The sequence below is a fragment of the Bos indicus x Bos taurus genome, chromosome 3 (genome assembly GCF_003369695.1).
Source record: "Bos indicus x Bos taurus breed Angus x Brahman F1 hybrid chromosome 3, Bos_hybrid_MaternalHap_v2.0, whole genome shotgun sequence".
In the NCBI taxonomy this organism is placed as follows: domain Eukaryota; kingdom Metazoa; phylum Chordata; class Mammalia; order Artiodactyla; family Bovidae; genus Bos; species Bos indicus x Bos taurus.
Genome location: NC_040078.1, coordinates 100,001,974 through 100,472,786, shown reverse-complemented (window position 1 = coordinate 100,472,786; position 470,813 = coordinate 100,001,974). Strand labels below are relative to the sequence as shown.

Genomic DNA, 470,813 nt, shown 5'->3' with positions numbered 1-470,813 from the left:
AAACTTACAGTATTTAAAATAATTCTTGTCCACCTTGAGGAAAAGATACTCCCAAGCATTATATTTTATTGACCTATAGGATAGTAAACCACTTTTGCCTCTGTTAGTGAATTCATTTTAATATTCTTGTTTCTTTGCAAATTCATACAACATTCCTGTAACATTTTACTGGCTCCCTCTTTAATTAATGAGGTAAATAGCATGTTTTTCCTTTTATTTTATATGTTTGTGAAAATCATCATTTTACCTTTCAGGAAATTATACCTCAGCACCACTAAAATTAATTCCACAGTTTACTATAGTATTGCAATATGTATTGAATCACAAGATGGAATCAAGATTTTCGGGAGAAATACCAATAACTTCAGATATGCAGATGATACCACCCTTATGGCAGAAAGCAAAGAGGAACTAAAGAGCCTCTTGATGAAGGTGAAAGAGGAGAGTGAAAAAGCTGGCTTTAAAATCAACATTCAGAGGAGAACATAGGCAAAACACTCTCCGACATACATCACAGCAGGATCCTCTATGACCCACCTCCCAGAATATTGGAAATCAAAGCAAAAATAAACAAATGGGACCTAATTAAACTTAAAAGCTTCTGTACAACAAAGGAAACTATTAGCAAGGTGAAAAGGCAGCCTTCAGAATGGGAGAAATTAATAGCAAATGAAGCAACTGACAAACAACTAATCTCAAAAATATACAAGCAACTCGTACAGCTCAACTCCAGAAAAATAAATGACCCAATCAAAAAATGGGCCAAAGAACTAAATAGACATTTCTCCAAAGAAGACATACAGACGGCTAACAAACACATGAAAAGATGCTCAACATCACTCATTATCAGAGAAATGCAAATCAAAACCACAATGAGGTACCATTTCACGCTAGTCAGAATGGCTGCGATCCAAAAGTCTACAAGCAATAAATGCTGGAGAGGGTGTGGAGAAAAGGGAACTCTCTTACACTGTTGGTGGGAATGCAAACTAGTACAGCCACTATGGAGAACAGTGTGGAGATTCCTTAAAAAACTGGAAATAGAACTGCCTTATGATCCAGCAATCCCAGTGCTGGGCATACACACTGAGGAAACCAGAAGGGAAAGAGACACATGTACCCCAATGTTCATCACAGCACTGTTTATAATAGCCAGGACATGGAAGCAACCTAGATACCCATCAGCAGATGAATGGATAAGAAAGCTGTGGTACATATACACAATGGAGTATTACTCAGCCATTAAAAAGAATACATTTGAATCAGTTCTAATGAGATGGATGAAACTGGAACCTATTATACAGAGTGAAGTAAGCCAGAAAGAAAAACACCAATACAGTATACTAATGCATATATACGGAATTTAGAAAGATGGTAACAATAACCCTGTGTACAAGACAGCAAAAGAGACACTGATGTATAGATCAATCTTATGGACTCTGTGGGAGAGGGAGAGGGTGGGGAGATTTAGGAGAATGGCATTGAAACATGTATAATATCATGTATGAAACGAGTTGCCAGTCCAGGTTCGATGCACGATACTGGATGCTTGGGGCTGGTGCACTGGGACGACCCAGAGGGAGGGTATGGGGAGGGAGGAGGGAGGAGGGTTCAGGATGGGGAACACAGGTATACCTGTGGCGGATTCATTTCGATATTTGGCAAAACTGATACAATATTGTAAAGTTTAAAAATAAAATAAAATTAAAAAAAAAAAATAAAATCAACATTCAGAAAATGAAGATCATGGCATCTGTTCCCATCACTTCATGGCAAACAGATGGGAAAAAAATGAAATAGTGACACACTATTTTCTTGGGCTCAAAAATCACTGCAGATGGTGACTGCACTCATGAAATTAAAAGAAACTTACTCCTTGGTAGAAAAGCTATGACAAACCTAGACAGCACATTAAAAAGCAAAGGCATCACTTTGCTGACAAAGGTCTGTATAGTCAAAGCCATAGTTTTTCCAATAGTCATGTACAGATGTGAGAGTTGGGCCATAAAGAAGGTTGACCCCTGAAGAATTAATGCTTTTGTACTATGGTGCTGGAGAAGACTGTTGAGAGTCCCTTAGACTGCAAGGAGATCAAACCAGGCAATCTTAAAAGAAATCAATCCTGAACATTCATTGTAAGGAATGATACTGAAGCTGAAGCTCCAGTATTTTAGCTACCTGATGCAAAGAGCCAACTCACTGGAAAAGACTCTGATGCTGGGAAAGATTGAAAGCAGGAGAAAAAGGAGGCAACAGAGGATGAGATGGTTAGATGGCCTCACCAACTCAATGGACATGAGTTTGAACAAACTCAGGGAGATGGTGAAGGACAGGGAAGCCTGGTGTGCTGCAATCCATGGGGTCATGAAGATTTGGATATGACTTAGAGACTGAACAACAACAACTATTGTATTGCTCCCAGAAATTTGAAACTGGTGCTTTAGAGCATATACCTAGAAACAGAATCGCTGGAACATAGGATATATAGGATATGTGCATCTTCAATTTCAGTAGAAAATATTTCTTTTCCAAACTCTTTTTTCCAGTTTACATTTCCCCCAGCAGTGAATGAGAGTTCCCTGGCTCCACGTCCTTGCCAATGCATAATATCATCAGATGTTTCAATTTTGTATAACCTGATGAGTGCAAAATTATTATTTTTGTTATAATTTACATTACCTTATTATTGAGATTCGGCAGTAAAAAGATGTTTATAAGCTGCCAGGGGACGCTAGTGGTTAAAGAACCACCTCTCAATGCAGGAGACATAAGAGACACAGGTTCTATCCCTGGGTGGGGAAGCTCCCCTGGAGGAGGGCACGGTAATCCTCTTGCCTGGAGAATCATGGACAGAGGAGCCTGGCGGGCTACTGTCCATGGGGTCAAAAAGAGTCAGACATGACTGAAGCGACTTAGCATGCATGTATGGACTGAATTTGTCCCCTCAGAACTCATATGTTGAAGTCCTAACTCCCGATGTGATGGTATTTGGAGAGGCACCTCAGATTAGGTGTTAATTTGGATTAGATGAGGTCATGAGGATGAGGCCCGGTAAAGGGATTAGTGCCCTTATAAGAAGAGATACCAGAGAGTGCTTGCTCTCCTTCATCCCACCCACACATGCACATGATAGAAAGCCATGTGACTATTTAGTGAGAAGGTGGCCAACTAACCCTGATTTGCATAAAGAAACAGTTGTAAGAGTCTCTGGGGGAACCTCCAGAACCAGAGATAGAACCTGCATCTGATGCATGTCCTGCATTGGCAGGCAGATACTTTATCACTAGCACCACCTGGGAAGCCCATGGATTGGGATAAGGGCCCAATTGTTTCCCCATATGTATAACCAATTATCACATTATTTGTTGAATATTTCATATTTCCTCACTAATCTTAAATGCTAGTTCTCTACCATATTACATTTCCCTTGGGGCTGGAATCAATTCTCTATTCAGTTCCATTGGTCTATTCATATATGCCCTACTGCTTTTATTACTATAGTTTGTAAGTCTTGATTTCTGGTAGAAAAAGTTTTCCCATCTTGTTCTTCTTCAGTGGTGTCTTGGCTATTCCTGGTTCTTCCAAATAGATTTTAGAACCAGCCTGTCAAATTTCACCACACACACATACAATGGGGGGAGGAGAGATCCTATCAGTATTTCAGTAAGCCTATAGGACAATTTGGAGAGAATTAACATCTTTATAATATTGTATAATTTTATCCATTAATAAAATTAAATTTTAGAAAAATTTATAGTGTTGTAATTTTATTCAAAAGGATCTTATATGTCTTTTATTTATTCCTGAGTACTTTTTCTTTGTACTACTGTAAATTATATGTTTTTAGAAAATATTTATCTATTTATGTGGCTGTGCAGGATTTTAGTTGGCATAGGGGGCATTCGATCTTTAAAGTTGTAGCATGCAAACTCTTTTTTTAAATTTTTATTTATTTAGTTACTTTTGGCTTGGCTGGGTCTTCATTACTGTGAGTGAGCTTTCTCTGGTTGTGGCAAGTGGGAGCTACTCTTTTAGTTGCAGTGCTCAGGCTTCTCATTGCTGTGACTTCTCTTGTTATGGAACACAGGTTATGGGGCTAACTCAGATTTCTCTCCCATCTACAAATTAGGCTACTTCATTGCCTAACTTACTTACCAAACATACTTACATACTTACAAACATACTTACCAAACATACTTACCAAACATACTTACATACTTACACTATACCAAACATACTTACACTATAAGCCATACTTAGAAATTTATAGCTTTTAACCTATATTTTAAAAGAATAAAGCCTGAAAAGTCAGGAATGAAGCAACTGAAAAACTTAAGAAATTGATAAAAAAGAAAATAGAATAAATTCAATGAAAGCTTAAAAAAAATAATAAAATTTTTAAAAATTGGTGCAGTAGGAACAAAGATCTAGTGAAGAGGATGTGAAATTCGCACAGTTTATGTCCAACTCTTTGCGATCCCATGCACTGTAGCCTGCCCAGCTCCTCTGTCCATGGAATTCTCCAAGCAAGAGTACTGGAGTGGGTTGCCATTTCCTTCTCCAGGGGATCTTCCCGACCCAGGGATTAAACCTGGGTCTCCTGCATTGCAGGCAGATTCTTTACCAACTGAGCCACTAAGGTAGGCCCCTAGTGAAGAGGATAAACCAAACCAAAAGTTAGGTCTTTTAAAATGAAAAGATTCATGTATGTGTGGCAAGATTTATCAAGAAAAAAGGAAGATGCCATAAATAAATAGTATTAAAACCAAAAAAGGAGCCATAACTATGTACGTATATACATGAAAGTGAAGTCGCTTAGTTGTGTCCGACTCTTTGGGACCCCATGGACTGTAGCCTACCAGGCATCTCTGTCCATAGAATTTTCCAGGCAAGAGTACTGGAGTGGGTTGTCATTTCCTTCTCCAGGGGATCTTCCCAACCCAGGGATCAAACCTGGGTATCCTGCATTCCAGGCAGTGGCTTTACCTCTGCCTGCAGAGGCTTTATCTCAGATAAAGGCTTTACCTTTATCTAAGCCACCAGAGAAGCTCTCTATATACACAGAGTTATATATATTTATATTTAAATGTAATTTATATTATATAGTAAATGTATATATATATATATATATATATATATATATATACCATCATTACCCCTACCATAGTTTGGCCTGAGGCATAACAACACAGAGGGAACACAACGCTGCCCATCAACATAAAATTAGATTAAAGATCTACTGAGCATGGCCCCGGCCATCAGAACAAGACCCAGTTTCTCCCACAGTCAGTCTTTCCCACCAGGAAGTATCCATAAGCCTCTTATCCATATTCATCAGAAGGCAGACACAATGAAAACCACAATCACAGAAAATTAAACAGCTGATCAAATGGATCACAGTCTTGTCTAACTCAAAGAAACTATGAGCCATGTCGTGTAGGGCCACACAAGATGGACAGGTCATGGTGGAGAGTTCTGACAAAACATGGCCCATGGGAGAAGGGAATGGCAAACCACTTCAGTATTCTTGCCTTGAGAACCCCATGAACAGTATGAAAAGGCAAATAGTATGACAGTGAAAGATGAACTCCCCAGGTTGATAGGTGCCCAATATGCTCCTGGAGAAGAGTGGAGAAATAGCTCCAGAAACAGTGAAGAGACGGAGCCAAAGTGAAAACAATGCCCAGTTGGGGATGTGACTGGTGATGGAAGTAAAGTCCGATGCTGTAAAGAACAATATTGCATAGGAACCTGGAATGTTAGGTCCATGAATCAAGGTAAATTGGAAGTGGTCAAACAGGAGATGCAAGAGTGAACATCAGTATTTTAGGAATCAGTGAGCTAAAATGGACCAGAATGGGCGAATTTAATTCAGATGACCATTATATCTACTACTGTGGGCAAGAATCCCTCAAAAGAAATGAAGTAGCCATCATGGTCAACAAAAGAGTCCAAAATGGAGTACTTGGGTCCAACCTCAAAAACAACAGAATGGTCTCTGTTCGTTTCCAAGGCAAATCATTCAATATCACAGTAACCCAAGTCTGTACCCCAACCACTCATGTTGAAGAAGCTGAAGTTCAACGGTTCTATGAAGACCTACAAGATCTTCTAGAACTAACACCCAAAAAAGATGTTCTTTTCATCATAGAGGACTGAAATGCAAAAGTAGGAAGTCAAGAGACACTTGGAGTAACAGAAAAGTTTGGCCTTGGAGTACCAAATGAAGCAGGGGAAAGGCTAACAAAATTTTGCCAAGAGAACACACAGGTCATAGCAAACACCCTCTTCCAACAACACAAGAGACAGCTCTGCACATGGGCATCACCAGATGGTCAATACCAAAAGCAGATTGACTATATTCTTTGCAGCCGAAGATGAAGAAACTCTGTAAAGTCAGCAAAAACAAGACTAGGAGCTGACTGTGGCTCAGATCATGAACTCCTTATTGCAAAATTCAGACTTAAATTGATGAAAGTAGGGAAAACCACTAGACCATTCAGTATGACTTAAATCAAATCCCTTACAATTATACAGTGGAAGTGAGAAATAGATTCAAGGGATTAGATCTGAGAGACAGAGTGCCTGAAGAACTGTGGACAGAGGTTCATGATTTGTACAGGAGGCAGGGATCAAGACCATCCCCAAAAAGAAGAAATGCAAAAAGGCAAAATGGTTGTCTGAGGAGGCCCTACGAATATCTGAGAAAAGGAGAGAAGTGAAAGGCAAAGGAGAAAAGGAAAGACATACCCAACTGAATGCAGAGTTCCAAAGAATTGAAAGGAGAGCCTTCCTCAGTGATCAGTGCAAAGAAATAGAGGAAAACAATAGAATGGGAAAGACTAGAGATCTCTTCAAGAAAATTAGAGATACCAAGGGAACACTTCATGCAAAGATGGGCACAATAAGGAAATATATGGTATGGACCTAACAGAAGCAGAAGATATTAAGAAGAAGTGGCAAGAATACACAGAAGAACTGTACAAAAAAGATCTTCATGATCCAGATAATCTCGATGGTGTGATCACTCACCTGGAGCCAGATCCTGGAATGTGAAGTCAAGTGAGCCTTAGGAAGCATCAGTACGAACAAAGTTAGTGAAGGTGATGGAATTCCAGTTGAGCTATTTCAAATCCTGAAAGATGATGCTGTGAAAGTGCTGCACTCAATATGCCAGCAAATCTGGAAAACTCAGCAGTGGCCACAGGACTGGAAAAGGTCAGTTTTCTTTCCAATCTCAAAGAAGGGCAATGCCAAAGTATGTTCAAACTACTGCACAATTGCACCCATCTCACATGTTAGCAAAGTAATGCTCAAAATTCTCCAAGCAAGGCTTCAACAGTACATGAACCAAGAACTTCCAGATGTTCAAGCTGGATTTAGAACAGGCAGAGAAACCAGAGATCAAATTGCCAACATCCACTGGATCATGGAAAAAACAAGAGAGTTCCAGAAAAACATCTATTTCTGCTTTATTGACTATGCCAAAGCCTTTGACTGTGGGGATCACAATACACTGTGGAAAATTCTTTAAGAGATAATTTAAGATTTAAATTAAATTTAATTTTTACCTGCCTCCTGAGAAATCTGTATGCAGGTCAAGAAGCAACAGTTAGAACTGGACATGAAACAATGGACGTGGTTCCAAATTGGGGAAGGAGTATGTCAAGGTTGTATATTGTCACCCTGCTTATTTAGCTTATATGCAGAGTACATCATGTGAAATGCCAGGCTGGATGAAGCACAAGCTGGAATTAAGATTTCCAGGAGAAATAACAATAACCTCAGATATGCAGATGACACCACCCTTATGGCAGAAAGCAAAGAGGAACTGAGAAGCCTCTTGATGAAAGTGAAAGAGGAGAGTGAAAAAGTTGGCTTAAAGCTCAACATTCAGAAAACGAAGATCATGGCTTCTGGTTCCATCATTTCATGGCAAATAGATGGAAAAACAATGGAAACAGTGAAAGACTTTATTTGCTTGGGCTCCAAAATCACTGCAGATGGTGACTGCAGCCATGAAATTAAAAGACACTTCCTCCTTGGAAGAAAAGCTATGATAAACCTAGACAGCATATTAAAAAGCACAGACATTACTTTGCCAACAATACTCTATCTAGTCAAAGCTATGGTTTTTCCACTACTCATGCATGGATGTATAGTTGAACCGTAAAGAAGGTTGAGTGCCGAAGAATGGATGCTTTTGAACTGTGGTGTTGGAGAAGACTCTTGAGAGTCCCTTGGACAGCAGGGAGATCAAACCAGTCCATCCTAAAGGAAATCATCCTGAATGTTCATTGGAAGGACTGATTTTGAAGCTGAAGCTCCAATACTTTGGCCACCTGATGCAAAGAACTAACTCATTGGAAAAGACCCTGATGCTGGGAAAGAATAAAGGCAAAAGGAGAAGGGGACAACAGAGGATGACAGGGTTGCATGGCATCACCAACTCGATGAACTTGAGTTTGAGCACTCTCTAGTAGTTGATGATGGACAGGGAAGTCTGGCGTGGTGCAGTCTGTGGCGTCCCAAAGAGTCAGACATGACTGAGCAACTAAACTGAACTGATATAAATGTATAACAAATATATGTAACGGGATGTTACTCAGCCCTGAAAAGAGTGAAATAATGCCATTTGCAGCAACATTAATTGACCTAGAAATTATCATATTAAAGTGAAGTAAGTCAAAGAAAGACAAATATCACATAATATCACTTATTTGTGGAATTTAAAAAAAATGATGCAAATGAACCTATTACAAAACAGACCCACAGACAAGAAAATATATTATTTGCAGATTATTATTTACACAGAAGAATCCAAAAATTGTAATAGATAATTTTTTAATTAATAAGGGAATTAAGAAAAGTTTTTGTCTATAACTTCAATACACAGAAGGAAAGAGATAGAACTGACTAGGGAAACATAATTAACTTACTTGGCACTAATGGTTAAAGCCTCAAACTCTGAAACCAAATGCCTGAGTTGAAAAATTTGACTCTGTCTCTTACTAGCTGTGTGACTTTTAGCTTGTTACTTAATTCTCTGTGCTTCAGTTTCATCATTAGTAACATGAATTGAATATCTATCTACCTTATGATGGTGTTATAAGTATCAAATGAGTTAATGCATATAAAGTATTTTTGCCATTTTCAGGAATAAACATCGGCTATTATTTTTCTTACAGATCTTGTCTCTGTTGATTGAAATGAATGACTATGAATTTATAGTGGTATCAATCTACCCGTTGAATAGTTTTCCTTCAATAGTGCTTCACAGCCTGCCTGGGTGCAGAAAATCAACCATTTGAATTTATGTAAAGGTACTATGAAAAGAACACGGGTCAAGGACCTTGAGGATTTTAATGAAATAGCGGTTGAATGAACTAGAGGAGTTGTTCTAAGAAGCCCAAGGAAATCAGTTCAATGGAGCATGTCAACATGCTCCAGGCCCTCAGATAAGTCCTAGGTGTACTGTTTGCTGAGATTTTCCTTTTGGTAACTTTCTATTTTTGCTAGATGAACTGAGGCAGGAAGAGAAAGGAATCAAGATAGTGAACTTTATTTATTCATTTATTCAACTAATACGTAATGAGAGTCCACAATGTGCCTGGCACTTTGGATGTGGCAATAAAGCAGTGAACAAAACAAAGTTGTTGCTTTTGTGGGATTATGTTATAGCTGAGGAGGCAGCAAATAAATAAATGAAGAATGTATGATATGTCAGGGGATAATAAGTGCTATGAAAAATAGGGGAACAGAAGGTGACATACTGAGTTCTCTACTGTTGAAAGTCTTTGAGGCACATTCATGTGTCCATTACAATTATAAAGTCATGCAACATGCCACAATCAAGATAAAAATTATTTCCGTCACTCCATAAACTGAAAAAATTTTCGAAGACTTGTTTTTCCTTATTTTCTAACCACAAATATTTTCATTATCTCTAAAGTCCTTCAGCAAATTGCTTGATGAACTTCTCGGACCAATTATCATAGTCAATTTCAACAGCTTAATATATGGCTTCCATTAATAACTGAATTCATCATGCCAAAGAGGCAGCTTTTTCACTCCCACTGGGCAATGCAAGGATCATAATCTTTGTAATATATAATCCCTTTTGGTATGGTGAATAGACTTTAATACTTTCACACCAATTAGTCTTTGGCTTCCACAGCAATGGAAGTCATTGAACACAGCTAATGTCAGTTATCAAGAGAAGTGCAGATGTGAGCCATTATCAGCCAACAGTCACAGCAGCTGGGGGATGGTTGTACCAGCTTAATAAAGAAGATCTGTGATGTTATCAGCTCTGGCCAATATCACGTTCAATTGTCACAAGATTCTATCAATCCTATCCTCTTAATATCTCTTGCTATATTCTCATTACCATTGGGTTAGTTCCCATGCTCTATCGTCATTTAAAAAAATATTATTTATTTTTGGCTGTGCTGGGTCTTTGTTACTGCACATGGGTTTTCTCTAGTTGCAACGAGCAGGGTTTACACATAACAGTGGCTTCTCTTGTTGCAAAGCACAGGCTCTAGGCATGTGGGCTTCATGTAGTTACAGCATGAGGATTCAGTAGTTGTGGCTTGCAGGCTCTAGAGCACAGGGTCAGTAGTTGTGGCACACAGGCTTGGTTGCTCCGAGGCATGAGAATCTTCCCTGACTAAGGATTGAACCTGGATCCTCTGCACTGGCAGGTGGGTTCCTAACCTCTGGACCACCAGGGAAGTCCCATCATTTTTTGCCTGCAAAATTGCATGCCATTATCATCTCTCGGATTATTACAATAACATCCTAACCAGTTTCCCTCTTTTAGACCTTAACTTCAATCTGTTCTCTACAAAGCAAGCAAAATGATACATTTAAGTGTTTTCATGACAAAAACACACAACAAACTAGGAATAGAAGGGAGCTTCTCATGACAAAAAAAAAAAAAAAAACCGTACACACACAACAAACTAGGAGTAGAAGGGAACTCCACCTATTTGATAAAGAGCATTTACAAAAAACCCCATGGTTAACAGCATTAATAGTGAAAGACTACTTTCCTCATAAGATCAGGAAAAAGACAAGGATGTCTGCTCTCATCATTTCTATTCAACATTCTGCTGGATGTTTAACCAGGGAAATTAAGAAAGAAAATTAAAAGGCATCCAAACTGGAAAAGAAGTAAATAGTTTCTATTTGCAGATGACATGATCTTACGTAGAAAATCCTATACAATCCCCACACACACACTATTAGAACTAATAATTGAATTTGGCAAGATTGCTATATACCAGATCAATGTGCAAAAATCAATTATATTTCCATACACTAGAAATGAACAAAATAAAATAACTCCATTTATAACAGCATCAAAAATAATAAAATACTTAGGAGTAAATTTAACAAAAGAAGTATGAGTGTAACAAACTACAAAACATGATTGAAATAAATTGAAGGACAGCTGAATAAATGGAAAGATGTCTTGTATTTATGATAAAAAACAATCTGTTATAACAGCGATACTCCCCAAACTGATCTTAGATTCAATGAAATCTCTATTAAAAAAAAACAACAAAAAAACAGCTGATTTCTTTGTGGAAATTGACAAGCTGATCCTAAAATTCATATGGAATTCAAGGGACCAGATTAGCCAAACCAATTTTTAAAAAGAAAAACAATGTTGGAGGATTTACATTTTCCAATTTCAAAACCTGCTACAAAGTTATAGTAACAAAGACAGTGTGGAACTGGCATAGGATAGACATATAGATAAATGAATAAAATCGAGCGTTCATAAATAAACCCTTGTGTCTATAGTTAATTGATTTTCTTTATTTTCATTTTTAATGACATTTATTGTCTTCTTTTTAATTTCACAAGCAATATCTGTTCACTGCAAACAATTAGAAATACATAAAAGCATAAAGTAAAAAATAACAATCACCTATAATCCCCTCTTTCCAGAGACAACCAGTATCAGCATTTTGATATACTCCTCTCAGTGTCCATGCATTTTAAAAAATTTTTATATATTTTTTTCTGCACTGGGCCTTCATTGCTTTGTGTGGGCTTTCTCTAACTGTGGTGAGTGGGATCTGCTATTTGTTGGGATGTGCTGGCTTCTCACTGTGGTGGCTTTCTCACTGAGGTGACTTCTCTTGTTTCAGAGCACAGGCTCTAGATTCTTGGGCTTTAGGAGTGGCGGCATGTAGGCTGTAGAGGGTGTGCAGGCTTCAGCATTTGTGGCACACAAGGCTCAGTAGTTGTGGTCTTGGGCTTAGTTGCTCTGTGGCATGTGGAATCTTACCGGACCAGGAATCCAACCATGTCCTCTGCATTGGCAGGTGGATTCTTATCCACGGTGCCACCAGGGAAGTCCCATGCATTGTATTTTTAATTGAAATATATTGGAAGGAATGAATGTAAAGCTGAAACTCCAATACTTTGGCCACCTCATATGAAGAGTTGACTCATTGGAAAAGACTCTGATGCTGGGAGGGATTGGGGGCAGGAGGAGAAGGGGATGACAGAGGATGAGATGGCTGGATGGCATCACTGACTCGATGGACGTGAGTTTGAGTGAACTCCGGGAGTTGGTGATGGACAGGGAGGCCTGGCGTGCTGTGATTCATGGAGTCGCAAAGAGTCGGACACGACTGAGCGACTGATCTGATCTGATCTGATGGTCAGTTGATTTTCAACAGAGATGCCAGGACAATTCAAATGGGAGAGAAGAGTCTCTTCAACAAATGATTCTGGGAAAACTGGTTACTACATGCAAAAGAATGAAGGTGGACCTCTCCCTCACACCATATACAAAATTCAGCTCAAAATGGAACAGTGATATAAATATGAGAGTCACAACTCTCATATGTTTTTTAAATTTCTTTTTGGCTGTGCAGGGCCTTTGTTGCTCTGACTGGGCTGTCTCTAGTTGCAGTGCAAGGGCTTCTCATTGCAGTGGCTTCTCTTGTTGAGGAGCACAGGCTCTAGGTATTTGGGATTCAGCAGTTGTGGTGCACAGGATTAGTTGCCCTGCTGCATGTGGGATCTTCCCAGACCAGGGACTGAAATATAACATCTTAAAAGAAAAATAGGGAATTCCCTGGTGGTCCAGTGGTAAGGACTCAGTGCTTTCAATGTGGGGGCCCAGGTTGAATCCCTGATCCCTGGCTGGAGAGAAAACTAAGACCTTGTGAGCCACTTGGCCAAAAAAGAAAAAGAAAGGAAACATAGGCACACATTTTCATGACTTTGGGTTAGGTAGTAACATTTTAGATACAACATCAAAAGCACAGGAGATAAAAAATAGATAAATTGGACTTCATACAAATTTAAAACTTCTGTGCTTCAAATGACACTATTAAGAAAGTGAAAATAATTAGGGATGAGATTTTCATATGCCTAATGACCATGTGCATGCAAATAATATATTATGGACAGTTTACATAATCTGATCTATGCAGCATTGTAATGGATCATGTGACCCCTTATAAGATCAAGAAGGAATGCTGTCTTTTAAGGAATTGTCTTGTTGATGTTAGGAGAATTTTTCTCTTTATGGTTGAGCAAGTATTCCTGCCACTGGGGGAGATTTGGTGATGCAGAACACAGATGCACAATGGACAGTGCAGGGAGAGAGGAGGCCAAAGTACAGAGAAGGTTTTTTGGTTTTTAAATTTCTCTTGTCATGCCATTAAAAAAAAAAAAGACTTTTATTTCACAGTACATGTTAGTATTATTATAAAATCATAGATTTTAATATATTTGATTTGGTTCAACTCAGTGAAGTTATTATTCTTGCCAGTACTCAAATTATGCCATTAGTTGGAATCCCTTTCTAATTGACTCCTGAATCGTTTTGACATACCGCCAGTAGTTTTTGATAATTTTCTTGCTTTAGGGCACAGCAAGATATTTCAGTCTCGACATTTCTTGTCCCAGGCCTGGAAACCAGCAACTTATCCAAGGGATAAGTTCATGGGATTTCCCAGGCAAGAATACTGGAATGGGTTGCCATTTCCCCCTCCAGGGGATCTTCCCGACCCAAGGATTAAACCCGGATCTCCTACATCGGCAGGCGGATTCTTTACCGCAGAGTCGCCAGGGAAGCCGTGGTTGAGGACTGCTCAGCTGCTTCAGTCGTTTCTGACTGTTTGTTACCCTATGAACAGTAGCCCGCCAGGCTCTTCTTCCATGGGATTTTCTAGGCAAGAATACTGAAGACTGATTGCCATTTCCTCCTCCACGGGATTTTCCCGACACAGGAATCTAACCCGTGTCTCCTGTATTTCAGGCGGATTCTTTACCGCTGAGCCACGGAGGGATACCCTAATTGAGGACTACTCTCCATCTAATTCATGTTTGGTTTTGACCTTTGTCTAATACTCATGGCTTTATTTTGGTTATGAGAACAGAAGCTGAATGCTGGCTTAACATTTTGTGATCTGGATATTTCCTCTAGGGGTCACTTTCAGGGCTTCCAAGGAGTTGGGTTTAGCCAGAGAATCACACCTCAAACAGGATGTTTTTCCAACTAGGTCTTTTTTCACAAAGTACTTTTCAAAGACAGTTGCTTATTTCAAGGCAGTAGTTCTCAACCTTGTCTGCTCGTTAGAATAACATGTAGAGTTTTTAAAAACAATACTGTACCTAACCCCCAGAGATGCTGATTAAATTGGTTTCGGGTAGGGCACAGGCTTTTTAAGTTCTAAAAAGTCACAGGTGATTCTAATGTGCAGCTAGAGTTGAGAATTGCCATACTAAGAGTAAAAAACCTAAAGAATTTTGGGTTAAAAAACAGTAGCTTTGATAATAGGACAAGAAATATATGCATAGAGGACATTATATTCCAAACCATTTGATTATACACTCCATCAGTAAGATATTTTAAATGCCTTCCAAATATAGGTATATTTATTGTTTTGTAAATTATATATAGCAAACACTATAAAATTAAAAGATGATATAACTATGATAATTTTCCCCCTATTTGTTGGCCATGTTGCTTGGCATGCAGAATCTTAGTTCCTTGTCCAGGAATTGGACCTGTGCCCCCTGCAGTGGACTCTGTATCTTAACCACTGGACCGCCAGGGAAGTCCCTAAAACATGACAATTTTTTTTAAGTTTTCATTTCATTATGAATGGTATTAAAAAAACTCCAAGTTCTTTCTATAGGAAGCTATGAAAGAGAGTAGACTTAATCCTTCTTAAAAATCTTGATTAGTTATCTTGTGCAACAGTAACTTGAAGATCTAGTTCTAAGTGTAATTCATTTATATACTTGATTTTAATGGATACTGTAGTTTAAAAAGATCATTAGGAAAAGGATCTATGAATCCTTTCAGTCTTGACACTAAAGATGTGAATAACTGACTATTCTGCTACTGCTAAGTTACTTCAGTCGTGTCCGACTCTATGTGACCCCATAGACGGCAGCCTACCAGGCTCCTCCATCCCTGGGATTCTCCAGGCAAGAACATTGGAGTGGGTTACCATTTCCTTCTCCAACGCATGAAAGTGAAAAGTGAAAGTGAAATCGCTCAGTCATGTCCGACTCCTAGTGACCCCATGGACTGCAGCCTTCGAGGCTCCTCCATCCATGGGATTTTCCAGGCAAGAGTACTGGAGTGGGGTGACTATATTAGCTATCTATTGCTATGTAATAATAATGTCATGAACTTAGTGGCTTAAAACAACACACATTTATCATCTCATAGTCTCGAAGAATCAGGATCTGGGGCATGGATTAGTTGGATCCTCTGTTTCAGAGTCTCACAAAGTTATTATCAGCTGGCTCACCAGGGCTGCCATCTCATCTGAGGCTCAATTGGATAGGGACCCCCTTCCAAGCTCATGTGGTTGTTGGCTGATTCAGTTTCTTGCAGGCTGCTGACTGAGGGCCTCTGATTCTAGCTGGCTGTCAACAGGAGAACACCCTCAGCTCTTCGCCAGGTGTTCCTTTCCATATGCCAGCTTGTTTCTGTCAAGCCAGCAAAGGAACTGTACTCTCCAAGCAAGACAGTTACAGTCTTATGTAATATAGTCACATAAGATAACCTTTGCTGTATTCTATTGGTTAGTAGCAAGACTCATGCACATCCAAAGGGAAGGGGTCATGTAAGATAGTGAATGCCAGGAGGCAAGTAACATGGAGTCCACCACAGAGTCTGTCCACCACATTAAATAAATACCTAAATAGAAAAGTGAAGGAGGGAAAAGGGAAAGCTATTTTTCATGGTAATAGGTGTCAACTGAAGAAAACGCACAATCGAAAACTTGAGAATTAGGTTTTATTTGGTGGATATCTGAGGGCCTCAAGCCTGGGAGGCAGTTTTTGAGATAGATCTGAGGGACTGCTCCCAAGGGATAAGTAAGGAGCCAGGTTATATAGGAGTTTTTGCAACAAAGACTAGGTAGTTAAAACATCAAAGATTACTGCTAATTAAAGAAAACCAGATATCTGAAGTTAATGAATTTAATGCTTTTCTATGCATGGGAAGCCTCAAGAGGCTGAGCTCACTGAAATCATTCCTCTGATATGCACCTTAACTCTCTAGAGAGACTATTCTCTTCTTTCTCATCCTGAGTCCCCTCAGGGTGTACCACTGGCTTGGCTGCAGTGGCTGAGGGCTTGGCAGCAGGCAGCCTATTTATCTCCATTCTGAGTTCTCACAGGGGTTACCTTCGGGGTTGTCTGCAGTGATGGCTACAATATCGTTTGTTTACTGAGAGGGTGGGTGACATTTTTCATTCACACAGGCCAGCTAATCAATGTAGAAGAAATAATAGACAAAAATCATTGTTTTTTAAACATCATAGCAATAAATTATATAAATAAGAATAATCAATGGAATAATCACATAAAAAATGTTGGAGAAAAGGATATTTGCATAGTTTCAAAGTATCTCCTCAGAGACTTCTGCTTCCAACCATAATTTACCTTCTGGCACACACAAAAAAATCTAAAAATCTGAACAAAATATTTGAAACATTTTTCAAATGTTGGAAAACAGACAGAACAAGAGAGTTATCCTTGAGAGAAAGGAAGAAAACAAGATGAGCTCTAAAATGGCCCTGGGATTTCCATGGTGGTTCAGTGGCTAAGACTCTGTGCTTCCGAAGTAGAGAGCCAGGATTTATTTAATTCCTGGTCAGGGAACTAGAAACCAGAGGCTGCAACTAAGAGTTTATATACTGCAACTAAAGATCTTGCGTGCTGCAACTAAAACCCGGCACAGCCAAGTAAATAAATGAGTATTTTAAAAAAATAATGAAATCAAATAAAATTATCCCAGCTTGCTTCATGGAGTACATTTCCTGCCACAGTTCAGCATTCTCCCTGAGTTGCAGAGACAAAGTTGAGAATTTGAGGAAGCCAAGGAGGACAGAATTTTTAGGATAAAGTACCAGAGAGGATAGAGCAGCACAGAAAAGAGAGAGGTGAAAATGGTGAGCAATTTGGAAACCTTCAGAAGGTTCTCCTCACATCTTCATCTGGGTACTGATCAGTACATCTGTGTAAGAAAACTGAGTCACGGAAAAATCCTCATCTCACGTAGGCCAGAAACATTTTATGTCCCAAAGAGCCAGAATATGTCATCAGGTAGAGTACAATAAGAGTATGTCAAGGCTGTATATTGTCACCCTGCTTATTTAACTTATATGCAGAGTACATCATGAGAAATGCCAGGCTGGATATAGCACAAGCTGGAATCAAGATTGCCGGGAGAAATATCAATAACCTCAGATATGCAGATGACACCACCCTTATGGCAGAAAGTGAAGAACAACTAAAGAGCCTCTTGATGAAAGTGAAAGAGGAGAGTGAAAAAGTTGGCTTGAGGCTCAACATTCAGAAAACTAAGATCATGGCATCTGGTCCCATCACTTCATGGCAAATAGATGGGGAGACAGTGGAAACAGTGAGAGACTTTATTTTGGGGGGTCTCCAAAATCACTGCAGATGGTGATTGCAGCGATGAAATTAAAAGACAGCCATGAAATTAAAAAATTGGAAGAAAAGTTATGACCAACCTAGATAGCATATTCAAAAGCAGAGACATTACTTTGCCAACAAAGGTCCGTCTAGTCAAAGCTATGGTTTTTCTAGTAGTCATGTATGGATGTGAGAGTTGAACTACAAAGAAATCTGAGAACCAAAGAATTGATGCTTTTGAACTGTGGTGTTGGAGAAGACTTGAGAGTCCCTTGGACTGCAAGGAAATCCAACCAGTCCATCCTAAAGCAAATTAGTCCTCAGTGTTCATTGAAAGGACTGATGCTGAAGCTGAAACTCCAATATTTCAGCCACCTGATGTGAAGAACTGACTCCTTGGAAAAGACCCTGATGCTTACAAATATTGAAAGCAGAAGGGGACAGCAGAGGATGAGATGGTTTGATGGCATCACCGATTCGATGGACATGAGTTTGAGTAAATGCTGGGAGTTGGCGATGGACAGGGAGGCCTGGTGTACTGCAGTCCATGGGGTCACAAAGAGTGGGACACAACTGAGTGACTGAACTGAACTGAGAGTTCTCAGATAATTGCTTCACTTGTGTGGCAATATTAGCCCTGGAGTAAAAGTTGCTCTGGTCCCAAGTAAGAAAGCTTAAAAGCAAGCCTTGAAAGGAACAAACTATTTCTTCAAAAAAAGCTCAGGAATATTTATAGGAATACAAAAAATATCCAGCAGCCAATAATTGATGAAGTAAGGCATCCAACCAAAAATTACCAGTCATGTAAAGAAACAAAGACTATAACTTATAGCAAATAAAAATCAATCAGTAACCAAAAGATCCAGAAATGACACAAATGATAGAATTAAATAGAAAAGGATGTTAAATTATAACTACACTTTATTTCACATGTTCAAAAAAGTAGAAGGAAGCATGAGCATGTTAAACAGAAACATGGAAGATATTAAAAAGTCCCAATAAACTTCTAGAGGCAAAGAAAGAATGAAATGGAAAAATACATTAAATAAGAGTAACAGCAGATATTGCAAATTAGTTGACCTGAAGATATAGCAATAGAAAGTAGCCAAAATGAAAGAAAGAGAGAAAAAAGACTGGAAAAATAATGGCCACAAGCACAAGCTGGAGCTTACAAGAATTCAGTGAAACTCATATCACTTCTCATTGTCTTTTACCTTGATGACATGTGTACCCTGCAGAAACCTTGAACAACACTATCAACACTTTACTTAATTGGCATTTATAAAATTCTATAGATCAGCAGAATAGGTATTGTTTTCAAGTGCACCGAGAATATTTACAAAGATAGACTATATTCTGGGCTTTAAAACAAATCCTAGTAAATGTAAAATGATTCTTATCATTTAGAATAAGTTCTCTGACCATAAATAAAATTAAATTAGAAATTAATAGAAATAATCTAGAAAATTCTCTACTATTTGTTAACTAACACATTTTAATAACACATGGTTTAAAGAAGAACTCAAAGGGAAATTAGAAAACAATTTGGACTTATGAAAATGAAAATACACATATCAACATATGTGAGATACAGGTAAAGCAGTTAACATGGGTAATTTTATAGCACAAAATGTTTGTATTAGAAAAGGGAAAAACTCTCAATGGCCCAGGCTTTCAGCTTAAGAAAGTATAAAAAGAAAAACAAATTAAACCCAAAGCAAGCAAAAGTAAGGAAATAATTAAAATAAGAGCATAAATCAATGATATAAAAAAGAGAAAAACAATATAGAAAATTGATGAAACTGGAACTATCTAAGGTCAATAAGATTAATATTACTTTAGACAAAGAGATCAGAAAAAAATGAGAAGACATAAATTACCAATATCAGAAATGAGAGAGAAGACATCAATCAGTTCTTATAGATATAATTATAACACTATATGGAGACAATATGAACAATTTTATGTAAAATTTTCTATAACTTAGATGAAATGTATAAGTTCTTTGAAATACATTAACTACCAAAAAGCGAAAGTGAAAGTGTTAGTCGCTAGGTCATGTCCGACTGTTTGCAACCCCATGGACTGTAGCCCATCAGGCTCCTCTGTCCATGGAGTTCTCCAGGCAAGAATGCTGGAGTGAGTTGCCATTCCCTTCTCCAGGGGATCTTCTGGACCTAGGGATCAAGCCCAGTCCTCCTGTATTCCAGGTGGATTCTTTACCTCTGAGCCATCTGGGAAGACCAAAGGTCACTCAAAAAGAAATGTAATGGGACTTCCCTTGTGGTCCAGTGGTTAAGACTCCATGCTTCCACTGCAGGGGGCATAGATTCAATCCCTGGTCGGGGAACTAAGATCGCATATGCCCAGGTGGTGCAGTAAAAACAAACAAACAAACAAAAATCCATTATTTTATTGAAGCACAATTGCTTTACAATTGTATTGATTTCTGCTATGCAGCAAAGTGATTCAGTTTTACATATAGTATTTTTCATATTCTATTCCATTATGGTTTATTATAGGCTATTAAGATATAGTTCCCTCTGCTATACAGTAGGACCTTGCTGTTTCACAGCCTTTATTCATTTTATTTCTCAAATTATCTCAAAGTTGGTCAGTGAGAATTCCTACAAACTGTCTCTTTGTGTTGGTGGTAAGGAACTGTGGCGAATTTTAGTTCAGTTCAGTTCAGTTGCTCAATTGTGTCCAACTCTTTGTGACCCCATGAACTGCAGCACACCAGGCCTCCCGGTCCATCACCATCGCCCAGAGTCCACCCAAACCCATGTCCATTGAGTCCATGCTATCCAACAGTCTCATCCTCTGTCATCCCCTTCTTCTCCTGCCCTCAATCTTTCGCAGCATCAGGATCTTTTCAAATGAGTCAGCTCTTCCCATCAGGTGGCCAAAGTATTGGAGTTTCAGCTTCAGCATCAGTCCTTCCAATGAACATTGAGGACTGATTTCCTTTAGGATGGACTGGTTGGATCTCCGTGCAGTCCAAGGGACCCTCAAGAGTCTTCTCCAACTCCACAGTTCAAAAGCATCAATTCTTCGGTGCTCAGCTTTCTTTATAGTCCAGTTCTCAATCCATACATGACCACTGGAAAAACCATAGTCTTGACTAGATGGACCTTTGTTGACAAAGCAATGTCTCTGCTTTTTAATATGCTGTCTCAGTTCAGTTCAGTTCAGTCGCTCAGTCGTGTCCGACTCTTTGTGACCCTATGAATAACAGCACACCAGGCCTCCCTGTCCATCACCAACTCCCAGAGTTTACTCAAACTCATGTCCATGGAGTTGGTGATGCCATCCAGCCATCTCATTCTCTGTCATCCCCTTCTCCTCCTGCCCCCAATCCCTCCCAGTATCAGTCTTTTCCAATGAGTCAACTCTTCCCATGAGGTAGCCAAAGTATTGGAGTTTCAGCTTTAGCATCATTCCTTCCAAAGAACACCCAGGACTGATCTCCTTTAGAATGGACTGGTTGGATCTCCTTGCAGTCCAAGGGACCCTCAAGAGTCTTCTCCAACACCACAGTTCAAAAGCATCAATTCTTAGATGCTCAGCTTTCTTCACAGTCCAACTCTCACATCCATACGTGACCACTGGAAAAACCATAGCCTTGACTAGTTGGACCTTTGTTGACAAAATAATGTCTCTGCTTTTGAATATGCTGTCTAGGTTGGTCATAACTTTCCTTCCAAGGAGTAAGCGTCTTTTAGTTTCGTGGCTGCAATCACCATCTGCAGTGATTTTGGAGCCCAGAAAAATAAAGTCAGCCACTGTTTCCCCATCTATTTCCCATGAAGTGATAGGACCAGATGCCATGATCTTCGTTTTCTGAATGTTGAGCTTTAGGCCAACTTTTTCACTCTCCACTTTCACTTTCATCAAGAGGCTTTTTAGTTGTTCTTCACTTTCTGCCATAAGGGCGGTGTCATCTGCATGTCTGAGGTTATTGATATTTCTCCTGGCAATCTTGATTCCAGCTTGTGCTTCCTCCAGCCCAGTGTTTCTCATGATGTACTCTGCATGTAAGTTAAATAAGTAGGGTGATAATATACAGCCTTGATATACTCCTTTTCCTATTTGGAGCCAATCTGTTGTTCCATGTCCAGTTCTAACTGTTGCTTCCTGACCTGCATGTAGGTTTCTCAAGAGGCAGGTCAGGTGGTCTAGTATTCCCATCTCTTGAAGAATTTTCCACAGTTTATTGTGATCTACACAGTCAAAGGCTTTGGCATAGTCAATAAAGCAGAGATAGATGTTTTTCTGGAACTTTCTTGCTTTTTCGATGATCCAGCAGATGTTGGCAATTTGATCTCTGGTTCCTCTGCCTTTTCTAAAACCAGCTTGAACATCAGGAAGTTCACGGTTCACATATTGCTGAAGCCTGGCTTGGAGAATTTTAAGCATTACTTTACTAGTGTGTGAGATGAGTGCAATTGTGCGGTACTTTGAGCATTCTTTGGCATTGCCTTTCTTTGGAATTGGAATGAAAACTGACCTTTTCCAGTCCTGTGGCCACTGCTGAGTTTTCCAAATTTGCTGGCATATTGAGTGCAGTACATTCACAGCATCATCTTTTAGGATATGAATAGCTCAACTGGAATTCCATCACCTCCACTAGCTTTGTTCGTAGTAATGCTTCCTAAGGCCCACTTGACTTCACATTCCAGGATATCTGGCTCTAGGTGAGTGATCACACCATCGTGATTATCTGGGTCATGAAGATATTTTTTGTACAGTTCTTCTGTGTATTCTTGCCACCTCTTCTTGATATCTTCTGCTTCTGTTAGGTCCATACCATTTCTGTCCTTTATCGAGCCCATCTTTGCATGAAATGTTCCCTTGGTATCTCTAATTTTCTTGAAGAGATCTCTAGCTTTTCCCATTCTATTGTTTTCCTCTATTTCTTTGCGTTGATCGCTGAGAAAGGCTTTCTTATCTCTCCTTGCTATTTTTTGGAACTCTGCATTCAAATGGGTATATCTTTTCTTTTTTCCATTGCTGTTCACTTCCCTTCTTTTCACAGCTATTTGTAAGGCCTCCTCAGACAGCCATTTTGCTTTTTTGCGTTTCTTTTTCTTGGGGATGGTCTTGATTCCTGTCTCCTGTACAATGTCACAAACCTCAAAGTTCATCAGGCACTTTGTCTATCAGATCTAGTCCATTAAATCTATTTCTCACTTCCACTGTAAAGTCATAGGGATTTGATTTAGGTCATACCTGATTGGTCTAGTGGTTTTCTCCACTTTCTTCAACTTCAGTCTGAATTTGGCAATAAGGAGTTCATGATCTGAGCCACAGTCAGCTCCCGCTCTTGTTTTGGTGACTGTATAGAGCTTCTCCATCTTTGGCTGCAAAGAATATTCAATCTAATTTTGATGTCGACCATCTGGTGATGGTCCATGTGTAGAGTCTTCTCTTGTGTTGTTGGAAGAGGGTGTTTGCTATGACCAATGCGTTCTCTTGGTAGAACTCTATTAGCCTTTGCCCTGCTTCATTCTGTACTCCAAGGCCAAATTTGTACTCCAAGGCTAATTTAATGAAAAGTAATAATTAGTGATCACAATTCAGGCTCTATTGATTACTATCAGGGTTTTTCTTCGTTTGGATTCTCCTGAAAGCAGACCTTGAGACAAGGATTTGAAGTCAGATAGTTTCTTTGGATTATGATCCTCAGAAATACAAATTAAGAAGTGGGGAAATGACCGTGAAGGTTGTGGGTACATGGTAGACAGAACTAAAGCAGCGGTGAGTGGGCCGCTTTATCCCAGTGCCAATTCCCAAACCATGCTTGTCTGGCCAGGAAGGGATCTTGGCCTAGAGGATTCCCAGATTCTGGGTTTAAGGTCTGGTCCCTGGTGGGAGTATTTTTCCATTCTGGAGCAAGGATCTTTCTTTGCTCTCCAATCTGGGCAGACCTCTTGCAGTCCTGGACTGCACCATGGACCTGGGAAGGGCCTCCTGTGTCTTGCATGAAGGCAGACGCTAGACTCATGCTAAAGAGAAGCCCAGGAATATTGAACATTGAGCTGGAGGAGCTGGGGTGAATGCATAAGTTGTCTCATTCCATCCCCTTCCTCCATTCAGTGGCCCCTACATGTGAAGGTCTGGAGTGGATTCCAGGGCCCGGCAAGGAACTGGTCTATACTCTCTTCCCTCCTGCTCAACAATCTGTAATCACAGCAGTGCCTCTGCCCCTCAGGTGGCCAAGCCTGTCCCATCACCCTCCTCTCTGGTCTCCTCACTCTCTGGTCCCAGCTCCAGAAAGACCTCTGGAAGTGAGGAGTACCTAGCTCTCTCTTAGCTTCAGAGGCCCCTTCAGTCTCTGGCTGTTGAGTAACTTGCAGGGATAAGCTGGCCACAGGTGAGTAAGTCAGGGGGCTCCGGTCCAGCCTCAGCCGTGGGAGGCCTGCCTTGCCAACAGTGCTGTGCCTTCAAGGACCCACATGTCATGTGGGGGGAGAGGTTGCCAGTAAGCCACTGCCCTCCCTTCTCCATCGGCCGATTTGTCACCTTGGGTTTTCACTCTGTGTATGTCATGTCCAGCAGCAGTACTTGCAAGGAGGCGTGGTCCCTTGAAGTCCCTCCAGACCTGGATTTTAATAATTGAAGAGGATGGAGGACCCCAAGCAGAGGCCCTCCAGGACCTGGGGCTCCCTCTCTCACTTTGTCTAGCTTCCAGGCCTGTTTGTTTTCCTGATGAGCTGCCGGACCCTGGGTTCACAGGGAGGGAGCTCTGTATTCATATCAACACCCAGCCCAGTAAGCCAGATATCCATTTGTTGTTTTTTTGACAACTGAGCATTTCTCTTCAGTACAGAATCCAATAGAAACTTCCTATAATTTGAAAAAAAAAAAAAAAAGTGGGGAAATGAATCAGGGACGGGAGAAAAGCCAATAAAAGGGTGTATTCATGAACAAATTACTATTGTGAGCAAATGGGGCTCAATCCTGCTGAGGACCCTCTGAAAAACCACCTAGAATGTGCCCCAGAACTGTCCCACACAGGGACGGAAATGAGGGGCTGTTTACCCGCCAACTCTCTTAGAACTACCCCTAGATTTTTAAATCCCAGCACTTCCATCAGAAGTTTGAGTTGATAAGAGGGCCCTGAAACTATTTACTTCAGGTGAGCTCAGAGAAGGGAGAAGAGGTTGTGGGACAGGGCATTCACAGAATGTACTACAGATTATTGGTTGCAGGTGCTTTCAAAAGACAGCACGGGGAGATACATTTTTTTTAATAAATGTTAATATTTCCAATTCAAAGTAAACAGTACATTTTTTTCTTCACCTTAGAATTTTGTGTTGTATCTCCTTTCTCTTATCCTGAAAACCTTAGTTCTTATTAACATTAATATTTACTTGTTTTATTCTGTAATATACTTTATTAGATTCAAATTACAAATCATTGAATAGCATTTAAGATTTCTTTGCAGTTTATTTTTAAAAATTATTATTACTATTATTTTGGCTGTGCTGGGTCTTTGTTCCTGTGTGGGCTTTTCTCTAGCTGTGACAAGCCGGGGTGGGGTGGAGGGTGGCGGGATGGGATGGTGAGGGGTATATGTGTGGCTACTCTTCCTTGCTATGCGGGCTTCTCATTGCAGTGGCTTTTCCTATTGTGGAGCGCAGGCTTAGTTGCTCCAAGGCAAGTGGGATCTTCCCAGATCAAGGATTGAACCGGTGTCTCCTGCATTGGCAGGCAGATTCTTTACCATTGAGCCATCAGATAAGCCCCTGCATTTTCTTTTTCTTTGGCCAGCCTTGCTACTTGTGGGCGGAGAAGGCAATGGCACCCCACTCCAGTACTCTTGCCTGGAAAATCCCATGGATGGAGGAGCCTGGTAGGCTGCAGTCCATGGGGTCGCTAAGAGTCGGACACGACTGAGTGACTTTACTTTCACTTTTCACCTTCATGCATTGGAGAAGGAAATGGCAACCCACTCTAGTGTTGTTGCTTGGAGAATCCCAGGGACAGGGGAGCCTGGTGGGCTGCTGTCTATGGGGTCACACAGAGTCAGACACGACTGAAGCGACTTAGCAGCAGCAGCAGCAGCTACTTGTGGGATCCTAACTCTATCACCAGGGATCAAACCTGGGCTCCCTATAGCTTCCCTACAGAAAACCCAGAGTCCTAACCATTGGACCTCCGGGGAAGTCCCTCTTTGCAGTTTTTTTCATCCTTAGGATATGCTCTCATTTTTCTAAGGTTTCAACTCTCAAAAGCTAAGAAACAACATTTTAACCTGCTATGTCACTTCTTCCCTGAAAAAGTAAGTGAAGCAATAAGTTTACTGAATGGTATGAGAACAAAAAGTACAAAGAAAGGCAGAGGAACAGACTCAATTCATTTATTCTTCTACCATGAGGATTAATCCTTTTAGTAATCCAAGAATCTTCTAGGAGAAAATTGTTGTTTTCATAGCCAGGAATTAAGGTCATTCAAGCCTCTTTCTTTTTTATTTTTTAATTTTGTTTGGCTGCACTGGCTCTTTGTTATGTCACTCAGTTTCAGTAGTTGTGGCCTACGGGCTCTAGAGCTCCAGGGCTCTCTAGTTGTTGGTGAGAGGGCTTACTTGCCCTAGGCATGTGGGATCTTCATTCCTTGACCAGAGCTCAAACTTGCGTCTCTTGCCTTGGAAGGTGGATTCTTAACCCCTGGACCACCAGGGAAGTCTCCAGGTCTCTTTCTGAGGCTGAAGGGTTTGTACTCTCATTCTAGTGGAGGAGCCCAGAAGACATTTATGCCTTCCTTCTATTTCTGAGCTGAATCAGGCCCAGATGCATCCTGGGCAATATTTCTAACACATCTGGACACCTCCTGAGACATTCTGCTCCCAGGTCCCTCTATCCCAGCTCACACAAGGTTCTTTGGGTGGATTGGCAGGGAGAGCATCATGTGGCTGAGCTAAGGATCCTGAATGAAAACAAGCTTCCCTGGTGGCTCGGAGGGTCAAGCGTCTGCCTGCAATGCGGGAGACCTGGGTTCAATTCCCTGGGTCGGGAAGATCCCCTGGTGGAGAAAATGGCAAACCCACTCCAGTACTCTTGCCTGGAAAATCCCATGGATGGAGGAGCCTAGTAGGCTGCAGTCCATGGGGTCGCTAAGAGTCAGACACGACTGAGCGACTTCACTTTCACTTTCATGCATTGGAGAAGGAAATGGCAATCCACTCCAGTGTTCTTGCCTGGAGAATCCCAGGGACAGGGGGAGCCTGGTGGGCTGCCATCTGTGGGGTCGCACAGAGTTGGACACGACTGAATGACTTAGCAGCAGCAGTCGGAGAACTAACATCCCACATGCTGTGCAGCCAAAAAATAAAAATAAATAAATACATTAAAAAAAAAAAAGACATAGACTATGTCCTCATGGAGTTGATACTTTAGGAAGGGAGAAAGTCATTGGCACAGATAATGGAGTGTGTGCATGCTTAGTTGTGTCCAACTCTCTATGGCCCCATGGACTGTAGCCCACCAGGCTCCTCTGTCCATGGGATTCTGCAGGCAAGAACACTGGAGTTGGTTGCCATGCCCTTCTCTAGGGCATCTTCCTGACCCAGGGATCAAACCCACATCTCCTGCATTGCAGGCAGATTCTTTACAGCTGAGCCACGGGGGAATAGTAGTCATCTTTGGGGGTATATTTTCAGCTCCCAGTGATCTACCCTTCTCTGAGAACAGCGGGAATCTATTCATGTCGTCACCCTCCTTAGTTCAGTCTCAGAAGAGGGACTTTGATTCGTTGGCCACTGTTCATTGGACCAGGGTAAACACCTGATCAAACTAGGTCAATTATATTGTCTTTCTTACGTAGGAATTCTGGTTTAGGCTGATATCTTGAATAGAAGGAGTGTGAAAATTCAGGAACTGTGTCAAGGCTCTTACCCTCCAGATGAACTGAAGAACAGAGAATACCAGTCTGCAGAGAGAGGAGAATGAGGCTGAGTCGTGGAGAGAAGTAGAGATAAGAGACAGAGAAAACATTCCTGGACCATTACATTGCACATTCTGGTTGCTTTCTGCATTCCTTCTTCTTTATTCTAGGAAACACAGTATTGTTATGACAGCTTATATATTTTCCTTAAGCTAAGTAAGTTTCAATTACTTGCATTCAAAAGCTTACTGTAGCTTTACAGTTAAGGGGATGGTTGCATAAATATACATTTTTTTGTATAATAGATTGTCAAACTGCCATTAAAAATGTTTTAGAGGACTAGTTAATGACATGTAAAATGCTCAATAGACAATAACAAGTAAAAGTATCAGGATTTAAAATTTTCTGTATGTAGAAAAAATTTTGCAAACACACAAAACTTTTAGCAATGGCTACCCTGGAGTAAACTTTCATTTTTTACTTTATATACTTTGGTTTCATTTTAATTTACACTTGTAGCCTTGTTTATATAATTAAGGTTATGTTAGAAGCATTTTCCATACTGCTATACAAATATTTTGTAAATGCTATTATTTTAATGGTTGCATAATATCGTGTTTTAAGAGGGTATCATACTTTATTAAATCAATCCTCACTATTTATTGTTTTTAATAATTTTTACTATTTTAAGCAGTGCTGTGAAAAACATCTTCAATGCAGTTTTTTTTTTTTTTTTTCTATATTTTGTATTATTTGCCTAGGATATTTTTTCAGAGGTGGAGTCATTAGAGTGGAACATTTCCACGGTTCATGAATAATTTTGGTCATGAAGCTTACTCTGGAGGCTGTGTCTACTTCCTTGCCATCTGAAACACAGATGATAGCCCAGTTCTAACTAACAAATTGCCTTAGCAGCCAGCCTTCTTGTTAGTCTAATGGGTTAAAAAAATACTAGTACATCTCTGTTTTGATTTGCATTTCATTGGTAGCTAGTAAATCAGAACATTTTTTGTTTGTTAAATTTAATTTCATCCTTTGTGAATTATCTGTTCCCTATGCTCTGTTCTTTCATTCATTGGAAACATTCTGATTTTCATATAGATCTCCATGGAATCTGTGTGAAACTAAGAATCTGTTGTTTAAAACTATGTGTCAAAGTGTGCAGAGAAGAATCAACATCATTCAGGCTGAAGTTACTGTTTATGATAACTCAATTCGAGTCAACCACCAATTCTTCTTTCCTATTCTTTTTTCTTTTTGATTAGAACCAAGAAACTTTGAAGTCATTCTCAACTTCTCCCTTTCTTTCATCATCCCAGTCTTTAATACAATCAGCCCCCTGATTATTCCTTGAATCTCTCTTATCTCTAACTCTGGTACCACCACCCTGATTCAGTCTTTGTAGTAAACATCTCTTGTTTCATCTGTCAGACATCTCCTTTCTTGTGGGAATTGCCTCTCTTCCAATTCTATCTGCACAGTTCCTGCTGGAGATTGCATGTTCATATTTGAACTTGGTTGCTTGTTTGTGGTTGATTTGTCTAGGGGCAGCCATCCGGCCCAAAGTGGGCCAAAGAGTTTCTTATCTTTTTATATTTAGGACCAAGAGATTGAGGTTAATCTCTCTTCAGTGACTGTAGATATTTAATATTGTTGGCCATATTTTCTGTTACATGAATTGGGGAATAGAGAAAGCCAGATCAGAGCAAGAAAAGAATATTAATTCAATACAGAGAAAAGTAATGAGATAAAGAAGGAGGATCTACGATACTATATACTGCAATCTCTTTCAAGAGCAACTTATTGAACTCTAGTTCAGTTTGATCACCTGAGTTACTTTAAGACACTTCCAATACATTCTCTTTATCAACTAGTAATGTATGCAATTGCAAGCAATTAACATGACTTAACTATATACAAATTTAATTTCCTCCCATAAAAAGGTTCATGGAGATAGGCAATCCAGGATAAAAGCAGCTGTTCCAGATTACAAAATATCATAAAAAACCGGGCTTCTCTGTCTTCCTATTCCACTATCCTTAGTGTGAGGTGAGATAGAGACTGTACCTCCCAAGCAGAGTCTGCTTTCTTATCATGAAGAGACGGAAAGACAAAGGACAAAGGCTGAAGGAATAAGCATACCTCTGGATGCCAAACTCTGAAGCTTTCTTTTATTCTCTTATTCGCCAGAACTGAGTCATATGGCCACCTCTGAGTACATATTATCCCCACTTGCACTCTAGAAGGGTAAGAACTTTTAGCTACTTTTAGCTACTTCTTTTCAGCTACAATGCTGCCCCATAGAAAACTGGGATTCTCTTAGTATGGAAGACAGAGGAATGAATGTTGGATAGGTAACTAGCAGTGTGTCCCATGTAACTTTTGCTTGTCTGGTTGACTTGGGTTTTGATCACATGCAACCAGATAAGTTTTAACTAATTCAGTGCTTATTGTCTCGCTCCTGGATTTACTGTTTAGAGTCCCCACTAGTCTCCCTGTCACTAATTTCCACTTTGCTTGAAATGATAATGCTAATGTAGCCAGCCTTTCCAAAGCGTGTCTCTGATCCTGGCTATTCCATTGCCTATCTAACTTACTGCTCCAGGAACTCTCTAGTCTCAGTGTTCTCCTTTCCTGTTTCAGTGGCATTAATTCTCATGCTTTATACACACTACTGATGTTAATTGTATCTTTCAGGGTCCTGTCAGAGAAACAGAGCCCATGCCAGCAGCTAAATAGAAGGAATTTAATATAGGTAGCTAGTTACAAAAGGGTCTGAAGTGAAACAGAGGATGGGTAAGCAACTCAGAAATTAGCAACGGCAGAAAACCCCTACCATTCCTAGGGCTGAAAGATCAGAAGAGGAGGTTAACCCATGAGCTAAGACCACTCAGTGGGAGCAGAAACCACAGAGGGAAGGACCCTCTGGAAGCTGAAATAGGAAGGAAGGGACTCTGGTGAGATGTGACCATGGAAAAGACACGGTCAATGTTGGAGTTGCTGCCTGAAGCAAACCTCCCTTTCCACTAACCAAAAAAAGAAGACTAGGAAATTTTAGAAAGATAATTTGCATGAGCCAATCCTCTGCAAGACAGAACAAAGTAGAGGAAGGGCAAGAAATGAATTTGAGACTAGCAGTTAATAGTGGCTAAAGTTTACAAAGATGTTGGTAAGTCTGTTAGGATTTTTTTAAAAATCTAACTTTCAAAGGATAAGACTTTAACAAAACAAATAAACAAACAAACAAAAAAACAGAAGTATCATGGCCAAGTAGATTTTCATATCATTCACTCAATTATGCACTGAAAGTCCATGGAATTCTCCAGGCCAGAATACTGAAGTGGGTAGCTGTTCCCTTCTCCAGGGGATCTTCCCAACCCAGGGATCCAACCTGGGACTCCCACATTGCAGGCAGATTCTTTACCAGCTGAGCCACCAGGGAAGCCCAAGAATACTAGAGTGGGTCACCAGGGAAGTCCACTAGAGTGGGTAGCCTATCCTTTCTCCAGCGGATCTTCCCAACTCAGGAAATGAACCTGGGTCTCCTGCATTGCAGGCGGGTTCTTTACCAGCTGAGCTATCAGGAAAGCTAGCCTTTAATTGCTGCAATATAGGCCATATTTTTAATTTGCTTCATCTTTGGAACATAGCTTTATGTTCTTCTGGAGATTCTAGTAGCCTTTCCTTTTTCTTGTTCAATTAAGACACTAGCTTCCCTGTTACTTCAGGGAAGTTTCTTTACAATATCAACGGAATTTTTCATCTTCATGACCATGTAATCATTTTGTTAGGGGAAGCACACTGACTGAAACCGCCCACCCTGGTCAGGCACCATAGTAACCATTTGCATGAGTTGTTTTAGGACAGGAGGTCCTGGTAAAGAACATGGAACTATTAAGCCACCACCAACCGGAAGGGTTCAGGAAAGGTAAAAAGGAGACACCACGTATCCAACCACCTCCCAGAATCCTTCTCTCTGGCATCCGTCTTGGCTGAACAAGGTGTGCACCACCAGGAAGGACTCTGAGTCAGAATGATTGGCTAAAGACAACTGGAAACTAATCCCATCATCATAAAACCTGAGACTTCGAGCCATGTGGCAGAGCTGTTCTCCTGGGTTTGGTTACCCTACTGCTCTCCACCCGGGTTACCTTTCCCAATAAAATCTCTTGCTTTGTCAGCACATGTGTCTCCTCAGACAATTCATTTCCGAGTGTTAGACAAGAGCCCAGTTTCGGGCCCTGGGAAGGGTCCCTCTTCCTGCAACAATTTGAACAGAATTCATTCCATTTTAACTTTTGACTTCTCATTCTATTAATATTTTGAACAATTGTATTTTAGGCCTAACTAAAATATATGTATAATTTTTATAATGTATAAAATGTATAACTAAATCTTGATATTTATTTTCATTGTACTTTTATGTTAGTCATCTGTTTCTTCCTACATCCTCATCTTTTGGGGAGTATCCCCTTTTTTTTTCCTTTTTTTGCTGGAATACACATTTGTACTAAGTTATATATATTTTTTCAAGAAGAGTAAGAAGAGAACTTTTAAAAATTTCTGATTTATTACATATATATAAGTGTAGCTGATAAGTAGTTTTACATTTGAGCTTGTTTTCTGAGGAAAATGAGTAGGTGTTAGCTATCAAGACTTCCCCCACCCAAATACCAAAATAAAGAGTCTAGAGCATGAACTCTCCAAGGCAGGTTCTTCTTTTATTCTCAGGATGTATTCTGAAGTAAAAGGGAAGCTAGTGGGTGCTTATGGAGAGAGAGAATGATGCTAAATAGTGCACCTGTTCTCAGACAGTGTTTCAATCAATATTTTGATCTTTGCTTCCTTTCTCAGATGCTTTCTGCTCCTGGTTACTCCAGTTTAGAAATTTCCTCTCTTAGAAAGTCTATTTTCACCTCTGTTTTAGCCTTTTCTGTTCATATTCTGGACTGTGGCTTCCTCAACTCCAGTTTAATCTATCAATATGATTCTATATGTAAACAAAAGGGTTTTGTTTTTTAAAATTTATGTATTATTAGGAGACTTCACTGGTGGTCCAGTGGTTAAGAATCTGCCTGCCAATGCAGAAGACACAGGTTTGATCCCTGGTCAGGGAGGATTTCACATGCCAAGGAGCAACTAAACCCATGAGCCACAACTACTGAGCCTGGGCTCCAGAACCAGTGAATCACAACTACAGAACCCTCCTGCTACAACTACTGAAGTCTGTATGCCTAGAGTTTGTGCTCTGAAAGAAGAGAAGCCAATGCAATAAGAAGCCCACACACCACAGTGAAGAATAGCCCGTACTCGCCGCAACTAGAGGGCCCACACATAATATTGAAGACCCAGCACAGTTAAAATAAGTAAATAAATAAATAAAAATTATTTTAAAATTTAAAAAAATAAAGAAATTATGATTAATTTTGTTAGGCATGATAATGTGATTATCAGATCAGATCAGATCAGTCGTTCAGTCGTGTCCGACTCTTTGCCACCCCATGAATCGCAGCATGCCAGGCCTCTCTGTCCATCACCAACTCCCGGAGTTCACTCAGACTCACTTCCATCCAGTCAGTGATGCCATCCAGCCATCTCATCCTCTGTCGTCCCCTTCTCCTCCTGCCCCCAATCCCTCCCAGCATCAGAGTCTTTTCCAATGAGTCAACTCTTCACATGAGGTGGCCAAAGTACTGGAGTTTCAGCTTTAGCATCATTCCCCCCAAAGAAATCCCAGGGCTGATCTCCTTCAGAAGGGACTGGTTGGATCTCCTTGCAGTCCAAGTGACCCTCAGGAGTCTTCTCCAACACCACAGTTCAAAAGCATCAATTCTTCGGCGCTCAGCCTTCTTCACAGTCCAACTCTCACATCCATACACGACCACAGGAAAAACCATAGCCTTGACTAGACAACCTTTGTTGGCAAAGTAATGTCTCTGCTTTTGAATATGCTATCTAGGTTGGTCATAACTTTCCTTCCAAGGAGTAAGCGTCTTTTAATTTCGTGGCTGCAGTCACCATCTGCAGTGATTTTGGAGCCCAGAAAAATAAAGTGTGACACTGTTTCCCCATCTATTTCCCACTTTACCATCTATTTCCCATGAAGTGATCTGACCAGATGCCATGATCTCCGTTTTCTGAATGTTGAGCTTTAAGCCAACTTTTTCACTCTCCACTTTCACTTTCATCAAGAGGCTTTTGAGTTCCTCTTCACTTTCTGCCATAAGGGTGGTGTCATCTGCATATCTGAGGTTATTGATATTTCTCCCGGCAATCTTGATTCCAGCTTGTGTTTCTTCCAGTCCAGCGTTTCTTTTGATGTACTCTGCATATAGGTTAAATAAACAGGGTGACAATATACAGCCTTGACGTACTCCTTTTCCTATTTGGAACCAGTCTGTTGTTCCATGTCCAGTTCTAACTGTTGCTTCCTGACCTGCATACACATTTCTCAAGAGGCAGGTCAGGTGGTTTGGTATTCCCATCTCTTTTAGAATTTTCCACAATTTATTGTGATCTACACAGTCAAAGACTTTGGCATAGTCAATAAAGCAGAAATAGATGTTTTTTCTGGAACTCTCTTGCTTTTTCCATGATCCAGTGGATGTTGGCAATTTGATCTCTGGTTCCTCTGCCTTTTCTAAAACCAGCTTGAACATCAGGAAGTTCACGGTTCACATATTGCTGAAGCCTGGCTTGGAGAATTTTGAGCATTACTTTACTAGCGTGTGAGATGACTGCAATTGTGCGGTAGTTTGAGCATTCTTTGGCATTGCCTTTCTTAGGAATTGGAATGAAAACTGACCTTTTCCAGTCCTGTGGCCACTGCTGAGTTTTCCAAATTTGCTGGCATATTGAGTGTAGCACTTTCACAGCATCATCTTTCAGGATTTGGAATAGCTCAACTGGAATTCTATCACCTCACTAGCTTTGTTTGTAGTGATGCTTTCTAAGGCCCACTTGACTTCACATTCCAGGATGTCTGGCTCCAGGTGAATGATCACACCATCGTGATTATCTGGGTCATGAAGATCTTTTTTGTACAGTTCTTCTGTGTATTCTTGCCATCTCTTCTTAATATCTTCTGCTTCTGTTAGGTCCATACCATTTGTGTCCTTTATCGAGCCCATCTTTTCATGAAATGTTCCTTTGGTATCTCTGATTTTCTTGAAGAGATCTCTAGTCTTTCCCATTCTGTTGTTTTCCTCTATTTCTTTGCATTGATGGCTGAAGAAGGCTTTCTTATCTCTTCTTGCTATTCTTTGGAACTCTGCATTCAGACGTTTATATCTTTCCTTTTCTCCTTTGCTTTTCGCTTGTCTTCTTTTCACAGCTATTTGTAAGGCCTCCCCAGACAGCCATTTTGCTTTTTTGCATTTCTTTTCCATGGGGATGGTCTTGATCCCTGTCTCCTGTACAATGTCACAAACCTCATTCCATAGTTCATCAGGCACTCTATCTATCAGATCTAGGCCCTTAAATCTATTTCTCACTTCCACTGTATAATCATAAGAGATTTGATTTAGGTCATACCTGAATGGTCTAGTGGTTTTCCCTACTTTCTTCAATTTCAGTCTGAATTTGGCAATAAGGAGTTCATGGTCTGAGCCACAGTCAGCTCCTGGTCTTCTTTTTGCTGACCAAAACAAGAGCTTCTCCATCTTTGGCTGCAAAGAATATAATCAATCTGATTTTGGTGTTGACTATCTGGTGATGTCCATGTATAGAGTCTTCTCTTGTGTTAAGCTCTGTTTAAGTCCTTACCTGTAGAAATATGTATTGAAATTATATGCTGTCTGGAATTGCCTTTAAATTCTCCAGGAAAAAGAAAAAGGTGTGGAGCAAAAACAAAACAAGAATGGTAAAATGTTGATAATTATACAAACTGGGTAGTGGCAGTATGTGGGATTTCATTATATGATTTTCTCTAAAAATAGAAGAAGTAGGAAGTAAGCAGATATATAATACGCAACTGAGATATTAAATGAGATGAGAATTGATCAATGGTAAATATTGGTAACAATATAGTAACGACATGGTCAATATTGATGATATGGACCAGTGAAGTTTTTGTGGAGTGGTCGTAGGAGGAGGCTTAATTGGAATGTTTTATTTAAGAGGGAATGGACAAGCTGACTATATAAATACATTCTGGAGACAATTTGAACTATTTGGATGTCGCTCAGATATCAGATAATTTTAAGGAATATTGCTTATTTTGTAAGAAGTGTGGCTAAAAGATTTTCCTATTTTTTTAAGTAGTACATTTGAGTATTTAGAGTTGAAATGACATACTATCAGGGATTTGCTCTGAAATACAACAACAAAGAGAAAAAAGAGATAAGATGAAGCAAATAAATATGGCAAATGTTCGTATTTATAGAATATTTTGATTGCCCACACAAAGATTAGTTATATTACTCTCTAAATTTTTGTGTATGTTTGCAATTTTTATAATTTTATAGTGAAAAGACTTAAGGACTTCCCTGGTGGTCCAGTGGTTAAGACTCTGTGATCTCATGCAGGGGCGAGTGGGTTCCATCCCTAGTAGGGGAACTAAAATCCCATGTGCCTGTATCCAGGCCAAAAAAAAAAAAAAGACTTACAAATAAGACAGAGGGGAGGGACTGGAGAGAGTGTATATAGACAAATATTCTTAGACATTTAGCTACATAGACAGCAAAAATTATTAAGAGTAGCTGGTGGCAGAAGTGAGGAGAAGAGAAACTTTAAGTATCTGTTGGAGTGATCCAGGAAAGAGAGGGAAATTTATAATATAGGAGAGAGTGGGTAGCATTTTGGGAGTGATAGTCTTGAGTAAATGGCAGAAAATGGAATTATTGTACAAGTGGAGGGATTGGCTTTAGAGAGGAACATCGATAATTCATCTATGATAACAGAAAGTAAAAGAAAATATATGAGTGCAGATGCTGGCAGTGAGAAGATGTGATGATGGAATTCTGTGAAACAGAAAGCATGAGGATGGGAGAGAATTGGGGGTTTGGTAAAGTGAAAGGGAAGTCACTCAGTCATGTCTGACTCTTTTCAACCCCATGGACTGTAGCACACCAGGCTCCTCTGTCCGTGGGATTTTCCAGGCAAAGGTACTGGAGTGGGTTGCCATTTCCTTCTCCAGAGGATTGTCCCGATCCAGGGATCGAACCTGGGTCTCCCACATTGCAGGCAGACGCTTTACCGTCTGAGCCATTTGGTAACAAGTTATGAAATCATCCTTTAGGAGAGGGGAGAGTGAATGAATTAGGGGACATACAGTGTGATTGTTGGGAAACAGTAAGGCCCACTTGAAATTTATGGTTATGACTTTACCTCATGGTCACACATTTTTTCCAGCTTTGTTCAGCTGAAACAGTACAAACAAGGCAGAGGCACAGGATGGATTTAATCATGGTTTTGATTTTGCCAAATGAGTGTACCAAAAAGAGAGGAACAGACGAATGAACGTTTCTGTGAGCAAGTAAATATGAATGACTGTGAAAGTCAAGCTGAATAATAAGGGAAAAAAGTTCATTCCATTATTTCTCCAGAGGAGTGGGGAACGAGTCATCCACATGACCTGCTTGGTGCCTACAAGTCACAGCATGACCTGTCCTGCACTCTGTATGAGGACACTGAGAAGCAGGATGTTAAAATCAGCATTGTGAGCAGGTTGCTAAGCCAGACAGTGGCTCTGCCTCCAACCACTGAACCCAGCTTCCAGGGGTTCAGGTCCACTGGGAGTGGACTCTGACAAAGGCTGTCAGGGCAAGGACCTGTCAGCTCCTTGTTGCCCTAGTCTCTACCTTAGTGAGAGGTGGCATGAGAATCAAGGGTGTGTGAGTAAAACAATGAACTTCTTTGAAGGTGAAAAAAAAAATTAGGTAGAGGAGGAAATGTCATAAAGAGATGGAGAAGGAAGGATCGGAGAAGCAGGAGGTATACCCAGAATGTTAAAGCCAAGAGAAGAAATTAACTTTTTATGAAAGAGACAGTCAGTCAACCATGTCAACAATTACTGACTACTCTAGTAAAATGTTTAGAAAACTAGAGCTAGAGAGACATAAAGTGACGTTACTTTTGGGTAGAGAGCTCCGTCTAACTTGAAAAATTGTGAAGTGTGACAGTTGTCGAAACTGTCTAGTACTGGGTTACAAATTGAGGAATAGAAAGTAGAAATTAATAGACCCTCAAGACATAGACTTAAACCCCTATAAAAGTTGAAATCCTTCCTTGGACTACAAATTCACCAGCACGAACGATCATGTTTATCTCAATTGGTTCAACAAAGGGTAGGTCCTGACAGGTAGTAGGCACTCTGAATGCTCGTTGGATGAGTGAATTCAGAAATAAATGAAGGTAACATAGTAAAATGTACAAACATGAGCTCTGGAGTTATTTACCTGGCCAGTGTCTACTCATCCATCAGACTAGCTTAAACACAATTTCTTCAGAGAATGTGACCTAGCACAATGCCTAAAATAAGAGAAATTCAATAAATTTGCACTGCTAACAAATTCCCAGGTGATATTGTGGTTACTGCTACTCTAGAGCAATGCTTCTCAACTCTCAGATTAAAAAAAAAAATTTATTGGATCAGTTCAGTTCAGTTCAGTCATGTCTGACTCTTTGCAACCCCATGGACTGCTGCATGCCAAGCTTCCCTGTATATCACCAACTCCAGGAGCTTGCTCAAACTCATATCCATCAAGTCAGTGATGCTATCCAACCATCTCATCCTCTGTTGTCCCCTTCTCCTCCTGCCTTCAATCTTTCCCAGCATCAGGGTCTTTTCCAATGAGTCAGTATTTCACATCAGGTGGCCAAAGTATTGGAGCTTCAGCTTCAGCATCAGTCCTTCCAATGAATATTTAGTACTGATTTCCTTTTGAAATCAGTTTGGTTTGATCTCCTTTCCATCCAAGGGACTCTCAAGAATCTTCTCCAACACGACAGTTAAAAAGCATCAGTTGTTTGGCACTCAGCTTTCTTTATGGTCCAACTCTCACATCCATGTATGACTACTGGAAAAACCATAGCTTTGACTCTGTGTGGGCAAAATAATGTCTCTGTTTTTTACTATGCTATCTAGGTTGGTCATAGCTTTTCTTCCAAGGAACAATGGAAGGAGGATTTAATTTCATGGCTGCAGTCACCATCTGCAGTGATTTTGGAGCCCAAGAAAATAAAGTCTCTCAATGTTTCCATTGTTTCCCCGTCTATTTGCCATGAAGTGATGGGACTGGATGCCATGATCTTAGTTTTTTGCATGTTGAGTTTTAATCCAGCTTTTTCACTCTCCTCTTTCACTTTCATCAAGAGGCTTTTCAGCTTCTCTTTGCTTTCTGCCATAAGGGTGGTATCATCTACGTATCTCAGGTTAATGATATTTTTCCTGGCAATCTTGATTCCAGCCTGGCACTTTGTGCTTCATCCAGCCCAGCACTTTGCATGATGTACTCTGCATGTAAGTTAAATAATCAGGGTGACAAATACAGCCTTGACATACTCCTTTACCAATTTGGAACCAGTCCATTGTTCCACGTCCAGTTCTAACTGTTGTTTCTTGACCTGCAAACAGATTTCTCAGGAGGCAGGTCAGGTGGTCTGGTATTCCCATCTCTCTAAGAATGTTCCACAGTTTATTGTGATGCACACAGTCAAAGGCTTTGGCATAGTCAATGAAGCAGATGTTTTTTCTGGAAGTCTATTGCTTTTTCTACGATCCAGCGGATGTTGGCAATTTGATCTCTGGTTCTTCTGCCTTTTCTAAATCCAGCTTGAACATCTGGAAGTTCTTGATTCACGTACTGTTGAAATCTGGCTTGGAGAATTTTGAGCATTACTTTGCTAGTGTGTGAGATGAGTGCAACTGTGCGGTAGTTTGAGCATTCTTTGGCATTGCCTTTCTTTGGAATTGGAATGAAAACTGACATTTTCCAGTCCTGTGGCCCCTGCTGAGTTTTCCAAATTTGCTGGCATATTGAGTGCAGCACTTTCACAGCATCCTCTTTTAGGATTTGAAATAGCTCAACTGGAATTTCATCATATCCACTGGCTTTGTTCATAGTGATGCTCCCTAAGGCTCACTTGACTTCGAATTCCAAGGTGTCTGGCTCTAGGTGAATGATCACACCATTGTAGTTATCTGGGTCATGAAGATCTTTTTGTATAGTTCTGTGTATTCTTGCCATCTCTTAATATTTTCTGCTTCTGTTAGGTCCATACCATTTCTGTCCTTTATTGTGCCCATCTTTGCATGAAATGTTCCCTTGGTATCTCTAATTTTCTTGAACAGACCTCTAGTCTTTCCCATTCTATTGTTTTACTCTATTTCTTTGCATTGATCACTGAGGAAGGCTTTCTTATTTCTCCTTGCTATTCTATGGAACGCTGCATTCAGATGAATACATCTTTCCTTTTCTCCTTTGCCTTTCGCTTCTCTTCTTTTCTTAGCTATTTGGCTGAGAAAAGAAAAGGCTTCCTCAGACAACCATTTTGCCTTTTTGCATTTCTTTTCCTTGGGGATGGTCTTGATCACTGCCTCCTGTACAATGTCACGAACCTCTGTCCATAGTTCTTCAGGCTCTCTGTCTATCAGATCTAAACCCTTGAATCTATTTGTCACTTCCACTGTATAATTGAAAGGGATTTGATTTAAGTCATGCCTGAATGGTCTAGTGGTTTTCCCTACTTCTTCAAGTTAAGTCTGACTTTTGCAATAAGGAGTTCATGATCTGAGCCATATCAGCTGCTGCTGCTGCTGCTAAGTCGCTTCAGTCATGTCAGACTCTCTGCCACCCCATAGACGGCAGCCCACCAGGCTCCGCTGTCCCTGGGATTCTCCAGGCAAGAACACTGGAGTGGGTTGCCATTTCCTTCTCCAATACATGAAAGTTAAAAGTGAAAGTGAATTTGCTCAGTCGTATCTGACTCAGTGACACCATGGACTGTAGCCTACCAGGCTCCTCCGCCCATGGGATTTCCCAAGCAAGAGTACTGGAGTGGGGGGTGCTATTGCCTTCTCTGCATAGTCAGCTCCTGGTCTTGTTTTTGCTGACTGTCTAGAGTGTCTCCATCTTTGGCTGCAAAGAATATAATCAATCTGATTTCGGTACTGAGCATCTGGTGATGTCCATGTGTAGAGTTGTTTCTTGTGTTGTTGGAAGAGGGTGTTTGCTATGATCAGTGCGTTCTCTTGGCAAAACTGTTAGCCTTTGCCCTGCTTCATTTTGTACTCCAAGGCCAAACTTGTCTGTTATTCCAGGTATCTCTTGACTTCCTACTTTCGTAGTCCAGGCCCCTGTGATGAAAAGGGCATACTTTTTGGTGTTATAGACGGTCTTGTAGGTCTTCATAGAACCGTTCAACTTCAGCTTCTTCAGCATTAGTGGTTGGGGCATAGACTTGGATTACTGTGATATTGTATTGTTTGCCTTGAAAATGAACAGAGACCATTCTTTCATTTTTGAGATTGCATCCGAGTACTGCATTTGGACTCTTTTGTTGACTATGAGGGCTACTCCATTTCTTTTGAGGGATTCTTTCCCACAATAGTAGATATAATGGTCATCTGAATTAAATTCGCCCATTAAGGTCCATTTTAGTTCACTGATTCCTAAAATGTTGATGTTCACTCTTGCCATCTCCTGTTTGACCACTTTCAATTTACCTTGATTCATGGACCTAACATTCCAGGTTCCTATGCAGTATTTTTCTGTACAGCATTGGGCTTTACTTCCATCATCAGTCATGTCTACAACTGGGTGTTGTTTTTGCTTTGGCTCTGTCTCTTCATTCTTTCTGGAGTTGTTTCTCCACTGATCTCCAGTAGCATATTGGGCACCTGTCGACCTGGGGAGTTCATCTTTCACTGTCATATCTTTTTGCCTTTTCATACTGTTCATGGGGTTCTCAAGGCACGAATGCTGAAGTGGTTTGCCATTCCCTTCTCCCGTGGACCATGTTTCGTCAGAAGTCTCTACTATGACCTGTCCGTCTTGGGTGGCTCTATGTGGCATCGCTCATAGTTTCATTGAGTTAGACAAGGCTGTGGTTGATGTCAACAGTTCGGTTAGTTTTCTGTGATTGGTTTTCTTTCTGTCTACCCTCTGGTGAATAAGGATAAGAAGCTTATGGAAGCTTCCTGATGATAGAGACTGACTATAGGGGGAACTGGGTCTTGTTCTGATGGGCGGAGCTGTGCTCAGTAAATCTTTAATTCAATATTCTGTTCATGGGTGGGGCTGTGTTCCCTCCCTGTTATTTGGCCTGAGGCCAATCTGTTGACCCATGACCCCACCAGAGGCTCCTGGACACTCACAGGAAGTCTGATTTAGTCTCTTGTGGGGATACTGCTCCTTTCTCCTGGCTCCTGGTGTGCATAAGGTTTTGTTTGTGCCCTTCAAGAGTCTATTTCCCAAGTCCTGTGGAAGTTCTGTAATCAAATCCCTGCTGCTGCTAAGTCACTTCAGTCGTGTCCAACTCTGTACGACCCCATAGACAGCAGCCCACCAGGCTCCCCCGTCCCTGGGATTCTCCAGGCAAGAACACTGGAGTGGGTTGCCATTTCCTTCTCCAGTGCATGAAAGTGAAAAGTGAAAGTGAAATTGCAGAGTCGTGTCCGATTCTTTGCAACCCCATGGACTGTGGCCTACCAGGCTCCTCCGTCCATGGGATTTTCCAGGCAAGAGTACTGGAGTGGGGTGCCATTGCCTTCTCCAAAATCAAATCCCACTGGCCTCCAAATTTAAATTCCCTGGGGGCTTCCCTGATAGCTGGGTAAAGAATCTACCTGCAACGCAGGAAACCCCAGTTGTATTCCTGGTTTGGGAAGATCTGCTGGAGAAGGGATAGACTACTCACTCCAGTATTCTTGGGCTTCCCTGCTGGCTCAGCTGGTAAAGAATCCGCCTGCATTGTGGGAGACCTGGGTTTGATCCTTGGGTTGGGAAGATCCCCTGGAGAAGGGAAAGGCCACCCACTCCAGTATTCTGGCCTGGAGAATTCCATGGACTGTATAGTCCGTGGAGTCGCAAAGAGTTGGACACAACTGAGCAACTTTCACTTTCACTTTCACTCATTCCCTTTGCCGGATCCCTAGGTTGGGAAATCTGTTGTGGGTCCTATGTTTTATTGCACAGGTTGATATTTTTTGAAATACAGTAAAAACAGCTTAAAAATGAGATAACACAGACAAACACAATTTATTACTATTAGATTCACAGACATAAAATTACTCAGCCAAACTGCTCTAAATGTTTTTTAAGAGCTTTCAGTTTCTTTACTTACCATTTCTTTACTTACTATTTTATAGAGCAATAACAGTTAATCAACAGGCTCAGGCTCTAAGGACCACACTTGGAATAGTTCTGCTCCCGATGATCTGTAAGTTATTTCTGCTCTGAAGACTCAGGAATGTATGTTTTTTCTTTTTTAAGATAATGACCTTTTTAAAAGAACTTTACTATATGATTTATATTTGTTTTGTTGCATGTACCTTCTGCTAACTTGGAAGTCTGTAGTTAGTTTTTAGTTCTTCCAGTGCTTACCTTTATAATTGTAACATTTTCTTATATTTCTTGAGACTTTATCTATTAACTCTCTGCTTTCAGCAATGACAAAATTACTATTCTTCCACTTTTCATTTCCTTACCTTCTCCTTTAACATGTAATTTTAGTGAGAAACATTATTTTAAAAGTTCTCCTGAAGATTATCTATATACCTTTAAAGAACCTTCAAATAAACTTCTGTCTATCTTATTAACTTTAAACCATCTCTTTTGCTCTCCTAATGGGAAAAGATGAGGAAACTCAATTTCTTTACCTATTTTTCAACATCTATTATATATATATATATATATTATTATAATATATATTATTTCATGTTGCCACAGATTGTAATATTTGTGCTCTGTTATTTTTAAGGCCCAGAGTTAGTCTGAAACTGCCATATGTTTGCAATGATGGAGTTTAACATGTTTTAAAACCTGTAGGCTTTCTCACTTTTCATTAACCAACTTTTCATTCATTCTCTGAAACTTAAATATTTGGCTCCATTCTAGACTCTTTTAATCTTTTTCTTCAATCATATACTCTGAGTGTATATATATATATATCACTTCAGTTCAGTCGCTCAGTCGTGTCCGACTCTTTGCAACCCCATGAATCGCAGCACACCAGGCCTCCTTGTCCATCACCAACTCCCGGAGTTCACTGAAACTCATGTCCATCGAGTCGGTGATGCCATCCAGCCATCTCATCCTCTGTTGTCCCCTTCTCCTCCTGCCCTCAATCCCTCCCAGCATCAGGGTCTTTTCCAATGAGTCAACTCTTCGCATGAGGTGGCCAAAGTATTGGAGTTTCGGCTTTAGCATCTCCACAACTTCAATTTCCATCTACTGCTCCCAAACTTTTAAGCAATTTTTAATAACTTTAAGTAATTTTAAAATTGTACAGAAATTAGTATTTCTTCAGTCGGTCCCTTTCTCTCTAGCCCTATACCATAAAACTCTGACAAGTACCTGATAATGAATAAGGGAAGGCAACAAGGCTCAACCTTGTATGGAATTGTATTTAGAGAAGTTCACAGTTCAGCAACCAAAAATAACTTCAAAATGACGCAAGTCCTTTGCAGGCATTGCTTGGGAACTGGGAAGAGGATTTGTAGCAATACTCATTACAGCTCCTCTTCCTTTCCTATGTACTTCCCTTAAACCCACAATACTCCCACCTGCCCACACAGCCTTGTTTTCTTCTGTCTGCTTCCCTACCTATCTTCCTTCTACTTTTTTCCTTTTCCTCCCCTTCTTCCCATGTAGATTGACTCAGCTTCTTGAACTCAGTTCTATTTCTTTTATCCTTTTAATTATTCTTCCTATTTATCATTCTCCTTATCCTGAATTCCGAAGCCCAAAGAAGCAGTCTGGCATCCAAAGAACTCTCTTGGCCAGGGGAAAACTCAGGGGCGGGAGAGAATTTTGTGAGCATTTGGCCTGTTAGTAATTTTCATTCTGAAAATGAAATATGTATATACTGAGAGCATTCCCTGAACTTTAGATCCATAATTCATCTTGTTTATCTCATGTGTGCATGCATGCTTAGTCGCTCAGTTGTGTCCAACTGTTTGCGACCCCATGGACAGGCAGGCTCCTGAGTCCAGGCAAGAACACCGGAATGGTTTGCCTTTTCATTTTCCAGAGAATTTTCCTGACTCAGGGATCCAAGCCACATCTCCCACATCTCCTGCATTGCAGGTGGATTCTTTACCTGTGAGCCACCAGAGAAGCCTGTTTATCTCATAGATACCACAAAATCAACATGTCCCCAAACTGCACTTCTTTGTAAAGTTTATGAATTCATTTGTTCTATATTTCTCTTCAATGAAAGATGAGCAAATATTTGTTGAATGTATGAATTGATGTGTGAATAAATTATGCAACTTTCTTCAGTATTCTCTAGGACAGGGAAAGACACCACTGTCCACCTGGTTATTTAAACCATAATCCTGAATATCATCCCTGATTCATCCCATTTGTTCATTTTCCTCTCTGGCTATTCATCAAACCCTGTAAACTGTACAGAAGCTAAAATTTTTTCACTCTGTCCCTTTCTCTCTAGCTCTACTATTATAAAACTCAGACAAGTGCCTGATCACTTTTACCTGTTCCTTTGGAATAGATTCTTAAGGGGTTTCTGGTCTCCACTTTTATTCCCCTTCAATATACCTGTTGAAGACATGTCACTCATAGTTTCTGACAAGTCTACCATCCATCTTTATGGAAAATTCTCTCTCCCACACCTCTGTCAAGGGGTGCAATTCAGTTCAGTTGCTCAGTCGTGTCTGACTCTTTGTGACCTCATGAATCGCAGCACACCAGGCCTCCCTATCCATCACCAACTCCCGGAGTTCACTCAGACTCACGTCCATCGAGTCAGTGATGCCATCCAGCCATCTCATCCTCTGTTGTCCCCTTCTCCTCCTGCCCCCAATCCCTCCCAGCATCAGGGTCTTTTCCAATGAGTGTTTTCGCATGAGGTGGCCAAAGTACTGGAGTTTCAGCTTTAGCATCATTCCTTCCAAAGAAATCCCAGGGCTGATCTCCTTCAGAATGGACTGGTTGGATCTCCTTGCAGTCTAAGGGACTCTCAAGAGTCTTCTCCAACACCACAGTTCAAAAGCATCCATTCTTTGGCGCTCAGCCTTCTTCACAGTCCAACTCTCACATCCATACATGACCACAGGAAAAACCATAGCCTTGACTATACGAACCTTTGTTGGCAAAGTAATGTCTCTGCTTTTGAATATGCTATCTAGGTTGGTCATAACTTTCCTTCCAAGGAGTAAGCATCTTTTAATTTCATGGCTGCAGTCACCATCTGCAGTGATTTTGGAGCCCCCCAAAATAAAGTCTGACACTGTTTCCACTGTTTTCCCATCTATTCCCCATGAAGTGATGGGACCGGATGCCATGATCTTCATTTTCTGAATGTTGAGCTTTAAGCCAACTTTTTCACTCTCCACTTTCACTTTCATCAAGAGGCTTTTTAGTTCCTCTTCACTTTCTGCCATAAGGGTGGTGTCATCTGTATATCTGAGGTTATTGATATTTCTCCCGGCAATCTTGATTCCAGCTTGTGTTTCTTCCAGTCCAGCATTTCTCATGATGTACTCTGCATAGAAGTTAAATAAGCAGGGTGACAATATACAGCCTTGACGAACTCCTTTTCCTATTTGGAACCAGTCTGTTGTTCCATGTCCAGTTCTAACTGTTGCTTCCTGATCTGCATACAGATTTCTCAAGAGGCAGGTCAGGTGGTCTGGTATTCCCATCTCTTTCAGAATTTTTCACAGTTTATTGTGATCCACACAGTCAAAGGCTTTGGCATAGTCAACAAAGCAGAATTAGATGTTTTTCTGGAACTCTCTTGTTTTTTCCATGATCCAGCGGATGTTGGCAATTTGATCTCTGGTTCCTCTGCCTTTTCTAAAACCAGCTTTAACATCAGGAATTTCATGGTTTACGTATTGCTGAAGCCTGGCTTGGAGAATTTTGAGCATTACTTTACTAGCATGTGAGATGAGTGCAATTGTGCGGTAGTTTGAACATTCTTTGGTAGTCCTAAGCAATCATGTTCTGTTCCACATGATACCATCTTCCCAATTCCTTTACATTGTTAATTAAACCAGGAAGGTACTCCTAACTGGGGCTTCCAAGTGGTGCTAGTGGTAAAGAACCCACAAGAGACATGGGTTTGATCCCTGGAGATAGGGACGATCCCCTGGAGGAAGGCATGGCAATCCACTCTAGTATTCTTACCTGGAGAATCCCACGGACAGAGGAGACTGGTGGGCTACAGTCCATAGGGTTGCAAGAGTCAGACACAATTGAAGTGACTTAGCACAGCACACCCCTAATTAATGTGTAGGTTATCCAGCAGCTATTAAAGTAACTTGACAGGTAAAGTTTGGCCACTTAGTTTCTCATCCTTAGACAAATGAATTAGAAAACAGGGAACGAATTGGACATTAGAAACAATAAATGAAGTTTTTAAAATTGCATAAAGAGTCCAGTTAGCACATAAGAGGCAATGGCCAAGATAAAATTTTGCCTAAATAGAAAATATTGGTAGATAGAAGTGATGATATAAAGCAGTAATACATAACAGGATAAATAAGGTGGTTGCTTCTGGGAGGAAAAGCAAAAAAACACATGAATTAGAGCAGAGATCAAGAGAGAAACTTAGTCATGGTAATAACAGAGCATGGAGTAAAATGCCCTACATTCCTGTTGCTGAGGGTCCTAGAGATGCTTCCCGTTCCAAATTTCCTAAGAGTCCTGTTTCCTTTATTGCTGAGTATATTCTAATGTATTTAATATGGCTTCAGTTTCCATCTGTAGCTGGTGCCCTGCTTGAGGTTACATTTGGATCCATCAGCTCTAGCAAAACAGATACTAAAAATCATCATATTAAGTGATGACAATGGAGGTTTAGTTACATGTAACTGACACCCCAAATTACAGTAACTTAAGATAGAGGTATATGTCTCTCTCACATAATGCTACAGGGGGCAAGAATGGCAAGTCTGATCCATTAGATTATCTTGGATCTTTCTACATTGTTGCTTTGCCCTCCCTTAGATGGTTTCTTATCTGTGTGGTTCAAGATAGGTTACTACCATGACCACTCTCCAAGCAACAACCTAGAAAAAAGGAGAAAAGAAGACAGGAAAGACATGACTTTTCCCTTTTAGACTGTAATTCAAAGGTTACGCTCATGCTCACAGCTCATTGGTCAGAGCTTAGTCACATGGTTACATTTAGCCACAAAGAAGGCTGGAAATTTTCTTTATTCTAGGTGGCATGTGTCTACTAATATGAAAAGGGAAGAATGGATATTTGGCGACAAGTGTCTGTTTTTGCCATAATTGTAATAAGGAATCTTTGTAGTTAACTCTTAGAAAGATTATGTGGGCCCCTTTGAATCTCCTAGGAAGTCTTTCATAGAAGAGTAGAGAATGTTAGTATCACTGAAAACAGCCTTTTCCAAGAGGGTATGTAATGATACCTTGGCCCCTAGAAGCATAAGAGTATCCTCCCTTAGGAGAATTGGCAAGCAATCATTGCCTAGGGAAAAGGGGCATAATTAGATACTCTCTCTTTTGAGTGTTTAAGAGGAAGAATTGCAGATCCCTAGGATGTGGGCTCCTTGGGAAACTTGTCCTGGGTCTGCTTGCTTCCCTGGCAATTGATTGTGATGTATATGGAAATAGAAAACATAGCTCTACCACTAAGAGCTTCAGCTGTGGGAACTGTGACCCTGGCATCTTTGGCTGAGCTGGGCACCAAGGGAACGGGCTTGTCCTCTCTCAGAAAACTTTGCTGAACTGGGAGGGCCTTGTTATGTGGTCTGTATTAGTCTGCTTGGGCTGTCATAACAAGGTACCTTATGGAACTCTGTGGTGGTCCAGTGGTTAGGACTCTACATTTGCACTGCCCTGGGCCAGGGTGGATCCCTGGTTGGGGAACTAGGATCCTGTAAGTTGCCAAGGAGCAGCCAAAGAGAAAAAAACAAAACAAAACATTAGACTGGGTGGTATAAACAATAGAAATTTATTTTCTCACAGTTCTGGAGGCTAAAAGTCCAAGATCAAGATTCTGACTGATTCTCTGGTGAAGGCTCTCTTCCTGGCTTGTAGGTACCCACCTCTTTGCTACACAGTCACATGTCCTGTTGTGTATATGTGCACGGGGTGGGGGTGAGCAAGCACCCTCTGGTGTCTCCTCTTACAACTTACAGGATCCTAGTTCCCCAACCAGGGATCCACCCTGGCCCAGGGCAGTGGAAGTGTAGAGTCCTAACCACTGGACCACCACAGAGTTCCATAAGGTACCTTGTTATGACAGCCCAAGCAGACTAATATAGACCACATAACAAGGTCCTCCCAGTTCAGATAATACTCCTGTTGGATCCAGTCCCCAACCTTATGACTTCATTTAACCTTGATTACTTCCTCAGGGGTCTGATCTCCAAACATAGCCACTTTGGGAGGTAGGACTTTAACATACGAATTTTGGGAGGACAAAGACTTTCACATCATAACATGGTCCCAGTATACAATGATGCTACTGTGGAAACTGTACTGATTTTCCTGGAGTAGAATTTCAAAGATAGCTACACTCTTCTTCTCTTTGAATCCATTGCCCCTTGCCATGTAACTTTAGTCCCTTTCCACACTGACTTGCTTTGGCAACAACTTGCTTTGTGATTTATGACCTGCTTCGGCAATGACACAGTTGCCAATGCAACACCAAGGAAGACTTACAAAGTGTTTACACATTGAGGCTTGCTGACTTTTTTCTGTTCTTGGGACCCCTATACTGCTGCCATGTGAAGAAATTCAAGTTAGTCTGCTGGATGATGAGATATGTGACTTAGTTGGCTCTACTGCTATGGCCAACAGCCTGAAAACTGCCAGATGTCTGAGAAAGGCCATTCTAGATTATCTAGCCACCCATCAATCCTCAGCTAACTGCAGATGCACTTGCAAGCCAAGCAGTGATAAGCTAAACTGGTCCAGGCCATAAGAACCATCCAGCTGATCTACAGAATTGTCAGCTAAATAAATGCTTGTTGTTTTAAGTCGCACATTTTGAGATGGTTTATTATACAGCAATAGACAACTACCATCCTTACCTTTAGAATATGTAGGAACTTTGGAGTTCTTAAATAATTAAGGAGGAGATACTAGACTTCCTGATAACTTGACATGAGGGGCCTGAGTGACTAACTAGAAAACAGAAAAGAATGTCATCACATGTATAACCCCAAGATTATTGAACAGTTTGTATTTGTTATACATCTAAATACTGGTAGCTCTCACTTCTGGGCTCTAAACCAATTTAATCAATAGTTCACTGTACATCCTTCCATAGATATCTCATTGGTACTTAACAGCAAATACATCTAAGTGATCAATCATAATCTCCTTCAAACTTCTTTATTGTTCCCTATATCAGTTGTCCAAGCCAGAATCTTGGAAATTATTCTCAAATATTCTTTCTTTGTCTCTACCCAGATGAATCAACAGTTCCTATTGTTTCTGCTTTCTGAGTCTCTCTAAAAATTCATTCACTTTCTTTCATCAGGACTATCACTTTCTTAGTACTTGTCATCATCACCTCTCTCCCAGATAATTATAACATTATCTTAACTCGGCTAGCATAGAATTTGCTAGTGGAATGGATGTGAGAAAGAAAATATTCAAGTATCATTCTGAGCTTTTGGCCTGAGAAACTGAAAAAAATATTGGCTTGTCATTTATTAAACTGGGGAAGATAGGAGTAAACGTGGACTCAGGCCAGACTGTGCCACATGGCCATCTCTGACACATAAGAGGCTGAGAAACTAAGTATCTGAGTGTATTAGTTTTCTATTACTGGGTAATAAATTACCATAAACTTGGGTATTCTTGCCTGGAGAATCCCATGGACAGAGAAGTCTGGTGGGTTATAGTCCATGGGGTTGCAAAGAGTTGCAAAGAGTCAGACATGACTGAGGAATTAAGCACACATACACACAAGAATTAATAGGGGAAAAAAAAAAGAATTAATAGGAGAAGGTGGCCTAGACAGAGACCAGATTTGATATCCTTGCCAATCATACTAAGTTCAGTGGTAGACTTCATCTTGAAGGTCATGGAAACCTATTTAACTGTTTTAAGCAAGAAAGTAACATGTTTTTTGAAGATTCTTGTAAAGGCTTATTGGAGGACAGGTTTGAAGAGAAAGGGTCTGGATGTAGATGAATTAGTTAGAAAGTTTTCCTAGTCAAGTAGGTGAGAGAAGATAAGACTTGAAGTGAGGTAGTACTAGTATGATGGAAAGAGGAGACAGACTGGAGAGATGGTAAAGTTACAGAAGAAGCAAGACTTGTTCATTAATTGGATGTGGGGACAGGAAGGGGAGGAAAGAAGTATAGGATGACTTCTAGGTTTCTGGTTGAGGCAACAAGGGGTGGATGGTGGTGAGAAACTGAAACAGGGGATACAAGGAGCAGATTGATGATGGGCTGTAGAAACATTGGTTGTGTGTGTAGGCTCTGATATCTGATAGACCTTGGTCTGAGTCCTGGCTCTGCACTTATTAGCAGTGTCATACTGAGCATTTTATGTAACTTGAACCTCAGTTTCCTCAACTGTAAACTGGAAATAATACAACTTACCTCTTGTTCACATATGTGTGAATTGAATGCACACTGTCTGGTATCCAGTAGTTTTGCTATAATGTTAGTTATTACTACCTTTTAAAAAAGGTTCAGGGAGGAGGCTCAGGATAAAAAGGGTGACCCCTTAAGGAAATGCTTCTGTGAAAGCATTCCCGTCAAGTCAAAAGAGGAAAAATATGGTGCTGTGGCAGGCCAGCTGAAGCCAGAAGGAGGAGGCCAGACAGGGCTGAGCTACAGCCACGTTGCTGAGCAGATGAGTCACTGAAAGTGGCAGGCTGAGCTGCCCAGGCCACAGTTGGACTCGCGGTGGCCAGGCTAGACTGGGCTATAACGTAATTACTTCATTGTCAGTGGGGAATCATGGCGATGTTCTGGAAGCTTGTCTTCTCTTTCCCCTTGAAGGAATCTATTGCTTGTTCCCCTTTTATAGGACTTTCCACATCCAGTCTTACTTTTTGGAAGCTGCAGGAAACCGTGGAAAGAGTCAGAAAAGCCAGAATTTGAGTTCTGTCTAGCTTGCTCAATGACCTGGTACATGTCACTTCTCGTCGGTCTTCTTATCTGTAACAGGAGAATGAACAGACCTGCCTTCAAAGTGTGATGTGACGATCAGATGACAGTTGGTTGGAAGGTGCTTAACAAAAAGGCATGCATTCGTGTTCTGTTCACTAGTTGTCTCCTTTATCTTCTTGCTGCTCCTGGTCCTTCTCCACCTACTTCCTTGAGGACGTTGAGCAGTTCTAATTCATTTTAGATCCGCACCACTTAGCTTGGCCCGGCACACAATTTCATGAATGGACGAATGAAAGAATCAATGAACCGTCCGCGGCTACCACAGGCGCGCCGGGCCCCGCCCCCTTCCGCTCTCCGCCCCCTCCCTCCCACACCACGCGGTGGGGCCAAGGGCGGGTCTCTCGCGACCGTTCGCTGGCGCGTGCGCGGGAGACGGCGCGCGGCCGGAGGTGGCGGGCGGGCTCCCGGTGCGCGCGCGCGAGGGGAAGGGAGGGGCGGGGCCCGGCCAGAGGCAGGCGGGCGGGCGGGCGGACGGCTGGCTGGGGAGCCGGCGGCGGCGGCGGCGGGTGACCAGCCGAGCGTGTGCCGGCTGGGACAGGACGAGGCTGCGGCGATGCTGCCTCCTGCGTAAGGAACGCCGAGGAGGCCGCGGCCCTTGAGGCCCCAGAAAGCGCGGAGGAGCTGCGGGCTGGGATCGGTGGCTTCGGGTGCCCGCCGGGCCATGGTGGCCGCGGGAGGTGGTTGGCGCGGTAGCGCGGCGGCCCGGGGCGGTGCGGGGCCGGGACAGTCGCGGCGCTGACGCCCGCAGGGCCCAGCCGCAGATATGAAGCGGAGCCGCTGCCGCGATCGACCGCAGCCGCCGCCGCCGCCGCTGCCGCAGGCAGCCGGCCGGGAGGATGGGGCTCAGCGGGCGGCGGAGCTGCCCCAGCCCCAGCCCCTGCCCCCGCGCCGGAGAGCGCCGCCCGGGAGGCAGCGACTGGAGGAGCGGACCGGGCCAGTAGGGCCCGAAGTCAGGGAGCAGGTAGGGCTGGCCGGGGTCTCGGAGGGAAAGGATGGGGAGGGGGAGCCTGAATGGGACTGACGGGGGAGGGCTGTCTCGGGCGGGAAGATTTGGGTTGGGGGAGTTGAAGGGGTGGGGACTGAATTGAAGTTGGGCAGGAGGAATGGGAGGTCTGGAGAGGCAGAAAAATGGGGAGTGGAGAAATGGAAGTATTAGTCTGGGGTTGAATGGGAAATGAGAGCGTAGGGATGAAAAATGGTCCTATGGGCGTTTGAAGTAAAGGGTTCTGGAGAAGAAGGGACGCCGCAATGTGGGCTGGCAGTGAATGAAGTGCAAAGAATAGGCTTACTAAAGGGGTATGGAGGAATTATCCAGAGGGGCAAAAAGTGTAAGGTAGGGACAGTCAGTGTGATATAGTAAATGTTATCTTATTTTCTCGAGGTTGCCTTGACAGTTGTGAAAAAGATGTCATTCCCAAGCATTCTCTGGTTTGGCCATCGTTATAGTCTTGTTGGAATATGTTCCTAGCCATTGTTAAAGTTCTCTCCAGTAATGATCCATTTTATGAGAAAGCACTTTTTAAAACATGTGCTTTGGGGCTGCATGTGTGCAATCCAAAGGCAGTACTGTGAGCAGAGAATTCATAGATTTAGTCTCTGCCTTCTAGGAGTTTACCACTGAAAATATCTTAGTGGGAAAACAGAAATGCAAAAAGTTCGTGGAGTTTCTGAATGGACAGGATGTGTTTATGTATTAATTTATTAATCGAGTGTGGGTTATTTAGAAGTAGTGGATAAAGGTCAGTTTTATGAGGGAGGAGAAGTTCTCATTAGTAGCTGTAGGAAGTTCAGTGAGTACGTGCATGGTCCTTGATCTTGTGGGATTTACAGAAAAATGTACTGTAGTAATGGACTCCAGTGACAGCTTCCCTTTTGCACATACTATTCAAGACCCTACTGACTTCATCTTTGGAGATTTGAAGGGTCCTGTTAGGTCTCCTGCCTCACAGGAGACCTTTCTCGTATGTTAAATAAGTATTTTCCATAGACATCATTATTATATAGTTTCAGTGATGCACATGTTAGCACTTGGACTTTCCCCCACTGTTGGTTTTTTATCTTGTATTCTCCACCCAGTGCTGAGTAGACTGTGCTATTGCTATCTTTGCCCTTACTTTAAGGCCGCTGAGCATTGTCCTCTTACTGTAATTTTCTCTCTCAACCTTGTCTTTTATATTCTCTGCAGTTCCTATTCAAAACATTTTAAAATGTACTTAAAACCCAGATCCTTTCCTGACTCAAGTTTACCTGGTCCAATTTACCTTATCCAGTGCTTCACTGAAGAGTTCAAGGTTACTTGATTTCTTCCCCTTTATCTCAGGATTTCTGTGTTCACTCATCCTTTTAAATCTCAAAGAAGGAAGTACTTATCCTCTTCCAGGCTAATTTCTTTATGTTTTTGATTTCATTCCCTCTTATCTTCTGTAGGCCCTTATTGTCTTATACCTCAAATAAAAACAAAACAACAGGATTTCCTTGAGTTTTGTAACCTACTTAAGCTACTTTGTAATCTCATTTTTGCTAACCAGCAACCTTCTTGAAAAATGAGTTTATGTTCAGGAGTCTGAGAAAGCTCCAGGAGATGGTGAAGGACAGAGAAGCCTGGCGTGCTGCAGTCCATGGGGTTGCAAAGAGTTAGACACAACTGAGTGACCGAACAACAACAGTTCACTGTCTCAGCTTCTTCACCTTACATACATTCCTCATATATTTGGCTTTTACACATACACTCTCCCCAAACTGATGTCTTCAAGGTCATCAGTAACTTGTGTGTTTATTTATTTACTTTTTAATTGTGATGTGACTACAGAGTGCAAATCAAAGGTTCATTCAGCCCATGAATTTTTACAGAATGAATACACCTATGTGACCGCTCCTCAGATAAAGATGTAGAACATTTCCAGTACCCTAGAATGTGCCTTTGTGTTTTCTCCCAGGTATTACCCATCTCTAGAGGTAACCACTCACCAGCCTCTATCACCATGGATTAGTGTTGCCTCTTCTGAACTTCATATAAAGTAAATCATTCAGCTCAACTCTTTTATGACTGTACTCTTTCATTCAGCTATGTCTGTAAGATTCATCTATGTTGTTTCTTTTAGAAAAAGCGTGTTCTTTTTCCCTGCTGTATAGTTTTCCCTTGTGTAAATGTACCATGATAGATGCTAAAACTTCCTTTTTTAAGTTGAAAAATAACATGTGGCTATTTGTTAAAAGTTTTCATTGTGAAAGAATTACACGGAAAGATTTGCAGCAGTCCTGGGGACCTTAAAATGACTAAATCTGATAACCTCCCTCTTCTCTGCCCTCTGTGAACTATTGGTCACTCTTGACCATGTGTTTCTTTTGACATTTTCTTCTCTTTTGTCATAATGTCTTTTCTACTCCCGTTTCTCTAACTGCTTCTTGGGTGTCTTTTTCTGTTTTCCGTTGCTGTCCCCAGTGAGTTCCTTGAGGATGTGTTTCCTCTCTGTCCTTAGCTTTTTTTCTTTTTCTTTTTTTTGGTCATGCTGAGGCTTACAGGATCTTAGTTTCCTGACCAGGGAACCCAGGCCCCTGCGTGTGAAAACACTGAGTCCTAACCACTGAACCAACAGAGAATTCCCAGCTTTTTTCTTTTATCCTTTGTTTTAAAAAATTTATTTATTTACTTATTCACTTTTGGTTGTGCTGGGTCTTTGTTGCTGCTCAGGCTTTCCTCCAGTTGCTGGGAGTGGGGATTACCCTCTGGTTGCCAAGCATGGGCTTCTCATTGCGGTGGTTTGTCTTGTTGCCGAGCACAGGCTCCAGGGCATATGGGCTTCAGTAGTTGCAGCTTATGGGCTCTGGAGCGTGTGGGCTTCATTAGTTGTGACGTGAAGGCTCAGTAGTTGTGGCACACTGGCTTAGTTGCCCCTTGGCACGTGGAATTTTCCCTGACCATGGATCGAATCCATGCCTCTTGCATTAGCAAGTGGATTCTTAACCACGGGACCACCAGGGAAGTCCACAGGTTTTTTTCTTAATTGTATTTTGTTTTTTAACAGGCTTACCCTATTCATGGCAAGTACTTAGGATATTGGGTAGGGTCTATGTGCTGTGCTTAGTCGTTCAGCTGTGTCCGACTCTTTTGTCCATGGGGATTCTCTGGGCAAGAATACTGGAGTGCGTTGCTATGCCCTCCTCCAAGGGATCTTCCCAACCCAAGAATCGAACCCAGTTCTTCGCATTGTAGGCATTCTTTACCGACTGAGCAAAAGGGTCTGTAGTTCTCTTTGTTCATGACATTATGTTAGAGAGCCTCCTTGTAAAGTCATCTGAGTCTCTAGGCCTCACCTCTTAGCTTTATATTTCCATTTCTAGCCTTAACATTTCCACCTTAGACCCTCAGCATTTGTGATCTTAACATTAGTGGTTTTCATAATTTGATAGTGTCTTGAAATTCCATGACTTGAAATTATTTGTTGAAAACTTAAAAATTTTCAATTTTGTGTGTTATGAGGTAGGATGGATTATTCCATTCATTCAGGGAGTAAAAACCTAGCTGATCACCAAGGTATCTACCTTTCAGAAATGACTTTGTTCTTCATTTCTCCTGACGTGGAATAATGCTGTTATGTGTTATACCATGCTGGTATTTAGGAATAATTTCTGAACAGGATGCAGAACTTGGATCTCTGGATTAGTGGCTTACTGTATCATTGAAATATTGATAGATTCCATTATTCTCTTTTGAAATGTGCTTCTCCCTGTGTCTTTCCTTTCTCTGGTCCTCAAACTTGAAATTATATCTGTGGTCTTTGTCTTTTCGCTCTCCCTTGACCCCCTTATCCAGATTCTGCTGATTCTGTCTTCATGATATGTTTCAAATCTTTATGCTCACTGTCATCACCTTAATTTACACCATTTATAAACTTTTGTCTTGGTTGTTGTAATATCTTAACTGCGTTTACTCTGCTTTTAGCCTTTTAACCTCTAATTTATTCTGTATTCTAATAAAGAAGATTGGAACTCCTTGCCTGTCTGAGTTGCAATAAGTATTTTTAAATAATCAATTCATTACTTTATCTTCAGAAACTTTCATTAGCTTTTTAATACCATAGAATAAAGTTTGAAGACCTTGGCATTCAAGGTCTACTTGAAACATCACTTTTTATTAGAATCAGTTAGAGGCCCCTTCTCTTGGTTCCCAATACTTTGCTTTGTATCCATTGTAGTATACATTATTGAAATAGCTTATCTCTCTTGTTAGCAAGTTCTTTGAGGCCCAGACTCTTTCATTTATTATTGTATACCTAGTGTGGTATTTGAAACATAGTTATTAGTCTGAATACTTATTAGAAACATGGATGTGTGCTGGCACTTGAAATGTATACTGAGCAATATCCTAATTGGTTGTCAGTCTCTCATCAGAGAAAAAACTCCTCGGAGGCTGTCTTAATCATCACTGTACCAGCCTTTAGTGTTTTAACTGGTACATAATGGGCACTTAGTAAATATTTGTTTCCTTCTTAGGCACTTTCATATTTTTATTTTAATTAGTTATCTATCTGAAAAACTTTCTTCTCAGTCTTTGCCCATTGAAATTCTACTCAAGCTTCCAGGCCTAACTCGTGCCACAGAAACTGTTCTGTGAAGTTGCTTTTCTATGATTGGGCTGTCATAAATAGCACTTCTGTCCTTCTGTATTCATTTTATATTATTTCGTATCTGCTTTTAAGTTGTAAATTATTGAGGGTGGGAACTATATCATCATTTTATATACCATAATACGTAATCAAGGCCTTTGTCACAATAGGCACATAATTATTTACTACCTGAATGAATGAACAGGAAATGATTCAAATATTTTGAATTGAGTAATTGAACTGAATTGAATTGAGTAATAACGGTAGTAAGAGAGAAATAGGTAAGTAAAGAAAATGAGACATTTTTGAAGATGGAGGAAGATGGAGTTCAATTTTACTTTCTAGAATTCTCTCAGCACCATTAAGGAATTTTCAAAAATTTTTTCATGAAAATCATAATTCGGCACTGGAATGTTATTGTATAGTCAAAGTGAAGTGAAAGTTGCCCAGTCACATCCAACTCTTTGTGACCCCGTGGACTGTATACTGTATAGTCCATGGAATTCTCTAGGCCAGAATACTGGAATATGTAGCCTTTCCCTTCTCTGGGGGATTTTCCAAACCCAGGGATCAAACCCAGGTCTCCTGCATTGCAGGCAGATTCTTTACCAGCTGAGCCACAAGAGAAGCCCAAGAATATTGGAGTGGGTAGCCTATCCCTTCTCCAGAGGATCTTCCCAAACCAGGGATTGAACTGGGGTCTCCTGCATTGCAGACGAATTCTTTACCAACTGAGCTATCAGGGAAGCCCAAAAGCACAGGGCAGAAAATACGCAGAGGGAAAACTGCATGTATTTTTTAGGAAACTGTAATTGATTTGGTATTGTTGGAATTTGAACTTGGAGGCATAGATGATGAGTTTAGAGCCTAAAAGAGCCTAGATGGGTAGAAGATCTTTACTACTATTTAAAAAGAGTAAAGTAGGGGTCTTACTTGTTTTTTTAACCTGGGTTACTCTGGCAGCTGTGTGGAGGATACAGTGTAGGACATGGTGATTAAGGCATGGGCGTTTGAGAATTTTTCTGAGTTTTCCCAGGGGCTTTACAGGTGGCACAGTAGTAAAGACTCTGCCTGCCAATGCTCGAGATGCTGGTTCGATCCCTCGGTTGGGAACATCCCTGAGAAGGAAATGGCAGCTTACTCCAATATTCTTGCCTGGGAAATCCCATTGACAGAGGAGCCTGACAGGCTATATCAGATGTGATTGAGCAGGTACTCATGCTAAGTTTTCAATGGAAGGTGTGTGCTTAGTTGCTCAATCATGTCCAATTGTGACCCCATGGACTATAGCCCGCTAGGCTCCTCTGTTCTTGGAATTCTCCAGGCAAGAATGCTGGAGAGGATGACCATTCCCTTCTCCAGGGGATCTTCCTGACACAGAGATCAAACCTGAGTCTCCTGCATTGCAGGTGGATCCTTTATCATTTGAGCCATTGGGGTGCTAGTGATAAAGAACTCGCTTGTCAATGGAGGAGACATAAGAGACTCGGGTTTGACCCCTGGGTCAGGAAGATCTCCTTGAGGAGGGCATGGCAACCCATTCTAGTATCAGTATTCTTGCTTAGAGAATCCTGTGGACAGAGGAACCTGGGAGGCCACTGTCCATAGGATTGCAAAGAGCTGGACACGAGTGAAGTGACTTAGCACGCACCTGCTCCAGTCTGACCTCTGCAATGACAATGAGTTTTCAATACAGAGTGTTTGTTAACTCTTTCCTCCCATCTTGTCCTGAAGTAATATAAGTAAGGGCCAGCCCTGAAAACCTATTACCTTTGGGAGATTTGATTTCATCAAAGGTCCTGGGAGCAGAGAGCCTGGGATGATTGAAGCAGGTTGGACAGTTTTCCCTGATGAGCGTAGGATACATCTGCTTACAGATTTTTCCCCATCTTTGTTTTACTGGATGCCTCTTAGCCTAAGATCAGCCTAAAAGCTTTTTCCACCCCAGTTACTTATGGTGACCTATGATTAGGACTGTCAGAGGCAGCTTCATACTGCAATCACTATGCCTCCTTCATTGCTAGTCTTAGCTACTATATGGTTCTTTGCTAAATTTGCTACCTAGCTTTGTACTTTTTGGTAAAACCCCCATGGTACCTTGGTAATTATCTTTTTTATCAGCAGGTATTGGTTGTTTTTCTTCTCTTTTATACGTACTTGGGGTTCCAAAGAGGTTTGAAAACCAGGTTGTTGGGTCAAGGGCTAGCCCTGGGGGTGGAGGAAGAAGTCCTCAGGGGAGAGCAGAGACTGGGCGTCCCTGGGAGTCAGGACTTACACATGATGCACTGTTCGTCCTACATAGCTGGCCGCCTTTTTGTTTCAGTGTTGTACCTCATTGTCAACCCCAAACTCTTTTCTCTGCACTATAGCCATATACACAGTGCTGATGTAAAAGTCAAAGTGCTCAGTTGTGTCCGGCTCTTTGCAACCCCATGGACTATACAGTCCATGCAATTCTCCAGGCCAGAATACTGGAGTGGATAGCCATTTGCTCTCCAGGAGATCTTCCCAACCCAGGGATGGAACCCAGGTCTCCCACATTGCAGGCAGATTCTTTACCAGCTGAGCCACCAGTGAAGACCCTATATAAAGTGGAAATATAGTAAATAATTGATGGGGAAAATTGATATCAACCTGAGCTTCCTGCTTCCATGTTCATTGGGCATATTTCATCTTTACTAATAATAGTTCCACTTCTAAAATCTTAGTTTACAGCTTATCACACTCTGATCTTCACATCATCTTCTGTTTCTGTAGCTTGCATTCATTCATCCCCAAAATTGTTCAAACTCTTTGTAACCTCTGGTCTGTTGATTTTTGCTTTTTCCTAAATCATCTTTTCATTGTTGGTCACCTCATGCCTCTACTTTCCTCCCTGTCCAACTAAATATTTCATGGGCTGTCATAATTATTCCTATGTGTGTTCCTTCAGTACCTTCTGTCTTAGCTGTCATACCTGTCATACTGGAGAAAATCCCAACTGTGATTAAACCAACTCTGTCTATGGTACACTTGTACCAGATAATAAAAGAAATAAGTAAAATATGTAGTGTGCTATAGGGTGATAAATACTATGAAGAAAATAAAACAGGAAAGGGGGATATAGAGTGATGGGAGATTTTATGGCTTTAAATAGCATTATCATGAAAGATATCTCTTTGGAATGAGATGTTTGAGTAAAGACCTGAAGAATATAAGAAACAGGCATTTCAATTCTGAGGGGAAGAATATACTTGGTAGCGGTAGAAAGCTCCTTAGGCTGGAAGCATATCTTTAGCTCTAAAATTTTGTTTGAGGAACACCAAGGAGCCCAAGTATGGCTAGAGTAGAGTGAGTAAGAGAAAGGGTAGTAGATGAGATCAAAGGGGAAAGATGGGGAGAGGAGGGCTGAATTATGGAGAGTTTCAGATGGGTAAGTGTCTTACAGGGTAAGGTTTTTGGCTTTTGTGCTGAAGGAGATGAAAAGCCATTGGAGAATTTTGAGCAGAGGAATCACGTGATCTGACATTCATTTTAATCCCATCTGTTTGACTACTTTCAGGAGCATTGACTGAATGGGTATGTGGAAGCAGAGAGACCACTCAAGAGACTCTTGCAGTTACTCAGGCAAACGAGCAAGGGATATGAAATAATTGTCTGTGAATAAGAGAATGCTTTTTTGTAGAACAAAACCACTTGAAAGCGTTGTCTGTATCTTCTTTCATTTCTTCTGCTCTTACTCTTTCTTGAACCCATTCCAGTCAAATCAGGCCTTAGTCTCCTAATTCCACTGCAGCACTTATGTCAGGGTCATCATTGGTCACGTCCAGTAGCCAGTTTTCAGTATTCATCTCACTCAACCTGCTGCTTTTGACATGGTTGATCATTCCATCATTTGGCTCCTGGGACCGTGCTCTCTTGGTTTTCTTCCAGTCTCACCAGTGCTTCAGAGAGCTTAGTATTTAATCTGCTTCTACAATCTGTTCTCTCTCCTGGTGTAATCTCATTAGATTGTATTACTTTGCATTTCATCTGTCTGCTGTTGATTCCCATGTTTTTTCCTCTAGTCTTGACTTTCCTCTGAGCTCTAACTCCTTTTTTCAGTTGTGAGTGTAACATTTCTATTTGGGTAGCGAATAGACCTTTCAAACTTAATGTGTCCAGAGTTTAACCCTGTTTTTATTTCCTTTTCTGCTTCTCCTTCAGTCTTAATGTCTCCTTCATGTCAATAAATGGCACTATCATTCAAGCTATGACAAACCTAGACAGAGTATTAAAAAGCAGAGACAACACTTTGCTGACAAAGGTACATATACTCAAAGCTATGATTTTTCTAGTAGTCGTGAACAGATGTGAGAGTTGAGCCATAAAGAAGGTTGAGTGCTGAATAATTGATGCTTTTGAACTGTGGTGTTGGAGAAGACTCTTGAGAGACTGACTGTTGGACTGCAAGGAGATCAAACCAGTCCATCCAAAAGGAAATCAGTCCTGAATATTCACTGCAAGGACTGATGCTGAAACTGAAGCTCCATTACTTTGGCCACTTGATGTGAAGAACTGACTCACTGGAAAAGACTATGATGCTGGGAAAGATTGAGGGCAGGAGGAGGAGGAGTGACCAGAGGGTAAGATGGTTGGATGGCATCATCAACTCAATGGACATGAATTTGAGCCAACTCTGGGAGATGGTGATGGACAGGGAAGCGTGGCATGGTGCAGTCTATGGGGTCGCAAAGAGTCGGACACTACTGAGTGGCTACACCACAAAATCATTCACTCAGAGCAAAATATGGAAGTTGTTTTTGATTCTTTTCTAAACCTCATATTCCACATTCAGCCCATCAGTTCTGGTTGGTGCAGTATTCAAACTGCGTGAGACTTTTCCCCACTAGCTCCATCACTAGTCTAATATTAGCCTCTTTCATCTTCCATCTGGGTTACTATAAAAGTCTCCTAACCTGTCTTCCTGATTCTATTCTTCTACCCTCCCCCCCAACTATGATAATGATAATTGGTACACAGCAAGAGCAGTATCATCCTGTAAAAGCTAAAGTCAAAATTTGTCACCTTCTCTAGTTAAAAGTGGCTTTCCATCACAGTTAGTCAAAGTTGAAGGTGCTTGCTTTGTCCTTTAAGTGCCTACGTGATCTGCCTCTGCTGCTGCTGCTGCTGCTGCGTCGCTTCAGTCATGTCCTAGGCCTTCTCAAACCTCATTTCCTTCTCTTCCTTTTGTTACTGTGCTCTAGTCACAGTGGCTGCCTTGATGGTCTCCAGATATATTAAGCATGCTCTTCCCTGAGGACATTTTAAAAATTATTTGAGGACTTCTATACTTAGTATTTTTCTCTACCTGAGGTGTTCTTTCTCTGGATATGTTTATATGACTGGCTTCCTCATTTCATTTAGGTCTCTGTTCAGATATCACCTCCTCAAAGAGGCCTTCCTTGACCAGCCTTTTTAACGTAGCATTCTTAGTCACTCCTGTCCCCTCTTTTTATTATGTCCTTTATTCACCTGTGACTGTCACATATTTGTTATTTATTGTCATTCTCACACATTAGGATATATGCTCCCTGAGGATATGAATTTGAATTGGTTTTTCCTTACTGCTGTATCTCCAGTTTCTAGACATGTATATTGGAGATACTAAAGAAATGCTTCTTGAGTGAATATATAGTGATTAAGTCATTGTCTGACCTTAGATTCCAACTGTGTGACCTGATGCAAGTTACTTAAATTCCTTAAGCCTTAATCACCCCATGTGTATGTAGTGGAGATAATTTCATTACCAATTTCATTGTTAGGATTTAATAAGTTAATCCATGTAAAACACTTACTACAAAGCCTGATACCAACGAATGCTCAATAATGGTTAATTATTATATTTTTAGAATACATGCATAGAATGTGTGAATATAGGGTTCATATTTTTCAGTGTTCTTATCTGGTTTCAGAAAGAAATAAAAAAAAGGTATGTCTTGACCTTTGATTTGTTGGCATTATTGAACTGTCCTTTTATTTTGTTCAGCTTGAAAAAGCGGCTTTAATTTGTATATTTTTCCTTTTAGACCACCAGGCTCCTCTGTCTATGGGGATTCTTGAGGTAAGAATACTGGAGTGGGTAGCCTATCCCTTCTCCAGGGGATCTTCCCGACCCAGAATCAACCCGGGGTCTCCTGCAGGCAGATTCTTTACAACCTGAGCTACCAGGGAAGCCCTTAGGGAAACTTCATGAATTTCTTTCTAAGTAACTGGTTTAGAATGTGTTATAGTCTCCCTAGGCTTTAGAATGTATTTAATAGCAAATATGGACCAAGGAAACCACATTTTAAATTCTGTGATATTTTAGTTGTTTACCAATTTTAATGTAATGTTCACCCTTCTTAAGGGTGGACCTTGCAGCAGAAGTACAAATCCTTTAACCTTCGATTTGTTGGGAGATGAAGAAGCCACATAGCTTCTCTGCCTGTATTTCAGCAAAACAGGGGTAATATAGATGTAGGAATACTAATTTTATATAAATTATTTATTATATGTATACTTTTGCTTTCTAACCTTGTTCCACTCAGCATTGTTTTTGAGAATTATATGTCACAGATCAGCACACTTTTTCTGTTCAGGGCAATATAATAAGTATTTTAGGTTTTGTCATACTGTTTGTTTCACAACTACATACTCAACTAAACTGTTGTAGCATGACAGCATCCCTAAGACAATATGCCAATGAATGAACTTACCTATATTTCAATAGACTTTATATAGAGATATTGAAATTAGAATTTTATCTAATTTCCATATTTGTCATATTGAGAATACTATTTTACAAACTCTTGTTCTATTCATTTGTTTTCCAACTATTTACAAATGTAAAAATTTCTTTTAGCTCCCTGGGTAGACATAAGCAGACTGTGGGCACGACATGGCCTACCAGCTGAAGTTTACTTACCTTGATCTATGTTATCTTAACACATTTAGATTAATGTCATCAATTTTAAACTGCTATATAGCATTATTTTGAAAGAATAATTTGTAATATGTAAACTTTTTAAAAAAACTTGGACTTCCCTGGTGGCTCAGATGGTAAAGAACCCGCCTGCAATGCTGGAGACCTGGGTTTTATCACTGGGTTGGGAAGATCCCCTTAAGGTGGACATGGCAACCTACTCCAGTATGCTCACCTGGAGAATCCCCATGGACAGAGGAGCCTGGCAGGCTACAGTCCATGGGATCACAAAGAGTCCAATACGACTGAGTGACTAAGCACAGCACAACAAACATTTTGTTATAATAATGGACCATTAGGTGATTCCCACTTTCCAGCGCTACAGTAAATATTCTTGTACTTATCTCCTTGTGCACATGTGCAGGAGTTTCTCTTACAGGATATTGTTGCCAGATTGCTTTTTTCAGTGTTTGTACCTGTATGTGCTTTGCCACTGATGTTTCGCTGTGTCCTTGACAACTCTTGGTGTTATCACTTTTTGTTAATTTTCTAGATTTAGATGGCATCTCAGTGCTTTAAATACATTTTCCTGATTATTAGCAAGGTTGAGAATCTCTTCACAGATTTAGTATTTACTTGGAAGTTTTGCTTTCTGTGACTTCCTTAGTTATGAACTTTGTTTTTCTCATAAACTTCCTTTTTATTTTTCTTATTGATTGTTGTTGAGTTTTTTTTTTAAATTGTCATTTAGAAATAGAATATGGCGAAGAAGTATTGTAGGGAAAGAGCAAATTAGCCAAGATAGCAGTGAGGAGAGTCTTTCAACCCACGGCCTCTCGCTCTCGCACCATGTTTTGTAAATACACGGTTATGTAACAGCTGAGGTCACTTATGGCACTGCACGTGCACTTCACAACTTACCCGCCTGGCCACAGTCCACCTTTGTTCTGCAAACATATATAAGCTCCACCTGCAAAGCCCTTGAGGCTGCATTATGTCTGCATCTGCTAGGTCAACCACAGGAGAATACAGTGTGTCTGCCTTAGGGCTGCTGCGCTAGCCCGGAGAGAATAAACATGTCTGCAGTTCCTTGAGTTTTCTTCCAGCTTCCCCACTTGTGCCTTGCCCATCCTGGGTTCAGCAAACAGTGAGATACAGGGAGATAAATATACTTTAGGTTTGAATTCTCTTAATAGCTTAGTAGGTTTGAATTTGAAATGGTGATAGCAATGTCTATTTAACCATGTTGTTCTTATGGTTATAAATTGCCTAGTTTGTATTGGAGCTCACTAAATGTTTGTTTCTATGTTTTTCATTGTGTGTGTTCTTTGTGACTACTGTAACTTTATGTGTAGCAAAGTATTCCTTTTGTAGCAGACCACTTGTTTTGTGAATTTTCTTCTTTCCTCCTTTTTTTCTTTTTTTACTATTGTTTATTGTCAAATACAACAAGTACAGAAAAGCAGTTAAAAACAAAAAGATAATTTAGTGAATTATAAAATGAACACCATTAATCAAGCAGAATTTTACCAGCCATTCAGGAAACTTCTTGCTGTGGCCCTCCCAATCATAGTCCCTCTGTCTCTGCAAAAGTAATCAGTATTCTGACCTAGGGATTCTCTGGTAGTTCAGACGGTAAAGAATCTGCCTGTAATGCAGGAGACCTGGGTTTAGTCCCTGGGTTGGGAAGATCCCCTGGAGGAGGGTATGGCAACCCACTCCAGTATTCTTGCCTGAAGAATCCCATGGACAGAGGAGCTTGGTGGGCTCTACAGTCCATAGGGTTACAAAGAGTCAGACACGACTGAGTGACTAGGCATAGCACAGCAGATTCTGACTTAAGCATTTCTTTGTATTTCTCTTTAAGTCTGCATCTAAGACATTACAGTTTAGTCTTGCCCATTTAAAAAAACTAGATGTGTTTGTCTCTTTTAATCTATACGTTTTCCTTTCATCTCTTCTTTAAAGTCTGTATGTTGAAAAACTTTGGAACATTTGACCTGTAGTTTCCCTTAGTCTAGATTCATAGTTACGGTGCATTTCAAAATGTTTCAGCTCCTTTGTATTGCCTGCAAGTTACAGCTGGATAGAGAGGCTTAATCAGTCTCAGGTTCAATTCCTTTGGCAAGATTTTGGGTGGTAGTGTGTTCTTTAAATAGAAGGCACACGATGTCTGCTTTTTGTTCTTTGATTGGGGGTCCCCGTACATAATGAAATTCATCTTTCTCACTGTTTTGAATATTTTTCTCTTTGTTGTTGGCTTTAACAGTTGGTAATGATATGTTTTGACTCAAATTCTGTGTGAGTTTAACCTACTTGAGGTTCATTGAGCTTCTGCACATGTAGGCTTATGTCTCATCAAATTTGGGAAGTTTTTGGCAGTTGTTTCTTCAGGTATTCTTCCCATTTCTCTCTTCTTCTTCTGGGATTCCCTTAATGCATATATTGTTTCTTTTGAAGATGAACCCCTCATCTCTTAGGCTCTCTTCACTTTATTCTCTTTTTTTCTTTTTGTTCCTCAGACTATATAGCTTTAATTGTCTTGTCCTCGAGATTGCTGATTATGTCTTTGCTTTCTCAAATTTGCCATTGAACCCCCTACTGAACTTTTCATTTATTGGCTTTCTTATTTCTAGAATTTCTATTTGATTCCCTTTTATAATTTGTCTTTTTGTTGATAATCTTGTTTTGTTCATACATTGTTTTCCTCATTTTCTTTAATTCTTTGCAAGTGTTTTCCTTTAGTGATAGGAGCTTATTTAAGACGATAGATTTCAAGTATACTGCCAAGTGGAATGCTGGGCTTCCTCAGGGATGTTTTCTGTTAATGTATTTTGACTCTTGAGTGGACCATACTTTCTTATTTCTTTATACATCTTGTGTTTTTTTAAAAATTGTTGTTGTTGAAAAGTAGAGATTTGAATATTGGCAACTCGGGAATACAGTGTTTCCCCTTTCCCCAGGTTTTGCTATTTTTTAAATATTGAAGGCTGTAGTTGTTCATTTGTCTAGTGAATTTTCCCAGCCTTTTTTGTAGAAATTGTATTTCTTGCTGTTTGTGATACTGAAGTCTCCGTTCCTTAGCTTGTATTTTGATTATGGTTTTTTGGATTGCCAGGAGCTAAACAAACAAACATACAGTCAGTATGTTTGTTTTCAGATCAGATCAGATCAGTCGCTCAGTCGTGTCCGACTCTTTGCCACCCCATGAATTGCAGCACACCAGGCCTCCCTGTCCATCACCAACTCCCGGAGTTCACTCAGACTCACGTCCATCGAGTCAGCAATGCCATCTAGCCATCTCATCCTCTGCCGTCCCCTTCTCCTCCTGCCTCCAATCCCTCCCAGCATCAGAGTCTTTTCCAGTGAGTCAACTCTTCGCATGAGGTGGCCAAAGTACTGGAGTTTCAGCTTTAGCATCATTCCTTCCAAAGAAATCCCAGGGCTGATGTCCTTCAGAATGGACTGGTTAGATCTCCTTGCAGTCCAGGGACTCTCAAGGGTCTTCTCCAACACCACAGTTCAAAAGCATCAATTCTTCGGTGCTCAGCCTTCTTCACAGTCCAACTGTCACATCCATACATGACCACTGGAAAAACCATAGCCTTGACTACACGGACCTTTGTTGGCAAAGTAATGTCTCTGCTTTTGAATATGCTATCTAGGTTGGACATAACTTTCCTTCCAAGGAGTAAGCGTCTTTTAATTTCGTGGCTGCAGTCGCCATCTGCAGTGATTTTGGAGCCCCCCAAAATAAAGTCTGACACTGTTTCCACTGTTTCCCCATCTATTTCCCATGAAGTGATGGGACCGGATGCCATGATCTTCGTTTTCTGAATGTTGAGCTTTAAGCCAACTTTTTCACTCTCCTCTTTCACTTTCATCAAGAGGCTTTTTAGTTCCTCTTCACTTTCTGCCAGAAGGGTGGTGTCATCTGCATATTTGAGGTTATTGATATTTCTCCCAGCAATCTTGATTCCAGCTTGTGTTTCTTCCAGTCCAGCGTTTCTCATGATGTACTCTGCATATAAGTTAAATAAACAGGGTGACAATATACAGCCTTGACGAACTCCTTTTCCTATTTGGAACCAGTCTGTTGTTCCATGTCCAGTTCTAACTGTTGCTTCCTGACCTGCATACACATTTCTCAAGAGGCAGATCAGGTGGTTTGGTATTCCCATCTCTTTCAGAATTTTCCACAGTTTATTGTGATCCACACAGTCAAAGGCTTTGGCATAGTCAATAAAGCAGAATTAGATGTTTTTCTGGAACTCTCTTGCTTTTTCGATGATCCAGCGGATGTTGGCAATTTGATCTCTGGTTCCTCTGCCTTTTCTAAAACCAGCTTGAACATCAGGAAGTTCACGGTTCACATATTGCTGAAGCCTGGCTTGGAGAATTTTGAGCATTACTTTACTAGCGTGTGAGATGACTGCAATTGTGCGGTAGTCTGAGCATTCTTTGGCATTGCCTTTCTTTGGGATTGGAATGAAAACTGACCTTTTCCAGTCCTGTGGCCACTGCTGAGTTTTCCAAATTTGCTGGCATATTGAGTGCAGCACTTTCACAGCATCATCTTTCAGGATTTGAAATAGCTCAACTGGAATTCCATCACCTCCAATAGCTTTGTTCGTAGTGATGCTTTCTAAGGCCCACTTGACTTCACATTCCAGGATGTCTGGCTCTAGGTCAGTGACCACACCATCGTGATTATCTGGGTTGTGAAGATCTTTTTTGTACAGTTCTTCTGTGTATTCTTGCCATCTCTTCTTAATATCTTCTGCTTCTGTTAGGTCCATACCATTTCTGTCCTTTATCGAGCCCATCTTTGCATGAAATGTTCCTTTGGTATCTCTGATTTTCTTGAAGAGATCCCTAGTCTTTCCCATTCTGTTGTTTTCCTCTATTTCTTTGCACTGATCGCTCAGGGAGGCTTTCTTATCTCTTCTTGCTATTCTTTGGAACTCTGCATTCAGATGCTTATATCTTTCCTTTTCTTCTTTGCTTTTCGCTTCTCTTCTTTTCACAGCTATTTGTAAGGCCTCCCCAGACAGCCATTTTGCATTTTTGCTTTTCTTTTCTATGGGAATGGTCTTGATCCCTGTCTCCTGTACAATGTCACGAACCTCATCCCATAGTTCATCAGGCACTCTATTAGATCTAGGCCCTTAAATCTATTTCTCACTTCCACTGTATAATCATAAGGGATTTGATTTAGGTCATACCTGAATGGTCTAGTGGTTTCCCCTACTTTCTTCAATTTCAGTCTGAATTTGGCAATAGGGAGTTCATGGTCTGAGCCACAGTCAGCTCCTGGTCTTGTTTTTGCTGACTGTATAGAGCTTCTCCATCTTTGGTTGCAAAGAATATAATCAATCTGATTTTGGTGTTGACCATCTGGTGATGTCCATGTATAGAGTCTTCTCTTGTGTTGTTGGAAGAGGGTGTTTGTTATGACCAGTGCATTTTCTTGGCAAAACTCTATTAGTCTTTGCCCTGCTTCATTCCGTATTCCAAGGCCAAATTTTCCTGTTACTCCAGGTGTTTCTTGACTTCCTACTTTTGCATTCCAGTCCCCTGTAATGAAAAGGACATCTTTTTTGGGTGTTAGTTCTAAAAGGTCTTGTAGGTCTTCATAGAACCGTTCAACTTCAGCTTCTTCAGCATTACTGGTTGGGGCATAGACTTGGATTACTGTGATATTGAATGGTTTACCTTGGAAACGAACAGAGGTCATTCTGTCGTTTTTGAGATTGCATCCAAGTACTGCATTTTGGACTCTTTTGTTGACCATGATGGCCACTCCATTTCTTCTGAGGGATTCCTGCCCGCAGTAGTAGATATAATGGTCATCTGAGTTAAATTCACCCATTCCAGTCCATTTTAGTTCGCTGATTCCTAGAATGTCGAGATTCACTCTTGCCATCTCTTGTTTGACCACTTCCAATTTGCCTTGATTCATGGACCTGACATTCCAGGTTCCTATGCAATATTGCTCTTTACAGCATCAGACCTTGCTTCTATCACCAGTCACATCCACAACTGGGTATTGTTTTTGCTTTGGCTCCATCCCTTCTTTCTGGAGTTATTTCTCCACTGATCTCCAGTAGCATATTGGGCACCTACCAACCTAGGGAGTTTCTCTTTCAGTATCCTATCATTTTGCCTTTTCATACTGTTCATGGGGTTCTCAAGGCAAGAATACTGAAGTGGTTTGCCATTCCCTTCTCCAGTGGACTACATTCTGTCAAATCTCTCCACCATGACCCGCCTGCCTTGGGTTGCCCCACGGGCATGGCTTAGTTTCATTGAGTTAGACAAGGCTGTGGTCCTAGTGTGATTAGATTGACTAGTTTTCTGTGAGTATGGTTTCAGTGTGTTTGCCCTCTGATGCCCTCTTGCAACACCTACTACAAACATACAAACAGTCTGGTTTTTGCAGATTGACACTTTGACTCCTTCGGCCCCTAGCCAGACTTGTGCTGAGTCCAGGGATCAGCTTGAGATGAAAGCTTAAAATCTTTTCAGTCTTTCCTGAGCATGCATTTCACCCTGGGCTTTCTAATTTACTTTATATACACAGGTGTTTGTTATTACCCTAATTTCCCGAAGAAACTCTCCCTTTTCCTGCCCAGATCTCAGGTAGTCAATTGTATGTCTCATTGCTAATCCTGTGCCCAGGTGGCTGTGGGTGTTTGGGTCACCTTACAGGGTTTTAAGCAGTGCTTGCTGCTTTTCCCCGTTGAGAAGATTCCAAGTTAGGTGAAATAGAGAGGAGTTCCTTGTGTCAGTCCTCCAGGTACCCCTAGATGAGTTAGAACAGATGTTAATAATTTACAAGTGATATCTACTCTGGTCCTTCTGGTACCAGGGGCCAGGGTCCCACTCTGGGATCCCAACTGATGTCTTCACTATTGCCTCCACATCAATGAATGAGTAGGGTGAGGGCAACTAAAAATGCCACAAAGCTTTCCTGCCATTTTTAGGTTGACTTCTTGATTCAGTTCTCATGGTTGTTGTAAATCTTCTATTTTCCAGAGTCTGACAGAAGTGGTTCTGACAGTTTCTGCCTGTTTTTCAGGCAGAAAAACTTTGGGGTTTCTTTGGGGTAATTTTAGGTTGGGAACTGTCTGCTCCACCATTTTGCCTATGTTGTCTTTGACTTGAATTTAATTTTTATCTCCCTAACGATGAACGATGTTGAGAATGGTTTCATTTGCCATATTTGCTTTTTCTTTGCTGAAATGTCTATTAGGTTTCTTGCTCATTTTTTTTTTTATTGGCTTGTTACTGAATGTTTTCTCAGATATGTTTTGCAAATATTTTTCCTCCTGTGTGATTTGTTTTCACTTTTTAAACAGTATCTTTGGAAGAATAGTTTTTAAATTTGATGACGTCTGTAAATTTGTTCTTTTTTAAACTTATGCTTTGCTGTGTTATCTAAGAATGCTATCTAACTCAAAGTATAAAAATTTTACTCTTGTATTTTCTTTTGAAGTTTTATACTTTTAGATTTTATAGTTAGATTTATAATCCATTTACAGTTATTTTTCATACATTGTCTTTGATATGCCTGAGGTATGGGTCAAAATACTTTTCTATATATTTTTTGTATATGCGCATCAAGCAAAGGTTTTAATAGGGATTAAGAGAATGTACTTTGATTAGTGTGGCGCCTGGGTTTGACTCTTGGCAGGGTAGGTCAGGAAGAATCTGTCACAGGATATGGACTTCTCTTCACCTATTAAATTACCATTCATATGGGATAAGACAACTTGTGTTTCAAGCCCAGGTTTTTAGCCTGATAGACACGTTTTTAGTGTGTAGACTTCTGTTTTTTAGCTGTGAATCATTTGATCACTTCTAATCCTGTTCTTGTGTGTGTGTGTGTTAGTAGCTCAGTCGTGTCTGACTCTTTGCAACCCCACAGACTGTTGCCCACCAGACTTTTCTGTCTATGGAATTCTCCAGGCAAGAACTCTGGAGTGGATTGCCATTCCCTTCTCCAGAAGATCTTCCCGACCCAGGGATTGAACCCTGATCTCCTGCATCACAGGCAGATTCTTTACTGTTTGAGCTACAGGGAAGTCAAGGAAGAAGTCCTATCTTTAAAGCATAATATAGTATAAACACAACACTAGCCTTGTGTATAGTTAAAGTTGTATCATCTTTCAGCTAACTTGTACATCTTATACATCTTATACAAGCTAACTTGTATAAAGTTAGCTTGAGATTTGCTTTAGTATTATGGGGGACGGAGATAGTTCTGACCGAGAGAGGGAGGACTCTATGAGGACTCAAGAGAAAGCAATAAGCTCTAGAGTTGGGAGAGCATGTAGAGATTTTGTAGTCAGGCAGTTTTCAACCTTTTATTTTATAGTTGAAATTTACATGTCATATAGTAGGTATGTTATTGTTACAGTGTTGCTACAATAGATAAATACAAATTATGTGTAATTTCTGGCATGCAAGCTGTAATTCTGCCTTTTAAAAAATCTCACATAAGAAACAACATTGTAACATAAGTGAACCGACTGTATTGTAGTATTTACCAGGAACTTGCTTTCATTTAATTAAGAGTATACTGATTGAGTACTTTAAACCAATTTCAAGTAATTTGTGACACAATTCTCAGTTGATCAACATGTGTGTGTGTTGGTGGAATCATACTGAAAGTTTTTGTTTAGTTTGGTGGTTCTCAAACTTTAGTGTGCTTTGGACTTACCTAGAGGGCCTGTTAAAACACAGATTGCTGGTCCCCTCCCTGAGATTTTCCAATTTAGTAAATCTGGGGTGGGGCTCTAGAATTTGCATTTCTAACAAGTTCACTGCTGATGCTGATGTTCCTGGTCTGGGGACCACATTTTCAGGATCACAGCTTAGGCCAACTTTCACCTTACTTTTTCAGTATTCTAGGGGCAGAGTTTGTCCTTTTTAAGATAGCCTATTCACTGTTAGACAGTTCTTCCTATAATTAAACCTACTTCTCCTTTTGTTATTTTTGTCCAGTATTTCTAGTTCTGGCCTGTGAGGTAAGAAGTTTACTCTTCCTGTAACAGAAGAAAGCCCTCATGTAGTTGAAGAAAGTTATTCATGTCTCCTTTATTTAATTTCTTTCATGTTAAGCATTTATAGTTTCCTAATAGTTATTGTTTCTTGATTTCCTACTTTTGCATTCCAGTCCCCTGTAATGGAAAGGACATCTTTTTTGGGTGTTAGTTCTAAAAGGTCTTGTAGGTCTTCATAGAACCGTTCAACTTCAGCTTCTTCAGCGTTACTGGTGGGGGCATAGGCTTGGATTACTGTGATATTGAATGGTTTGCCTTGGAAACAAACAGAGATCATTCTGTCGTTTTTGAGATTGCATCCAAGTACTGCATTTCGGACTCTTTTGTTGACCACGATGGCTACTCCATTTCTTCTAAGGGATTCCTGCCCGCAGTAGTGGATATAATGGTCATCTGAGTTAAATTCACCCATTCCAGTCCATTTTAGTTCACTGATTCCTAGAATGTTGACGTTCACTCTTGCCATCTCCTGTTTGACCACTTCCAATTTGCCTTGATTCATGGACCTGACATTCCAGGTTCCTATGCAATATTGCTCTTTACAGCATCGGACCTTGCTTCTATCACCAGTCACATCCACAACTGGGTATTGTTTTTGCTTTGGCTCCATCCCTTCATTCTTTCTGGAGTTATTTCTCCACTGATCTCCAGTAGCATATTGGGCACCTACCGACCTGGGGAGTTCCTCTTTCAGTATCCTATCATTTTGCCTTTTCATACTGTTCATGGGGTTCTCAAGGCAAGAATACTGAAGTGGTTTGCCATTATGGACCTAACAGAAGCGGAAGATATTAAGAAGAGGTGGCAAGAATACACAGAAGAACTGTACAAAAAAGATCTTCACGACCCAGATAACCACGATGGTGTGATCACTGACCTAGAGCCAAACATCCTGGAATGTGAAGTCAAGTGGGCCTTAGAAGGCATCACTACAAACAAAGCTAGTGGAGGTGATGGAATTCCAGTTGAGCTATTTCAAATCCTGAAAGATGATGCTGTGAAAGTGCTGCACTCAATATGCCAGCAAATTTGGAAAACTCAGCAGTGGCCACAGGACTGGAAAAGGTCAGTTTTCATTCCAATCCCAAAGAAAGGCAATGCCAAAGAATGCTCAGACTACCGCACAATTGCAGTCATCTCACACGCTAGTAAAGTAATGCTCAAAATTCTCCAAGCCAGGCTTCAGCAATATGTGAACCGTGAACTTCCTGATGTTCAAGCTGGTTTTAGAAAAGGCAGAGGAACCAGAGATCAAATTGCCAACATCCGCTGGATCATCGAAAAAGCAAGAGAGTTCCAGAAAAACATCTAATTCTGCTTTATTGACTATGCCAAAGCCTTTGACTGTGTGGATCACAATAAACTGTGGAAAATTCTGAAAGAGATGGGAATACCAGACCACCTGACCTGCCTCTTGAGAAATGTGTATGCAGGTCAGGAAGCAACAGTTAGAACTGGACATGGAACAACAGACTGGTTCCAAATAGGAAAAGGAGTTCGTCAAGGCTGTATATTGTCACCCTGTTTATTTAACTTATACGCAGAGTACATCATGAGAAACGCTGGACTGGAAGAAACACAAGCTGGAATCAAGATTGCTGGGAGAAATATCAATAACCTCAGATATGCACATGACACCACCCTTCTGGCAGAAAGTGAAGAGGAACTAAAAAGCCTCTTGATGAAAGTGAAAGAGGAGAGTGAAAAAGTTGGCTTAAAACTCAACATTCAGAAAACGAAGATCATGGTATCTGGTCCCATCACTTCATGGGAAATAGATGGGGAAAACAGTGGAAACAGCATCAGACTTTATTTTTTTGGGCTCCAAAATCACTGCAGATGGTGACTGCAGCCATGAAATTAAAAGACACTTACTCCTTGGAAGGAAAGTTATGTCCAACCTAGATAGCATATTCAAAAGCAGAGACATTACTTTGCCAACAAAGGTCCGTGTAGTCAAGGCTATGGTTTTTCCAGTGGTCACGTATGGATGTGAGAGTTGGACTGTGAAGAAAGCTGAGCACCGAAGAATTGATGCTTTTGAACTGTGGTGTTGGAGAAGACTCTTGAGAGTCCCTTGGCCTGCAAGGAGATGTAACCAGTCCATTCTGAAGGAGATCAGTCCTGGATGTTCTTTGGAAGGAATGATGCTAAAGCTGAAACTCCAGTACTTTGGCCACCTCATGCGAAGAGTTGACTCATTGGAAAAGACTCTGATGCTGTGAGGAATTGGGGGCAGGAGGAAAAGGGGACGACAGAGGATGAGATGGCTGGATGGCATCACCAACTCGATGGACGTGAGTTTGAGTGAACTCAGGGAGTTGATGATGGACAGAGGGGCCTGGTGTGCTGCAATTCATGGGGTCTCAAAGAGTCGGACACAACTGAGCGACTGAACTGAACTGAATAGTTATTGTAAGAATACTGTAATATGTAGTTACGTTAATACTGCCATAACAGTGTTTTATTTGTAACCTTGTTTCTCTCCCTGTATTTTCTGGGATACTATCCAGGCCAGAATCCTGGAAGTCATCCTAGGTTCCTTCCCCTCCTTAACTCCTTATTTTGCCAAAGAATCATTTGATTGTAGAAATGCTAGGAACCAGATAGAAATTTGATCCAGTTTAAGCAGAAGGGGGCAGCTTAAGGGTACAGTAATATGCTATTGAACCTGCAAAACATGTGATTTGGCTGGATCTCTCATAAGTGACTAGAAATGGGAACTAGAAAATTGCAAGAAGTAAGTTAGTTTGGAAGTTATATTATAGAAAGTAAGTTCCTCTTCCCATGTCCCTTTTCTTTCTCTCTTAGACTGTGTGTTTTATTTGCTGCATTTCCTTTTCTTGTCTTTTAATAAATTCTTCAGTAAATCCAATAATGTTCTACTGTTTTTAAAAGTCCAGTCTAAATACCATATGTACAATAGATAGACAGTGGGAATTTGCTATATGACCCAGGGAACTCATACCAGGGCTCTCTAACAGCCTCGAAGGGTGGGAAGGATTGGGAGGTGGGAGGGAGGTTCAAGAAGGAGGGGACATGTATACCTATGGCTGATTCATGTTGTTGTATGGCAGAAACCAACACAATATTGTAAGGCAATTATCCTTCAATTAAAAAGAAATAAGTCCAGTCTAGCTAGCTGAGCAAGAGAAGCAAGGTACAGAATAGTTCATGAAGAGTGATCTCTTTATGTACTCAACTCTGTTCGAAGCCTGGATAGTAATTATCCTGGGGAGATAGTGTAGTGACTGAAAGGGAGCACAGGGGGCTTTCTGGAAAGTGCTTGGTTATGTTTCTTTTTTTTCTTTTTAAATCTTGATGGTGGTTACATGGATATGTTTAACTTGCAAAAGTTCTTTAAGTTATATGCTTAGTTATATGTACTTTTATGAAATGAGTAATATACTAAAGTTAAAAGGATGTCCTGGTTTAAAAGTTAAATTTCATTTCCCATTTAATTAACATTTCCTTCCCTTTGCAAAGTTTTGATAGGAGAGACTTGGAATAAGAAGGTGCATAATCTGCTTTCATTTTTCCTCTCCTCTGACTTCTTTTCTTTGGTACGTTATAGGGAATAGGGAGATTGAACAGGATATGCCTTTCTTTTAACTGATGCTGATCTAGTCCTGTTGGTTGTCAGTCCTTTTGTGCCTAAGACTAACTGTTCATCCATACAGTGAAACAGGCATCCAAGTGCTGGCTCTGTCTTGTTGCTCATTTGTAAGTTATTTGAGGAGTATTTTCCTTTCCATTTTGCCTTCATATAGGATATTCCTTCACCTTGGTATCTTGTAAGGCCTCCTCACTTCCCTCCACCCACAGCTGCTTGCTGGAGTGTTGCCTCTGTGAATGGCCAGCCCTTTTGGATGGGTTACGAGCTTTAGTGCCCAAACCCTGATTTCTTCATGGTTTCTACTTGATGCATAAGTACTGTTTCATCCTTGTCACACCACTTGGTGGTAATATAGGCTGCTGCCTTGACGCTTTCTCTTTTTGCACTGACTTCTTCCAGCTCCCCTTTCTTCCTGCTCATTCCTGATGCAGTTGCCTGGACACATCAATTGCTTCATGGTTGTTGTTGTTTAGTCGCTCAGTCGTGTCCAACTCTTTGTGACCCCGTGGACTACAGCACTCCAGGTCTCCCTGTGTCTCACCATCTCCTGGAGTTCACCCAAGTTCATGGCTATTGAATTGGTGATGCTATCCAACCTTATCCTCTGCTGCCCTCTTCTTTTGCCTTCAGTCTTTCCCAGCATCAGGGTCTTTTTCAATGCTACCAGTAATGGTACAGTGCCTCACTATCCCCCATATTCTTTTATCCATTTACTACCAATTTAAAAAATACTTTCTTCTCGGGACTTTCCTGGTGGTTCAGTGGTTGGGACTTTGCACTCTCACTGCTGAGGGCCCAGGTTCGATCCCTGGTCAGGGAACTAAAATCCTACAAGCAGCGCAGTGTGACAAAAAACAAAACAACAACAAGCAAGAAAACAACTTTTCCCCCTTCCTCTTCAGCTGTTTTTCATCAACCTCACTCTTTTTATGCTGGGGTATTTGTCAATTATATTCTGGATAGCCACTACCAACGAGTATTTGTGCTTTCCTGCATGTGAACCCATCTGTCACAGTATGTGAGACCAGAGGCTTTTAAAAAAATCTTTTCTCCAGGAGGTAGACGTTTCTCTATTTCCTGTGGCTTTTAGTATTGCTGTGGTACTAGGTACTTGTGTCTTGTTTTTAAAATGGCAGGTAATGTACATTTCAATTATTTCTCTTCATGCTTCTCATTTTTTTTTTGTACTGTCCAGGTCCGATTGATGTGCTGCTTATCTCTATTTGTTGTAGCTTCCTTTATTGAAATGTAAAAGATAGGCCTCATTTGCCTTTTTTAAAAATAATATTTTCTCATCTAATGCTACTAATTAGGTGGGTGTTTGCTTTAGAATGTCTGCATCTTGATGATGCTTACTGGTGAGGAGGAAGTGGCATTGGGATGGAGTGGGATGGGCTAGACTAAAGGCAAAGGGAAGGCAGGCACTTCATATTGTCTGTATTGCCTCCTTTGTACTATTATACTTTTTCATTGAAAACATATATTTAGCTCCTATTATAGAAACATAAGGTCTTCCCTCATGGCTCAGATGTGAAGAATCCTCCTGCAAAGTGGGAGACCTGGGTTCAATCCCTAGGTCAGGAAGATCCCCTGGAGGAGGGCCTGGCTACCCATTCCAGTATTCTTGCCTGGAGAATTATACACATATGTATTACAGACATACAAAGAAGGCTCTGAGTTTTACTTAAGCATTAATTGAATGTTAGGGATATTTATAACTTTGTGTGACAGGTATTTTATTATTTATGATTTTTAAAAAACTGAAATATGCTTTTCTTTACTGGATATAATGTGACTAAAAGGAGAAAAGTAAATAAACATAAGTAGACATGTACTCATTATGAATAATATATCCTGTCAAAGTGCCTTATTGTGTCACCTTGAAATCTCATCCCCTACTTTTCCTTTGGGATTTTGTAATCAATGTCTCACATCATTCATGGCATACCGAAACAGTTGTCACTAAGAAATTTGTTTCTGGCTTCAGCTGTTCAATAGGAAGTATAAAATGTTGGCACTTTTTAACTGTAATGAATGTTGTAGAGATGTTTAAATATAAAGTTCTTACACTTTCAGAAAAACGTTAAAGTTTTATGTGTTTTACTTTTTTTTTTCCTTTGCAGGATGTGGTAACTGGACGTAGTCCCCTGCTCTTCAGGAAGCTCAGTAATCCTGACATATTTTCATCCACTGGAAAAGCTAAACTTCAACGACAACTTAGTCAGGATGACTGTAAGTTACGGAGAGGAAGCCTGGCCAGTTCTTTGTCAGGTAAGGATCTAATTTTTTTTTTTTTAAGAGTTTTGGGACTGTGTTGTCAATGTTTAAGGGTGTATTAACTTGGCATCTTGACAGCTTCTTCTGTGGTAACAGTCTTCTGTAGAACACTTGTGAGTAAGGCTGTCTTCCTTTGCTGTTTCCTCATTGCATCTCTTAATCCTAACCTCATAAACCTGCTAGATATTTCTTGATTGACCATTATTACTGGTTATTCCCTTTCAATATAATTTTTGCTCTGTGTTTATTTCTTCAGACTTCACAAACTTTGCTACTTCTTTTCTTTTCTATTTCTGAAATCCATTCCAAAGGCCATAATGTCTCCCTACCTCTTCCATAGAAAAGTCTTAAAAGATTCAAAAGGAACAATTAATACAAGGAAGTCATGCCTAAATAGAAAGCAATTAAAACATGGCATGGTTTTAAGCAGTCAATAGAGTATGAAAAAAGAATCTATTTGACTTTAGTTGAAGAAGGAAAAGTAATCTTATTACATTCCTTGGCCTATAGTGAAGAGTATCAGTTTCTTTTTACTTTTGCTCCTTTTCAGGGCTGTTCCTTTGGTTTTCTCTTCTCACTCCTCTATTGAGATTTTTATTTTGTCTGTCATGTTTTAATCACACAGAGCTGTTTCTTGTTTGTCTCTTTTTCCATAGTGTTCTGCTCTTCTTTCAAGGATGTGTTTTATCTTCTCATTCCCTATGAGTAAATAGATTTTTACTTTTTTAATTAAAATTTTCGTTAAGCTTTCTTTTTTTTGGCTCGCTGCGTCTTCATTGTGGCACACGGGGTCTTCCCTAGTTGCAGAGCACAGGCTGTACAGGACGTAGACTCTCTCTAGTTGTGGCATGGGCTTAGTTACCCTGTGGCACATGGGGTCCTAGTTCCCTGACCAGGAGTCAAACCCAGGCCCCCTGTAGTGAGAGTGTGAGTCCTAACCACTGGGCTGCCAGGGAATTCCCTCTTTATTCTCATTTAATGGAGTTTCCAGGGGGACAGAAGATACAAATATGTGGTCATTCAACCATTTTTAACTGGGAATATTTCTTAAAAATAGGCTCTTGAAATCATTTTAAGAATAATTATTAGAATTTTTAAAAAGTTTTTTTCCTTGAGTTATTTGTTTACTAAAGGGCTAGTTGCTCTATTTGTTCATATTGTTCCTTTTGTTTTAAACTATTTGTGTTCCTCTAATTCTTGACACTTCTTGGTAAGCTTCAAGCCCTTACTAGTATATGTCCATACGGGTTTCGTCTGCTGTTGTGTAAGTCTCTTTCCCCATTAGGCACTTATTTTGAAGAGAGATAGGATTGTGATAGTAGCCTTTGGATATGTAGATGGGAAGTTAACAAACTAATTTTCCTTTAGGTTATATAGCTACACATCTATAGGCAAATCTCCTGGAGAGCTTGGCAACATTTGCAGAAGGAAGAAAAGAAACTAGGCAGGCTCTACTCCAGGCTTGTGGAGGTTTTGAATAGAGAACCAGTATTATTTTTTGTGGAGGGTTTTATGGAAAGACTTCTCATTAAAGCATGCATTTGAGAGCAGACTTGAGAGAAAGCTAGATTTTTTTTTTTTTAATTTTGTTTCTGATGAAAAATGTAAAATATACCAGTTATAAAAAATTTGAGTGCAGTAACATGCTTCATGTCAAAGTTGAAAATCTTTACTTTCTTCTCTTTTCCCTCCCTCCAAACCATTTATATATACTCCATTATATTTAAATATACATTTAAAATTTTATGTAAGTATATAAACTTTATTTTAAAAATAAAAATTGAGATCATATGCTATATACTTCCTTTTTGCTATTTTCACTCAACTGAGAACATTGAACATTTTCTCCTGGCTGCAATGTTGAGCTGCCTCATTATTTTTAATGGGTTCAGTATGTCATTATGTGGAGATATTATAATTTCTTTAATTTGTAGTGATCATTTATTTTATCCCTCATTTTATTATAGTGAGAGCATTGCTAGGGTTAACTTTCTGGTCTACTTTTTTTTTTCCTTTGCATTCCTACAAATGGAATGCTATGTCCAGGCTTACTCAAATTATAATTATAATAGGTTTTGCTAAATTGCCCTCCAAATAAGTTCCGTCACATTTTGTTTGCAGTAAAAGGGTATGTTACAGCAAAAAAAAAAAAAAAAAAAAAAACCCAACCTACTTTTTGCTCATACCTCTTTATAAGAGTGGTTACTTCTCTGACGAATAGAATTTTGTAGGAAGAAGAAGAGTTTTTAAGTAAATTGGTGATCAAGTTAAAGCCAGGTGAATATGCAGGGCAGAATATTGAAATTGAATGAGTGAATGGGTTTGGAAAAAGTAGAAAGAGATGAGGCCAGGGAGATAATATGGATTTATGGAGGATCTTTTTAGAGTTTTAAAAATGTAACTTAGGACTTCCCCGTCAGTCCAGTGGTTAAAACTCTGTGATTCCCCTGCAGGGGGTGTGGGTTCAGTCTCTGGTCAGGGACCTAAGATCTCGCATGCCACATGGTGCTGCCAAATAAAAACAACAAACCAAAAAAACAAAACTAAAAAAACAACAAAAAGTGTGGCTTAATTGTTTAAACAGTAGGGAGTCATGAGAAGGGGATGACATGACCATATTTGTTTTGATTAGATCACTAACACCGATGTGAAGAATGGTGTGAGGGAAGGGATTGAAATAGGACTTGAACCTCAGCTAGAAAGTCATTGCAGTTCTAGGTGCTCAGTCTTTATAAATGACTTTCTTGCAGTCTTTCAGTAGGATTAAGGCATTCAATCAACCTGGACTGAACACATGGAATCTGGCAAGAGCAGCATAGATTCAGTGTTTGTCTTCTGGAAACCTAAGGGCTAAACTTGTCTAGGAGAAGCTTCCAGCTCCACTGTTACCACATTGAGTTGATGAGAAACTAGGTAGGATGGAAGGGACTGGAAAACTAGTGGCCTTCTAGGTTGGGTCTTAGGTTGGAACAAGCCTGTTAGGTTGGAAGCTGGGCCCTGGCATGGTGGTGGATATTACAGAGAATTTAAAATCATCCACTCAGTTCAGTATTCCACTTGGATTTCTCACCACCGCCAACATAGGTGGAATTTTTTAGAGGGCTGCAGATCCTAAAATGGATGTGGAGGGGCTTCACTTTGTTTTGGATCAATGTACTTTTAATCCATTTGCTGTCATTGTATTTTTTTCATTTTGTTAATTAATAATTTGTTAATTTTCCAAACGTTGTGTTTGAAGGCAAGCAGCTGCTCCCCTTGTCCGGCAGTGCACACAGCAGCGTGGGACAGGTGACTTGGCAGTCTTCAGGAGAAGCGTCCAACCTGGTGCGGATGAGGAATCAGTCCCTCGGACAGTCTGCGCCTTCTCTTACCGCTGGCTTGGTAAGTGTTAGTACAGATGCTCCCTTGCTCTGTGAACAGATCCTTGGTTGTCATTTGTCATTACCACAGCTATTATTTTTCCTTTAGGGTTTGGCTAGATTAATTTCTCAAAGCAAACAACGGAAAAGAATGGAATTTAATAGACTATATTCTGAATGCTCTCTCATGCTGTCACTGGTACTGACTATGTAATGCGAGTCAATAAAAAGATTCAGTATGATTTGAACCTTAATGGATAAATTTCCTGAGAAAGAGCTTTGTTATGGAAATGATTCTAAATCTTGTGAAGTTGTGTTGCTTCTGTATATAGCTCTGTGGTATACATATTTAGTACGTGTGGATAGGGAACATGTTTTACACAGAGTAGGCAGGCACTTCAGTATATATTAAGTGAAAGAATGAACCTCTTCTTTGTCTAGCTTTGTATAGTAGACAGGACCTAACATGTTAAGCTGTATAGTCTGGGCAGGTTGTTTTCTGCCTATTGTTGCATCTTGTACCCTTTTACCCTCAGTGGCCCTGCCTATTTACTTAGGGAATCCATTGACTTTCTGTTGATCTCAACCCTCTTCCCTCTATCTGTAAGACAAGGCAGACTAGTAATTTGCAGGATATGATAACAGAAGCTTGTTCCCATTAAGATAAGTTCATCTACTCTTTGGGACCATAAATCTTTTGGGTTGGCATAAAGGGAGTAGAAAGCTTTGTCCATTTGTTCATCCAAGAAAGTGGGGATGGGGGAAGAAGTCTGCTTATAGCAGGTGGGAAGTTAGTTTTTGGATCAAAAGATTTCTTGATATGACCTGAGGTTTGTGATTTTAGGCTACAGGGATAATTGGCATCATTTGTGGAACTTCCCCAACTTTTTATTTTGAAAATATCAAACTTGTATAAAAATGGAAAGAATGGCAATTAAACTTACTTAGATTGACCAATTTGGTTGTAACTTTATATTTTGTCACATTTGTTTTATCTGTGTGTATATGTATATATTTTTTCCCCTGAAGATTTCAAAGCAAGTAACAAACATTATGCTATCGCACCCTCAAGTATATTTCCTAAAATCAAGGGACAGTCTCCTAAATAACCACAATATATAACGGACCCTTGAACAACAGGGATTTGAACTGAGTGGGCCTAATTATATATGGATTTTTTTCCCATTAATACTACCAGATCCGTGGTTGGTTGAATCCTGGAATGCAGAACTGTGGATAGGGAGGACCAGCTATAAATTTATACTTGGATTTTCCACTGCATGGGGATGGGGAGGGATTGGGAGATGTCAGCACCTCTAACCCTTGTGTTGTTCAAGAGTCATCTATATTACCAGATCTGAGAAGTTTAACATAAATTTAATTTAAAAAAATTCAGATTTCTCCGCTTGTTTTCAACATGTCTATTAAAGCCCCACCTCTCTCCTCTTTTAACCTCTGGAACTTAAAAAAATCCATGCACCATTGTAGAGATTTTGATCCAGTGGGTCTGGAGTGGTCCCAGGCATCCGTATTTGCTTTAAATACACTCTTTTGAGAACTGCTGCCATTAAGGTAAAGCTGAATGTTTCATTTTAAGGTGGTTTGTTGCAGAGGAAATTACTGGACTGAGTTTGCTGAATTCCTAGCCTAACAATTGAAGTAGAATATTCCTGAATTAATTTTTTTTTAAAAAAAAGCTTATTGAAGTATAATTTACATATGATAAAATTACTCATTTAAACTGTACAATTCAGTGATTTTTAGTATATTCATAGATGCAGCCATCACTGCAGTCGGTTTTAGAATATATTCATCATATCAGGAAGAATTCTTAGACCCTTTAGTTATCACCTTATTTTCATCTCTGTCTGCTGCTACTGCTGCTAAGTTGCTTCAGCTGTGTCCGACTCTGTGCGACCCCATAGATGGCAGCCCACCAGGCTCCGCCATCCTTGGGATTCTCCAGGCAAGAACACTGGAGTGGGTTGCCATTTCCTTCTCCAATGCATGAAAGTGAAAAGTGAAAATGAAGTCACTCAGTCGTCTTGGACTCTTAACGACCCCATGGACTGCAGCCCACCAGGCTCCTCTGTCCATGGGATTTTCCAGGCAAGAGTACTGGAGTGGGGTGCCATTGCCTAATATACTTTCTGCCTCCATAGATTTACCTATTCTATCCATTTCATATAAATTGAATCCTATATGTGGCCTTTTGTAATTGGCTTCTTCCATTAAAATGATGTTTTTAAGGTTCCTCCATTGTGTAGCATGTATTATGTCACTCCTTTTTACCGCTGAATAATATTCTATTGTATGAATATACCTTATTTTATCTGTTTGTCAGTTGATTGACATTTGGGTTGTTTTTTCCTTTAGACTATTATGAATAATGAACATTTGTTTACAGCGTTCATATGGACAGTTTTCATTTTTCTTGGGAGTGGAATTACTTGGTCTTATGATAACTGTTTAAATGCAGCAGTGTTTGATAAACTGCAGTGTATGATGATTTTGGTTTCTTCACATCTTCATCAGCATTTGCTATTGTCTGTCTTGATTTTAGTCATCCTAGTGATTCTGAAGTGATATCTGTGGTTTTGATTTGTGTTTTCCTAATGACAGTAAGCATCCTTTTATGTGATTATCGGCCCTTTGTATATCTTTTGAAGAAATGTGTATTCAGACTCTTTGCTCATTTGAAAAATTGGGTTATTTGTCTTTTTATGGGTGTGTAAAATAATTACTTCTCTAGAACTGAATCTAGTTATGTCTTTCCTCCCAGGGATCTGCCTTTTGTTTCCTCTTGTGCTTTTCTTCCTCAGCAATTTACTTACTTATGGTAACCTCAGGCTAGTTCCTCCTTTTCCATTCTCGTAATCAAGGATTTCCAGTTGCATATTTTATGTTTGATGGCACATTTGATAGTTAGTGTTGAATACTTTCCTTGCTTTGACTTACTGTACACTGAATATACCTTGATGCCACCCCAGCTTCTGTGGCATTTCTAAAAAAGTCTGTCCTATAATGTATCCTTGTTGTTAATAGAATCATGGCCATATACAGCCCACAGATCCATATATAGTCTGCAGACCCATATACAGTCCACAGACCCAGCCTCCAGAGAATTTTTGGGTCTACAAGATTCACATATAACAAAAAACCAATTTAAAAGTAATAAGACAACATTTAATAGAATAAGGAACTAAGGGGACAGGAATTGTCTTAGGTGTAATGATTGGGGAGATAATTTGCAGGAGGTTAGATTTGACCAGAGTCTGGAGAACAATTAGCCAAAAGCCTGAGTGTAGCAACTATTTTCATTTTGAAGCCATCTGGGTGATTGTGTTTGTGAGATTTTTGGACTTCTCTCTCATTTCCTAGTATCTATTGAGAGGATTTCTCTGAATGTCCATTTTCCCTATATATGTAGAAACTATGATTCCAATTAGTGGTTTCTAAAGCATGTATAAAAAGAATCATCCAATCATATTACTATATTGTATGTTCCTAGGGATAGGGAAAAACTTCGATGGCATCTTGTCCAAGATTAGTTATTCATCTTAAAATATATGCATGGTTCGATCCCTTGTTTGTGAAGATTCCTTAGAGAAGAAAATGGCAACTCCCTCCAGTATTCTTGCCTGAAAAATCCCACAGACAGAGGAACCTGATGGGCTACAGTCCATGGGTTGCAGAGTCGGACATGACTGAGTGTGGCACATATTTGTTCAGGAACTGTTGACCAAAACCTCCCACCTAGGCCAGGCACAATAATATCTGCTTGCCTGAATTGTCTCACAACAGGAGGTTCCCATAAAGAACTCGGTGCTGCTCCCCAAAACTAACCTGGAGAATTTGGGAAGGCCAAAAGGAGGAGGGAGGAGATGGTGTGTCCTGCCAACTGTCCAGAAGCCCTCACACTGGAATCCATCTTGGCTGAGAGAGGCACAGGCCACCAGGAAGGACTCTGAGTCAGAGGAAATTTGGGCCAAGCAAGATGAATGGCCAGAGACAACCCAGAAACTAATCCTGTTACTGTAAAACCTGAGACTGCGAGCCATGTGACAGAGCAGTTCTCCTGGGTTCCCTTACCCTGCTGCTCTCCACCTGGGTGTTCATTCCCAATAAAGTTTTTTGCTTTTTGCCTGCATGTGTCTCCTCAGACAGTTCATTTCCAAGTGTTGGACAAGAGCTCCACTCTTGGGCCCTGGAAGGGGTCCACCTTCCTACAATATATATACATATCCTTATATACTATAAATTATATGATATACATATATACATGTATATGTGTCTTAAGACATATATATATATAAGAATATATATATAATCTTTAAGGTTAATTCCTGCTTTGCTTTCTCATGAATACGCCAAGTAGTATCTGCAACTTTGATCTTTGTCTAAGACTCACTCATCTGTTTATTCTGCCTCTGTGTTCCCCTAAACCAGTTCTTCAGCTGTTAACTAGCACCATGACCCCCCTTCCCTGCCCCGATAGCCCAAAACCAGAGACCTGGAAGTCTATTTTGACTCTTCCTTTCCCTTATTCTCCCCCATCCAATCACCCAGTGAATCCTAGCTCCAAACATTTCTAAGAGGTCTACCTTTTTTCACCTTAGACTTTTTTCACCAGTCTAAGCCACATTTGCAATCTCTTTGATCATTGCTGGGACCTCATTACTGTTAATTCATTCTTTTTCCTTTCTAACCACTCTCCACTCTAAAGTCTATTCTTTCAAAAACAAAATCTGATTTTGGCTATTCTTTTTTCTTTTAGTTTTATCTTCTAAATTTTCATTTAGTTAATATTTATCCAGCATCAATGTTTAAAATATTTCCATAGCTTCCTGTAACAATTATCATAAAATACAATAATCGGTAATTATTGAATGGATGAATTTTCATTGGTATTAGCAAATTGTCAATGAGAAATTGAGACCACAGATGGAAAGATGAGGCTTGGATGATTTTTCTCTGAAATCAGTCTATTGGGTTCAAGTAATTTATACTGAGGTTGACCTAACCCATGAATTGTGCCAGACGTTCAGATTTTAATAGAAGGGCTGTACATACCAGGAATCTAATTGATAGCATTTGACTAATTCTTTCTTTATTGGCAGGCAGGACCTTCACAGGACTGATGCATGCATGCCAAGTTGCTCAGTCATGTCTGACTCTTTGTGACCCCATGGACTGTAGCCCTTTAGGCTCCTCTTTCCATGGAATTCTCCAGGCAAGAATACTGGAGTGGGTTGCCATATCTTTCTCCAGGGAATCTTCCCGACCCACAGATCGAACCCGTGTATCTTGCATCTCCTGCATTAGCAAGCGAATTCTTTACCAACTGTGGTTATAGGAATTGTCATTTACAAAGAATGGCTCTTTCCATCATCGTGTCCCTAGTTGGCATGTAACGTTGTACCCGGTACATAGTAGGCAATGTATAATTATTCATTGAAGGAGTAAAAGACTTTTGGAATACCTTTGCTAGTATTATTGCTGGTTGGATTAACACTTGTTTGAAATATAATGTCCACAAAAGAAGGTTGATTTAATGTGTTGGTACCAGCCTGAAATGATGTCACACAGACCTCTATTCTTATCCTTGTCCTAATTGCCATTTTAATCAATTTCTTGGATAAAGACACTGAAGAAATTACTTATTACATATGCTGATGGCACATTTCCATTGTTGAATGTTAAATTCAGTCAGAGCCTCACAAACAAATGACGGTTCAAGAAGAACCAGCACAATGAGATTTAACAGAGAGAAAAGTAACCTTTGAAAAGCCGAAGCACTGGATTGAAGGACTTACCTGGTGGTACATTGAATAGGAATCTGCCTGCCAATGCAAGGGACACGGATTTGATCTCTGGTCTGAGAAGATTCCATATGCCATGGGCAACTAAAGCCCATGTGCCACAATTGCTGAGCCTGTGCACCGCATTACTGAGCCCATGCTCCAGCTGCAATTGCTGGAGCTTGTGTGCTCTAGAGCCCATGAGCCACAACTAATGAGCCCTGGTCCACAACTACTGAAGCCCACACGTCCTAGAGCCCACAGGCCACAACTGCTGAATCCTTACAGTGGAAGCATGGAATCCTAACCATTGGACAGCCAGGGAGTTTCCTATTATTGTTTTTATTTATTTATTCGGTTGCATTGGGTTTTAGTTGTGGTGCATGAGCTTGGTGGTTGCAGCCCAGCTAAGCATGGGCTAGGTTGCCTCGGCATGTGGGATCTTTGTTCCCAACCCAGGATCAAAACTGGGTCTCCTGACTTGGAAGGTGGATTCTTAACCACTGGATCACCAGGGAAGTCCCTATTATTGTATTCTTAACTTAAGTGTTTCAGCACTTTTTTGAGGTAACATAACTGGGGTGTGCTTTTGAAGTAATTGAGAATCCAAGGGACTTCCCTGGTGGTCCAGTGGTTAAGACTCTGGGCTTCCAGTGCAGGGTTCAGTCCCCTGCCAGGTACGTAAAATCCCATATGCTTCATGGTGTGGCCAAAAAAAGCAGTCCAAGATACTCCTTTCAACCTTTCCCCATGTTTCGTAACTTGTATGATTATTCTTTAATTTTCACACATGGCTTCAAAGAGAAATACCGTAGTTTTCAGATCTGTATGTGGTTGTGTCACCACCACCACCAAAATCATGATACAGATAAAGAAAATCATGGTATGGAAATTTCTGTCACCCTGCAATGTTCCCTTGTGTTCCTTTACAATCAGTTCTTTCCCCTGCCAGCCCTTGGCAAACACTAACCTGCTTTCTGTCACTGTGATTTTTTGTCTTTTCCAGAATTTCTTGTAAATGGAATCATACAGCATGTGATCTTTTGCGTTTGACGTCTTTCACTTAACATAATGGTTTTGAGATTCATCCACCCTGTTTTTGAGCATTGGTAGTTCCTTTTTATTGATGAAACAATTCCATTGGTCTGGGTATATCAGACTGTTTATTCACCAGTTGATGATCATTCGGATTGCTTCTCGTTTTTTGCCTGTTGTGGAGAAAACTGCTATGAAAGTTTGTGTACAAGTATTTGTGTGGACTTATGCTTTCATTTCTGTTGGATAAATACCTACGAATGAGATTCCTGGAATATATGTCAAGTGTCTGGTGTATGTTTATCTAGATGAGAAACTGGCATTTTTGCATTCCCACCAGCAGTTGTTCCACATCCTTTTCAGTACTGGGTATTGTCATTTTAATTTTAGCCATTCTAATGGGTGTGTAGGAATATCTCATTGTAATTTTAATTTGCATATCCCTGATGACCAGTGAGGCTGAAAAGCAATTCAGCCTCATTAGTCATCAGGGATATATATATATAGTGAAGTGAAGTCGCTCAGTCGTGTCCGCCTCTTTGTGACCCCATGGACTCCTCTATCCATGGGATTTTCCAGGCAAGAGTGCTGGAGTGGATTGCCATTTCCTTCTCTAGGGGATCTTCCCGACCCGCATTGCAGGCAGACGTTTTACCATCTGAGCCACCAGGGATATATATGTATATACTTTAAAAAAATGAATTAAGTTTTTATTCAAAATTAAAAGCAGAATTTTAAAGAAGCTTTTATAAATTACATAAAAGAAAGTTAAGAGGGACAATCACAAGTCTGCAAAAATAATTACAAAAGTATCTAAGGCAAAAAAAAAGAACCAGTATCTAAGGCAGCATGAATACAGACCATGTCACAGCATGGTGACCTAACTGTGATATAAATAAGACATAACTAACATTTGCACCAAGACCAGAATTTTTTAAAAAAGAAAAACATAACTTGAGAAGCTTAGTTCCGCTTGAGCTTCACTCAGATCCTTAATGGGTTTACACTATGTCATTGTTTTAAACAAACACATCATGTCAAACTATAAATTACATAGATGTGATTCTTTGAATTACTTGTTCAGATCTTCTGTCCTTTAAAAATTTTAGATTGTTTCTCTTCTTATTATTGAATGTTACGAGTTCTTTGTATATTCTGGATACAAATTATATATCAGTTCAGTTCAGTCGCTCAGTTGTGTCTGACTCTTTGCAACACCATGAACCACAGCACGCCAGGCCTCCCTGTCTATCATCAACTCCTGGAGTCCACCCAAACCCATGTTCACTGAGTTGGTGATACCATCCAACCATCTCATCCTCTGTCGTCCCCTTCTCCTCCTGCCCTCAATCTTTCCCAGCATCAGGGTCTTTTCAAATGAGTCAGCTCTTTGCATCAGGTGGCCAAAGTATTGGAGTTTCAGCTTCAGCATCAATCCTTCCAATGAATATTCAGGACTGATTTCCTTTAGGATGGATTGGTTGGGTCTCCTTGCAGCCCAAGGGACTCTCAAGAGTCTTCTCCAACACCACAATTCAAAAGCATCAATTTTTTGGCACTCAGCTTTCTTTATAGTCCAACTCTCAGATCTGTACATGACCACTGGAAAAACCATTGCCTTGACTAGACAGACCTTTGTTGACAAAGTAATGTCTCTGCTTTTGAATATGCTATCTAGGTTGGTCATAACTTTCCTTCCAAGGAGTAAGCGTCTTTTAATTTCATGGCTGCAGTCACCATCTGCAGTGATTTTGGAGCCCCCCAAAATAAAGTCTGCCACTGTTTCCACTGTTTCCCCATCTATTTCCTATGAAGTGATGGGACTGGATGCCATGATCTTAGTTTTCTGAATATTGAGCTTTAAGCCAACTTTTTCACTCTCTTCTTTCACCTTCATCAAGAGGCTCTTTAGTTCTTCTTCACTTTCTTCCATAAATGCTAAGTATTTCTTCCAGTCTGTGGCTTATGTTTTCATTTTCTTATCACTGTTTTGTACAAAAATCTATATATAAAATTAGGCAAAGATCAACTGTATTTCTGTAACACAATGAAATTGAAATTACTATTTATAATTGCTTACAAATGAAATAATCCACTCCGGTGTTCTTGCCTGGAGAATCCCAGGGACGGCAGGGCCTGATGGGCTGTCGTCTATGGGGTTGCACAGAGTCGGACACGACTGAAGCAACTTAGCAGTAGCAGCAGCACAATTGAAATAAAGAGAAATTTTTAAAAGTTATTTGCAAGACCAGTACATTTTATTTTTTTTTAAGACCAGTACATTTTAAAGTACAAAACATTACTGAGAGAATTTAAAAAAGACTTAAGTGATTGGAAAATATATGTTTATGGATTGGAAGACTCAGTGTCATTAAGATGTAAATTCTCCTATTGATCTATAAATTCAGTGCACTTCCAGTCAAAACCCAAGCAGTATTTTTCAGAAATTTATATTGAAATGGAAAGGGCCTAAAATAACGAAAACGATATTAAAAAAGAAGACCAGAGTTGAAGGAATCATCCCACCTGATTTTATGAGTCTCTATAAAGGAGATCAGTCCTGCGTATTCATCATTGGAAAAACTGATGTTGAAAATGGAACTCCAGTACTTTGGCCATCTGATGCGAAGAGCTGACTCATTTGTAAAGACCCTGATGCTGGGAAAGATTGAGGGCAGGAGGAGAAGGGGACGACAGAGGATGAGATGGCTGGATGGCATCACCGACTCAATGGACATGGGTTTGGGTGCACTCCGGGAGTTGGTGATGGACAGGGAGGCCTGGCGTGTTGCGGTTCATGGGGTCACAAAGAGTCGGACACGACTGAGCGACTGAACTGAACTGAAAGGTACACTAACCGACATTGTGATCTTGGTATAAAGATACACAAATCACTGAAACAGAATAGAAAATGTAGAAATAGACAAATATGCAGGGTAATTTAATGGTAAAAGATAGTCATTCCAACAAATGGTGCTAGAACAGTTTACATGGGGAAAAAAAATGTGCCTTGATCCTTACCCCATGTTATATATAAAAATTAAGTTGAAGTGGGTAATTGACAGTTGTAAGAGCTGAAGTTATAAAGCATATAAAAGAAAAGAGGAGAAAGTCTGTGATTTGGGATGAGGCAAAGGTTTCTCAGGGCACAAAAAGCACAAGCCATAAGAAGGAAAAAGTATGACTTTATCAAGTAGTATAAAATATTGAAGTGTTCAATGTATTAAGAATTATAGGAGTACATGTTTTAAAAAGTGCATTCACTGCCTATTAACTTGAGAATCCCTCCCCTTCCACTCTTGGTTTCTTTCTTTTTTGTAAGAGGAATGTGTTTCTGATGCCACCTAGTGTCTTTTCAAAGGTATGAGAATAAGGTTTCATCAGTTCAGTTCAGTAGCTCAGTCGTGTCTGACTCTTTGCGACCCCATGAACCACAGCACGCCAGGCCTTGGTATTCATCACCAACTCCTGGAGTTTACCCAAACTCATGTCCATCAAGTCGGTGATGCCATCCAACCATCTCATCCTCTGTCATCCCCTTCTCCTGCCCTCAATCTTTCCCAGCATCAGGGTCTTTTCCAGCTCTTCTCATCAGGTGGCCAAAGTATTGGAGTTTCAGCTTCAACATCAGTCCTTCCAATGAATACCCAGGACTGATCTCCTTTAGGATGGACTGGTTGGATCTCCATAAGAGTTTTTAAAATAAAAGTTGGGAAACTTTCATGAGATTTCCACAGAATATTAACAGTCTGATTGCTTGTTCTCAAGAATATTTTTGAGAAGCAAAAGAATAGGCTAATTATCTTACCTGAACAAATTTCGAGCTGAATTTTATAAACATTTTTATATCTTTGTGATAGTTTGTAAAGAATGTAAGATGTACAACTTCAAAAATAGTGGTTTCCATATTTTAAAAAAGCATTTAAAATTTAAAAAATTTTAGATAAATTAGTTGATTGGTTAGGACTATTGGAAGACATCTTATTGAATTTATTAAGAGTTAGAATAAATGACAGTGTTTATGCAAGTATTTCATAAAGAAAAAAGGATTATTAAATCACTAGTTAAAAGTTGTAGCTACAGATTTTGTTCTGTTTTGTTTTTGTTTTAAATTTTTTACAGAAAGTCTTTTAAATTGGACCATTAATGCTGTGTATTGTTGTGTATAAGTGTAACAGTGCTGAGGAAAGATTGAAAGGTGTTGATATTGGCACATTCTGTCATGTAAAGAAAATAGAATTACTGGAGATATTTGAGTTGGAGTAGGCTTCCCTGGTGGCTCAGACAGTAAAGAATCTGCCTACAATGTAGGGGGTGTGGGTTTGATCCCTGGGTCTGGGGAAGATCCCTGGGTTGGGAATATCCCTTGGAGAAGGGAATAGGGAATGGCAACCCACTGCAGTATTCTTACCTGGAGAATTCTATGGAGAGAGGAGCTTGGCAGGGTACAGTTCATGGGGTCTCAACGAGTTGGACATGACTGAGCGACTAATACACACATTTGAGTTGGGGTAGAGAACTAATCTTTACTAGACCTTATACTTGGGTTCTTTTACATATATTATCCTTTATTTTCTCTGGAACATGAATTTTCTTCTTGTAAGGTAGACATAGTTACCTTATTTTATAGGTGAGGAAATTCAGACCTGCAGAGATATATTCATTTGTCCATTCATTCCACAAATATTTATGAGGTACCCACTATGTATCACCACTGTACTGGATGTTGGTAATACAACAGTGAACAATACAAAGTAAAGTACTTCGCTATAGGATAGTGGGTGAATATTAGAATAGGGATTCAAAACTGGGTCTGACTCTCAGGTCTGTTTCAAGACTTGTAGGTAAGTAGAGAGGAAAGTCTTCAGCAAGTTGGAAAATTTGAATTGCATTTTTTTGCTTTGACTTGATACTCTTATTTTCTCAACTATTCAGATACTGAAGATTTTGATCAGGATTACATATAGGTAAAATTTTACTTGATTTTGATTACATAAAAATTTCTCTTTTAAGTTAAAAAGACTTTCTCTTCTTTAGAGTATGCAAATGAAGTTGAAAATGTGTTTAATTTTATCCTACATAAAATGGTTCTGGCTGGAAAAAGAACAGACAAACTATAATAAAGAGATATAGGCAAGATGTGAAATGGCAATATAGACATAGCACCTTTTCCTTGATAATAACCTGGTGCTGTTACCAACCCTAGGCCTGAAAGGGTGAGGGGAGGAAGTGACCCTTGGAACTTGGAGACAGAGGAGGCTGTGTGTAGAAGGTGACCTGACAGCATGACTGGTCATTGTGTGATACAGCCTAACACCACCCTGTGGCGACTAACCCAGGAGAAAAGTCTCCTCTACTCTGTCCCTTACCTTCTGTTCTTTCTCCAATCTCCTGCTGGTGCTACCTATTGGCTGAACCCATTTGAATGAAGAGGGCAAGGGAACCTGTTGACATGGGCCTGCATAATGAGCCTGCATCTGGAGCGACAAATGGATGGTATCTTGTACATCTTGCAATTATTTTAAACGATGAGCCTATTTATAATTTTGACTATGAATTATGTTGTTATATTACAGTTTTATTCAAAGTACTGCTAATTTTCTTTTTGGTAAACCTTTTTTTGAGTGTGTCTTCATCCCAGAAACCTTCTCTTGTAGTTCAGAAATTCTGTCATTATACAGTTCTGGTTCATTAAAATAAATGTAAATGTAGCATTTGCTCTGCCTTAAATTTGTGTGTGTAAAAACTTAAGTTTTTTTTTTTTTAAATAATGCATAGTAGCAAATAGCAGTTATTCTGTAAACTTTTCATAAATTCTGTTTTCAAGTGGGAAATCAGAGTACTCGATATGTCTCTTGGCCTCTTATTTGGAATATATTGTTCCCCTTGCTTAGATTGTTCAGTCAACTTCTGCACATCTTTTAAGATTCAGTTCAATGATTCCCTCTATTCTGAAGACTTTTGTGACTCCCCCATCCTTAACAGAGTTTTTAAACTTTATTTTTAGCACAATTAAACCTTATACAACCTTTCTTTCTCTATATAGGTGATAGGCTCCAAGAATGTGAATGAGAAGATTGAGAGTGGTTAAACTAGTTGACTCCGATAGAAGATGCATTGCTTTGTACAGATTGCTTAACTTTCCTGTAATGCTTTTTCTTTGTAAAATGGGAATAAAAAATATCTAAAATAGTTATTCTCTTTTTGTCTTAAATATTAAATGAATTTTTAGATGTAAAGTTTAGAACAATGCTTGGTACATAGTAAACTCTAGGAGACTTTAGATAATGATATGATTATTGTTTAAATCTTCTCTCACCTGATAGTCTTTAAGTGTGTGTTTCTCTTTACACTTGGATTCCAGAGCATCGCACAATGCATAGCATGTAGTGGGTTCCTGTATACATTTGCACAGTGAATTGGTTTTGAGTATTCTGATATTCTTATTGTCTTAAACACTTAATTTCTAAAATTGTGAATAGTTGTTTTATTGAAAGTGTTATGAAGATTGCTTTCAACATCCTCTCCATGAACATGTCTCTTCATTTTTCTTTCCTCAGGGTTAACATTTGTAAATATTTGCTGGGAATCTTGGTAGAAGATTCCATCTATCACCAGATTTTATGTATTTTTGAAATTTATTTATTTTGGCTCTGCTGGGTCTTCGTTGCTGTGCACAGGCTTTTCTCCAGTTGTGGCAAGCGGGAGCTTCTCTCTAGTGGTGCTCAGGCTTCTCGTGGTGGTGGCTTCTCTTTGTTGCAAAGCTCAGGCTCTAGGGCATGCAGGCTTCAAGGGTTGTGGCACTCAGACTTAGTTGTTCTGCAGCATGTGGGATCCTCCTGAACCAGGGATTTCCTGCCAATGCAGGAAACACAGGTAATAAACTTTTTGATAGCAAGGTTAGTTTCTTACAAAAATTTCCTTCCATTCACTGCCTCTTGCAACAGCCATCTAACATAATATTTGCTGTTTATCTGTAGTAGTTGAGTCAACAAACGTCAGGTGAAATGAGTTTTTCTAAAAATTATCAGGTCTTTTTATGGTATATAACTCACAGCTTCCAAGTGAGTTGTCATTCTGCATTTTTGCAATGTGTCTTTTCTCATCTGTAGAATATCTAGAGTACAAAACTGGTTCAAGCGTGTGTAGACTGGTAGCACTGGTGCAGACTGGTAGCGCTTGAAAGAGAGGAATGTTAAGAAAGAGTAGTGTGCTGTGCAGAAAAGAGTTAATAAGGCCTGAGATTGCTGTCCTTAAAAAGGCATGCAAGATTGGCCCTTGGTTAGCATCTGGAAATGCATGGTAAACTGCTTCTTACACTGATAAAGTTTTCCCAAAATGATGAGAGTGACTGGCTGTGTTTGAACTATCCAAAGAATGTGAATATCTGTGTTCCTGGAGGCCTGGAATTTTGGTATGCAGCAGGCAGAGTGTACCTGTGTAACCAGCTCCATTAAAAACTTGGAGCACTGAGTCTGACGGACTTCACTAGTAGCCAGTGCTTGATGTGCATTGTCAAAGTCTGTTGCTGGAGGAATTAAATGTGCCTGTGTATCTTCACTGGGAGAGAACTCTTGAAAGCTTGCCTCCGTTTTCCTCCAGACTTTGTCATGTAGCTTTTCTCTTTGCCGATTTTGTTTTGTTTCCTTTTTCTGTAGTAAGTTTTAGTCATGAGTACAAGAATATGCACAGTCCCCTGAGTCCTCCTAGAGAGTTGTTAAACCTAGGGGTGGCCTTAAGTGTCCCTGACAAAGGTAGCCTTTGAAGGGTTTGTGGAAATGGCCAAAGGTAGCTCCCCAGATTTACATTAATGGTTGGGGTCGAAGATTGTTTTAGGTGCAGTTAACTTGAGATCATTGCATAGCACCAAAGATTGAGCCATCCTTACTCTACCACTGCCCCAGAATTGGCATTATTTGCCTTTTACCCTGAGGATGACATTGCTTCTGCCATGTCTTCCTGTTTTTTTATGGCACATAAAACAGATGGAAAGAGCTAGGCTCTATTTTCTTGATCTTTTACCTCTTTGCAGCATATTTTATTGTCATTATTTTATTCAGTTAATATTAGATATATGGCCACTGTGTTGAAGTATTATACTGGGAGCTGTGGGTGATTAAAAAATAAAAATAAGACACAACGCTTAAACTGCCTCTGTTTCTTTCGTTCTTTCCCCACCCCCCGTACTTCTCCCAATCTTAATATAACCCTCTTCTGTTTTTCCTTTGTCTCAGGATTTCCTGATTAATATTTTCTCTTTGTGAATATATTTAACAGTTTTCTTGGGTGGTTAGAAAAAAAAAACTGTTTTGGGTGGGATGAATTGAGAGAGTAGCGTTGACATATATACACTACCATGAGTAGAATAGAGAGCTAGGGGGATAGCCTGGCACTCGTTGGTGACCAGGAGGGGTGGGATGGGGGGCTGGTGGGAGGGAGCCTTAAGAGGGAGGGGATAGATACACACACACACACACACACACACACACACACACACACACACTCTTATGGCTGATTCACATTGTATGACAGAAACCAGCACAACATTGTAAAGCTTTATTTAAGTATCACCTCCAATTAAAAAAAAAATTCTCTTGGAATTTCCATCTTATATCCCCATACTTGCAAAATTATTTTGTACCACATAAAATGACAACCAAATTTTGGAGCCCATGCTTGTGTGTGGGTGTGTAGAGTAAACATGATTTATTACTGTGCTTAGTGAGGAAGAATTGTAGGAAAAGTTGTGACTTAAAATATTCCATCAGTGTTTAACATGAAATGCATATATAATAAGCATCTTTATAGCAATGTAAACACTGATAAATTAAGGTAAACTTGTGGTAATCCAATTGATCTGTGATCTATGTGAAACTAATATGCAGATTTCAGCCTAAGCTACTTATTACATAGAAGCATGTCTTCATCTGTTGTAGAACCTGTGAAATAATCTTGCTCTATAGAATGTTGTAAAGTTAGAGATAAATTGACCAAAGTACACATTCTTTGGGCAGAGAGCTATAAAACAGAGATAATATAATTTTGAGGATATTATATACCTTTAAATCAGGGTAATGTATCTATGGACTTTCAGGGTCCCTTCCTAAATCTCATCTGGTTTAGGTTAGAACTGAAGCATGCTATATCTACCTATGGTCTGGATTTTTATTCAGCAAATAATGGTTTTTAGTATCCACATGGTGTCAGGATTTGGGATGAATGGGCTTCCCTGGTGGCTCAGACAGTAAAGAATCTACTTGCAATGCTTGAGACCTGGGTTCAGTCCCTGGGTTGGGAAGATGCCCTGGAGGAATGCATGGGAACCCAGTCCAGTATTCTTGCCTGCAGAATTCCCATGGACAGAAGAGCCTGGCAGGCTACAGTTCTTGGGGCCACAAAGAGTCGGGCATGACTGAGCAACTAAGCATAGCACATTACAGCTGAGAAAGTAATATATATAAGACATTGTCCTTATTCTTAGAGAACTAAATAATACTTTCTGTATAATTGTTATCGTAGAAAACTGTGTGGGGCATAGTTTGGGCACAATAGGTAGTGATCAGTTCTGGATGTGGTTAGGAATTAAAAGCTTAGTAATGATAATGCTTGAGCTGGGTTTTTAAGAATGATTATAAATGATCAAAGGATGATAAGAGTTGGTAAGAGTTGCCTGTGGGCAATAAATAACTTTTTCTAGGGAATAAAGGAAAACTTGATTGAAGAGGCCTGGAAGGGTAAGATTTAAACATGAAAAGCTTTGGGCAGGGAGAAGGCCTTTCTCGAATAGGGAACATGAGATTAAGGTATGGTTGTCTAAAATCCTAGAAATAGCAAGTAGTTCATTTTGGTTGGAGCATAGAGTTTATGTATTCATATTGTATGGCAGTCAGTGTGTTTAGTACTGACTGTGTCTTACTGACTAAGACAGACATGATCCCTATATTCATGAAGTCTAAGGGAAGAAATGGAGTGGTAGATAAGGCTGTGAACAGTAGATGGGTTAAATTAGATTAAAGAGCAAAGGAGGTTGGATGTTAAAGGAGCCACTAGGACCTCATTTTTAGGTAGTGGAGAGCCCTTGAGGATGAAAAGACTGAGAGTTTTGATTAGGGTACTGGGGAGTCATGGGGTGGAGGGAGTCTTTTGTGTAGAGGTGATTGCTGGAGTTGAGAGATTGCAGATAAAAAAGTGGGAGAGTGGTTGATGGGGGAGAAGGAGGGAGATAGTGTATTTTAAGTCTCAGAGGGTGTTTCTTGACTGAATGAGGGTCTGACCATGTTCTTTACTCCCTATGTACATCTCTTGCCTTCCTCATCAATTTCTTTTACCTTTCCCCACTTTCTTGACCATTATTCTGACTCCTCTTAATTGACTTATTTATGAAATATGTTTCAGATTTTTTCTGGACCTAGAGATCTAATAGTTATCCTCGGCTTAGAAGCCTCCAATGATCATTCTTACAATTACAGAGTCTTGATAGATCTTACAGAGTGACTTCATTAATCAAAAATCAAACAAACAAACAAACATCCCCCACTCTCCCCAAACACACTTACAAGATTACGTGAGCCAGGGCAGGTCTGGGTAGTGAAAAAAGAACTCTGGCCATAAAGAGTTGTTTTTAAAGTTCAGGAAATTTGTGCTAGAGATAGAGCTTTAAGAGTCAAAGAATCATCTGTATGAAAATGGTAGTTGAAGCTATGAGTGTGGATCAGTTTACTTGAGAAGAACATCAATGGATTAAAAAAGACAGACCTTTAGGGGAATCACACTTCTGTTAGATGATGACTGGCTTTAGGACAGGGATCGTGTCTTTCTGAATTTAATCTTTTTTGACCTCTCTGTGCCAGTTTGTTGTGCCAGGTGCTGGGTGCACAGAGAAGAATGAAATATAGTCTTTGTGCTTAGCAAGATCCCAGGCTTGCAGGACAAAGAGAGATGTGTAGTGAACAGTGCAGAGCAGAGGATGCTATTCGGGAGCAAGAGAAATTGCTGTTGAGCCTTGCATTTTCAGTAACTGTTCCATTATGTGTCCACTCAGTGTGATTAGGAGGTTAAGGTTTTTGCTCTTTTTTTTTTAGGCAATGTAATTAATTTGTGAATGTTTTATATTGCTGTGTTTAAAGAAGAAAACAACTATCCTTTCAAGAGATTAGTTGCATCTGTTGTCCTTGATTGTAATTTTTGTATAGACTAGTACTATTAAGTGGGATGAAAAGATGCTTGCTACTATGCTTTTAGTGAAAATGCCTGGAGAATTAATTATAAGCAGGAAGATTTATATTGAAACAAATAGAATTTCTCTTAACGAGTGATAAGAATTAACTCCTCTTCCTCCTATTCATTTGGTAATGTTTAGGAAATGCTTATTTAATACTTCTTTCTGACATGTATGAAAGGTATTGAGTATACAGGGGTGAAAAAATAAATATGGTTCATGTCCTTGTGAAATCTAGACCTTCATGGGGGGGCGGGGTTTAACACATTTTTAAAAGAATATGTGTATAATTATAAATCAGCATTGATGCAGTTGTTGTTGCTTAGTCACTCGGTTCTGTCCAACTCTTTTTCAACCCCATGGACTGTAGCCCACCAGTGTCCTCTGTTCATGGGATTTCCAAGCAAGAACACTGGAGTGGGTTGCCATTTCCTTTGCCAGGGGGTCAGCCCAACCCAGGGATTTAACCTGCAATGCTGGAGGATTCTTTACTGCTGAGCCACCAGGGAAGCCCATGGATGCTGTTCTATAGCTGTAAATGTCAATGAAAGAATTAAATTATTATCAGCACTATCAAAGTGTTTAAAATGTATTTTGCTACAAATGAATGAATCTGGGTGTTCTGTTTACCTGGTGTGACTCTATGGAGTTGTGGTCTGTTGTCTTCTGTACTGTGACTCTTGATCTGTATTTCAGAATGCTGGAATTAAGAGCATCTCTGTCCAACAAAACTTTTTACAAGGCATTGTATTGGATCTTCTATAGTTGTTTATGTTCCTGATTATGAATGCAAATGTAAATTGCTATACTGTGTGTATTAAAGGGATGGATAGGCATCTGATCTAGCCTTCTTGTAGATTCATGTGCTGTTATTCTACTTGGTACTTGCCTACTTATATAAACAGTCAGAGATTAGCTAAAGAATAATTATATCTTTCCTTTAGAAGTAATTTATTGGAGGTATTTATTAGTATTTCCACATCAACTAGCATTTTTTTTTATAACAGGGCCAATTTTGAAGGGCTCATTTACCACATGATTAATAACATTTGTTAAATACATCCTATGTGCTAGGGGGTATGCTGAGTATTTGAAATGGATTAGCTTTATTTAATCCTTATACCAGCCCTATGAGACAGGCATGATTACTCAACCAATGTATGAATTGAGGACATGGAGATTTAAAATTAGGTAACTTGTCCAAGTTCATGCAGATGGTTCATGATAGAAATATGGTTTGAATGCTCATGTCTCTTTGTAGAATGAATGCTCTTAATCTCTGATGTTTATTATTTTGTGATCATCATATCTGGGAAACTTCTCTGTTGGTTTCATTTGAACCACTTTTGTTGAGAAATTATAGAAAAGCCTCTCCTTTAATGTTCTATAACAACTCCCTTTTCTCATCTAAAACCAGACAGTAAAAAAGGTTAGAGCAGTATAGATTTAACTGGACCTTCTGTATTTTTATTTGCTAAACCTAGCAACCCTAAACAGGGACGGACCTCAGAACAGTAGACTTCATTTTTAACAGATGTGGTGTTGGTTTCCAAATTTTGCTGCACACTGAAATTATCTGGGAATCTTCAAAACACTGATGCCAGGCTCTTGATCTCAGATACTCAAATTTAACATGTGTGGGTGTGACTTGGAGATCAGGAGTTTTTAAAAGCTCAGGTTGACCGTAATGTGCAGCAGAGTTTGGGGACCACTGAGATGTGGGAAACTCAAGGTTTCAAGGAACTTCCAAAAATCCCTACACAATGTTTTTTTAATCTTTTCTTCTCTTAGCAGATATTAAACATGCTGTAATAAATGTCCATATTTATATATCCTTAAATACTGATGCTCCCTCTCTCTAAAATAGATCCTTTAAAATGGGGTTGCTGGATCAAAGGTTATATGCATATTTTATTTTAATAGGTATTATTGTTTTTAATAGTTTACCTTCTACCAGCAATATCTGAATATACCTGTTTTCTTAAATTTCTCTGTTGCTGCTGCTGCTGCTGGTAAATCGCTTCAGTCGTGTCCAACTCTGTGCGACCCCATAGACGGCAGCCCACCAGGCTACCCCATCCCTGGGATTCTCCAGGCAAGAATACTGGAGTGGGTTGCCATTTCCTTCTCTAATGCATGAAAGTGAAAAGTGAAAGTGAAGTCACTCAGTTGTGTGACTCTTAGCAACCCCATGGACTGCAGCCTACCAGGCTCCTCCGTCCATGGGATTTTCCAGGCAAGAGTACTGGAGTGGGGTGCCATGGCCTTCTCCGAATTTCTCTGTTATTAGATATTAAAACTCTTGTAATTTTTGCCACACTGTGTTATTTTTTTAAAATCTTTATTTCCCAGATTACCCATTTATCCATTCTGTCATCCAACTTGATAGTCTTTGTCTTAATTGGAGTATTTGGTCTGTTTTCTTTTATTGGAATTACTGATATATGGCCATTTATCTATTGCCTTACTTTATGCTATTTGTCCATCTTTTCTGTATTTCTTTTTTTCCTGTTTTCTTTTGTATGGATTGGTTAATTCTTTCTCATTTTAGTCTTACCAACCCCAGCTAGTTTAGAAATTTTGCACAATTTCCTTTCTTTAACTTAGTAATTACCATATGTACCTTGCAGCCTGGTTATTTTTTATTGTCTTCCCCCCATGAATTCCCTTTAGGACAAAGAAGTTTTGTTTTTTTTTTAATTTATTCATTTTTAAAATTGAAGGATAATTGCTTTACAGAATATAAAATTATTTACAGGGCAGCAACGTAGAGACACAGACACAGAGAATAGACTTATGGACATGGCGAGGGTGGGAGGAGGCAGGAAGGAGAGGGTTCAAGATAAAGATTGTGTATTATGTATCTGTATCTTCAGTATATTCTGATGTTAAGATTATTTGTATTGGATTTAAGTAACCAACACCAAATAAAACCATGCACCATATAATGTTTACTAGTAGCAACCATAGTAAATTAATTGCTGAGAAGAGGTAAGAGAAGGGAAAGTCACTCAGTCATGTCCAACTCTTTGCAACCCCATGGACTGTACAGTTCGTGGAATTCTCCAGGCCAGAATACTGGAGTGGGTAGCCTTTCCGTTCTCCAGGGTATCTTCCCATCTAGAGATCAAACCTGGGTCTCCCGCATTGCAGGCAGATTCTTTACCAACTAGCCACAAAGGAAGCCCAAGAAGGGGTAAGAGGAGATTCAAAGAATTATGTGTATTCTTTTGAGATTATAACTTCTAGCTGGGGGTATAAAATGAAGATACAGGGAAAGCTAACTAAATAATCCATGATAATAGAGATTCATATTCCCTTATCTGAAACCATTGAAAGTAGATATGTTTTAGAGTTCAGATATTTTTCTTTGTACTTTAGAGATAATGAGGTGCATATACTATATATTACCTAACACAGCAGCAGGATCTGGGGTGCTCAAGTTGTCAAACACATTATACTTCTATTGCAAAACGTGAATCTTTACATTGAGTGGGTGTAAATAAACATTAAAGTTAACTTAGTTCAGTTTTGCTGCTAAATTATTTTTGGTATCAAAGTTGCTTTAAAAACACTTTAGATTTTAAAAGAACTTCTTAGATTTTGGAATTGGAGATAAGGGATTTTGAACCTGGATATTCCAAGTGATGGTATATCGTTTACATACTTTTAAGAGAAGTAGGAAATCTTTGTGGTTCAGGTGATAAAGAAGAAAAGACATCACAGAGGTAATAATTTGAACTTGATCTTGAGGAATAGCTAGCTAGAAAGAGTTTGAGAATATCTATCTGTCTTACAAGAATAGTTAGGAAGAAAACAGTGGGACTGTGGACTGATTAAAATATATCTAGTTTTGAGTCCTGACTCTGTCCCTAATAATTTTGTGACATTAAGTACACAGACCTTTCCTTCCTTCTACTTCTGCTTTTCCTTTCTTCCTTCAACTTCCATCCTGTCTTTTCTTTTTCCTCCCTCTCTCCTTGCTTTCATATTTTCCTCCTTTCTTACTTTTCTGCTTCTTGTTATACATTTATAATATAGATGTTATTTATAAAGTACTTAGCACAGTATTAGCCATTTAGGTACCAGCAAATGGTAGTAATTATTTGGAAAGCATTTCACAAATTTAAAAATAGAATTTTATTTAAATTTTATTTTGTTCTTCAAGACATCTTGCTGAAGAACATACTGTATTATTAGCTCTGGAAATTGTGACATAGTATGAATGTACTACTCAAGATGATTAATGCTAAATTTATTTCTGATTCCACTGTTTTCTCTGTTAAATCACAAATGCCTATACAAAGTGAACTTTTTCCTGTTTCATCTATTATTTGCAGAGAGTCTCAGAACATTTCTTGGCATCAGTTGGGCAGGGTTATGTGATTGTGATAACATTTTGTATTGACTGGAATTTTCTAATTAGTTTGCCTCTGTGTAGGCTGCTTTTTTTCTGTCCTAATGAATATATTTTCAGTCCTTTTTATTGTTTAGTTGCTAAGTCCTTTCAACTCTTTTGTGAACCCATGGACTGTAGCCCTCTAGTCTCCTCTATCCATGGAATTTCCCAGGCAAGAATACTAGTGTGAGTTGCCATTTCCTTCTCTAGCGGATCTTCCCAACCTTGGGATCAAACCTACATCTCCTGCATTGGCAGGTGGATTCTTCATCACTGAACCACCTTTCAGTCCTTCGAGGCAGCAGCATTCAGAAGTTAGCAAATGAATCTAGGAAGGAGTCAAGACATCATGTCAAAATATACAAAGATAGATATTTTCCCCCTTCAAAACCATTATTTCATGAGTAAAAATTCCAAATGATAGAATAAGTTTAAATAGGTTCTAAATATTATATAAAATTCTAGTTATGCATGTTTTTCTACTCTTGCCATGGGCTTGAGTCTTTGAAAGCAGAAAGGAAGAGGACTTCATTTAGTAATGCAAAAGGCTGTATAGTTTATATATGAGCTCACACTACTAGAAAGACCGTCTCTTTATGTTTTCACTCTGATGCTTAAGAAGCTCACAAAGTCTTTCCCTCCCTTCCTCAGTCAGATGTACCTAACTCTGGCTTTGTCAGTCAGCTTTCTAGACTGTGGTTTTACATATGAAAGAGTTAGAAAGTAATAGTCTTCTCAAGTAGAAAGTGGTGGTCAAGGTTTCCCATTTGAAGGTTGTTACTAGTGGGTGAACCCACTCTAGTATTGGCTGGAGAATTCCATGGACAGTGGAGCCTGGCGGGCTACAGTCCATAGGGTCACAAAGAGTAGGACACGACAGAAGTGACTTAACACGCATGCACACACTATTGAGGGTGGAATGTAGGCAACCATTTATAACTCTTGAGATCTGGCGTGCTGTGATTCATGGGGTCGCAAAGAGCTGGACACGACTGAGCAACTGAACTGAACTGAGAAGCAAATTAGTTAGGAGAATGGAATTTTGACATACTAAAATGATAGACTTGTTCCTTCTTTAATATTCTTCATCTTGTAAATGGTGCCACAATCTTGGTAAAAGATGACATCCTTGATTGTTCTGTTTTTCCACCTCATGTTCAGTCCAAGAGCTAGTCTAGTTGATTCTCTGTATGGAATACACTCTGAATCTGTGTATGTCCCTTTTTCCCCAACTCTGCCAAGCTTTATTGCTGGAACCCTACTCCACGCCCCCATTTCTCTAGTCTAAACTGTTCCAGTAACTTATTGGATTTCTCTGCATTCCATTGACCTACTTGCAAATAACTCTTCACAAAGTAGTCAGCACATTAAGATAAATTTTAAATGATTTTTAAAGAAAGTAGTACATTAAAAAAGAAAATGTATATAAGGGACTTCCCTGGTGGTCCAGTGGTTAAGACTCAGCACTTCTGTTGCAAGGGATGCAGATTCAATCTCTTGTCAGGGAACTAAGATCCTGCATGCTGTGTGGTGCAGCCAAAAAATAAAAAATAATGTATATCAGATTATGTCATTCTTTTGCTGAAAATTACCCAATAGCTTCCCTTTATACAAACAATGAACTCTAAATTCCTTATCATGGTCTACCAAGTTGCTATATGATCTGGTCCCTGCCTACTTCTCCAAACTCATACAGCAAGGTTCTTCTTACTATATTCCATCTTAGTGTTCTTTCTATATAATGGATCTGTTCCCACCACAAAGCCTTTGCAATTAAAATTTTTGCTACAGCTGATAAGCACTTTTGCCTGATCTTTTAATGACTGTGTCTTTCTTTCAAATTTTATTTCAAATGTCATTTCTCCCCCATCACACATTGTTTTCTTCATAGCATTTAACAACGTGTATATAACTATGTAGGTATTTATTTACCTGTTTTTATTTGAAAATATAAGCTTCCCTGGTGACTCAGATGGCAAAGATTCTGCCTGCAGCGCAGGAAACCTGGGTTTGATCCCTGGGTTGGGAGAATCCCCTGGAGAAGTAAACCAGGGGATCCTCTGGTTTACTTCTGTCCAGGCACGAATACTGGCAACCTACTGCAGTATTCGTACCTGGACAGAGGAGCCTGGTGGGCTACAGTCCATGGGATGCAGGAAGTCGGACACAACTGAGTGACTAAGACACAGACTCTCATAGCATACTTGAGGATTTCTGATTTTTGCCTTGTTCATTAACATCCTGACTGCTCTGCTTGGTGGAAGGACAAATAAGAAATGATGGGAGATTTTGTTCTTTGTAATGTCTAGTGCAAACTGTCTTTGCATGCGTGCTAAGTTGCTTGAGTCATGTCTGACTCTTTGCAACCCTATGGACTCATGCAACCCATGAAGCTCCTCAGTCCATGGAATTATCCAGGCAAGAATGCTGGAGTGGGTTGCCATGCCCTCCTCCAGGGGATCTTCCAACTCCAGGTGATCTTTGCGACACCAACTTATGGATGACGCTTCTAAAGTAGTGTACCATTTTACATTTCCACCAACAGTGTATGAGAGTTGTAGTTGTTCCACGTCCTTGCCAGTGCTGACTCATGTCAGTGTTTTTAACCATAGCCATTCTAACAAGTTTAATTTGGGGTTTTAAAGTCTTAGAATCATTCTGTCAGATGAATATTTTAATAGGTATTTTAATTGAACTAACTAATCAATGTTTCAAGGTAGTTTATGCTCCTTATAAAAATTACTCATGCAGTAGGGTATCATAAAATGAACAGTGTAAGAATGGATGTCAGAAATGCAAGTGTTAAAGAATAAAGAACTTCTAGCAATATGACAGACTAACCTAAAGGTGAAGAGTCCTTCTGGTCTAAAGGCATAGAAATGCTGGATAAAATATACTTAAAAATAATAAATACCATAGAAAACCACAGCTGAGCACAGTTAAAAAAAAAAGAAAAAGGAAAACCCCCATTTGCCAAGATCAGAAGGAAAATTAAAAGCCAGACTAATAATTCTTTCATAATTCATGGTGTGTTTGGACTTGCACATGAGCCTTAGAGTTTGGGGCTAGTTAAAAACATTTTTTTGTTGTTGTTTTGGTTATTTTTACACAAAGTACATGCTTTAAAAATAATACTTTACTGTAGTATAATTGGCATACAATTGGTTGTACATATTTAAAGTGTACAGTGTAAGTTTTAGCATATGTATACATCTGTGAAACTACTATCCCAACCAAGATGATGAATATATCCATCACTTTCAAAAGTTTCCTTTTGTTCGTATGTGAACCTTCCCTCCTATACTTCTCTCTCCTGTTTCCATACCCAGGCAACCACTCTTTAGCTTTCTGTCACTGAAGATTAATCTGCACTTTCTAGGTTTTTGTGTGAGTAGAATTATCCAGTATGTACTATTTTGTTTAATTTCTTTCACATATTATAATTATTTTGAGCTTGATCCATGTTGTGGCATGTATCAATAGTTCACTCCTTTTTATTGCCAAATGGTATCTCATTGTATAGCTATACGAGCTTTTTTAAATCCTTTGACCTGATGATGAACATTTGGGGTTTATTTCTGTTTCTTGAACAAACTACACTGTGAACATTTATGTAGTATCCTCTGTGTAGACATATGATTTACTTTCTCTTGGATAAATTCATAGGAGTGGAGTGGCTGGATCATATGGTAGTTGTATTTGAAACTTTTAAATAACAGCTAAACTGTTCTAAATTAGTACACCATTTTGCATTCCCACCAACAGTGTGTTAGAGCTCCAGTTGTTCATGTCCTGGTCAGTGCTGACTAATGTCAGCCTTTTTAACTTTAGCCATTCTGACAAGTGTGTAATAGTATCTCATTGTGCTTCTAATTTTCATTTTCTAATGATTAATGATGTTGAGCATCTTTTCATGTACCTATTTGCCATCCAAACAACTTCTCTGGTGAAGTTTGTTGTAGATGTTCTCCATCAGGTTGAGGAAGTTTCCTTCTTTCCCAGCTTAATGATAGTTTTAACATGAATGGATGATGTATTTTGTCAACTGCGTTTTTGCATGTATTGAGATGATAAATTTTTTCTTTTTTTAGTCTGGTAATTGGTGAATTATATTGATTTTTTTTTTCATTGGCTGACTTTGAAAAAAAATTTTTTTGGGGGGTGAGGGAGGTGGCACTGTGCTGCAACCAGGGATTGAACTAGGGCCCACAGCAGTGTAAGTGCTGTCTTAACCACTGGACTGCCAGGGAATTCCCTCATTGGTTGACTTTTAAATGTCAAGCCAACCTTGCATTCCTCGCATTAACCCCACTTGGTCATAATGTATTGTCTTTTTAATATATCATTGGATTTGATTTGCTAAACTTATTACATTTATTTTCCTACGGGAGATGTATGGTTTATAGTTTTCTTTTTTTGTAATGTCTCTTGCCTGGTTTTGGAGTCAGGATAGTGCTGACATTTATAGAATGTGTTTGGAAAATATTCCCTCCTTTTTAGTATTTGGAAAGAATTTTTGAAGAATTTGTTTTAATGCTTGGCAGAATTTAGTATAGTGAAGTCACTTGCACTTGTCATTTTATTTGTAGGAATATTTTTAAAATACAAATTCAATTGCTTTACTAGATATAGGCATATGTGTATTCATACTTTTTATATTTCTTGAGGGGAATTTGGTGTTTTATGTCTTTTAAGGAATTTATCCATTTAATCTAAATTGTGAAATTTATTGGTATCAAATTATAAATCTGTCATCCTGATCTTGGTAATTTTTTCCTTCTTTTTTTCCTAATCAGTCTGAATAATGGTTTATCCATTTTCTTAAGATCTAGCTTTTGGTTTAATTGATTTCTCTTATAATAAGAGAAATTTATGTATGTATGTCTATATTTTCTACTTCATTGATTTCTACTCAGCTTTATTGTTTTGTCTGCTTACACTGGATTTTATTTATTCTTTCTAGTTTCTTGAAGTGGAAGCTGAGGTCATTTCTTTTCTAATATAGGTGATTTAATAGTAGTAAACATTTCTCTTGTTATACTAATGCTTTAGCTACATTCTACACATCTTTGACTTGAGTTTTTAAATTTTCACTCAGTTTAAATTATTTTTCAATTTTCTTTTTAATTTCTCTGAATGATGAGTTAGTCATGGGTGTTCTCAAATATGAAAGGATTTTAAAATATGTCTTTTGTTCTTTTCTAAGTTATTTCCATTGTGGTCAGTTACATATATGACTTGCCTTTTAAAATTTATCGGTTCATGTTTTATTGTGTTGAATATTGTCTACCTTAGTGAATGTTTGATGTGCACTTGAAAAGAATGTATATTCTGCCATTGTTGTATGAGTCCTATACAAGTGTCATTTAAGTCACGTTGGTTGATAGTGTTTAGGTTTTTTTTTTTTGGTCTTTACTGCTTGCTATATCAGTTGTTAAAAGAGTATTTTGGAATCTCAAGATGGGCAGGAGGTCAATGCTTGTGCTATCTATGTTTTTATTTTTTTTTTTTTAATTTTTTTTTTTTTATGTTTTTATTTTTTAAGTCATTGATTTTCTAGCTTTGATTTTGTACTAAATTACTTTGGGCAGTTTTCACAGCAAAAATCATTTTAGGTCATCTAAGCCTTTAAGGTGAGGGAGATACATAATTTAGGAATTAGAATTTAGTGATAAGATTTCCAGTTTCTATAAAAGTTTTGATTTATTTATGTCAGTGTTTAGATTGAGAGACTGAATTTTTTGGCATATCTGTTGGAATGTGAGTATGACTTTTAGTTTTATTCTTTAAAAAAATAGGGAAAACAAAACCTCTAAAAACAGAATATAAAGGAATACAAAAGTGCTTTTCTGTTTTTGAAAGTTGTTGGCAAGTTTTCTGTTTTTGTTTTTAAGTTTCTTGTTTTGATAGTGCAAAATTTACATTGTAATAAGCAAAAGACATAAAAATGATACTGCTTTTCTATTCTGTGATTGCTTATAAGTTTTGCCTGCCTTTTAAAAGATGACATTAATTTTTTCAGTTTCAGCCCATTTTCCTCACCATTTGACCTCTGCTAATTTTCAGCCCCACATGAAATAAATTACCTGATCTGAGGGACTGAGATTGCTTCTGGCAAACACAGTTAATGGGCTGTTTTTCAAAAGGGGGCACAAAACTTCAAACAAAAGGTCCCTCAGATATATGGGGATCTTGGAAACAAAGTAAAGTGCGTTAATAGGATGCGGTAAAATGGAAATATAGAAATCAAGCAAGTTTCAGCTGGTTTATTTAACTTTCTATTTTGAAATAGTGACAGTGTCTCCTAAGGTTTGAGTGGGGAATCTTAAGTGTAAACTCATGCATATTGTGAAGTGGGGATATCAGTAAAATCATTGTCTTTTTACCTTGAGGAACATATTTTTCCTCATTAAACAGGCCTATTTTGAAGGAATTTTATGTGGCTGGCTGGGTTTCCACTTAAACAACAAATTAAAAGGAATCCTTTGTGGAGGACCTGTCATGAACCGTAGAGGCTCCAGGTTCTATGCCTTGTACTGCGTGCAGTACTGCATGCCTGGAGAAGTCTCCTCCAAGACTGCCTTTAGGACTTGGGTTTTACAGCCAGTTAAGTTTTTCATTGAGCTTACGTTGGCTTGTTTACCATATAAAGCTCCTTATAGCTTTCCACATAGGGTTAGTCATAAGATATTTTATTCATGTTCGGATAAATGAGAGGTTGATAGTTGTTGGAAAGTGTATGTTGCAACCTATTCTGAGAACTTAAGTATTAAATTTTATTTATTTCTACAGATGTTCTAGTTTTTAGTTAGTTATTACCAGGTAGTCTTTTAGACACCATATTAATATATGGTAGAGAAGTTGATGAAATGTTCTGTATATCCTTTCTAGGACAGGAAACCTCCTCCATCTGTTCTGTTTAGTTAAAGCTGCATGTTCAGGCAAAACGGGGGTCAAGTTACTGCTGTGTGTTTTCTGAGCAGGTTACATCTCCTTCTTGGGTCCTAATTTATTGAAGTATAAAATAAGGGATTTTGGTTCAATCATGACAACCGTTTCTAAGTCAACTTTATTCAACATAAACTGTTAATTTTTCTTAGCAGTCCCTATGTCTAAACCCTTCCGTTCCTGGCTGCTGTATTTGCTAACCTCCCAATTATTCCTCCCCTCTCTTGTTGGATGCTGTCATCAGGTATAAGTCTTCCTATTCCTATCACTATCTTTATTATCTTTATCTTCAGCGACCATGTGGATCCTTCCACATGGAAGGATTCTGGCATCACAGTTACTTGACTCCATCATTATCATCATTTCTAGCCCACTTATGCACCCTCTTCAGGACCATACTCTGTGCCTTGGAATACTTCTGACATATTTTCCCACTAAAGTCATAATGCTGGACAACCTGCTCACCATGACTGGATAGATTTTCAGCTCCCTCATTTAATTATTCTTAGAGTATAACAGTTCTTAGGCTTATCAGCATTTCTATTAGACTCTTCACCCTCTTCAAGACCATACGCTGTGCCTTGGAATACTTCTGACATATTTTCCCACTAAAGTCATAATGCTGGACAACCTGGTCACCATGACTGGATAGATTTTCAGCTCCCTCATTTAATTATTCTTAGAGTATAACAGTTCTTAGGCTTATCAGCATTTCTATTAGACTCTTTGAATTTTTTCCTGTTCTTTAATCTTTTTGCTTAGATTCCATTAACTCTTTTGCCCCATTTTTGTTGATCCATCTGGTAAATTTGTCTAATAGAACTTTTGCCCTTGTGTTACTGTAGTTTTACTGAAGAAAGCCTCACATGGATTAGATTGGTGGCTGGCCCTATAAAATTATGATGAATACTGCCTGTTAATTCTCAACATTGCTTTCCAGTCCTTTTTCTTTTTTGGTGGGGTCCAGTGTCCTGTCGATGGTTGTTCAACAGCTAGTTGCAATTTTGGTGCTCTCACAGGAGAAGATGAGCACACCACCAGTCCTTTTTCTTGAAGTGATCTTCTTCTCCACATTATCTCTTTCGAGTTCTCTTTGCTCCTCTCAAATCTCTATTCTCTTTGCTGACTTCCTCCTTATTTCACAGGGAAATAGCTATACTTGAAAACTTTATTAGCTTCTTTACCACTAAGATTATAGATATTTTGTTACCTTTACCTGCTTTTTCTTGTGTTACAATGGAAGAAATATTCCTCCTCTGATCTCTCTAAATGCTGCGAATCCCATCCATTCCTTTTCATGAATAACTTCTTAAAGAGAATTATCAGTGTAGGATAGAGAAGTGTTAACTGGAAGGCAGAAGAGCTGTCAAGATCTGCCATCTTTATTTCTGCATTTCCTGCTCACTCTGTATCACTTCATGGCAAGTAGATGGGGAAACAATGGAAACAGTGACAGACTTTATTTTCCCAGGCTCCAAAATCATTGCAGATGGTGATTGCAGCCATGAAATTAAAAGACGCTTGCTCCTTGGAACAAAAGCGATGACAAACCTAGACAGCATATTGAAAAGCAGAGACATTACTTTGCCAACAAAGGTCCGTCTAGTCAAAGGTATGGTTTTTCCAGTAGTCATGTATGGATGTGAAAGTTGGACCATAAAGAAAACTGAGCACCAAAGAACTGATGCTTCTGAACTGTGGTGTTGGAGAAGACTCTTGAGAGTCCCTTGGACAGCAAGAAGATCAAACCAATCAATCCTAAAGGAAATCAGTCCTGAATATTCATTGGAAAGACTGATGCTGAAGCTCCAATACTTTGGCCACCTAATGCGAAGAACTGACTCATTGGGAAAGACACTGATGGTGGGAAAGATTAAAGGCAGGAAGATAAGGGGACAACAGAGGATGAGATGGTTGGATGGCATCACTGACTCGATGCATGTGAGTTTGAGCAAGCTTTGGTAGTTGGTGATGGACAAGGAAGCCTGGCGTGCTGCAGCCCATGGGGTTGCAAAGAGTCAGACACGACTGAGTGACTGAAATGGATGAACTGTAACCCATTGCTGGTGGGCTTCTGCTCCTTTCACCCATCTACCTCTGAAACTCTTCTTATAGAGGATACCAGTGACTTCCAAGTCAGAAAATTTAGGGGTGTTCTTTAGATATGGGTCTCTTGGCAGCATTTTTTACTGTTCACCCCCTCTTAACACTCTTTTCCTGGCTTCTCTTGTGGCTCAGCTGGTAAATAATCCACCTGCAATGTGGGAGACCTGGGTTCTATCCCTGGCTTGGGAAGATCCCCTGGAGAAGGGAAAGGCTACCCACTCCAGTATTCTGGCCTGGAGAATGCCATGGACTGTATAGTCCTTGGGGACTGTATAGTCCATGGGGTCACAAAGAGTCAGACGTGACTGAGTGACTTTCACTTAATAACTTTAGCAGTCTTGATTTTCTTTTCATCTCTGTTTATTCCTTTTCAGTCTCCTTCAATTTAATCAGCATTTGTAAATATTATTTTAGTATTAAAAATGAAAGTGTAGGGCTTCCTGGTGGTCCAGTGGTTGAGAATCCGCCTGCCATTGCAGAGGACCTTTAAATTCTTGCCCCGGGAACATCCCACATGCCACGGAGTGGCTAAGCCCATGCGTTACAACTACTGAGCCCATATGCCCTAGAGCCCGTGCTCCACAACAGGAGAAGCCCCCGCAATGAGAAACCTGTGCACTGCAATGAGGGAGTAGCCCCCTGCTCTCCACAAAGCCCACGCACAGCAACAAAGACCCAGCACAGCCAAAAATAAATAAATGAATCTTTTTTAAAAAGTGAGAGTTGATTAGTTTAGAGAGAAGAAAGCAAAATTGGCATGAATTTTGCCAAAACACGAGGCTTTCAAGAAGCCAGGTTGTGGCAGGAAATTTTAGGTAGAGTGCGTTCTATTTTGTCTTTAGAAATACTGAAAAAGGTTAAGAAGCATCAGTATATGTTGCTTAAATTACTCAGCAATCCAATAAAATATATGATTGTATTCCTGTTTAACCTCAAAGAATATGAGCTGGAGAAGAAGGATGGACGTACTCGGGAAGCAGTGCATCGTTCTTTCTCATTGGAAGGCTAAGGTTGCTTCAGGGTAGTGTGGAGATGAAATCTGTTGTTCCTGTGTTACAGAGAACATAGGAAGGGGTTTGTTACTGCATTTTTTGATTAGTGAGGACTGGTTGAAGATTTTTAAGCTGGGTACACTTTGGATACAGAGACTGTCTTGGCCAAGGGCTGGTAATCCTATAACATTTGTTTCAGTGACCAGACGGCAATTGGCCCTGGAAGCCTTTTTTGTGGATTTCCCAGTGACATGAATTGAGTGCTCTTTGACACTCCTTTAGCGCTTTGTCATAATTCTCGGATGGTATCATGATTACTTGTTTGTATCTGGCTTCCCTATTGGATTTGAGCTCTTCTGAAGTGGAATTATTAGTTTATGGGTAATGTTAATCTTGGTAATTTTTCCCCACCGCCCATCTCAATGCTTGACATAGTATATGATTCCTGAATTAGTAAATGAATGAAGAGTTTGAATTTTTAATCTCTGGCCTGAACAGTTTATCAGAATATATCATTTCTACTTCTACAGGATTAGAGACTCGTTCCTACTTCCTCTCTGCTATTGAATATGTTTTAGTTAATAAAATCTCTTTTGATTGAAAGGTTCTGTAGCTTTAAGAGCCTGTGACTTTGCAGACACTCTTCCACTGGATAACACACCCTATGCAAATCAGCTGTCTGTTCAGGTCTTGTGTTTGTTTTCCCCATAGACATAATCCATCCATTAGTTGTTTAAAGCAGCAGATGGAAGGAGTCCATGGAGATGTGGATTTATTAGCTCTCACAATGAAAGACCACACTGGTTGTGCTCCAGATTAGAAGGTTTTTGCTGAATGAAAGAGAAGTGGATCCTGTTTTCTGTGCTATTTTCAGCAGTGTGGCTAGCTCTTGTGACTGGAGTCAGTTGTAAGAAAGACCAGAAAAAGATTTTGTAAATAGACCTTCCTTCAAGCCCCAGACTGTTTGGTGCAGCTACCATAATTATAGGAGGGGCAGCTTTTTCTCCTTGTTGGGTACAGACTGAATCTGTCCTAGAGTTGTTGCTATATTTACTCCTTAGAGTAAAGGTATGTATAAAGCATCCTGAGTCAGGGTGTATACATACTTTTATTTATCAAATTAGGAAATTTGGATTAATACCTTCTGAAATCCTTTGGAGAGGGAATAATTTGTGCATGTCCTACGAAGAACTGTGACTGTGAGTTGGTAGATCATGTATTTAACTCTCTTCCTAAGAATGTACTGCTTCCTTTGCTAACAGTTCTTTTGTGACTTATTAGAAAAATCACTCACTTGCCTTGATTTTCTTTCCCCTGTGTTTACTAGGATTCTGGCAACTACTGTAAAATTGGAAAGTTTAAACGTTGCTTATGGAGTGTTTAAGTGATAAAATCATATTATGAGAGCTAACCTTTCACTCCTGAACTCTCTTTATTTTATATATATATAATATATATATTTACAACCTATATATGTTAAAAAGAGACTTGAATCACCTTTAAACTTGGTGCAAGTCTTGCTTTGAAAATAACAACCAGTGACCCAAGAAACAATTCTGAGATTATTAAAGTCCGGGTAAAACTAGATTTTTCTCATGCTGTGCCCTTTTAGAGGTCTGTTGGAATGGGGAGCTTTTCCTGTGACAGTACTGTCAGCAATGAATAGATGAATGAATTTGTCCATGCTCAGAACTCACCACACGTGTACAAGCCCCCTCCAGGACATAAAAGAGCATGGAGACTGACCTTAGCAATGATCTAAGCTCCAGAGGAAAGAGGCTTTCGTGACTGTCCAAGAAGTGAAGACCAGCGTATCTAGAGATAAAGAAACAAAAGAGCCTGTGACAGTATCGAAAGAATCTGACATTTGCTTTGTCTGTACAAAGGATGAAAAGAATTTTGCCGACTTAGTCAAAACAATAACTGGTTTTATATCAGCCTGAGCTCAAAATAGAGCCTCAGAATAATATGTTTTTCTTTGTATTTCTGAAGAATTATCTTTTTAAAAATGTACGTGGCGTGGTTTTGTTTTGGGAAAGGAAAACGTGACACGGATTTTATAAGCTTAGTAGCTGTAGGTGGAGACTCTCTTGTTTTGTGTGCCAAACCTTTTTAATAAGCAGTGAAGTCAGGATATTAAAGATTGGAATTTTTTTCAGGGAGCTTTGTCCTTTTCTTGGTACTTCAGATGTTTGCAACCAAAAGGGGTATGTATGGAAGAGAAAAACAAATAGGAAAAATTTCCCCCTTTTGTGGTGGTGATTCAGATGAGATTTGTCTGGACTGCTGTGAAGAAAGACGTGGCTGTGATGTGAGGCAGTGATTGTGTACTCACGCTGGACTGAGAGAAACCTGGTTTAGTGGAGCCGTGGGCACAGCATGGGGAAAGCCTGATTGTGTGCCTCTTTCCCCAGCAGTAAGCAAGTAGGCTCTAGTGGCTGACTGTCTGGAGAGTGGCTTTTGTTGGTCTTCTATCTATTATGGATGATTCCAGTATTCTACAAAGGAGAGGGTTACAGGTGAGTAACAGAAAGCCTTTTTTACTAATCTCCTTCCTCTTACTGTCTATTGAAAATATACTGAACGGATGGCTTAAATTTTATTTAATTCATTTGAGGCAGGAGAGAATGCTACTAAGTTCCTCTATATTCCATTATGTGTAACTTTAATTAAAGGAATCACCTAAGACCTTTCTACTTTAATAGAAAAATTTTGCTGCTTGGGTTTACTTACCCAAGTGGAGCAATTGAGTCAGACCCACGCACACCTAGTTTTAGACACCAGACGTTTCTGACAGATTGTCTATAGTAAACGTATTCTGTTACTGACCACTGTGCCTGCCTCCCAGCCCGTCTTTCCCTTAATTAATTCAATTATATGTGTTAATATATGTTTAACCCTACACATAGCTTTAAGAACTTTTCTAAATTATCACTTTGCATACATAATGTAACCATATGTGATAACCATGTATCTGAAGCCAATTTTGGAAGCCTTCTCCTCCCTAAGTCGTGGATCATTTTGGTACATGAAGAAGTAAGTAAAATATAACAATGAGGGGGAAATATATTGGTAGACAACCTTCAGCTGAGTTTTAATGAGTACCTTTAGCACTAAAAGAGTACATATTACAACTATTTCAGTTTTGATGATTAATTTTTTTATGCTTTGTAAAGTAGATCATCTTGGCTTAGTCTTGATGAAAAAAATGTGCTGCTTGGGCTTACTTACATTATGTTGAGTGGAGCAATTAAATCAGACCAACACACATCTAATTTTGGACACCAGACATTGCTGACAGATTGTTTACAGTTCATTTAGTTCATCATTGAATGTTTTAAAGGATTGACATAGTAAAGGTTTCAGGATAAAACCTCAGTCAACCTATGAAGTTCTTGTCATGAAATGTAGCTATTTCTCTTGTTTTGATTTTGTTTTTTTTTGACATTTGTAAAGCACTTTTTTTGACAAAGTACCTAGGGTCTTTTTACTTATTCTTAATTACCATTATTTTGGTTTCTTTAAAGTGCTCAGAAGGAAAATGTGTAAGATTGGTAAAATTTGAACAAGTGATGATATTTGTAGGTCATCTTATTTGTGCTTCTGGTTAACGGCATTGCAGGCACTCGGAGCCTCCTGGGAGCACCCACTGCACCTTCGGCAGCTGTTTAGTACCACCGGGCTTTCAAAGTCAAAGCCTTATTTAATTTCTCCTTTTTAGTACAATTGGTTCCGTAAGATTTGGCATTTGATTTCTTGGGTGTATTTTGAGAAGTAGTTATAAAGTACTCAGAATACCTCTGATAAATAGTGATTTGTGTTCAAGTAGCTGTTAATAAAAAAAATGGCTGGCTTGTAAGCACATTTAAGTGCATTACCTATTTATATCTTTATTTCTCTTTAGTTTCCAGGATTCAGAAAGGGAATTCTGTTTTTTGAATGGGAATATTTTCAATTATTGTGCTTGTTTTGTGTTAAATCAGTTATTTCCTTCCTAGTGACTGAGTCAGTCTCTAATATCTGCTACCCTGTTTACTGATGCCCTTCCTCTCAGTTCTTTGTTTCTATCTAGCAGGAGTTCCAAATTGCCAGATCACAGAGCACTGTAAAGTGTTTTCTTACAGCCTCTTTTTTTTTTTAGTTGCAAGTTTACTCTTTAGAAGGGGCTTCCCTGGTTGCTCAGCTGGTTAAGAATCCATCTGTAATGCAGGAGACCCCGGCTCGATTCCTGGGTTGGGAAGATCCACTGGAGAAGGGATAGGGTACTCACTCCAGTTTTCTTGGGCTTCCCTGGTGGCTCAGCTGGTAAAGAATCTGCCTGCAATGTGGGAGACCTGGGCTTGATCCCTGGGTTGGGAAGATCCCTTGGAAAGGGGAATAGCTATCCATTATCCACTCAAGTATTCTGGCCTGGAGCATTCCATGGACTGTATAGTCCATGGGGTTGCAAAGAGTTGGACACGACTTAGGAACTTTCATTTTACTCTCTAGAAGACTGCATTGGAACATTCTGAAATAGAAGTAATGCTTGAAAAGCAGCAGTTTAGATTATTTGTTTTAAACAGGTAAATTGTTAATATAAAACTTTAAAAGCTGATTTTAGATTTGTTTACATAAACACATAAAAGCTAAAGTGTACCCAGTGGTCCGGGCTTCACTGATAGCTCAGTTGGTAAAGAATTTGCCTGCAATGAAGGAGACCCAGGTTCGATTCCTGGATCAGGAAGAACCCCTGGAGAAGGGATAGGCTACCACTCCAGTATTCTTGGGCTTCCCTGCCGGCTCAGCTGGTAAAGAATCCACCTGGAATATGTGAGACCTGGATTGGATCCCTGGGTTGGAAAGATTCCCTGGAGAAGGGAAAAGCTACCCACTCCAGTATTCTGGCCTGGAGAATTCCTGGACTGTACAGTCCACGGACTCGCAAAGAGTTGGACACGAGCAAGCGACTTTCACTTCACCCAGTGATCCAGATAATCTACCGGGTAACCTCAGAGGAGAAGATGAAAATCCAAATGAATATCTGGGCCTTACTAACAGCTTTTTGGTGAACAAGTTAGACTTCTTAAAACTTTTCCAGAAAATCAGTGAAGATGCAGTCTACTTTGATCATCCAACTTTCTTTGCCAGGTTTCCTGAGAGATATCTTTGCAACCCCATGGACTGTAGCCCACCAAGCTCCTCTGTCCTTGGAATTTTCCAGGCAAGAATACTGAAGTGGGTTGCCGTTTCCTACTCCAGGTGATCTTCCCAACTCATGGGTCAAACCTGTGTCTCTGTGTCTCCTGTATTGGCAGGGGACTCCTCACCCCTGTACCGCCTGGGAAGCCCTGAGAGGTACCAGCATAGTAAACAGGGCATTCATGGTGCGCCTGTTTTGCTTCCTACATTGTTGGACTATACATTACCTCAGTCAGTCATCATGATGTTGAGGACAAATACATATTATCTGCATTTTCAGGTATAGATAATTTTAAAGAAGAAACAGAAAGTTGATTCAAATTATAGTTCTGCCCCATGCTAACCATATAACTAACCATGGTCACATTTTGAAAAACTCTCAATGCCTCTCTTTAAAATTAAAAAATATTGAATTAGCAATATGGGGAGAGGGGAGGAGGGGATGAGATATATGGAAAGAGTAACATGGAAACTTACATTACCATATGTAAAATAGATAGCCAATGGGAATTTTCTGTATGACTCAGGAAACTCAAACAGGGGCTCTGTATCAACCTAGACGGGTGGGATGGGGAAGGAGATGGGAGGGAGTTTCAAAAAGGAGGGGATATATGTATACCTATGGCTGATTCATGTTGAAGTTTGACAGAAAACAGCAAAATTCTGTGAAGCAATTATCCTTCAATAAAAAATAAATTAAAAAATAGTGAAGTATAGTTGATTTGTAGTATTGATATTAGTTTCAAGTGTACAGAATTCAGTATTTTTATAAATTATACTCCATTAGAAGTTACTGTAGAATGATGGCTATAATTCTGTGTGGTATACAATATATCCTTGTTACATATCTAATTTATACATGGTAAGCTTGTATCTGTTAATCTCATAGCCCTAATTTGTCCTTCCCCACTTCCCTCTCCCCTTGGGTGACCACAGGTTTGTTTTCTACATCTGTGGCTCTGTTTCGGTTTTGTGTATACTTTCATTTGTATTATTTTTTAGATTCCACATATAACTGATACCATACAGTATTTGTCTTTCTCTGTCTGACTTTGCTTAGTACATTTGAGAGTAAAAGGCAAGGGCTGCAGCAGGAAGACCAGTTAGGAGACTGTTGTGGTCCAAAAGGCAAGAATGATTAATAGAATGGAAGAGAATGATAGCATTGCAGGCGTTCTGATTGGCCTTTCTTTTTCAGATATATGAAGCTCAGTACCTTCTCAGGGACAAACAGCTTGTAAAAGTGACTGGGCTACAGATATGGGTCAGAATAAGCAGAACTGAAAGTAACAGAAAACTTGACCCTAAGTGGTTGAAGTATTAAAGAAATATATTGACTCACAAGTATGGAAATCCATAGGTTGGATGGGTTTCACAGTTGGGTGATCTTGAGTCTTGCTCAGCTAGTGGCTTCTTTTTCAACTGGCTTCATACTTATTAATAATAGAAAAAAGATCTATAGTGGTTTCAGCCCGCACATTCACACACTACAGCACCCCTGGGTCCTTTTAGACCTCTGGGAGATTATGTGAGCATTTTTCTTTTAAACTGGAGGAGCCTCCATCCTGTGTACGGACTGACATCATTTTACTTGAAGAGCAGTTGAGGTTTGGGTCTTCCATATGGTAAAAATTGGCTCTCATCTTACTGCTGCTTTTGGAGCAGCTGCAGTGTGAGAGATTTGAGATTGCAATTCCTTGTGGATGGAAGAAGGTGCTTTTCTATTTGTGCTATTTTCCAGTCAACTTTATGGAGGTTATTTTAACTTTGAAGGGTCACCTGACTAGCCACCATATACAAACTTTTATTGTCAGCTCTCTTAGTGTCATCATTTCTGTAACGTGGTAAGTATTTGCCTGTAAGGCAAACAAAGTAATTGCCCATCATTGTATAGAGTCCAGATTTTGAATTGAGAATATGCTGCGCCTTCAGGCAAAAACTGTGTAATGTTTCTTTCTTGATTTTCTACCTTTGATGTTCCAAAGTGCAAGTGCCATCATTCAGGGGTACTTGACTGTTTGGAAAACATATGATAGCATAATACATACTGGGAAGCATTATTGTTCACAGAGCTTTCTTGGGATTTTTAATTTTGAAAATTATGACTATCCTAATAAATTATGATCATCATACAAGATGCAATTCAGTTTAGATTTTAGTCTTAAAAACAAAAATCTTTAAGAACCAACTAGATTTCAAACATTCTTTTTGAAAGTTATTTCATTTTTAAAATGATAGCGACATGAATAATCATGTAACCTAATAATTTCCTCCTGGTGTTCTAAATTTTGTTATTCTTTATGTGGGAAGTTTGATAAAATAAGAAAAATTGCAGTTGTACTCATCAATCCTTAGTACCATTAAATATTTTCATCATGTCAGTAAATTGGATGCCTTTAAAAATTGAGTGATTTATCTATATGCTTTCTTTTTTTGCTCTGTGCTTTATAGTATACTCCTATGTTACAGTCAAAACAGACTTTTTTTGGATTATTTTTTCCATATTCATTTATGTTCTCCAACAGTTTCTCATTCTTAAGTGTTGTTCTCTCCTTTCTGTACTAATGTCATCGTGGATAATTTCAACATCTTTGCAGAAAATTGAGTCAGCTTCAGAACTTTAGAATTCTCTTCTACTTCTTAGACTTTACTCTTTTAACAACATACTTTCACTAACAGTGCATATTTTTATACATGGAGTTATTATGAATAGAATATCTTATAATATTCTAAAATTACAGCACCTTATCATCTCTGTGTTAAATTCTTGTATTCTCCTGTGTGAATCAGGATCACAGTTTGAAGGACTGCAGACCACTTCCTGTAGATGTGTTTTATTTGACTAATTTTGTAGATTTTAAGAAAAATTGACCATCAAACATTTTTCATTTTATATTTTGTTGTTTCATACATTTACTGTATTTTATCATTTTAAGGCTCTCATCTTTTTACTTTTTAACAGCTCTGAAATGGCAGTATGTTACTTTTGATGGTTTGCTATAGTTTAATTGACAGTGGTTATTTTGTTTTGCTTAATTTTTTTTTGACTGATACCTAAAATAATGGCATCTGTTGCAGTTAGTAGTTTTTGAGATTTGATGAAATATGTGACCTTACTGGCCCCTGAAAGTATTTGAGTTTGCAATATTTGTATCTCAAAGACCACTGTTGTTCTTAGGTTCCTCCGTTTCTTTTTCTAATGTCTTGAAGATCTCTGTTTCTTTGATTCTTTGGTTTTCTTTTAATAAGCTGTTACTAGTTGGATGTGTTTCCTTTCTGTATTATTTGAGATCTGTTTCACTAGTTTTTCTAAAACCAACTATCCCTTTGTTTTAACCTTTCCAGTGTCATTTTGCTTTTGGTGTATCTGTTTCTAATGGCTTGCAGTAGCTTCTTTTTTCCCCCCGTCTATACTGATAAACTTGTCCATTTACATTTGTCATACATGGTTTCTGCCATACTGTTTCTTGCATTCCATGTCCTGCGTGTCCATGCTTTACTGCTCTGATTCTTCTTTGCCATTTAAAAATACTGATTAGTTTTTTGGCTTGGGTTCTTGTTTGATTTTTCTGACTCTACTGGTGAGTTACAACAAATTCAGATTTTAACCCCTCTCCTGAAAAAGAGACTCCTTCTTTCTCATCAACCCTTCCAAAAATACACGCTATTTTTTGTTTAGCATTTTAGTTCTTTTTTAAAAATTCTACAAGTTAGTTATTTCTATTTATTGTTGTTATTTTATATAGACAGTACTTTTTGAAATTTATGTACCTTTGCTAGTTTTCTTGTTCAGTATTTCTTTTTGGGTCTTAGGCTTCTTATTGGGGCTTCCCTGGTAGCTCAGACAGTAAAGAATTTGCCTGCAATGTGGAGACCTGGGGTCTATCCCTGGGTCAGAAAGTTACCCTGGAGAAGGGAATGGCTACCCACTCCAGTATTCCTGCCTGTAGAATTCCATGGACAGAGGAGCCTGGTGGGCTACAGTCCATGGGGTCACAAAGAGTCAGACACCCACTGAGTGACTGACACTCTAGCCATTATCTCTTCAGATATTGTAACACTTGCATTTACTTGTTGCCTTCTGAGATTTGAATTGGACATATATTGAACACAAGTGCTGGATGCAGAAAAGGATATACTCTATATTCCATGTAAATAAGATGTCTGAAAAGCAAAACTGACCTATAAAGTTGAGAATTAAGAGTGGTTTTCCTGGGGAGTGTAGGTAGTGACTGGAAGAGGGGACATGAAGATGCTTCTAGACTGATGAGTTATAATTCGTTTTTTAAAAACCTGGCTGTTGGTTACACTAGTGTGTTCAGTTTTCAAAAATTTGAGTTGTATGCTTACATGCATTTTTTCTATATTTAATAGTGTAATTTAAAAAATAATAAAATATTTCTTGTCTTCTTTCATCCAGTTGGTCACTGAAATATAGGATGGTATTGTTATCAGCAGTGGATTCTGAGGGGCCCCTTGAGTGTTTTTCTCCACTCCTGCTGTCGCTCCAAACAGTGTTATTTATGTGAGCCACACTATATGAATTTACTTACAAGTTCTGTGAAGAGATATCTAGTCTTTTAATTGTGGAGAATACCCTCTCCCCGCACTCCACCCCCCTGTGCTTTTATATGTTAGCTGAGAAGTTGTCTCCAAAACCCAGCCCTCTACCCACCTCCAATGGAGTGGAAAGTTGAGTTATGTTTCTTGAAAGTGAAAGTTTCTCATTCATATCTGACTCTTTGCCACCCCATGGACTGTATTGCTGCTGCTAAGTCGCTTCAGTTGTGTCCGACTCTGTGCGACCTCATAGACGGCAGCCCACCAGGCTCCGCTGTCCCTGGGATTCTCTAGGCCAGAATACTGGAGTGGGTAGCCGTTCCCTTCTCCAGGGGATCTTCCCAACCCAGGGATCCAACCCAGGTCTCCCACATTGCAGGTGGATTCTTTACCAGCTGAGCCAGCAGGGAACTATTAATTTCCTTTTCTGGGAAGGTACTTAGTAGAAGAGGAATGAACGAATATAAGTGAGAATTCAAATAGAAAATGTGAAGGGGATTCTGACTGGGAGCTGCCTTAGGCAGAGATAGCTTTGATCATAGTCATCTCCATGCTGGTGGCTATTGATAGAAAGGACAAACGCCAGCCTTGTGACTCTTGGCTTGCATATTTACTTGTGGGGGTAGTGGTTATTGCCTTTAGACACTTGGCTTTTGTCTTTTCTTTGGAAATACTTTATGGGTTTTGTCATTGTGAATAATGAGTAATGCATATAGACACTGATTCCTCAAGTAAGCAGCACCATCTTGTTTTGTGTGTAATACCTTTAGAAGTTTGCTTTGTGGAAAAGTGAAAGGGAGTGATTAGTTATTTCTTTAGAATTTACTATTACAGCTTTCTTTGCCACTTAAGAATATAGTTCAAGAAAAGAGAGATACATCATTTTTGGCAGGCAGTGTCAAAGTATGATAACTTGAGGGATCTAAAATGATAATAAAAATTACAGAGACTCTGTAATTGGGAGCAGAGTTAGTATTTGGAGAATAGCAATTCATCCATTAGCTTTTAAACCCTGTTGGAGGTGGGCCAGATTAGAAAAATGCAACTTATTATTAATGATAATTCAGACCATCAAACTCTAAATTTTTTTTTATATATCTTATGTATTTTTTGCCCCCCACACATACATATCCTTCTCCATTACCAATACCATTCACGAGAATGGTACTTTTTGGTTTGTTTTTTAACCAAGGCTGAACCTACATCAATTTCATCTTAATCACCCAAAGGCCTTAGTTTACTTTAGGATTCACTGTTGGTGTTATATATTCTGTGGGTTGGGACAAATGTATAATGACATATATATGTCATTATAATACACAGAATATTTTCACTGCCCCAAAAATCCTCTGTGATCTACCTGTTCATCTCCCTCTCCCCCAGTCTCTGGCAATCATTGATCTTTTTACTGTGTCCATAGTTCTGCCTTTTCTAGAACATCATATAGTTGTAATCATACAGTATGTGGCCTTTTCAGATTGATTTCTTTCACTTAGTAACATGCATTCAACTTTCCTTCATGCCCTTTCATGGCTCAATAGCTCATTTCTTTTTAGTGCTGAATAATATTCCATTGTCTGGCTATACTGCAGTTTATTTATCTGTTTACCTACTGAAGCACATTTTGATTGTTTCTAGGTTTTAGCCATTATTAATAAAGCTGCTCTAAACATCTATGTGGAGGTTTTTATGTGGATATAAGTTTTCAGCTCCTTCAGGTAAATATGAAGGAGTGCAATTGCTGGGTTAAATAAGAGTATTTTAGCTTTTTAAAAAATCACTTATTTTTTAATTGAAGGATAATTACTTTGCAATATTGTATTGTCTTCTGCTATACATCAACAGGGATCAGCCATAGGTATACATATGTCCCCTCCCTCTTGAACCTCCCACCCCATCCCACTCCTGTAGGTTGTCACAGAGCCCTGGTTTGAGTTCCCTGAGTCATACAGCAAATTCCCATTGGCTATCTATTTTACCTATGGTAGTGTATATGTTTCCATGTCACTGTCTCCATTTGTTCCACCCTCTCCTTCCTCCCTCCACCCTGTGACCATATGCCTGTTCTCTATATCTGTGTATCCATTGCTGCCCTGTAATGGGTTCATCAGCACCAGCTTTCTAGATTCCATATCTATGTGTTAATATCTGATACTTGTTTTTCTCTTTCTGACCTACTTCACTCTGTATAATAGGCTCTAGGTTCATCCACCTCATCAGAATGGATTCAAATTCATTCCTTTTTATGGCTGAGTAATATTCCATTGTTTATATATACCACAGCTTCTGTATCCATTCATCTGTTGATGGGCATCTAGGTTGCTTCTGTGTCCTAGCTGTTGTAAATAGTACTGCAGTTAACACTGGGGAACATGTGTCTTTTTCAGTTTTGGTTTCCTCAGGGTATATACCTAGTAGTGGGATTGCTGGGCATATGGTAGTTTAATTCCTAGTTTTTAAGCAACCTCTGTACTATCTTCTGTAGTGTCTGTATCAATTTATATTCCTATCAACCTTGCAAGAGGATTCCCTTTTCTCCACACCCTTTCCAGCATTTATTGTTTGTAGATTTTTTGATGATGGCCATTCTGATAGGTTTGAGGTGATACTTCAGTGTAGTTTTTGACTTGCATTTCTCTAATAATGAGCGATGTTTAGCATCTTTTCATGTATTTATTATCCATTTGTATGTCTTCTTTGGAGAAATGTCTGTTTAGGTCTTTTGCCCACTTTTTAATTAGGTTGTGTGTTTCTCTGGTATTGAGTTTGAATGAGCAGTTTTTATATTTTGGAAATTAATCCTTTGTCAGTTGTTTCATTGCTATTATCTCCTCTCATTCTGAGGGTTGTCTTTTCACCTTGTTTATAGTTTCCTTTGCTGTACAAAAGCTTTTAAGTTTAATTAGGTCCCACTTGTTTATTTTTGTTTTTATTTTCATTTCTCTAGGAGGTGGGTCATAGAGGATCTTGCTATGGTTTATGTCATACAGTGTTCTGCCTGTGTTTTCCTCTAAGAGTTTTATGGTTTCTGATCCTACATTTAGGTCTTTAATCCACTTTGTGTTTATCTTTGTATATAGTATCAGTTCAGTTCAGTCACTCAGTTGTGTCCGACTTTTTGTGACCCCATGAGTTGCAGCACACCAGGCCTCCCTGTCCATCACCAACTCCCAGAGTTCACTCAAACTCATGTCCATCGAGTCAGTGATACCATCTAGCCATCATCCTCTGTCGTCCCCTCTCCTCCTGCCCCCAATCCCTCCCAGCATCAGAGTCTTTTCCAATGAGTCAACTCTTCTCATGAGGTGGCCAAAGTACTGGAGTTTCAGCTTTAGCATCATTCCTTCCAAAGAACACCCAGGACTGATCCTCTTTAGAATGGACTGGTTGGATCTCGTTGCAGTCCAAGGGACTCTCAAGAGTCTTCTCCAACACCACAGTTCAAAAGCATCAATTCTTCAGCACTCAGCTTTCTTCACAGTCCAACTCTCACATCCATTCGTGACTACTGGAAAAACCATAGCCTTGACTAGACGGACCTTTGTTGGCAAAGTAATGTCTCTGCTTTTTAATATGCTATCTAGGTTGGTCATAACTTTCCTTCCAAGAAGTAAGCGTCTTTTAATTTCATGTATAGTGTTAGGACGGAGAAGACAATGGCACCCCACTCCAGTACTCTTGCCTGGAAAATCCCATGGATGGAGGAGCCTGGTAGGCTGCAGTCCATGGGGTCGCGAAGAGTAGGACATGACTGAGCGACTTCACTTTCGCTTTTCACTTTATGCATTGGAGAAGGAAATGGCAACCCACTCCAGTGTTCTTGCCTGGAGAATCCCAGGGACCGGGGAGCCTGGTGGGCTGCCGTCTCTGGGGTCGCACAGAGTTGGACATGACTGAAGCGACTTAGCAGCAGCAGCAGCAGTGTTAGAAAGTGTTCTAATTTCATTCTTCTACACATAGCTGTCCAGTTCTCCCAGCACCATGTATTGAAGAGACCGTCTTTCCCCATTGTATATTCTTGCCTCCTTTGTCAAAGATAAGGTGCCCATAGGTGCATACGCTTGTCTCTGGGCTTTCTGTCTTGTTCCATTGGTCTGTATTTCTGTTTTTGTGCCGGTACCATACTGTTTTGATGACTGCAGCCTTGTTGTATTGTGAAGTCAGGAAGGTTGATTCCTCCAGCTCCATTGTTCTTTCTCAAGATTGCTTGGAATATTCAGTGTCTTTTGTGTTTCCATATGAATTGAAAAAGTTTTGCTTATAGTTCTGTGAAAAATGCCATTGGTAATTTGATAGGGATTGCATTGAATCTGTAGATTGCATTTGGTAGTATAGTCATTTTCACAATATTGATTCTTCCAACCCAGGAACATGGAATATCTCTCCATTTGTTTATGTCATCTTTGATTTCTTTCATCAGTGTCTTAGTTGTTGCATGTGGAATCTTTGATTTTTGTTGTGACATGCAGGATCTTTAGTTGCAGCATGAGCGCTCTTAGTTGCAGGATGTGGGATCTAGTTCCCTGACCAAGGGTCGAATCTGGGTCCCCTGCATTGGGAGCATGGAGTCTTAGCCACTGGACCACCAGGGTATGACTGTGTTTGGTTTTATAAGGAACTGCCAAACTGTCTTCCAAAGTGGCTGTACCAGTTTGCATTCCCACCAGCAATGAATGAGATTTCCTGTTGCTCCATATCCTCACTAGCATGTGGTGTTGTCAGTGTTCCAGATTTTAGCCATTCATATAGGTGTGTAGTGATGTTGTTGTTCAGTTGCTAAGTCATGTCCTATTCTTTGTGACCCCATGAACTGCAGCATGCCAGGCTTCTCTGTCCTTCACTATCTCCCAGATTTTGCTCAAATTCATGTCCATTGAATTGGTGATGCTATCTAACCATTTCATCCTCTGTTGCTGCCTTCTTCTTTTGCCTTCAATCCTCCCCAGCATCAAGATCTTTTCCAGTGAGTTGGCTCTTTGTGTCAGGTGGCCAAAGTATTGGCGCTTCAGCATCTGCTCTTCCAATGGATATTCAGGGTTGATATCCTTTAGGATTGACTGGTTTGATGTCCTTGTAGTCCACAGGACTCTCACAAGTCTTCTCCAGCACCACAATTCGAAAACATAAATTCTTTGACACTCAGCCTTCTTTATGGTCCATCTCTCACATCCGTACATGACTAACAGAAAAGCCATGTGCCGGGGTCCAGCCCTGGTGGATCCAGGGAATTCGAAGCGGGGACGGCGTCGGCAAGGATCAAGAAACAATTGCTTAATTAAATGTTAATTAAGGATATAAAGAGTGGTTAAATAAGGATAGCTCAGTGAGGAAATTCAGTGGAGAAAAGAGGCTGAATAATTCAGCCAGAAGGTGAGAGAAAGAACGACATGGGGAGACCAAGTTTCGGTGAACAAGGCCCGCACTTTATTTTCCAAAGTAGTTTTTATACCTTAAGTTATGCATAGAGGATAATGGGGGAAGGTGTAGAGTCATGCAGTAAGCCAGGCTTTCTTCCTGCAAACTTATCATATGCATAAGTTTAGGTGATTTGCATCATCTTCTGGCCCGGAGGCCTGTTAACATTTTAAGACTCTTTATTCAGAAAACTTATTTTTCTCTAAAGGTGATTAGTCAGGCGCCACCCTCCAAAAGCATTAGATAAAGTTGCATTCCTATAGGGCAAGGGTGTGGTGGGCTATAACAAGAAAAAGAATTAACTCAAGGGTCCAAGGTTACAAACATTAAAGCTACTACTTACACCAATTATGTCAATCAATACACTGCCAGGGACACAGCAGGTAAGGGATATGGAGACTTAGCAGCAAACATTGGCCCAACAAGTGACAAACCCTTCACCAATACAATTTCTAATCAATCTTTTAACTGCTCAAAGGAATCTGTATTTAGACAGTTTAGAACATCTCATGCCTCTCACAGTTGGGAGGCTCTGAGCAATCACATGTGGCCGGAAAAACCTATTCAGGCAGGCTAGAGGACTTCCAGAGGAGTTTGTAGGTTGAAACACTATCACACCCAGGAACTTTATTAACTGGAGCCGTAAGTTAACTCCTTTTTTCAGAGAGAGGTAGTGGGGGACAGCCCCCCGTAAAGTCAGAGGTGTAGGTGAGAGCACAAAGCAGAAAGTAGGCAGACTCTGGTTTTGGGGGTAGATGCTCGAGAATTTCCAGGGGGACTCCTGAGGCTGGATCCCGCCTTTGCGTATGCCGAGCCTCCTTCCTCTGACCTTTGCCATGGGCGGAGCTCCTGCTCCTGGCATCCATGTTATTGTTCATTCGCCAAGTTGTGTCTGACTCTATGTGACCCCGTGGACTGCAGCATGCCAGGCTTCTCTGCCCCTTACCATCTCCCAGAATTTGCTGAAGTTCATGTCCGTTGCATTGATTTTGCCATCCAACCATCTCATCCTCTGTTGCTATCTTCTTCTGCTTTCAATCCCTCCTAGCATCAGGGTCTTTTCCAGTGAGTTGGCTCTTTGTATCAGTGGCCAGAATATTGGAGTTTCAGCTTCAGCATCAGTCTTTCCATTGAGTATTCAAGAGTTGATTTCCTTTAAGATTGACTGGTTTGATCTCTTTGCTGTCCAAGGGACTCTCAAGAGTCTTCTTCAGTACCACAGTTCAAAACCATCAATTCTTCAGCCCTCTGCCTTCTCTATGGTCCAGCTCCCACAGCTGTACATGACTACTGGAAAAACCATAGCTTTGACTATATGGACCATAGCTTTGACTATATGGACCTTTGTTGACAAGTGGTATCTTTGCTTTTTAACACACTAGGTTTGTGTAGGTTTTTCATAGCTTTTCTTCCAAGGAGCAAGTGTCTTTTAGGCTGTGTCTTTATGCAGTCACCATCTGCAGTGATTTTAGAGCCCAAGCAGGGGAAATCTGTCACTGTTTCCATTGTTTCCCCGTCTGTTTGCCAGGAAGTGATAGGACTGGCTGCCATGATCTTAGTTTTTTCAATGTTGATTTTAAGCCAGCCTTTTTACTCTCCTCTTTCACCCTTGTCAAGAGGCATTTTAGTTCCTCTTCATTTTCTGCCATTAAGGTGGTGGTATCTGCATACGGGAGGTTAATATTTCTCCCAGCAGTCTTGATTCCAGCTTGTGATTCATCCAGCCTGGCATTTCATACAATGTATTCTGCATAGAAGTTAAACAAATAGGGTGACAGTATGCACCCTTGTCGTACTCCTTTCCCAATTTTGAACCGGTCACTTGTTCCATGTGAGGTTCTAATTGTTGCTTCTTGATGCACACAGGTTTCTCAGGAGAGAGGTAAGGTAGTTTGGTTTTCCCATCCTGTTTTTTTTTTTTTTTAAGAATTTTCCAATTTGTTGTGATCCACAAGGCAATGGCACCCCACTCCAGTACTCTTGCCTGGAAAATCCCATGGATGGAGGAGCCTAGTAGGCTGCAGTCCATGGGGTCGCTAAGAGTCAGACACGACTGAGCGACTTCACTTTCACTTTTCACTTTCATGCATTGGAGAAGGAAATGGCAACCCACTCCAGTGTTCTTGCCTGGAGAATCCCAGGGACCGGGGAGCCTGGTGGGCTGCCGTCTCTGGGGTCGCACAGAGTCGGACACAACTGAAGTGACTTAGCAGCAGCAGCACACAATCAAAGGCTTTTGCATTGTCAGTGAAGCAAAAGTAGATGCTTTTCTGGAATTCCCTTGCTTTCTCTATGATCCAATGTATGTTGGCAATTTGTTCTTCTACATTTTCCAAACCTTGTACTTCTGGAAGTTCTTGGTTCACATACTGCTGAAGCCTAGCTTGATGGATTTTGAGCATAAACTTTACTAGCATGCAAAATAAGCACAATTGTTCAGTAGTTTGACAATTCACTATCTCAATATTATTTTGATTTGCATTTTCCTGATGACATATGATATGGAGCATCTTTTTATATGAAAAAACCTTAAGCTTTTAAATGTATTTTCCTATTTAGCCTTGGAATAACTTTTACGAGCTAGGTAAAATAGATGTTTTTATCTCGGGTGTGCAGATAAGAAAATTTAGATTTAGAAAGGTTTAATGACTGACCAGGATTTATGAGCAGAGTAAGTAGTAGAATTGTGTTAAAATATTTTTTTGACTCAGCCTTGAGTTCTTCATACCATGCAGAAATAATCTTGTTAGGATTATCAAACTGTTTTTACTATTCTTCACATTCATATGAGAACAACACATATCATCTGTGTCAAAATTTATAGAATAAAATACTTCAGTATACCTTGTTTTATTTGACCTTTATAAGCATGAAATCTAGCCCTTGTTGTTTTTTAGTTGCTAAGTTGTGTCCAGCTCTTTTGTAACCCCTTGGACTGTAAGCCCTCCAAGCTCCTCTATCCTTGGGATTTCCAGGCAAAAATACTGGAGTGGGTTACCATTTCCTTCTCCATAGGATCTTTGCAACCCAGGGAACAAATCCACATCTCCTGCATTGGCAAGGCGGATTCTTTACCATTGAGCCACTAGGGAAGCTCATCTAGTCCTTAGAGGTAGGTAAAATTCCAGGCACAAGTTATATGTTATCGAAAATATGAACCTAATTTTCATAAATTCAAATTTTGTGCTCTTTTCCATGTTTCTTAATATTATTGCATAATGTAAATATTCTGCCATTGGAACCTGTTCTCAGGATGAGGACATCTGAATTTAATAAAAAAAGAGGAGTGAAAAATTTAGAGTTTGATAGGCATACCATATCTCCATATACACTCATTTCCCCCTTGGTTCTTGACCTCAGGATACACCCACACTCAAGTGTGAATAAGTGGAGCTAAAACACCATTATGCCCAGAGCAGTAGTAATGGTACATTTGCTATACAGGAAGGGAAAATTTTTGTGCATCCCAGCAGAATGCTTGCTGCCAGAGGAAAAACCTTGTTTTGGGGAATAATGGTCCTTTTAAGGCCACTTAATAAATGGTATAAAAGTGGATTTCCTTGGTAGGTAATGGCTTCCACTCTTTCCCGTCCTGAAAACTTAAAGAAAAAAACAGTAAAAATCAGTCAGCGGAATAGCTACCATCCTGAAGACAGTCAGTAAATAAGTGATAGCAGAGCATATCCTTTTTCCAGTAAAGCCTCTTTTGCTGACATAATTGCATTTGACAGTTTCCATCAATATAACTCCAATGAGCAAGACCCTATGTGAGCCTTATAATGATGATAGTAATAATAAAACAGTAAGTAGCATTCACTTACATTACTGATTATTGATTATTCATCAAATGTTCATTTGGTACCTACTAAACCAGGTTTGTGCTGGGTACTAGTAATACAATTGTGAGCAAAACTGATCTCTCCTTCTCCAGCTAACAATCAGTCTAATAGAAAACAGACAAGCAACTAATTGCAGTAAAGAGTTGGAATTAAATAGAGGTAGGCTGAGGAACAGAGAATGCAACGGCAACCCACTCCAGTACTCTTGCCTGGAAAATCCCATGGATGGAGGAGCCTGGTGGGCTACAGTCCATGGGGTCACTAAGAGTCGGACACGACTGAGCGACTTTACTTTCACTTTTCCCTTTCGTGCATTGGAGAAGGAAATGGCAACCCACTCTAGTGTTCTTGCCTGGAGAATCCCGGAGACGGGGGAGCCTGGTGGGCTGCCATCTATGGGGTCGCACAGAGTTGGACACGACTGAAGAGACTTAGCAGCAGCAGCAGGCTGAGGAAACTGTGTGTAGGAAAATCTTCTCAGAAGAAATGAGGTTTAAGCTAAGGTCCAAGAATGTATAAAAAGACCAAAGGAACAATCAGAGAGAACTATAGCTGTGAAGCCTTAAAGGTGTGTGTGAGAGCGAGTATGGCATGTTTAACAGATAAAAACTCCAACAAGCCTGAGAATTGTGCAAATAATGATAGAAAGGAAGATAATAGCAGCTAAGTAGTGCCCTCTGTGCACTTTAGACTAAAGGACTTTAGACTTTATCCATTGAAGAGTTTTAAGAAGAGAAATCACCTAGTTATTTCTGCATTTTAAAAAGATCTTTCTGACTGCAGTATTTGTTTTGTTAAATTCATACACTATCACTTAGAAAATAGATACTTATTATATGATATTTGCATTAATAGGGCATTAGGAATCAAGGGGGACAGAACTAAAGTGAAGTCATTTGGGAGGGTGTTACAGGATGATGCTGGCTTGGACTAGTGGACATAACTGTGGAAGTAAAGTGAAACTGACAGACTAAAGATAAATATTTTGGAGGTAGAATTGGCAAGGCTCAATGAATAATTGGATGTGTAGGGTCAGAGAAAGTGAAGAAGCAGGAATACCTCTGGGTTTTATGGTACCATTACTGAAATGAAAAACAGAAAAAGGGCAAGACTGAATAGAAAGGTAAGTTGAGCTATAGTTGTAAAACTATATACAACTGTATAGTTGGAGAGAGGTCTGGGATGAAGATACAAATCTGTAAAATATGTGTAGAGAGGAGTGTTTCCAGGGAGAGCTTTAAGGACCATCAACATCTAAGCATCTTAAATATTGAAGAAAGAGGCTGCAAATGATAAGAGGCAAAACAGGGGAATGTAGTTTAATGGATATAAAAATCATTCAAGACAGAAGAATGAATGATACTGTTAGATGCTACTGAGCAGTCAAGTCTGGAAAAGAAGTGAAGAGTGAAAAAGAAAAAGGGAGCTTTCTTGGTGACTCATATGGTAAAGAATCTGCCTGCAATGGAGGTAGACCCGAATTCAACCCCTGGGTCCAGAACATCCCCTGGAGAAGGGAATGGCTACCCACCCCAGTATTCTTGCCTGGAGAATTCCATGGACAGAGGAGCAAAATGATGAAGGAAGAGGCTGCAAATGATAAGAGGTAAAACAGGGGAATGTAGTTTCATGGATAGAAAAGTCATTTAAGACAGAAGAATGAAAGATACCGTCAGATGCTGCTGAATAGTCAAGCACAGAAAAGAAAAGGTACATTAAAAATGTGGTGAAGGTTTTACATGAAGACATTGGTAACCTGGCAAGAATGGCTTAAATGGGGTGGTAAGGAGGGTGAGGGAAAAATAGGGTGCTAGGGTCTTGGGATATCTGCATTGTGTTGAAGAAAATAGGAGGCGATATGTTGGAGACAGTGAATGTAGATAATTCATTCAAGAAATGTGACTGTGAAGGAGGAAAAAACATTTATAAGGCTAAGTTGTTAAAGAGAGGTATACAGTGATTAAGGGAAATTTTTTTCTTATATCATGGTGGGATAAACTTGAATGTGTTCAGAATGCGATAATCAAAAGATCATGAAGGATACAGAGTCCAGAGATAACTACTAGTAGGTTCGAGGAGGCTGAATGGAATAGGTTTCACCAGAGGTTGTAATGTATTGTCAGTTATTACTTCGTGCTTTCTAAGAGTAAATGATGAGTCAGAGAATTTATGGTTATTTGCCTAAATGCGTGCTTTTCTTGCCTTAGCCAAATTTCCTGATTAGGCAGCTTTCCTCCTCAGCCTGCTGTGAATATTCCCTGGGAAAGGGAGGTTAAGGAAATCATTGTTCCTTGGACTGCTTTTATCTGATTGGAGACCTTACCTTGTTTCACTTTGCCTTCGGCCTGTCTTTATGGACAGCTCGGCACCTGAAGTACTGATCTGGAGCCCTGGGCATCCATCCTGCAAATGTAGGCTTTTGTATAGGTGCAAGGATTGGTGAGGATTAGAGAAGGGATGGATTTCCATGGATTCATTTCCTTGTCTAAAAGTGATTCAGAGAGGGGCACATAGGCATTTCATAGAATTTTTGTTTATTGTTTGTCATTCTCTCGCTCAGTCATGTCCGAATCTTGGTGACCCCATGGACTGAATCCCACCAGGCTCCTCTGTCCATGGGATTTCCCAGGCAAGAATATTGGAGTGGGTTGCCATTTCCTTCTCCAAGGGATCCTCCTGACCCAGGGTTCGAACCTGCATCTCTGGTGTCTTCTACATTGGCGGGCAGATTCTTTACCACTGAGCCACCAGGGAAGCTTGTTTATTGTTATTGCCCCCAAATATATTAATAAATCCACCCCGTGTCACCTATTTAAACTATTCAAAAAGCCAGAGCTGTCATGTAGATTCAAAGAATGATATTCCCAATTTTACATATATTGTTTCAGAAAATAGAAAGAGGACACTCTCCTAGCACATTTTATGAGGATAGAATAACCATGATGCCCAAACCAACAAGACAACTTGAGAAGAAAAAGTACATAGCCCAGTTTTATTTATTAATGTAGAGGCAAAAAGTCCTAAATAAAAGCCTCCAGACCCTGGATGGTTTTATTAGTGAAATAATACCAGTCTTAGACAAACTCGTTCAGAAAATAGAGGAGAGGCAGGAACACTTTGCACTTGGTTTTAGGAGCCTGGCATAATTGTGATACCAAAATCTGACAAAGGCATTATCGTAAAAGAAAACTGGAGGCCATTATCCCTTATGAACATAGGTGTAAAAACCAGTAGTAAAATATTAGCAAAGATAATCTTATGGCATATTTGACAAAGTTCAGTTTAACCTAGATATGTAAGGTTAGTATTACCCCAAATACTAACCAAATTAGTATTTGGGGTAATACTAATTTGGGGATAATCAAATATTACCCCCACATCAATTCAAAATGGATCATGAACCTAAGCATAAAGGCTAAAACCATAAAGTATTTGGAAATAAAATGTAGGAAAATATTTTTTGTGTCCTTGGCATGGACAAAATTTTCTTAGACAAGATACTAAGAGCACTAACTTTTAAAAAAGAAAACTGGCAAGTTGACCTTCATCAAAATTAAACTTTTGCTCATAAAGGTACCACTTAAAGGAATTTCCTGACGGTCTATTGGTTAGGACACTACGTCTCCACTGCAGAGGGCATGAGTTCAATCCCTGGTCAGGAAATTAAGATCCTGCCAACTGCATGCTCCCCACCCACCAAGGGGAAAAAAAAAAGACACCAATTGATGACTCCAGTAGGCCAGCCACAGGCTGGGAGAAAATATTTATCAAAGTATCTAACAAAGGACTTATATCTAGAACATATGAGGACCTCTTCTACTCAATAGTAAAAAGATAAACAGTTCACTTATAAAGGGGGCAAAATATTTTGTACAAGAATATGTACTGATGACTAATAAGCACGTGACATGGTTGACATTCATCCGGAAAATGTCAGTTGAACCCACAGTGAGATACCAATACACACTCACAAGAATGGTTAAAATTTAAAATACTGATATCATGTAAGTGGCATGAATGTAGAGCAATTATGTTATTAGTGAGGGTAATCTATATTAGCTAGAATGTGAAGCAATAGAAACTCCATACATTGTTAATACAAGTATAACATAGTATTAATACAATCACTTTAGAAAAAGATCTAGTAGTTTCTTATAAACTAAACATACACCAATCCTATAACCCAGCAATCACACTTTTATTTACTCAAGATAAATGAGATACATGCCTGTTGTGAAAGACTTGTACAGGAGTGTTAGTAGCTAAAACCTGAATCGCATCCAAATGTCCATTAGTAGGAGAAAGGATAAATAAAATATGTTCTATTAGTATGATTGGATTTGCTACTGTTACATGCAGGAACATGGATGTATTTCTGAACACTATGCTGAATGAAATAAGCCTTATATAAAAGGGTTCATACTTGTATAATTCCATTCATATGAAGCTCTGGAAAAAAAAATCTATGGTGAAAATATAGGAATTGTATTTGCTTGGGGTGAGGGAATAGTGGTTTATTGGGGATTTACTAAGAAAATATATGATAAAACTTTCTGGAGTGATGGAAATGTTCTGTACTTTGGTAGGGATTTAGGTTACCTGAGTGTATACAATTATTATACTTATTGATTGATACACCTAAGATTTGTGCAGTTTAGTGTTTGTAAGTTTACCTTATGGAAAAAAAACCAACATCGTGAAACAGTTGTAAACAAATACTGGATTCTAGTTCATGATATACATGCTGAAGTATGTGCTAATGTCTATAGTCTACTTTGAGATGCATTTAAAAAAAAAGAAAAGAAAAAAACACAGGTGGGTAGATGGCTAAATATGTGACAAAGAAAATAATCACAAAGTTTTAACAGTTGTACAGTTTGGATTGTGGGTGTGTATGTGGATGTTCACTATACAAATTTTGAGAATTTTTATCTCCCTCCATATGTAAAAATAAGTTCCAAGTATATTCACAGACTTAGTGTGAAAAGTAAACCTATAATCTTTTAGAAGAAAATATAAGTAAATGTATTCATGGCTCTGTGTGTCAGGGATATATTTCTTATATGTAAAAACATAACATAAAGGAGAATGATAAAATAGATGGTATAAAAATTAAATTCTTTGACTCTATTAAAAAATAAAAAGATTAAGAGGACATTTTCAATGAATATAATAAAGAGATCAAACCAGTCATTCCTAAAGGAAAGCAACCTTGAATATTAATTGGTAGGATGAATGCTGAAACTCCAATACTTTGGCTACCTGATGTGAAGAGCCAGCTCATTGGAAAAGAGTCTGATGTTGGGAAAGATTGAAGGCAAAAGGAGAAGAGGATGAGATAGTTAGATAGCATCACTGAATCAGTGGACATGAATTTGAGCAAACTCCAGGAGATAGTGAAGGACAGAGAAGCCTGGAGTGCTGCAGTCGCAGAGAGTCAGACACGTCTTAGCTACTGAACAACAGTCCACAAATAATTAGTATCCAGAATATGTCAGGTGAATGCCTATAACCTGATAAGAAAAAAAATCTAATAGAAAAATCGGCCAAGGATATAGACTTGGCCCTGTGTCTTGATGGGTCCCCCAACCATAGATACAGATGGCTGACTATAATGTGTGGTGTCATTTTATCTAAGGGACTTGAACATCTGCAGGTTTTGGTTATCTGCTGGGAGTTCTGGAACCAGTTCTCCACTGATACCAAGTGAACACTGTAAGTGGGTAATTCACAGTTGAGGAAACCCTAATGACCTAACCATATAAAACATTGTTTAGCTTCACTAGTAATTATGGGAAATGCAAGTTAAAACCATATATGATATGATCACAGCCATTAGATTAAACAAAATTAAACAGTCTAACAAATACCAGGTATTGGAGAGTATGTGAAATCGTTTGTTTGACAAATACTTTTTGAGCATCTCTTGTACTACTTGCCAGTCACTGTCCTAAGTCATTGAGATGCATTAGTAAATAAAACAGACAAGATCCCTGTGCTCGTGGAGCTTAGATTCTAGTGGGTAAAGACAGAAAATGAACAATAAACATAATAAACAAGTACGTTAGAAGTGATAGGTGTATTGAAGATGTGTAGGTTATAAAAGTAGAGTGGAGTAGGAGGGTGAGGGGGGGGAAACAAGTTGTAATATATAGAGCTGTCAGGGTAGTAGGCTTCATTAAGAACTCAGGTGAAAATTGAGCCAAGAGATTTGAAGGTCATAGGGGTTAGCCAGGGAAGAGGAGCATTTTAGGCAGAGTGTACAGGTAAGCACAAGGCTTTAGGCAGAAGAATACTTGATGTGTCTGACAAACAATAGAGTCCAGTGTGGCTGGATCAAGGTGTGCAAGTGGACTGGAGAGAGAAGGTCAGAGAGATACTGGGGAGGGGAGGTGGGTTATCTAGCTAGGTCTTGACTTTTATTCATGAATGAAATGGGGAGCCATTCCAGGGTTTTGAGCAGGAGTGTTGTGATCTTACTGACCTTTAAAAGGATCATTGTTATGTTGAGACTAGACTGTGGAGGGGTAAGGTAAGGATAGAAGCAGGAATGGGATACCAATTGGGAGACAGTTGTGAGGCTGGGGAGAGGACCATCAGTCCTTAGATCACAATAGCAAAACCCAAGAGATTCTGTAACCCATTTAACAGTAAAACATGACCTCATTTGAGCTCTTCTGGTGACAAACCTGAATTGAGATTCTAGAGTTTTATCATATTTATTGTGGTCCTCATACATTTAACTGGAGAAATGTTGATTTGTGTGATATGTTTTGTTGGTGACCTAGTCTTTGTTGAGGGTGTTTTATATTATACGTGTGTGTATATGTATGAGTGTGTATATGCTATTACCTGTTCCCAATTCTGATTTCTGAAACATGATTAAATCCAAGGTTTTTCTTTAAGACAGTGTAAGCATTTGTCTTTGGAGACAGAGAAAAATCATTGTATTCTGACTGTATTTTAAATTTAAAGCACTTAAGAATTGCTGTTGGATGGGATGTGGTGTATGTTAAAAACAGAGGAGTCCAGATGCTCAGGGTTTTGGTCTGAACAGCAGAAGAAAAGAATTACCATCATCTGAGATATGAACAGGCTGTAGTTGGAGCCCGTTTTGGTGGAGAGGACATGTTCAGTTTTGGACAAGTTGGAGTTGAGATGTTGAGAAGGCAATTGATTATTATAAGTGTCGGGAGTTTGGGAGATAGGTTTGGAAAGGAGAACTCTTAGAAAGTGTTGGTTCAGTTCAGTTCAGTTCAGTCACTCAGTCGTGTCTGACTCTTTGCAACCCTGTGGACTGCAGCACGCCACGCTTCCCTGTCCATCAACTCCCAGAGCCTACTCAAACTCATGTCCATCACATTGGTGATGCCATCCAACCATCTCATCCTCTGTCATCCCCTTCTCCTCCTGCCTTCTATATTCCCCAGCATCAGGGTCTTTTCCAGTGAGTTGGTTCTTCGCATCAGGTGTCCAAAAGTATTGGAGTTTCAGCTTCAGCATCAGTCCTTCCAACGAATATTCAGGACTGATTTCCTTTAGGATGGACTGGTTGGATCTCCTTGCAGTCCAAGGGACTCTCAAGAGTTTTCTGCAACACCACAGCTCAAAAGCATCATTTCTTCGGTGCTCAGTTTTCTTTATAGTCCAACTCTCAAATCCATACATGACCACTGGAAAAACCATAGGTTTGACTAGATGGACCTTTGTTGGTAAAGTAATGTCTCTGCTTTTTAATATGCTGTCTAGGTTGGTCAGAGCTTTTCTTCCAAGGAGCAAGCATCTTTTAATTTCATGGCTGCAGTCACCATCTGCCGTGATTTTAGAGCCCCCCAAAATAAGTCTGTCACTGTTTCCATTGTTTCCCCATCCATTTGCCATGAAGTGATGGGACCAGATGCCATGATCTTAGTTTTCTGAATGTTGAGTTTTAAGCCAACTTTTTCACTTTCCTCTTTCACTTTCATCAAGAGGCTCTTTAGTTCTTTGCTTTCTGTCATGAGGGTGGTGTCATCTCCATATCTGAGGTTATTGATATTTCTTCAGACAGTCTTGATTCCAGCTTGTGCTTAATCCAGCCCAGCGTTCCTCATGATGTACTCTGCATGTAAGTTAAATAAGCAGGGTGACAATGTACAGCCTTGACATACTCCTTTCCCAATTTTGGAACCAGTCTGTTGTTCCATGTCCAGTTTTAACTGTTGTTTCTTGATCTGCATACAGATATCACAGGAGGCAGGTAAGGTGGTCTGGTATTCCCATCTCTTTAAGAATTTTCCACAGATTGTTGTGATCCACACAGTCCAAGGCTTTGTCATAGTCAATAAAGCAAAAGATGTTTTTCTGGAACTCTGTTGCTTTTTTGATGATCTGGCGGATGTTGGCCATTTGATCTCTGGTTCCTCTGCCTTTTCTAAATCCAGCTTGAACATTTGGATTGGAGGGGAAGGTAAATTGGTATCATCATTTTGGGAACAATTTCTGACTCAGTTCATGCCACAGCTAAGTGTATACTACCAAGAAACTTTTTATACATGTGGATGACAAAACAAGTATAGTATGTTTGTAGGAGCGTTTTCTTTTTGGAGAAGAAAAACATGGAAAGAAAATTAAGTTTCCATTTACTGGAGAATCAATAAATAAATATTATAAAAATTTATGGATTGGACCACTGTACTATAGCTATATGAAATAAAGTGAAATATATTCACATGGGTGAGTCTCCTAATTATAGTGTAGATTGATGTGAGCTGATGAATATATGCAGTGTTGTAAGTATATAATTTAAAAATATATAAAACAATGCTAGTAATTAAGGATATAGATAATAAAGACATATATGGAAAAGATAAACAAAAAATTAAGATAGTTGTTAAGTGGGACTAGTGGGAGGTGGGACTTGATAAATTTGGAAAGCATGTCACAGCGGCCCAACTTCTATTGTAGGGGTTATTTCTCATGCCAGCGGTGTGTATCATCAATCTCTATTGTAGTATTTTCTATAATTTATTTGTTTAAAATATTTTATAATTAAAAAAACCTTCCATTTCATTCCTCTCATACCCAGTACTAACACAAATCCTTCACAATCTATCAGCAGTTGATGGCTGGCCCAGTGAGTACCTGAAACCTACACTGGCCTGTTGGTTCCATCTAGTGGTGAAAGTGCTGCAGGTGTTCTGTGAAACATCTTCAGCAAGGAAGAATGAGGAGATGATAGTTAGCCAGACTGCTTAAATTTTATTATTTCACTAAAATTTAAGAGACAAAGGAAAATGTTATTTTTTAGAGCTAGTGAGTTTTTGCCATTATTAAAATGATGCTATAAATCTTCTAGGACATAGAGCACAGACTTTTAGGACTGAGATGGGTTCTTCTTTCTCTCTAAGTTGTGTTTGTGTTTTGTTTTTCAGAAGGAGCTGAGCCTTCCAAGAAGAGGCAGCTTGTAAGTAGATGATTATGATTGCGATTATGATCTCCTGGTTAGGAATCCCTCCTAGGGACTGTTTTCAGTATCACTCAGAGAACTCTTATTCATGAGTATATTTTTCTGTGGACTCTTTTCTGGGCCAGTGAAACCGGTGGACCAGCCAACTTCTCTCACTAGGTCAGCTCTTCCACTCTCCCTCATCACTCCCTACCTCAAATCCTCTCCTTTATGTCAATTTTTGTCTAACATTTGAGGGGAAGCCGCCAATTAAATACCCATCACAGTCTTATGCTTGTGTTCTGGAGTTTACTGAGTTTAGTAGTCATGCTTTTTGCGAATGTTAAAATTGAAGCTCTTAACATCTGCATCTGTCCCATAAATGGTACTAGGGAGAGGTCAACAAGTTGAGGCAAACAAAGGCTAAGTTTGGGATCACGGTTGGAATAAGGCTGTTGTTTACCTGTTTGTTCCATTCTGGCTTCAGGGCCCAGGGAAATTCATTAATGATCCTTGTCCCAGGATTTTAATTTCTAATATTTTCTTGGCCTGCTTTTTCCCTCAAGAATTCTTTTGGAGGTAGTACTGCAAATTTGGCTAATCAGGATCGTTTAGAATGCTTATTATGCAGATTAAAAACAAACATTTAAATGATAAAAAGCAGTTAGAATGCCGATTCTGAACTTATTTAAATTAAAATCTCCATGTTGAGGCCCAAGAGCCTATATTTTTTCGCCCCTGCACCCACACCCACCGTGATTTTGCTGAGAAACCAAATTTGAGAAACACTAAGGAAATAGGGCTATGTTAAAACAATGGCTTTGAAATTTTTCCTTACAGAAATACATGAGGCATAATTATGGAGGAGGACACAACAGTATTCATATATATTTATTAAGTATACTTTATACATCGTATGCATTTAAAAAAGTGTGAAACACATGGTTTTTCTGTTACTGTCTTTCTGGGATTTTGCTTTGTAAAAATGCTCTAATGATTAAATTATCCTCTGAGATTCTTACAAAGTCCTTTTGGCTACTTTATGAAAGCTCACTGTTATTTGATATAAAGAGACTTATGAGTCAGAAAACTCCTAGGGGTCAGTCTTGGCTATGTCACTTAATTAACTTTGTACTGTAGAGGAATCGCTTCATCTCAGTTGCTTTATCTATAGAATGAACATTTTGATACCTGTTTTTCTTCTTTTTTAATAGTTATTAGAAAGACAATATGTGTGATAGTGCTTCATTTTTTAGTTTTAGTTTAAGTGTATGTTACTTTAAATTTGGATATATTTTATTATTTAAGAGTCACCTTTCTGTCTGTATTTCTAGCAGTGAATCTCAGTTCTAGGTTCTCAGGTGTGCTGAGTCTTCTAAAAACTGGGCAGGAGTGCTGCCAGGACTCTTAACGGACCCACTTAATGATGCACTGAGTGGGTATATATAATTGAAAGAGAGTGACTTTTCAGCATCACATTCAGCAAATACTTGTACTTGGTGACTTTCCTATTATTTCCGGCATTTTTTTATTCTTTAGGTTCCTTTTTTTGGAAGTTCTCTGAGCTTTGCCTTTGCTTCAGGTTAGGTGAAATTAGTCACTTCTTTCAGGAATGTATACCTCTAATGAATAGTTTGCAGAGAAGGAAGCATATCCTGTGAAAGTGATTTTTGTTTGAAACTGGAGGAAATTTTAGACCAATTTAGCTTTAGAGACATTTCTTGGTTATTTTAGTGGTATCTAAAGTTAGGCTTATACTGCTGCTGCTGCTAAGTCACGTCAGTTGTGTCCAACTCTGTGCGACCACATAGATTGTGGCCCACCAGGCTCCCGTCCCTGGGATTCTCCAGGCAAGCATCCTGGAGTGGGTTGCCATTTCCTTCTCCTAATTACCTTTAAGTATTGCCATGCCGATTGTCTTGTAGGGTCTTAGTTCCCTGACCAGAGATTGAACTCGGGCTCTGACAGAGAAAGTACTGAGTCCTAACCATTAGATCGCCATGGAAATTATCCAGAAATACTTTTTAATACACTAACTCACATTTAAACAGTGGTTCATTCAATAAATTCATACTAATACCTGCTGTTTGTTGGGCACTGCTCTTAAGTTCTGAGGTTATAAGCTTCAATTAGATACATTTCTCTATTTTGGGAACTTAGAGTTAAGTTAACCAGAACAATAATTTAATTAAAAAAATCATTAGTATTAGAGGAGTATAAAGAATTTTACTCTGGAAGGAATCTTAGAAACATGGATGCTAATCTATACTTTGCCACTAACAAGTTATATATGGTTTTAACAGGAACTATCATTTCTAGGCTTGAAATTCTTCACTTGTAAATGAAATGACTGCTTTATCTGAACTCTGTGCTTAGTCATCTTCCCAGATAATGGTAGCTCCATGGTACCTCTTCTGCAGAGAGCTGGGCATGTCTTTGTATAGTGTGTGCAGTAGATGGCAGAATATGACTTAGCATCTTCAATAGAGAAATCAGGAAAGTAAGGGTACCTTACTTTTTATATGTGGTGTTGGTAAGGGTCTGATTTCAGTCCTTTGAATGTCCATAGCTGTTGTCCTAGCACCGTTATTGAGTAGTTGTCTTAGGTTTTAACAAGGTCACTGGTTTATCAGACTGTAGGGAGAACAGGAGTGAAAGCTGGAAAGTAAGTGAGGATACCATTACAAAATTCAGTCAAGATGATGACTACTTAGCCAGGGTGGTAGCAGCTTAGATGGTGAGAAGTGAATGGATTCTGGATGTATAAAAGGAGAACTGTCAATATTTGCTGATAGTTAATTTTGGTATATGAGAAAAAGAGAGAGATTGAGGTTGATGGTGAGGTTTTAAGGCTGAGTAGGTAGATGCATATGGTTGCCATTTACTTTACAAAATCGAGAATATTGTGAGTGGAGCAGGGATTTTTTGTTGTTATTGTTGCTCTTGGGATGGGCAGGATGGCGATTTTTGGAGGAATTGCAACTTTGGTGCTTGCTTGACATTCAAGAAAGAGTGTTGATAAAGAGATTGCATATGTGAATCCTGGGGATCAAGGATGAGATATGATCTGGAATTATACAGTTAGGGATTGAAAGCATATGTTAATAGATGATGATTTAAGTTATGGGATTGAATGAGATAAACTACTGAAATGCTACTTAAGTGTAGTCAACTGACAGGTGATGATCAATGAACTGCTTTAGTACAGAAGTTTAAACAATTTGACATTGTTGTGACCTTCAAGCATTTGATCATTTTTCTGTTGTTTTATATTTGTTGTGTTGTGCGATGATTTATAAATGGATGGAAATTTCACTTGGTCCTTCATCACAGCTAGTTTGAGAAGCACTGACCTGTTGAGTTAGTGAATCTAGTCATAAAAGAGATCTAAGGACTGAGCCCTGGGCCTCTTCAGCATTTACTTATTAGGAGACAAGAATATGTCAGTCAAGAAGCCTGAGAAAGGACATCCAAGTGAGGTTGCAATAAAACCAAGAGAGAGTGGTGTTTCCAAAGCCAGAAGAAAGTGTCAAGGCTATGTAAAATGACAACTAAGAATTGATTTTTGAGTTTAGTAATAGGGAAGACCCAATTGGTGACCTTGGCAAATGACATTGATCAGAGGTGGGTCCAAAGCTTGATTTGAATGGATTCAAGACAGAATAGGAGACAATATTACCTCTGTACTATTTGTATTTTAAAAAATGTCTAATTTCAATCTAATGTGTGAGGAAGCAATCAGAAAAGCTCAAATTGAGGTGATAATCTGTAAAACTGCTGGCCTGAACTCTTCAAAAATGTTGAAGTTGTAAAAGACCACAAACACTAAGAATATGTTCTAGATTGTTGGAGAAAAGAGGCCTGGTGAATAAATGTAGTTCTTGATTGATTTTTGGTTGGATCCTGGATTTTTTAAAATAGTTGAAGGATATTATTGGAACAATTAAGGAAATTTGAATGTGGACTTTTCTTTTGATGAAAAGGTGCCAATGTTAAACTTTGTTAGTGTGACAATCTTGTGGTTGTTCCTTGTTCTTACAGCAAGGACATTAATTGTGGAAGTATTTGAGAGAGGAATTATTATGATGTTTATAGCTAATTTTCAAATGATTCAGTTAATTAACACAAAGTGTGTGTGTGTATGTGTTAGAGCAAGAGAGGGAGTGAATAAGAGGAAAAGAGAATAGAGGAAAAAAAGCAATGAAGCAGTATGTTAACAGTTGTTAAAGGTAAGTGAAGCACATACAGAGTTTCATTTAATTATTCTTATTTCTTTTATGATATTTTGGGGAGGAGGTTCAGTTCAGTTCAGTCGCTCAGTTGTGTCCGATTCTGCCATTCCATGAATCGCAGCACGCCAGGCTTCCCTGTCCATCACCAACTCCCGGAGTTCACTGAGACTCATGTCCATCGAGTCAGTGATGCCATCCAGCCATCTCATCCTCTGTCATCCCCTTCTCCTCCTGCCCCCAATCCCTCCCAGCATCAGAGTCTTTTCCAATGAGTCAACTCTTCGCATAAGGTGGCCAAAATACTGGAGTTTCAGCTTTAGCATCATTCCTTCATACTATTATTTCAAAGTGATTTGTTGAAAAGAGGATTTTAGAAAGTAGGCGATACCTGGAAAGGTAATGGCATTGAGCATTTTTCTCTCTTTTCAAAGTATAAATAGGAGATATATCTTGTTTGTATGTCAGTGAAATTATCCAGTAACCAAGGAGATGTTGATGCAGGAGTGGAGAGAACAACTGCTGGAATATTCTTAATTAAGCAAAAATGGAGGCCATCTAAGTACATGTGGAAGTACTGGCCTTAGACAGGGATGTTGACAATTTGTCCCCAGCAGCCTCAAATACCTCATTTTATTTGTAAAAGATTATACATATAAAATGTATGGCATAGAACCTTCAATTTAGCACTCAACTATTTGTTATTGTTAAAGTGTTTACTGCAATGCCTGTTTAATTAGTAGACTTTGAAAAAGTGGTTGTTGTATGTTACTGTTTTTATTATTAGCAGGCTATAATTACCTGTTAAAAACTGTAAATTCTTTAGAAAAACAAATTAGTAAGATCCTAAACCAAGTTAAACGAGCAGTAGGGTGCTTTAGAAAAGTGACAGGCTATTCATGGTTGGTTTTGGTCACATTGGGAAGAGAGCAGCTAAATCCCAAGATGGGGAATGAGAACATCCAGGCTTGCAATGATACAGACTTTGTTGGGACAAGGTGGTTATGAAAGTTCTTTTGGCCTGGCTTATATCATTTATCTTAGCTGTAGCTTCCTGAAGTAAAATTGTTTTCATTTTAGAAAGCTACTTCATATTTAAACCCATTGGTGTATTATTAATATTTTTAATTGCATTAAAAAAATGTAGTCTAGAATATCAGACCTAGAAGAGCTGATAACTTTGTTGATAGTGTACATATCTGTGGGGAAATGATTGAAAGAAAACGAAGTTCTAAAGTGATTTCTATTTGTTTACCCAAGCCATAGGAATATTGTGTTTTGCTTTTTTCTCAGTTGAAACAGCTCTGAATGACTTCCCTTGCCTGGGTCTGTGGCAGAACCCCCTCTTAGCAGTGCCTATCAAATAGGATTTTTTTGTTTGTGAATCAGCACCAATATCTAGGCCCTATTCTTAGGAGCTCAGTGTCAGTGGTGTTCTAGTCTTTAGTTACCCAGAAAGTTAAGCTTTTCTAATACATAATACAACTCAAGGTAATTGTCCTTTTATTTCTTGAAACGTTTTTATTTCTTTGAGGCTGTGAGCAGTCAGTAGAGATAAAGAACAAACTGTAGGAGCAAAAAGGTAGCTACAGCACCTGTCATAGTGTGTGTGTGGCTCTTGGTAGCCTTTATTAAACTTGAGTCCTTGAGGATAGTTACCTTTGCAGTGTTGACTTGCTCATTTGATCAGTGGACTAGGACATCAGATATTGGATGAAAGTGGGAGAGTCAATTCTTAGGTAGGTTGATAAGAAGTCTTCGGTCTCTGAGGAGGAGAAAGGAGTCTGGGGCTCTTGAGGAAGAGATAGGGTTCTGAAGTTCTCAAGGAGGAGAAAAGGACAACGTTTTTTCTTTAAGCCCAGAGCTGATGATTGCACAACAAAACAACTCATCTTGCTCAAGGACATGTTTTCTCTTAAACTCTGTTCAGTTCAGTTCAATTCAGTCACTCAGTTGTGTCCGACTCTTTGGGACCCCATGGACTGCCGCACACCAGGCTTCCCTGTCCATCACCAACTCCCAGAGCTTGCTCAAACTCATGTCCACCAAGTTGGTGATGCTGTCCAACCATCTCATCCTCTGTCATCCCCTTCTCCTCCTCCCTTCTATCTTTCCCAGCATCAGGGTCTTTTCCAGTCAGTTCTTCTCATCAGGTGGCCAAAGTATTGGAATTTCAGCTTAAGCATGTCATTCCAATGAATATTCAGGACTGATTTCTTTTAGGATGGACTGGTTGGATCTCCTTGCAATCCAAGGGACTCTCAAGAGTCTTCTCCAACACCACAGTTCAAAAGGATCAGTTCTTTGGCTCTCAGCTTTCTTTATAGTCCACCTCTCACATCCATACGTGACTACTGGAAAAACCATAGCTTTGACTAGACAGACCTTTGTTGGCAAAGTAATGTCTATAGGTTTGTCATAGCTTTTCTTCCAAGGACCAAGCTAGAGTGCAATTGTGTGGTGGTTTGAACATTCTTTGGCATTGCCTTTCTTTGGGACTGGAATGAAAACTGACCTTTTCCAGTCCTGTGGCCACTGCTGTGTTTTCCAAAATTGCTGGCATATTGAGTGCAGCACTTTCACAGCATCATCTTTTAGGATTTGAAATAACTCAACTGGAGTCCCATTACCTCCACTAGCTTTGTTCATAGTGATGCTTCCTAAGGCCCACTTGACTTCGCATTCCAGGATATCTAGCTCTAGGAGAGTGGTCACACCATCGTGGTTATCTGGATCGTGAAGATCTTTTTGGATAGTTTTCTGTGTATTCTTGCAACTTCTTAATATCTTCTGCTTCTGTTAGGTCCATACCATTTCTGTCCTTTATCGTGCCCATCTTCGTATGAAATGTTTCCTTCGTATCTCTAATTTTCTTGAAGGGATTTCTAGTCTTTCCCATTCTGTTGTTTTCCTCTATTTCTTTGTATTGACAGTGAGGATTTTTTTAAAATCCTTGTTATTCTTTGGAACTTTTGAAAGTGACAAGTAGATTCAAGGGATTAGATCTGACAGACCGAGTGCCTGAAGAACTATGAAAAGAGGTTTGAGACATTGTATAGGAAGCAGTGATCAAGAAAAGTGACCATCAAGTAATGACCATCCCCAAGAAAAAGAAATGCAAAAAGACAAAATGGTTGTCCAAGGAGGCCTTACAAATAGCTGAGAAAAGAAGAGAAGTGAAAGGCAAAGGAGAAAAGGAAGAACCTTGCTATTCTTTGGAACTCTGCGTTCAGATGGGTAAATCTTTCCTTTTTTTCTATTGTTAGTTTTAATCCTGCTATCTTAAAATGTATATTGTGGGAGCGGGTCTGGTAAGACCTTTACAACCTTGAGACATTCTTTTGATTTACTGTAATAACCAATTGAAAAAGTATATAGCTCTCTTGCTAAGACTAGCGAGGGGGGCACACGCTGTCCTCCTTCTGATGATTATGTCAGAAGCTTTCTCTGTCCCTTTTTATGCTTTAATAAAACTCCGATTATGTCAGAAGCTTTCTCTGTCCCTTTTTATGCTTTAATAAAACTCCGCTACACAAAAGCTCTTGAGTGATCAAGCCTGGTCCCTGGTCCTGAAGCTAAATCTTCTTCAGAGATTCCGAATCCGACATCATTCACCATAAGCTATCAAAAGTAAATGCCATGTGTCTGCAATGGTAGTCAGTGAGCAGGGAAGACTTCCTGGGGCTCAAGGATTGGATGTATCAAACTTTAGCCCTGTGAAAGTGACATGTGAAACAGTATCATGTACTTTCCCACTCTGATGCAACTTGATGGTATTTGTCTAGATGAATGCTTCAGGAGAATGTGCTAAAAAGAGGTACCACCTGCTACACATTGTAAATCCTTTGTGTGTGTCAATAGTGCCTGATATAAGGCTTTAGTTTCTCTGTGGACTTTGCAAGTCAGGAAATTTTGATACCTGTAAGAACTTTGAAGGCCAGAGTGATAGCTTTGTGTTACATTTAATAGTCTATTTTTTAAAATTGGGCTTATACAGAAAATGGTCTTACATAGGTTCTCTACCTCCCAGTGGGAAGGCAGGGATTGACAGAGATTGGAAGGAATGGAGCAATAGTTACTACTAATTTCCCAGCAGGAACTATTTTGTTGTTAAAAAATGAACATGGTTTGTCAATGAGCCATAAGTGTGTAGACACAAGACCTGAAAATGGAAAATTTGTGAGAACCTGTATGTTACTGTTATGTTGAAAGTAGTTGTCATTCTGATCATTTGCACATTTATATCTCTTGACCTTGCAACTACTTTAATGTATTTGAATATCTCAAAGTCAGCTCAGTATTAGCATTTATAAAACTGAGGTCATTGTCTTTCTCAGAAACCTACTCCTCTCTTATTTTCTAGCTTACTAAATGGTACCACTTCCTCAAGATCGAAAACTTGGTTATCCTTGTTACCTTTCTCTGCCTCATTCCAGCTCCTTGATATTGTACTATACCTCTAAATAGTGCCAATTCCCTCTCCTTTCTACAAGCACTTGTATGCCTATATAGTCCAAGCTGTTGTAATCTGTTGGCTCTGCTACTCCTATAACTTCTAACTAGTCTTTGTCTAGCATTGCTTACCCTCCAGTACACGCACCCATCATAAAAAAGCCAGAAGAAGCTTTTTAAAGTACAGATTTGATTATTTGATGTTTATTTAAATTCATTTAGTGTGTATTTGTATTACTCTTAGGAGTAATAGTCTTAGGATCACATCTGAAACTCTTGACGTGGCCCATGAAACTGTCTGTGCAATCTGGTTCCTATTTTATCTCTGTATTTTGCACAGCGTGTTCTCTGTACCTGGAATGATCTTTTCTTTATCTATACCTCCTGCTTAGTCTCAGCTTACATCTCACTTCCTTATGAAAGGCTTTTCTGATCTCATCCATACCTTGCTGTCCCTAGGCTAAGTTGGGTTTTCCATGATGTACTTTGATTAAACCCTCTACTTTTCCTTCATAGTTCTCATAAAAATTTGTAGATGAAGGATTATTTGTCTTTCATCTCTCAATGGATTGTCTATTAGTCTGGTTGGGTTGCCATAACAAAATACCATAGGCTGAGGGCTTAAACAACAGAAATTTATTTTCTCATAGTTTGGAAGATAGATGTCCAGGATCACAGTGCCGGCCTGGTTGGTTTCTAAAGAGAACTGTCTTCCTGGCTTGCTGATAAAAAGCCATTTTCTTACTGTTCTCACTGTATCCTCACATGGCCTTTCCTCTATGTGTGTATGTGTATAAGGGTGGGGAGTGTAGAGAAAGGGAAAGATCAAGGATCTAGTTCTTCCTCTTCTTATAAGATCTCCAGGCCTATTAGATTAGGCCCCTCCCCGCCCCCGCCACTCTTATGAACTCATTTAACTGTGATTACCTCCTGAAGATCCTGTCTCCAAATACAGTCAGTCATTGGGGAATTAGAGCTTCAAAATAGGAATTTTGGGTGGGGGACACAATTCAGATCATAGCAGATGGTAAGCTCCATGAAGTCAAGATCACGTTTATGTGACCTAGGACAAGAATATAAATGGAGATAGAAATGTAAAAGAGTTTTAAGTAAAGCTGCTGCTAAGCTGCTAAGTCACTTTAGTCGTGTCCGACTCTGTGCGACCCCATAGACGGCAGCCCACCAGGCTCCTCCATCCATGGGATTTTCCAGGCAAGAGTACTGGAGTGGGGTGCTATTGCCTTCTCCGTTAAGTAAAGCTAATAAACTGTAAAATAAAATATGTTCTATCCTTCTATCTTGAGAAATATAGTTTCATAATAACAAATTACAAAAAAGTGTGAAACTATTGTTTTTTTAAGGTGTTAAATATTTTATTACTATTTAACATTATTATTATTAATAATGAATACCAGGCACATGTTGTGGCCGCTTTAGAAGAGAAGTGAAAAAAGGACAAATTTGTATGTAGAAAAGAAATATTGAAATAAATTTATAAGTGGTTACAAACCTGGATACTTCTGTGGGGAGAAAGGAAGTCAGTAGAACGTATACTATACAGAGCTTATTTGCATTTCTATAGAAAGGAACTATTTTGTATTGCTGTCAGTTATCTGTAATTTAGAGAGTTGTAAAATAGCACAAAGGCAATAAAAGGCTAGAATCAAATAATTTAATCTCTAAACAATGCATAGTTTTCAATCTGAAGATTATTACTATTTTTTTCTTTACTTACACCAAGTTTTCTGTCTTTCTCTCACTCTTGATTAAATCAGTCTCAAATACTATTCCTGATCATAAAACAAAGTTGGTTTCATTAAATATGGCCTAGTTTTTTATACAGGGATAGCAATAATGTTAATTTCCTGTTTGGCCTTCTTAAATTTGCTTTGCTGGGAATTTTATAAAGAGTCTCAGATTGAACATTTAAAAGCCGCTGCTATTTGTATTTAGAGGCTAGAGAGCCAAGCTTAAGAAATTCTTTATCAGATTTCATCTGTAATACCTATGAATTTGGGTGGATTCTTCTTTTTATCAAGGTCCTTAAAAACGTCTTAAGGGTCTTGGGTCTGCCAGGAAGTGACCTGCTGGACCCTGTAAAACCAGGCCCATTTTCCTGATAGCATTTTTTATGTATTGAGTCCAAAAATTCAACCATAGTTCTTTAAAAGTGGCCTGTTTTACCTGATTAAATAAGTATCATTCTCAAATATGACATTTCAGATAAACTCTTAGTTGCATAACCATTTTTTACAATTATGTTTTAAGGGAATTCAGTAAGTAAATTTAGTAAGACTTTCTCAAATCTCATTGGAGTCAGTGAGAATCAGATACAGTTCAGAAATGTTTCCTTTTACAAAAGCAAATTATTAAGAATTTAGATAGATTAAGGAGAAAGAGTAGGCTTCCTTATATACCCAGAAAATAGGCCTTAAGACAATATTCCAAACAAACTGCAGTCATCCCTCATTAGTTCATTCAGCCTTAGTGTAATTAATTTTCATTTCACTCAATCTTAGATTAGTAGTCTGCTTCTTGACTAAAAAGAGTTACGGAAATTCTGACTCAGTCCACTGCGATGGTCTGAAAGTTTTCCACAAGTGACACCATCAGAAACCTGTTCCCAAAGAGTCTGTTCTTTGAAGTGTCAATAGTTTGAAATACCTACTACAGTACAGTCCTTTTCCAAGGAACTCTGAAACAATTCTTTGTTGAAAACACAGACTTTGGCTTGTAGTTGATTGTAAAGTCTTGAACTCTAGCATCAGTTAAAAAAAAAATCTCTTGGTCAATGACAGCTGTGGTCAGTTTATTATTGACAGTTTTTAAATGTGAATGGTGTGATGAGAGTTTATAACAAGAACAATCCAGCTAACAAGGGAATTAAGTTGTTTCTGTAGCATACAAAGTAAGAATCATAAAATTAACTGAAAAAAAATTTTAGCAAAATGTCTCGGGGTAGTTTTTTCAAAGAAGACAGTGGATATTACATCTGATTTATAAAATATGAATGAACATAGCTTTTACAGAGGAAAAATTATTGATATATAATATGTAATAATCTTTTGACAGAGAACATGCCAGGACTAAGCTATAGATATCAAGTAAAAAGATTTAGACTGCAATAAATGGTAGACATTTATCAGTATACATTTATAAAATTCCATTGGCCTAGAAGAAGCTAGATTTAGATTTTAAAAGTAAGGCTTTTACCAAGTAAGCATTTTAAGTGATAACTGAAATTAAGACTGAAAAAACTAAACTATTATTTCCTAAAATCTAGCAAAACACTGTGAGGACTCATAAACAGGAATACATTATGGGATAAATGCATGCTCAGTCACTCAGTTGTGTCTGACTGTTTGTGACCCCATGGACTGTAGCCCACCAGGCTTCTCTCTCTGTCCATGGGGTTTTCCAGGCAAGAATACTGGGTGGGAGTGGGTTGCCATTTCCGACTCCAGGTTATGGGATAAAAGGGCATTGACAAATCTCTAGAAACTCCCCATAATTATACAGTTTCTGGAATATTTATATTCATAGCATTTTAGCTCTATAAATTTAAACTAGGGAAGGGTGAGCATCTTTTCTGATTTGTTAGCTTTTTCCATGAAACTCATCAATGCCAAACTAAATAAAAGGTAACACAGTTTTGAATAACCTCAGCTTTTCCATGAGGAACCTTATTTTGTTTGTTTTCTTAAATAAGGACATAATAAGTCAACATAAAGTGAAGGAAATTATTTTATTAAGATATAAAATATTTGCTATCTGGGCACATTACACAGGAAAAAAGAATAAACTTTAATAAGGTAGGTGAAAGCAATAAACAGTAAGCCAAGGAAACTGGCCCATCAAAACTGGGCAAACTTCGCTAAAATTTTAACCAATTCATAGCTTTTCAGATTCATGATATGGTATTTATAAGGCACAGCAAACAAAAATTACTTTCCCAATTTTGTTCTGCTTCATATTCTGGAACATATTCACACTTTCAGTTCAGTTCAGTCGCTCAGTCACGTCCGACTCTTTGCGACCCCGTGAATCGCAGCACGCCAGGCCTCCCTGTCCATCACCAACTCCTGGAGTTCACTCAGACTCACGTCCATCAAGTCAGTGATGCCATCCAGCCATCTCATCCTCTGTTGTCCCCTTCTCCTCCTGCCCCCTAACCCTCCCAGCATCAGAGTCTTTTCCAATGAGTCAAGTCTTCGCATGAGATGGCCAAAGTACTGGAGTTTCAGCTTTAGCATCATTCCTTCCAAAGAAATCCCAGGGCTGATCTCCTTCAGAATGGACTGGTTGGATCTCCTTGCAGTCCAAGGGACGCTCAAGAGTCTTTTCCAACACCACAGTTCAAAAGCGTCAATTCTTCAGCGCTCAGCCTTCTTCACAGTCCAACTCTCACATCCACACATGACCACAGGAAAAACCATAGCCTTGACTAGATGGACCTTTGTTGACAAAGTAATGTCTCTGCTTTTGAATATGCTATCTAGGTTGGTCATAACTTTCCTTCCAAGGAGTAAGCGTCTTTTAATTTCATGGCTGCAGTCACCATCTGCAGTGATTTTGGAACCCCCCAAAATAGAGTCTGACACTGTTTCCACTGTTTCCCCGTCTATTTCCTATGAAGTGATGGGACCAGATGCCATGATCTTCGTTTTCTGAATGTTGAGCTTTAAGCCAACTTTTTCACTCTCCTCTTTCACTTTCATCAAGAGGCTTTTTAGTTCCTCCTCACTTTCTGCCATAAGGGTGGTGTAATCTGCGTATCTGAGGTTATTGATATTTCTCCTGGCAATCTTGATTCCAGCTTGTGCTTCTTCCAGCCCAGCGTTTCTCATTATGTACTCTGCATATAAGTTAAATAAGCAGGGTGACAATATACAGCCTTGACGTACTCCTTTTCCTATTTGGAACCAGTCTGTTGTTCCATGTCCAGTTCTAACTGTTGCTTCTTGACCTGCATACAGATTTCTCAAGAGGCAGGTCAGGTGGTCTGGTATTCCCATCTCTTTCCGAATTTTTCCACAGTTTATTGTGATCCACACAGTCAAGGGCTGTGTCAGCAGAGAATGTCGACATTCACTCTTGCCATCTCCCGTTTGACCACTTCCAATTTGCCTTGATTCATGGACCTGACATTCCAGTTTCCTATGCAATATTGCTCTTTACAGCATTGGACCTTGCTTCTATCACCAGTCACATCCACAACTGGGTATTGTTTTTGCTTTGGCTCCATCCCTTCATTCTTTCTAGAGTTATTTCTCCACTGATCTCCAGTAGCATATTGGGCACCTACTGACCTGGGGAGTTCCTCTTTCAGTATCTATCATTTTGCTTTTTCATACTGTTCATGGGGTTCTCAAGGCAAGAATACTGAAGTGGTTTGCCATTCCCTTCTCCAGTGGACCACATTCTGTCAGACCTCTCCACCATGACCCGCCCGTCTTGGGTGGCCCCACAGGGCATGGCTTAGTTTCATGGAGTTAGACAAGGCTGTGATCCTAGTGTGATAAGATTGATTAGTTTCCTGTGAGTATGGTTTCACACCTACTGTCTTACTTGGGTTTCTCTTATCTTGGATGTGGGGTATCTCTTCAGGGCTGCTCCAGTAAAGCACAGCTGCTGTGCCTTACCTTGGACGAGGGGTATCTCCTGACCTCTGCCCCTCCTGACCTTGAACGTGGAGTAGCTCCTCTAGGCCCTCCTGTGCCGGGACAGCCACCGCTCCTTGGATGTGGGGTTGCTCCTCTCGGCCACCACCCCTGCCCTTGGACGTGGGGTAGCTCCTCTCGGCCGCTCCTGCACTGTCGCAGCCTGGCACTCTCGGCCGCAGCCCCTGACCTTGGATGCGGAGTATCTCTTCTCCGCTGCTCCTGTGTTGTTGCAGCCTGGCACCCTTGGCCACCGCCCCTGACCTCAGACGCGGGGTAGGTCCTCTCAGCCGCGCTTGTGCGCCATCGCAGCCGCCCGCACGGACAGTTTTTAGGGGGTTGTCAAATCAGGTTTAATTTTATAGTAATACTAAAATGATACTAACATGTAATGTGTTTATCATTGCTGTCTTCAGATGAATCAATAAATAACATTATTAAAATGTCTGAGAAGTAATTAGATTTAGATGAAGTCCTGAGGGTGCCATTATAAGGAATTAGTGTCCTTGTAAGAAGAGGGAGAGAGACAGAGAATACTTGTGGCTCTCTGCTTCCACTGCCAGCCCCCTCCTTCTTCCCCTTCTCTTGCTCTCTCCCATGACACAGTGAGAAGGTGACTGCTGGTTATAACTCAGGAAGTGAGCCCTACAAGGAAACAGATCTGCTAACATCTTTTTTGTTTTGTTTGTTTATTTTGGCTGCTCTGGGTCTTACCTGCTGCATAAAGGCTTTTGCTAGTTGCAGCAAGCGGGGGCTCTGTGGGCTGGCTTCTCATTGCAGTGGCTTTTTGTTGCAGAGCACAGACTTTAGAGTGAGTGGGCTTCCATAGTTGCAGCCCACGGGCTTAGTTGCTCTGTGGAATGTAGAATCTTCCTGAATCAGGGATCAAACTCATGTCCCCTGCATTAGATTCTTCAAATCTGCTAGTATCTTAATTTTGGACTTCCAAGCCTCCAGACTGTGAGAAGTAAATGTCTGTTGTTTAAGCTAAACACACACACACATACAAAACCTTGCAGTTTCCATTTGTAGTACATTTATTATTGATAGTTATAACTCATACAAATAAGCTCTTTGGGTGTCCCCAAAAAGTTTTGCTTGATGAATTTTGAGAAATATATATGAAACTGTACAACTCAAATTGGGACTTGGTTGCATGGCCAGGACTCAAATCCAGCCAGAACCTAGACTGGGACTTGAACCCACTGTCTTTTAATTGAGATCACATATTCACATACCAAATATCAAAACTTCATGAAGTTCAGGTTATTTATGTCTCATTGCGAAAAGAATTCAGTGAGAGACACAATGATAGGTAAGAAGTAGATTTACTTAGAGAGTATATGCATGTCATAGACAGAATGCAGTCCATCTCTAAAGGTAAGAGCTGGTCCTAGGTCATGGGGTTGTCTTAGAAAATGAGAGTGGCCATGGGAGAAACACATTCCACACAGAGTGTGGGCCATCTCAGAAGGCAAGAGGCCCTGAAACATGGCAGAGTTAGTTTTTATGGGCTGGGTAATTTCATAGGCTAATGAGTAGGAGGATTATTTCCATAATTTTGAAGAAGTGGAAGAGATTTACAGAAATTGGGCCCTGCCCACTATTTGGCCTTTTTATTGTTGGCCTTGAAACTGCTGTGGTGCTGACAGGTGTGTCATTTAGCATATGTTAATGTATTATGATGAGCGTATAATGAAGCTCAAGGTCTACTGGAAGTTGAACTTCTGCCATCTTTGACCTAATCAGTTGTAACCATTTTGTCCTGTCTTCAAGGGCTATGTTGTTCTTTTACAATAAGACTGCGAAAAAAGAATGTAAAGTGTGTTTTTATTTTATGTTGATTATGTATTGGATTGATATTGTGAATGTCTGTTCAGTTCAGTTGCTCAGTCATGTCCTGCTCTTTGGGACCCCATGGACTACAGCGTGCCAGGCTTCTCTGTTCGTCACCAACTCCTGGAGCTTGCTCAAACTCAAGTCCATCAAGTCGCTGATGCCATCAACCATCTCATCCTCTGTCGTCCCCTTCTCCCACCTTCAATCTTTCTCAGCCTCAGGGTCTTTTCCAGTGAGTCAGTTCTTCTCATCAGGTGGCCAAAGTATTGGAGCTTCAGCTTCAGCATCAGTCCTTCCAATGAATATTCAGGATTGATTTCCCTCAGGATTGACTGATTTAATCTCCTTGCATTCCAAGGACTCTCAAGAGTCTTCTTCAACACCGCAGTTCAGAAGCATCACTTTTTTGGCACTCAGCTTTCTTTATGGTCCAACTGTCACATCCATACATGACTACTAGAAATACCATAGTTTTGATTGACTGCATGGACCTTTGTCGGCAAAGTAATGTTTCTGCTTTTTAATAAGCTAAGTTTGTCATAGCTTTTCTTCCAAGGAGCAGACTTTTTTTTATTGTGAATAATAAAAGATGCTTGCTATAGTATATTGTGAATATACTAAGTTAAATATATTAAAAATTGTGTTATTTTGACAATACCAGCTTCATAAACTTTCTTGAGTCATTTTGTTTTCAGATTAAAAAGCATTTTTTTATTTGGCTGCACCAGATCTTAGTTTGTAGCATGCAAGACCTTTAATCTTTTTTTGTTGCATGCAGTATCTTTAGTTGTGGCATGAAAACTCTTCGTTGCAGCATGTAGGGTCTAGTTCTCTGACCAGGGATCAAACCCAGGCCCTCTTATTGGGAGCTCAGAGTTTTAGCCACTGGACTACCAGGGAATTCCTTAGATTTTTTTTTTTTTTTTCTTAAATTAGAGGGTATTTGTTCTGCTACAGTAGTAAAAATTGGAATTGGTTAAAAAAAAAATTCTTAAAGCAGTACATGGATTTAGAAATGAACCATGAGCTCTACATGTCAAACTTTGTAATGGAGTCTTATGATAAATTATTCTTGTCACAGAAGATATTACACAATATTTTATTATCACCTTATAAATTGCTATTACTTATGTTGCAGTTTCACCATCCCTTAAAACAATAGCTAGGCAGCCATAGAACATGTTTTAAGATCTCCTTTAATGTTTTCAGTGCTGGGATATAAAGAAAACCAAAAATAGCAGTATGTTCAGACTAACTTTGATCTGTGGTGGTCCTAATAAAGTAGTCTATGGAAATTTGTTGGTGAATCTGCTTCATAGTCATGTGTGGTGAACAAATTCTAAGGTGGCCCCCATAGTCTCCTCCCCCTATTAATATTTTTGTGTAATCCTATTCCCTTTGAGTATGGCAGTACCTGAAACTTGCTTCTAACCAATGAAAGAGTAAAAGTGATAAGATGTCATTTATGTGACTATATTATGGTATATAAGACTTTGTCTAAGTTAGTACACTCACCATAGAAACTGTCTTTCTGGCTTCTTGAAGTAGGCAGCCATGTTGGGAAAACCCATGTGGCACAGAATAATGGTAGCTTCTAGGAGTTGAGGTTGGCTTTCAGTTGATATCCGATAAGCAGCTCAGGCCTCAGTCCAGTAGGAAGGAAATAAATTTGGCTAACTACCTGATTGAACTTAGAAGTGGATTCTTCCTTAGCCAAGCCACTGTATAAGAATGCGGGGTGACACAGCTTATCTAGGTCCTCTGCTTAGGCCTTGTGAGACCCTAAGCACCTGGATAAGCTGTGCTTGAATTCTAGACTCATCGAAATTAAAATAGTAAATATGTGTTGTCTTAAGTGGCTATGTTTGTGATAATTTCTTATGCAATAGAAAAAGAATGCATCATGCCAACTTACTTTTTCCACTTTCTTGCTTTAATTTCCTTGTATTTTATTGCAATGTTACTTTCATCGAATCTGCTATGTGAAAATTCTTTTGACTAAGATATGTATTTAAAATTTTTTAAAAATATTTATTTGGCTACATTTTGGCTGCATTTGGGTCTTAGATTGCAGCACACCGGATTTTCCTTGCATCATGTGAAATCTTTCCTTGTGGCACGGGAGCTCAGTAGTTGCAAAGTCTCAACTTAGTTGCTCCACAACATGAGGAATCTTAGTTCCCCAACCAAGGACCAAACCCATGTCCTCAGCATTGCAAGGCAGATTCAATTCCAAGGCAAACCATTCAATATCATGGTAATCCAAATCTATGCCCTGACTAGTAATGCTGAAGAAGCTGAAGCTGAACGGTTCTATAAAGATCTACAAAACCTTCTAGAACTAACACCCCAAAAAGATGTCCTTTTCATTATAGGGGACTGGAATGCAAAAGTAGGAAGTCAAGAAACACCTGGAGTAACAGGGAAATTTGGCCTTGGAGTACAGAATGAAGCAGGGCAAAGGCTAGTAGAGTTTTGCCAAGAGAACACACTGGTCATAGCAAATACACTCTTCCAGCAACACAAGAGAAGAGTCTATACTAACTCTTACTTGTTATAGTAAGACTTTAAATTTTAAGACCAATCTAAGGGGTTGGTAGTAATATCTCATTGTGATTTTAACTTGCATTTCTTAGATGAAAAATGATGTTAATAATAACAAAAAGCAACCAACAATTGTAAGTAATTACTAGATTCTACTCTAAACACTCTGTGATGAGTAGTCCTCATCACAGCTGTATGATATGCATGCTGCTGCTACTGCTGCTAAGTCACTTCAGTCATGTCTGACTCTGTGTGACCCCATAGACGGAAGCCCACCAGGCTCCCCTGTCCCTGGGATTCTCCAGGCAAGAACACTGGAGTGGGTTGCCATTTCCTTCTCCAATGCATGAAAGTGAAAAGTGAAAGGGAAGTCGCTCAGTTGTGTCCGACTCCTAGCGACCCCATGGACTGCAGCCTACCAGGCTCCTCCATCCATGGGATTTTCCAGGCAAGAGTACTGGAGTAGGGTGCCATTGCCTTCTCCAGATATGCATGCTATTATTCCATTATTATTATTATCGTTATTATTATTAAGTAGCCTGGGGTTGGGTATTAGAGAATGGAGAATATTGAGTAGGAACTTAGAACCTCACCTTAACTGCATGGCCTCAGCTTGGGGTGGGGATAGACAGAGGCTAGTTTGCTAGATGTGGGAGTGTGGGCTTCTGTGACTGACCCTGATATCATCACGAGACTTTCCCAAAGTGGGACTCAGTACTTGTTGAGAGGTGGTAGATTTCTGAGAGAGTGTTTCCATTTTTGTTATAGAGAACAGGGGCTTCTGGAAAGGAACTGTGAGAGACAAATGATTGGGCTGGTATGTGGAGAGGGAAAGTGAGTGTCTGTAGCTGCCGGGTGGGGTAAGTTTGGTTGGGTAATTAGAGCAGTGGCGTCCAAATTTTTTAGACTATGACCCTCAGTAATAGATTTTACACTGTAACCCATGACACGTGTTTGCACTTATAAATAATACATATTTCAATAACAGGTGTTGCAAACACAAATTTCACTAAATAATTCTTCCCCTCACTTTGTGTGAAGCACTCTGATATTTTCTTTTCTGAAAATTCTTTTTCCCTTTTAAGAAAATATTGGTCCTGACTTTCTAAATTGATCTCATGACTCACTAAAGAGTTGTGACCTGCAGTTGAAAAAGCGCTGGTTGGAGTATGAATTAATCTTTTGGATGTTATCCTAGAAGAACAGTTTGACATACTTTGTCATCCATATGAATGAGAGGATCTCATCGAAGTTGGCAGGTGCTCTGAAGCAGGGGACCAAGATTTTGCTTAATTTTCACTCCCTTAGCTGTCAGTGTTTAGCTTAATAATTTATTTGCTTTTGTCAGATGGTTTCTTATGTGTTTGCACTTATCTTCCCCTTTAGATTGAGAGCTTGTCCTCTTGGGAGGGCAAGACCTATGATAATAGCTAATAATTCTATAACACTTCCTCTATGCTAAGCACTTTTCTGTTTTACATATAATAATCTTCCCTACAACCCACCTATTAAGCATCTTACCTATTTTCATTCTATAGGTGGGGAAATGTTCAGTGACTTACCCTTCTTTACAGTTCTTCTGCAGCTTACCTCATATAATATCTGCCATATAAATTATTTCATTAATAATTTATGGATGAAATTAAACTAAGTAGTTTCTAGGCTTACTTCTCTTAATTTGACTTATGGCTATTCTTACCAGACGGTTATTTAAGTGACTGGAGAGTAATACCAATTGAATTTAAAATGATGCTGGATTTTGTCTGAAGAAGTACAGAGTTTACTAAAATTGGTTTCTGAGCCCTGACATTACAACTCTGTCGTCCTCCATGAGGTCTGGGCTTGAGAATGAATAACGTTGCAGAAATGCCCACATATTCTTAGCTCATTATTTACTGATTTGGGATCCTTAATGTGCTTTGTTCCAGTCCGCTACCCACTGCAGCAGCTGTTCCAGCCTGACCCACGCCTCCTGAGTTAATAGTATTTCTGTCACAGTGTGAGTTTTCAACTTGGTATGTGCAGTCTCTGCCAGAGTCCTCACTGTTGCCCGGCTTCAGGGCTGGAGGTTGTGACTGATGTGTGGGGGAGGGGATTTGATGCTTGTCACTGAGGAGGAACGAGGTGCTCCCTGGGACTCTGATTTGTTCCGGGCTGAGTGTGAATGATGTCAGGCAGACAGAGGACAGCTGATTCATTCGGGCTCTGGGACTCCTCACTCTGCCTCACTGCTGCCTTTCGTGCTCTTAGGTTTTTTTAAGGGGGGGTGTTGCTGATAATCATAATTTTGAAGAAAAGTACTTTAATTTTTCTCTTAAATTTGGGAAGCCTTTGTAAGTTTCCTTTGGCTTATGCCTGCATACCTCTTGTGTGAGAGAACTTCCTGCCAAGATTCCAAGTGGGAAAGGGCAAAAGCTTGAGTAGCCAGGAAAATGATGAAACGGAGGAGAGAGAGACTGGGAGCACCATGCCTGCGGATCCAGTAAGGAGGCTGGGGTCTCTGAGTGGAAACTGGCAGGTGTCAGGAAAAGAACTAATGCCAACTAACACACCTTCATTTGCTTGGATAAAGACTCTGGTTTGGAGATGCCTGTCAGGAAGAGGGCTGGGCTGGCTTCATGAATTCAAGGTCAAAACAGTGGTCCCTGGCAGAGGTATACGGGGTTTCTAATTCTGAAAACTGAGTTAGATGATCTCTAAGATTCTTAGGTACTTGGGAAGCTGGGCTAACAATGAAGATTTTTTTTCCTGCCTTACAAGCAAAAGGATATTTAAAGTAACTGTCAAAGCCCCAGTGGATGTGAGAAACAAATGGAAAGGAAAATATCTCCTCTTTTGACTAGAGAGGGTGTTGTATTTCTACCCTTGGCCTGTCAGCTCAGGACCTCAGATCTGCCCTTGCAGATCCAAGCCTGAGTCTTTTAGGGTGGGAATTTTATTTCTATGTTGACCAATATAGGAATAATACTTAGGTAAGGATTTTGAAACTGGGGAATGGAAGAAGACTTCCACTTCAGGGTAGCTTTCCCAAGAGATGCTCAGGCTTATTTAACGAAGAAGTATTGAGTGAATTGATCAGCAAATTAGGGAACCAGGGAAAGGAGTGCCCTAGAGTTCATTCCCTTTCAATGATCTGTCTCGAACAGCCTTTGCTGTAAGAGGGCAGAGGGAATGCACTTCAGATTTCCTTCCCCTGAAGGGTAGTGGTTACTTGAAGACAGCACAGCCTACTCAAGTAGGCAGACTTTGTCAGTGGGCTTCCTTTGGGTCATTGCCCTTCAGTGCTAGCGGATGCTCATTGATTGAACTGATGATTCTACCAGACCTTGGGAAATCAGACTTGTTTGGAGTATAAAATCGGAAGTATTGGCACACTTAAAAAAAAAAAATGGTTTATTTCCATATTAAACCTACAAAGTAAATGACCACAATAGAGAAACTTCATCAATTAAGAAAACATAGGGATTAAAAATCATGCTCTCCAAACATTAGTGTAGTGGTAATTTTAATCATTGTATCTGTTTTAGTGACTTTGAATTTGGATTAGGAAAATGCTCCTTGAGGATCTAGGAAGTAGTTTATCAATCTCTTCCCTTTTTCAAACATTCCTTTTTAGACTGCAGCCCCAGAGTATAACCAGTTTGCAGAGTGGTAATTAAGAGCAAAGAGAATGAAATTTGGTTTTCATAGATTTTGCATAATTTCGAATTATATATTCATCAGATGGCTAAGCCTCATCTTATGTGATAAGATTTAAGACTCCAAAATTTTCTATAAGCAATGTTATTCAGGTTAACAAGAAAAGTGTGTGTTCTGATTAACTCTAGCATATATGTACTGTTGACCCTGTTGTGTGTTCTGATTAGCTCTAGCTTATATGTACTGTCGACCCTTAAAACCACAGGTCCACTTACACCACAGATTTTTTCAATAAATATGTGCTACAGTACTACACAATGTACAGTTACTTGAACCTGCAGATGCAGAACCTCAGATATGGAGTGCTGACTATGAAGTTGGAGTGACAGCTGTGAAGTTATAGACAGATTTTCAACTGCAAAGGGAGTTGGCACCTGCATTGTTCAAGTGTCAACTGTACTAGGGAACTAATTTTTAAAATTTAGATGTCATTTAGAGTTCTTTAGAAAAGTGGAAATTCTTTTTTAAAGTGAAAAATTAATATTTTTGCTTATAATTTAAAAATATATTGAAAAATTTTACCATCCTATTATATCTTCATATTTTGTACTCATCTGAGAAATATGCTGAAGCCAGCTAGAGGGATAATATATAGGAAGGTGGAGATTTCTTTTGAATATATGTAATTAAATACAAGTAGAATTTCATCATGGAGAAGGAAATGGCAACCCACTCCAGTGTTCTTGCCTGAAGAATCCCAGGGACAGGGGAGCCTGGTGGGCTGCCATCTATGGGGTCGCACAGAGTCAGACACGACTGAAGCGACTTAGCAGCAGCAGCAGCAGCAGAATGTCATCAAATCCAAACAGGTAGCAGTAACAATACAGGAAACTAACGTCATTTTAAAACAGGTGCTTATGTGATCCTTAAGTTTTTTTCCTATCTTGTAAATAAGATATTGTAGTTAAATATTGTATTTGTATAGAAAGCTATACCACTACTACACAAATGCTGTGCGTCTGTCAATTATTTTTCATCATCTGTGACATGTCTATTATATATGATTAAAAAATAGAAATTCATATTTACCATCTGTCTGTGTTTAGTCTAATGATCTCACTTAGTCTTCTTTAGGATTTAACACATTAAGATGGTTAAATTGTTTTTTGGGGGAAAAAAATAACCTGCAAAATGAAAATTTAAATAGAAGCAAAATTTATTATATATAGTGAAATAACATTATTTGGTGTACTCAGACAAAAGTTAGTTAAACAACTTGGTATTATTTTAGATGTAATCTAACAACTTAAACTATTAAGAATGCTTTACTTTTATTGACATATATGTTTCTCTAGGATATTTTAGTCATTGAACACAACATATTGTCTGTTGCTTGTTAATTGATGAATTGTAGTAAATTTACCACATTTTCACGGAAGCCAGCCTAAATACTTTGAATATCCAAAGCTTAACTTTTTGGTTTTAATTCTGTGGATTAAGTTTTAGTCTCCATGGTCATTCTGTGCCAACATTGGTACTGGGTATGATATTAATATCTGAGAATGATTTTTGACCACTTACTTTTCTTGAGCCTCTTGCCTAAACTAACCCACTTTGAATGTTTCTTTTTGGCTGAGAAATTACCACTGACTCTGTTTTTCTCTGCTGTGGTACGTTGTCAGAATCTCTGCTCTTTGCCGAGGATCTGAAGTAAACCGGCACGTACTTTCTCCCACGTCGGCTCCAGCCTGGTCCCTCTCTAAAGTCCCCTTTAGTGCCGAATGTACTCTGGCTACTTCTCCTCTTGCCTTTTTCCTGAACACACACGCCCATAGCAGTCCTGGCAGTCCCTGTTCCAGCCGCTCACTGCAGTGGAGGTAAGGAGACCTACTGTGATGAACGTGGGCCTCAGCGATTGCTTCTGGCCTGATAAGTAAAACCTAGGCCTTTCTCCTTAATAATGGGGAGAAACTGCACAAAAGTGATGGCTTGTGTGAAAGGAATTTCACAGATCTCTGTTACATGCAAAATTAGGGGAAAAGTAGTGTAGCATATCAATAGTTAGATAATTGTGTGTCCATCTTAACCAATGGACAGCCCTGTGATCACCCCATAGGAGAAACATAACATGATAGAATGCTTGAGCTCTCTGAGGGTTAAATAGTCCAAACCCACATTTTACACAGAAGGAAAATGAGTCCATACTATATGCTGGGCACTGTTTTTCTCATGAAGGACTGTGATCACAAAAGAGTAAAGTCCCTGCTCTCAGTGAGCGTAGATTCTAGTGGAGGGAGGCAAACAAATTAGTGAGTAAAAAGAGATGGACATAAATGATACTGAGAAAATACAGTAGGATAAGGGGGATGGGGAATGTGGGATCCAGGGGTTGACATTTCATGTAAGATGGCCAGGGAGGTCCTCAGCAATAAGTTGACATTTGAGGAAAGACCTGAAGTAAGTCTCAGAGCCAGAACAGTGATATCTGAAGGAAGAGCATTTCAGACAGAGGCAGCAGAAAGTGCCTAAGACCTGATCTAAGAGCTTGCTCTGTGTGTTCTTTGTATAGCAGAGTCCAGTGAAGCTCGTGTGGAATGAGTTAGGTGGTGAGTGGGAAGAAATGAGGTCTGAGATGTAGTGGGGAGCCAGATAAAGTAGACCTTTTAAACCGTGATAAGGATGCTTGTTCTTTCACTGAGTGAGTTGAGAAGCTATTGAATAGATTAAAGCAGAAGAATGCGATGATCCAACTCAGATGAAAAGAATCACTATCACTGTAGTTAGAAGGCTACTGGTATATTCTAGGTGAGAGACAGTGGTTTGAACCCATGATGGTGCAGGTGGTAAGAAGTGTAGATTAGATGCAGAATCTGAGAAAATGGTGAGTTAAGGATAACTGAAGATTTGGCACTGAACAGCTAGAAAAGTTTAGTTATCATGAACTGAGACTGGGGGACTGCAAGAGATAGCTAATTAGACATTCAGTCAGAGATATGTGAGATCTGGGCTAAAGAGATGTAATTAGAAATTGTCATCTTATAAATGAATCGTTAGGTTTATGAGATTATCCAGTGAGTAGAGAAGGAGGAAATGTTAATGGATTGAGCCCTGGACTGGGGCAATCTGACTTTAAGAGATTCGGGAGACAAGGAAGTAGCAGAGCAGAGGAGAAACTAAAAAGGGACAGTTCTTCAGGAAGGACAAGAAACCAATTGAAAAAGTTTTTCAAATAAGAGGAAGGTATGATTGATCAATAGGTATTTGGTAAGCTTTCTGTTAGAAAAAAAAATTAATGTGCAAAAGACAAATTTAAATAGAAGCAAAACTTATTATACAGACTTAAGTGACATTATTTGATATATGAACTCAAACTCCAAAGACAATTGAGGGAAAGTTTAGACTGACATAGGGCAGCATTAGAAGCTGATTCCTCCCTGAAATCACCTTATTCTGGAGGTACTAGAGCTTGGTGCATGAGACTGAGAAAAATTGTAGGTTGGGTAGCACCCACAAGCTACGGTGTTCCCCGTCTTGGCACATGGCTTAAAGTACTAGGCCCCCTCACCCCCTGTTTTTTCAGCTGTGCCATGTGGCTTACAGAATCTTGGTTCCCCAACCTTACTAGCCTGTGATAGCTGTGTTCTTAGGACACAATCTAAGGCAATATCTTATAGCTTTAGGATTGACAACTTGTTAAATACCCCCCCCCACACCCCACCAGACTTGTCCACATGTCTGGTCACTGTATTAGTGTTTTATTCCATTCTTTTTTTATATCTCTCATATGCATCATACCAGTTCACTGATACAGCAAGATAATTTTACCTTTGCTGGCTATGTTTGTATTTCTTTAAATGTTCTTGAATTTTATTCTGAGATGCAGTTAAATTATCAGAAAGAAATAGTTTGATCCCTTTGAGGGTTACTTTTAGGCTTTGTAGATGGTCCCAGAGCAGCATGTGGGTCTAATTTTTTCTTTATATGGAGGCAGTGCTTTCTAAGTATTGTACTTGATGACCATGCGTTGTGATTTTTTCTGCACTGGCTGGTGGGAGCATTGTCCATTCCTAGCCCTATGTGAGCTCTGGGAAGCTAGTAACCAGTTGTTGTTCAGTTCAGTCACTCAGCCGTATCCGACTCTTTGTGACCCCATGGACTGCAGCATGCCAGGCCTCCCCCTCCCTGTCCATCACCAATTCCTGGAGTTTGCTCAAACTCTTGCCCATTGATTCGTTGATGCCATCCAACCATCTCATCCTCTATCGCCTGCTTCTCTTCCTGCCTACAATGTTTCCCAGCATCAGGGTCTTTTCCAATGAGTCAGCTCTTCGTATCGGGTGGCCAAAGTATTAGAGCTTCAGCTTTAGCATCAGTCCTTCCAATGAATATTCAATATTGATTTCTTTTAGGACTGACTGAAGCCCAAGGGACTCTCAAGAATCTTCTCTAGCACCACAGTTTGAAAGCATCAATTCTTTGGCACTTAGCCTTCTTTGTGGTCCAACTCTCACATCCATAGATGACTACTGGAAACACCATAGCTTCGACTATACAAACCTTTGTCAGCAAAGTGATGTCTCTGCTCTTTAATATGCTGTCTAGGTTTATCAGAGCTTTTTATTTTATGGCTGCAGTCACCATCTACAGTGATTTTTGGAGCCCAAGAAAATAAAATCTGTTACTGCTTCTACTTTTTCCCTAGCTATTTGCCATGAAGTGATGGGACTGGATGCTGTGATCTTAACTTTTTGAATGTTGAGTTTTAAGCCAGCTTTTTCACTCTCCTCTTTCACTTTCATCAAGAGGCTTTTCAGCTTCTCTTTGCTTTCTGCCATTAGAGAGGTATCATCTGCATATCTGAGGTTGATATTTCTCCCGACAATATTGATTCCAGCTTATGATTCATTGAGCCTGGCATTTTGCATGATGTATTCTGCATGTAAGTTAAATAAGCAGGGTGACAATATACAACCTTGATGTACTCTTCTCCCAATTTTGAACCAGTCCATTGTTCCATATCTAGTTCTGACTGTTGCTTCTTGACCTGTACACAGGTTTCTCAGGAGGCAGGTAAGGTGATCTGCTATTCCCACCTCTTTAAGAGTTCTCCACAGGGTCTTGTTATCCACACAATTGAAGGTTTTTGCATAGTCAGCAAAGCAGAAGTAGATGTTTTTCTGGAATTCCCTTGCTTTTTCTATGATCCAACAGATGTTGGCAATTTAATCTCTGGTTCCTCTGCCTTTTCTAAATCCAGCTTGTACATCTGGAAGTTCTCAGTTCATGTAGGCAGTGGGAAGTTCTCAGTTCACGTAGGCAGTGGGAAGTTCTCAGTTCACGTAGGCAATGGAAACTGGCATTCAGCCCCAAAGGATCTTGCTCTAGTATCTGTAGTCTTAACTCTGCTATAATGTTTCTAATGAAATGTGCTATTGTGTGTTTAGTTAGTAAGTAAACAAATTTTTAGGACTTAATAGTGCCTCAGCTGAGTACCATTCTAACTATTTAAAAATCTGTAAATCATTCAATCCACACACCAGGTTTGTGCAGTAGGGATTATTGTTATGCTTGTTTTGCAGATGAGAAAACAGAAGTGCAGAGAGATTAAATAAATTACTTGAGATAAAACAGATGGTAAATGGCAAAAGTGGGATTAAAACCCAAGCCATCTGGCTCCAGAGATCATGTTTTCAACAACTATACTGTTCTGCTTCCCCATCTAAGATACTTCTTTCATGTAGTATGTTTTGATCCTAAGTAATTTTGTGGACCCGGGTCTTCTCTTTTCCCAAGGTAACCTAGTCATGACATTCTTATACAAATCCGCTCATACTCAGGGAGTTGGTATTTCTAATCCATTTTCACTTCCATGCCATTATCTTTATTTCCTTTTAAAAACCTCTGTCCTTCTTTTAGGCATGTGTCATTCCATTTTATTCTTTTACACATGTTCATTGTTGTTATCCACTAATTTAGTTTTGTTCTCTGAGTTCACATTCTGAGTCTAGGACAGAATGAGTTTTTAATTAACACAATGGTGAACCTAAATTCTACAAAATTGTTACCATTTTTGCACATTAGTACATGTGCCTAATGAACATGCTGTTATTTAGCAACTGAGCAAATATAAGCTGAGAGAGAAAAATGATTCTAGTAAAGTATGAATAAGTGAAGAAAATTCTAGAGCTACTGGCAGTGAATTTAACCTCTATTTAAAAATAGATGACCCAGGAGAGATCTAGGATCTACATACTGCCGCCATGCAGTGGCCATATTAGGATGTCTTTTATTTCCACAGAGTATACTATTTTTAGGGCTTCCCTGGTGGCTCAGACTGTAAAGCGTCTGCCTGCAATGCAGGAGACCTGGGTTCGATCCCTGGGTTGGGAAGATCCCCTGGAGAAGGAAATGGCAACCCGCTGCAGTACTCTTGCCTGGAAAATTCCATGGACTGAGGAGCCTGGTAGGCTACAGTCCATGGGGTTGCAAAGAGTCGGACACGACTGAGCAACTTCACTTTCACTTTCACTTTTCATACTATTTTTATGGGCTGAATTGTGTCCCCCTAAAATTCATTTGTTGAAGCTTTAAACCTCCAGTTCCTAGAAGGTGACTGTACTGGGGGATAGGATTTTCATGGAGATAATTAAGGTTAAATAAGATCTTTGGGATGGGCTGTAATATGACTGGTGTACTTATAAGAAGGAGGCTTCCTTGGTGGCTTAGTGGTAAAGAATGCACCTGCCAAGCAGGAGACATGTGTTTGATCCCTGGGTCAGAAAGATCCCCTGGAGAAGGAAATGGCAACCCACTCCAGTATTCTTGCCTGGGAAATTCCAGGGACAGAGGAGCCTGGAGGGCTACGGTCCATGAGGTCTCAAAAGAGTCGGACACGACTTAGCGACTGAACAACAACAGTAACTCAGAAGAAGGGGTTTAGACAGGGGCACAGATACAGAGGGAGAAGACAGACATTTACAAGCCAAGGAGTGAGGCCTCAGATGAAACAACCCTGCTGACACCTTCTAGCCCCCAGAACTGGAGGGAAATAAATGTCTCTTGCCACCGGGTGTGTGGTACTTTGATATGGCAGCCCTGGCAAACTGACACCGCTATTGAGGCTTTTGGTTGCATTGCCCAAAGGGGCTAGAAATAGTAGTTAGAACTGGCACTGCTCAGAATCTTAACCCTTTTTATTGAGTTCTGCATCTTAGTGATATATTTAAGACTTCACAGATTGTTGTCCATAGTAATTTGAAGGACAATAAAGACACAGTTTAAAAATAATGACCTTTTGAATTCTTATGGTACATTTCCATTTGTTCCTTGATGACAAGGGATGGGTCTGTTACAGACAGGTCTTGATGCTACCTTTCAAGTGTCCTAGATGGGTATGGTCAACCTTAAGAGGCATAATAAATGCGATTGTGATTTGGGTTGAATTAACCTCAAACCTTTAGTCAACTTGTACCTCTTCTAAGAATGTGATTCTAGCCTACTGATTGGCACTGAGACATGGGTATTGTATTGTTGATAAAATCATATTTGAAGGAGTACTAGATACGGTCCTTGGTGTAATTGATGTCCCTAAAGACAGCAGGAACCTGTGTCTTGGGCTGTTCATTGGGATTTTAGACCTCCTGGGGATAGAAGCTTGGTGTTGGCAACTCCCTGGAACATAGAATGGCTTAGGTTTTGATTCAGTTTTGAGTTGCCATTGTTTTCGTCAGCCCTAAAGTGCAGCAAGAAGTCCTCATTAGAATGAACTTTGTATAGGAAGAGTTCTAGCTGTAGCCTACTTCCCACTGCATAGAAATTCTTTTCGTACAATCTCTAGTGGAAAAGTTATTCTTTGGTTGAACATCTTCAGCAACAAGAAGTTCACCGTTGAAGTTTGCAGCTAGTACTAATTCAACCCTCTGGCCCTTCCTGTGTCACACGTGTAAGAAGCTTTCTGTGGACTTTAGTGGCAAAGGACAGGTGTTGCTTTGGGTGTCCTCCAAATCTGGGCAGCCTTTGAAACCCTTTTTTGGTAGTGTCAAGATTGTTTCCTGCCAAAGAGAAAGCACTATTTTCATTTACCAACACCTGCTTGTCTTATCTGTCTTTCTTTAAACAACTGCTTTTCAAAGTAACTCTAAAAGAGGAACGTCTCCAGAACTTGTTCTTATTCTGGCCCTGTTGTAGGCAAATCACTTCCCTTTCTGTCTCAGTTTTCTACATTATTAAACTGGGGATAGTAATAGACTTCAGGTATCACTGTCAGGATTAGATAAGTCAATACCTGTAAGATTGTTCAGAATAACAATTATTGTTGCTGTAACACTTTTTTTGCTGTCTTTGTTAGAAAATTCACATGTTGCTAATCCTCACTTTTTTTGTTTTGCTTCTATTATTTTTCCTTTTGCTTCCTTTTAGTTTTCTCATATTCTGATTTTCCCTTGAGTAACTCTAGGTATCACTTCTCATTATGTTCTGCCCTTGGAAGTTTTGTTACTGGCTAAGATGAGGCAGTAGCAGCTGTGTTCTCTCTTGCCTTCTCACGCAGGCTCACTAATTATTGTAGCTAAAACTGGCCCTCTGGGGCACACCAGGACATGGAGTAAAATGACTAAAAATTTACTCATGAGTAAATGAGTAAACCGAACTACAGTCTCTTTTGGGCCATTTCTTGGCAGTGGGAAAAGCCCATTGAGACGAGCTTAAGGTGTTTCATTCCTGTCCACCACCCCCACTCCTGTGTAAGGGAAAGAACAACTTGAGAGTATATTCAAATGTGATTCTCCTGTTAGGGAAGGGGTAGTCCTTTTTAACGGAGAAGGCAATGGCACCCCACTCCAGTACTCTTGCCTGGAAAATCCCATGGACGGAGGAGCCTGGTAGGCTGCAGTCCATGGGGTCGCAAAGAGTCGGACACGACTGAGCGACTTCACTTTCATGCATTGGAGAAGGAAATGGCAACCCACTCCAGTGTTCTTGCCTGGAGAATCCCAGGGACGGCGGAGCCTGGTGGGCTGCCGTCTATGGGGTCACACAGAGTCGGACACGACTGAAGTGATTTAGCAGCAGCAGTCCTTTTTAAAAAATTTTTATGGAAAGATAAAGTAATGAAGAATACTAGCTGTGATTTAACCTCAGGGAACTGTATGGCAGAGAATTATAGATCCTGGCTTCAGTGACTCTGAATAAATATATAGTTCTATCAGGCAACATGCCAAAGGCTTGCTCTTGAATTAAGAGCAGGAAGCTGAAGGTTTCTAGGGTATTTCTGTTTCTAGAAGTAGGAAAATTTTGTTTACTGGAAAACTTACTCTCTTTTTAAAATATCGTATTGTGGGAAATCTCTATAATATTCCAAAGTAGAGAGAGTAGTCTTATATCCCACTGTAAGTTGTGTTAACAACTCATGATCAGTATTATCTCATCTACATCCCTCCTATTCCCTCTCCCCCCACTCAGTTGTTTTAAAGCAAATCTCATGTCATTTCATCTGTAAATATATCAGTTTGTATTTCTAAAGGTAAGAACTCTTACCTTGCAATATCATCAAATATCTAGTCAGTGTTCAAATGTTTTATGACAGTTGTTTTGTTTTTTTTTTAAATCAGTATCGAACTATGCCAACACAGTTTGTTGATTACTGTATCTCTTAGGGCACAGTTGGTAAAGAATCCATCTGCAATGCAGAAGACCCCAGTTTGATTCCTGGTTCCAGAAGATCCGTTGGAAATGGGATAGGCTACCCACTCCAGTTTTCTTGGGCTTCCCTTGTAGCTCAGCTGGTAAAGAATCCGCCTGCAATGCAGGAGACCTGGGTTTGATTCCTGGGTTGGGAAGATCCCCTGGAGAAGGGAAAGGCTATCCACTCCAGTATTCTGGCCTGGAGAATTTCATGGACTGTATAGTCCATGGGATTGCAAAGAGTCAGACATGACTGAGCGACTTTCACTTTCATCTCTTAGGTAGGGTGACCATATAATTTATTATCTAAACTAGGAAGCTTTTAGTAATGAAAGAGGACTCTATTAACAGTTACACTGGGATATCAGGCATGAACCAGTGTTATAATGGACAAGTTGGGGTGTCTGATCACTCTACCTTTAACTATCTTTGGTTTTCCCATCCTCTTTTTCCTTTCCTTTTCTTCCTTGTATTTAATTTGTTGAAGCGACTGAGTTGTTTGTCCTTGTAGACTTTCCCACATTCTGGATTTTCCTGATTGCATCCCTGAGAAGTTATTTAACATGATCCTGTGACCTCTGTATTTCCTGTAAACTGTAGGTTAGATCTGATTCTAATTTGATTTGGGACCCTGGAGAAGAATACTTAACAGAAGTTGGTGCCGTATACAGCTGTTAGGACTCAGGTCATGTCAGGTTTCTCCCTTTCTTTGATAGTAGTGGTCTTTGATAATTATTACTTACATCCGTTATTTTATTATGAGTTTGCAAAAAAGGTGATATCCCCATTGCTTTTCCATTTATTAGTTACAGTGTTTACACGAAAGGAATTCCCCCCTTTGTTACCTATTTGTTACCCTAAGGTACAGGCTTCCCAGGTGGTGCTAGCAGTAAAGAATCCACATGCCAATGCAGGAGATGTAAGAGACCCTGGAGGAGGGCATGGCAACCCACTCCAGTTTCTTGCCTGGGAATCCCATGGACAAAGGAGCCTGGTGGTCTACAGTCAGTCCTTAGGGTCGAAAAGAGTCAGATACGACTGAAGTGACTTAGCACACATACTGCACCCTAAGGTACAGTTAGGTACTCTTACTCTTTTTTTCTTTTTTTAAAGAAATTTTATTGAGTATGGTTGGTTTACAATGTTGTGTTAGTTTCTGCTCTACAGCAAAGTGAATCAGTTATACATATACATATACATATACATATACATATACATATACATATACATATACATATACCCCGCAGAAGGCAATGGCAACCCACTCCAGTACTCTCGCCTGGAAAATCCCATGGATGGAGGAGCCTGGTGGGCTGAAGTCCATGGGGTCGCTAAGAGTCGGACACGACTGAGCGACTTCACTTTCACTTTTCATTTTCATGCATTGGATAAGGAAATGGCAACCCACTCCAGTGTTCTTGCCTGGAGAATCCCAGGGACGGGGGAGCCTGGTGGGCTACTGTCTATGGGGTCACACAGGGTTGGACATGACTGAAGCGACTTAGCAGTAGCATACATATACCCACTCTTGTTAAGATTCTTTTCACATAAAGGTCATTACAGATTATTGTGTAGAGTTACCTGTGCTATGGACTTCCTAGGTGGCGCCAGTGGTAAAGAACCCACCTGCCAATGCAGGAGACTAAGAGACCTGGGTTCAATCCCTGGGTCAGGAAGATCCCCTGGAGAAGGGCATAGCAACCCACTCCCATATTCTTGCCTGGAGAATCCCGTGGATAGAGGAGCCTGGTGGGCTATACTTGTGCTATATGGTAGGTTCTTATTTGTTATCTATTTTATATATTGTTGTTGTTCTTCAGTTGCTAAGTTGTGTCCGACTCTTTGCAACCCCATGGACTGTAGCACGCCAGGCTTCTCTGTCCATCACTATCTCCCTGAGTTTCCTCAAACTCATGTCCTTTGAGGCAGTGATGCCATCCAACCATCTCATCCTTCTCCTCAGTTTTTGTTGCCCCCTTCTCCTCAATTTTTCCCAGCATCAGGGTCTTTTCCAATGAGTCAGCTCTCCACATCAGGTGGCCAAAGTATTGGAGCTTCAGCATCAGTCCTTCCTATGAATATTCAGGGTTGATTTCCTTTAGGATTGACTGGTTTGATCTTGCAGTCCAAGGGACTTCCAAGAGTCTTCTCCAGCCCCACAGTTCCAAAGCGTCAATTCCTCAGCGCTCAGCCTTCTTTATGGTCCAACTCTCACATCCATACATAACTACTGGAAAAAAACATAACTTTGACATTTTATGTATAGTAGTATATATATGTCAGTGCCGGTCTCCCAATTTATCCCTCTCTCTTCTTTACCCCCTAGTAAGCATAAGATTGTTTTCTATATATGTGATCCTATTAGGTGCCCCTACTTTTTTTTTTTCCTTTGCCACACTGTGCAGTATGCAGGATCGTGGTTTGCTGACCAGAAATCAAGCCTGTTCTCCCTGCAGTGGAAGTGCAGAGTCTTGACCACTAGACTATCAGGGAAGTCTCTAGGTACCTTTACTCTTGAGTCGACTTGGACTCTTTCCCGGACCTTCAACCTGACGCCCGAGTGTCACACACTTCCTTGATCAGTGTTTTATAACTATTGCTCTGTAGTGAAGATTGTTTAGCCATAAAAGTGAACTGGAGATTTTGTCTCTGTGAAAGCCCTCAGGGCTTGTCGTTTTAGTAACTGTTGACTGAACGTTCAGCTGAGCAAAACCTTGGCTTGCTCTTTTGGCTCCTAGTAGTCATCCTTGGACAGGCGCCTTGTCGTAGAGACTCTGAGGTGGTACAAACTGATGTAGGTGCTCTGAGAGGTAATGACTGATCCAGGTAGCAGGAACTCAGTAGCCCCACAGCTGCAGAAGATAAATATTATTTGTTAAGCTCCTTTAGGAGGGCCTCTTGTAGCAGCTTCACTTTCATGCCCCTGGATGCTACAGGAGGAGGGGCCCCTGCTTATCCTGATTGCCCCAGGGACTAGGGTCCCTTTTCTGGTCTTGATAGATAGGATGCTCAGTCACTTCAGTTGTGTCCGACTCCCCACAATCCCATGGACTTCAGCCTGCCAGGCTCCTCCGTCCATGGGATTCTCCAGGCAAGAACACTGGAATGGGTTGCCATTTCCTTCTCCAGATAGATAGGATAGGCTGGGGATTAGAGAGTCTTTCTACTGAGGAACTAGTATACTAGGGGAAGAGTTAGAGAACACAAATAATTTTCACGATGATTCTAGGCACAGAAGAATTGATTTTCATGGTATGTCTTCAGAATAAATTCCTAGAATTGGGCATGCTGAGTTGAAGAATAAATGCATACGTAGTTTTATAATTTTTAGACTTCATTCTTTTTAATGGCTGAATTAAAAAGAATGTGTTGTGTGTTTATTTTCTCTTTATCCATTCATCCATTCAGTATCTTATAATTTTATTTATAAAACATGTACATTTTTTCCTATTCAACTATTTTTTACTTTTGCAAGTTTTGATTCATTAATTTTTTATGCTATTTATGTATATTTCTGATGGTCTAAAACATTCTATATTTGCAAGTCTTTTTTTTAGATTTCTATTAATTGATTTTTAACCTCTGGAAATTCATCTTCCCATTTTTTATTTTATTGGTTGGCTTTCTTAGCATTAGATTTTTTCAAGTGTTTTGGTTATTATTGTGACTGGTCATTTATTTTCTTTGTAGTTATTGCTCACATATGCAAGTCTGACCGTTTCATGTATTTCCATCTTATCCTCAGCTTCTTGAGTCTTTTTTTTTTTTAACTTTCATTGGCCAGAGCTTCTGGTATTAGGTTCAGAAGTAGCAAGGAGGATAGGCACCCTTTTGTTTAGTTTTTGTTTTTTCCTTTGATCTTAAAAGAAATGTATCTTAAGTTTCTCTCTTGAGTATAATAATTTTCTTCTAAGTTTAGAGTAGAGATCCTTTATAAAATTAAGAAAATTTCTTAAATTTTTCTTTAAAACTTTCTTTGAGCTTTTCTTTAAATCCTGTTAAACTTTATCAAATACCTTTTCTCTCTTTTCTCTCCAAAATGTTTCTGCATTTCAAATATACAATATTAAAAATCATATTTGCTAGTATTACTGATCAGAATCAGTAATACTGATCTGAAAAGTCATCAGAAAAGTCTAAATATTGGAAAGCTGTCAAACTCCTGACATAAGTTCAAAATTATGATTTTTACTTAAAAGGTTGGATTTTATCATTGGCAATAAATACTGTCAGTTGTTTCTTAAAATAATAGGCTTATTTTGTTCATGTCAAGAAACTCTTTGCAAAAACTTAAGTCTGAATTACTGTGAAATGGTGTTCATGAAAAAAGTGGCTCACAACTGAACCAACAGTACAAGTATCTTCTTTAAGGCACTCATTGTACTTTGATAATTCAGCAGTAAGTAGTGTTTTATGCATACTTCTTATTGTATCACACAGAGTATTTAAGAAATAGTCAAGATTTAATAAAATTAGTAATTTTTATTGTTTTGACAAGTACATTCTGAGTCAGTCTAGTTTAAGTTTTTTTTTTAAACTGCAAGTGAGTGGTGGTGAAAAATACTGAGAACATTTTAGTTTCATTTATGCTGAGGTGCCAGAAGTTTTACCCACTATTGGTGTTGCAGTATTACTCAGAATTAAAACATATATGCTTATAAAGGAAATGAATCTACAATTTTCATAGGGTATTGTTATTCATCTTTGAATTAAAGTTATACTGATGTCATAAAACAACTTAGGCAGCTTTCCAACTTATTCAGTTTTCTAGTACAAGTTTATAATAAGCCAAGGATTACTTGTTGCTTCTAAGTTTGTTAATTATCTCCTGTAGAGAGCTACTTGGCTTGTGGTGGGAGTCATGTGGTGATGCACAATACATTCTGTAATGGAAGGTTATATAAAATTCAGTGCCAGTTTATGGAAACCAGTCTTTAATTCTGCCCTGGAGAACTCAATAAGGGCTTAAGAGAGAAGGAAATTTCTTGAGTGGGGAAGAGAATAATTAACATATACTTGTCAGGTAGACATTTGAAACAAGGGTAGAAGGAGAAGCAATAGATGTGCATGGGAGTGGAGACATAATGGCATGGGCCTGTTTAGTATTGCGGTGTAGACCATCTAGAGGGTGGATTTGTGGGGAGGTGATGATGAGTAGAACAGATCGGCAGGGGGTTGGCCATATCATGAAGGGCAGTGAATGGCATGCTAATAACTAATTTAGGTATTTATTTATTTAACTGTGACAGTTGTCAGAGAATTTTGAGCAGAGGGGTGAGATGATCACTTGCTAGTTTCCTTTAAACTATGATGGCCTAGGATAGAACCATGGTTGTACCAATTAAAATGCAGTGTAATTATTGTGATTTTTTACTGATTGCTGCAAATTTCTTTTCCTACCCCAACTATCCCTTTCTTCTTCACTTAACATATGTGAAAACCACTGTCATTTTAAATTTAATTTTTATTTTGTTGAAGTAATCTATGGACCTAATTTCAAAAGCCATTGACTTCTTTAAGGCTTATAAGAGAAAACTAAATATTCTGTTATCCCACTCTTACCATCCTTGATTTTTGCTTCTCAAAAATAAGCACTTTAAATTATTTCATCTAAAAACAAAAAAAGAAAAAACCAAACAAAAAATAATTTCATCTATAATCAATTCAATTATGACTTCATAACTGTTACCCTAGTTGAGTCATTGTATGCAGTGATTATGTTTATTTTACAACTTTTTGTTTTCTTGAGGGTAATAATTACCTCACTTTTGCCTTGCTTTATATTTTCTGCAGAAGTCATTTGCTCATCCCTGCATTTTCCATCAGAAGGTAAAATGCAGGAGGTTACACTCGATGATCTAATCCTCCCTCTCACCCTCCCCGCTGCGTCATCACTCCTAGAACCCTCTCATCTTCCGCTCCAGTCTAGGCTGACTGTTTTCGAGTCTTCTTGCGTAGCTGGCATCATGGTATTACCAGTACCTCTTTCCACTGTGAAGTCTAATACATTCCTGTGATTTTCTGCCTTCCTCTTAGTCATATCGTTCATTTTAGTAGAGCATAGACACCCAGATTCTTTTTTTTTTTTTAAAAGATACCTCTTATAAATGGTATCATATTATAATTATCTTTGTCTGGGATGAAATCCATGTCCCCTGTATTGCCAGGAGGATTCTTGTCCACTGTATCACCAACAAAGTCCCAGATTCTTTTTTTAAAAGGCACCTATGTTCAGTAAATGTTGCCTGAGCTCTTTTCCTTCACATATCTAATTTTCTTCAGCTGCAAGCCTCTGAAGGCCAGTGTTTGATTACATTCATTCCAGCACTCGGCCCAGAACCTTGCGATTAATTATCACTAAAAACGACTGGGATATTGAGGTTTGATTACTGAAAGTTGGGGCTCGGCTCTACGAGTGGCCACTGTATCCATGACTGCCTCATAGAAACAGAATTGTGTTCTGATCTTCTCTATTACGGAAACTTGGGCGCAGGCCAGACAGCTGGGCCATTTATTGAGGGAGGAGGCAGGAAAGAAGGGTTGTTACTAATTCAGGGTTTAACCTGGATATTGAACAAACATATGGAGTGACTGCAAGATATTTTGTGATTCCCTTTAACCACTAACTCTCAAAGAAACTGATCTGAAAATGTAACCTGGTAGTGGGCTTCTTATTTGGTACTTTTAAAGAAATTTGGAAGCATGGGAACTAGTAAAGGCAAACCAAATATACCACAGCTTCCCAGATACTATGTAATCAGGGATAGCGCAAGACAACTTCATTTACCAAGGCCCATATTTGTAGTAGAAGTGTACTCCATTCAAAGAAAAAATATCTCTAGTCTCATTGGCCACTTTCCTTTGATCACCAAGACATGCAGTGCTCTAAGAATGCATTACAGGACCGTTCTCTCCCATTCATTAGTCATCCAAACAATAATATCTCTGTGTTTCAGGTTCCTTATCTGTATAAATAGGGTTATAGTAGTACCTACTTCATCAGAGAAGGCAATGGCACCCCACTCCAGTACTCTTGCCTGGAAAATCCCATGGGCGGAGGAGCCTGGTAGGCTGCAGTCCATGGGGTCGCTAGGAGTTAGACATGACTAAGCGACTTCACTTTCCCTTTTCCCTTTCATGCATTGGAGAAGGAAATGGCAACCTACTCCAGTGTTCTTGCTTGGAGAATCCCAGGGACGGGGGAGCCTGGTGGGCTGCCGTCTATGGGGTCGCATAGATTTGGACATGACTGAAGTGACTTAGCAGCAGCAGCAGTACCTACTTCATAGGATGTGAGATACTACATACAGTGCTTTCAACAGTGCCCAGTTAGCACTTAGTAAATACTAGTTATTATGATTATTGTTTTAAATGCATAGCTAAATTCAGTAGAATGTGAGGAAAAGCCCAAGAGACCTCAATCTAAGAATGAAAACAACACCTAACAGTGGAAACCAGTGTTGGAACTTCCAAGAAACAGGGCCAGGGAGGAAGCTGTGCTGTGTTATATTAGTCCTGAGATCTTTAGGGGAAAGAGGGTGAGGCCTTGGGCTTGTTTAGGATAGGGAGACTCTAAGTTAGGGTAGAATTAAGACCTCATGTATAATTAGGATTCTTCAAGGGCTTTACCCTTAGTGTAGGAATGGACTGGGAAAAATTTTGTCCACTGACATGGAGAGATGAAATGAAGTTCTTTAATCTCATCTGGGTTTTAAATAGGTTCTTAATAAGAAAGAAGAAAAAGTCTCTTTGAGAATTTTAAACTATAAACCTTTATTCAACTGAATTTGGGACCTAGAGTTTATACCATATGTTTAGTCTTAAGAGCTGATTCTAGGCTGTAAAGAGCTCTGACAGGTCTGTCCAAAACAAATTCAAAGAGATTTTAAAGACATACCTTCAAATCAGGTAGCACAATATTCCCGTGAAGCCACACTAATGGTGAGTTTATAGTACAAAATGATAGACTGTACAAGGAAGCAGGCCACTGTAAGTGAAATCAATAGAAAAAAGGAACAGTAAGATTAGGTCCCTATGAACTTAAAAGTGGCATTATGAATAAAAACCATAGAATAAGTAAATTTAAAGCGAATAACAATGTAAATGGAGATAGAAATGAGAGAACAAAAAATATTTAATTTTAAAAGATCAGGCAAATTTCCAAAAAATGCTAATTAGAATTTAAGGAATTAAATACAGTGCAACATTGAATTTGAAAACTCAGTCGTCAGGTCATATAGTAGAGCTGTAGACAAAGCTAGAAAAATTTTATCTAAAATGCAGCACAGAGATGGAAAAGGTATAAAATATGAATGAGAACTAAGAAATATGGAGGATACAATAACAAGGTCCAATATAGAAAATAGAGAAATGGGGAAAAGGCAGTATTTAGAGATAATGACTGAGACCAGAATTGATTAGAAACCAAAACAACATCATGGAGCACAAAAGGTATAAATAAATCTCCATCTAGATACACTGCAGTAAAATTTCAGAACCAAAAACAGAGGTCTTAAAAGAACTAGAGAACCCTTAAGAATTCACAAAAGCTAAAGGTGCTCCTATGAATGAGTTCAGCAAGGACATTTACCTAAGGAAATTGAAAACATAATGTACACACAAACACACAGCTATTCATAACAACATCATTTAAAATAGCTATAAAGTAGAAACCACCCAAGTGTCCATCAGTTTATGAATGGATGAATTAAATGTTTGTATATTCTTCACACAACAGAGTATTATTCAGTCATGAAAAGAAATGAAGTACGGACAAATACTTCATTGTGGATGAAACGTGCTAAGTAGAAGAAGCCAGAGTCAAGGCCACATGACATATGATTCCGTTCATGTGAGATATCTAGAACAGGTGGAATCCATAGAGACAGAAGTTCTTTGGTGGTTGCCTGGGAAGAGGGGTAGGAAAGATGGGAATGGCGAGTGACTGCTTTATGGTACAGGGGTTCTTTTGGAATAATGAGAATGTGCTGGAATTAGCAGTGGTGGCTGCACACTGGTGAGTGTATTAAAAACTACTGAATTGTACATTTTCAAAGGTTGAATTCTGTGATATGTGTAAATAAGTAAGTGAAAGTCGCTCAGTCATGTCCGACTTTGTGCGACCCTATGGACTATATAGTCCATGGAATTTTCCAGGCAAGAATACTGGAGTTGGTAGCCGTTCCCTTCTCCAGGGGATCTTCCCAACCCAGGGATTAAAACAGATCTCCTGCATTGCAGGTGGATTCTTTATCAGCTGAGCCACCAGGGAAGCTGTGAGATGTGAATTATATCTAAAAAAAATTTTGATTTAAAAGAAAGCAGAGAGAAAAGAAAAATTAACTACAAAGGAACAACAGTCCTGAGAGCAAGCTTCTCAGCAGCAATAACAGGAGCCATAAGACAATGGACCATCTTTAAGGTATTGAGAAAAAAGGTACTCTCGACAAGAGGTTGTAGAATTCCATACTTGTGGAAGTCATTGAGAAAACTAAAGCCATCTTCAGACAGTGACATTGAGAAGGTTTATCAGTATTAGATTTTCAGTGAAATAATTGTGAAGAAAAGAAGAAAGAAGAAAGTTGTGAAATCCAGGAGGGAATGCTGACCAAAGAAACTGGAAATATGAGTAAATCAATGCAAGCAGTTACTGTATGAAACAGTAATTACTAATTTGGTATTGTAAAAGCAAGATAGACCGGAAGCACTGGACCAAATAACATGTATATTAGAAGGGGCAAGGAGAACTGGAGTTAAGCTATCCTTAGACCTAAGACTTAGACTCCTGTTGAGACAAGAATGCCTATTAAAAGTTTAGTAACAATAACTGTGTATAAAAAATGTATTATTTCCAAACCAGTAGAGTAGGAGTTAAAAAATACTTTATTAATCCAAGGAGAGCTGCCATCCCCCAAAAAGGCAAAATAAGGGGGATTCTTGGGGCAGGTCACAGTGTTGCACAGGGAAATGTGGAAGGTGACATTGGAGGAGGTAAGGGGTATTTGCCATGGTGTAAGTGGAGGAAGGGCTTTCCAAGTGGAGGGAACAGTTGGTGCAGTGGTCCAAGTAGCTTGGTGTCTCCATGTGAAGTTAGCAGCCTTTGCGAGGTTTTGGGCAAATGGATGAAATCGTCTGATGTATGTTTTAAAAGGATCACAGTGTCTGCTTGTGTTGAGAACAGACTGGCAATAGGAGACAGGAGTAAATTAGAGAGACTAGTTAGGAAGCTGTTGAAATAATCCAGGCAGAAGACAAATAGTGGATTTATCTCCAAGCAGCAACCTTTGTTGACTGAGAGAACATGCATTTTCTCCTGCTCTATCTTCTTGGGACTTCCCTGGTAGCTCAGCTGGTAAAGAATCTGCTTGCAGTGCAGGAGATCTGGGTTCGATCCCTGGGTTGGGAAGATCCCCTGGAGAAGGGAACAGCTACCCACTCTAGTATTCTGGCCTGGAGAATTTCATGGACTGTATAGTCCATGGGGTCGCAAAGAGTCAGGCACGACTGAGCAACTTGTACTTTACTAGCTTCTCAGTCTTTACAGGGACATCATCCTAGTTGTTACTCTGAAATAGCACCTGAAAGTACATGACCTTAAATGGTTCCAGATTCTTGTCTATCTTATTGATCACAGTTAATGAAGCAGAAGTGGTCTTTTCCACACTCTTAATTCAGAAAGGAAATAGCCATGTAGTAGTCAATTCATTACCAAGTACTTAGATCCCTAGCAGCAGCTGGACTTCTGAAACTGAGAGGCTGGAGATTAGAGGCACTGAGGGGTCCGCAACCATGTATCCTACTGTATATTCCTTCAAACTGGGAAACAGACTTCCTAAATATTTGATTTGAGTACCTGCTAGTTGCTGAGGGAAGGGATTTTTGAAGGCTGGGAGGTCTCCAAATATGGTCACAGTTCAGCAGTTTCACAGAGCTTGCACAGGGTGCCTTAGTACTTGCTCCCACTATCCATGGTGGGGTGACCATGGTGAAGCAAGTAGTAAGATAAAGTACCAGACCTTGCTGTGAGTGACCAAGTGACTGGCATGGTAGTGGGCAGCAGTCTGGCTTAACTCAGTCCTTGCAATGGGCAGCAGAGCATCAGCTCAGGGGCTTCCAGGTTGCCTTCCATCAGCTGAGAGTTGGTGTGGCTGACTCTGTAAACATCCGGTACCTTAATCTTCTGGAATGGAAAAATGAAGACCCGCCCTTTATCATCTAGGATCCTGGGGAAGTGGCCAGTGCTTGTTGAAATGGAAAAATTAGGCAGTTCTTGCTTTGGATCTCAGCTGAGTCATGACATCCGTACCAGGGTGTCTGACCTTTTTTTTTTTTCTTCCCCTGGCAGCTGTTGCAGATTTGCCAAGTGAGATTATATGTACCTTCATAAAAAGGCGTGTGGCCTAGAAATGTGATCTTTAGTGTTTTGAATCTAATTCAAATTTTAATAAGACCATGACAAATGAAATGAGAATCAGTTGTCTGTCCCTGCCATTTCGAGAGATCTTTGTTTTCATACAAGAGAAGTTTGGACATAGTTTGGATATACCTTACATATGTCAGGTGTATAAGTGTCCTCTTCTATTATAATTCTTGTAACAAATTATACTCATCCATTCATCCACTTAACAGATTTATTGAGAGTCCGCCATGTGCCAGGCAGAGTTCTCAGCACTGCAAAATATAGCAATAAACAAAGCCTGTGCAGACTGATCTCACAGAGCTTAAGATTCTAAGACAGCAAACAGAATGAATGAGAAATGCATAGTATGTTACATAATGGCAAGTGCTATTGAGGAAAATATATCAGGAAAGGAGGAGAAGAGTGGATCCAAATGGGAGGGTGGATGTTACCATTTTAAATAGAATGGTCAAAGGAAAATCCATTCAGAAGACTGAACTTGAGCAAGACCTGAAAGAGGAGGGAGCAAGTCATGAGGGAAACGGGCAAAGGAAGCCTCCTTTGGGAAAGCCCTGAGGCAGTGGTACACTTGGCATGTTCTAAGAGAAGTGAGGAGACCCACGTGGCTGAAGTAGAGTGAGCATGAGGGACAGAGGTAATGGAGATCCAGGCCATGTACAGCTTGTCGGCCATTGTAAGAACATTGGCTTTTACTCTCCCTGAGACAGAGTTTTAAGCAGAAAAGTGACTTTGATGTTATTTACATTAAAAAGTATATAGCTTTATTGAAGTGTGGTTGAAATATAATAGGCTGTACATATTTAAAATGTACAATTTGGGACTTCCCAGGTGGACCACTGGTTGAGAATCCACCTTGTAGTGTAGGGGACATGGATTTGACTCCTGGTCTGGGAACTAAGATCCCACATGCCATGGAGCAGCTAAGCCCATGCACCACAGCTACTGAGCTTGCATGCTCTGGAACCTGTGTGCCACAATTAGAGAGCCTGTGCACCTCAGTGAAAGATCCCACATAATGCAAATAAGATTCTGCTTGCCCCAACTAAGACCCGATGTAGCCAAATAAATAATAAATACAAATGAATGGTGCAGTTTGATGGATCTTGATATATGTAGGCGTCTCTGAAACCATTTGTACAATAATCATTCAAGACAATAAACATATCTGCAGCTCCTGAATGTCCTTATGCCTCATTATAATACGTCCCCTGCCTCTGGTCAGGAAGCCTGTTATCTGTTGTCTGTCCGTATAGGTTAATGTTTTCTTGAATTTTATATAAATGGAATTGTTCAGTATGTACTCTTTTATGTCTGGCTTCTTGATTTCAGCATAATTATTTTGAGATTCATTTATTGTGTGTATCAATAGCTCATACATTTTTATTGCTGAGTAGTAGTCCATTTTTTGGATATATTATGATTTGTTTATCTGTTAGTGAACATTTGAGGTGATTTCCAGGTTTTTGGCTGTCACAGGTAATAAACAGCATATGGTCAGGTCCTGCTCTTTTATCCAATCTATCAGTCTTTGTTTTAGCTGAATATATATTTAGAACATTTGCATTTTATGAGATTATTAATGTAATTGATGAAAGTGAAAGAGGAGAGTGAAAAAAATGCCTAATGCTCAGCATTCAGAAAACTAAGATCATGGCATCTGGTCCCATCACTTCATGGCAAATAGATGGGGAAACAGTGGCTGACTTTATTTTTCTGGGCTCCAAAATCACTGCAGATGCTGATTGCAGCCATGAAATTAAAAGATGCTTACTCCTTGAAAGGAAAGTTATGACCAACTTAGCATATTAAAAAGCAGAGACACTACTTGGTCCACAAAGGTCCGTCTAGTCAAGGCTATGGTTTTTCCAGTGGTCATGTATGGATGTGAGAGTTGGACTGTGAAGAAAGCTGAATGCTGAAGAATTGATGGTTTTGAACTGTTGGTGTTGGAGAAGACTCTTGAGCGTCCCTTGGACTGCAAGGGGATCCAACCAGTCCATCCTAAAGGAGATCAGTCCTGGGTGTTCATTGGAAGGACTGATGTTGAAGCTGAAACTCCAATACTTTGGCCACCTGATGTGAAGAGCTGACTCATTTGAAAAGACTTCTGATGCTGGGAAAGATTGAGGGCAGGAGGAGAAGGGGACAACAGAGGATGAGATGGTTGGATGGCATCACTGACTCAATGGACATAGGTTTGGGTGGACTCCGGGAGTTGATGACGGACAGGGAGGCCTGATGTGCTGCAGTTCATGGGGTCGCAAAGAGTCGGACACGACTGAGCGACTGAACTGAATGTAACTGGATTTAAATCTGTCCTCTTGCTTATCATTTTCTGTTTAGCCCAGCTATACTTGTTCTTTTTCTGCCTTCCTTTAAGTAAGTAAGTAAGTGTTAGTCTCTCAGTCATGCCTGACTCTTTGTGACCCCATGGACTGCAGCCCACCAGGCTCCTCTGTCCATGAGATTTTCCAGACAAGAATACTGGAGTGGGTTGCCATTTCCTTCTCCAGAGGATCTTCCCAACCCAGGGATCGAACCCGGGTCTCCTGCACTGCAGGCAGATTCTTTACCTACTGAGCTACTGTGAATCCATTTTATTTCCTTTATTGGCTTATTAACTATCCGTTCAGTTCAGTTCAGTTGCTCAGTCATGTCTGACTCTTTCCAACCCTATGGACTGCAGCTTGCCAGGCTTCCCTGTCTATCACCAACTCCTGGAGCTTTTTCAAACTCATGTTCATCAAGTTGGTGATGCCATCCTCTGTTGTCCCCTCCTCCTCCTGCCTTCAATCTTTCCCTGCATCAGGGTCTTTTCCAATGAGTCGGTTTTTCTCATCAGGTGGCCAAAGTTTTGGAGCTTCAGCATCAGTCCTTCCAACAAATATTCAGGGTTGATTTCCTTTAGGATGGACTGGTTGGACCACACCAGTGGACCAACACCACACTTTAAAAGCTTTAATTCTTCAGTGCTCAGCTTTATGATCCAACTCTCACATCCATAGTTGGCTCCTGAAAAAAACCATAGCTTTGACTATATGACCTTTGTTGGCAAAGTAGTGTCTCTGCTTTTTAATATGCTGTCGGTTTGTTTTTCTTCCAAGGAGCAAGCGTCTTTTAATTTCATAGCTGCAGTCACCATCTGCAGTGATTTTGGAGCCCAAGAAATTTTAGGAGCCTGACTTCTATACTTTATTTTTCTTTTGCACTACTTGCGTTAGTGTTTAAAATGTAAAATTTTAACTTCTAGTTTATCTTGCTGCTGCTGCTGCTGCTAAGTCACTTCAGTCGTATCCGACTCTGTTCAACCTCATAGATGGCAGCCCACCATCTCTGGGATTCTCCAGGCAAGAACACTGGAGTGGGTTGCCATTTCCTTCTCCAGTGCATGAAAGTGAAAAGTAAAAGTGAAGTCGCTCAGTCGTGTCCAACTCTTTGCAACCCCATGGACTGCAGCCTACCAGGCTCCTCTGTCCATGGGATTTTCCAGACAAGAGTACTGGAGTAGGGTGCCATTGCCTTCTCTGCTAGTTTATCTTAAGGTAGTATTATACCACTTCATACTTAATGTAAGAGCTTCATTACTATTACTTCCATTCTCCCCTCCCAGCCTTGCTGATATGGCTATTCTGTATGCATTTTATATCTACATATGTTGCAACCTAGACAGCATATTAAAAAGCAGAGACATCACTTTGCTGACAAAGGTCCAAATACTCAAAGCTATGGTTTTTCCAGTAGTCATGTATGGATGTGAGAGTTGGACCATAAAGAAGACTGAGCACTAAAGAACTGATGCTTTCAAATTTTGGTGCTGGAGAAGACTCTTGAGAGTCCCTTGGACTGCAAGGAGATCCAACCAGTCAATCCTAAAGAAAATCAACCCTGAATATTCATTGGAAGGACTGATGCTGAAGCTAAAGCTCTAATACTTTGGCCACCTGATGTGAAGAGCCAACTCATCGGAAAAGACCCTGATGCCAGGAAAGATTGAAGGCAGGAGGAGAAAGGGGCGACAGAGAATGAGACGGTTGTATGGCATCACTAACTCGATGGACATAAGTTTGAGCAACTCCAGGAGATAGTGAAGGACAGGGAAGCCTGGCGTGCTGTAGTCCATGGGGTCACAAAGAGTCTGACACAACTGAGCAACTGAACAACAGCAATGAACAACAGTGTTGTAAACCCCACAGTAAATTATTGTGTTTCCATTAAAATTCAAGAAGAGTTTTGGGTTTTTTTGTTTGTGTTTTGGCTGTGCCCAGAGGCTTTTGGGAATCTTAGTTTCTCAATCAGGGATTGAACCTGTGCCTCTTGCAGTGGAAGCGCAGAATCCTAACCACTGGACTGCCAGGGAAGTCTCAAGAAGAGATTTTAAAAATAAAAAAAGAAAAATGGTTTATGTTTATCATTTTTGGTGCTTTTCTTTGTGTAGATACAGATTTCCATCTAGTATAATGTTCCTTCTGCCTGAAGGACTTTCTTTAACACTTATTATAGTGCAGATCTGTTGATAAGGGGATATTTCAGCTTTTGTGTGTCTGAAAAGTCTTTATTTGGACTACCTTTTTTGAAAGATATTTTCACTTGGTATTGAATTCTAGATTCAGTGCTTTAAGACATTTCTTCACTGTCTTCTGGCTTGCATCTTTTTCCAAGCAGAATTTTGTTGTCATTGTTATCTTTATTCTTTTGTGTTATGTAATTTTTATATCTGGCAGCTCTTAAGATTTTATCATCAATTTTAAGTAATTTGATTGTGATATGCTTTGGATACTTTTCTTCATGTTTCTTGTGCTTGGGGTTCATTGAGCCAGTTAGATCTGTGAGTTTATAATTTTCAAATTTGGAGAATTTTCAGCAGTTATTTCTGCAAATATTTTTTCTGTTTCTCCCTTTCAGGGACTAATGACACAGTGCTTGGCAGCAGTTATTGCACAGCTCCCTGGTGCTCTTTCCATTTAAAAGTTCCCTTTTCTCTGGCACTGAAACATGTATATTACCATATGTAAAATAGATGACCAGTGCAAGTTCAATGCATGAAGCAGGGCGCTCAGAGCCCGTGCTCTGGGACAACCCAGAAGGATGGGGTGGGGAGGAAAGTGGAGGGGGAGTTCAGAATGAGGGGGACATATGTACACCCTTGACTGATTCATGTCGATGTATGGCAAAACCCACCACAATATTGTAAAGTAATTAGCCTCCAATGAAAATAAATAAATTTTAAAAATGAAAAAAGTTCTCTTTTTTTTTGTTTCATTTTGCATAGTTTTTTTTTCTCACTGTATCTAGGATGGCACATCTTTCTTCTGCAGTGCTTTATCTTCTGTTAATGCCATCCTGTTTAATTTTCATCTTAGACTATTAATCTCTGAAAGTCCTATTTGGATTTTTAAAAGTATCATCCATAATCTCTCCTTAATATGCTACACTTTCCTGTGCCTCACTGAAAATATAGGGGCTTCCCCGTTGATCCAGTGGTTAAGAATCCGCCTCCAATGCAAGGGATGAGGGTTCAATTCCTGGTCAGGAAACTAAGATCCCATTTGCTGCGTGGCAGTTAAACCCACACATCACAACTAGAGAGAATCCTGCATGTCCCAACGAAGATCCACACAGCTAAAAATAAATAAATTTTTATAAAGGAAAAAAAAAGGATGTTTAGAAAATATGGAATATAGTTATAATGATTTTATTATTTCTCTTCTACTAATTCTGTGTGTGCCATCTCTGGATCTGTTATTTCTACTCTCCCCCACTCCCCCACACCACATCATGGGTCATATTTCCTCCTTTTTTCCATGCCTAGTAATTTTTATTGTGTACCAATTACTGATTTTGACTTTGTTTGACAGAGTGTGTTTTTTTTGTTTTTTGTTTTGTTTTTTGCTTCTTTCAATATTATTTTTGAGCCTTATTCTGGGACACAGTTAAATTACTTGGAAATAATTTGGTCTTTTAAGGATTGCTTTTAAGCTTTGTTAGGTAGGACCAGGTCAGCATTTGGGACTAATTTTTCCTTGCTAGTGTCTTGTGAATAACCAGGTTTTCCCCCTCTGTCTGGTGGAAACACAAACTGTTCCCAACCCTGTTTGAGTACCAGGGAGTGATTCCACCTGCTCTTTTTCTTAAGAAGTTTCCTCCACCCCCAGGTTCTGTGCAGGCCATCTTCTCCCTGTGCTGTTGTGGGCATGTCTTTCCAGGTAGTAAGCCCAGGCAGTTGTAGGACTCACCTTGTTTGTTTCCCTTCTCTTTAAGTGATCACTGTCCTACATTGCTTGTTGTCTAATGTCTGAAAACTGTTTCATTTTTTCATCCTGCTTGGAAGAATAAAAGAGAATTCACGCAAAACCACATTCGAGCTCATGGTTCTATGGAATGGGTAGAATTGAGTAAGTTAAAGAGGGAGGGCATACCTGTTGAAGAAGGTGCTGTGAGCCCTAGTACAGGAGACCTTGGGTGTCTTTCTGCTCAAGATCCCCTCGGTCCAAATAAGCTTTCTAAGGGTTAATGTGATTTCATATGTACATTCCATAAAGTATGACAAACCTAGACAGAGTATTAAAAACCAGAGATGACATTTTGCCAGCAAAGGTCTGTCTAGTCAAAGCTATGGTTGAACTGAACTGAACTGATAGTTAATAAGCCAGTAAAGGAAATAAAATGGACTCACAGTAGCTTTGACCAGAAGGGGCACTTGGGGACTTTCTGGGGTAATAGAATCACTGTCTTTTGTTTTGGATGTGTTATATAAATGGGTACAGTTGTCAGGGCTCATTGAACAGAACACCTAATTGAATATAAATTGAATCCCAATTTGTTTTTTAGAAGAGGAAGTTATAACTGTTGAATGATGTTGAGAGGTTACATAAGACAAGGATTGAGAATTGACTGTTGTTAGTGATGACCTTCGGAGAAGGCAATGGCACCCCACTCCAGTACTCTTGCCTGGAAAATCCCATGCACGGAGGAGCCTGGTATGCTGCAGTCCATGGGGTCGGTAAGAGTTGGGCACGACTGAGCGACTTCACTTTTACTTTTCACTTTCATGCATTGGAGAAATGGCAACCCACTCCAGTATTCTTGCCTGGAGAATCCCAGGGACAGAGGAGCCTAGCGAGCTGCCATCTATGGGGTTGCACAGAGTCGGACACGACTGAAGCGACTTAGCAGCAGTGATGACCTTGATAATAGGCAACAAAGATGTTGATTATCTAGTCTAGAGTGGGTTAAATAGAGAATAGAAGGGCCTTCCTTTGTGGCTCAGTGGTAAAGGAGTCACTTCCCAATATGGGAGATGAGTTCGATCCCTAATCAGGGAGGATCCCACATGCCTCAGAGCAACTAAGACCATGCTCTGCAACAAGAGAGGCCACGGCAATGAGAAGCCCACGTACCACAGCTGGAGAGTGCCCCCCCTCCACAACTGGAGAAAAACCTGTGCAGCAACAAAGACCCAGCACAGCCAAAAATAATTTTAAAAAAAAAAGAGAGATAATAGGAAATGAGATAGGATAACAAGTACAGAATCCCTACATGGACTTTTTCCTAAACAGGGGAGCAAAGTTGGGAGAGGTCTATGAAAGTTTTTATTCTAATTTTCTTGATATGTAAGAAATTACAGCATGTTTTTATGATGATGAGAATGACCCAGTAGGATGTAGAAGTTTGTGTTATAGGAGAAGGAAGACAGTGGAGGTACAGACTTCTTGAATAGCGAGTCAGGGAGTTGACTTTCATAGCAACATGGTCTTCTGCTGTTGTTGATGGGAAAGTCAGTATAGTATATGTATACAGATTCAGGCTGATAGATTTAAAAAAAATTATTTATTTTTGACTGAATCAGAGCTTAGCTGAGACATTCAGGATCTTTTGTTGTGACACACGGGCTCTAGCTGTGGCATGTGGACTCCAGAGCACACAGGCTCAGTAGTTATGGCACATGGGCTTAGTTGCCCCACAGTGTGTGGGGATCTTAGTTGCCTGACCAGGGATCAAACTTGCGTCCCCTGCACTGGAAGGCGGATTCTTAACTACTGGACCACCAGGAAATTCTCCAGGCTAGTAAGATTTGGGGGAGCAGAAATATGTAGTACTTCTTTTTGTTTTGATTCTTTTTACCCCTAGTTGAATAAAAAGCCAAGTCAGCAGATGAGGATAGGATTTGGGGAACTGAAGAAGTACTGGAGGTTTGGGGAGAAGATGTGAATTAGTCTTGAGTTGTGAGTTGTCTTGGAGAGAGAGTGCGTTACCTAAGTAGATGTAGTATGGATCCACTTGATATTTATCATCATAAACATAAAGAAACCCCAGCCAGCATGATTTTGGATTTTTCTTCATTCACCATCGGCCGCCCAAGTGCAGTTGCAAAATAGATGGAAAGTTGGGTTTAAAAGGATTGGAATTTTCACCAGGACTGTGGTGTCCTAGGGGATAACAAAGTTTCAGTTAGAGCCAGAATTGAAACTGAATGTTGAGAAAATAAGCTAAGGTTATAGTTTGCTGATGACAGACTGAGTTCAGGGAGGCATGGTGTAAGCTTTCTTTCTTTCTTTTTTTAAGATTAAGGAGTAGAGGGAGACTGTGTCAAATTAGAGATGGAAGGCTTGGGCCTTTGGTGGTAATTGGGGGTAATAAGGGCATGTGAGATGTGATCGGATGATTCCTGATGGTTTCTTAGGGACAGGTTTGTGTCATTTCTAATCATAATCTCTTGAGATTGATCACAATCCTTCCAGCGATTCCTTATCACATTTCCAATAGTTCTTTACAGCAGTCTGGCAGCCCCACAGAGTCTGGCTGCAGTCTATACCCATAGCTTCTATACCCTACTTTTTTCCTTGTCATTTTCCCCTCCTGCCACCTACTTGAGTTCTTTGCTGTTTCTTAAACATTCTGTCTCTTTCTTCATATCACTGTTTACTGCCATTTGAGGACAGAGATTTTCTTTTGTTCTCTACGGCTTCCCTTGCACCTGGAATGGTGCCTGATGTGCAGTTAATGTTCAGTAAATATTTGTGTGAAAGAAAATCAAAGTGAAGTCCCTCAGTCGTGTCCAAGTCTTTGCGACCCCATGGACTGTAGCCTGCCAGGCTCCTCCATCCATAGGATTTTCCAGGCTAGAGTACTGGAGTGGGGTGCCATTTCCTTCTCCAGGGGATCTTCCCGACCCAGGGATTGAACCCACGCCTCCCACATTGTGGGCAGACGCTTTACCATCTGAGCCACCAGGGAAGCTCTAAATATTTGTTTCGATGAATATAAATGACCAGGCTTCTTTAATGCCTTTAAAAGATGGGCTAGCTTTCAAATAAATTTACTTACACTTTACAGTAACAGGTTGAGTATGAAATGACTTTTCAACATGATTTGACTTTCTCCAAGCACAAGAAAAATCCTCAGGCATTAAAATGTAAAGGAAAGCCAACTTTGTAGAAGGAACCCAGCCCTGCTCTGAAATTTATGTTGAAATGAGACTATTAATTGATTAAGCAATTTTTCAAAGATAAATTTCATAGATTTAATCATTTCATTTTTATGGCAAGAACATTAATTTTTATGAGAGATGAGAATATTTATGGCTTGTGTTTTTTGTTTTCTGAATCAAACTTGCAGTGGTCACTCTTCATTACATACCATTTAGTGCATGGTTATTACATTTAGGGAACTCCTTGGATATTTATTTGCTTAGGAAGCAAAATCTGCACATTGGAAAGGTGCCGTGACAATACAAGAAAGAGTCAAGACAGTGACAAAAGTTACTGCAAGATGGAACACAATGAATTATGAAGACTCACTGTGCAAACAGTAATTGGTAACCCAGTTCCAAGTATTACACTGCTCGGCTCATGAAATGATGTGACTTTGTCTCTCGATAGCCACTCAAGCTCTATGGGCCCATGATGCAACCCTGTTATAACTGACACTTGTGTTTTCATTGCAGCTGTCGGACAAGTAACCGCAAGAGTTTGATTGTGACCTCTAGTACGTCACCTACACTGCCACGGCCACACTCACCACTCCATGGCCACACAGGTGAGTGCTTAAAGATTAAGAAAAGTGGAATCAAAGAGTGGTCACAGATGCCCGATTTCTTTCCTCTTCTCTCTGTGTGAGGTTCATCATGTTACGATATATTTTTTCTTCACTTGGCTGACTGAAGCAGACAGAACTCACGGGCATGCTTTCTGTGGGAGAGTATGTTCAGTCTGTTTTTGACTCTTAGTTATTTCTTGCCTTGACCTGTCAATATTCCTTTTGGTCTTATGCATGTCTTGGGTCCACCACCCCTGTTCTGGTGTGTTGAGAGTGTGTTATGACTCCGGTCATCTGGGACCATGTGATGAGGCCTCCATTAACATTTTGTCCTACCTTGCCCAAGAATTAGGGCTCACACAGATGGTTTTCTGCCTCATAGGACTCCTAATAACTTGCCCTCTGTTAGAACAGAAGTCAACAGTAGTGAGAGAACTGTTTGTTTCATGTTGACATTTATTTCAGTTCCAGTATGTGGAATCACTGATCTCAGGCATTCATCTGGAATATGGGCTCTTCTAGGCAGTATAAGGATTGATGTACTTGCATCTGACTAAAGAATATATAAAAATTATGAGGCAGAAGACCTCATTGGAGTTAGCCATATGTTTTAGTCTAGACATGTATTCTTAAATCCCAGGGGAGTCAGACCAGGGGACTCAGCTTTGTGGAAGGAGTTGTTGCTCTGCTACACTGTTCACTGCTATGCTGTTTACAGTAGAAGTTCCAGACCTAGGGATAATGGAAATAGAGCAGGCTTGGATCCATAGGAAGCCATTGCTGCCTGGATTTGATAATCTACAAGCCTTGTCTTTGGGCAATAAAAAGGTACCAAAGTAGTGAAACAGTATAGCATTAAACCAAATAAGACAGGTCTGTTCCATTTGAGTTTGTCTACTTGCTTATAGTTTAGTGTGTCTTTGGAGAGTGATTCTGAGGATGAATGAGGAATAGTTGTTTGAGCACCCTAAGAATCGAGTGATTCTGAAGCTGATCTGTGTCCTTGAGATAAGGGTCTCACTTTATCAGACTCACTCAGACCCAGCTATTCAGTGTGCTCATGACCCTCTTCCAAGAATCAGTAGAATTCTCAAATACTGTACTAACTCTAATATGAGAAGACACCAGCAAGAGCACGGGGAGACCCAGGGAACTAGACCTACTTGGCTTTTAAAGCCAGATTTCTCATTGTGCATAGGGACTTTTCCCTCAGAATGAACTGGGCTAGGTGTTAGCTCAGATAGTGCATTCTAACCATGAACTTTGTAAAAACTCAGCATATATCTGACTTGGACTTTTCATCATGTAGAAATTAATTTAGCACTTGCAAACCTTGAACATAGTATCACAACTGTAATGTGAACGCCAGGCAGTAATCACTACTTGCAGCTTCTCTCTGATATGATTATCTCTTTATTTAGATTGCTGACAGAATTTAGGACTAGATTTTTCCCTACTCAGAGACTTTGATCGAGAACATCACCTGGCCTTTTCAGCCTGTCTGGGTCTGCGGGCTCTAGCTTTATGTTAATACATATAACATGCTTGCTGCTGCTGCTAAGTCGCTTCAGTCGTGTCCGACTCTGTGCGACTCCATAGACGGCAGCCGACCAGGCTCCCCAGTACTCCATAAATGTTAGCTATCATCATCATCGCTCTTAAATACTGCAGAAAATCTAAGTAGGCCTCAGATCCGGGAGGAAGAACTGATGTAAAAGCCCAGTTCATGACTGTGGACTCTGCATTTAACCAAATGTAGAGAAAGATCAAACTTCATATTGGATTAATTCTAAAATCTTATACATCCTGATATTTGGATCCACAGAATATTCTAAGACTCTTTATTTTCACTTTAAAGTCTGGAATATGTTGAATAGTATGGGGTCTGTTGATTTGAAAGTAGGTTCATTTCATACAGTTTAGTTCAATATTAAATATTTACTAGGTGACAGAGGATGAGATGGTTGGATGGCATCACTGACATGAGTTTGACCAAACTCAGGGACATAGTGAAGCTGGCTTGCTACAGTTCATGGGGTCACAAACAGTTGGACATGACTTAGAAACTGAACAACAACAGCATATATAACTAGATTATAACTATAGTAAGGTCAATTAAGTAGGCACTTAGCCATTCTGGGAGTGGAACCTTTCTAGTTCATTGTGATTTTTTTTTTTCTTTTAAGTAATAAACCTGTTTTAGAGCAGTTTTAGATTCATGGTAAAACTGAGTGGATTGTACAGAGTTCCCATATACCCTATCCCCACACATGTAACCACCTTCAGCACCATCAATATCCAGCACCAGATTAGTACATTTGTTACAACTGTTGAACCTGCATTGTCACATTATTATTACCCAAAACCCGTAGTTTACATTAGGGTTCACTCTTCGTGTGCATTATATGAGTTTATTTATTTATTTATTTATTTTTATATGAGTTTTGACAAATGTATAGTGACATGTATCTATCATTGTAGTATCATGCAGAGTAGTTTTACTGCCCTAAAATCCTCTGTGTCCCATCTGTTCATCACTCTGTACCCCAGCTCCTGATATCCACTAATCTTTTCACTGTCTCCATAGTTTTGCCTTTTCCAAAATGTCATGTAATTGGAATCATACGGTATGTAGCCTCTTCAGATTGGTTCATTTCTCTTCAGTTCAGTTCAGGTCAGTCGCTCAGTCATGTCCGACTCTTTGCGACCCCATCAATCGCAGCACGCCAGGTCTCCCTGTCCATCACCATCTCCCGGAGTTCACTCAGACTCACGTCCATTGAGTCAGTGATGCCATCCAGCCATCTCATCCTCTGTTGTCCCCTTCTCCTCCTGCCCCCAATCCCTCCCAGCATCAGAGTCTTTTCCAGTGAGTCAACTCTTAGCATGAGGTGGCCAAAGTACTGGAGTTTCAGCTTTAGCATCATTCCTTCCAAAGAAATCCCAGGGCTGATCTCTTTCAGAATGGACTGGTTGGATCTCCTTGCAGTCCAAGGGACTCTCAAGAGTCTTCTCCAACACCACAGTTCAAAAACATCAATTCTTCGGTGCTCAGCCTTCTTCACAGTCCAACTGTCACATCCATACATGACCACAGGAAAAACCATAGCCTTGACTAGATGGACCTTTATTGGCAAAGTAATGTCTCTGCTTTTGAATATGCTATCTAGGTTGGTCATAACTTTCCTTCCAAGGAGTAAGCGTCTTTTAATTTCATGGCCGCAGTCACCATCTGCAGTGATTTTGGAGCCCCCAAAAAATAAAGTCTGACACTGTTTCCACTGTTTCCCCATCTATTTCCCATGAATAATATGCATTTAGCTTTCTTCCATATCTTATCATGGTTTGACAGCTCATTTCTTTTTAGTGCTGAATAATAATATTCCATTGTCTGGATATACCACTCTCACTCACAGGTTTTCATGTGTACATAAATTTTCAGTTCATTTGGTTAAATACCAAGGAGGGTGATTGCTAGATTGTATGGTTAGGGATAGTTTTATAAAGTGGCTGAACCATTTTGACATTCCCACCAGCAACAAATGAGAATTTTAGTTGCTCTACAGAAACTTTCCAACTTTCGGTATTGTCAGTGTTTTTTAATTTGGCCATTCTAATCCATTTATAATAGTACCTTGTTGTTTCAATTTGCGTATCCCTAGTGATACATGGTCGGAGAAGGCGATGGCACCCACTCCAGTACTCTTGCCTGGAAAATCCCATGGATGGAGGAGCCTAGTAGGCTGTAGTTCATGGAGTCGCGAAGAGTCGGACACAACTGAGTGACTTCACTTTCACTTTTCCCTTTCATGCATTGGAGAAGGAAATGGCAACCCACTCCGGTGTTCTTGCCTGGAGAATCCCAGGGACGGGGGGGGAGCCTCGTGGGCTGCCATCTCTGGGGTTGCACAGAGTCAGACACGACTGAAGCGACTTAGCAGCAGCAGCAGTGATACATGGTATTGAGGATTTTTTCATATGCTTACTTGCCGTCTATGTATCTTCATTGATGATGTGTCTGTTCACATCTTTTGCCTGCTTTTCAATCAGGTTGTTTATTTTCTTATTGTTGAGTTTTAAGTGTTTTTTTTGTATGTTTTGGATAACAGTCCTTTATCCAAAGGACTGTTGCAAGTATTAATATTTGTAGCTTGCTTTCTCCTCTTGGAGAGTAGAAGTTTTTCATTTTACCCTAGACCAGCTTATCAATTATTTCTTTCATGGATTGTACATCTGGTATTGCATCTAAAATGTCATTGTCCTGTCTCAGGTCATCAAGGTGTTGTCCTACATTATATTCTAGGAGTGTGGTTTTGTGTCTTATGATTAGGTCTGTGATCCATTTTGAATTAATTTTTATCAAGATTTGCATCTATTCTTTTTTTTCAGGTGGCTGTCCAGTCATTATAGCACTGTTTGTTAGGAAGAATGTCTTTTTTCTATTGTATTACTTTTGCTCCTTTGTCAAGCATTAGTTAATTACATTTTCCTGGGCCTGTTTCTGGCTCTATTCTATTCAATTAATCTATTTGTTCTTCCTCTAACATCACACAGTTTTGACCACTGTAGCTTTAGAGTAGGTCTTGAGTTTGGTAATATCAGTCTTCCAACTCTGTTCTTCTTCAGTATTGAGTTGGATATTCTGGATCTTTTGCCTCTGCATATAACTTTAGAATCAGTTTCTCCATCCATAAAATAATTTGCTGAGACTTTGATTGTGTTTGTATTGAATCTACAGATCAAGTTGGGAAGAACTGACATCTTGACAGTGTTGAGTCTTCCTATCCGTGAATGTGGAAACTCTCTACATTTAAGTAGTTCTTCTTTGATATCTTTCATCTGAGTTTTTAAATTTTCCTCATGTAGATCTTGTACATTTATAACTTGTTAGATTTATACCTAATTATTTCATTTTGGGGGTGCTAATGTGATTGGTAATATTTTTAATTTCAAATTCCACTTGTTCATTGATGGTATAAAGTGTTGACTTTTGTACATTAACCTTGTATCCTGCAACTTTGATACAATCATTTACTTGTTTCAGAAGGATTTTTGTTGATTTTTTCCCCCAGATTTTCTTCACAGGCCGTTATGTCATCTGCGAACAAAGACAGTTTATATACTTTCTTCCTTCCCAATCTGTATACTTTTTAATTCCTTTTTTTAGCTTACTATATTAGCTGGAACTTCCAGTATGATGTTGAAAAGCAGTGGTGAGAAGGTATAGGCACGCCATTTTTCTTATTTTGGCAGAAAAGCCTGAAGTTTCTTATCATTAAGTATCAGTGTTAGCTGTACTTTTTTGTAGATGTTCTTTATCAAATTGAGGAACTTCCCTTCAATTCCTAATTTATTGAAAGATTTTTTTATAGATGGATTTTAGACTTTGTCAAATGCTTTTTCTGATCTGTTGATACAATCATTTGATTTTGTTCCTTTAGCTATTGGTATAATGGTTTACATTAATTGATTTTCAAATATTGAACTAGCCTTGCATACCTAGGATTAAAACCCTCTTAGTTATGGTGTATAATTCTTTTTATGCATTGTTGGATTGGATTTGTTAATATTTTGCAGAGGATTTTATTTCCATGTTCATGAGAGATACTGGTCTTTAGTGTTCCTTTCTTATAATGTCTTTGCCTGGTTTTGGTGTTTGGGTAACGATGGCCTCATAGAATAAGTTAGAAAGTATTCCCTCCACTTGTGTCTTCTTGAAAAGATTGTGGAGAATTGGTATAATTTCTTTTTGAATGTTTGATGGAATTCACAAGTGAACCTATCTGGGACCCGCTGCTTTTGGTTTTAGAAGATTACTAATTATTGATTAAGTTTTTAATAGATATAAGCCTATCCAGATTGTCTGTTTTTTCTTGTGTGAGATTTGGCAGGTTTTGTCTTTAAGTCATTGGTGTATTTAAATCTGGGTATCAAATTTGTGGGCATAGAGTTGTGCATAATATTCCTTTCTTATCCTCTTAATGGCCATGGAATCTGTAGTAATACAGCATCTGTTCTGATGTTAGTGACTTGTGTCTTCTCTATTTTTTCCCTTAGTTAGCCTGGTTAGAGGCATGTCCATTTTGTGGATCTTATCAAAGAACCAGTTTTTGGTTTTGTTGATTTTCTCTATTGATTTCCTGTTTCCAATTTCATTGATTTCTGCTCCAGTATTTTTTCTTTTCATCTGCTTATGTTAAATTTAATTTGCTCTTTTTCTGGCTTCTTAAGGTGGAGGCTGAGGTGATTAATCTTAAATCTTCCTTGATTAATTAATTAATCAAGATTCAATTTTTTTTTTTTTTGGCTACAGCACGCAGCATGGGCATGTAGGATTTTAGTTCTCTAACCAGAGATTGAATGCATGCTCCCTGCATTGGAAACATGGAATCTTGATCACTGGACTGCCAGAGAAGTCCCAAAATTCAATTTTTAAAGGTTATACTCCATTTACAGTTACTATGAAATATTGTCTATATTACCCCGTGTTGTACAATACATCCTTGTAGCATATCTTTTTTTTTTTAAATTCAGCCACATCATGCATCATAAGGGGTTTTAATTCCCCTACCAGGGATCAAACCCATGTTCCCTGCAGTGGAGGCCCAGAGTCTTAACCACGGATTGCCAGGGAAATCCCTCTTGTAGCCTGTCTTATTTCCAGTAGTATGTACCTCATGCTCCCTTGCCCCATTGCCCAAACTTGATAAGTTGTATTTTCATTTTTATTTACTTAAAAATACTTTAAATTTTCTGTTGAGATTTCTTCTTTGACCTATGTGTTATTTTGAACTGTGTTGTTTAATCTTCAAATATTTGGGGGTTTTCCCAATTGTCTTTCTGTTTATTGATTATTTAGTTTAATTCTGCTGTGATCTGAAAGCAGATGGGTGAATTCTCTTCAATTAAATTTATTGTTATTGTTGTTCAGTCGAAAAGTCATGTCTGACTTTTCGCACCCCAAGGACTGCAGCACACTAGGCCTCCCTGTCCCTTACCATCTCCTGAAATTTCCCCAAGTTCATGTCCATTGAGTCAGTGATGCTGTCTAACCATCTCATACTCTGCTGTCATCTTTTCCTTTTGCCTTCAATCTTTTCCAGCATCAGGGTGTTTTCCAATGAGCCTGCTCTTTGCATCAGGTGGCCAAAGTATTGTAGCTTCAGCTTTAACATCAGTCCTTCCAATGAATATTCAGGGTTGATTTCATTTAGGATTGACTGGTTTGAGCTCCTTGTTGTCAAGGAACTCTGAAGAGTCTTCTCCAGCACCATAGTTCAAAAGCATCAATTCTCAGTGCGCAGTCTTCTTTATGGTCCAGTTCTCACATCCGTACATGACTACTGGAAAAACCATAGCTTTGACTAGACAGACCTTTGTTGGCAAAAAGTGTTGTCTCTGCTTTTTAATACACTGTCTAGGTTTGTCATAGCTTTCCTTCCAAGAAACAAGCGTCTTCTAATTTCATGGCTACAATCACCATCCTCAGTGATGCTGGATCCCAAGAAGAGAAAATCTGTCACTGCTTCCACTTTTTCCCCCTTCTCTTTGCCATGAATGATGGGACTGGATGCCATGATCTTAGTTTTTTAATGTTGAGTTTTAAGCCAGCTTTATCATTCTCCTCTTTCACCCTCATCAAGAAGCTCTTATAGTTCCTCTTTGCCTTCTGCCATTTCAGGGTATCATTTGCATATCTGAGGTTGCTGATATTTCTCTTGGCAATCTTGATTCCAGCTTGTAAGTCATCCAGCCTGGCATTTTGCATGATGTACTCTGCATGTAAGTTAAATAAACAGGGTAACAAAATACAGCCTTGTCGTACTCCTTTCCCAATTTTGAATCAGTCACTTGTTTCATGAAAGGTTCTAACTGTTGCTTCTTGACTCACATACAGGTTTCTCAGGAGACTGGTAAGATGGTCTGCTATTCCCATCTCTTTAAGAATTGTCTCCAGTTTGTGGTGATCCACACAGTCAAAGGCTTTAGCATAGTCAATGAAGCAGAAGTAGATGTTTTTCTGGAATTCCCTTGCTTTCTCTATGATCCAACAAATGTTGGCAATTTGATCTCTGGTTCCTCTGCCTTTTCTAAACCCAGCTTGTACATCTGGAAGTTCTCGATTCAAATACTGTTGAAGCCTAATTTGAAGGATTTTGAGTATTACCTTGCTAGCCCGTGAAATGAGTGCAATTGTCTTGTAGTTTGAACATTCTTTAGCACTGCTTTTCCTTGGGATTGGGTTTTCCCAAACTGTCTGAAATGTACTTACTTCCACATTGTTTTGATTAGTGTTAGTAGATCTCTTACTCTATCCATTTGCTTTTAATTTACATGTGCCTTTATATTTTAAAAGGTTTCCTTGTAAAACTACACTTAGTTGGGTCTTGTTTTTATTTTTTTTTAATCTATGTGCCAGTCTCAATTTTTTTAATTTAGACTATAAACCTATATGCAGGTCAGGAAACAACAGTTAGAACTAACTGGACATGGAACAACAGACTGGTTCCAAATAGGAAAAGGAGTACGTCAAGGCTGTATATTGGTGTATATTGTCACCCTGCTTATTTAACTTATATGCAGAGTACATCATGAGAAACGCTGAGCTGGAAGAAGCACAAGCTGGAATCAAGATTGCCGGGAGAAATATCAATAACCTCAGATATGCAGATGACACCACCCTTCTGGCAGAAAGTGAAGAGGAACTCAAAAGCCTCTTGATGAAAGTGAAAGTGGAGAGTGAAAAAGTTGGCTTAAAGCTCAACATTCAGAAAATGAAGATCATGGCATCTGGTCCCATCACTTCATGGGAAATAGATGGGGAAACAGCAGAAATAGTGTCAGACTTTATTTTTGGGGGCTCCAAAATCACGGCAGATGGTGACTGCAGCCATGAAATTAAAAGACGCTTACTCCTTGGAAGGAAAGTTATGACCAACCTAGATAGCATATTGAAAAGCAGAGACATTATTTTGCCAACAAAGGTCCATCTAGTCAAGGCTATGGTTTTTCCTGTGGTCATGTATGGATGTGAGAGTTGGACTGTGAAGAAGGCTGAGCGCCGAAGAATTGATGCTTTTGAACTGTGGTGTTGGAGAAGATTCTTGAGAGTCCCTTGGACTGCAAGGAGATCCAACCAGTCCATCCTAAAGATCAGTCCTCGGTGTTCCCCAGAAAGGACTGATGCTAAAGCTGAAACTCCAATACTTTGGCCACCTCATGCGAAGAGTTGACTCATTGGAAAAGACCCTGATGCTGGGAGGGATTGGGGGCAGGAGGAGAAGGGGACGACAGAGGATGAGATGGCTGGATGGCATCACCAACTCGATGGACATGAGTTTGAGTGAACTCCGAGAATTGGTGATAGACAGGGAGGCCTGGCGTGCTGTGATTTGTGGGGTCGCAAAGAGTTGGACACGACTGAGTAACTGAACTGAACTGATAAACATTGAAGGTGATTATTGATATAGTTGGGCTTCCCAGGTGGTGCTAGTGGTGAAGAACCTTCCTGCCAATGCAGAAGATGTAAGAGATGTCGGTTTGATCCCTGGGTCGGGAAAATCCCCTGGAGGAGGGCATGGCAACCCACTCCAGTATTCCTGCCTGGAGAATCCCATGGACAGAGTAGCCTGGTGGTCCATATGGTCGCAAAGAGTCAGACACAACTGAGCGGTTTAGCACACTCGTGTTGATATAGTTGTTATAATTGTTCAGTCGCTCAGTCGTGTCCAGTTCTTTGTGACCCCATGAACTGTAGCAATGCCAGGTTTCCCTGTGCTTCATCTCCTGGAGCTTGCTCAAACTCATGTCCATTGAGTTGGTGATACCATCCAACCATCTCATCTTCTGTCACCCGCTTCCCTTCCCGCCTTCATCTTTCCCAGCATCAGGGTCTTTTCTAATGAGTCGGCTCTTTGCAGTGGAGCTTCAGCTTCAGCATCAGTCCTTCCATTGAATATTCAGGATTCGATTTCCTTTAGGATTGATTGGTTTGATCTCCTTGCAGTCTAAAGGACTCTCAAAAGTCTCCAACACCACAGTTCAAAAGCAGCAGTTCTTTGGTGCTCAGCCTTCTTTATGGTCCAACTCTTTGATACAGTTAGATTTGTGTGTGTTAAGTCGCTCAGTTGTGTCCTACTCTCTGCGAACCCATGGACTGTCCGTGGACTTCTCCATGCAAGAATACAAGAGTGGGTTGCCATTTCCTTTTCCAGTTAGACTTGTATCTACCATTTTTGCTACTGTTTTCCATTTGTTGTCTGTGATCTTTGTTCCTATTTTTGTCTTCTACTCTTTTCTGGTTTTAATGGAGCACTTTATATGATTTATGTTTCTCTCCTTTGTTAGCATATCAGCTTTTTCTTTTTTCTGTGTCTGTGTAAGTTTTAGATTTTTCAGTGTACATTCACAACTGATCCAAATCCACTTTCAAAAAACATCATACTGATTCACAGGTAGTATAAATTCCTTATAATAACAAAATAATCCAAATTCCTCCCCTCATCCTTTGTTTCATTGCAGTCATTCATTTCACATATCCATAAGCATAAAAACATGGATAGAATGTTTTTATGGATACATAGTTAAATGCGTTTTTGCTATTATTATTTTGAACAGACTTATCTGTTAAATAAAAAATATGATATCAAGTTTTTAATTTTACCTTTACTTATTTCACCTCTAATGCTGTTCTTTTATGTAGGTCCAAGTTTCTGACCTATATCATTTTACTTCTCTTAGAACTTTTTTTTTTTTTTACCACACTGCACAGCTAGCAAGATATTAGTTCCTTGACCAGGGATTGAACCTGGGCCAGGGCAATGAAAGCTCAAAGGCCCAACCACTGGGCTACCAGGGAATTCTCTTAGAACTTTCAACATTCCTCGTAAGGCAGGTCTGTTGGCAACAAATTCCCTCAGTGTTTGACTGTCTAAGAACATCTTAGTTTCTCTTTCAACTTATGAAGAATAATATTGTAGAGTGGGAGTTTTTGTAGGTTTTTGTAGAGTGTAGGCTGGTGGGGTTTTTTCCCTCTCAGCTCCCTTGTTTATGGGATGTCTGAGAAGGAGAATATAATTCTTTTCTTCTCTGTAGATAAGATCTTTTTACCATCTGGTTTCTTTCAAGATTTTTTTCATTGTCTTTGATTTTTTTTCTAAGTTTGAATATAGTATGCTAGGTGTAGTGTTTTTTTGGCATGTAATCCTGCTTTGTGTTCTCTGAGTTTCCTGGATCTGTGGTTTGGTGTCTGACATCGATTTGGGTAAATTCTCAGTCATTATTGTTTCAAATATTTCTTCCGTTTCTTCCTGTGTCATTTCCATTACACAAGTCTTACACCTGTTGCAGTTGTTCCACAGTTCTTGGATATTCTGTTCTATTAATTTCAGCCTTTTTTTCCCTCTCTTTTTAGTTTTGGAAATTTCTAGTATCATTCCTCAAGGTCAGAGACTATTTTCTCAACTGTGTCCGTTCCACTAATGAGCCTTTCAAAGACATTCTTATTAATTTTCTTATTGATGGACCTTATAGCAGTCTGGGCCTAATTAGGAGACAGAAACCACACAGTGATTTAAACAGATGAAGTTTAATAGAATTATAAACTGTGACAATAAAAGAAGACCAGAACTGGTCCATAGCCACTGAGCAGTCAGCATGGCAGCTCTCCAGAACACTGGCACAGCAGCCAGTATCCAGGCCTGCACAGAGGGTAGGTGGCATGGAGTATATTATATCCCTCAGGAACAACATGGAAGACAAACCCTAGAGTATAAGGAGTGAACCAGGCAAGCAGAGGGCATCAGGGCACTAGTGTGGGCATGCCTGAAGCATACAGTGTCGTTTCAGGGAGGACTGTGGAAAGGTGATCACTAGGTCAGGTTCAGGATGCAAGGCTGACAGCATGTGACTATGTTAGCGCGCCCCTGCCTGTCCGCACTGCCACAGGACTGACGGAAGGTGTAGTTGCTGGGACTGCACCCTGAGCCGCTTCCTTGTACAGTGTTCCTCCAGCGCCCTCTACTGGGAAAGTTTAATGTGTTTGCCATAAATGAAATGCCTAAACAAGCAGAAGATATTAAGAAGAGATGGCAAGAATGCACAGAAGAACTATACAAAAAAGATCTTCATGACCCGAATAATCACAATGGTGTGATCACTCATCTAGAGCCAGATATCCTGGAGTGCAAAGTAGAGTGGGCCTTAGGAAACATCACTACGAACAAAGCTAGTGGAGGTGATGGAATTCCAGTTGAGCTATTTCAAATCCTAAAAGATGATGCTGTGAAAATGCTGCACTCAATATGCCAGCAAATTTGGAAAATGCAGCAGTGGCCACAGGACTGGAAAAGGTCCGTTTTCATTCCAATCCCAAAGAAAGGCAATGCCAAAGGATGTTCAAAATACCACACAATTGCACTCATCTCACCCGCTAGCAAAATAATGCTCAAAATTCTCCAAGCCAGGCTTCAACAGTACGTGAACCGAGAACTTCCTGATGTTCAGGCTGGATTTAGAAAAGGCAGAGAAATGAAAGATCAAGTTGCCAACATCCATTGGCTCACAGAACAAACAAGAGAGTTCCAGAAAAACATCTACTTCTGCTTCATTGACTACACCAAAGCCTTTGACTGTGTGGATCACAACAAACTGTGGAAAATTCTTAAAGAGATAATTTAATATTTAAATTAAATTTAATTTTTACCTGCCTCCTGAGAAATCTGTATGTAGGTCAAGAAGCAACAGTTAGAACCGGACATGGAACAATGGACCTGGTTCCAAATTGGGAAAGGAGTACATCAAGGCTGTATTTTGTCATCCTGCTTATTTAAATTAAATGCAGAGTACATCATGCGAAATGCTGGGCTGGATGAAGCACAAGCTAGAATCAAGATTGTCGGGAGAAATATCAATAACCTCAGATACGCAGATGACACCACTCTTATGGCAGAAAGTGAAAAGGAACTGAGGAGCCTCTTGATGAAAGTGAAAGAGGAGAGTGAAAAAGCTGCTTAAAACTCAACTTTCAAAAAACTAAGACCATGGCCTCCAGTCCCATCACTTTATGCAAAGAGATGGGGAAACAGTGGAAACACTGAAAGACTTTATTTCCTTGGGCTCCAAAATCACTGCAGATGGTGACTGCAGCCATGAAATTAAGACACTTGCTCCTTGGAAGGCAAGTTATGACAAACCTAGATAGAGTATTAAAAAGCAGAGACATTACTTTACCAGCAAAGGTCCGTCTAGTCAAGGCTATGGTTTTTCCAGTGGTCATGTATGGATGTGAGAGTTGGACCATAAAGAAAAGTGAGTGCCGAAGAATTGATGCTTTCGAACTGTGGTGTTGGAGCAGACTCTTGAGAGTCCCTTGGACTGCAAGGAGATCCAACCAGTGCATCCTAAAGGAGATCAGTCCTGAATATTCATTGGAAGGACTGATGCTGAAGCTGAAGCTCCAATCCTTTGGCTACCTGATGCGAAGAGCTGACTCATATGAAAAGACCCTGATGCTGGGAAAGACTGAAGGCAGGAGAAGAAGGGGATGACAGAGGATGAGATGGTTGGACGGTATTACCGACTCAATGGACATGAGTTTGAGTAAGCTCCGGTAGTTGGTGATGGACAGGGAGGCCTGGCGTGCTGCAGTCCATGGGGTCGCAAAGAGTCGGACACAACTGAGCAGCTGAACTGAACTGATAGGAATTCTCTTCTCTGTGACAGAGAAGGTATTAAAGGATGAATTTTAGAAATATCTGATTGATAACTAGCACAAATATTTAGATTGTTTTGAGTTCTTCACTATTTTAGTCAGTTTTGCAACAAACATCCTTCTTCATATTCTTTTTGTATCTATGCATCAGTCCATCTGTTCAGTCACTCAGTCATGTCTGACTCTTTGCAACCCCATGGACTGCAGCGTGCCAGTATGTATATGCATAAAGACTGTCTGAGAAAAAAAAGACTGTCTTAAAATGTGTAGGCATGAACTTGGTGAATCGAATTTTCAGAGTAAGATGAACAGGTCAGTGGGTGTATTTATATGATGTTTGTTCCATGTCATCTGATTCTAAACTGGTATAGTGGGATTAAAAGTGTGTCTTCCTTAAGCCTTCAGCCCCTGTCATGCAGGGTCAAGAGCAATCTCCAGTAACCCACTGCTCTTTACTCCCTAACACTTGCAGTCTTCCCATCTCTTATCTGTCTTGAATCCACTATGGGCTAATTTCATTATGCCTGACTGACAGGAACCCCCAGGTATTTGAGCCTTCTATCTCCTACACTCCTAGTTCTGTAAATCTCTGAGCATTTCCTGTTCTGACCTTTTTTCTCATCCCTCTCTGACTCTGAGGACTTCCAGTGTACCGTTTGGACTCAGTCCATCAGTCTAGTTCTAATGAACTCCTGGGGAAGAGGCAAGGGTTAGAATACTGGCTGTCTGCTGCCCTCTTACCCGTCCCCTGACCTCTGATCAGTGGGCCTGGAAGGGAGAGTAGATGTTCTTGTCTGTTCAGTATTGTCCCTCTCTTCTTCCTAGTGCCCCAAAACTTTGAATCTCATACCATTAAATACTATCACTTATCATTAAATACCATCATTGCAGCTGTAAATATCTTAGTTCTTGACTCACTTTTACTCTTCAGTTCTAACTCCTCTGTTATTCTTGATAGTTTGAATACACATATGTTGAGGTTCTTTTTAGTTCTTAGGACTTTCAGTTCTTTGAACCTATCTTCCAATGAGTTTCTCCTCCAAACTTCCTTGGTCACATATGCCCTGTACTATATATTTAGACTTTGTTTCCATAATTTTAGTTTCCTCCTTCCTTCTCTCCAAGTACTAACCCAGTCTTTCTCCTATGCCATCAGAAGTATCCCCCCAAAATCAGTCATTTGATTCCAGGACCTCAGGTCCTTGGAACCCTTAAATATGTTACGTTTGAGATGCCTTTTAGGCACTGGCATGGGCATGTCAATATATTAATCTTGACTTCAAGAGAGAAGTAGGGCTGGAGAGTGCCTGGCAGAGAATATGAGGAGCCGGCAGGGTACTACCCCATGTTTAAGGCCCAGTGGTACAAAGGGGAGGGTGAAAGCAAGCAGTCATTACTTGCGAAAGCTGCCAGGAAAGCTGTGTCCACGGGGACAGTCAAGTTTCACCTAATTTGTTAAGGGCTATACTAAATATATGTCCAGGATGTATGGAAATACAAAAGTAAAGATATGCTGGCATTTTTAAAAGACCAGTTAGAGGCCCTGGCCATTGTCAAGATGTAAGCAAGGGAGTAGTACTAGAAGGGAAAAGTTATGTGGTCAGATCAGCAGGAATTACAACTAATTGTCTCCAGATTTCCTGTTCAGATGATTAATGAGTGATGATACCCTTAAATGAAATTGAAGAGAATAATAGATTTAGGGGAAGGAGAAAGAAGATCCCAGAAAGAAATCCATATATATGTGGCCACTTGATATATGACAGCGGCAACGTTGGGACAATTGGACATTCATATGGGGAAACTGAAAGACTTAGCTCTTACTTCACAAAAATCAGTTCCAGGTGAATGGTAAAAGTTTTTTTCAGCTTCTGTAAATATAATTAATAAATAAAATGGTAAGATATTTAAAGTGCACATATGAAAATTTGATATACATAAATTGTATATTTAAATGTGAAAACCAAAACACTAAACTTTTAGAAGATATACAGTAGAACATATTTATTTTTTAAAAAGGACAGAAAGAGAATTGGTAATACATACAGGGAGTTTTTTGTAAAGGACATAAAAAGATAGTATGATTAGAAAATGGCCAAGGGACTTAAACAGATAGTTCACAAAAGCAATCTAAATGGCCAATAAATATGTGAAAAGATACTTTAATCTCATTGGTTATTATGGAAATGCAAAATAAAATCACAATGAAATACCATTCTATTACTGTCAAACATGGCTTAAATTAAAATGACAGAACTAGGTGTAGATAAGTATATGAAACAATGGGAGCTCTTAAGCATTACTGGTGGAACCATACATTGGTAATCTATTTTGCAAAACCAGTTTGGCATTTTCTTAGGTGAAGTTTAAAAACAAACTAGAGCGCAAAAGGTCACATATTGTATGATTCCATTTCTATGAAATGTCCAGAATGGGTGATTCCATAGAAACACAAAGTAGATTAGTGATTGCCAGAGTCTTGGGAGTGAGGGGAATGAGGAAAGTTGCAGTTTCTTTTTTGAGTCATAAAAATGTTCTGAAAGTAGATAGTGGTGATGTTTGCACAACTTTGTGAATGTACTAAAACTGCTACACTGTGCACTTGAAAAGGAATTTTATTACATGTGAATTGTATCCTTTTTTTTTTTTTGGCCACACCACGCAACTTGTGGGATCTTAATTCCTCAACCAGGGATCAAACCTGGGCTGGCAGTGGAAGAACAGAGTCCTAATCACTGGACCACCAGGGAATTCCCTATATCTCAACTTTTTTAATCGAGAAAAACTAAACTCAGGTATTAAGGATGCCTATTTAGTTGGTAAAGCTGTAAAGAAATGATTCCCATAAAAGTCAGGGTGTTTACCTTTAATGGAAAAAGGGAGGTGCTTTGACTGGAAAGGTTGACTAGAAGAAGGCATTCTGGAAGATGGCATCATTAACCTGGATGGTATCTATATAGGTGCTTGCTATATAATTATATTACTTTATTACTAGTTAAACTGTGTAAATGAAGCAACTGGTTCAAGGTCAGCTGATTGCACTGTCAACTGAAAAAAATGCACAATGTGAGAGTTGTGAGTTAAGTTTTATTTGGGGCAAAATGAGGACTGCAGCCCAGGAAATAACATCTCAGATAGCTTGGATATACTGCTCCAAAGAGATGGGGGAGAAAGGTCAGTATATATGTGATTTTGGTGAAGCAGGGAAAACATGCAACCAAGCACATATTTTTGCAGAAGTTTTCTGCTAGTCTTGTTAAAGTTACTGCTGGTCGTGAGGAACAGTCATCACCATGAAGGATTTTAGTGCTTTTCTAGATATGAGGAGAAACTGGAGCATGAACTGGACTCATAAAATTTTCTCTTGAAAATACCTAACTATATGAAGACCTGTTCTGCCAGTTTTTCCCAGAACACAGATTGCCTCGTTTCTGATCTCCACCCTGAATTCCTCTCGGGGGGTGTTGATGATCAGCAGCTGCAGTGGCTCATACTTTGGTCCTTGTAGAGATAGATGGCAAGTGCCAATTTGTAGGTAACAGCTCCCAGTTCTATTTATCTTTCATTATAACTTGTTTCTCTGGGATGGATGATTGCTTGTCTTCTAACTATTTCTTCCAACTGCTTGGTGAAGTTGAAAAAACCTGCTTCTTGGGCTGCTGGGTTTTCTATCAGATTTTTTGTCCTTGTTGAGCAATTTCTGGCTGTTTTCAAGGATAAGTTACTCTCAATGATGTAATTTTTTCCCCCTAGAGCCAGAATTGTGGATGTAAGTCAATAAGAAGAATCAATTTAATTATTTTCTTCAAAATGTTCGCATCTTGATCTTCCCTCAAAAGAAGACCAATTCAAATTATATTGATTTTATTCTGTCATAGTCTTCATACTAGTGATTTTTGGTCTCTTGGTAAAATGAATATTGGAAAGTAGAGAAAAAGGCACAAACATTTTAGACCTTAGCTTCTATATAATAAATAATTTCTATGGTCTTTATCCCAGGTTCCTGGCACAGAGCTTCTAAAAACCTTGGAATTTTCTGAGAAAGTCTTATGCCAGTGAAGTAACTCAGGTGGCCCACTAGATAGCTCCAGGATGGAGTCTTGTCTCCAGGAAGACCAACCACATAAATAGAGAGTTGGAACTTTGGTTCAGCCCAACCTCATGAGGAGGGGAAGGAGCTGGAGATTGAGTTCATTGTTTAGCCAGTGATTTAATCAATTGTTCTTACGTAGTGAAACTCCAATGAAAACTGTAGACACCAAATCTCATAGTAGCGTTTCCTGGTTGGTGAACACATTTATTGTGCCAGGAAGCAGGACACACCCAGATTCCACGAGGAGGGTGCACAGGAGCTCTTCGTTCCTTTCCTGACTTCACCTGTGTGCATCCTCTCTAATAAAACTGTAATAATGAATATGACACTTTCTGAGTTCTGTGAGTTGTTCTAGTGAATTATTGTAGCTGGAAGGAAGGCAGGCATGAAAACCTCCAGATTTGTAGGCAGTAGGTCAGAAGTACAGGTACCTCCCTCCTCCCAAGATAAATGGCTGGTATAGAAAGTGAGGCAGTCTTATTAAGGACTTTGCCCTTAACCTGTTGGGTCTGTACTAACTCTTTGAGGTTGGTGTCAGAATTGAAGTACATGCAGTTGGTGTCAGAATAGTATCTTTTTTGAAAAATATGTTGGAGCCTGGCCATTTGGGAGGAATACTTGTTATAATCAGTTTATTATTTCATCAGCTTCCAGGTGGTAGGAATCCATTGTTATTTACCCATGAAACAGGGATGCTTTTTGCCAGAGATTATAGTCTTAACACGTAGAGGCCTGATTTTGGATATATCCTGGCAACTACTCCCATAACTTGCAAGCCATTTCCGTTCTGTGATCTTGGCAATGTTTGGTATATAAGACATTAAATTGTGAACCAACTCTAAAATGTTCTAATGAACAGATGTGTAAACCTTGGTGGTGGTGGTGATGGTGGTGGTGGTGGTGGTGGTTTAGTTGCCAAGTCGTGTCTGACTCCTGCGACCCCATGGACTATAGCCCACTAGGCTCGTCTGTCCATGGAATTTTCCAGGCGAGAGTACTGGAGTGGATTGCCATTTCCTTCTCCAGGGGATCTTCCCGACCCAGGAATTGAACATGGGTCTCCTGCATTGCTTCCCTGGTAGCTCAGACAGTAAAGCATCTGCCTACAATGCAGGAGACCCAGGTTCGATCCCTGGGTCGGGAAGATCCCCTGGAGAAGGAAATGGCACCCCACTCCAGTACTCTTGCCTGGAAAATCTCATGGACTGAGGAGCCTGGTAGGCTACAGTCCATGGGGTCGCAAAGAGTCGGACACGGCTGAGCGACTTCACTTCACTTCTGCATTGCAGGCAGATTCTTTACCGACTGACCTATGAAAGAATGATAAATTAATAAGTACTTACCTCACTGACACTGAAACAAAGATGTATACCATATGGTGCCCTTAATTCTGGTAAATGCCATCAAGTGTTCAAATATAGGCAACCAGAGGAGAAAGAGGACATACATAGTTCAGGTTAAATAGGTTTTCTTAGTTTTTTAATTGATTTATTCAGTTATCTTTGTGATTTCCTTTATTCTGGGTTTCATTTGCTCTTCTTTTTCTAATTTCTTAAGATAAAAACTGAGGTCATTGAACTGAATTTTCTTTTTCTAAAAATATTTATTTATTTGGCTGCGTCCAATCTTAATTCCATCCTGCAGGATCTTTCCTTGCAGCTAATGGACTCTCTAATTGTGTCATGGGCTCAGTAGTTGTGGCACATAGGCTTGGTTGCTCCATGCGTGTGGGATCTTAGTTCTCCGACCAGGGATCGAACCCGCATCCCCTGCATTGCAAGGCAGATTTTTAACCTCTGGACCACCAGGGAAGGCCCTCATTCTTTTCTAGTACAGGTATTTATTTAGTGATATGTTTTTCTTGCTATCAAACTGCTTTAACTGATATATTTTCATTTTTATTTAGTTTAAATACTTTTCTAGTTTCCTTTTGCATTTCTGCTTTGATTTACAAGTTATTCTGAAGTGTGTTGTTTAGTTTCCAAATATTTGGAAATTCTCCAGAGGTCTTTCTATTATTGATTTCTAATTAAATTTCATTATGCTCACAGACCATACTTTGTATGTCTTGAATTCTTTAAAATTTATTGGATCTTCTTGTTTTATGGGCCAGAATATGATCTTAGTAAATGTTCCATGTTTACTTGAAGAGTGTGTTTGGTAATGTTCTTTAAGTGTCAGTTAGGTCAAGTTGGTTGATGTGTGCTCAGGTGCTCAGTCGTACCTGAGTCTTTGCAGCCCCATGGACTGTAGCCCACCAGGCTTCTCTGGTCATGAAATTTTCCAGGCAAGAATACTGGAGTGGGGTGCCATTTCCTCTTCCAGGGGATCTTCCCGACCAAGGGATAGAACCCATGTCTCTTGCATCTCCTGCATTGGCAGGCAGATTCTTTACTACTACCCCTTGCTGATCTATAAATTTCCACTCAAATGATGAAAACTTGGCTCCAACCACCCATTATTCATATATATTTAGTTTTTCAATTCCACTGTACACAGTAGGACTGTCAGAATTGTTTTCCCCATACTCCCATGGGAAGCATCTTTATAGACTAGAGTATATATATCTAGTTCCTTTTGCCTTCAGACTCCATTCATTTTCCATCTTTTTATGACTTGATAACTGATTTCTTTTTAGTGCTGAATAATTTCATTGTCTATGTGTACCGCAGTTGTATTCACCCACTTACTAAAGGATACATTGGCTGCTCCAAGTTTTGGCACTTATCAGTAAAGCTGCTCTCAGCTTCTGTGTGCAAGTTTTTATGTGGACAGGAAGTTTTCTACTCAACTGAGTAATTACTTAGGAATACAGTTGCTGGATTATACAATAAGACTGTGTTTAGCATTATAAGAAATTGCCAAACTATCTTCTAAGGTGGCTATACCATTTTGCATTCCTACTAACAATGAATAAGTTCCTGTTATTCCACATCCTTATTAGTATTAGATATTGTCAGTTTTTTAGCCATTCTCATAGATGTGTATGGGTATCCCTTTATGGTTTTAATTTATGATTCCCTATGACAAATGATGTTGAGCAACTTTTCCTGTGCTCGCTTGCCATCTGTGTATCTTCATTGGTAAGATGTCTATTCAGACCTTTTTCGCCTTATAAAATTGGTTTGTTTCTTATTGTTGAGCTTAAAAGTTCTTTGTTTATTTTGGATACAAGTCTTTTGTATCCAAAATACAACATGTTTTGCAAATATTTTCTTCCAGTCTATGGTTTATCTTTTTTATTCTCTTAGCAGTGTGTTTTGCAGAGCAGCTTTTTATTTTAATGCAGTCCAATTTATTAATTTTATTCATTGATCATGCTTTTGGTTTCATATCTTAAGAATTCATCACCAAAGGCAGGGTCACTTCCTTTTCCCCTATGTATCTTGTAGAAGTTTGATAGTTTTGTGCTTTATATTTAGGCAGATGTTACATTAGGATCATTTATGTGATCCATGTTGAATTAGTTTTTGTGAAAGGTTGTGTCTAGATGATTCTTCTGTGGGTTTTGTTTTGTTTTTTTGCATACAGACATCTGATTGTTCTAGCACCATTCATGGAAAAAAACTATCTTTTCTCTGTTGAATTGACTAAGCTCCTTTGTCATAGATCAGTTGAATATAGTTGCATTTCTTTATCTCTGGGTGCTCTGTTCTGTTCCATTATCTATGTGTCTGTTCTTTCACCAATACCACACTAACATTTAAAAAAAAAAAAACAACACAGATTTCTTTTATTGGATTTTCTGGTCTTTTTTACAGAAAAAAGTTACATGTATTCCATTATATATTGCAATTATTTTTTAAGTAAATAAATTAAGACTTTTAGTTGGAGTTTCAATATCAAACTCTCAAAAATTAATGGAATGAATATACAGAGAAGTAGAAGGATATAGTAGACCTGAAAAGCACTATTAACCAATTCAACATAATTAAGACTTACACAATTTTCACACAACAGTAGGATACAAATTCTATTCAAGTTCCCATAGACTATGAACTAGGAGACGCTGGAATGTATCCAGAGGCATAAAACAAGGTGCAGACATTTCATAGTCTAAAGGTATTGAAATCATAGAATCTGTTCTCTCATCACTATGGGATAATGTTAGAAGTCAATATCAAAAGATAGTTGAAAACTACCAACGTATTTTCAAGTGCAACGTGACATTTCCCAAGAGAAATCTTTGACTTAGCCATTGAAAGCCTCAATGAAGTTAGAAGACTGAAAAAAACAGAGGATGATTGCAGAGAAGAAAGCATTTCATGAGAGATTAATTCAAAGTGAGAAATTAATATCAAACATACTCTAAAAAAATCCCATGTATTTGGAAATAAATATCCACTTTTAAATAATGAATGTATCTAAGAAGTCATAACAAGGAAAATAGAAAATATTTGTAATAGAATAATAATCAAAAGAGAATTTACTAGAATTTGTTGCATACAGCTGGAACTGCTCAGTGCAATTAAATATAATGTGGGCTCTTTTTTTTTTTTTAGTGACTTTTTTTTTTTAATTTTTAAATTTTTAAAAAAATTTATTTATTTTAATTGGAGGCTAATTACTTTACAGTATTGTATTGGTTTTGCCATATATCAACATGAATCTGCCACGGGTGTACACATGCTCCCCATCATGAACCCTGCTTCCACCTCCCTCCCCGTACCATCCCTCTGGGTCATCCCAGTGCACCAGCCCCAAGCATCCTGTATCATGCATTGAACCTGGACTGGAGATTTGTTTCATATATGATATTATACATGTTTCAATGACATTCTCCCAAATCATCCCACCCTCTCCCTCTCCCACAGAGTCCAAAAGACTGTTCTATACATCTGTGTCTCTTTTGCTGTCTCGCATACTGAGTTATCATTACCATCTTTCTAAATTCCATATATATGTGTTAGTATACTGTATTGGTGTTTTTCTTTCTGGCTTACTTCATTCTGTATAATAGGCTCCAGTTTCATCCCCCTCATTAGAACTGATTCAAATGTATTCTTTTTAATGGCTGAGTAATACTCCATTGTGTATATGTAGCACAGCTTTCTTATCCATTCATCTGCTGATGGACATCTAGGTTGCTTCCATGTCCTGGCTATTATAAACAGTGCTGTGATGAACATTGGGGTGCACGTGTCTCTTTCAATTCTGGTTTCCTTGGTGTATATGCCCAGTAGTGGGATTGCTGGGTCATAAGGCAGTTCTATTTCCAGTTTTTTAAGGAATCTCCACACTGTTCTCCATAGTGGCTGTACTAGTTTGCATTCCCACCAACAGTGTAAGAGGGTTCCCTTTTCTCCATACCCTCTCCAACATTTATTGCTTGTAATCTCTATCTTTTAATTGGTGCCTTGTAGCTGAGTTAGTAAAGAATCTGCCTGCAATGCAGGAGACCTAGGTTTGATTCCTGGGTCGGGAAGATCCCCTGGAGAAGGAAATGGTAACCCACTCCAGTATTCTTGCTTGGAGAATCCCATGGACAGAGGAGCCTGGCAGGCTATAGTCCATGGGGTCGTAAGAGTTGGACATGACTTAGTGACTAAACCACCACCACCAACACCAACACCATACTATTTCATTTACTATTGTTGTTGATAATGTTTTGGTTTAAATCTGTCATCTTCCTATTTATTTTCTTATTGTACCATCTGTTTTTTTCTTTATTTGTTCTTTCATTTGGGACTGAGTGTTTTTTAATTTTATTTTACATCCTCTATTGGCTTATGAGCTATAACTCTTTGTTATTTAGTAGTTGGATTAGCATGTATAATATATATTTTTATCACAATATTAAACCACTTCACATGTAGCATAAAAATAATACTATTCCATTTCTACCCTCCCAGCCTTTATACTGTCTTCAACCTTTTTATTTTCATATATGATGTAAATTTCACATTACCTTGTTATTTTTGTTTAAACATTATTTTTTAAAGACATTTAAATAATAAGAAAAAAATCTTAGATATTTTCCCATGTAGTTAACATTTCCAGTGTTCTTCACTCTTTCGTGTAGATCCATATTCCATCTGGTATTATTCTCCTTGTGCCTAAAGGACATTTTGAAACTATTTCTTGTAGTGCAGTCTTCTGTTGAGGATTTTGTTTGGCTTTTTTAATCTGAAAATATCTTTATTTCATCTTTTTTTTTAAGAATATTTTCACTGGTGCAGTGACTTTTGACACTAACTGCCCAGAATTGGGCAGAACTTAGGTTATGGCCACAGTCCTCCACAAAACTGTCGTTACTTTAGACATCACTTGCATGATTGGCAGTTCCCAGGCCACTCATAATTCTCACCAACTGGATACAAGTTCAGGGCTCCCACTGCCTCCTCAGATTTAATAATTTGCTAGAATGACTTGCAGAAATCATAAAAGAACTATATTTACAAATACAGTTTTATTATAGCAAAAAAGATATATTAAGAACCAGCTAAAAATAGAGACACTTAAGGTGAAGTCTGGGAGGGTCCCCTGTGTGAAGTTTCTGGTGCCTCTCTCCATGAAGTCCAGATGCTTCACTCTCCTGGCATACTCATGTGTAGCAATATGCAGAGTATTACTAACCAGGAACACTCATCAGAGCTTTGGTGTCCATAGTGCTTACTAGAGTTTCATTATGTAAGTAAGCATGATTGACTAATTCATCAGCTATGTGATTGAACTCAGTCTCTTGCACCCCTGGAGGCCAGAGTAATATCAAATGGCTTAAGCTTCAGCTCTCTGTTCTCTTGGTTCCTCATCTTATTTGCATAAACTGTCTGGCCCCACCATAAATAAAGAAGACACTCCTATCACCTGGGAAATTGCAAAGATTTAGAGGCACATTCCTAGGAACTGGGGACAAATGCCACCAGGTTCTTTATTACACAGTAGCTGGGTATAGAATTCCAGGTTGGTAGGATTTGTGTTTTTTCCCATAATTTAAAGATGTTATTTCATTATCCTTTTGCATTATTTTTGGTCAGAAATCTACTATAATCCTTATCTTTATTCCTGTCTAAACATGTCTTTCCTACCCCCCTCAATCTGCCTCCCAACTACTTTTAAGAATTTTCTTTTTATCATGAGTTTTGAGCAATATGATTGTAATGTGCTTTGGTATATATTTCTTCCTCTTTCTCTTAGAGATTCTTAGATAAAATGGGTTTATAGTTTTTTCCATCAAATTTAGAAAACCATCAGCCATTATTTCTTTTTTTTTTTAATTTTATTTTATTTTTAAACTTTACATAATTGTATTAGTTTTGCCAAATATCAAAATGAATCCACCACAGGTATACATGTGTTCCCCATCCTGAACCCTCCTCCCTCCTCCCTCCCCATACCATCCCTCTGGGTCATCCCAGTGCTCTAGCCCCATGCATCCAGTATCGTGCATCGAACCTGGACTGGCATGTCGTTTCATACATGATATTTTACATGCTTCAATGCCATTCTCCCAAATCTTCCACCCTCTCCCTCTCCCACAGAGTCCATAAGACTGTTCTATACATCAGTGTCTCTTTTGCTGTCTCATACACAGGGTTATTGTTACCATCTTTCTAAATTCCATATATATGCGTTAGTATACTGTAATGGTGTTTTTCCTTCTGGCTTACTTCACTCTGTATAATAGGCTCCAGTTTCATCCACCTCATTAGAACTGATTCAAATGTATTCTTTTTAATGGCTGAGTAATACTCCATTGTGTATATGTACCACAGCTTTCTTATCCATTCATCTGGTGATGGACATCTAGGTTGCTTCCATGTCCTGGCTATTATAAACAGTGCTGCAATGAACAACCATTATTTCTTCAAATATGTTTTCTGCATCCTCCACTCTCTTATCCTTTAAGGATTATTATTCTGCTTGAAGTTGTCACACACCTCAGTGATGTGCTGGTTTTTATTATTGTTGTTATTTACAACTTTTTTTCCTCTTAGTGTTAGGCATTTCTGACATGTGTGTGTTCTGTGAATCCCTAGCTTTGCTGTGAGCTCCTGGAAGATTCTTCGTGTTCTTTTCAATAACCATCACCACACCCGGTCCTTGGAAGACTGGCCATTGTTTGTAGGATACTCATGTTCAGGGCCTTGAGGCTTTAGATTGGTGGTTTGGGGAACCAACAAAGGGCATCTAGCTTTACATGTCAGGGATCAAACTGAGGGCACTTGTTAATCTCTGAGATGACACTATTTAAAAAGAATTTTATATATATAGTTTTTTAGACCTTGATAATTCTGAGGAGGCCTGATTCTTTTTAAGTCCTACCTAAGGAAACAGCTATTCTAAATCACTTTTCTCACACCCTGGTGACATGTGCTAGCCAGGAGGTAGGATAAACCATAAGAGGTAGCCCTCAACACCCAGAAAACCCAGAGTTGGTACTGAGTTGCGAGCAGATCTACTGCATAAGGTTGTGCACCTCACTGGGGCTCCCTGGCAAGGGGATGAGTAGAAGCTGAAAATGCCTTTTCTTCATTAGTTCTCCTAAAGAGAGTGCCTTTATATAATTGATATAGAGGTACTGCACAGGGTAGGGAGCCGTTGTTTGAGAGACTGATTTGTCTAAGATCAGTACTGTGCTTAGTCATTCAGTTGTGTCTGACTTTTTGCGACCCCATGAACTATAGCCTGCCAGGCTCCTCTGTCCTTGGGGATTCTCCAGGCAAGAATACTGGAATGGGTTGCCATGCCCTCCTCCAGGGGATCTTCCCAATATTGCAGGTCTTCCACATTGCAGGTGGGTTCTTTACTGTCTCAGCCACCCAGAAGATCAGTACAGAAAGACATTGAGTGCTATCCATGCCTGTTGAATGGAGATAATAAACTCATGGGCAGCTTCATGGCACTTTGGAACATCATACCCTTTACAAAAAATAAATTGTCCAAGAAGAAACCAGGGCCTGCTGAATTATTAGGTCCCTGGGTAGCTGCTGTTTCTCATAGCTAGTGTGGGTTCATAGAGGTGAGCACAGAAGTGGGGTGGTGGGGAGGGACTGGCTGAGTGATCAGCACATCATGGAGTGTGGTGCTTATTTCAACATGGTTTTTTGGGTAGAGACATGTTGACAGCTTCTCCTAAATAGCAGCCCCCAGCTGGCAATTGGACCACAGAAGTATGGCAGGCTTAGATTTGGCAATCATGGTCCTTAGCACTAAGGTAAGTACAGTTGTTGTTGTTTTTTTTCAATTTATTTTAATTGGAGGCTAATTACTTTACAATATTGTGGTGGTTTTTGCCATACATTCACATGAATCAGCCATGGGTGTACATATGTTCCCCATCCCTCCCCATCCCATCCCTCAGGGTCATCCCAGTGCACCAGCCCTGAGCGCCCTGTCTCATGCATCAGACCTGGACTGGTGATCTGTTTCACATATGATAATATACATGTTTCAATGCTATTCTCTTCAATCATCCCACCCTTGCCTTCTCCCACAGAGTCCAAAAGTCTGTTCTTTGCATCTGTGTCTATTTCGCTGTCTCGCATATAAGGTCATTGTTACCGTCTTTCTAAATTCCATATATATGCATTAATATACTGTATTGGTGTTTTTTCTTTCTGACTTACTTCTCTCTGTATAATAGGCTCCAGTTTCATCCACCTCATTAGAACTGATTTAAATGCATCCTTTTTAATGGCTGAGTAGTATTCCATTGTGTATATATACCACAGTTTTCTTATCCATTTGTCTGCTGATGGACATCTAGGTTGCTTCCATGTCCTGGCTATTGTAAACAGAAGCACACAGTTTTGTTCAAAACTTCTGAGCTATAAGTTTACAAGTTGTAGGGGACATGTGAAAACTAACAAAGAGATGGACATAATTCCTACCCTGTGAAAGGGTTGGGCATGCTTTGCAGACTTGGGGACCTTGTGTATGGACTGTTTAAGGAGCACCACTCTCCTAAGTCCCCACCTGAGAACTTCATTTTCCCCTAGGCACACATATTTCTGGGTTAGCTCCTTGGATGCAGTGTGCAGAATATATGTGCAAGAGCCTTTCAGACCAGCAGTCCCATTGCCCTTTGAGAAGTGTTTGAGTGTTTGGCTGTGTGCTCTGCCCCGAATGAGTTCAAGCCTTTGCAAAGTTGGGTTAACTTGACTAGGCAGATTGGAACCTGAGATGTTCCAAGGAGGACAGGAAATTGTCAAGTTGCTGCTAGATCTAGAACAGATGTCTGAGAAGCATAGATGGGTTTTAGGCAACTTGGGAACAAGGGAAAACCCTCTGGGCTGCCAAACTTTTGCAAAGAGAGAATCATTAAACTAATGGTGGGCCTGGAAAAATAATCATATGTGCTCATTGCTGGTGCTAGGGGATGATTTCTTTTCTAAAGGTTGTCATCTCAGCCTTCCCCAGAAGCAAATCTCACAGAGGATTTCTTTTACTTTCCCTGTTTACAGGTAACAGTCCTTTGGATAGTCCCCGGAATTTCTCTCCAAATGCACCTGCTCACTTTTCCTTTGTTCCTGCCCGTAGGTAAGTTTGTAGACTCTTCTGTGACTAGTGACTAACATGTGTGGTATTTGCATGAATGCCAGTTAAATGTCAGCTTCCTCCTTTGAGACATTGCCCTTCTAAGTGTGTTACCTTCGGTCTGCCAGCCATCAAAATTCTTTTCCTGCTTTCCTCGCCCAGGTCATAATTATCTTGTTCAACCTTTGTTTTCCAAACACCATAGGTGTTTGCATTTGAGTGTTCGAATGGGCAAGCAGATACTAGAAGTGAATTTATTTTACAATCTTAAACAGAAATCCCTGGTTTCCTGAGGGTATGTTCTGAAACATTATACTCTCAATTGAGAGCTGTGCTAATGAGAAGATGGGCTCTCCTCCCAGGAGGACCCAAAGTTACACTTCTCCTCCTCTAACTCAGCTAGTTCAGGGAGCTGGAAGGGGCCATTTATGCCTCTCTCCTTGAGGATAAAGAGACTACCAGGTCTTCACTTATACTCCCATGAATTTGGTGTGATTTGGTGTGATTAACAGCCATGCTTGTATTCCTCACATTTCACTCATTTCCGGAAGTGACATGAACTTGTCTCCAGCACGTGGGAGCAGGCTTGACAGTTCAGCCCACTGCCAGGCTATCTGCCAGTACTTCTCTGGCCTCTGGAGAAGTACTGAGCTGACTGACATGAGTCCATCCATGTGTCAAGTCTTCTTATACAAATTATTTACTTTTCAGAACATCTCTACAATTCTTGCTTGGCAGAGTTCGTGTTCTTTGGTTTTATTTTTAAAGCTATTCTTGATTAGAGCCAGTCTTTGTCATTAAGACCTCCAGAAAAGGAATGTTTTCAGTATAGGAATATGCTGGATGGATGCATCTGCCTTTCCAGCCCGGCCGAAAGTCTCATATGTCCCAGACTTGCTGCCTCGACTGTGTGTGAACTCGCACCTCAGAGCTGGGACAGCAGGACCTAGGACTGTCCTCTATACTGAGTCATTTCCCGTTCATTCAGTAAATATTTACTGAGCACCCAGTAAGCCCAGGCACAGGCTGGGTACTTAGTGGGAACCAGACAGACAGAGCCCTTATTTTCTAGAAACTTAGTGGAGTTAGTAGAGTCTGTGCACTTGTTCCCTTTGAAGGAATGCTGTTCCCTCAGGTCTTTGCTTAGTTAACATCAGCTCTCCAGAGAGGCCTTCCCTCACCATACAGTATAAAGAAGTCCCTCATCATTCTCCAGCAGAGCATCCAGTTTGATGTTCAAACTAGTACTTTTCAGTGCCTGATACAGTCACCCCTGGGTATCCAGAGGGAACTGGTCCCAGGACCCCCGTGGATACCAAAATCCACAGATGTTTAAGGCTCATAGTATTTGCATATAACCTTTGTACATCCTCTTCTGTACTTTAAATCATCTCTGGATTACTTTTAATACCCAATACAATGTAAATGCTATGTAAATAGTTTTAAATACAGTGTGAATAGTTGCTGGCACCCAGAAAATTCAGGTTTGGCTCTGTGGAACTTACTGGATTATTTTTTCCCTGAATATTTTTGATTCACTGTTGGTTGAATCTGCAGATGCAGAACTATGGATAAGGGGGGCTGCCTGTATTTTCTTATTTGCTTTCCATTTCCTCTTAACCAGAATCAAAGCACCTTTAATAAAGATGCCTTAACATGTTGCAAATATGTCTGCTGGTATATAATAAGCACTCAGTCGGTGCTTACTGATTGAATGAGTGGTGGGGAAGATTGATGAACAAGCAAATGAACAAGTATGTAGTTTTAACCTGTGATAAGCACCGTAAAGGGAAAGAATATGGTGCTGCCTAAAAGAGTAGGAAGGGAATGAGGCTGGAGAGTCTATACTGGGTGGTCATAAGGCCTCTAAGAAGAACTGACCTTTAAGCCAGCCTGAAGGATAAGAAGGAGCCTGCCATGTTGAAAGTGAGAACACAGGTGTGTAGACCAATCCAGGCAGAGGGAATAGCTTGTTCCACTGGTGCCCTGTGCCTGCATGGGCTTTCGGAATAGATCAGCTGGGAACTCTGAGGCTTGGTATTACCACTGAGATCCACACAGGTCTGTGGTAGGTGGCCTAAAGTTTGAGTCAAAGACAGAAACCTAGGCTGTCCCCTTACCAGACAGAGGTGGGAAAGCGGTTAGGTATTGATAGGGGAGGGGAAGAAGACGTCAATCCTGCCAAACAGAGTCCTCAGAAATTGTGTTTCCTGTCACTGAAGTCCAGCTTGGGTTTTATAGCATTGCATTAGTTTGGAATTTCACACAAAAGGCAGATGTAATGAAACTCTAGGGGTATACCTGTTAGTCATACAATTCCACTTCTAACTTTTGCACATTCCTAAACAAAAGGTTTGCCTCTGCCAAGCTAGACCAAATGCCAGGGGTCAGACAGATCAGTCCCTCTGGTTCCCTTTGGTTCTCACTTTAATGTATGTCTTTCCACCACAGCCATGGCCACAGAGCAGACAGGTAATAGCGGACTTGACGGGGAGGGGCTGGGAAACTGCTGTGCATGGCCAGACAGTGTGGTTTGTGGTCTTGTGCTTGGTGAGAACTGGGTGTGATGAGTCTTCTCTGACTGTGGGTTTGGACATTTGGCCTTTCATTTCTAGCAAAGAGGCCCTAAGGGAGCGCCCTCTGCCTGCTGGAACCAAGGCTCCATGCTCATACGCTTAGAGGCAGGATTTGATAAATAGTTCCAAGCTTCTGAGCAAAGAGACAAGTCACCCTCATTCCCACAACTTTCCTTGGTCACCCAGTGGATGACCCAGCAGAGGACACAGAGGCCTCCTTAGAGTGGCATTTCTGACTCTGGTGGTCCCTGCTCCTCAGTTTATAGGAAAATTGCTGCCATGCAATTGGTTTTCATTTCCTTGTGAAGGAGGAAAAGTCATCTGTGGAGAAGTGTATCTGACAAGGGTTTGGGAAATGCCTCCCTGAGCTAGACTAGTTCGATTTTCACTGAGCTCTGTTTTCTGGGAATTGACTTGCTTTCTTGTGTAGAGCTCTCAGGGCCAAGCAGAGAGGTCAGAGAGAACATCATGTTTGAGCAGGCTCCTGGACATTTTGTGTCTCAGAGACTAGGTTCCAGCAGGACTGGCTGCCTGGGTGGCATGAATTTTGAGTTGTGTGCATGTGGCATGGAACCCCCGGCTGTCCCCTAACAGAACCTAGTAGAAAAAGCTGCTCCGTGTTGCTGGGGGTGGCGGGGAGTGCTTCCAAAAGAAAAGCCCTGGCAAGATTGATTCCTTTTTTGCTTCTTCCTCTCATGCCTCACCCCACCCACTGTTAACTGTGAAGCCTGGAACAAAACAATCCACCCTGATCTCTGGGTCTTAATGTTTTTTCTGAAGATTGAGAGTATTGAACTTAACTTCTAAAGGTCCTCCATTGCTAATGTTCAAAGAAGTTTTCCTCTAACTTCAACCAGAGCAGGCTATACCCCAAGCCCCACAAGAAAGAACGTTTGTTACAATACATCCTGTAATCCAGGAAAGAATCACTTGTCCATGTTATAAAAGCTTCAAGCCAAATATTTGCTTGATCTTTCTTCTCTACAGCAAAGCAGGTAACTGTGGTTCTCTGTAATGAGAGCTTCAGGCATATCCTCTAAAGAGCAGCTGGAAGCCTGCCCCAGAGTCTCATATACAGCCAAGACTATACCACCTCACTCCTCATTCATCAGGTTGCTGTCACTCTTTGGCAAACATTCTCAAAGATTGGATTTATCAGTCCTGATGGGTCCTGGGTAGCCTTTGACTATTTGCCATCTATTGATTCATACTCAGACCCAAGTGGTAGTTTCATTTCTTCCTGGTTATCAACCCAGCGGCCTGGGGCACCCCAAAGAGCCCTTCATGTGGAGCCTTTAGGAAAGGAACTAGCATTTCAGTGGCAGTTCTGTCCTTGTGATGTACCCTTTAGCTGGGATCCTCTGTCATCGCTAGAAGTGAGTAAGTTGAGAGTGTAAAGATGTTTATTCCAAAACCATAGTATTGCATAACAGATGTTCTTATTTAAAGTTATGGACTCCTTTATAGTCAGAGATGTCTGTCTTTCAGTGGGAAATACAGAACAATAGGCCCCATGTACGAGAGAGATATGAAAGCATGTGCTGGACAGAGCAGTACAGTCTTGAGACAAGAAAGAGCCCACCAGTGAATTAGCTGCCCCCAAAAAACTGATCAAAAGACAGGCAGGTGCTGGGCTCAGGGTGGGGTCTGGTAGAAACTGCCTAACGTTCGTTTCTTACATAGGACTGATGGACGGCGCTGGTCTTTGGCCTCATTGCCTTCTTCAGGCTATGGAACCAACACCCCTAGTTCTACCGTGTCAGTAAGTGGCCAAATCTGTGGCTGTACTTCCTTCGCCCTACAGTGTTGTGAAATGGTTCTCAACTTTTTCTCCAGAGCCCAGCTCAGAGAGGTTGTTTGGGGTGAGGCTGAGTGGGGCAGAGGTCTGGTGGCCCTTAACAGCCATAGTCAGATCCATTACATGCCTTTGGAAAGAATTAACCAGCTTGTCTCTGAGCATCAGTTATTCCTAGTGGAGTCCGAGGGGGACTTGAGAATGGACTTTTTCTTTGCCCATGAGGCTGGGCACAGGGACTCCTAAGCACAGTTCCCTTGCTCCCCTATTTTATTTCCAGAACTGCAGTCAAGAGCAGGTAACCCCTCCCATGTCCCAAAGGACATGTATCCTCCAACTTTTTCACTTTTCCTTTCAAAAACTTCTAAAACTTCTTAGAGAAGATTTTAGCCTAAAACACAACAGATGTCCTATTGCCGCTGTGCACAAGTGATGCTAAAATGAGACTTCCTCACTGAGCAACTTTTAATTGAAGGCAGGATGACGCATTGGCAAACACTTTCTGTAAAGGGCCATATTTCAGGCTTTGCAAGCCACAGACTGGATGACCCATTTCCCTTGTATTCCACCATTCTTTAGGTCTTCTCAGATCAATTTGTCTATATTCATAAATCCAAAGCAGGAAAAGGAGTTACTCTTTTTTTTTTTTTTTTTTTGCTGCACCTCACAGCCTGTGGGATCTTAGTTCCCTGACCAGGGATCCAACCCATGCCTTCTGCAGTGGAAGTGCAGAGTCTTAACCATTGGACCTGCAGGAGAGTCCTAAATATTACTCTTAAGTTAATCCAAGGATCTCACTGGTCCTTCTGCAGCTGTTAGTTTCAGATCTTTCCCTAGTAAATATCCCTTCCCATAATCCTTTACTCAACCATGATTTTTTTAGATCCAAGGTAAGTGTCATGTATTTATTATGTATATATATTCCTGTTCAAAAAATTTTAATTGACCCAACCCATTGCTTCAGCTTATTTTATTGAAATACCTTAAAATACCAACTTTGCTTCATGTTAGTTGCAGTTGAGTGAGGATAATTTTTTACAGTTTCTGTCCAAACCATTTATAAAAAACGTGACCAAGACAGAGCCCTGTGAAAACCTCCCACCAGCTGTTTACAACTTCATTTATTATAGCATTCCATGAGAGAAGTGTGTACTGTTAGTCAAAAGAATTCTGGTTTCTCACTTGGTATTAAGGCTTACATGTGGCCTCAGAGTTCTCTCAGTGTGGTGCTGCAGCTTTGAGTGTAAATGGATTTAGACATTTAACTTCAGATTCTTCATCAGTTGGTGAGCAGAACTGAGCCAAGAGTGTTAGATTGGCTGCTGTTGTAGCTGGTCTGATCGGGTAAGGGGGGATTCACGACCAGGGCTGCCACAGCAATGGCTGCACTGTGGGCTGCCTCTGATAGCACAGCTCACTCCCTCTCATTGTCTCCTGTGACTCCAGTGGGCTTAGCTTTAATCTCAGTCATCAGACCATGTTTAGAACTCTTACCTATTTTCAGGTCAAGTCTAATATTTGAGTTGCAGACCTGAAAATAATTTTCTTCCCTGCTGAATTTTCTTGCCTATTGGTATCCCTAGAGCCTGGGTGAAGTGGTCACAGCCTCAGCAAAGCCAGTTGCCCTCTGGTTAACAACCTGAAGGAAGCATTGCCGAGCACCCCTAGGGCTCTCCAAGGTGTTGTAGGAAGGAGAACTTACAGGATGTCGTTTGTAGGTCGAGCATTCCTAGGACATTGCCAAAGAAGCCAGGAAGCATGGCTTATTAATTACTTGCCATTCCAACTAGCCAAAAGCCTCATGAAAGTAAGGGGTCCTTGCAGAAGAATCTGCTTTTTGCCACCTAAAGAGGGCCCCTAGGAAGTCGGGGAACTCTCACACCCATGAATGTCTGGGTCTGACCCCCTGCAAAACTCAGGAAAGAGGAGAGTATCTCGGCTTCCTCAGGACTGAGAGCCCTGAGGGGTAGAGATGGACAGGATCGTGCCCTGTGGAGAGGAAGCCTGCCGCTGTGGGCTGACTTCAGGTTTACACTGACTGGGGGCCCCTCACCATTCTCAGCCCACCTCCGCTCCTGGCCTGCCTCACACTTCTCTCTAATGCTTTTTTTTTTTTTAATGTCCCCTCTAGTCGTCGTGCTCCTCTCAGGAGAAGCTGCACCAGTTGCCTTTCCAGCCCACGGCCGATGAGCTGCACTTCTTGACGAAGCATTTCAGCACAGACAGTGTGCCTGATGAGGAGGGGCGGCAGTCCCCCGCCCTGCGGCCCCGCTCCCGCAGCCTCAGGTGAGGGGCCCTCTCCCACCTGGAGCTCAGCTTGTCCTCAGAGCCTAGGAGTTGGCACATTTGCTCCATAAAGGGCAAGACAGTAAATAGTTCACAGTTTGTAGGCCATACCACCTCTGGCAGCTACTTACTCTGCTGTTGTGTGGACTCATCCACAGACATTATGTGAACTTTATTTATAAAAGCAGGCAGCTGGCCAGATTTGGTCTGCGGGCCATAATTTGCCAATCCCTGGCCTAGCACATGGGCACAGCTCAAATGAGTCAAGCCCAGGGAGGCTCAAGCCCTTTGGCTTCGGGTACGGTTCAGCTCACCCCACCACCCGCTGCCACCGAGAGGTGCCTAACGATGCTCTCAGGGGGTCCCTCTTCTTCCCTTTAAAAGTAGTTGGCAGTAAAAATGTACTGTGGACTCTTTTCAGTTATGGGAGAATAATGGTATCATCCCTCCTGATGGTTACCTGGCTAAGAACCCAGTGGCCCAGAATATATAACTCGGCCAACTGAAAACGTTGCTTCTGAGGACACTTGTGGCTGACTCAGGGAGAAGCCCATCGCAAAAGAAGAACTAAATGGCCATCTCAATCAGTCTCATCTCCCTGAATCACTAGGGCTCATCAAACCAAGCAGTCCTTAACCCCTGATTTCTCTGTGTATTCCATGGATTCAGTCAGCTCTTCTCTTTGGCATTAGGTGGTAAATCTGTGCCAAAATTCCAAGTTCAAGAAGAAGGTGGAAACTGCAATGAGCAGGGCTTTCAGAGATGGAGCTCAGCTTTCCAGGGCCCCTGAGAAATACTAAAGTGGCCAACATGTTGAGGGTGGGGGCCAAGGAGTAATGCCTCCCAGGAAGAGTCCCCTCGGGTAATGCTGGCACTGCAAGTGTCAGGGAGGGAGCTGAGCCAGACCACAAAGACTGGTTCAAGTTTAGGTTGATGACAGTAATGACTGGGACTGCAGTGCACAGGGTCAGACATTCAGACGAGGGAGCATGGAGCCCAGTCCACAGGGGAACGCCCGAGTCTTGGTGCTCTTCACAGTCCACACAGAAACAGGGGCACCTGTTAGAACATCTGAGAGTGAGAGGACAGCAGTACCTCTGGGAATCCCTGAGGATTACTCTTAAAATGCTTGGTAATGTGCATTAGTGCAGCAGACGGACCAGGGCCACTGCAGGGAGGAAAGGCAGGAAAGAGCAGCTCTGGACTCAACTGGGATCACAGGTCGGGGGCATCAAACTGGGCAGGACCCAAGTAGCCATTCAGTTGTGTGGCTCAGACTTTGAAATCCTTTACGAGGATATAACCACATGTGGGCCAAAGTGGAAGATTTAGATGGCCCAGGTCCTCAACAGCCTGGCGGGACTGGCCTCATTCATCCCCGAGGTAGAGCTAGGTCAGCCCCACTGGCTGCAGCTTGTTTGGAAAAGATACAGGTATAGACTGTCTTCCTCTAGTTGTTTTGATGGTTGGTGGTTTGATTGAATTTGATTCCTGGAACATGCTGGGGGTGTGCCCAACCCCACTGGCCAAAGCAAGGAGGACGCAGACAGTCCTGTTATGGGGGTGGGGATCCTAGAAGAACCTCTTGTGGCTTCAAGAGTGGTCTCCTGCTGTCTAGGCCTTTTCAGGCCCTGGCAGAGGTCTTTGTGAAGGCCAGGCCTCTTACAGGAAGGTAGTCTAGCTCCAAGTGACACCATTTTGAGCTGAAGAAAGTGTACTGGCAGCTCCAGGAATAAGGAGGCTCTGGAACTCAGCACTTCTGAAGGTGGGAGTGTATGGCTGCTGCAGACAGTGGGCAGGCACGGGCTCTGGGGATGGGCATCTTTATCCTCACTGGTTCCCTGGCACTAATGTAACACACTTGTTTCTTTCTTAATTAGTCCTGGACGGTCACCAGTTTCCTTTGACAGTGAAATAATAATGATGAATCATGTATACAAGGAAAGATTCCCCAAGGTAAGGATCCAGATTAAAGGAAACGGTAATATCCCTGAGGATGTCGCTTCCAGCCAGCCCCACTGCAAAGACCAGAGGTGGGAGGTAGCACCCTGTCTCTGGAGGCAGCCAGAATAGGAGGGCACAACATGGGGCCTGCCAGACTGCCAGAGAAGAGGAGGGACAGAGGGCCTGGAAGTCTGGGAACTGTGCTTGCAAGCCTCTGTTTCCCCACTCCCCACAGAAAAGGGGTGTCTAAAGGAAAATGTCAAAGCCGTATCCTACCATATGTTAATGGGGAAGGAAAGAGCAGAGATCTTGGTTCTAACCTGCCCATGAGGATCCATGAGTTGGGATCCCCAAGAAGGAGATTTGCCCTCTGAGAGCACCTTCATTTAAGGCAGATTTCTAAATTTCCCCTGCCAGGAAATTGGCCAGAGGGAGCAGTAGGGTGGGAGACAGAGCTCAGAGTTGCTATTCACAATTGGACTTGTGTTTTCAAGTGGGGAAATGCCAAGGAGGGAGGCGGGTTACTGTCCTGAGATAGTTGGGAAGTGGTCTTCAGAGCTGCAGTTTGATGGTGAACCTCCTCGTATGTGGAAAGAGAACCTTGTTTTGCATTTGCCTTTCCTTTTGAAGACCACATGCCTAAACCCTGTGATGTGGCTGTCTAATGATAGGCCTTGCCCCTGCAGAACAAACCAGCTCTGGAGGGAGGGAACCAGGGCCAGGTGGACCCCTCTTCATGACAGCAGCAAGCATGAGGTCTTCAGGCCTCTTTGTTCATCCTCCATCCAGACCCCCGGCTCTGCCTGTTCTTCTGTATCAGGGTTGGCAATGTGTGGTTTCCTGCTCCTCGAGCATGTCCTTTCTCTAGCCTTGGGGAGTCTCCGGGCACACGGGGCAGGCTGAGGGAAAGCTGTGCCGTCCTCTTGCTTTCCTTCTTCACGGGGAAGCGGAGCTTGAGGAAGAGTAGGTTCTGGGAGCAGCCCGACGGGGCTCAAGTCTGCTTCTACTGTGTGTTAGTCTCATGACCCTGGGCAGATGATTGACTTCTCTGAACTTCATTTGCCTCATCCGTAATTTGGGATAAGAAGAGAATCTCATAGGGAGCTTGTGAAGATGAATGAACATTAAACTTTTCTAACTGTGCCCAGGACACAGCAAGCACTCACAAGTGTTAGCTGTTATTTCTCTGCTGAGTGGGCACTGGAGAACGAGAGCAAAACAGAGAGGCAGAGTGACAGTGTGGAAATCATTCTGTTGTGCTTGGTTCTTTATTTAAAAAAATTAGGGGTATGCATAGTGTTTGGGCCTAGAGGAGCTATCCCACGTGGAAGGTCAGGAAGGGTGGTGGTGAGGAGATACCCCTCGTCCAAGGTAAGGAGCAATGGCTGCGCTTTGCTGGAGCAGCCATGAAGAGATACCCCAAGCCCAAGGTAAGAGAAACCCAAGTAAGACAGTAGGTGTTGCAAGAGGGCATCCGAGGGCAAACACACTGAAACCATACTCACAGAAAACTAGTCAATCTAATCACACTAAGACCACAGCCTTGTCTAACTCAATGAAACTAAGCCATGCCCATGGGGCAACCCAAGACAGGCGGGTCATGGTGGAGAGGTCTGACAGAATGTGGTCCACTGGAGAAGGGAATGGCAAACCACTTCAGTATTCTTGCCTTGAGAACCCCATGAGCAGTATGAAAAGGCAAAATGATAGAATACTGAAAGAGAAACTCCCCAGGTCAATAGGTGCCCAATATGCTACTGGAGATCAGTGGAGAAATAACTCCAGAAAGAATGAAGGGATGGAGCCAAAGCAAAAACAATACCCGGCTGTGGATGTGACTGGTGATAGAAGCAAGGTCCGATGCTGTAAAGAGCAATATTGTATAGGAACCTGGAATGTCAGGTCCGTGAATCAAGGCAAATTGGAAGTGGTCAAACAAGAGATGGCAAGAGTGAATCTCGACATTCTAGGAATCAGCGAACTAAAATAGACTGGAATGGGTGAATTTAACTCAGATGACCATTATATCTACTACTGTGGGCAGGAATCCCTCAGAAGAAATGGAGTGGCCATCATGGTCAACAAAAGAGTCTGAAATGCAGTATTTGGATGCAATCTCAAAAACGACAGAATGATCTCTGTTCGTTTCCAAGGCAAACCATTCAATATCACAGTAATCCAAGTCTATGCCCCAACCAGTAATGCTGAAGAAGCTGAAGTTGAACGGTTCTATGAAGACCTACAAGACCTTTTAGAACTAACACCCAAAAAAGATGTCCTTTTCATTATAGGGGACTGGAATGCAAAAGTAGGAAGTCAAGAAACACCTGGAGTAACAGGCAAATTTGGCCTTGGAATACAGAATGAAGCAGGGCAAAGACTGATAGAGTTTTGCCAAGAAAATGCACTGGTCATAACAAACACCCTCTTCCAACAACACAAGAGAAGACTCTGTACATGGGCATCACCAGATGGTCAACACTGAAATCAGATTGATTATATTCTTTGCAGCCAAAGATGGAGAAGCTCTATACAGTCAGCAAAAACAAGACCAGGAGCTGACTGTGGCTCAGACCATGAACTCCTTATTGCCAAATTCAGACTGAAATTGAAGAAAGTGGGGAAAACCACTAGACCATTCAGGTATGACCTAAATCAAATCCCTTATGATTATACAGTGGAAGTGAGAAATAGATTTAAGGGCCCAGATCTGAGAGATAGAGTGCCTGATGAACTATGGAATGAGGTTCATGACATTGTACAGGAGGCAGGGATCAAGACCATCCCCATAGAAAAGAAATGCAAAAAAGCAAAATGGCTGTCTGGGGAGGCCTTACAAATAGCTGTGAAAGGAAGAGAAGTGAAAAGCAAAGGAGAAAAGGAAAGATATAAACATCTGAATGCAGAGTTCCAAAGAATAGCAAGAAGAGATAAGAAAGCCTTCTTCAGCGATCAATGCAAAGAAATAGAGGAAAACAACAGAATGGAAAAGACTAGGGATCTCTTCAAAAAAATCAGAGATACCAAAGGAACATTTCATGCAAAGATGAGCTCGATAAAGGACGGAAATGGTATGGACCTAACAGAAGCAGAAGATATTAAGAAGAGGTGGCAAGAATACACAGAAGAACTGTACAAAAAAGATCTTCATGACCCAGATAATCACGATGGTGTGATCACTGACCTAGAGCCAGACATCCTGGAATGTGAAGTCAAGTGGGCCTCAGAAAGCATCACTACAAACAAAGCTAGTGGAGGTGATGGAATTCCAGTTGAGCTATTTCAAATCCTGAAAGATGATGCTGTGAAAGTGCTGCACTCAATATGCCAGCAAATCTGGAAAACTCAGCAGTGGCCACAGGACTGGAAAAGGTCAGTTTTCATTCCCATCCCAAAGAAAGGCAATGCCAAAGAATGCTCAAACTACCGCACAATTGCACTTATCTCACACGCTAGTAAAGTAATGCTCAAAATTCTCCAAGCCAGGCTTCAGCAATATGTGAACCGTGAACTTCCTGATGTTCAAGCTGGTTTTAGAAAAGGCAGAGGAACCAGAGATCAAATTGCCAACATCCACTGGATCATCGAAAAAGCAAGAGAGTTCCAGAAAAACATCTATTTCTGCTTTATTGACTATGCCAAAGCCTTTGACTGTGTGGATCACAATAAACTGTGGAAAATTCTGAAAGAGATGGGAATACCAAACCACCTGATCTGCCTCTTGAGAAATTTTTAGTATGCAGGTCAGGAAGCAACAGTTAGAACTGGACATGGAACAACAGACTGGTTCCAAATTGGGAAAGGAGTACATCAAGGCTGTATATTGCCACCCTGTTTATTTAACTTATATGCAGAGTACATCATGAGAAATGTTGGGCTGGATGAAGCACAAGCTGGAATCAAGACTGCCAGGAGAAATATCAATAACCTCAGATATGCAGATGACACCACCCTTATGGCAGAAAGTGAAGAGGAACTAAAAAGCCTCTTGATGAAAGTGAAAGTGGAGAGTGAAAAAGTTGGCTTAAAGCTCAACATTCAGAAAATGAAGATCATGGCATCCGGTCCCACCACTTCATGGGAAATAGATGGGGAAACAGTGGAAACAGTGTCAGACGTTATTTTTCTGGGCTCCAAAATCACTACAGATGGTGACTGCAGCCATGAAATTAAAAGACACTTACTCCTTGGAAGGAAAGTTATGACCAACCTAGATAGCATATTCAAAAGTAGAGACATTACTTTGCCAACAAAGTTTCGTCTAGTCAAGGCTATGGTTTTTCCTGTGGTCATGTATGGATGTGACAGTTGGACTGTGATGAAAGCTGAGCGCCGAAGAATTGATGCTTTTTGAGAAGACTCTTGAGAGTCCCTTGGACTGCAAGGAGATCCAACCAGTCCATTCTGAAGGAGATCAGCCCTGGGATTTCTTTGGAAGAAATGATACTAAAGCTGAAACTCCAGTACTTTGGCCACCTCATGTGAAGAGTTGACTCATTGGAAAAGACCCTGGTGCTGGGAGGGATTGGGGGCAGGAGGAGAAGGGGACGACAGAGGATGAGATGGCTGGATGGCATCACTGACTCGATGGATGTGAGTCTCAGTGAACTCCGGGAGTTGGTGATGGACAGGGAGGCCTGGCGTGCTGCGATTCATGGGGTCGCAAAGAGTCGGACATGACTGAGCGACTTGATCTGATAGTGTTTGGAAATGCATCCCATGTTTCCTCCTCCTTATGTATTAGGTGTTGTGTTATTCTAGCACTCCATGTTTGTATGTCCCCAAGTCATTCATGCAGGATGAAGTGATGATAGAGAAAATATGTTGATTCCTCCTCTCCCCTCCCACCACCATATATATATGTGTGTCTATATATGCATAAACCAAAAATGTGTGTATACATACACGCACATACACAAATATCCACCTAAACACACTGAAAATCAGAAATTGCCACTTGGTGGGCAAAGAAAAGAAAGCCAAGGCCCAGATAGGCAGGAACTTGTTAGCTCACGTGTGTTCTTTTGACATTAATGTGCAGTTAGATCCCCAAGAGGCTTCTGAGCGAAACCCCAAGCTGCTCTGCTGGGGATCCGGGTCCATGAGCCGGTAGGTTCACAACTTGAGTAAATACTCTCTGAACATCTGCTTAGCTCACTTGGGTCTTAAGGTGAAGTAAGAGCATCCTGAGATAATCAGACTCCCTCTGGCTTGAAGAAGTTCCCAGTTTGGAGACAGATTTAGAAACCAGCAGTGTCCACACACCAAGTTTGTATAGTTGAGGGGTCCAGTGGAAGCACGGAGGAAAAGAAGCCCTAGTTCGCCTGGAGGAATCAAAGACTTCCCAGAGGAGAATGATGCTTGAACTGAGATTAGGAGTCGTAGGAGTTTGCCAGGCAGGCTTGGCAGGTGAAAAAGCCACACACAGGCAACAGCATAAATGGACGGAGGCATGAGACAGCATAATGAGGAGGGAAACAACAGAACCCCAGTGTCCTTAGAGCAAGAGAGCATGCCCTTTAAGGAGTGAAGAGGTGGACGAGGCCAGATGGGAGAGGCCTTGACTTGACTTGAAGGCGGCCTTTCACGTGTCCAGTCTTCAGGTTCCCCAAGTGCAGCATCCGGAGAGCAGGATCACAGAGCCTGTCCTCAGGCTATGACCAGGCCCTTCCGGCTTAGCTCCAGGTGACCTGGCGCAGGAGGAGAAAGTCACTTGTCCTTTTTGATTTGCAGGCCACTGCACAAATGGAAGAGCGTCTGGCCGAGTTCATCTCCTCCAACACTCCAGACAACGTGTTGCCCTTGGCTGATGGAACCTTGAGCTTTATTCATCATCAGGTGATAGAGATGGCCCGAGACTGCCTGGACAAATCCCGGAGTGGCCTCATTACCTCACACTACTTCTACGAACTTCAAGAGAATTTAGAGAAGCTTCTGCAAGATGTGAGTGCCCTTGTGCGGAACTCTGGTGAACGCTGCACGTGGCAGTGGTTATTAGTGCTGAGCCAAGATTACAGTGGTCATGGTGCTCCCAGCCTGCGTGCCACCTCTTGCTGATGTGCGGGGCCCACCTTACATGTCCTGCTGCTGCTGCTGGACTTTGGTTCCTCCTCAGTCCCCTGCATTTCTGAGAGAAGCCTGTTTAGTATCAGAACCCAGTGCTATGAGTCTTCTCCTTTTCTAATTCTAGTCACCCTGCCCAAGGTTCCAACACTGGTAGTGTTCATAAATATTTGCCTAGGAGACTTGTAACCCAAAGCCAGAAAGAGGCCCCAGTGGCTGCCGTGGGCTCTCGTTTGGTAGACACACTGGTGTAAGCAGAGCCTTGAAACCGCTTCTTCTCAGCCAAGATAAAGCAGTCCTGAAGACTGCTCTGTGGGTTTATCTGTTCGCTGATGCTCCCTGTACATAGTGAGAAGTTCTCTAGTGGGGACAGATGGTTTAGAGACCTGGTGCTCCTGAGCGTGAGAAGTCTCTGGGTCGCTACTTCATGCTCCGCGGTTGGCTTCCTCTCCACCTCTCCACTTGGGTGATGGGTGCTTCTCCGCAGACCACAGCTGTTCACATCACACCATTAGCACAATTTAGGGGAGAGGAGATGTGCTGTCTGCCTGGGGCTGGGCTCTTCATGTCACTGGAATGTTTCCCAGTCCAGACCCAGTTACCTCCAGACCTGTGCCTTCTCACCAACTGAGCTGAGAGCCAAGGCTGATAATCAAATGGACTCCAGTGTGTTAGTCCAGAAGTTAGGAGCTGGAAGTTTTTTGTTTTTTTTAATTTAGGAAAAAGTTGAACCTAGAGAAAGGATCATGATCATTGCTGTCAGATACTGGAAGTCTTCTCATATGTAATAGATGCATAGCTTTTCTGTCCCCTAAAAGGTAGACAAGCCCAGTGGACAAGAGTTACTTTGAGAAAGGTTTTAATTTTAATAGATGAAGAAGTTCTTCCTTCTATAAAATTGTCTTTCTGATTTTAAAAGCAATACTTGCATTCAGACATTGCAGAAATACGAGTTTAAAAAAGCTAAAGTCCCATGAAACATCACTGGCAGCTCTTTGTTTCTGTTCAAGAATAATTTTCTCCCATCCAAGTACTAACCAGGCCCGACCCTGCTTAGCTTCTGAGATCAGACGAGATCGGGCGCGTTCAGGGTGGTATGGCCGTAGACCAAGAATAATTTTCTAACAGTTCTGTAACAATAGATAGGAATCTGGGACTGAGATATCAGGTAAATCAACCAGACTTCCAAGGTTGCTTGTACATCTAAGATTAATCTTCTGAAATGCTAAAGTCAGAGCCCTGCCCAGAAACTACAGGCATTTTCCTCATTGCCCCTGGAAGTAGGAAGAATACTAGACACGGAGCCAGTGCAGTCATATGTTCTGTCGTTTGCTAGGCCCTAGGAATGCAGAAAAGAAGTTCAGTGTGGGTCTGGCTCAAGGAATTTGCCTTTGACTGGGGTGTACAGACCCATCAATAAGAATTGCAGTAAAAATGACAGCTGTTAGTTATTGAAGTGTCCTGTGTGCCAGCCATCACACCGAGTGCTCTATGAATTACCTCACTTTTGTTTATTGTAGTAAGTGTGATTGATGAGCACTAGCTAGAGATGAATTCTGAGCACAGAGGAGGATATGCTGACTCTGTGTGGAGAGTTCAGGAAAAGTTGGATCTTCGTGAGGAGGTAGGAGTTCACTGGACTTAGGAAGGAGTACAAACAACCTCTCAGAGGTGTGGAGGAACTTGGTACATTCTGGACATTACAGGTAAAGTAGTTTGACATGACTAGAATGAAAGATGCCTGCGGGGAAACCTTGGTAGATGAATATGCTAGTCACTGCGCTAATTTAACTTCACAACAGCACTGTATGGAAGGTGCTATTATTATTCTCTAAATAAACAGATGAGAAAACCAAAATTTAAAGGGGCCAAGTGAGCCCAAGGTAACTTGTTTCTTGCGTAACAGAGTTGGAACCCAAACCGAGGTTATTCATTCCAGAGCCTAAGATCTTACACTTTCAAACACTTAGCAAGCATTGACATCTGCTATACAAGAGGCACCTATGCTAGGCTTAGTATGTGAGGGAAAAAGAAAGACACAGGCTGTGTATTCACAAGGCCCAGCAGCATAGCTGTAGAGACAGTTAATTATAAGACAACATGCTAGTACCATGTGCTATGAGCAAACAGCTTGGGGAGCGTAGAAAAGGGAGCCGTTACTTCTTGTTCTTCGTGTGTGTGTGTGTGTGTGTGTGTGTGTGTGTGTGTGATGGAGCAGGGGTCTTAGATGAGCCTTCACACAGTTGATATTTGGGCTGCACCTTAAAAGAACGAATGCAATTTCATCAAGTGCCCAGCCTCTCTTCTCATTTAATAACCAGGTTTTTTTTGTTTTTGTTTTTAAATGGTCTTCATTTGCTATATTTCTTTCCTTGCAACCTATTCACTATTCATCATCCTGCCTTCCACTTTCCCTTCCCATATTCCACTAAAACTGTTTCAGGCAAAAGTCCCCAAAGAACTAACTGACCAGTTGCCAAATCCTGTGACCTCTTTCAGCCCTCATCTTCGTTTGCCTCTCTGCGGGAGTTTGCACAGTGAAAAAACCTCTCCTTGATCTCCCCTCCCCCTGGTTGTCGTGAAAGTGTTCTCTCCTGTCTTGCTGCCCCTTCACAAGTTCTCTTAAATTCTGGTGTTCCTAGGGACACCCTCCTGAGCATCCATACTCCCGTTCTCCTTCTTCACTCTGATCAGTCCTGACAGCTCCCATGTCTTCAGTTGTCATCCATTCACTAAGGGTCCCTGCCCACCTGCGTTCTCCTGAGTTTCAGATCCTTCACTTTCCTTCTCACATTGGCTGGTATTCTTCATTGCAAGTAGTAGAGCCACCTCAGAACAGTTTATTATATAAAGACTGAAAGGGCAGGTCTTAGAGAATTGAAGACAGCAATGCAACCAGGCTTTCGGAATGGACCAGAGCTAGAAATGAGAACCTGTGGAAAGCCCAGGAAGTGTTCATCTTCCTCCAGTCCACTCTGTTCTCTCTTTGGTAGGCATGCTCATCCTTTTCCCCAGAAGCGGATTATACAGTTCTGTCATCCTGATATTAACCGTTGTCGTTCCATCCACCTTTCAGCACCTATATCCCCTCTGGTCAGCTGTTGGAAGTGGGAGGGAAAGTGCAGCCACACAACACAGATTCTAGAAGTCAGAACAGTTTCCAGAAAAAAAGAAGCAATCCTGGGCTGAGCAAATACCTCAGGAAGTAGCTAGTGTAGTACCTCAGACTCTCCAGGTCCAAAACAGAACTCTTTTCCACCTACCTGCTTTGTCTTTAAAGCTAAAGGGAATATGTTCTCTACCTATCCTTGGGGCTTCCCTTGTAGCTCAGTTGGTAAAGAATCTGCCTACAATGCAGGAGACCTGAGTTTGATCCCTGGGTCAGGAAGATCCTCTGGAGAAGGAAATGGCAATCCACTCTGGTATTCCTGCCTGGAGAATCCCATGGACAGAGGAGCCTGGTAGGCTACAGTCCATGGGATTGCAAGAGTCACGACTCAGCAATTTAACTACTACTAACTACTACTACCTATCCTTACCTAAACTGCATATCTCTTTATATTATCTGTTTCATTTAGGGGTTCACTGAAATTTCCCTAAAATTGGAGCTGCAGTTACCATCTATTCCTGCCTCATGCACCCCTCAGGGCTGCTCTCAGATGGCCCAGTCTGTCCATTTCCCTACATTCTTACTTCCTTGATTTATGCCTTTTTCATCTTCACTATTGCCATAGCCTGCTGGTGGGTTTTCCTCCTTTTAGACTTGCCCTCTTTCATGCACCATCCCCACTACAGCCAGAGCCGTCTCTCTGAAGTCCCTGCTGCTCGCATCACTCTCCTGCTTTGAGGTCTTTCTATTCCTTACGGTCTGTCTGTGGTGGAAAGCATCAGTGAAGGCTCCATTGAGAGCTGCCTCTTGAGCTGGGGTCTGGTAGGTAAGTGAAGCCTGCTGGATGGAGAAGCAGGTAAAGCGGTGTGTCCGTGTGACATTCCTGTGTCATGCAGTGTTCACCAGCTCACGTGGCTCCTGCTCATGGCCCACTGACCTCCTCTAAGGTCTCTGCTTTGCAGAACTCTCTGTACTACAAAGCGCTTCTCCCCAGAGTCGGCTCTGTTCAGGCCGGTCCTGCTTCGCTCCGCCACGCTGGGCCGGCAGATCGCTCAAGCTACCTTTGTCTTCTCTACAGGCTCATGAGCGCTCAGAGAGTTCAGAAGTGGCTTTTGTGATGCAGCTGGTGAAAAAGCTGATGATTGTCATTGCCCGCCCAGCTCGTCTCCTGGAATGCCTGGTGAGTGGGCTCTGGGAAGGTTGGGGGTTGGTGGTGGCTGGAGGGGTGGGAACAGGGACTGCAGAGGAAGTATTCTGCTAACAGCAGAACTGTGGGGGCACCCGCTGCCATTTCTGCTGCTGAAGTCCTTATTTAAATATGATGTGCAAGCACTGGGGGACCAAATGAGTCCCTGAGGAAACATGGACACCTCTGAGGAGAGTGGTGGGGAGAGGTTTCATCTGCCCACCCCACACTGAGCAGGCCCAGGTTAGTGGGGGCCCCAGGGCTGAGAAGCACAGGCCAGTTTTGTTTGCACAAGTTGAGTCCACCCTTCATTTGATCATTCAGTGACACTTTACTGAATGCCTCCTTCATTCTAGACACTGGAGATACAGGTATAAATAAAGCAGAGTCCTGATCCCATAATGCCTCCTCTGCAGCAGGGTTAGAATTAATCTTGAATGCCTTAGGTATGAAGCCTGAAGATGTGCAAGTAATAGTTATGATATTGGCGAAGTGTTGTGAAGGGGGAAAATCCAAGGTGCAGTGGGAACATGAGGAAGGACGTGCTTCTCAGGATGGACAGGAATGAATGTTGAGTGAAGGCCCCCTGGGGAATGTGAAGCTTTGTCAGTGACTTGAAGGATAACTGTGAGTTTACCAGGAGAGAGCTGTCAGAAAGGACATTTGATGGAGTGTGGGTGTGTCTGAAGAGCTGGTGAGGGAAAAACTTGGGAGGTGGATCCTTCATGTCCTTCATGACAGGACCATGAAGGGTGCGGGTTCTTGGTTCAGGAGTTTGTGTTTATCCATAAGGCCACTGGGAGCCATCAGGAAGTTTAGGTAAGAATGTGATGTGGTCAGATTTACTTTTTATAACTAACTTTGTAAAGGTATGATTTACATACAATAAAATATATCCTATTTGGTTATACAGTTCAGTGAGTTTTAGCAAATCTACACCTGTCTAGTCACTGCCACAGTTGAGATGGAAGATATTTCTCTCACCTCAGAAAATTCCCTTGTGCCCCTTTGCAGTCAGCCCCTTTCCCCTCCCCACCTCACCTCCCACTCCAGACAGCCACCTATCTGCTCTTTGACTATGGTTAAGTTTGCCTTTTATACAGTTTCATATAAATTAAATCATGCAGTGTGTTCTGACTTCTTTAACTCAGCATAATTTTGTAGCAATTCATACATATTATTGCATGCAGCAGTGATTGGTTCCTTTTTATTTCTGAGTAATACTCCATGAGATTTACTCCTGAGAAAGATACCTATGGGCACAACATGGATAATGAACTGGGGGAGAAGGCAGAGCCAGGGACAGTGGGGCAGAGGCTCTTAACACAGTTCATGTGAGAGAGGCGCGCCATGAACTAGGACGGTGGTAGAGACCAGATAAGGAGATTTGGGTGGAGGGGAGTTTATGAAGTAGGCATTCTGACTAGACAGGGACGGAGGAAGAAGCAGGTAATAGAATTTCCCAGTCTGGCTTAGATTTTACCCAAATAGGTGGTGGTGGTGTTTTCTAAACCCCTGAGACCAGAGGTAAAGAAAAGCAGTGGAGGCTGGGGTTGTGACCAGAGGGCCGCTCCTGCAACAACGTGAAGTCTGTGGTTAAACAGGGGCTGGCAGTTCAGTCTGGTCTTGTGCAGTGGTTTTGTCTTTCTCCCTACCTCTGTGGCCATGGTCAAATCCATGCATCTCTGTGAGACTTGACTTCCTTCCCAAGATCATAGAGGTATCATCAGGGCTTAGTGCCGAGTGTGACACTTAGTAGGCACTCAGTCAGTGAGGCCCTCATTATTCTGTGCTCTGGGCAGACAAAGACTTCTGTGCTGTGTCCATATGGCTCTCTAGACCCCAGGACACAGGGGTTGCTCAGTAGATGCCTGACAGCATGGGTGTGTACCACCAGGGCTGTGAAGTGTGACTGAAGGTGGCCAGGACTGCCCCCCTGCACTAGGTATGGGGAGACACCGACAGTGCTGTGTCTGGCTGGCACAAGGCTTTGGACCAGGCAGATAGGCAGAGCTCTCTTGAAACTGAAAGCTCTGAGTCGTCTTGCTGTGGAAGCCAGCAGATGTGGAGGGTGTTCAGTCTGGAGGCGACCTTTAAGATAGCTGTGTCCCCATTGGTCCCTGACTCATGATGCTTCTGGGGGTTCTGGGGTAGGGGTGTCCATCACAAAGAGGAGGTCTTCCTATTCCTCCTGCTCTGGGTAAATGCCTTCAAACCATAAAGGCCAGCAGCCTTCGCCTGTAGGTCTCACCACTGACTACCTCTCTCCCCGGTACAGGAGTTTGACCCTGAAGAGTTCTACCACCTGTTAGAAGCAGCTGAGGGCCACGCCAAAGAGGGACAAGGGATTAAATGTGACATTCCCCGCTACATCGTTAGCCAACTGGGCCTCACACGGGATCCCCTAGAGGGTGAGCATGCAGCCTCGTGGCTGCAAAGTGGCCCCACAGCCTACACGCTCTAACAGCAGGGAAACCACTGGGAGAAGAGGGTTAGCTGGACAGGGACACAACACAGCCTCAGAGGCCCGAGGGCTGCAGGAAAACCCTGTGTTCTGTGTCATAAAAGAGCCACTCCTTCGAGATAGTCCACATCTGCCTTCTGACACCCAAGCGGGGCTGTCTTGGGCACACCTGGGTTGGATTTAGATCCTAAAGGTCAAAAGAGGTCAACACAAGGACCACAATCACATTTTCAGAAACGGTCACCTCGTCTGCATGCTTGCCTCTCCTGCAGCCACCTTACAGGTCCCCTTGTGTCTTTGGGGTGGTCCCGACTCCGGGCTTCATGCTGAGCCCCTCGTGAAGGTGGGCGTCTGAGTCCCTTGTCTCTAGTCGCCCCGCCCCTGCCTTTCCTGCTTCCCGGCCTCATCCAGCAGAGCAGAGTCTTGGCAGCAGGACGGGGGCCGGCTACCAGCTTCAGGCCTGTTTTCAGCTATTGTCCCGAGTTTGAGGGAAGCTTTATAGAATTTTCCAGGCCTTTTGAATGGCACTGGACTTAGATACGAGTGGCAATGTTATTTGGCAAACAAGTCCAAAAGCTGTGACTCCACTAAAGCCAGAGCCACAAGACCGCCTCCCAGACCCGTGCAGGAAGCATTTATGGCTCCCCTGCATGCGTCTGTCCTCTGGCGTGAGCGGGCGGCCGAGAGGCCTGAGGTTGCCGCGCACACTTTTGTCTTGTATCCTTGCTTTGTTTCTAGAAATGGCCCAGTTGAGCAGCTATGACAGTCCTGATACTCCGGAGACAGATGATTCAGTCGAGGTAAAGACTCTGAGCTCTTGCCTCAACCCTGGGCCCTGGGCCCTGTGAAGCGCGGGCTGTGGGTTCTCTCAGAGACTGTCTGCAGGAGGGCCAGTGGAGAGGGTGGTTGCTGCACGGTCTGAGGGCTGTTCAGCTCCGGGAGGAGTGGGGAGGCTCCGGCAGGGCTGAGCGGGGCAGACACTGGGGCACAGCCTCCTCAGGTATGCACACTCTGACGAGCATGCCTGCCCCTTGCCTTTTCCCTTGTCTTCCAGGGCCGTGGGGCATCTCTGACATCGAAAAAGACACCCTCTGAGGAGGACTTCGAAACCATTAAGCTCATCAGCAATGGCGCCTATGGGTAAAGTCAGGGGTCGGGTATGGCCGGGACTAGAGCTCAGTTGGCCCGTGGGCTCTTCTTTCTGGAAGTGAGTGGTACCTGGTCCTCTGGGCAGCAGGACTGTCCCTCAGGATGGCCCTTCTCCCTCCCTGAAGCCTCCTGGAGAGACGATAGTGCAGTTCCCTCTGACAGCTGAGCGTGGTGCCTTTCCTGGGCAGGAGCCCCTCTTCCCTTGGGGGCACTCCTCCTCTTATGAGCTCTGAGGAGGGGTTGAGCTGTGTCCTCAGGAACTTGACGAGCTCCCAGGGCAGGCCCTCGTGTCCTTCTCACTGTCGAGCACCACCTGCCCCGCTGTTCCATACACCAATAAGGTGTGAGAGGAGTCAGTTTGACCCCCAGGCTGGCAGTGGCGGAGGGCATGGCCAAGGGCCATGCGGAACAGACGGGCTTTGCTTCCAGGGCCGTGTTCCTGGTGCGGCACAAGTCCACCCGGCAGCGCTTTGCCATGAAGAAGATCAACAAGCAGAACCTGATCCTGCGGAACCAGATCCAGCAGGCCTTCGTGGAGCGGGACATCCTGACTTTTGCTGAGAACCCCTTTGTGGTCAGCATGTTCTGCTCCTTTGAAACCAAGCGCCACCTGTGCATGGTGATGGAGTATGTGGAAGGTACGGGGGACAGGTGGCCTGCCCTAGGGGCCAAGGCACAGTCAGAGACAGCCCTGATCAGGGCCCAGCAGCTTTGTGTGGCTGTGGTGTTTCAGGGCCCAGCTTCCCCACCTGTCCTTGGCCCTGGTTTCTGCTTTAGGATCGTAGAGACCATTTGGCCACGGCAGGCACCAGGTGCCGTGCCTCTCCCAGGAAGAGGCTTCTGGAGCTGGAGCTGCCATGAGGCTGCCCATGTCAGGCACAGAAAGAGGCATTCTGGGACGGGATGTATATGTCCCTCAACTGTAAAACCTATGCCCAAAGCCTGCACGGCCCATAGCCTGCTGGCACCACACAGGGCTGAGAAGGCAGCAGAGCCACCCACGCCCAGGGTCAGTCACTGGGAGGATTGCATCTGGGCCCTTGGGAGAAAGGCAGGCTGCCACCCTGACAGATGGCTTTAGAGGGCACCCCTTAAAGAGCATACAGCATGCTCAGGGTGGCGCAGAAGAGCATGGTGGAGCACAGCTTCTCCGGTGGCCTTCCCTCTCCTTTCGTCAGGGCTGTGCACAGCTTCCAAATATGCCTAAGTCTTGAAGTTGGGAACAACACTTCCCTTTTAATTCCTTGGGTATGTGCTGGGAGTTTACAATGTTACTTTACTCAAAACTAAAGGACAGCCAATGGGAAGGAAATAACACATGCTGAAATATCAGCCAGACGTGTTTACAATAAACAGGATTCCCACCCAAAAATAACTTAGTCCTGTCCCAACAAGTCAACTTACAGGCATAGAGGCCTGGGTTCCTTCCTTCTTTGGCCTGAACAGCAGCCTTGACCGCCCCCGGCCGACTCCTCTTGCTCCTGCTCCAGTCTACAGTCTGTCTCCCACCCACCCCAGCAGCAGGGGTGCTAGAATCACCGTCTCTAGCGCCAGGGAGTTTGGTGAGGCCATCTCCTCTGGGGCCTCTGAGACCATCTGGAGCAGGGCACTGGCTCCCTGCTTCATGGTGGCCTGGGCTTGTTGCAGGAGGAGACTGTGCCACGCTGCTGAAGAACATCGGGGCCCTGCCTGTGGACATGGTGCGCCTGTACTTTGCAGAAACTGTGCTAGCCCTGGAGTACTTACACAATTACGGCATCGTGCACCGTGACCTCAAGCCTGACAAGTATGCCCACTCTTCGAGTCCCTTGTTTAGGGTCTCCCACTTGGGTCTCAAGATAAATGAAGGCAGACACAGCATGTTTGAATCTATCCCAAATGGCTAGTCATGTGGGTGTGCACCCAGGCTTGGTACTCTAACCCCTGACTCTCCCCAGATGCAAAGAACATTGACAGCAAGGTCCAGCAGGGGCATTGTAAAGCTTTGGTGACATCAAAGAATCACTGAGGAGCTCTACCCAAGAACCCAAGCAGAAGCAAAAGAATCCACACACCTAGTAGATGGCAGAGCAAGTGGCCTGGCATTCACTGACATGTGCTCTCTGCCAAGCACTGTATTCTCGTCTCTGGTCTATAGAGCTTAAGTCCAGTGTGGGCGACTCTCATGCTGAGGAGCAGGATATACAAAGACACACACAGGTGTGAGGAACTACAAATAGTGCAGTATGGCTGAAGCTGAGATTGTTAGTTTCAGTCGTGACTGAGGGGCAGGGATTGGACCATCAGGGGACCTTTTATTTAGTTTGGGTTGAGTTTTAAAGGGTCCTAGAGAATCTCTGACCCAGGGCTTCCTTGGTGGCTCAGACAGCAAAGAATCCACCTGTATTGCGGGAGACCTGGGTTCAATCCCTGGGTTGGGAAGAGCCCCTGAAGGAGGACATGGCAACTCACTCCGATATTCTTGCCTGGAAAATCCCCATGGACAGAGGAGCCTGGCGGGCTATAGTCCATGGGGTTGCAAAGAGTCAGACACAACTGAGCGACTAAGCGCAGAATACACACAGAGAGTCTCTGAAGGGTCTGTTAACCACGGGGAGATGCACTCAGACTTTGATTTAGGTTTAGGAAGATCACTGCCCATGGAAAGAGGTGGTGAGACCACAGCAGTAGACCAGGCCCCTGGAGCAGAGTCGGGCGGGAGAAGAGAGGGATGGGGAAGTGGCAAGGAAATGGTAAGGCTGGGGTGAGAGAGCAGGCTGGGACATCTTCCACATTTCTGTCTTGAGGCTGGGGTGATAAGTCTCTGTCATGGAAAGCAGCTTTGACGTTAGACAGACTGCATTCATACAGCTCGTTAACCCTGTGAGCTCAGGTCAGTGAATTAAACCTCTTTGAGCTTCGTGTTCCTCCTCTTGGGGATAATACCTGCTTTGGTTGTGTTATTCCTCTGTAAAACCTTTCATGAGCCAGAATATTCTTATAAACAATCGTTAAAGCACTTATCACAGAGCTCAGTAGGTAAGAGAAACACTGCTTTTCACTGAGAAGAGGACCCATTCGGAGGCATGAGCTTGTTTGGACAGGTTGAGTTCAGGGTGCCCACAGGGCTTCTGGCAGTGAGTAGGTGTGGAGCTCATAAAAGGAGTCGGGGCCGGAGATTCTAGGGAGTACAGGGCTAGCAGGGCCGAAGCCTTTGGCACTAAGTGAAATGGCTCAGGCAGTGTGTGTGAAGGGGAAAGACAGTTCCCTGTGAGATCTTAGAGCCCCCAAGTCCAGCTATGGATTTGGGATGAGGTCATTGTGCCCCTTTCCCCTTCTCCCTGATTTGGGGTGTTGTGAGCCCCCCAGGTCAGAAGAGGGGGCTGGAGATGGCTGGAGCCTTAGGACAGGGCTGACCGCTTGCGGAGGAAAGCTTGTTCCTCAGCCGGCCGATATTTGCCCTCAGTGTAGAGCACAGTCGAGGACAGTAAACAAAGGTGACTTGGGGGGCGGGGGGCTGGGCAAAAGGCGGGTTAGTTGCTCATGCCGAGTGCAGTTTTCACACTGCCAGAGCTGCTTGTTCTCTCACAGCTGCCTGTTCCCCTGTCTGAGTGGGGAAAGGGGGAGTATGCTAAAGTCAGCACTTTTGGAAGACCAGGAGATAACTCCAGACATTTGTTTCTCTGGTTTCCCAGCCTGCTGATTACATCCATGGGTCACATCAAGCTCACTGATTTTGGCCTTTCCAAAATTGGCCTTATGAGTCTGACCACAAACTTGTACGAGGGCCACATTGAAAAGGATGCACGGGAGTTCCTGGACAAGCAGGTAAGAAGGACGGTTGAGAGCTTGGGGGTTGAATTCCAGGCCTCAGAGTAAGAATGGGGAGCCGCATGCTTCCCCTGCAGCTCAGTGTTAAGACTGAGAGCGCCTGTCTTTTCCTCCTTGTGGTTCCAGGGAGGTATTAAGAGAGGGAGCACCTTTGGAAATAGGGTGGCCCATGAGAATCAAATGGGTAGAAAATCCAAAATCATCTTCCTCCTGGGGCTTGGGAGAAGATCGGTCTCAGGACCGTTGACACTCTCAGAGCTGACACTAGGTCGGTCCTGAGCCTCCTGGCCTCAGTGAAGGGCAGAGCTCTCCCAGCGCCTGTGTCCTGAGAACACAGCTCCAAGTTTCCACTGGGCTGCATCCAAAGAGTAGCCTCTGAGCGATTCCTGATTTGACATTTCGGGTTGTGACTGTCCACAAGTCGCTGTAGTAGTCACGTGGCCATAGGATCTGTTCTTTGGGAGGCTGGAGGGCAGAGGTCAATTGTGGGCACCTCATGCCAAGAGGGATAGAACTAGTTAATAGTTAATTAGGATATAATAGTTAATTATTATAATTAACTAATTAATTAGGATAGTTAATTAGGAAATACGTAAACTCGCCCCACCGATAGCGCCAGCTCTGGTACCCTGGGGCTCCTGTCACTCCTGCTCATTAACCAGAGTGTGATGAGTCTTCATTCAGAGACTTTCTGCTCAAGAAGCGGAAGCACCCCCACCCATCCAGCCACCATGCCAGGTGACTATCTCAGGATGCTGAGCCCCCCAACTCCTGTGTGCCCAGGTATGCGGGACCCCGGAGTACATTGCACCTGAGGTGATCCTGCGGCAGGGCTACGGGAAGCCAGTGGACTGGTGGGCTATGGGCATCATCCTGTACGAGTTCCTGGTGGGCTGCGTCCCTTTCTTTGGAGACACTCCGGAGGAGCTCTTTGGGCAAGTGATCAGTGGTAGGTACCATCACCCCAGCCCACTGCGGGGACAGAATCCAGATCCACAGATATGATTTTCACAAGCATCTGTGAGGCTTACAAGTTCTTGCTCTGAATTCTTCTGTGTGTGTTTGGTGTGCTTGCTTCAGATGTGCACGTGCACACCGTGTGTGTCACCTAGCACTTGTTCTGATCGTGTTTGTGATCCTGCATACGTGCATGGGTGTACCTGTGCCGTGAGTGTGAGTTCTGTGTGTGTGTGTGTGTGTGTGTGTGAGTGAGTGTATCTGTGTCAGGAGTATAAAGGCGGGGTGAGCTGGAGATTAGAACAGAGGATGCCACTGCTTTCCAGTGGCTACTCTGGATCAAAGAACCAGCTGTGGTCGAGGATGTGGGAGATTCCCCCAGAGAGAGGGGAGCTTGTGCAGCTTGAAGGAAGTGGGTCCCAGGAAAGGCTTTCAGGGCTCTGGGCTGGGCCCTTTATACCTCCCCATGGTATATCCTATCCTAGGACCCTCTTCTCCAGCTCTCCACTCTGCCCACGACTTCTAAGACCTTCTCTAACCCACTCCTTCCCTTGTCACCCCGATGACTCTTCAGATGAGATTGTGTGGCCTGAGGGGGACGATGCACTGCCGCCGGACGCCCAAGATCTCACCTCAAAACTGCTCCACCAGAACCCATTGGAGAGACTGGGCACAGGTGGGCCAGGCCCCAGTAAGGGAGGAGTGGGGCTGTCCATGTAACTGGGAGGTTCAGGCTTCAGGTGTGGGCAGTGCCCCTGGTTCCTGACTGCCGTGCTCCCTGTGGGCGGAAGAGGAAGATGTTGGAGCTGAGGCCTCCAAGCCCAGCCTCTCGGGAACTAGGTTCTCACTGGATGTGCGACCTGGACTCCACCCGCCCAAACCATCCCTGTCCACAGGCAGTGCCTATGAGGTGAAGCAGCACCCATTCTTCACTGGTCTGGACTGGACGGGACTTCTTCGCCAGAAGGCTGAATTTATTCCTCAGCTGGAGTCAGAGGATGATACCAGCTACTTTGACAGTAAGGCCACTGGTGGGACAGGGAGGAGTGGGAATCCTACCTGTGCCCAGAGACACTTGTGTGCCCTGAGCTTGGTATTGGGAGTCACTTCCCCAGGCCCTCCCGAGGTCTGATAGGGTTGAAGGAGGCCAGCACCAGGGCCTCTGAAAGGCACTGCTGTGTGTGTCCCAGCCCGCTCAGAGCGATACCACCACGTGGACTCGGAGGATGAGGAGGAAGTGAGTGAGGATGGCTGCCTTGAGATTCGCCAGTTCTCGTCCTGTTCTCCAAGGTTCAGCAAGGTGCGACCGGTGCAGCCCCAGCTGGAGAACTGGGAGGAGCAGACCTGTTGAGGGATGTGCTGGGGCCACCTAAGGGGGCAGGGGCTGGAGCTGTCTCCAGGGAAAGAGGGGAGAGGGCCGCACCTGCACAGAGTGGATACTTCCAGGTCTACTCAGAGCCCTGAGGTAGGAGATGCCAGGGTGGCGCCAGGTCAGACCAGTGGAATGCCTGTTTCTTTGAATGTTCTCAGCTGTGTGCAGGGGAGGAAAGGGGAGAATTAGCTGCAGTTCCTGGGCTTCAGGCGCCGGGGATCCTTTGTGGCCTGTGGTGTGGTGGTTGGGCATCCTGGCAGATGCCCCGTGCCCACAGGTGTACAGCAGCATGGAGCGGCTCTCGCTGCTCGAGGAGCGCCGGACGCCACCCCCCACCAAGCGCAGCCTGAGTGAGGAAAAGGAGGACCGCACGGATGGCCTGGCGGGGCTGAGGGGCCGAGAGCGAAGCTGGGTGATCGGCTCCCCTGAGATGTGAGTGCTCAGAGCCAGGGGTGGGCGGCACGGCCATCCGTGGGGCCGTCACTGATGATGGGGAAGGACGTGATGCCGTGAGGGGCCTTCACGGGTGCGGCTCCCGGAGGGAGGTTCTGTGAGCCAAGCCCCCGAGGAGGCCTGGGCTGGAGGAGGGAGGCTGCTGGGCCCTCCACCCTCGGCCTCATGTCTCCCAGATTACGGAAGCGGCTGTCGGTGTCCGAGTCGTCCCACACGGAAAGCGATTCCAGCCCTCCACTCACCGTGCGGCGCCACTGCTCGGGCCTCCTGGACGTGCCTCGCTTCCCTGAGAGCACTGAGGAGGCTGTTGGCGCTCCCAGGAGGCAGCAGCAGGAGGGTGCATGGCTTCTGACCCCGTCTGGAGAGGGGGCGTCTGGGCCTGCCCTGGAACGGCCGGCCGAGCGGCGGCTGAAGCTGAATGAGGAACCTGCTGGCCAGAGCAGCGCCCCCAGCCCAGGTGCGGCCCCGCCAGTGGGGGGCCTGGCTGGGGTGCTGTGGGGGGCCCGGAGTGGAGGCTCAGCTGAACAGTGGGCCCCATTGCCCGCTTGGTCCACAGCCATGGAGACCCGAGGAGGCCGCGGAACCCCACAGCTGGCAGAAGGAGCCACAGCCAGGGCCATCAGCGACCTGGCGGTGCGCAGGGCCCGCCACCGGCTGCTCTCTGGGGACTCCATAGAAAAGCGCACCGCTCGCCCCATCAACAAAGTGATCAAGTCCGCCTCAGCCACAGCCCTGTCCCTTCTCATTCCTGCTGGTGAGGCCCCCGGGGAGTGAAGATCAAGATTCATAGCAAGGGCCTTGGCCTCTCTGTGGGCCTGTGGCCCAGGGGTCTGCCCCCAGCAGGGGTGTCTGTGTGTTGTGTTGAGGAGCAGGTGTCTGAAAAACTGCATGTCACTGCTGTCCGTTTGTTAAGGGAGTGAGTATCAGTCTCAGGTTGTGCGTGTGCCCCAGAAGGCAGATAGCACTGTGTGGCAAGGGCAGGGTCCAAGGCAGAGAGCTTACGTTCAGATCCTGGCTCCGTCTCTAAAGGGCCCTTGATCTTGAGTAAGTTGCTTAACTCCTTTGAGCTTCAAATTCCTCATCAAAAAATGTGAATATCCATAATGGTAGCTCATAGGATAATCGTGACATTCAAGAATGAAGCACTTGTATGATCCCTAGTACATATAAGTAAGTGCTCAGTAAATGCTTGCTGCCATTTTCCATCACCTCCTGGGTCTGTGAGGGTCTGGGCACATGAGGGGGCCTTGCTGCTCAGAGGCTGTGGGGAAAACAGGGCTGGAGGCAGGCTCTGTGACTAGAGCTGTGTGGGAGCAACAGCCCAGATGGGCCGGGCTCAAGCATGGACCTGCTAAGTCCCAGCTTCTCCTTCTCCAGAGCACCACTCCTGCTCTCCACTGGCCAGCCCCATGTCCCCACATTCCCAATCATCCAACCCATCATCCAGGGACTCTTCTCCAAGCAGGGACTTCCTGCCAGCCCTCAGCAGCTCACGGCCCCCCATTGTCATCCACCGAGCCGGCAAGAAGTATGGCTTCACCCTACGAGCCATCCGTGTCTACATGGGTGACTCAGATGTCTACACCGTGCACCACATGGTGTGGGTATGTCGGGCCATCCAGACCTGTTGTCCCCCAACTGTATCACTCCTCTTCCTTCCTCTTACTAGGGCCTGTCTGTCCCTGTTTCTGTCCCTGCCCACACCACCCTCCAGGGTCAAAGGGTGGGGCGGAGAGGGGTCACAGCTCGATGAGCAGAAGTAGGCCCACCCTTCATGCTAGGCTCCAGACTGAGGACTGTTGTCTCCCCGGCACAGCACGTGGAGGACGGAGGTCGTCCCTGCCCACACCACCCTCCAGGGTCAAAGGGTGGGGCGGAGAGGGGTCACAGCTCGATGAGCAGAAGTAGGCCCACCCTTCATGCTAGGCTCCAGACTGAGGACTGTTGTCTCCCCGGCACAGCACGTGGAGGACGGAGGTCCAGCCAGTGAGGCAGGGCTGCGTCAGGGGGACCTCATCACGCACGTCAACGGGGAGCCTGTGCACGGGCTGGTGCACACGGAGGTGGTGGAGCTGATCCTGAAGGTCAGTGCTGGGTGTGCCGCCTGCAACCCCTGCACGACCCCAGCCTTGAGTCTGACTAGCTGTGGGGGAGTGGGGCACACGCACAGCTGGCACTTGAGATAGGCGCCCATACACACGGGAGCGGCTGGAGCAGAGGGTTTTCACTGGAAGGTGACACCCTCCTTGGCCAAGGCGGGGATCCTGCCGAGCTGTGGAATGGAGGACAGGCCTGTGAGCCTCTTCTCTCCTTTCCCAACCCTGAGCCACTCGGGTTCCAGTGGAGCTGTTTCCTGCTCTGTGAAGAGGGGAGGCGGTCCCTGTTTCAGACCTGGTGCTGCAGAGGCAGAAGCTCAGGCTGTGGACAGCCGTGCCAGGAGCGAGGGACCAGGGCAGGAACATGGCTGCGGCCTTAGCCTGGGTGCACGCTCTGTTCCCCAGAGTGGAAACAAGGTGTCTATTTCAACAACTCCCCTGGAGAACACCTCCATTAAGGTGGGGCCCGCTCGGAAGGGCAGCTACAAGGCCAAGATGGCCCGAAGGAGCAAGCGGAGCCGGGGCAAGGATGGACAAGAAAGGTGAGCCAGACTCAGCCACGGGGGTCCGCTCTGAGCCACGCCAGGGCTGGTGTGTGCCGGGGACCCCAGCCCTGGGCCCAGTGTGTGCTGTGCCCCGGTCAGAGCTCAGACCACCTCTGACCTCGTCTCTTCAGCAGAAAAAGGAGCTCCCTGTTCCGGAAGATCACCAAGCAGGCATCCCTGCTCCACACCAGCCGCAGCCTTTCTTCCCTTAACCGCTCCCTGTCGTCCGGCGAGAGTGGGCCAGGCTCGCCCACACACAGCCACAGCCTTTCTCCCCGCTCTCCCACGCAGGGCTACCGGGTGACCCCTGAAGCCGTGCACTCAGGTATGGAGGGTTCCCCGCAAGTCACAGAGCAGCCCCTTGGAGGTGGCAGAGTCCTGGGCCCTCTGTGCATCTCACCCGTCCCTCTCCAAGGCTCTTGCTCAGCCCACCCCTAGCAGATCCAGCAGTCCTGGGGAGAAGGTGACAGGTGAGGGACGACCTCATGTCTGTAGCCCGAGCTCTGGTTTCCTGGTGGGTCACCTTGATGATCTGGGACATTCCAGGGTGAAGCCCCGTTTTTCCCCTCAGTCACTTCTAAGAGCTAACTTCTCTACCTCTGTGTGTCTGTCTGTCTGTGCAAAGTGGGGGGGAATTCATCACAGAGCAGCTCCCCCAGCTCCAGCGTGCCCAGTTCTCCTGCCGGCTCTGGGCACACACGGCCGAGCTCCCTCCACGGTCTGGCGCCCAAGCTCCAACGCCAGTACCGCTCTCCACGGCGCAAGTCAGCAGGCAGCATCCCGCTGTCACCACTGGCCCACACCCCTTCACCACCACCAGCGGCTTCGCCTCAGCGTTCCCCATCACCTCTGTCTGGCCACGGGGCCCAGGCCTTCCCTACCAAGCTCCACTTGTCGCCTCCCCTAGGCCGGCAACTCTCACGGCCCAAGAGCGCGGAGCCACCCCGCTCACCACTACTTAAGAGGGTGCAGTCAGCTGAAAAACTGGCAGCTGCACTGGCTGCTTCTGAGAAGAAGCTCGCCACTTCTCGAAAACAGAGCCTTGACCTGCCCCACCCCGAGCTAAAGAAGGAATTGCCGCCCAGGGAAGTCAGCTCTCTGGAGGTAGTTGGGACCAGGAGTGTGCTGTCTGGAAAGGGGGCGCTGCCAGGGAAAGGGGTGTTGCAGGCTGCTCCCTCACGGGCCTTAGGGACCCTCCGCCAGGACAGGGCTGAACGGCGAGAGTCGCTGCAGAAGCAGGAAGCCATCCGGGAGGTTGACTCTTCAGAAGATGATACTGATGAGGGGCCTGAGAACAGCCAAGGTGTTCAGGAGCCAAGCTTGGTACCCCACCGAGAAGGGGGCCAGGATCCACCCCTCAGAGGAGCAGGAGAGGGTGAGGAAGAGGATGCCTTCTTGCCCAGGGATCCCAGGGGACAGGGCCCAGTGGTCACAGGTCTACTGACAGGGGTCACACTGGGATCTCCCAGAATGGAAGGCCCTGGTGTCCCCCAGAAGAAGCTTGGAATCCTACAGGCTTTTGAAGAGGGTTCCAGCTCCTCGTCCTCAGCCCCCAACCTGGGGAAGGCTGGCCCCACAGACCCCATCCCCGCTGAAGGCTGCTGGAAGGCCCAGCACCTCCACACCCAGGCACTGACAGCACTTTGTCCGAGCTCATCAGGACGCATCCCTGCCAGTTGCTCCACTGCCTCCACCCCTGGAGAGCTGGGCCCATGGTCCTGGAAATTCCTCTTCAAGGGCCCTGACAGGGCATACCCAACCGGAAAGGCAGCAATGGAAGATGGGCCAGCCAGCTCCCAAGATTTGGAAACTACAACTCCAGGCCACCCTGCAAACCTGTCCCCCAGACAGGAGGGGAAGTCATGGCCACCCAGTGCCCCTGGGCTGGCCCATCCACCTTGTGAGGTTCCCAGCCAGAGCTGGCTATGGGAGTCTGAGTGTGCACAGAGAGAGAAAGAGGAGCCAGCGCTGGGCATCACCAAAGTGCCTGATGCCTCAGGTGACAGGAGGCAGGACGTTCCATGCAAGAGCTGCCCCTTCACCCCAGAGCCTGGGCCCAGCCTGCTCCAGAAGGGCCAAGACCCAGGGGGCCCTCAGGAGCATCAGGACTTGGCATTGTTACCTGATGAGCTTTTAAAGCAAACATAGAACTTGTTTGCCATTTCTTGCACTCGGTCCTGTGTAATAACACGCTCTTGGAAACTATCTTTATGTCTTTTGCTTGCTTCTTTCTTTCAGTCAATACAAATGTAACATAAGGTCCTCTGGTGCTGAGAATATGATGGTGATTGAGACAGTTCCCACTGTCCTGGGAGCCTAAGCCAGCGAGGCGTCCTAGACACTGTGGGGTCTGAGCTCAAACCTGAAGGATAGATGATAGGTAGTAACTTGCTAGAAGAGTGAGGATTTAGTGTGAGAAAGAATGTCCAGAGAAAGCACACAGCATTAGCCATACACCTGGTACATTCAAATAACTAAAAATAATTCAAACTGGTATTGAGTCTAGTGAGTTAGGCTAGGGCCATATCTCAGAGTCTTCTAGGAATTTAGACTTTCTCTAGGTGATGGGGAACCAGTAGCTGTAAATATTCCTGCTTTCTAGAGAAGGGAACTCAGGTTTTTCAGACATTAACATGGGTAAGATCATACAGCTCGGGCAGAGCTAATATTAGAATCTAGGTCCTCTTGACTCTAGAAGCCATATTTATCTCATTTGGAGTGCCTCTTAGCTAGTAAATGAAGAAAAAGAGGTAGAGGGAGGTGAAGAGTTGAACTTGGCTATCTTTGGGGTACTTGTGGGTCATCCAGAAGGTCGGGTGCATGTGTCTGGAGTTCAGCAGGAAAACCTAGACTGAAGATAGAAATCTGAGCACCATCAGTGTATCAGTGGTAATGTACTAGCATTTAAGGCAAAGACTGAGAGGAAGCAGCCAGAAGAGCCATAAAATCCAAAAGTAAAGAGTTTTTAAATGGAAGGAGAAGTTATTTGGTGAAATGCTGACAGAACTGCCTTTGGATTAAGTCACAAACCCTTGATGTTTGCCGCCCGTGAGCCCTTCCTGGGCTACCATCAGGTAGGCCTCAGCACTGGAGATGGACCCTGCTGATGTGAGCAGCCGCCATGGGCAGAATGCACTTGGTGAGTGGCTGGTGTGGAAGGGAGGACGAGGATGGAGTCGGGAGATGGCATCACAGGAGCAGGGTAGGGCCGTGGGGGAGTGCCCCCATAGTGACAAAGGACTTGCCAGACTGCTGTCTTCCCCTAACTGTTCCACAATCCAATACCTAAGTCAGAAGAAGCCTAGAGGCAGGAAAATGTCTCTGGGTACTGGCTGGGCTCATCACCCGTTCTGCAGGTCTTTGTCTCCCAGCATGGGGAAGGCTGTGGTCACCAGAGGGCGCACTCTGCCCGTGGTGGCAGATATCTGGTCCCTCAGCCTTCCGGGCCCCTCACACTCCCTCCTTCCCTCAGTCATGCGTTGATGGCAGATCCTTGGCCAGCCAGTCTAGGACACTGGGAACACAGTAAACTATTTGCCTGTGGCAGCCCCGCTGTGTAGGTCAGGATCTGGTTAGACGCATCATACCATGGGTGGAGGAGGAGCAGCACATCTTGCAGCATTTCATGGGAGAGAACTGCGCCCAACCCAGGAGGCTGGAAATGGGGGAAGGAAGGGGTTTGGGAGGAGTGGGCACAGAGGTGCTAAGCATCCTGTAATGCTTAGGCAACTGCCCCAAGTACCAGCAGTGCTTCCCTTGAGAAACACTGCCAGATTAGCCCGACAGAAATGAGGAGCTTCTTGAAGGTAATTGCAGGGAAGTGGTATAATCATATTTAGGTTTTAGGACTCGCTGGCTGCAATGTAGAGAGGTTCAGGGCTGGGGGTAAGCAAACCAGGGAGAAAATCATGTAGTAACCCCTTCCAGTGTTCTGGACCAGGATGCCAACAGTGAGGAAGGTCCCCAGAGGGAACGGGTGTGTAGGGAGCCAGGCGCATAGACCTGGCAGCCATCAGCCAGGAGATGATAATTAAATCCACAAGAGTAGAAAGGGACTGTACAGAAGACCTGTGCAGGAGGAAGAAGTCCAAGCCCTTGGGGTTAGCTGAGGAGGGAGCCAAATGAACAGAGACCCAGAACTCGGGAGAAGCCAGGCTATTTTAAGAATTTTGTGCTTTAGAGCAATTGAAAGTTATTTAATGGTTTTACACAAGTTCAGATTTGGATATCTGGGGCATGGGGGTGGGGGCAGTTTGCTTGGTGTTTTAGTTCCCTGGCCAGAGACCGAATCTGGGCCCCGGCGGTGGGAGTCTACATCTTAGTCCCTGGTCTGCCAGGGAGCTCCCCAGATTTGTATTTTGAAAAGATGAATCTGGTTGCTATGATGAGAATGAATTTGAGGAAGCAATAATGAAAGAAGGGAAGCCTTCCAGTATTAAGGCTAGAGATGGTGAAACAGTGAAGTTGGAGAGAAGCAATGCCTTTGATATTTGGAAAGTAAAACTGATGCGGGTTGGTGGTGGGTTTTATGTAGACAAAAAGCACAAGGTATCAGAGATGACTACATTCCTGATCTACATAACCAGATGAAAGTATGTACTTCCATTCACTGAAATATGAAATAATGAAAGAGAATCAGGTCTCAGTGGTGACCCTGCATTCAGTATTCTGAGTATGAGGTACCTCGCGACATAGTCAAGGCAGGAGAAACGAAGACGGATATAATTGGTCGAGAGATGGTAGGTGACTTCATGGATATGGATAAAACTGCCAAGAAAAAAGCATAAGTGAGAAGGTGGCCAGAGGAGTACAGTGAACTTCTTGGTGGTCCAGTGATTCAGACTCCATGCTTCCAATGCAGGGGGTACAGGTTCAATCCTTGGTTGGGGAACTAAGATGTCTTATACTGCGTGGTGCAAAAATTTTATTTTAAAAAGGAGCAGTCAGAGATGCAGGAGGAAAACCAGATAAGTGATCATGGAGTCAGCGGCAGTTTTTCATGGAGAATGGTCGTCACAAATGCTGGTTACCAAAGACATCAAGGAGAGCAGTTTCAGATAGCAGTGGGACCTGGACTGAAAAGCTTGAGGAGGTGAGGAAATAAAGACAAAAACCTAAATGTTTTTAAAAGGTTTCCCCTGAAGAGATAAAGGATTGAGTAGTGATTGAGCAAGTAGAGAGATACCCAACCAGCTGAGAGGAAACAATAAACTCATGGAAGATTCCTGAGAAGATGGGAGAAAAAGAGGAGTCCAAATACAGCTGGAGAGACTGGCTTTTAGGAGGAGGAGGGCTAAACAGGTGAGAGGGAGAGGAGTTATGTGGCTGTAGACCACTTACAGGTGTGGTGGGAAGGTAAGGGCATCATAGCCAAGCATATGTTTCCTCTGTGAATAAACTCCTGTGGGACATCCAAGGGGCCAGTGGCACTATCCACCCAGCAGGTGGAGTTCAGGAGAGAGGACTGGGCTGGAGACAGTCGGAGTATCCCATGCTGAGAGTGGGAAGAACTCTTGGAATTAGGGGAAATGGTCCATGGTTTCTAGCACTGGCCTTGAGGGTGCTCTGTAGCTAAGTATAGCGGGGAGGAAGACTATAGGCAAGGTCATTGAGAACAACAGATCATCAGCCTTCAGTCTGATCTGCAGTTCAGTACGCGTGGGTGGGGCCTGAGTGCCCGGGCTAAGAACCGCAGTGCCTGTTGCCCAGGGTGGTGGTCATGTTTGCTGCTTATGTTCCCAACACGTAGGGACCTCAACACAGTTTTGTGGTAGGAGGGTGACAGGGCCTGGGGCACAAGAGGACACACTGTAAGTCAGCCCCCGTCCTCCACCCCCACAACAGAATGTGCAAACACATTTCTGGGCAAAGAGAGGTGATGAGAATCAACTCAGTGGGCTTTCTAATAGGAATGGGGTGGCGATGAAAGGCGCCAATGTTAACTTTCTCAGGGCTAGTTTCTGAGGCCCCCAGTGTTGGTGGAAGCATTTCTGTAGCCCCAGTTCAGCCCCAGGACCGATCTTTTGGTGCTCATGGGAGAGAAGGTTTGGCAGCTTCAGGACTTTTCAGTACCCCAGTCGTCTCCCTTTTGCCCCCACCCCAGCCCACCTCTCCATAGCATGAGAACAAAAGGTGCTTTATTGCAATGTCTTTATTGCATTATTGGAGCAAGTTGGCCAGACTGTTCCCTCTTGGGGAAGGTAAAAAACAAAAAGACCAAAAAGTATCTCCCCTCGCCTTCCCCCCCACCCTCCCCTACAACTGCACAGCAATGTCTGAACACACCTGGTGACAAGAACAATTTGCAAAAGTGGTCTAGGAACTACATTATGAACTGTCCCAACACAAGACATATAGTTGGCTTCCTTGTGAATCAGATATTTTTACGTAACTACATGAATTTTTTTGACTACATCAAAGACAACAGAAGAATAGGTTTTTCACAAGTAACAACAGGGCACCAAAGTCACATGCTGCAATTTGTAAGGAAACAAGGTTGTTTTTCGTCACAAGTGGCTGGAGCTAGAGCAAGGCTGAGCAGTTGACAGCAGAGGGCCCAGCTAGGCCCCCATCTGGACCCCCTGCTTTGAGGCCACTGAAGCCTCACAGAGAGCTACCTAATAAGGAGTCTTAACTGGCAACAGAAAACACCTTGAAAAAACAGTAATTTGCCCAGATGCAGTTCTTGGCCCAAAAGGACCCATGAGGCTCGTTCCTTGCGGCAAGGAGACCCATTGAAGATACCACACTGGTTCTCAGAGCTTCTGCAAAGCCTGTGAGGGTCTCATCGAGGCTTGGAGACAGAGTAGGGGCGGTATCAGAAGTCCTCAATCTTGGCCAAATTAGGGGTAAGGACACTGCTAGTCTATACAGGCCTGAGCTATGGTCGAGGCTTAGTTAGCATCTGTGGCCAGATGGAGACAAAGCATTGTTCTGTGATGAAAGCTCCACCCAGAATAGATAGGCCTCTGACCAGTGTCCAGACAGCCTCGAGCTGCTTCCATGTTGGTGGCCAGCTTCCCTAGCCAGGAAGACAGTGAGCCCCTCTGGTCTTGGTCTGTTTCTTTACCCTCTGCCTCAATGAGACTGCACCGAAGATGCCAAGAGAGAATCCCAGGGTCCAGGTCATGGGATAAGACATGGAGCTAAGTTCTGATGAAGGAGGCCAGGACCATAGAATAAAGGAGCTGCATACCACCCCTCCCAGTGGTTAGTAGACTGGTCCCTCCGCTATTTCCACTGGTCAAGATCAAGCAAATCATGTGGCAACCAGTCAGAAAAGAGACTCAAACTTCTCAAATGATCCCTACGTCTTAGTTCCCACAAAGCAACAAATTCAAGAATGAAAAACAGGAAAGCAACAAACGGGTGAAGGAATGTAGGACTTAAAAGTGAGTTGCTTCCTCCACAAGCCAGCCCAAGTGCAGGCGATAGACCGCGCTTGCTTGCTCCCTATGCGCCCTTAGTTAATGCTGCCTGGCAAGCAACACAGCATGGTTCAACACTACAGCATGTATCCTGGTTCTTGTTTTCTTTTAAGAGAGAACCAGAACACACTACATTTTAACACCAGAAAGAAGGCATTCCTGGCACCCCATCTTGAGCATCTAACTGTTTAAGGCACAAAGCCATCAGGCATGCCTCACAGTAGTTGGTCTGGCCTTATTTCTCAGTAAAACTCTTAGCAAGATTTCAATCTGGCCATCTGGGGAAGGAATGTCCAGCTGGCTGATATCAGTTAAGGGCTCAGGTTAGAACAGCGACACTGGAGGAGGTTTCATTTGTCTGCCTCATCCAATCCTGAAACTGCAGCGTAACCAAGGAAAAGCCAAAGATATGCCCCCTTTCCTTTCTGTCTTCATTGTTAGTAACGGGAGGTTCTCCCCCAAATTTTAATCTGTGTTGTGGCACATTCTAGATCCTGTCACTAAGATAAGTGCTCAGGGAAAGCAAAATTTCTTTCTTTCATCCTCCAAACTAGAGCTTCCCTAGGTGTAAACCTGATTCAATCAGACTTGGATATTGGCTTTCCTACTCAACCAGGAAGCCTGGCTGCACAGCTTTGGGCTCCAACAGCTGACTCATTCGAGCCTATTGCAGCTCTAGGATTGGCTCAGAGGCAGCTGGACTCTTTTGTTTGTCAAATGAATGTTGACTGATGGGGGTGGAGCACGATGGAGGTGGGAGTAGACACTGCCCCAACTCCATCTGCCCAGCTTCACTCAGCTGGAAGGCTTAAACCACATGAAGCAGAAGGTTCCTGGCCTAAAGTCAGGGCCGCTAGAGCATGAGGACAGTCTGTGCACATCATCTTAATGGCAGGATCACAAAAAAGGCAAAGAACAGCTTCCAGATGACTTCAGCTAACAGTCTGAACGCCAAGCCATCCTTTCCTCTCCTTGCAGAAGTTTCAGCAACCACTGTCTGGAAGCACAAGGGTGGCATATGGCCCTTGCTGGGGACACCAGAGCCCCAGGCCTGTGACCTACTAAAGTCCCTGACCACACTGACTCCCTTCTAGCCACAGCCCTAGCCACCTATGGCTCCCCTGGCCCTACCCAGAAAAGGACAGGAGATGACGGGAAATTAAACACGTTGACTGTTTCTGCAGGGCCTTTCAACTTGTGGAAGCACAGAGAAGAATGTTGTTCTAGATCATTATTTGGTATATCAAGCCGTCTAAAAGCACTGGATTGCACCTTTTCTTTACTCATACACACGTTACAAAGGTTTCACACAACAGATCATTCTTTAGGCTAAGAAAACACCACCACACAGCACCAACTTCATTTTATAATTCAAAGCTCACCAGCCCACAAAAAGAACACTATTCCTCATCTCTGAGAAACAAGGGCAGGGCAAAAGGGAATTACACTGAGCAATTTTAGTGTCTGCTAAAACTAACAGTCTCTAGTTTTCCTTTTATTTTCAAGTTTTGGTTCAGAAGTGTGCGTTCGGACACTAGTGCCACCATCGCCCACCGCGCCTAGGCTGGCAGCAACCATTGTTTTGCTGGGACCAATATGGTTTCTAAACATAATGCTTTAGAGAGAGGAGCTACTGAGATGCTGACACCTGAACTATACTCATTAGGTACCTTCGGCTGAAAGTTTTTTTACCCACAGATTACAATTCTTTAAATGAAATCCCAAGCCTCCCCATTTTCCTTTGGTTGTCTTTTTCACCAAATGCCATTCTACCACTGAACCAAAACCACCTTCTTTTTGGGAGGAAGAGAGACCGCCAGACGAAAACAGACTCCCAACAGGGCCACGCCCCTCCACAGTCTTAAAGCACCTTGGCCTCTCAGAAGAGGACAGGGCCTCCTCAGAGGCTTCCAGATACAACCCCCACCCCAATAGGCCTAACATGTTCTGCTGAGGGTGCCTGGCTAAGTGAAACAAAAACCCCAATGAAAGACTTTCCCAAAACCAGCATCTGCTCCCAGCTTCCTATGTCAGTGCAGTGGCACGGCTGAGTCCCCGAGAACCCCAGGCCCCGTATGTCCCCATCCTGGCCGGCTGCTGCTCGGCCTCTCCACTTCACATTCACAGAATCACTTCTTGTGCAAAACAAGCAGTCTACGTAGAAAGAATGCCCTCATAGTCTAATAAAAACTGTAGAAAAATTCTGCCAGAGAGCCACTGCTCCCTGCTTATCTGCAGAGCGAGGGCATCTGTGCGTGGACAGGGTAGGCGAGCCTGACGTTGAGAGAGTCGTTGTGCTGCACGAGGGACGTCCGCTGGTAGTGGAGCACCAGCTCCTTCAGGGAGCCGTACAGGTTGTAGGGCTCCGCGAAGCCGTAGCCCCGAGCGGTGCTGTAGATGACGCAGTGCTTCACCTCCCCATCGGCGCTGCAACGACACAAGACAAGACCCCGCAGGGCATGAAGGCAGAGCGCAACACAAGGGGCCCTGAGACCAGAAGTCTGAGAGCGGCTGTTCTGCAAAGCAGCAGCTGCCTTCCATCCATCGGAGCTGATATCACACCCTCGTGTCCCCCCAGCCCCTTCCACACTGGTCACAGAGACACCCTTCACTTCCCAAGACTTGGTGGGGCTAAAATGGCTGGCTGCATTCGGTCACTCAGCTCTGGACCTAAATTAGGTAAGAATGCACTGGAGGGGGCAAACCAAACCAAAAAAAAAAAAATTTAATGTACAAATCAGTTGTTTTTAAAATAGTCACAAGATTGTGCAACAAGCACTACTAATTCCAGAATATTTTCATCACCCTAAAAAGAAACCACGTAGCCATCAGCATTCACTGTTTTCCTCCCTCCCCTTAGACCCTGGTGACCAGTAATCTACTTCCTGTCACTATGGCTTTGCCTATTCTGGACATTTTATATAAACAGAATCACACAGTATTACTCAATCTTTTGTCTGGCTACTTTCACTCGGCACATCATTCTCTAAGTTCTTTTATGTGGTATCATGTATTGAGACCTCATTTCTCCTCAAGGTTGACTAATATTCTATTGTATAGATATGCTACAATTTGGTTATCCATTCATCAATTTATGGGTCACTTGGATTGTTAACATTTTTTGGCTATAATGAATATTTATGTACAAGTTTTTGTATGGACACATGTTTTCAGTCCTCTTAGATGTATACCTACCTAACAGGGGAACTGTTGAATCAAAAATGAAATAAACTTTTTGGGAATTCCCCAGCAGTCCAGTGGCAAGGACTCCTTGCTTTCACTGACATGGCCCCGGGCTCAATCCCTCGTTGGGGAACTAACATCCCACAAGCCACGTGGCATGTACCCCCACCCTGCCTGACAAAGAAAGTTAAACCTTTTGAGGAACTGCCAAGCTGTTTTCTGAAGTGTTGCACCACTTTAAATTCCTGCCAGCAGCTTTCTCCACATCCCTGTCAACATTTGTTATTGTCCATCTTTTTGATTATAGTTACGTGGTATCTCATTGTAGTTTTGATTTACAGCTCCCTAATGACTAATAATGTTGAGCATCTTTTCATATGTTTATTAACCATCTTTATATCTTCTTTAAAGAAATGTCTATTTGCTGTTGCCCATTTTTAAACTGGGGCAGTATGTCTTTTTATTAAGAGTTCTTTACGTATTAGATACTAGTTGATTAGATGTATGATTTGCAAATATTTTCTCCCATTCTGTGGGTTGTCTTTCCACTTTCCCGATAGTGCCCTTTGATGCAGACAGTCTTTAATTGTGGGGAAGTCCAATTCATCTTTTTGTCCCTCGTGCTTTTGATGTGTAAGAGACCACTGGCCATTCCAAAGTGAAAGATTTCTGCCTATTCCCTCCTAAGTGTTTTATCTTTTAGCCCTTACTTTTAGTTATATGACACATTTTGAGTTAGATTTTGTATGTGGCATGAACTGGGGGTCCAAATTCATTCTTTTGCACGTGGCTCACTTGCTATCCCAGCACCGTGTGTTGAAATGACTATTTTTTCCCCCTTTGAATTGTTTTGAGAACCTTGTTGAAAACAAACTGACCATAACTGTAGAGGGTTATCTCTTGGCTGTCATTTCTATTCATTGATTCACATGTTTAATCTTATGTTGTGCTGTGCTTACTTACTCAGTTGTGTCTGACTCTTTGCAACCCCATGGATTGTAGACTGCCAAGGCTCCCCTGTCCATGAAATTCTCCAGGCAAGAATACTGGAGTGGGTTGCCATTTTCTTCTCCAGGTAATATTCCCAACTCAGGGATCGAACCCGGATCTCCTGCATTGCAGGATTCTTTACCAGCAGAGCTATCAGGGAAGCCCTCAGTTCAGTTCAGTTTAATTCAGTTCAGTTGCTCAGTCATGTCCAACTCTTTGCAACCCCATGAAGAACAGCACGCCAGGCCTTCCTGTCCATCACCAACTCCCAGAGTCCACCCAAACCCATGTCCATTGAGTCAGTGATGCCATGCAACCATCTCATCCTCTGTCATCCCCTTCTCCTCCTGCCCTCAATCTTTCCCAGCATCAGGGTCTTTTCAAATGAGTCAGTTCTTTGCATCAGAGGGCCAAAGTATTGAGTTTCAACTTCAACATCAGTCCTTCCAATGAACATTCAGGACTGATACCTTTAGGATGGACTGGTTGGGTCTCCTTGCAGTCCAAGTGACTCTCAAGAGTCTTCTCCAACACCACAGCTCAAAAGCATCAATTCTTCGGTGCTCAGCCTTCTTCACAGTCCAACTCTCACATCCATACATGACTACTGGAAAAACTATAGCCTTGACTAGATGGACCTTTGTTGGAAAAGTAATGTCTCTGATTTTTAACATGCTGTCTAGGTTGGTCATAACTTCTATCTTATGTTAGTACTTCACAATTTTAATTACTACAACTTTGTAGTTAAGTTTTAAAATTGGGAGATGTACTTCAACTCTTTCTTGTTCCTTCAGGATTATTTTAGCTGCTCTGGATCCCTTGTATTATCATATCAATTTTAAGATCAGCTTGTCATTTCTGTACAAAGCCAGCTGGTACTGTTTATGGGGATTATACCGAACACACAGATCAATTTGGAAAGTACTGCCATCTATGAACATGGGATGTTTTCCCACTTATTTAGAATTTTTTTTAAGTTGTTTCAATGATGTTTCATAGTTTTCACTGTACAGCTCTTACACTTTAAACCTAGGCATTTTATCATTTTTATGCTATTACAAATAGTATGTTTTCATTTCATTTTCAGGTTGTTCACTGCTAGTATACATAAATACAACTAATTTTTGTTTTCTAATCTTTTAACCTGAACCCTGCTGAATGCATTTATTAGTTCTAATAGTTTACTTCTTCCTTTCTAATCTGGATGCCTTTTCTTTTTCTTGCCTAAATGTCTCAGCTAGAATTTTCTGTACAATAATTAGAAGTGGTGAGAAAAGACATCCTTAGTCTCTTCCTGCTCTTAAAAGTACTCAGTTTTTTACCACTAAGTATGATGTCAGCTGTCGGTTTTTCATGTCCTTTATCAGGTTGAGAAATGCCCGCCTATCTCTACTTTTTTCAGTGTGTTTTAACAAATAACAGTGTAAAAATACTTCTTCTGAATCTACTGAAATAATTAGTAGATTTTTGTCAGTTGATTTTTGTCCTTAATCTATTTATATGGTTTATTTACACTGATTTTTTAATGTTGAATCAACTGGCATTCCTAAGATGAATTCTACTCAGTCATGGTTTATGATCCTTCTTATATGCTGCTGGAGTTGCTTTGCTACTGTTTAGTTAAAGATTTTTATGTCTATATTCATAAGGAATATGCCCTCATTAAACGAACTGTGACGTATTTGCTCCAATTTTTTGGAAAAGTCTGTGAAAGAACTGTATTAATTCTTTTTATAATGTTTGGTAGAATTCACCAGTAAAACTTACTAGACCTGGGGTTTTCTTTGTGGATAGTTTTTTAAATTAGTAATTCAATTTCTTTACTTATTATAGTTCTATTCAGATTTTCTACTTCCTGTTAAGTCAGTTTTGGTAGTCTGTGTGCTTCCAGGCATTTGTCTCTTTCATCTAGGTTGTTTAATTTGTTAGCATATAATTATTTGTAGCATTCCATCATTATTTTTTTTTAATCTCTGTAAGGACTACAACGAGTGTCCCCTCTTTCACCCTGATTTTACTAATTTGTGTCTTCTCTCTCTCCCCTGTATGTGTGTGTGAGAGTTTAGCTTTGTTGTTGTTCAGTCGTTAAGTCATGTCCAACTCTTTGCGACCCTATGGAATGCAGCATTACAGGTTCCTCTGTCCTTCACTATCTCCTGGACTTTGCTCAAATTCATGTGCATTGAGTTGGTTTGCTCAAACTCGTGTCTACTGAGTTGGTTCATTTCATCCTCTGCCACCTTCTTCTTTTGCCTTCAATCTTTCCCAGCATCAGGGTCTTTTCCAATGAGTCAGCTCTTTGCATCAGGTGGCCAAAGTATTGGAGCTTCAGCTTCAGCATCAGTCCTTCCACTGAATATTCAGGATTGATTTCCTTTAGGATTGACTGGTTTGATCTCCTTGCTGTCCAAGGGACTCTAGAGAGTCTTTTCCAGCGCCACAATTCAAAAGCATCAATTCTTTGGTGCTCAGCCTTCTTTATAGTCCAGCTCTCACATCTGTACATGACCACTAGAAAAGAGGTTATCAATTTTATTCATCCCATCATCCCATCTTCCAGTTTCATTGATTTCCTCAATTATTTTCTATTCTCTATTTTATTTATTTCTGTTCTAATCTTTATTATTCCCTTCCTTCTGCTTGTTTGGGTTTAGTTTGCTCTTCTTTTTTCAGTTTCTTAAGGTAGAAGAAGGTAGGTTATTGATTTGAGAGCTTAAGTTATAAATTTCCCTCTTAGCACTGCTTTAGCTGTATTAGATAAGTTTCGCTATTCTGTGTTTCTCTTTTAACTCAAAGTATTTTCTAATTTCCCTTGTTTTCTTTTTTTAATCTATTGGTTATTTAGGAATATGTTATTTATTGTCCATTCTGTGAATTTCCCAAATTTCCTTATTTTTTATTTCTAATTTCTTTCCATTGTGGTTATAGACAACATATTTTGTATGATTTCAACCCTATTTATTGAGACTTGTGGTCTAAAGTGTGGTCTAGCCTGGATAATGTTTCATGCGCACTTGAGAAAAATGTTGTGTTCTGCTGTTGTTAGGTGGAGTGTTCTAAAGATGTCTCTGTGTGTGTGTGGGTGAGTTCAATCGTGCCCAGCTGTTTGTGACCCCATGGACTGTAGTCCACCAGGTTCCTCTGTCCATGGAATTTTCCAGGCAAGAATACTAGAGCAGGTTGCTATTTCTTTCTCCAGGGGATCTTCCCGACCCAGGGATCAAATCCACATGTCTTACATCTCCTGCATTAGCAGGCTGGATCTTTACCACTAGCACTACCTATGTCTAGTTGTTTTATAGAGTTGTTCAAGTCTTCTGTTTCCTGGTTGATCTATATGTTCTATCCCTAATCAAATTTCTTATGCCAAATGGCAATAACAATGTAAGGATCACAACTGCTCACTACCTAACATAAACACATTCATTGTTGGCTACAGGTCTCTAGCCTGAGAAGGCTGTAGAGTTAAGCAAGTCCTTAACCTAGTCCTAAGTAAATTGAAAAATCACTATAAGCAGGCTTTCTATAGCTGCAGTGGCTGGCAAACAAGTGGAAGTCTGTGATGCCAGACTCTTTTGCTTCCAATGTCCCCCAAGGTGAACCCCAATATGATATATGACTGAAGCTGGTTTTCATAGGCAACAGAAATCCACACTACTGGTCAAGTCTATGGCTAAAGGGAAGGGAAAAATAATACCACTCCCCAAGATACTCAAGCTGCTCCCTGGTTTCTCAGGAACTACCCAAGCTGCTGAACAGCACCTTCCACCAGCCAAGTCCTTAACCCACAAGGCTGCCACCCAGGGACCTGGATAAGGGTGAGGGGCTGATGCACTGAGCTTACTGTCTTCTTTTTATCGTTCTTACAGATCTCAGATCCCACAAGAGCCATCTTTTCCTGCCATTTCCACTCAGATAACTTGAGGATCTGAGCCCAGATCACAAAGTAATGAAATGTTTCACATAGCTCTATCCAGGGATAACACTAATCGAATACCTCCCTTACATTTTGCCCACAGACACCCCACTATTCATCCTTTCCACGTCCAGCTCAACACCATCTCTTCCACAGAATCTCCCAACCCTTTCTCCACCAGACTCAGTTCCTCATGCACACAGACTACTGGTGATAACTATGTCACGGTGATTTCATTTATCCTGGACATTTAACTGTGAAATGAAGAAAGTGTGGTGCCAAAAAAAAAAAAAAAAAATGTGGGTTTTGAAACCAGGTAAAGCCAGATTCAAACTCCACATGACAGAGATAGATTGCTAAGGATAAGATGATCATGTAAAGCACTCTGTTAATACAAGTGTCTTTTGTCTAGCCTCACCACTTTGTCCTCAGATCATTTGTGATCCTTGCTTGCCTTCTAGCCTGTCCAGCAGAAGCATCATCATAATAATACTAGTAAACAACATTTACTTAAAATGTTCCAGCACTGATCAAAGCATATTATATCACATATATTAACTCATGTGATAGTTTAAAAACCCTTAAGTAGATATTACTATTATGCTTATTTTATAAAGAAACTAGGAAAAGAAAAGTTAAGTAATTTACCCTAGGTCACATGTATGTTTAAGTAGTAGAGTCAGGATTTGAATCCTGTATATCTGATCCCAAAGCTTCTCTCATGACCATCATACTATACCTCCTCTCTAGGTATTGGTCATTGTCAATGAAAACATATTAATAGCATAAAAAATACATATATATATATATATTCCTTAAAAAGGCAACTGTTTTATATATATATGCTATACATAATATATAAATATATATTATATATATTTTATAAATATGTATTTATATATAACAGCAAAATCTGACTAAGGCATAGTTAGTTGTCCCTAGAATTTCACTTTCCATTAAAAGGAAAATAAGCTTTTCCAAACAGTCATAAGAAAACATCCAACATTTTCTATCACTAACTCAACACAATACTATTTAAGTACAAAACTTAAGACAGTTTTTCTTCTGAAGTAAAAACAGTTCTATTCAATCAAGTCTTCATAATCTGACAACGAAAGCCAAGTTAGGCATGCAGGAGACTACTAAAGAATTAAGTGATCTTTTCAATTGAAAAATCTCCAATTATTTTTCAGATACCTGAAATCCAACAACGAACAACTGCAGGGCCTACCCTGCTTACCATTTAAATTAAAATCCCCCAAATAATTTCAGATTATATATCTCCTAAAGCAACTAACTTTTCTTTGTACAAATATTAAAGGTCTAAGCCATGGTTACTCATTTTACCATACTTCAACTAATTTGATCTGAACTTTATGAGTGGTTGACTTTCTATTAATCAATGTAGAAGTTGTGAAAAGGTTATATCCCCAGAGAAGACTTACACCACAGAGCAAGCATAACATCCTTTCTTGCTACTCTCACGGATTAAGAATGCACCGTCAGGTTTCCCATAGAGCAAGTCCTCTGCTTGTACTCGGTTGATATCCTCAACAAACCAGGTTTTCTCATCATAATGGGGCAGGTTTTCATCTTCCTCATTGATAAAATAGGTCCTAAAAATTAAATGTTAAAATATTATTCTAACAATCAGTTTACTTATATCTAAAAGCAAATTCACGAATAAAACTCTCTCCTAAATCTTAACCACAAAATAACAAAGTAGAATTGCAAGTAGTTGGATTTTTGAAAAATAATTTCAAAAACTAAGATTAAAAAAAATTTCATTATTTGCTATCACGCAGAAAGCACAAAATTCACGTGTCTCATCCAAGACTCTGACTTCTGACTGTCTAAATGAGCGATGCTTAAGTATCCAGGTTTCACATGGTTTGGCAGGTCTGTGAACTCAAGTGCCTATAGCATACTCATGAAGCAAATCAATTTAAAGAGGTGCAAAGTCCTTGATTCAAATGTCCTCAAATAACAGAGAGGACATTTGCTCAAGCAACTCAGCAAGCATTAAAAGGCCCATGTCTTACACTGGCAACAAAGCCCTCTGACGGAAAGGTACAGTGAGAACTTACTCATCAGCATCCTCATTCTTGATTCCCAGCCAGGCATTTAGGCGCTTCTGTCTCACTCCTTTGTGATTGAGCCACCTGCCCAAAGAAAGACACCAGTGTCGGCATTGGTGCAAAGGAAACACATCCAAGCCAACCAAACATCCAGGCCCAAGAGCTTGCTTTCCCCAGTCCCACTAAGAATGGCTAGAGATTTCCCTAAAATTAATAGTTTCTCTATTACTTTTCCTTCAACTTTCAGCAAAAAGGCAGAAACAGAAAGCTACTTGAAATTAGGCATGTCCCTCATTTTTCACTTTCCTTTTCTAGAAGGTTTTATCACACCACAAGCACACACATCCTTGCACTCAAACACCATTGGACAGCTGTTTTTGAAATCGTTAGTTAGGTGAGCATGTGTCACATTTGCAATCTCCACTGAGCCACAGGATGCAATTCCTCCATGGCCTACTGTTAATACATTGAGTTTAAAATTCTAAAACAGAATTTCAAGGTCTATTTTTACACCCAAAGCAAGCCACAAGAAATTCAGGGTAGCAATCTGAGTAATTAATACAAATTTACTTCATCACAGTATTTTAAAATATACCAACATTTTAGATGTAAAATGATATAAACCATTTCATTTAGCTTCACTGAGATGGACAATGGCCTAAAACTTGAGTATAAAAACTCTTTCATTCATCATCATCCCCCAACCACATCCCTGTTCATTCAGAGGACAACCCTAATTGTCCCAACTAAGGCAGTCCACCAGTCACTCTCTACACTTTTCCTTATTTTCCTTATCACGTATAAAACAATACATTCTAGAGACAAAACCTGAACAAAGCATCAAAGACCTAACATCCAATTAGCATTCTGTTACTAATTATGTGGTCCTTTTTTGTTTGTTTATTCTATAAAAGATATAAAGTTGAAGTTATAACATAAATTCAGTGCGTATAAGATGAACTTATTCTCTTTACATTCAGTTTCATTTTCAACTTAAAATCTCTAATCAAACTATAATTTTGTTTACTATGTACTATGACATCTCACTTAGTTTTTATCAGTTAGGGTCTTAGCTAGAAGGATAAGGCACAGTCAAACTGGTAGCTAGGAGAGTTGACTATTTACAAAGGCCTGGAGATGTTTTAGAGAAACTCCCTGGGGCTAGCAATAGTGTGAGGCCAAGGTATCCTGGAATTGAAGAATCAGCTGTAGAGAGCAGTGACCTGAACCCAGAGAGGACCATTTGGGGAGTGCCACCTTTGGTACAAAATGAGGACACAGCCATCTCATAGGGATCACAAGGGGAAGAAGTTAGAATATAAAATATTCTTACTTTCCTTTCCTTCTGCCCTCTTATCTCCTGCCAGTGCCTTCAAATGGCCAAAGCTAATGAGAAGCCAGAGGGCAGAGAGATCCGCTTTCTTAGGCACAAAGCAGGGTAGAAAAAGAAGAGTAGAAATTGTGAAGGCAGATGGAAAATTCCAGCACACTCAATGAAATGGATTAACAAATGGACTTTTTTCCCAGAACCTATGATCCTCTGATAAAGAGACGGTTTCCTGTACTCAAGGACTGTTTGCACAGCATAAGAGGATGGCTTATTTAGGATACATTTTAAGGTAAGATTAAACTAACTTTTGTAGTCACAATCTGTACCTTAACTTAACAATTATTGGCATGGTAATATCCTTCAGAATTCCTTATACACACTGCTGCCCCATCTCGCCTCTCTAATTTTATATTTGGGAAGTTGACTTTGGAGCTATGTGTAAGATGATATTTATTCAAATTAAGTTTTATGATATTCAATCTGGATCATAGTTTCACTCTCCTGAAATCTTTCTAGTCTCTAATATCTTACCATCTATCTGATCAGCTGTTTCTACCAGCTTTTAAAAATAAGATCAGCTGCTAATGACCATCTGATGTTTGATAACAGTGCGAGTTAGGGCACTGCTGTGGATGGACTGACGTGCTACACAGAGGCTGCTCTAGGATGGCAGTGATCATAGTTTGTCAGTCAAGTTAGACGGAGCTGTACCATGGCAAGTTATTCTTTATTTTGAATTTATGAATTTAGGTTTACGAAAACCAGGAAAAGGAAGCAATAATCATGAAAACTAACTCCTAATGGAAAAGAATTGCAAATGAACCCCTTTTATAAAAAAGGAATTTTAAAGGTTTTTCAGAAATTCCCTGGTGGTTCAGTGGTTAGGACTTGGCACTTTCGTTGTCATGGGCCTGGCTTCAATCCCTGATTGGGGAACCAAGATCCTGCAAGCCACGGATGGCACAGGCAAAAATAAAATTAAAATAAATAAAGGCTTTTATATTTAAGAAATATTTTTTTCTAAAGAACAGCAGGAGAGATAAGAAAGCCTTCCTCAGCGATCAATGCAAAGAAATAGAGGAAAACAATAGAATGGGAAAGACTAGAGATCTCTTCAAGAAAATTAGAGATACCAAGGGAACACTTCAAGAAAAGATGGGCTCAATAAAGGACAGAAATGGTATGGACCTGACAGAGCAGAAGACATTAAGAAAAGGCAGCAAGAATATACAGAAGAACTGTACAAAAAAGATCTTTACAACCCAGATAATCATGATGGTGTGATTACTCACCTGGATCCAGATCCTGGAATGTGAAGTCAAGTGGGCCTTAGGAAGCATCACTATGAACAAAGCTAGTGGAGGTGATGGAATTCCAGTTGAGCTATTTCAAATCCTAAAAGATGATGCTGTGAAAGTGCTGCACTCAATATGCCAGCAAACGTGGAAAACTCAGCAGTGGCCACAGGACTGGAAAAGGTCAGTTTTCATTCCCATCCCAAAGAAAGGCAATGCCAAAGAATGCTCAAACTACCGCACAATTGCACTTATCTCACACGCTAGTAAAGTAATGCTCAAAATTCTCCAAGCCAGGCTTCAGCAATATGTGAACCGTGAACTTCCTGATGTTCAAGCTGGTTTTAGAAAAGGCAGAGGAACCAGAGATCAAACTGAAAACATCTGCTGGATCATGGAAAAAGCAAAAGAGTTCCAGAAAAACATCTATTTCTGCTTTATTGACTATGCCAAAGCCTTTGACTGTGTGGATCACAATAAACTGTGGAAAATTCTGAAAGAGATGGGAATACCAGACCACCTGATCTGCCTCCTGAGAAATCTGTATGCAGGTCAAGAAGCAACAGTTAGAACTGGACATGGAACAACAGACTGGTTCCAAATTGGGAAAGGAGTACATCAAGGCTGTATATTGCCACCCTGCTTATTTAACTTATGTGCAGAGTACATCATGAGAAATGTTGGGCTGGATGAAGCACAAGCTGGAATCAAGATTGCTGGGAGAAATATCAATAACCTCAGATATGCAGATGACACCACCATTATGGCAGAAAGCGAAGAGGAACTAAAGAGCCTCTTGATGAGAGTTAAAGAGGAGAGTGAAAAAGTTGGCTTAAAACTCAACATTCAGAAAACTAAGATCATGACATGCAGTCCCATCACTTCATGGGTAATAGATGGGGAAACAGTGGCTGACTTTATTTTTGGGGGCTCCAAAACCACTGCAGATGGTGACTGCAGCCATGAAATTAAAAGACGCTTACTCCTTGGAGGGAAAGTTATAACCAACCTAGACAGCATATTAAAAAGCAGAGACATTACTTTGCCAACAAAGGTCTGTCTAGTCAAGGTTATGGTTTTTCCAGTGGTCATGTATGGATGTGAGAGTTGGACTGTAAAGAAAGCTGAGCATCGAAGAATTGATGCTTTTGAGCTGTGTTGTTGGAGAAGACTCTTGAGAGTCCCTTGGACTGCAAGGAGATCCAACCAGTCCACCCTAAAGGAGATCAGTCCTGGGTGTTCATTGGAAGGACTGATGTTGAAGCTGAAACTCAAATACTTTGGCCACCTGATGAGAAGAGCTAACCCATCTGAAAAGACCGTGATGCTGGGAAAGATTGAGGGCAGGAGGAGAAGGGGACGACAGAGGATGAGATGGTTGGATGGCATCACTGACTCAATGGACATGAGTTTGTGTAGGCTCCAGGAATTGGTGATGGACAAGGAGGCCTGGTGTGCAGCAGTTCATGGGGTCGCAGAGTCGGACATGACTGAGTGATTGAACTGAACTGACTTATTTTATATTTAAGAAATGAAATCCTGATTTAGGCATTCAAGAATATTCTAGAAACAGTACACTGGAATCTCAGCAGAAGAAAAATCTCAAAAAGTCCTTATGGGCTATATATATAGCAAGAAGTCAGAGAAATGGCCACACGCATAGGGGACTTGATGAACTAATGACAGTCTCTTCTTAGGTGCTGCAGAATTCCAACCTGTTCCAACTTCAAAACAGGACCAAAGAGAGGTCGTATTCAGTATCAGGTAGCAGTACAACCAGTCTCTTCCAGGACTGACTATACAATTTCAGTGTTAGAGCAGATCAAGCCCATCAATCCTAGTGTTGTCTTTGGTAGAAACATCAAAGCATGGAGTATGGACACTGGACTGTTCTCCCTGAAGCAATGGTTCCAAAAGAGGTAATGGTTTCTGTGTCTCCCTAAACATTCTAGCAGGATATAAGTAGGTCATGGCTTATCACCCATGATAGTACCTAAATTCTATTTTATATTTAGCTTACAGAACTTGTTAAACGAATTTTCAAGGTCTAGTTTGCCATACTTAGTCATGCACCTAGAAATGGTAGGTTTCTCAGTATCTCATCACTTTCCAGGGCAAAGAAATGCTTCCATTCATTCCTTTGGTCCATGGCACAGCCTTCTGGGGCTTTTCTTTAGCTTCATCATGTGACCAGAACCATATAAATATTCCAAGAGCAGACACACCCTGCTTGTATACAAAGCCACCTCCTGGCCTTGCTTCCAAAGCTCTTCTATATGCTTGTGTGCTTGCTTGACTCTTTGGCCACAGTAGCAAACTGAAAGATCTCTAGAGAGGAATGTTATTAAAAACTACTCAGTAATTGTTTGCTTCCGAAACAATCACCTTCAACTTTCCTCTCCAAAAACTCAACAGCCAATGTTCCAACCTTGAAACTTGTATTTTATCCCCTCCCTCCTTCTCACACAAAGAAACCCTGAAGTCTATAGAAAACCCAGTCAGAGGTCTTTACTTTGTCTCCTCCTGCCAAGGAGTTTGAACTGTGTTACATGCGTGAAAGTCACCCATAAACATATTACAAAACAGTCTATTCATTACCTAGAACTAAACCTAATACATTTTTCTTTCTCACTGATTATGTCCTTCTATGAAGCAGTCATCCAGCCTAAAAATCTAATTGATATATCTTGTTCTGATAATATATCTTTCCATCTATACTTAGATAATATCCCTGCTGCTGCTGCTGCTAACTCGCTTCAGTCGTGTCCAACTCTGTGCGACCCCATAGATAGCAGCCCATCAGGCTCCCCCGTCCCTGGGATTCTCCAGGCAAGAACACTGGAGTGGGTTGCCATTTCCTTCTCCAATGCATGAAAGTGAAAAGTGAAAGTGAAGTCGCTCAGTCGTGTCCAACTCTAGCAACCCCATGGGCTGCAGCCTCCCAGGCTCCTCCGTCCATGGGATTTTCTAGGCAAAAGTACTGGAGTGGGGTGCCAATCTAGCTAAATCATATAACATTCCATCACTCCTCAGGTGTGCCATTTTTCATAAGTGCTTTCAAATATTTCTATTACTTTTTTTTTATTTTTTGTTTTTATTATTTTTTTATTATTTTTTAAATTTTATTTTATTTTTAAACTTTATATAATTGTATTAGTTTTGCCAAATATCAAAATGAATCCGCCACAGGTATACATGTGTTCCCCATCCTGGACCCTCCTCCCTCCCCATACCATCCCTCTGGGTCATCCCAGTGCTCTAGCCCCAAGCATCCAGTACCGTGCATCGAACCTGGACTGGCATCTCGTTTCTTACATGATATTTTACGTGTTTCAATGTCATTCACCCAAATCTTCCCACCCTCTCCCTCTCCCACAGAGTCCATAAGACTGTTCTATACATCAGTGTCTCTTTTGCTGTCTCGTACACCGGGTTATTGTTACCATCTTTCTAAATTCCATATATATGCGTTAGTATACTGTATTGATGTTTTTCCTTCTGGCTTACTTCACTCTGTATAATAGGCTCCAGTTTCATCCATCTCATTAGAACTGATTCAAATATATTCTTTTTAATGGCTGAGTAATACTCCATTGTGTATATGTACCACAGCTTGCTTATCCATTCATCTGCTGATGGACATCTAGGTTGCTTCCATGTCCTGGCTATTATAAATAGTGCTGCGATGAATATTGGGGTACACGTGTCTCTTTCCCTTCTGGTTTCCTCAGTGTGTATGCCCAGCAGTGGGATTGCTGGATCCTAAGGCAGTTCTATTTCCAGTTTTTTAAGGTATCTCCACACTGTTCTCCATAGTGGCTGTACTAGTTTGCATTCCCACCAACAGTGTAAGAGGGTTCCCTTTTCTCCACACCCTCTCCAGCATTTATTATTTGTAGACTTTTGGATCGCAGCCATTCTGACTGGCGTGAAATGGTACCTCATTGTGGTTTTGATTTGCATTTCTCTGATAATGAGTGATGTTGAGCATCTTTTCATGTGTTTGTTAGCCGTCTGTATGTCTTCTTTGGAGAAATGTCTATTTAGTTCTTTGGCCCATTTTTTGATTGGGTCATTTATTTTTCTGGAGTTGAGCTGTACGAGTTGCTTGTATATTTTTGAGATTAGTTGTTTGTCAGTTGCTTCATTTGCTATTATTTTCTCCCATTCTGAAGGCTGTCTTTTCACCTTGCTAATAGTTTCCTTTGATGTGCAGAAGCTTTTAAGGTTAATTAGGTCCCATTTGTTTATTTTTGCTTTTATTTCCAATATTCTGGGAGGTGGGTCATAGAGGATCCTGCTGTGATGTATGTCAGAGAGTGTTTTGCCTATGTTCTCCTCTAGGAGTTTTATAGTTTCTGGTCTTACGTTTAGATCTTTAATCCATTTTGAGTTTATTTTAGTGTATGGTGTTAGAAAGTGTTCTAGTTTCATTCTTTTACAAGTGGTTGAGCAGATTTCCCAGCACCACTTGTTAAAGAGATTGTCTTTAATCCATTGTATATTCTTGCCTCCTTTGTCAAAGATAAGGAAAGATAAGGAAAGAAATAAGCAAAGATAAGGAAAGAAATCTTAAAAATTAGAGCAGAAATAAATGCAAAAGAAACAAAAGAGACCATAGCAAAAATCAACAAAACCAAAAGCTGGTTCTTTGAAAGGATAAATAAAATTGACAAACCATTAGCCAGACTCATCAAGAAACAAAGGGAGAAAAATCAAATCAATAAAATTAGAAACGAAAATGGAGAGATCACAACAGACAACACAGAAATACAAAGGATCATAAGAGACTACTATCAACAATTATATGCCAATAAAATGAACAACATGGAAGAAATGGACAAATTCTTAGAAAAGTACAACTTTCCAAAACTCGACCAGGAAGAAATAGAAAATCTTAACAGACCCATCACAAACACGGAAATTGAAACTGTAATCAAAAATCTTCCAGCAAACAAGAGCCCAGGTCCAGACCGCTTCACAGCTGAATTCTACCAAAAATTTAGAGAAGAGCTAACACCTATCCTGCTCAAACTCTTCCAAAAAATTGCAGAGGAAGGTAAACTTCCAAACTCATTCTATGAGGCCACCATCACCCTAATACCAAAACCTGACAAAGATCCCACAAAAAAAGAAAACTACAGGCCAATATCACTGATGAACATAGATGCAAAAATCCTTAACAAAATTCTAGCAATCAGAATCCAACAACACATTAAAAAGATCATACACCATGACCAAGTGGGCTTTATCCCAGGGATGCAAGGATTCTTCAATATCCGCAAATCAATCAATGTAATACACCACATTAACAAATTGAAAAATAAAAACCATATGATTATCTCAATAGATGCAGAGAAAGCCTTTGACAAAATTCAACATCCATTTATGATAAAAACTCTCCAGAAAGCAAGAATAGAAGGAACATACCTCAACATAATAAAAGCTATATATGACAAACCCACAACAAACATTATCCTCAATGGTGAAAAATTGAAAGCATTTCCTCTAAAGTCAGGAACAAGACAAGGGTGCCCACTTTCACCATTACTATTCAACATAGTTTTGGAAGTTTTGGCCACAGCAATCAGAGCAGAAAAAGAAATAAAAGGAATCCAAATTGGAAAAGAAGAAGTAAAACTCTCACTATTTGCAGATGACATGATCCTCTACATAGAAAACCCTAAAGACTCCACCAGAAAATTACTAGAAATAATCAATGACTATAGTAAAGTTGCAGGATGTAAAATCAACACACAGAAATCCCTTGCATTCCTATACACTAATAATGAGAAAACAGAAAGAGAAATTAAGGAAAAAATTCCATTCACCATTGCAATGGAAAGAATAAAATACTTAGGAATATATCTACCTAAAGAAACCAAAGACCTATATATAGAAAACTATAAAACACTGGTGAAAGAAATCAAAGAGGACACTAATAGATGGAGAAATATACCATGTTCATGGATTGGAAGAATCAATATAGTGAAAATGAGTATACTACCGAGAGCAATTTATAGATTCAATGCAATCCCTATCAAGCTACCAACAGTATTCTTCACAGAGCTAGAACAAATAATTTCACAATTTGTATGGAAATACAAAAAACCTCGAATAGCCAAAGCGATCTTGAGAAAGAAAAATGGAACTGGAGGAATCAACCTACCTGACTTCAGGCTCTACTACAAAGCCACCGTTATCAAGACAGTATGGTACTGGCACAAAGACAGAAATATAGATCAATGGAACAAAATAGAAAGCCCAGAGATAAATCCACGCACATATTTCTATTACTTAAATAGAGAATTTTTCCCTTAAAAATAAAAACTCTTCAATGGACTATTCTGTATACTTACTTGCAGGTTCCCACTTTTAGTTTCCTTGCCTGTCAGGGGTAATTTCTATTTCTACGGTTTTTCTAGGTAACCAAAGATTCTGGGTTTTGTGTTTTAGGCAAACTTTAATTAATCTGCACTTTTTAAGCTCCATCACTGTTCATTTGTATGGATTACAGCCCTACCTCCTGATCGGTCCCACACGCTTGACTTTAGTTGACTGTAACACCCTACTACTAACAGGACCACTCTCCTAAATTCTTACAGTCCCGCTGGCCAGGTCTCAATTACAAATCTCTTCTTCTACCTCTAATGTCTCTCGTGCAGCAGGATCAGGTGGTGCCAGGGTGTCCTCCCCACAGGCCCAGAATACTCACACAAGGTGCTGATCTCGGATCTTGCGCAGCTGGATCAGGTCAGGTTTGATACTATTCATTTTTTTATCTATTTCTCGGTTATCCAAAGCTTGTTTCTTCAAATCCTGTTCAAGACGCATTTTGCTATCATGAATCTCACCCAGACGTGATTTCAGCTTGTCATAATTCATCATAATTCTGTGAAAATATTTGACATATTAAGGTTAAAACAGAAACCAAGCAGAAGCGTTCTACAGCATGCACACGGTCTAACACCCTCAATGCGGTGGACATCTGCTGTTTTTGCCTGGCACATCTTTATTCTCACCCCTCTGGGAAGAGCACTGTCATGTTCCCTGTAGCGAAGGGCTCCTGTTCCCATCTCAGATTCATTGGTGAACATCACACAACCCCTCCTGGCCAAGAAAAGTGTTCTCTTCCATCCTATCCCAGCCTCAGGCCACAGTGACTTGTTCAGAAATCAGAATAATACACAAAGTAATCCAATGACAGTCAAATCTACGGCTCTTGCTAGCAATATTGTAGACAGATTCTCTCTTTCCACTGAGATTGTTAAGTTGTTAACATGTGATTCTTAGTCTCCCAACAGTTTATACTACTGCCTTGAAGGGAAAGCCTGCCTGAGGATGAAGCCAACACAGAAGAAAACTGAGCCAACAGACAGAGAATGAGGAGAATCCGGACGACATTGTTTGGGCCCTGGCCCCAGCCATGACTGAACGAGTAAAGCTGGGTTACTATGTGAACTAAATGTGCTCACAACATGTAAAGGACCAGTGTCTGGGACATCTTGGTAAAGCACTCAGTAGAGGATGGCCCTAAGCTTTTCCACCACACAAAGTTTTGCCGTGCTCTGAACCCTAAGGCAACAACTGTCCACATTACTCACTTGTCACTCGATAATAAACAGTTGTATATTACCATTAAAACTTCATCATGATACTTTAACTCCCTATGCAACTAATCTACAAGTTCTTTTCCATTTCTTCATTATTAATAATGGTCACTTGTTGGTACTATAATGTCAAGACACTCACACACACTCACACACATACACAGCTTTCTCTACCATAAAGCGTGTGTGTGTGTGTGTGTTATTTAGTCCTCAGAGCATTTCAACAAGATTTTATCCACAGTTTTATGGAGAAAGAAACTAGTCCAGAGAGTTAAGTAACTCAGTGAAGGCAACACAGCCAAGGTGGCGCTAGTGGTAAAGAACACACCTGTCAATGCAGGAGACACAGGTTCCATCTCTGGATTAGGAAGATCCCCTGAAGAAGGGCATGGCAACCCACTCCAGTATTCTTGCCTGGAGAATCCCATGGACAGAGGAGCCTAGTGGACTACAGTCCATGGGGTCGCAAAGAGTTGGACACAACTGAAGTGACTCAGCATGCATGCACAGAATTTAAGCCCGTGGTTTAAGCCATTAAACACAAAAAGAAATGTAAAAAGGCAAAATGGTTGTCTGAGGAGGTCTTACAAATAGCTGTGAAAAGAAGAGAAGCAAAAGGCAAAGAAGAAAAGGAAAAAGATATACCCATTTGAACACAGAGTTCCAAAGAACAGCAATGAGAGATAAGAAAGCCTTCCTCAGTGATCAGTGCAAAGAAATAGAGGAAAACAATAGAATGGAAAAGACTAGAGATCTCTTCAAGAAAATTAGAGATACCAAGGGAAGATTTCATGCAAATGTGGGCTCGATAAAGGACAGAAATGGTATGGATCTAACAGAAGCAGAAGATATTAAGAGAGGTGGCAAGAATACACAGGAGAACTATACAAAAAAGATCTTCATGACCCAGATAATCATGATGGTGTGATCACAGACCTAGAGCCAGACATCCTGGAGTGCAAAGTAGAGTGGGCCTTAGGAAGCATCGCTACGAACAAAGCTGGTGGGGTGACGGAATTCCAGTTGAGCTATTTCAAATCCTAAAAGATGATGCTGTTAAAATGCTGCACTCAAAATGTCAGCAAATTTGGAAAACTCAGTAGTGGCCACAGAACTAGAAAAGGTCAGTTTTCATTCCAGTCCCAAAGAAAGGCAATGCCAAAGAATGTTCAAACTAGCACACAATTGCACTCATCTCACACGCTAGTTAAGTAATGCTCAAAATTCTCCAAGCCAGACTTCAAAAGTATGTGAACTGTGAACTTCTAGATGTTCAAGCTGGATTTAGAAAAGACAGAGGAACCAGAAATCAAATTGCCAACATCCACTGGATCATCGAAAAAGCAGGAGTTCCAGAAAAACATCTATTTCTGCCTTATTGACTATGTCAAAGCCTTTGACTGTGTGGATCACAACAAACTGTGGAAAATTCTTCAAGAGATGGCAATATCAGACCACCTGACCTGCCTCTTGAGAAATGTGTATGTAGGTCAAGAAGCAACAAGTAGAACTGGACATGGAACAACAGACTGGTTCCAAATCGGGGAAGAAGTATGTCAAGGCTGTATATTGTCACCCTGCTTATTTAACTTACATGCAGAGTACATCATGAGAAATGCTGAGCTGGAGGAAGCACAAGGTGGGATCAAGATTGCTGGAGAAATATCAATAACCTCAGATATGCAGATGACACCACACTTATAGCAGAAAGCAAAGAACTAAAAAGGCTCTTGATGAAAGTGAAAGAGGAGAGTGAAAAAGTTGGCTTAAAACTCAACTTACAGAAAACTAAGATCATGACATCTGGTCCCATCACTTCATGGCAAATAGATGGGAAAACAGTGGAAACAGTGACAGACTTTATTTTGGGGGGCTCCAAAATCACTGCAGATGGTGACTGCAGCCATGAAATTAAAAGACCCTTGCTCCTTGGAAGAAAAGTTATGACCAACCCCAAAAACAGAGACATTAATTTGCCAACAAAGGTCTGTCTAGTCAAAGCTATGGTTTTTCTCGTAGTCATGTATGGATGTGAGACCTGGACTATAAAGAAAGCTGAGTGCCGAAGAACTGATGCTTTTGAACTGTGGTGTTGGAGAACTCTTGAGAGTCCCCTAGACTGCAAGGAGATCCAACCAGTCCATTCCAAAGGAGATCAGTCCTGATTGTTCATTGGAAGGATGGATGCTGAAGCTGAAACTCCAATACTTTGGCCACCTGATGCAAAGAACCGACTCATTTGAAAAAACCTTGATGCTGGGAAAGATTGAGGGCAAGAGGAGAAGGGGTCGACAGAGGATGAGATGCTTGGATGGCATCACCGACTCTATGCACATGAGTTTGAGTAAACTCCGGAAGTTGGTGATGGACAGGTAGGCCTGGCGTGCTGCAGTCCATGGGGTGGCAAAGAGTCAGACGGGACTGAGTGGCTAAACTGAACTGAACTGAAGCTATTAAGCTATACTGCCTCACAGCACTTAGTACTATTCTTAGGCACAAAAGTTCATTAACACTTGCTGATATGAGCAATAATTTTGCTTTTCCCTTCATATGATTCAGGTTTATTATCTACTTCTGCACTCCTCAACCCGCTGTTACTTGGCTCATTTTCTAACACTCCACTAAATTTGCTTGATAAAGGTTCCCAGTATTAACTGCCAGATTCAATACTTCTCATGTTTCTCATTCTCTGTGTAATCTCATCCTTATCATCTACCATAATCTACACACTTTTGCCCCTCAAATCCTTTCTGTAGAGTTCCAAATCCAAATAACCAACTGCCTACCACTCAGACAATTCCATTTGGGTTCTCACAGGAACCTCAAAACTCACTGGTTCCCACTCGAAACTCCCCTCATGTACTTCCCATTTTGGTGAATTACACCATCCCTTAGTCACTAGTACCAGAAATCTAGGAATAATCTTTGGCTTCTCCCACACCTGCCACGTCTGGTCAGGCATACAGTCCTCAGCATTTCTATTAACTCTATTCACCACTATGTACTCTCAGATACTGTAACACATTCTGAAGCTATGAAGGAAAATAAGCCACCACCCTCACTCAATAAGCACACAGTTCTGTGAGTGTGACTTTCAGTAAATGTTACAGTAAGGATCAGGATCAGATGCTACAGAAATGTGGACAAGAAGCCCCTAAAACAGTCTAGGGAATCAGAGAAAATTTTCTAGAAAGTCATGTCTAAGCTGAGGGCTAAAGGGGTCAACAATTTAGGAGGATGGAGAAAGAATGCAGAAGAAAGAAGTTCAGCTTGGTACCATCAGTGTGAACAGCAAGTAACTCCATACGGCAGGACTGTCAAGTCTGAGGAGGTAAAAGCAGACATGACAGAGATGATTAAAGAAGAAAAAACGTCTTGGCTCACTGATGCACTTGGAGATATTAGGTAGATTTACCGTTCAATTTCCTTTTCATTCCCTTCTTTTCGAAATCGCTCAATATATTCTTTGCTATGTTGTTCTTGTGTATGACACTGCTCTTCAAATATTTTAATTGTTTCATTAAAAGCTTCAATTGCAGTCCTCTTCATCTGTATTTCCTATAAGACAAAAAAAGATAAACACACTTCATTATCTTTGTATTTCTTTTTGTAACCTTAGTCTTAAAACAAATCTTAAAATTCTAATTATGATTCCATATGAGATCAAATTAAGGGGGCCAAAACAAGACCCTGCTACCATTATTTATATATGAAATATATCATTAAAACCCTAAAATAAAAGAAAAATAACTATTACCTGAAATATAGCTGAGAACCAAAGAAAGAAAGGCCTCTGAGCTGCTAAGAGATTAACCCTGCATACCCTGAAGACAAGATAAAGTTCCTCCCTTGTAACCGATGCAGTACTGACCCCTAAAAAGTGCTGATGGAGTGAAGAGACAGAACAGAGTTCATGCACCAGCATGCAAAACCTTATTTTCCAGAAAAGCCTTACAGAGTCTCTTTAGTCTTACTTCATTTCCAAAGCACGTCATTTTTGAAACAGATTCATTAGTACATTCATCTCATTAAAAATAGAAAATGAGGAAGGGGAAGAAAGCTGCTAAAATCAGATGCAAAGTAAGATTAAAAACTAAAAACACCACAAAACAGAAGCCCAGGAGGCTAAGCCACTCACACTAGGGTAAGTGGTCCTCCATGTTCCAATGAGCTCTGAGGGTATCTGTACACTTTAGCATCTGAATCATGACTCCCCTAAAATTTTTTTTTTCCCCTAAAATTTTCAAAGAGGGTTAAATTTTGTTTACTTTAGAAAGTCAAGAAAATATGTGTAAAGTTCTAGAAAGACTGCAATCCTAAATGTTTATAAGTTTAAAAGTTTCAATGCTTATGGGACAATTCATCAACTATTTAGCACTGATTAATTCCTTTTTTAATAATTTTATTTGTCTTATTTATTATTTAGTTAGTTTTGGCTATGCTGGGTCTTTTCTTGCTGCTTGGGCTTTTCTGTAGTCGTGGCAAGAGTGGGCTACTCTCTAGTTGCGGTATGCGGGCTTCTCATTATGGTGGCTTCTCTTATTGCAGACCACAGGCTCTAGGGCACACAGGGTTCAGAAGCTGTGGCAAATGGGCATAGTAGTTGCAATTCCTTGGCTCTAGAGCACAGGCTCAATAGTTGGGGTGCACGGGCTTAGTCGCTCTGTGGCATGTGGGATCTTCGCAGACCAGGGATCAAACCCATGTGTCCTGCATTGGCAGGAGGATTCTTTACCACTTAGCCACCAGGAAAGCTCTGAATAATTTCACTGGTTATTTTCAACAAACTATTAATTGATTAATTTGACTGATTAATTTCAACAAATGATTACTGAGAATCCATTACACAGACAGTATCATCTGGTGTTAAAGAGAGTCACAAAAGGGGCCTGCCCTCCAAGATTCAGAATACACAGGCAAAATAGATTTCTGAACTCTAATAAGGTTTTGTTTCATGTCATGATAGAGGAAATAAAGTGGGGTGAATTAGTTTCTTATTGCTTTACAGAGACTTCATGGAGGAGGCAACATCAGAGTTAGGTCTTAAAGAATTGGGGTAGGAGAAGAAAATTCAGCATTGCACACAGATGGCATGGCATGACTTTTAAGTGGATATTAAAAGTCCACTTAAAAGACTGCAATTGCTCAGTAGGGCTGGAACATAAGGGAATCAGCAGGTGAGGGGCACTAGAACCTTGTGATGCTTCATATAGCTGAGGATATATCATATATATCTCAAGTAGTACTGTAAACTTACTGGAATCTCTGTATCTAAATATTTAGCTATAAATTCTACAATTCTCAAATATGGTGGAGGGTTTTGGCTCCCTTGAAAGGTTAAGAAAAGGTGGCAAGAATACACAGAAGAACTATACAAAAAAAGATCTTCACGACCCAGATAATCATGATGGTGTGATCACTCACATAGAGCCAGACATCCTGGAGTACAAAGTAGAGTGGGCCTTAGGAAGCATCACTATGAACAAAGCTAGTGGAGGTGATGGAAATCCTAGAAGATGATGCTGTGAAAGTGCTGCACTCAATATGCCAGCAAAGTAGGAAAACTCAGCAGTGGCCACAGGACTGGAAAAGGTCAGTTTTCATTCCAATCCCAAAGAAAGGCAATGCCAAAGAATGCTCAAACTACCATACAATTGCACTCATCTCACACACACTAGCAAAGTAATGTTCAAAATTCTCCAAGGCAGGCTTCAACAGTACATGAACCGTGACTTCCAGATGTTCAAGCTGGAGGAAAAGGCAGAGGAACCAGAGATCAAATTGCCAACATCCGCTGGATCATCAAAAAAGCAAGAGAATTCCAGAAATACTTCTGCTTTGTTGACTATGCCAAAGCTTTTGACTGTGTGGATCACAACAAACTGCGGAAAATTCTTCAAGAGATGGCAATATCAGACCCCCTGACCTGCCTCCTGAGAAATCTGTATGCAGGTCAAGAAGCAACAAGTAGAACTTGTTGGAACAACAGACTGGTTCCAAATTGGGGAAGAAGTATGTCAAGGCTGTATATTGTCACCCTGCTTATTTAACTTACATGCAGAGTACATCATGAGAAATGCTGGACTGGATGAAGCACAAGGTGGGATCAAGACTGCTGGGAGAAATATCAATAACCTCGGATATGCAGATGACACCACCCTTATGGCAGAAAGCGAAGAACTAAAGAGCCTCTTGATGAAAGTGAAAGAGGAGTGTGAAAAAGTTGGCTTAAAACTCAACATTCAGAAAATTAACATCACAGCATCTGGTCCCATCACTTCATGGGAAATAGATGGGAAAACAGTGGAAACAGTGACAGACTTTATTTTGGGGGGCTCCAAAATCACTGCAGTTGGTGACTGCAGCCATGAAATTAAAAGACATTTGCTCCTTGGAAGAAAAGTTATGACCAACCTAGACAGCATATTAAAAAGCAGAGACATTACTTTGCCAACAAAGGTCCGTCTAGTCAAAGCTATGGTTTTTCCAGTGGTCATGTATGGATGTGAGAGTTGGACTATAATGAAAGCTGAGCGCCAAAGCTGTGGTGCTGGAGAAGACTCTTGAGAGTCCCTTGGACTGCAAGGAGATCCAACCAGTCCATCCTAAAGGAAATCAGTCCTGAATGTTCATTGGAAGGACTGATGCTGAAGCTGAAGTTCCAATACTTTGGCCACCTGATGCGAAGAACTGACTCATTGGAAAAGACCCTGATGCTGGGAAAGATTGAGGGCAGGAGGAAAAGGGGACGACAGAGGATGAGATGGTTGGATGGCATCACCGACTCAATGGACATAAGTTTGAGTAAACTCTGGGAGTTGGTGATGGACAGGAAGGCCTGGGGTGCTGCAGTCCATGGGGTTGCAAAGAAATGGACATGACTGAACAACTGAACTGAACTGATTAAAGTTCTGGCCCTAGATCCTCAAAGAAAACACCAACAGTCTGACTGTTGTATGTGTTGGCAAGCAGAGCAGCAAAAGAAATAATGTTTGGTGTCACTGCCAAAGCAGCAGGTCCCCAACAAACAATGCGACTATGCCTACCATCAAAACTGTAACCCACCTTACCCCTTCTTCTCTTCTCTGGGTCTTACCTCCTGTCCCTTCCTCTGGTACTTCATATCATATCAACTAGTCCCTCTCACAACATTCACTCTTCCAGTCTAAGGTTCCTTCTCACACAGGTTCTAATTTAACACCACTTTGAAAAAAAATAAAGTTCCTTAATCCTGATTTCTCTTTTCAGCTTCTGAAAAGAATTGTTTATATGGGCTCTCTCTCGTTCCTCATCTCTCATTCATACTCCAACTGACTCTTTTCTGGCTTCTGCACTCACCATTCTACAGACACTACTCTTTCCAAGATCACCAATGATCTCATGGCTGAATTCTGGTGTCTAATTCCAAACCATCACTAAATCCTATCACTTTGCCTCATAATTATATGTAATCCAGATGTAAATATCCCCACATACAGCCTATTCTCACTCTGTGCCAACTCTGACTCTGGGTACACCATCTCTTCCCATTCTCTGGGAAGAATCTGATTACACCACAGCAAACTAGATTTTATCTAAAATGAAATCTTTCCTTTTACAGAAAAAGAAAACATGAAGAAGGTCTACAACATTTAGAAACACTGTAACACAAATGGAGGAGGTCAGTTCTTTGATCTCCCTTTAACACTCATTGTCTCTCCTAAACTGTTAATCGCTGGATCCCTCTGGATCCCTCCCTCTCTTCTACCTCCCAAAGCTTTAAGCCTCCAAGGCTCTTCTCCGCTTGGCCCATCTCAGGTCGCACTCTCAATTCTCACACAGAAATTAGCCCTCTTCTAGCTCTGGCCTTCTGGCTTTTTTGATTGCCTCCATCCAGCCCCATTCCCAGTTCCCTAAGCAGGGATTCCACTTCCAGAACCCAGTCTCATACCAGCTGCTCAGCACTCATATTCTGCTGTTAAATATGAGGATATTATTGGGCATGTGTGCAATATGTGGAGTTTTCTGTTTTCTCCAGTCATGATAAGAAAGAAATGCAACTCTACACAAGCCAAAGCCATATGCAATGGTGGCTATTTTTTTCTAACCTCCATTCACAGAAGTGTTAACCTTCCCCAAGACTGTAGTCCACACTGAGATCTGATTTCAGGCTCTTGACAAAGGTGGAATGCTTTGGTTCATTATCTTGCATAAATTCATTCAATAAACAACTGAATGGTGGCTCAGTGGTAAAGAATCTGCCTGCCAATGCAAGAGACGTGGGTTTGATCCCTGGGTTGAGAAGATCCCCTGGAGAAAGAAATGGCAACCCACTCTGGAATTCTTGCCTAGAAAATCCCATGGACAGAGAAGCCTGGTGGGCTACAGTCCATGGGTTCTCAAAGAGTCAGAAACAACTTAGCGAATAAACGACAACAATATTGCAGGCATTATTTGAAGCATTTAGGATACATAACAAATTTGAAAACTTCTGCTCTCCTAGAACCTTACCACTTTATATTCCTAGTCAAAATGAAAATGTTAACATTTGCTTGGTTTTGTACCTTATAGAATATACTCATATATCTTTTGAGTCTTTTACTTAATATTTTTGTGAGATTAAACATAGTGTTATACAATGCCCTTTAAATAAATTCACCCACACGATTAGAGTAACCCATCACTGCTTTATTTGATGCAGAGGAAAGGGATTAAAGCATGCCATTTTGACTAATGCACATTACAGTTAACAAATATGTCAGAGAACCTTTCACTTCTGCAAAATAAGGCCTCACTACTCCCTCTGTATAGCTGGAGTCAAAAATCGTTTCCTACCTAGACTAGGTATTCAATACATATTTTTGGATGGTTGCACTAATCTTTTGTACCTGATTCTCCCTCTCTCCCCCTCCGCTCTTACACACACACACACACAGATTACCTTTCTTAAAAATATAAAATGAACTAAATTGGAATTTAGGAGAATTATTTTCTAAAACTGGTTATGTTAAAATCTACTGATGTCCTATGAGAGAGTCTGTCTATACTTAAGTTCCCATCCTTTACCTGAAGCTACATCATTAGCATTTCTGAGGTCATGAGGAATTCCTTAGAAGCATTTAATAACAGTAGTTGCCTCTGGGGAATGGGGACTTTCATGCTGTGTGATATAATTCATAGAATTCAGCAATATTTATATTTAACATATATATTTATATAACTTTTGTATGTTTTAAAAATCAAGTTTTAAAGTAATTTCTGAAAACTCTTCTAATAGCTATATATATGTATATGTATGATAATTTCACCATCTCCTAACATTGACCACTTATGTTGATTCAATCTGAAGAAACCTCAGTAACTTTTTCTCCATTCTAAATCAAATACTAGTCTCATCACAGATAATTCACTTAGAAGAGGCAAAGGAACACAGAAAACCTGAAATCTGCAGTGTAAAAAACAGCATACACACACAGTCACACCACAGACACAGCACAAGCATCAGATAAGGAGGGGAAAAAAAGGTTATTACAGTCATTCTGAATAACTACTTAGCTAATAAAAGAAAATCTGAAAAAAAAAGAAACCAAACATCTCACAAAGAAAAATGGACCATCACAGTAACTCTGACCACTGTAATCCCACACCTTCCCCTAGTCAGCACTGTATCGCACACCTAACCTGCAATTCTCGCAGGCCAACATCTCCTAATAAACTCCTCCAGTCCAGAGGCTCCTGGTGCAGTCTCTGCATTTACACTGCACACCACAGACACTAGCTTAGAAACAAGATCAAGGGCTTTGGGGCTGAGAATCAAGAACATTAATTCTAGGGTCAAAACAAGGAACCATGAAGCACAGTAATACTGGAAGAGTTCACAGATGACTAACCCTCAACAGTTAACAAACTACAGACAAAGACATTTTTTAAAAATCTAAGTATTTCACAATTGTAATCAAATTGTCAAAACACAAAGAGAGAATCTTGAAAGCAGCAAAAAAGAAGTGACTTGTCATATACAAATGGCATTCAATAAAAAAATACTAATAAAAAATAAAAATAAAAAAATAATAGCTGATTTGCCATCCAAAATATTTAGGCTGTAAGGCAGCAGGTGGGCAATATTTAAAGACCTGGAAGAAAACAATTGTCAGCCAAGAATTCTGTAACTAGAAATACTGTTCTTCAAGAATGAAGGAAGAGAAATTATATAAGATAAGCCCAGATAGACAAAAGTTAAAGGAGTCTGTTACCCCAAGACTTGCCCTACAAAAAATGCTCAAGAGACTCCTTTGGGATGAAATGAAAGGACACTAGACAGTAATTCAAAGCTACATGAATAAAGAAAGAACACTGGTAAAAGCAACTGCATAAGCAAATATAAAAGCCAGTAGTTTTGTACTTTTGGTTGCGTGCATGCTAAGTAGCTTCAGTCATGTCTGACTCTTTGCAACCCTTTGACTACAGCCTGCAGGCTCTTCTGTCCATGTTCTATATGTTTTAAAGGACAAATGTATAAAACTATAATTATAAATCTATGCTAATGGGCAGACAATGTATAACAACGTAATCAGTAGTGATAACAATGTAAGGGGGAAGGAATAAAAATGTATAGGAGCATATATAGTGTTTAAACCCTACTGAAAACTTTTTCAATACTAAGTTGGTACTGGACTTCCCTGGTGGTCCAGTGGTTGGGAGTCCACCTGACAATGCAGGGGACACAGATTTGATTCCTGGTCTGGAAAGACTCCGCATGGCGCAGGGCAACTAAGCCTGTGAGCCACAACTGCTAAGCCCGTGCACCTAGAGCCTGTATTCTGCAACAAGAGATGGTCCTGCTCACCACAGTCAGAGAAAGCCCAAGTGCAGCAATAAAGACCCAACACAGTCAATAAATAAATTAATTAATTTAATTTGGTTTAATTTTTAAAAAGAGATACCAAGATAGCTTAAACAACAAAGTGAAAGTGAAGTCGCTCAGTCATGTCCAATTCTTTGCGACCCCATGGGCTGTAGTCTACCGTGGCTCCTCTGTCCCTGGGATTTTCTAAGCAAGAGTACTGGAGTGGGTTGCCATTTCCTTCTCCAGGGAATCTTCCCAACCCAGGGGTCGAACCCAGGTCTCCCACATTACAGGAAGACGCTTTACCTCCTGAGCCACCAGGGAAGCCTAAAACAAGGCCTCACTGTATAACACAAGGAACTAGATTCAATATCTTGAAACAACCTATAATGGAAAAGAATCTGAAAAAGAATTCATACATAAAAATCTTTATATACATAAGAATTTATATATGTAAATCAACTATACTTCAATAAATTTTTTTTAGCTTAAAAAAGATATCAAGGCAGATAAAGACTGTCAAGTGAATTATGGAAAATAATAATATTATAGAAAATCCAAGATAACTGTAAGCCTTACCGCCTACTTACTGGCCTAAACAACAAAAATATACTAACCTGGGATGTTCTGGTATATTCTTCATATAGTCTGTCATATTCTTTACTCTTTTCCTGATACTGAGAGTGATACTCCTGCAGTTTTTTCCCGACAGCATCAATATTATCTTCTTTTACCAACTGATCCTATATAGGTAAACAAAAGAAATGAAGAATGCCAATATTTCTAAAACATGGATCTTTCCACAACTATTTATTTTTAAATTGTATTTCTGCTGTAAGTTTAAGCTACTGTATTAGTATCAAGTATGGGAAACCACTAAATCCTTTTGTTAACACTAAGATCAACCTCTTAAGATCACATCAAAATAGGTAATACTTAAAATTTTTTTAATGAAATATAAATAGGAAACAAACATTTTTTTATTTTTTAATATAAATTTATTTAATTGGAGGCTAATTACTTTACAATATTGTATTGGTTTTGCTGTACATCGACATGAATCCACCATGGGTGTACTCATGTTCCCCATCCTGAACGCCCCCCTCCCACCTCCCTCCCCATACCCTCCCTCTGGGTTATCCCAGTGCACCAGCCCCGAGTATCCTGTATCATAAAGTTAACAAACACATGCAACAAGATATTAAGGAATAGTAGTCACAAAATAAGTTCTAAACATATCTTAAATCTTAAGTAGGAAAATTTAAGCATCTAGCATTTCTTCTTTTTTTTTTCCTAATAAACCTGGTAAGTTAGAATCAAATGATGTTGTTAAATAATGACTTGCTGATTAGCTATTAAGAGCCTGTGTAACCAGAGGACTTCCCTGGTGCTCCGGTAGTTGACTTTGCACTTCCACTGTAGGAGTATGGGTTTGATTCATGGTCAGGGAAATAAGATCCCACATGCCACAGAGCACAGCCAAAAAAAAAAAAACCCCAAACTTATGTAATATACCTACCTGTTGGTATCTGGACACTGGGTACATCAGTTTCACATCAAGTTTGGGATTGTACTGGGCAAGAGATTCATGATGATAGTGGCTAATGAGCTCCACCACAGAATTAAATGTCAGAGGATCAGAAAAGCCATATTTACCATCTCGATGATAAATCTTTATTAGCTTATTATTGCCTCCCTTCCTGTGAACAACAAGACATAACTGTAGATTTTTTTTTCCCAAAAAATTCCGTTGAAGTACTCTTTCACTTGGAGATATGAAAGCTTGGTGTCACATTGTAAACAAGTTTTATTATGTTAACAAGACTGGAATGGGTGAAAAGGCATATATTATATGTGTAGAAGTATACATATTATTTTTACAATTATTTCTTCTGTCTATAAAGTATCTTGGTTACTAAAGGTCAACATACACAACTTTCAGTATCAACAAATTTAACAAAAATAATCACTAAAACAAACTAAAACAAAAGTAAAGTGTATCTTTTGTTTATTTTCTGAACCACTTTTTTTTAATGTAAATTCTGTATCAAGAAGAACACAGACAATCTCTTCAGGATCTAAAGATATGTGGTAGTGTGTCTCTGGAGGGACACAGAAGCAATCTCTATATGAAGAGGGTGATAACCATTTGTCACACATATACCAACACAACACTCATGGTTTTATTGTTAATGCACAAACATAATTAAGCTCCTTGAATGATTTATAACTGAGTAATTAATCCAGCACCCTACATTACTTTGTCTTTTAGATTCACTTATAATACTTGGAAAGACTATTTATTTAGGCATCACAATATGTAAATGATTCAACTGTCATTCAACTGTTTTACAAAGTATAGCTTTTGAAGAGCCATTTATATTAGATGCTTGAATAGTTTAGACCACTTTTGTTTACTGAGACATATCCAATGGTCCCTTAAAAGATAATTTATAACCAAAGCTTAAAAATGGCCATGTTTTGCAAGTCCCCTAAGGTATAATCTAAAAGCAGAGCAGACTGATTCATTATATCATAGCAAAATACTGCACAATTCTCACTCAACTGTTCTTATAGCAGCATACAGACTTAATGGGGGGAAAATATGCTTCTTTATCTCTTTATGCCATGCCATTACACATGATAAATGAAGCACTGGGATTTGTAAAAGGTCAAACACAATAGGTTTGAATCCGTGGACGATTTAAATGTAATGCTTAGATGGTCAGTTTAGATGGATGAAGAACTATCCTATAAAACGTTACAGTAGAAGGACCACCTAATCATAGGCAGTTTCTATAGGTGTATTCCCATGCATATAGCCATAGAGGGTATGGGTAATGCCAGCTGCTCTTTCTGCTAGAGGAAAACTAGAAGGTACTTACTCATTCAAAAAAACTTTTTGCACATCTATTATATGTCCAGACTGTATGAGGCACAGTGGACACAGTGATAAACAGGCCAGATACAGTCCATGCTCTCACAGAACTTCCAGTTTAGGAACAGGCGGAACATATCCCCATTTTTATAAAGAGGATAAAGAATTTTTCACTAAGATAGAACACAAAAATAAACAACTAGATACATCACCTGGTAATAGGTCCTTTAGAAAAAAAAAAAACAGAGCAAAGGAAAAAGATTATTCTGGGGGTGGAGAAATGGCTACTTCATATATGTTGCACAAGGAAAATCACTCTGCTCAGGCGACGTTTAGCAGAGTCCTAAATGATGGGAGCAGTCTGGCACAGCAGATATCTGGGGGAGAAGTTTTCCAGACAGGGGATAGCAAGTACAAAGCGCCTGAGGTAGAAGCAAGCTGGGCATGTTCCAGGAACAGCAATGAGGTCAGCATTGCTGGAGCTAAAAAAAGCAAAAAGGAGAGTAGTAGGAAGCAAAGTAAAAGGAACCTGGATCATATAATAGCCTGTAGATCACTGTAATGGCTTTTGCTTTTGCTGACTAAGATGGGGAACACAAGAAAGTCTGAGCAGAATGATATCATCTATTTTGTGTTTTACAAGGCTCATTCTAGCTGCTAAGTTGATAAGACCATTCAAAATAGGCAGAGGCAGAAGTAGAAAGGTCAGCTGGGAGACTTGTAAAATAATCTAGGCAAGACATGATGGTGTCTTGGACAAGGGTAGTAGCTGTGGAGATACTGAGAAATGGTGGGATTCTGAATATATGCTGAAGATAGAGTTGACAGGATGCGCTGTGGCCTAGATATGGGCATGAAAGGGGACAAAAGTAAAGATGATCTCATGGCTTTTATCTTAAGCAGTCAGAATGGAATTGTCATTTATCAGAAAGAAGGAGGATATATATAAAAGGAACATGTTTAAAGAGGAAAAAAGCACTTTAACTTTAGATTTGTTAACGTTTGAAATGCCCAGTGAACATCCAAGAGCAGAGGATCCTGCAGCCTACGTAAGGAATCTAAAGTTCAGGAGCAAGTTCTGGGCCAGATGTATAAAATCAGGAGTTGTCAGCCTATAGATGTTATTTGAAGATGAACATAGCTGAATAAGAGAAAAGGTCTGAGGTCTAAGTCCCGGGGTACACCAATGTTTAGTGGTCAGGGAGATGAGAAAGGAAACCAAGATAGAGCAATTAATGAAGTAAACAGTATCTTAAAACCCTGTTTTTTAAAAAAGCATTTTGTCAAAGAGGATAGGATCAACTGGGTAAATGATCTTGGGGTTTGGCAAAGCAGAGATCACTAAGGGGTCCTGACCAAATGGTGTCAATAGAATGGTAAGGATGGAAGACCGATTGGAATGGATCAAAGAGAATGAAAGAAGAGGAAGAAGAAATGCCTACAGACAACTGTCTTGAGGAACACTGCTGTAAATGGAAGCAGAGAAGTAGGGAAACAGCTGAAAAGAAAGAGTCAAAGGAATTTTCTTTCTTTATTATTCTTAAGTGAAAGATTGTAAAGCATATTTATATTATTATGGGAATGGCTCAGTAGAGACAAAAACTGTTGATCCATAAGAAAGAACAAAATAATTCCTAGGGTGATTCCTTGAGTAGGTTAGAGGGATGGGATGGGATGGGATCTCATCCACAACGGGATCCTGGACAAGGAAATGAACAGTCATCACTGGAACAGGAGAAAGGCAGAGTATTCACATTCATGTTGATGGCTGTAGCAACAGGAGCATGATGGAATTAGATCTCTTCTAACTGCTTCCATACCCTCAGAGAAACAGGAAGCAACTTCTTTAGTTAAAAGGGAGGGATGTGGGTTGTTGATCTGAAGAGAAAAAAAGAACATGTGAAATTATCATCTAGGAAAAGTAAGAGAGCAAATGGGACTGTGAAAATGTAAATTCAGCGGGGCAGTACTAAATGCCCACTTAAGATTGGCAGTCACAACCCAACTCATTGGAAAAGACCCTGATGCTGGGAAAGACTGAAGACAAAAGGAGAAGGGGGCAGTAGAGGATGAGATGGTTAGACAACATCACCAACTCAATGGATATGAACGTTCACAAACTCTGGGAGATAGTGGAGGACAGACGAGACTGGCATGCTGCAGTTCATAGGGTGGTAAAGAGTTGGATCCCTGGAGTAGGAAATGGCAACCCACTCCAGTATTCTTGCCTGGAAAATTCCATGGACAGAGGAGCCTGGTGGGCTGCAGTCCATAGGGTCGCAAAGAGTTGGACATGACGGAGCATACACACATTCATAAAGAGTTGGACAGGACTTAGTGACTGCACAACAGTCTGCATGATGTATTTTTCTCCACATTCAGCTGCCCGGGTATAGGCAAAAAACAGATGGAGAGTTGAATTTAACAAGTGTTGGAATATATCAATATTTAGACGACTACTACAAGGGAGAGAGGCACAAGTCTGGAGAAAGGATATACTCAACAAGGTTATTTTAATATTAGACTGTTAACTTTAAAGAGAGAAGGAAGTAAAGACATGAAGGAACTGAGGAATAGTGGGTTTTTAATTATGTCTCTCCCATGCTGTAACCTTCTTAACAGAAGAACATTGCTACTCCTCCTTACATCCTAGCACCTGGTCCAATGCCGGCATATATCAGATTCCTAAAGATCTGTTAACTATCCAGATTTTCTACTATAAATACCATTTGCTGATTTTTTTAAATGGTAACTGAATTGAAAAAGCTCTACTTCTTCTCACCTATTGTCTGCAGTCTGATCTCACGCTCTTTTCTCTCATTTGAGGGTCACCAGTGACTTTTTACCAAATTCGGACTCTGCTCTCCCCCTCTATCCCAGGCTCAGATTCTTTGCAGTGACTGAAATTTCCACACTCCCTTTCTTTCCTCTACTCCCACTTCCTTCTTAATATTTCATAATTCTATGACTTCTGTGACATTACTCTTTTCTTTCAACCTCTTAATTGTTCTTTCTCTGCCTCCATCCTGCTGCTACACAGTTTATTCCCTAAAAAAAATTTGCCTTCAGTCCTCCACCCTTTTTTTCCTATATAAACTCTTTCCTTAAAATTCCAATTATTCTATGTAGATATGTACCTGAATCTTTTTCTGGCCCTATATTCTCCCTTAAGCATTAAACATAAATTTCTAGCTGTACTCTAGATATATTTTTACCTGGAAGTTCTGAAGCAGCTAAAAATCAACTGCTCCTGACTCTCCTATTTCTATAAATGGCACATTCATTCTAAGCCCAGCAGGCTCAAACCACAGTCACTTTTAACTCCTCCGTAACCTCATACTTTTTCTATTATCAAATCCCTTTAGCTCTCAGCTCAACATTGCCTCTTACTTTGATTCTCAACTCCTTTCCTAGAGCCACAATCCTAGGTAATAGTGTATTCAATCTTTTGATCATGTCATTGCCCTGCTTAAAACCCTTTATTAATTTTTTTTTTTTTTTTGTACTTAGAAATAAAGTTCAAATTCCTTACCATGGCTCATTAGGCTCTTTGCATCTGGCTCTTTCCCACTTTCAACTTCATCTCCTACTACTCTGATTCACACTGAAAGCAGGAACATCGGTGTCTGCATTTATTGGATTCACCAGATCTTTCAAAAAACAGTGTCTTTGCATTTTCTGTTCCCTCTCCTGGGAACACTTTTATGGCCAGCTCTTTATATACTTCAGTTTTCCGAGGTCATATCCTCAGAGAGGCTCTCCTCAAAACTTTGTGAAATTCTTTTCCTCATATTCTGTTATCATATAACCTTATGTATTCCCTACATAGCCCTTTATATACTGTGAAATTATATCTTTTCATTTTTCTAATCGAACTATAGCCGATTTATAATATTCTGTTAGTTTCAGGTGTACAACAAAGTGATTTGTTATGTCTTTTGTTTTTGGGCTGTGTCACATGGCTTGCAGGATCTTATTTCCCAACCCCACAGTGAACGCGTAGAGTCCTAACCACTGGACCACCAGGGAACTATTTCATTTTTTTTTTTTTTATGTTTCTTTTGTCTCCCTCTCCCTGACTATAACCAACCCCCAAATATAAACACTATAGATAAGAAACCATTTTTGGCTTGTCCAGTATTTTCTTTTCGTGGAACACTGTGGGCACTTAATAATATTAAATGATTAAAGAATAAACCTAATTCTAGAACATCATTCCCTCTCAATTCATAACAGCCATCTAACTCCTTACTAGTCTCTATCCTTTTTTATTTTTTCTATTCAAACACAGTCTAACTGTAAAACATCCCCATTGAAAAATGAAATGGTTCCCCCTGCCTCCATACAATATTAAACACAAATTCCTAAATTTAGAATTCAAGGCCCTCTTCAACATGACCCTTTCCAACTTTCTGACCCCTGCTACTTTTCCCTCTTCAAATGTTACTCTCTAGCCAAATGGAATTGCATCTCACAGAACAGAACTCTACAGTTTCTCACCTCCAAATCTTTGTTTCTGTTGCTACCTAATCCTGCAACCTCCTCTCTAACTTTCTGCATATTCAAACCTGTTAGGAGGTAACTATGAAATATCAAGCCAGAAAATGGTGGCTTAGATTTGGATGGTAGACAAGTGTGAAGAGATTATGGATATAGATTTGGAGGTAGAGTTGGCAGGGGTTGTTTAATGACAGATTGGATGTGAGGGAAAAAAAGATTTTGTGACTCGAGTAGCACAAAATAGTGGTAGTAATGGAGATGGTGGTTCTGTTTCTGAAAAAAAAGGGAACACTAGAAGAGAAACAGTTTGGGTAGGGGGAGCTGCATTAGAAATCAAGAATTCTGCTTTGACTATATTAAAATTAGTATGTGCTCTAGTTATCTGAGTGGCAACTGGATATATGCATCTGGAATTCAGAAGGTCAGAGCTAGAAGATAAGGTTTATGAATCATCACTATGAAGATGTACATTAAAGCCATGGGACAGGACAAGCTCACCTTCGGAGAATGAATACTCACTCTTGGGAGAAGAGAATGAAGCCCAGTTCTGAGCCCTGGAATAATCTCAAATGAGTTAGGAAGAACATTAGGAGAGTGTGATGTCAGAACAGCCAAGACAATAAACGGTTTCTAAGAAGACATGTCCATGACTAATGCTGCTAAGAGGTCAGAAAGGTAAGGAGAGAGAAGTGGCCGTTGGTCTAGCAGTCCGTGAACAGCAGTAGAGACAGAAGCCTGACTGGAATGGGAAAAAATTATGTTGAATGAATCACTGCAGAACATGGATTATTCCTCAGCACAGCTTAAGTCCTAGCTTAATTAACTTCTTAATGTCTTTACCAGAAGCTGATATATAGTAATCCCAAATTTCTAGGATAAAATATGGGATTATTTTTCCTAAAGATGCTAGGCTGGAAAGGCGACAAAGAAACAAATAAGTCTGAGTTTGAACCTGTCCTCTGACACTTACAAGCTAAGTGTCTTTAGGACAAGTTTCTTAACCAACTTAAGCTTCAGTTGCTTCATCTATAAAATGGAAATATTAATGGTATTAATGATACCTTCCTCATAAGGTTGTTTTGATATAGATACTGCATGTAAAATGTACAAGGAAGTTGTTACCGTTGCCATTATTCTTTAGACAGTCCCTTTTTAAAAAACAAAACAGAATGCAAGACCTTATTGTCCTTGTTGTTTAGTCGCTAAGTGATTTCCAACTCTTTTGTGACCCCATGGACTGTAGCCTGCCAGCCTCCTCTGTCCATGGGATTTCCCAGGCAAGAATACTGGAGTGGGTTGCTATTTCCTTCTCCAGAGGATCTTCCCAGCCTAGGGATCAAATCCACTTCTCCTGCATTGGCAGGCAGATTCTTTTATTGTCCTTAGGCTATGTTAACGGTTAAAACTAAATGTAGAAATATCTAATACAGTTTCCCTAATCTGTTTAATTATACATCCCATCTTTGTAAATATAGACTGATACATCCACCTTATGAGATTCTAATATGCCCACACGGATGGCATGAAAATTGTCTTATTTATGTTGAGTTTTACTCTCTGAAGTCTAGATTAAGGAAAACAATAGAGTTATTGGAGGGGTGGATTCCCAGCATATCATTAATAACTTTAGGCTGTGCCCATGACTTCTACTTCACTCATAAGGTCAACAGTATACATCTTACTTCATCATATTTAGGGATTTTAAGGCTTTTTGTTTTACTGCTACATAAAAATAAAAATTGTTGCCTTTTTAGTATTAATTTAAATATTTAAATGTGTAGGAAAAAGATAGTTAGCCAAACAACTAAAATTATGTATCTAAATTAAATAAAAATATGAAGAAATTTGTATATAAAGATTTAAATAAAATACAGGAATCTTTGTATACCAGAAATAAATCATGCTAGTAGAACACTAGACAAAATGCTGAAAAATACTCACCGCAAGGTCAAAGTGTAATCTCCCTGCATTTTGGTTGAGGCATCTCTGACCAAGAAGGTACCATCTGGCATGTCCCGCAATTTGTCATTTACCTCCTCCCTGAAGAAAGGAATTATAGGAAAAAAAAATTTTTTTAATGTAAGTGTTGGTTGTTTTCTTCACATATTATCACTAAGACTAATTGGGAGGTGGGGTCTAAGATTATAGAATCCTGGGGGCTGTCAGAGGTCATTTAGTTCCTCCCCTAGATATGCTTTTGTTTTGATTTTTGGTGTTTTGCAATCCCAGGATGAGTATTTGATTTTTAAACTCTTCCAGGTTTCAACTGTCTGTAGGGAATACCTGTTTCCATTAAGCCTTTAGGGCTTCCTTAGGCAGGTATGAACTTGTAGAGTGTCAGAAAAAAACAGCAGCTGTTTAGAAAGATTAAGTTTAAACAACAGTGGCAGCTGGGTCAGATCAGAGTGGGGATAATTTACTCAGTTCACAATCTTTCAATAATATTCTCCAATTTGAATTTATACTGACAAAAAATTTCTTCTGCAGAGATGGTTTAGGACTTTAAGGAACAACACTAGAAGACTCAAAGAAAACGGCAGGACATAAAAGAAACTTGAGTCACAGAACCACATGGTCTTAAAATATAAATTAAGTAGTATGTAAATATAGTAGATCCTTTTTTTGTACATTGCTAAAATTTAAATTTTATGTTTAATATCAAATATATTAAGTCTTTTTCAAAAAATTAAATACAGAATTACTGTATGACCCAGAAATTCCACTTCTGGGTATATGCCCAAAGAACTAAAAGCAGAATCTTGTACATTTATACACCAATGTTCATAGCAGCATTATTCACAATAGCCAAAAGCTGGAAATAACTCAAGTATTCATCAAAGCCAAATGTCCATAAGAATGAATAAATTAAAATGTGGTAGGTATATATAATGGAATATTACTCAGCCTTAAAAAGGAAATTCTGACACATGCTATAACATGGATTAACCTTGAAGACATTGTGCTAAGCGAAACAAGTCAAACACAAAGAACAAATGTTACATGATTCCACTTATATGAGGTACCTAGAAAAGTCAAATTCACAGAAAGAGGAGGCAGGTGCTGGGGAAAACAGAAGGAAAAGTGAGTTAGTGTTTAATGAGTACAGAGCTCACTTTGGGAAGATGACACTTTCAGAGATGGAGGGTGGGGAAGGATGAACAATAATGTGAATGTACTTCATGCCACTGAGCTGTACATCTTTAGATGGTTAAAATGATATGGAAAAAAAATAAATGAGTGCTACTTTGGTAATAGGAAAGTACAGACAAGAGAAAGAGAAGGACAAGCATATTGAGGAATACAGAAGCAACTTGAAATCTGATTTGGCAAAAGTAGATATAACTTTTTAAAAACAAGAAAATACAGTATTTGAATTTAAAATATATATACGTATTTATCTATAAAATATAGATGTATCTTTTTTTTCTCTCTACATTCAGAGTTTTCCAAAACCACATTTTACCCAAAAAGCAAATCTGTCCTAGAGTCCTATTTCTCAAAAGGAGGTGAAGAGACATAAAAATCAACTGGGAGGTTATAAATGCAGATTCCTGAACCCTACTCCATTGATTTTTATGTGTGAAAACACTGAGGAACCATTACCTTAGAAACAGAAACATAGGGAAAATTAAGCATAAATATTTTATCCCAAAACACATACATCTATCCTAAATGTACGTTTCACTTATTTAGAACCCTATCCTCAATACAGTATTAAAAGTAATAACCATACGTACAATTTAAAGATTATCTTGTCTTTTTTTGTGTGTGGGAAGAAAACTATTTAGAAAATTTTAAAGGTTCTCCTACACAGGTTTTTAAATGGTAATCTTTAAATGACAACTTGTGGGGCATTAAAAATATTTTTCTAAACTACTAATCTCAAGAATTATTTTTTAAACTCCATTCAACTATAATACTTAGTCTAATTACCTTGAAATATCCCCCCAGTACCATTCTGCATCCTGAAGAGAAACAGAACTGTCCTTTATTCCATTTGTAATGGCTGAAGTCATTGGCTTAGGTGGCTTTGGTGGAAGAGCTAGAAGAGAAATTAACATTATTATTTTGTAATGTAAATTATTATTTACTCTCTAATTTCCTCAAATACAGTTCATTAACCAATGTACATTAAGGTTCCAGATCATTATAAATCAAAATAGGGATTATTTTATGTTAAATGTTAAACATTTGCCAATGAAAGAATCCTTTTAGAACTCTACCAATAATTGCCTGAAAAAATGAAATATTCAAGCTATCTGCGTTTTTTTCCTTCTTATAAAATACTAACTTTTTGTTGGATGCCTTTCTCCTAGGCCAGGGTGGGGGGTAGAGAACATCTGTGCCACCCTTCTTTCAAGGTGGCACTGTGAATGAGTGGCACTCCTTTCTTCCGTGCCATCAATCAAACCCATGCTCCCTGCAGTGGAAACATGGAATCTTAACGACTGGACTGCCAGGGGAGTCCCCTCAAAATCTGTATTATTAATGCTTCCAGGTATTCACTATCAGTCCATCAGAGTGAGATGAAGTCTGTCACCCTTGCCTTAGGCAGAGGAGTGAATGAACTGCATGAATAGACATCACCCAAAACGGCTTTGAAAGCGGTAAGCCGACTCAGCTCAGTTTCCTGGTTCCCAAATATATGCATTAAAAATCTACCATATGCAAGAAAGTGTTAAATAGTGGGGATACAGACATAAGGAAGCCATGCACCTGGCCTTGAAGAGCTCACAGCGTCGTGAAGATGTTCACTGTAACGGATGTAATTAAGACTCTCCATCTGGAGGATGCCCACCTTTGTCAGGCACAATGGGGCTCCCTGGCCCTCTTGTTTCTTCGGTTCTGGCCAATCTGTCCCCTATTTTATTATTTACCAATAATCATCATGAACCATCTTGTGTCTAAATTTGAACATCACATCCTATGGCTTTTGTTTTTCACGGTATTCTCCTTCTCACTACTTTCCACAGTCTTCTCTGTACTTCATTTTTCAGTGTTTTATTTAAAAACACCAGCTAGGCACCAGAGCCTATGTAGCTGAGGGCTCAGCCTCTTGGTCAACAGGAAAAGGAGTAGGAAGGCCAGGGAAGCAGTTATTTAGCAAGCTATTCAAGTGTGTGTTTATACCTATATCTTTACAATAAAAATAAATAAATCAACAGTGTGTGAACCATGAACTTCCAGATGTTTAACTAGAAAAGACAGAGGAACCAGAGATCAAATTGCCAACATGCATTGGATCATTGAAAAAGCAAGAGAGTTCCAGAAAAACATCTACTTTTGCTTTATTGACTATGCCAAAGCCTTTGACTGTGTGGATCACAACAAACTGTTGAAAATTCTTCAAGAGATGGCAATATCAGACCATCTGACCTGCCTTTTGAGAAATCTGTATGAAGGTCAAGAAGCAACAGTTAAAACTGGACATGGAACAACTGACTGGTTCCAAATTGGGAAAGAAGTACATCAAGCTGTATATCTGCACTTGTGGACAAACGGCTGGGGTGGGGTAAACCAAGTACCAAATGAACCTGGAACATCATGTTGTGACAAAAAGTAACCAAATATTCAAAGAATGAGGGGCCATGACAAAACAACAAAGTAACCAGCTTGAAGGGGCTCCTACTACCCAATCTGGAATGACTGGATCATCAATACAAATAACAATAGTAAGGGAATATAAACCAGTAAACAAAACAGGAATCCACGTGTCCACACAGATGTAAACAAATAAATGAAAAAATAGAAAGATTAACGCAGAAGCTTTATATAATCTTGAAGGCCTTCCCACAAATGCTTATTAATCAGGAAAGTAAAAAGGTTAATATAATAGTGGAGAAACCTGGGAAACAAACCTTATTCAAGCAATCAAGGTAGCTACCAACAGTAACGATGAGATCACAGGCCACCAACAGGATGCACCAAGGACACGACGAATACACATAAACTGAATCCAGTCATAAGGAAACATGAGACAAACCAACCACGCTAGAAAAACATTCTACAAAAGAACTGGCTTGGAATCTTCAAAAACATCAAGGTCGTGAAACTCAAGAAAGACTGAGCGGCTGTTCTAGATTAGGGAAAATCTAGAGAATCATGCCAATTAAATACAACGTGTGAGTCTGGACTGGATCTTTTTGTTATAAAGGACATTACTGGGACAATGGAAAAACCTGAATGGAATCTGAGGATGAGACGGTAATAATGCATCATTGTTCATTTTCTGATTTTGATAGCTGTGAGAGTCCCTTGGACTGCAAGGAGATCCAACCAGTCCATTCTAAAGGAGATCAGCCCTGGGATTTCTTTGGAAGGAATGATGCTAAAGCTGAAACTCCAGTACTTTGGCCACCTCATGCGAAGAGTTGACTCATTGGAAAAGACTCTGATGCTGGGAGGGATTGAGGGCAAGAGGAGAAGGGGATGACAGAGGATGAGATGGCTGGATGGCATCACTGACTCGATGGACGTGAGTCTGAGTGAACTCCGGGAGTTGGTGATGGACAGGGAGGCCTGGCGTGCTGCGATTCATGGGGTCGCAAAGAGTCGGACACGACTGAGCGACTGATCTGATCTCTGATCTGATTGTGGTTATGTTGGAGAAAGTTCTTACTTGTGGGAAATACAAACATGGACATCATGGACTCTCATGTCGGCAACCTACTCTAAATGGTTCTAGAAAGCAAGTTATTTCTATTGTACATTCAACTTTTTTGTAAGTTTTAGATTGCTGAAAAACTTTTTTAATTAACAAAAAAGTTAAAGATAATATTGTGGGAAAAGGGGAACAACACAAATATAAGAATGTAGTTGGTCCCCTTTCTCATACTGTACGTATTCAAAAATTAACTCAAAATGGATCAAAGACCTAAATGTTAACAGCCAAAACTATAAAACTTTTAGAAGAAAATAAGCTTGTCTTCATGACCTTGGATTAGACAATAGTTTCTTAGGTATGACATCAAAAGCACAAACAAGAAAAAGTAGAAAACTGAATTTCATCAAAATTTAAAATTCTGTGCTTCAAAGGACACCATCAAGAAAGTGAAAAGACAACCCACAAAATGGGAGAAAATCTTCATAAATGATATATCTGATAAAAATTGTATCTAGAACACATAAAGAACCCTTGCAACTTAATAACAAAAAATGACTAAAATTAAACATGGGCAAAGCATCTGAACAGACATCTCTCCAAAGAAGATACACAAATGGCCCACAAGCACATGAAAAGATATTCAACAGTATTAGCCATCAGGGAAATGAAAATGAAACCAATGAAATACCACCTCAAAGAAACAGATAACAACAAATGTTGGTGAGGATGTAGAGAAACGGGAACTCTCAATACACTGCTGATGGAAATGTAAAATGATGCAACTGGCTGGAAAACAGTCTAGCAGGTCCTGAAAAGGTTAAATGATGAGTCACCACATAACCCAGCAATTTGGATCCTAGCCATATATTTTAAAAGAAAGAAACCATAAAACCATACAAAAAAACTGGATACAAATGTTCAAAGCTGTATTACTTACAGTAGCCAAAAACTGGAAACAACCCAAATATCCATCAAAGGTAAATGAATATATAAAATGTAGTGTGTATGTATGCGTGAATATACATACATACAAGTAAATATTATTAGGCAGTAAGAAGGAATAAAAACATGTGGTAACATGGATGAACCATGAAAACATTAGACTAAATGAAACAAAAAGCAATCATGAAAGCCATATATTATATAATTCCATTGTCCAGAACATGAAAATCTACAGCAACAAAGTATATGGTTGTGTAGGGTTGGACTAAAGGGGGAAAGGGAATGACAGCTATGTATGCAGGTTTCTTTGAGGGCAATGAAAATGTTCCAGTTGCTTGCGGTGATGGCTACACAATTCTGTGAATATACTAAACACTACTGAATTGTATACTTTTTAAGTGGATGAACTGAATGGTATGTGAATCACATTTCAAAAAAGCTGTTATTTAAAAAAACAAATATCAGACTTCTAAAATGACTAGATGGGGAGAGCTTGCTATAATCCATTCTTTTTTTCTAAGTAGCTACTTATTTATACCTATCTTCTTTGAAAGGGATGTGGCATATAAAAGTAGCTACAGTTGGAAATATAATTTTACAGAATTTAAAATTCTTCTACTTATAAGGATTAATAGTTTAAACTTGTGCTATACAAAAGCACTGTGCTATTACTATGAAAGGTACAAAGACAAGACACTAAAAGAAATCTAGAGGGAATGACACTTAGAAACATATGACCATAATTCTCAGCAGAACAAGGCGAATACTGTAATAAAAGTAAAAGTAAGATGCAATGAAAACACAGTAAGAGCAACTGAAACCCAGCAAAAAGAACAACTGATTCTCTCCTGGGAAAAGTTCAAACACTGGGCTTGTGAAACCAAGTCCTCACTGAACTGAATGCCATGACCAGCAGGGCCCAACAAGAATCAGTTTGGCCCAACAAGAACCAAATCACTGAAAGGAACCACAAAGACTTGCTGCTGTCTGTATTCCTTCTCTGGGGAGCTCTATACAGAACTGAGTTGACCAGCAGCACAGGGAAGCTGCTATTTACGGATAATGACAGTTCTGTGATAGCTCCACTACCAACAAACAGATAATGACCATGTCACATCTATTACAGAGGGCTGCCCACAGCCTCCTTGTATTTTTTCTCATCTGCAGAAATATAAGTAGAATGAAACAATTACAAAGCTGTTTCTACATAAAGTTGCTAAAAGAACACAATAAGAAGGAATGAAATGCTGGCCTATTTTTGCAATCTATCATCAATCCATATGTATATAACAACTATTTATTGAATACCTCCTATGTTCTAAGAGCTGGAAATATGGCAATGAACTAGATAGACACAGTCTTTATACTTATGGACTTTGTAATCCAAAAGTATAAACTTCAAGATAATTCATCACTACACCATCTTCTCACTGCTGATCATTCCATTATGTCCTCTGGAGCAACCTCCTAGATTATTCTCCCCATATTCTAATTAAATAAACTATTCTGTAACTTGAATGTCTTTCCAGAAAAGTGTTTTTTCCCACTTCTTAGCCATCTCTGAAGTTTTGCACTCCCTAAAGACACTTCTAACCTGGCAGCCCATTCTCGTGGAAGGTTGCTCATTGTCCTACATCTTGTATACTCAAGGCCTCTGTTCTTTAGCGCTCAGTTTTCCCAGAAAGCCCTCTCTTCCTTCATCCATACAACTGACATTTCCTTGACCTTCTTTTAATCTGTACTCTCATCTACTCCCATAGCTTCTATAAATAATACCTATATACTGACCCCAAAACAGTATTTCTAACTACAGTGTCTTTTCTAAATTTCTGATTATCCAACAGAAGACACCTAACATGTGTCAAGCACTGTAGCAGGCACAGTGAATCAGAACAGTACCTTTAACACTTTAATGTGCTTATAAATCACCCAGGGATACTGTAAAATACAGAACACTGATTGCTAGGTATGGGTTGGGGCCTGGAATTCTGCATTTCTAGCAAGTTCCCAGGTAATGCCAATGCTGCTAGTCTAAGCTTTTCAGTAATAAGGAACTTACAGATTCTCTTCAAAAAGTTTTTATGGAGCTAAAAAAAAAAAATTAGGCAAGTATAGAACAGTAGCTAAAACACAGTAGATTAAATACATGTGATTCTTCAGTCCCTCTATTAATCATTCCAAATTGGCAATAAAATACATATTTTAAGGGTGTAAGCAGCAATGGCTGGGCTTTGCTGGAGCAGCTGTGAAGAGATACCCCACGCCCAAAGTAAGAGAAACCCAAGTAAGATGGTAGGTGTTGCAAGAGGGCATCACAGGGCAAACACACTGAAACCATACTCACAGAAAACTAGTCTATCTAATCACACTAGGACCACAGCCTTGTCTAACTCAATGAAACTAAGCCATGCCCGTGGGGCAATCCAAGATGGGCGGGTCATGGTGGAGAGATTTGACAGAATGTAGTCCACTGGAGAAGGGAATGGCAAACCACTTCAGTATTCTTGCCTTGAGAACCCCATGAGCAGTATGAAAAGGCAAAATGATAGGATACTGAAAGAGGAACTCCCCAGGTCAGTAGGTGCCCAATATGCTACTTGAGATCAGTGGAGAAATAACTCCAGAAAGAATGAGGGGATGGAGCCAAAGCAAAAACAATACCCAGCTGTGGATGTGACTGGTGATAGAAGCAAGGTCCAATGCTGTAAAGAGCAATATTGCATAGGAACCTGGAATGTCAGGTCCATGAATCAAGGCAAATTGGAAGTGGTCAAACAAGAGATGGCAAGAGTGAATGTCAACATTCTAGGAATCAGCAAACTGAAATGGACTGGAATGGGTGAGTTTAACTCAGATGACCATTATATCTACTACTGCGGGCAGGAATCCCTCAGAAGAAATGGAGTGGCCATCATGGTCAACAAAAGAGTCCGAAATGCAGTACTTGGATGCAATCTCAAAAACGACAGAATGACCTCTGTTCATTTCCAAGGCAAACCATTCAATATCACAGTAATCCAAGTCTATGCCCCAACCAGTAACGCTGAAGAAGCTGAAGTTGAACGGTTCTAAGAAGACCTACAAGACCTTTTAGAACTAACACCCAAAAAAGATGTCCTTTTCATTATAGGGGACTGGAATGCAAAAGTAAGCAGTCAAGAAACACCTGGAGTAATAGGCAAATTTAGCCTTGGAATATGGAATGAACGGCAAAGACTAATAGAGTCTTGCCTAGAAAATGCACTGGTCATAGCAAACACCCTCTTCCAACAACATAAGAGAAGACTCTATACATGGACATCACCAGATGGTCAACACTGAAATCAGATTGATTATATTCTTTGCAGCCAAAGATGGAGAAGCTCTATACAGTCAGCAAAAACAAGACCAGGAGCTGACTGTGGCTCAGACCATGAATTCCTTATTGCCAAATTCAGACTGAAATTGAAGAAAGTAGGGGAAACCACTAGACCATTCAGGTATGACCTAAATCAAATCCCTTATGATTATACAGTGGAAGTGAGAAATAGATTTAAGGGCCTAGATATGAGAGATAGAGTGCCTGATGAACTATGGAATGAGGTTCGTGACATTGTACAGGAGGCAGGGATCAAGACCATCCCCATAGAAAAGAAATGCAAAAAAGCAAAATGGCTGTCTGGGGAGGCCTTACAAATAGCTGTGAAAAGAAGAGAAGCGAAAAGCAAAGGAGAAAAGGAAAGATATAAACATCTGAATGCAGAGTTCCAAAGAATAGCAAGAAGAGATAAGAAAGCCTTCTTCAGCGATCAATGCAAAGAAATAGAGGAAAACAATAGAATGGGAAAGACTAGGGATCTCTTCAAGAAAATCAGAGATACCAAAGGAACATTTCACGAAAAGATGAGCTTGATAAAGGACAGAAATGGTATGGACCTAACAGAAGCAGAAGATATTAAGAAGAGATGGCAAGAATACACAGAAAAACTGTACAAAAAAGATCTTCATGACCCAGATAATCACGATGGTGTGATCACTGACCTAGAGCCAGACATCCTGGAATGTGGAGTCAAGTGGGCCTTAGAAAGCATCATTACCCACAGAGCTAGTGGAGATGATGGAATTCCAGTTGAGCTATTCCAAATCCTGAAAGATGATGCTATGAAACTGCTGCACTCAATATGCCAGCAAATTTGGAAAACTCAGCAGTGGCCACAGGCCTGGAAAAGGTCAGTTTTCATTCTAATTCCAAAGAAAGGCAATGCCAAAGAATGCCCAAACTACCGCACAATTGCACTCATCTCACACGCTAGTAAAGTAATGCTAAAATTCTTCAAGCAAGGCTTCAGCAATATGTGAACCATGAACTTCCTGATGTTCAAGCTGGTTTTAGAAAAGGCAGAGGAACCAGAGATCAAATGCCAACATTCGCTGGATCATGGAAAAAGCAAGAGAGTTCCAGAAAAACATCTATTTCTGCTTTCTTGACTATGCCAAAGCCTTTGACTGTGTGGATCACAATAAACTGTGGAAAATTCTGAAAAAGATGGGAATACCAGACCACCTGACCTGCCTCTTAAGAAATCTGTATGCAGGTCAGGAAGCAACAGTTAGAACTGGACATGGAACAGCAGACTGGTTCCAAATAGGAAAAGGAGTTCGTCAAGGCTGTATATTGTCACCCTGTTTATTTAACTTCTATGCAGAGTACATCATAAGAAACGCTGGACTGGAAGAAACACAAGCTGGAATCAAGATTGCTGGGAGAAATATCAATACCCTCAGATATGCAGATGACACCACCCTTATGGCAGAAAGTGAAGAGGAACTCAAAAGCCTCTTGATGAAAGTGAAAGTGGAGAGTGAAAAAGTTGGCTTAAAGCTCAACATTCAGAAAACGAAGATCATGGCATTTGGTCCCACCACTTCATAGGAAACAGATGGGGAAACAGTGGAAACAGTGTCAGACTTTATTTTTCTGGGCTCCAAAATCACTGCAGATGGTGACTGCAGCCATGAAGTTAAAAGACGCTTACTCCTTGGAAGGAAAGTTATGACCAACCTAGATGGTTTTTCCTGTGGTCATGTATGGATGTGAGAGTTGGACTGTGAAGAAGGCTGAGCGCCAAAGAATTGATGCCTTTGAACTGTGGTGTTGGGGAAAACTCTTGAGAGTCCCTTGGACTGCAAGGAGATCCAACCAGTCCATTCTGAAGGAGATCAGCCCTGGGATTTCTTTGGAAGGAATGATGCTAAAGCTGAAACTCCAGTACTTTGGCCACCTCATGTGAAGAGTTGACTCATTGGAAAAGACCCTGATGCTGGGAGGGATTGGGGGCAAGAGAAGAAGGGGACGACAGAGGATGAGATGGCTGGATGGCATCACTGACTCGATGGACGTGAGTCTGAGTGAACTCTGGGAGTTGGTGATGGACAGGGAGGCCTGGCGTGCTGCGATTCATGGGGTCGCAGAGAGTCGGACACAACTGAGCGACTGATCTGATCTGATCTGAAGCATTCAATAGCAAAAGCGATCAGAGGAAACAACATCAGATGATAGCAACAAAACTCTTAACACACGAAGAGCAACCAAATGAATTTGACTTGGTAGATTGCAAAAAACTGAAACCTAAGCCTGAAGAGAGAAAATCCAGTAAAAAAGGAATCACACCACTGTACTCTGTAAAGCCCAGGACTTGGAGGCACACTGTATCTCTAAAGGGAGAATTGAGGGAAGGGGCCAAAAACAGGAGAACTGACTGAAAGTGTACACAAACTCAGCTAGATCCCCCGTTCTCTCCCAGCCCCCATGCAGTCAGACAACTAGCTCTCCCTCCTCCTACACCAGGGCTGCCTGTCACTCATCAGGTCACAGAAACAGTTATAGAGGCTCTGGACTCGGGGAACACCAAGTGCAACTGGGTCAAGAGACAAATCCTTTACTGAAAACAGCAAAGTTAAAGAAAAGTCTACTAAGTAGGTAGATTTCCCAAACCCCTTCCCCATGTCAGTTCTCTAAACAATAAGCCACAAAGCTTCTACCCCAAGGTATGAGTTAGGGAGATTTTTCTCTGGAGAAACTGAAAAGATCTCAGCTGTGAAGCCCATGCTAAAGCCTCATGCTCCAGAACAAGAGAAGCCACCACAATAAGACAATAGCCACAACTATTCTAAGCACAACTAGAGAATAGCCCCCATGCAGCAAAATCCAGTGCAACCAAAAATAAATATAGATAAAATAAAATTTTAAAAATAAATAAGTAAAATAAGATGTTCTTTAAAAACAGATATTCACCATCTTAACACCTTTCAGCGAAGGCCTCCAGTTACTAAGTCCTTCCTACTTACATGGAGCTTCAATACAGCTATTCAGTATCTTATTCTTAAATAAAAACAAACCCTTTAGGGACTTCCCTGGCGGACCAGTGATTAAGACTCTACACTTCCACTGCACAAGTTCAATCCCTGGTAGAGGAACTAAGATCCCACATGCCGCATAGGACAATCAAAAAAAAAAAAGAGAGAGAGAGAGAGAGCAAACTCTTTAAAAATCTAACATGCTACACAAGGACAAATCTTGAAGACATGTCTTCATGGAGATATGAAGAACCTTGAAGAAATAAGCCAGTCACAAGAGCACAAACACTGTATGATTCCTCCTATATGTGGTGCCTGTCATATTCATGGAGACAGAAAGCAGAAGAGTGCTTGCCTAGGCTGACAGAGAGGGGGAATGGGGAGTCAGTGTTCAATGGGTACAGAATTGCAGGCAGGTAAGATGAAAAAGCGCTGGAGATGGATGGCAGTGATGGCTGCACAACAGTGTCAAAGAACTTAATGCTACAGAACTGCACACTTAAAAACTGTTAAAATAATAAATTTTACATTATGCATATTTACCTCAGGGTTTTTTTAAAAAAAAATAAAAAACCATGAGACATATAAGGAAACTCACCAACATTAAAGAAGACCATAAATAAATAAATAAACAAAAGGAACTTAAGCATAAACCAAAAATTCAAGATTTCTACAGATCAAAAAAGTATATCAGAAATACAAAAGGAAATACTGCATCTATGAAATACAAACAAGATCTATAACAAAGTAACATTAAAGAACAAGAGCCCTGATATACTAAAATTATAAAAGAGTTTTTTTAAAAAACTTTAATGGACAAGCTATCAAATAAAGTTAGAAGCAGAACAGAAAGAGAAAGTAATGAAAAATAGGAGAAAAGCAAGAGAATTAGAGAATAAACTAAGACCCAAAACCGAATTAAAAGAGATTCCAAAAAACAGAAACATTTAAAATAAGGGAAAAAAAATTCTTAGAAATGAAGGACATACATTTCCAAAGGGAAAGTGCCAAGAATGCCAAAAAATGAATGAAAAAGATCCATATCAAGGTACATCTCGGTGGACTTTCACTTAAGCAATAAAGAGAAGATCTTAAAATCTATCACAGCACGGTGGGGTTGGGGTAGCGGGGGAAGGCTGATCACAAAGAACTAAGGCCTGAAATGTCTTTGGATTCCTCAACAGCAATATTGCAAATTAACAGTACTGGAGGGAAAACCTTCAAGTTCATAGGGAAAATGGTTTTTCAACCAAGAATCATATATCCTGCCAAATTATCAATTACACATGAGGGTAGAATTGTCATTTTCAGACATACAAAGTCTCAGGAAACTTCTCTTAGTACCTTTCTTAAGAAGCTCCTTTACAATGTCCTCTAGCAAAATGAAGAAATAAACCTAGAAGAAAATGGTGTAGGAGTCAGGAAAGTGGACACCAACACAGGAGAGAAGCAAAAGTAATCACTAGGACAACAAGAGTATCAGGATGATAGCTGGAAACAATAACTGGGATTCTAGCAAGAGAACAATGGGGGACTAAGGAGGTGTGTTGAAGGAAAAAATTAAAATAATAGATTATCTCATGTTTAACCCCCCTGTGATGACTTTTATAGTTCTGTCATGGAATATGAGAATAACACTGTCATAAGCACATAAAAAGAATCCAGCAAATGTTTAAAAATTAAAGCAATAATTAATTCCAAAAACATATAATAAACAAAATATAATCATAACATACAGATGACTTAAACACTACTTACACCGTCATAACAGTGTAAACACTAAAAGATAATTTGAGAAACAATGATAATTGTGATATAACTACACTGGAAAACGGGGAAAGGGAAAACGTGTGTGTGGCAATTGTTGTTGTTCAGTTGCTCAGTCATGTCAGATTCTTTGCAACTCCATGGACTGCAGCATAGCAGGTTTCCCAGTCCCTCAGCATCTCCCAGAGTTTGCTCAAGTTCACGTCCATTGCATTGATGATGCCATACAACCATCTCATCCTCTGTCACCCTCTTTCTCCTTCTGCCTTCAATCTTTCCCAGCATCAGTGTCTTTTCCAGTGAGTCAGCTATTCGCATCAGGCGGCCAAAGTGTTGGAGCTTCAGCTTCAGCTACTATATTTTATCAACTATGCATTCAAAGTTTAATTTACATCTACTTTATCTATACAGCAGAAATACTTTGTGCTACTGCACATCTCTTTCAAACTCTGCATTCAGCATATAACATTGGTAGCTTGAAATCAGCCCCAGGAGTATCTATACTTCTAGAATCAGCAAATACTACAAATCAGAGCTTGATTTACTGTTGTACTGATTTTCTACCAGGGGTCAGTACATTATGGCCCTTTGACTATTTTGTGCAGTGCAAAGAATGTATTTTTACATATTTTTAATAGTTGGGAACACATACACACACACAAACCAGGCAACAGAGGCCATAAGTGGCCTACAATGCCTAAGGGCTTCTCCAACAGCTCAGTGGGTAAAAAATCCACCTGCAAGGCAGGAGACACAGTAGCCACGGGTTCAATCTCTGGGTCAGAAAAATCCCCTGCAGTAACCCACTCCAGTATTCTTGCCTGCAGAATCCCACAGACAGAGGAGCCTGGCAAGTTACAGCCCAAAGGGTCTCAAAGAATCAAACATGACTGAGCAACTAAGCATACACAATGCCTAAAGTATTTACTACCTGGCTCTGTGAAAAAGTATGCCATCCCTGATCTAGACTTAAAAAAGTGATCAAAAAATGTTAATTCAGTGTAATAATCTTAACTCCATGGGCTACATCTTCAGTGTAATAAGAAATCAGATGCTCAAAAACAAATGTACCTTCCTCACCATACCTGCTCCTCCTATCTACTCTATGCATTTGTCAAAACTCAGAACTGTACACCAAAAAAAGTAAATTTTAGTATATGTAAACTTTAAAAAATTTGTATTTAAATCATGTAGAACTTTTTAAATGAAGATGCCTTGGTCCAACTCCCTAGAGATTCTCAATCTGTTGATCCAGAATGAGACCTGGGCATCTGTGTTTTTTAAACACAACTGGTAATTCTGATTAAAGAAAAACAGCAACAAAAAAAAAACTAGGAAAAGAACCCCAGTCCTAATCTCATAAATGCACTCTGACTTCTGTCTCTACAGTTTTCTCATTTACTCCAGTTCTCCCCCTGTTCTTCCACTTCTATGAGATTTCCAATTCCTTGAACTCATTACTTTCGATACAATGTTTGATCTCAACTAATACTCTCATCTCTTTTATTCCTCCTATTCTCCTAAATGCACCTGCCTGGCAAGACCCCTATCACAGCTCAATCCATTTTCATGCCTTTTCTGCTCTCTCCTTAGGCTGCAAGATGGGGAAAATGTGGACACATTTTCCATTTGGTTTTACTAGTAATGATCTCCAATCACACACAGAACCCCTCAATGCAATCCAAAAGACTTTCCCTAGATTTGCCTCTTTCTCACTCTTCACTATGGGTATTTTAAACCTTTTCCACCTTCCTCAAACATCATATTCCATCTCTCTTCACTCATCTTTTGGTAGACCTATATAACAGAAACAATAAACATATACTATAAATGTTATATATTAATATATATGTTGTATATTGTATTATATTACAATGTTGTATATTAAAAATATACTATATAACAGAAAAAATAAACATTGTGAACTGAGCTACTTCAGTTTTCTACCATTTACCTATAAATATATATGCATCTATACCCATTCTTTATCTAAATTAGTCCTTCTACCTAATACTCCAGATCCCATCTCCTTTTACCACCAGAGGGGCAACAGTTCTCCAACACCCTATTCCTACTCTCTAGTCTCTCATGCTTTACTGGCTCCTTTCCTACAAGCTCATAAATACACCCAAATCTCTCAGCTACAGGCCTCCCGACACAAGTGGTTCTCTGGAGTTATAAACTCTTTTGCAAAGCTGAGGAAACCTTTAAGACTTCTGTCCAGAAGAAAATGTACACACATACACAGTGTGCATATAATACTGACGGAGGAGGATCCATAAGTCCCAAATTAAGGACTCATATCCTATAACTTCTCTTTCTACCCAACTTTTATCAAAGAGCTGCATACTACCTGTGTCACCATTTAAATTTCCTCTTGAATGCATTGCAATCCTGCCTCCCAACCCCACTGAAACATTTTTGTCCAAGGCAGTGACCCAATTGCTAAACGTGATGGGCAGTTTTCATTCCTTATCTGAAGCATCTGATACTACTAATAATTCCCTCCTCTTTGAAATACCCTCTTTACTCTGCATCAGAGACCCTATACCTTTGCATGCTTTTTCTATCTCTCTGGTCATTCTTTCTAAACCTGTTACTGGCTCCTTTTCCTAGGCTAGCTGCCTCGTCCATCCCACCACTCTAGACCAAGACATCACAAACTGGCAATCCACAAGGCTGACTTTAGTGGTCAGAATTATATTGTTTTGACCTCACAATTAGTATTTTCCCCCCAACTCTACTCCCAGAGTGTTTTGATTTCCCAACACTTAAAAATTAGGGAATTCCACATCAAAATCTAAGCCACAGTCAGTTCCCGGTCTTGTTTTTGCTGAATGTACAGAGCTTCTCCATCTTTGGCTGCATAGAACATAATCAATCTGACTTCAGTACTGAATATCTGGTGATGCAAAGAAATAGAAGAAAACAAGAGAATGGGAAAGATTAGAGATCTCTTAAAGAAAATTAAGAGATACCAGGGGAACATTTCATGCAAAGATGGGCTCAATAAAGGACAGAAATGGTATGGACCTAACAGAAGCAGAAGATATTAAGAAGAGGTGGCGAGAATACACAGTACTCTACAAAAAAGAGCCTCATGACCCAGATAATCACGATGGTGTGATCACCGGACTAGAGCCAGACATCCTGGAATGTGAAGGCAAGTGGGCCTTAGGAAGCATCACTACGAACAAAACTAGTGGAGGTGATGGAATTCCAGTTGAGCTATTTCAAATCCTGAAAGATGATGCTGTGAAAGTGCTGCACTCAATATGCCAACAAATTTGGAAAACTCAGCAGTGGCCACAGGACTGGAAAAGGGCAGTTTTCATTCCAATCCCAAAGAAAGGCAATGCCAAAGAATGTTCACACTAACACACAATTGCACTCATCTCACATGCTAGCAAAGTAATGTTCAAAATTCTCCAAGGCAGGCTTCAACAGTACATGAACCGTGAACTTCCAGATGTTCAAGCTGGATTTAGAAAAGGTAGAGGAACCAGAGATCAAACTGCCAACATTCACTGGTTCATATAAAAAGCAAGAGAATTCCAGAAAAACATCTACTTCTGCTTTATTGACTATGCCATATTCTTTCACTGGGTGGAACACAACAAACTATGGAAAATTCTTCAAGAGATGGGAATACCAGATCACCTGACCTGCCTCCTGAGAAATCTGTATGCAGGTCAAGAAGCAAAAGTTAGAACCGGACAGGGAACAACGAATTGGGAAAGGAATACATTGAGGCTGTATATTGTCACCCTGTTTATTTAACTTATATGCAGAGTACATTATGAGAAATGCTGGGCTGGATGAAGCACAAGCTGGAATCGAGATTGCCGGGAGAAATATCAATAGCCAGATGACACCACCTTTATGGCAGAAACTGAAGAAGAACTAAAGAGCCTCTTGATGAAAGTGAAAGAGGAGTGTGAAAAGGTTGGCTTAAAGCTCAACATTCACAAAACTAAGATCACGGCATCTGGTCCCATCACTTCATGGCAAATAGATGGGGAAACAGTGGAAACAGTGAGAGACTTTATTTTGAGGGGCTCCAAAATCACTGCAGATGGTGACTGCAGCCATGAAATTAGAAGACACTTGCTCCTTGGAAGAAAAGTTATGAACAACCTACACAGCATATTAAAAAGCAGAGACATTACTTTGCAGACAAAGGTCTGTCTAGTCAAAGCTATGGTTTTACCAGTAGTGACGGATGGATGTGAGAGTTGGACTATAAAGAAAGCTGAGTATCAAAGAATTGATGTTTTTGAACTGTGGTGTTGGAGAAGACTCTTGAGGGTTCCTTGGACTGCAAGGCGATCAAACCAGTCAATCCTAGAGGAAATCAGTCCTGAATATTCATGGGAAGGACTGAGGCTGAAGCTGAAGCTCCAATACATTGGCCACCTGACGTGAAGAACTGACTCATTAGAAAAGACCCTGATGCTGGGAAAGATTGAAAGCGGGAGAAGGGGATGACAGAGAATTAGATGGTTGGATGGCATCACTGATTCGATGGACATGAGTTCAAGCAAGCTCCGGGAGTTGGTAATGGACAGAGAAGCCTGGTTTGCTGTAGTCCATGGGTAGCAAAGAGTCAGACACGACTCAGCGACTAAACTGAAATGACATCAAAATCTTAATTTCAGGCTTCTCTTAAAAAACTGAAGGTCTGAAAATCCTAAACCCATATTGCTACAAAGCAAAAACTACTCCCTAGGGTCTCCCAAGATACCTAAGGCCAAGTTATCAGCTATCATTTTGATTTTGCTAGTGTAGCACATGTTTAAAATATATAGCCTGCTTCACTCATAGCTACCTGTATACAGTAAGTTTGCAACACTATGTTCTGTACACTTTACAGGGGTAGTTTCATGTTGTAGACCTCCAAATCTTATCTCCAGCCACCCAATTTCTACCTGGTAAATCCTATATGTAATTCATTCTCAACACCTCTTCAAGGAAACTTCTCAAATGCCCTCTCTCTCCTGGCAAGACTCAGTGTCCCTCTATTTGATAACCTGCTTGCTTATTCTTATTATAGTACCGGTCAGTCTCTATTAATATCTTGCTCTTTTGTGATTCCCAGTAGACTACAAGCTCCTAGTAAGAAGTGTACACTAGTCATCATTGTAACCTCAGTACCTAATATAGTTTCTAATAAATGTCAGAGGCTCCAGAGTATTTTGTTGAGTTAGTAATGAAATTTCCTGGTATACTGTGCTTAGTCGCTCAGTCATGTTCAACTCTGCAACTCCATGGACTGAAGCCCGTCAGGCCCCTCTCTCCATAGGGATTCTCCAGGCAAGAATACTGGAGTGGGTTGCTCTGCCCTCCTCCAGGGGATCTTCCCAACCCAGGGATTGAACCCAGGACTCCCACATTGAAGGTGAATTCCTTACCATCTGAGCCACCAGGGAAGCCCTCCTGGTATACTAATTCACCCTAAGTCTATCAAAGCAAACAAACACTACAAATCTTGCTGTACGGAGCTTAATGAAAAATATTGGGACCAAGATGCCTCTCCAGTGGGGACATATGCTAATATTCACTGAGTGTTTACTTACTATATGACAAGCATTGTTCTAAGTGCTTTACACATATTAGTTAATCTGACCCTCACAATAATCTTATAAAGGAAATACTATTATTATATCCATGTTACAAATACAAAACTGAAGCACAAAAAGATTAGATAGCCCATGCCCAACTAATAAGGATTGGAAGTGAAGTGAAAGTCACTCAGTCGTGTCTGACTCTTTGCAACCCCATGGGCTATATATAGTCCATGGAATTCTCCAGGCCAGAATACTGGAGTGGGTAGCCTTTTCCTTCTCCAGGGGATCTTCCCAACCTAAGGATCAAACCCAGGTCTCCCACACTGCAGGCAGATTCTGTTCCAGCTGAGCCACCACAGAAGCCCTAATAAGGGTTGGAGCTACATTTTAACCACTTCAAAGACTACCTCTTTCTTATATAGGAAGGAATGATCCTTTCTTAAGAAAATAATCTACAACATGCTTTGGGAGATGCTTTTGAATGAAGGTGGTCATCCCTTCATAAGTCAACATCCTAAATAAATAAAATAGGGAAATGTTTAAATGCAAATGCAAAGATGAACTTTTGATACATGCCATGAGCAATTCTTACTGGACAGAGAATAAAAACTTAACATGAAATGCCATATACACATATTGAACATAAACTTTTAGATTAACATAAGGACTTATAAAAGAATTCAATATTATCCAACAAATTTTTTTCTGTGTAACAGAAAATGATGCTGAAAAGCCTTATTAAATTGTGGCAACTGGTAACAAAGAACATTCAAACCAAGTGAACTGAGCATTCTAAGAAAATTAATTCATGGTTAATGTATAACAAAGAACTGCTAGAATACAGAACAAAGCTACTGGCCTATGAATCAAAGGACTTGGGTTCTAATCCTGGATTTGCCCCAATCAATTGTGACCAAAAAGGGCCTTGGAGTGAATGGCAGTTTGTTTGTTTTTGGCTGTTGAGCAGCCATCTGCCCTTCTTTTTAACAGTACTGCACTTTCACCTGGTAGAATGACTCCTTCCCTGTACATGTCTTGATAAATCAAGGTTTCCTGTTATCCCCAAGGCTAAGGGATTCAGGGATGGACACATAATTTGAATAAAGCAAACTGAATCTCTTCTCACAGGACTTTGAAACCTGAGTAAAATGACGTAAAAGTTGGATGGGACTGGAAGTTCTAGCCAGAAATTAGGCAAGAAAAAGAAAGAAAAGGCATCCAAATTTGAAATTAAAAAGCAAGAGAATACCGTGGTGGTCCAGTGGTTAAGATTCAGTACATTCACTGAGATGGCCTGGGTTCAATCCCTCCCTGATCAGGGAACTAAGATCCTGCAAGTCAGGCAGCATGGAAAAAAACAAAAGACAAAACTACCTCTATTTGCAGATGACGTACTCTAAATATAGAAAATCTCAATCAAAAATAAAACAAAAAACTACTAGAGCTAATAAACAAACAACTCAATCTGAAAAAATACGCAAAGGACATGAATAGATATTTCTCCAAAGAAGATACACAAAAGACCAATAAACACATTAAAAGATTATCATTGGTTATTAGGGAACTGCCAATCAAAACCACAATGAATTATTGCTTCATATCTATTAGGATGGCTATTATCAAAATAACAAAACAGCAAGTGATGGCAAAAATCTGAAGAAATTGGAACTCTGGTACACTGCTGGTGGGAATGTAAAAATGGTACAGATGCTGTGGTTCCTTAAAAAGTTAAACATATAAAATTACCGGATTATCCAGCAATTTCACTTCTAGGTATATACCCAAAAGAATTCAAAGCAAGGGCTCAAACAGATACTTGTACACCAATGCTCATAGCAGCATTATTCGCAATAGCCAAAGACAGAAACAAGCTGACTCCATCAACAGAACAGACCAACAACATGTGGTATACAAATAAAGGGAATATTATTCAGCCTTAAAAAAGAATGCAATTCTGACACAAGCGACAACATGAACAAATCCTGAACACATAATGCGAAGTGAAATAAACCAGACAAAAAAAGATAAACACTGTTAACTCAGCTTAAATGATGTTCCCAGCAGAGGCAAATTAATAGAGACAAAAAGTAGAATAGAGGTTACCAGGACCTGTGGGATAGGGAGAATGGAGGAATTACTGTCTAAAAGGTACTGAGTTTCTGTTAGGGATGATGACAAATTCTGGAAATGGATAGTGGTATTGGTTGCACAACATCATGAATTTACTTAATGCCACTGAACTGCATACTTAAAATGGTTAAAATTATAAATCTTATATTTTGTATATATTAGAACAATTTTTTTACCTGCACAATCATAATCTTTTCCTTTTGTTTTCCTACACAGGACCAAATAAATGGCTAAGGTGATTCCCACTAAAATCGTCCTGACATAGAAAAAGCACTCTTCTCCTGATGACAGTGCAACAGTTTTCAAAGTGTGTTCCACAAACCCCCAAGAGCCCCTGAGACTTTTTTCAGGGAACATAAAAATCAAAACTATTTCCATATTAGTATTTCCTTTTTTACTTAGTTATGGTTCACTGAGAGTGTATAAGTATACTGGATAAAAGATAAATAAAAGCAGTGGAATCAAACTGTACTATTTTATCAGTCTAGTCACTCAATTCTTTATTATATCACACATCTGAGTTTTACAAAAAAGTCAGTTGGACTCAAAAATGTCCTACATAAAGTAGTAAAATATTTTATTACATTGCTATATTTATTTTATTATTAAAATATACATACCTAAAATTTTATAAACCTTGACCTTAATATCTTTTTAATATTCTGTGTGACAAAATGAAAAATACATATAAAGCAGTTCTGCACAACGTAATATGACAGTTATGTTGAAGAAAAACACTTAAGTGACTGACTTGCAAGCTATTGTCTCCACAGAATTCTATTTTTAACTTTAAAAATGGCTAACAAACTATAATTATTAAGGGTATTTAGCAGACATTTTTCTTAAAAATAAAGGCTCTCACTTTACAGAAAACTATGGATAGTATTTACAGCCATTATAACAAAATTGAGCTTTCAAAAGAATATTACAACTTCTGAAAAACTTGAAAGCTTCCCAATACTTTAAAACTTTTCTACCGAGGTCAACAGTGGTATTAAGATGATTACTTAATATTGCAGAATTCAATGTGAAAACATGTGGAAGACCTACCTAATTAAGTCAGCCAATATTCTCAAAAAGTCCGCTACAGGCTGACTGTGTGTATTGTGTATGACCAGGCCATCCAGTCCCTGCTTCACCTGCACCTTATTCACATGACTGATTTTGTGTTAATCATAGAATCTAATCAATCACCTGCTCCACACCAGCTAGTGATTGTTTCAATCTTTAAATCAGACTTATCTCCACTGTGATAGCTTATCAAAGGCATATGCCCCTCTGTTGGTTTCCCCGGTAACCAATGAGCCAACATGATGTGAATCACCCACCTCCCCTTCCTCCAGTAGCCATCTGCTGTCATAGGTGGGTGTAAGATTCACCCACCTATGAAACTATTGATATCTCTGTCGCTGACTCCAAGCTCTTTCTTCAGTCTTTAAGTGGGGCAAGAACAGGCAGGGCTTGCAGGCCTGCAGGGTACAGCCTAACATATACCCACAAAATTCATATGTTAAACCCTAACTCCCAATACGATGTTATTTGGAGGTGGGGGTCTCTGGGAGGTGATTAAGTCATGAGGATGTAGCCTTCATTAATGAGATCAGGATCCTTATAAAAGAAGACCCCAGAGACCTCCCTTAGTGGTCTAGACCCCTCTTCTACCACATAAGGGCTCAGAAAGCACAGCCACCTATGAATGTGAAACTGAGTTCTCACCAGATACCAAATCTGATGGCACCCTGATTACAGATTTCTCAGCCTCCAGAACTGTGAACAATAAAGCTCTGCTGTTGATAAGCTACCTTGTCTAAAATATTCTTGTTATGGTAACCCAAATGGACTACAAGTTATGATGTTTTAAAATCATGCATGGCTAAGAAATCCACTAAAGTACAAGACAGACCAACGGACTATAATATAATAAGAGTTTGAAAGTTGTTTGATAAGTTTTTTTTTTTTTTTTCAGCTGTGCTGTGCAGCATGGGGGATCTTATTCCCAGACCAGGGATCAAACCCACTCCCCCTGCATTGGAAGCGCAGTCTTAACCACTGAACCACCAGGAAATTCCCTTTAAGATTTATTTAGTTATTTGGCTGTGGTAGGTCTTCGTTGCTGCGCGTGGGCTGTCTGTGGCAAGCAAGGACAACTCTTCATTGCAGTGCACGGGCTTCTCATTGTGGTGGCTTCTCTTGTTGCAGATCACGGGCTCTAGCCACAAAGGCCTCAGTAGTTGCACACATGGGCTTAGTTGCTCCATGGCATGAAGGATCTTCCTGGACCAGGGACGGAACTAGTATACCTTGCACTGCAAGGTGAATTCTTAACCACTAGACCACAAAGGAAGGCGGATATGGTTTTTGATTCCACATTTCAACTAACCTTTAAGAAACTATTAAAGTTTTGCTGTAGTGTCAAGGAAGAGCTTAAACACTAATATTAATTATGTTAAAATGTTCCTCCCTTTTGCAACTACGTATCTGTATGAGACTAGATTTTTCTTCATAAACTTCAACCAAAACAACATATCACAACATATGAAAGAAGCAGATATAAGAATCCATCTGCCCTTTATTAACCAGAGATTAAAGAGATTTGGAAAAAAAAGAAAACCAATGCCATTCTTCCAACTAAATTTGATTTAGAAATTAAATTATTTTTCACTTGAAATATTTCATTTATGTTACATGTAATAGTTTTGTTACTGTTATTTTTAAATGAATAAGGTAATCATTTTCAAATTTTGCCAGTTTTAGTTTCTAACATAGTAACAATAGATATAACTTCCATAAACAAAAACTCTTTAGGGTTACTTGAATAATGTTTAAGAGTGTAAAGGCCCCAAACCAAAAAGCTTAAGAACTGCTAATTTAATCAGGCCTGTGTTTAAAAAGTGATTTTTTTTTCTTATCACCACTTTTTGTTCATGTACAAAAGGTTTATATATAACTGAATTGTTAAACCAAAAAAAAAAAAAAAGAGAGAGAGAGACAGAGAGCTAGGATAAAGAAGAGGCTCAGATTCTGATCTGACACCCTATTCAGAAGGCCAGATGTGTTATAGAACAAAACATGCCTCAGTGAAGGGGATCAAAATATGCCACTCTGGCATGAGCATTATTATGAGCTAAGGCAATTAAGAAACAGCAGAGGGCCTTCCCTGGTGGTTCAGTGGCCAAGACACTATGCTCCCAATGCAGGGGCCCTGGGTTCAATCCCTGGTCAGGGAACTGGAGCCTACATGTTACAACTAAGAGTTCACATGCCACAACTAAATATCCTACATGCTGCAACTAAGACCCAGTACAGCCAAATAAATAAACATTTTTTAAATGGATTAAACAATCACACATAAGAGCTGAAACCATAAAATTGCCAGAAGAAAACAGAAGGTAAGGTCCTTGACATAAGTCTTGGTGATGGTTTTTTGGATCTGACACCAAAGCAAAGGCAACAGCAGCAAAAATCAACAACTGGGACTACATCAAACTAAAAGGCTTCTGTACAGCAAAGAAAGTCATCAACAAAATGAAAAAGCAACCAACTGAATGGGAGAAAATATTTGCAAATTATATATCTGATAAGAGATTAATATCTAAAATATATTAAAAAGTTATGCAACTCAATAGCAAAAAATCTGATAAAAAATGGGTAGAGGATCTGCACAGCCACTTTTTCAAAAAGACATACAGATAGCTGTTACATGAAAAGGTGCTCAACATCACTAATTATCAAGGAAATCCAAATAAAACTACAATAGATATCACACCTGTTAAAATGGCTATTATGAAAAAGACAAAACAGCTTCCCTGGTAGCTTAGTGGTAAAGAATCCACCTGCCAATGCATTAGACATGGGTTTGATCCCTGATCTGGGAAGATCCCACATATGCTACAGAGCAGGCACATGAGCCACACCACTGAGCCTGCGCTAGAGCCAGGAGCCACAACTACGCAGGCCCAAATGCCCTAGAGCCTGTGCTCACAGGAGAGGCAACTGTAGTAAGAAGCGCACACCGCAACTAGAGAAAAAGCCCATGCAGCAACAAAGGCCTAGAACAGCCAAAAATAAACAAACAAAACGACAAGAAATAACAAGTGTTGGCAAGGATGTGGAGAAAAGAAAGCCCTCATGAATTGTCAGTAAGGACTCTAAACTGGTACAGCAACTATAGCAAACAGTACGAAGGTTCCTTAAAAAATGAAAAATAGAACTGATGTACAAACCAGCATCTCCACTTCTGGGTATTTACCCAAAAACAAAGAGAATATTCACTCAAAAAGACAGAAGGAGCCCCATGTACACTGCAGCATTATTTACAATAGCCAAGATACAGAAACAATCTAAATCTCCACAGATGGATGCACAGATAAAGAAAACATATACAATGGAGGGAATTCCCTGGAGGTCCAGTGGTTAGGACTCAGTGCTTTCAGGCTTTCACTGCTCTGTGGCCTGGGTTCGATCCCTGGTCAGGGATCTTAATTCCACAAGCCACATGGCACAGCCAAATATATATATATACACACACACACACACACACACATACACATATATAATGGGATATTATTCAGTCATAAAAAGAAAATAACCATGCCATTTGTGGCAACATGGACGGACCTTGAAGGCATTATGCTGAGTGAAATAAGACAGACAGACAAATACTCTATGATCTGACTTGTATGTAGAATCTGAAAGAAAAAGAAAAAAACATAACTCATAGAACAGATTGGTGACTGCCAGAGGCAAGGAATGAGAGTCGAGCAAAATGGGTGAAGGTAGTGAAAAGATACAAACTTCCAGGTATAAAATAAATAAGTCCTGGAAATGTAACGTACAGCATGATGACCACAGTCAATAATACTATATAGTATATTCGAAAGTTACTAGGAGAAAAAGTCTTAAAAGTTATCATCATGAGAAAAAAATTTGTAACTATACATGGTGATAGATGTTAACTAGACTTACTGTGATCACTTCACAACATATACATATATCAAATCATTATACTGCATATCTGAAACTAACATAATGTTATGTATCAATTATAGTCCAATTTAAAAGAAAAAATATGGCATATGAGCTCTTAGGCCTAACTGCTGCTTTGGGTTTTCACTTTTCTGTGACACTCCTGTGCATGAGGGGTAAACCTTTTCCTTTCTTTCCTTTCCTTTCTAATCTGGCAATTGTGAATTTAATTTGAAATCCCCAGTAACTGAACATATAAAGGTAGATAAAAAGGTTTTTTTCTTACCTAGATGTGACACAGTGGACACCAAAAATATTTATTAGACATTAACAGGATATTTAAGTTACCACCAAACCAGACCTAAGTAACATATGCAGAACCAAAAGGTAAACATAAAAGTAGTCATCTCTGTATTTGGAAAAAAGTCCCTAGGACCTCTGGATTAGTCAACTGTTACTGGCAGTTTAGTATAACTAGAGATGGCAAACTAGTAGATCAGAAACTTTTTAACTTAATAAAGACAAAGAAGAAACAAACTACTACTAATTCATGTTTCCTCTTTACAGTTAACTCATTTAAGCTATATTTAGATATTGATTCTGATCAATCACCTAAAAGAAAGGAACTAGCAATGCGTTCTTTAAATCTTTCTGTATCAACCTCTTACATTTGTTTTTTTAAATTCTATCTTCTACAAATATCCTTGACCTAAAAATTCTCAGTTTAAGAAAAATGTTTCATTTATATAAACCTTTGCCATATGTTATTGAGAGTACTGTGTAAATAATACCAAGTAAATAAATTATCTTGTGAAGTATTGTCAAAGGCTTCCCTTGTAGCTCAGTTGGGAAAGAATCTGCCTGCAATGCAGGAGACCAGGGTTCAATTCCTGGGTCGGGAAGATCCACTGGAGAAGGAAATGGCAACCGACTCCAGTATTCTTGCCTGGAAAATCTCATGGACAGAGGAGCCTGGCAGGCTACAGTCCATGGGGTCACAAAAGTTGGACACGACTTAGCAACTAAACCACCACCTCCATTGTCAAAGGCAAACGATGTTATCAAGTACACATAACAGATCTGAAATATTTCATCAGATGATAAATTCTGACTACCTAAATGAAGTTTTAACCATGGTACTTTAGATGACCATTTTATTAAAAAATTACTCTGAATTTCTGGCAACATGAAAGCAGCAGTTACTAACCACTGCTAAGGAACCAGGGAACAAGAGAAAAATTCCCAGTACATGTATCTGTGAATAATCTGAAATTATACAAGGTTTTAAATACAAAAGTGAGTGAAGTTGCTCAGTCGTGTCCGACTCTTTGCAACCCCATGGACTGTAGCCTACCAGGTTTCTCTGTCCTTGGGATTTTCCAGGCAAGAATACTGGAGTGGGTTGCCATTTCCTTCTCCAGGGGATCTTCCTGACCCAGGAATCAAATCTGGGTCTCCCGCATTGTAGGCAGACGCTTTACCGTCTGAGCCACCAGGGAGGGTTGAAGAAATACAAAAGTAATAAAACTAAATAATTCTATTAAAATTCAGTCCCTAGGGACTTCGCTGGTGGTCCAGTGTTTAAGAATCCGCCTTCCAATGCAGGGGACATGGGTTCGATCCCTGGTCAGGGAACTAATATCCCACATGCCAAGGGGCAACTAAGCCCATGCACCACAAACCACAGAGTCCACAAATTACAACTACCGTGAAGCCATAGCACTACAACAAAGATCCTGTGTGCCACAACTAAGACCCAAGGCAATCAAAAATATATAAATAAATGTTAAATAAATAATAATAAATAAAAATATAGCTCCTAAAACTGATAAACCTATTTCATTTTAGATAACTTTTTAAAAAGAACTAGAACTACTGTGGATGCTGATATAATGTTAGATATAGAAAAATGCTTAAGAATAACTGGTGGATCAGACTATCCAGAGGAAAAAAACAACTATTCAGAAGGAAGAAAAAAAATTTTACTTAAATCTTCAGCTTTTTGAAAACCTAAAAATAAAATTATGAAAACAGGAGATAAAGAAACAAAAACATTTCATCTTTCTAAAAGAAAAACAATTGACACCTTTAACCAACTTCTTTTTCAAAGATAATGATTAAACACAACCCCCCACCCCCAGCTGCCACACTCCAATCCAGACTTCACAGGCTATCTGGCATACAACACTGAATTGCAGCACAATTTTGTTCATGCATGAACAAATGCTATTTTTCTCCACTGAAATTTTCTCTCTGTAGCATGCTCATTAGTGACACTGACCCTTTCCTATGTCCCAAAAAACAACCTGCTTTGTGAGATAAATTCCAATCCCAAATCAGATATTGCTGACAAAACTAATCTCTGAATGAAAACAGGACATAAGCCAATCACAACACAGAATTTCATTTGTACGTTATTGACACTGAGACAGAAAACTGCAATTTCCAGCAAGTACTTCTAGTTCAGCTTCTTGGCTCAGTAAAATTGAAGTTATGATTTTATCTTTAGAAACATATGTTATTTTCTTAAAAGTATATTGTTTATTTTTTTCTTTGAAAATGTATTTTTCTGAAAGACTGTCTCATAAGCAAAAACAAAAAAAATTAAGTTAATACAACTAGCATTTAATTAATAATTAAAAGTTAAAATATTTATGTTGTGGAGATGGAAACAGCAATCCACTCCAGTATTCTTGCCTGGAGAATCCCATGGACAGAGGAGCCTGGTGGGCTACAGTCCGTGGGGTCGCAAAGAGTCAGACTTTATGACTAAATAGCAGCAGCAGAGACTCTTCTGCCTAGAAAAGCTTTCTGTACTACTTGTTTTGTCCAGAGTTCCAGGTTAGAATTGGGAAAAACAGCAGAACCATGGGTGTTAGGAGTCTTCAGATTGGAAAGATTTTGCAGATATTGAGACTATCTCCTTTGGACAGAAAATCCTTATAGTATTTTCTGTGTGTTGTAAACATAAGGCATTTCATACTTTCAAAATTGTTAGTCTGAGTGCTTTCACTATCGCAAGACTCCTTAAAGTTGAATGTGGGATTGATCTTCATGTTCTTCTTTTACTCTCATTTGCACCTCAGATAAAATGCTAAATAAACCTCGGACTTTTTTAATATTAAAAAAAAACCATTTAGGTTGAAATCGTAATGTGATTTCTGTTCCCTTTGTTCCTTTCCCCAACCTAGAGACAAGAGTTCCTTCAGATTTCAATTTATTTTGACACTGACTTTATTTTTTTGTCCACTCACATGATATAATTTAGGTAAATAGCAATTCCTTCAGTTAAAATTAATTGCTTTAAAGATTCCAATAATATCTTTCTGGTAGCAATGAATTCATTATATTTCTAAGGACTTCTCCATTGGAAAATATGATGATTATAACATGATAAGTTTTAGACATATTCCATTCAACTAACAGAATACTATTTCTTAGTATTGCTCACAAACACATAGAATGCTACAGGTCTAAAATAAAATCTCCAAGCTTGGCCATAATCTAGTAATGTAACCTTGAACAATCCTCTTAAACTCTTTTGTCTTACCTATAAAATGTTTGATTACATCTAAATAGTTCCTCCTGTCCTTGTACTTGACTGTCCAAGAAAGACAGTATCTTAGGTAGATTTCATTTAAAGTTTGCTGTGTACCATGAATCATACTCCCAATTGGTACACTAAATGCAATTATGAAGACCATAAAGTATTTTTAGGTATTTATTAAAAAAAAAAAAAAAACAGAACCAAAAAAATAGCACTAAAATTTTTGAAATAACAACAGAACTGAAGACAACTAGGATTGGACATTAGGGGGAAAGAGGAATTAGCAAGACAGAGGAGGGAACTCCTTCCAACTTATTGCATCTGACACCAATACCAGAAAAAGACAACAAAAGAGAAGAAAACTATGGATCCAATATCCCAACAGGAACAAAGATACAAAAATCCTCAACTAAATACTAGCAAACCAATTCCAACAAAACATAAAAAGGATCATACACCATGACTAGGTGAGATTTGGTCCAGGAATGCAAGGTTGGTTCAACAAACAGAAATCAATGACATATACCTTATTAACAAAATAAAAGAATAAAGGTTTAGTCATCACAATAGATGCAGAAAAAGCACTTGACAAAAATCAAACAATCTTTCAACATAAAAATACTCAACAAACTAGGAGCAGAAGGGATTTTCCTCAACCTGATAATGCAGTGGTCCCCAACCTTTTTGGCACCAGGGACCAGTTTCATGGAAGACAATTTTTCTATGGAAGGGAGGGAGGGCAGGGAAATATGTTTTAGGCAGTCATACAAGCAGTGGGGGATTATGGGGAGCTGCAGATAAAGCTTGGCTTGCTCATCTGTTGCTCACTTCCTGTTGTGCAGCCTAGTTCCTAACAGGAACTTAAAAAAAAAGTGTAAGCCTCCTATAATCATATCCCCAAAGAAACCACTATTAACAATTGAGTTAGTAAAGAAAAAGTCAAATGAATTCCTATACACTAGCAATTAATAATCAAAACCGAAATTAAGTAAACAATTATCTGGTGGCTCAGTGGTGACCAGTCTGCCTACCAACGCAGTTGACATGGGTTCGATCCCTGATCTGGGAAGATCCCACACACTGCGGAGCAACTAGGCCTGTGTGCTACAACAACTGAGCCTGTATTCTACAGCTGGGGAGCCATACCACTGAGCCCACATGCCACAGCTACTAAAGCCCACATGCCCTGGAGCCCGTGCTCCACAATAAGAGAAGCCACGGCAATGAGAAACCTGTGCACCGCAACTAGAGAACAGTCTCCACTCACCGCAACTAGAGTAGACCCGGCTTACTGCAACTAGAAAAAAGTCTGTAGCAATGAAGACCCAGCACAGTCAAAAGTCAATAAATAAATAAAAAATTTAGAAAACAATTCTACCTAGACTAGCCCCCACAGGGAATAAAATATTGAACAGACATTTCAGCAAAGAAGATATACAAATGTCCAATATGCACATGAAAAATGCTCAACTTCACTAGTCATCAAGAAAACGTAAGTCAAAACTACACTGAGATACTACTTCACATCTGCTAGAATGTCTACAATAAAAACGACAGATAACAGTGTTGATGAGGATGCAGAAGAAATGGAACCGTCTTACGTTGCTGGCAAGGATGTAAGATCATGCAGCAGCCACTGTGGAAAACAGTTTGGCAGTTCCTCAAAAAAACATAAAGTTACCATATGACTCAGCAATTCCACTCCAAGGTATTTACCCAAGAAAACTGAAAATTAAAAATTCTGCACATGTATGTTCATAGCAGCATTCTTCATAAGAGCTGAAAAGTAGAAACAACCCAAATATCTATCAACTGATGAAGGAGGACCAAATGTGTGTTCAGTCAGTCATGTCTGACTCTTTGCAATCCCATGAACTGTAGCCCACCAGGCCTCTCTGTCCATGGAATTTTCCAGGCAAGAATACTGGAGTGGGGTGCCACTTCCTTATCCAGGATCTTTCCAACCCAGTGATCGAACCTATATCTCTTGTGTCTCCTGTATTGGCAGGCGGATTCTTTACCACTTAAACAAATGTGGTAGATACATAAAGTGGAATATTACTCAGCCATAAGAAAAAACGAAGTACTGATATATGCTACAAATAGATGAACTTTGAAAACATTTTGCTATCAAACACAAATGACTATATACTACATCATTCCATTTATATGAAATGTCCAGAACAGGCAAATCCATAGAGACAGGAGTAGGTCAGTGGTTGCTGTGGGCTTGGGTAAGCAGAATAGGGAGTAACTGCTAAGGCTACAAGGTTTACAACATTTTGGAGGGGTGCTCTGTGCTACATGCAGCATGTGGGATCTTAGTTCCCATGTCTCCTGCAGTAGAAATGCAGACTCTTAACCACTGGACACCAGGGAAATTCCTACATTTTTTGGTGTTCTGGAATTAGTTGGCTGCATAACTTTATGAATATATTAAAAGCTACTGAATTGTGTATTTTAAAATGATGACTATAACAGCATGTGAATTATATCTCAATAATAGAAAAGAAAGCAAACAAAGTTACTTTTAAAATTCCAATTTAAAAGACTTATATCAGGCCTTTTTAATAGACCTTCTGTAACCTCATAACAAAGAAAATATAAAAATACACACACATAAAGACCAATCACAGAAAGAGTGATGTGTTTCAATTCAAGCCTTACCTTCAACCCAGTACTGCTGCTGTTGCTGCTAAGTCGCTTCAGTCATGTTCAACTCTGTGCGACCCCGTAGAGGGCAGCCCACCAGGCTCCCCCGTCCCTGGGATTCTCCAGGCAATAACACTGGAGTGGGTTGCCATTTCCTTCTCCAATGTATGAAAGTGAAAAGTGAAAATGAAGTCGCCAGTACTACAATTGTATATATGACAGAAAAACTACCTGGTCTTGATCCTTTTCAGTTATACTTAATTGTATGTCTGGCTGTTCCTTTTCAGATTCCTTGCCAAACTTTTCTTCCCCTGCCACTGCTTTTTAAATCTCCCAAATTTCCTTTTTATTTTCCCCCAGAGGCTCCATCTCCTAAAATACTTTGTCTCTTCATAACTTTCAGAAGGAAGAATCATTCCACAGCATTTCACTCTGTACATGTCTTTAAGATTCATTTATATTGATACATGTATTGTTGTTGTTCAGCTGCTCAATCATGTCTGACTCTTTATAACCCCATGGACTATAGTACGCCAGGCTTCCCTGTCCTTCACCATCTCCTGGAGCTTGTTCAAACTCATGTCCATTGAGTCAGTGATGCCATCCAATCATCTTGTCTTCTGCTATCCCCTTCTCCTCCTGCCTTCAGTCTTTCTCAGCAACATGGTCTTTTCTAATGAGTCAGCTCTTTGCATCAGGTTTTCACTGAAGTATTGGACCTTCAGCTTCAGCATCATTCCTTCCAATGAATACTCAGGACTGATTTCCTTTTGGATTGATTAGTTTGATCTCCTTGCAGTCCAGGGGACTCTGAAGAGTCTTCTCCAACACCACAGTTCAAAAGCATCAATTCTTCAGCGCTCAGCCTTCTTCATGGTCCAACTCTCACATCTATACATGACCACTGGAAAAACCATAGCTTTGACTACATGGACCTTTGTCGGCAAAGTAATGTCTCTGCTTTTTTAATATGCTGTCTAGGTTGGTCATAACTTTTCTTCCAAGGAGCAAACATCTTTTAATTTCATGGCTACAGTCACCATCTGCAGTGATTTTGGAGGCCAAGAAAATAAAGTCTGTCACTGTTTCCATTGTTTCCCCAACTACTTGCCAGGAAGTGATGGGACTGGATGCCATGATCTTGGTTTTTTGAATGTTGAGTTTTAAGCCAACTTTTTCACTCTCCTCTTTCACCTTCATCAACAGGCTCTTTAATTCCTCTTCGCTTTCCGCAGTAAGGGCGGTGTCATCTGCATCTCTGAGGTTATTGGTATTTCTCCCAGCAACCTTGATTCTAGTTTGTGATTTATCCAGCCTGGAACTTGGCATAATGTATTCTGCATATAAGTTAAATAAGCCAGGCAACAATATACAGCCTTAATGTACTCCCTTCCCAATTTGGAACCAGTCCAATTGTTCCATGTCTGGTTCTAACAGTTGCTTCTTGACCTGCATACATGTTTCTCAGGAGGCAGGTAAGGTGGTCTGGTATTCCCATCTCTTTAAGAATTTTTTCCACAGTTTGTTGTGATCCACATAGTCAAAGGCCTTAGCATAGTCAATGAAGCAGATGTTTTTCTGGAATTCTCTTGCTTTTTCTATGATCCAATGGATGTTGGCAATTACATGGAGCTGTGGTTATTTTCACTGTTCCCTACTACTACATAAATATTCTACAATTCCTTCACTCTATTATTGATGCCTTTTGAGCAGTTGGCAGTTTTTTGCTTTAACAAATAATATTGCTACGAATTTTCTCATATTGTTACACATACAAACTCTGGCCCACCTTCTCAAGTTTCCCTAGGGTATACACTATGTCAGATACTTCTAAACCATCTTCTAAATTGGAGTTTCAAGTGATACTCCACTCCCCACAGCAGTACATGAGAGTTTCCATTATTCCACCTCCTTACCAAAATGACAAGTATAATGTATTATTTGAGGTTTTAATTTGCATTTCCATGACTAAGATTAAAGACTTCTTCATGTTTATAGTTCACTTGCATTTCTTCTTCTATGAATTTCCAGTCCACTATCATTGTTATTGGTTTATAAAATATTATTTGTATATCTGCATATTAATTCTTTAAAATACACATATTTATTTTTGGCTGCGCCAGGTCTTAACTGTGGCAAGAGGGCTCAGTAGCTGCCCCGAGGCATGTGGGATCTTAGTTCCCCCACAGGGATTGAATCTGCATTCCCTGCATTGCAAGGCAGATTCTTAACCACTGGACCACCAGGGAAGTCCCCATTCTTTTTAGTTAAGTGTTTTACAAACATTTTCTCCTAGATGATAGGGTATATTTCATTTCATGTTTTCTTTTAACAACTGTACATTTTTTTATTTTGATAATAGATATATTTGTTAGTATTTTCCTTTATCATTCAAATTACAAATTATTTCTAAAAGTTTTTCATATTTACATCTTTAACTACTACAGAGCAACTAACACTTTCACTCTCTTACTTGTATATATGCTGTGAATAGAAATTCCATTGTTTTCATATAGATATCCCATTGTTTCATTACCATTTAGACTGTTTAGTCAGTCCATTATTTCCTCACTCATCTGCAAAACTCTCACTGTCCTATATTAAATTTCCTTACATGAAGAGGTTCTGTTTCTGGCCTCTATTCTGCTCCATTGTGGTCTATTCTGTGCCAATATTACAGTGTTCAAATAGTATGGCTTTAGAAGTCACACTATCTAAAAAATTCTCCTAATTTTTATTGGCATTTTGCTCTCCTATGTAAATTTTGGACAGAGGTTGTCAAGTTAAATGAAATATCCTATTATTAAATAGAATTGTACTGAACTTATAAATTAATTTGGAAAGAACTAATGTTTTTTATGATACTGAGTCTTCCTGTTCATTAATACGGTATCCCAATTTATTTAGATCTTTTCTAATGTCTTTCAATAAAATTTTATAGTCTTCTCCATAAAAGGTCATGAATATCTTGTGCTGATTTTGTTCCTAGGTATTTTTTAAATTGCTGTTGCTGCTATAGTAAATTATATCTTTTTAAAATTATATTTGTTGTGAAAACAAGTGTCCATCAACAGACTGATAGGTATACAAAAAGTAATATATACATATAAAGGAACAATATTCAACCACAAAAAGGAATGAAGTTCTGATACACGCTACAAAATGGATAAATCTTGGAAACATCATGCCAAATGAAATAAACCAGACATAAAAGGACAAAAATTTATGATTCCATTTATACAAAATACCCAGAACATTCAAATGCATAATTATTTTTCTAGACTCTAGAAGAATTTATCTAAAGTTATAATTATCCATGAATGTTTGCTAGAACTAACTTGTAAAGTCTGAACTCATAAGTCTGATAAGGGTGGCTACTATTAAAAACAAACAAAACAGAAAATAACACAAGTGTTGGTGAGGATCTAGAGAAGCTGGAACCCTTCTGTTGGTGCACTGTTGGTAGGACTGTAAAATGGTCCAACCACTAGGGAAAACAGTATGGAGGTACCTCAAAAAATTAAAAATAGAAATAACATTTGCAGGACTTCTCTGGAGATACAGTGGTTAAGACTCTGCACATCCACTACCAGGGTCACAGGTCAATCCCTGGTCAGGGAACCAAGATTCCACATGATGTACAGTACAGCACCCGAAAATTTAAAAATTAAAAGAAAAAAATAAATAAGTAAAAAAGAATTTAAAAAGAAATACCATTTGATCCAACAATTCCAATCTGAGTATATATCCAAAAGAATTGAAAGCAAGGTCTCAAAAGAGATACTGGATACCTACCTTCACAATGCACTATTCATAATTGCCACCAGTGAAAAGAACCCTAATGTCCCCTGAGAGATGAATGGATAAAGAAAATGTGGCATATACATACAATGAAATATTAGCCTTAAAAAGGAAGGAAAACATGTCACAGTCCACAAAATAGATGAATCCGGAGAAGGCAATGGCACCCCACTCCAGTACTCTTGCCTGGAAAATCCTATGGACGCAGGAGCCTGGTAGGCTGCAGTCCATGGGGTCGATACAGTCGGACACGACTGAGAGACTTCACTTTCACTTCTCACTTTCATGCATTGGAGAAGGAAATGGCAACCCACTCCAGTGTTCTTGCCTGGAGAATCCCAGGGACGGGGGAGTCTGGTGGGCTGCTGTCTATGGGGTCGCACAGAGTCGGACACGACTGAAGTGACTTAGCAGCAACAGCAAGGATTATAGGAAGTGAATAAGCACTCATAAATAGACAAACACTGTATGATTCTTCTTATATGAGGTATCTAAAGTAGTCAAATTCATAGTAACATGAAGTAGAATCACGGTTACCAGGTGCCAAGGTGAGGCAGAAAAGGGAGTTGTTTAATGGGTATAGCATTTCAGATCTGCAAGATGAAAAAGTTCTGGAGATATGTTCTATAATAATGTGAATATGATTAACTCTACTGAATTACACACTTAAAAATGGTTAAGCTGGTAAATTTCTAAAGTTTTTTTTTTTAATCATGATTTTAAAAAATATATGGACCTGGAATTGTTTTTAGTAGGGTATATTTCTTTAATCACTAATTCAATTTCTTTTATGGTTAAAGACTATAAAGATTTTTAATTTCTTCTCAAATCAGTAAGTTTTTCATAGGTGTTTTCAAAATGTGCTTTCCCTATGGAAGCTACCTTTACACAGCTCATTAAATTGTTTTATCTTTACTTCTTTGCAGTTACCAGATGAGTCCTATATTACAAAGTATCAAGTGCTCATTTGAAGCCACAATCTATTACATACTGACTTGATCTAAAAATGAGACAGACTGCAACGGTGACTACTTTGCAGAAATTTACAGACAGCAATTATCAGTTCAGTCGCTCAGTCATGTCCGACTCTTTGCGACCCCATGAATCGCAGCACGCCAGGCCTCCCCGTCCATCATCAACTCCCAGAGTTCACTCACTCACGTTCATTGAGTCAGTGATGCCATCCAGCCATCTCATCCTCTGTTGTCCCCTTCTCCTCCTGCCCCCAATCCCTCCCAGCATCAGAGTCTTTTCCAATGAGTCAACTCTTCACATGAGGTGGCCAAAGTACTGGAGTTTCAGCTTTAGCATCATTCCTTCCAAAGAAATCCCAGGGCTGATCTCCTTCAGAATGGACTGCTTGGACAGCAATTATAGGCATCTCCAAATATAAAACCTGATAAACAATAAATCCACACAGAACAACTCCTACTGTGAGTAATGTGAGATCATACTTACTAAATCCTTTCTGATGTGTTCTTGAAGATTCCTTAATGTAAAATATTCTATATTTAAATGTTTCTTCCACTAAAACAATAGAAGGAAAGTGTCAAGACTGGAGGAAAGGAAATTTAAACCTACTTCAAGGTTTACGGTGGAGAAGGCAATGGCACCCCACTCCAGCACTCTTGCCTGGAAAATCCCATGGATGGAGGAGCCTGGTGGGCTACAGTCCATGGGGTCGCTAACAGTCGGACACCACTGAGCGACTTCACTTTCACTTTTCACTTTCACGCATTGGAGAAGGAAATGGCAACCCACTCCAGTGTTCTTACCTGGAGAATCCCAGGGACCGGGGAGCCTGGTGGGCTACCGTCTATGGGGTCGCACAGAGTCGGACACGACTGAAGCGACTTAGCAGCAGCAGCAGCAACAATAGCAAGGTTTACGGAATTTTAAACCTTAAAAAGCCCTTATTTTTCACCATTTCAATTCAGCATGAAAAAAACTAATTTTCGGTGGCCTTTTCATTGTTGTTTTAAATGAAGTGTTTTCTATTAACCAACGTAAAATAATACCCGGATAAAAATTACTGTGTAAGGAGAAAAATAACCTAAGATTAATATGTAGATAAATAGACTGATTCATATTTATATTTTAAACCTGTCCTAGAAGGCCTACTAAGGAGTTCTGACAGGAAGGAAATTTATTCCATTCCTTCTAAAGCAGTCTTGAACGCAATACACTTAAGATCTGGAAATTATGTTGAGTCCTTACGACATCTATAGATAGTCTTGGTCTTTTCACTAAAAATAAGCAAAAATAATTTTTTTTTTATCTCAGCAAAAGGCCCCAGAAACATGATATGCCGCTGCTGCTGCTGAGTTGCTTCAGTCGTGTCCGACTCTGTGCGACCCCACAGACGGCAGCCCACCAGGCTCCCCCGTCCCTGGGATTCTCCAGGCAAGAACACTGGAGTGGGTTGCCATTTCCTTCTCCAATGCATGAAAGTGAAAAGTGAAAGTGAAGTCGCTCAGTTGTGTCCGACTCTTAGCGACCCCATGGACTGAAGCCTACCAGGCTCCTCCATCCATGGGATTTTCCAGGCAAGAGTACTGGAGTGGGTTGCCATTGCCTTCTCCCGAAACATGGTATACTAGACTATTATAGAGAACCTTTTCTTAATGTGGAAAATGTAAATCAAAGAAACTCCCCCAGCTGCCCAAAAAAAGACTATCCTACCTATCCTTCATGGGCTTCCCAGGTGGCTCAGTGGTAAAGAATCTGCCTGCCAATGTAGGAGACATGGGTTCAGTCCCTGGGTTGGGAAGATCCCCTGAAGAAGGAAATGGCAACTCACTCCAAGAATACTTGCCTAGGAAACCCCATGAACAGAGGAATCTGGTGGGCTACAGCCCATGGGATCACAAAAGAGTCAGACACAATTTAGCAACTAGAACAACAACAACCTATCCTTCATAGTCTAAGTTCAAATATCATCTCCAAAGTCCTTCATCCACCCATGATCTCCCTCTTCTCTTGAACTTCTAAAAGCACTTGTTGGGATCATATTTTGATAGTTGTCTATTGCTTATATTATTACTCTCCTGAGTCTGTTTTCTTAACTGAGAAATGAAAATTCGAGCAGTATGTGAGGAAAATATTAAATAAGACGATTTAAATAAAATAATGCCTGACAAAGTAACTACTCAATAAGTACTGTAATAGTTATTACTCTGCCATTCACCAAATTTATAACTCTGAACAGTCACCTTTGCTAAATCTCATTTTCTTCACCTGTAAAGCAGAGATAATAATCCCTGTCGAATGACTGTCTATGTGTTAACAGGGGCAACCAAGACTCTTGGCTTTGAGAAGTTCTTTCATCATTATGCCTAAGACAACCCCTAGAGTACTACAGTTGATCATTACTAAATCTTTGTACAACCTATAGCACTTTTATTACTTTAATACTATAAAATAAGCACTTTATAAACATAAATTTTAATAACTGTAAGAGTTTTTATATGAATGTGTCATAATTCACTCAACTTATGTCCTCAGTGTTGAGCATCAACCACTTTCTTACCAATATCTCTACCCAGCTCCTTGCTGTTTCTTCTACCACACCAGCTCAGTACATCTCTTCAACCACGGAAAGTCATCCAACCATCTGCTTCCTCTGTTCCCATACCACAACTGCTGAGTGCTGCTAAAGAAAATTACAACGAGCTGGGAATCTGTGCCACTGCAAATCTGTAAGTCTCTAACCTTCACTGACATTCACTATCTTATTAGTAAATCATTTATATGCCTCTGATCAGTGGCCCTTCCCATTCCACACAGTGATCACTCTATACACCTCTTCTATTACAACTGCCTTCTACCAGAGAAAAAGAAGTCTGATCTCACCCAATTTTCCAACCTACACTGTTCTTCAAACTCATCTTCTTTCAAGTGTTAGACAAAGGTTGGGTTAACAACCTGCAAACACATTACTCCCCTGTTCCATCAAATCACACCCTCCCATATATTCAATCTTATCTCTGCTTTATCACCTTCACCAAAATATCACATGTTCAACTCTTCTGCTTTTATGATTTTTAAAATATTTACTTATTTATTTGGCTGTGCCAGGTCTTACTTATGGCATGCAAGATCTTTAGTTGGGGGCACCTAGTTTCCTGATCAGGGATCAAACTTAGGTCCCCTGCATTGGAAGCACAGAGTCTTAGCCATTGGACCACCAGGCAAGTCCCAGATTCCTCTGTCTTAAAAAAAAAAAAAAAAAAAATATATATATATATATATATATATATATATATATATATATGTTTCTCAGATCTATATCCCTCTCTTTTGCTACCTCTCACTTTTCCCTCACAGCAAATGTTCTAAGAGTGGTCTATATTTGTAGTCTCTACACTCTCACCTCTCATCCACTCTTCAACATACTGTAATATGATTTCCAACCCATTCACTAAAGATATGTCTTGTTAAACTCTTCTCAATAACAAAATCCAACAGAAACTTTTTTATCTTCATGTCACAAACTCACCTTAGGCTTTACATGCTAAGTCATTTTTTTCTTCCTAAAAATTTCCCCAGTGATCCATCTTCTTTTCCTACCTTTCCTGCTGCTTTGAGTCTTTAATCTGATCATACTGCTTTAGCATACTATGTTTCAGGAGTTCTATACTACCTATAAGATAAAGTCCAAATTCTTTGGTTTGAAATATAAGGGCCTTCAAAGTCTGGCCCTGCTTACTTTTCTAAGCTCATTTTCCTATGACTTTTCCACAAGCACCTTTCACCCTAGCCACACCTAAATACCCACAGCTCATCCAACACGCTCTCACGCCTCTGTACATAGGGTTCCCTGTACCATAGGGAACGCCCATTCCTCTGTTTCTCCTTCTCTTTCTTCCTCTCTCCCGCTTCTCTCCCCTCCCTCTCTCTCCCTCACCCTTTCTCTCCCTCTGTCTCCTCTCTTTCCCTCTCCTTTCCATTTCCCACCACACTGTCCTACCCAGCTATTTTTAAGACCCAGGTCTTACACAATTTTATCAATGAAACTTTCCCTTATACTTTTAGACCTAGGTAAGCACTACCTCCTCTTTGATTCCACAGAGCTCTGCTGAACCTTTTAACATAAAGCTTATTCATTACAGTGCAGCTGTTGACCTGTCTTTGCACTGAAACTGGAACTCCTTGAGGACACCCCTTTTCTCATTTATCTCTGTGTCTCCAGTGCTGAGTCTCCACTGATACAAGGCATTCGATAAATATTTGTTGAATGAACGCATGAGATGGTCAGCATTTAGGCTAACCATGAAGAAAAAGGGAAGATTCAAGAATAATTATGCTGAAAGGACAGCAATAGACTTTTCTTAAGGCAGAAAAAGAAGAAAAGGTCAGTCTGGTAGAACCAAGCACACACTAGAGTTAGACAGCTTCTAACAAGTAAGATGTGCAGCTGCCTCTGGCAAAACCTCCAGCACAAGCCCCTTACCTTAACCTTGCTAACACTTCCCTACCATTGTGTCACAAAAGCACTGAATTGCAAGAAGAGTACCTGCTATATGCCAGATACTAAGCATCAGTTTGTTATATGTGTATATATGTGTGTGTGTATTTATATTATATTTTATAATTCTTATAAAAATCTTTGTGAATTAAGTACTACTACTCCTGACAGACTTTATTTTCTTGGGCTCCAAAATCACTGCAGATGGTGACTGCAAGCCATGAAATTAAAAGACGCCTGCTCCTTGGAAGAAAAGCTATGACAAACCTAGACAGCATATTAAAAAGCAGAGATATTACTTTGCCAACAAAGATCCATACAGTCAAACTTATGGTTTTTCCAGTGGTCATGTATGGATGTGAGAGTTGAATCATAAAGAAGGCTGAACACTGAAGAATTGATGCTTTTGAGCTGTGGTGTTGGAGAAGACTCTTGAGAGTCTCTTGGACTGCAAGAAGATCAAACCAGTCAATCCTAAAGGAAATCAATCCTGAATATTCATTAGAAGGACTGATGCTGAAGATCCAACACTTTGGTCACCTGATACAAACAGCCGACTCATTAAAGACCCTGACGCTGGGAAAGATTGAAGGCAGGAGGAGAAGGGGACGACAGAGAACAAGATGGCTAGATGGCATCACCAGCTCAATGGACATGAGTTTGAGCAAGCTCCAAGAGATGGTGAAGGACAGGGAAACCTGGCGTGCTGCAGACCATGGGGTCACAGAGAGTGGGACATAACTGAGCAACTGAACAACAACAATTCCCATTTCATAGATGAAGACTGTTCAATGTATTTCAGTTGTTAAGCACACAAAATTCAAACCAGCCTTCTAAAAAAGCACAATCCTCTCTCTCAAGCCATCAACTACATGAAATATGACTTAAAAGTTTCTAGTGATCTTTCATATCATGTTTAAGGCTACCTTTAAGCTGTCCCTCTATGGCTGCTGCTGCTGCTGCTGCTAAGTTGCTTCAGTCATGTCCGACTCTGTGCGACCCCATATACGGCAGCCCACCAGGCTCCAACGTCGCTGGGATTCTCCAGGCAAGAACACTGGAGTGGGTTGCCATTTCCTTCTCCAATGCATGAAAGTGAAAAGTGAAACTGAAGTCGCTCAGTCTTGTCTGACCCTCAGCGACCCCATGGACTGTAGCCTACCAGGCTCCTCCATGCATGGGATTTTCCAGGCAAGAGTACTGGAGTGGGCAGATGCAGAATATTCAAAATTAAGATAAGACATTCACCAAGCTTCTTCTCTGTTAATAAGGGTTCTCTCTATCTGTACTTATAATTCCTCCTTCATCAAACCCTAAGAAACAGGGATTAGTGAACTTTTTATTCTCAACTTTCAAGTCTACAGTAGATAGAATAAGGGCCCTCTGAGAATGTCCCTGCAACCTGTGAATATGTTACATTACATGCCAAAAGGGACTTTTTGTAGATGTGATTAAGTCAAGAATATTGAGATCGGAAGATCATCTTGGATTATCCAAGTGTGCTAGAGAAATCACAAAGGTGTTCATAAGAGGAAGGCAAGAATATCAGAGTTAGAGAAGGTGATATGACAACAGAAGCAGAGGTCAGAGAGAGAGAGAGTTTTGAAGATGCAATGCTACTGACTTTGAAACAGAATAAGGGACCAGGAGCCAAGAACACAGACATCTTCCAGAAAGTGGGAAAAGAAGAAAATGAACTCTTCTCCAGTGCTTCCAAAAGGAATATACCCTGCCAACACCTTGATTTTAGAATTCTGACCTCCAGAACTGCAAGATAACAATGTTTTAAGCCACAAACTTTAAGGTAACTGGTTATGGTAGCAATAGGAAACTAATACAGAGTTTCTACATAAGAGTAAGAGCCAGCTTCAAGGTTATCTTTCTGAAGATTAATTTTTTTAACTTAACTGTAGTATCTACTTGTAAATCTTTTCTCTTTTTAAATATACTTTTAGGGACTTCCCAAATGGCTCAGAAAGAATCTGCCTGCCAACACAGAAGACACAGGTTCAATCCCTGGTCTGGGAAGATCCCACATGACGTGGAACAACTAAGCTTGTGCGCAACAACTATTGAGCCTGTGCTCTAGAGGCCAGGAGCCACAACTACTGAAGTCCAAGTGCCCTAGAGCCTGTGCTTCACAAGAGCAGCCACGGGAACCGCAACTATAGAGCAGCCCCCGCTCATCACAGGCAGAGAAAAGCCCTTGCAGCAGCAAAGACCCAGCAGAGCCAAAAATGAGTAAGTAAAATTAAATGTACTTTTAACATTGTTTTTGATATATAATAACAAATCTATGACAAATTATCCACAATCCTATTATTACTCTTTTCATTTGATCATATTCTAGTTCTTTTCCTTCACTGTATTTCATTTTTACATATTGGTAGCAATAGCAAGAAATGGATATTATAGCCTACACTTTAATAATATTCCATGAGTTGTTTTTTTTCATTTGGCTTAATTTTTCTTCCTGCGATCCTTCTACCCCTCTCCTTTCCAACCTCACATAAGCTTCCTTCGTTGCTCCTGCAACATTGCAAAAATACTCCTAGCTCAAGGTCTTTGTATGTTATTGCTGTTCATTCGGCCTGTAATACCCTTCATTCAACTACCCCCGCAGCTCACTCCATTTCCTTTAGGTCTCTGCCCAAAATGGCACCTTAAAATATTTGCATACATGTAATAAACAAGAACTGAGATTCATGTTTATAATCCTTACAAACCTAAGAAAAACTAAACAATCCCATAGAAAAATGGGCAAAAGACATGAAAAGGTATTTTATAAGAGGATAAACAAATGGCTATAAAAGATTATAAACCTTATTAAGAATAAGGAAAATGTAAATTGATCTAAACCACAAGGAGAGATTTCTCTGGTGGTCCACTGGTTACGAAATCACCTTCCAATGCTTATGGATCCCACATGCTGTGGGGCAACTAAGTCCACGGGCCACAACTATTTAGCCTGTGCTCTAGAACCTGGGACTGAGTTCCTGAGGCTGTGAGCCACAACTACTGAGAAGCCTGCACGCCACAACAGCTGGTGCCACCGAAAATAAATAAATAAATAAATATTTTTTAAATAAAAGAACTACTATGAGATACCACTACACACTTATGAGATTTACAAAAGTTTAAGGGTCTGACAATACCAAGGGTTACTGTAGATGTAGAATAACACATACTGTTACAGAAAGCAATAACTTGGCATTCTCTACATATATTCTATAAACCAGAATTCTGAATCCAAGAAAAACAAGGAAGTAATTGTATTACAAGTCAAGCCAACAGAAATTTAATGTATGGCTCAGGAACCTCAAAACAGGGGCTCGGTATCAACCTAGAGGTGTGGGATCGGGAGGGAAATGGGAGGGAGGTTCAAAAGAGAGGGGATAATATGATCTGGTAAGACAGAGTGTCTGATGAACTATGGACGGAAGTTCGTGACATTGTAGAGGAGACAGGGATCAAGACCGTCCCCACGGAAAAGAAATGCAAAAAAGCAAAATGGCTGTCTGAGGAGGCCTTACAAACAGCTATGAAAAGGAGAGAAGCAAAAAGCAAAGGAGAAAAGGAAAGATATAAGCATCTGAATGCAGAGTTCCAAAGAATAACAAGGAGAGATAAGAAAGCCTTTCTCAGCAATCAATGCAAAGAAATAGAGGAAAACAACCGAATAGGAAAGACTAGAGATCTCTTCAAGAAAATCAGAGATACCAAGGGAACATTTCATGAAAAGAAGGGCACAATACCTAATAGAAGCAGAAGATATTAAGAAGAGGTGGCAAGAATACACAGAAGAACTGTACAAAAAAGATCTTCACAACCCAGATAATCATGATGGTGTGATCACTCACCTAGAGCCAGACATCCTGGAATGTGAAGTCAAGTGCGCCTTAGAAAGCATCACTACAAACAGAGCTAGTGGAGGTGATGGAATTCCAGTTGAGCTCTTTCAAATCCTGAAAGATGATGCTGTGAAAGTGCTGCACTCAATATGCCAGCAAATCTGGAAAACTCAGCAGTGGCCACAGGACTGGAAAAGGTCAGTTTTCATTCCAGTTCCAAAGAAAGGCAATGCCAAAGAATGCTCAAACTACCACACAATTGCACTCATCTCACATGCTAGTAAAGTAATGCTCAAAATTCTCCAAGCCAGGCTTCAGCAATACATGAACCGCGAACTTCCAGATGTTCAAGCTGATTTAGAAAAGGCAGAGGAACCAGAGATCAAATTGCCAACATCCGCTGGATCATCGAAAAAGCAAGAGAGTTGCAGAAAAACATCTATTTCTGCTTTATTGACAATGCCAAAACCTTTGACTGTGTGGATCACAATAAACTGTGGAAAATTCTGAAAGAGATGGGAATACCAGACCACCTGACCTGCCTCTTGAGAAACCTATATGCAGGTCAGGAAGCAACAGTTAGAACTTGACATGGAACAGACTGGTTCCAAATAGGAAAAGGAGTACGTCAAGGCTGTATATTGTCACCCTGCTTATTTAACTTATATGCAGAGTACATCATGAGAAATGTTGGGCTGGATGAAGCACAAGCTGGAATCGAGATTGCCGGGAGAAAGATCAATAACCTCAGATATGCAGATGACACCACCCTTATGGCAGAAAGTGAAGAGGAACTCAAAAGCCTCTTGATGAAAGTGAAAGAGAGTAAAAAAGATGGCTTAAAGCTCAACATTCAGAAAACGAAGATCATGGCATCTGGTCCCATCACTTCATGGGAAACAGATGGGGAAACAGTGGAAACAGTGTCAGACTTTATTTTGGGGGGTTCCAAAATCACTGCAGATGGTGACTGCAGTCAAGAAATTAAAAGACGCTTACTCCTTGGAAGGAAAGTTATGACCAACCTAGATAGCATACTCAGAAGCAGAGACATTACTTTGCCAACAAAGGTCCATCTAGTCAAGGCTATGGTTTTTCCAGTGGTCATGTATGGATGTGAGAGTTGGAATGTGAAGAAAGCTGAGCACTGAAGAATTGATGCTTTTGAACTGTGGTGTTGGAGAAGACTCTTGAGAGTCCCTTGGACTGCAAGGAGATCCAACCAGTCCATCCTAAAGGAAATCAGTCCTGGGTATTCACTGGAAGGACTGATGCTGAAGCTGAAGTTCCAATACTTTGGCCACCTGATGAGAAGAACTGACTCATTGGAAAAGACCCTGATGCTGGGAGGGATTGGGCACAGGAGGAGAAGGGGATGACAGAGGATGAGATGGCTGGATGGCATCACCGACTTGATGGACATGAATTTGGGTAAACTCTGGGAGTTGGTGATATTCAGGGAGGCCTGCGTGCTGGTATTCATGGGGTTGTAAAGACTCGGACATGACTGAGCGACTGAACTGAACTGATGGCTGATTCATGTTAAAGTTTGACAGAAAACAACAAAATTCTGTAAAGCAATTATCTTTCAACAACAACAACAAAAAAGTCAAGCCAATGGTTACCTCTGGTAGGGAGAAGAGAAGGGGTATATAATTGGAAAGGGGTATGCTTTTGGCTTCTGGGAAGTTATCGTCAACATCTTTATCTAAGTGATGGTTACAAAGTTGCTCACTATATGAAGTCAGTAATCTGTACATTTATGTTTTATATACTTACACATTTTATATATTCAAAGACATACCTTTTCATGTCTTTTGCCCATTTTTATATGGGATTGTGTATTTTACTTCACAATATAAAAAGTTAAATCACTGTACCAGTGAGGCCTTCTTTTGACTACCCAAAATAAAACAGTAATTCTTCCTCTGATTTCTATCTCCCTAAGTCAGTAGCCATTTTGTTTTGTTTCTCTTTCTCATTTTTTTTGGCTACCCTGAGCTGTCTGTGGGATTTTGTTCCCTGACCAGGGACTGAACCCAGGCCCTCTGCAGTGAGAGTGCAGAGTCCTAAACACTGGACCGCCAGGAAATTTCTGAGCCAGTAGACTTTTTTTTTCTACAGCCAGTAGATTTTTTTCTTCTTTTTCTTATTTCTTTGTTTTCACCTAACATAACCTATGTATTTACTTAATTTACTGTTATATTTCCTCCTGCATAAAGCAAGGAGTTCATTTTGTTCATTGCTATACTCCCAGCCATTAGAAGAGTACCTAGGAAAAAATACACCTTTACACTGGGTTGCCATTCCATTCTCCAGGGGATCTTCCCAACCCAGGGATCGAATCTGGGTCTCCTGCATTACAGGCAGATTCTTTAACATCTGACCCACTAGGGTGAGGCCCATTTTTCACACATGCTCCTAGCCATTAGAAAAGTACCTAGAATAAAATACACCTTTATACTTTTATCCATACGATCCAAGCCTAACCTTCATCTTTATTTATTTTAAATAAATTAATTTTTGGCTGTTCTGGGTCTTCATTGCTACACGGGTTTTCTTTAGTTGCGGCGAACTGGGGCTACTCTTTGTGGCAGCACATGAACTTCTCATGGAGATGGTTTATCTTGGGGAGCATGGGCTCTAGGGCTCTTGGGCTTCTGTAGTTGCAGCACCCAGATTTAACTGCTCCATGGCATGTGAGATCTTCCTAGTTCAGGGGTCAAACCCACGTCCCCTGATGTCCTTCCTCTTTAAATTGGGTCTCTTAGTTTATGGTACCACCATCTCCCAAGCCAGAAAACTAAGTCTGATTTTTCTCAAGATAGTCTCTAAGTCCCATTATTCTACTTCTTAAACAACTCTTCCTCTTCATTCTCTCTGCTACTATCTTCCCTTAGGCTTTTTTTGGGGGTTCGGGGTGGGAAGAGGAATTGTCACGTAATTTCCACTTATTTGTTTTTAAATAATTAGAAGATAAAACAGAAGTATAATCTCTGGTTATAAATCTACCATGGGTATAGATGTAGAACTATATGGGTTGGTAGTTAAGATTAGCTATCTGCATGAGTCCACATGAACTGTTGTGCACAGGTCTCCCCACCTCCATGCTGTTTTTTCCCCTCCTTTACCTTAAGCTTTCATAACATCTTTCATCTGTACTGAAAAAGCCTCCTAGAGAGTTTACCTTCTTCAATCTGGCTTTCCTCCAATCTATTTTTCACTTTGCAGCCAATATATTCTTTTCCCTACTTGAAACCAATCAGTCAGTAGCTCCCCAACTGCCCATAGGAAAAAGGTCCAACCTCTAAGTATAGCATTCAGGGCCTTTCATGAATTGGCCCTCACCTATATCTCCAGATGCATTTACCACCACTTCCCATCTCATACTTGTTTCAGCAAAACTGAATTAGTTACAGTTCCCAAAATGAATCAAGTTGTGTCCATTCATCCAGGCTGTTACCTCTCTACTACCTGACCAGTAAATCACTCCCTCGTCTGTTTATACTTTTTTATTACTACACTTAAAATATTCATTTAACCAATATTTACTGAACACCTCTATGTACCAGAGACAGGGCTATGTATGGGAGACCCAGCAGTTAATTATAGCCTTAGCCCTTATCCTGAGGAAATTTATAATCTCATGAGGACTAAAGACACTCAACAATTAATAATAAGTGTGGTTAAAGATTATAAAGTGGGTAATACAGTATATAATGGAAATGTATGTTAGCTGATAGCCATGAGAAATGGAGGAAGTAATAAAGAGAAGTCTGCATGCATTTGTTTACAGGTGGGTATTCCTTAATTACAGTCTGAGCTCCTTAAGGATAAGGATTATGTCATCTGTATATCACTAGCTAGGACAGTAAATAGTAATGTATAGTAATGTGCATTGTATACTACAAAGATCACTGACCTATTAACTCCCAGACTAATCCCTTTGGCCAGGTGAATGCAGTGTTCTTATTGACCAGACCTGGGTCATGTACCCACCCTTAAAGCCAATGGATGAGATCAATTCTACATAAGCCACACTGACTGCAAATGGGGGCGGATGGTTCCAAAACAAACATCAGGAAGCTTGTTACCCAAATAAGAGGGAAAGTTAGTTGGACAGGCAAAAACAGCAAGCAGTCCTCTCTTTAGCGGACACTGTAATTATCTCAAAATATACCTTGTTCCTTCCCCACACTGGTAAGGAGTTTATATGGGACTGACCCCTTCCCCAGCTCCAGGAGTAGGCCTTGATTCCATACAGCAGTGGTTCTCAAAGTGTGGTGTGCAGACCCATCAAAGCAGTAAACTTGTTACAAATTTTTAGAACCCAATCCCAAACCTAGTGAATCAAAAACTCTGGGGGTAAGGCCTAGCATTCTGTTTTTGTTTTTGTTTTTTTAAAGTCCTTCAGGTGGTTCTGATGCACTCTCAAGTTTAGGAGACAGAGAAAGCTACAATTAGTAATTCAAGGAATCCCGATTTTAAGACAGTGATCCTTTGGGACACAGGACAGTCTAATTAGTGACAAACTCAGGATCGTTGTGTTATATTTGTGGGAAGCATCCTCCCTACCCACCACCCCACTCCAAGAACTGAGGAAACATGCAATCCCACGAGCCAAAGGCAGTCATCTTATACTACAAGAGAAGCCAGCCTGAGAAAAAAGCTGATATAGGGAAAAGCCAAAGCAAATGCAGAAAAACTGGGCCAAAGTCTGACAGTTTTGATCAAACTTAGCCAGGGGCCCTCATTACCTTTTTTAAACTGAAGTATAGTTGATTTACAATGTTGTGCTAATTTCTGCTGAGCAGCAAAGTGGCTCAGTTATACACATCTATACATTCTTCTTCTATATACTTTTCCATGGGGTTTATCCCAGGAGATTGGATATAGTTCCCTGTGCTATCCAGTAGGATCTTGTTTACTCCCTCACTCCCTTTGAACTTTTCAATTACACAAACCCATAAATTCTCTTTGTTTAAACCAACTTGAGCTGGACTTTTTGCTACTGAATCTGAAAAGTATTCTGATAATAGTTACAACAAGTTATACGTCTATTCCCACACATCTTATCTACATGGGGAGAATGTACTAGGAAATAGTGTTCATTCAACTGTCTAGCCTCTCTCTAAATTAGGCTTGGCAAATTTAGCAAATAAAAATACAAGACACCCAGTTAAATTTGAATTTCAGATAAATAATGAATAACTTTTTAGTATAAATATGTCCCAAATATTTCATGGGGACATACTGCATATATTTTATCTGGCAATGCTACCCTAAATGCCCACTGTTGATACCTAGGAATCAAAAGAGAGGCCCAGGTCAATTTCAGTCAGACAGCAGTGATAACGGCTCTTCCACAGTTCAGGAACAAGAGTAAACTCCAAGCACTGAACTCCGTCCTACTACAGGTTTGAATCACCTGTCTTAAACTTCTTCCTAAAAGTCAAACACGTCAAACCCTCTGGCAGGTAAGTGTGACAAAATCAAACATGTTCCTATATGAGTATTCATAGCTTCTTTTCTTGACTGGCCCTTATTATACAGATCACAGTAAGGAAACAGGCAAAGGAGAGAGCTGAAAGGGAAACCGGTACTCCTGGAAGAGAAACTAATAAGTTTGAGAAAGGCAGGAAAGAAGCAAAAACAATGACTGTTCAAGTTGCTATAGACTGTTCAAGTTGCTCTCCAGGGGTCACAAACTAGAAGCAGACAGGAATACAACTGGAAATCAAAACAATCTGAATCCAGCACCCCTAAACACTGAGCAACATTTCAGCAAAGTCTGTGCTCAAGCACCTAATCATTCCACTAATACGTAAACACACAAATGTATTTTCATTATTCTAAAACACCAACAACTTTAGCACATAAAGTAAAATGACACATATGTGGCATGGATTCCTTCTCTTTCATTTCTCCTCCCCTTCATAGCCCACCACAGAAACTTAGAATTTCAAGATAATTTCCTTTTCAAAGTTACTTTTGAAAGTAAATTATAATATAGTCTAGATTTATTCAGTAATGTTTATCAAAGCAACTCATGAGTAAGCCTTCATCAAATAACTAAGGCCACATATTATGCTGCTTTGCACTCATGTCAGAGATTAGAAATCATAACACTTCAAAGATAGAAAAATCCATCCAAAAATATATACATTGACATCATTTTAAAAGCTAAATCTTTAATTACTAAAGCATACCTAAAGCTAAAAAATAGAAAATAAGTCAGTTTAGAAATGACAAGTTATATAACTAGTCATAATATTCAGAATCCAACTACTTTTTACAATCTCCACAGCATCCACCCTTGTCCAAGCCACCACCATCCCTCAGCCTGTTTACTGCCGTAGCCTCCTAACAGTTTATCCATTTCCATCAGCAGCCAGCATTGTCCTTTTAAGCCAGGAATCATAACATATCCTTCTTCAACACACTTGGATGGCTTCTCATCACAGTCAAGTTTTTTTCTTTATTAAAGCATATTTGATATACAATATTATATAAGTTACAGATGTACAGAAGAGTGAGTCACAACTTTTAAAGGTTACGCTCCATTTATATTTCTCAGTCAAGTTTTAAAAGCCCAAGTTCTTACAATGTCCTATACAGTCTTCCCCACCATCCACATCATTACTTGTCTTTTAAATCTGACTATATGATAGTTTCCCCTCACTCCACTTCAGCCACACTGGCCTCCGACCTGATCCCTGACTGCCTGACACACATGCTCCTGTGTGTCATCTGGTATTCCCTCTGCCAGGCATACTGGCATATAAATCTTACCTCCCATATATCTACCTGACTAGCACCCTCACTTCCTTCACATCAGGCCCTTCCTGTCCTAGTATCTAAAATAGTTTCCGGCGGGAATCCATGGTGGTCCAGTGGTTAGAACTCCACTCTTCCACCGCAAGAGAGCATGAATTTGATCCCTGATTGGGGAACTAAGATCCTGCATGCTGCATGGCCTGAATGAATGAGTAAATAAATATATAATATTGAAAACAGCAGCTCCCTCACCCAGCACTCATATTTTTGTTCTCTGCTTTTTCTTCATAACATTTATCACCATCACTATGTATTCCACTTATGATTTTGTTTATTCTTTGTTCTCTCCCCTCCCTTAAAAATGTATACTCCATGAATAAAGGGAGTTTTGCTGTTCTGTTGAATGCTATACCTGCCTGGCAATCAAATATTTGCTGAAAAACATGAATTAATTAATAGACATGAACGAAAACATTTTTGGATGCTTAATATGGTCTGGGCATCATGTTAGCTGCTTTACAGTTGTTAATTCACTGAACTCTCAAAACAATCTTATTGAAGTAGGGACAACCATCATTGCCGTTTTTAGGCAAGGAAACCAAAACACAGAAAACATAAGTAAATTGCCCAATGATATATGCTAGGAAGCGGCAGAAGCCAACATGAACTCTGGCAATCTGATTCCAGAACCCTCTCTCTTCACAGCCCCACTATATTGCCTATGAATTTCTAACTAGGTAATACAATCTAATTAAAAGATATGATCTATGAGTTACTTTAAGTGTCCTAATTTTTAAGGTCAGTCATTCAAATCATAAATCAAGTCTTAGGCTTAATTTACCAAACTTAATTTACTAAACTTTGAAATATGGAATTTATAATTTTATAAATGCTTTCTCACACTCATTTATCAGATGTACTAATTTACTCTATTCCAACACCTACAAGCCTCAAATAAGGAAACTGTCAACCAGAGATGTTAGCTTCCTCATCTTCTGGAAAGCAACTGTTAAGACAGGAAATGGTCTGTCATATTTAACTCTCAATACTATGTAACCCTGTGAATTCCAATTTATAAAATGAAAATGGGTTTCATAATACATCACTGTACTAACTAGATTTTAGTTTTGAAAAAGAAAAAAATTAACTCGCTAATTATCTTTATTTCCAAATACAGAGACAAGAACTTTGAAAAGAGCTATGGTTCTCCAAATTACTTTTCAGAGTGGCCACTGTTGTTTGCCAACCTAGAATTCATCCCCTCCTCTTCCTTCCTAACAGAATCCTTCCCCTGATAATGCCTCAGAGGAAGTCAACACCACTCCAGATTCCACAAACACGGTTATTTCGATAGTAATCACTATTGAACCACTCATGACTGGTTCAGGAATAGACATATGACCCAATTCTGGCCAAAAAGCTGTGAAAGAAGCCTGCTACAGGCTTTTAGAGAAAGTTTCCTCTCTCTGAATACAGTGGCACAGAAAGAGACCTCTTCCTTCTTTCAGAAGTTGTGTGTATAGAGACAGTAGCCAGTTCCAGGGAGGGCAGCAGAACTGGGCAAGGCAAAGAATATGGGTTTTTACTGACATTGTTGAATTTCTGTAATCAACCAACGCTGAAGCTTATTACATGAGAAGATAAAGTTTCTTATTTCTTAAGCCATGTTGAAATGAGGTTCTGCTGCTTACAGATGAAAATATACTAATTATATACTTTTTTATGAAACATATCCCAGGACGACCAGGACAAATTTCAGGAAAAGAAGTCTGTAGTTCATTTTACAAATCCTTGTTAGAAGTTCAATGTGAATTATACCATACTGAATGACTCTTCTGTACAGTTAGAAAGCTAAGAAGGATACATGTGAAAGAATGAACTCTAAAGCAGTATTCCTCTAACACAATCATTTTGATATGGCCTTCTCCAAAATAATTTATATACAAATTTTAAATTTTGACTCATGATTTATATTTGCCTAAGTTTAAAAAAGAAAAGAAACTAGGGAATTCCCTGGTCCAGTGGTTAGGACTCAGCACTTTCACTTCTGTGGCGTGGGTTCAATCCCTGGTCAGGGAACTGAGTAACATCTGCAAGCCGCCTGGTACAGCCAAAAAGAAAGAAAGAAACTACAACAATAACTACCTAAGATCATATAGCCTGGACTTGTTGCCCTATACCCTTACACACAGGTAGACAACTAAACTGGTCCACAAACAGAACATCAGACAGGAAATCGAAGGCGGGATAATGGTGGATGGTATGACATCATAGTGTTGACTTTGGCTTTGTGTTGGCTTATAGTCACAGGGCACAGGGCAGTTTTTACACTGACATGGGACATACAAAATGGAATGATCTAGCAGGCTAGACCTAGTCTACTTCCCCTTTTATTAAAAAAATAAGATAACCCTCTCACTTCATATGAACTTACAAATAATGCACAAGGAGCCAAAAAAGATACCATGGGCGAACAATTTGAAAATTGATCTTATAAGGCTCTACGGTTGACCTTACCTTGTTATCCCAAGTCAACTTCTACACAATCTAAATTTAATTGGTATAGTAACACACTAAACAACTACATTTAACCCAAACTTTCAGAAACTTACTATTCACTTTTACTACTTCAAAATTTCAAATACGACTTTTATGCAAAACCATAAAATTTTGCTGATAACACTATGTATTGCACTTTTTCATTATTCCTTTTGTTACAATAAATTATCCTTAGAACTTTAAAGATCACATGTTGATAATAAATAATACCAACATTTTGAAATGAGTCACAAAATAAAACTGGTTGGGTCCACAGGCCTAAGATTTAACAAAATATTTAGACACTGGGTGTTTAAGCTTATCTTGTTGGGGAAATAAATTACATTTGTGAAATAATTAATGCCATAACAGAACGTGATTTTGTGTCAAAATAAGAGACCAGCCCTAGATCATTAAAGGGGTTCAGTGCTGGAATTTTTAGAGGAAGAAAAGGAGGAAGAAGGACTTACAAAGGATCCGGATTTAAAGATGGGGTAGGATGAGCATAATCTAACATAAGCAGCAGCATAAGCAAAAGGCTGGAGATGGAAATAAGCAAGGTATAGTGAAGTGATAAGCAAGGAATTGGGCAAGAAAAAAAATGAGAATAGAAGATTAGTAATTAAGATGGAAATGTAAATTGGTACCATATTACTAAAGATTACATATGTCAAGTTTAAGAGTATGGCCTCTGCTTAAAATAAATGGAGAGTTGCTAATAATTTCTAAATAGAGCCATAAAACAATGAAAATAACATTTCAGTAGGATTAATCTGGCTGATGAATTCAGGATGAATTTATAGGGGAGGGGAAAAAGAAATTAGAAACAAAGAACCAGTTAGGAGGTACCAGTTAAGAACCTGGGCGTTGGTTAGGCAGACAGACTTGCTCTGCTACTTGCTGACAACTGAATAAGTTAGTAAACACATTTGTGTCAGTTTCCCGTCTGTAAAGTAGGATAAAAGTCGTGCCTATTTTATAAAGTTGTTGTGTGGCTAAACGAAATAATACATATGAAAGCATTTAACATAGTGCCAGGTCTACAATAACTACTCAACAAATGCTGGCAACTATTACCTTATTACAAATAATTTCAAATGTGAGGTGATGAGCAACAAAGGCAATAGAAACTAAAAAGAAAGGATGATTTGAGTGATATTTCCATAGACTCATGAGAGTCTAGAAAAGACCCTAGGGAGTTCTTCCAAAAACAAAATGGCTCCAGTTTAAATGTCAAGGATGAAGAAAAGCATGCAGCAAGATATCTCAAAAGGTTTTGACTACAAGCGTATGCAAAGAGATAGAGTTAACTGAATATTAGCAATATGCCAGGATATAAGCTACAATGAATTGAGTATATTACATGTGCCAAAGGGCTTCCCAGGTGGCTCAGTGGTAAAGAATCTACCTGCCAATGCAGGAGCTTCAGGAGATGTGGGTTCAATCCCTGGGTCAGGAAGATTCCCTGGAGGAGGAAATGGCAATTCACTCCAGTATTCTTGCCTAGAACTCATGGACAAAGGAGCCTAGCTGGCCATAGTCCATGGGGTCACAAAGTGTCAGACACAACTGAGCAGGCACACATGCAGCACACAACATATGCCAAACACTGTACAAGATATTGATATAGTACTTCTAATCTCCAGAACAACTTCGAACGGTATGTATTAATTCAATTCTACAGAAGAGAAAATGGATGCTCACAGCAAAGTAAGAAGCAAAGCTAGGTTTGGGACCCATACCATCTGTTTCCAAAGCCTGTGTTCTTTCTACTACATTCAGGCTGCATCCTCCTTTAATATCAATAAAAATTATATCACATAGACATATTTGTCATTATTTTTCTATATACTTTGTTAAACATGGTGACCATAAAGATGTCCAATATTTTCTACATTCTAAGAAAAATACAAAGCATGAAAAAACAATGAGAATAAACCTTAAAAGCATTATCAAGTGAAGACTTACCATACTTCTAATGAAACATACTTAGATATACTATAAACTATAATATATTAAAATGAAAGCAATGACTAATCTTTTTCGATAAGAAGATGCAGAAAAAGTTGGCATGGCTTTTTTACATCATTTGATTATATAAACATTCCTTCCTTATTACAATATTATTAAAAAGTGACACCTAGCTCATAAAAGAAATATCTTACGATACACACAGGAGAAGCATTTTATATAAGATGAATCCATCAAATGTTCAGAGTTATAAAGAAAAATTCAACCACAGAAGCAGGATGCCCAGTTTGCTAACGGTAAGGACCACATGGCAGCAGGTGACCTATTTCTCCAGTGTGTTTCTCAGCAGACATTTTCTTCAACCACAGGCCCAATATGTTAGTTCTCCACCAGAATGTTACTTAATCTAAAATTTTACCAGGATGAAAATACCAAGTATGCCAAAAAAAGTAAGTTTCCTAAAACAACCTTTTCATCTGGCTCCAAAAATACTTTACTAGGTTGGCCATCAAACTATGCAGTCAAGTAACTACTAAACCAGTATTTCTCAGAGTGTAATCCAGAGACCACTGAGGGTCAAACCACTGGGCCCCCCTTTCAGAGGGCCCAAGAGGGTCCAATTTTCACACTATTTTCAGAGTGTTACTAAGACATTATTTGCCTTCTCTACTCTTTCTTTCACAACTGTGTAGTGGAGTTTTCCAGAGGCTATGACCTGTGATATCTCAAAAGACTGAATGCAAGAGCAGACATGGGAATTTATATGCCTTCTATTAAGCCATACATTAAAGATTAAAAGGCCTGACATTAAAAGTTATTTGCAAAAAACATAAAATGATGCCATTCTTCTCACTTTTTTTGTTTGTTTTGGGGGAAACACAGCTATTTTCTCATTTTAAAGTTATGTTAACATGTAATGCTTTATTATTTCTAAATGAATTAAATACTTTTTAACTTCTCAGTTTTATTCTAATATACAGCAAACTTCAATAGAAACAACCCACCTAAACAGAAACTCTTTGGGATCCTCAATAATTTTAAGAGTTTAAGGGGTTGTTGTTGTTTAATCACTAAGTCGTGTCCAACTCTTTGCAACCCCACGGACTGTAGCCCTCCAGGCTCCTCTGTCCATGGGATTTTCCAGGCAAGAACACTGGAGTGGGTTGCCATTTCCTTCTTCAGGGGATCTTCCCGACCCAGGGATCAAACCCGGGTCTCATGCATTAGCAGGTGGATTCTTTACCACCGAGTCACCCAGGAAGCCTATTAAAGGGGTACTGAGATTTAAAAAAATGAGAATCACTTTTCCAGACCTTCCTATATTTATGTTTTGCCAAACAATTAAATTTTTTTAATTTTCTATTATCACTGAAGAGATTGCTGCTGCCCTACAGATTCAGAAATTTGTTCCTAATAAGAAAAAATAAGAACAAAAAAGTCTATAATCTTAAAAAGAATTGTATGTTAGTCTAAAAAAGAAATGATTTATTACATCTTCTCAAAATAAACACAATAACAATGTCAAAACTGAAGTGCACTCTACCTATAAGCTTTGGGGATGAGTTTATGATCAGTTGCATATTGGTAATCTTCCAATAGCTCTTATCCCCAAAACAGGGCTCTCTGGGGCTTCCCTGGTGGTCCACTGATTAAGAATATGCCTTGCAATGCAGGGGTCAACCAGTTCAATTCCTGGTCCGGGAGGATCCCACATGCTGCTAGCAACTAAGCCCAAGCCCCCAAGTGCCATGATATCAAAACTACTGAAGCCCCACATGCCTAGAAGAGCAACAAGAGAAGCCACTGCAATGAGAAGCCAGAGCACCACAACAAAGAGTAGCCTCCACTTGCTGCAACTAGAGAAAGCCTGCACACAGCAACGAAGACCCATCACAGCCAAAAAATAAATAAATAAATCTAAAAAAAAAAAAAACAGGGCTCTTGGAAAGGACAGCAACTGTTCTGTTATGGAATAATCCTGATTTCCAAATCACAAGAGGACTAACCAAGATGCTTATAAGCAATTCTCTGTACCGTAATCTTAACATTTCTGATATTAAAATGTTATACTCCATCTAAACAGTTTGGTATTTCCCAGTATTTCTGGGAAACATATAAAGATTAAGACATCAAAGTTTCATTTGGATCCAACCCTTACATTGTCAGTAAATTATAATAGATGTAGCAATCCAGCCAGTTATTAGAATCTTCAGGATACATGGTAATGGTAGTTTTTGAAAATACAGGCTGAAAGAAAGACCTTTGAAAACTAGTTTTTGAGGCTGCTGACAGCAATAACAGACAAAAATTTCATATTTACACTTCAGACTAAAATAAAAATGAAAGTCATATTTTTAAAACTGTAATATTAATATTACAGTTAAGGACCCTAAGTCAATAACTGTGTAATTTGAAAGTTACTTAAACAGAGGCTACTGCAATAGCCAAGAAATGAAGTGACTAAAGACCTTAAGTAGAAAAGCAGGTAAAGGCTAGAAAAAAACAACACTCCTTAGGCATTCGTTAATTCAACACATATTTATTAAATTGTCTACTACTTGCAAGACCTTGACAAGCTAAGAAGCTCATAAACTGGTGGGAAGATAATTCCAAAGGGGGAAGTATACATAAATAAATGCAGAAGCTACTCTAGGCAGAATGGAAAAAGTTCTATCTGAGAAGTGCTAGAAGAGGGAGGGAAAGAAAGGAAGGATGTCTCCAAACAGTAGGGATCAGGGAACACACATTCTGGCAAAGAAGTCATCTAACCAGGACCCTTAACATGTATGAGATTTCAACCCAAAGTGAAAGGCACCCAGGAAGAGGGAAAAGCACACAGTCAAGGAACAGCAAGTATGAAACAGCTTCCACAGAACTTGTGATGGACTCTAGGAGAAAAGACTGGAAAATTAGGTTGGAAGCAAAAATAAAGGGACTTATCTGATAGGATAAGCAAGATGTGGCTTTTTTCAGTAGGCAAAGGAAAAGCACTGGAAGGTTTTTAAGTCATTGGAAGGTTTACCATTGGAAGATAAATCATTAAATGATACTTTAAGAACACTGTGGACTGGACAGAGTAGAAACGGGGAGAACAGTTAGTGCACTATCACACCAGTCCAGGAGCTTGATCTAGGATCCTATGATAGGAACTAGGAAAAGGATGGATACGAGACATGCTGCAACCTCTTCACTAAAAATTTACTTAAACATCTCAAAACTTAATTTATCACACAAAACAAGGTTGTTCACATTATTTACACTAAAAACTATTCACTTCATAGGCAATATTTTAGCATACTCAAGTATGTTTCCTTTTCAAAAAGCTGTTAGAAATAACTAATTGTATTCTATTAATACATTAAGCCTACAAATGGCTAATGAACAGTATATGCATACTTCTAATATTCTGACTAGAATCTCAGTATGCAAAATTTCATTTAAGAATAAACATTCTAAACTCAAAAGTTTATTTCCATGGAATACACAAAGTTTGGATCAGAATTTTCTAAACAACCTTTTAAGACCCACAGCACTGTATAATGAAAACAGCTGACTTTTCTTAAAATCATTTTTGGACAACTCAACTCAACTCAGTCTATATTTCTACTAGGCCCATGTTTTTCAAATATTAGTGCCTTCTTCATTTTCTCCCCTCCTCCCCACTCACCTCTCCGCCCAACAAATTCCCTTTGTATGTCTGCAAGGCCAGATATTAAATGAACATAGTATGATTCTAAGGCAGTCTGAATATATGATTCTCACACTAACAGATATGTAGAATTATTAACCTTACTTTTTACAGGAAAGGAACTGATGATGTACTAAATTTCCATTTATGTGAATGACAAATGCATCTAATAGAAATGATGCTTTACCATTAAGGGGAAACAAAGAGGGAAATACACACAATAGATGGGTGGCAAATCTTACAAACTTTGCAAAATACAAAAAAAAGCTGTATCTGGATCGCAGTCACGATTATAAAAGCAAATAAAGAAGGCTCCAAAATGAAGGGAAAAGAAAAAAATTCTAAGTGATCATTGAGAGTGAAAAAGGTTGATTCAATATTAGTACTGGCTCTTAATATAACATCATTTAACACTCTATCACTCGATGACTAATTGAAAAAAAAACACAAAGAGGAGAATTCACTGTTCACAAGGACACAGGAAATAATTTCTACATACATCCTGTAAGACAGTTATACTTCATTACACTTTCATGGGCTCAGATCTTTTCAAAGGTTTCCAAAAACATACAGTCTTATGATAACTGAGATTCCCCAATGACACAATTTATTCTGTAGGCTTGGCTATAACACATTTTTAAAAGACATAACGAATTCATCCTCAACAAAAATAGGCACAAAGGCCCTCTACTTATTCAAAATCATTACATAAAGCACAGTCTATAATTGCAAACAGGATTTGAAAATCTGACAGCTTATAATCAGGACATAGACTTAAAAGAAAAAAAATTACCCAACTTTTCCATTTTCCTTCCTTTCCTTTTCCTACCATATACACAAAATGTCTGTAAGGATCTCAGACAAAGCTCTAAAGTAAAAATAGAGTCTATGTATACTTTACATTATGGGGACTCAAACCTATCACATGTATGTACACATCACATATATTCACACAAAAAAGGTTCTTCCTCTTTTTATGCTAAGAACCGAAGTTACATTAAATACTATCCCATAAATTAAGTTAAATAACCCTAAATTAAAGAGTAATAAAACAGTGCACACATATCTTTCTGAGCGACTATATTCTGAAAAGAAAAACCTCAGACTAAGGCCATGACTGAATAAAAAAGCCCAGCCCCTGAAAACCACTAACCGGCATTCGGTTTCCACGAGAGAAAAGGGGGTCTTTAAAACGAATAATCACATAGGCAAGCCCAGTTTCAGAAGTTAACGATGGTGAAACACAGCGAGCCAAACGTACGAAATGACAAGCTTTAAAGAATTCCCCTAAAGGGAAAGACTGACTTTAAGACTGGGATATAAAGCATCCTTTGCAGGTAGAATCTTTAATTGAAACAGGGGGGGAAAGGGGGTGTGGAGGGTACGACGAAAACCTGAACGAGAAGCAAAGGCAAAGTAAAAGAAACGGGTCCTTCCTCCCACCCCCACCACCCCAGCCCCCACCCCCACTCTCACAGGACAATAGGATCGGGGTCCTAACTGCAAACTTTAAACGTGTAAACCAGAAGCAGTTTTTACTGCAGCTCTAACTGCAAATCTGCCCCTCATCCCGAACCTAGAGCACCCAAGAATACTTCTGCCCGGAAAACATCACCAAGGTCTTGTTAAACACAAATCAGACCCATCACAAGATTCTTTTTTTCTCCCAAGTACCTGGAGGATCCATTTCAATATAAAATATCAGTTCTGTCGAATAGGGCATCATCACCTCCCTCCAGTCTGCGTCATCGCGGTCCATACTCCACACCGTATTGTACATCGCGCTGTCAGGGGCAGGTCGTCAGAAAATATATAGAAAGCATATATATTCTTTATCTGATATTTTAAAAATCTAAAAATATATATCTGTAAAAGTCCCACTGGAAAATGTACTTCGGGGTTTCCAACGGCCGGTACAAGTCCAGCCAACTAATAGGACGAGGACGGGGTCCTTCTACCCTCTCCTCTGGCATCAAACAAAATGCCCCCGGAATGTTCAATCTACGGGCTTTTCTCCTCGAAGGGATACAGAGAGGCTTGGGGGGGTGGGGGGCGAGGGCAGAGGTGTTAAAAAGCGGTTTTCCAAAAATCTCTTCTACACAGTCGTTCTGCAAAGAGAAAAGCTCCTATAGCCTTCAAATCTTTCCGCGGAAGCCACTTTCGTGTCCTTCGAGAGGCAGAATGGAGAGGGGAGGAAAAGAACGCGTTGCAAGAAAGGTGGGGAAGTGACAAAGAAAAGAATAAAAAGGGGGTTGGGTATTGCGTTCAAGTTTCGGGGTCCCACTGGTCTGCGAGGAGAGATCCCCAGGGGCCGGGACCCGGGCTTCGTTCCGTTCGGACTCGGAACCGAAGCTGCCGCAGCCTTGGGATGGGGTCCTGTTCCAGAGTCCAGTTATCTCTGCTTGGCCGGACGCTCCCGCCGGGCTGTAAGCGAGCCCGCCAGCGTCTGATCCCCTCACGCTCTGCCCTGACTCCAGCCACTAGAGTTTCATTTTAACGGCGCGGAGGGGGACACCCTCCCCCGCCCCCAAGCTCCCCCGCTGAGGCGCCACCCAACCAGGCCGAGCAGGGGGGACAGCCAGCATCGACAGTGCTCCTTCCACTCTATCCCCCTCGAAGTGTTGGAGTTTCTGTCAGGTGCCTGAGACGGTGTGAGTCAAACTGTCCTCTGCCTCAGCTATCAATTCTCCCCATCGCTCCCTAGGCCTCGGCTCCTTAACCCACCAACCTCTCTTCCCCCCCAAGCCTTAATCAGAATGGTAGGGCCCGGGCGCTGGCTGCTCGCCAGGAGTCAGTGCCTGGAGCACGCGAGCCGGGCCGGGAGGGAGAGGCGAGCAGAAAGGAGAGGAGGGGGGGAAGAGAGAGTGAAGTGGCTGGTGATTGGCTTAGCCGGGTTGCCGGAGCCCGGAGCCTGCGTCTTTTGTCTGCCTTGCTCCAGCAAAGGAGCGGGAGACGACTGCGCGCCCCAAGCGGGCCAATCAGGAGCCAGCCGGCGCCGGCCGGTGTGGAGGCGATTGGTCGGAGCCTAGTTACTAAGCGGGACAAAGGCAGAAGGGGGAAAGAAAAGAAGAGGAGGAAAAAAAAAAAGAAAGCGCAAACGGCGGTTACTGACAGGCTGGGCGAGCGCTCGGGGGCTCAAGCTGCCCGGAGACAGGCGGGGCTCCCGCTGAGGCTCGGTCCGCTCGGACGAGTAGAAGAGGGGGAGGACGGGCTGGCGCGAGACACCTCTGCCCGGAGACTGGCCGCGGGGGAGGGGAGCGGACCGAGAGGGGAGCGTGCTGTCACTTGGCGGGACGCGCGGTCTTCTGGCCCTTAGGATGTCCCCGGGCAGAGTTCTTCCCCCACGGACCTTTACCCCTTGCTTGGGACAGCCCGCCCCACCTCACCCACCCCCCATGATAAGTTGTCAGATAAAGCAAAGGTCCCTAAAGCCAACTGCTGGACCGTTATTGCTCAGTGAGAGGACATGCCCGTGGGCCCCGTGCAGCAGTCCCGGCCGCTAACCTGAGCCCGGCCTCGATTTCTTCCCTTGAGCAGTGAGGCACTTCTTAAGGAGGCATTTCGCAGTTCCTCTGCACAGTTCATCAGGACTTTTGAACCCAGGGGGAACTCGCCACACCTGAAATAAACAGTGGAGCACCACAGCAGGCCCCTCAACTCGAGGGCTCTAGCCAGGAAAAAAAGAGAAAAGCCTTGCAATTACAGCGCGTGTGTGAGTTTCGAAATAAATCACAGGTGGAATCTCGCCAAAAGAGCTCTATTCTGTTCCCCCCGACAGACCCTCTTCCACGTATACCTAGTCCCTCCCCCCATTCTTAAAGTATGAAATGCTGAATACTTTCACGCATTTCAGAAACTGCTAATTAACTTGCTAGGGGTGGAGGGTACAGTAGCATCTCTTGAAGGTTGTGCCTGAAATTGCCGCTTTTCATACTCTGCAATACAGTCAAGAGGCCAAAAACTGCTCCATTTCCTCTTTACACAGGAATAACAAAGCCTATTGTGTTTGGGTTGACAACCTGATTTAAGCCCTAGCAAAAACTACCGCGAGTGGCTCTGCTATATTGACATGCCTGCGGGAAAGTTGCCACATTTCACCCTCAACCTCCTCAAGTGGTTCTGCCTTCCTTAAAAGTGCTCTGACTGTGAGTTGAGACAGTTCCTGGGAGCAGACAGTCAAAATGTGTATGGACTGCGTATAAAGTCATGGGTTGAAAAGAGCCAGGAAGAAGGAATGGACCAGACTGTGCTGAAATTACATACCAGGGTTCTTAATAGACTTACTTTCTTACATTTCTGAAATTCAAATGTGATTCAGGAGGCAAATCTACCTGGGACAGGGCACATTAATTTGAATGTCCTGGACCATTCATCAGATAGAAGATGCTGGAAGATCAACTCCCAATTTGTGGCTGGCTTCCCAGCAGCCTCTTTACTTCGTGGTATCTGGGAGCCAGAAGTACTCACATTTGATAACTCAAAAAGCAGAGCAATCAGTCAGGGCAAGTTGCTTTATTTTTGTTCACGGGTGTCCCTGTGCATTCCCAAACAAAATGAAGGTGAAGAGAGGAAGTGTGGGAAAGATAATGTCTTTCAGATTTCCATAATAGCTTTTGTGTGGACCAGTTTTCATGGTTTGGTGGTGGGGGTTCAATTTTCAATTCACAGAACAATCACCCAGGCCCTCCCCACAACTAAGGCTTTGGGAGATGCAGTAAAGAAGCAGTCCAGGTTCGATGCACGATACTGGATGCTTGGGGCTGGTGCACTGGGATGACCCAGAGGGATGGTACGGGGAGGGAGGAGGGTTCAGGATGGGGAACATGTGTATACCTGTGGTGGATTCATGTTGATATATGGCAAAACCAGTACAATATTGTAAAGTTAAAAATAAAATAAAAAATATATGCTACTACTACTAAGTCACTTCAGTCGTGTCCAACTCTGTGCGACCCCAGAGACGGCAGCTCACCAGGCTCCCCTTTCTCTGGGATTCTCCAGGCAAGAACACTGGAGTGGGTTGCCATTTCCTTCTCCAATGCATGAAAGTGAAAAGTGAAAGTGAAGTCACTCAGTCGTGTCCGACCCTCAGTGACCCCATGGACTGCAGCCTTCCAGGCTTCTCCATCCATGGGATTTTCCAGGCAAGAGTACTGGAGTGGGGTGCCATTGTCTGAGGCTGCTGCTGCTAAGTCGCTTCAGTCGTGTCCGACTCTGTGCGACCCCATAGACGGCAGCCCATCAGGCTCCCCCGTCCCTGGGATATATATATATAAATAAAAATAATAAAAAAAAGAAGCAGGAAAGTGTATAATGTGTGCTCCAAACTGACATACACAGTAAAGCTGTGTGATTCAACCTTGCCACCTAAGATCATATGACCCAGCTGCCCAACAAATAAACCTTTGAATAAGAGGCCTCTGAAGAATAACAGTGATGCAAGAGGTAAGGATGAATCAAGGGGAAGCACACTTCTTTCAGATGGACTTGAACCAGTGCCCTGCCATGGTGGGAAGCGCCTGTCATATGATGCTGGCTTTACTTTCCTTCAGTTGAGAAATAGAAGTGAGGTTCTGACTACTTGTCACCAAACTGCCTCAGGCTTTTTGGCAAATGTTAGCTCTGGTGCCCTGGACCATTTCCATCCTGGAGAATTATATTTGGCCTGGGTGTGGATTAAATTCAGCTCTAAGAGCTCAAACTCCTGGGTCACCACCGGCTACTTTGAGAACTGATTTTTTTTCCCATTTGCCGCCCTCCTTTCTCTTTTAAATTTAGTGTTAGGTAAATCACAAAATCTGCCTTGGAGATTACCTTCAGATTTATGCAAGCTACTTAGTTTATTGTGAAACACTCTGAAAATGAAAAAAAAAAAAAGCCACTTAAGTACTTAGAATTAATATACCTTTCTGTGATTCCAAATGGACCAGGTGTCCTTCACATTTCACCCTGGTCTGGTCTTGCTGTGAAACAGTTCTAATATGCTCTGTTTCCCCTCTGTATTTCAGAGATGGATGAAATATGTCTTCTATGCACTGAATATAGGCTATGATCTCAGAGCTCTCTGTGCCAGCAGAATCAGCCTGGAACTCAGCCAAAAGTTCTTCGTGATTAAAGGTGCCATCTGAGCACACAATATTTTTTTTAAGTCTTGCAAAATGGAAACATACTTTTATTATTTTAAGGTCACTGGCTTTAACACAAAACTGGCTTTAGCCTTTGGGGAAGGATCACTGAACTCAATTCCCCTCTTTTTCTTCCTTTCTTATCATCTTCCCTTGACCACATGTCTTCTGATAAGGCCAAGTCCATGCAGCTAAATAAACTCAATAAATGGAATAAACAAGAGAACTCTACAAATTATATCAGTTGCAGATTTCAGGACCTCCCCAACCGCGTGCCTTATAAGTTAGGGAATATCAAGTTTTTGTGGAAAAGTTTGCCTTTAAAATGTAAAAAAAAGCAGTGCTAGTGGATCTTCTAGAAAGACATCTTCACTAGGGATTGATCATAATCTCTTGAGATGATAGTGCCTAACATCTTGTCTTTACTTTTTTTTTTTTCCAGAATGATACTCCTTTTATTTGGCATTTGTAATTTTTTATCTCTCCTCTATATCTGTCTTGAAACTTGGGGAAAGGGTAAATCCTATCAACCCAAGGCAGTGAGAAATTATGACATGAGATGAATGAGTGATTTTCATAGAAGTGGCATTTCTCCAGATGCTGCTCAATTCCTGAGTTTATAGGGCTCTCTTTTAGGGCTTCTTCAGACTCAACACAGTATATAGATCTCCCCACTTTGAGTTCTTTTTCAGCTTTGGGGATCACCAAAAACAGCAGGTCTCTCTCTAGCCTAACATGCTCGCCTCTTTTTGGTGTCTACCCTACTAGCAACACAATGTCCACCTGGACGGTGTGTTATACTGCTGCTGCAAACTTCCCCTCCATCAAGGCAACAGCTTTCAGTTCGGCTCTCACCAGGAGAGAGAGAGCAAATGAGATCCAAATGACAGGAACAATAGTCCAGGCTGTTTCACGAGGGCAGGGCTCAAACAGGGCAGGCAGCTGGTGAGCTCTGTTATCTCGTTTAATCTCCATAACCCTGAGAAGGGCTGTATTTTTATTTTCATTGTGTGTGTGTGTGTGTCTGTGTTAGTCACTCAGTCGTGTCCGACTCTTTGCGACCCCATGGACTGTAGCCCGCCAGGCTCCTCTGTCCATGGGGATTCTCTAGGCAGGAATACTGGAGTGGGTTGCCATTCTCTTCTCCAGGGGATCTTCCCCACCAAGGGATCGAACCTGGGTCTCCCCCATGGCAGGCGGATTCTTTACCGTCTGTGCTACCAGGGAAGCCCCGTTCTCATTTTAGAGATGAGGAAATTGAGACCCATAGCTGTAAGGAGACTGGTTCAAAGTCACACAGCCACTTAGTAGCAGACCCAGGGTTAGAGCCCGAGGTCCTGACAACCAGCAAAAATGCCTTTCCCACTACATCACACAGCTTCTTTCTCCCCTTCAATCACTTAGCAAATGTTTACTGATGCTTCTAAACACGGGGGATAAAAAAATGAATAAGACAAAGTGCCTAACATTGATTCCTCCAGATTCCTCAGAGGAGGAGTCCAATTATATACCTGTAATTATAGAATTTCTTTTCCATGGGGATGGTCTTGATCTCTGTCTCCTGTACAATGTCATGAACCTCAGTCCATAGTTCATCAGGCACTCTATCTCTCAGATCTAGTCCCTTAAATCTATTTCTCACTTCCACTGTATAATCATAAGGGATTGATTTAGGTCATACCTGAATGGTCTAATGGTTTCCCCTACTTTCTTCAATTTAAGTCTGAATTTGGCAATAAGGAGCTCATGATCTGAGCCACAGTCAGCTCCTGGTCTTGTTTTTGCTGACTCTATAGAGCTTCTCCATCTTTGGCTGCAAAGAATATAATCAATCTGATTTCGGTGTTGACCATCTGGTGATGTCCATGTGTAGTCTTCTCTTGTGTTGTTGGAAGAGGGTGTTTGCTATGACCAGTGCTTTCTCTTGGCAAAACTCTCTTAGCCTTTGCCCTGCTTCATTCCGTATTCCAAGGCCAAATTTGCCTGTTACTCCAGGTGTTTCTTGACTTCCTACTTTTCCAGTCCCCTATAATGAAAAGGACATCTTTTTTCGGTGTTAGTTCTAAAAGGTCATGTAGGTCTTCATAGCACCGTCCAACTTCAGCTTCTTCAGCGTTACTGGTTGGGGCATAGACTTGGGTCACTGTGATATTGAATGGTTTGCCTTTGAAACGAACAGGGATCATTCTGTCGTTTTTTAGATTGCATCCAAGTACTGCTGTCTGGGGAGGCCTTACAAATAGCTGTGAAAGGAAAAGTGAAAAGCAAAGGAGAAAAAGAAAGATATAAGCATCTGAATGCAGAGTTCCAAAGAATATCAAGAAGAGATAAGAAAGCCTTCCTCAGCGATCAATGCAAAGAAATAGAGGAAAACAACAGAATGGGAAAGACTAGAGATCTCTCCAAGAAAATTAGAGATACCAAGGGAACATTTCATGAAAAGATGGGCTTGATAAAGGACAGAAATGGTATGGACCTAATAGAAGCAGAAGATATTAAGAAGAGGTGGCAAGAATACACAGAAGAACTGTACAAAAAAGATCTTCATGACCAAGATAATCACGATGGTATGATCACTGACCTAGAGCCAGACATCCTGGAATGTGAAGTCAAGTGCGCCTTAGAAAGCATCACTACAAACAGAGCTAGTGGAGATGATGGAATTCCAGTTGAGCTCTTTCAAATCCTGAAAGATGATGCTGTGAAAGTGCTGCACTCAATATGCCAGCAAATTTGGAAAACTCAGCAGTGGCCACAGGACTGGAAAAGGTCAGTTTTCATTCCAGTTCCAAAGAAAGGCAATGCCAAAGAATGCTCAAACTACCACACAATTGCACTCATCTCACATGCTAGTAAAGTAATGCTAAAATTCTCCAAGCCAGGCTTCAGCAATACGTGAACCATGAACTTCCTGATGTTCAAGCTGGTTTTAGAAAAGGCAGAGGAACCAGAGATCAAATTGCCAACATCCGCTGGATCATCAAAAAAGCAAGAGAGTTCCAGAAAAACATCTATTTCTGCTTTCTTGACTATGCCAAAGCCTTTGACTGTGTGGATCACAATAAACTGTGGAAAATTCTGAAAGAGATGGGAATACCAGACCACCTGACCTGCCTCTTGAGAAACCTATATGCAGGTCAGGAAGCAACAGTTAGAACTGGACATGGAACAACAGACTGGTTCCAAATAGGAAAAGGAGTATGTCAAGGCTGTATACTGTCACCCTGCTTATTTAACTTCTATGCAGAGTACATCATGAGAAATGCTGGGCTGGAAGAAGCACAAGCTGGAATCAAAATTGCCAGGAGAAATATCAATAACCTCAGATATGCAGATGACACCACCCTTATGGCAGAAAGTGAAGAGGAACTAAAAAGCCTCTTGATGAGAGTGAAAGAGGAGAGTGAAAAAGTTGGCTTAAAGCTCAACGTTCAGAAAACGAAGATCATGGCATCTGGTCCCATCACTTCATGGGAAATAGAGGGGGAAACAGTGGAAACAGTGTCAGACTTTATTTTGGGGGGCTCCAAAATCACTGCAGATGGTGACTGCAGCCATGAAATTAAAAGACGCTTACTCCTTGGAAGGAAAGTTATGACCAACCTAGATAGCATATTGAAAAGCAGAGACATTACTTTGCCAACAAAGGTTTGTCTAGTCAAGGCTATGGTTTTTCCAGTGGTCATGAATGGATGTGAGAGTTGGACTGTGAAGAAGGCTGAGCGCCGAAGAATTGATGCTTTTGAACTGTGGGGTTGGAGAAGACTTGAGAATCCCTTGGACTGCAAGGAGATCCAACCAGTCCATTCTAAAGGAGATGAGCCCTGGGTGTTCTTTGGAAGGAATGATGCTAAAGCTGAAACTCCAGTACTTTGGCCACCTCATGCAGAGTTGACTCATTGGAAAAGACTCTGATGCTGGGAGGGATTGCGGGCAGGAGGAAAAGGGGACGACAGAGGATGAGATGGCTGGATGGCATCACTGACTCGATGGACGTGAGTTTGAGTGAACTCCAGGAGATGGTGATGGACAGGGAGGCCTGGTGTGCTGCGATTCACGGGGTCGCAAAGAGTCGGACACGACTGAGCGACTGAACTGAACTGAACTGAACTGAATTATAGAATTACAGTATAATAGAGAAACTGACAAAGTACTTTATGAGCCCCCAAAACAATGATGATCTCTGCCCACATGCAGCTGAGTAAAGGCTTCCTAGAGGAGGTGGAAGCCTCCCTAATTTTTAGCCTGCCCTAAACTTACATGGTCTCTTTACTTCTCAGTTTGTCAGATCCATTTGATTAGCTCAAAACCTGAAAAAGTTTCACTGAAAACTGACCCAAAGATCAGATCACCAGTCTCTCATTATTTTTAATCGGACTGCAATAGCCCTCATAATCTCCCTGCTTTGCTTCTTCTGATTCATATTCTACAAAGTTAGATTGATGGCTCTAAATAAAAAATCTGGACATGTCACTCCCTTGCAGAAACTGCCCAGTGCCCTCAGGATAAGGTTTCAGTCTCTTAGCCTGGCATTCAAGGCTTTGGTGGTCTAACCCCTGCCTACCTCTCCAGTCTTCTCACACATTTATTTCTTCCCGTCCCTCCTAAGAACTAGCTATATTGAAATACTGCAGTTCTCAGAACAGTAGGAAATTTCTCCTCCATACAACACCCTCCACTTCAAAGTGGCAAACTCCCAGTTCTGTGCATCTAATCTTGAAGATTGTGCTCACTCAGTCCCCTGCATTGGCCTCTGTGCAGCCCTTAGCAGACCACATTCAAAGTGCCTGTTTCCAAGTCTAACTCTCCCCTCTAGCTCTTGGAGTTCCTCAGGGGTGGAGAGCATGTCCTCAAGCCGTCAGTGCCCTGCATCAGGCCTGGTGCACAGTGGGTAACCAGTGAGTGTTCTTTGAGTGAATAAACGAAAATCACAGGAAGAAATGAAACCCTCCAAGAAGGTTCTGGGGCAGTCTAAATTCAAGTTAGCCTGATAATCTTTTCTGTAGTTCCTCAATTGACTCTCATGTATTTAAAAGAACAAAAAGAAAAATTTAAATTATACAGTTATTGGTTACAGAAGTACAAGGGGCAGATGGTGATGCCCTGCTGAGTGCCTCTAGGTCTTCACTGGAGACACTGAGTTCCACTGCCCTTTTATTTTATCAGCTGTGAATTGTTTGCAAAATTCCAAGCAGCTTGTAGGAAATTCAGAAAAACTCAGCAGCAGGAAGAGAAGCTGGTTTCATTTTCCAGTCCAGCTCATTTCTGAAATGTAACACCATATAGGGCTTTAAAGTATGCTCACTTTCTGTGGTCATTATTTCAATAGTTTGAAACAATTTGTAGTTCATGTCTGCTTTCTGGAAAGTGCAATAATCTCCCTGTAATTCTAGGCTCTCAATCTAAAAACTGTCAGATATTTCACTGTTAGAGGGCAAAATCAGTCCAGTTCCCATATCAGACAATTTTGGTTTTAAAAAAAAAAAAAACTAACAGCATTTTTCATTGATTCTATGAATCACCTCACCTCTATGAACAATAAAATCACAAACAGCCTTTAGAAATATTTTATAAAATATATGTATTCAAAGAAAAAGTCTTTTTGCAGCCTCCCCAGACACCTCTAGGGCTTCCCTGGTGGCTCAGATGATTAAGAATCTTCCCACAATGCAGGAGACCTGGGTTCGATCCCTGGGTTGGGATGATACCCTGGAGAAGGAAATGGCAAACCACTCCAGTGTTCTTGCCTGGAGAATCCCATGGACAGAGGTTGCAAAGAGTCGGACATGATTGAGTAACTAACACATACATACACTCAGACACTTCTGCGTGGGCATCTTGGGAAACCTGGGAAAATGATGCAACCTCTAGAGCTTAAAGACCACCATTTGAGTAATAAAAATACCAGCATGGAATGTAAAAGGCCTGGTCATGTGTGTGTTCAGAGCTAAGAATTTGATTGAAAAATGATACACTCATAATTACTTTCTTTTAATTCGAGGGTAGAAACTACCTTGTATTCTGCTCATCTTATGCTTCTTGCAAAGGAATCAGTCTACACAGATCACTATTATTTCCCAAACTTCATCCAGGATCCTGTTTCTCCCTCTCTCAATACCAATGTGTGAAACTCTAAATTATGCAGTCTTGTTGTTCAGTCACTAAATTGTGTGCAACTCTTTGTGACCCCATGAACTGCAGCATGCCAGGCTTTCCTGTCCTTCACCATCTGCTCAGGTTTGCTTGAACTCATGTCCATTGAGTTTGGTGATGCCATTCAACCATCTCATGCTCTGTCATCCCCTTCTCTTCCTGCCTTCAATCTTTCCCAGAATCAGGGTCTTTTCCAATGAGTCAGTTCTTTGCATCAGGTGGCCAAAATATTGCAGCTTCAGCTTCAGCATCAGTCCTTCCAATGAATATTTAGGACTGATTTCCTTTAGGATTGACTGGTTGGATCTCCTTGCTGTCCAAGGGACTCTTAAAGAGTCTTCTCCAGCACCACACTTCAAAAGCATCAATTCTTCAGCCCTCAGCCTTCTTTATGGTCCAACTCTCACATCCCTACATGACTATTGGAAAAACCATAACTTTGACTAGAGGGACTTTCGTTTGCAAAGTGATGTCTCTGCTTTTCAATATACTGTTTAGTTTTGTCATAGCTTTTCTTCCAAGGAGCAAACATCTTTTAATTTCATGGCTGCAATCACCATCTGCAGTGATTTTGGAGTCCAGGAAAAAAAAGTCTGTCACTGATTTCTTTGTTTCCCCATCTGTTTGCCATGAAGTGATGGGAAGTGAAGTGGAGTGAAGTGAAGTCGCTCAGTCGTGTCCGACTCTTTTCGATCCCATGGACTATAGCCTACCAGGCTCCTCCGTCCCTGGGATTCTCCAGGCAGGAATACTGGAGTGGGTTGCCATTTCCCTCTCCAGGAGATCTTCCCAACCCAGGGATCGAACCTGGGTCTCCAGTATTGCAGGCAGACACTTTACTATCTGAGCCACCAGGGAAGTGATGGGACTGGATGCCATTATCTGATTTTTCTGAATATTGAGTTTTAAGCCAGCTTTTTCACTCTCCTCTTTCACCTTCATCAGAGGCTAAAAAAAAAAAAAAAGAGGCTCTTGAATTCCTCTTTGCTTTCTGCCATAAGGGTGGTGTCATCTGTGTATCTGAGTTTACTGATATTTCTCCCAGCAATCTTGATTCCAGCTTGTGATTCATCCAGCCCAGCATTTCACATGATGTAGTAGGCATATAAGTTAAATAAGCTGGGTTACAATATACAGCCTTGCAGTATTCTTACCTAGTTTTGAACCAGTCTGTTGTCCCATGTCTGGTTCTAACTTGCTTCCTGACCTGCATACAGGTTTCACAGGAGACAGGTAAGGTGATCTGGTATTCGCATCTCCTTAAGAATGTTCCAGTTTGTTGTGATCCACACAGTCAAAGGCTTAAGTGTAGTCAATGAAGCAGAACTAGATGTTTTTCTGGAATTCTCTTGCTTTTTCTATGATCTAATGGATGTTGGCAATTTGATCTCTATTTCTTCTGCCTTTTCTAAATCCAGTTTGTACATCTGGAAGTTCTCAGTTCACATATGATTGAAGTCTAGCTTGAAGGATTTTGATCATGTGAATTTGCTAGCATGTGAACTGATTGCAATTGTGTGGTAGTTTGAACATTCTTTAGCATTGTCCTTCTTTGGGATTGGAATGAACACTGACCTTTTCCAGTCCTGTGGCCGCTGCTGCATTTTCCAAATTTGCTGGCATATTGAGTGCTGCACACAGGATTTGAAATAGCTCAGCTGAAATTCCATTGCTTCTACTAGCTTTGTTAATAGTAATGCTTCCTGAGACCCACTTGACATCACACTCCAGGATGTCTGGCTCTAGGTTAGTGACCACATCATCATGGTTATCCAGGTCATTAAGATCTTAGAGCTAAGTGTGTGGGCTAAGTCACTTCAATCATATTCTGACTCTTTGTAACCCTATGGACTGGGGCCCATCAGGCTCCTCTGTCCATGGGATTCTTCAGGCAAGAATACTGGAGTGGTTGCCATGCCCTCCTCCAGGGATTTTCCCAACTCAGGGATTGAACCCCTATCTGTTACAACTGTTGCACTGGCAGATGAATTCCTTACCACCTGGCATGCTGCGATTCATGGGGTCACAATGAGTTGGACACGACTGAGCGACTGAACTGAACTGAATTGAGGACCACCTGGGAAGTAAAGGCGCCTAAGATCCTGGGAATAGAAGTAAAAGCACCTTAGATATTCCCAGTATAAGGAGCTAGGAGTTCAAAAGCAATATATTTTCATATAGTGAGCAAGAAAAAAAAAGAAAATACAATCACGAAACCATTTGGATGTTGTTTTAGAGGCTGTGAAGAGCTCCAGTACTATAGTCCTTTATTGTTCAGTGCAGAAAAGAAGTCAGAGAGAAGCAAAGTGACAGATAAGAAGTGATTTATTAGAACAGGAGGCTTGTGAGGCTTATAAGCAGGCAGGCAGTGGGGTGTCATGCCCCCAAAACTTACTGGGCTATAATTTTATAATCAAAGGAAAAGTGGGGAGAAAGAGAACTTCTTTGTCTTTCTTTAGTAGACATCATGCTTTCATCATCAGCTTCTCCTCAAGGTTGGGCAGGGGAGCTTTTTTTGTCCCTATGCGGTCAAGCTAGATCCACAAATTATTGTTTTTTATGTGTGCAGAGAGCATGTCCTAGGGATCATTAACTTACTGAGCTCATTGGGCAGGATGTAAGGCTCATGCCACCATTGTTTTATTGTTTGGGAGCGTTCTTGTGCTTCTGCTAGATGGTTGGTGCTTCTGTTGGTGGTTGCTAAGTAAGCCTACTTGGTTTTGTGGTTAAGCAAGCCTGCTTTCTTGAGTAATTGTTAACTTATAGGGGTCTCCCATATTTTTTCTACTTACAATCCCCTGGGGAGATTTACTATTTAATCACCTACTTTGCCCCTTTATTCTGTTGATATCATTGTCCCCTTCAGGTGTTTACCCTCGTATGCTTAAAAGAGGGTAAGGGGCAATGATCAATCATTAGTTACTTCCAGCTGAGATGAGGCATAGGCCTGCCTAGGGAAGGAGTAAAGCACCTTGCTGACTGTCCCTTCTATACTGGGAGAATTTCAAGTCAATGTCACTCTGGTTAGCATCATCCTTTTAGTCCTCTTAGATGTAAAACACTGGAGGATGAGTCCACAAAAAAGATATAAGTGAAAAGAAATACAGCAATAAGCATTAGAAAAGTTGTTAAAGGAGATTTTATCCATGATTTTGAAGATCTAAACCATTTCCCCCATCACTTAAAGCCTCAATCTGTTTGTTTTTGGTTAGTCTCAGAATCTCAGTGTTTTATATTAATACCTTAGGGTCTATGATGGAGAAGGCAATGGCACCCCACTCCAGTACTCTTGCCTGGAAAATCCCAGGGACAGGGGAGCCTGGTGAGCTGCAGTTCATGGGGTCGCAAAGAGTCGGACACATGAGCGACTTCCCTTTCACTTTTCACTTTCATGAATTGGAGAAGGAAAGGGCAACCCACTCCAGTGCTCTTGCCTGGAGAATCCCAGGGACGGGGGAGCCTGGTGGGCTGCCGTCTCTGGGGTTGCACCGAGTCGGACACGACTGAAGTGACTTAGCAGCAGTAGCAGCAGCAGGGTCTATGGAGTCTTTTATTTCAGTTATAGATTTAATCTGTTTTTAAAAATTTTTAAGGGTAGCTTCCTTGTCCCTCGAGACACAAAGTGGCCCCTAATCTAGTTAATAAGTCCCTTTCATTAGAGAAACAGGATTATCAAGCACAAACAGAAAGGAATAAAGAAACAACCAGCCATTGATATGGCACAAAAGGGGTCCCAGAAAAGTGTGCCCTTGTCTCTTTCTTGATACTCCCACTACATATTTCTTATAGTTGTTAAGGTTTCCAATACTTTGGGTTAAGACCAAGAAGGCTAGACCAGCGTCTACGAGAAATTTATCAAGTGGCTCACCCCTTCAGTGTCCACATGAGGCTCAGCATTAGTTATGTAGATGGCCCCACTAGGCAGAGCCACTTTTGGCCTTGGGCCTCATTAGTATTTTGATTGTGAAACCATTAAAGGCTGAGGGGCTCCCATTGCTCTCTGGCATCTGGGGCATTCCCTCTGTCAATGTCCTGGCTATTTGTAAAGGGCACATTGATCACAGTATTTCCTCCAGTGTCCTTTCTGTCCACACAGGGCCTACTGATTTTCTTTGGATACCCATGGGCCTTGTGGTCTACCACAGCCAAATGGGCCTGGAAAAGCCAGCCTCCCCTTTGGTGGTCTCTGAGTGGAGAAAGCCATTGTCATCATTGGAGCCTTTCATTTATCCCTCTGGATGCATTCAGCCTTTTTGGCCATATCCGCATTATTGAAAACCGAATAAGCCCATTGGAGCAAATCGCTCTTAAGGAGTCTGAGGACCCACAGTTGTTTTTTGAATTTTGCACCTGATGTCTAGGGCAGACTGAGCTGTAAATGAAATGCATAGCTGAAAGGGCATATCCCTTGGCAGATTAGGGATCATTTGTATACTTTTTAAAAGCTTCCTTTAATCTCTCTTGAAAAACATAGGATTTTCATCTGGTCCCTGCTGGACTTATTTCACTTTTTCATAATTGATGTTTCACTGTAAGTTTTTATACCTGCTGTTAAACAATTAATCATATAGTCCCATCTATCTCTATCAGTAAAATTTGCCTGGTGATTCCATTGTGGATTTGCCTCAGGGACAGCATTATTCCCCATCTGGTATGCTCTATGGCCCTCTGGGCTTGGGCTGCCATTTGGTTCGCACGGGCTCTGGCTATAATATCCTCAACTGTATGTAGCCTTGGCTCCCACCTTTGAGACAGCCCTTGTTGGAGCAGCTATTTTTATGGATATAGCAGCTTGCACTGGAGCAATAGCTACCTATCCAAAAGTTTCTTTCCCATGTCAAAATCTACCATGTAATTTAATCAAGGTTTATATTTGTAACTTTAGATGTTATCTCTTCCAAAGTAGTCTCCCAACCAGTTGTCAATGCCTGAGAACCTGATGCAAAGGAATAGGACAGAAGGACAGAAGGTGCCCCAGTGGTGGTGACAGTGAGTGAGAACTGGTCTGGCTGCAAACTGGAAATAAAGGGTCAGCACTTGTAAGAGTTGAAAGGAGAGGAAGACTGACATCAGGCCTCAGGAAGCCCTCCATAGGGCCCTTTCAGAAATTGAGGGGAAAGTACCTTAAGTCTTAGAAGTTGATTCCCTTTAGTTTTCTTGGGCGTGATATACTGAAGAATACCTGATAAGAGGTTTTTTATCTAGGTGGGACACAGTCCTTTAAATGATTTCTTTTTCTAACATATAAGTTCCCTGAGTATAAATTATATGCATTTAATCTTTATCCAAAGATAGATTACAGTGATCAGCTTCAGTAACAAGCTTAAAATACCTTCTTAATAACTCAGTTAAGCTTTATAATATAACATAGAGCTATTTGAAAAGTGTGTTTTAGGCAGTAGATATGGACCTCAAGTAGTAAAACTAAAATGTATTATCTATTAAAACATAACTTTTTTTCTCTAAAATTACCCTGAAAGTGAAAGTGGCTCAGGTATGTCCAACTCTTTGCGACCCCATGGACTGTAACCTGCCAGGCTCCTCTGTTCATGGAATTCTCCAGGCAAGAATACTGGAGTGGGTAGCCATTCCCTTCTCCAGAGGAAGTTCCCAACCCAGGTATCGAACCCAGAGGTCTTCCACACTGCAGGTGGCTTCTTTACCGTCTGAGCCACCAGGGAAGCCCAAGAATACTGGAGTGGGTAGCCTATCCCTTCTCCAGGGGATCTTCCCAACCCAGGAATCAAACTGGGGTCTCCTGCAGGTAGGTTCTTTACCAGCTGAGCTACCAGGGAAGCCCAAAATTGCCTTTATTTTTACCAAATATAGCCAAGTTAAGATTGATTTGTTTGTAAAATAAATCTGGCTAATTTATCACAGAGGTTTGTATAAGTTGTCCAACAAAGTGGGTGCCGATTTACAGCTTAATTTTTCTCATTTAATACTGAAACCATGTAACCCAGATTAGGACTTGAACTCACATAACCCAAAACTCCAACCGAGCCATAAGCCAGATTGGACTTGAACCCAGGGTCTTTTAATTGGAGCTTACACATCTAGTTTCAGGACTTAATGAAGTTTAGGTTTTTGATGTCTCATCACAGAAAATATTCAGTGAGAGACAAAGTGATGAGTATTTATTTAACAAGAAACTCTTTTCGTAGACAGAATGTGGGCCATCTTGAAAGGCAAGGGCCTTGTGAGAAACACATAGTCTTGAGTTTTAATCAAGTATAGGAGAAAAGTCTCAGAATTTAGCTGGTTTCTTGCCAAATAAACTGAGAGAGAAGAATGAATTTTTCTAGTGAATGTAGTAAAACGTTTTCTGGAATTAAAAGGAAAAGAAATGGAACAGAAACAGATACAGAGCATAGAAGGAAAACCTCAGAGTGAAAGAGCGGAGTATAGATGACTAAATTCTGTAACATCATGTAGTAGCTGGTTTTATCCCAGGCTTGCTGTTGGATGTGCACAAGCATAACCATCTCATTGCTGTTTTATGTTTCCATGTGGCCAGGATTCAACTCTGACCAAAGCAAGCCAGACGGTGAAATTCCTTCCTTTTCACATGCCATTTCTCTTGACCCCTACAACAACAAGATCCCTTCGGCATCTCTAAACATCCACACCACCTTTTTGTAGCAACTCACACTGATTGCCACCGTTCCTCCAGTTTCCTCTCTTTAGACATTCATACCATTGTCCTGCTGGCCTGTACCTGGGAACCCAATCAGAGGCCCAAAGCATTCAGAGTGGATCGGGCTGACTGAAATGGGCTATCATGGGTGAAGCATCCTCCCTGGAACTCCTAGCCCATGGCATCCCATGCCTCTACTAGGACCCAACCCCTTATTCTTATCTTACCACAGTCCTGTCATGGTCACCATTTGAAACCGTTTTTGGTATCGTTTCAGGGGGATCCAAAGAGCTCCAGTACCATAGTCCTTTATGTCTCAGCACAGAAAAGAATTCAGTGAGAGGTAAAGTGATAGATAAGAAGTGATTTATTAGAATAGGATGCTTGTGAGGCTTACAAGCGACTGGCGAGGTGGTATCGTGCCCCAAGAACTTACTGAGCTATGGTTTTATAATCAAAGGAAAAGTGGAGAGGGGGAGAACTTCTTTGTCTTTCCTGAGTAGACGTCATGCTTCCATCATCAGCTCTTCCTCCAGGTTGAGCAGGGGAGTTTTCTTGTCCCTACATGGTCAAGATAGGTCCACAGATTATTGTTTTTTCTATGTGCAGGCAGCATACCCTAGAGATCATTAACTTACTGAGCTCACTGGGCAGTGGGTCTCATGCCACCATTGTTTTATTGTTTGGGGGCACGTGTCATGCTTCTGCAATATGGTTTTGTTGCTAAGCAAGCCGGCTTGGTTTGAAGTTAAGCAAACCTGCTTTCTTTTTTTAATTTTTTTAAACTGGAGGATAATTGTTTTACAGTGTCGTGGTGGTTTCTGCCATATACCAATGCAAATTAGTCATAGCTATGTGTATACATATATATGTATGTATATATACACACACACACACACATATCCCCTCCCACTTAGCCTCCCTCTCACCCCCACTGCCATCCCACCCCTTGTTACAGAGCGCTAGGCTGGGGCTTCTTGTATTATACAGAAGCTTCATAGTAGCATTCTATTTTACACATGTTAGTACACACATGTCAAGGCTTCCATTCTCTACATGTGTATCTCAATCCTTCCCTGCAGATAGGGTTGTCAGTACCATCTTTCTAGATTCCATATATATGCATTAATATATGATATTTGTTTTTCTGAACCTGCTTTCTATAGTAGCCATCAACTTACAGGGGTTTCCAATATATTTTTTATTTACCATCCCCTAGTGGGATTAACTGGGCTTCCCTTGTGGCTCAGCTGGTACAGAATCTGCCTGCAATGCAGGAGACCTGGGTTTGATCCCTGGGTTGGGAAGATCCCTGGAGAAGGGAAAGGCTACCCACTCCAGTATTCTGGCCTAGAGAATTCCATGAACTATACAGTTGTTGGGGTCATAAAGAGTCGGACACGACTGAGCAACTTTCACTTCAGTGGGATTAACTATTTAATCACCTACTCTGTCCCTCTACTCTGTCCCTATCAACTGGTCATCACATATATCAAATATGTAATATGATAATTATACCCAAAGTAGATTTATTAAATGTTAAAGGTAGAAGGGAAGAACAATCCAAAATGATAAGCTCTTTCAGTTCAACTGAAATCCTTTCATGACCTAGAGTTTATGCTGAGTACTCAGCAAGAGCACCAAAGAATTGATGCTTTCGAACTGTGGTGCTGGAGAAGACTCTTGAGAGTTCTTGGACTGCAAGGAGATCAAAGCAATCAATCCTAAAGGAAATCAACTATGAATATTCATTGGAAGGACTGATGCTGAAGCTGAAGCTCCAATACTTTGGCCACCTGATGTGACGAGAGGACTCATTGGAAGACTCCGATGCTGGGAAAGGTTGGAGGCAAAACAAGAAGAGAGCAGCAGAGGATGAGATGGTTAGATAGCATCACCAACTCAATGGACATGAATCTGAGCAAACTTCAGGAGATAGTGAAGGACAGGGAAGCTGGTGTGCCACAGTCCATAGAGTCAAAAAGAGTGAGACACAACTTAGCAACTGAACGAACAACACTTAGTAAGACACTGTTCTGTCCCTGATGAACCCATCATCTAGTAAGGGAGACTCATGAACAAGTAGTAATACATTCACCAACCCTTGTGCTTTTTTCATTTTTTTTAAATCAAAGTATAGTTGATTTACAATGTTTCAGGTGTAAAGAAAAGTGATTCAGTTATATGTTCCCTTTCAGATTGTTTTCCATTATAGATTATTATAAGATATTGAATATAGTTCCCTGTGCTATACAGCAGGTCCTTATTGTTTATCTATTTTATATATAATAGCATGTATCTGTTAATCCCAAATTTCCAATTTATCCTTCCCTCCCAACCCTCATGCTTTTAGACTAGCTAACTCTCCTGAGGCCAAAAGGTCAGGGCAAGACAGCGCACTCTATTTACTCTCTCCATCTTCTGCAATAGCTTTTCTGTTTAGCCTCTTCCTGATCTCCTTGACTATTATCTTAACCTCACACTCTTCACTGATTCTGTTCTTGTAGCACTGATTTCTGGCTGTGTTCCCTAACCACAACTCAAATGTTTCTTGTCTTCTTTTCCAGGGCAATGGAGGAATCTAGCTCCATATCCTACCCTGATATAGGGCCTTGATGTTTCTTATGAGTTCTCCCAGGACTCTGCAAATGAGAATCATATGATACTATATCCATGAATTGCTCTTTATCTTAAATCTCAGCTCAAATAGACAACTCTCTCCAGCCCTCCCTGACCTCTTTTTTTTTTTTTTTTGACCAGGCATAGGCATTGGAGGAAAAGGACAGCCATCTAATACCACTGTAGTGAATAGTGGCCCCCCAAAAATGTCTACATCCTAATCCTTCAGAAACTCTGAATGTGGTCTTATTTGGACAGAGGGTCTTTGCAGATATAAAGATCTTAAAATGAGATCATCCTAAATTTAGAGTGAGTGCTAGATCCAAAGGCAGGTACCATAAGGAAAAAGGCAAGGGGATATTTGAAACACAGAGCGGAAGACAGTGTGAAGCATAAGCAGAAACTGGAGTGATGCACGTCCAAGCCAAGAAGCACCAAGAATTGCCCACAACCACCGAAAGGTAGGAGACGGGCATAGAACAGATTCTCCTTCAGAGTCTTTAGAAAGAACCAATACTACCAACAACTTGATTTTGGACTTTTAACTTCCAAAATTGTGATAGAATATATTTTTGCTGTTTTAATTCACCCAATTTGTGGTTATTCATTATTCTAGCCCTAGGAAACTAATACATTGCCCAATAATTTAATTTGTAAAGACATTTTAAAAACAAGATATAGAAAGAATATAACTTCAAATTAAAGGACCATCCTTCCCAAGAAATGTTTGTAAGTCACTTTATTTTTCTTTTTATTTACTTATTTATTTATTTCTGGTGGTGCTGGGTCTTCGTTGCTTCGTGGGCTTTTCTCTAGTTGTGGTGAGTGGGGGCTACTCTAGTTGTGGTGCTCGGGCTTCTCGTCGCGTTGGCTTCTCTGGGTGCGCAGCATGGGCTCTAGGGCATGGGGGCTTCAGTAGTTGTGTCTCATGAGCTCAGCAGTTGTGGTTCCTGGGCTGTAGAGCACAGGCTCAATAATTGTGTGTGTGGGCTTAGTTGTTCTGCAGCATGTGGGATCTTCCCGGATCAAAGACCAAACCCATGTCTCCTGCATTGGCAGGCAGATCCTTACCACTGAGCCACCAGGGAAAACCCTGTAAGTCGCTTTGAATATGCTATTCAAACTGATGAAACGTTGTCACAGGCTAGCCCCAATACCAGGAACCACAGGCCTGACCCAAGGTGTATCCTTTTAACAATTTTCTCCCAGTACCTTCAATTGTCTCTCTACCTTGTCCTTCCAAAAAGTCACACTGCCAAAGCCAGATTCCAGATCAAAACATGCCACCAGGGAAGCTCTATACTCAGGCAGCTGGGCTTAGATTTAAAAAAGAAAAAAGTTTACCAAGTTCATTCTGGGCTGGTCTCTAGTTATAACTTCAGTTTCTTTTACTTATCCTTCTTTCTCACATGTTCCAAACCTTCACCCTCAGATCAGTAAATGTAACCTGGCCTTTTATTTCAGAGACCATCAGGCTTAATGCCTCCCTCCTTACATCCCCTCCAGAGCTTAGCAACTAGTACCATCCTTGCTTCCTTGCCTTCCTCTCTGAGGGAGTATGTCTCTCCTCCAGTTGAAAGCCAGTCACCCTTTCTGACCTCTGGGTAGCACCCTCATCAGCCTTCTAAAGTATTCTTACTCCTGTCTACCCAAATGCCTACTAGATAGCCCCAGAACACCTCAAAATCATCATGTCTAAGCCAGTTTCTTTTCTAGTCGGGTGACAGGGCCAGATGGGAATGTGGGCCAAGGAGAAGAGCATGTACAAAGGCCCAGAAGAGAGCGTGTGTCTCTTGTGTGCGTGTTCAGTCGTGTTTGACTCTTTGCGACCCTATGGATTATAGTTCGCCAGGCTCCTCTGTCCATGGGATTTTCCAGGCAAGAATACTGGAGTGAATTGCCATTTCCTACTCCAAGGGATCTTCCCAACCCAGGGATCCGTCCCATGTCTCCTGCATCTCCTGCATTGCAGGCAGATTCTTTACTGTCTGAGCCATGAGGAAAGCCAGTGTCTCTTGGGGACCCTGGAAATTGTATCATGAAGGAGATAGAGGATGGTGAGGGATGAAGCACAAGGTAAACATGAAGAGCCTTGTAAGCCAAGATAAGGAATGCATTGGTTTTTGTTTTGTTTTGTTTTGCTTTACCACAGAGCTTGCAGGATCTTAATTCCCCTACCAGAGGTTGAACCCTGGCCCTCAGCAGTGAAAGCACAAAGACCTAACCACTGGACCACCACGGAATTCCCAAGAATGCATTCCTTATGTTCAGAGCAATGAGGGTAGATTTGTATTCAAGAATCATTACAGATTGCAGAATGAATTAAAGATACAAACTGAAAATCATTTGAAGATAAAACATTGTTGAAACAATGTAGGCAAAAGAGGGAGAGCCATGGGTAGATTTGAAAGGTGTTTCTCGTGGTAAAGAACCCTCCTGCCAATGCAGGAGACACAACAGACGCAGGTTCAGTCCCTGGGTCAGGAAGATCCCCTGGAGGAGGACGTGGCAACTCACTCCAGTGTTCTTGCCTGGAAAATCCCATGGACAGAGGAGCCTGGCAGGCTACAATCCATAGGGTCACACAGAGTTGGACACGACTAAAGCAATGTAGCATAAACACACATAAGAGGTTAAAAAAGGCCACGTTTGGTGAGGATTAGGTAACCAGCAAATCCCCGTCCTAAAAACTACTCACTACAAAATAAGATTACAACTTTTCTGTGGAGAATCTTTCCCTTTATTGGTAGTATTTTCCTCCTCTGCTTTTCCAGGTGGTACACTCACTTCTGGGACCTCATTGGGTAGATTAACCAGCCCCAAGAATACTGTTTATGAGTTAAGGCTTGAGGATGTCAGTGGATTGATGACCCAGACTGGTTGGTCAATTGCCCCATTGTGGACGGAGTGGCAGGCTTCAGTCCATGGGGTCGCTAAGAGTCGAACACGACTGAGCGACTTCACTTTCACTTTTCACTTTCATGCATTGGAGAAGGAAATGGCAACCCACTCCAGTGTTCTTGCCTGGAGAATCCCAGTGACGGGGGAGTCTGGTGGGCTGCTGTCTATGGGGTCGCACAGAGTCGGACATGACTGAAGCGACTTAGCAGCAGTAGCAGCAGCAGCAGTACACGCTGCGGAGAAGGCGATGGCACCCCACTTCAGTACTCTTGCCTGGAAAATCCCATGGACAGAGGAGCCTGGTAGGCTGCAGTCCATGGGGTCGAGAAGAGTTGGACACAACTGAGTGACTTCACTTTCACTTTTCACTTTCATGCATTGGAGAAGGAAATGGCAACCCACTCCAGTGTTCTTGCCTGGAGAATCCCCGGGATTGGGGAGCCTGGTGGGCTGCCGTCTGTGGTGTCGCACGGAGTCGGATACGACTGAAGCGACGCAACAGCAGCAGTACACATTGCTGAATACCTTTCTCCAGTTCAATGTGACATTCCTTTCTCCACTTTGCACATGACCTTGCCACTGGCCTTAGTTGAGGGACACAGGTTGAGTTAAATTTTCTTTCACAAATATTTGCGAATATTGGGTTAGCCAAAACAAGAATTGGTCTCTCCAGGGGTTTGGATCTGTAGCATGGAATCTCTGAAGCTGGCCAGTGTTCAGAAAGCCAAAGAAGGATGAAGGAAACACTCTGAAAGGAACAGAGATGTAGAATGGAAAGGACCTGATCAATAGTCAATTTCTTTTTTTTTTTTTTTTTAATAGTCAATTTCTTGAGTCTCCAGCCTCCTAATGCCCAGCTTTGTCCCTGTTCTAAGGTCAGGCTCACCTCTAACATTTGCAGGGCCCAGGACAGCAATACAAATAGAAGCACACATACCATATGTCAAAATACTTTAAAATTATAAATCGAAGGAACAAGCGATTAAGCTAAATGTATTCTATGCTCCTATCTTGCCAAATATACCTCTATGCAAACCTGAAAGACTACGTTCAAATTTAGAATTCACAAATCCTTGGATTTCTGACTCCCATCTCTTTTCACCCCTGTCTTCATTCTGCACTGAAGGGGATCCTTGTGCACATGTCCAATCTCCTTCTATCCATTCCACTATAAACAGCTGTCCCTTGACTACCGCTTGGGTCTAAAGGTATTGATGTTGACAATTCTATCTGTCCTTAGGAGAACAGATCCAGGGAAAAGACCCAGTGCAATCTTGGAAACAGGCTTGGGGCCAGTTGGGTGAAGAACTCCAACAGCATGGTCTAAAAGAAGGAAGCAAAGGCTCTTGGTGGATAAGTTCCCTTAACTATACTGATTTCTCATCTGACAAGGAGAAAGTCTGTGTGCCCTGCCCTGCCCCTCTTTCTCAGTTCTAATAGGGGCTGTTTATATAAATTCCTCGTTTAAGTAGGCTCCAACTAGATTGTTACTTGCAACCCAAGAATCCTAAATAAGGCTGCTGTCTTTACCCTCTGAACAACTGTCCAATTTCCTATCTCTGTTCCCTGTACGGCCGCTAGTATTGACAGGAGGTAGAGAAGGTCATGGCAACCCACTTTAGTTTTCTTGTCCAGTATTCATAATAGAGGAGTTTGGTGGGTTACAGTCCATGGGGTTGCAAAAAGTTGGATGCAACTGAGTGAATGAGCAGTGACAGGGGGAGGGTTTCCTCCTGAACCCTAATGCCTACCAAGTGGGCCAGAAGAAAGGAGGATTGATTCCTCCATTAGTAGTAAGTTATTTTGGTCAATCGCTGTGACTTTCCTCTCTCACTGGCTATTTGTTATACTTCCGATTATCTATTTTGAGCTTCATGCTGCTGCTGCCGCTAAGTCGCTTCAGTCATGTCTGACTCTGTGCGACCCCATAGATGGCAGCCCACCAGGCTCCCCAGTCCCTGGGATTCTCCAGGCAAGAACACTGGAGTGGGTTGCCATTTCCTTCTCCAATGCATGAAGGTGAAGAGTGAAAGTGAAGGCGCTGAGTCGTGTCCAACTCTTCGTGACCCCATGGACTGCAGCCTACCAGGCTCCTCCATCCATGGGATTTTCCAGGCAAGAGTACTGTAGTGGAGTTCCATTGTCTTCTCCATGGGCAGCCTCAAATCCTAAAAGAGCATTTTATTTCATTCTTGCATTTTCTGGCACCATACTCAACATCATATTAGAGTTTATGGGCCATGCCTCCCATCTGACTAGGGAGTCCTCCAAAACGGAATTTCAAATATTCGGTACTACACTATTTATCAGGTCTTGAAGCCATCTCTGTTGGAGGATGTTCTAGTCCTCTCCTTTGGGAAGTTCTGAGTATTTTCTTTGGAGAGAACCCACACACACATATACTAGGCTTGGCTCCTGTCCATGATTCCTCTCTCCAACTCTACACCCACACTTAGGATGGTAATGATCTGCCTTCGACCACATAGTCAAACGCCACCACGATCATGGTGTACAAGTCTTCCTGCTAGACCTGTGTCAGAGCCTGATTCTTGGTGGCCTGTGAATATAACTAGTGAAGAAAAACCAGTGGCATGCTTACAGGTCAATAATAGCCAGGTACCAGAAGTGACCTGGGCTTCCCTGATGGCTCAGATGGTAAAGAATCAGCCTGCAATGCAGGAGACCCGGGTTTGATCCCGGGAGAAGGGAATGGCAATGCACTCCAGTATTCTTGCCTGGAGAATTCCATGGACAAAAGAGCCTAGTGGGCTACAGTCCATGGGGTCGCAAAGAGTCGGACACAACTAAGCGGCTCACACTGACTGACCAGAGCAATCAACCTGGGACTGGGAAACACGTGGACAAATGAGATTAGTCTAGCACTTGACACACCTGCTGTCTCTCTCAGAATTTACCTGTGATTTCCCACTTTCAATCCAGAAACTCTGTTTTAAATGGTGTTCCATTTGTTCCATTTAAATGGTGTCTCACTATCAGACAGACTTGATAACAAGAACTGTAGACCTTCTCTCTTCTTCATTTTTCTAACATAGCACCTACTTAGGTGTCCTCAAAACTGTGCATCAGTTTTGCTAGATGCACATTAGTGTGCATCAGCAATTGCTAGAACAACCTTAAGCTAAGGAGCTCAGCAAAGTCGCCAAGGCCTTGAACTCCCAAAAGGGGTCAAGGGAGTAAGGCATTTGACTTCCTTCTGGAAGCTGACATGAATCGGTGCCCTGGGTCTGTCCTGATAATGCCAAGTTAGAACACAAGACTTCTGTAATCCTGGAAGAGTTCTTCATAAACATTATATTTCCATATTTTCATAGTTGATAGGGTAGGACTAGTTGTTAATAATAGAGATCTTCTCATGGCCTGTTCTTACACACTGTGTGCTCCTACATTGGCAGGCAAATTCTTTACCACTGAGCCACCTGGAAAGCCCTAAGCTTAAGTTGAGGTGCTCAAATAATGCTACCAGGAATCAGATTCATTCTCAGTCCTCCTTCCCTCTGATGTTCCCCTAAGTGGTGACAAGGAGAGCATCCAGCAACCCCAGGCCTACATTCCACATGCTCAGCAATGCCATCTAGCAAAGTGCAAGTTTCTCCTTATAGTTACAGAAAAATTCTGAGGGTTAAGTCTCAATGGCTTAACTTGGATCACACACTCACCCCGAACCAATCCCTGAGCCTAGTTAGATGGAATGTTCTAATCGGACAGGCCTAGGTCATATGGCAGAGAAGGAAATGGCAACCCACTCCAGTATTCTTGCCTGGAGAATCCCAGGGACAGAGGAGCCTTGTGGGCTGCCTTCTATGGGGTCGCACAGAGTCAAACACAACTGAATCGAATTAGCAGCAGCAGCAGCAGGTCATATCGCACTCCTAGAAGCAGAGTATGAGGTCAGCTGTACCCAAGATACATAGATTTAGAACTGGGAAGGGCAGTTTTAAAGAAAATCTGGGCAGACAAAAAAAAACTTCACTACATTTTTTTATATATATGTTCACTCCTCGAAGACCCATTGTCCATGTTTTTCCAAGGTTTGGGAGAATATGAATATATGTATATAAACATAAATAACGAATATATAAATATTACATATAAATGAATACATAAGCACTTGCAGATAAATTCAAATGACCGATCACTTTCTCCAATAACCTCTGAGTAGTAATAAGCATTCCTGAAACCCCAATCCCTTCACATTGCTAGACCTACACAAGACAGATAAAATCTACCCTGTTAATGTTCTCTGCAGTCATAGAGATTTTATAATACCTGCTCTGACATCCAATTCTGGAAACAACTGACTCCATAGGAAGTGGCTAAGCCATCCTGTATAAGGAACACAGTGTGCTGGACTATTTTAGACTGTCTGTTCAGAGCCAGGAAATCCACACAAACCCAGAATTTACCTGAATTTTTTTCTTCACTATCACAAAAGGGGATGTGGAACCCAGAGCTGATGCAGTTAATCAGTAGGTCTTTAAGGTGATCTAAAAAATCATCCCTCTCAGACAATATAGACTTCCTGCACTACCTTCTGAAGGGTCTGGGCTTCCAGCTTCAAGATTATGGGCATACCTTATGCTCAGTCACAGCCCATTCTTAGAGAAACTTCCGGGTTTGGTCCTTCTATTTCCACCTTTTGAATTTTAGGAATCCCCCAATTAAAGGACCCAGAATGGAAACAGGGGTGGGGGGGGCGGGGGGCGGAATTTTAGACTCTTCCTTGCTTTGATTTTCCTGGGTAAGTGTAGAACACCATGGAATGCTTCCAGTGAATACTTTAGAGTCTGGCCTTGATCCCTATAAAATACCTACCTTTGCCAAGCACTGCCAGGGTCCAATATATAACTACAGACTTTTCATCTCTTCTATCATTTCCATCAGTCCTGTAGGATACTCATGCCTCACAATCAGTACTAAAGCAAAGCCGCATCTTATTCATCCTATTTTTGTCTTGGGGAATGGCTTGGGAGCTTGCTACTTGTGAATTCACTATCAAGCCATGCTTACTGCTTAGTGCGAATTCACTATCAAGCCATGCTTACTGCTTAGTGCTTTTCTTGGCTCCTCATCTTCCTAGGATGCTCCCTCCACAAGACAAAGATGGGCTCTTCACCTGCCTGGGGCTCCTGGCTAGGTTGAAGACAGCTCAAACTCTAGGCCCATCTCTACTCTCTCTTCCCCAGATGCTCTTCAACCTTAGGATAGCTGGAATTTCTTCTTGTCCTGGAACCTCCTCACCCCCCACTTCCTCCAGCGTTCTGCATTTTAGGGCTCTAAAGTATCCACCCTTAGAGCTCTTTCTCCAAACCTCTAAGGGCACTAGTGGGGCTTTCATATGTACCTTGCAGTCTTCGTGGATAGTAATCATTGGAGTTCTTGCTAGTTATCTACAATCAACTCAATTGATGGAGTTTCCTTCATCCCATGACATGAGCTGCCTCCCTTCCTCCTTTTCCTATGTTAATTTCAATAACTGGAAGAACCTAAAAGACTCTTCTGGGTCTCGAAGCTGAAATTTTCTCCAAAGCCTTACTTTAGTCCTTCCCTGTTATACAGAGAACTTGATTCATACTGTTTAGAACTTTGGCTTCTGTTTCCTCTGCCTCCTATAAGTGTGTCTCCAACCCCAATTCAGAAGTAGGCACCTTTAAAGAAAAAGGGCTTCCTTGGTGGCTCAGAGGGTAAAGCATCTGCCTGCAATGCAGGAGATCTGGGTTCGATCCCTGGGTTGGGAAGATCCCCTGGAGAAGGAAATGGCAACTCACTCCAGCATTCTTGCTTGGAGAAGCCCATGGATGGAGGAGCCTGGTAGGCTCCACAGGGTCACAAAGAGTTGGACACCACTGAGCGACTTCACTTCCTTTCTTTCTTTAAAGAAAAAAAGTACACATCTTTCCTCACACCCTCCAATAGAGCATAGAAAAAAATCTGAACGACCTTATGACTATAAATCTTTCCAACTGCTAAAATAGAGTGTTTGGCACTCAGCCAGCTGACACCGAGACCTTGGTAGCCTTGAAAACTCCCTTGTCCGACTCAGTTTCTGCTCTCACTTCTCCACTAGTGGTAGCCACCACTTGCAGAATCTCAGCAGAGGGCCCAACCAAGAGCACACTTTCCTCATGCCAGAGGTTGCCTTCCCCTAAATACTCTCAGCTTTTGGATCTCACAAATCTCTAACTGAATGGCCTTTCCTTTCACCTGTCCCCAGCAATTAGGCCGGTGACTCTGGTGACAGTTGGAACTATCTGTTTTCATGTAGGAGAAATTCTAACCATATCCAACACTGAAACTCTGTTCCCTGGTATCTGCCTAGTACTGCAGCCCAGTTCACATCTTTAGAAACTTGAGTAAGGCTGTGTTCTCTCTCCTCCTGAAGACCTTACTGGGCCCTCTATCTGCCCAGGTACCTAACAGAAAAGTTGCACATCTCTTCGATTTCAGATTTTTCACAGTTCTTTTAAAGCCCACAATGCACAGAGATTTCTAGAAGTCTACATCTACCACCATGCACAAATTTTCTAATGTTATCTTGGTCATTATCCTAACATTTATTGGCTTTATTTCTAGATATAGTGATGAGTTCATGGTGTAGATATACATTTCAATAAGATTTATAAAAATTCTGGGTGGAATCCCCAAAATATCAGCTTCATTTGCCTCCAATTACCAAATGAGATTATATTATTTAATAACCTTTTATACCTTATTTATTCTAGCATGAACACCCACTTCCCTACTTGTAGGAATTAACCCCTCCTCAGCTATTTCAGAGACTCTCTCCAGGGCCTTTTGAGTCTTCAAGAATAAGTTCTACAGGAACTTACATGTGGTCCAGTGGCTAAGACTCCACACTTCCAGTGCATTGGGCCTGGGTTCAATCCCTAATCAGAGAACCAGATTCCACATGTTCCAGCTAAGAGTTTGCATGCCACAACTAAAGATCCCGCAAGTCTCAACTAAGACCTAATAGCCAAATTAGAGAAAAGAAAAGAATAAGTTTTTCAGTGGCTGGTCATCTTGCCACCATACTACTATTTCAGCTTATGTCAGATGACTCCCAGGAACTTTAACTGGGCTAGGGGATTTGCCCAAAACCACAGATGTTTCGGTGTTCTTTCAACACCTTCACATTATCTGCATTGTCAATTCTGTCACCCGCCAACTTTGATCCAAGATTTTCACCTAAACATTAGCTTTGGGTTTCAAATCTTTCACAATTCTGAATATGTTCAACATGACAGAACACTTATTAGACACATAACTGTTTCAAAAGAATTCACCTTTGAGAATTTTATTTAATATGTAAGATTGAACAGTGTGATATCAACTAAAAGGTAGACACATAGATCGGAGAGGGCAATGGCACCCCACTGCAGTACTCTCGCCTGGAGAATCCCATGGACGGAGGAGCCTGGTAGGCTGCAGTCCATGAGGTTGCTAAGGGTCAGGCACGACTCAGTGACTTCACTTTCACTTTTCCTTTCATGCATTGGAGAAGGAAATGGCAATCCACTCCAGTATTCTTGCCTGGATAATCCCAGGGACGGGGGAGCCTGGTGGGCTGTCGTCTATGGGGTCACACAGAGTCGGACACGACTGAAGCGACTTAGCAGCAGCAGCAGACACATAGATCAATGGAACAAAATAGAGAACTCAGAAACAGTCCCACACATATATTCTCAACCAACTTGACAAAAGTGCAAAGGCGTTCAATGGAGAAAGGATAGTCTTTTCAACAAATGGTGCTGGAACAATTAGATACCCATATGCAAAAACAGAACAAACAACGCATCTCACATTTTATACAAAATTAATTCAATGTGGATCATAAACCTAAATGTAAAACCTAAAACTATGAAGCTTGTAGAAGAAAACACAGGAAAAAAAATCTTTCTTTGATACAACATAACGGAGCAATCCATAAAAGAAAAATATTGACAAACTGGACTTCCTCAAAATTAAAAACATCTGCTTATGAAAGAAACTGTTGGGCTCCCCTGGTGGTCCAGTAGTTAAGAATCTGCTTTGCAATGCAAGGGACACCAGTTCAATCCTTGATCCAAAAAGCTCCCACATGCCGTGGGGCAACTAAGGCCACAGCTAATGAGCCTGAGCTTCGGAGCCCTCAGGCCCCAACTGCTGAGCCCATGCGCCACGACTGCTGAAGCCTGTGCGCCCTAGAACCTTACTGCACAATGAGAAGCCACCACAATGAGAAGCCCTTGCACCGCAACTGGAGAGGCGCCCCTGCTCGCCACAGCTAGAGAAAGCCGTGTGCAGCAGTGAAGATCCAGCACAGCCAAAAAGTTTAAAAAGTAGATACATAAACAATTGTTTTAGAAAGATTCTGCTAAGAGAATAAAAGAAAGGTATAGACTGAGAGAAAATATTTGCAAGTCACATATAACAAAGGACTTGTATCCAGAATATATAAAGAACTTAGTAATAAAACAAATCACTTTATAAAAAATGGGCAAGAGATATGAACAATTCACTAATCTTTATTATGCTTAACACCATTAATCAATAGGGAAATGCAAATTAAAACCACAATGAAACACTAAATTCCTATTAGAATGGCTTAAAAAAGTAAACCCTGACAATACCAAGTGTTGGTGAGAATGAGGCACAAATGGAATGTTCATACATGGCTGGTGGGAATTTAAAATTGTACAGCCACTTTGGAAAATAATTTAGCAGTTTATTATAAAATTAAATATACAATTACTATATGATCTCCAAATTCCACTCCTAGGTATTTACCTAGGAAAAATGAAGATTTATGTTCAGGCAAAAACCTGCACACAAGTGTCCAAAACAATTTCATCCAAAATCACAAAACAACTGGAAACAGTATAAATATCTTTTAACTGGTGAATGGATAAACTTTAGTATGTCCATAAAATTGACTACTACTCAGCAGTAAAAGAAATGAATTACCGATACACTCAACAACATGAATAAATCACAAGTGCATTGTGCTAAGTGAAAGAAATCAAACTCAAAAACCTACATGCCTTATGATTCTATTTGTGTATTATTCTGGAAAAGACAAAATTATAGAAACAGAAACCAGTGACTGCCAGGGACTGGGATGGAGGAGGGTGTTGATTACACAGGTGCAGTATGAGGGACATTTTTAGGATAATACAACTATTCTGTATTTTCATGGTTGTGGTAGTGAATCGACCATATGCATCTGTCTAAACCAGTGGTTCTCAACAGGGGGCGATCTGCTCCCTAGAGGCTATCAGACAATGTCTGAAGACATTTGTGGTTGACACAATGCAAAGAGGAAGGGAGTGATATTGGCATCTAATGGATAGAGGCCAGAGACACTGCTAGACATTTTACAATGCAAGAGGACAGCCCTCACGGCAGAGAATTATCTGCCCCCAAGTGTCAGTAGTGCCAAGGCTGAGAAACCCCAGTCTAAACCAGAGGTCAGAAAATTACAGCCCCAGTCAATCGTAAAGGAAATCAACCCTGAATATTCATCCAAAGGACTGATGCTGAAGCTGAAACTCCAATACTGTGGCCACCTGATGCAAAGAGCCAACTCATTGAAAAAGACCCTGATGCTGAGAAAGATTGAGATCAGGAGAAGGGGGAGACAGAGGATGAGATGGTTGGATGGCATCACCGACTCAATGGACACGAATCTGAGCAAACTCTGGAAATAGTGAAGGAGAGGGAAGCCTGGTATGCTGCAGTTCATGGAGTTGCAAAGAGTCAGATACGACTTAGTGACTGAACAACAATATATATCAAATTTCAGTGTTCATAAATAAAGTCATGTTCATTCATTTATGTATTATCTGGTGATCCAAAGGCAGAGTTAGTGTTTGTGACAGACTGTGTGTCCACAAAGCCTAAAATGTTTTTCTTTACAGTTAAGTCTAAACCCACAAAAATATACACAAAAAATAGTATATTTTACTTATGTAAAAATTTTAAGGTGAATTTTAAAATGTGAAATTATAGATGCCTACATTGAATTACTACAAGCTGTACTAAAACACACTCCTTTCTATAAATGTGCTTGTCTTTTCTGATGCTCCTTATAGAGCACAAATAGTAAATAATAGGAATTCATTCCTGGCTGGGTTCTGATGTGAAAGTTTCCTGTATAAAAAAATCATACGCAACATCTCTGACCATGAAGAATCTCATTCAGGCTCCTGGACACAGGGACAGTTCTCTGGACAAGACATCTGTGGTGAAGCAGCTAATACCCCATGCACTTGTCATCAGATCAGTGACGGGGTCTGACTGGGTTTCTCTGACCGTGACTGCCCATGAACTGTATGGGGCATTTATCACACTGTCTCGGACAGACCAGCTGACCATCATGCACATGGGCCTAGGAGCCTGCCAATTAGCTCTTGTCCATTAGCCCCTGTCCAAACACTTAAATGCCCTGGCCCTAAACTGTAGTCATGATATCAGTCCCTTCAGACCCTGAAAGCGTGATCAGGCATGAGCTCCCTGTCTCCTACCATCCCTCATCTCCACTTGGACAAACTTTCAGTTAATTAATTAGCTAATGTGGGTAAAAATGCTTGAAGCTGAAGAATGGTCAGCTGGGCTATTAAAATAATCATCTGCTGAGTCCTCTCCCTTCAGTTCCTGCCCCTCCAAAGTCAGCCCACAGGACTGTCAGTGGGAAAACTCCACAGGAAGTGGCTGAGTAGTCGTTCATGTTCCAGGCCGGAACCCCATCCCCCAGTCTCCCAATATTGATGCTCTGCATTCAGCCAACTAGTATTGTAAATCCTGAAGTCCAGAGTCTGGATTGGCTTTCTTCTTTTAGAGGAATTGGCAGCACGGCAGGTCTGGGTTCCCCCAAAGTATCAAATTTTGGCTATCTTTGATTACTTTCTTCAGCTAGATAGACCATTTAGGAAGTCAGAACAGCCTTTTGAAAAGATTATGTGGGAATCACAGCATTATTTGTCCAAGATTACAGAGCTTTCAAACTGACATTCCCCAGGGCAGAAGCTCAACTCTCCATCTTTCAGTTCAAGCTGCTCTTGGGAGCCAGGAGAAATCCCTGTTCAGAAAGTTGATCCCCACAGGGCAGAGTGATGGCTAGAGTACTCCTAGCTGCTGAAGTTCCGTGCAGTTATCAAATGCCAAAACAGGAAGGTGCCCAGGGTTGACACCCATGTTACTCCTGTCCATCTCCCCTTTCTGAAAGGTATTTCCGTGGAGTAGGAGCGAAAATAGCTGACCTCAATCTCCCAAAGCCCAGTTGCAGAAGAGTTGAGAGCACAGTTTCATTGTAGTCATATTGGGGCAGTTCCTGTCTGTTCCCTGATGATCCTTGGGGAGCAGTTAAAGTATCTTATTTCACCCTGTATCCCTATCATCCATTCTCTCCATCTCCATTCCTAAGGCCTCATCATTACTCATCAGGGCAGTTCCTACAGCCTCCTCTCTGGGTACTCCCATCACCCTCTTTGTCCATGCTGACCCTCAGCTCTCCTCCTTTGCAACCAGACAGATCATTCAAAAACACAATTGTGACTGTATCATTCCCTGAAAGTATCTGACAGCGTTATAATTTACAGGGCAAGTCCAAAATTAGCAACTTAATAACCAAATCTCTTCAAAATCTTGTCCCACTTCCAACCTATTATGCTCATCCCATACCAGGCAATTTCCCCTTCCCCACCTGTGACTTGAGCATGCCAGCCTCTGTGCCCAGGCTCACACTTTTTTTCCCTTCTGGAATGGCCTCTCCACCTCATCTCCGTCCATGATAAGACTTTTCTCAAAAGACAGCCTATGGCTTCCCTGGTGGCTCAGTGGTAAAGAATCTGCCTTCCAATGCAGAGACACAGGTTCAATCCCTGGTCCAGGAAGATCCCACATGCCATAGAGCAAGTAAGCCTGTGCACCACAAGTATTGAACCTGTGCTCTAGAGCCCGGAAACTGCAACTACTGAGCCCATGAGCTGCAGCTACAGAAGCCCGTGCACTCTTGAGCTGGTGCTCTGCAACAAGAGAAGCCACCACAATGAGAAGCCCAAGCACCACAACTAGAAAGTAAGCTCCCACTTGCTACAACTATATGTCAAGGCTGTATATTGTCACCCTGCTTATTTAACTTCTATGCAGAGTACATCATGCAAAACGCTGGGCTGGATGAAGCACAAGCTGGAATCAAGATTGCTGGGAGAAATATCAATAACCTCAGATATGCAGATGACATCACCCTTATGGCAGAAAGCGAAAGTGAAAGTGAAGGTCACTCAGTCGTGTCCAATTCTTTGCGACTGGAACTGTATAGTCCATGGAATTCTCCAGGCCAGAATACTGGAGTGGGTAGCCAAAAGGGGATCTTCTCAACCCAGGGATCAAACCCAGGTCTCCCACATTGCAGGCAGGTTCTTTACCAGCTGAGCCACAAGGGAATCCCAAGAATACTGGAGTGGGTAGCCTATCCCTTCTCCAGAGGATCTTCCTGACCCAGGAATAGAACCAAGGTCTCCTGCATTGCAGGCGGATTCTTTAATAACTGAGCTATGAGGGAAGCCCCTGGCAGAAAGCAAAGAGGAACTAATGAGCCTCTTGATGAGCCTCTCCTCTTAGAGAGTGAAAAAGGGCTTAAAACTCAACATTCAAAAAATGAAGATCATGGCATCCAGTCCCATCACTTCATGGCAAATATATGGGGAAACAATGCAAACGTGACAGACTTTATTTTCTTGGGCTCCAAAACCACTCCAGAGATGGTTGCCTGGCATCACTGACTTCATAGACATGAGTCTGAGCAAACTCTAGGAGATAGTGAAGGACAGGGAAGCCTGGTGTCCTGGAGTCACAAAGAGTCGACACAAGTGAGCAACTGAACAACAATTTGCCACAATTAGAAAAAGCCTGTGCAGCAACAAAGACCCAGAACAGCCAAAAATAAATACATAAATAAGGAGACAAAACTCAGCTCAAATGCCACCTCCTCCATGAAGCTTTCCGTAGCTCACCTTTGAATTCCCAGAGCACTTTGCTAGTTATTCTCTAGGGCCTGCTCTGCTTTTTAAAACTGATGTTAACATACAGATGTACTCTCCCCCATGGGACAATAGGCATCTTAAGAAAGTCTTATCATCTAGTGTGCAGCATACAGTAGGCACTGGTAATCATTAGTTATTGATGCACAAACTGCCATAGACAGATTATAGGCTAATGAGAGCATGAATCAGAAGAAGAGAACTGGGATAGAGGGGGAACCACTAATCACTACCAAAAAAGAATGGTCAACAAGGCCAAAGGTGTAACTGTCTTAATGACAACAACTTATAAGGCCTGGGCCTTGTGCTACCCATCACATTTACTCATCATATCCACTCTGTTATATAGGTACAATTCTCATCTGAATTATTTAGATGAAAAATTGAGGCTCTGGGAGGGCAAATTCTTTTTTTCAGCCACCAACCTTTTTGTTGGTCTATAAACACATCTTACAGTGCTCACTTCGGAAGCACATATACTAAAATTGGAATAATACGGAGAAGATTAGCATGGCTGCTGTGCAAGGATGACATGCAAATTCGTGAAGCATTCCATATTTTTTGTATTCTAACACATATGTATGGAATCTAGAAAAATGGTACTGAAGAATTTATTTAGAGGGCAGCAATGGAGATAGAACTGTGGTGTTGGAGAAGACTCTTGAGAGTCCCTTGGACTGCAAGGAGATCCAACCAGTCCATTCTGAAGGAGATCAGCCCTGGGATTTCTTTGGAGGGAATGATGCTGAAGCTGAAACTCCAGTACTTTGGCCACCTCACTCGAAGAGCTGACTCATTGGAAAAGACTCTGATGCTGGGAGGGATTGGGGGCAGGAGGAGAAGGGGATGGCAGAGGATGAGATGGCTGGATGGCATCACTGACTCGATGGACATGAGTCTGAGTGAACTCTGGGAGTTGGTGATGGATAGGGAGGCCTGGTGTGCTGCAATTCATGGGGTCGCAAAGAGTCGGATACGACTGAGCGACTGAACTGAACTGAACTGAATGGAGAAACAGACAGAGAATAGACTTATGGACATGGGGAGAGAGGAGGAAAGGGTGAGATGTATGGAAAGAGTAACATGGAAACTTACATTACCATGTGTAAAATAGATAGCCAACAGGAATTCGTTGTATGGCTCAAGAAACTTAAACAGGGACTCTGTATCAACCTAGAGAGGTGGGGTGGGGAGAGAGATGGGAGGGAGGTTCACAAGGGAGGGGATATATGTATACCTGTGGCTGATTAATGTTGAGGTTTGATAGAAAATAACAAAATTCTGTAAAGCAATTATCCTTCAGTTAAAAAATAAATTAATTAAAAACAAAAAACACACACCTTACATACTACCTCCTCAGAGCCTTTACACTTGTTCTACCCTCACCTGAAACATTCTTCCCCCAAGTATAAACAAGGCTTGCTGCCTCCCTTCTTACAGGTCTTTTATCAAATATCACATTATTAGGCTTCCTGTCTCCACCATATAAAAAGTGGCAAATAACTAACTCCCTGGCATTTCATCTCCCTCTCACTTGCTTTACCACCATATCACTTATTTCTATCCCTCATATTACATATTTTATTTTATTTTGTCTTATTGGCCACTCCCTGAGGCATGTGGGATCTTAGTTCCCTGACCAGGGATGGGAACTATGCCCCCCCTGCAGTGGAAGTATGGAATCTTCACCAGGGAAGTCCCTACATATTTTATTTATTTGGATATTTTCAATCTCTCCCCACTAGATTATAAATTTCAGTCACACTGGTCAGGGGCAAAGCCCAGATTCAAATCCAGTTCTGAATCCAAAACCAGATGACAAAATTATAGTCTTATGAGGCAAAGAAAACAGCTTTGGTCTTTATGGCCCTCAAAGACAAATGCCTTTGATCACAGAGGAAGCATTAAGGAGGCTGATTTCATCTTAATATGAGTACATAGTTGTTAGCTGGAGTTCTCTCTACCTCTTAAGAACCAAATAAGGGAATTCCCTGGCCATCCAGTGGTTAGGACCCCATGCTTTCATTGCTGAGGGTCCAGGTTTAATCCCTGGTCAGGGAACTAAAATTCCACAGCCAACTAGCATAGTCAAAAAAGCAGAACAAACATACAAACAAACAAAAAAGAACAGATAATATTAGTCAAACCCTCATTCCCCCAAATTCCCGGAAACATTCCCAAACATTATTGGAAATCCCCAGGGCAATTACATTGCCGTAATAACCTGTCTCTGCATTCCTGCTTCCACTGTCTGAATTTAGCTTATGGATTGCCTCACATCCCCTGTGTGTTATCCTTGTCCTGCACCTGGTCCTCAATCCTTTGTCATCAAAAACAATCGCTTGCTCCAATGCTTTGTGACCAAACTTTACTGAAGATTCATGGGACAGAGAGAACTTAGCACAACTGCAGAAGACCTTTGAAATTTAGTATTAGAAATTATTGTTCTTAAAAGCCTTTCTGGTACTATGCCGTATTATTTGACTTTCCTTTCTCTTCTTTCTCTCCAGCCTTCTCTTCCTGGCCCCTTCAAATTCTCAAAAGCAAAAACAAACAAACAAAATGCCCCTTATCTTATTCACATCATTTAAGCTCCTTCCTGCCCCCAACCTCAGGTGTCTTTAACCTCTTTACTTTTTTGTTTTGACTGTGCTGGGTCTTTGTTATGGCACATGGGCTCTGCATTGCCACATGTGGGCTACTCTCCAGCTGCACTGACTGGGGAGTACTCTCCCCTCGTGGTACACAGGCTTTTTGTTACAGTGGGTTCTCTTGTTGCAGAGCATGGGCTCTAGGGCACGCCAGCTCAGTAGTTCTGGCCCATAGGCTTACTTGCCCCACAGCATATGGGGTCTTAGTTCCTGGACCAGGGATCAAATCAGGGACCCCTGCATCGGCAGGCAAATTCTTAACCACTTGGCCCTCAAGGAAGTCCCTAACCTCTTCCTTTCTAAAGCCATGGATTTGGCCAAAATACTTGTGAAACCATTTACCTTAGATTGGAACTTGAACCCACAGGCTGGGACTCAAACTAGGCCAAAACCTTGCTTGGGACTTGAACCCAGCCAAAACCCACAGTCCTCCAACAGAGATCACAGACCTAGTTTCAGAACCTAATGAAGTTCAGGTTCTTGATGTCTCATCGCAGAAAAAATTCAGTGAACGACAAAATGATAGGCAAGAAGTAGCTATATTGAGAAACACACTCCACAGAGTGTGGGCCATCACAGAGAGTGAGGGTGACAGCCCCCAAATGTAGCGTGGTTAGTTTTTATGGGCTGGGTAATTTCATAGGCTAGTGAGTGGGAGGATGATTTCAACTATTTTGGGGAAGGGGTGGAAATTTCCAGGAATTCGGCCACCACCAACTTTTTGATCTTTTGATGGTGCCTTAGAACTGTCATGGACTTCTCTAGTGGCTCAGAAGATAAAGAATCTGCCTGCAATGCAGGAGACCTGGGTTCGATCCCTGGGTTGGGAAAATCCCCTGGAGAAGGGAATGGCTACCCTCTTCAGTATTCTTACCTGGAGAACCCCATGGACAGAGGAGCCTGGCAGGCTACAGTCCATAGGGTCACACGCGGAGTTAGACATGATTGAACTACTAACACTTTCTTTTACTTCTTTCTTTGGAACTGTCATAGTGCCTCTGGGTGTATCATTTAGCTTGCTGATTGAGGATCAAGGTCTAGTCGAAGCTGACATGTCTGCCATCTTGGACCCATCTGATTCAAATCAGTTTATGTTTTGTCTTCAGGATATGTCATTCTTTCAAAAGTTGTCCTCTGCCCCCTTCCCTCCTGTTTCACTTGGGTCATCCGATTAGAATCTTCCCATCTTTTGTTTTAGTTTCAGTCAAAGGGAGTAATTTAGTTCTTCCAATTCATGAGAAAAAAAACTTCCCTTTGATTTTGACTCTCCAGTGATGGTGATCTTCGGTGGCCTCAGCCTACAGTGGCTTGAAGCAGGATCTCAGTTTCCCAGCCAGAGACTAAAGTCAGGCCCCAGCAATAAGAGCACTGAACCCTATCTCTAGACCATGAGGGTCAATGACAAGATCTTGGCTTGTCTGATTTGCAGAAATAAATTTCAACAAAGAGACAAGTAGTAGTGAAACAAATAAAGGCCTTATTGGGGGAAAAATTATGTGTGCATAAATATGTCACCGGATATGCAGATGACACCACCCTTATGGCAGAAAGTGAAGAAGAACTAAAGAGCCTCTTCATGAAAGTTAAAGAGGAGTGTGAAAAAATTGGCTTAAAACTCGACATTCAGAAAACTAAGATTATGGCATCTGGTCCCATCACTTCATGGCAAATAGATGGGGAAACAGTGGAAACAGTGACAGACTTTATTTTGGGGGGCTCCAAAATCACTGTAGATGGTGACTGCAGCCATGAAAGACACTTGCTTCTTGGAAGATAAAGCTATGACAAACCTAGACAGCATATTAAAAAGCAGAGACATTACTTTCCCAACAAAGGTCCGTCTAGTCAAAGCTATGGTTTTTCCAGTAGTCATGCATGGTTGTGAGAGCTGGGCTATATAGAAAGCTGAGCACCGAAGAATTGATGCTTTTGAACTGTGGTGTTGGAGAAGACTCTTGAGAGTCCCTTGGACTGCTAGGAGATCAAACCAGTCAATCCAAAAGGAAATTAGTCCTGAATATTCATTGGGAGGACTGATGCTGAAGCTGAAGCTCCAATACTTTGGCCACCTGATGCGAAGAACTGACTCATTAGAAAAGACCCTGATGCTGGGAAAGGTTGAAGGCGGGAGGAGAAAGGGACAACAGAGGATGAGGTGGTTGGATGGCATCACCGACTCAATGGACACGGGTTTGGGTGGACTCCAGGAGTTGGTGATGGACAGGGAAGCCTGGCGTGCTGCAGTCCATGGAGTCACAAAGTGTCAAACACGACTGAGTGACTGAACTGAACTGAGACCGATGTGGGTGGGTTCAGATAGAGAGTCATGCCTTTGTGGTAGTTTCAATCACTCATATGAGGTATTTCTTCTGTTTCCTCTGGCCAGTCATCGTGCTTTGCCTGGGTCTGAGTCTGTATCTGGTATATTTCTCAGTGTCCTTGCCTATGTGTACAAGTCTCTCTTAGCCAAGATGGATTCTAGCACAGAGGTGTGACATCATCTACTATGGGGTGGTGCCCCCTCCCTTTCTCGCCCCTGAGGAGACATTCTGTGCATGTGTAGTCAGGAAGGTCTTCTTGACCTCAGGAATGAGAAATATGTGGTCTCTTTTTTTTTGCTGTTCTTCTTACTAGGTTTTTTTTTTTTTCTCTTTTACTTTTTTCTTTTTTTTAATTGGAGGAAAATGCTCCACAACACTGAATTGCTCCTTTGTCTTTTATCTCAGCTCATGCCACTATCTTATCTTGGAGTATCTGCCCACAGGGAACACATCTATCTCCCATCTCAATGGCAGATTACTTCTGTAGGTAGTGAGTACCCCATCCTTGGAATTACCCAAGCAAAGGCCTGATTCAAATACTTGGAAGATTTATATTATAGAACATGAATGAAGAACACTGTAAAGATCCTTTAAATTTCAGAACCTATGATTCTGTAACAATTTGGCACTTTTTTCTGAACACCATGCAAAACCATATGACTTTTTCAATTGCATATAACAGAGAACTAGTTCAAAGTGGCTTTAAAGTGGGGAGGGGTGGATTCATTACCTCATGTAAAGTAAGGTAGCTGAATCCAAGTGCTCAAAGTCTTCAGTATATCTTCCCCATTTCTTGGCACCACTTAACTAGTCTTGGCTTCTGTCTTACATGGACTCTCCCTTGATTGGCAAAAGCCACCAGTCAGTTCCAGGCCTGCATTCTTTAGCTTCACTGTCTCTATTCCCAACTCCCTAACAGGAGAGATGGCCTCTGCCTCCCAGTTGTTCCAGTGAAAGGCTTTCATTGCCCCGCTTGGATGAATTGCCCACCACTAAACCAATTCCCGCAATGATTGACTATGCCAGGGTCTTAATGCCCATCCCTGGAATTCAGAGGTGGACATGGCTCATTTGAATCACATTGAAACAGGAGGGAAAGGGGACAGGGCACAACCTTTAAAAGAATTAAAACTGTTTACCTCAGACTGGGTCTTGAACCTAGGTGCTGGGACTCAAACCAGGTCAAAACCCAGTTTGGGACTCTAACCCATGTGGCTGGGACTGGAACCCACAGTATTGGTTTCAGGACCTAATGAAGCTCAGGTTCTTGATGTCTCATCCCAGAAAGAATTCGGTGAGAAACAAAGTGATAGTTAAGAAGTGGATTTCTTCAGAAATACACTTCATAGACAGAATGTGGGCCATGAAGGAGGATAAGTGTGGCAGCCTTGAAATGAGGTGTGGCTAGCTTTTATGGGCTCAGTAATTTCATAGACTAATGAGTGGGAGGATTATTCCAACTATCTTGGTGAGTTCAGTTCAGCTCAGTCACTCAGTTATGTCTGACTCTTTGCAACCCCATGGACTGCAGCATGTTAGGCTTCCTTGTCCATCAACACTCCTGGAGCTTGCTCAAACTCATGTCCATTGATTTGGTGATGTCACCCAACCATCTCATCCTCTGTCATCCCCTTCTCCTCCCGCCTTCAATCTTTCCCAGCATCAGAGTCTTTTCTAGTAAGTTCTTCAAACCAAGTGGCCAAACTAATGGAGTTTCAGCTTTAGTATCAGTCCTTCCAATGAATATTCAGGACTGATTTCCTTTTGAATTGATTGGTTTGATCTCCTAGCAGTCCAAGGGACTCTCAAGAGTCTTCTCCAACACCACAGTTCAAAAGCATCAATTCTTTGGTGCTCAGCTTTCTCTATACTCCAACTCTCAAAACCATGCATGACTACTGGAAAAACCATAGCTTGGCAAAGTAATGTCTCTGCTTTTTAACATGCTGTCTAGGTTTGTCATAGCTTTTCTTCCAATGAGCAAGCGTCTTTTAATTTCATGGCCACAGTCACTATCTACAGTGATTTTGGAGCCCCCCAAAATAAAGTTTCTCATTGTTTCCATTATTTCCCCATCTATTTCCCATGAAGTGATGGGACCAGATGCCATGATCTTCATTTTCTGAATGTTGAGCTTTAAGCCAACTTTTTCACTCTCCACTTTCATTTTCATCAAGAGGGTCTTTAGTTCCTCTTCACTTTCTGCCATAAGGGGTGGTGTCATCTGCATATCTGAGGTTATTGATATTTCTCCCAGCAATCTTGATTCCAGCTTATGCTTCATCCAGCCCAGCATTTCACATGATGTACTCTGCATATATGTTAAATAAGCAGAGTGACAATACACAGTCTTGACACACTCCTTTCCCAATTTGGAACCAGTCTGTTGTTCCATGTTCAGTTCTAACTGTTGCTTCCTGACCTGCATACAGATTTCTCAGGAGGCAGGTCAGGTGGTCTGATAGTCCCATCTCTTGAAGAACTTTCTGCAGTTTGTTGTGATCCACACAGTCAAAGGCTTTGGCATAATCAATAAAGCAGAAGTAGATGTTTTTCTGGAATTCTCGTGCTTTTTTGATGATCCAGTGGATGTTGGCAATTTGATCTCTGGTTCCTCTGCCATTTCTAAATCCAGTTTGAACATCTGGAAGTTCACAGTTCACATATTGCTGAAGCCTGGCTTGGAGAATTTTGAGCATTACCTTGCTAGCGTGTGAGATGAGTGAAATTGTACAGTAGTTTGAATATTCTTTGGCATTGCCTTTCCTTGGGATTTGAAAGAAAACTGACCTTTTCTAGTCCTGTGGCCACTGCTGAGTTTTCCAAATTTGTTGGCATATTGAGTGCAGCACTTTCACAGCATCATCCTTTAGCATTTGAAATAGCTTAACGGGAATTCCATCACCTCCACTAGCTTTGTTCCTAGTGATGCTTCCTAAGGCCCACTTGACTTCGCACTCCAGGATGTCTGGCTCTAGATGGCCTTACAAATAGCTGAGATAAGAACAGAAGCTAGAGGCAAAGGAGAAAAAGAAAGATATACCCATTTGAATGCAGAGTTCCAAAGGATAGCACGGAGAGATAAGAAAGCCTTTCTCAGTGATCAATGTAAAGAAATAGAGGAAAATAGAATGGGAAAGACTAGAGATCTCTTCAAGAAAATTAGAGATACCAAGGGAACATTTCATGCAAAGATGGGCACAATTAAGGACAGAAATGGTATGGACCTAATGGAAAGAGAAGATATTAAGAAGAGGTGGCAAGAATGCACAGAAGAACTATACAGAAAAGGTCTTCACGACCCAGATAACCACAATGGTGTGATCACTCACCTAGAGCCAGACATCCTGGAGTGTGAAGTCAAGTGGACATTAGGAAGCATCTTGGGGAAGGAGTGGAGATTTCCAGGAACTGGGCCACTCCCACTTTTTGGTCTTTTGATGGTGCCTTGGAACTGTCATCGGAGAAGGCGATGGCACCCCACTCTAGTACTCTTGCCTGGAAAATCCCATGAATGGAGGAGCCTGGTAGGCTGCAGTCCATGGAGTCGCTAAGAGTCGGACACGACTGAGCGACTTCACTTTCATTTTTCACTTTCATGCATTGGAGAAGGAAATGGCAACCCACTCCAGTGCTCTTGCCTGGAGAATCCCAGGGACGGGGGAGCCTGGTGGGCTGCCGTCTATGGGGTCGCACAGAGTCGGACACGACTGAAGCGACTTAGCAGCAGCAGGAACTGTCATGAAGGCTCTGGTTGTGTCATTTAGCTTGCTGATGAGGAAAAAGCTAACCCAAAATACAGACAAAGATATATGTACAAAGATTTTCATCACAGCATTTTTATAATAAAAAAGAAAGAAAGAGGGACTTCTCTGAAGGTCCGGTGGTTAAGAATCCACCTTCCATTGCAGGGGACATGAGTTTGATCCCTGGTCAGGGAACTAGGATCCCACATGCCATGGGGCAACTAAGCCCTCGTGACTTGACTAGACAGAAGCCTACAGGCTGCAGTGGATGGTCTTGTGTGCTGAAGCTAAGACCTGACATAACCAAAAAGATAATAAAAAATTAGTAAATATTTTAGGAAAGAAAGGAGGGAAGGAAGGGAAGAAAGAAAAGGCCTGTACGTCTAAGGATGGGAGAGTGGTAAATATATATATATACATGGTAACTCCATATACTAGAAGATTATGCAGTCATTTAAAATTTTTTTAATGGTTTTAAATCAAGAAATAGTTCTTACAATTTTATTGAATAAGAAAGCAAGACACAAAATTGTCTATGCAGTGTATTAACCATGTAAAAGAAAACTACATATGCCCAGAAATGGAAAAAAGGAAATACTTTAAAATGTTAGCAGTATTTCTCTCTTGATGGATGCTTGATCTTTTTCTTTTTTTATTTGCTTGTGTTATCTACAATTACCAAATATTATTTAAACATTTGTTTTCTTTTTTAAACTACCCCTTCTCAGCTCCTAAATTTGGCCATCCCTTACCACGGCAAGTTATTTGGACACCTGGAAAAAAAAACACTTGGTAAGTGACAGATGAAGGTTAGCAACATTTTTTTGTGTGTATCTTTTTTTTTTTTTTTTTATGAGGTGATATTTCATTGTGATTTTCACTTTCATTTTCTGATGATTAGTGATGTTGAACACCTTTTCATTTACTGGTTGGCCATTTGTATGTCTTCTTTGAAGAAATGTCTGTTCAGGTCCTCTACCCATTTTTTAACTGAGATTTATTTCTTTTTCTTGGTTGCTGTTGACTTGCAGGAGTTTCTTGTATATTTTAGATATTAACCCAGTATCAGATATGTGGTTTGTAAATATCTTCTCCCATTCTTTAGGTTGACTTCTCACTTTGTTTCTTTTTTCATGCAGAAGCTTTTTAGTTTGATATAGTTTCACTTTTATGTTTTTGTTGTCTGCATCAAACCCAAGAAATCATTGCCAAGACCAATGTCACAATGTTTCTCTCTCTCTTTTCTTTTAGGAGTCTTATAGCTTCAGGTCTTATATTTAAGTCTTATCCACTTTGAGTTGACTTTTTTGTTTGGTGTAAGATAAGGATCAAATTTCATTCTTTTGCATTCAGATATTCAATTTTCCCAACACCATTTGTTGAAGGGACTAGTCTTTCCTTCCTTGTGTATTTTTGGCTTTTATCAAATCAGTTGGCTTTTTACATCTGACTTTATTTGTAGACTTTGTATTCTGCTCCCTTGGTCTATATGTCTGTTTTTATGCTATACTGTTTAAGTACTGTAGCTTTTTCATTTAAAATCAGGAAGTGTGAGGCCTATACGAGGCTTCCAGCTTTGTTCTTCTTTCTTAAGATCTCTTTAGCTACTCTGAGACATTTGTGGTTCCTAATGAGTTTTAGAATTATTAAAAATTTTTGTAAAAAAGTGCTTTTGACTTCTTGATGGGAATAGCATTGAATCTGTAGATTGCTTGGGTAGAATGGACGTTTTAATAATATTAATTCTTCCAACCCATGAAGACAGATATTTTTCCACTGATTTGTGTCTTTTTCGATTTATTTCATCCATGTTTTACAACTTTCAGTGTATAAGTCTTTCACATCTTTGGTTGAGTTTATTTCTAAGTATTTTATTATGTGGTTGTAAATGGAATTGTTTTCTTAATTTCCTTTTCAGATAGTCTGTTATTAGTGTAGAGAAAAACAACTGATTTTTATTTATTTTTTTTTTCACCCTGCTTATTTATTTATTTATTTTTTTTTCCTGAAAAATTTCACAATATAATGTTGATAGTTTACCATGAAGAAATTAAGAAAAGAGAATAGTTTCTAATGTTTATCCATGTATTGACTGTTCGTAGTGCTCTTTACTCCTTCCTGTATTTCCAAGTTTTGTTTTGATATTATCATCATTCATAAAGGACTTTATCATTTTTTATAGCTCGTGCATGCTTCCTTAGCTTTCATTTCTCTGAAGGTGTTTTCCCCCCCATTTCAAAAGATACTTTCAATGAATATCTATTACAGAATTGACAGCTTTAATTTTTCAGCACTTTATTTTTTTTTTATTTGATAAATTTAACGCCTTTTATTGCCATACCTCATTTTACTGTGCTTTGCTTTAGTGAACTTTATAGATACATGTTTTTTTTTTTTTTTTCCTTGTTAATTTTCTGTTTAGTTGATCTATCCATATTGTGTGTATCTTAAAAATTCTCCCCAACCATTCACAGAAAGATCAGGGTTTTTTTAATAGTCAGTCCTTCCTTAGAAAGAATTCATCACTTCATCACAAGAGGTTTTTTTTTAAGTAAAACAAAACCTGGGAACAGAACAGAAACTTGTGCTGAACCCTGATATGAAAATGAACAGGCTAACTAGGATTCCAGCGGCCAGTGAAGTACCAGTGCAGAAAGGATGCTCAGGTTGATGGATGCCAGAGATCGAGGTAGAAGTACCTCCATCTCAGGCCTGAAATGCCTGAAGGAATTCCAGCCTGCCAGTTTTGGGGCTCTGTGGACACATTCTGCCTAAAGGCCCCTCAGATGACAAGGTCTCCCTCACCGCAGGCAGTGGCTGATTGCCAATGACCACCGGCTGGAAAGACAGACAAGATTATGCTTCTATGACCTCACATATTGTACCATCTCCAGGAAGTTTCCCTGCCTCCTTCCTGAGTCCCCAGAACCCCTCTAGATTGCATTTCTTTCTCAAGGAGCCATGGCTGTGGTGCTTTTCCATACCCTCTTAGATCTAATGTCACCACTGATGATGTGGCAGCTGGAATTGTGAGAAGACATCACGCAGAACTTTGTTCACGTCCAAGCTCTGACTCTCAACTCCTGAGCCTCAGCTTCCTGAGCTATAAAATGGACACAGTAATCTCCACAGCACAGAGCACTGGCGCCCTCCGGGCATGCGTGCTAAGTCGCTTCAGTCGTGTCCAACTCTTTGCGACCCTATGGACTGTAGCCCACCAGGCTCCTCTGTCCTAGGGATTCTCTAGGCAAGAATACTGGAGTGGGTTGCCATGCCCTCCTCCAGAGGATCTTCCCAACCCAGGGATTGAACCCACATCTCTTATGTCTCTTGCATTGGCAGGCAGGTTCTTTACCACTAGGGCCACCTGGGAAGCCCACTGCCCCCCTCCAGGGACTCTCTATGGGAACCATTTGACAACTCAATCCTCACGTTCCTATAACATGATTGTGCCCAAAGAAACTGCTGAGCAGTCCAGAACCACAAAGGAATGCCCACTGGTAGCAGCACCCCCAACCCAGCCTCCCCACCCAGATCTCTACCCAGTTCTAGCCAAGGAACAGCCAGCCAGTAGTGCTGGAGACACCCCTCCCATCTTATGGACAGAGTAATTGCCGGGTGGGACAACAGGACCTCAATTATTGAGGGTCTGTTCAGAGGTCAAAGGCATGCTGAAAACTGAACTCAGATTCCCCTTAAATGTGTTACTCTTTCTGATCCCTTGATCTCTGTCTCAGAGAACAGCAGCACCCTGGGGACCCAAGTTAGAAATCAAGATCTGCCTCTTATTCAATCTCTCAAACCCATCCACTTCTTCCCACCCCACCGGTGCCGCATAGTTCAAGCCATTACCCTTCTCCTCACAGGTCTCCTTGCCTCCACACTGCCCCACTAGGAACCTATCTCCTCCTGCCTTTGCTGAAAACTCCTCAACAGCTCTTAAAAAGGAAACCAGCCTCAGGAACTGAGCCTCCACCTTGAACATCCGGCCCCAGCTTACCTTTCTAATCTCATCTCTTTCCACTCCCCGCCTCACACCTCCTTATTTCCCCCAAATTCACTCTCACGTTTCTCACCCACCTGCTCCTCCTCCTGCTGTCTGCTCGGTCATTAACATTCTTCCCTTCTTCCTCTTTCACCAACAAGCTGCTACTCATATTCTAAGACTCCGCTCTGATTTCCACTCTTCCAGAAGACTTTTTGCTCCCCATCCTCACCCCCAAACTAGGCTATGTTTTCACTGCTACAACTTGCTGAACACTGTTCCAAGCACCTTTGCTGTCCCAACTCATTTAATCCTCAAATCCACGGACCCTGGCCTAGGTTTTCTTCTTTTTCTTCTTGTTTTTTTAAATCTATTTGGCTGCATCAGATCTTAGTTGCAGCATGTAGGATTTTGTTGTGGCTCATGGGCTTAGTTCATGTAACTCATGTAGCTCATGCCCTGTGGCATGTGGGATCTTAGTTCCCCCACCAGGGATGACACCTGAGTCCCATGCATTGCAAGGCAGATTCTCAACCACTGGACCACAGGGAAGTCCCTGTTATTCTTAATTTTACAGATAAGAAAACTGAGGCTTGTAGAAGTTAAAGCAAATTTTCCAAGGCCAAACAGTAAGTAGGCTTTGTACGGCTGAAAACTAGGTCTACTGTTTTTTGTTTTTTAAATAAAAAGAGCTGTATTGTCCTTTTCTGATTATAAAAGTAACAAGAAAAAAGCAAACACACTCCTCTTTTTGTCAATGTGTTGAGTATCCTTGGTCAAGGATGCAGTAGTCATTCAGTAAATGCCTCTCCTTATACCTATACATACATGCTGATTTGTATGGACAGCATTTCCTATAAACTGCTCATACCATTCTGCAGGTCTGTTTCCTTAAGTTGGAGCCCAAGCACCAGGCACCCCCCACCCGCCTTGTCCTCTCTTCTGTCCTCCCCCTAGCAGTCTCAGACTCTCAAGCCTCAGATGCTTGTAACTCCAGCTTTGGTTTCCCTGCGGAACAGTGATAATTCAAATTTGGTCTTGGTGTCCAAACCACGTCTGTACCGAGACCAAGCCACGCTCAGGCTTGGGGCTGCCCCTCACAGGCCACTCACATACCCACCACGATCTCCACGGCTACACATGGTCCCGAGTCCAACACCTTCAAATCTCTCCAAAACCTCAGGCGCGGACCTGAGTTCCAGCTGCCCACCCTCCACACTCCTAGCTGGGTTCTTGGTGGTGTTCCAGACCACTGCTTCCGGCTCCACATCAGGCGTTCCGGCGCGTTAATTACAGCCCTGCTCCCACCCGCCCCCCATCCCACCCCGGGCTCCCACCGCCACCTTTATCCCAGGGCTGCCGCGGAAGGCACCCCACCCACACCCCACCCCGTTCTAGGCCCTGGCGTCCCCGGCTCAGGGCCGAGGGAGACACTTCCAGTCCAGCTCTGGCGCCGGGTGCGTCCCGCTTTACGGAAGAAAGTCCGGGAATAATCCAGAGCGGATTTGCATCACAGCAACACTGGATAGGCTCACAGCCTCCAAACCCCTAAGGCCGAGAAAGTCCCTCTCCCGTCACCGCCCAGTGGCCGGATCGGAGGCTGTGAGGAAGTGCAAAGGAAGCTGCTGAAGGGAGGAGGTGTGCACACTGGCCGGGAAAGGTGTAATCGCTTCCCCTTTGCTGGGCCGGACCTCAGACTGGGCCTGGGTCCTGTCGAGGCTAGGATTAAAGGAAAAGCTGGCGCCCTGGGGTGGCGACAGTCTAGCGGCCCCCACCCCTTACTGCTAAGAGTCTCCCAGCCCTGGTCTCCTCAGATTGGCCCACCAGCTGCTTCTGGGCCCTGTATCCCTGTGGCCTCCACCTCTGTGACTGCGCACAGAACACAAACAGCCCTGAGCCTTGTATCACTGGGCATCAGATTTCTCTTCCTCGTGGGATAATTCATTCATCCCAGGTGGCCAATCGGTGCCCCCTCCAGAGGCTGCTCTTACTTTTTCTCAACCAGGAATGTCTTTTACCCCTTTGCATCAGCTAAAACGTTGTCCTTTCTTTAAGTCCACCTTTAAAACCACCTATACTTTTTCTTTGGAGAAGGCAATGGCACCCCACTCCAGTACTCTTGCCTGGAAAATCCCATGGATGGAAGAGCCTGGTGGGCTGCAGTCCATGGAGTCGATAAGAGTCGGACACGACTGAACGACTTCACTTTCACTTTTCACTTTCATGCATTGGAGAAGGAAATGGCAACCCACTCCAGTGTTCTTGCCTGGAGAATTCCAGGGACGGGGGAGCCTGGTGGGCTGCCGTCTATGGGGTCGCACAGAGTCAGACACGACTGAAGTGACTTAGCAGCAGCAGCAGCATACCTTTTCTTTCTTTATAAATATTTAATTGGCTGCACTGGATCTTTGTTGCTGCATGCAGGATCTTTGATCTTCACTGTGGCATGTGGGATCTTCAGTTACAGCATGGAAAATTTTAGTTGTGGCATGCAGGATATAGTTCCCTATCCAAGGATCCAGCCTGGGCCCCTTGCATTGGGAGCATGGAGTGGTAGCCACTGGACATCCAGGGAAGTCCCCCACCTATATATTTTCCATGAGGCCTGTAGAGGTCTGTGCCCTGCCTCTGTAAGCTCCCAGTATACAAAATCTGAAGCTTTTAGTCCTGACATCTCTGTCGGTGTATCCACCAAGCAATCTTTGGCAAGTCCTGTTCCCTTTCTGGACCTCAAACTCTATCCTCACCCTTACAGTGAAGGATCTTTTAGATGACTACCCCCACCCCAACCAGGTGCCCCTAGTCCTGACCCTATGAATCAGTGACTTCCTTATTTCTCAGCCCCTGATGATGACCCATCTTTGGACAGACCAGGGGTAGGTATCTATCTGAAATCCTTCCACCTCCTTTGAGTCAGTTACCTGATGCAGTTGTGCACATTGCTGAGTCTTGGGGATCCAAAAAGTATTGGGATTCTCAAGGTAGTGAGACTAGTGCCAACATGTCATGATGCCATCCCAGCTGGAAAGTCCCATGCCCCAAGCCCTGGAGGCCTATCAGTCAGCTCCAGCTTCAGCGGGCAGAGACTAGCCCATCCCAGAAAGTCAAGAAGCCTCCATTCACAGCCCCTCCCCAACATATACACACTATCTCCAGGAACAGTGACAGCAGCCTCTCAACCAGGACCACTCTCCAACCCAACCTCCTCACATTCAACCCAGTTCAGCTAGCTCCAATCTGAGCTGGAGCATACCCAGAGTTCCCAAGACAAGGAGTCTCAGTTCAGCTTTTTCACAGTATGAGCTGTCAGTCCTGGCTGCAAACTTTTCTAAGTGGAACCTGTCACCTTTCAGAGCCGGCTGGAGAGACTACTTCTCCCTGAAACTCCGATCCATGGACTTCCATTTTACCAAATGAAGCCGCATGAAATAATGCTAATCTGAAATCACAGCGCTCAGAATTAAGACAGACCTAGTTGAGATTCCACTCCTATTGCTCTCTAGCTGAATAATTTGAGGTTATGTTATTTACCCTCCCTGAACCTCAGTTCCTTCATCTATAAAATGGGAGCAATGATTTATATACACAGGGTGTTTGTGGGCATTGCGTAAGATGCCCAGTGATGAGTGTTATAAAAACACTCATCATGGACACTGACACATGTAGCATGTCAAACGTGAGCACTATTTCTATTCCCTCTTCCCTGCCTCCTCCCTGAAGCTGCCAGACACTTTCTCTGGAAGCTGAGAATGGAGCTATCTGAAGCTGAAACTGCTCTGGATGAAAGCAGGACTATAAAATACTAAAAGCTGCACTTAGGACCCAATTACAGACTTCAAAAAAAGAGCAAAGGAGGTTTGGGGCCTAGAGAGGGAACAACATTTACCAAAGAACACACAGCAGGTGTAGGTAGGTAGAGCAGCAGGCAAGCAGGGAGAGGGAGGCAAGTGGGAGTGTGGGTAGAGGTCAAGGCTGAATCCAAGGACAGGCAGCTGAGCAGGAGGATCTCCATCGGACATTGCCCCATTTCCCATGCCCAGAAGGGCCTGGCATTTGCCTTTCTCTGGAGCCACTCCTTCTGGGTTCCTGAGTTTGCAGTAGTTTCCCAGAAATGCTAGGTAAATATCCCTGTTGTTTACTGAGTAACCAACCCCATAATCAGACAAGGGTCCCCATACAAAATGTTGCCTCAAACTTGGCTCCTTCCATAGAGATGCCCGCCCCCAACAGGCACCATCCCAGACAGACGCCCTCTACAAGGTTCCCTATCAGGGCCTTGCTGGGGGCTGTGAGCCCCACCCTACAAAGTGGCTTTGGTGTACATCATGTTGCTCCAAGATCAGCATCTCTTTAGAAAGGGATTGCTCCTGCCAGCAGCCCCAAGAAAAATGTAGGATACGGACTATTTTCTGTTTGGTACCTTTCTGGCAAAAAACAAAAAACACCAGCCATGGGTCACCCATTCCAATGCGGTAAATAGTCTTACTAACCTTTGAAAATGTCCTGAGCTGATATTCACCCCAATCCTGGAGAAGCTGAAGGCATTAGGGCCAGTGTATTTTGCTACTTGATCTTTCTTTAGGTTGTATTTTCTTTGTTTATATAGTTCCCCCTCTCTTCTCACTGCCACTTCACTCCCCTCACCCTCAGGAACCAGGAATGTGTCCTTATGAAAGAGGTCTGTCTTCTGTCTGGTTTATTGCAGGTGTGTTACCTCACCCTAACTAAACTCATGTGTCCCGAGCTCTGCCTCCTCCTTCAAGTTCATGTGAGAACTACTGTGCGCATCCTCCGTGGGGAATTCCCAGATTTAGACCTCCACCCTTTACTAATTGACTTCTCAAGACTTCCATCTCAAGGATACTTTAGCCTTGTCATCTGGGACTCACTGATGCCAGAATTCTGTGTTTCTAAGATGCTGTTACTTGCATTGCACCATGCTAGAATTCTGTGATACTAAGATTCTGTGACTATGGAGTCTATGCATCCAGAATTTTGTGATTTTTGTTTCATAAATTTGTCATTGACATGATGACAACAATCAGAAGTCACTTGGCATGAGTTTCTTGTGTTTGTCCTCCAGAGAATGCAAATATCTGCTCTAGGTCTGCTCTAGGTTCTTATCTCTGAATTCGCTGAAGGCAGAGGAAGAAGCCAGCTGGATGGGTCAAGGGTAGCATTCCTACTTCACCTGGGGCTGCCAGGTATGAGACATGCCCTGGGAAGCTCAGTCTTAGGCCCATGCACTCAGTCCACCCGCCTCCCCCAAGCCTCTCAAAGAAGGCTGAGCACTGAAGAACTGATGCTTTTGAACTGTGGTGTTGGGGAAGACTCTTGAGAGTCCCTTGGGCTGCAAGGAGATCAAACTAGTCAATCCTAAAGGAAATCAACCCTGAATATTCATTGGAAGGACTGATGCCGAAGCTGAAGCTCCAATACTTTGGCCACCTGATATGCCAACTTATTGGAAAAGACCCTGATGCTGTGAAAGATTGAGGGCAAGAGGAGAAGGGGATGACAGAGGATGAGACTGTTGGATGGCATCACCAATTCAATGGACATGAGTTTGAGCAAACTCTGGGAGATGGTAAAAGACAGGGAAGCCTGGCGTGCTACAGCTCATGGCGTTGCGGAGTCGGACATGACTTAGCAACTGAACAACAACATCTGAGGGCAGGAGGAAAAGCAGGCTCCTTTACAGCCCTCCCACCCAGCTTCCTTTCCTCCCTGGACTGCCTACAGGTCCAGGAAAAGAAAGTTTACTGGGAGACTGGCCTGCCCAAATGGGCAGAGAGGGAGGGTTAAGCACAGGGCAGGGAGCCAGTGGAGGAGATATGGGAGATCCCCAAGGGAGCCCTGCAGCTTTCCCTGAAGGTGAGGAAGGAACAGAGGCCGGAAGTGGGGGTGTGGATGAGGCACTGGTAAGGGTGGGGTGACCGGTATTGCATTGTGGGGCTGGAGCTGCGCTTCCGGCCATTGACCCACTGGTGACAAGGGACCTCCATCCTGGCGCCCTAGGGGCTGTCTGGTCAGCCCTAACCCACTGGCTTTGTGCTCCTGTGCCTGAGTCAGACTCCCAGGAAACAGGAGTTGCCCTCCCCCGAGGGCAGGAGTTGAAAGTGGAGAAACTGATCCTCCAGAGCAACTTTCTGGGAGGGGCCATTGAGGCCAAGAAAGGGGCAGGAGTTTCTAAGTGTCACACCAGAGAATGGAAACTCTGGGCTCCTGAATTCAGCCCACACTCTCCAAAGGGTCCCAGTATTATAAAACGCTCCCCCAATGAGACCATTTGGCCACACTCCATGCTAGAAGATAGGCCCGCCTCCAGGCCTCCTCCCTGTGGTCTAGACCTCTCCTCCAGCCCTGCAGCCCAGCTGAAGCTGCCAAACCCGATTTTCCAGTGGTTGCCCCAGGCTGGGTAAAGCAGGAAGCCCTCCTCCAGGCGTGAGTCCTTCAGACCACAGGCATCCCCTCCCCCACCTCCTGATGGCATCCCCTCCCCCACCTCCTGATGGCATCCCCTCCCCCACCTCCTGATGGCATCCCCTCCCCCACCTCCTGATGGCATCCCCTGCTTCTTCTACAGCAGTGCCACCGCCGCTTCCTCCTCCACCTGCCTGCCATCTCCCCTGAGCTGCTCCCTGAGCAGGGGCATGTGTGATCCGGCACTACCCCTCTCTGGGCCTTCAGTTTTCTCATCTACAGATGGGGAACACTGCACTGCCTCCCAGGGATCAACTGTGGGGAAGCTCCAAAGGAAAGAATAGCAGTGGACCTCCATGTGGATGGTGGGCTGGTACAGTGTTGGGAGCACAGAATGGGGTGTGAGAAGGAAGCAGGGCTTGGTGGAATTCTGGAGGTGCAGTGGTTGGGGTGAGAGGTATAAGGTAAAGGGAGTGTGTCCTTCTGGTTTCCTCAGGTCCCCTCTATGAGAGACAGACCATCATCCCAGCCTGAATGCCTCGTTACCAACTCAGAGCCCTTGCTGCAGCTCAGGGCTGCACCTGTGTGCTCTGTTTAATGTCTGTCTCCCACCGAGCTGCAACTCTAACCAGGAAGAACTCCCACGGTCCTGCTCACTGCTCTATCCCCAGAACTTGGCATCTTCCCTGGCACATAGCAGGCACTACTGACCGAAACATAATTTCAGATTGAAAAGCAGAAGGAGAGGCACCCTAGGGGCTGGAGACCAGCCAGGTCAGCTCACCTAACCCAGGCCCCTTCTCCGGGCTGCCATACTGCCCAAGCCTCCTCCTCTGGCCTGGGAGCCCAGTGTTCTCAGCTTCCAGGGAGCCATGACTGGGGTGGGAGAGAGTGAACCAGATTAGCGATCCAGGGGGTCACCTAGACTAGGATGAGGGGGACCATTGGCTGTGGCTGTCTCTGGGAGCTTGAAGGGGAAGGAGAGTTGGGAACCTGGCGGGGGAGGGGCAGTGAAGGAGCCGTCATTGCAGAGGAAGCTAAAAATAGCCAGAAGAGATGATGTCATCGGGTTCCCACAGCTAAGCAACCCCCTCTCTCTCTCACACACACACACACATCCACTCATGCGTGCACACACACACATCCACACACAATCTCACAGCCCCAGATACACATAGACACAAGTGTGGGCAGGCACACACACACCCCCATACACGCGCTGTCTCACATAGGGGAAGGGAGGCTTCTGGGTCCCAGGGCCACAGGGGCAGGGAAGTCTGCTGAGTGTGTTTGCATGAGTGTGTGCCTATGTTGGCGTGAGCAGGATTGCAGATGTCAGTCTATATGCTCGTGTGCTGTAACCAGGTGCATGCATGTTTGCGTGTGTGTGCTCATTTGTAGGCATGTGTGTGTGTTACCTGTCTCAGGTGGAAAGGTTTATATATATTTGTGTCAGTACATACATCTATTTATAGGGGTGTACTTGGCGTGTACTTGCATGCAGGTGTGAATTTGTTACCTTGTTTATCTGTATCAGTTGTGTTTATATGTCTGCATGTGTTCCTGGACTGTGTCACATGTCTTTATATGTGTGGGCATCCTTGCGGGCTTTGGGCACTAGCTAGTCAGCCTCCAGCTCTGACTGGGGGTTCAGCACCTTCCCCCAAACCCTGAGAAGCCTCATCCTCCACCAGTGCAGTCTGGGCACGATGTGTCAGTGAATTCTCTGGCCCGGTCCTCCTCTCAGGTCCCGGTCTCTGGCAAGCCTTAGAGTGGAGGAAAGCAGACACAATTCATTTTCTCCTCACAGGCTGCCCAGGGGGCCAGGCCAGAGGTCTCACAGTCCACTCCCACCCCCGCCCTCCTGGAACTGGAGCCAGACCTCGGGACACTGGGACACTCACTCACTTGTGCATGAAATGACACATGACAGACAGTCCCTCACAGTGTTTCCTGCCTCTGAGACACAAACTCCACGGAGACACACCCCACAGAAACCCAGTTACACCCGATGACACATGGGCGCACACGCAGAAATCCAAATGGAAAATCCCCAGGCCTGAGTGCTTAGCACCCTCCCCCTTCCTGGACGCTCACTCAGTCTCGCCCCACCCCCAAACGCCCCAGCTCAGCTGTTAGTCCGGGAAAATACCGACCTCAGAGAACGGCTGTGGGGGCTGAGGGTGGTGCACCCCCTTGGAAGCTAACCCTTTCCTACTTCTGGGTGACCCCATCCCCCTCCTGGTGGAGCAGATGACTGCCTCCCTGGCCTATTCATACCCTCACACACACACACACCTTGACACACAGCTGGCCACGGAGACACACTCATCTCAAAGGCACACTCAGCCACGTCTGCTTCAAACTCCATTCTCTCTGTCTCACTCACACTAACCCTCACAGGCACACAGAGGCACATACATCTCACACTCAGACACTCATTACGCTGGAGCAGTGCAATCTGTCTTTCATGCCATCTTTTTCTGATTTATGCCTCTACCCTTCTCCCCAGTGACCCAGGTCCCTATACCTTCCAATATGTCTACGGAGACCCTTTTCCCTGTTCTGATGGGAGTGCAAGGCAGGAAGGACCCCCACCTCACAGGCCAGAGCAAAAGCTGAGGCCAAAGATGGTATGTGTTGCCGACCTTGTTCTGTCCTTCCAATGTCTTCCTGTGATGCCTGCTGCTGCTGCTGAAGCCTGTCCCTGGGAGCATTCAGCCCTAGCCCTGCCCTCATACCCTCCATAGTCAGCTGGAAGCACCTGGGAGTGGAGGAAAGCAGTTGGAGCAGAAAGGACTGTATTTGTCTGCTATTCACCACTCGTGGCCCTGAGGAGATGAAGGTCCGGAGCCAGCCAAGCTTCTGGACTAGTTTCTGGATGTTTCAGAGGATCAGAAAGCTGCCAGGTTGACAGAGGTGTCTGAGAACTGAGGAGAGAAGGGAGAGGAAAAGAGTGTGAGGAAGCTCCACTGCTCTTAGACTCTCCCATTTCCCCAAGCCGTCCACTTCAGCTAACACGTCCTCCTCCATTACGGCGCTCAGACTCTGGGGTGCTAGAGTACCTGCACAGGGCTCATGTGGGTAGGACTTCAGTGGCCCTGTTCTCCTCCCCCACCCCACCCCACCCTACCCGGGCTCAGGCCCTCAGCCTACCTTGCGGTGCAAGGATCAACACCCTGGTGGTGGCAGTTTGGGTGTCGTTGATATCCGTGGCCACACTGGCAAGATTGGTGGTTACAGTGGTGCCAGCTGGGCCTTGCCGTTTCTGCCGGTACCTTCTGCGGCTACACTTGAACATCTTGGGAAAGCGGGGCCGAGGCCAACCCACGCCTGGCCTGCGGTAAGGGGAAATTAAGCCCCGGGGCCGAGGGGCACGGACAAGCTGAGAAGGCCCCATGGGTGCAGTGAGCTTCTGTAAGGTGCCTGATGGTGCTACTGGCCAGGGCAACGCGGCTTCTGTGACATACAGAGCTTGTGTAGGGGTGATGCTCTTTATTACAGAGCCTGGTGCCCAGCCCCTCCCTAAGGGTTTGACTCCGTCACAATTCCCTCCAGGGATCCAGCCCCAGAGACAGAAAACTTCAGTTTAGCCCCTTGGGAAAGGAACTCTGAGTAAAAAATTCACTCCCTCACCTTTTCACTCATCCAATGTTAATAATATTAACATTGTTTACTGAGCACTTACTATGTGCCAAATATGGTGCCAAGTCCTTCACAAACATTACCTCATCTAATCCCACAACAACCCCACAGCAAGGAGATTCTATCATTATTCCTATTTCACATACAGTCGATTATCATTATTTGTGGTTCAGTTCAATTCAATCGCTCAGTCGTGTCCAACTCTTTGTGACTCCATGAACTGCAGCACGCCAGGCCTCGCTGTCCAACTCCCAGAGTTTACTCAAACTCATGTCCATTGAGTCAGTGATGCCATCCAACCATCTCATCCTCTGTCATCCCCTTCTCCTCCTGCCTTCAATCTTTCCCAGCATCAGGGTCTTTTCCAATGAGTCAGTTCTTTGCATCAGATGGCCAAATTATTGGAGTTTCAGCTTTAGCATCAGTACTTCCAATGAATATTCAGGACTGATTTCCTTTAGGATGGACTGGTTGGATCTCCTTGTAGTCCAAGGGACTCTCAAGAGTCTTCTCCAACACCACAGTTCAAAAGCATTAATTCTTCGGTGCTCAGCTTTCTTTATAGTCCAACTCTCACATCCACACATGACTTATGTAAAAGCCATAGCTTTGACTAGACAGACCTTTGTTGACAAAGCAATGTCTCTGCTTTTTAATATGCTGTCTAGGTTGGTCATAATTTTTCTTCCAAGGAGCAAACGTCTTCTAATTTCATTATTTGTGGTAGTTATGTTCCAATAAAGTCACCACAATCATGGTATTAGCAAATATTTAGCCAGTGCTTTCAGGAGAAATACAGGATTAGATTCATACCAAGCTCTGGTCACAATATCTTGTCAACTCACCAATAACCTAATTTATGTGTGTTTCTATTAAAGGTGCTTCATTTAAAATATATTGATGTCATTAACATTGAATTCGTAGCCAATAGCACTATAACACGTACCTGAATAAAGTTTATCCAACACAAGTATTTTCTTCATAAGGCACATGACAGTCTTCTTGTACTTAGGAACACTAAAGAGCACTTCAGTGTTATGCTAGAGGGGGGTATTTAATAGCAAAATCACCAACAAAAAGCACATAAGTGCAAAAAAGTGACAGACAACAAGTAGGCCACAAAAAGAACACTTGTTTATGAGAGTCGAAACAAGAAAGCAGAGCATCCCCTTGTTCAACCTCATCTGAGAACAAGCGTGTTGGACAACTTGAATTTTTTTGCTGCTCTACATGTGTACATGAATGACCACTAAAATGCCGTGAGTGTGCTCTGGACTTACAGGTCATTTTATGAGTGGGTAAATTCACAGATGTGAAATCCATGAACGATGAAAATCGACTGTACAAGGAAACCGAGGCTTAGCTGAGTGAAGTCACACAACTAGAGGCAGGCAAGGATTCAAATCTGGGATGGCCAAGGTCCAAAGCCCAGACATTTAACTCCTGCTCTTCTGCAGTCAAAGCTTCCCAAGTGGCTCAGTGGTAAAGAATCCGCCTGTCTTTGCAGGAGACACTGGGTTCAATCCCTGGGTTGGGAAGATCCCCTGGAGGAGGAAATGGCAACCCACTCCAGTATTCTTGCCTGGAGAATCCCAAGGACAGAGGAGCCCGGTGGGCTACAACCCAGGGGGTCACAAACAGTTGGATACAACTGAGCAACTGACCACACAGCACATTCTGCATTTATTCATTCATTCAGAAATGTGCACTTAACTTTCTGTATCTCTCTTTCCCCATATTGAAAAAGCAGATGAAAAGAGAATCTTATAGGATTATTGTGAAAGGTAAAAAAAAAAGCCTACGATATAAGTTACACATTGAAAACATGATCTGTACAAATATTCATGTTAACAGCCTTCCTCTCTTTCCTGTCTCTTCAGCTGCCTCCTCCCATTATAAAAACAAATTAAAAATCTTCCACCCCACACCCCCTCTGGCTGTGACTCTCCTTGTTCTGAACTTTTCACTCTGTGGTCATTCGTTTATGTCCCAGAATGGGAAGAAAAATCTCATTTTTAATCTCATCTTAAAACCCTGTAACTATTGTGTTATACAGACCAGGAAATAGAGGCTCAAACTCAAGCCTAAGAAATGCCCCCAGGGTCACACAGCTAATAAGCAACAGAACCAGGATTGGAGCACTTGGCCTGAGTGACTTAAAAGCCAGAACTTTCCCAGCAGCTCAACATCAGCAGCCGGGAAAGGACTCGTTAAGATGGGTATAACAGAGCTGAAGAACTTTCAGGGGAGGGCAGTGCTTTTGTGGGACCATGGTGCCCTCTGCTGGCAGGAAGGGAGGGGTGTATACAGAATGCTAAGAGGACTGAGGAGAGAAAAAGTGTGGGGAGGGAGGAGAGGGAGGAAAGACTCAGGGAGGGAAAAGATGGGTTGAAGTTTCCTGGAGGGAGAAAAAGGAAGAGTCGTTTGTTTGCCTCTCAGAGGAGGGGAAGAAAATGCCAAGCCTGGGTCACTTCCTTGAAAGCATGTGTGGGCAGGCCTGCATGAGTTTGTGTGTGTGTGTGTGTGTGTGTGTGTGTGTTTGAGCGTTTCAGTATGCACCTCAGATGTTGCTCTGGATTGTTGCTAGGAGTCAGCCCACACAGAGTTCACAGGTGTGTGTGCCTGTGCAAGTGTGCATTCGAGAGCACTAGGAGGAGTTGATGTGTGTATGTGGGTGTGAATACACAGCCTGGGCAGGTGTGTGTACCTGCGAGCATGTGGGATGTGTCCGGCCATCTCGGCAGGTGCAGGTTAGGAAGCAGCTGTGCCTTGCTGTGGAAGGCACACGGTTCTGGGGGGCGCTCACCTCAGCCACAGACAGCTAGCTGTCTTACTCAGATCAGGAGGGGCGTTGCTGTGGTTGGGTTGCCAGGCGGAGGCCAGAGGCTGCTGGAGCTGTGGGGAGGGAGCGGCAAGCAGCAGGGGGCAGCAGGGGCAGGCCGACCGGGTGCGGGGGGGCGGGGGGTGGGCGGGCAGAAGGAGCCTTTAAAGCTCCTGCCCCGCCCACAGGTGAGCAGTGCCGTGAGAGCCCGCGCTGTCTCCCGCTTGCCCACTCAGTGGCAGTTCTCCTGGAGCTGTGGTCCTCTCTGGAGCCTCAGCAGATCCCTCTTACAGAACTTACTACCAGGACCCCTGACCAGGTGATGGCATAGGATAGAGACTCTCCTGTGAAAAGAGAGCAATCTGGAAACAGGTTTGGGGAGCTGGGAGGGCCACGGGGAGGGTCCTGGAAGAGCCTAGGATTGGTTTGGGGTGGGGGGAGTGGAAAGTCCAGGATAAGCAGGAGCCAGGTAAGGACATGGAGTGACCCTGAAGTGGGGGAATCAGGCTCAGGGTGCCTGTGGGATGGACGCACGTGGGATGTTAGAATTTCAAAGTGTCAGGTGTTAGTAGAGGGCCTGGGCAGTACAGAGGGTTAGGGGTATCAGGATGGGAACTGGGGAAAGTCCTGACGCGTCAGAGTCCAGAGACATCAGAGTCCAGAGGCAGGAGAAGCTTGGTAATTATGTGAGTCCAGGATGCTGGAGTCTGGTATGTCAGTCCAGGCTGGGGGAAGCGGTCAGGGAGCGAGATCCTAATTCCCACATGTCTGCCTCCCAGGAGCCACCATGGGGTGCTTCAACTTCATTAAGGTCATGATGATCCTCTTCAATATGCTCATCTTTGTAAGTATGGGGGTTATGGGTTATTTAGGGTTCCCTACAGGAGTGGGTCTTAACCTGAGTAGAGCCCCAACTGGGGAATAAGAGATTGCTATGTCCACTCTTCCTGAAAGTTTCCCCTGATGATGAGATGTGGAAGTCTCCCCGAAGACTGAGTCTTGGCTCCAGGAGCAAACTAGCTGCCACACAACTTGGGGTGGAGAAGTTTAGGGGCATCCTCTCCTTCCAGGAAGTTTCAGGTTTAGAGCAGGGCAGGGTAGGCTAACAGGCTAGGGCCTCAGGGAGGGGCAGGGGTTTGCCCAAGATCACCTAGCGTGGAAGGAAATTCAGTGGCCTGTGTATGGTGGGGAGCCAAAAGCCGAGAAGGTCCGGAGATATGAGAGTAAGAGTTTCAGCTGCAAGCGGAATTTGTTGTATTTTTTCAACAAACACTGCCTAAGACTCTGTGCCCTCAGGGATCTCGGGTCCAACAGGCCAGATAGGCAACCAGTTTTCCACAGTATGTGTGGTCTGATCACAGGGTGCATTGAAGGGGCTTGAACCCTGCCTAGTCAGAGAAGACTTCTAGAAGGAAATAGCTGAGGCTAGGAATTTGCACATAGTGAGGGGGTTGGTAAAGCATGCAAAAAGGCCCAGAGGCAATGAAATCAGATATTGTTCAGAAAACCAGGAACAGACTATATAGGGCATGTTTGAGGAAGCTGAGCAATGAGGCATGAATCTAGAGATGGTGGTAAAATTGGGGAGAAATAGACAACATGAACAAAGGACAAAGCCCTTGGATGGTGGCTGAGGATGGAGGAAGGGGCAAGCAAGACAGAGGTCTTGGAGATGATGACCACATCTCCTCTCTGCTGAGAGCAAACCTGGTGGGTACTTCATCAGCAGCCATGTACCCAGTGGACTTGCAGCTCAGGATATTTGGAAGTCATGTGCCCGTAGGTGGTCATTGAAGCCATGGGTAGGGTGAGCACACACAGGGAGAGTGAACTCCAGGAAACTCAATTTGTAAGGGATAAACAGAGAAAAGGCTGCTGCTGCTGCTGCTAAGTCGCTTCAGTCGTGTCCGACTCTGTGCGACCCCAGAGATGGCAGCCCACCAAGGCTCCCCCGTCCCTGGGATTCTCCAAGCAAGAACACTGGAGTGGGTTGCCATTTCCTTTTCCAATGCATGAAAGTGAAAAGGGAAAGTGAAATCGCTCAGTCATGTCCGACTCCTAGCGACCCCATGGACTGCAGCCTACCAGGCTCCTCCATCCATGGGATTTTCCAGGCAAGAGTACTGGAGTGGGGTGCCATTGCCTTCTCCGAGGAAAGGCTACCAGGAAGCAAATAGAGAAAGAGCATAAGGAAGCAAAGCAGGAGAGCAAGGTGTCAGAAAGTCAAGGAGGATACACCCATGGCTGAGCACAGGTTGTCACCAGAGACCTCAAAGCCACAGGAGACTGGGTGAGAGTGAGCAAAGGATGAGGAAGTGGAGACATGAAGTGTAGGTGAATTTGGAGGAATTGGGCTAGGGGTGAGGACAGTCTCTGTTGATGGTGTGGCCTGTGCCTTGGGCTTCTTCTCCTTTCAGGGAACTAGCCTTTATCCCTGTATCTGAAGAAGGCAGCAGGATTGCAGGGATCTGGAGCACAGGGGTTCTGGCCCAAGGGGGTTAAAGGCAAATCCGGTTTGGTTTCTGGCCTCTGTTGCCCAGGCCTTGCCAGACTGGGCAGGGCTGGCCTCCGACTCCTTGAAATCTGACCCCACAGGCTAGAAGCCCAGTCTTGTGTCCTTGGGCAAACATGCCTGGGATCCACCCACAACCTGCCACCTCGCTCCTGGTTCCAGCCTCAGTTTCCATAGCCGGAAAGTGGGGACTGGACACCTGGGTGGTGTCAGGCTGATTCATCCACTGAAGCACTGGGTCAGCGAGGCTTTGCTCTAAGAGCTGTGGGAACTGGGCAGGGCCCTCCTTTCCAGTCTTGGCCTCAGGATCACCTCTGAGGTGGGGTAGAGCCTCTCAGAGCTCTGGCTGTACTCCATCTCTGGTGCCTCAATTTCCACTTGTGTGGCAAGGAGAGGTCTAAGCTGGTCCTGGAAGAGACCCAAATGGGGGGCCTTAGGGTGGGTGTCCCTTCTTACCATTGCCCTCTCCAAGGTTGGAAGCAGGTGTTAAACCTCAGCCACACCTCTGTTGCTATAGTGACTGTTGAACCTGCTCAATGCTACCACCCTCCTCTTTCTGCCTATCAGAGAACCAAGGTGTTCCAGGCACCTATAACCCAGAAGCGAAATGGGGGGGAGGTGGCTGCTGGCCGGGGGTGGGGGGTGGGGGGGAGGGGCAGGTGTTCACCTGCTTGTTTGCACTTCAAGCTATGTGGCAGGACCCTGGCAGTGGTAAGGGAAAGCTTTGCCCCTCCCCCACACCGTGGCTATTTCTGGAATCCCTGGTCCCATTTACATCTGCCTAGATGTGCAGCCTGCTGCTGACTGCAGATGTCCCAGCTCCCATCTTTTTAGCTCTAAAGATGAGTCACAACTCCCTACAGGATGAGTTTTTGGACTCCATACCCAATAAATGGGAAAGTTTCTCATCTCCCATCTTCCTACCTGAGCTGTGTGATAGGGAGCTGCCTGACAGCACTCTTTCAAAGTCTGCTTCTCTGTCCCCAGCTATGTGGTGCAGCCCTGTTGGCAGTGGGCATCTGGGTGTCGGTTGATGGACCATCCTTTGTGAAGATCTTTGGGCCGATGTCATCCAGTGCCATGCAGTTCGTCAACGTGGGCTACTTCCTCATTGCAGCCGGTGCTGTGCTCTTCGCTCTTGGTTTCCTGGGCTGCTACGGTGCCCAAACTGAGAGCAAGTGTGCCCTCATGACGGTGTGTCAAACCCAGCTCCACAGGCCCATGACCAAAGCCCAGGGTCCCCTCACCCTTGACACTAGGCCCTGGGGATCCCCAAACCCTGCTCTGGATTCCAAGGGTCTCAGCAAACGGGGCCCCTGCCTTGTTTTCATGGTGGGGTGGGAGGGCAGAGCACGATTAGGGTAAGGAAGGCATGAGAGGCTCTCTCTCCCTAAAACTCAGATCCCTGTTCTCCACTCAGTTCTTCTTCATCCTCCTCCTCATCTTCATTGCTGAGGTTGCAGCTGCTGTGGTCGCCTTAGTGTATACTACATTGGTGAGGAACAGGGATGAGGCAAAGGGGTACCACTGGGCAAGCCCTGAGAGGGGGCCACACCCTCCCCACCAGGCTGTAAACACTGGCCTTCCGCACCCAGGCTGAGAACTTCCTGACGGCGGTGGTGGTGCCTAATATCAAAAAAGAGTACGGTTCCCAAAAAGACTTCACTCAAGTGTGGAACTCCACCATGGCAGGGGTAAGGTGGGCTGAGGGAGACTTGGGGGTGGGGAGAAATAAGCAAGGCCCCTCTGATCATCTTCTCTTCATCTCCAGCTTAAGTGCTGTGGCTTCACCAACTACACAGATTTTGAGGGGTCACCCTATGTAAGAAAGAACGGTACCTTTCCCCCATACTGTTGCTATGACACTGTCAATAACTCGCTCATGGAACCCTGCAACAATTTCACCGCCCATAACATGAGTGTACAGGTAAAGGTTGGCCTAGGAGGTTGGGATGCTTTAACGACCTCAGGGTGCTGAATGAGAATGGGAGCAGCTGCTGACTATAGATGCTCTCTCCCCTCCCCCAAGGGATGCTTCAAACAGCTTCTGTATGACATCCGAACCAATGCAGTCACTGTGGGTGGTGTGGCAGCCGGAATTGGGGGCTTGGAGGTAAGGAGAGGAGCTTGGGGCAGGATATCCCCCACCCTGGTTCAGGGCTGCTTGACCCACCTCTGAGGCCCCTCTGGAAGAGACAGACTTCTAACAAAGCTTCATGATCAGTGTCTGGTGGGACAGGGGACTACAGTTTAAGGACCCTGATATGTCTCTTCATCTCTCCCTATTCCTTCCCCACCAGCTGGCTGCCATGATTGTGTCCATGTATCTGTACTGCAATCGGGAATAAGTTGGCTTCTCCTTCCACCACTGCTGCTGTCGTATGAGAACTGTGAAGAGGCGATGATCAGGGTGGGGACAGGATCTAACAGTGTCTCTTGGGCCGGAGTTGACCTAACTTTGTTCCTCTGGACTCGGGGCCAAATGGACACCACCCCCTTCAACTGGAGCCTGACATTTCCTTCTATTGGTGGGTTTGGGGTCCTCCTATTCCAGAGCCCCTAAGGTAGCCAATCCTCTTACCCATTCCTCCAGTCTGTCCCTTAAACACTTGATACCCTCTCAGAGCAAGGCGGGGGGGTGCTCTTGGGGATCCCAGTACTCCACAGGGGGGATTAGAGAAAGGCAGCCCATAGCATGAGCATATACAAAATCAGCAGTTACAGAGCGGATGTGTAGAAGGCATTTCAGAACTCATAAACCCATTAAAATGTTTATCTGGACTCTGTGTATCCTTGGGGAGAGGGACCTCAAACTTGTCTACACTGGCCTCAAACGCCTGTGGGGTTGTTGACTCAGAGGCTCCTGGGAAGGCAGCAGAAGGGAAGTGGCATGGAGGCGGGCCGCTATTTCTCACCTTCATTTGGATTGCAGACCTGGAAGGGAGCTTAACAAGAATGCCCAAGAGGTCATTGAAGGAGGTGGCAGGGGCTGAGCCAGTCTGCAGCCCTATAATGTGGGAGGACTTTGGCCTGAAACTACCCCTTCCTGGGTAGAGGCACTGGACTGGAAAACTATGAAAATAACAAGCTTGTGCCCAAATAGGGGGCAGGGAGACTAAAAATACTGCCAGGGCAATGGAAGAGGGTCATTCCTTAAGTTCTGGGAAGCCCTCCAGAAGCCCCCACCAGGGCACCCAAGCTGCCTACCCTTCCCAGGCAGGCAGAGCCCCACACCTGTCCCTGCTTTGGGGACATCAGAAAGAATTTCATTTACTCTCTTTCTTGGTCACCCAGTGCTCTATAGATCTGATCTCTTATTTAGTCTTAACTACCCCATGTTCCAGAAACTGGGCCTAGAGAGCCCAAGTGACTTGTTCCAGGCCCACAACCTCCTATGAAAAGCTGGGCCTGGATTTGGGTCCAGCCCATCTGACTCCAGAGCCAGGTGGGGTCCTGGCTGACATGGTGGCATGATTCACTTTTAAGTCACAACATCCCAGACAACCATCTGATCACTGCTGCAGAAGAAAGAGCACTAAGGTGGGAGGCCGTGGCCAGAGGGTATGGTGTCTACCTCCAAGCCAAGCCCAGCCTGGCAAACCAGGCCCCCTTGCCTCCCTTTCACCCTTCGATCCTTCTTCCCAGGCTTTACTAGGACAAGCCAGAACCATCACTTGCCCTGAGTCCAAAAAAGAACTGCAACCTTGCCAGTGCAACACGGTCCAAGAGCTAGTCTTCACGGCCCAGATCAGGAGTCTGCTGGGGAATGGGCAGGTGGAGTACTCGGAACCCATCCCACCTTTCTATGCCTCATACCGCCCAACCCCCAGTTGCATACATAGAGGCTGCAAGGGATTTGTTTGCCCTGGGCGGGCCTCGTCCACCTCATTACAGGTTAATTGCTCCTCAACCTGGCTTTTGTGGCACCTCGAACACTATCTCTACCTCCGGCAAACACTGAAGGCGTCATGGTGGCGAGAAATGCTGGAGCCACATACCATCCCTGCCATTACTGAGCAGGGCTCCAGGCACCAGTGGAGAGGCAGGGGCAGAGAGCTGATGACAGGGCGGAGTTCCTGCCAGTTCCTGCCTCCTTGGCCAAAAAGCTCCATACAAGGAGCTCATCCAGCTCACTTTACAAGGGCTCTGCAGGCAGACCCCTTCTCAAACTGTCCTATACACACTTTCATGAACTTAAGTCCTTCACAGATTCCCCAGTTGCCATGCCTTGGGCTGTATCAACTACTCCTCTGGATAATATCTTCCATCTTCTGGCAGGCTTGCATGATTTACATCTTCTCTGGATCACTGGTTGGGTAGGAATCTGATGAAAATGATAGCTTTTCCCCAGAAAAACGCTCAGATACGGAATCTGTATACAAAGTACCCTAAGGGCCACAGGCATCCTTGTTCTTGCGTCTCCATCTGCAGTGCACTCCTCACTTCCTGCATGAGGGACATTCAGCTCTGTCTTGCCCACTTCCTTCCCACATGCACTATCCTCACCTGCTCCCCATCACCTCCTCATCCCCACCTATTCCATTTTGCTCTCTCTTGCTCCATTTCTGGGGACAGGTCCTCTGGCCCAGATGAACTTGGCAGGAAACAGTAGGATGGTTAATTGAACAGTGGGAACGGGGCGTGGGGTGGCTGCTCTGAGTTCAGGCCCAAGTAGCGGGCAAAGGTCAGGCTCAGTTGTTCTAGGGTGGACCTTAAGTAAAAATCTTGGAGTTTGAGACTCGGGCATCCCCTGGTGGCCAAAAGGCACTAGTGAAAGTCGCTCAGATGTGTCTGACTCTTTGTGACCCCGTGGACTATACAGTCCCTGGAATTCTCCAGGCCAGAATACTGGAGTAGGTAGCTTTTCCCTTCTCCAGGGGATCATCCCAACCCAGGGATCGAACCCAAGTCTCCCACTTTGGAGGTGGATTCTTTACCAGCTGAGCCACAGGGAAGCCCAAGTGGAAAATAACCCTGTGGAGGATAGTAAAGAAAACTCACCATCTATCATCACCATTCTCTCTCCCACCCATCCGTGTGTGTGTGTGTGTCTCTCTCTCATACACACACAGTCACGAGACACATCCCCAGAGCTTTTCTCCTTTTTTAATCAATGACCACCTTATCCAGCTTTGGAAATCTGGACAAAGAGGAGGCTGAGAAGAGGCCTGGTTCAGTGTCTGAGGGTCTCTGAGTGAGTCTGCATCAGCAGGTGGGCCCCAGGTGGGCCTGTCCATGGGTTGGGCACAGCAGTTTCCTGAGTAAGAGCCTGCCCCACCCTCAGGGCAGCACCCCAGTCCAAGAAAAAAAAAAAAAAAAAGAATCAAGGCCCTCCAGGCTTCAGCTGTTTCCAAGGTCCTCAGGACAGTCAATAAATATGTTAGATTCTGAGTCAGGCCTGGGAGGAGGGAGTATGCAAAGGGCAGGATGGGCTGCCCAGGGATCCCAGTGATTCCCAGGTACTCTCCTGCCCTTTCCCGACAAGGAAGTAAATAAATAGACCTCCAACTCAGGAGCAGAGGAACCCTCCCCTGGGAGTTAGTAATTAAGTCTCATGTTAAAAACAAACCAGACCCAGCCCCTGCCAGTGTCTACAAAATCCTACAGGATTGGGTAAAGGGCTAGCCTGCCTGGGGGTACACAGTACCCAGCCCTGCAGGTTCCTGGAGGAGGTCTCATGTCTGTTCTGCAGCTCCTGGGCCTCCCTCCTCCTTTGGGGGTGACTCCAAGAAAATTGGGGTGATTGATGGTGGCTTCTTCATCCTGAGAAGAGAATAGGAATGTGGACAGAGAAGCGGTCACTAGCTACATCCCCTAATCCCATCAGTCTTCCATTTCCCAGGACAGGATAGGGTCACTCACGAGTACGGGGAGGCTGGGACCCCCACCACCAGGAAGTGGTTCTTCTTCCGAAACAGTCTCCACAGGCCCCGGTGGTTGCCACGCACATCCAGGTCCCAGATTCGGAGGCACTGGGGGTGGGGGAGGGGGGCCGACAAAGGCATAGGTCAGAGAGCTGTGGTGAGGGCCCGCAGCGCCACCCCCCTCAGCAGCCTTCTCAATTTGCAAGAGACAGCATCTTCAAGACTACGAATTTGTGACAGGGGCTAGAAGAGAGGCTCTGAGAATATGAAGAGAAGGTTCTGAAGTAGAGGAGTCCAGAAAGGCTCCCTGTATCTTGGGGAGGGGTATTCCTGGGGGAGGTGTGGTATTGGAGCACCTTGGCAAGCTGAGTCCAGGTGGTGAAGTCATCGTCCTTCTCCATCCGGATAAAGGCCACGTAGGTGTGGCCCTCTGTGTCTGGCAGGAAAGAGTCTTCACAAGGGTTCTTGCTGTGGTCCAGAACCTCTGCTTCGCTGCAGCAGGGGGCGGGGGAGAAAGGCCAAGACACGGCCCACCTCGTGACTGTGTCACACAGGCCCTTGCTTTTAATGCTCTACTGTGGCTATCTTGAACTTCTTAATAATTTTTGAACAAGGGACCCTGGTTTTCATTTTGCACTGGACTCCAAACTCTGGGGCCAAGACTCCCAGTATGTGACATCTCCTGACTCCCTGACACATCCCTCACTGCCCTCAGCCATACCTGAGCAGCCTGTGAACTTCCACTTCATAAGCATCCTTCTTCAGACTGAAGGAGAGGAAGAACTGAGTCGGGGGGGAGAAATCAGTGCAGGGGAGGGGTGCAGGAGCCCCTTAAGGGACCACATGTGGGTTGGGGGCAACAGGGCTGGGGTAAATACACAAGCCCCAGGGTGGAAAGGGCCTGTCAAGTACTGGTCATCGAGGCTCCTAGACCTCCCCTTTGCTGTCCGCAGCCTCTACCTGTCCACGTTCCTGAGCTGGACACCTGGAACCGTGTTGAACTTGTGCTTCTTGAAGTAGGCCTCCTGGAATGGATGTGAAGGTAAGAAGCAGGGCCTTATCTTGGCTGGCCTACACCTGCTGCAGACCCACCACACATCCACAAGACCCACAGATGAAGTCCTAGACCTATAAAAGCCTCTCTAATTTCCTCGTCTTCCCCATCCTCTCGGCAGTATGCTACGAGCTTTAATCTGGCTCCACCATTGCCAGACAGTTCACACTGGCATCTCATGCTACTGGCCCCTGAGCTAGTCCTTATCTCCAGCGGTTCTCCCTGGGCCTGCTGTTCTAAGGCCACAGAAGCTGGGAATGAGGCCTGCAGAGCGACAGGTTGGACTGGGAGGGAGGGAACTTTATGACTAAGGAGCTGAGGGTGAGGGAAATGAGGTCACTCCCTGTTCCTCTCAGAGATGAGTGGGGGTCTTATAGTAACCAGCCTCTGAAGGCCCTCTTGGCTTCTAAGAGGTCCCAAAGTGGAAGCTGTCCATTCCTTCACACTGGGTTTTCTCAAGGTCTCCCTGGCTATAACTGGGGAGTGGCCTTTTGGACACAGCCATGAAGGGGTGGGGACTGGGGCCCTCCCTGTTCACTTCAGGCTGAGGCTTCAGCCTCAGCACTTATAAGGATAGGAGAGAGCACAATTTGCAGGGCTGGACGAGTGCGTGGCAGCAGAAATACCCTCCCCACACCCACAGTCTAGTGCTAAGAATAGCAATAATAAAAATAATACCAGCTGACCCTTATATAATGTTTACAGTCCAAAGCATATTACGCATACTAACTTCTTTAAGCTTCACAACCCTATGAGGTAGGTGGTATTTTTATCCTCCTTTCTCAAATAAAGAAACTAATGCAAAAGGCAGTTACTAACAATTTCCCAAGGCTAACTGGCTAGTGAGTGGCAGAGCTGAGCCCATGTTCTTGCCCCATCTACCACACTGTACTCCCCGCCCCAACACCCGTGCCTCCCACTCACATGGAAGTAGCCATTCATGTTGAGGCCAACGATGCCGAAGTGGTAGGATCGGGACACGTCAGGGATAATGCATTCTCGGCCTCGGCGTTGTTCCGGCATCCGCATCCACATGTCCCAGTCCCAGAGCTGGCAGTGTGGAAGACAATGGGAGTTTAGAGGTTCGAGCTGGCAGGGGATTCCAAGCCTACCCACCCTCCCCTGCCAGGGCACCTTTTCTGGTGTGGGCCACTTGGGTTCAAGCTCCTCCTTGTACAAGGACTTCCTGAGCACCCAGCCCAGCCCAGGCATGGTCTCCACACGGTATAGCAGTGCTGGGTCCTCTGCCGTGTGCTCATAGCCCTGTGGACAGGCGGCCACGAGAGGAGGTCTTAGCTTGGGGCCTCTGCCCATCCCTCAGCTGACCCCTGGCCGCTCAGCCTACCTGGTCATTCCAGGCAGAGATACAGTACAAGCTGTCGTCCTCCTCCAGCAGGTGGATGGATTGGCTCAGGAAACTGAGAGGCAGGGTCCAGGGGTTCAGAGAGGGGCAAGGACAAACCCAGTCACACAGTGATGCTGGAAGAGCTGGAGATGGGACTCAGGAGTCATGCCTCCTTCCACCTTCCCCTCAAACCCCATTCATCCCTTCCGTTTCCATTCATCCTTTCTGCTCTCTCCTGCTGCCCCAACACGGCCAGCCTACCTTTGCTCAGGCATTCCCCCCCACTTTGGAGACTGGTTCCTCCAGAAAGCTTTCTAAGAGCCCCCACTGGAGTTGGGGGCTTCTTCCCTGGAGACCCAGTCAAGCAAAGAGGCCCCATGCAGCTTGGAGCTGCATGGAGGAGGCTCCCTCTCACCTGAAAAAATCCACAGCAATGTCCAGGTCCTCTTCCAGAACCACAGCAAACTTGGCTTCCTAAAGCGGGTGGGGGACAACATGAGCCCTAGGGAGCTTTCTCATCCCATGTCTCTCCCACCTCCATCCACTTCTCAGGCCACACTGCCCCCATTTTTCATATCAGGAGGATGAGGCCCAGGGAGAGGAAGAGCTTGCTATATGGTAAGACCAGACTTATGCTCACTTTCCCCATCTAGGTCCAAGAGTTTTGTCCTTACTACTCACCGGAAACAGGTTGAAAGTGGCAGTGAGGCTGGCCTTGTAGTGCTGGGTGGGGAGTAGGAAGAGGGCACGTGAGCTTTGGGGTGGACAGTGGGGCCAGATGTCCACCCCTTCCATCCTTGCCCAGGTGGTACCTGAGACACACGGGCGTTCTTGATGCTGATGGGAGTGTGCTGGATGCCCCTCAGACCAAACAGCGCCACCACATCCATCGGCTCCTAAGGGGCACGGCCATCATGTGAGCCCCCCACCTCAACTCCACCCCCTGCCCACCTCTGCAGGTTCTGTCTCGTCAAGCCCTGCATGTTTCACAGCCCTTGCCTGGGCTGTCTCCCCTGCCAGGCCTCTGTGATCATTGCTACTCAGTACCTGCAACCCTGCACTCTGCTCTGCCCAAAGCCCCCAAGCCCCACTCACCTCATAGTAGCCATCGATGAAAACTGTTATCATCTGGGGAGACACCCCCTGGGCTGAGAGTAGAGAGCGCAGCATCCTGGGGAGCCCAGGGATGGATTAGACCTCTTTGTCCCCCCAAAATCAGGACTCCTCTATACTTACAGATGGGCCCCAACTCCCCATGTTCACCCACATAAGTGAATGGACCCATAATCTGTTGCCTTTCCACCCACCTCAAGCATTCTTCCTGCAGATACATGAGCCTGGGGTTCCCACCACTAGCAACCTCCTGTTCGGTGCTAGATTCAGCCACTCCCGGGCTCACCTGTACAGGTAATTGGGCCGGTTCCCTGCAATGACAGCCACAGGCACATTGAGGACCTTGTTGTCTGGGAGCTGAGGGAGAAAGAGTGTTCAGCTCTTGCCTTGTTTTCTCTTCAGACTGGGATTCCCCACCTGGGGAAGAGTCTTGAGGGAGAGGGGGACTCAAGGGAAAAGGCAGAGGGCTTCCCTGTCTTGGCCCCTCCACACACTCAGCTCAACTCCATCTCCAGGCCTTTGCTCACATGGTCTGCTCCTTCCCCCCAACCGGGATCCCCCATCTTTCAGAGTCCAGTATAAATCAGCTCCTGGTTCCCTCCAGGCTGGGGCAGGAAAAGCCCAACCGGGACCTTTCCTGGGGCCTCTTGCCTAGCTGGGGAAGAGTCCGGGACTCACTGCCTAAAGCCCCACTCACTGGGTCAGGGCTGAACTCGATGGGTGTGGGGTCCTTGCAGCTGCACACGCTCCCATAGCCCTCAACTTTGCTGCAGAAGCGGCGGCGGCGACGGTTCAGCTCTGTGTCTGCCCAGTGGCACTCTGCCTCTGAGGTGGGGGGAAAGATGAGGTCAACAGGATGGGAGAATGAGGCCAGTGTGGTTTGGAGAACACCAGACACGCAGTTGAGAATGCAGGCCTGTAAAGAGAACCCAGATGCCCACCCCCAGCCCAGACACTGCCCTGGAGCCCAGCCCCCACTGACCCCACCTTCAGCTGAGCTCAGCGGCACATCTGTCTTCAGCAGAACTGGATCCCCCCAGGAGGAGAGGGCAGGTGACTTAGAATGTTTCTCCCCGAGCACAGGACCTGGCAGGGGGCAGAAATGAGGGGCAATGGGGGCCCTAGATCCAGGCTCTAGTGCTGGATCTTCTTCCCATCTCCTGGCCCAGCTTTATCCAGCCCACCAGCACCAACTCTGCTCGGACCCCTATCCCACCCCATCTCCTGGAGTTCTGCTCCTCCCAGGCCCTGAATACTACAGGGTGGATGCCTATGGTGCTGGCACCTCCTTTTCGTCCCACGAAGGCCCAGGTGTCTCTCCAGCCCAGGGCAGGGCCAGCCTGGCTGCCTAGGCTCCTCAGCAGAGCCTTGGCGGTGTCCTTGAGGTGGAAGGAGCCCTCGTCCTAGGAGACCAGAGAAGGTGATCAACCTGACTGGCACAGCTCCAGGAGACCTGGCCTCAGGGAATACTAACCACAGGTCAAGCACCATGTAAAATCTTTACTTAAATCAGCTCACTGAATTATCACATCCCAGAAAACTGAAGGCTTAGATTCTGAGACTCACCCAAGGTCACCAGGCTAAGCAGTCGTTACCATGGTCCCACACGGTACCCACCTCTGTCCCCTGCCACCTCCCTGCCCTCCCCCATCCTGCTCCATCTCCACTGGCAGCCTTGTTCCGCAAGCATGCCAAGCACCTTTCCAATTAGGGGTCTTTGTGCTTGCCTTTCCATCTAGAATGCTCTTTCTCCAGATATTCACAGGGCTCACTTCTCACTACTTCCAGCTTTCTGTGCACAGGTCATTTCCTTATAGAGGCCTTCCCTTTCTAAAACACACTCCATCACCCTGTCTCCCTTGCTTAATTTTCTTCTTCATATAAGTTTTCGTTTCCTGACATTATAGATTTATCTGGCTGCTTTCTGTTGATCTTGCCCTGTGGGTATAAACTCCATAAGGGTAGGGACTCTGTTGTGCTCTCCACTGACAAGTCTGGGATTGGAACCTGGTCACCTTCCTCCAGAGGCTTTTGCCACTCTGCCATATTAGGGGCACGAACCCAGGGCCACAAGCAGAGTTGAATTAGGGGCACTGGGAATGGGGCCAAGGCCGAGTCACTGACCTTGACGGTGCAGATGAGCACTCGGCCAGGTGCCACCATGTTGAGGAACAGCACCATGGCCTCATCCTCATGAGGTGAATAGGTGTCAAACACTCGCTTTGCCATCACATGGCCCTGGCAGGAGACACAGCTCCTGTGAGTTAGTGTCACCAGCAAGGAGGGCTTAGCTACGGCCCTCTAGGTCCCCTACCCTGAGAACCTCACCGTGGCCTGGTTGAGGACGATGACGTGGATGCCCCGGCCCTGCTCTTGGGCCTCATCCTCCAGCACCTGCAGAGTAGTGTAGACAAGGACAAACTCTTCATTCTGGCATTTGAGGTCTCTCTGTCTTATGGGCACTTACAGAAACAGCTGCATGAAACAAAACCTCCCCTCCTTCCTCTGCCTCTGGTCACATAGTTCTCTTCAGACCCAGCTTGAAGCCCAGCTCTTCAGGAAGTCTCCATAGTTCTCCCATGAAAAGAGATCCCATCTTTCTACTCCCGCTGTCATGACTTTTAGAGCCCTTGACTATCTCTGCCTCATGCTGGAGCTATCACAGTTTATCTGACTGAACCCCTCAAAGTAGAGGCCAGGTCTGGTTACCTCTGGATTCCCAGTGTCCAGACCAAGGCCAAGATCAAAGAAGGCAGCAGGAAGTAGTTACAAAATAAATAAATCAATAAAGTAACTGCCTACTAATATTAATTATCACTTTTGATAATACCCGCTGCTGCTGCTGCTGCTGCTGCTGCTGCTAAGTCGCTTCAGTCGTGTCCGACTCTGTGCGACCCCATAGACGGCAGCCCGCCAGGCTTCCCCGTCCCTGGGATTCTCCAGGCAAGAACACTGGAGTGGGTTGCCATTTCCTTCTCCAATGCATGAAAGTGTAAAGTGAAAGTGAAGTCGCTCAGTCATGTTCGACTCCTAGCGACCCCATGGACTGCAGCCTACCAGGCTCCTCCGTCCATGGGATTTTCCAGGCAAAAGTATTGGAGTGGGGTGCCATTGCCTTCTCCGTAATACCCGCTACATATGATATATTTCATATACTTTACACCAGGCACCAGCCCACTCACCGTGGTGCCGTCCACTGCCACATACACTTTGCTGCGGCTTGAGTATACCTCCACATCCAGGACACGTCGGGGACCACTGCCTCTGCGCCGTGGAGGCTCCAATCGGCCCAGGGCCTCATCTGTTGGGGTGTGACAGGTCTTAGAGATGGTCCCTCCAGCAAAATCTGGGATCTGCCTGCCATTTCAGTCTTAGGATCCCAGGGGACCTCCCTCCACCGCCAATCCCAGCCTCAGTCTGGCCCTACCATAGTCTTGTTCTGGCTCCAGGTCTTCACTGGCCTCGCTGATAGCTCGTCGTGTGTCCAGGATCAACTTGATGTTGACAATGACGGTCACCAGTAGGAAAAGCACGGCTCCTGTCTGAGGGGATGGGTGGGGATGATAAAGAGGTGTACCCCCTCCAGATCACTGAGGGTCTTCCTGAAGTGAGGGCTCTGGCTGAAGCAATGACATGGGGAGAACCTGGGTTTCCTGTCCTCTCTCTGTATGACCAGTTCTACTCCCCCAGACCAGGGTCCAGTTTCATAACCACCTCCTTCAGAGGCCCACCCCTTCCATCAGGGCGCTCCCTACCCAGAACTCCTGTATTCTTCCATTGGAGGCCTTGAGTTCCTTGGTCCCCTCCACAATTAGTTCCTAGAGATGGAGCCAGTCCCAGAGAACCACACGGGGAACTGGAAGACCTGGGTCCTAGCCCTGCCTGTCTGACAGGTGTGTACCCTGGGCAAAGCCTTCCTGATCCAACTTCAGCTTTGTCAGAAGCCTAGGAGGTTGTACTTGGGTTCTGATTCCAGAACTCTGGGCCTGAACCACTACCTGGTAGGGACGGGAGACAAAGAGGTTTCCCCTCTAGGAAGCTGCTGCCTCTCTCTGGGGTGGGGCCAGCCAAGGTAGGTCCCGTGCCCATAGTCTAGGCTGGGGGCAAAGCTGAGAGGGAGCCCCTGGGAGTTTGGGGACACCTCTATACCTGACAGAACCTCCGCAGGGCCCGCTGGTTGGTCAGTTTATACTTCCAGGTAAGATACCAGCTCCGCTTTTTTCGCGCCCCAAAGGGCTTGATGAGGGGGCTGGGCTTCCAGTCGTCCATGTCGTATGGGGGGGTCACCACTGTCCTGGCCAACCCATGCCTGCAGCAATCTGAGGAGACCAGAGGGTCACATGGGGTAAGGTGTTCTTCCCAGAGTCTGATGTTTTCTCCAGGAGATGAGGGAGGACCTCCCAGTAATTATTCCCTGCAGGCATCCATGCTCTGTGACCCAGAGAAAGTAGCTCAACTACTCTGGAAAGGAAACCTTCGAAGGGGTCAGAACACCTGCAAACTCAAACTCCCCTGTGGCTGGAGAAACTGACAGGACTGCTCACGGTCCCGGGGGTGGAAGCCAAATAATCGGCTCTCAGGCTCATCAGTCCCTAAAAGAACAAAGCCCCAGACCTTCCTAATGCTCGGGTGAGCAAAGGGCAGCGAACTCCCAACATCACCATTCTCTATCCGCTTCGGCCCTCGCCCCCTCCGATCTGGCCTTGCTTTCTTCCTCCCGGGGCTCGGGGCAGCCCGAGCAGTCGGGGGATCCGCCCGGGCCACGCCACCCCTCCTGGACCCCCGTCCAGAGACACTCACATCTCAAGGAGCCCTGGCCCCGTTCGAGCCCCACTCGGGCCCGCACAGCTCGGCCCGGAGCACCGCGGCCTCCGCCTCCTCCATGCCGCTCGCGGCCCCGCCCCGGCCCGGCCGGCCCGCCTCCCCGCTTCCGCCGCCGCAGCCGCCGCGGGGTGAGAGGGCGGCGGGCGGTGCTTAGGGCGGCGGCCAGTGTCTGCTGCCCGCGAGTCCTGGTAGTGTTCGGTCCCTCGGCTGCTTTGCAGCCGGCTGGCCGGGTGGGCGGCTGCGGGGAGCCACTTCCCGGCCCCCAGTACCGCGTGATGGCAAACCCGATTCGAGTCGGAGTCCTAGAGCCTTGGACTAGACCGTGTTGCGCGCCAGAGTCAGAAGGGCGACAGGCCTGGAACATAGACACCCACCTCTTTTTGCTTGGGCGAGGCTGCACCTAGGTCTAGTGTATGTGAGGCCATTGAAGACTACGGGGAATTAAAACCTGGTTATACCACTCTCCTAGACCTTGGGCAAGTCATTTCACGTCTCAGCATAGGTTTCCTTCTCTGTGAAATGAGGATGCCTTTACACGATGCATACTGCATGGCAGTCACTGTTCTAAGTAAGCACCGCACTATATTAACTCATCTAATTCCACAACAACTCCAAGAGGTAGGAACTATTACTATCCCAATCATAGAGACAAAGAAAATGAAGCTCAATATCACGAAGTTGGTAGAGCTAGAATTCAAACCCAGGCAGTCTGGTTCCAGATTCCTCTTAACCCCTCACTATACTGATAATAGCTTAATAAAGTTCAGCAGGTGTGAAGCATTTAGCTTAACACAGTGGTTCTCAAACTTCAGCTTGAATTAGAATCACTTGGAGGGGTTATTAAAACAGATTGCTGTGCCCCATTCTTAGAGTTTTTGATTTAGGAGTCTGGAGGGCAAAGCAGAATACTGCATTTCTAAAAAGTTTCTAGGGGATGGTGCTGCTTATTTGAAATGAGTGGGTGGCCATGGCACGGTTTTAGGCAGGAGCAATATAATCCAATTCAGGAGAAAATATACTGTCCTGTGGACAGTGGATTAAAAGGACACAGAGGAAGCCAGTAGATTAGATTTTTTTGAGCTCTCCATATTCCATCTGCTTCTTAAAATGGTGAGATGGTATCCTCAAAATGTTAACAGGGCTTGTCTTAGTAGTTGAGGCAATCTCAACTACTTCTAAGTAGTGACTGAGTGACTTCTAATAAGTAAGTATGTGTTGAAGTGAAGTGAAGTCGCTCAGTCATGTCCGACTCTTTGTGACCCCATGGACTGTAGCCTACCAGGCTCCTCAGTCCATGGGATTTTCCAGGCAAGATTACTGGAGTGGGTTGCCATTTCCTTCTCCAGGGGATCTTCCCAACCCAGGAATCAAACCCGGGTCTCCCACATTGTAGGCAGACGCTTTACCGTCTGAGCTACCAGGGAAGCCCAAGTATGTGTTAGAACAGAATAAATCCCAACATATTTTAAAAAGGTGTCCCTTGGGGTTCCCCTCCCCACCCTCTTCTCTCCTCAAACTCACTCTTCATAGAAGATCTCATCCACTCTCGTGAGCTCTCTGACCATCAAGATTTCTAAACTCATTCCTGCAGACTTTCTCCTGAGCTCCAGGCAGACCCGTGTTCAACTACTGTGTGAATGTTCTCATAGGCCCCTCCAGTCCAACATGACTCCTGCAAGAACCATCTCTCTTCAATCCCAGTCTTCTTGGGTTCCCTTCCTTGGTGCATAGCATCAGGTCAAACAGCTGGGAGTCACCCTCAATTCCCTGTGTCTCTCTAGCTATCAGGCCAGATCTGTTTGCTCACCATTATATTCTTTGTACCACATACCATGGCTAGAACATAGGAGATTCTCCATAATATTTTTTGAAATCATTTGGTTTCTGAACAAATACTTATTGAATGACAGTATAGATAAACGAATGTTACTAGTTATCAAGTCTTGTCCATCATACCTTCTAAAGATTCCTCCTCCATTCAGGTCTAATTCTTTTCCAACTTCACAACCAGCCCCTGTCCAGGACATTTTAGTTTCTTGCCTTCTACATTGTCTCCTTGACTTCAGATATTCACCCCTTTAATTCTCCTTGCAAAATCCAGAGTATTTTTTTCAAAAAGGCAAATCTATTTTGTCTGTCTCTGATTTAAAACCCTTTCATGGATCAAGGCATACTAAAGAAAAGTATGTTACTTAAAGTTACAAAGGTAACAAGCTGAAAAATAATGATAGAAATAGGGCCAATGGAAGGAGGGAAGTATAGAATGTGCAGTAAATCTTATGTATTATAATAGGAAGTCAGTAGACAATGTTTAAAATCAGGAGATGGTGATAAAAGCCTATTGTGGAGCTATGAATATAAACACCAGGAAAAAATAGCTAAAAGTGGTTGCCTCTGGGAAGTGGAACTAGATGTGGGAAAGGATAGGTCAGGGTAACTATCTTTTCATAATAAACCTTCCTGATGCCATGGACTAGAATTACTTGGATTAAAAACCAAAATCAAGCCAGAGCATAAAAAGTTTTTTTATGGATCCTCATTGCCCATAGAATAAAATCCAAGCATTTTAGAACCATCTTTTATAACCCTGTTACTCAAAATGTGGTCCCTGGACCAGCCGCATGGCCATCAGCAGGGAGCTTGTTAGAAATGCAGAATCTCTGGCCGTACCCTAGATTTACAGAATCATAACCTGCATTTTAACAAGATTCCCAGATAATCCATATATGTACAGTCAAGTATAAGAAGCATTAGCTTCAATATTGGTTTCTCCTCACTGCCCAGAAGAACTTGACTTCCTCTCCTTTAGTCTAAATTTAGTGGCTACACTGGGGGGGGGGGGGGGGGGGGGTGTGTGTGTGTGTGTGTGTGTGTGTGTGTGTGTGTGTGTGTGTGTGTGTGTGTGTGTGTGTGTGTGTGTGTGTGTATCAGTGGCTAAATTCCAACCACTGTTTTAGACCCAGCTCCTCTACTCCAGGGGCTTCCCTGGTGGCTCAGACGGTAAAGAATATACTCCAAGAAGGCTTCCAAAACCCTCTGTAGCTCTGTTAGCACTCCTCCTTAAAATCCCACTTCCCTAACTGAGGGTGCTTAACCTTCCTTCAGCAAACATTCATTGGGCGCCTGCTGAGTGCCTGGCTGGACTCAGCGCCACAGTCGGGAGAAGGCGCTGAGTTTCCTTCAGGTGCATACTCAGCATCACCCAGCCTCACCCATTCCGGAGCCAGAGGTGTATGCGCAGCACCCGAAGATCCACACTCACGCACACACATACCGAGCTCTGCGCCGCTTTTCTGAGTGTTACGGCGCCCTCCTCCCTCCGCGACAGAGTGCGGGCGGGGACCCACCGGTTCCGCCCGGCACTAGCAGCCGAAAAAGGAGGACCCCCCCCTCCCCCGGGAGCGGGATCCCGGCGTCCGGTTGCCCAACCCCGTTCAGGCTTAGGCCCGCATGGAGGGGACTGCGGAGTCCCAGACGCCTGACCTGCGAGACGTGGAGGGCAAGGTGGGCAGGAAGACCCCTGAAGGGCTGCTCCGCGGGCTGCGAGGCGAGTGGGAGCCGGGAACCTCTGAGGCTGTGCTGCTCTCGGGGGCGCCTAGCACGGGCCACAGCCTGGGGGACAAGATCATGGCGCTGAGGATGGAGCTGGTGAGTGTGGGCTGCACGGGCCGGGGGGGGTGGGGGGGGTGGGGTCGAGTCCCCAGCGTGGGGCCGGAAAGGATGGACTCGCGTACCCAGAGTTGGGCTGGGGAGGAGAGAGTTAAAACCACCTGCCCAACTCCTCAGGATTCCTACCAGATCAGTCTTTAATCCTTGGGGTCCATTAATTGCCTTCCCCACCAAGGGTGAGTGGAGTACTCACTCCCTCCGGGTGGGAGGTGCAGGATTTGGTAAGCTTTTTTTTTTTTTTGCCAAATAATTGGGAGGGGAGAGGTGAGGGTTGGGAAGCCTTGAGAACCTAGGACGGGACAAATCTAGCTCCTCCTTTCCCCCTAGCCACCATTACAGGGCAACAGTTTTTGTCTCCTCCTCCAAATTGGGCCCGGGGTTTGTTCCTCTGTGGCTCCAGTATCCACCCCAACACTCTGCACAGTAGAGATTTGCGTGAAAACTGCCTGGACTAGGGCCACTAAAAACATCCTCTTTCCCCAGCATCCCCCACACCTACGGACAATATTTGAAAGTTCCTAGGAGCTTAGCAGACACGGAGGAGCAGCACCAGCATGTTGGCCTCACCTCCTCAGACCCCGTCTCCTTCCTGCCAGCCCCCAAGTACACTGGAGATTTGCATCTCTCCCGCACTTCCTTGGGGAGAAGAGGAGGAAACCAGCACCCAGCCCCTTCCCTGTTGCTGCTGCTCTAGATTCAGAGCCAAAAGGGCAGCTGGGGCCTCCCAGGCTCCCTAGGGCCCTGGTTCTGGTGAAGGGGGTGATCTACACCTGCCACCACTTTGCAACCAATTCTAGGGAACTGAGGAATTGCCAGCTACTTTCTGGCCTAGAACCAGGAGTCCACAGTGAGTGTGTCAGCTAATAGGTCTTCCTGGAGCCCCACTGTGCCCAGTTCTGTGCCCTGCTGAAGTGTGATGTGTGTGTGTGTGTGTGTGTGTGTGTGTGTGTGTGTGTGTGTAGGGAGATGTTGGGAGGGAGGTCTTGGGGCTTCCTGAAAGGATGGGAGGAGAGTTTTCTGGGCAAAGCAGTCAGGGAAGGCTCCCTGGGGGAAGGATTTGAATGCCATGTGTGCATTTGGCCTTGCAGATTGGAAGCTATTGCCAGATTCTCCCCAGTAGGGCTGTAACTGTGCCCACCTAAGGGAGGGGTCTGGCTTTGCCTCACTGTACAAACTTGAGCTGAGGGCAGAGAAAGAGCTAACTTAGAATGTCTTGCTTTGGAAACTAACTTTCACCAAGTGCATGTGCCAGGAATCATGCTGAACATTTTACAAGATAGTCTCCTAGTTCTCACGGAAACTTACTAGGCAAGGGATATTTTATAGATGAAGAAACTGAGGCACAGAGAGGCTAAGTAGCTGCCCAAAGTCAGACAAAAAGTAAAAAGTATAGCCAAGTTTTGAATTCAGATGATTTGCCTGCACTTTACATTTTCAGTATTGAGACTTGCTTTGTGCCAGATGCATTAAATGTCTTTTATGTCACTGGAGGGAGAAAAGCAGTTATCCTGTCTCACAGAGGAAACAGGCTTGCAGGTGCTGAGGGGCTTGCCTGAGCTCACACGGGGAGGAGCCATGGCTGCTCTCTCTAGCTTTAACTCTTTCCTGTCTTTGGTGGAGATTGCGTGTGTGCTAAGTTACCTCAGTCCTGTCCGACTCTTTGTGACCCCATGGACTGTAGCCTGCCAGCCTCCTCTGTCCATGGGATTCTCCAGGCAAGAATACTGGAGTGGGTTGCCATGCCCTCCTCCAGGAGATCTTTCTGACCCAGGGATCGAACCCGGGACTCCTCAGTCTCCAGCATTGCCAGGTGGATTCTTTATCACTGGCACCACCTGGGAAGCCCTGGTGGAGATTACCTATTGGTAAACTTGAAAGGATACGTTTCATTTTTGTTTGGATCTTTCTGCATTTCGGACCCAGCCTGGCCTGGGGCCCAGGGCTACCTATGAAAGACACAAGGGAGGGAGCTTTCTGGTCCTGCTCAGGGAGAGGTTCCCTAAGTGCCCTACTCCATTCCTTTCTCCCTCCTCTGCAAAGGTGCCTTTGGTCTCTTTTATGCACTCTGCTCTGGGGAGGACAAGGGGTGGGGCATTGGGGCGGTTCCCCTGGAGCCACTTGTGGCAGAACTAGCCCAAGCCCTGTAGTAGTGTCCTTCAACTGCCCCTCACCCAGCTTTCCTGCAGGGAGTGGGCAGGCCTGCCCTTGAGGCCAAGGTCATCCCTGTTTCTTGGCCACTTCCCTCCCCTACTCAAAAGTTGAGTGAACCAGACAGACTCTGGGATCTGTGGGAAGGGAAAACAATGGCAACCTCCCATTCTTAATCCTCCCACCCACAGAACTGTTGCTATGGCAACCCACCCCCACAGAACAGTTTGAGAAAAAGCTTTAGGCAGGGAGAGAGAAGGCATGGGTTCAAGTCCTGGCTCTGCTCCTAAATCCTTTTGTGATTTTGAGCAGAGCCCTGACTCTCTTTGGCCTCAGTTTTTCTACTTCTAGAGGGAGGGTAGGGGGGCGGGGGAGGGTAACAATAGTCTAGGAATCTCAGTCTCAAACCAGGGAGCTGAGACTCAGATCTCTGGGTTTTTGTGCCCAGACTTGATTTAGATTGAGCCTGTGAGTGAGCTGTACTTGTGACCTTAGGGCTGGTCAGAGCGTCTGATGTATGCTTGTTAAGGGAGGAACGGGGAACCTGAATTCCCCTGGGAAGAGAATTGGGTTGGAGTGGCCTCTGATGCTGCATCTTTTCTGCGCTGTTTATCCCCTTGCCAGAGAGATTGGTGTGAAATGAGTGTTTCTTTTTCTGGCAAGAAAGCTTTGCTTTCTTCTATTCTGAGCAGTTGTGCTGTCACAGTCAGGGAATCCCACTGTCACAGGACTATAAGATCTGCTGCTCAGATTCATTTCTCACCAATGTGATAAAACCCAGCCCCCAAACCCTGAGACCAGCAAAGACACCAAAGAAAATAAAGGCCAGAGAATCATAGCACTGAAGCCGACCTACCCAATCCTAGTCTAAGCACCATAAATGAACTGGGTGGGACCTGCTACCCTCAGGGAGCTCACAGTCCAGGTTAGGGGAGAAACAGACTAGCCACTGTGGCACAGGTGCTGGAACCCACAGAGTACTTCCAGGAAGAGTCTTCACTGTAGAGTGACATGGTCAGATTTGTGTTCTGGAAAGGCACGACTGAGTTGGAGACGCAAGCTATTTCCTCTGGTTAGAATGACTCTCCATTGCTTTGTCTGGCTAAGACTCACTTGACTTTCAAGTCTCAGCTCCTGTCCTTCATTCTAGGAAGCATTTCCTTACTCCCCTGGTTAGGTTGTAGTCCTCTGGGTACCCACAGCTCTCTGTGCAGCATTTATGTCCCCTGGCATTTCCTGCTCTGAATTTTAAGTTCTTGTATCTTTGTCTTATCTACTAGACTGTGAACTCCGAAGGCAAGAAATGGTGTCTTTTCTTGCTTTAGCTACAAAATGCCATGCCTATAAAAAACACTCAATAAATACTGTTCCACGACCGAATGGCTTAATTTCATCTTGAAGAAGTATGGGGAAGACTTTCTAGAGGAGGCAACATTTGAGTGGGCCTTGAATATAGTCAATGGGAATTCCAGTTCAAGATGGCACATTAAACACATGCATTTACTTCCATTCCCTCTTGAAATTCCACTAAAAGCTAGTAAAGAGCTTATTTTTAAAGCCATGAAGCCATTAGGACAAGAATAGGAGAGAAGGTGATAGAAATAAAATCTGGAAGCTGAAAGCAGAAGGAAGACTAGTAACTAAGTAGACTTGAAAGAAGCTGAATTCCAAGCCAGCAATGAAAAAAGCAGAAAAGCAATCCATTTTACACCTCAAAGGTCTCAGGAGCTATTCTCAGATATTTCTGGAACTGAGGGTACAAATGGAGCTGAACACAAATGGGTTGATGAATGTCTATCTAAGAATCATACTCTTTAAGATTCCCTTCACAACTGGGCAACTAATTGCCCACTACTCCTTTATCATCACAGAAGACTGGAAATGCACGTTTTGGAAAGAAGGGAACAGAAGGAAGGGAAGAAGGGCAAGGGCAGAAGGCTGGAAGGCAGGAAGAAAGGGAAGGAGAGAGGGATGGAAGAAGGGAGGAAAGAGGAAGGAAGGGAGGAGAAAATAAAGCAGGAGAAGCATTTTTAGTATGAGAAGTTTTGTTTAATGCATTTAGTTTGGTCATGGACTAAATGGTTTTACCTTTAATCTATTTGTCCCCAGCATAAAATAATTGAATATAATCTCTTTTATCTTGTATCATTAATAGTCTGTATAGTCTATGGTACTTCAGTTATTTATGTCCAGATCTCCTTATTGAAACTGTAAGATTCTGTTAAGTAGGGAGAGTTTTTCCATTATCTTTGTTTTCAGTTCAGTTTAGTCGCTCAGTCGTGTCCAACTCTTTGTGACCTCATGGACTGCAGCACACCAGGCCTCCCTGTTCATCATCAACTCCCGGAGTTTACTCAAACTCATGTCCATTGAGTCAGTGATGCCATCCAACCATCTCATCCTCTGTTGTCCCCTTCTCCTCCCGCCTTCAGTCTTTCCCAGCATCAGGGTCTTTTCAAATGAGTTAGTTCTTCGCATCGTGACCAAAGTATTGGAACTTTGGCTTCAGCATCAGTCCTTCCAATGAGCATTCAGGACTGATTTCCTTTAGGATGGACTGATTGGATCATCTTGCAGTCCAAGAAGACTCTCAAGAGTCTTCTCCAACACCACAGTTCAAAACCATCAGTTCTTCGGTGCTCAGCTTTCTTCATAATCCAAATCTCACATCTATACATGACTACTGGAAAAACCATAACTTTGACTATACGGACCTTTGTTGGCAAAGTAATGTCTCTGCTTTTTAATATGCTGTCTAGGTTGTCTTTGTGTAATTACTAGAAGATCCAGGTACCCAATAATCATTTGTTTAATTGAATTCACGTTGGGATATTCTTCCAAAAACACAAATAATTTCAGGTACAAAATTTTCTGTGCTTATGCCATAGTAGATAAGTTAATTATAATAATAGGCATGCTGCTACTGCTGCTGCTGCTAAGTCACTTCAGTCGTGTCCGACTCTGTGCAACCCCAGAGATGGCAGCCCACCAGGCTCCCCCGTCCCTGGGATTCTCCAGGCAAGAACACTGGAATGGGGTGCCACTTCCTTCTCCAATGCATGAAAGTGAAAAGTGAAAGTGAAGTCGCTCAGTCATGTCTGACTCTTCGCAACCCCATTGATTGCAGCCCACCAGGCTCCTCCGCCCATGGGATTTTCCAGGCAAGAGTACTGGAGTGGGTTGCCATTGCCTTCTCCAGGCATAACTACCTTTTATTGATTAGTGAATACTTGTCAGACAGTATGCCATGCCTGTGACTGTTCCTTCTACTTCTTAATAAACCTTTAGAGAGTATTCTCTTTTACCATGAAGAAATGATGGCTTAAAGGAAAAGTATATTCCCATTTCATATGGCTCATTAGTGGCAAAACCAGAATTTGAATCTAGGACTGTTTAATTCCAGTGGCTATATTTTTCTCAGTGTACAAATACTCGGTCTTATTTCTGGCTTATCATTGTTGGTTTGAGTGAAGCATTTATTTCCTGAATAGTTTAATAAACACTTATCAAGTAATATATATTTAAAACATAATAAAACCAAAGATCTCCAGATTGGGAGATACGAAGCAGAGTCTGAGAGCAAGAAGGATTAAATTAAAATATACCAAATGTTATGTAATACCCCTCTTAGCCTTTCCCTTACTTGGCTCCCAGAATAATGGCAGCTTTGCTTACATTATATTCTCTAAATGGGTATAATATAGTGAATCTTATGAACCCAAGAGAAACACACACTCATACACACAAACAAAAGATACTACCTACGTTACCCAATTGAACAGCCTCACTGAATAACTCTTAGTGAGGTTCAGGGTTGGCAAGCCTCAGGCACCGACTTTACAATCAGCTTTTTTAGAGACCAGTCTGAAGTGTGAGCAGCAGCTTAAGATTATAAGACTGATGAAACCCTTTAACTATATAGACTTAAATGGAAAAAAGAAAAAACTTGAATAGAGATATTCAGAGAGATAAGAACTTAAATAATCGTTAATTATATCCTTAAAGAGATGAGATAATATTGCAGTCATGAACAAAAATGTAAAGTTATAAAAGGAAACATGTAAGGACTTCCCTGGTGGTTCAGTGGCTAAGACTCTGCACTCCTAATGCAGAGGACTAGGGTTCAATCCCTGGTCAGGGAACTAGATTCCACTAAACATTCTGCATGCCACATCTAAAGATTCTGCATGCTGCAAGTAAAAGATCCTGCATGCCACAACTAAAAAGAAGAAGAAGAAATCCAAGATCTAGAAACAACTCTTGAAAATAGAAACATGATAGGAAAAAATGAAAAACTCAATAGAAGAGTTGATAATGTTGAAATATTTCACAAACTAGAATACACATAGGAAGAGGAGGAAGAGAGAAAAAATAGAGGATCCATTCAGGGTACCTTCTATCCAAATAAAGATATTTCCAGGAAGAACAAAAATGTGTGTGTGTGTGTGTGTATAGGTAGACAGGCTTAGACAATTAAGAATCTGCCTGCAATGTGGGAGACCCAGGTTTGATCCCTGGGTTGGGAAGATCCCCTGGTGAAGGAAATGGCAACCCAGTCCAGTACTCTTGCCTGGAGAATTGCATGGACAGAGGAACCTGGCAGGCTACAGTCTATGGGGTCGCAAAGAGTCAGACATGACTGAGCAACTAAACACTTTCACTCTTTCATATATATGTATTTTTCATATATATATATATAATCATCAATGAAATAATTAAAATCTCCCAGAACTGGAGGACATGAGCCTACAGATTAAAAGTGCCCAACAAATGACCAGTTCAGTGGATGAAAGCAAAATCACACAATGGTAAATCGTTATGATAATTTAGGACACTGGGGATCATGAGAAGATCCTAAAAACTTCTAGAAAGAGTGGGAAGGTGGTCACATACAATAAATCAGAATGGCATCAGACTTTTTAAATGTAGCACTGAAAATTAGAAGACGATGGAAAAATGCTTTAAATTCTGACAAAAAATTATTTTCAACCTAGATTTCTATGCTCAGCTAATCAGTCAGTAGTGTGAGGAATGAATAACAATGTTTTAAAACATGTGAAGCTTCAACAAATATACCTCCTATGCAGGTATAGTCTATGCAGACTTTTCTTGGGAAGCTACTGGAGGAAAAGCACCACACATACATTAAGGAGTAAATCAATAAAAAAGATGTGGGATCCAGGAATTGGGATCCAACTCAAGAGAGAGGCAAAGGGAATCCCCAAGGTGATAGTGAAGGGAGATAGATCTCTGGAGGATAGTTGTGCAGCAGGGACAGATTGGAGCAGGTCAGAAACTGCCTCGAAGAAGAGGGAATAGATAGAACATGTGATATGTTTAAAAGTCTTGGGGAGGGTGGAATGAATTGGGAGAGTAGTACTGATATATATAAAAGACGCTTACTCCTTGGAAGGAAAGTTATGACCAACCTAGATAGCATATTCAAAAGCAGAGACAATCCTTTGTCAACAAAGGTCTGTCTAGTCAAGGCTATGGTTTTTCCAGTGGTCATGTATGGATGTGAGAGTTGGACTGTGAAGAAAGCTGAGCGCCGAAGAATTGATGCTTTTGAACTGTGGTGTTGGAGAAGACTCTTGAGAGTCCCCTGGACTGCAAGGAGACCCAACCAGTCCATCCTAAAGGAGATCAGTCCTGGGTGTTCATTGGAAGGACTGATGTTGAAGCTGAAACTCTAATACTTTGGCCACCTGATGCAAAGAACTGACTTATTTGAAAAGACCCTGATGCTGGGAAGGATTGAAGGCAGGAGAAGGGGACAACAGAGGATGAGATGGTTGGATGGCATCACTGACTCAATGGACATGGGTTTGGGTGGACTCCGAGAGTTGGTGATGGGCAGAGAGGCCTGGCATGCTACAGTTCATGGGGTCACAAAGAGTCGGACATGACTGAGCAACTGAACTGAACTGATATATATACACTATAATGTGTCTAATAGATAGCTAGTGGGAAGGTGCTGTATATCACAAGGAGCTCAACTCAGTGCTCTATGATGACCTAGAGGGATGGGGTTGGGGGTGGGAGGGGGGCTCAAGAGGAAGGGGATCTATGTATACATATAGCTGTTTTACTTTGTTGTACAGTGGAAGCTTACACAACATTGTAAAGCAATTATACTTCAATAAAAAAAAAAAAAATAAAGCTTTGAGAGGGAAATTCAGACTCCTGGGAGAGAGTTTAAGGATGACTTACTGATAACAATATACCAAACTAAGCAAAACAGTTGTGGTAGTAGTAGTAATAATAAGGATAATAATTATTATCTAAAAAGTAAAACTTACAGTTGTAAAAAAAGGAAAAGTAGCCACAGTAAACCACATGGCTTAGCTGTGAGTAGCATTTCCAAATTCTAACAAGGTAAATGCTGAATGATTAATTTTATTACATATGTTGTAATAAAATGGGGAGGGTGTGAGTATGGCAGAGATATAGGGAGTAGGATGAAAGAGTTAAATCCTTAACCTTCTATTATATACAAAGTCAATAGAAAATACTTAAAAATCAGTAAGCAGTTATTTAGAAATTAGAAGGTAAGTACCAAAATAAATGGGCTTCCCTGGTGGCTCAGCAGGAAAGAAACCACCTGCCATGCAGGAGACATGGGAGACATGGGTTTGATCCCTGGGTTGGGAAGATCCCTTGGAGGAAGGCATGGCAACCCACTCTAGTATTCTTGCCTGGAGGATCCCATGGACAGGGGAGCCTGGCTACATTCAGTAGGGTCGCACAGAGTTGGATACAACTGAAGTGACTGGGCACACACACAACAAAATAAACAGCTAAAAAATTAATAATAGTTGTCTTTGGCAAGTGGGATTTAGGATGGGGAAACTTCCTTTTCTTAACAAAGCTTACAGAACTATTTGCTTCTTTATGTACATCTACTACTTTCATTAAAAGTGAAACTAAATGAAATGAAATTTTAAAAGTTATGTGTGGCAGGACCTGGAATTCCCATGGAAATATGGTAGAGATGAAGTTAGAGGGATGAGCACGAGCCATATTATGACAGGCTTTTGAATACCTGCTGCTAAAATATTCCAATATTCTGTTTTCTGAGAGCAGTGCAAAGCCCTTAAAGGTTCTTGAGCAAGGGAAGGACGAGTTCAGACTTGTGCTTGGGGAAGATAACTCAGTGCATCTGAGCTGGAAAGGACCCTAGAGATTACCCAATAAGTCAGACTGGCACTCAGTGCAGACAGGGAGACTGGTGTATAGAAGAGGGAAGCCCCAAATCCCCAGCCAGGAGGATTCTGACCCTTGGAAGCTCTAGCCAACCCTTCCCTCCCCACAGCGCCTACTGCCACCCCCCGAAGGGACTGGGGGGCCAGGTTAGCCTCCTCTTTGTGCCACGCCCCCAGCTCATGCCTCCGTTTGGCCCAATCTGTTTCCCAATTAACACTTGGCCCCCTCTAAGGCAACTTTTTGGATGACTGCTTCTAAGTCTTACTGGTGAATCTGGACTGGTTCAGTAGTAAATATCCTATCTGTGAAGTTTCGATCTCACTAGGATTGGATTTTAATATTATTTACTGAGATCTTACTCTATACCAGGTACAGTGGTCCATACTTAGTAGACAACATCTCAAAACTCTCCCAACCACGCTGTGAGGTGAGTCATTTAAACCTATTTCACAGACAAGGAAACCCAGGCCCAGCAAAGGCAAGAAAGTTGCCCGCAGTCATAAAGCTGATCAGTTGTAGAGCTGAGATTTTAAGCAGCAATCTCTCTGCTTCTAAAGCCTACAGTCCAAACCATTCTATTTACATGGTTCTTGAAAGTCAAGCATAGTTGGTTGGATTACGAGGTAGAGGCCTCTAGAAACACTGGGGAAACCCATGGCCCAGAACCTGGGACTGATTTCTTCTCCCACTCCCCTAGGCTTACCTGAGAGCCATCGACGTGAAGATCCTGCAGCAACTGGTGACCTTGAATGAGGGCATTGAGGCGGTGCGCTGGCTGTTGGAGGAGAGGGGGACATTGACCAGCCACTGCAGCAGCCTCACCAGCAGCCAATATAGCCTGACAGGCGGGAGCCCAGGCCGCTCAAGGCGAGGCAGCTGGGACAGCCTGCCAGACACAAGCTCCACTGACCGGCTGGACAGTGTCTCCATCGGCAGCTTCCTGGACACAGTGGCGCCCAGCGAGCTGGATGAACATGGCCCGCCTGGGGCTCCCCGTCCCGAGATGGACTGGGCGAAGGTTATACCTGGTGGGGAGAGGGCCAGGACTGAGGTGGACCTGACAGCCACCAGGCTAGGGAGCTTGAGGGCCGTGTGGAAACCCCCAGGGGAGGGGCTGCAAGGTGCATCTCCTGAGCTGCCAGAGGATGAGAGTGCCAAGCTGGGCTTTGAGACCCACTGGTACTGGGGCCAGTGCCAGGATGATGTGACCTTCCTGTAACAACTCTTCCACCCTTTTGGTTCTTTACTCACTAGGCTCTGGTCTCCCTTGAATTTGTTCTCCCTCTGTCTGGAATTAGGAAGAGGCTACATTGAAATCAGTTACCATGAAACCTGGCCTTACCATCCCTCTGGTCCCTGGGGAGGCTCTGCCTTTAACCTTCAATTATTGGGTCCCTAGAGCTATTTCCATAGATACGTGGACTCTAGAGGCTTGACCTGTGGCTCCAGGTGTGATAGTATCTCTTCTCATTTCTCCACAACTAGGTAAGGATTTGAGGGTTTAGCATCCCTATGAAATCACTGATGAAGGGACTGGGATTTGATTACCTCACCCACTTCTAGGAGCCTTAGCCCCACTTTTGGCCAATATGGAGGACTATGGAGGGACATGGACATTCAGGGCCAAACCTCCATGGATTGGCCCTCCCAGAAGCCTTTGGGGTTGGTAGGGCCACCCCTTCCTGTCTGGTGAGTGATGTCATTTCCTGCCAGGATGGATTAGCCTTTCCTTTGTACCAGTCTTTTAGTGATGATAGATATAGGGGTATTTGAGCCCCTGCTGCTAAGTGAGACCATGTTATTTATTCTCCCTACCATTCCTTCTTGTGAATGGGAGTATACTACCCTCCTGGCAGGAAAGTTTCTCAGTCAGATGTTTGCACTTCTCAGAAAGGTTCTTTCTATTTAAACAGGGAGTTCTCATTTTATTCCAGGGATTCTCACTTCTTCTCTGACACCTGCCTGTCTGGTGCCTGCACTCCTGTTTCTCTGCTTTTAGGGAGGAAACTGGCAGGGGCCTCCACCTACAGATCTCAACAGTCTATTTGGCCTGCCCTGCCATAGTCCCCTGTCTTATTCTGTCCCTGGTTTGCCCCCATTCTTGTATTCTGGCTCCAAATCTGTCTGCCAGAAGGTTCAGCCTTTGTGTCTCCACACCTTCTCAGTTTCTACTCTGAGCCTCAGGCCTTTAATATGCAGATGAGTCCTTCAACTTCTGATGGGAGCCAGAGGGAGAAGCTTGGGGTGTAGCAGAATCTCCAAAAGGGGGAGATATCTTCTCAGATCCTGTGATTCCCCTTCCCCCATCCTGCCCCAGACCTCCCATCATTTGGACACTAAAATGCTGGCCTGGGGCTGGGACACAAGGAATCCCCTTGTCTGGGTTACAATGCGGGGCGTGGCAGAGAAAGACTGAGGCTCTTTGGTCTTAGGGCCCGCATCCTGGGAGGGGGAGAGTGGGAGGGAAAGACTGCTTTCCTTCCTCTCTTAGAACAAGCTCTAGACTCCTGGGACTGCAGAGGAAGCGGGGCACTGGCTCTGGTCCTGGGTCCCAGGGCCCTAGTGAGTTACACCAAAGAAGGGACTCAGGGAAGCTGCCAACCTGGGGCTCAGGGAGGGGACAGGCCCAGGGCGAGGGTGGAGATGAGGGCTATGACTGATGTCAGAGTATGTTTGGCCTTGGAAATTAACCCTGGGAACCCCAGGTACTGCCCCTATGTTGGTCCCTGTCTTTCCTGGGCCCTGAAACTATTAATAGATTATTGGAAGGCAAAAAGGAGAAAAAAAGGATGTCAGGTGATCCTTGCCTATTTGCTGTGCCCTCCTGAGTTGAGAAGATCCTCTGAAGAAGGAAATGGCAACCCACTCCAGTATTCTTGCCTGGGAAATCCCATGGACAGAGGAGGCAGGCAGACTGCAGTTCATGGGGTCGCAAAGTTGGACACGACTAAGCGACTTCACTTCCTGATTTGAGGAATCTTCAAATCCTAGAATAACCCCTGCAGTTTCTCTACTTTTCATTCTATGCTAGGGAAGGGACAGAAGCCAAGTTGTTCATCTCTAGTTCCCATAAACTGCTCAAGTCTTATCCTGAAACCCCCACCCAGATCCTTTTCGGGCAATACATTTGATTTGTGGCTGTCCTCTAAAGACCATGTTTCCTCCTCTCAAAGGGATTGAAATCTCTAAAGAATATAGGTAAGTCTCTTCTTTGCTGCCCACCAGCAAAATATACAAATATACGTTAAGTCTCTTCTTAAAAATATAAGTAACTCTCACTTACAAATATAAGTAAGTCTCTTCTTCTCCTTACCATCCCTCTTGGTCTCGGGGCTGCTGACTTCCTTTAGGCTGGGAATTCAAGTACCCTTTCCCAGTACCCTGACCCTGTTGCCATTTTGTGGTAACTTTGGGTAACTACCTTTCTGCTTGAAACCCTTGTGTTCCTTTTTTAAGCTTGCTGGTTCATTTAATCTACAAACTTCTAAGCTGAAGAGGTTGTCCGCCCTCTTGTGGCTATTATGCACCATTGCTGGAGTAGCTGGGTGAAACCTTCAGGCTCAAAAGAGCCTTAATGAAGACCAGCCCTCTGATTGCACAGACATGTTAGAGAGACAGGCCTAGAGAAGGCAGAGAGTACCCCAGATTTGCCTGTGGTAACTCTGAGGATCCTCAGGTTAAAGAACCCGGATCACCTGCCTACCTGCCTATCCACCAAAGTTCTATCACTTGACCAGACCATTCCCCCACCGCACCCTGTCAACATCATCCAAGCCCAGAGGATCTGAAAGCAATTTTCTCCCTGTTTTAACATTCAGGTTCTTACCTTGTCCTAGAAAGGCAGCTTGGTGTTTGCAGAAAGAGCCACAGACTCTGAGGAAAGAGACTCTTGGACCAGAATTGGGTAAAGGGTGCATTAATCCGGACCAGGGATACAAGGAAAATCAGTCCTGGACCAAATATTTTTCTGGGAAGGCAGGGTGAGAAGGCCCAACATCATGGGATCAGAACTCAACATTACAGACCTAGACATTAGAAGAAGGGGATAGGGATGGGAGATGAGAGAGAAATTCAAATGGATCCCGAGGAGTTGAAAGCTTCAAAGTCAAGGGATTTATCTCAGTTTGGATAGGCATCTGAGGGTGAGAGGCTAGAGAGGTGGGTGAGTGGGGCTGCCTGGGAACTCCAGGTAACCTGGATATCCCGTCTCAGTACCTTAGATTTCATTTCACTCCCAGAGAAGCTGGTAAACACACACCCTTGGTCCCTTCTACCTGCTTCTGTACTGGCTGTTTAAGGCTTAGCTCTCCTGTTAGTTTAGACCTTTCCAGGTTATGAAGAGGACCTGTTTAGGAGCTCAAAGAAGAAGACATGAAAAGGGAGAGAGATGCAGAAAGACAAAAAAGAATGAGATGAAAAGGGAGTCTTGAAAATATGATCAGAGGGAGCATACTATCCTCTAAGTGGGCTGCAGACTTTTGTCAGGGTCAGGGTAAAGGCAGAGGCCAGACTGCTCTTGGTAGCTGTGGAAACAGCATCTGAGAGGGTAAGAGGTGATGCTGCTGGGATGAGTCCATCAAGGAGACGTGAGACCATGTGAATGCTCAGGTATGAGAGCCTGCATTTAGGATGGGGCAATGAACTTGAGCCCTGGACTGAGCGGGAGCTCAGCGGCAGCTTAGGTGAGAAGTGTTTGGAGTTTGCAGTGGACTCAGGCTCGCTCTGTGCGTGGTGCCAGCCACGTACTGGGTGTTCAGTAGCAACCAGAGTAGAAGAATAAATGTGTGTAAACCCAGGAAGAGACGTGGCTTATAATTTAAAAAGTGGTTAATTAGGAATAGGAAATTTAAAGTATTATTCCATTCTCAGCAACACTATAAATAATGCATTATTAACAGATAGATTATAAATGAACTATGCTATGAACCTAGGTCAGTCTGCTGCAGAGGCTTCCAGGAAATCTTCCCTGATTCCCCATTCCCTTCTCACAGACCTTACTCTCCTAGGAGAACAGGTTATGCGGCCCAGCAGCAGGGCCAGTGTACACGTTTTCTATGGCTGCTGTGACAAACTGTCACAAACTTAATGGCTTAAAACAACACAAATGTGTTATCTTACAGTTCTGGAGGTCACAGGTCTGAAATCAATTTCATTGGGTCAAGTTAAAAAGTGTCGGTAACCTCTTCTGGAGACTCTAGGGGGCAGTCCATTTATTTGCCTTTTCTAGCTTCTAGAGGCTGCTTGTGTTCCTTGACTCATGGCCCCTTCCTCCATCGTCAAAGCCAGCAACATAGTTTCCGCCTTTCTGACCTCTACTTCCATTCTTACATCTTTCTCTGATTCTCCCGTCTCCTACCAGGAGGATTACATTGTGATTATATATCCCTGTGCTTGTATTGGGCCCACTGTGATAACAGAATCATCTCCCCATCTCAAGATCCCTACTTTAACCGTATCTTCCCAGTCATTTTTGCCACAGAAGGTAAACTATTCCTAGATTATGGAGCTTAGGACTTGAACATCTTTGGAGGAAGGACCATTATTCAGCCCTCCTCAAGCAGAGATGGAGGGTGGGCAGGAAGATGTACCCAGGCCCAGAACAAGCCTCTCAGCTGTAGCGAGCCTCCTTCAGCCTGGAGTGAGAGGTGGTGCCAAGGGGAGTTAGCCAGCCCAGGCCCCATGTCTAGAGAATGGTAAATGCCTCCTGCATCACTACCAAAGAGAGCTGAGAGTGAAGGTCATACTTGGGAGAAAGTCTCAGTTTAGGGAACCTTTCAGACCTGAGACTTCTCTGGTGAATGTCATGGAGGGTTCCAACAGGCTGTGTCTTCAACATTGCCTCCTTTCCAGAATCATACCTTGTTCCTCCTCAAGGTAGAAGATAATTACTGGCTAACACTAGCTTGAGCTCTCTCTACAAGAGTAGATTAGTTGTCTCTCTTTTAAATTATTATTTTTTTATTCCTTGTTAAACCATGCTTGGCAGAGCATGGTGACTTTTTGTTTGATTTTATTCTTTTAATCCCTGATCCCTGTTCTCATTCCTCTCCCTGACCCAGACACACACTTCAATGTGTTCAGTATGTGTTTGGATATGTATGTATCTTTGAAATACAATTATGTGCTTATGTGTTTTAATATATATAAATGATATACTTCTAAAGTAAGCACCTTTATAATGAATTAACCCATATTACAGTGATTTAACACAATAAAGATTTATTTTTCACTTACACAGCAGCACAGGTGTTCTTGGTTGGACAGCTCTCCTTCACTGCCCACTTCATGCCCTAGGCTCCTTCTATTTTCAGGTGGTGATGGGCTGACCCTGTATCATAAGGTTCTCTATCAATTCTTCACCAAATTGTTTTACCATCCATTTATAACCATTTTATAAATTGGGTATTTCACTAGCAATTACAAAATGATTATTCTCTAATGCTATTATTTTTCCTTCTATTAGTCATAATTCTCTACAGAAAAACTTTTTTTACATCCTTCAGGACCATTTGGTTACCCTGAAATAAAGTTCATACCAGAATGGCAAGATAAGTGCTTAAATCGCTGCCCTTATTTATCCCTTTCAAATAGTAAGTTGATGTCCTAGCAACTTGGTGTTCAATGATTTTGTTTTGTTTTACTTTCTTTTTAAATTATTGTTGTGAACTTATTGTTTTATATATTTAATGTCTTTTAATCATTTTGTAGTTATTTTTTGTTTTATATTATGAAAAATCTTGAGAGTAAACAATAGTAGAGAAAATAGTATAATGAGTTTCCATGAATCCATCACCCAGCTTCAATAATTATCAACTCTGGTCAATCTTGGTTTATTTATTCCCTCAACTACTCTTCCCCTAACCAAGATTATTTTGAAGCAAAACTAGATATGATCCCACTTTATTTATAATGTTTTATTATGTACCTCTAAAATATAAGGACTTTTATTATGATTATTATACCTAAAATTAATAATTCCTCAATATAATGAAATATAGCTATTTAATTTTCTGATAAACTTTTGTTTAAGTTTTACTATTTCAGGATTATCCTGGCCTCTTAAAAGAAATTAGGAAGTGTTTCTTTCTCCTTTGTTTTCTGAAAACATTTTTGTAACTTTGGCAGCATTATTCAGTATTTGATAGACTTCATCAGTGAAATAATCTGGGCTTGGAATTTTCTTTGTGGGGGAGGGTTTTGATAAATTCAATTTCTGTGATACATATAGAGGTATTCCAACTTTTAATTTCATTTTGAGTTAGTTTTGGTAAGTTGTGTTTTTCAAATATTTTGTTTCAATTAAGTTGTTGAATTTATTGGCATAAAATTGTTTATAACACTGCCTTGTTATTCTTTTTAAAAAACTATTCGTTGGAAAATAAAGCACAAGTGTAGAAAACACACAAAATAAATATAGGACTTAATGAATTATTAAACACTCCTATAACTACTGGCATGTCAAGAACTAGAACCTACCCAGAAGTCCTGTATATATGCCCCATCCCAATTATAATCCTCTTCTGCTGCCAAGCACTGCATAAGAACATTATAAATTTTTTATTTTCTAGTGTCCCCCTTACATAATTGTTGATATGGAGATGATCTATAGTGTATACGTAATATTTAAATCATGAATAATGTTGATAATGTTATTTATCATGCTTTAAAAATAGTCCACAAAAATGTTGTCTCCTTACTTATTTATACCTCTCATACAGAGAGTGACCATATGCAGCTTTTTTTGCTTAGATGCCACATTCAAAGACTCATGGCAGTATGTTACATGACAGGTTAAAGCAAAATCAAACACACAAACAAGAAACTTGTGAATTTAATTTGAAAGTGTATATGGTATTATTTACTTGCTAAGAATTTGGTATTTAGAGAGAAGAAAAGACAGTCGGCCCTACATATTTGCATATCCGTGGATTCAATCGAAGGATGGAAAATATTTGGGAAAAAAATTCCATGAAATTTCAAAAAACAAAACTTGAATTTGCCACTCATCTTCAACTATTTACATAGCACTTACATTATATCTGGGCTTCCCTGGTGGCTTAGACAGTAAAGAATCTGCCTGCAATGCAGGAGACAGTTTTGATCCGTGGGTTGGGAAGATCCCCGGGAGAAGGAAATGGCCTCCCACTCCAGTATTCTTGCCTGGAGAATTCCATGAACAGAGGAGCCGACTGGTTGGCTACAGTCCATGGGATCGAAAAGAATCGGACATGACTGAGCAACTAACACTACTCTGCTGCCAATAAGCAACCATTTCCTGACTACAGTTTTAACTTCTTTGTGTCTTTTATATAGTTTTATCATCCAAATGTACATCTGTAGATACTATATAGTCTTGTCCATTTGAAAACATTTGATGTCTTTTTATTTTATTGGAGTGTAGTTGATTTACAATGTTGTATAAGTTTCAGGTGTACAGCAAAATGATTCAGTTATACATATCATATATTGATTATTTTCTCATTTAGGTTATCACAGAATATTGAGTAGAGTTCCCTGTGCTATGCAGTGAGTCCCTATTGGTTGTCAATCTTATTGATTGCAGTAGAGTGTATATGTTAATCCAAAGCTTCTGATTTATCCTTGCCTCACACATTTCCCCTTTGGTAACCATACATTTGCTTTCAATATCTGTAAGTCTATTTCTGTTTTATAAATAAGTTCACTTGTATCATTTAAAAAAAAATTAGATTCCACATGAGTGATATCATGATATTTGTCTTTCTCTGACTTACTTCATTTAGTACATTTGATGTCTTTTTAAGTCTCCTAATCTAATCTAAAAGATCTTCATGACCCAGATAATCACAACGGTGTTATCACTCACCTAGAGCCAGACATCCTGGAATGTGAAGTCAAGTGGGCCTTAGAAAGTATCATTATGAACAAAGCCAGTGGAGGTGATAGAATTCCAGTTGAGCTATTTCAAGTCCTAAAAGGTGATGCTGTGAAAGTGCTGCACTCAATATGCCAGCAAATTTGGAAAACTCAGCAGTGGCCACAGGACTGGAAAAGGTCAGTTTTCATTCCAGTCCCTAAAAAGGCAATGCCAAAGAATGCTCAAACTGCCACACAATTGCGCTCATCTCATACGCTAGCAAAGTAATGCTTAAAATTCTCCAAGCCAGGCTTCAGCAATACATGAACCGTGAACTTCCAGATGTTCAAGCTGGTTTTAGAAAAGGCAGAGGAACCAGAGATCAAATTGCCAACATCCGCTGGATCATGGAAAAAGCAAGAGAGTTCCAGAAAAACATCTATTTCTGCTTTATTGACTATGCCAAAGCCTTTGACTGTGTGGATCACAATAAACTGTGGAAAATTCTGAAAGAGATGGGAATACCAGACCACCTGACCTACTTCTTGAGAAATTTGTATGCAGGTCAGGAAGCAATAGTTAGAACTGGACATGGAACAACAGACTGGTTCCAAATAGGAAAAGGAGTACGTCAAGGCTGTGTATTGTCACCCTGCTTATTTAACTTCTATGCAGAGTACATCATGAGAAACTCTGGGCTGGAGGAAGCACAAGCTGGAATTAAGATTGCCTAGAGAAATACAATAACCTCAGATATGCAGATGACACCACCCTTATGGCAGAAAGTGAAGAGGAGCTAAAGAGCCTCTTGATGAAAGTGAAAGAGGAGAGTGAAAAGGTTGGCTTAAAGCTCAATATTCAGAAAATGAAGATCATGGCATCTGGTCCCATCACTTCATGGGAAGTAGATGGGGAAACAATGAAAGCAGTGTCAGACTTTTTTTTTGGGGGGGGGAGGTGCTCCAAAATCCTGGTAGGCTACAGTCCATGGGGTCGCTAAGAGTTGGACACAACTGAGCGACTTCACTTTCACTTTTCACTTTCATGCATTGGAGAAGGAAATGGCAACCCACTCCAGTGTTCTTGCCTGGAGAATCCCAGGGATGGGGAAGCCTGGTGGGCTGCCGTCTATGGGGTCGCTGGAGTCGGACACGACTGAAGCGATTTAGCAGCAGCAGCAGCAGCTCCAAAATCACTGCAGATGGTGACTGCAGCCATGAAATTAAAAGATGCTTACTCCTTGGAAGGAAAGTTATAACCAACCTAGATAACACATTCAAAAGCAGAGACATTACTTTGCCAACAAAGGTCCGTCTAGTCAAGGCTATGGTTTTTCCAGTGGTCATGTCTAGATGTGAGAGTTGGACTGTGAAGAAAGCTGAGCACCAAAGAATTGATGCTTTTGAACTGTGGTGTTGGAGAAGACTCTTGAGAGTCCCTTGGACTGCAAGGAGATCCAACCAGTCCATCCCAAAGGAGATCAGTCCTGGGTGTTCATTGGAAGGACTGATGTTGAAGCTGAAACTCCAGTACTTTGGCCACCTGATGTGAAGAGCTGACTCATTTGAAAAGACCCTGATGCTGAGAAAGATTGAAGAAGGCAGGAGGAGAAGGGGACGACAGAGAATTAGATGGTTTGGTGGCATCACCAACTCAATGGATATGAGTTTGAGTAAACTCCGGGAGTTGGTGATGGACAGGGAGGCCTGGCATGCTGCAGTCCATGGGGTTGCAAAGAGTCGGACACGACTGAGCGACTGAACGTAACTGAACCTAAAGTCCCCCATTCATCCCTTTCTTGATTCCATACAATTTATTTGTTTAACAACTTGGGCCATTTGACATGTAGAGTTTACCACAGTCTGGATTTTGCTGATATAGATACTCATCATACAGTTCTGAATGTTCTTATGTCCTCAATATCTCCTGCAAATTGGTAGCTGACTCCAGAGGCTGAATCAGACAGATTTTATCACTTTGGCAAGACTCTTAAGAGGCATATAAATCCTGTCTCTATGCTTATGATTTTTTTTCAGGTGTTAATATTTATTGCCTAAAGCCATTAATTCATTGAGGATTACAAAATGGTGCCAATAATTCTATAATTTTATTTATTCATTGAAATACTTTCAAAAAGAGAAACATCCTCTTATCTACTATTTGATTTCTGAGTGTACAGTTCACATAGGAAAGGTAGAATAAATATTTGATTCTTTTGGGGGGGCTTCCCTTGTGGCTCAGCTGGTAAGGAATCTGCCTGCAATGTAGGAGACCTGGGTTTGATCCCTGCGTTGGGAAGATCCCCTGGAGAAGGGAAAGGCTACTGGCTCCAATATTCTGGCTTGGAGAATTCCATGGACTGTATATCCATGGGGTTGCAAAAAGTTAGACATGACTGAGCAACTTTCACTTTGACTTTTCTTTTTTCACCAGTTTTGAAGATAATGAATTGAATCCTTATCATCCTCCAAAGTTGACTACTCTTAAAAATATTATTATAATAAATATATGTATCATTATGAACCTATGCATGCATACTAAGTCACTTCAGTCATGTCTGAGTCTTGTGACCCTATGGACTGTAGCCTGCCAGGCTCCTCTGTCCATAGGATTTTCTAGGCAAGAATACTGGAGTAGGTTGCCATGCCCTTGTCCAGGGGATCTTCCTGCCCAGAGATTGAACCCAAGTCTCTAGGTCTCCTGCATTGGCAGGTGGGTTCTTTACCACTAGCGCCACCTAGGAAGCCCTTAGGAACCGATGGGTTTCATATTGTCATTATTGAAGTGCACCAACTTTGGCCAGTGGACACTAGGCTGACTTCTTAGTTCTTCTGATGACTCTAGTAATTTTTGACAGCTCTCTTTACTGATTGTTTTGACAAAATATTCCTGGGTCATCTTGTACACTTCTTGCCCCAGACTGGAATCAACCATTTCTCTAAGAAGCCTTCAGTTTTTTAAGTGAGAAATTATATTTCAAGGACACAGGTAGGCCTTTACAGTGGACAGAGCTATAGATTCAGTGAATAGACTATATATATATATTATATATATATATATATATAT

General features: G+C 41.8%; 6 protein-coding genes and 1 non-coding gene across 16 annotated transcripts; 4 read left to right on the top strand and 3 right to left on the bottom strand.

Annotated features, from left to right (window-relative positions):
• Positions 1–52,579: 52,579 nt before the first annotated feature.
• MAST2 (microtubule associated serine/threonine kinase 2) lies at positions 52,580–259,679 on the top strand. 7 transcript variants are annotated; one of them, XM_027537401.1, is made up of 30 exons: positions 52,580–53,080; positions 79,455–79,602; positions 82,847–82,989; positions 143,875–143,906; positions 197,295–197,386; positions 225,597–225,672; positions 228,121–228,141; positions 229,929–230,007; positions 232,172–232,326; positions 234,207–234,282; positions 240,004–240,213; positions 244,521–244,622; positions 246,907–247,039; positions 247,831–247,892; positions 248,147–248,232; positions 248,671–248,879; positions 249,889–250,027; positions 251,916–252,048; positions 252,835–253,000; positions 253,583–253,684; positions 253,905–254,027; positions 254,199–254,308; positions 254,658–254,812; positions 255,010–255,290; positions 255,390–255,587; positions 256,211–256,437; positions 256,795–256,917; positions 257,335–257,471; positions 257,609–257,799; positions 258,100–259,679. In XM_027537401.1, exons 1-30 carry the CDS (start codon positions 52,883–52,885, stop codon positions 259,620–259,622), a joined length of 5,430 nt encoding a protein of 1,809 aa, XP_027393202.1. In that variant the 5' UTR covers positions 52,580–52,882; the 3' UTR covers positions 259,623–259,679. The 7 variants fall into 7 exon arrangements, with proteins under 7 accessions (XP_027393202.1, XP_027393201.1, XP_027393204.1 ...); XM_027537400.1 differs by having other exon boundaries at positions 257,606–257,799; XM_027537403.1 differs by lacking the exon at positions 228,121–228,141.
• A 3,928-nt stretch (positions 259,680–263,607) lies between these two features.
• PIK3R3 (phosphoinositide-3-kinase regulatory subunit 3) lies at positions 263,608–368,600 on the bottom strand. Of its 2 annotated transcripts, none has more exons than XM_027537396.1 (10): positions 367,784–368,600; positions 307,440–307,548; positions 305,448–305,546; positions 297,648–297,828; positions 296,746–296,871; positions 288,719–288,861; positions 284,409–284,585; positions 275,078–275,152; positions 274,436–274,606; positions 263,608–267,328 (listed from the first exon to the last, which is right to left on the bottom strand). In XM_027537396.1, the coding sequence occupies exons 1-10, from the start codon at positions 367,887–367,889 to the stop codon at positions 267,130–267,132; spliced, it is 1,386 nt and encodes a 461-aa protein (XP_027393197.1). In that variant the 5' UTR covers positions 367,890–368,600; the 3' UTR covers positions 263,608–267,129. The 2 variants fall into 2 exon arrangements, with proteins under 2 accessions (XP_027393197.1, XP_027393198.1); XM_027537397.1 differs by lacking the exon at positions 367,784–368,600 and adding an exon at positions 367,263–367,350.
• Positions 368,601–404,039: 35,439 nt separating this feature from the next.
• Positions 404,040–404,146, top strand: LOC113890562. The gene has a single exon (XR_003510527.1). It is a non-coding gene; the product is annotated as a U6 spliceosomal RNA (small nuclear RNA).
• Positions 404,147–425,494: 21,348 nt separating this feature from the next.
• On the bottom strand, positions 425,495–426,167 carry P3R3URF (PIK3R3 upstream reading frame). Its single transcript, XM_027537398.1, has 2 exons — positions 425,867–426,167; positions 425,495–425,640 (listed from the first exon to the last, which is right to left on the bottom strand). Exons 1-2 carry the CDS (start codon positions 426,108–426,110, stop codon positions 425,597–425,599), a joined length of 288 nt encoding a protein of 95 aa, XP_027393199.1. The 5' UTR covers positions 426,111–426,167; the 3' UTR covers positions 425,495–425,596.
• Positions 426,168–429,356: 3,189 nt separating this feature from the next.
• On the top strand, positions 429,357–434,469 carry TSPAN1 (tetraspanin 1). The gene is made up of 8 exons (XM_027537395.1): positions 429,357–429,495; positions 429,956–430,020; positions 432,676–432,882; positions 433,109–433,183; positions 433,284–433,382; positions 433,460–433,615; positions 433,718–433,801; positions 433,989–434,469. Exons 2-8 carry the CDS (start codon positions 429,964–429,966, stop codon positions 434,034–434,036), a joined length of 726 nt encoding a protein of 241 aa, XP_027393196.1. The 5' UTR covers positions 429,357–429,495; positions 429,956–429,963; the 3' UTR covers positions 434,037–434,469.
• A 2,305-nt stretch (positions 434,470–436,774) lies between these two features.
• Positions 436,775–449,389, bottom strand: POMGNT1 (protein O-linked mannose N-acetylglucosaminyltransferase 1 (beta 1,2-)). 3 transcript variants are annotated; one of them, XM_027537392.1, is made up of 22 exons: positions 449,372–449,389; positions 445,214–445,383; positions 444,492–444,606; positions 444,247–444,365; positions 443,393–443,458; positions 443,189–443,302; positions 442,350–442,467; positions 442,052–442,150; positions 441,762–441,889; positions 441,351–441,421; positions 441,047–441,122; positions 440,764–440,847; positions 440,633–440,674; positions 440,367–440,425; positions 439,952–440,024; positions 439,741–439,869; positions 439,531–439,656; positions 438,513–438,577; positions 438,274–438,318; positions 437,909–438,044; positions 437,551–437,660; positions 436,775–437,451 (listed from the first exon to the last, which is right to left on the bottom strand). In XM_027537392.1, the coding sequence occupies exons 2-22, from the start codon at positions 445,331–445,333 to the stop codon at positions 437,364–437,366; spliced, it is 1,983 nt and encodes a 660-aa protein (XP_027393193.1). In that variant the 5' UTR covers positions 445,334–445,383; positions 449,372–449,389; the 3' UTR covers positions 436,775–437,363. The 3 variants fall into 3 exon arrangements, with proteins under 3 accessions (XP_027393193.1, XP_027393191.1, XP_027393194.1); XM_027537390.1 differs by lacking the exon at positions 449,372–449,389 and adding an exon at positions 445,865–445,977; XM_027537393.1 differs by lacking the exons at positions 443,189–443,302; positions 449,372–449,389 and adding an exon at positions 445,865–445,977.
• LURAP1 (leucine rich adaptor protein 1) lies at positions 449,031–466,347 on the top strand. Its single transcript, XM_027537394.1, has 2 exons — positions 449,031–449,536; positions 459,609–466,347. Exons 1-2 carry the CDS (start codon positions 449,339–449,341, stop codon positions 460,128–460,130), a joined length of 720 nt encoding a protein of 239 aa, XP_027393195.1. The 5' UTR covers positions 449,031–449,338; the 3' UTR covers positions 460,131–466,347.
• Positions 466,348–470,813: the final 4,466 nt, after the last annotated feature.

Excerpts from the sequence above, each read along its gene's own strand:
- MAST2 (XM_027537400.1), top strand. The coding sequence starts at position 52,883 with ATGAAGCGGAGCCGCTGCCGCGATCGACCGCAGCCGCCGCCGCCGCCG. Across the intron at positions 247,893-248,146 it reads AGACAGATGATTCAGTCGAG|GGCCGTGGGGCATCTCTGAC; the intron begins GTAAAGACTCTG and ends CTTGTCTTCCAG. Across the intron at positions 257,800-258,099 it reads CCCTGAAGCCGTGCACTCAG|TGGGGGGGAATTCATCACAG; the intron begins GTATGGAGGGTT and ends GTCTGTGCAAAG.
- PIK3R3 (XM_027537396.1), bottom strand. The coding sequence starts at position 367,889 with ATGTACAATACGGTGTGGAGTATGGACCGCGATGACGCAGACTGGAGG. Across the intron at positions 288,862-296,745 it reads AATATACCAGAACATCCCAG|GAAATACAGATGAAGAGGAC; the intron begins GTTAGTATATTT and ends TTTGTCTTATAG. Across the intron at positions 275,153-284,408 it reads ATCCGAGATCAGCACCTTGT|GTGGCTCAATCACAAAGGAG; the intron begins GTGAGTATTCTG and ends TTCTTTGGGCAG.
- P3R3URF (XM_027537398.1), bottom strand. The coding sequence starts at position 426,110 with ATGGGGCCTTCTCAGCTTGTCCGTGCCCCTCGGCCCCGGGGCTTAATT. Across the intron at positions 425,641-425,866 it reads GTTGATCCTTGCACCGCAAG|TTCTCAGACACCTCTGTCAA; the intron begins GTAGGCTGAGGG and ends TTCTCTCCTCAG.
- TSPAN1 (XM_027537395.1), top strand. The coding sequence starts at position 429,964 with ATGGGGTGCTTCAACTTCATTAAGGTCATGATGATCCTCTTCAATATG. Across the intron at positions 433,184-433,283 it reads CCTTAGTGTATACTACATTG|GCTGAGAACTTCCTGACGGC; the intron begins GTGAGGAACAGG and ends TTCCGCACCCAG. Across the intron at positions 433,383-433,459 it reads GGAACTCCACCATGGCAGGG|CTTAAGTGCTGTGGCTTCAC; the intron begins GTAAGGTGGGCT and ends CTTCATCTCCAG.
- POMGNT1 (XM_027537392.1), bottom strand. The coding sequence starts at position 445,333 with ATGGACGACTGGAAGCCCAGCCCCCTCATCAAGCCCTTTGGGGCGCGA. Across the intron at positions 444,366-444,491 it reads GGAGCCAGAACAAGACTATG|ATGAGGCCCTGGGCCGATTG; the intron begins GTAGGGCCAGAC and ends ACACCCCAACAG. Across the intron at positions 439,657-439,740 it reads AGTGGCCCACACCAGAAAAG|CTCTGGGACTGGGACATGTG; the intron begins GTGCCCTGGCAG and ends CCACACTGCCAG.
- LURAP1 (XM_027537394.1), top strand. The coding sequence starts at position 449,339 with ATGGAGGGGACTGCGGAGTCCCAGACGCCTGACCTGCGAGACGTGGAG. Across the intron at positions 449,537-459,608 it reads TGGCGCTGAGGATGGAGCTG|GCTTACCTGAGAGCCATCGA; the intron begins GTGAGTGTGGGC and ends CCACTCCCCTAG.